General features: G+C 37.2%; 1 protein-coding gene, 2 long non-coding RNA genes and 1 pseudogene across 15 annotated transcripts; 1 reads left to right on the top strand and 3 right to left on the bottom strand.

The window, feature by feature from the left end:
• Nucleotides 1-14,606: 14,606 nt before the first annotated feature.
• LOC103876360 lies at nt 14,607-50,786 on the bottom strand. Of its 3 annotated transcripts, none has more exons than XR_635563.4 (5): nt 49,764-50,786; nt 35,432-37,080; nt 34,539-34,673; nt 28,011-28,202; nt 14,607-17,471 (listed from the first exon to the last, which is right to left on the bottom strand). It is a non-coding gene; the product is annotated as an uncharacterized LOC103876360 (long non-coding RNA). The 3 variants fall into 3 exon arrangements; XR_635566.4 differs by lacking the exon at nt 14,607-17,471 and adding an exon at nt 24,116-24,228; XR_001893423.3 differs by lacking the exons at nt 14,607-17,471; nt 35,432-37,080 and adding an exon at nt 24,116-24,228.
• A 349-nt stretch (nt 50,787-51,135) lies between these two features.
• On the top strand, nt 51,136-468,265 carry ZNF385B (zinc finger protein 385B). Of its 11 annotated transcripts, XM_009182538.4 has the most exons (11): nt 51,136-51,633; nt 143,510-143,655; nt 144,376-144,675; nt 364,303-364,445; nt 386,515-386,553; nt 390,647-390,757; nt 428,089-428,251; nt 463,457-463,702; nt 464,502-464,680; nt 465,259-465,360; nt 466,768-468,265. In XM_009182538.4, exons 3-11 carry the CDS (start codon nt 144,378-144,380, stop codon nt 466,984-466,986), a joined length of 1,500 nt encoding a protein of 499 aa, XP_009180802.1. In that variant the 5' UTR covers nt 51,136-51,633; nt 143,510-143,655; nt 144,376-144,377; the 3' UTR covers nt 466,987-468,265. The 11 variants fall into 11 exon arrangements, 10 of the variants coding, with proteins under 10 accessions (XP_009180802.1, XP_017802175.1, XP_009180805.1 ...); XM_017946686.3 differs by lacking the exon at nt 386,515-386,553 and having other exon boundaries at nt 466,768-468,260; XR_002516179.2 differs by lacking the exons at nt 386,515-386,553; nt 428,089-428,251.
• Nucleotides 98,445-98,866, bottom strand: LOC116269169 (annotated as a pseudogene).
• LOC116269170 lies at nt 253,892-255,524 on the bottom strand. Its single transcript, XR_004176582.1, has 3 exons — nt 255,445-255,524; nt 254,364-254,462; nt 253,892-253,976 (listed from the first exon to the last, which is right to left on the bottom strand). It is a non-coding gene; the product is annotated as an uncharacterized LOC116269170 (long non-coding RNA).
• Nucleotides 468,266-496,771: the final 28,506 nt, after the last annotated feature.

Genomic DNA, 496,771 nt, shown 5'->3' with positions numbered 1-496,771 from the left:
TCCTCATTCTGCATTGCTGCCAGGGCATCCCAAAGAGGAAAGGAACCCTGAGAACCACATCCACTCATACCATTATGTATCTTTCACCTTGCATAGCTTGTTTGCTGGTTCTGCGCTAAACAAGGAGAAAGCAGTCTTACTGGGGATTGAGGATTCACTGAGCCCTTGAACTTGGATGAGACTTTGTGTTCTGCCCTCACTTCACCCCTGAGCACAGAACTAAGTAAATCAAACCCCATTTATGTACAAACATAACTGTAAAGGTACAGAAAATGCAGACTGTTCTTATGTTCCCATAACAAGACTGTTAACAGTTGTAGATCATCATTTTTTTCTTTCTCTCCTTAGTTTATTTAAAGGAAAATATTGCAGTTGCTCCTAATAACTCCATTAAAATAGGAGAGGTGAAATATGTTTTCTTAATGCATAATCTGCTGTTGGGAAGCTGGCAGGGATGGCATTTTAGGGTAATACCACATTTCTCACACGCTACCCTCATGAGGTGTGCTAAGAAGCTACCATCTCTTACAGGCAGCAAGTTATTGGAGGCAAGGCCAGAGAGGACAGGGTATGCAGCTCCTCTGCTGGGGAGTCAGGGCCCCAGGCGAGACTAAATGCTTACAGGAGGTAAAACGGAAGCTCTGTATTTTCTTTTTCCTTTTTTGAAACATGGCGATTCATGGATGCAGAAGAACTTTGTATGTGTGTTTTCTTTCATTGCTAACAAGGTTACTGAAATCTTTTCAAATAAAAGGGCTAGAATGTGTTTTTGACATTATCATTACTTTTTAAAAGAAGGGAGCAACAAGGTCAGCAATGATTCCCTCTGAAATGGAAATGAAGAGAATCAGCATCTATTCACATACGCCCTCACCCCTCACCCACGCACCCTTGCTCAACTTTTCCCTGCAACCCACACTGCGCTGGAAATAGATCGATAGACTGCTTGTCAGACTTATGCAAGGCTTACAGGCTCTAAACCTCTCTCAGACTGATGATCAGAGTGGGAGTCTACCCAAGGGGTTAAGAGTTGAGGTTACAGGGGGTTTCTTAGTACACAAAGGAAATATGTGGAGTTGAGATGTTAATCAAACAAAGCGGACTTGGGGCCATAACGGTTTTGGGGTTCTCCATTTCCTGAGTCACCTATCAGGTGTGCTCTCCTACCCTCTCCCTGCAGCAAGTTTAGCTTTGTCCCATAGTAAGACAAAGCTATGAAAGTGATTCTGTCCTATCCAGAGTGTTGCGAAGAAACACTGATAACTCTGATTCAGCACTACTTCAGTGCTGCTCTTGGTCTCTGACTTTGGTAACCCAGGCTTGTAGTGACTACTTTGCTGTCACTGACTCCAGCATCTATGTCCAAGGTGTGAGTCCCTGTCCTGGATCTCCCTGAGTTTCCTGCCTGAACGCTGACAAGGTTGTCTCTTTCATGGCTTGCCTGACCTGGCTTAGCCTTCTGACCTCTGGCATTGCTTGTTGTTGTTTCTCAATCTATTTGCATATCACCATTGCCTAGACAGGGTGGCAGGTTTTGTTTTGTTGTTATGCTTAAATATACATCACATAAAATTCACCATTTTGACCATTTTCAAGTATACAATTCAGTGGCATTAATTACATTCATGTTGTTGTGCAACCATTACCACTATCCATTGCCAGAATTTTATTTTTTCTCACTTGAAACTCATTACTCATTAAACACTAATATCCCTTTCCCCTCTCCATATTCTCTGGAAACCACACCTTTACTTTCTGTCTCTATGAAATTAACTACTCTAGGTATCTCAGATAAGTGATCATACAATATTAGTCCTTTTGCATTTGATGTTATTTCACTTAATATTTTCAAGCTTTATCCATGTCATAGCATGTATCAGAACTCAATTCCCTTTTATTGCTGAATAATATTCCTTTGTATGTATACCACATTTTGTTTAGCCATTCACCACTGATGGACATTTGGGTTCCAACCTTTACACTATTGTGAATAATGCTGCTATGAACATTGGCATAAGATAACCATTTGAGTCCCTGCTTTTAATTCTTTTGACTATATACCCAGTAGTGAAATTGCTGGTTCATTTGATAATTCTGTATTTAATTTTTGGAAGAACTGCCATATCATTTTTCATAGCAACTGCACCATTTTACATTCCCCACCAGCAATGCACAAGTGTTCCAATTTCTCCACATCCTTGCCGACACTTATTTTCTGTTTTTTATTTGTTTGCTTGTTTTTCTAGTAGCTATCCTAGTGAGTGTGAAATGGTACCCAGGGAGTTTAAAAATTGCCAGTGCTCAGAGACACTGATTTAATTGTTCAGAGAGAAGGCCTAGTCAATAACTTTTAAAAAAACTTTCCCAGGTGGCGTTAACGTGCAGCCAGCGTTGATAACCTCTAATACATTCTTGACTTATGTGACCTGACTACTGTCCCATATTCCCGCATTGCTTTCCTGGTCTCACCAAAAGAAAGCTTAGAGAAGGACTTACCAAGTATAGACAGCAGTAACTAAGAAGATCTGTCTACTCCAAGCCCTATGTTCTGTCTACTGTATTCCACGGTGCCCTAAAGGGTGATTTTATAGGGTTCCTGACGCACACTGCCAGCACAGAGCACATAACAAGGCTGCCATAACAAATTACCACAAACTGAATGGCTTAAAACAACAGAGATTTAGACACTTGGAGTTCTGGATGCCAGAAGTCCAAAATCAAGGAAGGGCTGGGTCCTCCTGGAGGCTCTGAGAGAGAATTCCTTTCATGATAGTCTCTTAGGTCTTGGTGACTTCTGGCCATTCTTGGTGTTCTTTGGCTCAAAGATGCATCACTCCAAATTCTGCCTCCATCTGCATGTGGTCCTTCCCTTTCTTTGTGTCTTCTCTTCTTCCGTCTCAGAAAGATACCAGTCATTCAATTTAGGACCTCCCCTAAGTCCACGATGATCTCATCTTGAGATGCTTAACTTTATTGTATCTGCAAAGATCTTTCTTCCAAAATAAGGTCACATAGACCTGTACCAGAGGTTAGAACTTGGACAATTTTTGGGGGGACCCCCAGTTCAATCTGCTACAGGGAGTTTTCTGTTAGTCTTCCAAATTGCAATCAGTAGCGTTGTGATTCAAGAGTTCAACATATACCAAAGCTCAATTTGATATAATCAAGGCTGGAATAGGACTTGCATTAAAATCAGAGGGCCAAAGTGATCTGTAAGCCCCATGTTCATTGTAGCATTATTCATAATAGCAAAGGTATGAAAATAACCCAACTGTCTATCAAAAGATGAATGAGTAACACACATATGCCTGTGTGTGTGCACGCACACACACACACACACACACACACACACAGAGGAATATTATTCAGCCTTAAAAAAGAAGGAAATTGGGGCCGGGCGCAGTGGCTCAAGCCTGTAATCCCAGCACTTTGGGAGGCCGAGACGGGCGGATCACGAGGTCAGGAGATCGAGACCATCCTGGCTAACACGGTGAAACCCCGTCACTACTAAAAAATACAAAAAACTAGCCGGGCGAGGTGGCGGGCGTCTGTGTTCCCAGCTACTCGGGAGGCTGAGGCAGGAGAATGGCGTAAACCTGGAAGGCGGAGCTTGCAGTGAGCTGAGATCCGGCCACTGTACTCCAGTCTGGGCCACAGAGCCAGACTCCTTCTCAAAAAAAAAAAAAAAAAAAAAAAAAAAGGAAATTCTGCCATTTGCAACAACATGGATGGACCTGGAAGACATTAAGCTAAGTGAGATAAGCCAGTCACAGAAGACATCTAAAATAGTCAAACATATGCAAGCAGACAGATAATAGAATAGTGGTTCAAGGGAATGAAGTGAGGAAGATATGAAGACTTGTTATTCAATGGTATAAAGTTACAGTTATACAGGATGAATGAGTTCCAGAGATCTGCTGTACAACACATTAATATAGTTAGTAAGACGATATTGTACCCTTAAAAATTTAAGAGCGTATATATCAAGTTAAGTGTTCTTACCACAAAAAAGGCAGGGCACAAGGAATCCTTTGGAGGTGATGGGTGAGGGATACGTTTATTATCTTGATGGTGATGACAGCATGAGTGCATTCATGTGTCCAAACTCACCAAATTCTATGAATTAATTATGTGAAGTTTTTGTATACTAATTATACAATAAAGATAGGGGGGAAAAAAGGCTGAAGACGTCACATAAATCTTTGCCTCAGGCCAAATAAGCTGCTTGACATTTTTATTCTGGCCATCATGGGCTCTGACACAAAGTCAAGTCCCTAAGGTAGTTTGAGACTGCCTTGGAGTCAACAATGTAGCGCTGAGACCTGAACTCAAGATGCCACAGGAGTGCCCAGACTAGAGTTCATATCCTGCTTTCCCTCCCACTTAAAAGCACCTGCCAGAGCGTAGGGTTTTGGAAGTATCTCGGGCCAAAATCTCCAATCAGTAGAAGGAACTCTACGGATAGCGTCTCCTGGCTCAAACTTATTCCATCTATTCTACTGCCCCCTGATGATTTCAAGGCTTCTTAGAAACTTAAAAGCAAAGAAAAGAAAATATGGAAAAGGACATGGCTGCCTATTCTGTAGAGAGATGGGAGGACTCCTTACTCATCTATCCCACTCATCAGCTAATTTAACTGTGCTGTTTGGACATGGAAGATTTATCCAGGCCAATTTAGCTAAACCTTTCATAATCTGGGGCAGTTTTAGGGGAGGAAAGTTGCATTTAACCTCATAAATACTTCCACTCTGGACCAGAATCAGGGCAGCCCCACTTTTCCAATGGTGCAGGCATCTGGCATCACGGGTGTAATCCTGAACTGAATTATTTTCAGTTTTGCAGTGCTTGATAAGGTGTCTGAAGTGAGAGCATTTTGCTTCTCAGCTTTGCAGAGAATTGCACACATGGTTCTCACTCTCATTTTCTTTTGATATTTGAAATGATTTTATTATAAACTATGACTTTTTTATGAGTGACTACATCTGAGAAAATAAACGCAATCTCCCAGTGGACTCAGCCATTTGTAAAACCATCATAGAATCTCCAAGCAGAGGTTTTAAGAAGTGAGAGAGGCAATTTATCAACTCTTCATGCATATTCTCCTGACTGCTGAGGAAATTAAATTTGTTTTCACCTACTGAAACCTCAACACATTTTTATTATACAAATCTAATATGTGTTTAATGCTAACCTGCAATCAATTTACCCATTATGGTGAAATCCTAATCCTACATTTTTTTTTCTCATTAGAAGTTTTGTTTTAGTGTATTCATTGATCCAGTTTACGAGTCTGTATCCTAATAGAGATAGGAAATTAAAATATAAAAATGACCAGATTAGAAGCTTTATGTAAAAAAAAAATTGTAAACTTTTAATTTCCTATCTTAGGATGTTTAATTAGATGGAAAACCTCCAAGTTCAGGAACAATGTCATATTAATCTCTGCCTCCAAGGGCCAAAGGAAGTGCCTGGTTCATAGTAAGTATCCCATAAATGTTTATTGAAATGCACATATTTAAAGTGCATTTGTGCCTTATATGAAACACAGAAGCCTAATCCATTCTGCATTCTATTTTGTCAATTTTTAATAGTTATAATATGTGCTCTATTATAAGCCATCTCAGATATCAGCAGGATATTTTAGTTATCTATACATTAAAAAAGAATGTCTAAGTTCTCTGCATATAAGTGGCCAGTGGATTCATGTGAAGGTGTTCTACTTCATTCAGAATTAAACAAATGCAATTAAAACATCAAGATAATTTTATCCATCAGCTTGATAGAAATGTAAAAGCCTGATAATATTTTGAGCATTTTGATCTGATGAGGGCAATGCCAAAAATTGTTGATAGGAATTGAAATAGAAGCATAAATTTGGGAGGAAAATGTTCATTCCACTTAAAAGAGCCATCTAAATGTTGGGAATGAAGCCTAGGAAAATAACAATACAAGTCTGTAAATACACATGTACAAACAGCTTTGAACTAAGTAATTTGACACAACAATAAATAATTATAGCAACTGAATCATTTCAATGCCCATCAGTATAGGCATGAATAAAATCAGTGGTTCATGCAATGGAATATAACACAACCTTTTCAAAAAGCAAGTTAGATCTGCATGGTCTGGAAAGACAACCAGGATATATTGTTAAGTAACAAAAGGAATTGTAAAATAATGTGGATATAGAAAAATCCTGTTTTCCATTAGAAAAAAAGTAGGCGTTTGTGTTTGTGTGTGTATGTGTGTGTGTGCACAAACAGGAAAAGTAGGGAAAGGTAAATATCAAAGTGTTAATACAGGAAGTCCTAGCTAGAGAAATCAGGCAAGAATAAGAACTAAAAGATATCCAAATAGTAAAAGAAGTCAAACTTTCTCTCTTCACTAACTGTATGATTTTATTCCTAGGAAGCCCTAAAGACTCCTCCAAAAGGCTCCTGGAACTGATAAACAATTTCAGTAAAGTTTCAGGACACAAAAATCAATGTACAAAAATCAGCAGCATTTCTATACACCAACATTAAAACAGAGCCAAATCAAGAACACAATCCCATTTACAATAGCTACAAAAAAGAAATACCTTGGAATACATATAACAAAGGAGGTGAAAGATTTCTACAAAAGGAACTGCAAAACACTGCTGAAAGATATTATAGATTACATAAACAAATGGAAAAGTATGCCATGCTCATAGATTGAAAACATCAACATCATTAGAATGGCCAAATTGCCCAAAGCAATCTACAGATTTAACAATGTTTCTATCCAGCTACCAACATTATTTTTACAGAGCTAGAAAAAGCTATTCTAAAATTCATACAGAGGCAGAAAAAAAAAAAAAGCCAAAATATCGAAAGCAATCCTAAGCAAAATGAACAAAGCTGGAAGCATTACATTACTTGACTTCAAACTATACTATAAGGCTACAATAACCAAAACAGCATGGTACAAAACAGACACATAGACCAGTGGAACAGAAGAGAGAACCCAGAAATAAGCCACACACCTATGGCCATTTGATCACTGATAAAATAAGCAATGGGAAAGGACCCTGTATTTAATAAATGGTTCCGTGAAAGCTGTCTAGCCATATGCAGAAGAATGAATCTGGACTCCTATCTTTCACTAAATATAAAAATTAACTCAACATGGATTAAAGACTTGGATGTAAGAGCCAAAAACTATAAGAATCTTAGAAGAAAACCTAGGAAACATCATTCTGAACATCAGCCTTGGGGAAAAGTAGATGACTAAGTCCTCAAAAGCAATTGCTACAAAACCAAAAATTGACAAATAAAACCTAATTAAACTAAAGAGCTTCTGTACAGCAAAAGAAACTACCAACAGAGTAAACAGAATGGGAAAAATATTTGCAAACTATGCATCCATCAGAGGTCTAATTATCCAGAATCTATAAGGAAATTAAACCAATCAACAAGCAAAAAACAAATAATCCCGTTCAAAAGTGGGCAAAAGACATGAACAGACACTTCTCAAAAGAAGACATGCAAGCTGCCAACAAACATGGGAAAAAAAACTTCACATCACTAATTATCAGAGAAATGCAAATTAAACCCACAATGAGATATATCTCATACCAGTCAGAATGGCTATTACTAAAAAGTCAAAAAATAACAGATGCTGGCAAGGCTTCAGAGATAAGGGAATGCTTATACACTGTTGGTGGGAATGTAAATTAGTTCAGCCACTGTGGAAAGCAGTGTGGGGATTTCTCAAAGAACTTAAAACAGAGTATCATTTGATCTGGCAATCCCATTACTGAGTATATATCCAAAAGAAAATAAACCATTCTACCAAAAAGATACATGCACTTGCATGTTCATCACAGCACTATTTATAATAGCAAAGACATGGACTCAACCTAGGTGCCCGTCAACAGTGGATTGGATGAAGAAAATATGGTACATATGCACTATGAAAACTATGCAGCCATAAAAAAGAATAAAATCATGTCATTTTCAGTGACATGGATGCAGCTGGAGGCCATTATCCTAAGCAGATTAACAAAGAAACAGGAAACCAACTACAGTGGGAAAAAAGCCTCAAAGGCATTTCAGAGACCTTTGCAGCAACCCCTCCCATCACAGACCCAGAGGCTTAGGAGAACAGAATGGTTTTGAGGGCCAGGATCAGAGCACCATTGCCCTTCACAGCCTCACTTCAGGACACTGCTCCATATACCCCAGTTGCTCCAGCTCCAGCCATGACTCTAAGGGGCCCAGGTGCAGTTCAGTTTGCTACATCAGAAGGTACAAGCCATAAGCCTTGGTGGCTTCCATGTGATGTTAAGCCTTTGGTGTATGGAGTATAAGAGTTGAGGCTTGGAAGCCTCCACTTAGATTTCAGAGGATGTATGGAAAAACCTGGATGTCCAGGCAGAAACCTGCTGCAGGGGCAGAGCCCTCACAGAGAACCTCTACTATAGCAATGTGGAGGGGAAATATGGGGTTGGACCCCACATGAAATCCCCACTGGGGCACTGCCTAGTGGAGCTGTGAGAAGAGGCCCACTGTCCTCTGGACCCCAGAATGGCAGATCCACTGACAGCTTGCACCTTGCACCTGGAAAAGCCATAGACACTCAATGTCAGTCCTTGAGACCAGTCACGGGGCCTGAAGCCTAAAAAGCCACATGGGTGTAGCTGCCTAAGACCTTGGGAGCCCACCCCTCACATCAGTCTGCCCTGGATATGAGACATGGAGTCAAAGAAGATTATTTTGGAGCTTTAAGATTTAATGACTGCCCTGCTGTGTTTCAGACTTGTGAGGGCCCTGTAACCCATTTCTTTTGGCTGATTTCTCCCTTTTGGAATCACAATGTTTACCCAATGCCTGTATCCCCATTGTATCTTGGAAGTAACTAAATTGTTTTTTATTTTACAGGTTCATAGATAGAAGGGACTTGCCTTGTCTCAGATGAGACTTGAGATTTTGGACATTTGAGTTAATGCTGGAATGAATTAAGACGCTGGGGAACTGTTGGGAAGGCATGATTGTGTTTTGAAATATGTGAAGGACATGAGATTTGGGAGGGGCCATGGGCAAAATTACATGGTTTGGATCTGTGTCCTCACCAAATCTCATGTTAAATTGCAAATCCTCAGTGTTGGAGGTGGGGCCTGATGGGAGGTGACTGGATCATGGGGGCAGAGTTCTCATGAATGGTTTAATGCCATCCTCTTTGGTACTGTATAGTGAATGAGTTTTCACAAGACCTGACTGTTTTACCATTGTGGAAGACAGTGTGGCAGTTCCTCAAGGATCTAGAACCAGAAATACCATTTGACCCAGCAATCCCATTACTGGGTATATATCCAAAGGATTATAAAACATTATACTATAAAGACACATGCACACGTATGTTTATTGCTGCACTATTCACAATAGCAAAGACTTGGAACCAACCCAAATGCCTATCAATGATAGGCCAGATAAAGAAAATGTGGCACATATACACCATGGAGTACTATGCAGCCATAAAAAGAATGAGTTCATGTCCTTAGTAGGGACATGGATGAAGCTGGAAGCCATCATTCTCAGCAAACTAACACGGGAACAGAAAACCAGACACCATATGTTCTAACTTATAAGTGGGAGTTGAAAAATGAGAACACATAGACACAAGGCAGGAACCATCACACACTGGGGCCTGTTGGGGAGTGGGGGGCAAGGGAAGGGAGAGCATTAGGACAAATACCTAATTCATACAGGGCTTAAAACCTAGATGATGGGTTGATAGGTGCAACAAACCACCATGGCACATGTATACCTATGTAACAAACCTGCACGTTCTGCACATGTATCCCAGAGCTTAAAGTAAAATAAATAATAATAATAATATACTAGAATAAAAGAGCTGATTGTTTTAAAAGTGCATAGTATGTCCCCACCCTGCACTTGCTCCTGCTCCCACTATGTGAGGTACTTAGCTCAGCTTTGCCTTCTGCCATGATTGTAAGTTTCCTGAGGCCTTCATAGAAACCAAGCAGATGCCAGAATCATGCTTCCTGTACAGCCTGTGGAACTGTGAGCCAATTAAATATCTTTTCTTTATAAATTACTCAGTCTCAGATATTTCTTTATAGCAGCATGAGAACAGACTCATATACTGTGAATTATTATAGATCATACAAACAGTGGAGGATTGGTATATAATGACTCCTTTTAATTTTTATTTTGTTTGAAATACTATATTTTTTCCTTTTCAACCTTAGTGTTAGAGAAATATAAATAATTCAGAGCATGTGACTAAATTGGACACAATGATTACTAGAAGATCATTATTTTCTTATGCTTTTTGCCATGGTTTGAATGTGTCCCACAACATTTATATGTTAGAAATTTAATCTCCAGTGGAACAGTGTTGAGAGGTGGGACCTCTAAGAGGTAGTTAGACAGAGCCCTCATGAATGGCTTAATGCTGTTATCTTAGGAGTAGATTTCTGATAAAAGGATGAGTTTGGTTTTCCTTCTCACTCTCTCTCATCCTCTCTTGCCCTTCCACCATGGGATGATGCAGCATGAAGACCCTCACCAGATGCTGGCACCATGCTCTTGGACTTTCTATCCTCCAGAACTGTGAGCCAAATATATTTCTGTTCATTATGAATTACTAGTCTGTGATATTCTGTTATTGCATCATAAAACAGACTAAGACACTTTTATTATAAATTTCTTGTCACTTATTCTTTGAATCATCTCTAGAAACATTGAGAAGATGCAGGAAACTGGAAGTTATGAAGTCATTAAAAATGGAAGAAGAAAAAATAGGTACAGTCATACACTGCATAACATCTCAGTTAACAATGGACTGCAGATGAGATAGTGTTCCCATAAGATTATAATGGAACTGAAAAATTCTTATTGCCTGGTGATATCATATCAAAACTTCCTAGTGCAACACATTAGTCACGTGTTTGTGGTGATCCTCATGTAAACAAACCAGCTGTGCTGTGCTTCCAGTTGTACAGAGGTATGTACACATATGATTATGTACAGTATATAATACTTGATAACGATAATAAATGACTGCATTATTGGTTGATGTACTTACTATACTATTTATCATTATTTTACAGTGTTGAACTTTTACTTACAAAAATAGTTAACATGTAAAACAACCTCTGGCAGGTTCATCAGGAGGTATTGCAGAAGAAGGCATTGATATAAGGGATAACAGCTCCATGTGGGGTATTGCCCCTGAAAGTCTTCCAGTGGGACAAGATGAGGTGGAAGACAGTGATATTGATGATTCTGATCCTGTGTTGGCCTAGGGCAATGAATGTGTTTGCAGCTTAGTTTTTAACAAAAAGTTTGTTGGTGGGATTGTAGACTAGTTCAACTGTTATGGAAAACAGTATGGTGATACCTCAAGGATCTAGAACTAGAAGTACCACATGACCCAGCCATCCCATTACTGGGTATATACCCAAAGGATTATAAATCATGCTGCTATAAAGACACAGGCACACGTATGTTCATTGCGGCACTATTCATAATAGCAAAGACTTGGAATCAACCCAAATGTCCATCAGTGACAGACTGGATTAAGAAAATGTGGCACATATACACCATGGAATACTATGCAGCCATAAAAAGGGATGAGTTTGTGTCCTTTGTAGGGACATGGATGCAGCTGGAAACCATCATTCTCAGCAAACTATCGCAAGAACAGAAAACCAAACACCACATGTTCTCACTCATAGATGGGAACTGAACAATGAAATCACTTGGACTCAGGAAGGGGAACATCACACACCAGGGCCTATTATGGGGAGGGGGGAGGTGGGAGGGATTGCACTGGGAGTTATACCTGATGTAAATGACGAGTTGATGGGTGCTGACGAGTTGATGGGTGCAGCACACCAACATGGCACAAGTATACAGATGTAACAAACCTGCACGTTGTGCACATGTACCCTAGAACTTAAAGTATAATAATAAAATATATATATATATATAAATAGATAAAAGCTTATAGAATAAGGATGTAAACATTGAAATATTTTTGTACAGCTGTACATTGTTTTTGTGTTTTAAGCTAACTAATTACAAAAGAGTGAAACACTTTAAACACAATTAAAAAGTTTATAAAATAAAAAAGTTATAGTGATATAAGGTCAATTTATCACTAAAGAAAATTTTAAAAATAAATTTAGTGTAGCCTAAGTGTGCTTTGTTCATAGTCTACGGTCGTGTACAGTAATGTCCTGGGCCTTCACTCAACACTCACTCATGGACTCACCCAGATCAACTTCCAATTCTGCAAGCTCCATTCTTGGCAAGTGCCCTATACAGATGTGCTATTTGTTTTTATTTTTAATCTTTCATACCATATATTTGTTGTTTCTTTTCTATGTTTAAATACCAAATACTTACCAGTGTGTCACAATTGCTTAGTGTTCAGTACGGTAATTATGTGTATAGGTTTGTTGCCTAGGAGCAACAGGCTATACCATAGAGCCTAGGTGTATGGTAGGCTACACCATCTAGGTTTGTGTAAGTACACTTTATGATGCTCACACAATGATGACATCATCTAACGATGCATTTCTCCAATTGTATCCCATTGTTAAGGGATGCATGACTCTATTTTAGTGATAGCTGTATAAATCGCAAAGAAAATCGGAGAAGACTAGGACCAAATGCAGGGGCTAATAAGTCACAATTTGAGGATGCTTACACTCATGCATTCATTTAGTCACTACTTTTTTATTCAGTATCTACTGTGTCTAGTAATGTAGGCACTGTGGCTCAGTGATGGCAAAACAGGCAGAGTCTTGCTGTTATGTGCCTCGAGCACTGCGGGGGCATCATGATCCACTCATTCACCACTTCCTGCCATCCACCCTCCTGCTTCACAAGGTCCCTGCTCCTGTGAAGCGAGTGAGAATAGTCACAATATAGTTGATGAGAAAATAACTATATGATATTTTAGGTAGTGGTCAGAATTGTAAAGAAAATAAAGCAGAGGCAATGATGGGAGTGACTGAGACGAGTTGGGTTTATGTGGGTACTTTAGACAGAGGGTTCAGGGAAGGACTTTCTGGGAAGGGACGTTTGCCCTGAGATCCGAGTGTTGGAAAGATGATAGCCCTGAGATTGGAGAAAATATTCTACGCAGAAGGAAAAATGTAAGAGTCCTGAAATAATTGTGGTCAGGTGCTGTGGACTGAATTGTGTCCTTCCCCAAAATTCACATGTTGAGGCATTAGAGGCCAATGCGACTGTATTTTGGCATCAGGGTCTACAAAGGTATAACTACAGTTAAACGAGGTTGTAAGTCTGAGGCCCTCATACAATAGGGTTAGTGTCCTTATAAGAAGTGACACCAGGGCGCTCTTTCTCTCTCTCTGCCATGTGAGGACACAGCAATTAAGCAGCCATCTGCAAACCAGGAAGAGAGGCCTCACTGAGAATGGAACCAGTTGGCATTTTAATTTTGGAGGAAGCCTCTAGAACCATGAGTAAATAAATTTCTGTTGTAAACAGAAAGCCACCCAGCCTGTGGTATTTTGTTATGGTAGTCTGACTGGACTAAAACATCAGTTTTAGAACATATTTAACTTAAAGCTTACAGGACTTCCTCACAAATTAAATGTGCAGAGTATGGAAAAAAGGGTCAAAGATAACTTGGAGTTTTTTTTTTTTTTTTCCACCTGAGTTACTGGGAAGATGTTGACATGTTATTAAGATAGGGGATACCAGGGTGGGGAGAGAGAATATGTGAAGGGAGAGAAAGCAGGATCAGGAGTCTCACTGGTCATTCATTAATGTTAAGATTTCTGCCTGCTACTCATTGCTGTGCCATTGGACATACCAGTTACGGCTCAGGGATGAGAATGGAAAGTTGGGAACCACCAGCATTCCGACCGGGTTTAAAGCTCTGGAACTGGGAGAGATTGCCTGGTGACATGTGTCAATAGGGAGTCAGTGGCATTCCAGCATTCTGAGAGAAACCAAAGGAGTGGCAAGTGAAATTAAAAGCTTGTGAGGCAGGGACAGCACAAAAACCAAGAATGGTCCCATTGATGTTAATATTTCTAAGAGGTTGAGTGAGATGAGGAAAGAGATTGACAGCTGGATTTGGCCTACAGAGGTCACAGGGCAACTGGATAACAAAAGTTTCACTGGAGTAAGGGGAAGCAAAAAGTCTGTTTGGAAAGAGTGAAAATGGAAGGTGAAAAAGTGGAGACAGGTTTTATGCAGAATTTTGTTCCAATATGGAGCATAAATATGAAGCTGTAGACAAAAAGAGTACAGGATCAAGAGACAAATTTAAAAAATATTTTTATGATGGAGAATTTAAAACACATACAAAAATAGACCTACTAGTACAGACCCACCAAGTGTTTTGTTTTTGTTTTTGTTTTTGTTTTGAGACGGAGTCTCTGTCACTCCGGCTGGAGTGCAATTGTGCGGTCTCTGCTCACTGCAACCTCCGCCTCCCGAGTTCAAGTGATTCTTCTGCCTCAGCCTCCCGAGCAGCTGGGATTACAGGCACGTGTCACCATGCCCTGCTAATTTTTGTATTTTTAGTAGAGACGAGTTTCACCATGTTGGCCAGGGTGGTCTCGAACTCCTGACCTCAGGTAATCTGCCCGCCTTGGCCTCCCAAAGTGCTGGAATTACAGGTGTGGGCCACCATGCCCAGCCCACCAATAGTTTTAAGAGTTAACAATCTTGTTAATCCATATTGGTATGCACTTAGCTACTTCCACATTTTGGGGGGGTTAGGGAGGTATATGATGTCTCACTATGTTGCCAAGGCTAGACTCACACTCCTGGGCTCAAGCAATTCTCCCACCTCAGCCTCCTGAGTAGCCAGAATCAAAGACCTACACCACTGCACCTGGCTGTATTCCTATAGTATTTTGAAGCAAATCGTAAATATCACTAATTTTTCTAGAAATATTTGAAGACTGTATCTCTAAAAGATGAGGACGTTTTGCAATAAATATAATCATAATACCCTTATGACACGTAAAAACAACTCATAATTCCTTAATATCAAATGTCCAAGAAAGGGTTCAAAGTTCTAATTGGCTCATAAATTTTATAATTCTGTATGATTTGTTTGAATTTTTAAACAAGATTCCACCACTGAAATCCCTTTTAGCTTTCATTGCTGTGTCTTCTATAACTTTGTTAGTCTATAAATTCTCTCCATCTTTTTTCCCTCCTTGCAATTTATTTTTGAAAAGACTAGGTTTTTTATTGGTAGTTTCCTATAGTCTGGGTATTCGTCTTAGCCTGTTTTTGCTGCTATAACAGAATATGTGAGACTGGGTAACTTATTAAAAACAGAAATTTATTTCTCACAATTCTGGAGACTGAGAAGTCCAAGATCAAGGCACTCGTAGGCTAGATGTCTCGTTCCATCATGGTGCCTTCTGTATCTTCTGGAGAGGAGGAATGCTGTGTCCTCACATGGCAGAAAAGCAGCAAGAAAGAACCTGTATCCCCCAAAATTCATGTTTCAAAAATTTAATACCCAATGCAGCATTAATTCACTTCCCAACACTTGTGCATTAGGTATTAAGTTTTTAAAACATAAATTCTGGGGGACACAGTCAGACTATAGCAGAATTTCTTATTAAACTTCTGTGGTTTTGTTTAATATGTTCCTCTTCTTTTGTAGTTCCCCAGCATAAACAGTCGGATGAAAAAGTTGGATCAGATTCAGGTTTAATTTTTTTTGGGGGGGCGAGATTGTTTCATGGGTAGTGATATGTTTATCCATCAAGAAGAACATAATGTCTGGTTGCCGCTCTTTCTGTGATGTTAGCAGCCACTGATGCTCAATGCTCCAATATATTCATTAACTAAATATTTCAAAATGGTGACATTCTAATTCTATCCTCCCTTCATCATTTATTAATTTGAATACTTCCTTCATCATTTATTTGCTTAGAGTTTGTTTAAGAAAGGCAGAATAAACATTGAATTCTTTCTCTTTAACAGTTTTATGGTAATAAATAAGTTATGTAGTATCCTCTAACAATTAGCAATTTTTAAAATATTGAACTCACGAATTTAAATATATTTAATGTGTTTCAGTGTGTTGAAGTTATTATCCTTATTGACACTGAAATCATTCCTGTTTGTGTGCAGGAAAGCTTCTTCAATTTACCATCCTTTGACATGCCCTCATAGTTTATTACAGCTTTCTTGCTATCTGGTGTAACAAGCTGTTCTTGGCTCACCTTGTAGAATTATTATCTTACATCTGAAATCATCTATTTCTCCAAGGAGAAGAATCTTTATTTTAAATGAGAGAGGTGGAAGCATATTTGTATATTGATGGAAATAATTCAATTGAGAGGAGATAATTGCAGGAGCAAATTCCTTGAGCAAGGGAGAGAGAATAGGATAAATGGAAGTCGTGGCCTTAGGTTGGAACAGAGACAGCTCATTATTGTAATAGTGCACTGGGCAGAGCAAAATGCTATAGAAATATAAGAGCCATATGGATGATTAGGCAATAAAACTTTGCCTATAATTCTGTGTTAAATCATCACATTTTCCACTTACAAATTTTCTTTCGTTTTTCCATAAATAAACTCCCCAATCAAGAAATCACAAAATATATGAATATCAATGCACTAAATTTTCTAGTTTGTCCATAGATTGTCAAGAATTATTTAAAACTCAAAAGAAAAATACTTAAACATTAAGACTAAAAATTGTGTATTTCTAATTATTTTTCTTTTAATGTGCAAACTGGGTATTTATTCTTGATATATTTGAAAAACTGAAAAATACTGATGTCATGATTTATTTGCTTTTGCTAGTTTGAATCATGATCACAGAAGGATCTTGCTTTAAGCCACAAAGTTCCCAACTAATGAATGTCCTCAACATACAAATGGCAATCCCACCTTGTCAGACTTGACTAAAGAGTTCTCCCCTCTTCTTTTTCTTTATAATCATCCCTGTCTTTGCAGAGCCTATAGCATTGCCCCTTTTCCTCATTTCCTTCTCTCATCCATAATGTCCATTCCACTACATTATTAACGCTGTTGAAGATTGCCCAGATACAAAAAGTGTGAACTCTCTTCTCTCATCCTTAGGCCTGTTATAGATGTACTAAATGAGATTGTTACTCTCTCTCTCTTCTCCCCACCAGAGTCCTTGTTCCCTACATTTTTGTCCAGCTGGATGGGAAGGCAATTTTGAAGAGACAGGACGGCTTTAAGTAATATCAAAGCCTGAAATACATTCTTTAGTGCATTTCAAGCAGGAGACTAAAAAAGAAGCCCTTAGGGCAAGACCCTGATGATGGAATTGGATAGGAAAGAAAGAGAAATAGAGGGAGTAGAACAGTGCTGCTGGCAAAATTTGCAGTATTGAAATATTGCTTATTACCAACCAGTGAAGATTGCAAGAGGAAACTGTTCTCCATTCTCTTCTTTCTTCCTTTAACATCCAAGGCACTCTGGTCCCAGGATCCTGAAATTGATCTCCTTATTAATGGTACTAATATATTGCAGGTCACCAGCACTAGAGTTTAAAAGAATCAGTTTGGAAAACTTAACTAAAACGATTTTGATGGAAACATTTCATTCCAATTTTTCAGTAACCAATTTTCGACTCGTCTTTGGAACCCAGCATAATCATAAATTGTAAATATATTTCAAACTACAAATTAGTATCTAATCACTCAGTTTGCAGAAGTATTGACCCTAATATTCCTTTAAAACAGGAACTTCGGTATTTGTTTCCAGACCATTAACTACTTGATAGAGGATCTAGGGGTGGGTTAAGCAGTCTAATACACAAAAGTTGAAAATTGTTAGACAAAGATGAGTGAAAAATAAATGTTAAATAAATTATAAGAAGATATGAAAATAGAATTGATTTATTGATCTATATATCTTAGAAACAAATCTATTTGTGAAAGTGAGGTAGAGCATTAATTGCTCACCAGGCACATAGTATAATTTTGTTGTTTTTGTTACAGAGACCAACCAAGTATTTTCCTCTTACAAAGTGAAATATACACCAATATTTTCTTATCCCACTGTACAGATTTGCATATTATTTCATACACTTAATTGAAATGTTATATATATAGACGCATGCTAGTTATGAGAGAAGTTTAGTGTCACTCTATCACATATATCTCAGAGAGTTATTAAAATTTAATGAGGATCGGTTGGTGATAAATCCTAGAGTGATAATTTAAAACAAGATGGCAAAGTAAGGCACTTAACCAGGTACTTCGGGAAAATGCAGAGTTGTTTCGCTTGATGCTTCTACATATTTTTTTACATTTTCTCTCAGATTTAATTTAATATTTATACCACTGAGTGACTTGAGTGAGACAGAATGATTGGCATTCTGGGAAAAGTCACGGGGAAAAGTTTTTGAGCATAGACCACTCTGTTTAGTGAAGGTAACTTCTGTACCGGTTTGTAGGATTGAAAGAGGAAGAAACTGGAGTGTTGGAGATGAAATAGAGGACTCTTGCATTTGCCTAATGAGGAGGAGATGAGGCTCTGAATTAGTGTAGGAGCAATGGAAATGGAAAGAGGGGGTGGTTTCTAGATTTTACGGGGGTAGGATTGTGATAGCCTAGTGACAGACTGAGGAACACAGGATGGGGGGTGATGCAGAAGCCTCCCACATTTATGCAGAGAAAGAGAAAGGAGAGTTAGAGAAAGGTATTGAGAAGGAGAAAGTTTGAAGAAAGCCACCCAATGTCTCAGAAGTCAAAGGAGGAGAGGGCTTCAACAAGAGGTCAACAGAAACAATGATTCAGAGAAATACTTTTAGAGGAGGATGAAGAAGACACCTAGATTTAACAAGTAGAAAGTTGATATTAGTTTTTAATAATGTGATGAGACTGGAAGCCAGCTTGTAGCAGGCTGAGGAGTAAAAGAAGTGTTAGCTTGGAGGAAACAAGAGTAAAGAATGATTTTTGAGAAGCGGTGATGCAGTGTAAATGAGAGCAGGTTATAACTCTTCAGGAAAAGTAAGGTTAGGAAGATAGTTTTATTAGGATAATGGAAGTGGATTCTAAAAATACAATGAAGAGGTGGGATGGTAGTCTCTTAAATTGGTGACCACCGGTGAACTATATCTCCTGGGATTCATTCCCTGTGTACTCCCCTCCCCTTGAATTTGGGATGCCCCTGTGATCAACAGAATGTGATGCTCTTAGACAGGCTTCCAAGCCAAGGTATTAAGAAGACCTGGCAGCTTCTGCTTCTTCTGCTCTTGTATTCTGGAAGAAGGCAGCTGCCATAGAAGAAGTCTGACTACCTGACACCACCCTGCTGTGGGGAAAACCTATGCTATCCATGTGAAATCACCACATGGAGAGAGAGAAAGATGTCCAGCCACCCCCCAGTTGTCCAAGGCATCCCAACTCAGGCACCAGACACAAGTGAAGAAGCCATTTCAGATTTTCCACCTACAGAAGATGCCACTTAATCACAGAGGAGCCCCCACCCTGCCTAAATTGCAGACTTATGAGCAAATAAATGTTGTTTTAAACACTGATAGTTTTAGGTGATTGATATGCAGCAATATGTGACTGTAACAGTCACATTTTTAAAAATTATTTTTAAAAATATGGATGGAGAGGTGTGAGGAATGGAATAAAGCCCCAAAGAAGGTGAGTGGGGCATAGGGTCTGGTGGAAGAACTGGTCATCTTGGAAGCGAGTAAGGACACTGCTTTTTCTGAAGCAGAAATAATTGAGAGTAGGGAAGGTACAATGAAATTAAAATGAGATATTGATGGGAGGAAATTGGACCCATCCAAGTTAGACAGTGAGGTATTCTGTTGAGAATGAAGGCTGCGCAAAGAAGCTGAGAGCTGCAGAGGAGAAAAAAGATTGTGAGTGGAATAGAGATTCATTCTGAGATGAGTAAATGGATGGATGGCAGAGACTGTTAGAGCCCCAGTGAGTGTGGTAGTCATGAATTTGTGATGAGGCCAATCAACAAAGCTTGATGATTAGTTGTACCCATCCTTACTGGGATTGGCTTCCTTCAGTGATTAAAACTAGGTAGGTTATCAGCCATTCCACTTGGTTTAGGGGATTTGGATGTCAGTTATATTAACAAATAGGAAAAATATATAGCCCAACAGAAACTTTTGTGTATTTCAGATTTTTCAGAGACTCTTCCCAGTTTTGTATTTTAAAAAGCATGGCCCTGTTTCTTGCCCATTTGCAATACTAAAAATGATTTTCATTAGCAATTGCTGAATCATATACCTGAGATTACAGACAATGCTATTTATACTAAAGAAATTGAGTGCACATCTATTTTAGCTTCCTGCCCTATTTTCATACTTTTATCCATTTGGATTTTTGTCCCATATGTTGTCCTTAGCACCATCTTAAGCTGCTGTCTAGTTATAGCTCAAAAAAACTTCCGTTCCAAATGGGGCTTTATTTCAGTGGGATGGTGGGGGGAGCTGTACTTTCTTTCAATCTATTACTTAACTGACAGATATTGTGAAGATTAATTAGTCAATTATTAAAACTTCTCTGTGGCAGCAAAACAAGAGTTAGTTTTTATACCTGAGAATTGTAGAGAAACTGGTTTTTTAGCTGCTTATATGAAAAATAAACTCCCGGAGGGCTTTGGAATGTGGAAATCCAAGGCTGAAGTGATCCAATGACTTTGAGACACTAATTGGAGTTCGTGATATCCCCGTATCACTACTGAATAAAATCCAGTATCTTCTACCTGATCCATTGCCTCATCTTGACCTCCAGAGGCTCCCTGCTCCCTGACCTCTTACTTTTCTGAGCCTCAAATTCATGATTCGCTTGATGGCTCTCTTTGAATACTGGGTCCTACTTATTTTTGTGCCAAGACCTAGCTGTGTTGGTTCTCTCAGTTCTGGCTGCTCAGTCTGACTTTATGATAGACTGCAATCAACGGATCTGAAGTTTCACCCTTTGATACATCTCTCACCAACTAGGATGTTGCCCCACAATAAGGAAAGAACTTGCTAAGATGCAATATCCATTGATCTGTGCAATGCAATACCTAGTTCTGTGGCTAAACATAGGGAGTACTCAGTGATATTCAGGTAAGTTTAGCAGCTACTAATTAGGTTTGTTCACCAGAAAATCCCAACAGGCCATTTAAATGTGATAAGGCAACACAAGTTGTCATGTTAGGGTTGATGAGTAATGTTCCAATTGCATTCAGTGAGGAAATCTAGGTTAGAATTCATTATTGGGGAGGTTCTTTCATTCATTAGCTAGTAACTGATTTAGGACTTCTTTAGGTTCATACCTATTTGCTAGAAGTTAATATACATTAAGACAAGCATAGAGTAACTATCAAGTTAAAGAAATGACAGCCTAAAGGAAATTGAAGTTATACATCATGTTATTTGCTGCAGATAAATAAGCTAAGCATTTCAATGGAAACAAAAGCACATTTCTTGCAATCCCAGTCAAACTACATGTTAAATACATTGGGAAGGAGAAAATAGAATCAAACAGATCTATGGCTTGGAAACTGGATTGGCATCAACATAGCTGGAAAATTCAGGCCAAGTTTGAGATGTGCTAAAAACCAAATTTCCTAAAGGGCTGGGAGACTTTGGCTTGCAGTATTAAGCAGTTAAATTCTAGAGCTGTTTCATTTGTGCCAGGTACTTACCATCAGCGACATCAAACTTGCATAACTACACTGCAGTTTTACTACTGAAAATAAACTTTTCTTGGCCTGAAAATGTGCAGAAGGTAAATAGCAAGAAGATGTCAAAGCTGCTGTGCAAAAAGCTTAAGGGAAACATTTATAGGACAAAGCTTGAGCATAAAGAACTCCTCAAAGACAACTGGCAAAACAGTTTGCCTGTAAGAGGTAGCCATTACCTGGTTTGAAACAACAAACCAAGCAAACTTACTTCATGTGAGGCCTTCCAAAATGATAACTAGCAACAAGGATGCCCCAGAGATCATAAAGTGAAAAATGGTCATCAGTAGCAACATGGGAACATTTAATTCCTATTATCTGGTATGAAAAGACAACTTTTCATACAATGCTTAGAGTGAATGCTTCTATGCTCCGTGTATACACCCCGTTCTGGGCAGGCAAAGGTGCTCTTTCTCTCAGCTACCTAGGACATGGGCTGCTGGCGACTCAAAGCTGATTCCCTCACTCTCTGTTGAAAAAGAGCTGCTTTGCCCAAGGTTGTGCCCCCTCCACAGCCCATATCCAGTGACTGGTACAAAGGCCTGCCCTCCTTGTCTTGATTCAGGACAACTCTGAAGGGCCATCCCAGCTTCACATTTTCCCTCCAATACTGTGGAGGCCTCTGTTGCAACTGCCTGGAACTTCTCACTCTGTCCTATTATCCTGCTTTTCTCATGCTTAAAAAGGTTTTGTTCCTGAGAGCTAACGCAAAAAACTACTCACAGGCAAATCCCTCTCTCAGCATCTCTTTCCCCAGAACTCAATCTAAGACAAGGTTAATCTGATACTAACACTGTGTAATGGGACAGAAATGGCCAATGTACACTTTTTCCCAGTCTTCCTTTCCTCTACTCCTCTAAAGAGGAGTCATACTTTGCCTGCTTCGTTTCTTCCCCTGAACCAACCTGCTAGGAGCAGCATAGTACATTGCAGAGATTTTATAAAAGGAGAAAGGTGGTAGGGAGAAGGATTATAGTGCTAATGGGACGAGATGCAGGAGAAGCTGTGGCAAATAATACAAGTTTTTGGCATTAAAAGGAGATTTTATCAGAAATATCATTGTGTACAACATGATGAATTGAATTATTGAGAAATTAATTTTTGTGGCTTTACTGTCATTCCATTCTGATGTTGGATTACATGGGTCACAACCTTTAAGCTTTATATTTTAATATGAGTAACTTCAGCTTTGGGTGTGGACAATTACACCAGCAAAGCCAATATTTTAGGAGTGTTTAAAAATAGGACAAAGTTTCATATAGTCTGATCTATATTTTTTTAATTCTATGAATTTAAATCAGCAAAATATAGATTTATAGGGTTCAGGATTTTAAACAATAGAGTTCATAATAAGATAAAAATAATTAAATAATGTTTTTAACCCTAACAATGATAGACATCTTTTGGGGGAAACTACCCCCCAATATTTCAATGTAGGTTTTTTCTATTTTCCCTAAGTGTCAGCCGGTCTGAGAAATAAAGAGAAAGAGTACAAAAAGAGGAATTTTACAGCTGCGCTGCCGGGGGTGACATAATGTATCAGTAGGTCCATAATGCCCCACCTGAGATGCAAAACCAGCAAGTTTTTATTAAGGATTTCAAAAGAGGATGGGGTGTACAAATAGGGAGTAGGTCACAAAGATCACATGCTTCTGAGGCCAATAAAGATCACAAGGCCAAGGGCAAAGCAAAGATCACAAGGCAAAGGGCAAAATTAGAATTACTGATGAGGGTCTATGTTCAGCCATGCACATATTGTCTTGATAAACATCTTAACAGGAAACAGGGTTCGAGAGCAGAGAACCGGTCTGACCAAAATTTACCAGACTGGAATTTCCCAATCCTAGTAAGCCTGAGGGTACTGCAGGAGACCAGGGTGTGCTTCAGTCCTTATCTCAACCGCATAAGACAGACACTCCCAGAGTGGCTGTTTATAGACCTCCCCGCAAGAATGCAATTCTTTTCCTAGGCTCTTAATATTTAATATGCCTTGCTAGGAGAAGAATTTAGTGATATCTCTCCTACTTGCATGTCCATTTATAGGCTCTCTGCAAGAAGAAAAATATGGATCTTTTTGCCTGACCCAGCAGGCAGTCAGACCTTAGGGTTATCTTCACTTGTTCCCTAAAATCACTGTTATTCTGTTCTTTTTTAAGGTGCACTGATTTCATATTGTTCAAACACACATGATTAACAATCAGATTTCATATCGTACAAACACACATTTTACAATCAATTTGTACAGTTAACGCAATCATCACAGGGTCCTGAGGTGATGTACATTCTCAACTTATGAAGATAACAGGATTCAGAGATTAAAGAAAAGACAGGCATAAGAAATTATAAGAGTATTGTTTGGGAACTGATAAATGTCCATGAAATCTTCACAATTTATGTTCAGAGATTGCAGTAAAGACAGGCGTAAGAAATTATAAAAGTAGTAATTTTGGGAACTGATAAATGTACATGAAATCTTCACAATTTATGTTCCTCTGCCATGGCTCCAGCCAGTTCCTCTGTTCAGGGTTCCTGACTTCCTGCAACAGACATCTAAATCACTATTAAAACATCCTTCAAAAACATCTACAAGTGTCAGCCACATACATATGGGAGCTTGAATACCAGTATAATGGTCTGTGGGAATTTAGGGACAGGAGGGTTGAGATGCTCCAGAAATCAGCATTTTAGATATTCAGTAAGTTACAATTATTCTAATGTCTAATACCAATGACACAGAAGTATAATTGTTCAGGCTGAAGTAAGATGCAAAGGCATGTGAAGATAAGTAGAAGTCCCTTTCCTATTAGACTTGCAGCCCAGGGACCATGTCCTTATTGGACTCTCTTGAATTGGTTTTGGGTTGGTTGTGAATCAGAGCATCCTAAGTTACAAGACAAATCTTCTTTTTTCTTTCTTTCTTTTTTTTTTTTTTTGGCTATTCAAAAAAATAGGGGTAATTAAGAATTATTAGACAATTTTTCTCAAGATTAAACATTTCTCAAGAATAAGTCTTAAAAATATAGATAAGTACCTTTAGTGTTACACATAGGACAAGTATTCCAAGTATTTCTGATTTCAAGGAACTGGTAGTCATCATGAGCTTCAAGTAAATCTACCAAGATGCTCCAGTTTGTCATCCTTCAACTTGTTCTTTCTTTCAAGGCCTAATAGACAAGCTTTCCTCTTAAAAATCTCTATCTCTTTGATTTGATTGCAAAGACTCCAAATTCAGGGTTGCAGAGCTTATTGGAGGAACTTAGAACAAGAAAACTAAACACCTTTTTCAGAGGAAAGGATAGAGAGTGGTGGGTTGCCCATGTCCCCTGTATCTTCAAACCTACCCAGAGATCTATTAGGTTATTCTTGAAACCGGTCTCATTTCTGTCCTATGCTCATACCCCTGGCCACCTGTGAAGTGGACCTCCAGAAATCAATACCTGTAACTTTAAATTTTATGTAAAAATTTATTTTGGAATCCAAAATTTAAAAAATTGTTTCAGAAACATTGACATATACTTTTTATAATGTTATTTGGTACATGATAGGTGTTTATGATTCAGAACAGAAATATGTAGAGGGTTAGTCCTTTGAATCTTACCATTCTTTAAAAAATATATCGAAATACAGCATATTGTAGCCACAAGTAAGTATTTTATAAGTGTATAATGCAAGGAATTTTCACACAAGAAACACACTTGGTTAAAGAAACAGAACGTTATCAGCACCCAGAAGCCCCCTGTGCCTCCTTCTAGTCGCTGCCCTGCACCAAAGATATTGCTATCTTGACTTCTTACTCCTTAGGTTGGTTTTAAGTGTTTTGTTTTTGCATTGCACATAATTGGATGCAAAAAAGATGTACTTTTTGTGTCTGGTTTCTTTTTTCACTCAGTATTATTATATTTGTAAGATTTATCCTGATTGCTGCATGTTGCTGGAGATCATGCATTCTCATTGCAAGTATTCCATTGTATGATAACACAACATATTTATGCCTTCTTCTAGAAACATTGTCCCTACAACCAGCCACAAAAATCTAATTTTCTACACATGGATATAGAGTGTGAACTAATATATAAGGAAGGGTGACAGAGTGGGAGGAAGAGAATGAGAAACTAATGAATGGGTACAATGTACATTGTTTGGATGATGACTTCACTAAAAGCCCAGACTTCACCACTAGGCAATATATCCATGTAACAAAGCTGCACTTGTATCCTTCAACTTTATACAAATTTTTAAAAAATCTAATTCTCATGGTTTTGTCTGAATCTCTGGAGCTACTCAATGCTCTGGGGCGGTGACACTAACCTTCCCCAGGTTTTTTATTCCTTTATTACCAAAAAGCCATTCCAGCCCACTTTGAAAACCTACAGTTGCACTTTCAAAACAGTAGTCCCTGCCCATATGTGACTACTGAGCACTTGAAATGGAGGGCTACCATTATACTACAATTTCAGATGTGCTGCATATGTAAAATACACACTGAATTTCAAAGACTAGCTATGAAAAAATAATTCAATAGTTTTTATATTGATTACTTGTTGAAATAATGATTTGGCTATGTTTGACTAAATAAAATATATTTTAGCATTAATTTCACTTTTTTTTACTTTAAAAATATGGCTACTGGAAAATTTAAAATTAGATAGATGATACTCATTTTTTTTTGTGGGGGGTGGTGTTGATCTAAATCACTATCTTATATAGGTGGCTTAGTTATTATTATTATTATTATCATCATCATTACGCTAAAAGCTAGAAAGTTAGAGCAGGTGATCCCCCAAGTTGTTTGTTCAAAAAAATTATCTGAAGGTCTACGCGTCCACTGGAGCAGATACACATAATGCCCAATTACCCCTTCCGCAATTTGAAGTTGGTCCAAGTGAGAACCAATGCGTACCTGCATAGGATATAGGTGCTTCACATATGCCTCGGGTAGCAAACGAGCATGGATATTTTTTACATTACATTAAGCACCGATAACTTTAATTAAAACTATGAAAAGAGATGTTGATTTTAGAAGTATATGAGGCTAAAATTCACGAGAGGCTTCACATTTTGAGCCTCCATAGGGAAACCAGTTTTTGCTTCACTTAACACTGTTTATAGCTGCTGTTTGTTTATATGGAACGTGGCAGCTAAAGTTCAAACAATTTACATATAGCAATGTAATTTATATGGAGTCATTTTGCAGGCCAGCTGAATAAAGAAAGTGCCAATGAATTTTAAAGTTTTCAGACACGTGTTTAGGTTTTATCATTCACAGACTGCATCTCAGATCAATTCCAAACATTCAAATTAAAGTAGTCTCACAAGTCCCACATCCATACAGAAATTAAGATCATCCTAGTAAAATAGAAATATATATGCAAGAATTCTTTAAAGTGAAGATATGATTCCTAACAACATAGCTGAATTCTATATTCCATTCATACTAAAGGTTTTATTCTGATATATTGCTTTTCATCTGGTAGAATTGAGGACTGTTGAGTGTTTCACTGGGCAAGTAAATTTTTTAATCTTTTGGTACATCTAAGTTTTTATATTTTTTACTCATGTTTGCATTCTTCTCCAGTGTCATTAGTACTTATTAGTGACAAATACACAGGCATGCCTCTTATCTTTAAAGTCAGAAAGCCTTTAAATTATTAACAACCCATAGAAATATGGCCTCTTCATTGTGCATTACATTCTGTTTCAGATTCCCCATTGCCCTAATCCTTTAATTAAAACTGGTGCAATTTAAATAATTGCTATGATGTTCTCATGATTTTATATTTTAATTGCATTTAAATGATGAATATTTGATGCCATGTATTTGTCAGACAAATAGGAGTAAGTGTCCTAGTTCACCAAAAGACAGTTACCACGATTTAGGCTATGGAGGCCTGATGAAAAGAATTAGGAAACTAGGCACAACCTGTAAATGTGTCCAAGGGGCAAATTCAAGGACTTCATTATAAATACCTTTGTGGGAAAAAGAAAAACCTTGCTGATTTCAAAAAGGATTAAAAATTGAACAGGCCTCGTGTTTTCATCAGGAAATGATCTGGTTTTAGAATCTCTAGTATTTTTTAAGCTATTCTGGGGACTGTTTTAGAAACAGCCTCAGCTTCTGTAGAATGACCCTGTAAGTAATGCACTGACTAGAATTTGTTTTACTATCATTGGATCTTCACATAAAATCAGCCCATTAAAGTCCTTCTCATAATCTTGAGAAGGAATAGAAAGCATTACTTCAAAGCAAGAATGGGATGACAGAAACGGATGGCCTGTGTGCTCTTCCATCCCTGTCCTTGTCACACACAGAGCAGCCTACCGTGTGGGTGAAGTTCCCACAAGGCCACTGAAGACAGGAAGCAGAGGATGCAGCCTTCTGCAGGCAGGAAATGATTGCCTACATAGAATCCAGAAGTGGTACAGCTGGAAAGGCCCTGGAAGTCATCAGATCCAACTTCTCTCCTTATGAGGGTGCTGAGGTGGAACACTCTCGTTACTGGCAGAGCATGATCTGCTTGTAAAGTACAAAAAGTCACAGGAAGTAAAATGCATGCACACACTCCACACACACATGTGTGCACTCCCACCCCCCACATTCCCACCCCTGCCCTCTGTTTTCAGTAAATTCTCCCAGGGTGGTGTGTAGAGAAGAGGGAAGGGGATTCTTTACATGGACCTGGGCTTGTCCCTTGAAAAGCAACTCCTGAGAAATCCTCCTGAGGAAATTTTTCAGACTCAGTGCTTCAGTCTTGAGGGGTGGGAGACAGCTCATCTATCTTAAGCCCACAGTTGTCGATAGTGTGTTTTACGCAAAGAAGGATGTGTAACCTTTTTTATCAGCGTTGTCTACGGCACAAAGGACCCAGGTTTTATTCATTTGCAATTTATACACTGCCTACTTCCAGACAGATGACGTGTTTGGGTTTGTGTTGCCCTTCTCTTTAGTACCTACATACATGCAGGAAAGGAGAGACTCGCCTGGAGAATGCAGTTGTTAACTTCCAGCAGCCCTAGGAGACAACTCCAATTTTTAACAGCAAATTGATACTATTGTCTGATTCAGGAATGAAATTTTCAATCAAAAACATCCCCACCCTATTTTGAAATCACCAGAGCCTTTGAGGTTTGATTGAAAAGGCCAAACTTTTGGACCACCTCTACAGCCCTCCGCTGTATGTTGCTCTCCCACTTCTGCTTTTTCTCATCTCCTAAATCTCCACCCCCTCACTCCCTCTAACACAGGATTTCTCAGCCTCTGTACTATTGGGGCTGGATAATTCTTTCTTGTGGGAGATGTCCTGTGCAATGTGGGATGTTGAGCCACAACCCTAGCCCCTACCCACTGGATTCCAGTAGCACCCCTGTCGCCAGTCATGATAATAAAAAATGTCTCCAGGCATTGTTCTCATTCAGAGCCCCTGCTCATTGTGTGGGGAGGGGTTGACTGTATAATCCATGATGCTGCATAGGCATAACCTGTGCAGGACCTGCGTCACACCTCACGGACTCTCTAGGGATGTCCAGTAAGAAATTCACCAAGTTGTTTTCCTGGTTTCCATGGCTGTGGTGTTTTTCTGTAGCATGCTAAGAATTTCTCTGATGAAGTTGTCCTCATTAAGAACAAGAAGGATCTCCAGAGAGCTGTGGATTACTAAAGGAACTGGAGCATGGGTACCCTTATCAGAAGATTCCCCCTCTCCCTTCTGCTGGTGACGGAGTACTTCTTAAGCCGGCTGAGCCCTGAGTCGCATCAGAGGAGAGGAAGACTGTTTTGTGCCTAGGGGCCTAGTTCTTGGCTCTAGGGCCTGACCCACTTCCCTGATGGTAACACAGTTCACTCTTAAAGGCACTGGGGATACATTTGTTGGGGGAAAAAAAACTGTTCACCTCTCTAATACCATGGGTTACAAATGTGTCACATCCTAATGAGTAGAAGCTATGAGAACTGGCTTGTCAAACCAACTGCTTGTTGATTTCTATCAACCTAAACAAATTACCATTTCCTTCCTTGCTAACTCCTTTGGTGAGAACAAGGAGTTCACAAACCAGTACAGCTAGAGAAGAGGGTGTGTGGGAACAGGAAAAGAGTGGGAGAAGCATTTTGCAGTTTATTAAAATATCAGCACCTGTTTTTTTTTTTTTTCTGATACAAAAACAAAAAGCAATGTGTATATGCATATGTAAATTCTTCTGTCTTCTGGACCATTTCCCAGTAGTGAAGATTTATATTTTATGAGAATATACATATATGTAAATCTGTATTATATATAAAAATATATATGTAAATATATATTTCAGTGTTTAAGCTCAAATTCACAGGGCTGTTGGTAGATTAGCAGGTACACAGATGAGAAAAATATCAGCAGGCAGAATCATCTTCTTCCTTCTCTCCTTAATTTCCTTCTTTACATGCTGGAACAGAGCTTCAGTGCTTACAAAGAGATTTTAGAGGCCATTCCAGGTGAGTGCAATGAATAAATGGTAGGACAGAAGAACACCTACTGATACAAAGAGTGGAAAAAAAGCTTCTTTTTAAAATGACTAGATTTGTTTGCATAACTCAGCATTTCTCCTCCTGGGGCCAGGGCTCCTAGCAGGGTCACAGAGATACTGGCAAAGGGTCATGGAGACTGTGCCCGAAGGGGACCTCCTGCGGCTGTTTGATGGTAACATCTCCAAAGGCAGAGAATCTGAACTGAATTCTGTCACTAGCTCCTTTTCCAAGCTCCAGCCTTCTGCTTTCTCTGATGTCAGGAGGGGCATTGGATTCTGATTACTGAATTGTAAATTATAGTATGTTTATAGTAAATGGAGACAGTAAAGCTGTACCTTCGAAGTTTGAAAAGATGTTAACAAATCTAAATATGAGAAATTTTTAGCTCTTTCAAAAAAGGAGGGACTTTTACTTTCAAAGTAGGTATTTGGAATCCCAATTCCGTGGAGCCATCCTGTTTCATGGGATTATATAACCCCCTTGAATTCAAAACATGCACTTTCCTGAGCCAGGTACCATATCTTTTGTTCAGTTCTCTAAAGGGTCTGTAATTGTTGAAAGGTTCAGAAACACTGCCTCAGAGGCAGCTAGGAGGGTGCTGTCTTTTGTCTAGGATTTTGGCTTGTTTCTCATCCTGTGTGTGTGTGTGTGCACGTGTGTGTTTGGTTTTGAGTTTTCTTAGAGTTTCATTGGTGTTCCTCTTTGAGACGTTTTCTAAGATGATGGCCCAATTTGAGGTCAAAGATACCTGAGGACTGAATTCTTAACTCTAATTGTTTTAGGTCCTGTAGAAAGTTTTTCCATTGAAATTCCACGGTGACTTCCTGTGCAAGTGCAAGGCAATGATGGACTGAGAAAGAACCTCGGGGGAGGGGGGATAAAGAGATAGAAAATTAAATACATAGGGTATACAATCACTTTTGTATCTTTCCTTAAATGTGCCTGAGGTAACTGATTTTCTTCTGGTTTTCTATTAAGATTGCTGCCTTCGTGGAAGAGGTATGTAGATCACATGATACCCAGAGTAAGGATTCCAGACTGAAGGTGACCAACTGAGGCCAGGACTGGGAGGCAGGGCTCTGCCCTCTCACATTGCTGTCCTTGATCACAGCATCTCTATTCCCTTGGATGCTGAAGTCCTGAAACTGGATAGGGAAGGGAATGCACCTCCTCTTATTTAAGAGGAGAATGATTTTCACCAACTGATTCTCTGAAGCCAAGGGCCTCACTATTTTTTGACACTCCAGGCTCTGTCCTGCTATGGGACCTCTTGCATTTATTCCCTTTGTCTGGAACACTTATCCCTCAGAAAGTAGCACAGCTCATTCACATCTTTCAAATAATAACACAGAAGTCACTTACTGAAGGAGTTCTTCCCTGGATGTCCTAGTATGTTGAAGTTTCTCTTACATTTTATATTCCTCTTCCCTGATTTATTTTTTTCTTTAGCATATATCATTATTTTCTCTATTCTACATTTCATGTATTCAGATGTTATCTAGAAGAACTTTGACTCCACTAGAATGTAAACTCCGTGAAGGCATGAATGTTTTGTTCAATACTAAACTAATAGCACATAGAACACTGTCTGACTCACTGTAGACAACCAATCAATCGTCTTTGAATGAATAATACCAAGAGATCCAGGGATAAAACTTGCCTATAAAAAGAATACTGTATGACCTTTAAATCTGCTATCAGGCAGGCTGGTTTAAGTGGTCCCATAGCCCCTCTGTCTGTATTTATCAAAGCACTTGTTACTCACATACCATAATCTTTAAGTTGGCTGTTTGTCTCACCAGGTTAAATTCTGCCAGAGAGGGTGGATTGTGTCTTTAACTCTGACAGGAAGCCTAGAGCCTATAGCAGATACTCAGTAAATACGAAAAAGAATGAGTGAATGACAAAAATACAAAAACATGCTAAGAATAGCCATTGAGGCAGATGTGAATATCCCATCAAAAGATAGAGAAGTCCTTGGTAAAATACATCCCCATTTGTTTTGATTTAAGAAATTCCTTGGAGAGGAGCTGCACAGAGTAGGGAAGAAACTGTGGTCTCTGAAAAAATCTCTGTAAGCACAATTAGGCAGGACAGACAAATCACCTTGGATCAGGCTCAGACTGAAGTGCCCAGGGTGCAGAATGAAGGTGGGGGCCATGAGAGGAGTAAGTGAGAGGTGGAAGTAGAAGTTCAGGTGATTTGATGGGCGTAAACCATCTTGGAGCAGTTTTCTGAGCTGTGGTAAGTAACAAGGGTAAGAATCTTAAGACAAACAGTGGCGGTGATTCCAGGGTGGTTTCCTGATGGGTGCTGGTTTCCACAGTGGTTTTAACCTTTAGCATAAAGGTTTGGATATTCCATCTTTCACATCCACAAAGTGATCACAACCCCAGTGGAATATAACTTCCAGGTCTGAATCCATTGCTTTGGGTTAATGAGGCATACAGACAAGAGACCTATGAAGGTTAATTTTTCAGATTTTTCAGTCTCATCTCCATCAGACCTTGAGCCCTGATACATTGTGGTTGGTACATTCACTCAAACTAGTGTATTCTGTAGCCTTAGCCATCATCTAACCCAGCCTTACAAACAGTCTTGCAAAACTGTTATTTTTTAACCAAAATTTCATAGTGATTTTATCATAAAAGTATACCCACAATTAGCACATCTACTTTCCCCCAATCTCCCCAGCATTATTATTTATATCTTTGCAAATGGCATTTCCTTTAGAAAATGTGAAGCTATCTATCACTTTCCTTCTATAAAATTATCCCTTGCGTTTAAAAAACCTAACACCTTGCATCCTGCTATCTTGGAAAGAAAATATCCGCATAACCAAAGCTGATCAAGATTTAGAAATCAAAAGCTTTCCACATCAATCAAGAAGTCTCTGGTCCAATACAGAAGGGTTTGTGTTTCTTTTCCTTCATTGTTTTTTTCTAAGCTTTCTCTTTTCATTAAATCACAATGCCAGACAAAGTCAGGGTCATGCTGTGCCCATCACTGTGGCTTATAGATCAAACGAAAGCTGGTATTAATCATCTTGCTTGATTTTGGAACCTATTAATTTCCAAGAACAGAACCCCAGTGACACAAGTCTTTTATTCTGTGATCTTATGTGGTGTCATTTCTCTTTTCTTCTCTTAGAGTAAACCTTAGAAAATGTTAGTTATGTGAAACCATTTTAAAGTCAACCATTATCTTTTCACTGGCCAATTAGATATAAGTTTGGTTTAAGAAAACTGTACTTTGCTTCTATTTTCCTCAGGAATCCTTAAAAAATACTTGGTGGTTGGGCATGGTGGCTCACGCCTGTAATCTCAGCACTTTGGGAGGCCAAGGCGGGTGGATCATGAGGTCAGGAGATGGAGACCATCCTGGCTAACACGGTGAAACCCCGTCTCTACTAAAAATACAAAAACAAAATTAGCTGGGCGTGGTGGCGGGCGCCTGCAGTCCCAGCTACTCGGGAGGCTGAGGCAGGAGAATGGTGTGAACCCTGGAGGTGGAGCTTGCAGTGAGCCAAGATCCTGCCACTGCACTCCAGCCTGGGTGACAGAGGGAGACTCCATCTCAAAAAAACAAAACAAACAAACAAACAAAAACATATATATATTTGGTACTCCAGGTCTAGGCCTACAATGAGAGGTAAACTTGAGTCTATTTTCTCCTTATTATAAAGGATTTTATGAAGAATAATCCAAGATCTATTCTCAAGTCTGCAGTTCACAATCTTTTGGTAAGATAATTATTTTTTCTAAGTTCTTCATGATCTTGAAGTTATGAAAAGAAAGTAGTGCAGAAAATAAAATCCCTGAGGTACTAAAATCCATAGGAGAAATTCTATACATTATAGACTCTGCATAACTATTGTTCAGTAAATCAGTGAAGCTGAGAAAGGGGCATACTCTACATCCTTGGCCTTTTCCTAGAGTAAAGAGGATGGTGTAGGAACTGGGGAATGTTACCAGATATGGCCTCACTACCTCTTGATTGGAACCACTGTATAGGTAGAGTAATACCGAGTCCTTCTGTTAAAGCTTTTTTTTCTGGGTAGTATATTGTCAGTGTATTCTTTGGTAATGAAATCTGTACCCTCTTACTTGGTTCCATATAACACTGTTAAGTTAAATACTGAATCAGAAAATATGACTCAAATGTTTTTTCATTATGAGGTTAATACAACTCTTAGAACTAAATAAGGACTGGAAAAAGACATCAGACGTTTTTAACCAGGATAATGAGCCTGCCAGCAATCCTCTGTGCATATGATACTATATAAATTCTAATTGATGAAAGAATTGATTTCTCTTTTGTAGTTATCTATGAAAAAAATAGCTTTGTACTCACTGCAAGTTTGTTGTTTGTTGAGGTAAGCAAGTGGTAGAAGGACAACATTAATCTTATTTTGCACCTGGTTTTCACTTCAACTTTTCTCTGCCTCTTCATTTACTGTTATGTTTAATACTAGCTTCTGTTTTTAGCCTGTGGGAGAGGGGAGAAGTGTAAAAGATACTTATAACATCTGTAGCAATGGACGGAAGAATGAATAATAATAGGAAATGTCTACAACGTACCATCTGATATAAACACAGATGTGTGTTTTCTTTAAACACAAGAATCGTGTACCGTAAAGAGAAGATTTACAACACTCTATAGAAAGTCAAGAGCCCATTCTTAAGTGGTTCTTAATTAACAAGAAGCAATGCTCCCTGTTAGTTGTCAATTTATTTATAGAACTACAGTGGTAGGTACTGCTCATTTCTCCTGTAAATTATGAATGTAGATGTCAAAGTGCTCTCCAATAACAAAGGAGATACTGGATGAATTCTTTCCTATCAAATATTACATTTTTTATACCTAGTACAGTAAATTCAAAATTAGAATATTCTGTGTTTCCTCCAAAATCTTGTCATGGAGTTTGAAACCTTCAAAGAAAGTTTAATAAAAAATGAAGGACATTAAGCAGTTTTTATAACGTTATATAATTTTAATCCTTAACTACACAATAACCTCTATATAACAAGAGAAGAAGACTATCTGTAAAACCAACAAATAACTCATAGAGAAGATTGCCTTTTTCTTGTAAGCATTTATATATTTAGTGCCAATAATGAATTTACCAAACCAACTTAGTTTGTGGAGAATAATTCATGTTTTCTTATTAGGCAACCCAGATTTCCTAAATTCAGAGAGATCGTGGTGCATCTTAACAGAATAAAAGGCTCTGATGATGTACCTACCACATCTTTGAGAGGAGGTTGCCATCCAAGTTAGATTATTGCAGAGATGAAAATGAAGATATTATTGTGAATATTGGTATTATTGTGAATATTGGTATGTTGAGACTATCTCAAGGACAATCTGGAGGATATTCATGGGCCACTCAGTATGATGAAATGTCTCGCGAGCATGGAAAACAATAAAAAAGAATTATGAAATACCTTCTGTTATGAATGTTCATGAGCTCCGTTTAGAAAAGGAAAGAAAAGGCTTGATCCTTTGTGAATAGAATATATGCTTAGGAAGATGCCTAATTTTTAATCACCTCAAAACTTTACCTTTCAGTATAATAAAATGCATTTGGCTAGTTTGTCCAGAATAAATTTAATGTTATTTCAAGTTCTCCTTATTTTCTACCTCTCTTTCTACAGAAAATAAATAATAAAATTGCAAAGCACCTTCTAGTTACTCAAGTATATTAGCTTTCCTTAAGAGCCACTATCCCATGCACTATTTGCTTCTGCCATTCTCCCCTGTAACAGATTATAGACATAATTGGAGCTTCATGTTCTGCTCGCCACCTACAGGAGCAATTTCCTGCTCACATGGGAGCACATGAAGTCTGGTAGTACAGAGAGTTCTCATTGAAGTTAGAGATATCCAACAATGGTAACAATCAGGCACTAGGCCTCTAACCTATTGACCTCCTGCTTTTTGTTGGATCTGGGCTCCAACTCTTTGACTGTCTTCAAGGTTGTGCCTCATTTGGCAGATACCTGCTAACTATGTGCTTATTTGAAATATTCAGGATTGAGCTGTAAAACTGACTTTACATGGGTTGAATTGTCTTCTTTTGCTCACAGTAAAAAAAAAAAAAAGAACTGAAACAAAATCCAACACAACTGGGTTTCATACACAGAATCCATTTCTCCTGTTTCTGCAAAGATTTATTTTTCATTGTTTGAATAACTTTGACAAATGAGCACTGGAGGAAAAGTGCTGACAATTTCAACTTTATTAGTTCAAATGTTTTCTCAATTTTGTAAACTTACAAAGCTTATCTAGAAGAGAAATGATGCAAGACAGTTGTTACAGAATAATTACAGATTTACTCTTAGAGGATAGCAAAATTGCTTATGCACTACATTTAATGAATATAAGCTCCTTCTACATCGTATAGTTAAAATAAACCATACACATCTCAGAAATGACAGGATGAGATACACTTGTGCCTACAGGGCTCATCATAACATTGCTCTGCTAGATGAAATGACAGAGAAGGCAAGGATAACAGGATCCCCACATTGTTGCTGAAGAAGGTTGCTTTAATTTGAGTAGGTAGAATTCAGACTTAAAAAGATGGGACAACAACTTCTAAACTGATGGAGGAGCTATAAATATTTGGGAAGCCACAAGCAGAAATTCCCAGCTTTGCAAATAGCTATAAGAAATGGGGGAAGTTGTTTTAAACAAAGATTGTCATCTGACTGCAAATCTGAAAAGACAAGGCAACAAAATATATGCCTATCAGAGGGTGACTACTGCCTGGCCTTGAGGAGTTATCACTGTATGTGTACAGGACAGAAAGGAGGGGAGGTTCTTGTTCTGGCCTCCTCTTCAGCTGGCCATGCAGACCCTTTAGTTTCTCAATTTGCTGTGGCTTTCAAACCTGTTGGACCAGTTGACAGTAAGAAACACAGTTTCTATTACAACCCAGCACATAACTACAAATATGAAACCGTAAAAGTAACCAAAATTAAAGTTTAATAAACTGGCACTTATTTCTTAGTTTTAGTATATGCCATGCAGGCACTCTATTTTCTACCTGTGAGATTATCTTCTATTTCTGTAACAATAAGTAATGATTAAATCTGTAATAAAGATGTCTATACATTACAGGTAAAATTAAATACACATACTATATATTTACATATATATAGAGACATACAGATAATATAGAATTAGAATCATACAGATAATATGATATTATCTATTTAAATGAATGTTAATCATGACTCTACAATGGGCTGTGACCACAGTTTTAAAAAAAAAAAAAAAAGAAGACACGACGACTCCTTCAACAGCATGAGAAAGCTCTCACGGGAGCTCCACTGCCTCTCACTTCCAAAGGAGCACCTGGTGCCTTGCCCACATTCTCTCAGTACCCATACATGCTGTTTGTGCTGGCTTTGTTTACACTTATTACTCTAAGTGTTGTGACATTTTCTCTTTTGTTCATTTTGCATTCTCAGCTTGAGTGAAAATTAGAACAACAGGGGCCATTCCTGCTTGACTCATGTATCTTCTTTCATAGCTCCTCCCAGGATCTAGCACAATGTGTCCCTTCCACTGGACTGTTGATAAATGCCATTGACCGTTAATGCGATTGCATGATAATGCAGAAGTATAATTTGATTAGCTGCAAGGACTTGTAAATGCAGACTTTTTTTTTTTCTTAACTAAATAATTTTTTTATTTTTATTTTTATTTTATTTAATTAATTTATTTATTTTTGAGATGGGGTCTCGCTCTGTCACCCAGGCTGGAGGGCAGTGCTGCAATTTTGGCTCACTGCAACCTCTGCTCCCAAGTTCAAGCAATTCTCCTGCCTCAGCCTCCCTAGTAGCTGGGATTATAGGAGTGCACCAGCGCAGCTGGCTAATTTTTGTATTTTTGGTAGAGATGGGGTTTCTCCATGCTGACCAGGCTGGTCTTGAACTCCTGACCTCAGTTGATCCACCTGCCTTGACCTCCCAAAGTGCTGGGATTACAGGCATGAGCCACTATGCCTGGCCAAGAATTTTTGTCTATAAAACAGAAGTAAATATTCAAATGAAAAATACGTACTCTGTCCACCATTTCATTGTTCATTTGTGCCTCAAATATATTTAGTGGTTACTGTTCACCAGAAATTGCTTTATAAGCTGGGCATATGTAGTCCATGCTCTCAAGTAATGTGGACTACAACACAGGTAATAGGTTTTTCTCAGAATTGCGGTTTATTCAAATGAATTGTCGATGTGTCTAATTTTGATTTGGCTGTTGCAGATTTCTTGTGTTTACTTTATTTCCCTCAATGTCATTATATAATCTAAAATATGACCTGGCTTTAAAAAAAAATGCTCACCTTACCAAAGGTGCACTCAGTAAATCCCCTTTACTCCCTATCCACTGTAATCTTTGGACTTCAAGTATATAGAATTAGATTAATTATAATCATGAGTTTATGAATACTATCATCATACATCCATTCAAGACTCATCCGTCTGTCTACCTAACTACCTATTGTATCCAAATTGATCTATAGATTTAATATTGTACCAAACATAACAACATACTATAAAGCTATTATAATTAAGGTGGTACTTAAAACTGTCAATGGTTGGCCGGGCGCGGTGGCTCACGCCTGTAATCCCAGCACTTTGGGAGGCTGAGGTGGGCGGATCACGAGGTCAGGAGATCGAGACCACCCTGGCTAATAAGGTGAAACCCTGTTTCTACTAAAAAAGATAATAATAATAATTGCCGGGTGTGGTGGCAGGCGCTTGTAGTCCCAGCTACACGGGAGGCTGAGGCAGGACTTGTAGTGAGCCAAGATCGTGCCACTGCACTCCAGCCTGGGTGACAGAGCAAGACTCCGTCTCAAAAAAAAAGAAAAAAAAGTGTCAATGGCCAGGGACACTACTTTATAAATTGACCAGTGGAACAGAAGAGAGGACCTGAGGTAAATTTGTGTACCTTTTTCTTTATGTCAGAGGGGATATTGTAGATCACTGGGGAAAGGAGAGATCATTGAATAAGTTGAGCTAGGAAAAAGTGTGGATCATCAACACTGACTACAGATGGATTAAGCACTTAAATGTCAAAAGCTAAACTTAAAAAATCCTTAGAAGAATACAGGTAAATGTCTTTCTAACCTTAGGTACAGAGAATTTGTTTTGTTTTGTTTCTGAGATGGAGTCTTGCTCTGTTGCCCAGGCTGGAGTGCAGTGGCACAATCTTGGCTTACTGCAACCTCTGCCTCCAGGGTTCAAGCGATTCTCCTGCCTCAGCCTCCCGAGTAGCTGGGACTATAGGTGCATGCCACCACACCTGGCTAATCATTGAATTTTTAGTAGAGATGGGTTTTCACCATATTGGCCAGGCTTGTCTTGAACTCCTGACCTTGTGATCCGCCCGCATCTCCTGACCTCCTCAACCTCCCAAAGTGCTGGGATTATAGGCGTGAGCCACTGTGCCTGGCCGGATTTCTTAAACATGATACAAAAGTACTAATTTTGGGAAGATTAATAAATTTGACTACTCTAAAATTAAGAATTTATGCTCATCAAATCATGTTAAAGAAAAAAAAAGACAAGCCAGAAACTTGGTGAAAATGTCTGCAGCACACCTAACTGACAAGAATCAGAATTAAACCACACAAAGTAGAAATGATAAACACCTGTCTTGTCTTCTAGTCTCACCTACTTTACCCTGCTGTTTTATTTTTGACTCTGATTCCCTTATCCAGCCAACAACAAATTGGATATTGTCTGAACAAGTTGCTTAGTTTTACATCTGTTCCATTTCCTTTAGCTAGAATACTTCTGCCACCACCAGCTGGACCACTGACATTCCATATACTTCTCTTATCATTCCCAAGAACTGTCCTTCATGAATTCAACTCATCACCGCTTATTCCCTCAGAGTTCATAGGGAATCAATTTAAATTTGGTTGCTATGTTCTCCTCTTCCTCCTCCCCCTCCTCCCCCTCCCTCTCCTCCTCCTCCTCTTCCCTCTCCTCCTCCTCCTCTTCCCTCTCCTCCTCCTCCTCCTTCTTCTTGCTCTTCTATAGGCTGGTCTTGAACTCCTGGGCTCAAGCCATCCTCCGGCCTCAGCCTCCTCAGTAGCTGGGACTTCAAGTATTCGCCACCATTCCTGGCTTTACATATTCTTTTGAATTGATTTTTTAGACATCCTGTCTACCCTGTTACATTTCAATTTTTCCTAAATATAAGAGCTCTTGTGTTACATTCTGTTTTCATGGTCTTCCTTCTGCCTGGATTTTTTATCCTATAGCTTAGCACAATGTTGTGCATGTGTTGGGTTTCTAGTAAGTGAAAGTTTCTTTTATAGACTAACATTGAACACATAAAGATTTTACTGAGTTTAATCATAAACTCTTCAAAAGTAGAACAAAATGAAGGTGGATTTATCCAAGGAAGTATAAAGAAAGAAAAAGGCAGTAGTTCACACAAATAAATACCTAACAGAGATCTCAGACAAGTTATGCAGACATATGGAAGAAATTTAAAAATATCCATTTACGAAGAAATTGTGAAGTAGGAAGAAAGCTATGTAAATAAGCCAAATTAAGGAAAGATTACATATTAGACTAGAGAAAGACAATAAGCAGCAAGTTTCAGAAAACATTTCAAATGGCAGTAAAATGTTCAGAGGCTGGCAACAAATGAAAGTAAATGACTGGACTAATTAGGGTTATAAGCAAGAGATTGTTTGAAGATAAAAACCCAGATGTGCATATGCCTCTTTAGAAAAAGCAGGTGGAGAGTTACCTTTTTAAGACAGCAATTTTCCTGAAACAACAGATGTAGGCAGTTTTTGTTTTTTTTTTAAAAAAGTTACCTGCAAGTAAATTAGACAAGGCAGCAATTTCAGATAACCTGAGTTCATGATTTTTATAAGAAAGGAAGAAGCATCACTGATTTAGACATTTAGATGATACGAGTCATAAGAGTTTCAAAAAGATTAGACTATAACATGATGGGAATTGATCCATCAATTAAAGGTTTTATAAGTTGAGCAGTGAATTTAGTCTGGGCATTTAAGATTCTCCAATTTACTTGATTACTCAAAAATATTTGAATAAAAGTAATTATTTGTAAATTAGTACTTCACTGAAACATTACTCTCTAATAGTGAAATACAATAAAATGAGGTTTATCTGCTTTTCAGAGTACAGTTGTTGAGTTACTCAGGCACCAAAAGATCCTAATTATAAAGCTGGTTTACATGTAACGTATGTTCATGACAGAAATCCTGAAGACAGCATTTATTCTGTCTGCACATCGATGTTCCATCAGTCCCACTCAGGTACCTAAGGTCAGCCATGTACTTTGTATGGCAACTTCGACAGCAACATTTACTAGATAGTAATTCCATATCTAGGGCTGCATGAAGTGCTGTCAGATTAGATCAAAGAAAGAAAAATGTTTTCAAAGATTCTGCATGCTGTATGCATGCATGATTGATATAGATGCATCCAGTCATTCATTTAGTCAGCCATGGAAGGCACCTGGGGTAGAGTAAGAAGTATGGTGGCTTTGGAGTCTGAAAATATGGGAACAAGTCCAGGCTCTGTTATGCACTTGCTGGGTGACCTTGGACAAATTGAGACTCTCTCTGAGCCTCATCTGATAAATAAAGGTGGGGAATTAGGGTTGTGGTGGAATATCTCTTCTACAGAGCTATTGTATCAATTTTGATCATACCTATGAAAACACTTTTTCAATCATTGGCAATCTCTAAAGGAAGAAAGGCCAGAGGATGAGAACTGAGAAGACGTCTCGGATTTAAGAATCAATATATCCCTGATGATGCTGGAAGTGGAAATTTGATTGAGGATGTGATGGATCTGATTGACGAGAAGGTGAGAAAGTGCAGACAGCAAGTGGAGGCAGTTTCCCCCCCCCCCCCCCCAGGAAGTTTCTTGTTTCCAAAAATAGATTAAACTTTTTAAATCAGAGATTATGTCATATGTTTTTATGTCTAGCTCCACTCTAACTACATAGAAGAGTATTACGTGCACACAAGCTCTTAAAACACTGGTGAAATAAGTGCTGATGACAAAGGAAAGAACAAAAGAAGACAACAGCTTTAGGTAAAGAAAATTTAAGGAAGTTTTTGTTTTTAGACTTTTCTCGTTTTAAAAATAGGAGGCTGTTGAATATATTAATTGTAAGAGGTCAGAGCGAATAATGTAAGAAAGATGGAAGGTTTGCAGAGATGCAGCCATTATCTCAAATGATGGAGCCAGGCAAGAGGAAGTGGGATCAAGAATACTATGGAGGAAGGCTGTACTGAATGCAACAAGGGAAATTGGCATTAAGACCACATGGAGGAGGCCTTATCTTGGACAGAAAAAGAGAAATTCTGAGTTGTTTCTTGTCATGAGGAAGAAAGATGACAATGCTCAAGTCAGATGGGTTCTACCTTCCAGGAATGCAAGAGTTAAGCTTTTCCTGCTGAATAGGAGGATGGGTTGGGGTTTCTGATGTGTTTGAATGTTCCATAAGAAGTTAATACGAGATAAGAAATGGATAGTTGAAAAGTACCTGGGGTAGGGATATCAGGATATCAGGAGTGATGAAAAGAGGAGACTGATTGTGAACTACAGCTTAAGAATAGCGGAGTGTGAGGGCGTAGTGGCTAGATATTTAGTTATTTTTAAGTGCATGCAGGGCAAGAAAGGTATGCTGATGCTCCGCCAAATTTTCACCTCACACAGCCTGATGGTGTACTTTTTCTTCTTTCAATGGAAGGAGATAAGCAGGGAGTCTGGCTTGCAACTTGAAAATTGTTTACAAGAAATAAACTTTTGAAATAGAGGTAAGGAAAATCAATATGGCAAATTTGGAATTACTATGAAAAAAAATTCATAATTGAAATTGTCCAGAGATGGCACAGGTTGTCTTGAGAAACACAAGCTCCCAGAAATAGGGAAGTTCATCTAGGCAGGGTATATGACAATCGGTTACAATTAAAACAAATGAAATTTAATTCCATTATTTTTTGGATAAGCTTAAGTGATTTTACCACTAATCTAGCTAGGATATGCCTCTTTCTTCTGTGTACAAATGTGTTTTAATATTTGTTAGTTTTTATTAAATAAAATAAATACATAGATAAGAACACATTAAATTTAGGTTTCAAAAGTCCTAGGGTGTCAGCAGATATTTAAACTAGCTTGAGCATCACAAGTCTGCTAAAGCTGATAGTGTATACTACTCATCTCTGCCAATGGCTTTTTGAAAAGCCCTTATTACTTTGATAGTAAAAGTTAATATGTGAATATATTCTACTTACAAAAAGTTTAGTTAATGCATAGTAGGATAATTTATTTTTATTATTTCTTTTTGGGCACTTACTCTGCTTCCAAAGTTTCCTTATCAAACTACGATATAAACATTTTTGTACATACTGCTTTGCTTAGCTCTCTTACTGTGTCTCTCGAATAATGTGAGATTGCTGTGTTGAAGCACATGCGCATCAATGAGGTAACTTCCTGAGAGGCTGTATCAATTTACAGTCCCATCAACAATGCATGAGAGAATCCTGGATTGTTTAATAGTCTCGTATAACATATAACTACATCCTTAATATGATGAAGAAAATAAAATGTAAACTCCTGTCTTCTGAGATGCTTAAATCAGGAAAACTTAACATATGTAAAAGAAATTTCGGATGGTATATGCCACAAAATATAATTGTGGAGATGTGTCCATGTATGTATTATGTGACTTATACAATGTGATTGAAATGTTGTCAATCAAATGTTTATAAATCAATTTATATGAATGTGTTTCACATTTCTTTCAATCTTTCAGGCATTGATTTATTTTGCTTTGTTGTGATCATGCTATATTCCAATTATCTTCTCCTATTTTTTTTTTTTTTTTTTGAGACGGAGTCTCTTGCTTTGTTGCCCAGGCTGGAGTGCAGTGGCACGATCTCGGCTCACTGCAACCTCCGCCTCCCAGGTTCACACCATTCTCTCTCCTCAGCCTCCTGAGTAGCTGGGCCTACAGGTGCCCGCCATCACGCCTGCTAATTTTTTGTATTTTCAGTACAGATGGGGTTTCACTGTGTTAGCCAGGATGGCCTGGATCTCCTGACCTTGTGACCGCCCCACCTCGGCCTCCCAAAGTTCTGGGATTACAGGCGTGAGCCACCACGCCCGGCCCTTCTCCTTTTCTTTATACAGTATCATTAATAATTTTTCATCTCACTACAAATTTCTAACAAACATCATGTAGAGAATAGCTACATAACATTCCTTTAATGAGATGTGTTTAACCATTCCCCTTTGATTGTCTTCAGTTTTTCCTATTATTAATAAAGCTTTGACGAATATTTTTGGTGAGCCATTCCCCTCCCCAATTTAACATTATTTCCATAACATACAGTTCTAGACTGAAATTGCCAACTGAGTCAACAGGAATAATCATTGTAAGAGTTTGATAAATACGCTACACTGCTCTTGGCAGTTGAGCCAATGAATATCAATTCTGCCAGAATTGTTATCTTAATAACTTTTTTAAAGTTTGCTAATGTGATGCTATCTCATGCTATTTTAAATCAATGTTTATTTTTAGCAGGCATGAACATTGCACATACCTTTCTTTTGTCTATAGAAAATTATCCTTTTAATTAATTTCTCAACCTTGGCTATTAATGGACATTTATTTGCTGTGGAAGGCTGTCGTGTGTGTTCACATTATTTGGCAGCATTCTACCCTTTACAGGGTCTCTGACTTGTAATAACCAAAAAATGTCTTCACAAACATTGCCAATTATCCCATGGGGGACAAATCAGACCCTCTGAAGGAATTTTTTTAAGCAAATACGTTTTTAAAATGTAGTAAACTACCAATTTAGTTGATCTGTTGTGGAAGTTTAGATGTTTGTATCTAAAGTGAGAAAACTTCATTCTTAAGTGTGAAATACTGCAAGTGAAGACAGCCCCAAATGTGAAGAGGCTCATTGAGGTCAATTCAGAAAGTGTCCTGATAGTGCCAAAGCTGAACATTAGGGAAATAGAGGCTCAGGAAATTTAATTCAAATGCCCAAGCTCACTATCCAAGAAGATGAAACCAGCACTTTTGTCCTCCAGGCTTCAGATTTTTTCATAACCCCAACCTATTGCTCATGCCACCCCTGCTCCCTGAATTATAATTCAGCTGGGTCCATCTCCTTTAAGAAACATTTTTCAGAAAATCCACCTGATTTCTACCAGTCCCCGAGAATACACCTATATTAGCATGGAGTTCTTCAGGTAATGTTTGACGTTTAAATGATTGTCACTTATACTCTAGCCTTGATCCTAATGACTTGAAAACTCTTGAAAGGTGCTTGGATAAAGGCCTCTGACCACAAAGGACATCCATAAAATACTATCAATTAAGTCAGCTTCAATAACATTTTGGGTTTTTTGTTGTTGTTGCTAGGATTTTGATGGCTCCTTAAATTGGCCAAGTAGTGCGGGCCCCTTATAAAAAGAGGGAAATGAATTTTGGCCAGTAGTTGGAAACTGGAAAATGTGAGCAAAATCTATTTTCAAACAGATTTAATAAAAATGAGAGATGGGAAAATGGATTGCCGAATTAGAAAGTGAAGGAAGGAGCAGGGACCTGACAAGCCAAGTGAAAATGTAATATGCTGACGGGAAGACAACAGGGAGGTAAGTACTGGATAATAGTACAAGCAGCAACCATTGTTTGGTCTATAGTAAAACCATTATTATTTCTACGGCTTGTAAATTATAAACTCCATGTTGTTTACTATTGTATCCCTGGTGCTTAGTGGAAAGACTTGTATATTAAATACAGAATAATTATTGAAATGATTGAATGACTGCCTGGACCTGGCTTCTTGAAAGTCACTTCTTTTGTTGCAGCAGGGAATCGGATCCTGTCATTTACATGTGGGTGCCGAAGAATGAAAAATTCCTAGCTGCATTTAAGCTTGCATTGAATATCTACAGCTGGTTTGGTAGTCCTAGTCCTACTGAAGGTAGAGCATGAATGCAAACAAAATATAAGAAATAGTTCCTAGCTTGAAGGGCCTGATAATTTTATTGAAAAGATGAGATAGAAAATAGCTACCATCTTTAAGGAGTTGTTTAGGGAGGTCTAGCTGGTCATCCATAATCAAAAAATGTTGAGAGGTCAAAAGCTACAACGCATTCATAATTTGTCAATAAATAGGGGTCTTTCTCCTCAGTCTTCTCATCTTCTTTAAGGTAACCCTGCCTTAAAGAAACTAAGTTGAGAATGGCTTCAAAAGCTATGGTGACGCTAGTTGTACAAGTGAAAAACAGAAAACGTAAAACCATGCACTATGCAAACGGATGCTAAGTTGCTCTTTGTAAGGCACTATATATTAGGTATTATAAAAGACAAAAGAACCAGTAGGATATGATTTCTACTTTCAGCGGAAGTTAGAGTCTAATCAATACTTTTGATTAACCTCAAGAAGTAGCATACAAAGAGCTTTTTACAGCTGAGATAAACTTGGGTTAGAATTGCAGCTCTGCCAATATGTGATCTTGAGCATATCACAAACTTACTGATTCTCACTTTCCCCATTTGTAAAGTGGTATTAACAATTTCTCCTTCATAGGCTTCTCATAGCAATAAAATGAGACAATGCACATGTACAGTGTCTGGACACAGCATTCTTTAATAAGGGCTAAGTGTTGCCTATTTAGACACTAAAGCTTTTTGAAAGTTATTCAACACAGTAAGTTAAACATTAAATAAACATAGTTTATCTAAAATTATGGTATTGGTTAAAATGGAAAACTATTTAAAAATACAATTTGAAATAAAAAAATATTAGTCATCGGGGAGCTTCCACAGTTACTAGGCAGTTATGAGTTACCTGCCCAAGGGAAGGAATTGAAAAACTGATCCTAGGAAATAATGGAGCATTTTTGAAAGGAGTGTTACTATGTTCAGATTTCTAAAAGGTGGGAGAAAAATCAAAATTGCAAATGCAGTTAAAGGAAGATTAATTATTTTATATTTATCTCAGAGCAAAGGACCAAACTGGGGAATGTGTGTTAACCACGGTAATCACCTTGCAATCTAATCAGGAAAGGATTTGGGGTATTGTAAAATCAGTGCAGTCTTCATTTGGGGCCCAAGGCAGTGCTGGATTAGGTTTCAAAGGGACAGATGTATAACGAGAAGCACTGTTATTACTGCAAAGCCATGGTTAGAGTCTAGAAGGAATACTTTTACTATATTGATCACCTCTGGACAAAAAAGATATTACTGCCCCAAAGAGGGGGCACGATGTCACAGCAAAGCACCAATTCCACTTGATCTCAAGAAAGTAAATTTATAGGAGGAAAGGGTGAAAACAAACAGCTCAGTCACACTTGGGAAAAATATTTAAATAATTAAATATCAAGATAATTAAATATCAAGATAAATCATAATGTGTTAAATGTAAAAAAGGAAGACACATTAGTGAGCAAGGAATTTAAATACATGGCCCTTCTCTGCTAAGAGTATTCAAATAAAAAAGGAAGATGAAAGGGAACCCAATTTCTAGTTAAAAAATAATTATAGGCCAAGAGGACAATTCGTTTTCAAAGAATACTAAAGATTCACATAAAAAGAATCCCCCAAGACAGAGAAAAAAAGAATAGCATAGATTCTCAAGTAGGCTTGAGAGGTAAGGAGTTTTATATCCTTTCACCTTCCAAATACATATGCTACAGTTAGATTTTAAACAGATTTAAAAATGAGACAAATATAAAACACAAATTGACAACTTAGGAACAACTTTCAGATTTACAGTTAAAATAAACTATACTTTTCATACATTTTTAGAGATATAGGTCTAGGTCAAATTTGGAACTTCTACCTAAAATCATCTCATTAGCCTTAAAGATCTATCAATTCCATTATTTTTTCAAACATACAAGAAAATGATACTGAAAATTAACTGATCAATAAATCCTCAATTTTTGTTACAATTCGTTTTTATTTATCTTGAGTGGAGAGACCTCCTTAAGAAAATAACTGTAAGTGTCTTTCAAGAAATACATTTTTTAAAAAAAAATTGAGCCTGAGTTAGGACTGTTAAGAACAAATGTTACGAAACATCTATCCCATTAATTTCTCACAACATGTGAACGTTGAAATAAAATACAGAATTTTCTGACATTTGCAAGATATTCATGCACCCTTGTAAACAAATATAATTTAGTAGCCTATTAAGAAATGGGTTTTCTGCAGTTCAATGCTCTACCACTGAGCTATACCCCTAGACTTCGAGTTTTCTATTCCTATGTAGTCCAGTTTTCTTCTATTGCAAGAGTGGTTCTCAAAATATGGCACCCTGCCTGGAGAACAGAGTCTCATTGATGACTGCAAAGTGATCCAAAATGTCTGTAGGGCCTTGTTTTACAATATGACATCTTTTAAAAAATATTTCTATAGGTTTTTGGGAGACAGGTGGTATTTGGTTTCATGAGTAAGTTCTTTAGTGGTGATTTGTGAGATTTTGGTGCACCCATCACCTGAGTAGTATACATCTTATGTATGAACTCATTTCCATTTCTCATATAGTAAAACTAAGGGAACTATGAAGTCTCCACATTTGTTGATGTTCCTTGTTATTACCAAGTTCTTTATTCAGTGGGAAAGTTTAAATTTGTGAATGCAGTTAAAAGGAGTTTGTCTAGCCAAGGTCTTCAATATTTAGGAACCAATGTACCACACACACTTCATAAACACAAAAGTAGAGAAAAACCTTAAATTAATCCCTTTCTGTTATGTTCCTCCTTGATATTTGGGCTCTTTCCTTGATGAACTAACCTTCCAGTGTTGCTGCTATCCTGACCACTCTCCTAATGCCCCGAACCTAGGGCTATAGTTCTCTGAGTTGGTTTACTCCATTATTGCTAGGAGTGAGCCAGAATGTTTCCAGGAAAATGGTGCTTGGAGGCTTTGAGGACCAGAGAATCCCCTATGTCAGATAACACTGTAAAGGCACGTTCAATGCCAAATTATACGAAAGAAACACATTTGCAATCAGAAAATCTAGACAGAAGCTGTTTTTTCTCTATGTATTTAAATATTGTGTTTTTAAATTTAATGTTGTTTCCATATTGAAGTGCATTTACAAAGGAGGCACTGCAATTGTTTTGTGCTTGGGGGCTCCAGAGGCCTTAATCCTGCCTTGGCTAAGGACACAAAGGGCAGGATTCTTAGTCAGTTATGTCACAGGTGAAAAATTGGGAGTTGTCTGCATGGATTTTATGCTTCTTTCAGCTGTTCAGAAATGCAACCCTCAAATTATTCTCTGCCGTAAGTCTTAGCTATAGGTGGTTAAAAATAGACAGGGAGGAGGAAAGGATATAGTTGCAGTTTGCAGGACATAAAAAAATTCACATGCTGCTAAATTGTGCAAGCCACGGAGAACACTTCTCACAGGTGTTCCACTCCGCAGAGGTTACTCATTTGCCTCCAAGTGCAATCCAAGGTGTTGACTGGAGACTTTAAGGGGCCCTCACCCCTTTCTCTGCATCTTAGATTCCTGGAGATACCAATACTTACCTGAGCTCAGAGGCAACCTCGACAACCACGCTGTCCCAACTCTGAAGTGCATGGCACTGGCAGCTGGGTGTTTTTCTCATGGAAGATTTTTGCCTCTGGAATTTCCTGCTTGTCCCAGTCTGCCAGAGCTCCATCTTACTGACCTTCAGGGACTCGTGAAAGACTTGTTTTCAACATAACCTTTATTGATGAGACGAGACCTTAAGATCATAATTTTGGGAAAGATAATTTAAGCAATTATCATAGCTCATGTTCTTTTGGGTTAAAATGATTGAATTGTGGTGCTGTCCTTCTGTAGCAACTTCAAATAAGTTACAGTTTTAAGAATAAACACACCAGTAAGCGTCTGTCCTTAGTATTGAGACTGCCGACCTGGATATGAAGATATTGGGATTCTAAAAATAGAAAAAACTGTAAGTCAGATTTATGCCCTTTCTCACGCTGGTACCTCAGATGTGCTGGTGCTTGCAATAACCCTACATTCCAAGGTGGGTTATGAACACAGCCTGCTCGTTTAGAAAGCTCTAGGATGGTGTGGTTGTTTGTCGCATCTCAAGCTCACCCTGGGAGAACAACATTGGCTTTGGCTGGACGTTAAGATATTTATTCTAGACGATTATGCCAATACATTAACAGCTGCAGGATTAATTATTTACGTAGTGAGTGTCAATCATCTGAGACAAGAACCAAAGAAAAATATTTTCAGATCATCTGGTTAAAAAAAAAAAAATCTCTGCTATATAACACAGCTCTCTTGTCATTTAGGACTCTCGAACTTCTCCCCAAAGAAGTAATCTCAGAAAACTGCTCTTTTAAAATTATTTTCCCTTTCTTAAGTGTTCTAAGTGCTTTCCCTTTCAGAACCAAGCACCTTGGCCATGTTTGCACTAATTTTCAGAAGATGCCCTCTACATCAGGGTAACTGATGACAGGTTTTAGTTTTGAAAACTTAAACACGGAAAAGAAATCCGGAGGAAAATGAGCCCCCCGCCCACAACACTTTCAGATCCGCGGCGAGGCTGCGTTGCCTTCTGCGCTCCCGGCCTTCCCAGCTCCGCCAAATATGCCGAGGCTGCTAGCTGTGGTCTGCGAGCCCAGGGGTGGTCAAAGAGAAAAAACAAATAGTTGGTCTGACGATCTCCAAGAAGAGAGTTTCACTCTGGGTTGACTAATATTGGACGCATCCGCCCCATCGCGGGGCTTGGCATCTCGGCTTTGGGACTTTGGCCATTGCCAAAGATCTCTTCGGGGACGCGAGCCCCCGGGCTGAGGACCGCGGGAGACCCCTGGTCGGGACGGAGCCTCCTCTGGTTCGCTGTGCGCGCACGCCTGGAAAGGCGGGATTTAAGGCAGCGATGCTGCGGGAGGCTCTGCAGTGTCAACGAGCCCCCGAACGGTCCCGCCTCATTCCCTCTCTTGTGTGTGCCTCGCAAGTCTCTGCTTGGTAAACCGTCACAGCTTCGGCGCGCGAGAGTGGCGTTGGCAAGTCCAAACCCCGGGGTCCTCGGCCAGGCCAGGGGGGCGGGCGCGCGGGGGGGCCGGGCCGGGCGCGCCCAGCGGGCTCCCGGCACACGCCCCTCACCTGGGCGAGGCCCGGCGCGCAGGCGCTCAGCGCGGGGGCAGCGGCCGGGCGCTTAAGCCCCGCGCGGGCAAGAGTTGGACAGTTCAGGGGCCGTGCCGGGCCGAGCTGTCGCCGGCGCCACCTCCACGGCCGCCACCGCCACCTCCTGGGCTGCAGCAGATCGCGAGAGAACGTCTGCGCGAAGCCCCGGTGCAGCCCTGGCGGGACCGCAGCAACCACCCGAGCGTGAGCAACAGCTTCCCGGCTGGAGGAGCCACTGCCCCACGCGCCCGCGGCCCGCGCGCGGAGGTAAGCTGCGGGCGCCCAGCCCAGCCCGGCGCCTCCGGAATGGGCGCCCTCTGCTTGCCTGGCCCCCGCCCGCCTCCGCTTAGCGAGCCTGCACCTGGGCGCGCCGCCCCAGGGAATGGACGGGGGCCCCCCTCCCAGTAGAGTTTGCACTTGCGGTCCCACTTGTAGAGGAGGGCGCCCAGGCGCCTCTGGCTTCCACGACCTAATCCTAACTCCTGCGAGTCCCTGGAGTTAGGATTAGGTCGTGGAAGCCACAGGAGCAGACTCCTCAGTTCCCCAGGGTAGGCTCCAATTTCCAAGGACGGATGGAGAGGAGAGAGGACGAGGAGAGTGCCCCGCTGTGGTTAGCCGCAGCGCCTCGTCACCTGGGCTGGAAGTTTGGGGTTTGTCTTTCTCTCAATGACCGGCAAATGGTAGTTAGGGGACCGAGGTGTGGGAGGAGGGTAGCGGTCGAAGCTTGGGGTCGTGGGAGAGTTCAGAAGGTCCCCAAAGTTTGCACTTGTTGGAAGCCCTGAGGGGCGGCCTCGGACACTAAGCGCTGGTGAAGGTGTCAGGGAAGGGTGGGAGGACACTGTGGGACTGCGGAAGGGACGAGGAGAAGGGGAGGGGGAGGACCATCTGTTTCGCCACTGTTATGTGCGGGGGCCCGTGGGGAGAAGGGAGAACTGGCAGGACGATGCTTCCCTAGACTCTGGAGGAAAAACAGTTTTTATGGTGAACCTGGATAGGGAGTGCTGTTCTTCAGGGGAAATAAATTGCCAAGAAGTATCCCCCCTCTCCCCACACCCATGAATACAAAATAAACGCAGTTTTGGAATGCGCTCAAAAGTTCTTGGGGTTGGGAAATGTCTTCTTTCATTTTCCTACAGAGATGAGGTTTGCATTTCCTTTTGGTTTTGCTTTGCTGAGGAATATCACACCAAGGGGAATGCAAACTTTGTCAAGATGTAGTAGCAAAAGATGTGCCTATAGAAGGAACAAAACATTTGTGTTATAGGGCCCAGCATAAAGCGTGGAAACTGGCAGCTTCCACACGAATCATGAAACGGTAGGAAATGCATTTATCTAATTAACAAGAAGGCTTTTCATAAAGTCAATAAGCTACATCTTAGATAAGTTAAAGGCTTTGGCTTGAAAGAACTCCCTTAAATGTTCCAGGGCCAAATTTCATCGGTTTTCAGAGTCCTTTAATCTTATTTTGATGCCATATGTGCATTGAGTATGTGATGCCCCTTGCCTGTAACAGATAAATGCCTTTAGAATGCAAAATGCAGCATTGCAAGTTCTGTTGCTTGAGGTTTTTAAGATGGAAAAAGATGCTTACTTGATCAAAGTGTTGGTTGTTTTTCAGATTCTATATTCCCATAAATTAAATATTTGTGGATTTATAATTTACACTCTTACCTATTTCCAAAAGTGATTTGAGGAAGCTTGGGATAAAAACCACAAACCAAATAGCTGTTCTTGTAGATCTCCTTGACCTCTCTTGGATGCATTAGTAGCAAAATGCTTTGGGGAAGGTGAATTCTCCTAACAAAGGAAAAATTACTGTCCATGTTGGAATCATCTTGGTGATATTAATGTTTTGCAGCATAATTATGTGCTTTGTTTGCAGTATATTATTTTACATTACATAAGTAATGATCTCTTTATAGAAGTTTAATAACCACTAAGTATTATCTATATTGAAAAAAAAGTTGATATTTTACAGTATTTTAACAGTATACAGATTCACAGAGCAAAAAGAAAAAACAATGAATTTAATGTATTTTTCTTCAACTGAGGTACAAAGACAACCAAATGGAGGTGTCTCCTCTACAGTCAAATCAGAGAGGGAACTATCATTAGTACTTGTCACCCAAATATGGCCAATTAGTGAGACCTGTCAGCAGCTGGAGGAAAACTCTAAAAAGTGTAACTATTAAATGAGGATCGATCAAAGCACATCAGGTGCCCTCAGCATTCTTTTTCTCAGGCAAGTGACCTGATTCAGAGAAAGAAAAAAAAAATCTTTCAAAACAATTCTGAAAGGTGAAATGTCTATATAGACTGATGCTATGTGGAGTTGGGCACCATGAAAAAGACAAGGATCTTAAGTCCTTGGACTGGCCACCCCGCCTCCACTGCCCTTAGACTTTTTTTTTTTTTTCCCAGCTGAATTTGAAGATATCATTGCTTGATTTTTAACAGCAACAATTTATATTTAAAAAATTGAGCAATTAACTAACTTCTTGCAGGAGTGAGTCTTTGTTCACATAAATAAAGAGCAAAATTTGCTCTGCTGTTCCCATAATATCCTATATGTCTTCAAAGATCTAAAGAACAGGGAGTGTGTGTCTGTCCTAGTTTCCCACCGCTCTTTATGTGCCTCTGGTTTTTATTATAACCCCTCCATGCCATTTCATTATCTCTGTTTTTCCACCCCCCCCCCCCGCCCACCCAATTCCTGTCTCTGTCCCCACTGTGTCTCAGTATGGTCTTTTTACCTTTTCTTTTTCTTTCTTTCTGTTTTTAAAAAAATGTGGGGGATTTCTCTTGATCTCTGTGGCATAGATTATAGGTTATCACCTTTTTGCTCTTTTGTATGTTACTTTGTATTCAGTTGTTTCTTTTTATTAGTGCTAGATTATTTCTTCCTGAAGTGACATCCTAGCTCTACTCTCCCTCCAAAATTTTATATTTACATTTTGAACCACCTGAGAGATAGCTTTATATCGCTCTCAGGTGCCTCAACTCTACCAGGTCTAAGTTCTAATTAACATCTTTCTCCTAAGTGAACAAGGGTGACTTTGTGTCCATTTTAATATTTCTCCTAGTCATTGATGACCCTCCCAGTATCTTTGCTTTCCACATAAAATTCACAAAGTCCCACAGACTTCATCTCCACGATGCTTTATGATGCCTGCTTCTACATCTTTCTATTCCCATGGTGGCTATTTTTTTGTCTTCTTACCTCTTTCTAAAGGCTATCACAGTGGCTTTCTGACTCATTTCCCCTCTCCATTCTCTCCCAATTCATTTCACACTCGGTTTTGCAGAATAAGCTTCCCAGAAGAGAACCGAGCTTAATCACTGGCTAGTAAACTTTTCCTTAGTGTCCTACCAAGTGACATATAAACCCCTCCTCAAACAGTGAAGACCCTCTGCAGTCCAGCCTCAAAGTAGTGCTGCATTTTTTTTACTTTGATCTCATTGGTTGGTTGATCCAGTCATTAATTGATTAATTTATTCAGTGAATATTTGAGTGCCTACTACATGACCAGCACAGCGCTAGGTGATAATTTTAAAAGCACCATATGTATTGGCTCCATGATACATTTCAAATATTATTTTTCAATGTTGGAATCTACTATTAAAATATAATCTTAAATGGTTGGAATGGGGTCCTAACAATCCCACTAGCTCCCCCTCCCTACCCTTGGTAGACTTGAGGTGTCATCATAGAGTCCCAAGTCTCCTTGATACAATTTGAGGCTTCTCTAGGCTGAAGGCAGTGTTTCCTTAACACAGCAGGTCTCTGAGCTCTGTGTCATTGCTTATGTTGTTCCCTCTGCTAGGAAGGGCCCTCTCACTTCCCTACAATCATTTCCACTTGTCAGAGAGTCAGTGCAATTGCTACATGCCTCCTGATCTCCCTCTGCACTCCAGCTTTTGCTCCAGCAAACTTATATTTTGCTTGACCTCTTCCCTGTGGACTACGAGTCAGAGTCTTCCTGATATATATATGTGCTTTCTGCATTCTCACCTAAGAGCACTGCACCAGCATTGCCTAACATGGGACCTTCATTTCCTGAAATACACAGCTCAGAGCCTGTCGTATCATAGGGCATCAACAAATAATTTAACTAGTTGGATTGAGTTTTATCCAGTTCTGTAGTCCCAATTTGTGTAATAACTGTTTTTTATTAACACCTCGACATGGTTTTTATAGTAGAACCAGTGCTTCTTAAATTTTAATGTGCATATAAATCATTAAGAAAATCCTATTAACATGCAGATTCTGGTTGAACAAGTCTAGGATGAAGCCCAGGATTATGCCTTTCTCACAAGCTCCCAGGTGATTTTGAAAGAGGTGATCCTTGAACTGTGCTTTGAAAAGCAAGGCAGTAGATGATGCTTAACAGGTTTTCTAGCAGCCCCTGCCTCTCTGCCTGGAGATTTTCTACAGTTTGTTTTTGCTTCAATATTATTTTCTATTTTGAAAGTACTGTGGGCTTGGATATGCTTTCCGAAGCTGAATGGAAGGTTTGTTTATTCCCTTGTATTTGTACCTCATTTTACTGATACATGATTGCAGTTGCTAGTTCTCCTTACTACATTTTTCTCTGGCCAGTTGCGTTGCTTTGTTAAATATTCCTTCTCATTTCCCTATTATTTGCAGATTGCAGATTGTGGCTGTTCTCCTTTCCCACTCTGCTTTGACTTTTTTTTTTTTCTCTCTCTTTTGTCTCTGCTCTCTCTATTTCTTAAAATTCTCTTCAGGTGCCTTGGCTGACTCTATGCCCCACCTGTTTTCCTACTGCTTCCAAAATTTTTCAGCAAAAGGAGCACTGAAATAGGGCGCAGGAGACTCAAGCTCTCCTTATTGCTAGGGTGAGATGTTGGGCACGGCTGTTTCTTTCCTGGGCTCCTGTAGCACTTGTAGATGAAGGGCGTGGGTTACCTCCTGGGTCTACTTAAGCACTAAAATGCCATGTGGGATCTGCACGTGGGGCAGAAGGAGGAGCAGGTTGAGGGGAGGAAACAAAAATCTTCTGATGATGCTGGTGCTGATGTATGCCCCCGTCTGGTGTTCCTGTTTCAGGTTCCTGTTCTAGATAAACAACTTGAACTTTAGTTGTTATTCTAGCACTAATTGAAGAAATATTCCTATTTCTTAAGAAAATGAATATTCCTTGGTATCCTCTAATCCAGTTGTTCTCTCTCCTGGATTCACACTGTAATCACTTCAGGAGCTTTAGAAAAACAGTGATGCTCTTAGCCATCTCTAGCGGATGGTTTAATATGTCAGTATTTTAAAAATCTTCCCCTTTCCAGCCTGGATGGAGAGCTACCTGGTCTGTAAAGGCAGTGTAGTGTGGTATTTAGGAACACAGCATTTTTCCAGATCAAACCATGGCTTAGCCACTCACCACCAGATTTGAGAGCTTGGGGGCAGGGGTTACTTAACTTCTTTGGCCCTCAATTTCTTCATCTGTGAAATGGCCTGACTTGGTTATAGGATAATGTCTCGGGAGCCAGCAGTAGAGTACTGTGCACACTGTGGTTGTTCAAGAAATGGTAGTAGCTGTTTATCACCATAATCATGCTATTCAAACTTACTGCATTGGTTACGGGTCATCTTGCCTTAGCCAAGTTAACACTTTTCTTGCCCCCCTGGTCAGTTTCAAGATATTCAGTACCAGATAATCAGTCTGAAAAGAAATGTATAAGCATATTTTTTAGAAGTCAGTGAAAAAATACGGAAGAAAGCATATATACTAATAAAAAACAATCACCCTTTTGCTTTTGATCTATTTGGTGCCACATCAATTCTATGATCTCATAAATAGCAGAGATGGATTAAAATACATATAAACTAGTACAAAAGATGACCAGGCTTTCATACCTACTTTATGAAAAATGACTTAGTCTTTTAATAAAGACAGTTCTATCATCAACAAATAAAGATTGAAATTCATGGACCTAACAGAGCATTTTATTTTGGAAATAAATATGAATGTACAAAGCATTTGCATTTCTGAGTTTATAATGGGAAATGGAATTTAAAAATAAGAAAAGCACAGAGAGAGAGCGATATCCTGTGCTATGCAGGCTAAAGCTAATCAACTTTTTCTTTTCTTTTTGGCTGAGATTCTGAAATAGCCATTATGTTATTATGTTATCATTATATCAGCAAAACGAAGATTAGATAAATGGGCACAAACAATATTAACTGGGGCCCATCTTCCACTTTTTTTTTTGTACACATCTGAAAATAAATAAAAGGTGCTCTGTGATTCCAGTGGGCCTGGCAGAGTTACTCAATCATGATTATCAGAGATTGTTATGCTTATATCCTTTGCATGTGAAAGAACTGTGGATGAGTACGGTTTTTCATTGTTTTCTCTTGGAATAAAAAGTTTCTTTTCTGTATTATTTACTTTAGCATCAAGGAGAATATTTTCAGTTAAATCTTCACCAACAGCCTAATATTTATTTTCCATACTGTGATGTGATGTGTGCTTTTTTATAACACAATTAAGAAGACGTGATGAAATTTTAAAAAGTACTTTGAGCTACACTAAGAAAAGGCCCATTGTGAGAGATAATGAGTGAATTCTTCTAAATCTTTGCTTAGTATACCAGTGTTAAAATTGTGTAAAATTCTACAGAGAGCTGTGATTTTTGATGTGTATTAAAGAGGTCCATCAGACGAATAGTGTAGTAAACAAGGTTTTCATCGCCTGGAGGCCTGGACTCTTGGTTGGCTTACACTGATTTCGAGCCAGGGCTCAGCTTCAAATTCCTCTTAGGCTTAACAGATTCCTATTCCTGTGAAATAGGTTGGTGCAAAAGTAGTTACAGTTTTTGCCTTTTTTTTATGGCAACCTAATAATAGGTAAGGATATGGTAATGACTACCATTCATTCAAAGACCGTCATTAAATCAGTGTCATTGTATGTTTAGAGTTAAAAGAGATCTTTGTACAAAATCCTCACTGATAAATTAGAAAAATGAGACCCAGAGAATTTAGAATATTTAAAATTTGAGTCTAGGGAAATTAAATATTACAAGTAAGAATAGAAAACTTCCAGCATTAACACTAGCATTTAAGCTTCACAGAGAAATGTGTGGACCCTGTGATTTCCTTAGATTTGATACTTTGGATGTGAAAAAACTTTTTCTCACAGGCTGAAGTAGAAGGTAAAACTTACATGGTATGAAAAATCTAATGCTCAGAATAACAGCACAAAAATGCCATTGTTTGTATACAAATACGCATACTGGTATATAAACACAGCCATTTCAATTTTATATATATGAAATTTTCTTTATTTAAATAAATTAGCCATTATGCATATTCTTGGACATCTGGAAATGCTGATGATTAAACACATCTTAGTCCCTGCATGTGATGCACTGTTGAAGATGGGAAGTAGCAGAGCTTAAATGTTGAGTTTGGTTCTGGAGTCATACTTTGTGGATGCAAATTTCCGTTCTATTTATTAGTTGTGTGACTTTGACTAAGTTACTTAACCTCTCTGTGCTTTAGTTTACCAAGTCTGAGAGATAATGAAAGAATCTTCCATGGGATTGTCATCAGATAAAATTAGATAATGCACATAGCATACTTCACAAAGTTCTTGGCACCTACACCATACGCATATAGGTAGCCATAATTGTACATTATACAGTTTAATTATTAATATTAAATACCTATAGGTACACTGATTTCTTTGCCAAGATAACTTCTGCAACTCTGACTTTTAAACCTTCAGTTTGAAACTTACTAGGTATTTTTCAATTGTGTATTTTCTGTTTTCTCATCTGCCTTTCCTTGTTTACTTTAAAAGAACAATGAAATGAAAGAGCATAAAAATGTGGAATTCTAAGCACTACAAGGACTTCTGAAAACTTATAACCATATGAAGCACAGGTGCACTTGGGTTCTTGGACTTTTGGAAGTCCAAGTAACTTAACACATAGCTTCTTGTGAATATGCTTTCTGAACTTAGTACACATGTGTAAACCTGGAATGTTTGGAAATGACCCAAGTGAGGGAGTGATCCAGGTAGAGAAGCCAGCTTATGTAAACAGGGTCTGTATAACTAAAGCAGACTCATTTAAGGACAGTCTTTTTTTCAGGCACTAGAATTGTATTAATAGTTGGATAGTCACCTCTCCTGGGTTCATAGGCATTTGTTTTCACATCCAAATTTGATTTTGTAAATTGGAATATAGAAAGAAAAATAATTTGTAAGAGAAAGATATCATTGGCAAACTGTGGGGAGGATTATCAAAGAGCTTAAGTCCATATATACCTCATTACTACATGTGTGGTTCTTAAGGGTCAATCTAACTTTCATAGGAATAAAATCTTTAAGACTCAGAATGAAGAAGGCAAGATTTAGTCCCGTTCCTCTTTTACATAGTCATCTTTTCTCCCATGCTTGTGGTCATCAAGCTGGTTCTAAAGCCATCTCTAGTGTAGTCATTATTGGACTTTAGCATGTGAAAGAAGACCTGGGAACTGGCTAAAGATACAGATTCATGGAATTAACCCTTGAAAGCTCTGACTCACTAGGTCTGAGGTAGGACCCAGTAACTAAGTATCCCAGGTGATTGACAGACCACACTTGGAGAACACTCCTACCTTAAGTTGCTCTGAGAAATCACCCACGTGGAACCCGTCATGTGTGAATTCTGGAGAACCAGTCTGTGCTCTCTCATTGGGTATTCCCTGGCCTTTACCTACAGGTTTTAGTCCATGATGGGCTTCCATGCCAGCATGAACCACTGGACGCCTGCTGCAGTATCTATGTGAACTCACTCATGGTATATGGATTCCAGGGCCCAAACGTAACCCTACAAAATCTAAAAGAGGTGGTAGGGGGGTGAGGTGCTGGACCCAGCAATTTTTGGCTACCAAGATGATAATTATGACTACATGGAGTTTCACCTTGGCCTCCATGACTCACAGTCTTTTTGTAACCACATGGATGGCAGTGACCAGATGGATAGTATTGAGACTACTATGGCTATTGAATGTGAGCAGTATCTCTCCCCTTGCAAGTCTGCAGGCTGCTTTTCCCTTCTCTGCATCCTAGGAAAAGCCATTTATTCTGTCCTTGTGGTTTTATGGTGAGAAATAGGCTCCTTTCTCTATGGTCCCTTCCTGCCTTCCCTTCTCCATAGCTGCCAAGTGTAGATTGAGATGACTGTGCCAAACGTACAGATGTGATGGTGCACATTCACACTGCTGTTGCCCTGGCAGAGACTTCCTCTTTCAGCCCTTGCAAATCCTTGAAGTCTTTCTTGCCTCACTGCGCATAGCTTTCATAAGCAAGGTTTAAATTTGTCGAGAATTTCACAGGTTTTCAGATCTGTTGTCTTTCTTTTATATTACACTGGAAAATGAACAGTGTAATGTACTCATAACTGGCATGGGTCAAAGGTAGTCTGATCTTTAGGAAAATTTGATTCTTGAGATCACATTTCTGAATTATTAATTATAGCAAGAAAAAATGTTTACTGTGTATGGGTAACAATTCTTCTGAGTCTTCAGTGTGTACTTCTGTAGATCCATTTACAGTTGCAAACTATAGAATTTTTTCATGTTGCTATATGTAATGAACAAAAATGACATTAAAAATTTTGAAGCATCTTGTCATGAATAGCTCTTACTCTGATCATTGATTATTTTAAAATCCAGCAATAGTGTTCTATCCTGTGAAGTAATGCTTTATCTATAAAACCTCAGAGAGTGATTGAGAGGAAGGTGGCATAAAGTGACAGCTTAGCATTTTCGTGTTGTAGGGTCATGTTATGATTGAACTCTACATTCAGCCTGATTCAGCCCTCATAGATGTCAACTTTCTTTTCTTTTTATTTTTTAAGAGACAGGGTCTTGCTCTGTCACCCAGACTGGAGTGCAGTGGTGCAATCATATTTCGCTGTGGCCTCCAACTCCTGGACTCAAGTGACCCTTCCACCTCAGCCTACAAAGTAGCTAGGACTACAGGTGTGCACCACTATGGCCGGCTAATTTGAAAAATACCGTCCAGGTGATGTCTTCCTGCGTTGCACAGGCTGGCCTTGAACTCCTGGCCTCAAGCATTCCTCCTGCCTTGTCCTTCCAAAGCGTTGGGATTACAGGCATGAGCCACTGTGTCTGGTCTCAACTTCTTTCTTTAGCTGTAAGGAAGGGCTCAATGGTAACTGAAGATATTGGTGAAAGGGGTGATTGACAAAATGGTTGACCTACTCAGAAAATGATAAAATCGACCAAATTAAATGTGAGAGGGAACTTTGCATATAGGAGATGTCAGACTTTCCAGATCTTCTTAAGAGGCAAATTACTGGTCACATGGCAAGGTTATCTTCTACCATTAAGGAAAAAATGCAAAATGAAACATCTGAACTGTTGCATAACGCTAATTATGGTGGTAATTTGAGGAGCCCTCCACGGGATGGATTTTTAAGAGTCTGCAGGGCCTGTGTTTAATTGGAAAGGTCATACCACACTAAGGATCTCTCGGTCTAGCCCACTTTTTCTTCTCTCTCAAGCCTTATTATAACCACAAGAAAGTGTGTGCTAGGATCATGATTTCAGCACTTGTTGAAGCCACTCTAAGCAGCCTCACATGATGAAAGACACAAAGCAGAATCTGTGTGAGTCTCCTGCACCTCCCTGGCTGCTGTTTCTTAACCCCCTTTAGCAAGAGGACAGACAAAGCATGTGCCTCCCCATCTGGTTCTGAATAAGAGAAGGCTTTGAACAGACATGGTAGTTGCCTGCAAACACTTGACGGGATGATATGTGGACAAAGAAGTAGATTCATTTTCTGAAGTTCCAGCAGGCACAACCAGATTCAGTGGGTGGGATCATAGGGAGGCAGATTTCAACTCAGTATGAGAAAGAACTTTCAAACAATTCACTGTCCAGTAATGGTATGACTGCCTTGAAGTTTCATGCTCTCTCTAGCTGAAAATATGTGATGGATGAGAGGATCAGCCACTAGACATAACAGAAGGAATTCTTGCATTGAGTGGAAGCTCAGTTGAGCTCACTGCTACAATCTGTCCCCTTCTTGGCATTATTGATGAAATAATTTGAGGAGTGACTACAGGGAAGAGGGATATGTAAAAAGAAAGGAAGTGAGAGAGGTGTTCCTGAACTCCTTAAAAGATGACAGAACAATTACTTCACCTTTCCCCCCAGCTTTTTATTATTTTTCCAACTTTTGAGCACACTGCACTTATTGAACACCTACTATATGCCAAAGCATTATCTCATTTAACAGCAAAAGGCACAGATCCCAGTGTGTTCCCTCTTAGCCAGAATTCAGCAATTGTTTGCTATCCTTCACACAAGGGTCAAGTTCTGTGGTCATCTTCAGTGACTTCTCACAGGTTGTGCTCCTTACCCATCACAGCTGAGCTCAACTCCTTGATAATCTTTTCATGTTTCTGTTTCACTTTTTCTGTGTTTCTTATGGTGCTTGCAATATTCGATTGTAATGATATGTTTGTGTTGGTTTTTCTCACTGGACTGTAAGCTACTTGAGGGCAGACCCCTTGACTTATTTATCAGGTTAATGACTATATAAGTGTCTAGCAGATAGTAAATGCTAATGTTTATTGACTCAATATTTGATTGCTCCTCTCATCACACCACTCCCTCAAAAGAAATACGCATGATGACTTTTATCCTCAACGTTTGAAACTAAAAGGAAAAATACCGGAATATTCTTTGTCTTCTGGACCCTACCTTCCCAATACTAATCACATCCTCATTGCTTACCCCACCCATTCTATTTCGGGGATGGAGGGAAAGAATTATGCCAAAAAATCTCCAAAAGTAGAGAAGAGAAAACCAGCTATTATGCAACTCCTTCATCTCCCCAAATAGATGTGTTGTCATTGGCGTCACTAGTGGAAGGATGAGGAGGAAATCCTTCTTCTGCTTTTAACTAGCTGTGTAACCTGTAACTAGTCCTGTGACCACCTCATTTTTTCATTCATGATGATTTTAAGACTCATTCAGTCTTAAATTCTGTAATTCATAATCTCATTTCCCTTCAAAGGTTTTCTGAAGTCCTCTTGTCCTTTTCCTCTGCATGGTATTCTCCTGAATAACCACAAAGCCAAAATGATGCTGACAAGGGAAGCAGTGTTGGGCTTAGAAGCTTGTTTGGGAGATGGCATCGGGATAAGACTATATTCTTTATGATCTGACACCTCCAGATTGAGTCCCTGCTGTATGACCTTAGGCAAGTTATAAACATATTTAAACCGAAGATTCCTCTATTGTAAAATGGGCACAATGTTATGTATCTCATAGGACTGCAAGGATTCAATCAGATAGTGTATATTAAGTGTTTTCCTGTTCCAGAAACCTGATAAACCCTTACAAATGATAGCCGCTATTATTTGGAAATAGTCCCCTCTCTTTTTCTCTTCCTCTTTTCTACAACACCTGAAAGAGACCAACACCCAAGTCCTGAAGAAGTTTCCTTGGCATGGATTTTGTTGTACTCTTGAACATTGTTTCTTCTTGTTGTAGACTTAGTAGAGGACAGTCAAGTTTCCTTCCTGCTGAGGCATTCTGCTCAATATGTACAATGGCCAAAGGAGCAGCCCATTTCATAGTGGTTGAGACTGTATTTATTTTAACATTTGCATAGAAGACACAAATGTTACTGAGGAGACTCTGGAAATGGATGTGGGGTCATATATCTTAATATCACATAATGTATCTCACTCAGATCAAAATTCCTTTATTTGAAAGGCTTTGACTGAGCAATGGTGACATAGCAGCTCCTGAGCCTGACAATAAATAGACACCTTATAAAAATTTATGAAGTTCAGGTTGTAAAGAACAAACTGCACATACCGAGTAGTAGCTTTCTTATTAAAATAATTTCATCTTTAAGTGCATTGTCTCTGCAGTGCCTATCATAGAAGCTTGTGCTATGGCTAGATACCTCAACAGCCTGTAAATTTTTTAATGGGCTTTTGGAAAGGGATGATCGGTTTATAAGATATGATTTTCTCATCTCACCAAATTAGATTATTAGAGATAGTGTCTCTGGATGTAAAATTTTAGTCCTGAGTAAACCTGTACCTCTGAGACACTGTGCAGCCTGCTAGCAGAGTGGAAGTGGAGCATAATAAATTTGCCCTGAGCCCATTTCTCTCCACATAGCTCCATAATTCATTCTTTGCTTGGTACCCATGACTGCTTTTTTACAGCGAATCAGTCAACATCCAGGCTGGCTCCTTTCATGTGCAGCACCTCCTCCTTGCTCCACACCTCGCCTCTTGGCATGCAAGACTCCTCTCAGTCTTCTTTCTAGAGCTATGTGCCACCATGGACCCTCTGTCCAAGCTGTGCATGATCGTATGCCAAGCAGTTACTCTAGTTATAGACTTATTTGTTGAAGTAGACTTTTAAAAAGATACTCTGTTTCAAGTGGATTAAAACAAATAACAGCATCTGTGGACCACATCAGTATGTGCAATGACTATTTCACTTATCCTTTTCTGAGTCTCCTCTGAGGGGTCAGAGAAGGGGTAACCTGCTACTAATACACATGCTTCTTTACTCTAGTCCCTTCCAGAGCATCCATCCATGCTGCCCTGTCGCCCTCATGGCTTCTCTCCCTCTCCTCTGGCTCAATGTTGCTTTGGTCCAATGGCATTGCCACTATCTGCTACTACAAAATCAAAAGTGGCTGCAAGGAACTTAGGAAAAGAGAAGGGTTTAGGGAAGCTTTCTCCGCAGTGGAGTAGAGACAGCCATACAAAACTGGGAATTAAATACATAGTTTCTGGTCCTGTTTCCACTCTTAATTATTGTGGTGAGATTGGGCAGGGGATTTATCTTTAGTGGACCTCACTTTTGACATGTGTGAAACAAGTAGGAATAGGTACATTTTAAGAGAAAATTTTATTATGAACTATATAGACATGGAAAATTGACCTCCATCTTTTCTTTTAATACAATAATTAGATGTCTTGAGAATAAGCTGGTAGAATCTGGGGCTTTGGAAGAGGAGTTATCAAAATAATTGTGCTACCCTGCAGGGTATAGTGTGGGCACCACTCAGAAATAACTTTGTGTAGATAAAAAAAACTTTCTAAGTTATCAGCTATAGCCTGGTCATAGGGCAGGCACCTAGCACAGCAGTTTGATGAAGAATATAAGAATGGAATGTGTAGCAGACAAGAAGCAGTGGCACCCAATTTGTCAGTGTTAGGGGAAGAGTATATTTGTGTTCTTCAGCGATTGTAAACACTGTTAACTAAGTAGCTTGTTAAACTTTTACAGAATGCTTTCACTGCATTTATTTATTCACATTCTCTTTAACTCCTTGAATTTGGTAAGAGCCTTTATTTCTTGCCTACTTTTATAGAGGAAGAAACTGAAGCACTGACACATGCTATAATGTGCTCAAATGACACAGCTGTGTGGTGGCAGAGCAGGAGTCATGTCTCACAGAGGAGGATGGTCTCCTAGCTGCTCTAGGTGAGTCTGTGGACCAGCAGCACCAGGATCACTTGGAAGCATGTTACAAATGCAGAATCTTAGCCCCTGCCTGAAACCTACACTATCAGGATCTCTACTTTAAACCTTCAGGGGTTTTGTGTGCACATTAAATTCTGAGAAATACAGTAATCTAGTGGATACTATTGTCTCTACTAAAGACTCTTCTCTGTTTCATGCTTTGGGCACAGGTTTGGCCCTCTGGGTTCACTGAGAGGCCAGCCTGTACAGGGGAAGCATGCCTGAGGGTACCTCAGGACAGCTTCCTGGACTTGGTATGTGAAATAAAACAAAAAGAGTTGTCTTTATTTTCCACGTAGGTAAATGGGCTATTTAGAACCACACAAATAGATAAGCAGGATACGCAATGCTTGTCTCATTCAAAGGCCTTGTAAGTTAGCTCCTGGGCAACCCCCTTTCTAACATCACCACCTTGTGTTAGCAAATTTCCGTTTGAAAATATGCAAATGTAACAGAACAAGCCAGCAACATATCTGATTAAACATCTGAGTGATTAGAACAATTTAAACTAAGTCTTGTACCTGTGTGTCTAAAATGACTTTAGATGCTGAGACTGTTGGAACATGTTCTATTAGTTCGTGTTCCAAATTCTGAAAATAGCCATTACAGATATTTTATAAGACTATGGGTCTGAAATGTAAATGTAAAAATACTGAACAGCATCAAATTTGAGACCTAAAAATGCTGTAATTACTATTTTGACAGTCAGCAAAAGTCATCAGCTCCTCTAAGGGGATGACTTTCCATAGCCAACCAAAAGTATGTATTCAGTCATTACCATGTGCAAGTATGCCAGTGAAGAGAATGTAGTCTAAGAGAGAATCTCTGAAACATCCCCTTTATCTTTCAAAAGAACAAGTTGGCTTTGAAAAAATCCTGCTAGCCACATGACATGACAACACTTAATAGGGTCCAGATAATTAAATGGGATGGACAATAGTGACTCATTTTGTTCTAAGATCTCCAGGACCACCTTAAACATACTTTGAATTCTAGGGCATCTAATATACCAAGTTGTAAATATGGGATAATGGGCGATTTAGTTCTTGCATTCCTTAGGAGGTCTCTAGGATCTCCAAAATAGTGAAACTCTTGCCAGTTTCCTATTGTGACCATCTGAAAGGGTCATGTGTACACATGTTGCTTTGCACATACAAGCTCAGAATATGGAACAAGGGCTGCAAATCTTTACAAATGAGTTTTGGAAAATATGATGTATGTGATCCATATATTTCTTTTGCATGTGAGGCAGGTGTGACATGCCCTTTGGATGATGACTTTATCCTTGATCCTTGTCCCCGTCAATTTTGGTGGCACTTGCTCTCAGATTTACAAGTAGAATGACATTTTTGTACTGGCTGAGTACCCTGGGTCGAACTGCCTACACTAACCACAGCCCACCTACTGTTGAGATTTTTCATCTTTTTAGACTGGCATTATATTATGTCACATTGTATATCACTGGTTCTTTAATTTTTTTCTTACCTGTCTTATATCCATCACCCTTCTTCAATTTATTGTATCGTACCCAATCAGCTCATATGACTCAAGAAAGAATTGAACTGGGAAAAGGCTGAATATTTCAGTAAACCTGTGGCAATAATTTGCTGTCAGAATATATATTTATATGGAGAAAATATTCTATGATGGACATCAGTTTATTCTTCTGATCATCTTAAAGCATTTCTACCTGTAGGGCTATTAATTTCTGGATTGAGATAATCAATTGTATTGGAGCATCAGTCTTGTATGGTGTTTTGGTAGTGATCATTATGCTCCTGACATTCGGGAAAAAAGAATATCCCAGGTATATGGATACTGCACATGTCACCAAGGCAAGCCTACAAAGAAAGACAATGGGATAAATAAGTCCTGAACATGGTTCTTTAATAGTTTATAGATGGTATCACTCATGAGAGGGTTATGATTTTACCCAATACTCTTTATATTTGGAGGACCCTTTGTTACTGGATTTTCGAGTTCTGAGAGTGATAGAGCTTGATATAAGTAGTGTTATCTTTTTTTAAGGTCACAATTAAACAGCCTGCACATTTTTACTTGCCTGGAGAGTCATATTGATTATTTACTCTCTCTCCCAACCTTTTTGCAGTATCAATGAATCAAATGGTTTGATTTTTTTATTCAGATAATTCTTTTGGCTGAACAATTATTATGTTTTCACCTTGGTTTCCTTTTCTTTTCTTCCTTGCTTCTTTCTTTAATTTTAAATCTTGCTGAAATAGAAATAACATCAGTGATAGCAATCAGAGACTATGGGTTGCTTGACTGTGTGTGGTAGTGTTGTAAGCTCAGGACATGTATTATATTGTTTAATAGCAAAGTAGACATTATCATAGTCCTCATTTTGAAACTGATGCTTAGAAAGTTGAGAAATCTTTTTAAGTCATAAGACTATAGTGACTGACAGGCTATGACTGTGAACCAAGGCCTCACTGACTCTAGAACCCACCTTTATTGTGAAAACCATACTGCAAGAGCAGAAAGGAAATTTAAAAATCATTTAGTTCCAACTATTTTTTTTACAGATGAAGAAATAGGTCAAGAGAAGTTAAATTCTTTACCCAAAGGTCATACAACAAGCAAATGGGGGAGGCAGTTTCAATTGATGTCCATTTTCAAGGAGGTTATGCTGGCATTTTCTGTTCTATCTAATAGACCAACTTGGATCATGTATCATCTCTGGACCAATCTGCTGTAACAAGAAGTATGAACTCATTGTACAGAATTGTTCAAAATGGCTTGCTCCCTTCTTTCTGGGGGTTAAGGGGAAGGAATTCTTGTGACTGGGCAGAGACTGCAAAAGCTGTTCACTGAATGGGGTTGCTATCTCCCAGGGCTGGAAGCCCAGTTCTAGGCAGACTCCTGCAAAGGGAATTTTCCATGTTATTAGAATTCCTTTTTCCCCTCAAAGTAGATAAAATTCAGGGTGTAACCAGCCTGATTTGATTGTTCTTTGCTCAGTCCACTCTCCAGGCCCTGCCTCTATGTTGAAGGTAGATTGAGTTTTACAGATGGAAAAACAGCAGCAGTCCTGAGACTGGCTGCCAAATGGGACAGAAAAGGAGGTGATCTGATGGGTTGTAGCATTCAACTGAAAGGGCACATATACCAATGCACAAATAAAGGCAATGAATGGTGACCCTCCTGAGGAAATAGCAGCGTTTTCCGTCACTGATTTAACAGCATTGAAGGTTTGGAAAAGAGAGAGGCAGCTACTGTGTGAGGTACTGCTTTTGGTATATACCTATGTCACAAGTATATGGATAATACATAACTCAGTTAATATTTACCTTGCAAAGTAATGCTTCGATATAGATGTGTGTCTTGATTGGATTTAAAAATATTATATTTTTCTGTTTACAAAATGAATCTAAACTTATTCAAGGAAGGTACGAAGAAAGAAGTTTCGATTCACTGAGATATATATGCAGGTGGAAGGTGATTGGTTGTGATTTTTACTTTAGATGCACACTTCTTTTCCCTTTCCAAATAGTTAGCTAGTTCCCCTGTGCTCCCTTTGCCTCAGGGGAGAGTTGTGTTGCAAAGAGGAAGGAGAAATTGTCCATACTAGAAGAGAAGTGGCTTTGGTGTGCTAGTGGCCCCTTGAGGGGATTCTATCCTGAGAGGTAGGAGCAGCAGAGACATTTGGGAAGGTAAACAGGAAGATAGGAAAGAATGGAAGAGAGAGATTGATTTTCTAAGGTTAGTGGATACAATGGTCTGCATCTTTGGAGCACCCTCGAGGCTGTGGCAGAACTTTGGGGTGGGGGGTGGTGACACCTAGGGAAGCTGTATATCCCTAGCTTTGGCAAAGAATCCTACAGCACCTGAGGCAGGCTCCCTCCACGCCAAAGTCTGGAGAGCCTTTAGTCCATCGGTTTCCTTTTAAAAATGTAAATCCAAGCATGTTTCCCAGTAAAAGATAACTTTGATGGCTTCTTACCTGCAGGAAATAGAGAAGAGTATTTTAAGCAGATGAAATAGCATGTGCAAAACTATGAGGCTAACAGCACGTGGACTCTACCAGTGACTCTTCATCTGGATCACAGGGGCTGTGCTGAACAGCTGGAGGGAGGGGTAAGGGCTGCTCATGGTGGCCTCGACTGCCATCTGGTGGGGTGTCCGTGGGCCAGTGACATTTCATAGGAACATATGTAATTTTTCAAATAAAATCTTACAAGAAAACTCAATCTATGAAAGAATTAATCATGGAGAAGCACATCGGAGTTTCATGCCATGCCCTCCCCATACAACCCTGAGTTCTTGAGGCATCTCTGTGGGACCATAGCTGTGGATAATGGAAAACTCATATCTGATCAGATTTAAGATTTTATAAGATGACCACAATGGTGGTATGAAGATACATTAAGGGACAAAGACAGGGAATTTTAGACTGCATGCAAAGAGACCAGTGAATGAGGAGAAATTTCTGAACACAAACTGGTTATGTAAAAATAACTTTATTTTTCTGTGAGTTTCAGTTTCATAGAATAGTGTGAACCTATCTGATTTGATGGCAGAAGTTTAGTTATTTTAATAATTCAGGGGCACATTCTCCTTCTCTGACTTGGAACTAATCCCAGGGATGTTTATATACATAGTAAAAACCACCGCTTACTCAAAATTTAATTAAAGAGCAAGTACTTCACAAAATTTAACTCATTTAATTATCATTGTAACCCTATGTGGTATGTACTGTCATTATCTCCATCTCATAGATATGAAGAAACTGAGGCCCAGAAAGTTGAGTGATTCCTGGGATTTAAAGCTAGGCAGCCTGGCTTTCAGAATGCTCTAGTATCTGTGTTCTTAACTAATTTAGCTGCAATGTGGAGGTATTTATGGGGAGTGTATCATTTTGTTCTTGAGAGTGATCAATCCTCTCTGTCATCCATCGCCATTGGGGTTTTTTGCTTTTAATCTCATCTGGTTCTAGGACATCATCCATGTATGTTGCTCTGGATCTTCCCAAATGATTCTTTCTACTACTCATGCCCTGCGTTAGGATAGGAAGAAATTCTCTCTAGGACTTAACCTAAACCAGCGACTCTCAATAAAGATTTTGCCCCCAGGAGACGTTTGGTAATGTCTAGAAACATTTTTAGTAGTTACAACTGGGGATGGGGGAGTATGTTACAAGCATTTGGAGGGCAGAGGCCAGGGATGCTGCTAAACATCCTACAACCCACATGAGGATCCCACAGCAAAAAATTCTCCAGATCAAAATATCAATACTGCTGAGGCTGAGAATCCCTAACACAGACATGAAATTACATTTCAACAGTTTTATTTGCAAAGTCTTGCTTTCTTCCCAGCGCTCTATCTTGCTGGGTAGGCACAAGTTCCCTTTGTTCTTAGATCCCACCAAACCATCCTGGGGTTTCAAAATGATTCCTTTTCCTCCATCAGGGCTCAGTTCAGGGCTAGTAAGTGGGTTGGGACCTGAGCCCTCTTAATCTCTTGTATCAAAACTCTCCACTTAATCTCAGCCATTTTCCCCCTTTCTTCCTTTTATCTAGTCTGAATATAGACAGCTTTGCTCTTACTCATCTTAATCTTTCACATCTATGGCCCATGAATTATTGTTCCCTTAACTTTTGAAATCCAAACTGTAAGAATTGATTACCTTTTTCTCTGCCTTATGCAATGTGATCCCTTTCCTGGGGGCAATATATGCAGAAAGTCAGCAGACTGAAAGAAGTTTTGCAGAAATGCAGGGAAAAACCTTTATTTGTCCATGTCAGCATTTTCCAGTCTATATTCTGAGGACCACTGGAGATGTTAATAGGCTTTCTATGAAAAGAGGGAACTTCTCTCTAGGAATTCCCAAGTCATGTAAGCATTCTTTAAAGCTCAGAAAAGCAAATTATTTAAATTTGTTTATCCCAGGGCTTCACAAAGTGTTTGACCAGACAACTTTCCTTTTTTCATGGAATCCCTAAGAACATTTTGTGCATAGTTGAGAAATATTAGTCTATGTGATAAATGTGGCCTTTATCAACACATTGGCAGAGAGAAGAGTACAGGTTCTCCAGATATTAAAAGTTAAACTCACTAGTACTTGATGAATGGTTGGTGATGGGAGGTAAGGAAGCAAGAGAAATCAATGGAAAGATAAATACAGAAACTTCAAAATTGAAGGAACAAATTTTGTATCATTCCTTATATATCACAAAGTATTAGGCTCCAGGAATTTTTAAAAGTGTAAACCACCAAATGATGGTACTGAATTTATCTCTCTCCTGGATTATGGTAATGGCTTTCTAAATGGTCTCCTAGCTTTCGTTCACTTCCTCTTCTAATTTCAACTCCACAAGGTCAGCAAAAAAATCTTTCTAAACAAAGACATAATCATGACGTTGCTCTTATCACAGAACTTTGATGGTTCAATTTTGCACAGACAATCCAAGCTCCTTTGCATAGTACTCAGAGGTCCTTGTCAATGACTTCTTGAATATGGATACATACAACTTAGGGTGGCAAGAAATGAGCGGCTCTTACTCAGCAAGGCCTCACTGTATACCGCCAGTACTTATGTGCCTCTAAGGGACCTTGGGGGACAAGGCAGACTGTGCCGGGGGATCACGCATCTGTTCCTGCTCTGTGTGAATGCCTTGATTCCATATGCTTTATGAATATATCTGTAATGTGACCTAATCATAGAATGAAGATGTGTGTGGTCCGTCTCTGCCTATGCGATTGTCTTCCATTTGCCCTTCCAGATCAACCATCACCCTTGTCTACTCTGTGCTCTGGGAAGCTGACCTCTTTGTATTCCCCTGCCCACTGTCTTAAAATGGGTTTAGCTAATGAGAAATGTTGGCGGGGGATGGGAGGGAGGGAAGAGATTGAGATCAGGGTGTTTATTCCCCAGATCCCTCCCTGGAAGGGCACCGCATCATGGCTGTGTCCTGAGATGGCCTCTGTTTCTCTCAAGGTGGCCTCTCCCACCATATTTTCTCTTCTCCAGGTTTGAGTAACTACCATCTTCTTTTCTCCCCTTGGGCGTAGTGGTGGTAACACACTCCTTCTTTAGCCCTTGATTCCTGCAGTATCCTTGTGGCTCCTCTACACTCTGACTATATGCTTGTAAATAGTTCTTTAAAAATAAACCCTCTCCAAACTGCCCCAACTTGAATGTTGTATTTCCTTCCCATTGGGACCCTCACTTACATAGGTGACCATCTGAAACACTGAGATTTTTGAGTGTCTGTGAATGGTAAAGATTTGAATGATGAAGAACTAAACAGATACATTATGAAATGTCCATTTTAATGTTTTACCTCATATTTCAAATATCATAAAATTATGCCATGGAATGCTAAGTTTAAAAATAACTTTGAATAAGGATAGTATGCCTTTTTTGGCCCAGAAAGGTCATTTCTTTTGTGATCCATTGGCTAATAAAAATTAATGGAAGAGAGCTCTGAGTTGGTGTAAGTGGTGGGGAAGACTCCAACTGCTCACAGTTCTCTCTGGTAAGGTCCTCAAGATTAGGTGTGTTGGGAGGTTAATTGGAGTACAAAGACCCAGGAATCATCGAATGGCTCACTGGCTACAGCTTTTGTAGCTGGTTTTTGATGAATGCCAAATATGCTTTCAAGGATAGGTGAGAGACTGTCAGCTGACCACAGCTACAGCTAAGCAGTTCTCTTCTGGATCCCAGTGTGAATCTTCTTCAGAAGAATTCTCCAGAAAGAATTCAGGTTGAAGGCCAGTTCTAGATATTTTTCCTCCTTCAGACTGTTTATAGGATTCTTTGTTTTTCTGAGTTAAGACAGAATATATAGTGCCAGGGCTAAAAGGACCACACTTTTGCAAGGAGCAGCAAAATGCCCCCTCCACCTTTTTTTTTTTTTTTTTTTTGGTTTGCAATAATAACTGAGATTTAGCTCTTAGTTTAATTATTATTGGTTCATATTTTCAGCAAAACTTGTATTTTGAAGGTAGTTTTATATAAATTAATTTCACCTTTTATGATTCTAGTCATGAAGAAGACTACAAATTGCTGATTATTTTTCAGAGAAGAGTGAATAGTGCTTAAATATGACAGACTAGAGATATCATGAAGCTTCCAGTATTCTTGTTAGCTATTTTTTGCTTATAGATCTAGCCTTATAGATATTTATATATCTATCTATATATAGCTTTACATTCCAGAGAAACATGTGCTTTCCTTTCCTGAGGAATCTTGTTTTGGAAATGGCAACATAGCAAGCATTTCCTTTGGAGTTGCAGAGGGGAAGGAGCTGTATGTATTGTAACAACGATACTGGGATGATGTGGAGCAAAGGATAGTAACCACACTTTCCATGTGATTAGAAGTTAGGCACTCCATGTGCGTGAAGATTGTGGTGTGAGGGGTAACAAGACAAATCTATTGTATAAGCAGCATTTGCTGTGCAGGCTTTCTTGTTTTGTACAAACTGAAGTACTAGCGTTGTAATCAGTGGTTCATGCTTGGGACATGTGATTAGGGAAGATCCAAGTAATCTTTTGAATATGTTGTTCTCAGACTGTGGTTTCTTTTAGTCTCCCATAGTTATTTGATCATGGAGAGAAATGTTTATCATTTTATTTGAAAAAAAGGATTTAAAAACAAGCACAGCATCGGAACCTTGATCTGTGTAACACAAGAATTCTTATTTTATTCACCTCTGTATTCCAGAGTGAACGACTTTTTTTCTACACTGAACCCTGAGTAGGAAATATCAGAGATTTATGTTTTTAAAGAATTAATAAATAAATTGTAGGTATATTGTGCACTTAAAATTTTAGTTTCTTTTAGCTGTGATTCTGAAGTAGTGTTAAAGTGAATAAAAGATAAAATTTCAATTATAAAGCAACAACTCTGAAAATACACCTTTTTTTTTGGTCATTAAATTATAGTGATGATAGAACATTATTACCTTTCTTCTTTTAAACAACCTTAGTGTTTATATCCAACTCTACTGTTCTCTATGTGTTAGGTTACAAGCCTTGTTTTATAACTATAAAGAGCTTTAAAAGGAAAATAAGCTTGATATTTCTTGTCGTGTCTATATAAGATAATGAGTGTTTTCTTTTAAAACCACGCAAGCTCTTTGTTGTGAGGAGTGCAAATATAAAATGCGTAAACTCGAATACCCTCAAAATACCTTTTAGATGAAGCAGTATATTTGGAGGAGGGAAAACCACGGTGAGTCAGCTGTCTCTTCAGGCTTTGCTTTCAAAACAGTTGCTGACTTGTTTAGTGACCTTGGCCATGTTGGTCTTATTCCATTTTAGTTTTCCTTTTGACAAGTGAATTTCTTTCTACTAACCTGCTTTTCCTGAATGTGCTTTAGAAAAGAGATGCTATATAAATACTAATTAACAATAATACTTTCTATGTCAGGAGTAAATTTCTATCTGAAATGAGAACACAATTTGTCGATATTTCTTTTGACCTTGTAATCCTTACCAAAAATATAAAAAAAAAAACAATCCAAGTACATTTTAATGAAGTATGCTAGGGTAAATGATTGATAGTTCATTGTAATAGAAATATTGTATTCCATATAGTTTCCTTTAAATATTAGCAGCTTGAAATTTGGCTTAGCAAGTTGGCAGCTTGAAAATCCCTGCTTTATTAGTTAGCAAATGATTCTGAGTTTTATCACATTTTATTGTCAATCTCAGTTTTTAGGTGCCTAGGAATTAAAAATTATATGCTCAGCTGACCCTTTAATTAGCTCTCATTCTGTCTTGTGTGATTTATAGCCTGGTGGCTTACATGTAAAAATGATATATGATTTAATGAACTGGAAAGGCAGAATAGGTTCCCACCTCTGATGGTTCAATGCTTTTCTCTGGCTGGTGACTGGGGTGCTGAGGGCAAGTGAAGCAGCAATTGGATTCCCTCATTCATTTATTGTTACAAGGACAGGAAGGTCCAATTTGCTGTGATTGTTTGCAAGTATACCTTTGTTTCATTAGAAAACACAAGAACCTTGATTCAGATATCTTGAAATAGTTTTTTAGAAGAAATATGAGAGAGGATTTTGACTCAAATTCTCTTCTTTTACATTTTTATTTTATTGCTCTAAATGCAAATATTCCAGGAGAAGCAATACAGAGTTTAACCTGCAGGGTGTGGCAGTGTTTTAACACTGTGGGTCTGTGAAGTCCACAGGTGTTTATGAAATACATTAAACTGAGGATTGGGCTTACAGCAGTGGGTGAGAGAGGCAAGATCCCTTCATGAGAGAACAGACAACAAATAATAAGCAAATGCATAAATATGATAATTTCTCACTGTGTAATGTAGTGAGTATTCTGAAAAAAAACTTTCTGAAATTATTTTGGAACCCTCACATAAGTGGAATCATGCAGTATTTGTCTTTTGGTGACTGACTTATTTAACCTAGCTTAATATCCTCAAGGTTCATCCACGTTGTTGCCTATTTCAGAATTTCCGTATTTTTTTTAACGCTAAATAGTATTCCATTGTATATATGTATCACATTTTATGTGTCCATTCACTTATAGGCAATAGTATGTATTATACACTTAACGATTTGTGAAGAGGGCCTATCTCATGTGGAGTGTTCTTACTACAAAATAATAATCGTAATACCAACAACTTTAAACAAGGTGCTCTGAGACGTGTGCCAGAAGTGAGGGGCTAGGGTAGAATTGGTGTCAGAGAAGGCCTGCCAAGGACCCACATGGATATGAAGGGTCTAGAGGCAGAACTTCCTGAGCACAGGGCACAGAGAACACAGTTCCAGGGAAGAACAAGCTTAACAATAATGCCAAACAGAAAGAAGGAAGTGGGGATGCGGACTCATGCATAAGGGTGAGGAAAGGTAGGAATTGAGAACTGACGGGGCAGATAGTGCAGTGCTTGGACGGCCACAGTAAGGAAGTTCCAGCAAGCGTCGTATTCCTTAGACCTTTGCTGTAGTTCTCCTGGCCCCTACCCTACCAACACATCAGAGGAGCTATGGTGCATGTGTTTAGCTTACGTGTATTCCATTAGGTCTAGGCCCCACCTGAATAAAATGGGCTAGAGAGTTCTAAGGCCAGAACATCTAAAAAGTTTCCTATTACTTCAAGGATTTCCACCTTCCTCCTGCCCAACGTTTTATTTTGAAAAATTACAAATAGATGGAAAAGTTGCTTAAACCCTTCACATAGGTTCAACAATTGGAAACAGTTTGCCACTTTTGCTTTATCTCTTTTCTTTCTGTATACACATTTAGTTTTGTTTTTGTTTTGTTTTTGCTAAAGCATTTCAAAGTTAGTTGTAGACATCATGACATTTCATCCTTAAATACTTCAGTGTATATCCGGTCATGTCCAGGAAATTTAACAATACAGTACTTTTATCTACTATCCAGCCTATGCTTACATTTTCTGAATTGTCCCAATTTTGTCCTTTATAGCTCATTTTTTCTATTGTCCTATTTATTTAGTCTCCTCTAGTTCAGAATAGTCCCCCAGCCTTCTTTGTTCCTTATGATATTGACATTTTTGAAGAGACAAGCCAACTAATCTGCAGAGTATCTCAATTTGGACATATCTGAAGTTTCCTCCTGAGTAGATTTTGGCTAAATGTATTTGGCAGGCATGCTTCATGGGTGATGTTGTGTACTTCATAGTATATAATATCAGGAGGCTTATGATGTTAGTTTGTTGATGATATTAAACTTGATTATTTGGTAAAAGTGTATTTGCCAGATTTCCCCATTGTAAAGATACCTTTTTCTCTTTTGCTGTCAATAACTAAGATTCTGAATATCTTGTTTTCTAATAGCCTTTCATCTAATGAGGTTAGCATCCACAGGTGCATCTTTCTAGAATCAGTTGTTACTATGGTGGTTGTAAACATGATGACTCTCCATTTCTCTTGTTCCCTGTACACTCATTATTTGACTTACCTTTGTAAAGAAAAACTTTCTCCCCTGTCTTTCCTTTTAAAATATCAGTATGGACTCAGTAATTTTTTAAAAATGCATTATTTATCATTCACTCCTATCATAATACATTCTGACATTGTAATTGTCAGATTTGACTAGTAAGAGCCCCTTCAGGCTGGTATTTTTAATTAGTTATTGAGCACTCCCCCCAACCCACTTTTTTTGCTCTAGCTTAGAAGGAGGTTCAGGCTCACTTTGTACTTTCCCTGCTCAAGATCAGCAATCACTGATTTCTCCAAAAGGTTCTGACTTCTTCCAATGGGGAACAGTATTTAGAAACCAAAATCTGGGAACTAGCTATGTTTATTACTATGGGGATGTTATTGCTTCCAGGGTAGGGGTAGCATTGCTTTTAGTACTATTCAGTGCACACACATACATACACAAGATTATGAGTACTTACTGACACTTCTAATTCTTATCCCATACCACAGCATTCTTTTTTCCTTCCCTCATTCTGTAGCTGTATCTCCTCCCACAGAGAAAACCATGGTTCCAATAACATGAAAGTATTACTATTTACTTGTTTGTGGCTGCAATAACGCTCTCCCTAATTTTAGAATTGCTACACCAATATCAATACCAACAACAAACTCACGGAGTTCAAGATCTCTGCAGTTCTTTTTGTCCTTGGAATATATTTCATTGATGATATAAAGTCATACACTATGTCCAAAAGTTACCTGCATTCTTTTTCTATTTTCTTCTGTACAGTTATGTTATTTATTGGATATATAATTAGGTTTTCTTTTTTCAGAGTGAATTCAATTTTAGTTTTTCCCATCTTTCTTATTTAAATTTAACTTTTGTAATATGTAAAACATTAACCTGATTCAGAAGTCAAAAATGTATAAAAAGGCATGTTCAGTACTACCAGGTGTTTTAAAAAAATTAGTCATTTTTAGCTTTAAAATCTAGTAAGGCAACAGTGTGTATAGTAACCACCAGTGAATAGGGCAGCTTTATCAAACGGCAGAAGGGGTATCAGTACATTGATAGAACTCTAAAGGACCATCCAAATAATAATTCTTCTTGGTTTGCTTCTGCATTATTACTTTCTTCTTTAATTGTAAATCTTTTAAATTTATATCTGAGAGTTGTATACTAATTTTTAGCAGAATACCGTGTGTATGTTTTTATTTTTTTTAGGTATACATCATCTATAGAGCAGTGTTTCTCTAGCTACCACATCTTATTTGTGAGATCTGAAATAGTTTCAAAGAAAACTGAACAGAACATTTTATTTGTATGGTTTTTCTGTGTATTCTCCTGAAATAGTCAAAATATGGGCACATTTGGGGAAACAAAAACTGAAAATTGAAAAATGTGGTCAAATATTCAATTGTGTCTAAATAAAATTATACCAAGTATCTGACTGAATATATATACACATGTACATACATACATTTATACATATATACACACACATATACACGTACATACACTTTTTCTCTGGATGTTTTGTCTCTATATAATAAGGGCTATATTAAAAAGTGATATACTTTGAGAAATGTGAAATAATGGGTTGCGCAGATTTTTAAGAAGCTATAAATTAACCTTGAAAAATATTTTATATAACATTGTTATTTTCACCCCAAAGCAGAGGAATTTCAAATGAATATAACATTTCTTGTTGAAGGTAATGTCAGCAAAATCACTTCAATTCAACATGGTTCATTTACTCATGCAACAAAAATTAATTGCATAATGTGTATTTGGTTAGGTCTTGACTATTTTCTCTTAGCATATCTTATTTTAATTCTCGGATGCTTTGATTTAGTGTGGAATGTGATGATTATTATAAAATGCATACTTGGCCATTTAAGTTCCTTATTTAAATCACTAGCCTGAAGATCATGCATACCCTGGAATCTCACAGGGTGGCTAGAGTGTGGATTTGTAAGCTTTTGAAAATGAGGTGGTGGGTGGCTTGACATCTGGATTTGCTTTCTGACTTGGTAGACTAAGGCAAGATGCCTCAAATAGTACCCTTTCCTTTCCTAAAACCCAATAATTATTTTTGAAAAGTTCACAAAACTTGCTTTTATCGAAATTCCACTTTTGAAAGGTTTCTATACATTAACTTTTTTTACATGCAATACTGACCCTGGAAGTGTTAAGCTCCTTTCAGTCATTTATGCTGTAGTCTGATGCATTTTAATCTGATTGCTTTCCTTCTAAATCCTAGAAGAGCTGTAGTGAGACTGCATTTTTAAAGGGAGAGGTGAATCTGTTGTAGCACATAGGGAACTTCAAGGAATATCCTGGAATGGATGCCTAGTGTACTGGGGAACCAAGGTGGGAGGAGAGGGAGAGGGCATGGTAGGAGAAGGAAGATTCCTTTGTAAATATAGCAACAGGCCAGACTTGTCCAAATCTCATCTTCCTAATCCTAACACAGTTTAATTAATCTGACTGCTGTGCTTGCTACTGAGACTTGTCGATGGAAGGAGGCTCTGCCACATATCCTCAGACCCACAGCTGGATGTTATATGTGGGCAGTCTTGCCTAAATTGAAATGAAACTCCACACCCTATCATAATTTGCTCATGCCTTATGCCTGAACTATTTCTTTCTGTCACAAGAATTAATAATCTTCAAGCTTCAAATGCATGAATCAGAGAAATAGCAGGGAGTCAGAGATTTTCTCTATCAGTCTCTTTGTGAGTCCATAAATTAAGATCTTAAGAGACAGATGTGCTTGGCACAGGAGTGGCAGAGCTTGGGCTACAATAATGGCCTCCCCACTCCTGATCCAGGCCTTGGACCCTTTGCCCAAATACCCGGAACTTGCTACTACTGAACTGACTTTCCTTTTTTCTCTTGGAAAGAGCATTTAAGCAAACTTGTGGGCCCATGAGAGCACTGGTATCTGCTTGCAAGGAAGTTTACTTCTGGAAAATTAGAGATTATATTTTCATTTGATGCAAGTATTTCCAAGTGTATGTATTTCTAAAGATAGGTTTTTTTTAAAAAAAAACAAAAAACAAAAAACAAAAAATTTTAATTTAGATAAGCACCTTTTTTTTTTTTTTTTTTTTTTCTCGAGAACCGACGTCGAGCTGTGTCACCCAGGCTGGAGTGCAGTGGCGCGATCTCGGCTCACTGCAAGCTCCGCCTCCCAGGTTCACGCCATTCTCCTGCCTCAGCCTCCGAGTAGCTGGGACTACAGGCGCCCGCCACCACGCCCGGCTAGTTTTTTGTATTTTTAGTAGAGACGGGGTTTCACCATGTTAGCCAGGATGGTCTCGATCTCCTGACCTCGTGATCCACCCGCCTCGGCCTCCCAAAGTGCTGGGATTACAAGCTTGAGCCACCACGCCCGGCCCCCTTTTTTTTTTTTCAAAGCAACTTGATCCAGTAAGTTTTGGCATCTTAAGTGGAAATGTTCATGCAGTTTTGCTGGATCTTCACTATGGCCGTAAAATGCAATACAGCACTGTGGTTAAGAGTGCAGAACGGAGTCAGTCAGCCTGCTAACTATTTACTAGCTATGTGAATTGGAGAAAGCTCCTGTTGCCTTAGAAAACAAGGATACCTACCTCATAAAGTTATGTGAGAGTTAAATTAGTGTATAAAATTTGCAGCACAGTGCCTGGCACTTTGTAAATACATAGTAACTATTATCTATCATCATTATTATCATAATTATTACTACTGATATTGCCTGGAAAAGGAAGTCCATACAGTCCAGGCATTTTTAGTTCAGGATTCATGTGCAACTTCTCTGTTTCCCATTTCATAACTATTACAAATATTTTTACATATCTTTAACTGCCTGAAAATAAAAAAATTAATAGACTGTAAGAGAAATTTTATATTTACAGAAAAATTGAGCAGAAAGTATAGAGAGTTCTTCTGTACTCCCTCTTTTCCCCTCATTTTCCCTTATTGTTAGCAACTTGCATTGGTATGATCCGTTTGTTAATAGTTGTTGAACCAATACTGATGCATTATTATTAACTAAAGGCTCTTGTTTGCATTCATGTTCACTCTTTGTGTTGTACAGTCTATGGATTTTGTGAGATACATATTGTCATGTGTATACCATTCCAATATCCTACAGAAGAGTTTCACTGCCCCCAAATTCCTGTGTTCCACCTATTCATCTCTGCCTCCCCATCCACCAGAAACCACTGATCTTTTTATTGTCTCTCTAGTTTTGCCTCTTCCAGAATGTAATATAGTTTGAATCAGAGTGTATAGCCTTCTCAGATGGGTGTTTTTACTTAGTAATACGCATTTAAAGTCCCACTAAGTCTTTTGTGGCTTGACAGCTCATTTCTTTTTATTGCTGAATAATATTATATTGGATTTACCACATTTTATCTATTCACCTTTTGAAGGACATCTAGGTTGCTTTCAAGTTTGGGCAATTCTGAATCAAACTTCTATAATCATTTTTTATGCAGGGTTTTGTATGGTCGTAAATTATCCACTCATTTAAGTAAATATCCAGGAGTGCAATTGCTGGATCCCATGGTAAGACAATGCTTGGCTTTGTAAGAAACTGCCAACTATTTTTCAAAGTGCCTGAAAATGAATGAGAGTTTCTGTTTCTCCACATCCTTACCAGCATATAGTGTGGTCAGTTTTTGAGCCATCCTAACAGAATTTTATTCATAGCTATTCTAATAAGTATGTAGTGGTATCTCTTTGTTGTTTTAATTTGCATCTCCGTAGTGACATGATACGGAGTCTTTCGATATGCCTGTCATCTGCATGTCTTCTTTGGTGAGGTGCCTATGCAGATCATTTTGCTCTTTTTCAAGTGGGCTCTTTTGTTGAGTGTTTAAGAGTTTTTGTATATTTTGGATACAAGTATTTTATCAGATATATGTTTTGCCGGTATTTTCTTCTAATCTCTGGTTTGTCTTTTCATTCTCTTAAAAATATCTTCTCAGAGCCAAAGTTTTTAATTTCAGTAAAGTTTCTTCTATCATTATTTTTCTTTCATGGATTGTGCTTTGGTGTTGCATCTAAAAAGTCATATCCACACCCAAGGTTACCCAGATTTCCCCCCATGTTATCTTCTAGAAGTTTTATAGTTTTGTGATTTACATTTACTTCTATGATCAATTTTGAGTTAATTTTTGTTGAAGGTGTAAGGTCAATGTCTAGATTATTATTAATATTTTTGTATGTGTATGTACAGTTGTTTAATTTTCACTCTGGTAAGTGAATTAACATTATTCTTGGATATATTTATAGGAAGATATTTTAATCACTAAAGACCTAGGAGAATATTGTTTTTCAGCTAACAGTCTCTTCAGCTATGAAGAGAAATATTATTAGAACATAAAATTGTTTTCTCAGTGAAGTATTTTGACATTTGGTCTTTTACTGTATTTTGGGATGATTTGGAAAGACTAGAATGGTATGTATGATTTGGAGCTGATTGTATTCCTTAATTAAAATGTTTGGTGCTGCTCTTGTTTAAATAGTGGTGCTCTCTTAAAACTTTTTTTGGATCCATCCCATCTTTTGTGTTACTGGTTTGGAAGATTGTTAAAATGAACCTGACTTCCTTTCTTTTCTTTTTTTTTCTTTTCTTTTTTCTTTCTCATTCTCTTTCTTTCTTTTTCATTCTCTTTCTTTCTTTTTAAATCACTGTACTTGGCTAACAAACCTTAACATCTGCTGACATTGTTGATCCTAGGAATAAAAACGTGAGATGATCTCTGGAAATATTTCTAGGCACAGAGCCCAGGCAGTCCATAAAACCCATATATTTCAAATCATGCCAGTTTTGTGAAATATTTTCAGAAATGCAGTTGCCAGTGATTTGGTTACATAGGCCTGTTCAAAGAAAAGATTTTAGGGTTCTTGAGGTGATTTGTAATTTTCATACTCTCAAACTTCATGAAAACCAGAAGCCTTTTCTTATCCAAATCTTCCCTTTTAGATTGTCTTGGTACTCTTTTTTGCAATAATGTAGCCACTCACATTATGATGGTTTGCTTAGTGTTAAACCAAATCATCTGAAACAAAAAGTGAATAAAGGATTTATATTTAAAAACAAAATTTTACTTAAGCTACAAATCAGAAATGAAGGCATGCTTTACTTTTAATAAGGAGTTTTCAAATACAGGCCATTATCGCTAAATGTCGTGTGTAATATGGTGGGCTCATGGTGAAGGAATTAATGGACAATTTAATGATTAGCATTTGGATTTTGTTTAGCTGTCCGTTGTAGGATGTATTTTTACCTGTTATCCTACTATATAGTTTCCCACATATCGTTTTCTCACACTTGCCCTCTGTTTAAAAGTATTGACATTATAAAAAATAAATAAGGTAGACCCAGCAATTCCGTAGGCATATGTACCTATGTTCCACCAAACACAAGAATGTTCATAGCAGCATCATTTATAACACCCTCAACTGAAAAATACTCAAATATCAATTGATAGTAGTCTAGATAAATAAATGATATATTTATAAAATATTCATAAAATGATATATTCATAAAAATACAACACTTTACATAAATTAAAACAAACAGTTTACAGTTATACCCAACAGCACAGACAAAACTCACAAAAGAATACATTCTACATAACTGCATTGATAGGAAGCTTAAAAACAGGCAAACATAACCCATGGCATCAAAAGTCAGGGTAGTGGTTACCCTTGAGGCAGAAAATGATTATAAGGGGGCATGAGATGGAGTCTGGGGTTTTGGTAATCCTGTTGATCTTAATGCTGGCTACATGGGACACGTTCACTTTGTGACAATTCATAGGCTCTATGATGTTTGCTTGTATGCACGTACGTTATGTTTTAACAGCATGCTATAAGAAAGGCAATGTTTACATCAACATTGGCCCCAGTGAAGGCAACATTTAATAGGGAGCAGTTAATAATAGGAAGCTAGGAAATGTGGGGCAGTTCTGGTTGTAAGAGATGTGTGAGGTTTATTTTTTAAAGGTTATTTAACATTAAATTATTATTTACATTTTGCATTTGAGAATTATATTTTTCAAATAAATATTTATATTTATGTAAATATAAAACTCCGATTTCCCACTGCTAGAAATACATAATCATTTCATTAAAATGGTATTTGTGTTGTTATGAAATCAGCTATCAGATATTTGAATTAATAGAAGAGAGATCCTTGCTTAAAAGTCTTTCGTGACTTGTTGCCCACAGGACAGAATTCTGATTTTCTGGGGAAGCGTAGAAGGCCCAATGTGATCTGAACTCTCCCCAAGTCTATTTACCCCTTCTTCCCCAACCCTCCCTATCACACTGTCTCCAAAATACCCAGCTTCTTGCAGTTCCTTGGACATTGGTTTTTCCACACCAACTAGTCTTTGCTCTAGCTACTCCTTCTCCCCTGCATGCCTATCATATTTACGTATTTCTGACTAATGTATTTCTAGTGCTTAATACAGTATCTGGCACTTGATAGAATGTCAGTTAATTGAAGACAGCTTGAAGACTCTATCAGTGTCTTATAGTATACTGTATCACCTTACATTCTTAGATAATTTTGTGTCTCTTTGTTAGGTTTTAAGACACTCAGTGTAGTGTGAATTTCCAGTTTGCCTTTATTCCACTGTAGTATTTAGACCATGCTGGGAACTTAAGTGTGGAATGGACAAAAGCTTTGAAGTTTTGAATTGATACAGAAACCAGGGTCAACTAGATTTGTCTTTGATGTATGCCTTATAAATTTTTAGCTTCAAATTTACCTTTCTTACTGCATTATTTATAGATGCAAAAGGAGTTGGTATTTATTTTTAGTATATGTTTTGTGGGTAGGTGCTAGGCAGTGAGAGAAATCCAGGCAAGTTAAATAATTTTTTTTTCTGAATAATTTACAAAGCAAATAAAAAAAGAAAGAATAAAACAAAACCTACCTGTTCATTTTAGTTCCCTTTAGATCTATTGTGTGTATTGTGGAGAAATATCTTGCTGCTGACCTCCTGCTTTAAGGGAGAGTGCTGCATAGTTGAAAGGTGCCTATTGGGAATATTTTCGCTTCTCTGCAGGGCTATCAATAGTGCTCTTTGCTTCATAGAGATGGATGGGGCTGGGGTAAGCGGTGTCTGAGTATTCCAAAAGGAATGAAATCAGTCATCAAGTGAGAGTTAGAATGATGTCTTTTCATTGTTAACAAGCCAGCCTTCTACCTCTATCCCTGAAGAAAACCCATGAGTGCATCAGAGTTCTTGCATGTTTTGTCGTTGTTTTATTTGTGGGTTTATAGAGTTGTATCAAGAAACAGAGCACTATCAGTCTTTGTTAAAATACTCCTTGCCTTCCTGATACCTTTTGAAAAATTTCTTCCTTATCTATTTAAACATCAAACTCCATTCTTGTTTGACAATTCCAAACCCTAAACTCTGTTGTATGTGAGGGTGGGCGCTGAATTTTCGACAGCTGTTTTTCATACTTTGGTAGCTTATTTTTTTATTTTTTATTTTTTATTTATTTTTTATTTTTTGTGACGGAATCTCCCTCTGTTGCCCAGGCTGGAGTGCAGTGGCCAGATCTCAGCTCACTGCAAGCTCTGCCTCCCGGGTTTGCGCCATTCTCCTGCCTCAGCCTCCTGAGTAGTTGGGACTACAGGTGCCCAGCACCACGCCCGGCTAATTTTTTGTATTTTTTAGTAGAGACGGGGTTTCACCGTGTTAGCCAGGATGGTCTCGATCTCCCGACCTCGTGATCCGCCCGTCTTGGCCTCCCAAAGTGCTGGGATTACAGGCTTGAGCCACCGCGCCCGGCCTTTACTTTGGTAGCTTATTTACCTATTCTCTTCTAATTGCAGACTCTCATTTGCTGGCCAGGTGGCTCACAGAGGCGATGTAAAAAGGAGGATAAAAGAGGTATTAAAAAGGATACCCCAAATTTAGTGTCAATAAAACTGCTGAGCTGAGGGAGGGGATGGCATCAGAATACTGACAACGAATCCTGGAATCATGGGAGGACAGAGATGGGGGGGCAATCCTGAGATGGTAAATGAGAAGAAAGTTGGGGTTCGCAGATGGTGGAAGCCATGAGTTAAGGAAGGCAGGAGTCGTTGTCATCAATGATATTTTACTCCCTCACTTCCTTGAAAATGGCATCTTATTTCAGAGACTCAAAGTGAAGCAAGACTTGACAACACTGTAATGAAATTGCAAGGGGTAGAAAGGTCCATTTCCAAATGGCTTGGTGGGTCATCTTGTGGGGACTTCTGCTTTAAAACATCATTATTCCTTAACCGATAAAGCCTAGGCACAGCTCACTAATCTGAGCTTCAAGATAACCTCTCAAGTAATTTGGGAAAGAGGAAATGAGATGCTTTTAAAGCTTGCCTTTAAACTGTTAGAATAGTGGGGGTGGTTATTTTGTTAATCTTTATTCTTTAGAAGGAGAAGAATTGTGTTTTTGTAGTAACACATTTTAAACTATCAAAAAAGAAGTGCTTTGACCACAGCTCAAAACCACCATGTATTTATTTTTATACTAACTTTAGATTGAGTGAATTTAAAATTTATTTTGATATCTGTCAATTGAAAATTAAAAAACAAAACAGGAAATGGTGACTAGATAGCCATTGGGAACTGGACTGGCTTTGCTTTTGTAAATGGGGGATTAGGATTCGTCTGTCCTATAAAGGACACACAGCATTTAGATTAGACATAATCTGATTGTATTGTAATACAAAGGCCATTCAAGTCAGTTCAGTGTTCAGGGTCTGTAAACACCATATGACCACTGATTGGTCCAGGGAAGAGTATTAACAGAAAGATAATAATGAGTTTTAATCCAAATCCCTAAAGCACAACAGCTGTGGCTTCAAATAAATTTTCTTTTGTACGTTAGAAGCAGTGCTGTGTTTCTTACTACATGATAAATTGAACTATCTCTTTGCTTACACAAAGAGTATGCCTATTTAACTTCACTTTTATTTGATTAGGTACTTCCCTTGTCTCAAATTTCTTTAAGAATATGATATACATGTTGCCAAAATGTTTGTTTGTTTTAAAATCAGACTACCCACATAAGAGCAAAGCATCACCAGGCATCTCCTCGGCAAGCTAGCATATATGGCCACCCTGTTTAAAATTTGCATTTTTAACTTTTAAAAAATTCTCCAATAAAATGATGAAGTCACACTTAAGATATTAGGGAACCATATGCCCTTCCATATGTGTTCAAAATATATGGTGCTTTGGAAATGAAAAAACAAAAACAAAATTAAACAAAACAAACACAGACCTATGTTCACAATGAGTATTTAAAGTGCCAAGTTTATTTAAATATTATTCGCAAATTTTATTTTCTTCTCGTCATTTTGAAATGTATTGCATTAGGAAGCACTTATTCTCTGTATTTTTATGTTTTACTAATGTCATTATTCATATTGCACCAACTGTATAGTGAATGCTATGCTGTTCTGTGTAGGATATTCTAAAACATAAAAAGTACAGAAGAGTCACAATCTGATAAATGTCAAGGATTTACTTTTGTAGTTAACATTTGTTGTCTGACTCTCAAGCAACCTTTCTCCTTCCAAAGTACAGTGCCCCAAATTTTCTGAGCAATTTGGGTAACAGACTTCTCTTCCAGCTCCAAAAGGGCTCTCATTGGTTTGAGCATCAGTGTACCCCATCCCTTTAGCCACAGTGATTTATTTTTATTTTTATTTTTTGAGATGGAGTCTCACTCTGTCGCCCAGGCTGGAGTGCAAAGGCTCGATCTAGGCTCAGTGCAAGCTCCGCCTCCTGGGTTCACGCCATTCTGCTGCCTCAGCCTCCCGAGTAGCTGGGACTACAGGCATCCGCCACTACGCCCCGCTAATTTTTTTGTATTTTTAGTAGAGACGGGGTTTCATCGTGTTAGCCAGGATGGCTCGATCTCCTGACCTCGTGATCCGCCTGTCTTGGCCTCCCAAAGTGCTGGGATTACAGGCGTGAGCCACCGAGCCCAGCCACCACAGTGATATCTTTTTAGTGATGGTCACATGGACCAGACACGCACAACTGGACTAGATACTAGCATTTTAATAGAGCTGCTGTAAAAACAGGCTCTGACTTTCCTGCTGGAAGTAGTTGAACTTGTACCCTTAGGAGGTAGGGGAGACCATCTAAAGATTTTTAAAGGCCGGGCCCGGTGGCTCACGCCTGTAATCCCAACACTTTGGGAGGCCGAGACAGGCGGATCACGAGGTCAGGAGATCGAGACTATCCTGGCTAACACGGTGAAACCCCGTCTGTACTAAAAGTACAAAAAACTAGCCGGGCGTGGTGGCGGGCACCTGTAGTCCCAGCTACTCAGGAGGCTGAGGCAGGAGAATGGCGTGAACCCGGGAGGCGGAGCTTGCAGTGAGCGGAGATCGCGCCTCTGCACTCCAGCCTGAGCGACAGAGCGAGACTCCGTCTCAAAAAAAAAAAAAAAAAAAAAGAAAAAGAAAAAGAAAAGAAAAAGAAAGATTTTTAAAAAGCCTTAGGGTGAATACAACATCTAAGATCTTCATACTAAGATATGAAGATAGTCTTGGTAACACTGTGCAGCTGGATGAAGCTAAACCCTGTCACTGGAATTTTTCATTACACGAACTAGTAAATACCTTTAATTGCTCAAGCCTTTTAAGTTTGAGTTTCAGTTACTTGCAACCAAAAAACTTCTAGCTGAAGCAAGACTTAAAAATAACTGCAAACCATTGTGTTTTCAAATATTTGGAAACCATCATTTTTGAGAAGAAGAATGACATGCTATTTCAATGACTGACAGAGGAAGATCTTAGAGTTGGATGTCGGGTCATGGAGGTAGAGAAGGATGAACAGTAAAATATAAGAAAAATTATCTAAGAATGCCTCTGTACTGAAACAATGGGAACAAATAAAAATTTGCATTAAGGAAAATGTTACTTCATAGTGAACCAAATTTTGACAAAAGGCAAAGGAGGATTTATAAATGAGCTCAGCTTTGTGACCTTGGATAGCCTGGAAAAGAAAAGTAGGTATAAAATTAAACTTGCTATGTTGAGACATAGCAAGCATTTTCATCTTTTTAATCTAGAATTAAAATTCACCTGTTTGTGAAACTTGTGCTGCAGCTTTGTAATATGGCATAGCAGTTCTATGTGGTATTTTATGGTAACTGAAGAATTTGATATGCAGGGATAAGACCAGGCAGAAGAGTAGGTCTCACTTTATCACCTCAACTACTTAATCTCACTCATGGAACCAAGGTTAGTGAATTGGGATATTTCTTTGGCTAGAACTTTATGACCAGTGCAAAGTTACCTTTGATTCAGCATGAATTTTGAGCTCTTGAACACTTGCTGTTTTTCTCCCCTCCCAAAAGAAGAGAACCCATCTTTAGATGAAAATTTCCAAACAAAACCTTAAACCTGCTTTGTATCCATCACAACATTCAAAGTAATATAATAACTAATAGAACTTTGACATCTTTATAGCTGTTTTTACAGAAAATTTCTATTAAAAAGTCCAGGACTGGTATGCCTTATATGTAATGGATGGCTTACTCCCATAAGCATAGAGTTCCTATTATTATGTGTTTATTTTTGTGTGCAAAGAATAATTCTTTAGAATGGAAAAAGGTATTCCAATGACTTCACTTTTTAAAACTTAATGATCTGGGCTCTTTGGACTTTCCCTTAAGGGGGAGATGTGTAGGTTTGCTACCTCTGTACCCAAGTGGTAATCACATGCCAGCCTCAGTTACAAATTAAAATTCAAAAGTCTAGGGGAAGGGTCTTTAGGTTCATGATGTGGAGATGACATTCACAGTGCAAATGTCCTCCACAATTTAGGAGTGGCACTTTCTGTGAGTGCAGGATTCCATCAGACTCTGTTGACCACCAAGGTCTATGTTGCTGCTGTTGCTGCTGATAATTAAGAATATGTTGAATCAGATAGAATATTATAATTTTCATCATTATTACCATCATTAAATGATAGTATTTATTTTTGAATGCTAAGTGCTTTAGAAAAAGCAATGTGTTTTACACGTTAGTATATTGCCTTTTATAACAGCTAGTTTTGGGTGAAGTGATACATTAAGCTCCACTAATTTAAGAAACTAAATAGTGAAATGACCTTGCACTTAGAAAATGTATGGTTAAGAGCATGACAGGCAATCTTCCTCTAAGGGAAGGCTAAGAAAAAGAAGGACAAAAGCCTGTGCTCAGTGGACTCTTATTTAACTTATTGCCTTAATAAAATTGTATTTTAGGAACCTATTGTGTAGGACATTTTTTTCTTGGAGAAACAAGAATATTTTAAATAAGAATTCTGTTGGCTTCTTTGAAGGTGATCATTTTCTTCAAAAAGAGGAACATAATGTGTTTCTTGCTGTTACTTTTTTACAGAAAACCTTGCACTATGCAGCAGAACATAGTGAAATTTAAGCATATGCTATTGCTAATGAATTATCTCAGCTTTGTCTCTTTGGACACTATAGAAGTACTTTTTTTTTTCTTGCATCCTATTTTTGTCACTGCAGTCAGATTAATGAATTATGAACTATATGATTTCATTAGGATGGTCAGAATTAAGAGATGATGTTTTCCTTGGGGGCTTCTGTTTGGATATATCATTAATCATATTCTGCAATCTATAGTCAAGGGAGAACTGAGAATGATAGTTTATCTGACATGTACTAAGGTGGGAAACAGGTTGTCATTTAGCCTATCTTGGGTAAAGCATGTCTTGGTAAATGGCTAGATAAGGAATGACATCTTAAAATTGCTTCTTATTTAGATCTCTGTCATAGGCCTGAAGACTCTCCTGGGAAACTGTGAAGTGTCCTCAGCAAAAGTAAAAGTCATTACTCAAGAGTATTGTTTTTAGTTTTATTTACGGCTTTTAAACCAAGGGGTGTGGTATAAAATGCAAAAGAACCAAACTGTCATTTGGAGGCTTTATTAATTTTCTCTGCAGCTCCTACCTTGTTCTCAACCTCCTGAACTCCCCACTGCATCCTTTGTTGGAGGGAATACAAATGTCTGAGAGGATATTTTTAATGGGTAATATGAGCATTTCTGATATTAAATGGCTTTAAAGAAATTCACTCACAAGGATCTTTTTAATTGCCCCAAATGACTCCATTTATGATGACTACTTAAGAAGTGATATAGATAGTTGGAAAAAGAGGAGGACATGGCAATGTGAGAGAGAATGCCCTGTGCCCTGACACTTGAGAGTTTTTATCCACTGGTCAACTGCAGGAAGATTCGAGGACTACCTGTAAAGATTAGCAGTTTTTCTTTAATAGGTACTTCGAGTCGGAAAAAGAAAAAAGTATTCATTGAAAACTTTTGTTAAAAGTTCCATTCAAATTTTATTAGTTTTGATAAGTTGCTCTGAAGTGCACAAATAGGAAATTATGCCATTATTTCTAGAATAGGAATATAAAAAATAAATGTGGCATAGTAAGTGTAGACTTATCAATAGCTAATAATATCATTAAGGTTTTAATGTCTTAGCTAGAACTTCCATTTACAAAACTCGTTTTTCCGACCTAGAATATTTACAAGAAAAAGCAAACATCCACTATTTATCTTCTCTTGTAAAACCCTGTAAATTCATTACTATAAGGACATTCCTTATAGTAAGTAAGGAAATAAAAAATACAATACTAGCCTTTTAAGAAAATAATCAAAGAAGTAAGTTTCATGTCAAAATTATGCTTGGCAGACAAATGCATATTTATAGAAAAATTCATCACTCTAAGAGATTTTATTATTTAAAAATATAATTTAAAAATGAGTGAAACATTAAATTCTAGACAATTGGGAGGAAAAAAAAAATCCTGAAACAAAGTAATACCAATAAACAGAACTTAGGCAGATAAGAGTATGTTAAGAGTAAAGATAAAACACAGAATTTAATGTTAGAAGATGGAAAAATGATAGAACTGATTAAGCCTGGTTTAAAATCAAACAATGAAATAAACGTTTGGTAAACTGAATTTTAAAAAGAGAAGGAGAAGGAGAAAATACAAATCAACAAATTTAGAAATGAGAAAAGGGCTATAGTCTGAGTCAGAGAAGATTACAAAGTATGCAAATACCTATGTAACTTTATGCAAATATACTTAAAAATTGAGTAATGAAATCTTCTGCATGTTATTCCACATTAACAAAACGAAAGGCACATAGTAAACTGGAAAAGAGGTTTTTAAGTAGCTATTATAGAAAATTACCAAACTTTTATTTTAAAAAGTTCTTACCACTTAAGAAAACACATCAATGAAAAAAATATGAGCAATATAAAAATGTATGTATATATACACACACATACACACACATATTCACATATACATGTACATACATATACTTTCTAAGGGTGTTTGAAAAGTCTGGAAGCATAAGATAAACTTATTTTCGACAGTGTGCTAGTAACATCTTTAAAAAATGTGCTATAATTTCCATCTATCTCCAGATACTTTGTTAGGAGAAGTACCTGGTGCAATATGTCTAACTGTTAATTTGAAAAATGTATAATATAATCATATACTACAGTGTATCCAGGAAATCTGTAAAGCAAGACAAAAATAGTGTAATAATAGAATTTGACAACATGGCTACTGTTGACTAAAATGTACCTTTTCCCCATCTTCCCAGAAAGGAGAGGCCTAAAGACCTTTGACGTGTCCTTGAGGTTTGGACACCATCATCTCAACAATGACTACGACAGACTGAAAGCCATAAGGCCATCCTCAAGTTTCTGAGGGCCTGAGCACCTCACAGTGTTCTACCCACCTTTTCAAGGGGAAAAGCAAAGAGTGTCTCTATTTATCCTCTGGGAGAGCATTGAATTAGGTTGGCCAAGAAGGAATGCAGTTTCAAGGCTTGGAAGGGGCGGAGAGGTCTCACCCAGAGTTACAGGTTATGAAGCACAGTGGCAGGTCCACTCTGAGTCCTGTGGGGCATCCCAGGAAGTGCTAAGGCCTGTGGGTGACAGGTGGATGATGTGGTGGAGGGGGAGGTGATGTCATGAGGGAGGCCACTGTGTTCCAGGCACTTAAAGATTCCAAGGTCTGCACTGCCTTGGAAGTAGAGCCCCCCACCTGTCCTTGGGGTTTGAACACCAGCATCTCAGTGGTGACCACAACACATTGAAAGCCATAAGTCCCTTCTCAAGTTTGCTGAATTTCCTGGTGCTCTCACAGGGCCAGAGCAGGAAAGGGTATGAAATACCGAATAACACTGTTAGCAAATGGATACTTGGAGTCATACTTTATTTGATTTAGAAAAATAAAACAAGGTGACATTAAGTTCTATTTTGTGGAGTAAATTTTGTGTGTGTGTATTTATAAACATGCACATATTTATGTGTATCTATCTATGAGGTATTGGCAAAACCACCAGAATAATAGCTGAATTCCAAAAAGAAAACCTACCTTAGTTACTTTCTACCCAGTGAAGACGCCATTGGAACTGGCATTCTGGGGAAGAGCAGCTCCCCTGGACTACTTTGATGTTTTTCCAGGTTTATCTTGTGGTTTATAAAATCTGATGAGCATTAGGGTCAGTACTGAGGATGAGAGCCTTTCTATTCTTTCCATTGAGTAGACAGACAGTGAGTCACTTGTGTGATGTGTTTCCTCCTAGTCAGCTCTGGATAGTGAGGCCGAGTGGAGTGACCAGAAGTGTGTTGTGGGAATCAAAAATGAAGTTCTAGTCCAGCATACCATGTCAGTGCTTCATGGTACTTAGTTTGAAAGCTGAACTGTTTCTAGCAATGTTGTATTTAATGTTTATGTGTAATATTAACACTCTAGCAAGGGATTAATCATGATTGTTCAGAAATTATCTGTTAAACCTTAATTTAAAATAAAATGATATTTGAGAGACATCAATTGTAGCACTGATTTAAAGAGCCATTTAGTGAAGGAAAAATTAGTTTATTATATCAGATTATTTTAAACTGAAAGAAAAATAGCATTTTAGTGACTTATAAAGTGGCAATGTTTAAATTGACTGAATTCTCCGTGCCCTGCTGCTAAATCATTTTAGGGTATTTTTCACACCTAGTTTCTACTGAGGTTAATTAACATACTTGGAGGGACCTGTCATTATGTCAGAAAGGCAAATTTTAATAAAACGGCACTTGCATGATTTTCTAAGAAATCTCTCCTACCACATAGGATCCAGGGAAATAAAAAGTCTCTCTAGTTCTTCCTCCCAGATATATGCTGACATACGCACACCCACACATGCACGCACTCACTTGGGCTGACACACACCCCATATTACACACATACAACATACTACACACCCATTCACATACACATTCAGTCTGCCACACACAGTCTTCTCCCTTCTCCCCATACATGGTTGCTTGTTCAAGCTGATACATACATGAACACACACACTCTTGCTCAGGCTGACACACCTACACAACATAAAAATTTCTGTAGCCAACAGTGTTCTACCCACTTTTCTAAGGGGAAAAGTACATATGCGCATGCACTTTCTCTTTCTCAGATTGACACACATAAACTCACACTGTCTCCTGCAGGCCAACACACAGACACTCGCACATGTTGAAGCTGCCATGCAGACACACACACAGCCAGTCATGTGAACATAACCACATAGACCCATTCAGATTGACACACACACACACACAGAGGGTTACACACAGAGACAGTAATGCCTACTCACACACAGTTAAGCTTTGGCTTTCTTTTCTTCCCCAGTGTTTTGTCGCTGACCTCTGACTTTTCTGCCTTTGGTTTACGTTCTCTTGATCTTTAACTTAAAGGTGGGTGACTCAGACCAATTATTTCATGTGATTACATTTGGAGTGAAATTAATTGTTCTGATACTGGCTCACTTTTATTATTTGAATGTAGTTTAACAAAACTTCATGGACTTATTCTGCTTTAATATGTGAAAGTGAAAGTCGAGAGATTATATAAATAGATAAGAAAATTGCCTTTTAATATATACTTGTTGTGTCTATAGGGTCAAATGGGAAATTGGCAAATAATAGATCATTAAATTCAAGAAACAATTCTCTATTTTGCCAAATTGTAGATCAATGTTCTTATGTCACTTTGTGCTACTTTCTGTTACTTGCTTTCATTGATTATAATAATAAACACTATGCAAAAGAACAGTGATACAATTTAGGAGACAACGAAAAGGTGGGCAGCTTGCTTGCCTTTCTGAAATCGAGAGCTTTCTGTTTGTGAATATATAAGGACAGATATTTGTCCTTCTTCCATTTTCAACAGAACATCGAAAATGCCCAGTGTTATTCACCATGAAGCTTTTACACAATGTGTAAAAGATTGGAATGCAACATTCGGGACACAGCAGATGTTTGTTTCTTGAAGAGAATCTGGAAATCATACTTCTGGGATTTTGTTACTAATGAAGAAGAAAAAGGGGAAAAAACTTCCATAAACCACACTGGCCTGTTGGTGCATATCTTTTGAAAAGTAAAATGAGATGACAGAATGGCAATTAGAGTAAAATACATTATATTCTGAACGGAATCACTAATATTTCTGAAATTTCATGTTTAAAAATGTGAGCTTTTATTTAGATATTTATTTTATTCAGTCACTTTCTTAGTCTTACTAGTTAGATAAGAAAACGTTAGGTAACTGTACCTAGGACAAACATTGAACTTCTATTTGAGGAAGCCCCCACTAGGTATAGTGTTTCTATAAATTGTCTCCCATATGGAAACCTAGGCAGAAGATCCTCCTGCTCTCTGCCCTCCTCCCAGGAAGCCTGATCAGGTAGGGCCTTAAGGTCTTCATAAGGACTTTGGTTTTTACTATAAGTGAAATATGAAGTCATTAGAGACTTGTGAGCAGAAGAGTGACATGACCTAACTTATATTTGTTTTTGAAGAATCACTCCCATTACAGTGGAGAGAAGACTCTGGGGGCATAACCGATGAGGGAGAGGGTCCCTTGGAGGCGGGGGACCAAGGCATTCCAGAGGAGAAATGACTGTGGCTTAAATTAGAATGAAAGTGGAGAGAAGTGGTTAGATCCTGGTATATTTTGAAAACAGAGTAAATAGAATTTGCAGCTCTATTTGAAGTGGGCAAAAAGAAATGGAGACCCATTGATGATTCCAAGGTTTTTAGCCTGAACAGCTTGATGAATGAAGTTTCCGTTTAGTTAAATGGGTAATTTGGGGATGAGGAGTACTTGGGGTGGGGATTGCTTCTTAGAAATTTGATGAACTTTCAAGTAGAGTAGGCAGTTCTGACTGAGTCTGAAGTTTAGGTGAGAGATTGAATCTGCAGGTGTATGTGTGTGTGAGTATGTGTGTGTTATATGTAAGTCGTCAGTGTACAAATGTATTTAAAGATAAGAGCCTGAATGAGATCATCTTGTGAATAAATGGATGTAAGAGGCATGGAGACTGAGCCTTGGAGCATTTTAACATGTATAATCAGATAGATGAAAAGGTACCAGCAAAGGCATCTAAGAAGGGTTAATAGTACAGTAGAGTGGTATCCTAGAAACAAATATATTATAATTTTCAAGAATGAAGGATTCGTAAGTGTGTACTGTAACACATAACAAATGTCAAATAGCATGAGGACTGTGAATTGACCACTGAATTTGCAAATGTGGAGGGCATTAGTGACCTGGTTAAGCACTAGACTAGTGTTGAATGAATCAAAGAATCTAAATCAATGAATCAAGCAATCAGTCAAGGTATGGCACAGACCTGTTAAAAGAATTGTTCTCTGGTAAAGAAGACAGTAACTGTATTTGGTTCCTGAGACAAAATGATTTCATGATCCTGACATGTTTGGGTAAACAGAAATACCAGTATAGTTCTTTTCCCTATTTTTAATTAACTCCTGCTCCCATTCAGTTTTCATAATCTTTATCACTCTTCTCAAGTTCTATTTCAGTCTCAGCTGATGAGCTTGCCTCATGCTTGACTTAGGTAGTAAAAGTGAACATCTCTGAGTTCAGTGAATGTTCTGCTCCCATTACCTGCATGTAAATCGATCTGTATTTGCACCTCTCCAGTACTTCCTCCTCACAGGCATCAAAGGAAAGATGTCCCTCCTAGACAAGTCTCTCTGCCTGTTCTCTTGATGTCTCTTTTCTGCAGGATCCTGGTGACATTCATTATTCCTTTCTTTTAAACCTTTGTCCTCTCCCTCTCTCTGTTGCTTCTCCCAGCTCATAGATTTGTTTGCTCATAGCTTTTCCCATTTTGAAAACACAGGCCTTTCCCCAGTTTGTATTCCCGTCTAACTAGACAAAAACGATAGAGACATATTGTGAAGTATTTTAGAAATAAGGAAATGAAGAATGAAGAAAATCATAATCACCCATGATGATCATTATGTGTTTACTCAAGTTTTTTTATATGCATTTTTACCAACTGTGATGCAACTATACATACACTTTTAAAATCTTCCTTGTATTCCGTTAAGATCAGTATTATTATTTTTTTCATGTGTTTATTTCAGCTAGTTAAGGTCATGTAATAAATTGTGTCTCAGAAATCCTCCAGCACTGGAGCTTCATATACTTTTCCAAAGGCTTGAAATACTTTAAAAGGTTTCCACATGAAAAGGCCTCCACAGCATTTATCCACACAGCCTGAGGGCACCTCAGTATCTGTACTTGGTGAAGTAGTTTTTGGAGACAAGACCAGGCCGCCGCCATTGAGGGCCTTATGGTCCACGGTCTCTATGATGTCGACCATCTCCCGCCTGTCCTCCATGGTCCAGTTAATCTTGTTGTTGCCAGTCCCCAAGACAACCATGATGTGCTTGTTCCTGGAGAAAAACATGATAGTGCATGGATCATATAACTCATACATTTTGTTGAAGTCAGGTACTTTGGTAATATCCACAAGAAAAATAACTGCAAAATATTGAACCTTCTCGATGCTGTACAAGACCTTATCCATTTTCATGCATGTGGGGTCCCGGTCATGGCCAAAGCGAACGACAGCCTTGCCATCCTTCCCTGGGAGGATGGCCTGGTCCACCTGCCAGCTGCTGTGGAGGTGCAGGAGCATGTGTGACATGCTGGCTGCTCCACAAGGCTGGGTGCCAAGGAAGGCCCTGCGTGGTGAGCACAGCCGGCCCCTCACTTCCCAACCCCTTTTGCCCGCAAGGTCCCTGAAGACCCCCAGGGCCTGCCCATAACCCCCCAGAAACACTGGGCCTGCCTCATTCACATAACTTTGTAACACTTTCCACATGCTGTTAAACAGGTTCGTAAAGAACTATTTTAAATAGCTAGAATATTCGATACTGTGGTTACGCTATGATTTCTATATTCAATATTTTACTGGATTTTTTTAAACCTACTTTCTATTTTTGATTTAAATAAAACTAAGGTGAATATCTTTGTATATAAATCTTTTACTACATTCCACATTATTTTCTAGGCTAGAGTCTGAAGGAAATTGCTGAGTCAAAGGATGTATACTGTTTTATGACTCTTGTTTGCTACTGCCAGATTGTTTTTAAAAATCATTCTGCCAATTTATATGCCTGCTGGGAAGTGTAAGAATGCCTTTCTCCTGAGATTCTTAACTTTGGAGAGATTTTTAAAGTTGCTTTATGAGACAGTCCTTGCTAATTGGACAATTTAATAAGTGTTATCTAATTTTTTAAACATTTATTTGACTACTACAGGGTGAATGTCACTTTATCATGCTTACAGTAGTCATTTATTTTTCTATTATGAATTTTCTGCTTATCCTTTACCCATCTTCCACATTCCCCAAAGACGTTTTGGTAGTTTTTTGTTGACTTGTATGATTTATCATATTATTGTTGTCAACCATTTGTCTGTCATAGTGGCTGTAATAATTTTTTCCAGTTTTCTGTGTTTTACTTTCATGCATTTATTAATTAAAAGTTTTAGGAGTCAAATGACCAATTTAAAATTAAATTGACCACAAAATTGGAAGCCCCAAAACAGAACCAAGTAAATATAATAAACTGGTATAAGTTTAAGGCATTTAATACATTGGGGACAAATGTCCAAATCTGGAGGCAAACACTGTTCGAACTCTTTCTCATATGTCACACCGAAATAAATTTCAAGTAGACTAAAGATTTAAATGTTAAAAACCCCAAAAGGCATAAGAGCATGTGAAAGAATCTAAGTAGATGTGTATATAATCATGAGTTAGTGATGATCTTTATCAGTATGTCAATAAAGGTAGAAACCAGTAAATATTTTTAAATGTGACTAATTTGAAATCTTCCACACAATAAAAATTAAAGATAAAATACAAATGACAAGCAGAAAAAAATATTTATAAAAAATATGGAAACTAGTAATTTTGTGACTATTATAGGAGAGCTCTCTTACAAGTCAATTTTTAAAATTCCAAATTGATCAGAGAATATGAAGGAATAACTTAGAAAAGAAGAAATATTAATGACTAAGAAATATTTTAAAAAATCAAACTTTACTAGCTTTCAAAGAAAGTAAAATAAATACATAGAGATAATCTTTGGAAATACACAAATGTGCTTTGTTGTTGATACTTTCTAGTACATTCAGTAAGGTCATTAGGTACTGAGCATAGTACTCAATAGTTTGTCAACCCTTTCTCCCTTCTCTCCCTCTGTGCTCCAGTGGTTGACAGTTTTTATTGTTGCCATCTTTATTTCCATGAGTACCTAATGTTTAACTCCCACTTATAAGTGAGAACATGCAATATTTGGTTTTCAGTTCGTGTGTTACTTCACTTAGATTAATGGCCTCCAGCTGCATCCATATTGTGGCAAAACACATGATTTCATTCCTTTTTTATGGCCACATAGTATTCCATGATGTATGTGTACCACATTTTTTTATCCAATCCACCACTGATGGGCACCTAATTTGAATTCCATGTCTTTGCTATTGTGAATAGTGCTGCAATGAACATGTGAGCACATCATTGTTTTTGGTAGAACAATTTCTTTTCTTTTGACTAGATACCCAGTATTGGGACTGCTGGGTTAAATAGTAGTTCTGTTTTAGGTTTTTTGAGAAACCTCCAAACTGCCTTCCACAATTGCTGAACGAATTTACATTCCCTCCAACAGTGTATAAGCATTCGCGTTTCTCTGCAACCCTGCCTGCACCTGTTGGTTTTTGACTTTTTAATAATAGCTGTTCTGATTGGTGTGACATGGTATTGTCATTGTGGTTTTAATTTGCATTTCTCTGATGATTAGTGATATTGAGCATTTTTCATAGTTTATTGGCCATCTGTATGTCTTCTTTTGAGAAATGTCTGTTCATGTCTTTTGCCCATTTTTAAATGGGTTATTTGTTTTTTGCTTGTTCAATTAAGTTCCACATAGACTGGATATTAGACATTTGTCAGATGCATAGTTTATAAATAAGTTCTTCCCTTCTGTAGGTTGTCTGTTTATTCTGTTGATAGTTTCTTTTGCTGTGCAGAAGGTCTTTATTTTAATTAGGTCCCACTTGTCAATTTTTGTGTGTGTGTGTGGCAGTTGCTTTTGAGGATTTAGTCATAAATTTTTTCCCAAGGCCAATGTCCAGAATGGTGTTTCCTAGGTTTTTTTCTAGGAGTCTTATTGTTTGAGGTCTTACACTTAAATAATCCACGTCGTGGTAATTTTTGTATATGTTAAAATGTAGGGGTCCAGTTTTATTCTTCTTCATATGGCTAGCCAGCTATCCCAGCACCATTTACTGAATAGGGAGTCCTTTTCCCATTGCTTATTTTTGTCAACTTTGTCAAAGATCAAAAGACTGTAGGTGTGCAGCTTTATTTCTGGGTTCTCTATTCAGTTACACTGACTATGTATCTGTTTTTGTACCACACTGTTTTGGTTATTACAGCCATATAGTATAGTTTGAAGTCAGGTAATGCAATATCTATGACTTTGTTCTTTTTGCTTAGGGTTGCTTTCAATATTTGGGATCTTTTTTTGTTCCATATGAATGTAATAATAGTTCTTTTTAGTTCTGTGAAAAATGATGCTGGTAGTGGGATAGAATTCATGTAGAATCTGTAGAATGTTTTGGGTGGTATGGTCATTTTAACAATATTAATTCTTCTAACCCATGATCATGGAATATTTTTCCATTTGTACCATCTCTGATTTCTTTCAGCAGTGTTTTGAAGTTATCCCTATGAAAATCTTTTAGATCCTTGGTTAGATGTATTCCTAGGTATTTTACTTTTTTGTTTGTGTGGCTATTGTAAATGAGATTGCATTCTTGATTTGGCTCTCAGCTTGAACATTATTGGTGTATTGAAATGCTACTGATTTTTGTACATTGATTTTGTCTCTGAAACTTTAACTGAAGTCATCTATCAGTTCTGGGAATCTTTTGATGGAGTCTGTAGGGTTTTCTAGGTATAAAATCATATCTTCAGTGAGGAGAGACAGTTTGACTTCTTATATTCCCATTTTCCTTCTTGAATGAAAGCTCATAGTTAATATTTATTCACTATCTTGCCATTTCCAAAAGGCCGAGGCATGTTAAAAGCCTCTATCCCACCATCTTGGAAAAGAAAACAACCAAAATTGACTTTTACACCAGTAGTTGAAAGAGAAAATTGGTTTTATTTGTGTTTACTTACAAATGTTTTATTTTAATAGAATAAAGTATTTTAATAGAATAAGATATTTTGTAGCCATTGGAAATGATGATGATGATGATGATGACAGTGTATATCCATATTTATTTACACGGAACGAGCTCCTTAATGTAGAATTTAAAAACTTTAAATTACAAGGTAACTACAGTCCCATTCATGAAATAATTTTTGTGATTTTTTTTGATATATATATCTGTGTAAATATATATAAACACATACTAAAAAAAGAATATATTCTGAAATGTAACAGTATTTTCTCTTGATAGGAAAATCAACAAACTTTCTTGTTTATTTTTATATGCATTTCAAGATTTCAGAATTTCTCACAAATTACTTTTATAATTATAAAAATGTATTTGCATTTTGAAATTGTCTGTTTTTCTTTTCTTTTTAAAGTCATTTTTCTCTATGCTTAATGTCCTTCCTTTATAAAACAGTCACTTAAAATTTTTTTTTAAAAGCTCTTCCTATCTGAAATGTATTTGATGTATAGTTTCAGATGAGATTATAAGTCCCCCTAAGAAGACAATATTCAAAATAGTTGACCAAGTATTTCAGTAACATTTATTAGATAATTACGTATTGACTCCTGATGTTCCCTTTTCAAAGATTACTGACATATATCAATCTTTCTGTTTGAAGATAATTCTGTTCCATTGGTCTGGCTGTTTTTGTGGTATTACCTCACTCTTTTCATTATTATCTCATTACATTGTATCTTAAAACTGATGAGACAAATGTTATTTTTTTCAGAATATGCTTACATATTTGTTTTTCTGGATGAATGTTAGAATCAGTGACTTAAAGTCATTTCCCCACAGTTCTTAAAGTATACTGAACAAATATAATTTTTTTTCTCGATAATTCAGGGCCATGATTCATTGTGAATCATCATAAGTACTATAGCATTTTTGTGAGTTATTTAGATACGATGGATTTTTTGCTCATGTCCCACGTGACTCATTAGGTTTTTCAAAATTTCTGTAATCAATTTGTATTCTTCCCATGTTTCTTTAATGATACTTCCAGATGTCATACTTATGTCTTTTTAAACACCTTTTGTCTGTAGTTGAATCTATGATTAAATTTTTTAGCACTATATGTAACATAAGATTCAAGGATAGAACTCTGTGCTTTGTATTTTGATTGTTCTTGGGTCTTATGTGTATATTTCTTTGGCCATGTTTCATGTAATTTAGATTGCCATTTTAATGAGTAGTTAAGTTTGGCATTACTATGTTTGCACGTGAATATGAAGAGATACAAGACAGAATAAGCTATAAAGGTAATAGAGCATAACTCAATGGCAAGAAATGCAAAGATAGAAGAGAGTTTTACTGAAACTCTTTATGAGTTCTCTTCATGAGGCAAAGTTCTTTACATGCCATACTTCTTGATCTGTCCTTCCATGTAACTGAATCTCAGATTAGATTACTTTTTTCTGAAACTTAGATGGTGTAATATAAATGAACAAAGTAAGAGGCCAGTAAATTAATACATGGATACTAAGTGATTTTTTTCTTTGACTCTGAGCTTTTATGTTTTCATATTCTAGAGGCAGTAATCATAGCTTGACAGCTATCAACCTGATTCAGAATTATTAATCCTGAATGTTTTCTCTTCTGCATAGAGGAGAAACTACCAATTCCCTATTAAATGGTAGTTAAAGAATACTTCATTTATCTATTTCACCTGTTGTTATCTGTCTGTCCTATGGCATATTTTTACAGGTTAGGACGAACACATTGCTGATATTTTCATAAACACGTTGCCACTGACTTTATTTTCCATTAATATGTGTTTTGTTGTTTTTTGCAAAGCTGTAATGTTATTGCTGTAGTAGAAACAATTTATTTTGTTAAAGCTCTAAAGGGAAGTAGGACCCATCAAAGTTAAGGGCCTAGACACAGTAACAGATGCTCCTGTAAAGCAATGTTTCTCAAAAAAGGTCTAAGTTGAAATATATGTAAATCTCCTTTTTGTCATTTATTTTTGGAATGTTCTCTGTTTTACCACACTTCATTTGTTTTTATATTTTTATTATGAAATACTTTAAATATAGAGACAAGTATACAAACTAGATTACCACCATGCACCTGCCAGCCAATTTTATTAAACCTCAACATATTTGCCTTTGTTCTTTTTTGGGGGGCCAGCACTACATTACAGCTACAGCTGAGGTTCCTGTATGCCTTTGCCTTATCCCTTTCTCTCCACAGGTAACTATAGCTTTGAATTTAGTGTGTACCATCTCCATTCTTGAGTGTGCACTTTACTTTGCATGCATGTATCATTTAAGAATTATAGGCCGGGCGCGGTGGCTCACGCCTGTAATCCAAGCACTTTGGGAGGCCAAGGAGGGCAGATTACAAGGTCAGGAGATAGAGACCATCCTGGCTAACACGGTGAAACCCCATCTCTACTAAAAATACAAAAAATTAGCCAGGCATGGCAGCGGGCGCCTGTAGTCCCAGTTGCTGGGGAGGCTGAGGCAGGAGAATGGCGTGAACCCGGGAGGCAGAGCTTGCAGTGAGCTGAGATCAGGTCACTGCACTCCAGCCTAGGAGACAGAGCGAGACTTTGTCTTAAAAAATAATAATAATAATTATATACGATATTATAAATGATATTTGTATGTTAACTTTATATAAATGGCAGCCTGCTGTATTATTATTTGTTTATTTGTTTATTTTTATTTATTTATTTTTTGAGATGGAGTCTCGCTCTGTCACCCAGGCTGGAGTGAAGTGGCACGATCTCGGCTCACTGCAAGCTCCGCCTCCCGGGTTCACTCCATTCTCCTGCTTCAGCCTCCTGAGTAGCTGGGACTTACAGGCACCCGCCACCAAGCCCGGCTAATTTTTTGTATTTTTAGTAGAGACGGGGTTTTATCTTGTTAGCCAGGATTGTCTCGATCTCCTGACCTCGTGATCCGCCCTCCTCAACCTCTCTAAGTGCTGGGATTACAGGCGTGAGCCACCGCGCCTGTTTTGTTTTTTTCTCTTTCTTTTTTTTTTGGTGGGGGGATGGAGTCTCCCTCTGTCACCCAGGCTGGAGTGCAGTGGTGAGATCTTGGCTCACTGCAACCTCTGCCCCCTGGGTTCAAGTGATTCTCTGTTCTCAGCCTCCCAAGTAGCTGGGACTACAGGCATATGCCACCACGCCTGGCTAATTTTTGTATTTTTAGTAGAGATGGGGTTTTACCATGTTGGCCAGGCTGGTCTCGAACTCCTGACCTCAGGTGATCCGCCTGCCTTGGCCTCCCAAAGTGCTGGGGTTATAGATGTGAGCCACAGCGTCCAGCCTTATTCTTTAATTTACTGTTTAATTTGACATTATAATTTTAGGATTTATCTATGATAAAGCTAGTCATTTCAACTTATTCATTTCAGCTGTTGAATAGCATTCCATTGTGTGAATATACCAAAATTATCTAGTCATTCACTTATAGACATTTATATAAATGTAAATAATATATATAGTTCTTATATATTTACCAATACAAACACAGTAGAAGTGAACATTTCTCTCCTTATTTCCTTGGCAAGTATTTTCTCAACCGTATACCTAGAAGTGAAACTGCTCTGTCATTAAGAATACATATCTTCCAAATGCCTCCTGATAGTGTTTGTACCAATTTATAAGCCATCTAGAAGTGTATGGATTGCCATTACTCTACATGTATTGTTGGATGTACTGCTCTACATGGATGTACTGCTCTAATATGGATGTATTGCTCTACATCCTCATGGTACTCATTGTTAGACTTTTAAATGTTCTGCAGTTCTGTATGTGGTGTGCAATCGAATTTTGCAGTTTTGCATTTCCCTGATTACTAGTGAGATTGAGCCTCTTTTCACGTATGATATGTTTAGAGGCAATGATAGTATTGGGTTAAGAGCTGGATGTTAAAGCCAGATAACTTGGTTTTAAATTCGGACTCTTCTGGGCGACCACCCATTTTGTGGGCTTGCCACCATTTTGTGGCTCATTGGCAAATCAGGAATAATAATCATACCTACATTGTGGGGTTTTTCTGAGTTAACATGTGAGAATGTCTTACAACTGTGTTGAGCCTTAAGTAAGATGTCGTTGTTAGAAAACATTACCAAGATGTGATAAGTGGGGTGCAAAAATGTAATGATGTAAAATATCAGGTTACATTATTGAAAGGTTAACGGCTCTAATCAGCCTTATCTGGAAAGACTGGGATGGAAAAATTCTGGGGGTTAAGGGAGCCTAGGCTTCCCTTCATGACCTCCCTGCCTCACCAACCTCTCCCTCTTCTTATTCAAAAGGTAACTTTAGCTGAGGGTCCAGGCAGAAGACAAGGAGCCAATTATGAAGCATAAAATATCCTATTATTTAAAATTGAGGGGCATGTTGTCTCATAATTTTATTATGTTATTAACTGTTCGGTTTTTCCTTATGCAAATAGCTTGTTTATCATCTTGTACATTTTGTATTGGGTTATTTGCTTTTTATTATTGATTAGAATGAGTTCTTTATATATTTTGGACATGAATCTGGATAAATTTATTTTCCCAGTTTCTGGCTTGTCTTTTAACATTGTTTACGACATTTTTTTGTCTGTTTGTTGGTACAAAATTTAAAATTTTTAGTATGGTTAAATTTAACAATCTTCCTTAATGATTTCTGCTTTTACATCAGGTTTAAGATATTTTTCCCTCTAAGCCAAGCTATTAAAGATACTCTCCCATATTTTCCTCTAAATGTTACGAAGTTTTTGTGTTTTAAAAACGAAATTCTCTCTGGAATTTTTTTTATGTCTAGCATAATAAGTTAGAGAGCTAATTGTCCAAGTACTATTTATTGTAGGGCTCCAGTGTCCTCTTTGTCTATCCATTATGTAAAATGACACTGCCTTTGTTACTGTGTCTTTATAGTAGCAGAAGGAGGAGGAACAGCAGCAGTAGCAGCTAACCCTTATATAGGTCTTACTGAATGCCAGGCACCATTCTATGTTTTTTACATATTCATTTAATCCTTAACTGGATCCTATGAAGTAGGAACGCTCATTATTTCCATTTTATAATAAGGAAACTGAGGCACAGACAAGTTAGGTAATTTGCCACATAAACCTATAGCCGGGATTCAAACCCAGGCTGTGAAGGTGAATGAAAATCCAGGCTGTCTGGCTTCAGAGTCCATATTTAAAACCACTCTATTACCCAGTCCCCTCTCCTTCTTCTTCTAAAAAAAAAAAAAAAAAAAAAAAAAAAAAAAAAAAAAATGTTGGTTAACTTTGGCCACTTTCTCTCTCTTGTTTTTATTCTCATTCTCTGTCTCTCTCTCTCTCTCTCTCCCCCCCCCCTCCACCTTCTCTCTTTCTCATCAGAAAAGGGCTCTGGTAGTATAGTAAACAGGGTGCTAAATATAGATATTAAGTCCTTTGATCATCATGTTGGGGTGACAAATCTTACCCTTTCTATAACTTCAAATCTTCGAAGAGTTAGAGGTTGCCAAAATGATAGGCTGGGAGCAACTTCAGAATTTTTCTACTTTGTTATACCTTTATTCTAGCCATTGTACATTCCATTACTTCTCCTGAGAGTAATTCTGAAAAAGTTTTTTTTTTTCCCCCTTAAGTTCATGGTTACTAGCCTTGAAACCCTCAGGAGAAGACACAGACATAAAAATAAATAATTATAATAATGTAGTTTGTTAAGTTACAGATTAGAATTATGAGAGCTTAGTCTAAGAAATACCTACCCTGTCCAGGAGTTTCATGAATGGTGTTTTGGTTTCATATTGCTATAACAACCCAAAACTTAGTGGCTTGAAACCACAATCATTATATTATGCCTTACACATCTATGGGCTAAAATCTACTGAGTATGTGATGATGTCTAGAGTTGCATTCATTTGGGACTTGGCTGGGCTGGACCATCTAAGATGTTTCATTCACATGGCTGAGGGTTGGTCCTGGCATAGGCTGGGAACTAATCTGGGGTGTTTAACCAGTACGCCTTGGTTCTCCCCATATAACCTCTCCATATGGCATGGTTTTTTCCTAGTACGGTGGCCGGGTTCCAAGAACAGAAAGTGAAGACTGAGAATTCTCTTATAGCCTAGGCTTGGGAGTTCCAGAATGTCACTTTTACCTCATTCTGTAGTCCAAGCCAGTCCCAAGGCCAGATTCAACATGAGGGAATTGAATTGCCCACCTCTTAATGAGAGGAGTGTCATGAGTATATTGAATTGGAGGAATTGTTGGAAGCCCCTCTGGAGATCACCAATCACAGAGGGCATTGCTCCAAAAGGCAATTTGTTCTGAACTTTGATGAATGAGAAGGGCTTCATTAGAAAGTACTAGGGGAAGAAGATCCAGGCAGTAGGTAAGAACAGAGGCACGAAGGAGCATAATATGTTTGAATAGGAGTTTTGTGCTGTGGAGTCACAAGGGATAGAATTGATAAGGTGTGTTCGAAGTAGTAAGAAAATAATAGCTAAAATTCGTCAAGTGCTCACTCTGTGCCCAGCACATCCTGCTCTTTGAATGATTTATTTCTTTTATCCTCATAACAATCCTGTGAAGGAGAGACTACCATTATCTCAATTTTTCTAGACAAGAAAACTGAGGTACAGATAGGTTAAATAGCTTGCACATGGTCACATACCTTGTAAGCATCAGAGTTAAATTCGAACACAGGCAATATGCCTTTAGAGTACCTTCTCCCCCACTACTCCATTCAGGCTCCTGTAGATCATGAAAACGTTTATGCCATATTATCATCTTGCCTCCCACAGACTGTGTATGTCATGTTATGGAAATCAGGCTCTGAGTAAGAAACTGGAGCAATCCCACTGGCATTCTAATTGCTGTATTCTTAACACTGGTCCAGATTTCTTAGGAGCAGTTGAGTCTCTGAGTCCCTCAGATGTTGATAGTGGCTCCATGGTTTCAGGAGGTCTAGGTCAAGTGAAGAGGTCTTCCCTCTATGTGAGTACATCTTCTGGTGATGCTGAAGGTGGTATTTGTGAGAAAGCTCAGCCCGGCAAAAATGGTAGTAGCAAAACTGACAATAAGATTCCCTTTCTGGGCATCTTTGAGTGGGCTACACAGAGAGAGGGAAGCAGTTGAAAACAAAACCCAGTGTTGGAGAGAAGCAAAGATGATGATAAACAGAGCAGGGATAAACAGACTTGTGTTGGTAACACAGTTGCCAGAGCTGCTTTGGATCCCAAATGACCTTCAATCTTGAACCCTTTTCTGTCTCTCTAAGCCTGAGCTGAGTTCTTGTTCTTGGGTGCTCTGGTTGTGTGGTGGAAACTCCTATCTTTCTTATTTCCAGATACAGGCATGTAATCAATCTCCATTATGTAGCGTAACCTGAGTGAATTTTTACCCTTATAATTGAAAGATCCCAACTAAGTTGGATGTTTAGCTCTCAGCAGATGCTGTTACTGGCTGTATTTTTTTTTAAGAAAGGGGCTGAGCCTCTTTACATCAGAATTATCTTTCTTTGATGCTTTATAGAATCTAGTCCAGGGCTTTGCACTCAGTAAATGCTACTGATATTTGCTGATTGATTGTTCTGTCCATTGGGATTTGTAGCGTTTATGTTGGTCATGGTCAAATAATGATAATGTGCAAAATATGCACAGTTTATAAATCTTATTTTTTAATATCGTGCTTCTACCTCTGAGCTGTTCCATTAATTAGACAAGAAAATTGGTCTAAACATTATGTGAGTCTTTAAAGTAATTTTATATAAACAGCTGATGTTTACATTAAGACTGTTTTTAAGGTTTAAAAACAGTTTTGTTCAAAATCAGGCATATATAGTCATGCAGTAGTGAAAATGTTCTCAGCAGTTTATTGCTTCCCATGGGTGGCACATTAATGCCATGTTGATTATTTTTTTCTATTTTTTGTTAAGTATAATGAAACATTACTGTGGAAATGTTCATATTTACTAAAAACGTGTTACGTTAGAAGACATATGCCCTGTGTCACAAAGATTAATCTACTGAACTATTTATAATATAATAAAGGTCATGATGAACAACACTGACTCGGAAGCCAGATTCTCTGAATTTTAATATCATCCCAATCATGTATGACTTTGGGCAAGTTACTTAAACTCTCTGGCCTCAGTTTCTTCCTCGTAACATGAGGATGATAAAAATGTTTCCCTCAGAACAGTATTCTAAAGATTGAATGTGTCAACTGTTGAATGAGTTAATTTACTGTTAAAGCACGTAGTCAGTGCTGTATAAATAAGGCTTAGCTATTGCGTTTTTGTTATTTATTGTTAGTTTCTAAGGCTGGCAAATACATTTTATTTTAAATTCCATTTTACTGGTAGTTTTATCTGCCCAACCTTTTGGGTAGCAGTAAAATAAAGCAGAACAGCAAACTTTATAACAAGCAGCATAGTATCATGGAGAACACTCCTTCTCTGGGATCAGTCACTTTACCTCCCAGAGATTTCCCCCAGTTTTATAAGTTGTAAGCCTGGCTGTTTGAGTTGCTGTCATTCAGCTTCAAAACAGCTGTACCATTCTAAAGTATCAGAGGGTGACATAATGGTAGAACACAGAACACTTGTAGAAATACTTGAGGAATGAGTCTGTGAGGTTTAATTTGTGCTAAAAATTCATCAACACATCTAGAGCAAGGCAAATCTTCCCAAGACAGATGGAGACTGTTTTAAGGTTGGTTTCATGACTCTGATTGGGACTGTTTTAATTTTATCATTGGATACTTCAAATGAAGGGATGAAATGTAGGGTAAATTATTATCTAAAATAGCCCTTCTGTTAAGATGTAGAGAGCAGAGAATGTGAATTTGAGAGGGGGAAGGAATTAATGTAGTAAATGGGACTGGAGACATTAACAGAAGGGGCTTAGAAAGAGGTGAAGCTAAGGAATGTAGCATTTTAAATGGATGATTTAAAATGATGAATTACATAAATGAACATGCCCAACAGGATGCATAAGGAAGAGTGTGAAGAGGGTTGTCTATTTTAAAGATTGGAATAAGCAGTACATATTTGGAGGGTCTCAGAGTATATAAAGAGATCTGGTTAGCATGGCAGCCAGCTGCTTACCTCTTATGATGAAATAAGAAGAAATATGCTTAAGCTGAAGTGTAAAGGATTTGGGGTAGGCTTCTTAAACAATAAAGATTGTTAAACAATGATTTGAATTACGTTATCTCAGCCCTGGTAATACTAAGAAATAGCTTAACTGCTAATCGACCAGAGATATTCCCATGCAAAGATTAAGTGATGGATCCATGACATCTTAACTATAATTTGGTTTGCTTTATATTTTAGTATTTCATAGCAATTTCTTACTTGAAAGTAAAAAATTTTCTCAGACTGTTTCCTTCTGCCACCCTTTGTTTCTGTCAGATGTTCTGTAATTTTATATATTGCTACTTTCCATTTATTAGTTCCTCCATAGTGCTGTGATTTTGTGTAAATGCATTAGAAGATGTCCTCTCAGATAAATGATATGCCTACCTCTTAAAACACACTCTAAAAGTGTGATGTGTAATTGTTCCGTTTCATTTTTTATTTTACAAATTTTTATATGGCAGGTGCCATGATAAGCCCTAGAGGTTCAAAATTGAATTAGGCATAAGTTCTCTACCATTGGGATTTACTGTGTAATGGGTTGAAGATAGACATGACTACAATAAAATGCTAGAAGTTACGTAATTGAAATGTGACATGGCATCTTAACACAGGAGGGAGTTGGGAACTTTGTCTTGGGAGGATGTATACACTACCAAATATGCCCTCATACCACGTTGCAGGGAGTACATCTAGGTAAGGGGAAGTTACTGGGGACACTTGTCATTGGAGCCTGTCTCTACCCCATGCCAGGAGAAACTTGGTCTAAAGCACTGGAAAATACTTTAGATCAACCTTGATCATTATGGTTCATATAATCACTCCTTGGCAAGGCTTCAATGAGCAGCTACTTCCTAGCAACAACTCCATAGCATGAAGGAGAATGCGCAAGTTTTAGTAGAAAAGTGCCTGTATTTGCCACATTACCTCCTGAGGATATTTTGAGATTAGGTAATAAATGCAAAAGCACCTAGCAAGAAAGAGACACTGAAGAAATATGTATTGAAAGAAAGGAAGGGATACCAAATGAAATGTGTAGGCTTTCTTTGGATTCTAACTTGAACATACCAACTCTGATGTGACTTTTGAAGCAATTAGGAAACTTTGCTTGTGAACTGGGTAACAGATGAAATCAAGGAACCACTGGCAGCTTTAGAATGGTCGAAATAACATTATAGTTATGTAAGAAATTGTCTATCCATTTAAGAGATATAAGCTGAAGTGTGTCTGAAGTCTGAGCTTTGCTTTAAAAGGCTTCAGCAAAACAGTAAAGAAGAGATGATGTAAATGTGGCAAATTCTTTATATTGTTAAATCCGAGTGATGGATATGTGGAGGCTCATTGACCTGTTCTCTCTGCATCTGAGAGTGTTTGAAAATTTTCATAGCTAAACTCCTCTGCTCTTCCTCCCCCAGTTAGTGTTCATAACTAGATTGGTAGCTTAGACATATAAGTATTGGCAGAATGCAAGATTTAATTGAAAAGAAGAAAATAATAAGTAACTGCAAAATTCAGAACTAAAAAATCTATATACAATATATATTTTTATTTTTACATGTGAGCTTAGGTATACTCCTTCAATGTGCAATCCCTAAAGCAGATATCCATTTAAAAGCAGAAAGGCAAATTTCCTCAGCTTTGATTTCAAACTGAAATCATGTTCAGAGTTCATAGGCAGGAATGAGCAATTTTAATGCATATGATTTGTAGTGTCCAAAAAGGGCAACTATAAATAAATCTCTTATTTATTCCCATGGCTTTATTATTTGCAGAATCACATTCAAAGTTGATGTCATGTAATATTCTTTGTTTAACAAAGTTTATGCCTGTTTAAAATATTTTTTTAAATGATTAATTTCAGTGTTTTATTTTCCCTTAACATAAAATATAGATACATTTTATTTCCAACTTAGATTATGTAAAAGCTTTGGAGATGAATTTTCAGAAATGGGTTTTTATCTGAAGATGTATTTTCTATATTGAATAATCAGAGTTGGAATTAAAAGTCACTTGAGATTAGCAGGTTGCTTTTTTCGAAAATGTTTTATCTGCTTTCAGAGTTTCAGCTCTTGGATGTCAGATTAAAATTCTGAAGCATGTTCGATTCATTTCAGAATTGAATGTCAAATCCAAAGACAGATATTTATAACTGAGTTCTGCTCAGGCAAAAACTCAGTTTCTGGACTGCGGCTTGGATGATTGCAAAGCTCTCATTCACAGTTGATGTTACCATGATTTTAAACAAACAAATTAAAACTTTGAGACTGAATTTTAGCAAACCAGCCATTTAATTCTCTGGTTATTATGCTTTAAGTGTGCAGAGTGCTTTGGGGTCTATATATTACTTTCAAATAATGATTTTTTCCCACAATAGTACTCTGGCATTGGTAGTATTATTTCCACTTGACTATAAGGAAACTGAAGTTCTGAGAAGTGAAATGACTTGCCTAAAGTCATTCAGCTACTTAGCAGTTTAGCTAAGATTTCCATCCAGTTCTTTTGACTATGAGTTTTTCCATTTTAATATTTCTATTATAAATTTCTACAAGCAAGAAACTGGTAAAAAGAAAAATAACTTATATATTTTCTACATACCAGTATTTCAAAATTTTAATCAATGGAATATTTGTTCCTGCAGATGCCCAAAGAGGAGATGAAAATTCATATACTAATTTTCAGCAGATTTTAATGTAAAGGAATATAACACTGACTCTAGCAGAAATAGCCAGCTTTAAAAAAAAAAAATAGATTATGATTGTTCCCTTTTAACATTGATGCCTTAAATGAAAGCCTGAGGTATGCTTTTAAAATTAGTCATCGATGGGTATTTCACCATAAAGCAGGACACCTTTTTCATTCGACTGCATTGCTGAATCAGTATAATCATTATGTAATTGTACATAATTATGTAATTGTATAATTAACAATAGAATTCAGTATAAATGAGAAAAACTGTACAATGCAGGAACTATTGAGTAAAATAAGCGTGACAAACAAATGTATGTCTAGTGTACTACTCTTACCAATCATCTGAAATGGGAGTGTGTTGATTAGATTAAAATCAAATATCTAAATAACACCAAATCACTAAAACAGAGTGGATAAACCGTTAATATAAAGTATGATTCTTTTAGGGGAAGAAAGGGCAAGTAGCTAAGTTAGAATTCCCTGAATAAAACCTTTTATTTAGATAAAATTTGGAAACAACATAAATGTTTTAAATAGTTATAAAACAAAATTAAATGTACAAAGCCATTCCTAAAAGTCAAAAGCAAAGTGAAATAAACAACCTAACTATGTAACAAGTACATATGTATGTAACAAGTACATATGTAAAATCACAAGATTTTCCAGAATCTTGTGAAGAAATTCTATGTAACATTTCCACATGGAAAAGAGCTTCTTAAAACTTTAACCACAGTAATTTGACTATACTTACAAGGAATATATACCATAGGAACAAAATAAAAGGTAAAAAGAATTTAAATCATTTACAGCGAGTGTATTATTGGGGTTAGTAATCATACTGTGATCCTGACAGTAGTACTGTGAGATAAAGCAGATGAGTAATTATGTTGGTGTCCTTGCATACTGGAATTCTGGGCATTGGAGAAGGAAGATGAAGATGAAGATCAGTGAAGATGAATGAGGTTAATATAAAACTTGTAGTCCTGAATTTGAATTACAATATCAATATGGACTTGTGATGTATTTTATTAAAAAAAAATTCTAGCTCTATCCACTGAAATGGCCCACAAACAATGACTGTATAATATTGAGCACTCCTAGCCCCCAGACTTGTGGTATCTGAAAGGCATGTCCCAGTACAAGGAATGGTCCGGTGCGGGGGGTGCCTTGGAGAAAAAGTTGATTCTAGGCCTGGGGTGGGAAATAAAGAAGAGACAGGAAACAAGGAAAATAAAAAGACTACTAGGTATGTGACTCAGGAGTCCATTTGAACAGCCTCTTACTAACCAAAGATAGAACAATTTGATTATAAATTCAAATAATATCAGTAATAGGTTGAAACACATGAGATATATTAGAATCCGTAAGTTGGTAATGATACTTACAAAAAAGATCACTCCATGGCCACCTGTGGAAGATTATAGTGGCCCAACTCAGTATTTTGAAATAAACACAGGGGAAAACATGAAACAATTTTCCTCTTTTCTATATAAACTGTACCTCAGGATAATCAAGAATTGATGATAGGGTTTTCTTTCTGTAGGAGTATATTAGCTAATAAATGAAGAATGAATGGTAGGATTAGAGTATTACTGTTGTACAATAATAGATTGAGGTAATGACCACTAAGCAGCTGGTCATGTCACAGAAAGAGAGACATGAAGGCATCATGTGCCTCCTGATGAAGTCCCATAACTTATTGGTGACAGAGATTAGATCTCAATTTAATCAGGCTTCTAGATCTGACTGTCGGTTTTCAGAAAGAAAAGAAAAATGAAAGAATGCGTTAAAACATACCATAAGGATACGATCAGCAAAACCTAGCCCGTGGAAAACTCTGAAGTACCAATAATCTGGTTTCTTTCACAAATAAATTGCAAGAAAAAAATGTGAAGAGAAACTATAGGCTAAAATATTAGCCTTAAAAGAATATCAACCAATTGAACTATTTGGACCTTATTCAGATCCTGATTCAGAAAACAACTGGGGAAAAACATGCAGATGAAAATTGGGGAAGCTTAAACACTGACTGGATATCCGATGCTATGAAGGAATTGTCATTAATTTTAAAAGTGCGATAACATATTGTATGGTTATGTTTTTTTAAATTCACATCTTTTAGAGACATACTAAAATATTTATAGGTAAAATGATATCATTCTGGGTTTGCTTCAAAATAATATGGAGAGAGGAGACGTGGCAGGGAGTATATATGAAACACAAGATGTTAATTTGTCAAAACTGGGAGTGAACTATACTATTTTTACTACTTTTGTGTAGGTTTTAAATTTTCCACAATAAGATTTTAAATAAAAGTGTACTTAAGATGGACCTCAGAGGTTGTATTATGGAGAAAAGTAATCGTTCTGTGAAACAGTTATTATATTAAGAAGAATCACTGGTTAGGGTTTTTTTTAACCCCTTTCCCAAAAGTGCATTCATAATAAAATGTAGTTAACATTTCTTAAATATCAAGTATGTGCCAGACAGTTGCTCTAGTCCCTTTACATGTATTATCTTGCTTAAAATTTTCCAGAATCCTGTGAAGAAATTCTACTGTCTTCACTTTTCAGATCATTCCGAGAGATTAACTATCTTGAACCAAGACACAGCTAGTAGGGGGTGCCATCTCGAAATGCTGCCCTTTGGCTTTCAGTGCTGGGGTGCTCAAGCCTACTCTGTTTGGCCTGAACAGTCCACAGGAGTGGAGGCTTTGAGTGACAGTGTCTGCTGTTATACCTTTTACATTTTCTTGGTCAGCACTCTTTGTCCAGACTCAAGACATTTTGGAGAGATGGTAATTTGCATTTCGGCTAAATAAGAGACTCCAAAACTAGTCAGCCTGCTGCAAGGCAGTACTAGCCACTATCCGAATCCTTAATGAGGCAAGCTGTTTCACTTCCCCACAAGATGGGGGGAAAAGAAAGCACAATTTTAGTTTTCACATTTTTCTCCATCAATTGTCCCAAAGTGGTTTTCCTTAGTATAGTGTATTCAAATGGACTGCTGTCTTTAGGCAGTGCTAGGATGGTGCATCCTAATGTGAGACCTTCTCCTTATCATGCGTGTGCACACAGGAGAGGGGGAGTCTAGTAAGAAATGGCAATTTCAGTACTAAGAAATGAAAACAACCCTTGGGTAAAACTCTGATGTTGCCCCAGGGGGATGGCACCCTCATCTCAGATCTAGGGGAGTTTATGACATCTTTTAAAAGGTGAAAATTCAAGTTACCTGTGGACTGTCGGAACATTTTGCGTAAGTCATCTCCAGGTGAGTAAATTGAAAACCTCAAGTTAGTAAAATCTTCTGCAAAGTGATCCTCTCTTGTAAAGTTGCTGCTTCTTGCTACAAATTTCCTCAAGATTGGTATAAGAGTATATACTCTTCAATCTTAAAATAAGTTGTTTCCCCACCTTTTTTGTGGGTGGATTTTTCTATACCCCAAGCAAGCATAATCAAGTTAAACCCTCCATAGTTTCTGTTGCATGAAAAAGAGGGAAATAAATTGGCATGGTCTATAGTAGTCTGTTTTTTGGTTTAAATGGAAAGAATTACCTTTATGACTGGAGATACTTCTCACTTACTACGTGTAGGTGTTGAATGGCTTCCAGATATATGGATGTTCAAAAAGAGATTCAATTAAACTGGGGATTGCTTCATAATTTAAAATATGATTACTTCTAACAAGAATTTAATGTCAGCTTTCTGATATTAATTATTGTAAAATTTGTGTCTTATTAGAGTTAGCCAACCCAAGTCACTGAGACCATTCCTTATTTCAAAACACTGCGTAATAACAACCGAAATTAGCAAAAACAAATTCTTAAGTGTTGGTTAACATAGAAAAAAAATATAAGAGAATGAAAACTGAGATTTCTTTCTAGATCTTTAAACATATCTAGACTTTACATTATTTATACTTTATGAGGGAGAAGCTATGGCTATCTCTTTGTATCAAATTTATAACCTCATTATATAAAAATGATTTATAATGCACACACTACAGTGTACCCATAGATGTTGAAGATAGCACTGACAACCTACAAACTCCCCACCACAGTTAACCAGGGTATTCTCATCTACCTCTACTCCCTTTTTGCCTTCAAGGGATGATCTCACCCCCACAAAATGAAAATCATAGAAACCTTCTAGGGTTAGTTCCTTTCTATAACTCTAACTTTTCCCGACAGTTCCCTGTATCCATATTTTTCTGCTTTTTTTTTCCCTGAAAACTTTCTTCCCTCTAAAGCTTTCTTTCCTACTATATTTGACATCCTTTCTATACCTCCTTCTTCTGAGAACTTTCTGTCCTAGTTACCCCTCTTTTCTTTTTAGCTTCCTTAATTTCAGGCTCTTTGTATTATATCTTCAAAGTCGCTCAAGTTTTTTCTCTCTAGAAAACATTATTCACTTGCACCCACTGGCCTCTTCCTTTCTTAGCCAGAATATTTAATGCAAGACCTATTACTGTTCTCTCCTATTCCTTATTTTGTCATCCATTTTTTAAAAATTCCCCTCCTCACGTACTCCTCCCGTTCACACTCTCATGACTTCAGATCCTGGCTTTATGCTGATGATACCCCCAGAGGTATCTCCACCCATAATCTCTCTCTGTTTAAGGACCAATTTCTTCTCTTTGATACCTAATCAGATCCTGCTCAGCTGTGTCCCCATCTCATCCAAGATGACTCCTGAAGTCACATTGATCCCTCTTTCCTCTATTATGATTGCAGATTCAAGGTAACTAGGCCTAAAGTTATGGACAAGTGTGTGTTCGTTCTTATTTCCCCAGTAAGATTTTAAGTTTCTCAAGACTGTATCTTATGTTTCTCTTTCCTATCCCTACTCCAAATCAAATCTAGAGAAATAGCAAGTATCAAACAGTTATTAATATTAGGAGTCAATAAATGTGTTCTTTGGGAGAAGAAAATGTCACTTAAATGACAAGGAAGAATTTTAGAGTTATTGACCTACAAAGTTGTCGCTGTTTTATTATTATTTTAGTAATAAGTGCTCATTGAACCTTTGCATGGTAAATAGCATTTTATTAGGTTATAGAATTTCTATCATTAAGTTTTAGAATATTCCGACACCTCCAGAAACTGATAATCTGTTTACAAATTTAGCTACAATATATACATGCTAGTAGACCAAACACACAGGTCTGGGTGCATAAATAATAAATATTATCTATGATAAATGTATAAATACTCGTGGAAGTTGGTTGGGCATAATGGTAAGGTGTCAAGTAGAAAGGATGTTGAGTTAACCAGAGTGATTTCCCAGAGGGAGATGAACTTCTATAGATTCTGGTTTAAGACTGTAAAAACAGAAGACTGGCCTCATAAGAACAGCTTGAGTTAAGGATCAAATATAGAAGGCAGTCATTGGAGTCAACACAGAAAGGCATAATGGAGACAAATCTAGAGATGTAGGTTTAAACTAGAAAACAGTCTCACTCCAAAATGTTGTTCTTTCCTCTCCAAACTAAATTATTGCCAAAACTATAAATATGTCATTTGTTCACATAATAGCTAACATTGACATAATGGTTGCACATCTCATTTTGAGTTTTAAACTGTAAAGGAAAACCGTTGCATGTGCAAAACATTACTTTCTTCCTACCTCCTGAATTGTTCTGCCTCCTCTCCTCCCTGCCAACTCCAGTATTTCTGTTATCTTTTCTTTTTACTTGTATGCACCACTGACATCTGCCCCCAGCCACCTGCCATGGCAGCTGTTGCCCACTGTATTAGTCCATTTTCACACCACTATAAAGAACTGCCTGAGACTGGGTAATTTATAAAGAAAAGAGGTTTAATTATCTCACAGTTCTGCATGGCTGAGGAGGCCTTAGGAAACTTACAATCATGGTGGAAGTGAAAGCAGGCATGTCTTACATGATGGCGGGCAAAAGAGCATGTGTGTGGGAAGTGAAAGGGGAAGAGCCCCTTGTAAAACCATCAGACCTCATGAGAAGTCACTATCAGGAGAACAGCATGGCAGAAACTACCCCCATGATCCAATCACCTCCCACCTCCTTCACCACCTGGGGATTACAATTCAGTAGATTTGGGTGGGGACAAAAGCCTAACCTTATCACCCACTAACACTTTAGCCACAGCTGGATTCCTTCAGACAGTCTTGTGTCCCTGCTGAGTGGTAGTGCTCCCTGAACAAATGCATCCCTTTCTTTTCTCTTGCAAGTCTCAGAGTACAGTGGAAAGAGCCTGAGATTTGGAGTTAGACAGATCTGGTTTCATGTTTGATTTTTCCAATCATTCAACATGTGAGTTTGCAGTTTCCTTATAGTCTTAGAATTTTTCTCCTCCTGTGTAAAGAAAGTGGCCATTAATTCTTACTTTTAAAGTTATTGAGGGGGATTGTGACAAAATGTGTTCCAGATAATAGCATAGTTTCTGCCAGAACAGATGCTTTCCTTGAAGCTTCTCAATATGTGGTCCCTAGAACACCTGCATCAGAATCACTTAAAATGAAGACATTGGGTGTTACCCTCAGTCTGTTTAATTTAAAACTGCAGGTATCTATATTTTAAGCAAATTTACCAGTTGAGCCTTATGCAAAGAGAGCTCAAAAATCTCTAGGATATATACTCGTGTTCTTCCCTCCCCTCCCCTCCCCTCCCCTCCCCTCTCCTCTTCTCCCCTCCATTTCCCTTCCCTTCTCTTCCCTTCCCTTCTCTTCCCTTCCTTTCCCTTCCCTTCCCTTCCCTTCCCTTCCGTTCCCTTCCCTTGTCTTCCCTTCCCTTCCCTTCCCTTCCCTTGCCTTCCCTTGTCTTCCCTTCCCTTCCCTTCCCTTCCCTTCCCTTTTCTTCCCTTCCCTTCCCTTCCTCTCTCTCACTCTCTCTCTCTTTTCTTTCTCTCTTTTCTTTTTCTCTTTACCTCAATTAACAAGAAAATGTACAGGAAGCACAAGAATTTTAAGGTACTAACTGCATTATGTTTTTTGTCAAGTTATTTTCACGTTTCAGAGTTTCATTTTTCTCTTATGTAAAAAGGAAATGGGCCAGGCGTGGTGGCTCTCACCTGTAATCCCAGCACTTTGGGAGGCCAAGACAGGTGGATCACCTGAGGTCAGGAGTTTGAGACCAGCTTGGCCAACATGGTGAAACTCCATCTCTACTAAAAATACAAAAAATTAGCCAGGTGTGGTGGCATGCGCCTGTAATCCCAGCTACTCAGGAGACTGAGACAGGAGAATCGCTTGAACCCGGGAGGCAGAGGTTGCAGTGAGCCGAGATGGCACCACTGCACTGCAGCCTGGGCAACAAGAGCGAAACTCTGTCTCAAAAAAAAAAAGAAAAAAAAAGGAAAGAAAATGAAATGGCTTACTTCTTCAGTCACTGCTTGGAATAAATTATTATTAAAGTGGTATCAGTCACTCAGAAAAGGCACACACACACAAATGGTAACTATAATAAAAATAATTAGAGTTGTAGGGGTCCTTCTTTATTAAGAAAAAGAAGCAGTAATGTTCATGTAGGCTTATAACAGAATATAGAGTTACCCCAGGGCTGGGATGAAGGTGAAAGAAAAAGGCACTTGTCTTGAGTGCAAACTTTAAGGGGTGCCAAAAGTCTAGTAATCAGGATAAATAATATTTTGATATTTTAGAAAATAAAAAGTAAGGCTGGGCGCGGTTGCTCATGTCTGTAATCCAAGCACTTTGGAAGGCCAAGGCGGGTGGATCACTTGAGGTCAGGAGTTTGAGCTCAGCCTGGCCAAGATGGTGAAACCCTGTCTCTAGTAAAAACACACAAAAAATTAGCTGGACATGGTGGCAGGTGCCTGTAATCTCAGATACTAGGGAGGCTGAGGCAGGAGAATCACTTGAACCTGGAAGGTGGAGGTTGCACTGAGCCAAAATTGTGCCATTGTACTCCAGCCTGGGAGACAGAGCAAAACTCCATATCAAAAAAAAAAAAAACAAAAAAAACAAAAAAAGAGAAAGAAAAAGAAAAGAAAAAGTAATGTAAATAACTCATTAGAGAACAAAAAGTCAAAATTTTAAGTAAAGATAGACTCAGTATTATTTTTCTTTTTGTTTCAGCTTCCAATGGCTTGCCATGGCACTGTTACTGTCTAAAATACTATATTAAAATATTGCTTATCTTGATTGCTGAGGTTTTAAAATTTTACACCTAAGACAAGTGCCTCACCTGCCTCACTGGCCTGGCCTTGGTTTATCTTCATGCTGAATCATTTCATATTTAATTAGCTAAAACAGAATTCTTCATTTTCATGCACTTTCTTGGAGAATCTCCATTTATACTTTTAAGTGACATTTGTACAAATATTCTACTTTCGATACAAATATTGGAAAATACCACATTTTGATGATGTCAGTGTGGCTATCAGGGTTTCAGATAAGTCTCCAAAACACACATGATTTTGCAAATGACAGTGTCACTAAAAGACTGTGTTAGGTAGAGAAGTAGCAAGACTATAAATCTAAGGGCTTACTAATGTTTATTTGTTTGGGGCTCATTTCTGATTGTTTGCAATAAAAACTGGAAAACCAGGAGTCAACAAAAAAGGAAAAATGTTCATGTAGATCAGAATCATCCTGGCAAGAGAAGTGATCACGGAAGGAGATTTTTGTGTAATTAAATGTCAGTTTGCATTTTGAAATATTGCCTGCTGCCTCCCACTCAATCACCAAGTGAGATGAGAAGGAATATTCTCTATGCAAAGCCAGAACTGACAGCAGCACTTGTTGGGTTCCCCGTGAAGGATGAGCTATAGATCAGAAGGATCAGAGCAAATCATTTTCCCAAGGCAATAAAATGCAGCTGATAAATTACAGCATAAATAGGGGGACATTATAATTTTCTCCTCTAAGAAAAGCAAATAACAAACAAAGCTGTGTAAACCTTTGGAGTTTTAGAACAGGGAGGAATTTTAGAGGTCATCTGGTTCATTCTCCTCCCTTTACAGAAGAGGAATTTGATGCCCAGACAGATGCCTGGTTTCTCAAGATTACTCAACTATCAAGTGACTGACAGAGCTGTCACTTTCTTCCGCATCACCATGAGAGTGTTTGTTAGGTGGTAGAGCAGATGAGTGGTACAATAGGGAGTAGTACTGTTCTCCTGTCCTAGTAGGAGAATGGCATAGAAGTCTTTACATCTGATATAGTGGGACTGGGAAGTGGAGAGACACTATTGGATACCTTCTCAGAACCATCTGATCACTTGAGTTTCTTAGCATTTCAAGAAGTACTTTTATTTCCTTCTGCCCCATTCCATTAATTACACAAATGCCAAATTTACTGCATCAGAGACTACAGGCCTGGGCATATGGATTTGAGTAAAAGCTCCCTGGGTGTTTCTGATGTGTACTTGCATTAAACATAGCTGCACTGGAGAGTCATTTCTTTCTGATAAATACGTCGCTGTCAGTCAATAACAACAAAGTGAATTAATTCAGGGGTGAGCTTGAGTCGGAGTGCAGGGTGAAGCGTAAGAGTATTAGGAAAGAAATACATGAAAAGGTAAAAGAGGATAAATCTTCCAAAGCAAGTATTTCCTCTTTTCAATTTTGTTTCATCAGTGTAAGAATGGAAGGAACTGAGATCCATAGTTAGCAACCCCTCAGGGATTTTTCTTCCTTGTTCTGCTCATAACCAGACTAAGCTCCTTAATGCCCTACCTGGAGCTAATCAAGAATCATACATGGGCCAGTTGTCATGGAACATAATACTACAGTATTCATCATCAAGGAATGATTTCAAAGGGAAAGTTGTTTCTGATCTTTTTTTTCTTTTTGCTAACCTCAGATGTAGAGAACTGAGTTAATTATGCTCCTCAAATCATAACATGTTAATACTCATTACTGGTTCATGAGAGGCTCTTTTCTTGTATTTATTTCCTTATATTTCCATTTCCTCCCTCCCATCCCCAAATAGGCAAACTTCTCTTATGTTTGGCATGAGTCCTTTTAAAATTATCCCAACATGCTATAAATATGTTTAGTATTTTAGTATGTTTTATGCTCCTCATCTGGGTCATTGAGGTGAGACGAGAGAGGAAAGAAGGAGTTTGACAGATGCTTCAGTGTGCTTTCAACAGGCCGGCATTTGGACGCTCCATTTCAAAATGCTTTACAGTCCTCTCAATTTTTCTTGGTGGTATAATGCCATATAAATTTTGCTTGTTGATATGAACATGGTATCCGAAGAATTCAGAATGACAAATTCAGTCCAGCTTATTCCTGCCTGTCATCTTCTCCATAGTCCCTAGGTGATTGGATGGTTGATTGCCAGCTGCCTATATATTGAAATTACCTTGTACCCATTTATATATTTGAAAATCGTGAAATTGGTCCACAGTCTGATATAGTCACCGGAGGATATTAAGATTTGTTTCAGTAGCTGAACAAATTTTATGCATGCAGTTCTTTCTCAAAATTTTTTCTATAAGTCACAGTGATTTTAACAACTTCATAATTTTGATTTAAGAACCTATCTAAAAATAGTGGGGCATGTCCTTTATGAACATTTTTAGAGTAAATTTAACAATTACACTTAGGGGCAACAAGTGAGTTTGTTTTTCACGATTTTCCAGGGTTTTTTTTTTTCTATAATAGAATTGAGTCAAAGCTGACCACTTCTTTTATGGGGAAAGTGAGAACATAAAGACTTTAAATGTCATCAAATGTAACATTAGAGGCAGTGGAGATTTTTGGCAAGGAAACTTTTAAAAGATCAATTATGAAAGGACAAAAGACTATTCAAAAGAAAATCATATGGAAAGAACAGGTAGCAGGAGTGACAATAAATTAAAAGTTCAAGCAAAATCAGCTCGTCCTCAGGCTCTTGTTCCACACATCCTCTTTCTGGGCAGCCTTCTCTATTTCACATCAACTCCAACTTGCAGCGGGGTGATGACAAAATGAACAGGTCACAGGAACATCCTCTTTTGTTTGCAGCCTGGAGAGTGGGTCATGCCCCAGGACCATCATAACACTGATGTTCAACAAGACGTTTTCTTCTGTTCTCTTCTGAACAGTCTCTGATTTTGATTCTTACAATCAAATGTCTGACAATCTCAATTGCTCTGATATTGAGTCTTTGTGGCCTGTTCTCATCATTGTCTTTTATATACCTGACCTTCTTCTCAGTAATTGGGTCATCTTCTGACTGTAGTACTTTTGGGAATAATTTATCCAGCAAAGTTTGCAGGTTCATTTCCTGACAGCCGTATCATACCCACCAAAGCTGCCCACTTTGAGTCTTGACCTGGTGTTCTGAACTCTCAAGGGAGCCTCAGGAATTGCTATTTTCTTCTCATGTTACTCTTGAGCATGTTACATTTACTGTGTGCTTTGACCCAATAGAACAAAGTCCCTTGTCTAAATCTATCTTTGTTCCTTATTAGTCACAGTAGCTCGTAATAGGGTAACTACAAGGGGAAGATAAGAACCTGCCAAAGGATCAGAAAATATTGCTCACAGGAGGTACTGACTTCAAATTCACTGATGTTTCCATATTAACTGTTACCTAATTGTGTGTGTGTGTGCGCACGCACGTGTGTGCATCCAACATTGTATTTTCAATTCTTTCAGAACAAGTATTAAAATATTGTAACAGAGGAAAAGAATGAAAATCACGTTAGTGTCAGAAGTTACACTTTTTGACCTGAAAAGGTTTATCAGAAAGCTTATATTATCTCTATGTTTAAATAACTACAGATAAAACCTCGCATCTGCTGCACAATTAATACAACTTCTGGGACTTTTAAAAAGAACAAGTGGTAAATGATACCTAAGATTTGTTTCAGTGAATTAATTATAGAGCCATTCCTTTATCTGATACTTGCTGTGTTTCACAATTTATCTTGTAGCTTTCAGAGCAGTGAAATAGGCAAACCCCTAGTGTCCACAACTTGCAGGTGAAGCAAGGAGAGAAGTGTATTGGAAACAGATGTTACTTACTGAACATGTGTTCAGCTCCTTTAGAGTCAGAACTCTCGAATGGAAACTGGACAGCCCTGTTCTGCTTCTGATAAGATTACACTGGAATGGTCTCCAAGATACAGCCTAGTCCCTTTCAACGAGTTGAAGAGGACAGTCTTTAAGAAGAAATATTTTGCTGGTGTCTAACAAGAAACTTTCCTGCTATTATCTTCCTGATTGGCTTCCAATGTAAATACCCAATAGTGGCCACAGCCATTTACACAGTAGTCCAAGATGCCATATGTCCTTACCAATATTAAGAGATATTGTATTGGTTTTAAGGCTTTTATACTTCTATACATTTTCTACTATGTATCATGTTTAAATCTATAATGACAAATATAAAATTATTTTTAAATTTTAAAAATTTCTATAACAACCAGGAACAATTTTTCTAAGCTAAAGGCAGAGGTCAAAAATGAAAAGGTGGATAGATTTGAATATATTAAAAATAAAAACTTAAATACATCCATAATGATCCAAAAATCATTACGAACAAAATTAAAGATAAATGGGAAAATATTTGTAAATATTTGAGAGACAGAGTTTATGCGTTAAATATACAAAAAAAAATCCCTTATAATAATGAAATATAAGTTCCAATGGGGAAAAAAGCAAAGGTCATGCATAGGAAATTCACAAATAAAAGCTATAATATGTGATTAATATGCATGTGAAAAACTACTCAATTATTGCAAATAAGTGCATTTGAAAATATGCTATGCTTTTCAGATTGAGCTCTTTAACCAGCTTTGTCAGTATTGTGAGAGTAAGACATAAGCACTCTCATACACTGCTGATAGAAGTGTAAATTGGTATAGCTAATCTGGAGATCAAATTGGCAATATGTATTAAAAGTGCACCTAGGAATTCTACTTCCAGAAACTTATCCTAAGGGAATAATGGTGGATATACATGAAGGCACAAATACAAAAAAAAAAAAAAATTCTAAATATCTTTAGTCAAAAATGAAAAAAAAAAAAAAAAAAAAAAGGAAAAAGAAAGAAATATGTCATATCACTGTCTTTAGGCTCCAGGGAAAATGAAGTGGTTTTAGGTGGTCCCTAAGCCTCTTACATCTGAAGGTATTTGGGACAAGTGGCTACCAATGCCTTCAAGGGGATTACCTAAGATTCTCTAGTCTTGCCCATGTTCTTTCCTCCTAGGGTCACTACAACCCAGGAATCAGACCTCAGTTTGGCTAAAGTATCTGTATATTGTGGATATTTTGCTGTTATTAGGACTGTTGTTGAAGATGAATGTTTAATGCATGGAAAGATATTCATAATTGAAAAAGTGGAAAACAAAATCATATGCAGAGCAATTGGATTTTTGTAAATATATAATTACATTTATAAAACTAGAAAAATATACTCTAAAAATATAGCCATACCTCAGATATATCATGGGTTGGATTCCAGACCACCACAGTAGAAATAACAACTATCCCAATAAAGCAAGCCACACAGATTTATTGGTTTCTCAGCCATGTAAAAGTTATGTTTATACTATAATCATATCTAAAAAATATACATACCTTAAGTGAAAAATATTGCACAAAATGCTGATGATCATCTGAGCCTTCAGTGAGTCACAGTGTTTTTGCTGGTGGAGGGTTTTACCTCAGTGTTGACGGCTGCTGACTGATCAGGGTGGTGACTGCTGAAGGTTGGGGTGGCAGTGGCAATTTCTTAAACCACAACAATGAAATTTGCTACATCAATGTACTCTTTCTTTCACAAAAGATTTCTCTATAGCATGCAATGCTGTTTGATAACAGTTTATCCACATTAGAACTTCTTTCAAAATTGCAATCAATTTTCTCAAAACCTGCTGCTGCTTTATCAACTAAATTTATGAAATATTCTAAATTATTTAATGTCATGTCAACAATGTTCACAGCATCTTTACCAAGATTCCATCTCAAGAGACCACTTTCTTTGTTCATCCATAAGAAGCAACTCCTCATTCATTAAAATTTTGTCATGAGATTGTAGCAGTTCAGTCACATTTTCAGCCTCCACTTCTAATTCTACTTTTCTTGCTGTTTCCATCACGCCTGCAGTTACTTCCTCCACTTAAGTGTTTCTTGAACCCCTCAAAGTCATCCATGAGGGTTAGAATTAACTTCTTCCAAGTTCCTGTGAATGCTGATATTTTGAGCTCCTCCTGTGAATCACAAATGTTCTTAATGGCATCAAAATGGCAAATCCTTTCCAGATTTATTTTGTTTGGATTCACCAGAGGACTCACTGTTGATGGCAGCCATAGACTTTCAAAATGTATTTCTTAAATAATAAATTTTCTTTGTGAACATATAACTTTTAATAATTTTATTAAAGTATGGTATACATCCAGAAATGTATGCCTATTGTAAATGTACAGATCGATGGATTTCTACAAATTGAGTATACCTCAATTTGAACATGTATCAGTCTGGGTTGTGCTTTCTTCAAGTCATTACCCATCCCGTTGAACCTTCACCTCCTCCAAGCTAATGACTAGCCTGACTTCTAAGAGCATTGATTTGTTTTACATGTTTTCATGCTTTATGTAAATAGATGACATTGTATAATTTGTAAACTTCTGGATCGGCTTATTTTGCTCAATATTAATCTTGAGATTCTGTGAATGGGTAAATATATTATATTTGGGTACTTTTGAGTTTGGAACTATTATAAGTCGTGCTTCTATGAACATTATAGTGAATATCCATTTGGTGAAGATATATACATATTTCTGTTGGACATAGTATACCTAAGATTAAAATTGCTGTGTCTTAGATGATACATATGCTTAGCTTAGTAGACACTGCCAGTTTCCAAAATGGCTGTACCACTTTATACTTCCACCTACATATACAAGTTTTGATTGCTGCACATCTTCATGAAACACATATTTTCTGTCATTTTTACTTTAACCACACTGGTGAAGATAATGATATCACATTGTGGCTTTAATTTGCATTTCCCTGATGACAAATGAGGTTGAGTGCCTTTTCACATGTTTATTTGCCACTGGGATACATCTTTTCTGAATTCACAGTTTTTGTTCATTTTTCTATTGGGTTTTCTGCTTGTTGATTTAAAGGCGTTTTCATATGAGAGTAATGTGTTGTATATATGTATTGCACATATCTTTTTCCACTCTGGGAGTTGCCTCTTAAATATCTTAATGTTATATTTAGATGAAGCAACAGTTTTATTCTTTTTTTAATTTGTATTTTGGGTTCGGGGGTACATGTGAAAGTGTGTTACATAGGTAAACACATGAACAGAGGTTTGTTGTACAGATTATTTCACCACTCACGTATTAAGCCAAGTACCCAATAGTTAGCTTTTCTGCTGCTCTCCCTCTTCCCATTCTTCCCCCTAAAGTAGATCCCAGTGTCTGCTGTTCCCTTCTTTGTGTTCACAAGTTCTTACCATTTCACTTACAAGTGAGAACATGCAGTATTCAGTTTTCTGTTCTTGCGTTACTTTGCTCAAGATGATAGCCTCCAGCTCCATCCATGTTACATGACCTCATTCTTTTTTATGGCTGCATAATATTCCAAGGTGTACATTTACCACATATTCTTTATCCAGGCTGTCATTGATGGGCATTTAGGTTAATTCCATGTCTTTACTATTGTGAATAGTGCTGCAGTGAGTATTCATGTGCATTGGTTTTTATGACAGAATGATTTATATTCCTTTTGGTATATACCCAGTAACGGAATTGCTGGGTCAGATGCTAGTTCTGCTTTTAGCTCTTTGAGGAATCGCCATACTGCATTCCACAATGGTTGAACCAATTTATCCTCCCAGCAACAGTATATATAAGTGTTCCCTTTTCTGTGCACCCTCACCAGCATCTGTTATTTTTTGACTGTTTAATAATCACCATTCTGATTTGTGTAAGATGGTATCTCATTGTAGTTTTGATTTGCATTTCTCTAATGATCGGTCACATTGAGCTTTTTTTCATATGCTTCTTGGCTGCATGTATGTCTTCTTTTGAGAAGTGACTGTCATGTCCTTTGCCCACTTTTTAATGGAGTTGTTTTTCTCTTGTAAATTTGTTTAAGTTCCTTATAGATGCTGGATATTAGACCTTAGTCAGATGCATAGTTTGCAAATATTTTCTCCCATACTGTAGGTTGTCTGTTTACTCTGTTGATAGTTTCTTTTGCTGTGCAGAAGCTCTTCAGTTTAATTAGATCCCACCGGCAATTTTTGTTTTTGTTGTGATTGCTTTTGGTGTCATTGTCATGAAATCTTTGCCAGTTCCTCTGTCCGGGATGGTATTGCCTAGGTTGTCTTCCAGGGTTTTTATAGTCTTGGATTTTACATTTAAGTCTTTAATCTATCTTGGGTTGATTTTTATATATGGTGTAAGGAAGGGGTCCAGCTTCAATCTCCTGCATATGGCTAGCAAGTTATCGCAGCACAATTTATTGAACAGGGAATCTACTCCCCATTGCTTGTTTTTGTCAGCTTTGTCAAAGATCAGATGCTTGTAGACGTATGGCCTTATTTCTGGGCGCTATATTCTGTTCCATTGGTCAAAGCACCTATTTTTGTACCAGTACTATGCTGTTTTGGTTACTGTAGCCCTGTAGTATAATTTGAAGTTGGGTAATGTGGTGCTTCCAGCTTTGCTCTTTTTGCTTAAGATTGCCTTGGCTATTCGGGCTATTTTTTGGTTCCATATGAATTTTAAAATATTGTTTTCTAGTCCTGTGAAGAATGTCATTGGTAGTTTGATAGGAATAGCATTGAATCTGTAAATTGCTTTGGGCAGTATAGCCATTTGAATGATACTGAGTCTTCCTATCCATGAGCATGGGATGTTTTTCCATTAGTTTGTGTCTTCTCTCGTTTCTTTGAGCAGTGTTTTGTAATTCCCATCATATAGATCTTTCACCTCCCTGGTTAATGGTATTCCTAGATACTTTACTTCTTTTGTGGCAGTTGTAAATGGGCTGCCTTTCTGATTTGATTCTCAGTTTGGCTATTATTGGTATTAAGAATGCTAGTGGTTTTTGAACATTGATTTTATATCCTGAAACTTTGCTGAAGTTGTTTATCAGCTGAAGGAGCTTTTCTGAGACTATGGAGTTTTCTAGATATAGAATCATATCATCTGCAAACAGATAGTTTGATTTCATCTATTCGTGTTTGGATGCTGTTTGTTTCATTCCCTTGTCTGATTGCTCTGGCCAGGACTTCCAATACTATGTTGAATAGAAATAGTGAGAGAGGCCATCCTTGACTTTTGCTGGTTTTTAATGAGAATGCTTCCAGCTTTTGCCCATTCAGTAAAATGTTGCTGTGGGTTTGTCATAGATGGCTCTTATTATTTGGAGGTATGTTCCTTCAATACCTAGTTTATTGCAGGTTTTTTTTTTTTTTTTTTTTAGATGGAATCTCGCTCTGTCACCCAGGCTGGAGTGCAGTGGCCGGATCTCAGCTCACTGCAAGCTCCACCTTCCGGGTTCATGCCATTCTCCTGCCTCAGCCTCCCGAGTAGCTGGGACTACAGGCACCCGCCACCATGCCCGGCTAGTTTTTTGTATTTTTTTAATAGAGATGAGGTTTCACCATGTTAGCCAGGATGGTCTCGATCTCCTGACCTGGTGATCTGCCCGTCTCGGCCTCCCAAAGTGCTGGGATTACAGGCTTCAGCCACTGTGCCCGACCTTATTGCAGGTTTTTAACATGAAGGGGTGTTGAAGTTTATCAAAAAACTTTTCTATGTCTGTTGAGATAATCATATGGTTTTTGTTTTTAGTTCTGCTTATGTGATAAATCACATTTATTAATTTGCATGTGTTGAACCAACCTTACATCCCAGGGATGAGGCCTACTTTATCATGGTAGATTCACTTTTTGATGTACTACTGGATTCCGTTTGCAAGTATTTTATTGAGGATGTTTGCATCAATGTTCACCCAAGGATATTGTCCTGAAAGTTTCCTTTTCTGTATGTGTGTGCCTGTGCCAGGTTTTGGTATCAAGATGATGCTGGCCTCGCAGAATGAGTTGGGGAGGAGTCCCTCCTCCTCAGTTTTTTTGGAATAGTTTCTATAGGAATGGTACCAGCTCTTCTTTGTATATCTGGTAGAATTTGGCTATGAATCCCTCAGGTCTCGGGCTTTTGTGTTGTTGTTATTGATATGCTATTTACAACTGATTCAATTTCAGAGTTTGTTATTGGTCTGTTCAGGGAATCAATATCTTCCTGGCTCAGTCTTGGCAGGATGAATGTGTCCAGGAATTTATCCATCTCTTCTAGTCTTTCTACTTTGTGTATATAGAGGTGTTCATAGTAGTTTGTGTTGGTTGTTTTTCTTTGAAGAAACAATTTTAATTTTAGTGTGCCCCAATTTTTTCTCTTATAGTTAATACTTTCTACGTCTTTGCCTACTCCAGAGTCATGAAGATGTTCTCTTTTCCTTTAAAAACTTGATTATTTTTTCTTTAACATTTAGATTTGCAATCCTTCTGGAATTGACATACAGTGAAGGTGAGGATCAAGATAATTTTTCCAATATGTATATTCAAGCAACTTACTCCATTCATTGAAATTACTATCTTTTTACCACTTTGTCATAAGTTACCTTTGTCAGTATTGTCATAAATCAGATTAATATATATATGCGGGGGTGTGTGTGTGTCTGGACTCTTACTTCTGTTACATTGGTCAGTTTATTTTCCCTTGGGCCAAAACGAGACTGTCTTAATTAATAGAACCTCATAATATGCTGTGACTTAGTGTAAGTCCTGCTTCTTCATTGTTCTTCAGAATTGCCCTGGCTATTCTTGGTTCGTTTACCTTTTATATACATTTCAGAATCATGTTGTCAGTTTGCAAAAAGTAAACCTGCCGGGATTTTGGGTAATATTGCATTGAATCTACAGATTAATTGGGGAGAATAAATAAATTAGTTTTGTAATAAGAAAATGCAAAGTAATTTTAAGTATAGGGTGACCACATGCTCCATTTTACCTGGGGCAGTCCCAGTTTAATCTGTTGACTGGGCATTTTGTTCAATTTAGCATTTTCCCTGGGCAAAAGTGCTCTTATTTGTCTGATTATTCATTTGACTAGCCTATTTAAGTTTGATTATTTTTATTACAAATACAGTATCAATTTATTGCCTAAGAAAACAGTTGTCTTTGGCAATAAGTTATCCTAAATTAATATTTCTCAAATATTTCTACATGCCACTTTTGGAAAAATTATCCTTACATATACTTGATTTTCCAAATACGTATTGTCAACAAACCTTTCAGGAAGAGTTAGGAGGAATACCCTATTGTGATGTTTGGAATAAAAGGTTTTCTTAACTGGGAGAGAAGGGAATTAGTAGGGAAGTTGCCTACAGTCAGGGATGAGGTTCAAACAAGGTCATGGCACATTTGATTCAGTTCCAGGTATGTGCTGGAAACCAAGTGACAGTTACTCCAAGGAGACAGAATGGAAGTGTGGAAAACAGAAAACACAAGGAAGCAGAGAGGCAGTGTGATGTTTATTCAAAGAAATTCTTCAAATTAGAGAATGAGAGCTGGGCTTAACTCCTGAGAATTTTGTATGGTACTCTAGCTTCCCAGCCATGGTGTGGGTCAGGAAGCCCCATCTTGCCAGCCCTGTAGGACACCTGTGCCTTAGAGATGAGAGGGAAGCATCCATGATTTGAGAAGAAGGTTCTGGAATGAACAGCCTGGACTTTTGTGTCTTTTCTAGGAGCAAAGGAGACCCTGGAAATACTGTTGTTCATTCTCTAACATGAAGCAATCGAATGCTCTTTCCACATCTTGTTGGTGGCAGGGTAAAGTCTGTTGTTGGCTGCCCAGTAGGGTCTCAGACTAGAGAAGAACCTACTCTCAAATAGCGGCAATCTAGCGCAGTGGTTCTCAACATTGGCTGCCCATTAGAATCCCCTGTGAAGGGTTATGCTACTAGGCCCAGCTGCCACACCCACTTACCCTCTCTTCCAACCCCAGCAGCAACCAATTAAATCAGAATCTGTAGCGATGGGAGTCTGGCATCAATATTTTTAAAAACTGTGCTAGGTACTTAAAAATTATGTCTTTAATGAATAAAAAATATATAAACATCATGTTTTAATATATGGGTGCATTGTGGAATGGCTAAGTTAAGGTAAGTAACATATCCATTACCTTGCATATTTATCATTTTTTTGTGCCCAGGTACTTTCAAGACCCAGTCAGGGGTTAGAACCATGGAGTCATACTTGACACTAGTCTCTCCCTCTGCCGCCAGGCCCACCTAATCCAAGACATGTGGATGGGATGTTTCTTCTCCAAGTGTTTGGAATTAATCCACTTCTTCCACTGCTGTCACCATCACCCTCCAGGTCCGGGTGCCATTTTCCCTCGCCTGGAAAATTGAAATAGTCCTGAACTTGTCCGCATCCACATGACACCTTCTCTATTCTGCACCCTATTTTTGAATCCAGCTGTGGTTTTTTTCACAGCTCAAATATGATCATATCAGGCCCCCAGTTTAAGGCACTTCTGCACTTTCCCTAGACTGACAGCTCACATTGGCCTGCAAAGGCCTGCATGAACGACCGGGCCCTGCTCTGCTCTGCAGCTTTATTTCACATCTCATTCTGCCCTGCTCTCTCCACTCTAGATGGACTAGGCTGCTTTTAGTTTGTCACACCTGCCATCTTTCATCTCGCTTGTGGACCTTTGTACATAGGATCTCCTTTGCCTGCAGTGTTTTTCCCTCTACTGCTCTTCATTCTTTAGCTCTTAGTTTCACCATCGTCACATCTTGTCTGACCGCCCTGACCAAGGCAACCCCTGTTATAGCACTGTGATTTTTAGAATACTGGTTACAGTTGCATTTGATCCATACAAGAGGAAAACAGATCATCAACTTCTTGTTAATGAAATTGTAGTTGAATATAATCAATTTAAGAGCTCAGTCCTAATACGTTTATGTATTTCAACTCTCAACAAGTCTGTTATTTAACCAGAACTCTGTGAAAACCATATGCACATTTAAAAGGCTAGAAATAAACATGAATGATTATTGTGTATCAATTATAAATGAAAAAGACCAGAAGTAAACACATAATGTTTTTGGTTCACTTTTTTTTTGTTGTTGTTATGCACATGTAACAAACTGTGGTTCACTTAGGTAGGAATATGGAAGATTTTTCTCCAATCTTTTTTCTGTTTTTTGTATTCTCCAGAATTTCTAGAATGATATAAATTACTTTTATAATAAATAAAAATGCAATAATTTCAAAAATGTGTTTAGATGGACCATACAGAAATTATGACTGGAAATAAAACTAGACTATGTAATGTGTTCTCTTTGATTGACTCTACCTATACTTTCCCACAAAGCAAAATCCAGAGAATACCATTCTTGTTTGTAAACTTGTAAAGATGACCTGAGAATTCAGTGAACTGAAAATATTACTTCCTTGATGTCTTGTAGGAATCCATCCGTTCAATTGCTTGTGTTCCTTTCCACCCATAGAATGTTCCATAGCAGGTAGGAGAGCTCAGTCCCACCTCCCAGGAAGACTCAGCTATTGACTTGCTGGAGTGCTTCCAGGACCCTCTTAGGAAAGTGTATATGGTTGCACTCCAGCCCTGGAAATCGTAGTAGGAGGAACAGAGCTGCAAGATCTGCCCTTGCCCAGGTTTTTATGTTGGTTATATTTTGCAGTTTGCTGTCTTGTGCTCTGCTGCTGTTTCATGCTGCACAGCAGTGCCCTGCAGGGTGGAGGGAGAATGGAATCTAGACTTCCTCATATAAAGAAGACTATGGAGCCCAGTCAATAAAGATTGTTTGTTCTCATAGCTGGGGGTATACTGCATACACATTTTGGTTGAATACCAAAAGCTAACTGTTAAAATCAGTATTTGACTAAGAATAAAGCCCAATTCTATGATTAAAAATAACTCTTGACACTTAGGGAGGATGAGGCAGGCGGATCACTTGAGCTCAGGTGTTTGAGACCAGCCCGGACAACATGGTGAAACCCTGTCTCCACTAAAAATACAAAAATTAGCCGGGCATGGTGGCACATACCTGCAATTCCAGCTACTTGCGAGGCTGAAGTGGGAGAATTGCTTGAACCCAGGAGGCAGAGGTTGCAGCATGCCTAGATCGTGCCACTGCCTGCCAGCCTGGGCAACAGAGCAAGCATGCATCCCCGCTGCCCCCTCCAAAAAAAAAAAAAAAAAGAAAAATAAACCTCTTGATATGAGGAAGTAAAAATTGTGTTATGAGTTAAGTATTACTTAATTATCTTTTTGAGGTAATAATTTATTTAGAGGTAGCAAAGCTGATCTTTTGCTTTTAATTCATCTTTAAAAGACGAGAATAATTCTCAAATAGATTCCGTTTTCTCCTAGAAAAGTTCATGCCTTCATGAAATTAAAAAAATAGTGCTTAAGTATTTATTTAATATCATTACAAAGATTAGAGTTATAGTATAATTTCCATCCTAATAGTATTTGTTTATAGATATGTGTATTTCAAAGTATGTATATGTTTTGTCCATAGTTACTTAGCTAGTGCTACATTTAGCTGTCAATTTATTTTTCTATTTAACTAATTAAGAAATTTTGTAATTGTTTTTTCATGAAATTAACAGCTTTCATGTTAATTATTGTGACATTTTATGCTTGTAAGAAGAAATACTTTTCCTTCTACCGATAGAGTCTCAATGTCATAAGCATAAAATAATACTTTCAATTCTAGTTTTATCTGAAATATACATATACAATTGATATTCTTGCATTAAAAATAAAATCCATTCCTTGTTCTCATTATTGTCATCATTATGCTATTTGTATGTGACCATAACTTGAGATACTTTGATGAACAAGTATGCTGGAAAAGATACTGATTTACATAGGTGTTGAACAGTTGGATCTTCTGAAGGCCAGGAACAAATTAACTATCAGCTTTTGGCTGAAGCTGAACTATAGCTGAATTAACCATAACACTTATTTTATTTTGTCAAAGATTTGTGGAGAACCTTGTAAGTGCTAGACATCTGATTGGCTTTGGATCTACAATAATAAGTGAGAATAAAGTAGCCTTATCGTCTTTACATTTAGGTAACATAAATGTCCCAGCCTGTTTGCCCATCATTTACCTAATTCAAAAAATAGTTCAAATATCTCCCCTACTAGCTGCAAGAATTCCAATGTTTTATCAGTTTCCCATCCTGAACATTTTTTGAGCCCCTGAGATATCCCAAGCCAGTTGTTGTTCAACATCTTAACCAGCTGTGTGGTTTTGGACCACTAACTTCCTTGTCGTTGGTCACTAGCATCCCTCAGCCCATTGTTCCTACTCTTCCATATATGGCTTTCACCCCAGATGCCATCCCAGACTCTTGCACAATTCACCACAGTAATAGGAAGATCAATTGTGATGTTTGCATGACTTCACTGATGGTTTGAAGATTTTTTTAAAAAGTGTGGGATGTTATACAAGAGGATACTTCAACAATTGTAAATAGATATGGGGGTTCCCTGCATGGACCAAAACCCTCCTCAGGTGTTTTGTATTGTGCAAAATCTTCTCTGCCCGGTCTCAGGCCTGTCACCCCGTTTCAAGGGTCAGCTGGCCCTTCCACAGCAGGAATGCCTGGAACAAGATTCATATGTCTGGATCCTAGGCCTCCTGTTCCCTCAGGCCCAGAGACAGTCACAGTCTCATACCTCTCAGTGTCCGTTTCCTGCCCCCTGTCAATCTTCTGGCAAGACTGACAATGAAAACATCTTTTCCTTCTCACACCCTTCTACAAACGTGTGATCTTTCTCTTTAGTTCTTAGGATAATTCAGAACAACATCAGTACTTTCTCCAAAGTTGGGTTTATTCCATCAGGAATGACCCCAAATATGGGGTCCATGCAGTATAGTCCAGTTCAAGCTTCAACAATTCCAGGCTGTTCTTTTGGAGGTAAGATGTGTTCATGTTCTTGCAGCTTCCAGTCCCCACTGATCTCCTGTAGTTAACTACTTGAACACATTCATCTCCCAGCATCTAACAAAAACTTTCAGGGACAATACAATTTAAATCCACTTGCAGGAAAGAAATATTTTATGAAAGAAAAGATAATTTGCAGAGATGCAGCTGTGTCACAGTGAAGACAACCTTTTATATGATTGTGGAAAGCAGATTAAGTTCCTTGGAGCTATATTATCTCCAGAGCCTCCATTGCAGAATAGCGTCTATGCTTTACCTTTATATAATATGAAGATCCTCTAAGATGCTTTTTCCAAAATAAAGAAGTAGTGCACCTCCAAAGCTGAGTTCAAAATTTTTCCACAAGGGAAACAAACTGCTAGTAACATTTAAATGTCAGTTTTTCTGACTCATCCATTGATGTCAAATAATCCCAATCTCTTGGGATTCACACTAGACCAGAGCACCCCAATTAAAATCTATTTCACTAGTACTCAACAAAGTGCCAGTAAGTACTTGGGGGAAAAAATGAGACCAAAAAACTGTCTAGTGAAATCAATTACTAAGCAATAATTTCATTCAAATGTAAAAAGTTCAAAGTATTTTGGGGACTGTTATTCAGAGAGTTCTCCATAGTCACTCTCCTAAACAACAAGTAGCAGAAGGATTGCCTCTTCTAGTGTATCACAAGCTTTTTATTTTTTAAGGTTCTTAATTTTATACATTTCTTTAACCATAGGGCCAAGTATAGCGTATTGTCTATAATCAGTGTTTAACAAATGATTAGTTGAATTGGATCAAATACAGCCTCTCATATCTGAATCCTATTATGAAATATACCAAAACATTCAGTGAAATGAACATTCTCTAGTTTTCTCTGAACATTCTCTTAGTTTTCTCCGAAACTGTATTTTGGGGAAAGAAATTGTTTGTAGTCTGGTACTCAGAACTCAACTTTTTGCCTCCCTATGCGTAGAAGTTCAGGAGGCAGTACTGGCATTTCAACATAGTTAAATGGGTAAAAAGCAATGCCAGAGCCTTATATCTTCTCCATCTACGTGTTTTAATTTTCACAAAGTATTCCCCAAACTTTCCCACAATACCCCGTGTTCCATTGCCTGAGAAAGTTGGTTGCAGGAAAGAGCTAATGTCACATGGATGCTGACGCAGTATACCCATGTTTTGTCAGAATTTGAACTTTAAGCCTTATTTTTAATTACAGGATGAAAGACTGTCCTAAACAGTTGGGATTTTAGTTTGCAGATGAGTGATGATGCTTTTTCCTTGGGGAGCACACCGTTATTACCATTCCTAATCTTAGAATGCAAACAGCTGTGTGCTTAGCCCACATACAAGCTAAAATAATTAGAAAACATTGACCTTGGCTGGGTGCAGTGGCTCATGCCTGTAATCCTAGCACTTTGGGAAGCCAAGGCAGGTGGATCACAAGGTCAGGAGATCGAGACCATCCTGGCCAACATTGTGGAACCCTGTCTCTACTAAAAGTACCAAAATTAGCTGGATGTGGTGGTGTGTGCCTGTAGTCCCAGCTGCTCCGGAGGCTGAGGCAGGAGAATCGCTTGAACCCAGGAGGTGGAGGTTGCAGTGAGCCAAGGTGGCACCACTGCATTCCAGCCTGGGTGACACAGCGAGACTCTGTCTCAAAACAAAAAAAAAAAAGAAAGAAAACATTGACCTTCATTATTGTGTTCACCACCAATGCCACACACGCATACACCCCACGCCCATACCACACACATACTACACACACTACATATATCACACACACCCCCCACTACACCCATATACCTCCTACACTCCCCATACATCCCCCACACATACCATACATACTTCATACGCCATGCACACCACACTCATACACATCACACTCACATAATACCATACACAGACCACACACATATCACACACACTCCACACCTATACACCCCAGCACATACCACACACACCCTACACACTACACATCACATATACCACAGACCACAAACACATAAAACACATATACACACACATCACACTGACCTCCCACCCCGCTCACCTCACACCGTCCCACACAAATACAGCGCATTCATTTATTCAGCCAACATTGATTAAGTGCCTATTTTATACAAAACACAATCTTAGATGCTGAGGATACAAAGATGAATAAAACATAGTTTTTATACTCAAGGAACTTAAAATCTAGCAAGGGAAGAAAATGTATACCTTTCCAAAGAATTTATTGTTCTTTGTTGTAACTTTCTTGTTTTCTCCTCTGTATTTCTCATTGGATTGTTTGGTCCTCTCAGACATCTCCTTGACCACGTTCACTGTTTTCTCCCTGGCGTCCTGCCCTCTGCCTACCTAGTCTGTAACAATATACTGAAATGAGCGAGTGAATAAGTAAAACCATATACATGTCATAAAACTATATAAATAATTAAACCAATAATATAAGAATTGTGTGTTGTGCTAACTTTGTGAACACGATGACTCAGGAATGCAGAGGTGGGAAGAGACCCTGGCGAGGGAGCATCACGAGGACATCAGGGAAAGTGGGGAGTAAGGAAACGGCCATCTTGGATTTGGCAATTAGAAGTGTTTATAGTGACTTTGCAAAGACAAGCACTACCTGTGGAAAGGAGTTGCAAGCCAAGTTGTTAGGGGTTAAGGAATTAATGGGAAGTGGATAAAACTGATTGACTTGAGTTGGAAAATGAGCCTTTTCACACTTACATAGAAGGGGAGGCAGTCTCTTAACTTGTTCTCCATCTGATGAGGCCACTCTGTGTCAAAGAATGTATTACTGTACATGTGCAACAGAGATGTCTTTACCCCCAGATCAGTGTCATATATTTTTTTCAAATAATTATAGAAAACGATTGGATAACAATGCAGGTCAGGGAAAATCCTAGGGAAAGTTGTAACATTGGAAAATTTCCTGATGGATTGCCTCCTAGTGATTTAAAATCACTCCTTTGGATATTCCCTGACTGTCCAGTTTGAATTCATCAGCTCTTTTCTCCAAAAGCAGCAACTCAAGAACCAACCTTTTCTCATTCTTTTGCCTGCACTAAAATATCTTATTCTCTTACAAATGTTAAGTTGTTGGTCATCTAATCTGGTGAAATAATACAAAAAAAGCATAGAATTTTTGGTTCAGTTTTCCTGACTTTTCTTACAGTCATTCCTGGCAGTCCAAAGCACAGTGCTGCCCACTGCTCTGTTTAAAATCAGACACCCCCGAAGGTCCTTCTCTCCCACTCAAGTGAAACATGTAATTAAGATAGTCTGATGAAAAACTTTAAAATAGAAAGTGAGATTTTTCTCTCTTCTTCCATTTAAACTCACTGTTACTTTCCCCTTAGCGAGAAAGCTGACATTATAAATGTTATCACATTCACACATATTATAAGCCTAGAAATTATATCATCTCAGGCCAAAAGTGGATGCTGAGACTCTGATAGCTTGCCTTTCTGCCACCTCTAGGTCTTTTCCCCAAGACCTCTGCAGCTAAATATACTTTAGTTGCAAGTGGCTATTAACAGAAGCTGACCTTATTTTCCCCTGAGAGAGAAGGAAGTGTGAAGGCAGAACTAGGACTAATAAATTGGGATTTGGTGAACAGAATGCATACCCCACCCCCAGGCATTGGATCTTTTCTAGAGTGGCCCATGAATGTGATGTTGGAGGTTTGGGAGATCACTTGTGAGAGTAACTCTTGGAGAAGGTAAAATACAGTTGAAAGGTTACGAAAGATGCTGGTACTCTGAAAGGTTACAGAATTCTAGAAGAGCCATTTATTTTATATGAAAGATTTCTTTCTTCCTACTTAAAATATGTATATTTAAATAAATCAAAAGTAGAATACTTTCCAGGATAAATGACAATCATAAAAGCACAGGTAACATGGCTTTATTTTTTATAAGATAATGCAAACAAAAGAGTCGTAGGAACATTATGATGTATGTCTCGCGTCTGTGAAATACCATGTATTAGTTTGCAATATGGACAAGCCTGGGCACCTCTGAGGTTAAATTGTCAGATGAAAGTGTCAACAGTTCTCCGCTGAGTCAAGGATCTTGCTTGCTTGAGTTGAAATATAAACTTAGGTTTCAATGATTGAGTACGATGGTGCCTGGCCTCGTTCTGCAAGGTTAAACGTTACTGGCTTTTCTTATGTTTCACAGTGGATTAGTTTTCTAGACAGGGCAAAATGTTAGTAATGAGCTCATTTTAAAAATCACTTACTTATTTCAACTAATTCTTATTATGTGTTTTAATATTTTAAGAGAAGATATAGATATTTGAACATAACTAACACAGCACTGATATTTTCTTAAGTTGTATGAGAAAAGTGACTTTGTGATAACATAATATCTTAGGTTTAAGGAATAAAAGAAAAAATATTTATGTGCAGTTCAAACCCCATTTCAATTATAGCTGAATTATTTTCTGTAGCTTAGCTACAGGAACTGCTTAAACCTGATTTCTGCATAGTTTGAGCAGACTTTAAGGCCGGAGCTAAAAGGAATAGATTGACTTGGAAAATTTTGTGTAAGAGAGTTCCTTAAAATGGCATTATCAGGTTAAAGAATTAAAAGGGACAAGTAGATTTTGCATATCGAAATTAAGTGTTCAAACAACCTTCACAATTGGATGTATGGGTATGTACAAGGAGATTTTTTGGCATACTGTACATTAGAATCAATATCTGGTTTTATGGTTATGCCTTTTCTGAATTTTAAACATCCTGCTTGTGAACACTCCAAATATGGACTTGTCTCTAGTAGCTCATTCCTTTTCTTAGAGCTCTGAGAAAACTTGGATCAAAAGGACTGTTGAAAGCCAATGCCTTGCTTTGTTTGTTCTATAAGCAGAAGTCCCTTACAAGCCACGATCCTTCCTTCATATAAACTCTTCATCTCTTATGGCACAGCACTGCCACCTCAGCCATCCTTCCTCACACATACCCTTTTCCCTTAATTTTTGCCAAATTCCCCTCCCCTTTTTTTTTGGGAAGTGTCTTTTTATTTATTCAAATTGTAAACCAAAACATTGTTATAATCCCACCGATAATTTTGAAAATGCTGGTATTCCTGGTATTAACTAAAATGAAAAATTACATAAAATGGCACTGAAAAAAAAATGTCACGACAATCTTCATCAACCAAGGGTCTCAAAGTTTTGAAAATCCTTTTTGAATCTTCCCTTAGTCTGTAATCTACCTCTGTACTTTTATCTAAACAAATGAAGAAAATAGCAGTACTTAAAAATATACAAAATTGTGTCTTATTCTATTTTATTCTTTTTCAATTACCAGTTTACTAAAATTTTATATTATTCTGTATTTCAGATGTTCTACATTTCAACTCCATCAAATATTAAATTGATGTTAATGGGCTAATGTAACGAAACAACTTGTTTCACTATAAGGATAAGAAAATATGTCCAAATTCCTGTCGGCTGACTTATCAAGGGACGTTTAGAACACAGCCCAATGTAAGTTGCAGACATACGGTGTTTTGTTCTTTGTTACCTCCCCTGCAGTTAAGGCATGTATCTGTTTGTATATGCCCAGGTGTATGCTGATTGTGTATACGTTTGTGTCTGCACATGAACATTTTCACAATCCCAGATTCATACCATCATTTATTCCTTCCTTCAATAAAATTTGAATGCCTATTATGTAAAAGGTGCAGTTGTAGGCCTAAGGGATATCCAGAGATGAAGTGACTGTCCTCATAGAGCTTATACTCTAATGGGGAGACAGACATAAGCCAAGTAAGTGCACAATTACCTAAGAAATGCATACTCTGATAGGTGTCACATAGCACGATGTGAGCATATAACCAGATCTTGCCTTGTGTCCAGGGTCAGAAAGGGTTTCATGTAGAAGGTAATTTGCCAGCGGAGATCTCATGGGTGGGAAGTTAAAAGAGTAAAGAGGGTGGGAGGTGATGGGAAGACGGGCAAGGATGGGGTAAAAGGGCTCCAGGCGAAAGGAACTTCTGTTCCAAAACGACCAGGCACAAGGAACTCACGTTGAAAGACCATACTTGCTTACTTAGGTACTTCTGATGATTATTTTTCTAGGAGTAACCACTGGGTAGCTGGGCAACTTTTAACTTAAACAAACCATTAAAGATGAATTGTAATCATACTAGAAAATTAGAAGGGTTATATAATTTCAGAAGCACTTGTACTTGTTTTGATTTTTAGGCATGAGGTACTCCTTAAGCCCTGACAACCATCTTGAAGATGGAATCATGAATATGGCAAATTTTCTACGGGGCTTTGAAGAAAAGGGGATAAAGAATGACAGGCCTGAGGACCAGTTGAGCAAAGAGAAAAAGAAAATTCTTTTCTCCTTCTGTGAGGTGTGCAACATCCAGCTGAACTCTGCAGCCCAGGCTCAGGTGCATTCCAACGGCAAATCCCACCGCAAACGAGTGAAGCAGCTGAGTGATGGGCAGCCCCCACCGCCCGCCCAGGCCAGCCCCAGCAGCAACAGCAGCACAGGTAGGAGGCAGGGTCCCGGGTTCCATGTGCCGTGGGGAGAGATGGTCCTGGTCTGGAAAATGAAGGATTTAGAACAAGACTTAATTTTTACCTTAAAACTGGGCCACCATGATAACATGTACTCTTTCTCCTACAGGTAAAATCCATGAACTGTTTGTCACGTCTCGAAATATTTGTTACACCCACTGACATACACTGGCACACACACATGTACACACACGCGCGCAATTTGTATATGGGGCCAGAGACTTCCTGTATCCCCACAATGTGTGAACACTTCTGAATGTATTTTGAAGTGTGTTTAAAATGCATCAGTGATGTCATTTTTTCCCTCTCTTAAAATTAGCTTTCTTGGGTTTCCTTTATCTTCTTTCTATTGGGTGGCATACCATTTGATAGTGTATAAAAAGCTACGGCTTTATTTATAACATCCTATGATGCAGGAGAAGAGCATTAATTTTGCATGTTAAACTTGTCATATTCTTTTAGAGAGTTGCCAGCAGTGTGCTGGGTGTTCTAACAATAGGAACAGGCATTGCCAAAACCAACAAGGCTTCCCTCTGAAATCCAGCACCATAATCTATCACTTTCACTTGCCTCTCACCCTTTCCTTGTGGGCTGGATAGAGGCAGAAGCTCAGGAATTTTTGCATTTCTGCCTCTGCCCTGAATTCTAAACAATCTTTCACATCCTTTATGTTGTTCTTGGGCAGCCCCTCCTCCTCTACATTGCTGGTCATTGGGTATCTTCACTGTGACAGAGTTAAAGAAAAATGTGAAATGTATCGTTATCCATGATGAAGATTTCTACAAAAGGCGGACTTCCTCCCAAGGGTTGAGGTGGGAGGCCAAGATAAGCCTCCTCTCAATTGTGGGGGAAGAGCTCCAAATCCTGCTCTAGCAAGGGTTTGTTCTGTAATGAGGCCCCAGCTTGAAGTGAGATGATACAGAGAAAACATTTGTTGAAATTTCACTCAGTGCTGTTACATGGTTCTTGGTGTGCTGTAAATAAATAATTTTTGTATTTCAAGCCAAATCTAACTACTTTTTACTCTGTTGATGATTTAATGTCATTAAATTGTTTTCTTCAGTCAATATTTAACATACTGTGAAAGAAAGTAAAGGGGCTTACAGGATATAAAATACACACTTATAATAGTAGAAAATTATTTTTCCATTTTCTATTTATTATGATAATTATAATTATTCCAAGGTGTATTGATTTACCTATAGTTATATATTACAAATATAGTTAGTGTTACAGCCGGGCACAGTGACTCACGCCTGTAATCTCAGCACTTTGGGGCTTGAGGCCAGGAGTTCAAGACCAGCCTGGGCAACATGGTGAAACCCCGTATCTACTAAAATTACAAAAATTAGCCAGGCATGGTGGCACACACCTGTAATCCCAGCTACTCAGGAGGCTGAGGCAGGAAAATTGTTTGAACCCAGGAGGTGGAGGTTGCATTGAGCGGAGATTGTGCCACTGCACTCCAACCTGGGCAACAGAGCAAGACTCCATCTCAAAAAAGTAAAAAAAAAAAAAAATATATATATATATATATAAAAGTATAATATTATATTATTCAATAATATATAATATATAACAAATCGAAGCCCACTTCACCCCTGTAGAGAAAAATATTATATATTATATTGTATATAATAATATATATTATTAATTAATAATATTGTACATTATATATATATTTAGTGTTAGGTTCAAAACTGATACCTAAGTTAGAGCACAAATAGCCTGAGTAAAAGTTTGAATTGCATCTGTTAGAGTGTAAATATCTATGAATACCATAGTCATTAAAAATTATATTTCTGAAGAATATCTCGTGATAGAAGAAATTGTCCGTGATATAATGCTAAGTGAAACAGCAGGAACTAAAGCAGAATATACCTAGTGCTATCATGTGTGCATGTGTACACTATCTACTATTTAGAGTCTCCACTTAATGAGGTTCAAGCCTGACATCATTTCATTTTTTTTGGTCACTTTCCTCACTTTTGATCTATCAAATTTGTGTTTCGCTGGGTAGCAGCTCTCTTAACACTCTCTCAACTCATAACTTTTCACTTTTGTATATTCAGAAAGATTCCTTGATTTAGAAGATTCAACTCTATTTATAAAAACAACATTTTATTGCCAAATTAAGATTTGTCTAGATGGACTCTAGAACTTAGAGCGGAGGGCTGGGCACATGAGCTTCTACCCTACCCCTGCCTCAGCCTGCTCTTCAGCCTAGTGGTGGGAAAACAGAAGGATGAAAAGGCGGAGGTTTACCTTACCTTACAGCCTCTGCAAGGTGGCAATGCTGTTCTTAATTGCTGACTACTATTTTGGCTGTCTCTGTGGCTCATACATCCTCCTAACAGACCCTGTGGATGAAGGGATCCCCCAGGTGGTCCCTTAGGCATTGAGAGTCCCTTGTGAGATAGCTGCATCTTCCAGCTTGCTCATAGTTGTTAGCAAAAGCCTTCATTCCTTGACTGTATGTGCCTCTTTCTTCTGCACTATGGTAGTCCTGACAAGATTGTGTCCTCTGTTCTCATGTGCATCAATGCTTGGAGATTGAGGTCAGAATCCATCTGAGAATGAACATTCCTCTTGAAAACTTGGAACTGCTGGGGCCTAGGCAAGTACAGGTGGAGTGGATTGTGGGGGGCTTTCTTTCCTGCTTAGGTAGCACAGGGGAGGCTGGCAAGCTCACTGACAAAGCAGGCACTTAAACAGGAAACAAAATGCTGGTCTTCCTTTTTTGCCCATCACTTGGCTTCAGAGAGTATTAAGTGTTGAATTGTGTTTCTCCACAAAATAAAAAAAAAAGATATATTGGAATTCTAACCCTCAGTACCTCAGAATATGACCTTATTTAGAGCAAGGGTCTTTACAGAGGAATGAAATCATTAAGGTGGGCTGTAATCCTATGTGACTGATATCCTTACAAAAAAAAAACCCAGAAATTTGGACACAGACAGATACGCACAGAGAGGGAAGATGATGTGAGAAGAGATACAGGGAGAAGACAGCCATCTACAAGCCAAGGAGAGAGTCCTGGAATAGATCCTTCCCTCACAGCCCTCAGAAGGAACCAACCCAAGTAACACATTGATTTTTTTTTTTACTTCTAGCCTCTAGAACTATAAGATGATAAATTTCTGTTGTGTAAGCCACTTAGTTTGTGGTACTTTGTTACAACAGTCCCAGAAAACAAACACAGGAAAGAAAATCGAAGCCCATTTCACCCCTGTAGAGAAAAATATGTGTTGTAGATATTCTTCCCAAGAACTGTTAATTTAAGAGGTGACTTCCCCTCTTCTGGGTTGGTTTTATCGTGTTGGAGTTGGCATGGATGGGAATTGGGTCCACAGGGTGATGGTTGAGACATGTTTCTAGTAATAAAAGGTGGCTGACCCCTAGCCACTGGAAGTCTTCTGCCAAATTTAGTATTCAGGGTATTTATAGAACTTTTAGATCTGAGCTTTAGAACAACAGGAAGATTCTTAGAGTGTACCTGAAACCAGTCTGCTGTGTGTGTGTATGTGTGTGTGTGTAATCAATGTACCAAAGTGAGCAAGGGACTTATGATAAGTAGCAGCAAAATCCTTTTCTCAGCACTGTCTCCCTAGCCAAACGTTTTATGAATACTCTGGGCTGTGGAAGAGAGACTCAAAGGGGAAGCAAAAAGAGCTGAAGTAACTTAGTTTGCATATTAAAGATCCCTAATGCTTTCCCCATCCAGTTCCAAGGGGTAAGTGGAAATAACAGAAACCACAGATGGGTCTTGGCTTCCAGAAAAAGTAGTTGTGAGTTTCTGTCTCACAGAACGGTCCACAAAGACAGTAAGACCCTGGTGTTCCTGGCCCCTAGCAAGGGTTGGCAGGTGGAGCTGAGGCAATCTTATGATTTCCTGTGGGCTTAGGGAGTACCGAAGCTGCTGGTAGAACCTGGGAACCACAGGGACATGGTCTTTTCTGTTGGACTGGGACGGTGGCAGGATAGTGTTTTACATGTAATACAGCACAGAAATACCTCACAGTTCCTGCATGAACTAATGACTAAATATCAGACAGAAATAAACATGCCTCAGCAGATGTCCATGTGCAGAAGTGACAGCCAGGCCATAAACACTCCTACCTGAGCCCTGGAACCATGTAAGCCTGTAAGTACCCTCCTCAACCCACCCCAAATCAATGATGCAGCTCTGGGGAAAGTCACTTCATACTGCCTGAAATTAAATATCATCACATGAGATGGGGTTTGTACTAGGCAGCATAATCTATCATTAACAGGTGTATCCTTAAATATTGGCTAAAAGAAATTTTTCAACTAGAAAGGAAATGATAAAAGAATGAATCTTGGAGCTTTGAGAAGGAAAGAAGAAAGAACAATGGAAAGAACAGAAATATGGTACATAATAAACTACCTGTAGTAGGGTTCTCCAGAGAAGCAGAACCTGTGGGAGAAAGGAATTAGCTCACACAATTATGGAGGCCTCTAGTTTTCAAGATCTGTAGGATATCTGGAGACTCAGGACAGCCAATGGTGTCATTCTAGCCTAAGTTCAAAAAACATGAGATTCAGAAGATTTGATGGTGTAGTTCTAGCCTGAGGGCTGGCTGACTCAAGACCCAAGAGGAGCTAATGTTTCAATTTGAGTCTGAAGGCAGGGAAAAAAAAACTAATGTCACAGGTGGAAGGCAGTCAGGCAGGAAGAAATACCCAGAATAATGTGTAACCAAATATCTGAACATCCAGTGACCCAGTCAAGTTGACACATAAAATTAATCGTTACATTATCATTTTCTTCATTAGCTTTGTAAATCATATTTGATGACTGAAACAAATTATAATCATCTGATGCTAAAAACTGTGATATTTGAAAGTAGGGGTGTTAAATGCTGATACCAGTAAATTGTCTGCCATAAGTCACATACATATATCATTATAATATTAATGGCAACCACTATGAAAACTATACAAAGAGATACAACCAAAATATAAATAAATAAAAATGGAGTCCTAAAAAGTGTTCAAGTAAGCCACAGGACAGAAAGAAGAGAGAAACAGAGGACCAAGAGCCAAAGGAAAAAACAGAAAGCAAATAATAAAATGTCAGACTTAAAGGCTAACATCAATAATTACTTTAAATGTAAATAGCCTCAATAAACCAATCCAAAGAAAAAGTGCATTAAAAAAAAATAACCCAACTATATGCTGCTTACAAGAAACTCACTTCAAAATCAATAAGAGGTATGCTGAAAGTAAAAGGATGGAAAATAATATATCATGCAAACAGTAATTTAAAAAATAAAGGCTGGGGTAGCTATATTAATGTCTGATGAAGTAGGGAGTAAAGAAATTTACTAGAGACAGAGCAGGACATTATGTACTGATAAAATGTTCAACTCACCAGGAAGACATAATGATCCTAAATGTTCATACACCAGACAGCAGAGCCTCAAAACACATGAAGCAATAACTGATAGAGCAGAAAAAAGAAATGAACAAATTTACAATTGCAGTTGGGGACCCACTCTCAGCAACTGATAGGGTTATTAAACAAAATAAGCAAGAATTTAGAAGGTCTGAACAATACAATCAGCTAACATGATCTAATTAATTTATATTGAACTCTACTTAATAACAGTAGAACACTTTTTTCCCCAAGTGCCTATACAACTATTCACAAAGGTAGACCATATATTGAACCATAACACAAACCTTAATGCATCTGAAGGAACTGTAATATACAATATTTTCTCTGACCATAATGAAATCAAGTAGAAATTAGTAGTAGAAAAACAACAGGAAAATTAAACAACGTATCTCTTAGGTAATCTATGAATCAAAGAAGAAGTCTCAAAGCAAAAACTAGACGAAAATGAAAGCACAACATAGTAAAGTATGTGGGATGAAGCTAAAGCAGTGCAGAGCTGGAAATTTATGGCCTTAAATGCTTATATTTGAAATAAAAAGAAGTTCTCAAGTAAGTTCCCAACCAAGAAGCCAGAAAAGAATAGAAAAACCAAACCACAAGCAAGTGGAAGGAAGTAATAAAGACCTACACCAACAATCTGTGAACTTGAAAATAGGAAAGCGACAGAGGAAAAGTCCATAAAACAAAAAGCGTGTTCTTTAATAAAAGCAGTGAAATTTGTAAGCTTTTAGCAAGACTGATGAGGACAAGAAAGGAGATACCGATGAGATACATGATATTATGACAGAACTTGCAGCAATTAAAAATATAATAAGCAAATATTAAAAACTTGTATTCATAAATGTGATAAGTGAGAAGGATGAACCAGTCCTTCAGAAACCATAAATAACTAAAATTCAACTAAAATAAACATACACTATCTGGGCTAGGTGTGGTGGCTCATGCCTGTAATCCCAGCACTTTAGGAGGCCAAGGTGGGCAGATCACTTGAGGTCAGGTGTTTAGACCAGCCTGGACAACATGGTGAAACCCTGTCTCTACTAAAAATACAAAAATTAACCTGTTGTGGTGACATGTGCCTGTAATCCCAGCTATTCTGGAGATTGAGACAGGAGAATCGCCTGAACCCCAGAGGCATAGGTTGTGGTGAGCTAAGATCATGCCATTGCATTCCAGCCTGGGAGACAGACCAAGACTCCATCTCAAAAATAAATAAACCTAAATATAAATTTAAAGGTAGAAAATCTGAATAGACCTATAGCCATCAAATAAGCTGAATTTATCATTACAAAGCACTTGAAAAACAAATTTCTGGATTCATATGGTTTCAGTGGAGAATTCTACCAAAGATTTTTTAAATTGACACCAATTTTATACAGTTGCTTTCAGAAAATAGAAGAAGAGGAAACACTTCCCAACGTAGTTTATGAGGCTAGTATTATCCTAATACCCGAATCAGACAACACATCATTTTTAAAAACCCTACAGAATAGTATATCATAAACTTAGAGTAAAAAATTCTCAACAGAATATAAGCAAATTGAATCCAGCAATGTATGAAAAGAATTGTATACCATAACTAAGTGGGATTTATTCCAGGTATGTAAAACTGGCTCACCATTTAAAAATTAATAATCTACCACCTGGGCACGGTGGCTCACGCCTGCAATCCTAGCACTTTGGGAGGCTGAAGTGGGCAGATCATCTGAGGTCAGCAGTTCGAGACCAGCCTGGCCAACATGGCAAAACCCCATCTCTACTAAAAATATTAAAAAATTAGCTGGGCATAGTAGTGTGTGCCTGTAATCCCAGCTACTTAAGAGGCTGAGGCAGGAGAATCACTTGAACCTGGGAGGTAGAGGTTGCGGTGAACTGAGATCACGCCACTGCACTCCAGCCTGGGCAACAGAGCAGGACTCCATGTCTAAAAAAAAAAAAATTAATCTACTATATCAACAAGTTAAAGAAGATAACTCACATGATCACATCCATTAATGCAGTAAAAGCATTCGAGAAAACCCAACGCACATTTTCAGCAAGCTAGAAATAAAGGGAAACTACCTTGATTTAATAGAAGTATCTAAACAAAGTCTACAGGTAACAGCATACTTAATGTGAAAGACTGAATGTTTTTCTTCTAAGACCAAGACTGGGGGAAGGATGTCCACTCTCAATTCTCTTATTCATCATGGTGCTGGAAGTTCTAGCCACTATATTAAGGCAAGAAAAACAAATAAAAATAAAAGCCTGTAATCCCAGTACTTTGAGAGACTGAGGAAAGAAGATCACTTGAGCCTAGGAGTTCAAGACCAACCTGGGAAACACAACCTGTCTCTAAAAAAAAAGAGAAAGCCAGGCATGGTGGTGCACACCTGTAGTCCCAGCTACTCAGGAGGCTGTGGTGGGAGGATTCTTGGGCTCAAGAGGTCAAGGCTGCAGTGAGCTGCAATCACACCACTGTACTCCCAACTGGGTGATAGAGTGAGGCCCTGTCTCAAAAAAAAAAAAAAAAAAAAAAAAACAAAAAAGCCCACATATTATATTTATATACTAAAAATGAACATATGGAAATCAAAATTTTAAAATGCAATATCATTTATAATCACTTCCCAATACAATGAAATACTTAGATATACACTTTAAAAAACGTGCAGGATCTATATGCTGAAAATTACAAAATGCTGAGAAAAGAAATTGAAGACCTACATAAATGGACAGACATACCACGTGTTTAGTAAATCAGGATTAGAAAACTCAACAAGATTAAGATGCCAGTTCTCCTTAAACTGATCTATAATTTTCATGCAATTTCTATCAAAATCTCAGCAATTTCTTTTTGTAGACATAGACAAGATTATGCTAACATTTATATGAAAAAGCACAGACCTTTTAGCTAGTATAGCTGCTAGCTAAAACTTGACGAAGAAGAAAAAAGGAGGGATCTCTCTACCCAATATTGAGGCTTACTGTATATTAAAGTAATCAAGACAGTAGTTTTATTGGAGAGAGAAAGAGAGAGAAAGAGAGAGAGAGAGATGAAAAAGACTAGAGAACCCAGGCATAGATCCACACACACATACTCAACTGATTTTTTGATAAAGGTACGAAAGCAAGTCAATGGAGGAAGAATACCTTTTCAAGTCCTGGGGTAATTGAACAGCTGTAGGCCACAAAACAAACAAACTTAGGCCTAAATCTGACATCATATAAAAAGATTAACTCAAAATGAATTATAGATTTAAATGTAAAAACATAAAAATTTAAAACTTCTGGTGGCTGCCCCAGAATTCCTGGACTTGTGGCTGCATCACTCTAGTCTCTGCTTCTGTTTTCACGACATCTTCTGCTCTGTATGTCTATGTCTTTTCTTCAGATCTCCTTTCTCCTTATCTCATAACGATGCTTGCTATTGGGTTTAGAGCTCACCTGTATAATCCTGGATTGTTTCCTCATCTCAAGATTCCTAACAATCACATCTGCAATGAGACTTTTTGCAAAAAAAGATAGCACTCACGGGTTCTAAGGATTTGACACGGATATCTTTTGGGGGTGACTTGTTAAACTGTGGTACATCTGTGCTAAGGAATACTACTCAACAATAAAAAGGAGTGAACCCTTGATACACGCAACAACTTGGATGGATCTTCAGGGAATTATACTGAGTGGAAAAAGCCAGTCCCCAAAGGTTACATACCTTATGGATTCCATTTATACAACATTTTTGAAATAGCAAAATTGTAGAAGTAGAGGACAAATTAGTGGTTGGTAAGGGACAGGGGTGAGTTTCAAGAAGGAAGTAGATATGGGTACAAAACTGCAACATGAGAGACCCCTGGTGGGGGATACATGAATCTACACAGGTCACACACGCACACACACACACACACAAATACAAGTAATACCGGGGAAATCTGAATAAGATTTGTACATCAGATCAATGTCAATATCCTGATTACACTATTATTCTAAACTTTAAAAATTTTTTACTGTGGGTAGAAGCTGGGCAAGGTGTTCAAGAAAACTCCATTATTTCTTACAATTGCATGTGGATCTCTGATTATCATGATAAAAATTTAAGTTAAAAATTTTAATAAAGATGACCACCTAAACCCCCCAGTTTTCTATTGGCATAATTAGAGATAATAGGAAACAGAACCTTGGGGATTTTTCTTATTTTAAATATTACGAAGTTCATATTTTACAGAGATTAATAAAACAATATCTTAAGTATCAAGATAAAATAAATATTTAAATAATTGAATTGCAATATGGTATGCTAAGAACAATGGCAGATCTACAAATAACGTAGATGTGGCACACAAAAAGGAATGATTAACTTTTTGGAGGTGAGGGAAGACTTCCCAGAGGAAGTGATCTTTGAGATGAGTATTCAAAGATGAGTTTCAAATTATTCAAGAAAAAACATTCCAGGTATAGGCAACGGCAACACAGATGCATGTAGGAACAAACTATAAATAGTTTCTTATTATTGGAGTGAAGTACGATTTGGGGGGAAAGAGGAAGATCCCTTTGCAAAGGTAGAAAGGAATCAGAACAGGAAAAACAGTCTTCTGGTCCTGTGGGAACAGAGGTACAGGGAAAACAGCTGCAAAGACATAGATAAGAAAGTCACAGGTAGTTGCTGGAATTCAGAGCTAAGTTGTCCTGAGTTCTCGCTGTCACTCTGGTTTATGTTAACTAGGAGCCTCCGCATCAGTTCCAGACATTTCACTTAGATATTGCTTCCCCAGGATACCACACAATTGCAGAGCTTATTTTTTCCATGACCCATCCACAGCTTCCCAAGTCCAGATAAAACTGACCATATTAGTTCTCTGTGAAGGGTGGCTAGTGACTGACATCCTACCCTCTGCTATCCATTCTCATTTAAGATTAAAATTTTAAGACATAAAAAAAAAAAGTTAGTCAAGCAAAGAGAATAGAGAAAAGTGATCCAAAGGGAATGAAGAGAATGCTCAAAATCTCAACCTGAGGAAAAACTTGGTGTGTCTAAAAACCTGAGATATGGCTGAAACTGAGTAAGGCAATTACTGATAGAAGAAAACAAGAGAATTTTGGAAAGGTAGGCAGAAGCTTTCAGAAAAAATTTTAAAGCAGTGTGTTATTTTAATTGTGATTCTGTGGGTCAGAAATGTGGGCTGGGCTCAGCTAGGTGGTTCTTGTGCTGAACTCATGGGTGGACCCCTGTGGAGCTGCAGGCTGCTGCAGAATAACTGGGTTAGATGGTTTTAGAGGGCTTTGTACATGTATCTAGCAGTTGCTGCTGGCTGTAGGCTGGGTAATTCTCACCAGTAGACTCCTCCTCAAGGAGATTAGGCCAGGCTTTGTTACTCAGCAGTCACAGAGCAGTGTTGCAAGACAACAAGAACAGCAGCTGCAACTTACTGCATTCTTTTGGTCAGAGCTAGTCACAAGGTGCTATGGTTTGAATGTTTGTGTTTCTCTAAAATTCATACATTAGAACTTAAGCCCCAACGTGACAGTCTGAAGAGGTGGTGCCTTTGAGAGGTGATTAGGCCATGAGGGTGCCACCATTATGAATGGGACTAGTGCTCTTATGAAAGAGGCTTCAAGAGCTGCCTGCTCCTTCTGCTTTTCCACCAAGTGAGGACACAGCGTTGGTTTCCTCTGGAGGATGCAGCAACAAGGCGTCATCTTAGAAGGAGAGAGCAAGCACTTACCAGACACCAAATCTGCTGATACCTTGATCTTGGACTTCTCAGCCTTCAGAACTGTGATAAATAAATTTTTATTATTTAAAAAATCACGTCAGTCTGTGGTATTCTCTTACAGGAGCAGCAATGGCCTAAGACACAACGCCAGCTCAAATTCAAGGGGTGGAAAAATACGCTCTGCCTCTTGATTCAAGAAGTGGCATCTTTTATTTGGCCTTAGAAATTTTAAACTGAGCTTGAGTAGATTTTAAAGTCAGGATGCTTGGGATGGGGGAGAAGATAAGGGTGATAAAACCTGGCTATTTTGCAGCAGGAAGTGGAGTAGTAGTTTGGACGTGGGAATAGACAGTGGGATTGGAAAATGGGTTGTCAGTTGCAGTGTTATATATAATTTTATTTTATTTTTTTGGCTGCTATAGTCTGTGCTGTTCTTTGACACCCCCAGGATCCTCAGTTATTGTTTCTCCCCTCCCTCTTAAAGATTTGTTAATGTCATTCCTATTCTACATTCAAGAAACGGTTATTGGTATTAAATGGTTTCTGGGGTCAGGACACTAATGATAGATATTATAACTCTTAAAATATGTGTGTGGGGTTTTAAATATATAGGCCAGATTTATCACATTGTATCTCATGCATATTTAAAATGTTAAATTTATCCTCAAATGTGTTTTCCCAGACATGTTTGAAGAACTTTAAAAATTAAACTTGAAAACACGATACCAAGAATTACCACAAGATGGTGCCATGAGTATATTGAAAGTATGATAGTTTCTTCATTCCTTTGCCCACATCAACATTCTGATGCAACTTATTAGTGAGTAAGGAAAGCAAAGAAATACCACACCAAGGAGTGAGGATGTGTGGACATGCATGTGGGGGCAAGAGCATGCTCATTTGATAGACTTTCTGAGCAGCTTGTATGCGTTAGGCAGAATGTATAGGGGAGACATGGCAGGGGTTGGGGAGGTTGGGTGTTTGGAAGGGGGAAGAGCAAGAGAGATCTTTCTTTAGTTTTCAGGAATAAAAATTACTACTTAAATATATTAATATTGCTCTATGTCTGGAAAAGTCTCCATTTTAAGAGATATTAGGAATGAACATAAATTTTAAATGATGCAATCTTAGGTTTGTATGACAGATTTAGAGATAAGGCTAGAATTCATCAGTACGATAATGATTTTACCTTTTCAGTAGAAACACATAGTTTCAAATGCTTGCTTTTACTTAATTTTTGATGAATCAATTTGCCATTTATCATTCAACCAAGAAATCTGACTCTGCAAAATATAATTACCATGGTGAATGTAACAAATCATTGAGTTTCTGTCAGTAAGTGCACTAGATAAGTAAATCATTTCAGTGTGAGGTAGGTGGGTTAAATTATTTACAATATACTTATTTCTTTAAACCTCTTAATTAGTAAGTTCAGAAAATTCCTTTCATAGAATAATTATTATACAATCCATGTATTGGATAGAGCCCATATGACTTATGGTTTTTAATGAAGGGACAGACTTAGAGGGGGAAAAGGCCTTGGTCAAAATATGTCAAATTGCACCTTTGAAAACAGGGCATCTGCTTTTCTTTGTGTATGTCCCAGGTCCTTATAAGAATACTCAGGAATTGTCTCTTACTTGTAGTACTTCAGACCCAGTGACGATACATATAGTAGAAGGAATACTGATACACTTTTCTGATTCGTTGTCTTACTCAGAATTGATCACTGTTTAGTTTCCAAGTATTTTACAAAATCCTGACTCTATTTTTCAAAGCAAGGATAAGAGTTGGTACCCTTTATCTGTTCTCCCCAGATAAATTTAATTGAGATTGATATTGTAGGGCTTATTGAGATTGAAGTTCCTTGGGAATGAGAGTAGAGAAATTTGGAAATAGGATCAAGTCTCAAGTTACAATTCTAACCACTTCCTGAGGCACAAATGCTTTGAATTTGAGACGGAGCTCTAGCCATCTTCAATGGTGTCAGAAATCTAAAACTACACCTGACGTAGACTTGAAAAAGTCATTATAGAACATCTCCATATTCTGTACTTGTGGTTAAAAACTGTCAGACAAGGGTGTGGATTATACAAGGGTGTGAATTAAGTACAGAACTCTAAGGGATTGACACATAAAAGAGTTTGAATGGAACTTTGATAAAATGGTTACAAGGGGTGGTTGGCCCTTTTTTGGTGATGGACAGATTGTCTTTTTCTTAAAGAATGCTTTTGAATATAAACTTTTACATATTATATCTATTAAAAGATAAGAATTGCTTAACATCAAGTCTTGGTTTTTAGATTTTGAAAACCAAATACAGCTTTCAGTGTGGAAACTGAGTCTTAGACAATCACGGCAAGTGTTTACATGTCTGAGTGATTTAAATCATCAAAGGCGTATTTAAAACCTTGGTGTCTGCCTGGAATAGAAGTGTTACCCATTTTGAACTAATCTAGGGAGAAGGGTTTTCAGCAGTGAGCCAAGCCCAGTGGTAATTAGTGAGTTCAATTTCCACTGGGGGATGAATGTATTTTCACCTGGACTGACCAACTTTCTTCACACAGACATTTGACTTTCACATCTTAACAGTGTCACAGCCAAGGAGGCTGTTGGACAGTGTTCTGGGTTAGACACCCCTGTGGAATGTTACAGCTGACCGTGAGGTTGGTGTATGTCCTTGGCACTAAACAGTTTTTCTCGAGCTGTGAAACACATTTGCTCTTCTGATTACATGGAGTTTGGAGATGGTGGAAGGGCTGGATAATTGTACTTTTTAATGGGCCGAGTGTGCTGGCACTCACAAATAATGTTAACCCACTTCATTTAAAGAGCTTGTGCTCTGGTGAACCTGCAATCCAGAGACTCTTGTCCTGTAGACACTGGGTATTTATCTATTATTTTATGAACTTGACGTAAAATGTATAGGGAGCTTTTTTTAAAATCATAGCCCCGAAGTGTTACTCATCTTATAGGATAGTAAGTTACTTTTAGAAGCTGCTATAACTCCATCAAACCATCGGGGCACCATTTTGATTGCTAAAAAAGGAGAATTCACCGAATTATGTTGTATTGTCAAAAAAATAAATGCAGTTTCCTTCTTCACATAGAAAATGACTTTGTGATTGTATTCTAGATACTAAGAGCCACACATTACAGTTTAGTTTGTTCAGTGAGTAGAAAGACCACCCTTCACATAAATGCCTCCTGGACACTTCCCCAGTGCAGATCTAGGCCCAAAAGGCACCCAGGAAATGCTCTTTGAAGACTGAATGTTCTATAGACCCAAAGTCTTATCTTAAGTGTAGTGTCAATGCTCTGCTATATTAAAGTTCTTTAATGTGCTTAAAGAAAAGTGTTTATTTGGGAAATGTACTCATAAGAAAGACTCCAAGCAAATGCAATATATTGTTGTTTTTTGAGAACATTTGTTTTTAAAATGGATTTTAAAATTAAACAGTTGACTCTTGATGGCAGAAAATATTGCTACTTTTTTCTAAAACTGATTTTAAAGAACCTCTAATGCAAGTAGTTTATAGCATATACAAATAAAACAGAAATCTTTACTTCATAAGGCAAAGCTTATTTTTTTGTTTGTTTCTGACAGTGCCACATGCACTGTATAACATTATGGATATTTTGCTTTTGGGTACAATGAGAAGAGGGTGAGATAACCAAATGTTTTGCCTCACTCTGAAGATACATTCATCCTTTTAAAATTTCCTTTTGAAAATTGAGGTAGGTTGCTAAAAAATATTTATGTCAAGTGCCTTTCACACTAGTGAGTATAGAGTTTAGGTGATCAATGAGTACTATTATTACTATTTTTTTTTTTGATTCAGTAATTCTGAGTGGCTTCTTCTTGCCTTTGTTTTCCATGTCCTAGTTTTGTCATCGTGCATTATTGCCACATTTCTGCTCTGCTTTGTGTCTCAGTCTTACTAGCACCTTCCCTCATATTTTTGCCCATCCGTTAAAGTAACACTACCCTCCAAATTTCTTGCCTAAGCAAGAGAACACCTGCTTAGGTACCATTTCCCAATCCATAACTTCCCAGCAGTTTAAGTAAACATTTATACGGTCCACAGTCTCTTACCTGCAATTCCTGAAATCCAAGAAGCAATGAAAACTGGAAGATTTAGTAATTCATGTTGATGGGAAAACGTGACATGAACTAATGTGAACTTAAATTATAGCATTTATTTATCCCAACGAGTATGGATATGCACACGTTTTGCTATAGAATGTTAATGTATCTGATTATAGAGTTGTTGCCCCAGACCTCAATGTGGCATTATATAACATCTGCCACTGGAGGCATTATATAATTCCTGGCATATGTAGAGTATTACCTTTCTAAAATCTGAAAACATTTGAATTCTGAAATGCATCAAGCACTAAGGGTTTTAGATAAAGGATTGGCCTATAATCAAATATCCCAGTTTAATTTTAAACTTTTATCTTATTACTAAGGAACTTCATGTGTGGTAATAATAAAAAGATTTTTAGGCATACAATCTCTCATAAACTATTCCTATGACTGTTTTCTAAGGAAAGTTTATGTGTGTGGTGGGTGAGCCAGAGAGGACAGAAGAGAAAGGACACTGAACAATTGCAAAGTCAGTGATGCCCAATGCTATTTCTCATAATACATTCAATTGTTGCCGTAGGGGCTTCAGGAGACACAAAACAAATGGAATTCAGGTGGCAAAAGTGACTGTGAGGGGCAAGTGTGTTCAATGGTGTACATATAGATATACGTACACACTTATGTGCACATCCACTCATGTGTCTAATCTGTCTCCAAGCAAGGGCATCTAACCAGCAGCCCGTAAGGAGTCAACTTTCCATATGGGGACATAGTGAGAATACCCGTGAGAGTGATGTGTTTAATGTTGCTCCAGAATGCTGTGTTACGTAAATGTGTGCTGCTTAGGTTTACACGGATGTTTCATATTGTAGACACTTCTAAATGTGTCATCTCAGAGCTGGTAGGATTACTAGAACTGAACCCAGTCATTTATAGGAGGTCCTCAAATCAGGAATTGCCTTTACTGAATTCTAATTTGTTTGGCCTTCAGAGTCTCAATGAGAACCTAAAACCCTTTTTTAAAAATTGAATAGAACCTTAAATGTGTTGTCAATGTTGCCTCCTAGGAATTTCTTCCAGTTTATTTTTGTGATTTCTAATAAACGTTTTATTTCTTTTTTGCTTTGCAGTTTGCATGCGCATGTCAAAGCTGTATATTTTGTAATCTCAAATCACTGCTACTGCTTTCTGGGGTATATGTATTTCTGGGGTATATCTAATACTGCTTTCTGACCTTGTGTCTTCTAAAGATGATGTCCAGTAGCTCTTGCATCTTATATTTTAGTAACAAAAGAGGAAGGATGATAAAAAGCGAAGGTATAAATTTGGGGGTAGTTGGGATAAAAATACATGGGTTTAATGAACTATAGATTTTTCAAAATAATGAGCAAAGATTATAGTGTTAAAAATATCTGTCTTGCATGTTTATTGTTACACAGAATCGATTTAAATCTTTATTGTTTATGAAATTGTCTTAGAGTAAAATTGATGGTATTTTGTCCTGGTGCTAGCATAGCATCGCACATTTTTAACTATCACCATTATTTTAATTTAGAGATGGGCACTTAGGAGTTAAAGGATGTTTGATTTGCCCTTTAATGGATATCTGTGTCAAATATATGGAATTATTTTTGTTATAATTGTAATAGTCTCCCGTGATTTCATTTGTCTAGAGCAAAGTCCCAGGAACCTACAGCTATTTTGATTTATGCAGCCTTTATAAGTCCTTATAATATAGACTACTGATTTCTTCCCTGTATCCTGCTCATTGTTGAAAAGCCAGAGCTATTTTTAACATTTACACAATTTCAATAGATGATTCTTCATTCCATGAGGTTTGGTGCTAAATCTGTGGAGACTTTCATAATCATATCCTTTTTGTGGTTTGCTTGAATTTGATCACAGTGGCTGATTTCATGCATTGATAATGAAGGCTTAGGTTGCCTGTTTCTCAGCATAAATCCACCTCAGACTTGTACGTTGACAGTGCTTCTGGTTTCAGCATGCATGGAGATATAGAATTGAAATTGCTCTGCTTTCTTTACAAATGACTCAGAGTGTGCTTGTCCTTCCCTAAAATGTTGCCAGCGTGTAAAGGATTTTCAATGAGCAGTGCAATAAGCCAGCAACTGGGAAGGCTTGGAGCGGCACTGATATAACGTGGTGCTGTCACACAGATAATCAGGGCTGGAGCCAAGTCTCGGTAGCGCTGTGCATTACGCTGGTCACATACTGGAAGTTTTGTTTATCTAACTTGGTTGCTCTCGAAGCTGGTGAGAGCCCTGCCAGGATGTGGAGTGGACTTCCTAGCAGAGGTGAGCATTTTTATTCTAAAACTTGGATGCTGGGGTCTGGGATGTCAGTAACAGATTCTTTCGTACGTTGTGCTGAATCCTGTGGAGTCATCAATTGTGTTTACCACATCGTACTGACACACCTGAAGGAGGAAAACCGAAGAGCAAAATATATGATTCTCTAATTTTGTTGCGAAGTAACTCCTTGAATGGGTGTGATAAGCAGCCCTTTCTTTCTGTGCTAGCTGTTTGCCGAGGACATCTTACCAGTAGGTGACTTCCTTTGCATTTTAAACATTCTGAACAAGTCAGTGATATTATGCAATTGCTACCATTACTGAAAGAAGGTAATTAGAAGTGTTATTATGTGTTTCAGATGTATTTAAAAGGCTATAAACTAAGTGTACTTTGTAGAATCTTTGACATGAAAAACAGATAGGAGGAGACAAGTCATGCTTCGAGATAAGAAAGTAAGTGATGTGGATTACATACTGGAGTTGACACCTTGTTAAGCTCGACATTATTAATAATTAAAAGTTATGACCAGTCATGCACTGGAAAACCAACAGTAATTAATTTCTAGTGACGGTGTGCCGAATGAGAACGGGAGGAAATTAGCAGTATTTCTTCATGAAGTGTGTTTTTATTAGCTGAGATGTTTTAAAGGCAGCAGATTTTATCATTTAAATATACATAAAGTACCTGCACTGACCTGGAGAGGTTAAATTACTAGGTCATCATGCTTGGAAAGGTTTGATGTAGGCTTGTAAGTATATGGTATTTGAAAGCCAACTAGATAAGGGCAGGCACAAAGTTAGCCTCCAAGTAGATGGAGTGCTATTGCTTTGGCTTGGCTAAACTCTAATTCCTATGTTTCTAAGCATGAATGGAGTGTGAGGGTTATAATGTATTACATAGCGTTATGCTTATTAAGTGTCTGTTTAGTACATTAGGTTGGCAGGGGAATCTATTTTTCTTTGATTGGAAGCAGCTAGCATGGCACATGGGGTGTGTGTGTGTGTATGTGTATGTGTTTTTCCTACTATATTTATTTGAGGCAGCTGTTTCACAGCTTTCAGCTTTGAAGTTATAGCTAAGTGTGTATTTGTTTGATAGAAGACTCGAGAACCTCTTTTACTGCCAGTACACGTAAAGCTTGGCTAAGCAGACGCATCAGGAGCAAACCATTTGTGTTCGCCAATCTGTCTCGGCAAGTCCCAGGGCCACTATCTTGCTAGAAGCCACGGTGTGCTTTGGAAAGCATGAAATTAGTTTTATACTGAGCACATGGTTTCTTATTTAGCAGCTCTTTTTATGGTAATGGTCAATTTATGGTTCACTGCCAGGATTTTGGTGTACTGTCAAAACTGATAGCTTCTGCTAAGGCGTCTCTATGAAGGTTTAAAAAAAAAGAAAAGTGGAGAGATGGGAAGAACCTAATTAGACCCTCAAGAATAGACTCTTACCTTCAACCTCATCTACTCTCTAGATGCATTGGCATTTCTCTCAAGTTCCTTTATATTGTTTAATCCAGGACCTATTAAAGTTGCTAATATCTGCCACTTTGTCCTTTGCTAACATGTGACATTGAAATAGTTATGTTCTGAAATGCGAAGTATTTATTTTTTGCAATACATTTGTAGAAAATCACTCTATTAATGTTAGCCATATTGTGCAATTCATCACTACACTTATCTGCTTGTCTGATAATGCATCCTAGAGCACTGTTGGAGAGAGGGAAAGGCTTTAATACATCTTATAATTGACATAAGCTATTCGTACTTAGTTGTACATGTATATGCTATGAGTAGGGTGAGTTAAATAATAAAATTAAAACAGCCTGTAGATACATTAGAAATTTGACCCAAAAAAGTGCCTTCTTTCATGCAGTGGTCTCATTTAGAAAAGCAAAAGCTGTCAAATGCTAAAATGATACTAATATTAAATACAGTTTTTGTGTGTTTCCACAGAATAAAAATGAAATGCATTTGTCAATGTGCTAAGAATGCTTTCCCTAGCCTTCTCTTTCTATCAGAAGATAATCCTGGTTGAAAGTTATGCTGGTCATAATGCATTTTGAAATAGAGGTGATCAAAATTACCAGGACATTTAGTGGAGTATTTATTTTTGTGCTGATTCTTTGCACTGTGGTAATGAATATGCAGGTGGAATAGAGTACATATTGGGATGGTGCTAATATACTTTTTCCCTCATGTGGTCTTGACAGTGGAACTGAAAACACTTCATGAATCTTGAATTTCATGATTTTTTCTTGTTAATTATTAGATCTTTTCCTAGGTTAAGTGATTACACATGTGAAGAGTCAAGATAAAATATTATTGAAATACAGGGTGTAATATGTGCCATTGTAATTAGAAAACAATTTTGTGTTTTTAGATGAAGCAAAATGTGAAACTTTTTTTTCTTCTGTTCTTTTGGGACTGTTATGTCACAAATCATCATCGGATTGTCAGGGGGACTCAATTTTAGATTTTGACTTACAAATAAATATCTTGTATTTATTAGTTCCCCAAAGCCCATGAAACAAATTGGATTCGTGGGTTGAGAATTAGAAAGTTAGAGGGCATTGACGTTTTCTCTTTGAAATTCCTGATGATGTAACATGTTTAGTAAGTGAAAACCTTTTTAAAAAAGTTTTAGAATGTTAGAATTCTCTTAGAATGGTGACATTTGTCATATTACCTAGAGCATAGGACATTCACTCAGAGGAAATAAGGGATGAATTCGGCATATCTGCCTGAAGTCTTAGTAGCAATTTCTCCTTCAGAAGTAGTAGGATTTAGGAAATCGTGAGGATATAAATCTCAGTGATTTGCCTGCATCTTTTCACTTTTGTGTTAAGGTATAGCATCTTCAGTTGTTCTTCAGCAGATTTTTAAAATGATTAGTTACAAAAAATAGCAGATATAAACCTGTTTTAGCTGAGAAACATGATTGCAAAATGAAAGTACTGTTCCAATTTGGCTTTCCTGATTGTATACATCCAACAATAATTTGGGCAATTTATAGAGTTTGTAGTTTCTTTTGAGGTATATTGCTAAGATGAGTATACTTTAGTTGAGAAAGTGGCTTCTTACCTTAAAGCTTTATTTACTTTCAGTCTTTTCACTTACTTTTTTTCCTACTTCCTATTAATAAATTAGGAACATCAAGTTTTAGGGTTTCCAGATTTAGCACATAAAAATATAGAACTCTGAGTTAAATTTGAATTTCAGCTAAAACAATAAATAATATTTTTAGTATATATCCAATGCAATTTTTGAGACATACTTAATATTGAAAATTGTTAGTTGTTTAGCCGAAATTCAACTTGGACTAAGTGTCCTGTATTTCATCTGGAAACTCTACCTACTTTCTAAATAAGAAAGTGAGTCTCCAGTAATGGCCTAGAAAATTGGTTTTACCAATGCCAAAATGGAGGCTCCACATGCCTGTAAAAGTGATCAGTTTTAACTGTTAGGGTGGATGTCTGAAACTCCTAGGGAAAGAAAGTTGCTATCTGAGAAACTTAAAATGGTGTCAAGAAATAAAGGACTGATGGAATCTAAATGACAAATAATAAATGAACGCCTCCTACAATTACTAGTATAATAAAGGCAGCACATTAAATAAGTGTCAGTAACATTTTGAATAAATAATGAGTATTATACAATTAATTTCTAATTGTCATCCCTTGTCAACTAGAATATTTTTGGGATTTTCCTTCCTTAGCAGGTTTGAGATACTTATAAATTCATTTTGTTTTGTTGTAGTTAAGATGCGTAATGACAGGTGCCTCTCTCAATGCCTTCTCTCCTACCCGTTCATCTGGCCTTTATTTAAATATTTGTTACCCTTTTGATTTTAGGACTTAGCTCTGACTGCCACCTGCTAGATTTCTCAGAGAGGCAGAGTAACTTGCAAACTTGACCTAGAAGAAAATCTATGGGATCCTTTAATTACTCAATTTACCATAGCTGAATAAAATAGAATAGATACAATATTTATTATGTACCTACTATGTGCCTCCTATGATGTCAAAATATTTATAGGTAGGTTTTTATTGAATTCTTGTAACAACTTTATAACATATTAATGTAATATTAATTGTACACATGCTGTTTACCAAAACTCCGTTCCCAGACCCAAGCTATCCCAATTTTAACCACACTGAAACAGAGCAGAATGTTCCATTCCTGGATCTGAATGTTACTCTTAGATATGGGACAACCTCCCTGTGGAATAAAGGGGTCCTTTTCTGAGAGTCTTCATGTCACCTCAGGCTATATTGCAAAATCCCCTTTGCCCACTCAGCTTCTGTATTACCTTTCTTCTCTTTTCTCACTTCCTAATATTCCCCTCCTCCTTTTTGTTAATATCCTTAACAGTCAAAAGTAGACATCAGTGTATAATTTGATTCTCAAAATGAGAAAAAAAATCATAGAAGTGAACCGCATGTACCATAATAGAATGTGCTATTAGGAGAACCTACAGTTGATTAATAAATAATATAGACATGTTTGGAATAATTTCTTAAACCTAACCTTTTTGTTTCCAGTCTAAAATGCCACCTCAGTTCTCTGTCAGTTATGCAACATTCAGACCAGGAACCTGTTTTGAGCCTGAGTTGATCAATTGAATGTGAGTGTCATTAACCCAAGTTTTGGAAATGAATTAAGTCTACCATCCCAAGAAAGTACTTCTTACTAAACCATATCTTCTTTGAATTAAATGTTACTCCCACCAAATGATCTAGTTCGTTTTTCAGTGTCTATTGCCCTACCAGACAAATTCCTATTTTTTTCCCTTTTTTTCTTGTCTGTTAACACTATACCCTTATTTCAATCTGATCATTTTAAATCTCCCAAGATATTTTTCACCTCCACTCATCAATCTGTTTCCCACTTTTGCCAAGTCATAAACATTATTGTGTTATGCGTTACTTCTTCTACTAGTTTAAACTGATATTGGTTGCCTTTTCTTGTATTTAAACTATGCTCTTTAGGAAAAGATTCTGATTCGTTTTTACCTTAAATACTCTACTCCAGTCCCCATGTTGGCATCAATGTCCTCCTACTTACTTCAGTCCTATTTGGTTGTGTGACATGTTTGTTATGGCAAAATACCAATGTGAATCCATAATCTAAATTTCAATCCCTAAAGATCTTCTGACATTTGTCCTCAAATTTTTGGAAAAGGTGCTGAAGGATAAGTTAAAGTTCTTAATTTGAAGGACTCTATTTCTTTTAATTTCTTAAAACGTGATACTGGTCAATAGCTATCTTTTCTTGGCAAATGACAATTGAATGATAAAAAGATGCCTCCCCCAGGGAATACCTAGCCTGTCAGAGATGAGGAGCCCTCTGTCCCTGACTTCTTCCAGGAACTCTGCAATGCCACTAAGACATTTAGCAAATCATCTTTTTGCTCACATTTCAAATTTGGTGTGTGAATTTCACTTGGAGATCTATGGTATTGCTAGTTTTCTATTTCTCTGATTCATTTTCCGTTAGTGGTGTTTTTTAAGCAGATAATGGAAGAAATGACTTTATATCTAGAACTTTCCCTTCCTTCCAGCAAGTTAAAGGGAAATGTCTTTACTCAGAATTCTTGGGGGGTGCTGGGAAAGGGCAGGCTACATTTTGAAGAAATTTCAAAATATCCAGGAGTAAGCAGATTTAGAAATGAATCTGCAAGGACTTCTTTTTTTCTGACATTTTTCCATACTTTCTGTGTTTTTATTATTACACAATGGGTAATAGTATAGTTATAATAAACTAGTTAACTCAGTCTAGGAGCTTTTGGATTTTGTGTAATTTAAGTACATAGCCACTTTTGTGTGATTTAGTAAGGTGAGTAAGCAATGAATACCACTCCAGCAGTAGTTAGAAATCCTGTAATGGGCTATGAGTCATGCTTTAATTGGGGTAAGGAGAAAATGGGTATGGCTTGGAAATGATCTCTGATGGTTATCACTTGCTTCAGCTACAACTCATTTAACCAGCAATAAACGAAAGTTTGACTAAGCTATACTGATACTCCAGGGTTGGTCGGTTTTCTGCCAGCCACCATGGTCATACGATTAACACAAACTAATAAAATCTGGTGAAAAGCATGTTTAAGGTAAACCTACAATAAAGCTAAACTCCATCTAAGCTGTAAAAAGCTTCAACTGAAGTAAAATAAACTACAAAAGTGACTTTAACACCCTGAAAACACGATAGCTAAGACTCAAACTGGAATTAGATACCCCACTATGCTTAGTTCTAAACCCAAATAGTTCAACCAACAAAACTCTTCATCAGAGTACTATAAGCAACAGCTTAAGACTCAAAAGACTTGGTGGTGCTTTATATCCCTCTAGAGGAGCCTGTTCTATCATTGATAAACCCTGAGGTAACTCACTGTCTCTCACCACTCAGCCTGTATATCACATCAGATCAGCTCTCCAGCAGCAAATATTATCATTGACCTTTTAAAATGGAGTGGATGCAATAAATGGTGTATAATGAGACTTCATAATAGGAATGAGAGTTGACTTTCAAGCTAACTACATGCAAGACGTTTTATACTTATGAACTCATTTAATCTTTACAACAATCCTATAGGTAAGCATTAGGGAAACTGAAGTGCAGAGAGATTAAGGTAGTTCCCAAAGTCATCTAGCTAGCTCAGCTGAGATTTGAATTTGCAGTGGGGGTGGAATCCATGCTTTTAACCAGTGCTCTAGACTAGTTCTCTGTGAGACATTTAACGAAGTCTTGTGGGCGGGCTAGGTGGCTAACGCCTGGAATCCCAGCACTTTGGGAGGCCGAGGCAGGCAGATCACGAGGTCAGGAGATTGAGACCATCCTGGCTAACATAGTGAAACCTTGTCTCTACTAAAAATACAAAAAATTAGCCAGGCGTGTTGGCGTACGCCTGTAGTCCCAGCTACTAGGGAGGCTGAGGCAGGAGAATGGCGTGAACCCGGGAGACGGAGCTTGCAGTGAGCCGAGATCGCACCACTGTACTCCAGCCTGGGCAACAGAGGCAACTGCGTGTCAAAAACAAACAAACAAAAAACCACCAAAGTATTTGTTGATATTATTTTGTGAACAAAATAGAAAACTCTGGACTGAATGACAGTGTAATTTCGTGGGTTTGTAACTGGTTGAATATCTATACCTAAAATCTACCTGGCCAATATTAACTGAAGGGAAGGCTCCAGGACTCTGCAGTGACTTGGTGAGAACATTGATGACTTAGCCATTAAATCTGTAGATGTTATCAAACTGGGATAATACATATATAAGAAGACACAATTGATGTAAATCCTGAGCCCCCTCCCATACTAAATAAATTAGAATGTCTGTGGCTGCTATCTAGGAATCAATATTTTTAAAGCTCCCATTGTGATTCTAATGTGCAGCCTCAGTTAAAACGACTATTCTAGAAAAGTGGCCCAACTCCAACATGATCAGTTTCAACTAACAGTAAGTGGAGGAAGTGGTGAAAAATGATGTAGGAATATTGATAAAATGTAAACTCATAATATGAGTCAAAAGCATGATATGATTGCTTCACACAATCTTAATGATCTCTTAGATGGGAATTGTAGAAACAGAGTCTCTATAACAATGAAGGTTGGAGTCCTGCTCTTTGCTCAACTGGGCAGAGCATGCCTGGAGTTTGGGTGAAATGCAGAGGAGGGCTTTAGATGTTTTCATTTGAAGGTGACCAGCCTGGTCAAGTTGCACTGAGTACCTTATCAAGGGGAAGAGATTATTAGGAGACTTATTTTGTGTAACATTTGAATTATAGTTTTTCAATAAAGCTTTTGGGTAAAATTAATGTTAGTAGACCGAATTTTCAGGAAGAAAGATTTTTGCTTTATATAAAGAACTTCCCAATAGAGCAGTCTGAAGATGAAGGGATTTCGTTTTTTGGATATGGTACAGATCCCTCACTGGCGTTACTGAAGCAAAAGGCAGATTGTGACTTAGGCATATGATAAAGGAGGTTTAAGGGTTGGATAGATCGTTAAAGTGGATGATCTTCTAACTTCAGACTCTATGATTATATGAGCATGTTAAATTTCAAAGACAATGCATGAGTGACCATTTGTTCATTACATTAGTTCTGCATTCAGGAGAAGCAGTGGAGCAGAGGGGTTATGAAACAGTTTCTGAGGCATTCTAAGTGCAGCTCCACCACAAGTTAGCTGTGTGATTATGGACAAATTACTTCACTTTCCAAGTCTCAATTTCCTTATCTGTAAAACAAGAATAATAATAGGCGGCCGGGCGCGGTGGCTCAAGCCTGTAATCCCAGCACTTTGGGAGGCCGAGACGGGCGGATCACGACGTCAGGAGATCGAGACCATCCTGGCTAACACGGTGAAACCCCGTCTCTACTAAAAATACAAAAACTTAGCCGGGCGTGGCGGCGGGCGCCTGTAGTCCCAGCTACTCGGTAGGCTGAGGCAGGAGAATGGCGTGAACCCGGGAGGCGGAGCTTGCAGTGAGCTGAGATCCGGCCACTGCACTCCAGCCTGGGTGACAGAGCGAGACTCCGTCTCAAAAAAAAAAAAAAAAAAAAAAAAAAGAATAATAATAGGCTCAATTTTATTTGTTGCAAAGATTAAGTGAGAATAATATATATAAAGGTTTTTGCATAGCAAGTGGAGAGAACATGGGGGAAATATGTAATCAGAAATTATCCTAGTAAAAGTTGTGGGGTTGCAATTGAATTTATGATTTGGCGTGTGGTAAAGTACTCAATAAATTCTGCTGTTGTTATTTTCAGATTCTTTTTTTGATTATAGCTGTCTTAATAAAAATTAGGGTCTGAAAGATAAAACCTAAAACAGGTAGATATTGATGGGAGATATGGAGCTGGATTACAGGAGACACAAGTTAAATGGCACAACATGTGAGGCTTTGAGTAGGTGGGGGCCACATAAAGAATGGGCCTGGGCAGGAAAAAAAGGGAGTTTCTGAAAGGGAATTGAGGAACTTTTTTGCTTTTAACTCTTTATACATTTCCAACTATTATTTCATTTGATCCTTACTATAACCCTGAGAAATAGAGAAAAATAACATTTTCTCATTATACTGATAATAAACAAGCATCATCAAAAGGTAAGTGACTTGCTGAAGACAGGAGAACTAGAAGTTAAACCTAGACCTCTCGAACCCCACACCCCCACTCAACAGCTTTCATATGTCACACCAACTTCAACCCAGTTCCATGTGCAACCCAGCTTGAATGTTTGCATTTGAATGACAACTTAACAGTAGAGACTATAAACAATGTGATGAGGTGCGGAAATGAAGGCAAGATGTGAAAAGAGAATAGCATTAGTGAGTTGCTTTTACTGCAGTATAAAGTTTTGTTTTGTTTTTTTGGAGACATAATCTCACTCTGTGGCCAGGCTGGAGTGCAGTGGCATGATCTCTGCTCACTGCAACTTCCACTTCTCGGGTTCAAGTGATTCTCCTGCCTCAGCCTCCTGAGTAGCTGGGACTACAGGTGCCCACTGCCATGCCCAGCTAATTGTTTGTATTTTAGTAGAGATGGGGTTTCACCATGTTGCCCAGGCTGGTCTCAAACTCCTGAGGTCAGGTAATCCACCTGCCTGGGCCTCCCAAAGTGCTGGGATTACAGGCGTGAGCCACCGCGCCTGGCCTTAGTCTAAACTTTTAAAGTGTTTCTATTGATTGGAAGACAGCATTTAAAGAAGTCTGGAATGATGATTAAAAACTCAAGAAGTAGACTTATTAGTCAATGATGTTAATGTTATTATCACAGTTTATCATATCTGAGTACTGAAAGGGCTTTCTGTGTAAAATAATTAACTATCCTTGACACATCTCATGCTAAAGGGCAAACTTCTTTAGCATGGCATAGCAAATCCAATAGTTAATAAGAATCACCATAGAGTAAAAGTTTAATGGTCCAATGAGTTGAGGGAGGACCAAAGACAGGGGATAAAGTTTGTGCTTTGATTTGTCGTTCAAAATAAGAGCTAAAAAATATCTGCAAAATTGATAGAGAAAAAAATATCCTATTATTTATTTTTTAGACAAAGTTGTAAGCTCCCCAAACAAGTATCAAGGCCGGGCGCGGTGGCTCAAGCCTGTAATCCCAGCACTTTGGGAGGCCGAGGCGGGTGGATCACGAGGACAGGAGATCGAGACTATCCTGGCTAACATGGTGAAACCCCGTCTCTACTAAAAATACAAAAAAACTAGCCGGGCGTGGTGGCGGGCGCCTGTAGTCTCAGCTACTTGGGAGGCTGAGGCGGGAGAATGGCGTGAACCCGGGAGGCGGAGCTTGCAGTGAGCCGAGATCACGCCACTGCACTCCAGCCTGGGAGCACAGCGAGACTCCGTCTCAAAAAAAAAAAAAAAAAAAAAAAAAACAAGTATCAAATAAGATGGAGAGTTTTATAAATTATTCTGCCTACTCTTATTTTAATAAATATAGATGAGTAAGTAAAATAGTCCTTCACCTAATCAGAACCCATAATTATTAGCTGTAATTGTCACAATCATGGTTCTTGCTGATGAAGGTATTTATTTTTCTTTTTCACATTTAAATATATTTACATAAAAATAATAAAATAAGGTATATTTAAGGCACAGGTTTTTTTAATCCATAGCCACTTTTACACTCAGACAGTATACATATTCTATTATTGTACTTATACTGTGTATTATTTATTTTACAATATCTTTCTCACCTATTAATCTATGAGTACTTTGAGGACAGGGTCTATGTCTTGGTTCTTTTAAATATGTGACTCTCAATATAATACCTGGCATATGATAATAAGTGATAGACTTAAAATGTTGACTAAAGGATAGAACACTTGAATATAGGATCTGTGAATACTTGTGCAGAACTCAATGCTTTATTTGATATTGCTGTTCATAAAAATATTCATTCTTCCAGTAAAACAAAACAAATATGCTATTTTTCTTACCTATCAGATGGATAAGATCAAACCATATGGTAGCACAATGAGCTACCTGGTGTGTGGGTATGGGGCACTCTCATACATTGTTGTATGGAATATGAATTGGTTTATTTAATATTTGCAGGGCAATGTGGTAATAACTATTAAAACTTAAAAGGTATATCTCTTTTGACCCAGCAATGTCACTACCAGATTTAGTTAACAGAGGTACTTGCATATGTATACAAAGACACATAAAATATTACATTTCCTTGCATGTCTGTATATACATATACATAAAGATTTTATTGCAATGTTATTTGTAGTAGAAAAATATAGGAAAAATACTCAGCAATAGATGATAATTATGGTTCATCCATGCCATGTGATATTATGCAGTAATTTAAAATAATAAGGTATGTCTGTAAGAACTGGTATGGAATAATGTGCAAAATATAAGAAAAATTAGCAATATGCAGAACAAAGTACATATTGTTTGTGTAAAAGATAGGTGTGTATATTTACATGTGTGTATGTATGTATATACATATGTATGAGGGAAGGAGGAGGGGATCAGGAAAAAGAAGAAAAGAATGAATTTATTTCATGGGAGACTGGGGACTGGGTTAAAGGTAGAATTACTTTAAACTGTATACTCTGTGCTGTTTGAAGTAGACTTATATTTAACTATTATACTCTTGTACTTTTAAATTTTTTAACATACACATGGCTTACTTTAAGAATAACAAATATATTCATTTTTAAAAGAAGGTAACATTTGAAAGAAGCGGAGGGGAAATGAAAGGAATATGATGTGATCAAAAGTTATCACGGAAAAAGCTTGTAAAAATTGCTAGATGATGACTTTATGGTTTCTAGTTACAGTTAATGGATGGGAAAAGCTATAGAGGAGAATTCATCCCGCTGGGTAACTGGATGATGATCCAGCCTGTTGCCCTTCTCCTCCTAAGTGTATGTTGCCTAGAAGGTCAAGACAAAAAGCTGGTGTTCGGTCAAGTCCTGAGCAGGAGTTGCATTGATCCTCTATGATTATTTCTGGTATCCAGGCTTAGCCTAATTGATAATGCATGTTTACCTTCCATGCTTACTGGAAACAACTCTGCAAGAATTCATGATTGTACATAGTCATCTGAGTGTCCTTCCCTCAAAACTTCTACTTTTCTTACTTTTAAGTGTCTGTGTAAAACATTAAGGGTCTTGGGGAATTTCAGCTTTGTGTTGGAAATAAAACTTTTCAAGGTAGGTCAATGCAAGTCACACCACCATATTAAAAAATAAAGGAAGAATGGCCAAAACCACATTAAAATAATAATAAAGCATACCTTAAATCTGCAAATATAATGGGATTCAATGCTGCACTGAACTCACCCTGTTTTTTAATCTCATACATTTAGTTCTCTGTTTGAGAAACTCATAACACGGGGTGATCTTACCTTTGGGGTTGTAATACAGAGTCATGATGAGATGATGGACATTTTATGATGAATTCTCTTGCTTCTAGGGGTTTATGCTGAGTTAGAATGTTAATTTAACTTATTCCTTTTGTTTAATAAGCTCAAAATCCCAGCTGAGCCCAAATGGGAGTGATTTTATCTTATATTCAACATCAACTTGCAGAACTGAAGCATGAAAGGTTTGATTAATATTATGATCAGCTGACTATTGATTAACTAGATATTTTCCTTCTGTCTTCTAATCGGTCTAAATTGGCTGGACTGCTGCTCTTTGAAATATGTTCTTCTTTGCATTTCAAGATGATGTTATTGGATTTTCACCAAGTCATACATACCCTTTTCCTGTTATGATCAGCTGCATAATTGCTGGCATTTATGTATTTCCTACAGAGGACTAAGGGTATGGTTAGTGTTTGTGAATCCATAAAGAGCCAACTGGACAACAGAAAAGCCGTGATATTAGTCTCAGCACCATCCTCTAAATTGGCTGAGCTAACGGAACACAATCAGTTGACCTAATGCTAAAATTCTTTGAATTTCCTTCCTTCTTTGCCTCATGAAAAATGACAGCAGAAACAGAGCAGGGAAAGATGCTTCATTAAACCCCTACTGTGAGACAGTTTTCATAGGTTCAGAGACTATAACCTCAAACTATAAAGGCTGAACATTTGTGCAAAAAAGAGAGAGATCTTAATCCAAAAAAGTTTCTTTCCTTTGCTAGGCATTCTTTCTTTATGTACAGATTAGTGCCAAATGGTAGTCTGTTTGTGTCATGCCTAGAGGGTGTGGTGGCTGTGAGGGACTGTCAAGAAACAAGAGTTGGCAAAGCAGGCAAGTTGGTTGCAGAGGGCCTGGTGCGCACAATTCCGGTAGTCTTCCCAGCTCTGGCCACATGTTCGAATCAGTTGGGAAACTTTTATTTGTTTGTTTGTTTATTTTAGAAACAGGGTCTTGCTATAGTGCCCAGGTGGGAGTGCCGTGGCACAATCACAGCTCACTGCTTCCTTGAACTCCCGGGCTCAAATGATCCTCTCACCCCAGTCTCCTGAGTAGCTGGGAATACAGGCATGAGGCACCACTTCTGGCAGGAGATTTTTAAACGATACCATGCCCACGCACCACCCTGATCAATTAAATCAGAATTGCTGGCATGGGTGTTATTAAGAGCGCCTCAGTTTGTTCTAAAGTTACCTTTGAGAATCACTGGTTAAAGGGGTTGGTTTGTGCTCTGCAGTGCAGGTGCTGAAGAGTTTTTAAAAGCAGCACCACAAATGAATCGATTGTGAAGAAACGGTTACAAGTAAATTAAGAAAGTACAAATGGCAAAGATTTTGTGACTTGGTGTCAGGCAGCCACAGGTTCCAACACTGACCGTGACTCTTACTATCTGTGTGGGAAAGTTCTCTTACCTCTCTAAACTCAGTTTTCTCATTTGTGAAATGTACCCCATCCAGTAGGTATGATAATCAAATGAAGTTACATATGCCACAGAATATAGCACAATGCTCAGAAACATGGTAATTGTGGGAAAAAGTAAAAGCAGAGGTACACCTTTCTAAGTTTGAAATCTTGGCTACCTCTTTTTACAAAATAGGAACAGTACTAGCCAAATCTGAACATACAGGTTGAAACCAAGTGTATACATATTTTGCTTGAAGAAATAGTTGCATTTTGGTCAGGTAAATGCATATTTTCAAAGCCTTAATCTATGTTAACAAGTTACTTTTATGATAAAGTCTGAGTTATATTTTGATGGTGTTTAGTAAAAAGGGGAAAAAAGGTCCCAATAAACTCAGTTTATAACTTTTGTTGCCTTATATTATGCTGGTCATTGTGGACAATCAATGTGTGGCAAAGACTCTTTCAAATTTAATTATACTTTTGATTTTAGGCTGCTTCTCCTCTATCCTGTTACCATTCTATTTCTCTTTGTATCATAATTTTTCTATTACTTCACACTAAGTGGCCTGTATATATATTTCTTTCTGAATTGTTCATTCATTCATTCACATGATCATTCAATATCATTTATTGAGCTTAAATTTTGAACTAAATTATCAGTATAGAAGTAGTACGTAATTTACAAATTGACTTTATTGCAATAATTGATTTGGAAGTTAATTAGTGGCTTTGAAGCATTTTCTCGTACATTTACTATTTTAAATTAGGTATAGACTTCCAAGCCAGCTAAGGATAGAGGAAGAATCTTGCAGAAAAGAGTAGTGCACAATTGCCATAGGAAGAACTAAAGTTTATACTACTGATAGAAAGTAATGAAGAAATGGGAACAGGAGATAGAACCTAAGAAGTCAAGGTATATATTGAAATGTTCCTATTATGGTGAGGTCAACATTTAACTCCTTTTCTAGAATTATATTACATGGAAGAATGTCTTCTCGAAGACAAGAAGAATGAGAGAAGAGTCAACTTAAAGTTCTTTACAGGTGGTGGTAATATGATTTGTCATTGAAATGAGACACTTTTAAGAGTTATTAATGATTTAGCCAAGACCCAGGCATAAACTTAGTGTTACCTCATGCTGTAATGTGCGGTCACTCTAAGCAGGGGTGTAATCAATCTTAAAATTGTCCCAATGCAGTGTTAAATAGATAGAGTGAGAGTCCAGATATATTTAGATTTAACAATTTAGAATTAACAACTAAAGCAATCCTACCCTGGGGATACTATGGTGTATTAGTCTGTTTTTGCACTGCTATAAAGACATACTTGAGACTGGGTAATTTATAAAGAAAAGAGGTTTAATTGACTCACAGTTCCACATGGCTGGGAAGGCCTCAGGAAACTTGCAATTATGGCAGAAGGGGAAGCAGTTACATCTTACATGGTGGCAGGCGAGAGAGAGTGTGTGAAGAAGGAACTGTCAAACACTTATAAACCATCAGATCTCATGAGAATGCACTCACTATCATGAGAACAGCATGGGCGAAACCGCCCCCATGATCCAATCACTTCCCACTAGATTTCTCCCTTGACACATCGGGGTTATGGGGATTTCAGTTCGAGATGAGATTTGTATGGGGACACAGAGCCCAACCATATCATATGGTATTTAATCTTCTGCCTTCCTGAAAACTAATAGTAATGTGACCCTTGGAATATTTACAAAATTGGAGAAGATGAGTACTTCATATAAGCATTATGTAACTTGAAATGTAAGAACAAGACCAGGCAAGAAACTGCAAGTTAATAATATATCTCTAAACTTGAAAATGCAAGGTTTATCCTTTTGATTTTCACTCTGATTTTGTCCCTGTGGTCTTGAAACTTCTGAGAGGTTTATGTCTGTTTACAAATTCTGTTTTTCTAACACCATTTTTCACTCATATGATTCTGTTTCCTTGGAATTTACTACTAGATTGGGTCCACCTCCAGCTGTCTCAAATTGTGTTTAATCACCAGGAAAGTTCTGTTGATTGTCAATGATGTTTGCTTGATTAATTCAGCTCTAACTGTGTTTCCTTTTTACCTGTGTCTTTCAGCATGTCCTAGAAAATTAAATGTTTCCTTTTGGGATTTTCAGGGAACTTGAACCAAAAAGAAAGTTAATTTCCTTTTTTTTTTTTTTTTTTTTTTTGAAAGTAGAAGAATATTTTCATTAGTTTTCTCTAATCTAGTTTTGACTTCAGAGTAAATATTTTATGTGAACTAAATTTTCTTTGAAGTCATGTTTTTACTTCACTATGTCGTTAGAATTTGGTCTATTCTTTGGCTAATACTCTAAAGCATAATATACTTGAATCTTTTTAAAAGACATTACTTTGGGAGTTGGATTTAAGAAAAATTTAAAAAGTAATTGTGCTACCTGAGTTTTTAATAATTTTCCGTAGCTCCCTGACTTAATCTTTTATCAAGAATTCATAATGGGCTTTAAAGTTATAAATATATAAAATGGAATGGTGTTTTCTGACTAATATTTTCCTATTGATTTCTGTTACTCATTCTTTTTTGTTATTATTATACTTTAAGTTCTAGCATACATGTGCACAACCTGCAGGTTTGTTATATATGTATACATGTGCCATGTTGGTGTGCTGCACCCATTAACTCGTCATTTACATTAGGTATATCTCCTAATGCTATCCCTCCCCCTGCCCTCCACCCCATGACAGGCCCTGGTGTGTGATGTTCCCCTTCTTGTGTCCAAGCATTCTCATTGTTCAATTCCCACCTATGAGTGAGAACATGCGGTGTTTGTTTTTTTGTCCTTGCGATGGTTTGCTGAGAATGATGGTTTCCAGCTTTATCCATGTCCCTACAAAGGACATGAACTCATCCTTTTTTATAGCTGCATAGTGTTCCATGGTGTATATGTGCCACATTTTCTTAATCCAGTCTGTCATTGATGGACATTTGGGTTGGTTCCAAGTCTTTGCTATTGTGAATAGTGCCGCAATAAACATATGTGTGCATGTGTCTTTATAGCAGCATGATTTATAATCCTTTGGGGATATACCCAGTAATGGGATGGCTGGGTCAAATGGCATTTCTAGTTCTAGATCCTTGAGGAATCACCACACTGTCTTCCACAGTGGTTGAACTAGTTTACAGTGTCACCAATAGTGTAAAAGTGTTCCTATTTCTCCACATCCTCTCCAGCACCTGTTGTTTCCTGAATTTTTAATGATCACTTTTCTAACTGGTGTGAGATGGTATCTCATTGTGGTTTTGATTTGCATTTCTCTGTCTAAAACACCAAAAGCAATGGCAGCAAAAGCCAAAATTGACAAATGGGATCTAATTAAACTAAAGAGCTTCTGCACAGCAAAAGAAACTACCATCAGAGTGAACAGGCAACCTATAGAATGGGAGAAAATTTTTGCAATCTACTCGTCTGACAAAGAGCTAATATCTAGAATCTACAAAGAACTCAAACAAACTTACAAGAAAAAAACAAACAAGCCCATCAAAAAGTGGGCGAAGGATATGAACAGAGAGTTCTCAAAAGAAGACATTTATGCAGCCAACAGACACATGAAAAAATGTTCATCATCACTGGCCATCAGAAAAATACCCATTCTTTAGTGTTGTTTTCTTCCTGTCCCAAAGTCTTCCCTAAAGATTAGAGTTTGCAAACGAGTATTAAAGATTTTTTTATGACATCAGTCCTTTGGGAAGAGAGTGCTATATATTGGGACCAGCTAATAGTAAATTTAAAATCAAAGTTTTAAAAATATATTTCATATATAACAATGCTGTTATATTTTGGGCTAAAAAAATTAACTATGGGAAACAAAATTTTCAAGACCCCAAATCCACAAATGTGTATTTTTCACACTCACTGCTCTCTTCCATATAAAAGGGGTCATGGCGTGGTGGAAAGAACACCAGATCGGAGTTGGGTTTTCTGGATTTTCATCTTGAGGCTGCTACCAATGGATTTTGATACCTTAAGTAAGTCACGTAGTTATGTGGGTTTTAAAGTCCTCATCTCCAAAACAAGGAATTCAGAGTAATTTTTTTTAGTATCCTTTAAGAACTACTTATGCTGGAAAATTCTAAGGAAATTTTTATGTGATTTCATAGGTGCTTGACGTTCGACTGCACTCACAATTTTAAAAAAGAGAAAGAAAATGGGTAATGTTTTTTATTTTCCCCAGAATTAGCTGTTCTAAGAACACAAAGGATTAAATTGAGATTATTATTGAGATAACTACATTCGGAGGGTTTAATCATATGCATTTTATTCAGACAACTTTCTCATTGATTTTTGTCTAAAAGAGTCAAATCTGACAAAAGGGCAGTTGCTCTCTGGGAATGGGAATGAGCTGCATTTGTTTCAAGATTCGGGGCATTTTTTGTGATTATGATGCTCTACAGAAACATCTTGAAGTGCCCATATTGTTTGTTATTATCAATATTCATGCATTTTACTATTAAACATTCTTTTTATAGACTTCACAAAAATGCCCCAGTGATATGATTTGTCACCCAGTGAAAACCTGCTGCCTCCAAGCTAGTGTGGGCATCTGCTCACAAATAAGATTTCCTCAATGTTCAAAATAAATCTTTTTAGTCACTTTATGGTAGCTTTTGATGCACTCCATATGGCTTAAATACATAGAATTTAGGTGTGACATGATGTTTTTCCATGGTGGTTATTCAAATCAGTTTTTATTTGGTCATGTTCATTGGTTACATTTTTAATCATATAATTCCAAATTTATTCTTATGCTGTATATAATTCTAAGTTTGTAACAATAAAAATATATCTAAGCAGAATGGCTACACTGCTGTGGTCTACTTAAGTAGATTATAAATGTTTTGAGGTGGCAAACGTTGCTGTTTCCCATGATTACTCCTTAAAAAGGCAGATGTAGCCATTTATACCTGTAGCAATCATATATTTTTCAGATATTATTTTCCTTATTATGTAGGACTTCCGAAGTGTGTCATGATAAGATAGCTCATGCTGCAAGAGCCTAAGATTGCTTAGATAACACAACTCCCTTTGACAATTCTGTGGTAAGAAATTAAATCAGTGGTATTTCTATTGTTTGGAGATTAATTTTTGGAAAGCTAAAACTGATGGATTTTCAAAAGTGGGATAATTGAAGTGAGAATTTATTTTAATATATTTTAAGTTTATAAAAATAATAGAATCATTAAACTGAGTAGTTTTCAGATAAAATACCTTGCTTCTGATTCACTCAACCCACCTTTAAAGGCAGCTGAGATCTCTTTTTAATGTTGGGTATCTGTTCATCTCATCCGAACTCACACTATAGTCTGGGTGCTCCATGAAACACACACATGGAACTCTACTTGTACCACAAGATGACTATTTCAAGGACAATGTGATATACTCATTTAAGTCACACATTGTGGTTAAAGTACTTGGGTTAAAGTAATGTGGATTCTAATCTCCATTCTTCATTAACTAGCTCAATGTCCAGTCAATGTCCAGTTGCACTACTTAACATCTCTGTGATTTTTCCCATGCTTTAAATAAGAAAAATGCTACACATCAACAAAACTGACCGATATGCTATGTGTCTTACATAAGATGATGTCTATAGATATGTGTAAAGCACAAATGTAGTAACGGTACTATATTATCTCCTCCTCATCATTATCACAAGTTATTTATTAAACAAACAGAAGTAGCCCATAATTTTTTGGCTATTTGTGTGTTGATATTGGGCTTTGTCGACATGAAATGATGTAGAAAACCTAGAACAGGAGCACCCAAGGGTGACTTGTAATAAAAACACTAGGCCACTACCACAGTGTATTGAAGTCTTACCCTGTGCCAACCACTATGTTAAGTGCTTTATGTATAATCACATTTACTGTATTAAAAAATTGCTTCAGTATAGTACTAATACTCCCATATCCTAATGAGCAACAGAGGCTCAGAAAATAACTGCCCCTAGATCTTACAGCTAGTAAGTGAAAGAGTGAGGAATGTGATTCCAAACTTATATAATTATATTTTTAAAACAATGTCTGGAATTGGAATGGGCTGATAATAGAAGGAAACACATAAAGGATATGGAGAGGTGCAAGACATGCATTAAGAAGTTAAAAAGAGGCATGAAGCCCCCAAATAATGGTAACTGGTTTGTTAGGGCAATAAATGGATGAGATTTTAATGAAGATACAGAATACCAAAGGTGAACCTACCACACTACTGCTTTTTTAAACTGGTATTTCATACTTGTTGTAAAGGAAGTTGAGAAGGTTGTTGTGGAGAGAAAGTTTGAAATGACAGTTGTCAACAAGAATGCAAAAGTAGGAGCTACCACTTTATTTTAGGGAGATATACAGAAGTTATGACTCTAAGATTTCATCCTAAGAACACTGTAGATCTTTTCCTGTAAGGTAGGAAGGTAGTGTGCTATTGTCTAGATTACTCTCTTCTCTCTCACTCTCTCTCTCTCTCTATATATATATTTTTATATATGATATATATGATGTATATAGGTTCATATATTTAAAAGAATCGGGGTTTCTTTGAAACATCTTATCGATTGGAACATAGTCATTGCTATCAAATATCTATTTTTTAGCCTTTCTCAAACAATTTGCATAGTAATTTTTTGTTAAATTTCTGTGCCTTCAGTTGTCGGTTTTGCACCATTTCTTGTCAATTTCACACTGTAAAGCAGTGTGAAACTGACAGAGCTAGAGAAATACAGAACATTGTGAATACATATCAAAAGTATACTGTGAAAAAGACAACACTTAATTTATAGAATCCAAAGAAAATGTCTAAAAATTACCTTCATGTATATATAATATATATGACATATATGTGTGTGTGTATATATATATCTTAGAAAGGGGAAACTGTATATTTATATATACATAAATATATATACAAGCATGTATGTGTTTTTACATATGTGATGAGAAATTTTAAGGTAACTGAACCTTGTTTTTGTTATTGACTATACAAAGTATGTCATAGGGAAGTGTAGTTTAAGCAGTATTTCATTTATAACTAACCTTTTAATTGAAAATCTACAACTCTCCTAGGCTGGAGTAATTTCACTTGACATTTCTGAATACTTAGGTGTTTAGAAATTAGATTATTTGATTGAAGAGTACACACTGAACCTTTAATCACGCAAGCCTCTTTTCTTACTATGTTTTAAAAAATGGCTACGTGGTTCCTGATCTGATAGGTGAAATTAAATATACATTATATAAATTTAAGTACTGTTGCATAGTTTCCCATAGATGTAGAGTAGTGATATTAATTTATTACAATGCTTATTTTTATATAAATGATACAATTTTTCTCAAGTTAAATACTAATATTTATAGATGCCTACCAACAGCGACATAGATTTAAAATTCACCTTCAAAATAGGGTAAATTCATAGCAAAATGGTTTAAATTATAAAAATCTGACATTAATTTCTGTAAAAATAATTCATTTACGTGTACAGACACTATTCTATGCATCAAGGATGATAGATACATTCCCATCCTCCTGAGCTTCCCAGCTTACTGTCTAGGGAACAGTTATTTATTAGAATTTGGCTTAAGGGGTCAAAATAATTATCAATCTCTAAAAAGGAGCTTGCATTTCAATATTTCTATCCTGCAAAGTATCACCTTAACTTAATGGGCTAGTCTTAAACTGAAATTATGTTTGAATAATGTTCACTAAATATGATTTGTAACATTGTAACTGCGTGCTGAGTCAGCCTATATGAATGGCTTTCCATTATATAAACTCTTACAAATTATTTTCTAACATGTTAGTGAATTTTGATGTCTTAGTAGGATAAATTATAGAGTGATTCTACCTTGATCGGCATGTCTTTGGAAGAATTTACATAACTGAAATATTTTTGAGAACTAATTTAGTTGAAGATTTAGACAGTTTCTTTCAATACTGTAGATTTTGTTCTTGATAACCACATATTATCACAAAGCCTTCATTTAGTTTTCTGATGCCTTTGTTAATTAACTAATTATTATTATTTTACTGAGACGGAGTCTTGCTCTGTCACCCAGGCTGGTGTGCAGTGGCACAACCTTGGCTTGCTGCAAACTTCACCTCCCAGGTTCAAGAGATTCTCCTGCCTTGGCCTGCTAAGTAGCTGGGATTACAGATGCCCGCCACCACGCCCGGTGAATTTTTGTATTTTTAGTAGAGATAGGGTTTCACCATCTTGGTCAGGCTGGTCTCGAACTCCTGACTTCAAGTGATCCACCGGCCTCGGCCTCCCAAAGTGCTGTGATTACAGGCGTAAGCCACTGTGCCCCACCTGATGCCTTTAAATTGCTTCTTTTAATTTTCACTAAGATAAGATTATACTAATTGGTAATACTAGAATATACTAGTTTTTATATGATGTATGAGCAGTGACATTCGTGAGTCCTTGATTTTACTACTTTATTGTTTTGGTCCCAGTTGATAACCAAGCAAAGAAACTTAGCCTAATTAGTATGTTAAGAATGTAGAGTATTTTTAAATGAAAAATATATAATATTTTCAGAAAGTATATAAAAACTCATGTAGCTTTGAAAAATTAGTCAGGCACTGATGTATCTACCCCCTTATTCAAAAATAAAACCTTACCTCAGATAACCCTTGCTTCTTCCTTAGTTCCCAGAAGTAATTCCTGTCTGGAATTGTGTGTTAATTATTCCCTTGCTTTTCTTTAGTTTACCACTAAATATGCGTGTTTTAAAATATATTTAGTTTTTGCCTACTCTCACATACTCATCCATAATATAATTTTTAAGATTTATGCTTTTTGATGTGTAGCTGTGTTTCATTCATTTTGAATGCTTCTTTAGTATGGCAAAAACCGCAATTACTTTTGCATCAAACTAATAAATTTTTTTATATCCTACATTTCCATTTATTTATATGTTCTGATAATCCACATTTTGGTTATTACCTTTCTTAATTTAATTAGAAACAGTACTGGTTTGAACATTCACATATATACATATGTACAGCTTTCTCTGGGTTATATAATTATACTCTTAGAGCATATAATCTCCAGGAAGTGAATTTACAGTTTAAGAGATGTGCATGTTCAACTTGAAATGGTATTTTTTTTTTCTGTTTTGTTCATGCTGTAGCCCCAGAGTACTGCCAGATGCATTGTAAATAGTCAATTATTATATATCAAGTGAATGAATGAATGCCGAAGTATTTCCCTAAGTTGTAGTATCAGTTTACACTCTGACCAGCAGCAGATGATCATTCTTTTGTGTCACATCCTCTGCAACACTTCAGACTGTCTGACTTTTTAAAATCGTTGACAATCTGGTGGTTGTGAAATGCTATCTCATTGGGGATTTAATTTGCGTATCCCTGGTAACTAATGAGGCTGAGCATCTTTTCATGTTTATTGGCCCTTTGTGTTTCCTCTTTGGTTAAATTCCTATTCATATCATGTGACCATTTTAAATAAATCACTAATTAAAAAAATTTATTTGTTGTAGTTATATAGTAGAGCTAGCTAATTCTTTTTCAGTTTTCTATATTGCAGATAAATTCTCACATGGAATGGCTCAAGTTTTTATTCTTTTTGGTGAATCTTGGTAAAATTAATCTTTAATTTTAATATAATCAAGTATTTTTATTGCTTTTATGAATTGTGCTTTTTAATATTCCATTTAAGAAGTGTTTCTCTACCTCGAGATTATACAGATCCCAAATATATTAATCTATGATTGCTCTAATTTAGCTTTAAATCTTGAATTTACCAGCAACTGTTTTTATGCAGTCAACTGTATGCATTTTTCTTTCTTCTATATAGATAACCAGTTGTTCCAGAGTCATTTAGTGAACAGTTTCTTCTTCCCCTCTGGCTTTCAGTATTCACTGTGCCAAAAACCAAGTTTCTGTGTATGTGCAAGTTTCTTTTTATACTCTATTCCATTCCATTGAATTGTCTCTACACCAATGTCATAATATGTTAATAACTGTGAATGTGTAAAAATTCTTCGCAGCTGACTGAGCAAAGCACTACACATTGTTTTTCTTCTTTAGGAATGATATCTATCTTGGCCATTTGCTTTTCCATGCAAATGTTGAGTCTTTTTATCTAAGTGCATGGTTTACCTCTCCATAAATTTATGTCTTCTTTAAAATCTTCATATATGTTTTATAACCTTCTTCAAAAATGGCTCACACATCTCGTTATATATACTTCTAGGTATTTTACTTGCTCTGCTGCTATTTTAAGTGATATCTTTTTATAACATATGTTTGCTAATTGATCATTGTTAATACATATAAAGGCAATTGACTTTGTATGTTTATTTATATTCATCTTGTTAAATTGTCCAATACTAATATTTATCTTTATATTATTTTATATTGTATATAAATATAAATCACATAATCTACAAATATTAAGTGTCTTTGTTTCATCTTCTCTGTTTCTTAGACCTTGTATTGTTTTCTGTTTGTTTGTTTTTGTCTTATTCCACTGGCCACAACCTTCAGCAACTTAAATGGAAATGGTCAAAGTATGCATTATTGCCTTTATTCCTTATTTTATAGGGAATACTTTCAAGTTTCAATAGGTATGAGAATTTTTTAATAGCTGTCCTATAAATATTATGAAGTTTTCTTATATTACTAGTATGCTAACAATTTTTGTTATAAATAATACTGCATTTTATTACTTTTTCTCTATTGAAATAGTTGTATGGTTTTACATTTATATATGTGTATGTAGTGAATTACATTTATTGCTTTTCTAATTAAAACAGTTGTGATTTCCAGGTAAATTCACCTAGTTTACAATATTTAATTTTTAATCCATTACTGAATTCAGTGTGCTGATGATTTTGTTCAATCTGTTATCATGAGGAAGAATGAAATAATTTCTTGTATTTTGCTAATATGGTTTTGTTATAGTATATAATAGCCTGATAAATAAGTTAAGAAATATGTCTTCTATTTTCATTCTTTGGATGAAAATTTGTGAGATTGAATTTATTCCTTAAAAGATTAGAAAAACTCACCTTTATAACCAATCTTACATAAATTATTTGGGTTTTCTAGTTCTACTTGAGTCAATTTTGGTTAAGTTTTATTTTTCTAAGAATGTTTTCATTGCATTTGTGCTTTCCACATTGTGTTATAAGTTTATTAATTATAGCACTTAAAAACCAGTTTAAAATTTTGAAACATCTCTGTGTTTTTCTTTGTATTGCTAACATTGTTCATTTGTGTATTCCTTTGTAATGTATTGAAACTTTGTCATTACTTACCTTTTCATCTGTAGCTATTCTTTGGCCTTAAAGTCTATTTTGTCTGACATTACCATATTTGCTTCAAGGGGCTGGGCATAGTGGCTCATTTCTGTAGTCACAGTGCTTTGGGAGGCTGAAGTGGGGGCATCACTTAAGGCTAGGTGTTTGAGATAAGCTTGGGCAACATAGCAGGATCCTGTCTCTACAAAAAAAAAAAAAAAAAAAAATAGCCGGGCATGGTGGCACACAACTGTAGTAACAGCTACGTGGGAGGCTGAGGCAGGAGGATCACTTGAGCCCAGGAATTCAAGGTTATAGTAAGTATGATTACACCACCGCATTCCAGCCTGCATGTCAGAGCAAGACTCTCTCTGTAATAATAATAATGAAACTACTTAAAGGTTCTTTAGTATTTTCTTTTATATTTCTTATAAAGAGCATATAATTTTGTTATGTTTTTATTTTTTATATTTAACCTAATATTTATTTTGAATTGAATCCAAACAGTTGAGTCCATTTATGCTTATAGAGATAATTGATACACTTGGATTTCTCTTCTACAATCTTATGTGTTTTCTCTTTCCCTTCTTTCCTCCGTCCCTCTCCTCCCCTTTCCTCCCCTCCCATCCCCTCCCCTTCTCTTCCCCTCCCCTTCTCTTCCCCTCCCCTCCTTCTCTCCCCTCTTCCCTGCTCTCCTTTCCTCTCCCCTCCCCTCTCCCCTGCTCTCCTTTCCTTTCCCCTCCCCTCTTTCTCTCCCCTCTCCCCTGCTTTCCTTTCCTCTCCTCCTTTGTCATGCTTTTGGATGCCTTTGTCTGTTCTTAAAATTTCATTTCGGCTTTCTACATATTTGGAAGTTTTTATTCTAAATGTATTCTTTTGGTAGGTACTCCAGATGTTTTAATTTCAGGCTATTTCTCCCCAAAATAAGGCATTATTATCACTATTTTAAATTTTTGATATGTTTTTGGATTTACCCTTTGAGAGAAGGCATTATCAAGCCTAAATCTGTTTTGCATGTGATGACCTTTGCTTTACCCTCTCCCAATGTTGTTTCCTTAGGAACATACTTATTTGAGATAAATGTGGAACATTAGCTCTGTTCAATATTGTTTACTGTGAAAACAACTCCTGATTAGGACTAAGAGAACTGTTAATTAATATACAGACCTGGGAGCTCATCTGATTACAAATATGTGAAAATCTGTTGAAGAAAATATAACCTTAGCTTCTTTGGATGGTTCCCTCTTAACTGAGTGTGTACCTTGGAGTGACTTGGAAAACATATTCACAGGTAATTAGAAGATATGATCCCCTTCATGTATGAAGCTTCCTTATGTCAGAGTAGCCTGCATGCATTTGTGAGATCACATTTCTTAAAATTCAGTTGAGTATATATTTTTAGGATCAGGAAAGCAATAGCTAGGCTGCTGCAAGAACATCTATTGAAGACGTATTTGATGCTATCATGTTAACATGCTGTTCCCATTGCTGTATCTTTCTCAGCAAACCTGGTGGCAGTTAAAAAATCTATCATTTCCTGTATGAAAGTTAATCTGAACCCAAGCCACTGCTGGTCATACCAAGTGGGCAATGCAGCCCGTATATTTACCAATAGCTTTGGTCATCCCTTCTTGAAGCTCAGATGTTAGTAAGCTAGTATTTCCTTGTCCTTCATCTGCCATTATAGCCCCTGGGGAAAACACAGTGCAAAGTGTCACCTTACAAAGAGGGAACATGATGTATTTGTTATGGATATATAATGAAAGAGGAGGTGGAGAAACTACACCTTTCACCTGGGTACAGTGAGCACTGCAAGAAACAGGTTAAGTTAAAGGTGGCGAAGGCTTCATAGGTATTGTGATTGCCTCCTCTCCACCTTGGTCGGCTCATGCAATAGGAATGATCATCTTAAATAGGTTAATAGGAAGGCCAGAAAACAATGGATGTTTACCCTGGATGTCCTTTGAAACTTCGGGTGGGCTCATGGGTGGAGGCAAGAAGGGGAGACTTACTAGACTAGGTTGTCCATGGGCAAAATATAGAAACTTAGGAGACTGAAAATGGTGGCATGGTATGGTTAGGAGGGCAAGACATGCGGAAGTTCCTGGCAGTTCATGATAAGCTGGCTTGTGAGGAGGATTCCTGAGGAAGATCAGGTTAATTATTTAAAAAAAATAAAATATATATATATATATATATATATATATATATATCTCCACACACATACACACACACCCCCCTACACACACACAGAGTTTTAAAGTGGGAGTAAATTTGTAATCTTCTCATTGTCTTCCCCTTCTGTTGTCTGCTTCTATGAGTGATTACCTTTAAAATGAAAATAGAAATTTGGCTTTTTGTTGTTGTTGTTGTTAATAGATACAGATCTCACTCTGTTGACCAGGCTGTTCTCGAAGTCCTGGCCTAAGTAATCCTCTCATCTCGGCCTACCAAAGTGCTGTGATTACAGACATGAGGCACCACACTTGGCCGAAAGTAGAAATTTGTAAAGGAACAATATATATAGAAGGAGTCATTTAAAAGCCAGGCATTCATAATTCTCAATGTTTAATTTGATGATTTAGTGTGTACTGAACTGTAAAAGTAGTACATTTAAGTATAGCTCAAAGTACAGATGTTAGAATCATCCTATACTGGAAGAAATGTATATGTATATATATCTTTATGATAATATATAAAAATATGATAATATATATAATGGTTGTATATAATATATAAAGTTATATATGATTATTTATCTTTGATCATAAAGTAAGGAATATGCTGGAAGAAATATATATATCTTTATGATAATATGTGATTTTGTATATATGATTATAATATGTAAGATATAAGCCATAAAGATATATATGATCATATATACCTTTATGATAATATATATCAGTGATTATAAAGTAAGGAAAACACTTTATTATACTTAAGTTCTATGGTACATGTGCACAACGTGCAGGTTTGTTACATATGTATGCATGTGCCATGTTGGTGTGCTGCACCCATCAACTCATCATTTACATTAGATATATCTCCTAATGCTATCCTTATGCACTCCTCCTCCCCATGACAGGCCGAGGTGTGTGATGTTCCCCTTCCTGTGTCCAAGTGTTCTCATTGTTCAATTCCCACCTATGAGTGAGAACATGCAGTGTTTGGTTTTCTGTTCTTGATAGTTTGCTGAGAATGATGGTTTCCAGGTGCATCCGTGTCCCTACAAAGGACACGAACTCATCCTTTTTTATAGCTGCATAGTATTCCATGGCATATATGTGCCACATTTTCTTAATCCAGTCCATCATTGATGGACATTTGGGTTGGTTCCAAGTCTTTGCTATTGTGAATAGTGTTACAATAAACATACGTGTGCATGTGTCTTTATAGCAGCACGATTTATAATCCTTTGAGTATATACCCAGTAATGGGATGGCTGGGTCAAATGATATTTCTAGTTCTAGTTCCTTGATGAATCGCCACACTGTCTTACACAATGGTTGAACTAGTTTAAGACCCAGTATTTAAAACAAGTGAAGCTAAAATTCTCATTATTGATGTGTCAACATGCTTGTGGATAAATAAAATCTTAGATAAATGTTTTCTACATTAAAGAACAATATCCTTTATAATAGTAAAGATTATTCTTAAGAAATACTGATGCTTCGTATCATATTCTTTTTAAAATGTTGGTAGAATAATAACATTTCATTAATTCAGGATTTACTAAATGAGATATTATGAATGTCATTGGCTCAGCATAGCATAAACATTAAGCTACCTAATGAGAAACCTGTTTGCCAAGAAATTTAGTAGCAAAAATGTCTTCAGATGACAATATTAATTTCTGTAAGGAAAAGTCACTTTCAAGGATTCCAATACTTTTATGCAAGTAAAAACAGCTAATAACAAATAACTTATGATGTAATAAATAATTACATGCAGTGTAATAACAAATTGCGTATGATGTCCTATGCTTTTCCCTTTCCTCATCCTCATAATTGTTTTTGTAAGTATAATGAGAGGTAGGAAACAACTCAGCAAGAGTTAAAACTATCATGAGAAGGTTTTTGTTTGTTTATTTGTTTGAGACAGGGTCTCACTCTGTCACCCAGGCAGGGGGGTCATGGCATGACAACGGCTCACTGCAGCCTCAAGCTCCTGGGCTCAGTTGATCCTCCACCTCTCAATAGCTGAGACTACAGGAGTATACCACCAAGCCTGGCTAGCTTCTAAAAAATAATTTGTAGAAATAGGGTCTCACTGTGTTCCCCAGACTGGTCTCAAACTCCAGGGCTCAAGTAATCCTCCCACCTTGGCATCCCAAAATGTTAGGATTACAGGTATGAGCCACTGTGCCCAGCCATACTTTCTTATTCTCTCCTTCTGTCTGTCCCTCCCTCCCTCCCTTGCTCCATCTATCAGTCTATCTTGGCAGAACAAGGTAGAAGTGGTGCTGTTAGGAAGGGGAAAATATTTACATAAAATCTCAAGAAAATTGGTGTTTACCTCCTCAAAAGTTTAAGCTTTAGAATGTATATATTTGTTTGTCTTTGTTCATGTTCATGGAAGCCAAAAATGGAAACTTTCTTGCTATGAGAAAATAAGCAGTCACTTGGAAATAATTTTTTATTTCATATTTTATATGAACATTTCTACTTTTGGTCTAGTTTTTTTGAATATTCATTTTGAGGGCCTAAAAATGTAAACAGTTTTTTCCCAATTACCATTGATGCATAACAGAGTACCCCAAAACTTTGTAGCTTAATGTGCAGCAGTCATTTAATCATATCTCAGAATATCTGTGGGTCAGTAATTCAAGAAAAATTCAGCTGGGCAGTTCAGACTCAGAGGCTGACATATGGTTACAGGTAGGCAGTAGCTGGTGCTAGAACAGCTGGAAACAAGCTGGGCAGCTCTCTGTCTTTGCTCAGGTCGTCAGCTATGTGGTCTCTTCATACAGGCTGGTGTGACCTTCCTTACTGCATGGTGGCCTTAGGAGAATCTGATTGTTAATACGGTGGCTCAGGGGTCCAAGCCAACGTGTTTCAGCTTATATGTCAGCTTCATCACCTTTAATGACCTACCCTCAGAAAGACATTCACTGCCACTGTTACCACATTCTGTTGGTTAAAAGCAACTTGCCAATTCACCCAGAATAAAAAGGAGATGAATTAGACTACCTTTTGAATTAAAGGTTCTAGAAGAGACTGTGGAATAAGAGGGGCAAGATATCTTTGGAATATACTGTTTGTTACACGAGTTTTAAGTAAAGCAGATACATAATTTATATGCAACATTTTTATGTACTGAACATAATCTAACTCAGGATTTTTTTAGTGCCTCTAAAGCATTTTCCCAAGAAAATATGGAAACTGTCTAGATTACCCTGTAATAGAACTGCAACATAAAATGGAAAATAGATCAGGGATTACACAGAGTTTTATAAGCATGTGAGATTTATTGAAGACATATTTCTTCACAACTGGGATTTTAAGAATGAAAAAATATGACCTACTCTATTATGAAAACCATTATTTAAGCCAAAATGAGAATTTCACGATGACTCTCCTCTCACTTAAACCTTTTCTCTGGGTGTGTTTGTCACTAGAGCATTGACTGGCACAGTTATTTAGGTGAATTTGGTAAGCATAAAAAAAATAGTGACTGATGTCTCCAAATGCAACCCCTCAAAAGCAAGATGAACACAACCCATTTAACTTAACAAAATCATGTGTTTGTTAGGATTGATGAGGTGTTAGACAAAATGTTTGAGGTGGTCCTTATTATGCCTTGCATTGCATTATGTAGCTATTATGGGCCATAGAATTCAACGATATTGAAAAGCAGACAAAATACAGGCATAAATTATTTAAATGGGCATACCACTCCCTCATTTTTAATGAAATCAAGAATAAAAGCAAAATTTAATAATATATATTTATTTATGATGGGTATTTGTCATTACTTTATGATAGGGAAATAATGAATAGTCATCATTTACTCATCATAAAGTAAAACTTAATATTTATTTAACATTATTTAATAGTTTAATATTTATTTATGATGGGTATTTATCATTATTTTATAATGGGTAAATATTAATTTACCAATCCTAAAGTAAAAGGGCATTTTGCATATATCAACCTTAATTTAATATTTTATCACACAGGGCAAAGAAATTGTGTTCATATGTCCTAGATTTTATTACACGTTGACTGCAGTAGACTCTGAACTGATGATAAAGTTCTAGGTATGGGGTATTCATTAGCATACATTCTTAACTCATGGAACCAGCTGTACATGTGATTTTTGGTCCCAGTGCTTTCTCAGTAAATCCCTTTTTCTGGAGCTACCTACAATCCTGATGCAAACACACTTCTAAATCTTATGATTGTGAAGAAATCTGTGGTTTGTGGTTGTTTAGTCTGTATATGACATGTTAGACATTTAAACTAAAGAGCAAACATCTGGAAGTTAGGAAGTCAGAGGTAGGGTGTGGATTCTGGGATTATCAGTGGTTCCAAGTGAGATATGAATTTGGAAGTCATCACCTACAATGGGGGGATGTGGCCAGTTTAGCAGCACGTTCAAGTGGTACCAAGAAGTACAGGATTTGGCATGAGCTATTATCACATAAAAGTTATCCTTATTCTCCTGAGAGTTAGAATTAGGTTATTTGTAGTGAGTGAGGTTATTTGTCTTAATGGCTTGCATGTGTATATATGTGTTTAATTTTGTCAGCAATAATGGATGACTTGGATGTGCATGGTTTGGGGGTAGGTATAAACAGGAAAATTTTTGACAGATGTGGGAGATAAAACTGCCAGCATTAGAACAGTTCTACATTCAGGAAACTTTTTTTTTTTCTTTTGAGACAGAGTCTCGCTTTGTTACCCAGCCTGGAGTGCAGTGGTGCTGCTCAGCGCACAGCAGTCTCTGCCTCCCGGGCTCAAATGATTCTTGTGCCTCAGCCTCCTGAGTAGCTGGATTACAGGCATGTGCCACCACACCTGGCTAATTTTTTTGTTGTTTTAGTAGAGATAGGTTTTCACCATGTTGACCAAGTTGGTCTTGAACTCCTGACCACAGGTGATCCGCACGCCTCCCCATCCCAAAGTGCTGGGATTATAGGCGTGAGCCACCATGCCTGGCCAGGAAATTCTTTTTAAAAGCATGAATGTTTAAGGTTTGGGAAGGATCATAGATGTTGTCCTAAATTTTAACCTTCCTAAGGGTGATACTTCTGGCTGTTACCCTAACCGTTTTAATAGCCAGAGCTTTTGATCCCACAGCCTTTTTATTGTATAATAAAACACTTGCCCAAATCTGCCTTTCCTAAACTGTCTCCTTTGTTAAGTGGGCATTGCATGGTGGAAAATAAAGCTGACTGCTGAGTTTAAACCCTAACTCTACCACCTACTTATTGGATATTCTTCGGTAAGTAACTTAAGAGCTCTTTGCCTCAGTTGCCGTGTATATGTAATGGGAATAACAATAGTTCTTGCTTATGAAGGTGTCATGGAATTAACTGAGATAATGTTGCTGTAATAACAGAAGTTGGCACATGTATTCAATAAATATTAACTATGGTCATTGTTATTGTTATTATTTGTAGTAGTATTATTCCCGCCCCTTAATTCTTCCATGGTCCTTCCTATTCCTCCTCCTATGCTTTAGACTTTCTAAGTAGCTTGGTTCTTCATAGGTTTGTCTAACTGGGCGTGGCTCTCTGCAGGGTGAAGTAAACTGACTTGGCATTTTGCTTGAATTTCCAATATTCATATGTTTACCACTGTACCCATTTTGCTTAGAACCTTTCCTGGCATGGTAAGTATTTATCAAGGAATATTATTTTATGATCTCTATTCTGGAGGCTAGATTATTAAGAAAATTAGTGTGTCCTAACCTTTTATAGGACAAAAATAGGGGACTGGAATTACAAGAAAATTATTACACTGTGAGTGGACCAATATAAAGATGTATGAGTTAAGCAAGAAACACACAGCTCAGTGTTTTAGGTAACACTTAGAATTCATCTAATCCCATTCCTTACCCAACCAGAGGCATTTCTTTTATAACATGCATTTATTCAGCCAATCATTAATATTTATTGAGAACCTATTTTGTGCCAAGCCTTATGTGAGGCACTGGAGATACATGGTAAGTAAAGCAGATTTGGGACCTTGCCCTGATGGAGCTTACAGTGAAATGGGTGCAACCGATATTAATAAAAAATAATCATACAATTATGTGATAGGTACTGTGAATGAAGCACCTAGGGACAAATTAGAATAAATAGCAGGGAGAATGAGTCTAGCTTATGGGGGGAGGGAACAGTTATAGTGGTCAGAGAGGAAATTAGCTGAGATTGAAGATTAAATAGGAGTTAACTAGTTGAAAAAAGAAATGAGCATTTTAAGCAAAAGGAGAAAGTGTGATGATGTATTTGAAGAACTAAAGAAGGCCATCGTGACTGGAGCCGAGAGAGAGAGGAACAGGAGTCAGAAATGATGTAGGAGAGGTGAATATAGGTAAGAACTAATTCCATTTCATCCAATGCATTTATCCTATTTTCCACTCTTGAAAATATAAATGCTCCTTGATTTAGGATGAGGTTGTGTCCCCATAAACCCATCTTTAGGTGAAAATATTGTAAGTTGAAAATGCATTTAATACACCTAACTTACTGAACATCAGAGCTTAGCCTAGCCTACCTTAAATATGCTCAAAACACTTTTATTAGCCTACAGTTGGGCAAAATCTGGCGACACAGTCCACTGTGGAGTGTGGGTTGTTTACCCTCCTGATCACATGGTTGACAGTATGCTGTGGCTCACTGGTGTTGCCCAGCCTCACGAGAGGGTATAGTGCTGCATGTTACTAGTCCAGAAAAAGATCAAAAGTCAAAATTTGAAGTATGACTTTTATTGAATATGATTCACTTTACACCATTATAAAGTCTAAATGTTGTGTTAATAAACCAAGCCATTATAAGTTGAGGACTGTCTACACAATGGATTGAAGGAAGGGCAAGAAAAGTTAGGAGATTATTAGGAGAGATGCTTCTCAAACTTTAGTGTTCCTATAAAGCATATGGGGGTCTTGTTGAAGTGCAAATTCTGATTTAGTACATTAGATACAAAGCCTGAGAATCTGCCTTTCTAACAAGCCCTCAGTGATGCTGGCGATTCTTGTCCTGAGATCTCACTCTGAGCAGTGAGTACCTGGATGAAACTACACTCATGGTGGTGGAAATGGAAAGGGACAAATTCAAGACAGATTAGAGAAACAAAAGAGCAAGAGCATAGTGAAGCAGAAGATGAGAGGCATGGTGAAAAGAGGAGATATCAAGGATGGTGTCTGTGTTTCAGGCTTACGTAACTGGTTGTGGATAGTGCTACTCACTTTAGGATGCTTAGGGAGTTTTAACATATTCTGTTTTGTGTATGAACAAGGAGGCTAGTAGTAGGGTAGAATTCTTGAGAAAAGTGGAAATGGTTTGAAGTTGCTACCAGGGAATATTGAACAGAACATGGATTAAGAAAATGTAGAAAGTTTACTATGAAATGTTGAAGATTGGGGATTGGAGACTTGAAATCATACTATTATCAGTGGGAGAAAGAATAATTTTCTCCAACAAAACTTAGCAACTCAGAAGTAGAGAATGTAATAGTTGAATTAGTGTAAGATATAAATTTTTCTGTGAATGTTGCCCAAAGATAGTGTATCACTAGAGTTATCCATGTTGATGAGTGTCATGCCAGGCCCCTATTGACTTCAATAGGAATGGCATCATGTTTGAGAGGCCAAAGAAGGGACCAAGAGCCAGCAACCAAAACATAGAGTTTATCAAGGGGACTTACATACATGGCAGTCCAGTGGAAGTAGGCTGAACAGAACTGCTACCACTTGCAAAACAAACAAACAAACAAAAAACAAACAAGAAAAAAAACCATGCAGTTTATATAGCATTTTTGCAGTAGACTGAAGAGAACTGCTACCGCTCATTTAAAAAAATGCAGTTTATATAGCATTTTTGTACTAGGGAACAGAACTGCTACCACTTATTTTGAAAAATGCAATTTATATACCATTTTCACTGAGCATCCTCCCCCTAGCAACGTCTACCTGGCAACCTTCATTTAACCCAAATAAAGGGCCTTGATTCCCTCTATAGCCTGCGTTCCATGGGATGGGCCAGGATTCAGATGTTCCTGATAAATACGGAATGAGTCCCTGGGTTGGCCACTCCCAGATTCTTTAGCTTGGATTCTGAACACACATTCTTTTTATACCATAGAGTCATTCTCAGCATATGCTTAAGTTAAACTCTTGCTATCAGGTACATCTGCCATACATTCCACCCCAGCATACCCTCGAATGGACCTCACATTCTTATCATGTCATTCTTCCACTATTTCCCTGGGGCCAGGTATATAAAGAGGAGCACTGCAGTTAGACACTGCAGCAGCAATACAAACTACAACAGAAAAAAAAAAAAAAACATATATAATAACAGTCTTGGAAAGTTTTGCCAAGTGTTGGGGAATTGATTAAACCACATGGTTATAGGGGTGTAAGACAGAGATTCTATAGCAGGAATACATATACCTAGGGCCTGCATGGCTTGGGTTACATTGTGAGAGTAAATCAGTGACAGATACGTCACATTTGGTTTTAATTAATGCTCAGGTTCCATCTGGGCAGCAGTTAAGATGTCCAGGGCCATGCGATTTTGCTAAGAGTGGTGCACAACCCACTACCTGTATCTGCTCTGCCATTATCCACCCTATCCCATCATGTACAGCCTACCCCACAGTGGGGGTAACATTAACTTGCTTCCATACTAGGAGGAAAAGATGTTGTCTCATCTTGTTGATGGTGGGAAACTCACTACATGAGGTGCAATTGTCACTAAAGGGAAATGAATGAGCGTCATTATACCAAGTACAGAAGTGGCTCCAGGTACTCAGGTGAGCTGCTTGGAGCAGGCCTGTGGTGGAAGAGAGGGGCAGCTCTCTGCAGACACAACAGTCTGTTTGTTCTAGGGAGAGACTGGCACCTTTGCTCAGTCAGTGAAGAGGTTTGCTGCACACCACACCGTCTGTGGGTGGAAGGAGAGATGTTTAGTGGGTACAAGAAAGGGCAAGTTATGGCCATTTAACAAGTCACAAGAAGTTCTGTCATTTTGAGACCACCACCCCGGTAGTAGCCTGGTGCCTGCATTACAATACCAAATGGACTGCCCCCCCCCCCCCCCCCCCGCCCTCTGCAGCACATGGCAGGAGGACAGAGTAAGACATTGGAGATATTAAAATGTTCCGTAATAGGAGGATGACAGTCCTCTTGTACAAGGGAGGACTAACATTCATTATTTTAAAAGTATGAGGGGGAGTCGGATGTAAAATAGATGCAATCTGTATATTCTGTTCTAGGCCCTTCCTCCATGGAGTGGAAATATCAAACGACTGGGGAATGGTTTGCTATTTCCAGGGCCATGTAATGCTGTGCTCCCCGGTAGGTAGTCCTGTGGCAAGGGCGATAGAGGTTTCCTTGAGTCCCAGGTTGGGCAAAGGTATACTGTCCCTCACATTGTCTACCTGGATCCCAATGGTGGTATCCAGTCCTTGTGTCAGGAGAGTGTAAGTACTGGGGTGATGAGACATACATGTTCATCCAGGGTACAAGTAGCTGCTGGTAAGTGGCATGTCCACAGAGCCAGAGAACACATCTCCTCCAGAGTCATTGCATCAACAGTCCATTCATCCATTCAATCAGCTTGGCCGCTGTAGGATTGTATGGCAGGTGGAAACATCAGTGGATATCCAGGGCCTCCTTCCATTCTTGCACTTTGTGTATGGTAAAGTGCAAGCCCTAATTACTGTCAAAATCTGTGGGGATGCCATAGGTCACATACAGCCGCACTAGTCCTACTGTGGTACTTTGCTGTGTGGCATACTTGCTGGGATATGCCTGCAGTAGCCCTGTGCAGGTGTCCACACAAGTCAAGGCATACCAATCAGGTACAGGCAAAGGTTCCATGTAGTCTCCCCGCCACTGTTGCACTGGACTCTGGCCCCAAGCGATCTGTGCCTATCATGTGGCAAGGGCCTGGAGGCATTCCTGTGCACAAGCAGGACATTGCTGTCAGACACGTACTATGTTTTTATTCAGTAGTAGCAGGCCCCAGTTCTTCACTATGGCTCAAAGGGTACATTGTCCCCGGTGTTATCTTATGTAGCCAACGGGCCACATCTGTGGGGACATATGCAGCTAGCTCGTCTGCCTGTTGATTTCCAGGTGGTGTAGATGCAGTGTGGGCATCCTCATGGTAGATCGTTATATGCATGCCCCGAATATGATGGGGAATGTCATTCCATGTGTCAGCACCTCAAAGGGGGTGCCCTGCTACCATTCAGTTCTACAATCCTGAGCTTCCTATTGCAGTGGCCACATGGTGAGTCCCTTAAAGAAGGCCTATACCTTATCCATAATGGCAGACAGAACAACATTAGTCTCACTGACCAAGTGAGACAGCAAGGTGGGGACTGCAGTTTGTAAGCTGGAAAAAGACTCAGAAGTTAGCACGATATCATCAGTGTAATGGAAACACAAACCCAGGCAGGTTGGTTCATCCACTGAGATCTGTGGCCGCTAGGCTAAGACAGATAGTGGGGACTATGTAAATATTCCTGGGGCAAGATGATAAAGATTCACTGTTCTCCTTCCCAGGTGAATGCAAATTGGTTTTCACTCTCTGGGGCAAGGGGGATGCTGAAGAAGGCATTGGCTAAATCTACAACAAAATGGTATGTGCCAAATGCCTCTCTTATCATCAGAAGGGAGGCAATACTGAAAACAGCTGCACACACTGGAGAGACCACCTTATTTAATTCCCTGTAATCTACTATTGTTCTTCACGTCCCATCAGGCTTCCACAGGGGCCATACAGGGCTGTTTTGTGTGGGGTATGTGCTGGCCCTATAATGCCTAAATTCTTAACAATCCTTGTAATTCCATCATGCCCCCTCATGTACCTGGCAGTGAGTATTGGTATTGTTTCAGTGCCACTCTTCACCATGGAACTAGCAGCTGTACCACAGTGTCTGTTTCACATTTCCCTGATCCCAAGCTTCACTATCCTAACTCTCAGTCGAATTCCCAGGCCCATTGTTTAGAGGGTCAGGCTTGATAAGTTATCGATTCCAAGAGGTATTCCAAGATGGGAGCCATGTATACTAAATAGAGTTTTGGTAGCAGTCTTCCCACTTATAATGCTAGTTGAACTTGTTGATCATGGCTACCCTCCCTAACCATCTATTGCTGTTATAGGCCCTTGGAACTGATGATGAATGTCACCATGTGTGAGAGTGCATTCGGCTCTTGTATTAGTCTGTTTTCACATTGCTTGCTATAAAGATACTAACTGAGACTGGGTAATTTATAAAGGAAACAGGTTTAATTGACTCACAGTTCCACATGGCTGGGGAGGCCTCCGGAAACAATCATAGTGGAAGACAAAGAAGAAGCAAGTACTTTCTTCACAAGGCAGCAGGAGAGAGGAGAGCGTGTCAAGGAGGCATTGCCAAACACTCACTATCAAGAGAACAGCATGGGGGAAACCACCCCTGTGATCCAATCACCTCCTACCAGGTCCCTCCCTTGACATGTGGGGATTATGGGGGTTACAGTTTGAGATGAGATTTGGGTGGGGACACAGAGCCAAACCATATCAGCTTCAGTATCCAGTAGGGCATGCACAATCTGCCTATTCTTAGGTGACCACTATGTAGCTAGTTCCACCTGTGGCCTCTGGTCCCTGGACACCCTGGCCACCACTGCTCTTGTCAAGATTCTGGAGCCTTGACCTTCATCCTAGTCTAATGATGTTGGTGCCTGCTATTCCTCTGCAGAAGGGGTAGTGGGCTGAACTTGAGGCTCCTTAGTGATCCACTGTTCTGGCTTGAGCTTCTGCCCCAGTCTGACCAGAACAGCTTTAGGCTGTTTATCTATTTTCTCAGCAGGTGTCTCTGCCACTACCAGGTTATACCACATTTGTTGCCAGACCACCCTGGTGGGTCCCTTAGCTGTCTCCTTTCCTTTGGCTCCTTCGTCTTTCTTCCTGGCAGCATGTACTGTGTGCCTATGTATAATTTCTCCATTTCCCCTAAGTTGGGGGCTGCTTGGGCTGCCCAAGACAGTGGCTGTCCTACCAGGGGACTTAGGGGATAGACACTGATGAACTATACCATTGGTTGGGTGCCAACTAAGTGTCTTTCATGCAGGCATTGAAAAGCTCAGTGGACCTTGGTAATGCCCAGCATAGACAGCATGCTTCATCTCTAATTCTTGGAGGATGCCCTGCAATTCCTCCATAGTCTGTAATTGCACAGGAGACATGAGGACGTTGCCCTCATTTGGCCAGGCTTCCTTGCAGCCCACAGCCACTCAGCTAAGAAGGAGATGGCCAGTCCTCATTATTGGCATCATAGAGGTGCTTCCTCAGGGCCAGGTGGTTTGTGATGGATGCCATTTTAACTCATCTTGAGTCTGGAGAGTACAATACTCTCTTCCGCCATGTCCCATAGATGGAGAAGCCACCACCGTAGACTCTCTTCCCTTCTGCCTGAACCTATTTCCCAGCTCCACTAATTCCACAGCCATGCAGTACTGCATTGTAGTGTGCTGCCATCTTGCAGATGGGGACAAGTCTTATGGAGTTACCCCCTGTGAGTGCAGTTGATCGGCTTTTATCTTGATGGTGACTATTGGACGTGCAGAGAGGACAGGAACCTTTATCGGCTCATCTCCTCCCTTACTCTTCTCCCCACTGATAGCACTCGATGGGGATCCCAGGGGTCTTGTGGTCCCAGGATGATTTAGTCATAATAGCCCTAACTCATTGGTGTGGGGGTCAGCAGCCCTTCAAATAGGCTACCCAACAAGCCAGGGACTCCATTTTCTCATCCTGTGTCCATAGGCGAGACAGCAAGGTCTCTGATGTTTCCGCCTGAGCTAATCTGGCATCTCTTTTTAGTCATAGCTCATCTCGTAACTGACAAACCCCCACCTATGCTGCAAGCTCAGCCTCAGTGGCTGCTCAGAGTATAGTCAAAAACAGCCAGTGAACTGCAGTTGCCAGTGCTCAGGCATCTGACCCTTGCTCAGTCAGTTTCAACCCCTGTAACAGCTCTTTCTGAACCTTCAGTGTTTTCAGGGCATCCCTGTACTCATGTGGTGGGAACCATCCATCACGGAAAGTGGTTGTTGTCCTTGATGGGTGGAAAGGGGACAGAGATAGGGCCCTACGTAGACATGGATGACCAACCCAGGATTTCTCCCATGGATTTCCCCTTCCCCAATCCCATCATCTTGATGCTCATGGGATTTTCTTTAACGCCCTAGTTGTCGTGCCAATTGTTATGCCAAACCCCTATTGACTTCAAATAGGGATGGCACCATGGTCAAGAGGACCCAGTGTTTATTGAGGGGACTTACATACAGGGCACTCCAGTGGCAGTGAGGTGGGTAGGGGAACTGCTACCGCTTGTTTACAACAACAACAACAACAACAACAACAAAAATGCAGTTTATATGACATTTTCACTTAGCATCCTCTCCCTAGCAAAACGTTTACCTGGTAACCTTCATTTAACCCAAAAAGGGGCCTTGATCCTTTGTACAGACTGAATTCAATGGGATCAACTGAGGTATGGTGTTCCCCATAAATAAGAAATGAATCTCTGGGTTGGCCACTTCCAGACTTTTTTGCTTGGAATTACAAATACACATTCTTTTTATATCATAGGGCCATTCTTAGGGTTAACTTATTGCTTTCAGGAGCATCTGCTATACAATGAAAGAATGCTGGAGGTAGGGACTAAAAGGAGGATTAAGAATCAATAGATAAGGAGAAAGGGGACAGAGAGGGGGAAGAACATGATCTATTTCAGGGGTCACCAAACTATGTCCTATGTGCGAAACTCAACCCACTGCTTATGTATGTACATCAGGTTTATTGGAACAGACTTGCCTATTGGTTTAGTATTCATCATTCATCCTCTGTGGCTGATTTTGCACTAGAATGGCAGAATTGAGTAGTTGCAACAATAGGTTGGCAAAGCTTAAGATATTTGCTCTCTAGTCTGTTATAGACAAAGTGTGCTAACCCTTGGTCTGTTTCATCTTCTTCATTTCTCTTACTGAGGTCAAAGAACATGCATAGTGTCTAAGAAAAAGAATAGGAAGATGAGGTAAAAGAGAAAAGAACAAAAGTTTCTAGGGGTCACCACAGCCCCAGGTGATCTTGAGAACAGATAGGTGAGGTGAAGTTGAGTCTCTGAAATTCCTCAAATTTTTCTTCAATAAAGGACCTGGGAGTAACAAATGGGCTGCCCATGTGGATGTTGAAATCACGTAGGATACTGATGGTTTTGTGGATGCTGAGAAAGATGGTAAACCCAATACCAAAGTCTTGGAAACAAATGTTTGGTAAGTCTTTGGAAACCAGAAACAAGGAAGGATGGAAGAAGATATGACCTTTAATGTAAACTGTGTTTACAGTTTGAATTTGCTCATTCTTTAGTTCATTCCATTTAACAAAAGCAGATTGAGCACCTACTATATGCCAGACACTGTTATAAGTATTGGAAAGTAGTGAACAAAAGCTCCTGGACCTGACATTTTAATGAGGAGACAGACAATATACAAGGTAAATAAATGACATGTATACTATGTTAAAGAGCGATGAGTACTAAGGAAAGAAAATAAAGTAGGGAAGAGGGTTTTGAAGTGTGTGTATGTTGAAAGAGTGGGGTTGATAGTTTAGATACGCTGGGAAGGCAAGCCTGTTTCCTTTAGAGAGGAAGCTAGTGATGCAGTTTCTGGGGAAGTGCATTCTAAGATGAGAAAAGAGTAAGTGCTGAGGTCTTGAGGCAGGTGCATATGAGATAGGTTAGAGGAGGAGCAAAGAGGCTAGTGGTGCTGCTTCAGAGAGAACTAGAGAGCGAGTAGATGAAATCAGAGTGCAGGTAGCAAGCCAGATGGCTATAGCATTGTTAGAACTTTGGCCTTTGCCCTGGCTAAAAAGAAGAGCCGAGGTTATAATATGGCTTTCTTTTTAACAGAATCTTCCTGGCTACTGTGTTGAAAAGAGGCTGAAGGTGAACAGTTAGGCTATTGCAATCATTCATACAGAAGGTTTTGTTATCAGAACCAAGATGGTGGCAGTGAGAGTGACAGTGAATGACTTAATTGTGGATTCCTTTTGAAGATGTTTGTTTATGGTACAGACATGGGATGTGAGAGAAAGAGCAGAATCACAGATAACACCAAGAGTCTCCATCCCTCAAAACATAAAAGCAATAAAAATTCTATTTACCAAGCAATTACTTATTTTTGCCCCATTGGCCTAATTTCAGACTCATACTTAACCCATCTTAACTATATTTAATGGAAATTGTCCCATAAATAACTGTTTTTGAATACTTTTGTTTTTGTTTATGTGGTGTCACTGTAACCTAAGGAGACTAGTCTGTGTTTGTGTATCTTACAGGAACCAGTCTCATTATTTGATAAGCACATCACATACAATACCCAAATCTAGTTTTGATATTTGTCATAAAATGTCTTGGACCAAGGCTCTAGTAATAACAATTTTCCTGAGTTTTGTAACCGCACTTGTTTAGCACCTGGATCGCTCTTCAATAAATGAGTCCAGATGACTCTAAATGAATTTATTGATAAAGCAAGCCTGCCTTTTACCCACAAATTTTCTAGTGTCTATATTAATAATATTAATAGCTATAAATTGAAATAAAGTACTTAAAATAATCTGATTGTTTTCTATTTTGATGGAATTATTTTAAACAGTCACAGAATTTCAAGTCTTAAAATACAGATTAATATTGATAGATTTGTACTAGCGTGTATTTTAAAATAATTTGGGTATGATTTATTTGGAAATACATTATGAAAATCATCTTAATTCAAGGAATGTCACTTTTAAAAAATGAAAATGTGAAAAGTCTCTTGAAGCAGCAATCTGGTCTCTTTGGGTACTGCTAGATACAACGGGTATTTGTCTGCTTTCACTCACATTTCTTAGCTAAGAATTTATCTCTGGGAGGCTGAGGATGGAACAAACAGTTTATACTTGGATGAGTGCCCATTCCTTTCCATGGGATACCTTTATATGTGGAAGAGCTAGAGATGTACCTTCTAGGTGTGACAGAATGACTTCCAGTGGATTTTCAGATTTTGGCTTTAAAAACATTGTTGAGATGCCAGTTACTGAATTGAAATGTCCAAGGTACCCAGGAAAGGCACCTGAGATGGCAGAAATCTCAGGCATTACTAACAAATGCCAGGCATTTCTGAGAAACAATATGCATGCTGTTCACTTCTTTAGAATCTTTAAAAAATGGTAAAATAAAAAATGAAAACAACTTACATGTGGAAAATAATACTAACATTTAAAACTAGTGATTAAGAGTGTGATCTGGCATTTCTAGTGATTTTGGATAATGTCTGGGTGAACTTGGGTAAGCTTCTTAATATCTTTTTTGCTTTCTTTACACTGTATATTAAATGTGAATAATGGTTTCTACTACACAGGATTGTTGTGAAGATGAACAGTTTAATGTAAGAAAACTAGTATTCTCAATAGTCATTAGTTATTATTGTCTAAGAATACAACGGGACTCTGGAGTTAACGTATAAATTGCATCTTAAGAAGAATGTATAGAAAGAAAGATGAGAAGCATAGAAAGAAAATAGTTCCAGGGAATCCGTTCCTTGGCTATTCTTAGTGGATTGTTTTGTATTCATTACTGGGTGATATTCTTCCCAGAAGCCAGGTGGGGAGGATGTCTAACCTGCATGTGAGACTTTCAAAGCGTATGACCTATAAAATTTTCTATCAATATTAACAAAATATTAGAAAATTAATAGTGGTTTGTATTGTAATGATTTTTAGTTCTGAAAAATAAACCTGATATAAATGATACCAATGAGTGTTTTTGTTGTTGTTGTTGTTGTTGTTGTTGTTGTTTGAGATGGAGTCTCGCTCTGTTGCCCAGGCTGAAGTACAGTGGCGCCATCTCGGCTCACTGCAACTTCCGCCTTCCTGGTTCAAGTGATTCTCTTGCCTCAGACTCCCGAGTAGCTGGGACTACAAGCACGTGCCACCACGTGCGGCTAATTTTATGTATTTTTAGTAGAGACAGAGTTTCACTGTAAACCAGGATGGTCTCAATCTCTTGACCTCATGATCCACCTGCCTCAGCCTCCCAAAGTGCTGGGATTACAGGCGTGAGCCACTGGGCCTGGCCAATACGAATGAGCTTTATTGTAAAAATGGCACTCATAATTTACTCTGAAAATTGGGACACATAGTCTCTGCTTTATCATTTCTACCATTCTTGAAATTGAATTTGTTCAGCGTTCCACAAAGACGAATCATGTCTTTCTTTGCTATGGCACTGTACTCTCTACCATCATCTCTGAGCACCTCCAGGTTCTTTAGGTAAAGATATATAATCTGAAGATCAAAAGATGACATTAAAGAGAGCAACATTTACACAAGGCCAGGGAGTCCCTGGCACATGGCATATTGATGTGGCAGTTTGGATTTGAGAATAAGGATGTAAAACCTAAGGTGAATGAATATGGTATATACTCAGGCATTGGAAAAGTTAGGTGGAAAGGATTCCATACCATACAAGCAATGGAATGTGGATCCAGTGGAATAAATGTGACCTGTGAGGACAGTCAGCGATTTGTTCGTAACGCAAGGGTACATTTTGAAGTCATGGGCTGCAGAACTTGAGGAGTGAGTACAAACAGAGAAGGATCATTTAAGACAGATAGATATATGCTTCCTTCCATTCAGGGAAAGTCATTTGGAAAAGGTGCTTTTTGGAGGCTTTTTTGATGAAAATGGTGACTTTCTTTTTTTTGGCAAGACCTGTTTTGTTTGTGTGTGTGTATTTGTGTGTGTGTGTGTGTGTGTGTATGTTTTGAAAACCTGTTATTTAAATTTTCTTCTCAATGAAGACAGCAGGGAGTGGGGAATTATTATTTAATGGAGTGAGTTGCAGTTTGAGAAAATGCAAAAGTTCTGGAGGTGAATGGTAGTGATGATCATATAACAATATGACATTTATGAGCAACTCTTTCTTCCTCATTTATTTCTTAAGTTAGTTTTTACTGCCAGTTATTGAATTTCCCTGTTCATACACCATTTCTGGTATTCATCTACTCACAAATGTATGACATCAACTGCCAACAGAGGATATGTGATATGCAGGTATAGATGAACTCATATAAATGTATAGCCACCTTTAGGGAAATTACACAGGAAAACTCCCTGCTCAAGTGGATCAGGGTTGTCATGTCAAGTGGGTCAGGGTGTCATGCACTGTTTATAGCCACACCCCTTACATATATTCTGCATCTTTTGTTGAAAGCAGGAATTATTCAATCATATAAGAAATTATTCTTTAATATTTACAGATTTAATAATTGTGTAATCAAAAACCCAAAATATATAACTGCTCTGTAACATCCACAGTTATGTCTACAAATGGCTTGTGTCACTAGTGCCAGCAATATTTCAACAAATGACTATGTTAAATCATTGTTTCTAAAGTGCAAAACAGAAATACTAGAGCCCTTTGAGGATTTCTGCTTGAGAGTTATTCCAGCTTATGAGTGTACGTTTTGAAAAACATGTTATTTAAATTTTCTTCTCAATGAAGAGAGCAGGGAATGGGGAAATATTACTTAATGGAGTGAGTTTCAGTTTGAGAAAATGAAAAAGTTCTAGAGGTGAATGGTGGTGATGATTGTATAACAATATGAATATACTTAATGCCATTGCACTGTATGTTTAAAAATGGTTAAAATGGTAAATTTTATGTATGTGTACTTTAACACAAAAAATTTTAATTGTCTCTAAAGAGCTTTCCAGCATATTTATAACATTATTTGATAATATCATTTTCTTTGAAATGACTTTAAATCCAATATGAATATGCAAGTAAAAAATGCATTAACAAAAAACATTTGTCAAACTTCAATAGTGAAATTATTTAAATAAACTGGTCTTGGTATGGAGAAGAAAAACACTAAAACATTAATTAGCAGGGATCAGAAGATGATCTTTCGATTTTACTCTTATCTTTGTGACCTTGTAGTTTAATGTAATGGTTGCTAGCTTGACTGCAAAGTTCAGAGATGACTTTTTATTGACTTTAGTCAAAAAAGGAGATTATTCAATAAAAACCATAAACATTAAACTTCTGATATCTGGAATTTGTATTAGATTGAATTTCAGGTATTATGTGCAGAACAAAATGCTTTTATTATGATCACTCCTCTTTTCAACTCTATATATTTCCAGTTTAATGGCATAATAATAGTATGACTGGGATTTACCAGCCAGAGTTATAAATATGTAACACTCATTTCTAGGTAATATATTACACAGTTCTTTTATGAAGAAGTAGTTGCCCTTGATTTAAAAATGGATATTTGATTTGAATAAATGATGCTGGAATTTATGTGATACTCTAAGTTATTCTGCCCGTTCAGATGCTGAAATGCTTCTTTGAGATGTCAGAGTTGGATAAATAATAATTGCCTTCTAGACTCTTCAGTATACATTATGGTTATTTTAAAACCCAATTTAAAACCTTTGTGATAGAAATAATTTTTACCATACCTATTGCTTTAACCATGTTTTATTGAAAGATAGCTGTGTATTCTAATACCAAACTATGTTTCCTTCTGAAAGGACTCACTAAAAACTGTCTTTTGTATATGTAAATGATTATCTGGTTAGCATGTTCTTTTTAATGTTTCCATTCTTTACAGAATTCACTTATACAATTTTCACATTTACAGATTTCGTTTCCATTTACCAAAAAAGGAAAAGAGCACATCCATTCTTTTGATTAGAAACATCTTAAAACAAGTAGGGATCAGATAGCACAGGTAGGGATCTTCCATTCTAATCTCCAGTTGGACTGTTGAGAAAGCCAAAAGGCTGAGCTTACTGTATTAGTCCATTCTCACATTGCTATAAGAACTACCCAAGACAGTGTAATTTATAAAGGAAAAAGGTTTAACTGACTCACAGTTCAGCATGGCTGGGTAGGCCTCAGGAAACTTACAATCACAGTGGAAGGTGAAGGGGAAACAAGGCACCTTCTTCCCAAGGCAGCAGGAAGGAGAAGTGCATGAGAGCACAGGAAAAACTACCATTTATAAAACCATCGGATCTCATGAGAATTCACTCACTATCATGAGAACAGCAGTGGGGAGACAGCCCACATAATCCAGTCACTTCCCATCAGGTTCCTCCCTTAACACCTGGGGAATACAATTCAAGATGAGGTTTGGGTGGGAACACAAAACTAAACCATATCACTTATAGTCATAGTGAGATGGCTATAGGTAGTAGACCGAGTATGAACTTTACTCCACAAAATCAGTTGTCCAAAACAAAAAAGGCACATATGCTTATTTTCATAAGCAAAGTCAAATCAGACTTCGAGGGGGTAGGGACACCGAATCCTAATTAACTGGAGGCTCCCACACCCTGAAGATCTCTGGAAAATACCAAATTCTTACACTGAGAGAAACTGGGGAATGGGAATGTTGTTTTGGTCTTTGATTATCACTGGTCCTTGCTGTGAGTTTCTGTCTGTGCCTATGCCAAGCTTCGGCATTGTTGTTTGACTATTGTTGTCCTTTTCCTTTATGGGGCCAAATTAAGAATGGTAAATGGTCCCAGCATTGAGAATATTATAATTAACGTAAGAGTCATACTAAGCTTTCCAAACCTAGTATATCAATGTTGAGTTCTGTTGGATTTCAGGTAGTGATGCATAATACATATGTTGATATGAAAGTAGCTTCTTTCTATAGTTTTGTAAATGCAAAGTTCTTGAAAAGTTTATTAAAACCAAACCTGGATTTGTGTGTACTCTAAACACATGCTTAAGCTACCTGTTAGGTGGGCCAGTGCTGCTCATAGGTGTATTAAAAGTAGCCTAGGGGCTACTGTGCATGGGAGTATCACTAAGTGACTACAAATGATTTCTTCTCATTTGAAGACATTTTTCTAGCTACTTCATTAGGATATATTGTTTTACTTGGGCTTTCAAAACAGGATAGCTATTAGAACTGGTCAGGCTTTCTCACTACCTGCCCTTCTCCAGAAGAGTGGAAAGTAGTTGGTCAGACACTTGGGTGAGGCTAGAGGAGTCAAAATGCATCCAAATTTGCCTAGGATGCAAAAAAAAAAAGTTCCAGTTTGTACCTCGTGCCCCTGTATAATTTCTTTTCTTTTTAAACATATTTAGTGAAATATAATTTATATGACATACAATTTAGTAGTTTTTAATATATTCACAGATACATGCGATCATCACCACAGTAAGTTTTAGAATATTTTCATAACCTTGAAAAGAAAGCCTGTACCCTTTACCTACCACCTGCTTATTCCCCTGTCTACACTCCCCACAACACCTTCAATGCTAAGGAAACACTGATCTACTTTCTGTATCTATAGATTTTCCTATCCTGGACTTTCATATAAATGGATTAATACAGTGTCTTATCTTTCATGACTGACTTCTTTCACTTAGCATAAGGTTTTTTGTTTTTTGGGTTTTTTGGGTTTTTTTTTTTTTTTTTTTTTTTTTTTTTTTGAGATGGAGTCTCGCTTTGTTGCCCAGGCTGGAGTGCAGTGGCGTGATCTCAGCTCACTGCAAGCTCTGCCTCCCGGGTTCACGCCATTCTCCTGCCTCAGCCTCCCAAGTAGCTGGGACTACAGGTGTACACCACCATGCCTGGCTAATTTTTTGTATTTTTAGTAGAGATGGGGTTTCACCGTGTTAGCCAGGATAGTCTCGATCTCCTGACCTTGTGATCCACCTGCCTCGGCCTCCCAAAGCGTAAGGTTTTTAAGACCTAGCCATGTTGTGGCATGCATCCACACACCATTCCTTTTTATGGCTGAATAATATTCCATTGTATACATATACCACATTTTGTTTATTCACTTGTCTGTTGATTGACATTTGGGTTGTTTCTACATTTTGGCTGTTATGAACAATGCTGCTGTAAACAATTGTGTACAAGCTTTTGTGTGTATCTATGGCTGCATCATTTTGCATTCACAGTAGTACTGCATGAGGATTCCAATTCTGTATGTTCTCATGAATACTTATTATTTGATTTATTAATTCTGGGCATCTGGGTATAAAGTGCTATCTCATTGTGGTTTTCATTTGCATTTCCCTAATGACTGATCATGTCAAACATTTTTTAAATGTGCTTATTGGCCTTTTATATATCTTCCTTGGGGAAATATCTGTTTAAATCTCTCTCCCATTTTCTAATTGTACTTTTTGGTTTTTTTATTCTTGGGTTATAATAAATATATAATATCTTTATATATTCTAGATACAAGTTTCTTTCAGTTATATAATTTAAAAAATATTCTTTCCCATTCTGTGAGTTGTCTTTTCACTTTCTTGTTGGTGTCATTTGAGGCACGACATTGTTTAGTTTTGATGAAGTTCAGTTTATCTATTTTTTCTTTTGTTGCTCATATTTTTGGTATCATATCTAAAAATCCTTTACCAAATTCAAAAATTCATGAAAATGCACCCCTGTGTTTTCTTATAATAGTCTTCTAGTTTTAGTTCTTACATTTAGGTTTTTGATCCATTTTGAAATTTTTAAATATGATTTAAGTGAGTGTAATTATTAATAGCATTTCTTTCTACTCCCTAAAATGTCCCTGGTTGTGTGATAAATTATCTGATCACCCTAATTAGCAGTGCAGTCAATGAAGTACAGTAAAACTCCCTGATCTATGACAGTATCATAACTCTAGTGGTAATCTCAAGAGCATCATATTCTAACACAGTTTACCAACTCAAATTAACCACATATAAAAGCAAGAGTCATATGACACTAAGGAAATATAGAGAAAACCATTTTTATAAGATAGAATGCATCACAGGGTAAAAGAGAAACCAAAGCTCACAGATGTCTGTCTTCTTCTTCTTTTTTTTTTTAGATGGAGTCGTACTCTGTCACCCAGGCTGGAGTGCAGTGGCACGATCTCGGCTCACTGCAACCTCCACCTCCCAGGTTCAAGAGATTCTCCTGCCTCAGCCTCTCAAGTAGCTGGGGACTACAGGCCCACACCATCACACTGGCTAATTTTTGTATTTTTTAGTAGAGATGGGGTTTTGCCATGTTGGCCAAGCTGGTCTTAAACTCCTGACCTCAAATGATCTGCCCACCTTGACCTCCCAAAGTGCTGGGATTATAGGCACGAGCCACGTTGCCCAGCCCAGATGTCTTCTTTCAAAAGCCTACAACTATACTTTAAAGCCTCAAAGTTCAATCCCTTTTTAATTCCTAGAATATTGTATTCAATTTTTGCTGTTGAAACACTGTGGCTGTTTGTCAACATGCTCAGTAGGGTGTCTATTAACTTTAAAATGTCAGTTTATTGGCAATTTTGTATTTTCTCTTAAATAATTTAAATATATTTTACAAGTGAATTTCATAATTTGCTGAAATTAGTGACTAATAGTTACACAGCTAGCTAACTTTAGTAATATAAATCCACAGTCAAAAAAAAAAAAGTGTTAATGCAGCTAAGCTGAGGGCTATTCCAAATTCTAGATATATCATCTCTCTACCAGTTCTAAGAATATCAGCTTCATTGTCCTAACTGTATAACTCTATTGAGTGAATTACAGTATTGAAGTTTAGACCTGATAAATAATCTACATGGCTGTGAACTGGTTATCAGGTCAACTTATTTATGAGTTAACAATGGCATGTGGTAAACTCTTGTTTAGAATTTAATGACAATAATAAATTCAAATATTTAAGAAATGATTCCCCATTTCTAACATGTAGTTTAAAACAGATAAAGTTCTATATTTGAAGATAAATGAGTCTATTAATCATTGTATTAGTATTTTCAGGCTTCATATACAATTGGATCACATACTTTTGATGACATTTCTCTGATTGTAAGAAAAAAATTGTTTTTATTTTTGACTCTGCAAACTTGAGTTATTTAAGGATTTAGTCTAGAGCAGAATTCTTTTTCTGTCTTTTGATATAACATCCAAAGATTACTATTACAATCAGACAAACACCTGATTATTTCACATTTGCTTGACTTTGTCCCCTGGGGCTGAAGGGGATGGAGGGACCAAATGTCTAATTTAGCAAGACAGGCAGTTATTGCTTTCTTGGTCCTGTCAACCTGTTTGTACCTGTGATTATTTCATAAAAAGTATTTTGAATGATGTTACATAGTTATCAGTTTCAGGAACAGCTCTGTGGAGCAGAACACAAATGTAAAAAACACATAGCCAATGAAATTCTGGATTGTTATTAGTTAACGAGCTCTAAGAACTTTAAAATTGTGTTTTTAAGTTATTCTTTAAACATTTCTGTGTCAGAAATAATTTATTGCATTATTATCTCCATTTTTACATTCGGTCTATTTATTTGGCCCTGTCAGACAGCCAGTAGGAATAGAAGATCATAATTCATATCTCCCTATTCATATATTTAGAGAATAGTGTTACAGATATTGAGACATGGTGGCCACGTTTCTGCCCCCTTCTCCTGCAGTCATTCAGCATCCCACCTGATTAACTAAAAGAGTTTGACTCACAAAAGGAACATGTGTGGTGGGTCAGATGAGAATTGCTAACATAAGTGAGCCTCTCTTCTTTAAATGGGTGTGCGTTATCCTGAGAGCTGGTAGAAACAAGGTTAGGAGCCATTGCTCCTGGGAGAGTCTGATAAGTATGGACCAAATTATACGCTTCTGATCTCTTGGAAAAATATGAAAAAATTGTGCCGACTAGAGGTGTTCTAAATCAGTGCTTCTCAAACTTAAAAAGGCAAGCTCTGATTTAGTAGTTCTTGAGTGAAGTCCAGGACTATATTTTCTAACAAACTTCCATGAGATGGACACCGCTGGTGCGGGGACCACACGGAGTAGCCAGGGTCTATGAGGTCCAGGTTTGCAGTGGTCCCCTTAGGGTACTGCAGTTGAAAGGTGAAATGACAGGGTCTGTCGCAGGAGGAGACAAGTACTTGCTCCTATGAACAGAAGGAGAAAGGAGGAAGCTCCAGCAAGCACTGAGGGAGAGGCACTAACCACAAAGAGTGGTAAGAGTCAGGATCCCTGCAAAATCTTCACCAATGACAACAGACTTCTTTTAATTGAGAGAAGGTCTCTCAGAAAGTTGCTAATATTTGGAGAGGTGAATGAGAAACATTATTTACACAGTGGAATGAAAAATAACTTTAGCAACCAGCTTCTGAGTGAAATAGAGGAAATTGGCATATCAAAGTGTAGTAATACATGTGAAAGCACTTTGTGAAATGTAAAGTGCTACTCAAATATAGGGCATTTATCATTAATCTAATAGCCTTGGGCAAATCAACTGACATGGGGTTGGGGAGGTCACATCAAGATTATCTGTAAGGGATACTGAGGAAAGAGGGGATCGGAGCAGTAATGAACAGCTAGTTTTAAAGTCCATGTAGAGAATGGAGGAGAGGGAAGGACACATGCGGTGACAAGATCTTTTGCTTGGGGAAGAACTGGAACCAGGGAGCTATAAGGGACCTTAAATGTCTCTTGAGGCAGATCCCACACTTTATATGTGAGCAAACTGAGGTCCAGGAAAGCTAAATTATGTGCACAAAGTGACTCAGCAAGTGGGGAGCAGACAGTGACCCACCCTTCAGCACTTGGATACAGAAAGCAGAATGATGGGTCACCAGAGGCCAGGGGTAGGGGGGTAAGAAAGGGATGTGATGAGTGGGTACACAAATACAGTTAGATAGAAGGAATAAGATCTAGTGTTTAGTAATACAATAAGGTGACTATGGTTAATAATAATTTATTGCGTATTTCAGAATAACTAAAAGAGTGGAATTGGATGGTCCTACCACAAAGAAATAATGAATGCTTGAGATGATGGATACGCGAGTTAGCCTGATTTGATCATTACACATTGTATGCTTGTACTGAAATATCACATATACACCATAAATATGTACAACTATTATGTATTAATAATTTTAAATATATATATTTTTAAAAATTCAAAACAAATTTTAAAAACAAGATACCCAGTTAAATTTGAATTTCAGATAAACAAAAATAATTTTGAGTTTAAATGTGTCCAATGAACAACTCTCATAAGACCCAATATATGTGATATACTAAAAAATTATTTGTTTTTGCTCTGAAATTCACATTTAGTTGAACATCCTATATTTTATCTGGCATTACTAGACTCACTGAAACTTCTGCACTTTTTAGTAAGTAGAGATATGAGATGAGGAAAATAAATTTCTTGAGCCTCTATTCACCTTGTATTTAGGATGCAAGCTTCATCAGGCTGTGAGTTTCTGTGTGTTTTTGTTCCTCAGAGTTTCCCCAGGATCTAGATCACTCATAGCATTTGGTAAATATTTGTTGAATGAGAGAGTGAAATGGTAATGGTAAAAATATTGTGGCATGCAGGATTCTTAACATAACAAAGAATGGAATTGACATTTATGTATTTGTTCATAAAGAATATTCTTTGTGGCTCATCTTTCATTTTTTTTAGCAGAGCAGATCTTGGGCGAACTTCTCAAGAATGTTCACTGTAACATAAATGATACAAAGGATAGATTTTGAAAATGAATTTTTGAGTGATATTAGAGTTTGAATGTTCTTGATGATTAGTTTATTAGAATTACAAGATTAATTCTTAGGACTTTAATTGATTAATAACCTAAGGATTTAAGATGTGGCATGTAGCACAAATTGATGTGATTTAGAATATATTTCTAAAAAGAAAAAGCAGTTCAGAGCTCATTTTTCACCAAAGGGAAACATGACAGAGGTGCTGATTGCCAGAGCCTTGCTGCTGCCTCCCTGCCAGCAAGGTAGGTGCAGATGAAGTTGATCAGAGTCATCTTCACCTTCCTCTAGATCTAAATCAGTGCTCAGGAAACTGATCAAGTTCACCCAGATTCAAGCACCTTTGATAATACCACAATCTTGTAGAATTCTTAAACTGAGACTTGTGGCAGAAAAGGATTTGGTAAAGTGCAAGAATAACCATTACAACTGTCATTTGTTAAGGATTTACTGTGAGCAAGCATGATTGCATTTAATTTTGGAAGAACCCTGTGAAGAAGGTGTGACCCCATCTTTCAGAAGAGAAAATCGAGGCATAGAAAAATGAAGTGACTTGACATAGTAAGTGGTGGAAATGGACTTTGAACCTAAGTTTCTTTCTATGCTACAACACTGCATATCAACTCATTCTTAGAATAATACAGTCCTGCAAAATATTGCCTTATATTAAAAAAAAAATCAGCAATTGAACATAATTACAGTTGACCCTTGAACAGCTTGATTTTGAACTGCATGGTCCACTTATACATGGCTTTTCCCAACCAAATGCAGGTCAAAATACAGTATTAATGGGATACAAAACCTACATATGAGGAGGACCAACTTTCCTTATATACAGGTTCTGCAGGGCCAACTGTGAGACTTGAGTATGCACAGATATGAATGGTCCTGGAATCAATCCCCTCCTTATACTGAGAGACTATTGTACAAGCAGATCACATCTCCATGAAGCTAGCTCGGAGTTCACCTGAAGATAATAAGCATCCTCTAACCCAAGGTCATCAAGAGTATCTCAGTTCTCTTTTTTTTCCCCCCCTCTGTCATCTCTAGGAAAGCGACACACTCCCTCTACATTTTCTTATTGTGCCATTATCTTCTTACCTGGGTCTATCAGTTGGTGCCTGGGCAGGCAACAGATGGTATATTTAAGTAGAGTAATTGAAGAGAGTTTAATGAAGGTAATATTTTCTAAGGTGTGGGCAGGGTTAAGAAAACCAATGGAAGAGTGAAGAACCAGAGACTAGCAATGCTGGAATCAATTATTGTTCCTAGACGCTGAAGTTACTAGAAGACAAAGAGAGCTTTAGCTATAGGAGAGAGACAACCAACAGATAAGGAGCTGCTGTCTTCCAGGAAAGGATACAGCCAATTTGTTGACATCAGGGAAGTGTAGAACCAAAGTCTGGGATAAAAACAAATACACGCACACACAAACACACAAACACACACACAAACACACACACAAACACACACACACACACACCCCTACCTGCCCTCACGCTCTTCTTCATGTAGTCTTGTCTTTTGCTAGTGGCTAGCATTAATGGAACTCAACCAGAAACCAGAGCAGAAGGGAGGCACTGTTGTAGTCCACAAAGGTCAGTCTCCTGGGCACAGTGCAGGGTGAAGAATGGTGAATATTAGATTTAGAAGGGCAAATGCAAAATATCCATTGCATAGAGTTTTACTGCCATGGTCATGTAGACCAATAAGCTTACCTTCCTTTCTCCTGCGCTCTTGTTTTCCATGTTCCCTTCCTTTTCTCTCCCAGGTTTTCTGTCCTGCAGTTGTCCCTCCATGCACTGTTCTGCACTAGGGCCATTAGTTCTCTGTCCTTCACTTAAGTGACGTTAGCCCAATACTGGGCTGTGTCTGCAAAGCTTCATGTTCTCTCCAACTCTGCTCTTAAGTCCATACAGAGATGCATATGCTGTGGCAGTTCTCACTAGGAGGAGCCCCTCCCTCATCACCTAATTCCTTGGTTCTTGGCTTTTACCTATAAAGCCTTTTTTCCTTGTCATAACCATTGGCAGACTGTTTATCTGCCTCAGCATGCCCCAGAGTGTTAGAGCCCTAAAGGTGTTTCCCTCCAATAGCCACACTCCTGGGAAATTAAGTAGACTCTGTCTCCATGGCAGTCCTGATTTCCTACAACATTTCATTTTTAAATTATATTTATTTTATTATGCACTGAAGTAGAATTATTGACATGTCATGCTCTAAATATGCATCTCACTGAGATTAGAGGCAATGTCATACACATCACCAAAAGCCCAGGAAGAGTTCTCTTCACATACAAATATTCAACATAATTCTTTAGGTTAATTATTACAATAAATGCAATAATTCAGAATGATAAAATAATGTATTTTTAAAACCTTGTCTTTTTAAATAATTGACGATAAAATTGTATGTATTTATCATGGTTACCAGGGTCTAGGGCAATTGGTAGGGGTTGGGAAGATGTTGGTCAAAGGATACAAAATTTCAGTTACAGAGGAGGAGTAAATTCAAGAGATCTATTGTACAACATGGTAACTATAATTAATAACAATGTGTTGTATTCCCCCAAAATGCTAGAGAGTCAATATTAAGTGTCCTATGACATTTCTCTCCCAGGAACAGTGGAAGTTCTCTGCCTTTAACTTATTGTCCAGTAGCATCCAGGACACCTTTGGCACAGCCTCAGAGCATTGGCACTCAAAGAATATAGTTCAACAATGAAAGACTTGTCTCCTTTCTTTCCTTTCTCTTTCCTTTCTTTCCTTTCTCCTTCCTTCCCTTCCTTTTCTCTTTCCTTCTTTCCTTCTCTCTCTCTCTTTCTTTCTTTCTTTCTTTCTTTCTTTCTTTCTTTCTTTCTTTTTTTCTTTCTCTCTTTCTTTCTTTCTTTTGCAGGGGGACAGGGTGGGGTTGAGGGGTGGTCTCACTATGTTGCCCATGCTGGTCTTGAATTCCTGGGCTCCAGAGATCCTCTTGCCTCAGCCTTCCAAGTAGCTGGGATTTCAGATGGGTGCTACTGCACCTGGAAGCTCTTTTTAAAAATAAAGGTTTTTACTTACTTTCCTTGAATATTCTGAATAGGATCCATAACCCCCCACCCCAAACTTTGTACTTCCCTCAGATTCTATGTACATTCCTTAACTCCTCAGTCATCTTTTCTTTAATCGTCCCCAAGCCCCTTCCCCACCTGTAACTCATATACCTCCTGTCTTTCTACTCTTCCCTCCTTCTTTCATTTCTAGACCACAGAAGTCCTGGAGACCTTGCCAGGCAACAAAACCCTCGTTGAGGGCAGAAAAGGGACAGAAACTGGCTGGCAGAGTAGAGTCCCTGTTGGTAGCTAGAGGATTAGACCACCCTAATGTTCAAATCAAATCTGTGGGGTAGGTGGTACTATCTCCAGCTTATAAGTGAAGAAGTTGAAATACAGAGCCATGATTTGAACTAATTATGACTCTAATATGTACTATTTTCATGAATAATAACAATATAGTAGCTTCTAGTAATTGAACAAATACTTTCATTAGTCCTGTGCTATCATGCATGTTTCATTTTAAATTTTCACATAAACCCAATGAGGTAATAGTATTGTTACTACTACTTTATGCATGAAGATACTAAGGTATGGAAAAAATTTGGTAATTTGTTGGCCACACAGATAGTATGCTTCAGAGCCACAACTTGAACTAAGGCCTATCTTACTCCAGATCTGACTCCAAATCACTGCTCAGTGTTCCCATGATATCTGCTTTATGATATTATATACTAGGAACACAGGGATGATATAGCAGCTCCTTTTTCATCCCCTGGATAATTCTAGATAATTCACCGGGGTGGGGGGATATTTTTAAGAAGTGAGAAAGAATCAATGTGGTAGGACCTATTGAGATATAGCTTGAAGTAATGCAGTCCAGTTAGTCATACAACAAAGTCCATGCTCATAATTTTGAAATAGATAAATTTGGGGTTTATAATATGAATGAAGAGAATCAGAAATAGCAGATGAGTCCGTGGACCTGGAACCAAAAGACAGATTACAAAATGTAGATTCCTCAAGTTGATGTTTATCAGTTAGCCCATTCTCAGATTTGGAAGAGATTGAAGATTCACAGTATTCCTTTAAAGATCATCTGATAATAGTCATCTTCCCCCAGGGGAGTTTCCCAGTCATGTGGATCATTTCCTCCATGATTGACTCCCATTTAGTACTGGACTGCACTCAAGCACCCATGGGTATTCTTGACAGCTCTTAGTCACACCAAATAATATCAGAGTAGAAGATAAGGAAGTATACTGTATTCGGTTGAAAATATGGCTGTAATAATTTTGTGGAAGATGAGTCCTGACACTGAAATTAGCCTGCTAATTCTGAAGTGAATAACATATGAAGATATTTTGGGAAAAAAAAAAAAAAAACTAGCACAAATTTTGGCTAGACTAGTTAGTTACTGCAAGAGTATTGACATACACACAAAAGCTGTGAAATAATTCTCAGGAGCCCACAGATGAACTGTGCTGTAGAGTTCAGGTAATTTTCTAAGATATGTATTTCTAAACAAAATTTTGATTTTTTTTAGTTGAAAGATATTCAGTTTTTAGTAGATTAAGATAATTTTTAGTGTTAAAATATAAATACTATGTTTTTTAGCTGATTTTTCACAAGATTCATGGAGCGTTTGGGTTTTCTCTCCTGATTTAAGGAGCGGGAAGGTTGAAGGAACCATGTTTTTGGGATCATGGAAAGGTATACTAAATCGTAGACTCAAAACATTGTCCTAACTGCCGACCAGTCGTTCACATTGTTTACCCTTCTGCCTGTCCTACCACCTAACTTTACAGGTGAAGGAAGTGAGACTCGGGAAACTAATATATAAAAGAGCACATGGTAGAACCCAGATCTCCTTCAGTCTTCCTTCCCCCAAGCCAATTTCTAATGTAAATCCTCCCCTTTCCAGGCTAACGTCTCTTTTTGGTGTCCATTTTATTAAATTTTTATAACATCGTAAGCACGTGCCAAGCACTTGGGATATAGAGACCATGGAGTGCTCCAGAACCTCACTGTGTGGGGCTCAGTGACACTGGGGCTGCTTATAATACAGAGGCCTAAGGAATCAGCACCTATGGAGAGATTGTCCCTCACTGCAGCTGTTAAGGGGGACACAGCAACATGAACAACTGATGGTTAGTGCTCAAATAAAGGGAGGGAAATGTGTTTATATAAATGGATTTGTAAACTCTTCCTATCATGTTAGCTGGAGGTTTTTTTATGACCCTTGATTCAAGTGGGCAAATGAAAGACAGCATGTGTCTGAAAGGAGCAGTGGTGCTGGAAGAAGGGAGAGGAGGTGGCCGCTACTCCCTTCCCGATTAATAGAAGGCAACCAGGTCAGAACCTTCCATATCATCTTTACACTGGGTCATGTTGGCCTTTGATGCCAGCTAATGTGGAACATATATGTGATAGTATGTGTAGTCCATCCTGGTTATCAGTTTTTTATTAGGAATGTACCAGACCTATTTTTGCTAAATATGGTTGGCTCTTCAAAATCATGTAATGTTTAGCATCAGAGGGTGATAAAGTTTTAGGTACACAGGCTAAGCCTAGCAAACGAGAAGAGGGAACTTACTTTTTTTTTTTTTTTTTTTTTGCACTTTCTGTGTCAGGCCCTGTGCTGGGCACTTAAAATGTAGCATTTATCAATAGGCAGTAAAAAATTGTGCTGTCCATACAGTCAGGATGATAGCAGTTACTATACTCCATCTATAGTCCATGAATGGGCATTGAGTTCCACTTCTCCTTCCTAATGATTATATAACTATTGCACTTTTAATTAGGAGGGCAATGATGCTGATATCAAGAAATTCAATGCAATGAACTTTTTATTATTAGAGGTAAAAATTAATCCTCAAATTCTTTGGCCTTTTAATTGTTAACTATGGAATCAGTCAAATGTGGAGGCTGAAGAAGCATCAAGGGATAATGTAATTGCAACTCTTCAAACAATTGTATCTGTCTGGAGAATGAAGATTGATGATCTGGAAAATAGATCTCATTGTTTCAGTAGTAGAATTATGGGTTTTGCCAGTGGCTATTAAGAGAGCTTCTCTAAGAAACTTTTTACCAAAAGAAAAAAAGTGATACTTGTTAAATGAAGAAAATTTAATTCAGCCACTTTTCATTAAGCAAGGCCAGAAACTCTAATTCCCAAGTTCATAGTTGATGAAAGGCCCCAAAGCAGTAATTACCCATTTTTCAAGTTTCTTGATAGAAAACTCTTCAATTAGATATAGACAAGGGGAAAATTATAGTAGAAGGCAGAGTATTTTGTCCTTTCTAAAGAGCACTAGGAAAATACAGACAATCTAACAACGTTAAGACATAATTATTTTAAATAAGTTAAGCTCTTTGAATTATCTTAAAAGATGTTAAATTACTTTCAGTATTGCTGTTTCACTTGAAGTGCCTAAAATTTTAGCTCAGAAAATAAACTTGCATTCAGTGTTCATGTATGTTTCCTAAATCCTTGGTGAGGGTAGGTTGCCTTGGGCGTCTGTGGACATCCGTTGGGGAAATAGGTTATTGTGGATGAACTAGGTAGGGTTTGCTGTTCAAAGTCCCAGTGAATGTTGGAAATGTGATTCAGTATGTCACGATTTTAGGAATACTGATTAGTTGTCTCACTTGTTGGTTCTAATGTCATTTGACAAGCATCATTTGCACAACCATTGTTTTTTTCTTCCTTCCTCATTCATAAATAAGGTAGATGTGAGTGTAAATTATTGACTTGGTATAAGGCTATGGACAGTCATGGATTAATATGAGTAAGAGGAAATGCCCTCCTCTTTGTTAAACCACATAATGGTAGCACATGAATATTTTATTTTACCTTTTTGAAGTGAAACAAGTTTAAATGGTGAGTTTAGGTAACCTAAGGCTTGTTTTGTTTAGGAGATAGTGTTTCTTGTTATTTGCTACTAACCAGAGAATGAAGATATAACCGTTTACCTCAATGGGATAAAATGAAAACTACTCCAACTTTGGTTCACCAACAAGCTAAACTCTGCGTACAAATATGTCCAGGAATTATTTTTAAAGTGAACACAAAGGCAATTCAGAACACACATTGAGAATGGTTAGAAATAGTCACTGATATTCTTTATGATTTTGATATGCCAAGGGAGGCTCCTGATAGCAGATTGTGAATGTAAATGGGAAGTTTCCAAAATCTCAGTCTTGAAAACTAAATTGTATGTGCTCATTATTATTAGACGGCTTCAAGGTCCATCTTTCAGAAATGACAAAAAACTACCTTAAATTTATAACATTTCTTATTTTAAAGTAAAAAAAAGTTAATATGAAAATAGTGCTAAAATATGATGAAATTGAGGAACCAGGGAAAATTGAAAACAGAAAAAAACAAATTTAAGCCCTTAACATGGTTTGTTCAGGGCATTCGAGATAAAGTTGCCAATGTCATGATTAGAAAAAAAAATGAACATAAATGTTTTCTAATAGTAACAAAAATGCAGGTTTGTTGTTATAAAACATTTCAAGTCCAGGCGCGGTGGCTCATGCCTGTAATCCCAGCACTTTGGGAGGCTGAGGCGGGTGGATCACCTGACGTCAGAAGTTCAAGACCAGCCTGGCCAACATGGTAAAACCGCGTCTCTACTAAAAATACAAAATTTAGCCGGGCACGGTGACAGGCACCTGTAATCCCAGCTACTTGGGAGACTGAGGTAGGAGAATCACTTGAAGGTGGGAGGCGGATGTTGCAGTGAGCTGAGACTGCGCCGTTGCACTCCAGCCTGGGCAATAAGAGAGAACGCCATCTTAAAAAACATTTTTTTCAAAAATGTAAACATGAAACCCTAACAACTGTCCTACTGTGCTTCTTACACCATTCAGAGAGAGCCACTCTTAGCCCCTGGTGTGTGTCTCTTTTTTTTTTTTTTTAGACACTCTGGAGTGGAGTTTTTTTTTAGACAGCCCATGCTGGAGTGTGTGGCATGATCTCGACTCACTGAAACCTTCACCTCCCGGGTTCAAGCGTTTCTCGTGCCTCAGCCTCCTGAGTAGCTGTGATTACAGGTGCCAGCCACCACGCCCAGTTAATTTTTTTGTATTTTTAGTAGAGACAGGGTTTGGCCATGTTGGCCAGGCTGGTTTTGAACTCCTGACCTCAGGAGATCCGCCTTCCTCAGCCTCCCAAAGTGCTGGGATAACAGGTGTGAGCCACCGGCACTGGCCTGGTGTGTCTCAACTTTATGTGTGGCTGTGAGGGACTTTTTTATTGTACCTAATATCTGGCAGGTACTTTCTGTCCCACCTAATTATTTGCTATTATTGGCTTATATTATGTCATTAAAACACATTCAAAAAGAGAAACTGAGAGGGAAGGAAGTTGGGAATTTGCGTAGCCAGGCTGCTCCTCTACCAGCTAAAGGGATGACTGTGCTTCCTGACCAGGAACCCTTAGCCTACAGTACACAAGCCGTGATCTCAGCTGTGAAGTTCAGAGACCTGAAGTACTGATTTAACCTCATGGGGCAGTGGAGTCAATTTTATAAAGATGTTTGTGTGCACACACGTACGTGTGTGTGTGTGTGTGTATGTGTGTGTACTTATATATCACATACATACAAACATAAGAGGATTGGTGACCCCAATCCTTGGAGGAGGGTAGTGGGTTTATTTTCTTCTTGGATTCAGGAGGAATAAAAACTCAGTGAAACTATCACAAACCCAATGCTAGGAAGGAGATTACACAGGCCTGTGGCATAATCAGTCTAAATTCTGTTACATACATTTGTTCAGAGACAGAGTTAAACCACAGTGAGAAGGCACAAGTCATCTGAATGTGGAAAGTGAACAAGGAAATGATTGCCAGGATTGGAATCAGAACATAAAGGAACAGAAAGAAGGGATAAAAGAGATCAGTTTTAAAAATAATAATTTTAAAAAAGGATATTTACTTTGCAGTTATAACAGGAACAGTAGGAAATAGAAGCTGGGAGGACACATAGACTTAGCAAATCCTGTTTGCCATGCATGTGGTAATAGAGGGAAAGATCATCAAATAAAGCAGAGCATAAATTCAAAAATGGCGTTCTGGATCTGCTGAAAGGGAATAGGGTCACAGAAAGGGGAGGGTGGAGAAGAGGAACACTGTAATAAGTAAAAGCAGGTCCTACTGATGCAGGACAAAGGTGTCAGCAAGAACAGTTTCTGCTGTCATATATTGAAAATTATGGGAGCCTTAGCACAATGTATTCCTTTGCTTGACCCTGGCATGTGTGCATGTATGACCTTCGGTAGCATTACAGGTGAACAGTAAGTGGTTGAGGACATGATTTGAGTATTACTGGTTTGCCCAGTCAAATGCTATATCTTTACTATTATAGATTATGCTGCAGCAAACATCCTCGTACGTAAACCTTACAAGATTATAGGCGTGTCATTAGTTGTTTTCTTTGAATAATTCTTATAAGTTGAGTTACAGGGCCATAAGTAATGCCCATGTTCAACTGTTAATACTTCTGGCCAAACATTCTTCCATAAAGTTTGTATCTATACATACTGCCATCAACAATGGAATTGCAACCATTTCCCACAAAGATGAGACTGCTAATGCATGATCAGTTTTATAAAACTCTGAATTATTTTTTCTAACAATGTAGAAGATGTCAATTAAGTTACTTGAACTCTTTTTCCTGATACCCATTGTGATCAAAAGTATGTGATTTTAAAATACCTGGGGGAAGTCAGAATTGTATTCTATAGTGATTGAATAGTATTTAAGCTATACAAAGGGATCACAGTCATTAAATTATTTTATTACCAAAGTATTTCAATCTATTTATCTAACCATAATGTAAAACACTTCTTTTTCTTTCTTACGTCTTATTGTGTAGCCACTATTAAGGAAATTAACAATTCTTTCTTGCCCTAAGACTAGAAAAGTGAACTAAAGAACTTCAGAACATAGAGTCTCTGAACAGTTTGGTTATGCTACCATGATTCAGCTTTAAAAGAGCATCCAAAACAGAATCCTACCCATAACTGAAATTTCTTGCTGTATTTAAGAAAGAATGAAACATTGTTCATATATGTTACTTAATGTGAAGAAAGTAAAAATAAATGGAAAATGTCCTTTCTGTTATTGACCTTAATAAATTTATGTAGTTTTAAAAACGAAGAAGTTTAGGAGAAAATATCAATGCCAGTTTTGAAGACTCACAATGAGTCTATTTAGAATCAAAAGCTTCAAAAAAAAAACCAGTTGTTTAAGTCGTAGATAATTTATTCTGGTCTCACATTATTTTAAACAGCTGCATGTATAATAGAAAGGATCCAGGGATCAAGAACTGAAGTGTTAGACTTAACACTGCCACTTTCTAGATGTGTGAACTTGGGGAACAAAATTTGACCAGCTCTGAGTCTCAGTTCATACATCTATATTTAGAAAACAATTTTCAGTGCATCTTATCTCTCACAGGGTGGTTCTGAGTACTGAGATAAAGGATTGATAATTTGTGTACTGTTTTACACCTCTAATATTACTTACTACTTTTAATAATTAGAGTAATATATTTTCTCTCAAGATATCAAGATCTTGGATTTTAATATTTAACATTCTTAAGTTAAAACCAGTAAAGGTGAGAGGAAATTGAAGGAAAGTCAAAAAAGAAGAATATTTTAAGTAAACTTTATGTTGAAGTATAACATACCTGAGAAGAGTTTATAAATCCTAATTGTTTGTCCTACTTAATTAGAACAAAGTTAACAAACTTAAGTAACTACTAGCCAGGTCAAGAAATAGAACATTACCAGCAACCGGAAGGTCTCCATATGCTCTGTTATAAACCAATAACTACTATCCTATTTTCCAAAGATAACTACTATCCTGACTTCTAACTTTATAAGGTAGGGTTGCCTTTTCTTGACTTTTATATAAATGGAATTATACAATATGTATTTTAAAAATCAGCCTTCTTTAGAGATGTTATATATAACTGTAGTTGAGTCATCTTTATTACTAAGTAGTATTTCATATTTCAAATATACCATAATTTGTTCAGAGATACTTTTTCAAATTAAGGAAGTTCCATTTTATTTATAGTTCACTAAGTTTTTTTGTCAAAAGTGGAAGTTTCACTTTTTAAAATGCTTTTTCTACATTTCTTGAGATTATCACATGATTTTTATTTTATTTATTCTGTTGAAATAGTAAGAATTAGATTGATATTAGAATGTTTAACCAATATTGCATTCCTAAAATAAACATAACTTCATTAACCAAAGTAAATAGTACACATTTATAATTATTTCAAAGTGAAAAGCTTAGTTTTTAAAAGAAAGAAAGTGAGAAAGAAGGTGGAGCCATTTATTAGCCAGGTTTAGTTGTAGTCAAAACTAACATACAGTCACTTTAAAGTCGTGAGTTTCAAACAAAGACAAAATGGAGAGAAATCAGGGATCAGGTTTAGACTGATGGGGTAGTCAAAAGCATAAATAAGAAATGTACACAGTCAATTTAAAACTGTTAAGACTCAGAATTTCAGAATCAGTTGATAAACTGTGAACAGCACATTAGAAGGTATACCTGGGTGGGAATCTTTGGTGGAGGGAGGCAATTCACCTGACGTAGTAACCCTCCGTGGGCTGAGAGCATGGGAATCTCCACAAACCGTTCTGCTGCTCTTCTTTGCTATCATCATAATCATAACAACAACAATAATAACTGTTAATAAGAAATAAAATGGAAGAAGGCTTAGAATTTTATTGGAAGCTCAGAATGATTACCATTACCATTTAGTCCAAGATCCAGTGATACATCTGTAAGCCAAGGTCAGTTTAGGACAGTTTCTCACTGGTGCTGACAGAAATTAAGGAATTCAGTCTTCTCACTGAATTTGCCAGAGTAGAAGTATTTTTCAGTTGCTTGTGACAAAATTACAGTTATGCATCACTTAATGATGGGGATACATTCTGTGAAATATGTCATTAGGCGATTTCACAGTGAGAACATCATAGAGTGTAGTTATATAAACCTAGATGGTATAGCCTACTACACAGCAATAGATATAGCCTGTTGTTCCCAGGGTGCAACCTATACAGCATGTTACTATACCAAATACTGTAGGCAGTTATAACACAATGGTAAGTATTTGTGTATCTAAAAGTTTCTAAACGTGAAAAAGGTACCATAAAAATACATTATTATAATCTTATTGGACCACTATATAAAATGAGATCGGTCATTCTGTCATTGACCAATGTCATTGAACTGCAGTTCGGTCATTGACTGAAATGTCATTATGTGGTACTTGACTGTAGTTCCTTCTATATATTAGACTACTGACAGTTACATGAGCATCTAACACTTGCAAAGCATTGAGAATACAAAGTGTTCTTTGTATTCTAAGAAAGCACAATTTCTAATCTTAAGGAAATTATAATTCAGTTGTGGGAACATCGGTTAAATTCAAGTTAATGAATTTTCATACACATTATTGTTAATGATCAACATCATGTGGGAATATGTGGATAGCAAATCTTAGTTCAATGTAGAGAGAAAGTTCTGTGGGGATAGGAGGTTGGATGAGTTCCCAAAGAGCATACAACCTTAACTCCATTGATACTGTTCAAAACTTAAAATAACAGAGAGTATGGCAGAGGACAGAGCTGGCTAGGAAAGTGGACTTGAGAAGGCATTGTGTTTGTTTGGATTAAGTTCATCTATACTGAGAGAAAACGCAAAATAACAATGGTTTAAGCAAAATAGAAATGTATTTCTTATTTACCTAGTTTGTCAATCATCTGTGTCTGGCATGATATTCCAAGGTATCAGGAAACCAGGTTCCTGCTTTCTTTTGCTCTGATATCTTCAAGTTTCACCTCAGTGTCCTGTATGGCTTCTCAGGCACCAGTAATTACATCCCAAACAGTAGAAGGAAAGAAGTGCAAGCACTTCCTCTTCCTTTAAGGAAATATAGTTCCTAGAAGTCCTGCATGGCTTTGTCACACGGCCACACCTGCCTGAAAGAGAGGCTGGGAAATATAGGCTTTATTCCAGGTAGCCATGCACCTAACTAAAGATTAGTGATCTATTTATAAAGTAGAAACAAACATATATTGAGAGAATAAGAGAACTCTGCCAAAGTTATCCGCATAGGAGTGTAGGCGTGAGGAATGTTGTACAAGTGTGAGAAGACAGATTGACTGAAACAGATAATTTTCGTATCTCATATATCCAGCACAAGAAGATAACTTGGTCATGAGTGAAGGGAATCACAGATATTTCTCTTAAAGAAAAATCCCGCCTTATTCAGTTTGACTTTAACAAGGAAGTCACTCTTTTTTTTCTTTTTGGTTTGTGGCCCCTTGATAGAAAAAAAAAAAAAAAAGCTATTTATCATCCTTGCTAAGGGGGACTAACTCTGTACTGTCTCTAGGTTGATTCTTCTGTGGTATGTACCTGCTCAGATTATCACACAATGCAAATTGGAAGTACTGAGAACTCTACTAGAAGGAATGCATCTTGAACTAAAATTTCAGAAAATAACACAATTCTGTAAAAAAAAATCTCAAATGGTGTTTTAGAAGAAAGACCCTGTAAAGTAGACAGGGAAAAAATTGAATCTCTTCAGGTTAGTCTGGTTTTTGTTTATATAGAAGAGAGATTAAACATATAAATGAAGGCATGAGGCACCATCCTCATCTTTTCCCATTTTCAGGAACAGGTTTGGCTCTGCCCTTCCCATCTCAACTTTTATCTAAGTCACGTGCTAGGCAATTAGTAGATCTTTTCAAATAAAAAATGTTTATTTGCCTTTCTAATTTACCATTGTAACACTAGAACTCAGAGAAAGCTTTTTAACTTTTATAGTAAACAATAAAAAAGCCTCATAAAGCTTCTCACAACAACTTCATTCGTTTCAGAAGTTAAGATATATTCCTTATGAACACCAACATTGTGACATTTGTGTTGCCAATTATTTTCTCTGGAATCATTCTTTTAACTTCACTTCCTGTTGTTTGGGAATACTTTGCAGAGAACATATTTTTAATAGGCTATAATCACACAGGCAACAGAGATCTTGGCAAGTAGCTATTAACGGTATAGACAGAAACTTGGAGTGTGATGGTTTTAGACTTCCTGTGCTTCGTGATGCTATTTTAATGTGCTAAGAGTATAAACTAAATTTAGATCCTGCTGACTGTTGCTGGAGCGAGTGCATGTCTCTTGCAGACAATGCTAGATTTAGTTTCTGTGTATTTTTGTCAAGCTGGGACTGCAGTTTGAAGCTCCCAGCCCTTGTAAGCATTTTTATAGCTATACATATGTATTTCATGACTGCTTTGATTTGCAACTGGTCACTTAAGTTTCGTTGTTCTTAAAGCAGTTACTGATACTTGTGGTGTTTTCCTTGTGCTCATTGCATTTTATTTTAATAAATCCTGGGTTTATACTAAAAGTTAATTTCTGACATTAAACCCATGTTATTTCCTGAGTATTTCTCTATTCCACAGTTTTTCAACCTCAGCACCATTTGGCATGTTTAGCAGCATCCTTGGCCTCTACTCGTTAGATACCAGTAAACACTTCTCTCCACCTCAGTGGTGACAACAAAAATGTCTCAGACATTGCCAATTGACCCCTGAGGGACAAAATCCCCCCCCGTCCCAGTGGAGGACCACTTTCCACTCTAATCTGTCCACTTCTCTCCAACTCCTTCACTACTGCAACGGTCCAGGCTACTGTCGTCTCTCAGCAGATGATGGCAACAGCTCCCCGTGGGGTTGTTCTGTCTGTCCCCCCACTGCTCTCCAGGTCATTCTCTATATTGTAGCCAGAACGATCTTTTCAAAACCCAAATCTCCTCATGTTACTGCCTTTAAAAATACTGTCGGCCAGGCGCGGTGGCTCATGCCTGTAATCCCAGCACTTTGGGAGGCCAAGGTGGGTGAATCACGAGGTCAAGTGTTCAAGACCAGCCTGGCCAACATGGTGAAACCCTGTCTCTACTAAAAATACAAAAAATTAGCTGGGTGTAGTGGCAGGCACCTGTAATCCCAGCTACTCGGGAGGCTGAGGCAGGAGAATTGCTTGAACCCGGGAGGCGGAGGTTGCAATGAGCCGAGATCATGGCACTGCACTCCAGCCTGTCAACAGAATGAGACTCCATCTCAAAATAATAATAATAATAATAACAACAATTACTGTCAGTATTTTTCAATGACTTAGTACACAGATACAATTCTTGAAAGTGACCTACAACATTCATCCTAGTTGGACACAAAGCACTCCTTGGCCTCACCTCAACCCACTTTCTCATGCCAGTTCAGTCCCTTATACCTGCCCTTTTCCTCCTGCTCTTGCCTTACTCCACCCCTTTCCTCTCACCTGCATGACTCACAGTCACTCTTCAGTTCTAGGTTCAGTCTCCAGCTGCCAGTATATTCTTATTTGACGATGTAGAAACAAATCAGATTGACATGGTACTGGTAATTCTAGGTCAATTGGATTAGAGTCAATTATCCAAAAACTACTTTATCAGAAGACCCGATTATTGAACTAAGTCACTAAATACAGTTGACCCTTGAACAGCGTGGGATAGGACTGCATGGGTTCATTTACATGCAGATTTTCTTCCACCTCTGCCAGCCTGAGACAGCAAGCCAGTGCCTCCTCTTCCTCGTCCTCCTCAGCCTACTCTACATGAGGGTGACAAAAGTGAAGAACCACATGATGACCCACTTCTACTTAATGAATAGTAAATATATTTTTTCTTCTTTATTATTTTCTTAATAAGATTTTCTTTTCTCTAGCTTACTTTATTGCAGAAATATAATGTATAATACACCTGCTATATAAAATATTTGTGTTAACAATAAGGCTTCTGGTCAACAGTAAGCTATTAGCAGTTAGGTTTTTGGGGGCTGAAGTTACTTATGAATTTTGGACTGCATGGGGGTTGCTGCCCCTAACTCCCATAGTATTCAAGGGTAACTGTATAAAAATTTAACACAACCTTGATTTTCTTTTTACTCTGTGTAGTGTTTACTACAATGAGTTTTGCATGGGTTAGATAGGATTTTAGGGAGCTATGAGGATTGTGAGGAGTTAGTATTTGGGGATTTAGGGGTTATAAGGCTTTCTCCCTACCTGTGAGTCCTGTCCCTCTATTCAATTTTACCTCTCTGGGACTAGACCACCCATGTGCTGACCTGCATCTCCATCTAGCAGAAAGCTGGAGTCAAAATCAAGTTTAAAATTCCTTAAAATGCAGTAATGATAGCATAAGGAAAAGAAGAAATCTTCAAAATCTATTAAAATATTTCATACAGTATGTATCGCTTCATAGTTTGTAAGCAAATAAAAATACAATTTGCTAAATTATTGAAGCTAATAAATTCAGCAGTTTGTCTTTTGGAATTATAAGGAAAGGATCCTGAAAATTCTAAAGTATTGGCAAGATTGATAATGACTTTAAAGGAATTCAATGGAAATCAGTATCAGGTGAAGGTTTCCCTTGTGAAATTTGGGTTATATTTATAAGAATGAATTCATTCATAAGACTAAACCACCCATTGCCCCCTAACTTTTGACAAATTAAATATTTTAAACGGTCAGCCCCCTAACTTTTGACAAATTAAATATTTTAAAAGGTCATAAAGCCAATGTATTTTTACTACAGTCAAGAAAAATATGTCATAGTTGCTCAATGACAATCCTACATTTACTTGATTATTAATAATCTGTCTCCTTCACTACTTTAAAAGCTCCATGAGAGCAGGAATTGTGACAATTGTGACCATTTTTTGCTCATTAATTATCTACAGAGCATATTGTAGTACCAGGCATAAAGTAGATGTTCATTTAAATCTTGTTGAATAGATAAATACTTTATTTCAAAGGAATGCAATATTAGCTTTTTAATATATAATAATGTCATTGCAAGTAGTCCCTGGCCTTATGAAAACTATTGAAAATTTAGGATATAATTCTGTATAAACAATGATATATAATAACATATATAGTAACTGTGCTTCTAAGATCAATACATTTAATTTATTCTTTTGATAGTTAAACATTTCATTTTCAGATAAAAGTCTGCATGATTTTATGTTGCATAAAAAGGTTTATAAGTCTTATTTACTACTGTAAATGAAATAATGTGGTTCTGTATCAAGTTTAAGAAATATTCCATTGTGAGAGTATTTTTTTAAAAATTATGAAACAGTATCTTCAAATAAAACTGGAACGTGAGTATTGTCTTAAGATTAAACAGATTCCAGTTAATTGTTGGCAGTGATGCTTTTGTAGTTTGAGTTGATCTTATTCTGAGATGAGTAAGAATGCATATGAATATACTAGGCTTTCCAAAGGAGCTGGAGAAGAGGAAAATAAGTGACGGAGGCAGAAGGAAGGGGGGCAACAGGTAGGCCTGAGAGAAAATTTGCGTTTTTAATTTTATTCAGGGTCTTATTTGAAAACCGCCATAATTCCAATACATGTTCTCATTTTTTCTTCTAAATTCTTCTTCCACATAAAACATTAATACCAGTTATTTAATCTCTTAATGACCATTATGGGGTCTACAACCCATAATTCTTCAACTATTTCATATTTTGTATACTATACTTTATAACTCCAATTAAGAGATTTGTGAAAGCATATGATGTTTTCTGTTTCTGTCTTTTGCTCATGGTGGCTCATAATTTTGGATTGTGAGCTCATGTTTCACTGGGCTTTCTCTGTGGGAACTTCAAGGCATGGGATGAGGATGCACTTTTCTAGAAAGAATCACTTTAGTTACTTCCAGGTGCTCTAGGATACAACCAACCCTGGAACATATATGTTACTTTGCTTGGCTTGGGGTTTCTTGGACCAGGAAGATAGTGAATATCTAAATCCTGAACCATGTAAAGGTAGGACTATGGTTATAAATTCTCAGAAAGCCACTCTCTGCCCTCAATATCTAACCAAAACATACAGTTTTTCTTGCCATCTTGCTTTGCTGGTGAGTAGATTTCTCTGCAAAGGATTTTTAACTCCCCACCTTGCAGAGAAGCAAAGCCTTGATTTTTGCTTCTATTCAGCTATCAGACCTAAAGCTCTAGGAGACCCACATTGGAATGCAATCAGCTGTCTTAGTTCATTTTGGCTGCTATAACAAAATGTCTTAAACTGGGTGGCTTATAAACAACAGAAATTTATTTCTCACAGTTCTGAGGCTGGGAATTCCAAGATCAAGGGGCTAGCAGATTTTATGTCTGATAAGGACCGACTTCATCATAGATGAAACAGAGTTTTCTCTGCATCCTCACTTGGTGGAAGAGGTAAGGAGTCTCTTGGGTGTCTTTTATAAGGGCACTAATTCCATTCATTGGGCCTCTACTCCCATGACCTAATCATCTCCCAAAGGCCTCACCTCCTAATACCATCACCTTGGGGGTTAGGATTTCAACATAAAATTTGGGAGGGACAGAAACATTCAAACCATAGCATTCTACCCCTCACTCCTCCCCAAAACCTCATGTCTTTCTTCCTTACAAAATACATTCATCGCATCCCAAGAGAACCAAAAGTCTTGACTTGTGTCAGCATCAACTCAAAAGTCTAAAGTCCAAAGTTTCATCTAAATGTCATCAAAATCAGATATGGGTGAAACTTAAGGTATGATTTATTTTGAGGTAAATTCCCCTTCAGCTGTGAGCCTGTGATATCAGACAAGTTTTGTGCTTCTAAACTGTAGTGGTGGGATAGACACTTGACAAACATTCCTATTTCACAAGAGAGAAATACGAAAGAAGAAAGAAGTGACAAAGCCTAAGCGAGGACAAAATCTTAAGACTCAAGAATAACCTTATTTGATTCAAAGCTCTGCCTTCCAGGCCCACTGGAGCTGTGGTCCCACCTTCTGGACACATTGGAGCAGAGGTTGAATCTGCAGGATTCCAAGCAGCCCTGTTCCCACTGCTTTGTAGGGCATAGCCCATGTCACAGTTCTCAAGAGTTTGAATTGGGCACCTGCAGTTCTCTTGAGCTGGAATCTTACCCGGGTGTCTCTACCACCCTCGAGTCTCTGGAGCAGCTGTTTGGTCCCAGTTCTTCTAGGCCTTGCCATAGTAGGGGCTCTGTGCAGTGGTGCTGTCCTGGTGACAGTTCTCTGCCTGGGCCCCACAGTTCTCCAGGGCTTCCAAATCTAGGTGGAGGCAGCCACACCCCCACTGCATTGCTGGCTGCAGTGCATGCTACATCTGGGGCAGCTGGGGGAACATAGAATGGAGTTCAGAGAGTGGACAGCAGGCCGCAGAGCCTTGAGACAGAGGGGCTGGGGGAACAGGGTTACAATGAAGTTTCATTTGTGCTTGCAGCCCCTTCATTGAAATTGTACTACCTACCTTCCGTCTACTGTGGGCATATGATGAGGGTGGCAGCCCTGATGATTTCTGAATTGCTTTTGAAGTCTTTTTTTTTTTTTTTTTTTTTCTTAGCATCTTGGACAATAATAGGTCCTGGATTTTGTTTAGACAGCTGACTAATCTTCTCAGATCATCATCATTTGGCCACACCCTTCGTGTTCTTATTTACTACTGTCTTGAACTTGCTTTTTCAATATGACAGCCTGTGAATTTCCCAGAGGTTTAAGTTCTGCTTCCTTTTATTAATAATTCAATTTTAAAATTAGCTCGCTCTTCTCACATTTTACTAAAATCCCTCAAGAAAGACCAGATAGCATCCATGATGCAGGTTAATCAGAAGAAGAGAATATTTTTTAGCTGAACTGGAAATGATGTGCAGGAATTCAATATTTCAAGCGGGAAGAGCATAAGAAAAGCCAAAGACACTCTTGAAAGTTCTTAGTGTGTTGGGGAACATTAAGTAGCTGGCAGTGGCCAGAACCATCTCAAATAGACAAAGTTTATATACTTGAAGGCACTTTGATACGATAGTGGTAGCTAATATTCACCAAGCATTTGCTGTGTGCCAGTCACTGTTGCAAGTGCTTCACATGTAGTATCTCATTTAATTCTTTCAACAATTCTCTGAGGTGGGTATCATTATCATCACATTCTGTAGATGGAGAAACTGTAGATAAGTGACTTTTCTAAGGTCACAGAGTTACAGATGGGCAAGCTAGGAGAACTTAGTCCAGTTATTCTGACCCAGAGCCCACACTCTTAGCCTTTATCCTCTACTGCTCATACTGAAGGCTGGATTTGCGCTGAAGGATTTAATCAGAAGTCCTCGTTTTTGAGAAATCTCAATTAATAAAGAAAGTTTATCTCTTTAGACTGTATATACCCCCCTAATTCACGCATTCCTGTTCAAATTATTTAATTAAATATTGTCCTTCTCCAAGAAAACTCCATGATTAAACAGATGCCTTTTCAGTGGTGTGTTGGACCAGCTCATGAGAACCAATCATTAGTTTTTCAGAAGTTTTGCCAGTTATTAAATATAGCTGTTTTTAAAATAAGTTATATAAATGTATATTAAATGAATTATATTTAAAATTAAGTAATAAATGTTCAAGATCTATTAGTTCCTTTTTTTTTTTTTTTTTTTACATTTTACCACTATCCATGCTCTTGAGGTTTTTATGACTGTTGCATCTGTGTGGTGGAAGTGCTATAGAGTAGTATGCTACTGCACATCTCCTCCCAACTCCACACTGAATAATGTCATGCTGTTAGCTCTCAGTTGGCAATGGTGAAAGTATTAACACCATGATTTTGTAATACTGCTAATCAGGGATTTTCCCTCACTTGCAGAGAGCTGGTTGCTCAACATTTACCACCACACCACTACCATTATCCCTTCTTTAAAACATTTCACCTTAAGTTGATTCTTGGGAGGGTTCTATATTATATAGAGGGTTTAACTTGTGAGACCTCTGGTGTTTAAACTGTATTAGTGCTTCGGTACCTAAAAGAAGTTTGGAAATGTTCATCAGTTTCTCATTAATATAATTGTTTCAGAAAATTGAGAATCCGTCTTAGCTTTAATAACCTCCAAAGAAACCCCCATCCTTGTGTTTTATGATCACCAGTGAACGAAAGCTTCTTGGTTTAACTTCCCCTAGCTGTGTAACCTTGGGTAAGTTACCTAGAGTCTCTGGGCTTCAGTTTCCTCATGTTTTAAATTAGAATAATCATAATATATTAATACAGATAGAACTTTTTTATTATAATTTAAGTTCTAGGGTACATGTGCACAATGTGCAGGTTTGTTACATATGTATACATGTGCCATGTTGGTGTGCTGCACGCATTAACTTGTCATTTACATAAGATATATCTCCTACTGCTATCCCTCCCCCCTCCCCACTCCCCACAATAGGCCCAGGTGTGTGATGTTCCGCTTCCTGTGTCCAAGTGATCTCATTGTTCAATTCCCACCTATGAGTGAGAACATGCGGTGTTTGGTTTTCTGTTCTTGGGATAGTTTGCTGAGAATGATGGTTTCCAGCTGCATCCATGTGCCTACAAAGGACATTAACTCATCCTTTTTATGGCTGCATAGTATTCCATAGTGTATATGTGCCACATTTTCTTAATCCAGTCTGTCACTGATGGACATTTGGGTTGATTCCAAGTCTTTGCTATTGTGAATAGTGCCGCAATAAACATACATGTGCATGTGTCTTTAGAGCAGCATGATTTATCATCCTTTGGGCATATACCCAGTAATGGGATGGCTGGGTCAAATGGTATTTCTAGTTCTAGATCCTTGAGGGATCGCCATACTGTTTTCCACAATGGTTGAACTAGTTTACAGTCCCACCAACAGTGTAAAAGTGTTCCTATTTCTCCACATCCTCTCCAGCACCTGTTGTTTCCTGACTTTTTAATGATTGCCATTCTAACTGGTGTGAGATGGTATCTCATTTTGGTTTTGATTTGCATTTCTCTGATGGCGAGTGATGATGAGCATTTTTCCATGTGTCTGTTGGCTGTATAAATGTCTTCTTTTAAGAAGTGTCTGTTCATATCCTTTGCCCACTTTTTGATGGGGTTGTTTGTTTTTTTCTTGTAGATTTGTTTGAGTTCTTTGTAGGTTCTGGATATTAGCCCTTTGTCAGATGAGTAGATTGCAAAAATTTTCTCCCATTCTGTAGGTTGCCTGTTCACTCTGATGGTAGTTTCTTTTGCTGTGCAGAAGCTCATTAATTAGATCCCATTTGTCAATTTTGGCTTTTGTTGTCATTGCTTTTGCTGTTTTAGACATGAAGTCCTTGCCCATGCCTATGTCCTGAATGGTATTACCCAGGTTTTCTTCTAGGGTTTTTATGGTTTTAGGTCTAACATTTAAGTCTCTAATCCATCTTGAATTAATTTTCATATAAGGAGTAAGGAAAGGATCCAGTTTCAGCTTTCTACTTATGGCTAGCCAATTTTCCCAGCACGATTTATTAAATAGGGAATCCTTTCCCCATTTCTTGTTTTTCTCAAGTTTGTCAAAGATCAGATGGCTGTAGATGTGTGGTATTATTTCTGAGGGCTTGGTTCTGTTCCATTGGTCTATATCTCTGTTTTGGTACCAGTACCATGCTGTTTTGGTTACTGTAGCCTTGTAGTATAGTTTGAAGTCAGGTAGCGTGATACCTCTAGCTTTGTTCTTGTGGCTTAGGAATGTCTTGGAAATGCGGGTTCTTTTTTGGTTCCGTATGAACTTTAAAGCAGTTTTTTCCAATTCTGTGAAGAAAGCCATTGGTAGCTTAATGGGGATGGCATTGAATCTATAAATTACCTTGGGCAGTATGGCCATTTTCACAATATTGATTCTTCCTATCCATGAGCATGGTATGTTCTTCCTTTTGTTTGTGTCCTCTTTTATTTCACTGAGCAGTGGTTTGTAGTTCTCCTTGAAGAGGTCCTTCAGATCCCTTGTAAGTTGGATTCCTAGGTATTTTATTCTCTTTGAAGCAATTGTGAATGGGAGTTCATTCATGATTTGGCTCTCTGTTTGTCTGTTATTGGTGTATTAGAATGCTTATGATTTTTGCACATTGATTTTGTATCCTGAGACTTTGCTGAAGTTGCTTATCAGCTTAAGGATATTTTGGGGTGAGGCAATGGGGTTTTCTAAATATACAATCATGTTATCTGCAAACAGGGACAGTTTGACTTCTTCTTTTCCTAATTGAATACCCTTTATTTCTTTCTCTTGCCTGATTGCCCTAGCCAGAACTTCCAACACTATGTTGAATAGCAGTGGTGAGAGAGGGCATCCTTGTCTTGTGCCAGTTTTCAAAGGGAATGCTTCCAGTTTTTGCCCATTCAGTATGATATTGGCTGTGGGTTTGTCATAAATAGCTCTTATTATTTTGAGATACGTTCCACCAACACCGAATTTATTGAGAGTTTTTAGCATGAAGGGTTGTTGAATTTGGTCAAAGGCCTTTTCTGCATCTATTGAGATAATCACGTGGTTTTTGTCTTTGGTTCTGTGTATATGCTGGATTACGTTTATTGATTTGCATATATTGAACCAGCCTTGCATCCCAGGGATGAAGCAAACTTAATCATGGTGGATAAGCTTTTTGATGTGCTGCTGGATTCGGTTTGCCAGTATTTTATTGAGGATTTTTGCATCGAAGTTCATCAGGTATATTGGTCTAAAATTATCTTTTTTTGTTGTGTCTCTGCCAGGCTTTGGTATCAGGATGATGTTGGCTTCGTAAAATGAGTTTAGGGAGGATTCCCTCTTTTTCTATTGATTGGAATAGTTTCAGAAGTAATGGTACCAACTCCTCCTTGTACCTCTGGTAGAATTCGACTGTGAATCCGTCTGATCCTGGATTTTTTTTGGTTAGTAGGCTATTAATTATTGCTTCAATTTCAGAGCCTGCTATTTGTCTATTCAGGGATTCAACTTCTTCCTGGTTTAGTCTTAGGAGAGTGTATGTGTCCAGTAATTTATCTATTTCTTCTATGTTTTCTAGTTTATTTGTGTTAGAGGTGTTTATAGTATTCTCTGATGGTAGTTTGTATTTCTGTGGGGTTGGTGGTGATATCCCCTTTATCATTTTTTATTGCGTCTATTTGATTCTTCTCTCTTTTCTTCTTTATTAGTCTTGCTAGCGGTCTATCAATTTTGTTGATCTTTTGGAAAAAACAGCTCCTGGATTCATTGATTTTTTTGAATGGTTTTTTGTGTCCCTATCTCCTTCAGTTCCGTGCTGATCTTAGTTATTTCTTGCCTTCTGCTAGCTTTTGAATGTGTTTGCTCTTGCTTCTCTAGTTCTTTTAATTGTGATGTTAGGGTGTCAATTTTAGATCTTTCCTGCTTTCTCTTGTGGGCATTTAGTGCTATAAATTTCCCTCTACACACTGCTTTAAATGTGTCCCAGAGATTCTGCTATGTTGTATCGTTGTTCTCATTGGTTTCAAAGAACATCTTTATTTCTGCCTTCATTTCGTTATGTACCCAGTAGTCATTCAGGAGCAGGTTGTTCAGTTTCCATTTAGTCGAGTGGTTTTGATTGATTTCTTAGTCCTGAGTTCTAGTTTGATTGCACTGTGGTCTGAGAGACAGTTTGTTAAAATTTCTGTTCTTTTACATTTGCTGAGGAGTGCTTTACTTCCAACTATGTGATCAATTTTGGAATAAGTGTGATGTGGCGCTGAGAAGAATGTATATTCTGTTGATTTGGGGTGGAGAGTTCTGTAGATGTCTATTAGGTCTGCTTGGTGTAGAGTTGAGTTCAATTCCTGGATATCCTTGTTAACTTTCTGTCTCGTTGATCTGTCTAATATTGACAGTGGGGTGTTAAAGTCTCCCATTATTATTGTATGGGAGTCTAAGCCTCTTTGTAAGTCTCTAAGGACTTGCTTTATGAATCTGGGTGCTCCTGTATTGGGTGCATATATATTTAGGATAGTTAGCTCTTCTTGTTGAATTGATCCCTTTACCATTATGTAATGGCCTTCTTTATCTCTTTTGATCTTTTTTGGTTTAAAGTCTGTTTTATCAGAGACTAGTATTGCAACCCCTGCCTTGTTTTGTTTTCCGTTTGCTTGGTAGATCTTCCTCCATCCCTTTATTTTGAGCTTATGTGTGTCTCTGCATGTGAGATGGGTCTCCTGAATACAGCAAACTGATGGATCTTTACTCTTTATCCAATTTGCCAGTCTGTGTCTTTTAATTGGACCATTCAGTCCATTTACATTTAAGGTTTATATCGTTATGTGTGAACTTGACCTGTCATTATGATATTAACTGGTTATTTTGCTCGTTAGTTGATGCAGTTTCTTCCTAGCATCGATGGTCTTTACATTTTGGCATGTTTTTGCAGTGGCTGGTACTGGTTGTTCCTTTCCATGTCTAGTGCTTCCTTCAGGATCTCTTGTAGGGCAGGCCTGGTGGTGACAAAATCTCTTAGCATTTGCTTGTCTGTAAAGAATTTTATTTCTCCTTCACTTATGAAACTTAGTTTGGCTGGATATGAAATTCTGGGTTTAAAATTCTTTTCTTTAAGAATGTTGAATATTGGCCCCCACTCTCTTCTGGCTTGTAGAGTTTCCTCCGAGATATCTGCTGTTAGTCTGATGGGCTTCCCTTTGTGGGTAACCTGACCTTTCTCTCTGGCTGCCCTTAACATTATTTCCTTCATATCAACTTTGGTGAACCTGACAATTATGTGTCTTGGAGTTGCTCTTCTCAAGGAGTATCTTTGTGGCGTTCTCTGTATTTCCTGAATTTGAATGTTGGCCTGCCTTGCTAGGTTGGGGAAATTCCCCTGGATAATATCCTGCAGAGTGTTTTCCAGCTTGGTTCCATTCTCCCTGTCACTTTCAGGCACCCCAATCAGACGTAGATGTAGTCTTTTCACATAAACCCATACTTCTTGGAGGCTTTGTTCATTTCTTTTTACTCTTTTTTCTCTAAACTTCTCTTCTTGCTTCATTTCATTCATTTGATCTTCAATCATTGATACTCTTTCTTCCAGTTGTTCGAGTTGTTTACTGAAGCTTGTGCATTTGTCACATAGTTCTCGTGTCATGGTTTTCATCTCTGTCAGTTCATTTATGGACTTCTCTGCATTGGTTATTCTAGTTATCCATTCTTCCATTCTTTTTTCAAGGTTTTTAGTTTCTTTGCACTGGGTACATAGTTCCTCCTTTAGCTCTGAGAAGTTTGATCGACTGAAGCCTTCTTCTCTCAGCTTATCAAAGTCATTCTCCATCTAGCTTTGTTCCATTGCTGGCAATGAGCTGTGTTCCTTTGGAGGGGGAGATGTGCTCTGATTTTTTGAATTTCCAGCTTTTCTGCACTGCTTTTTCCCCATCTTTGTGGTTTTATCTGCCTTTGGTCTTTGATGATGGTGACGTACTGATGGGGTTTTGGTGCGGGTGTCCTTTCTGTGTCAGTTTTCCTTCTAACAGTCAGGACCCTCAGCTGCAGGTCTGTTGGAGTTTGCTTGAGGTTCATTCCAGACCCTGTTTGCCTGGGTATCAGCAGTGGAGGCTGCAGAAGATAGAATATTGCTGAACAGCAAGTGTTGCTGTCTCATTCTTGCTCTGGAAGCTTTGTCTCAGAGGTGTACCCAGCCGTGTGAGGTGTGAGGTGTCGGTCTGCACCTAGTGGGGGATGTCTCCCAGTTAGGCTACTCAGGGGTCAGGGACCCACTTAAGCAGGCAGTCTGTCCGTTCTCAGATCTCAACCTCCACGCTGTGAGAACCACTGCTTTCTTCAAAGCTGTCAGATAGGGACATTTACATCTGTAGAGGTTTCTGCTGTTTTTGTGTAGCTATGCCCTGTCCCCAGAGGGAGAGTCTACAGAGGCAGGCAGGCCTCCTTGAGCTGCGGTGGGCTCCACCCAGTTCAAGCTTCCTAGCGGCTTTGTTTACCTACTTAAGCCTCAGCAATGGCAGGCGCCCCTCCCCCAGCCTCGCTGCCACCTTGCAGTTAGATCTCAGACTGCTGTGCTGGCAATGAGGGAGGCTCCATGGGCATGGAACCCTCCAGGCCAGGCATGGGATATAATCTCCTGGTGTGCCATTTGCTAAGACCATTGGTAAAGCACAGTATTAGGGTGGGAGTTACCCAATTTTCCAGGTGTTGTGTATCTCAGTTTCCCTTGGCTAGGAAAAGGAATTCCGTTCCCCCTTGCGCTTCCCAGGTGAGTTGATGCCTCGCCCTGCTTCAGCTCTCGCTGGTTGGGCTGCACCCACTGACCAGCACTGACTGTCCAACATGCCCTAGTGAGATGAACCCAGTACCTCAGTTGAAATTGCAGAAATCACCCGTCTTCTGTGTCACTCACACTGGGAACTGGAGGTACTGTTCCTATTTGGCCATCTTGGGCGCCCCTCTTCAGATAGAACCTTTAAAGCATCTTCTGACCCTCAAGTATTTTTTGACAGTATTACAACTAAATATGCTCTCTTCATAGTTCTATGTTGTCTCCATGCCTTGTAACATACAGCCATTTACATACTTGAAGCTGTACCTTGATATTCTTTTTACTATAGTTTTTAAGTTTTCTTTCTGTTTTCTAGTCTTTAAATTATATCAATATTTCCCCTTTTAACTGCCCAAAATTGTTTATTTTCCTTTTAATTCGAAAACCCCAGACAGGGTAAAGCGCTTCAGATGGCTCCAAGGGAAAAATTAAGGTAACTATATGAGTATTACCAACAAATATTTTGAGGTTAAAAATGGAAAAGATTAATTCAGTACTGTAGTCTTCTGTTGCCCTCATAATTTTATATATAGAAGGTTGTAGAAATTATTAACTATCATCATGTCATTAATATTAATGCATATTAACCAGTACCCCAAACTGACTTATTGAGAGGGTGATCCTTCAGAGACTTAAGAGGGATTGAGTACCATCACTTGTGATTAACTTTTGCTGTTTTCTTATGGAGAAAACTAAGTCTAGATACATGAAAGGTCATTTTCTCTTGATTAGGATTTGTTTGGTTGCAAGCAATAGACAGACTCAGGCCAACTTAAGGAGGAGGAGGTCTGTTTTGAGAATACAACAGTGAATCCCAAGAAATCTAAGGTCAGTCATTGCAGCTGACTGGTACTTAAATACAACTGATATCAGTTACCTGGAAAACCATAGGGAATCATCTTTTCCCTCAGTCAGTCTATACCTCTCTTATGACATCTTGTCATCTCCTCACTCTATGTTGTATTCTCCTCTCTCTAGGGACTTTTCCTTGTTCCCCATAAACTCTGGCTTAAACATAGCTCCCAATGAAGCTGGTCAGAGCTTGGCACTTTCCAGCATTTCCTCCACTGTTCCACATCTTCCCAGTTCCTAAGGGATGGATTAGCACATTGTTTTGAACCAGGTCACCAGTCACATTGTCTCTGATTAGCTGCGCCTAAATCAGTGACCCACACCTGGTCCAGTCAGCCATGACTGAAATGGGATAGAGTCATGTACAAAAAGGGGTTAGATTAGGTAGAAGAGGCTGGGGGCTGGCAAGCACTGGACACATTTCTTGTATTCTGCCTTAATTACAAAATGGTGGAGGGGAGGGAGACTAAGTTTTTTCCAGCTAAAAGTTGCAGCACATGCATAATACATGATTTCTGCAGAATATTAGTGGCAAAAACTCAGACGTCTTCCTGATTTACTACTGTATTTCCAGACTTTTAAGCTCACTTGATACTATATGGCTATTTCTCTAAATTATTTGGTTGAATATAACCATATAATGACTAATGACTACTGAATTTTAATGTCAGTATTAAGATTGAGTTGGGGGAAAAATCCGCAGAAATAGAAAATCAATATCTCTGAATTTCAGAATCTTTCCTTTTTGGTGGGGGGGAGGGGTGAGCAGAGATGAAAAACTAAAATCTTTCCAATTGTTTTATGTCACCAAACCCAAAAAATGTTAGTTAATGTAAGAAATGTAGTGCAGATTTTATTATGCAAGTTGCTAATTTAAAGACACATAAAGATCTGGGAGTTTTCATCTTAATATGGACAAATGTGATAATCTTCAAAAAATAACCACGATAAAGGAATCTAGATAAAACAAAAAACAACAACAGCCACAGGTATTTTTATCAGATATCGGAGTCTGTTCATAAATTTTGTAGATTAGCCCTTTTGGTGAGAGAAATATGTGAACAAATGAAAAGAGCTCTGTGATCAGAATCAGGAAACATTAGTCTAACATAAGTTCCATGAGAGCAGGAGCTCCCGTAGCCTCAGCACTCATAGCAGGGCCTGGCCCAGAGTGGAAACTCAATAAAGATTAAAAGAATGAATAAATGTTTTTACGATTTTTCACTGAACCAGCTAAGTGACAAAAAACAAGATGATTTTCCTCTCTGGGTGTCAGTTTCTTCATTAATAAAATGAGATGGTTTTGGAGTCATTTTAAGAATTGAGATTCTATGATTATATGACATGTATTCAAAATGTTAAAACATCCGTTTGTTAAATCTTTTCTTAAAACTATATTCTCCATTTGAAAGCAAGTAATTCCCCTGAACGAAGCAATCCTTTATCTTTTCATTAGTAAGACGGTTTGGAATTTATATGTGTGAATTATCTTGGAAAACAGTGTATTACTGATAAAAATATTTTATAGCTAATTTAACAATGTTAAATTACAGGAGAGGAAGCTATTGCCATATGCCTCTCAGACGATATTTCAGTAGTTCTGACTTCAGCTAACTCAACTCTTATAAAATGCATGATTTTCAGTCTCATAGGCAAACATCTATTGTAACCAACTCTTGAAATAAAACAAAAGCCTGTGGTGATTTCCTTAATGAAATTTTTTTTAGATTTTATGTTAATAGGGAACAAATCTTAAAATCTTTTTGGATTTTCATCTCCCAATGTTAGATGTATCTTAACATTTTTGTTTGCAGAATATCATCTCACTACAAAATTGTCCGACTTGTAGAAAGTTTTATGGTCTCGTCCATCTCCCTCTGAATATATGCCATGGGCAAACTAGGAAAAAGACATTCCTCCCAGCTGGCAATCACTCACACGGGATAAACAGTTAGAGCATTTTGCTGCCCTAGGCAAACTCTGCCTGAGAGGACCAGCTGGCTTTGCATGGAAATAAGCAAGGTAGAGTGGTTGCACACTGAGCAGGTAGAGATTTTTTTTTAAGTGAAAAGAAAAAAAAAAAAAAAAAGATAGCACTTCTACTTTAACACTGTTGAAAAACTTGACATATCTGAGCATCTATTTTAGGAAAACCTACATTGCGTTACTTGAACGTCTGCTATCCAGTGTAGGAAAGGAGCTGGTGCTCTGTCTGGTGGCATCACTGATGACATAATAAAATTATGTTGATGTGTTCAGTTGTGCAAAGATGTGACTTGTTGGAACAATGTTAATTATACAGCATGATGTTGTCATGGAAATCTGATGACACTGATAGAGAATAAATAGTTTAATGAGGGCCAGGTTATAAAGGTTTCTGGGGAGCCGCAGATTCCAAGCATATAAATTATTGCCTTTGTCCAAGTTAAATGTCTGGGTAGAAATGGCAATGTCACTTTAGTGATTAAAAAGATTTAATGCCTCGAAAAAAGTCATGCATGTAAGGCAGTCTCTGAGCTGGATTCTCGCCATCACCTCTCTGAAAGCTTCTGATGCTCATCTATATGGATGCAGAGATGCAGATACTACAGGTGAAAAGATTAAGTCACTGAGGATTTGTGGGAATTGATAATTGTAGCTCACTATAAATATTATATTATTATCCTCATTTCCTTTATCTTGTTTATTTCACACCACTTCCTATACATTAGCATTGTAACAGTGATCAGTGTGAGCCTCCTGTGTGTCTTAGGTCCACGTGCTTGCACATGCCTAGCACCTTACTCCTGTGGAATCAGAGGATCAGTAGGGCCCAAAAGAAACCTGAGAACTTGTCTAGTTCTCAAGATTTACTTACTATAAGATTTTTAAATGGGATTATTTAAATTAGCTAATTCTGAATCCAGGTTTTTATAAACTGTGTAAAATATTTTTGATAGTCAAATGCTTCCCTATTTTATAATTTCCCTAAATTATAATTTAGTGGAAAAAAAATTAAAAACACAGAAAATGGTAAATAATAAACAAAAATCCTGCAATGTTGACATATTTTGGAGTACTTCCTTCCAAATATGTTTCTGTAAATGTGCACAAAAATTTACATCAATATATGATATGTATATTTTTACATAGTTAACTTCTATTGTATATCCAGTTCTACATTGTTTTCCCCACTTGTTACATAGTGCACATTTTCTTATATCACTTAATATATTTCATAGTATTTCATAATACAAGACACATCCAGTCTTCTGCTGTTGGACATTTAGGATGTCTCCATATGTTTGTGATTATACATAATGTAATGAACATTGTCACTCATACAACAATTTTTCTTTTTGTTCTTTATTTCTCTGTTCTGAATTCTCAAACTCAGAACTCATGTAACTCCCTCAATGTTCAATCTATTCAAATAAGCAGTAGCCTAGTTAATAGCAATTATCTGTATCTACAGAGCTGTACTTGTGAAAAACTGAAAAACTATTAGGCTACAATTTTTCCTCAGTTAAGCAGAATTTCACCAGAAATAATATTAGTTAATGCCTTGAGATGGTCTTAAGTGAAGCCTAAGTAGTAAAATGAATACAGTTGAACAATTTACACATATTTTAGACAGTAAATATGAAATATTAATGGATAATTAATTCAAGAACTTAATATTTAGCATGCAAGAAAAATGTGAAATATTGGTATGGTTTAAACAACATACTCTTAGATAATACTACCCTGAAGAGGGGAATAAAAGAAAAAGAAAATCCCCCGAGGAAAAAAAAAAGCCAAAGAGAAACAAACAGAACCACTTGCTTTTCTGGAAAAAAAAAAAATTTTTTTTGCTTAAAACTATTTATAATTCAAAAAAATACGAAATTTTACATTATCTGGAAATCATTACAGAAAAACTTAGTTTAACTCTCCTGCCTCAAATCTCTGGATTCTACAAGGAAGAAGCTTGGTGGGACCACTGGATCTGAAGATTTGTGACCCTGGACAATGTGCGTATGCTATCTTGGTCTCATTGGCTTAATCTGTACAATGTACAATGACTGTATGAGAACTGAATGTAAAGTCCCCGGAAGGATGCCTGATGCATAACTGGCACTTAGTTCCTTCTGTTCCTGCTTTTAAATGATAATGAGAGATTATTTCATGAGATACATTTTTTAAATAATTACTCTCTTTGATGAAAGACAGCAACTAAAACTGTGCTAGTAGATGAATGGTTATTTTTCCATAAAATCGTAAACCTGTAGAAAACTTGAGGGATGATTGACAATACACTAAACATAAATGAAGAATTAAAATTCAGTTAAGCAATTCTGGTGTCCCTACAGTACTCTGATATTTTTATGTGTAGCTAATTGGTCAAAAAATAATGAAAATAATAACTTAAATATGTATAGCAATTTATGGTTTCAAGTACCATCATATTGAGTTGGTTTGATCCTCACATAGTCAATATTACATAAGTTCATGCAAGGTGAGTAATTGGCCTTAGACAAAAACAACTAATTAATATTAAAGACAGAATTGAAAGATATCTTGTTATTTCTCTCTCAGTTAAGTCTTTTAACCATCAAGTAAGGAGAGAAGAGGAAAATCAAAACTAAAATGATGGAGTATCTAAAAGTTAATGGAAGGAAAAACTTACTAAAAACTGTGCTCCTCAATGATTTTTAGTATTTTAAAAAAACAAAAATTGAAAATAAATGAGCCATGTATGCATCATAAAAACTAGAAAAAGTTTATCAAAGTAAAAGAATTTGGAAGCAGACATTACTAAAGATAAAAAGCAAATATTAGTGGAATGGAAAAGAGAATAAATAAAAGCAAAGCAAGTATTTTAAAAAGCAGCTGATTCTTTTGGGGGGGATTCACTTAAATAGACATCCATGGCCAACATGATAAAGGAAGAATTAAGGAGAGTACAAATGGTAAACATCCCAGTTCCATCTAACCTTCCAAAAACAGATAATCCACTGCTATTCAGACTTCTTAGAGAAAGAGCCAGATGCTCAGTTCTCCAATTCCTTTTATGAAATTAGCATATACGTAATATCAAGCACCTGGTAAAGATGCTGTATTAGTTTGCTAAGGCTGTGATAATAAAGTACCACAGACTGAATGGCTTAAACAACAGAAATGTATTGTTTCAAAGTTCTAGAGGCAAGAAGTACCTCACTGCCCACAAAAAATCCAAAACCAAAACCAACCAAACAAACAAAAACGCGGCCCATCAACTATAACACAGACCTTTTAAAAAGCCCCTCTGGATCTGTTATTCACACTAGCCACTTATCTTTTTGATATTTCTATTCAGAAGGATTAGCAATTTCTTCTGCCTTCAGTTAGCTGCATTGCTGGGCCCGTGATAGGCAAACTTTTGTATATACTACAGCTTCCTCTACTTGTGGTTACCTTTCTCTGTCCTTTCATGCAATGGATTGCTACTTTGCAAGACAATCTGAAACTGCTATAAAATCTCCAATAATGAACATCTGCTTCACTAATAACAAATCTATATCCCACACCTGTTTATATGCTAGCTTAGTATTTAATGACTTTTATTATTAAAGCCAAATCACAGTGGTTTTTAAAAAGTGACTTTAATTCCAAATCATAGTACTTCTTTTTTTTAAGTGTAAGTTTTCAAAACCATTTTTAAATGGCAATTAAACTCAATGCATGATATATGACCCAAAAATGATGTCATTTATGTGATTCAAAAATGATATCACTCAACTGAGGAAATGATGTGAACAGCTGTGACACAAGTTCATGCACACACTGATATCGACCACCATAGTCGTGAATACTTCCTTGTGGGTAGTTATTATAAGATGCAAATTATTATGATTGCACACTGATTCAGAGCTGTGAAAATATGTTTGAAAAAGTCTTAGATTCTAAGTAATATGACAATAAAGCAATTTATAATGGATATTATCTCATCCTAGATGTTAGAGTAACCCAATAAGGTAGAGCAATGGTTCTCAAAGTGTGGTCCCAGGACAAGTAACATCAGCATCACCTGGTATATTAGGCAGGGTTCTTCAGAGTTACAGAATCAATAAGATATAAATGTAGATATCAGATATAGATATATGAGGGGGATTAAGGAAATTGGCTCACACAATTATGGAGGCTGAGAAGTCTACGATAGGCTGTCTGCAAGCTGGAGACCCAGGATAGTGGTGGTGTGGCTCAGTTCAAGCTCAAGGCTTCAGAACCAGGGAATATACATATATTTGATATTTCTATTGAATATGCAAGAGGCCTGCATTTCATAATGGCAAAAATAGTCCTTGGTCTCTTTTATAATTTTCATCCTTAGCCATTTCTCTTTCTTTGTTCGCTTTGCTCTAAATTGTCCTGTTTTCATAGTCCTTCCCCATTTTCCTTTTACCAACTTAGATTCATTTCCCTTTTACGGTTTTCTCAAACTTTCTCTCCCTCACTTTTCCTATTTTTAACTTTTTAACCTTGGTTTAACCAAAATGAAAGTAACTAGTCATGTTAACATTGAATCTCCAAATTAAGGACTAGAGAAATATAGAAATATGAACAAGTACCTATAAAACATCACTATTAGGACTCTGGGAAGCTAAACTGCTGTCCTCTGTCATTATAACAAGTAAAAGTATCTATTGGAGGATAATATAGAAACAATTGCTAAAATGTGCTAATATTTGGGCATGTCATTTTATTTTCTATTTTAGAAAACATAGTCTCAGAAATCACATTCATCTCATTGACTTTAGTGCTGGCTTGCATGCTGTGTATTCTTCTTTTGGGCCCAGACAAATTTTCTTTTTTAAAAATTGTTAATACACATGCCGTAGAAAAATAACGAAAGACAAGATGTTCCTTTGTTGAATGTTCACTGTAATATCCTTATTGCTTAAAAACGGTAAGGCTCGTTCTTCTCTCAGGAGAAGCCTATTTCAGAAATAATTATCTTTGTATTGGAGTCAAAAAAACAATCCATCATAAAACTGAAATATCATTGGAGGTTCAAGCTCATAGCACCAAATAATAAATGTATTTGCATTTTCTTATCATGGGTGAGTCATGTATGCATCATAAAAACTAGAAAAAGTTTATCAAAGTAAAAGAACTTGGAAGCAGACATTAATAAAGATAAAAAGCAAATAGTGGGATGGAAAACAGAAGAAATAAAAACAAAGCAAGTATTTTAAAACTACTTTGTGAATTGAGTAGAAAATTTTACTTTGGAATTTTAAAGAAACAGCATGATCAATTCAGAATTTACATCTCAAACTCCAGTGAAGTAACCTATTTTTCCATAATTTTTGTTGGCTCTGTAGGCTGAGGAGGTAACATCTTACTGACAGTCACTGTATTGTTTGTTAGTTTAAAACGAGGTACACAGTGAGTGAGTGGAGTCAGGCAGCAGACTTAGGATACAAGGAGGAGTTTGTGAAGGCTCACACTCAATCTGCAATAAAACCGGTGGCAGGTTAACGTACCTCTCAGCTCTGGATAGATTTGTTATACAGAAATTACAGACTGGCCAACCTAACTATTGCTAAGAAACATGCTTCTTGGTAAGTAGCATATTTTACAAATGTTGATTTGTTTTAAAATGATAGGAGATATACATATTTGGCTTTTGTTGTAATTTTCCAGAGTTATACAGATTTCATACAGTGCTGGGCAATGTTGTGATTAGTATTTGTCCTACTAGATTTTTAGGTGACAAGGTTTGGCAATTTAGAATAATCTTGGAAATGCGTGTATAAGTTAAAGAAGCAGTCATGATCAGTATTTGACCTGTATTTTTTAATTCCATTAAAATCAGCATAACATTTTTGGGTTTAATCAGTAGTTGTTAAAGACAATAGAGCCTTCATGATCTAAGTGTTAGCATGACTTCTTGTTTAAAAATATTTTGGACATCTATATATTGTTAAATGCGCTGATATATATTCTAAAAGGGACTGGTTCTGTGTGATTATCATGATACTTAAGATAAATGGAAATCCTTAGGTTGTCAGTTTTAAAATTAGTTTCAAGTAGTGGAACAATGAAAAGGTAAAATTTTAATATGCTGTATATTTTAGTAATATTCATAATTATATATTATACAGTATAAAATATTTTTAAATATAACATTTGCATGCATTAGTCTTAATAGAAATCTGACAAACCTTTCAAAGAAGATGATATAGGAAGCTTTCTCATTTTATAAAAGAGCATAATTAAATAAGAATTTCATTGGAAACTATATAAATGTTTTAAAAATGCTTCATTGATAAAATGCTTCTTTTACTATCAAGTTAATATTGTAAAATACTAGTGGAATTTTAGGGCTTGGATTATTTGTTTGGAAAACAAACATTTTCGTAAGAGAATCTGTTGGTAAGTGCACGCTGAGTTGAGGAATTTTCCAGTTGATAAAGGCTAAAAAGATATCTGAAATCTCCAGGAAATTTAGGTGAAAATATATTTTATTGCAATGATTATACTTTGAACAGTTGTGAACACTACCTCATGTGTGAGACAGTTTCAGTCTTTATTTTGGATGTATAAAGAATGCCACTATTTTGGCCAGGCATGGTGGCTCACGCCTGTAATCCCAGCACTTTAGGGGGCTGAGGCAGGCGGATCACCTGAGGTCAGGCGTTCAAGACCGGCCTGGCCAACATGGTGAAGCCCCATCTCTACTAAAATACAAAAATTAGCTGGCTGTGGTGGTATGTGCCTGTAATCCCAGCTACTCGGGAGGCTGAAGCGAGAGAATCACTTGAAGTGGGGAGGCGAAAGTTGTGGTGAGCCAAGATCGCGCCACTGCACTCCAGCCTGGGAAATGAGTGAAACTCCATCTCAAAAAAAAAAAAAAAATAAGAATGTAACTATTTTAAGCAATGTTTGATAACCTATTTGGGATATAGTAACCATAACTATATTAGTACCTTAAATGATACTTTTACTTTTCAGTGTATTTAAGTAATTTTAATATTAGGTCAATCTGCACAAAGAAAGTCTCTAATTGATTATGTATTTGCAGTTCAAGTTTTGCCTTAACTGCAAGCCCACTATTCTACTTGGTAACAGTACTATAAATAAAGAAGAGTACTGGTCTAGGAAATAGGAGACCCAGGTTTTCATTCTGGCTCCTCAAGACTGCTTCTAACCATTGGGTCACTTCCTGTGTAAAATGATTTCTTAAAGTTTTACTCTATTTTTGCAAATCCACTTCTGCCTTGTTGGCTTCCATTATCCTGTCATGTTGGCAACGCTGCATACCTGTGTAAAATGCATCGGATATTTTAAACAAGGGTAATCTTTTCACCTGGGAGCTCCCTTTAGGTCATAAGGTTCAGTGCCATTGGTGGGGAAATAAGTGATGTTGGTGATTTAGGAGAATGATCCCAGCCTCTGGAAAGAGCATCTACGCTTATGTGAAGTGGTCACCATTTTGTTTGTCATTTACCAAGGTCCTGACACATGCATGTTTCATGGTCTTCAAAGAAAATTCTGACCAATACCCACCTTGAAGATACATATTTTTTTAAAGGGATCCTGCAGTTGAATTCATCTGTGCAGTAGCTTCTCACATGCACAATCATAAAATAGTTTCATACCATATCCATGACCTCTTCATTTGCCCAAGATTTCCTGTATTTGACTGGAAATTTAAAGTTTGTGGTCTTGAGTTTTCCATCATTTCACTGTAGTGAGGTGGCAAAGCATGCGCTTGAGATGATGGGAGTTCAAAACCCTTCTCCTCCACTTCCAAGTGGTTTCACGAAAACTATTTGTCTTTTCTGCTCACTTTCTTTGTAAATAAGGGTACTAATATTAAAGATTGCTGTAACAATTAAATAGGTAATAATTATAAAGTGTCAAGTGTAATACTTTAACCAATAAATGGTAGACAATTATTGTTGTCTTACTAAATTATTTTATCAACTGTCTTATTAAATTATCAACTGTTTCTATTTGGATTCACAGCACTTTCTAGGATTGCTGAAACTATATGGGTTTTATGAAGTTATTTATGTCAATGTTCCAGTAAGATGAGTGAATTAGTTTCCTGTGTGAATTTAGAGTCAACCAGATCTAACTCTAAATTATAGTTTTGAGCTATAATTACTTCAATGGTTAAGACCATTTTGGCCTGGAGGAGTAAAAAGTTATATTTTGCAGTGCATGTGAAAGAAGTATTTGTGAATTCATTTCTGCCTTCTATTCATACCTTGGTTAAAATGAGCCACGGTTTTGAGCAGTTTCTTTGGAACATTACATAAACTTGCTTATTCTTGGCCACATAGCAGTTGGGAATACGCAAACAGGCCTGAAAGGAACCAAACAGCAAATTCTTTACAAGCAGGAAACCTAATATTTACACAATAATAGGGTGATGGCTGCTAAGGTGGCTTATGACTAAGTTTTCTTGTTCATCATGAATAGGAGCTAGCATCTTTTCTTCAAAGACTTGTGTTAATATGTTCCACGGGACTGAACTGAAGCACAATTGTGACACAGGCATTTCAACACCAGAGGATCTCTGCTCTTCCCCTCCCCTGCCCCAATACAGAGTGACCTCCCATTCTCCTCCATTCCCTTATCAAACTGGCTTTCTGAGCTTCTAGTTTACACCAAGATACAAATGGCTTGTTGTGGTTCATCAACATTTTCTATATATTTGCATTTTAACACACTGAAAAACTTTAAGCAAGAAATCTAAAGCTCCAAGCCCATACAATTGTAAGCAATAAGACTGGCTTGAAAGGTTTTGGAGAAACATAGAGGTATAATCTCTAAATCATACATATTCATTGCCCCCAAAGGGCAAAAAATTATTCTAAGGAGCAAAAACTTATTCTTTTTATGTATAAGCACAGATATACATGTGGTACATAGATATATGGCATATCTGTAGTATTAAAACTTCATGAGAGACAAGTATGAAAAACATGTCTAAGAAGGTCCCTTAGGAGAGCAACAATGATTACAAAGGTTGAGAAACATGGCTCTAGATGAGGGTGTCAAAGGACTCCATGAGCCTGCAGAGTATGAATTTTTGCTGAACTGTTTTTTAATGTTTTTGTAGGAAGGAACTGATGCCTGATTTAGCACTTATATTTGACACCAGTATTTATGTTCTAATACATCAAATATGATCACCTGCTGTGCCATTACCCTTTTTGGTTTTAATAGGAAATAAAGAGGAAAGACTTGAGGACAAGATATACTTAAATTTGAATAAAACTATACTTAAATTTGAATCCAGCTGTACCTCTTACTTGTTCTGTGACCCTTGGCAAATCACTTACCCTCTTTAAGCCTCAGTTTTCTTCTCTTTAGTTACTTGGGAATCAAAATGTCTACCTGATGGAATTCCAATATCATAAAGATTAATAAGAGTAATATACATAAAACTTTCTGTAAATTGCCTACTATGTAATAAATACATGCCCATTAGTAGCTATAATTTTATTTGTTGTATCTTTTTACATCAATTACTGGCTTAAAACTTATTATAGAAAAAGAAATCTCGATTTAGTAGATAAAGGTATTATCCGTGAAGGACAGAACTTCCTCTAAGACAAGTGTTAATCTATTCATAAAAAAGAAAGATAAACTTCTATTATTTCTTTAAACCAGTAACCAAACCTATTAACATAAAGTAAAAAACAGAATAAAATCCAAATTAGCATATCTAGACTAATATAATCTCTGTTAAATGTAGAGTAATTGTCTGGGCTGTTCTATTGAAATACATTTTCTTTAAATACTACATTGCACTGAGCTGTAAAGTAATTGTTTTATTCCCCTAGAACCATGACTCAGTGTTGCTTGGAATTCCCATCTGTTTGTGACATCACTTTTGCCTCGAATGTTATTCCCTTACTGGATAAACATATTTGCCTTTATATTTTATGACATGTAATTGTAGAATAGATAAGTTAATTGAAAGGAAATAGTATTTATTCCTGAGGATTCATATGGAGTTAATCCAATGTAAGTATTAATGCAACTCTGTGGAAAATTTCGTTTCCTTAAAGGGAGTGTCCACAATTTACCAGACCTTTCTTTCTCTCTCTCCCTATTTTTTTCCTCCAGGTACTTGTTCTGCTTTTGTGATTCGCTCTTAAAACCCTAACCTATTAACATTGTTTCCAGGGTGGTTTTTTTTTTGTAGCTTTCTTTTCTTTATAAGATTAATATTTAATACTTCTAGAGACAAAACTCCAATGGAGAAGGGAAGTGCTTCAATTGTATGCATTGTTACGGCAAAATAGAATAAATGAGCAACTCTGATATGCATGATATATTCTCCATTGCCTTTTCAGCTTATCTTCTATTTTGGTAATTTATCTTCTCCACAGTGTTTTCACTTTTCTGTACTGCAAGTCATTAAGAATGAGTACCTGTAGAGTAGTATTCTCCATGCCAAAGTGTGGCTTTGTAATTCTTGACTTGACAGCAGAAAATTTTGACTTTGAGAAGCAGGGTTAAGAGAGTTCCATATGTAGGCAACACATTTATCCAGCAGAAGTAGCCCACAAGTGGTGGAATCCAAAAACTACCACTACTATACAATTATTCAAAACCTTTCCTAGTTTTCCAGAGAATTGAAAAGACAGAGTTTCCCAGGGTAGACAAACATCACATTTCAAAAGCATGTGAGAAATCAAAGAACTTCATTTGGAATAAAATATATTGGCTCAGATTCTGTCTCCATATGCCTTAAAAATTATACTGCCAAAGGACTATGGAAGTTTTGACTTTAAAAAGCCATTAGACTGCAAGTTGGGTTAAGAATACATGCATACTAAATGACATCCTGGAAGTTTCGGTGCACTATGGGTAGTCTCTAATCCATGTAGCATTGTCATAAGTTTACCTACTGCCATTTCAATGAAAGAATCTTGAGTTTTCAAGATAGTATGAGGCAAATGTTTTAGCAGAGATTTGAAATAGAGCTCCTTTGAGAACCTCCCAGTGAAATAATTTCCCCAAACCTGGAAATCTAAAAGTGGCATCCTCAAGAGGTTAGAATGATGTTCACATACTTGAACTTGGAACTACAGTATCATGAAGAATTAATATGGTATTCTTCATCCCTATTTATTTTAGTTAAGACAGGAAAAATGACTTAATCAAGATGTCTCATCTAGGAAATTTTGAATTAAAATACAGTCTTCTTTCCAAACATTTATTCTGCTTCTCTCTGTTCCTACCTAATAGGCTGGACAAGATCCCCGGCCCATGTGACAGACTCCTATCCCCCTGCACTGGAAGAGGGTTGGGGGATAGGAAATAGGAGACCTATGTTTTCATCCTGGCTTCTTAAGACTGCTTCTAACCATTGGGTCACTTCTTTTGCGAAACCTCTTAAAGTTTTACTCTATTTTTGCAATTCCACTTCTGCTTTCTTGGCTTCCATTATCCTGTCATGTTGGCGACACTGTGTACCTGTATACAATACACAGGATATTTTAAACAAGGACAATATTTTCACATGGGAGCTCCCTTTAGGTTAAGATTCAGTGCCATTGGTGAGAAATAAATGATGTTGGTGATTTAGAAGAATGATACTAAATCCGTCTGTTGATTCTGTTTGCACCTCGGTCACCCAATCCAAGGTTTTTCCTCCTGTTAAATATACTAAAAAATTAATTGAGCCAGACCTGTGACCCTTCTCTATTAAAACTGTTTTTGTTTCTCCTTACTGTTGTGCATCTCTATATCTTTCTCTGGAAATATTTCAAAATAATCTGGAGAAACATTGTCAACTATTTTTCATTCCTTTAGAAAGATTAAAGTGGCCTTGGCTAGTGTGGGGAAGGCACTGGCTGGTCTGAGTTTGTTCACTAGCTGGGGTATTGTTAAATGAGCGGACACTTGTCACTGCTGCTCACATGTTGTCTTTTTTTTCTCTTTTACAATCCTCTTGGGCCTTTTAGGGTACTTCAGTGTGATGGAAGGAAACAGAGATGGCTTGATAATTGATTTGTTCCTGCTATACTGGTTCTATGTCTCTTATAAAGTAGCAGGGCCTGATTCTGTTCTATGTGGTATCAGTCAGAGTTCTGACTGGACACTGAAGGCATAAACAGCTCAGATTTTCAATTAGAATTTAAGGACCTACTTACAGAGATGTGGGCAGGTTTAGGGGAGTGAGTAGCTGATGTTAAGGTACTTATTGACTCACCGTAAGTCTCCCCATTCCTGAAAAGGAAGGGAAGGTAATGGAGTTGCCTAAGTTTATTAAGAGCTGAAACTGGAGGCTGTATGGAAACTACTCAACAAGAGCTGTTCTTCTAGAGAGAGGCCATTGCCAGAATGCAGGCACAGAAGAAACTCAAAAGAAATACCCTGACTTCTCTCTTCTGCTGTTCAGCAGTAGTGCACAGGGTCTAGCAAGGGAGATCTATTGGCTCCTAAGAGAAATGGTCCCAACTTGTCCTTTTGCATTTTGATATGCTTTTTGATGGTCTCCTGGTGTTCTGTGATATCAGCTGGCATGTGTCACAGCCATCCATGAGCCTGTCTATAGCAGCACCAACTCCTAGTTCTGAATTCAATTGTTTTCATTCTTCTATGCATTTAGAACAGAGATAACCATCACTTTAGTCAATTGCTTAACAACTTTTTATTGAGCATATATTATGGGCTAAATACAATGTTAGGAAGGCCCCAAGGATATCAAAGTGAATGAAGCAGGAAAAGAACCCTGTCCTTAAGCAGTTTAATTCTCGACTTTTTTTTTTCCTGCCTAGAACTCAGAGACTCTTCTAGAAATCCTTAATCTTCTGATGATTTTTTTTTTCTTGGTGCTTTGCTCAATTCTAAACAATTGAATGACCAAATCGATAGGTAAGGTATTTATTTATAGTACTCTATTTTGTATCATTGTCATTCATTCATTCAAAAAAAATATTTCTGATCATCTACTATGGTTAGTATATATTGAGATTGAGAAATTAGTAAAATATCTTAGGGTTCAGGTTTCTGCTCATCTAGATAAAAGCAGATATGCAAATAACTACAATGGCAAGGTGTCAAGAACAAGGGACTAGCAAATGATTCCATTGCTTTGGATGAGGGTGACTGAGAGTTATGGTAATAACCATAACACCCAATTTCCTGGCTGCTCTGACGAGTAGTTTAAAGACTCATTGCTAGTAATGTGTGCTTTTATTTAATGGGAATCCCGTAAGTACTCACTTGTAAAAAGCAGGGTTTCCCAGAATCCATTGGCACAAACTGTTCAACTCCTTGACATACACACAGAACAATTCAGGCACAGTGTTAACACTGTTTGGGATAAACTATATGACTCTGAATTAGGGAGGTCAGAAGAAAGTATGTTTTTAGAGATCCTTGGACATACACTTTTTACTTGTCCTATAGCCTATACTTTAGAACGATACTCATTGGAACTGTGAAAAATGAAACCACATCATGAAAAAGTTTTCCTAATAATAGCATTATTTGTGTATCTTAACGGTTGTAACCATGGACTCTTTATAGCTACTTAGGAAACAGCTCTTGTCATGTTTCCAAATCTATCTCCAAATGCTTTGTCTAGACAAGAGTTTGCTGGTCCTCTGACATATTAAAAATGGAGCTCAGTTCTGTTTTTTAATCTGGGACTAAAAATTTTCTCTGGCAGTACCGTTTTGGCATACAATTTGGCTCTTTCTATCTTCTCTAAATGACTTTTTGATTCTCTTTTCTGTTGTTTTCTGGAGAAAAGGTGTCCCTGATAAAGATAAGGGAAATGAATCTTAGCCATTTTCCATCAGGAGCACAATCATCTTCAGGTTCACCATAACATCCACAGAGACTGGATTCATACCTTAGCTCTGACTTTGTTAACACCAGCTCATCGTACAGATGGTTTAGTACTCAGACACCAATGAGGCCTCTGCAAGGTAACATTCAGATTCTCCTCGTCCATATTTGGAGGTTCTCATAAAAATCGGTCTCGGGGACTGTCTTATTGGAATTTGGGGGTTTATTTTTATTTTTAATTTTTTTTATTTGTAGTGAACGAGGTTGAGTGTTTATATACTGTAGAATGTACAGTATATTCAAGGAACTGGGAAACAGTGTAAACTTATTTTTATATAGTATGTTGGTTATATTTTAAAACATTATTCTCGATGTGTTTTCTTTTGTCTCCAGACAGCTTTTCCAGTGAAGGACCTTTAAATGTAAAGCCATTTGTCAAATTATTAATCTAAAAAAGTGAAACAAGTATCTTCTCTGTTTCTGGACTTTTTGTACATTCTCAGTGTTTGTTGATCAACTTTTTTTTTTTTTCAAATGAGCCATTGAATGAATGCACTGCTTTACATTTATTGATCCCTCACCTGAAAACATATTATTGAACATTTTGTTTCAAAATATAGCATATACACTATTGAAAAATAAGTGTATCCTGTGTCAGTTATCTAATTTGAAGACAACTTGTTTAATTTTACCCTTTTGCCAGATTTTCCTTACGTGGTTAAAAAAAAATCTTGGGAGAAAACATGTACTCTGAAGACATTAAAGTCAGAATTATTTAAACAATTCTATGTCTGTCTCTTATATTATGCAGTTAAGGTAAGGCATGTCCTTTCTTCTTTGAGTAATACCAGTGGCACAGGGGACTCAAAAAGCATTGTTTCCAAATGTTTGCCATTTTGATGCTGATGATAACTATTATGATATTTTGCCTTAATAAATTCTTACATTGTAATAGGATATGACTGTATCAATTGTCTAGTGGATTTAATGCCTCTTAACTGTCTGGTAAGGCAGGGAAAGGATTACCTATCAGTCAGCCAAGTCTTGTGCTGTGACACATTGAATCAAAGAAAATTCATAATGTCATATAGATAAACACAAAAGACTTTTGTGTCTTGGTTACTCACTGCCCTACCTTATTGATTTGCTTTTCTTCTTCTTCTGATAAAGGCAATGAAATATCTATCCTGTATGGAATAAATGTGAGTTACTGATGTAACCAAATGACTGCCCAAGGCACAATGCCACTCTCCACATGACAGCTTGTTACAGGATTCGTCTTTCAACAATAAAACCCTACAGCCTTTGCACCAAGCTCAAGCATGAAGGATATCATGTTATCCTTTCAGCATTTCCTAGTATCTTTTACTTGGGCTCTTATTTGTCTCCAAGTGTCCCTTATCTTGAATAATGTATGTCACTTTCTCTCATACATACCTATTTTTTGTGATTTCCTCTGAATAAACCTTGTTTATCAAGGAAACATTCTCCATGGACCAGTGCCCTGAACATGAAGCTTTGTTATAATGGAACTAATGTAAATTAGAATTTATTTCCTTTTCTCATACTTCAAACACATGCATCCTTCTCCAGAATATATACATACAACCAATCTTTCCAGGTGAAATCTCTCACTCTACTTGGTTAGTGTTCTAGAATCTCCTAGAGAAGAACTGTTTTGAGTGTAGTCTACATGTTACATACATGACAAAAAACACAGGTGGGTGCTCCAAAAATGTTGAAACCACATATTTGTGAACTGGCTATGTATATGAGGTACTGGCTCATGCATTTATTTAACCATATGTCATTATTGCCTGCCATGTGCCAGGCTCTGTGCTGAGCACTGAGGTCTCCAGGCGTGACATTTCTTTTCTCTTAGCAAAGTGGACAGCAGGAAAAGAAAGGGTGCTAATACTGGAAACGTAAACAGGTCTTATGATTAGAATTATGTTCTTAAAATGTATTTTGTACTGATTTTATTTTATTAAGCTTAACATTACTTTTTTTTCCAAATTAAAGCAAAATGTAACATGCTAAAACTTAAGAATCTAGAAAGAAATGTAACAAAAAGCAAAACTTTCTTTCCTCTTCCCCAAACTTCCAATCCTTATTTCCCCAAATAAATTTTGCTAATGGATTTTGTGCTTTGTTTCACAGTAAAACAAAATAAATCAAAACTAAAAACACACAAGCACACAAACATATATACATGCGCACAAATTGTATTATATGATATATTCTGCACCTTTATATTTTTACTTAGTACTATATCTGGTGTGTCATCTTGTAGCCTTTTTCATAGTATGATATATTTACCCCATAATATAATTTTAAAATTTTGAAACAATCTCAAAATTACAGAAAATCTGCAATATAGAACGAAGAACTTTTTCTTTTCTGAGTGAGTTACCCTATCACCCTGGAGCATTGTGGTATGGATTTTTTATAAGCAAGACAATCTCCTATACAACTACAATACAATCATCAAAATAGGGAAATCAACGTAGATACATCCTATACCCAATCCTCAGACCCCATTCAGATTTTGGCATTTGTCCTAATATAGATAGATATAGAATCCATTTCAAAATCACTGATTACCTATCATTGTTGTGTCTATTCAGCCTTCTTTAGTCTGGAAAATTCCTCAGCATTTTGTGTTGTGGTGGTGGTGTTTTTTTAATTTTCCTGATCTTGACTCTTGAAAATTACTGCCCAGTTTGTGTTTCCTGATGTTTCCTCTTGATTGACTTCAGGTTGTGTATCTTTGGTAGGAATATCACGAAAATGATGCTATATTCCTTTTGCTATATCCTATCAGATCTCAGGTAATTTTAGTTTCTCCCATTACTGATAATGTTCACTTTGGTCCCTTGTTAAAGTTCTTATTTTCCAGGCTTTTCTACCGCAGAGTTAATCTTGTCATCCTTTATAATTAATAAGCATTTTGTGCAGAGGTATTTGAAACCTTATAAATGTCTCATTCTTTGTCAAACTTTCCATTTACTCATTTATTTCCATCCATATGGATGATGGTTTCCTGTTTTATTCAATGAGTTATAACCCCTTACTATCATCAATTATTTTGATGTGCAAATTTTTCCAGATTGGGCCAGAGGGAGTTCCTTCAAGCTGCCTCCTGTGTCCTTTTGACTCAGGAGCCTTGTCATTTTTTGAGCACTTCCTTGTTATCTGTTCACAGTAAGACGTTTCAGGCTCATTTTGTGCTTTCCTTATCCCAGCCCTGATGTCAGCCTTTCTCTAAGAAGTCCTGGTTGTTTGTAATGGAGGGTGGTATTTGGAAACCAAGATTTGGGTGCTTTTGGTGGTGTTGCTGCTCTCAAACCTTCTCAGTGGCCAGAGCTGGGAGCAAATGTATATATGTGCATGCACATACACAAACATGTGCACATGTATGTCCATTATATCTGTCAGTGTATGTTGAAAACCATGACTTTACACTGATACCTCCAATCTGATACCACATAGTGTACTCTTATTTTTTTCCCTTTCCCTATTTATAACATCTCCAAGAGTGAAAAGCTGGTTCTCATTATCCTAATATATTTATGAAATTGATCAACACCCCTGTGTAACCATCTCTCATTGCCACTGCCACCTTTCCTTAGATGCCTCCTCGTCCCAACTGGACTCTGACACACCACATGGGGCTACCAGCACCCTACTCTTCTACCCCCATGTGGAAGTCATCCCTATTCCACCCATGCGCCAATACCCCATGGCAAACTGAGTTCCACCCGCTAGCATGGACATCCTCCTCACCCCACCAGGTTGCCCCCATGTGTGGACACCTTCATTGTCCTCTGGAGGCCCTGACTCCCTATGCTGGGCACTGCTTTGCCACAGTTACCTTTCTGTCTCCGTTCTGACCCCCCTTTTCTGAGTCCTCAAGGGTCCCCCACCCCCATGGTGATGCAGACTATACCTTGCTCTGTTTCATCTAATAACTTCAGAAAGGAATTACTCAAGAAAATTAAGGAGACAGTGAATTCTTATAAGATCATTGTCTGCCAGTATTTTAATTTGAATAATGATAACAGAAGAATAAAAAATAGGATCTCTAAATGTTTTGATGACCACAGTGGCTTAGACCACCTCATCTCTCTTTTCTGAGTCTCTTTCTCTCCCCCCAGTGAGAGTAATCAGTGATTAGTGGTGTTGTTAGTGTATGTTTTGCCTTTTTAATGTAGGTAGTCCTTAACTTGTGAACCCTATAGGAAAATTCTGTGTACTTGAATATCTTCTCCTGGTTTCTCCTATCCCTGGGAACTCCTAGCCACATACCTTCTCTTTTCATTTCTGGCAAAGCTGCTATTAAGAGAAACCTCATTCCAATACCATAGTCACTAAAGCAGGAGATCGTGGTCCTCTTTTGTCACTTCTTACTTATTTAGAGCTCAGTGATCTCCGGGTCAGACTCAGGACCAGGACTCAGCAGTATGGTATATAGGCCCGGGGTTGGGTAGGAGGGCTCTAGACAACTCTAAGTGGCAATGGGCTGGACACTTCAGGGCATCCATAGCATGGTTTGATTTTATTATATGCATGAACAAAATGTTGATGTACCACATAAATATGTACAAATATTATGTATCAATAAAAGATTAAAGGAACTTCAGGGCTCAGGGAATTTGAGAGTTCACATATAGTATGGCGACAACTTTAGCCACATTAAGGTTTCTTAGATTCTTTCATGCTAACTACAGACATAGGCAATTGTCTCTGGGGAATGCTCCAGACTGCAGTAGAAATTTGCAGCTGTTGGGTGTTCTATTCACATATAGATAAGACACGGTGTGGGAGGTTTGTGCTGCTGGGCGAGTTTGTGTCAGCCTGACCCAGAGGGCAGGCAGTCTGTTTCTGTCTGTCTAAAAGTCAGCGCTGTGACATCTGACACTGATAAGCAAAAGTAATGTTGGTATGAAATTTTAATCCCTAAAAGTTGGCTGCTCATGGGTTATAGCTTTATCGATGCCTCTGATTACATATTAAATAGTTTATAAATTTATTCATGCAATAGATCTTGGAAAATTTTCCCCAGAGGAGGACACTCTTGCCATTTTAAGCAAACTCAAAAATCACATACCTGCTGACCTGATTGTAATCTGTTTATTCATGACATTTAAAGTAGGAGCACAATTTTGTAAATGTACTCACTTTGCAAATTGAAGGCTACAATTTTAATTTGGCATGTTAAAGTATCTTTCATTACACCAGATAAAGTGCCAAGCCCATAGGCTCAGAGAACCTGAAGGTTTTACAGGCAGCAAGTCAGGGAGATTTATTTTGGGTCTTGGGCTGAGGGCTCAGGCTGTCAGCAGGAGCTCATTTATTCATTCACTTATTCAATGGATATTAATGAGCACCTCCTGTGCTCAAAATACTGTTAAGTAGGTAACAGGATACACAGAAGTATGACATCAGGTTCGGAGTTTTTTGCTTGTTTGTTTGTTTGTTTGTTTTTTGAGATGGAGTCTCACTCTTGTCATCCACGCTGGAGTGCAGTGGCGCAGTCTCGGCTCACTACAGCCTCTACCTTCCAGGTTCAAGCTATTCTTCTGCCTCAGCCTCCTGAGTAGCTGGGATTATAGGTGCCTGCCACCACGCCCAGCTAGTATTTGTACTTTTAGTAGAGATGGGCTTTCACTGTGTTGACCAGGCTGGTCTCGAACTACTGACCTCAGGTGATCCGCCCACCTCGGCCTCCCAAAGTGCTGGGATTACAGGCGTGAGCCACCACGCCCAGCCAGGTTTAGGTTTTAAAAGCTCACTCTGGCAGCATTGTGGAGGATGAAATTCAGGAGAGGTAGACAAAGGCAGGAGAGCCAGCCAGAGATCATTACAGTGTTTGGGGGAAGGAGCTGGCTTGAGGTGGGGATGGCAATGGAAAGAAGGAGACAGATTATACCCTATGTGGTTCTTAAACTTCCCCAGGGTTTTGAGCCACTCTTATCACCAGATGAAAACCTTTGTCCTCTACAGAGAGAAGAGTGCATCTGGGCATGAATAAATACACAGTTTCATAAGGCCTGCCCTTCATCATCCCCATCAGGAAAGTGGGGCACAGGCCTGGATTCTAGAGGTCTCAACTGACACCCATCAATGAGCCCTGCCCTATAGGACTTCAAGAAGGGAGAGCACGCATCAGGCTGGGCTCATGAGAAGGAAAGCTCCACAGAGGAAGGGATACATGAGCCAGGACCTGAGATGAGGATGGGGAAGGCATTTAGATCTCATAAGCAGTCTCCTGGCTTTTAGCACTGTGTGAATCTTCATGAACTATAGTGGGAGAACCATAAAGCTCGAGTCTTAAGAGTCGTTGGTTCCCAGGGGCCACCTCAGAACTCTTCCTCATTACATTATATAATAGTGCAAATGAAACCCTTAACATATTGCTTGTTAGGTAGACCTCAGTCAATATTAGTTCTTGTTATTATTAAGTATCGCAAAATACATAAAATATTGGTGGTGTACGATGTTTCTCCAGATAGATAGTTATTTGACAGCGGTGGCTTCATTGTATCAGCAGTCCCTAGTATTAGGAATAAAAATGGGTTAAGAGCCAGCCCTGGAAGTTTAGCATTTCTCAACCACACTGTCAGAAATTACAAAGTTCTGCTTTGTAAGATTGGGTGTCACAATACATGACTCCTGGAAGTCACAGAATTTGTTCCAGCTGCCGTGCTGAGCCACATTGAAGTTAGATGTTTCTTTCACTTGCTGTAAGTCTAATAAAGTGGTAATCTTATTTTAATGTTTTTCACAAATTCCTCTGCAATTAAAATTCTGACAACTCCTCCTCTGACAAGAATTCTAGAGATGGATGACACTGCCTCAGCATAAAGCCATCTCTTGCCAATAAATAATAAGGGGAAATTATAGTATGTATAAATGTTACATTTTTAAAACAGTTTATAACAAACTTTGAACAAATTATGTGATCCATATGAGATATAACAAAGTATATAAAATGGGACTGTAAGACAGGAAGTTTTATAAAGTGAAATCACCATTTCAAACACACTGTGGTCAGATGCTCAAAGGGATGCTTTTTAGGAAAATAAGAAAAAGGACACACAGCAAGTGTTAGAGTCTGTGAGTAATGAGCATGTTTATTTGATCAGGTGATGGGCTGAGACTTTTTTCATGTTTTATTTTAGTCTAATGCCCCAGTCCTACCACCTATAATTCAGGAAATTATAGGAGTAAAAAGTGGCCAAAATTATCTTTGGAATAGTTGGCAACTTGAACTTTCACAATGAGAGTAAGTTTTTCACCGGAAACGGTTTGAAATATATTTCTCTCTTATTGAGTTTTAAAAGATTTGTGGCTTATAGAATATATAACAAAAGGCAGCTTTTCTGTTTCATCTATTTTTGGTAAATATCAACAAGTTAGTAATTTCGATGCAGAGCATGTTTTGCACAGTGACTGTGTGCATGCATTTTGTGGTCTGACTGTGATCTAGCCATATGATGGTAAAAGTTTAGGACCTAACTGGTAGGGCTGTTCTGAGGTTTAAATTAAATAATTGGGTATAAATCTTGGCACAGGGGCTGAAGATAGCAATCATTCAAGCAAGGCAAGTGAACTGCTAACATTACCTTCATCGAATGCTGGTGGCACTAACAGAGATCTTCAAAATATCTTAGATCATCTAAATATCCATTTAGATCATAGAATGGATTATGCCAGCTTTGCTATATAGTAGTTAGAAGCCAAACTGGAAGCAAACTCCAAGATTTCAGATTCCATATTCTTTTTGCCAGACTAGCAGTTCTCAAATACGATTAAACTTGAGTATCATCAGGGAAAATAGTTGTGGGGTGAGGGGCGTTTTGTTTGTAAGTGTAGAGTCTTCTCAGAGAATCAAATTAAGCAGGTTTAGAGTGGTGCTCGGGATTTTGAATGTTTTTAACATTTATAAACATAACATTTATTGAAGTATCATCTGTGAGCTAACATTGTGCTGTATGATTTCTTTTCATTTTTTAATAATAAAATGGACTTTTTTGAACTAGGATTTTTAACACATATGTATAGAGATTCATGAAACTACCACAATCACAATTCAAACAGTTTCATCACTCTAAAAACTTATTTTATTCTATACCCTTGTACTTACTTACACTGTCTCTCCATCCCTAACCCTCGGCAACCACTATGCTCTTTTCCACCACTATGGTTTTACCTTTTCCAGAATGTTACATAAATTGAATCATACCATATGCTACCTTTTGAAACTGGCCTTTCGCTTAGCATAAACTCTTTGAGATTCATCCTTGTTTTTGCAGGTATAAATAGTTCATTTCCTTTTTTATGGCTGAGCAGTATTTCATTCCGTTTGATACCACAACAGAACTAGATGAGTGGTCCTCAGTAACAACCTGGAATCTGAAACTGTATCAGCAAATTTTCATACTTTATTCCATTTAATGCATTGGCCTGTCTGCATTTTGAATGGATCTTTTAATTATGATTCTGTAATTTCTCACATTGATTGTTTGAAGAATATTAGTTTTCTGAAACACACAGAGCATCTAAATGTTGATATATTTCCTTATGTAATACTGAAAAAAAAACACATTGATTGACATCATCATCAATATTATCAGAAAAGTGTTGTTAAGTAATACTTATCAGTAAGTATTAAGTATTGAGAGGTTTTCAGGCTCACTGTGGTGAATACTAAAGTTGCTTGAAAGTCCAAATGTTGTAATTGACCAAAAAAAAAAAAAATAGTTTCCCTTGAAGTGATAGATTCACTTCATTTATTTTTGAGACATTGTCTGTCACATACCCAAATCTTAATAACCATAGTTTGTCTGTGAATCACTGTTTTGAGTGAAGATTGTGTTCCATGAGAAAAGGAGCTAGGTCAGCTCACAGCTGAAACAGTCATTCCACGGCTTTTTGTTGAGACAGTCGTGATACTTCCACACACAGCAGAGATACTTAGTGCATACTTCCCATTTTGCCACACAGAATATTCAAAAGATGTTTACTGAAGGGTTGAGATTTAATGAAATTAATCATTTTTACTACTTTATCCAAGGACATTCTTAAGAGAAATTTCCTTTTCTGTTTAAAATTGTAACTATATGGTGGTAACGACAAAAACTATTAGTAGCTCGGCAGCTCTGCCTTTACTCTTCCTAAGGTACCAGCAGTTTTACACACTATTGTTTTTGTACCATCAGCACAAATGGTAACACAGTGAGAAAGACAAATAAAAACAGTGTTATTATGAGAATAGTTTTCACTTTGCAGACCTTCTGAGGGTGTCTTGGGACCCTTAGGGGTCTACAGACTATGCTTGCAAAATTGCTAGATTATGCTTCATGTTGGTTCAAACAAGAATAGCTAAGATCAATATAGAAAATAGTTTCTATGAGGAAAAACAAGACGAATGGAGTTGTTGGACAGGAGAGGACACGGATGAAGGTGTGGCTTGATTCATGTCTTCAGGCGTATGAGTTAGTTGAAGATCACTTGTTCTCCATGTTTGAGGATGTAAATGAAACTAGAGGAAGAACATTATTGACCATTAGAAGGGAAGCTGTTGTGCCTTATGCCCTAGAGATCTTCAAAACAGACTCCCATTTACTCCCTTAAGGCATCTATTATTTTAAATATCTGAAGGTAGAAGACAAGACTAAATGATTCCGTGAGGTTCTGATATTGTGATTTTGTGGTACTAAGGATGTGTGGCTTATAAGTATACCTATCTTTACTGTAGATATTTTTTTCTTTCAAACCAAAGTTTTCAATATCTCTGAAAACTCAATTTCATTCTAAATCAGCCTTCAGTTTCATATGGTTTCTCAGAGCCCCTTGCAAGATGCTGTACTTAATAACTTGCCTGTTACAATTGAATCAAACTTTGAGACAGAAAGTGCCACTAAGGGAGCTACACGTTGTTCCCACACATGCTAAGGAATAATGGGAAGCAGATAATCATTAACAGATGTACCTTCTTCCCACCTTCATCGAAAGCATCTCAGGACACAAGAGAGCCTCTGATCATTGTCCATTCTACACCGTGGCATCTGGGACAAAAGGGCTCATCCTTCCTTTAGCTCAGCTACTTCAAGGGCTGAACAAGATTTGCTCTGGTTGGTAAGATTTCCCTACAGGGACAAGCTGGCTGTAAATTGATTTTTTTTAAGGGCTATGTCATAGAATTAAAAGTATCACAAATAGATTCTGAATGTTTCGGGACCATAGAGGTTCAATTTTGTTGTATGCATGTGAAACATAATGCTTTTAGGGGAGAAAATCTAAATTATATTTTATATTTCTAAAATGGTAATTTCCAAGAGTCCATTTCTGCTTCAGGAAAAGTCCTACAGTTTGTCCCTTGAACTAACAAGCTGAAGTACAGCTGCAAACAAAAGTTATATTTCATTAGGAAAATAAGCTGTCAGAAATTATCAAAGTCTGGGAAATGAAACTGTAAATGCACCTTAGCCTGTATAAAGAGACTTGGAGAAATAAGTTCTATTTCAGTTGTTTTGCCTGCAGAAAAATATAACTGCATGGGGAAGGTGTGAGAAGGGGAATTAAAAGTGAGTGGGTGACATTGAAGTGGCAATAACCAGACTGATTAAAAAGATTAGAATGTCGTTCCTTCAGGCTGAAAAAACAAAGGAATATGATTGAAGACTATAAAACTTTGTAGCATATGGCTAGGACCAAACACACCTGTTCATCAAATCTCTGTAAAGCAGCACAGAGAAAAACCTGTGGAGTTCTAAGTCAGAAAATAAAATATAATAAATAGTCTTTTTTATGCAGTGGTCACATTATGGAAATCATGTAGATACAGACCTCTAAAAAAAGATTCAAAGAGGATTTAGGAAAATGTGTGCTTAATAGATCCGTAATAAAAGTTAAGGGAAAATAACTCTTTTCAGAGAGAAAGTACATCCATAACTGAAACTGGAAACCAGAGAAAGGAATTTTGCACCAAATGATCCATGTGTTTGACATAGGTGGTGTTTATTACACCGTTGTGTTCACAAAGAAGAAACTAAAAATTGTTCAGGCTAACGTTAAACTATGTTACTTAAGTTTTGTTGTTGTTGTTCTGGTTTTTACTCAGTTAACTAAGCATGATACCAAACGGGACCTACTGAGTTCATTAGTTTATTCCACTGCTCCCCATAAGCTGTTTCAAAGCAACGGTTGTCTTATTCTTTCCACTTAGCAATTTGCTGATCATCCTTTTCAAACTGAATTTAAATGACTCCCATTATAATTTCCTTTTTATTTTGATCAATTTCAAACCACATCCTACTGCAAGAATAGTACAAGAAAACACCCATATACTCCTTCATACAACTTTATTAAATATTAATTTTTCCACACTTGCATTTGTTTTCTTACCCTCTAGAACTCTATAGAACGTTGATTAATGTGTCATATAGTTTTGTTCATACATTTATATATCATTAATAAGCATATATACTCATGCTGAATCATTTGAGAATTATTACAGATAACAAGACACTTCACTCCTAAATTCCTCAGCATGGACATCCTAAGAACAAGAACATTCTCTGCAAAATACCTGGAAATATTGACAAAGTAGTAGTGATAGAGTACTGCTATATAGCACACAGTTTTGTCATGTTTCCTCAATTACTACAATAATATCATTTAGGTAATTGTTTTCCAACCTAGGATCCAATCCAAGATTATGCACTATATTTAATGATCAGATCTTTGTGATCTCCTTTAAACTAAAGAGTTCTTCAACTTTCGTTGTTGTTGTTCTGTGTAACATTTACATTTTTCAAAAATCCAGGCTATTTGTTTTGCAAAATGTCCTTCCTTTTGGATTTGTTTGATTCTTTCCTCATGATTAGATTAAGATTAAGCATTTTTGGCAAGCTATCTTTACAGGTAATGCTGTGTCCTTCCCATGGTCATTCTCAGAGTATGTAAGATTGTCAATGTGTTTCATTACTGACAATGTTAAGATAAAGATAGTGTCTGCATGATTTCTTCATTGTAAAGAAGCTTCTTAAAAATGCAAACGTAATCTGCACAGTGATACTTTGAAACTGTGTGAATATTCTGTTTCCCAGATTTTTCCCTAGTGGTTTTAATATCCATTGATGATCATTGCCTGAATTGGCTACTACATGTGACAGTGAAATTCTACTTTTCTATTTCTACCATTACTTTTACATTTATTAGTTCATTTTTCTGGCTTTCCCTCCTTCCTCTACCCTTAAATTTTTTAGAATCACTGTGTACTTTTGGATATACTTTTTCTTTTTTATTATACCTTTTTAACATGATAATTTTGTTTTTTCTCAGATTTATTAAGGCATAATTGGTAAGTAACTTTATAGAGTGTATAATATTATATTTTGATATCTGTATACATTGTGAAATGATAAAATCAAACTAACACACACATTCGTCAACTCACATACTTATTTTTTTGTGGTGAAAAGATTTACAATCTACTCCTTTAGCAATTTCAAGTGTACAATACATTATTATTAACTGTAGTCACCATGCTACACAATAGATCTCTGGGACTCCATCCTGTCTAACTAATCTTAATACCCTTTGACCATTTTTGATCATTTTATTTTTTTCTTTTCTTTCTCTCCTTATTTTTCTTTTTCTTTTTATTTTTTTTTTAGACAGGATCTCACTCTGTCCCCAGACTGGAGTACAGTGGCACCATCTTGGCTCACTGCAGCCTTAACCTTAACCTTCTGGACTCAGGTGATCCTCCCGCCTCAGCCTCCTGGGTAGCTGGGACTACAGGCACATGCCACCATGCTTGGATCATTTTTTTGTGTTTTTTGTAGAGATGGGATTTTGTCTTGTTGCCCAGGCTGGTCTCAAATTCCTGAGCTCAAGCAATCGGGCTGCCTCAGTCTCCCAAAGTGTTTGAATTACAGACATGAGCCACTGACCCTGACCATTTCTCAATTCAATAGTATTATAATCTAGTTTTGTAATTTTTCATTTTGATACTCAAATTGTACCAAATGTGATCATCAGCAGGAGCCCTTCTGAGTTGGCTTGTTTCTTTTTGACTTGTCCTCGTCAGTTTCAGCACATCCTCCATGGTACATTCAGATGTACATCTAGATACTTCAGCCCTAACTTGGTCCCATCCCTGGTCCCTTTTAGTAGGGAGGGAATGGTATTCAGAAACCCTGGTCTAGATAGTAGGTTTGCTTATTGCTCCTGGAGGGCCTGCTTCTAGGTCCTTTCAGTGGGTAATAGAATGAACACATGCATACACAGTAGTATTATAGCTATATGGTATAGTGTTGCTATACTGCTACCATCAATTTCATTTCAGCATTACTGGGTCTGCATTTCATATTTGCATTTCCATTCTCCCAAGTAATAATCCTGGTACACCACAATATCAACATATTTACTTATTTCCTCAGTCCTACAACACACACGAAATAGTTTCAGATTTGCTACACCAGGACTGCTACCAGCAACAAACTTACTGAGCCAGATTTGAAAATTCTTAAAATTCTTTTTGTCCTTAGAATATTTGTCTCTCTCCATATAGTCAGAAGATTTTTAAAAAACAAACATGTAAATTAATTATTCCTTTTTCTTCTCACAGGTTGATACAGGCTTAGGGGTTTTGTTGTCATTATTGTTTTCATTTGATTTTGTTGTGATAAGAACACTTAATGTGAGATCTACACTCAACAAATTTTAAGTGCACAATATAATATTGTAACTGTAGGTACAATGTTGTACAGAAGACCTCGAATTTATTCATCTTTCATAATCAATTTTTCTCATATTTGTTTTTTAATATAGTCTATTGAAGAATTTTTTCCAACATTATTGATTTAATCTGTTTTGAATATGCACATAAATGCTGCTTTTAAGTGATAAGAAACCTAAATGTTACATTGCCAGCTATATGAAAATCCAGTCCAAATTCAGTGTTGTCTTCATATGTGTGATCTATTTAGAAACTTAAGAAAGAAAAAGCATAAATATTTTTTCTTTCTTGTACTAACAAAGATTTTAATTATTATTACCTCTCCAACTTTAAAATCAAGAGTTTTTTTCAAGTATACTAATACTGCAAGGCAATATGGAGTAGTGATTAACAATCTGTCTCTGGGATTAGCTTGCCTAAAGGCAAATCCCGGTCTCCACCCCACCCCACATTTGCTAGTTGCAACCAGGTCAAGTTTGTTATGCTTTCACTGCCTTGTCCTCTTCATCTGCAAAATCAGGATACTGCAGGCATTCGGTGCAATGCCTGATGAATAGTAAGTCCCAAATAAATGTTACCTGTGATTTCAGTGGTGGTGATGTTCAATTTGAAACTGTATTCTAGATATTCAGAGTTCCTAATACTAAATTTAAAGACTTTTTTTTTTCTTGGTAACTGGGCCTTCTGTGGGTTTGGGAGTTGTTTGCTTTTCTCTATCTCAGTTCTTTTGATGCATAACGATAAGTTAAAGCTTAACTAGAAGTGTTGGCATTGGGAATGACCTTGTCCTTGTGTTGAAGTATCTGAAAAATAAAAATAAAAATTCCCCCTGTAAAATCCCAGTCAGTTGCTGTCACTGGTCCTGGAGCAGGCTGTCTGTGTCGGGATGCCAAGCATTACTGCCACTATAATCACTGAGGCATCTGCCAGAGATCTCATGGCTGAAAACTAGGTAGGAAAGTCTGTATTATATCTAATAATAGCTCTGGAAACTTTCCTGAAATATTTGCTGGCAACTCCCAGGCTTGACAGGCATAGATTACTATAACTAAAGCAAGGACATCATTTCTACTGTTGCTAGTGAGTATGCTAGAGTACTAACCAAAATAATAACTAGAAATTACTTGCTATGAGTTCTTTATGTTTTTAGTTGTAGTGCTCTTGGGTTTCAGCCAAGAGTGGCTAGATATATTTATATAGATGTATTTTTAATACACAAACAGCTCTTTATAAGCTATAGATTCATATTAACTATTCACTCCACCAATGCAATAAGAAAAAAATGATCTCAACACAATTACTCTTTTGTTCCACAAACAGTGCAAAAGTATTATATGCTTGGCTTCTGTGTGTGTGTACTGAGGACCCCTGAGGATGGAGTCAAAGAGTCAAAGTTAAATGTTAAAGGAGTTGTAAAAACATTCTAGATAGGAAGGTCAAAATGCTTTGATTAACCATTGGAAATTCAACAGTGAGGTGATGATTCTCTCAAGACAAATGATTAGTGTGAAGCCAATGAAGCTTAAACTTCAGAGCCCCTCACTTGTATGGGTTCTTCCAAGGCCCTGTGAGGGCCTGAGAAGTATGTCTGTGTGATCATATGTTTTCGTAATATTTGCTAAAGTGAGGTATTTTAACCACAATTGGTTAAGACAACTGTTTCGTTCCATTCCAGCTTTTCCTTCATTTCACTTTTCCTCGTGTTGGGTGGTATTGGGGGTAGCTTTGGGCAGAGGAGACTAAGGGTTGGAGACACATTTACTCAGAGTTTAGTAGGATATGCATAAAGTCTGCAGTCACTTCTGTGTATAATTAAGCTATTGCCAGCCATGCCAGTGAAGGAGTGGCTTCTAGATTCTACCACACACTCAGCTGACTCTCCCAGCAAGGCCAGTGGCTATGTTGTATTATAAATGTACCCTACAGCACCCAGTCCTAGAAGTATATAGTCAATAAATGAGAAATGGTTATTACAATGTACAGAACCAGAAGCTATTCTGTGGAAAATTTTCCATCACCAAACATGTAAACTTGTAACTGGATGATTTTGTTCTAAGTGATCTCTAGTAAAACTGTAAGTTCTCACCTATCAAAAATATACTAGATAATATACTGGTGTATACAATTATAAATTCATCATACCTTTTTTCTTTGGGGGGTAGTTGCTTAAAATAGAATTTATACATTTTATAAAATTTTATGTGATTTTAAAAAATTTTATAGGATAAAATTTCTGATAAGGCACAAACCGTAAGAGTCCTACAAATAAGAGAATGTTTCTGTAGGTCACAAGTTCTTATGTGTTCCAATATCAAAAATTTAAGTCTGGTCAATCATACCAGAGGAGAGCCTGAATTATCTTTCTCATATCACTATAGAGTGATATCACAAAATTATTACAATATGAAAAGGGGATCAAAGAGTAGGCAACCAAAAAATGTGGGAATAATATAGAAGTATAACAGGCAATACATTTATAAAAATATTATTTTTCATATTTTTTGATTTCTGCATTTTTCTAACTTTTTTATATTTAAATAACTTGCTATAATTTCTTTCCCTCAACCTTAATAAATATTCACTTTCTTGCCTAATTTCATATTTGGGATTTCATGTTAATTTTCTTTTTTATTATTATTATACTTTAAGTTCTAGGGTACATGTACATAGCATGCATGTTTGATACATAGGTATACATGTGCTATGTTGGTTTGCTGCACCCATCAACTCATCATTTACATTAGGTATTTCTCCTAATGCTATCCCTCCTCCAGTCCCCCACTGCCTGACAGGCCCTGGTGTGTGATGTTCCCTGCCCTGTGTCCAAGTGATCTCATTGCTTAATTCCCAACTATGAGTGAGAACATGCAGTGCTTGGTTTTCTGTCCTTGTGATAGTTTGCGGAGAATGATGGTTTCCCACTTCATCCATATCCCTGAAAAGAACATGAACTCATCCTTTTTTATGGCTGCATAGTATTCCATGTTGTACATGTGCCACGTTTTCCTTCTTTTTTTTTTTTTTTTCAAGACAGAGTCTCGCTCTGTTGCCCAGGCTGGAGTGTGGTGGTTTCTTCCCATCTTTGTGGTTTTATCTGCATTTGCTCTTTGATGTTGGTGACCTACAGATCGGGTTTTGGTGTAGATGACTTTTTTGCTGATGTTGATGCTATTTCTTTCTGTTTGTTAGTTTTCCTTCTAACAGTCACGTCCCTCAGCTGCAGGTCTGTTGGAGTTTGCTGGAGCTCCACTCCAGATCCTGTTTGCCTGGGTGTCACCAGCAGAGGCTGCAGAACAGCAAATATTGTTACTTGATCCTTCCTCTGGAAGCCTAATCCCAGAGGGGCAACGCCTATATGAGGTGTCTGTCGGCCCCTACTGGGAGGTGTCTCCCAGTTAGGCTAGATGGAAGTCGGGGACCCACGGACCCACTTGAGGAGGCATTCTGTCCATTCTCAGAGCTTAAACGTCATGCTGGGAGAACCACTGCTCTCTTCTGAGCTGTCAGACAGGGATGTTTAAGTCTGCAGAAGTTATCTGCTGCCTTTGGTTGAGCCATGCCCTGCCCACAGCGGTGGAGTCTAGAGGCAGTAGGCCTTGTTGAGCTGCAATGGACTCTGCCCAGTTTGAACTTCTTGGTCACTTTGTTTACCCACTCAAGTCTCGGCAATGGTGGATGCCCCTCCCCAGCCAGGCTGCCGCCTCGCAGTTTGATCTCAGACTGCTGTGCTAGCAGTGAGCAAGGCTCCATGGGTGTGGGACCTGCTGAGTCAGGCATGGGAGAGAATCTCCTCATCTGCCGGTTGCTAAGACCTTGGGAAGAGCACAGTATTTGGGTAGGAGTGTCCCATTTTTCCAGATAGTCTGTCACGGCTTCCCTTGGCTAGGAAAGGGAAATCCCCCGACCCCCTGTGCATCCCAGGTGAGGTGATGCCCTGCCCTGCTTCAGCTCACCCTCCGTGGGCTGCACCCACTGTCCAACCAGTCCCAATGAGATGAACTAGGTACCTCAAGTGAAAATGCAGGAATCACCCATCTTCTGCATTCATCATGCTGGGAGCTGCAGACTGGAGCTGTTCCTATTCAACCAACTTGGGATTTCATGTTAATTTTCAAAAAGAGCGTACCCCACAAATTGTTTAGACTTCAGGTCTCTGAAAATCTGAATTTGCCCAATGCTCTATTCATATATAAAGGATGCATACAGGGTAGGTTTTTAGACAGCCACTCATTCATATGCTTGAGGTTATCAATAAAGAGTTAGATTATGAGTAAAGATTATATTGTATACATTACCATGACATATCCTGTAATAAATTGGCAACATTTGCTCTAAGTAATAAAATTTCAGATGCTGGCTGACAGCACTCTGTATGTGTCATCTGTGTTCTGTGAGTGCTTGGCCTGTTCTGGTTGAGAATTTCTCCTGAGACACAATCAGTTTCAATGGTGGGCAGAGCCGCTTCCCATTGTAAGAAATCAGGCTCCTAAAAATGTCTGTTTCTAGGACTGAGTCTGGAAAGTTATAAGAACCTGGAATATACCTGAAAGCAAGGAAGCCATCAACAGTACTGGGGTCATATCAAAAAGACACAGGAAATAATTTCCAAGAATCAAAAAAATAATGTCTACAATTTATGGAAACATATCAAATATATTAACATTCATTAGTGCATAATGATAGCAAAAAGTTTTTAAAAAAGAAAATAAGCTTTCTGTTACCCTTGAAGGATATGAGGGTATAAATTCATTCTGTAAACTAGTTAGTAAAGGGAAAGAAAACATTTATGCTGTCATTCCTGTACAAACTGTAATTCAGGTTAACCAAATAGTTGATACATAAAATGTCTGCTCTACAGAAGAATTCCAGCCACTACATGGAGAAGGAAAAAAAGACCTAAACCATCACTCTTTTGTCACCCTTGCTCAAATAATGAATCTAGAAAATGATCATCAATTACTGCCCATACAATTAGATGAAAGGTTGATGGAGAATTTTTATAGGATGAATTAGGATGAGAAGACCAAAACCTACTAATTAGCAAAAGAAAGACAGCAGAAATTACTCACCTTCTGATGTGATGTAGAAGTACAACCCCACTCATGAAATATACTTGCCAAAAAATAGGACATAAGTCTGATCAAACCTCTAGGTCTACCAATTTTCAAGAAACTCGGAAGAAAGAGGGAGATGTCACATGATACCATGGAAACCAATCAGCAAAATCCAAAATGTAAGACATGCTGCAGGACAAATGACTCAAAGAAATGGCAAAAGATAAAAAAAGGGGGAGGACTATCAAAAAATTAATTAACAGATTAAAATAAATTAATACTTAAAGACATTTCATCCAGATGCTCTGGATCTTGATTTGAAGAAAGCAACTGTGTGAACAAGAGCTTTGAGGGAGTCAGAGAAGGTTAAATATGGACCAATTATTAGCTAATTTGAAGAATTACTGATAATTTTAACGTGTGATAATAGTATTGTGATAATGTTTAAAATGAGCTTATCTCTTAGAAATACAAACTGGTGTATTTACAAATAAAATGATATAATGTCTGAGAGTTCTTTGAAAATAATCCAGCTGGGGAGAAGAAGAAAAAACATGTTTGAGAAGTACAGTGAAATAAGGTTGGCCATATGTCGATAAATATTAAATCTGGATAATGGAGGCATGGGGATTTATATTATTATAACTACTTTTAGGTAACTAAAATCTCTAAGTTTGTTTCATGGTAGGCAAAGAGACATAGAAAGTAAATGTGGGAAGAAAATGCTGAAATATACTCTAACCGCACTTTCTTGCTACTATTTGTTTTTGGGAAAAAAAAAAAAAAAAAAAAAAAAACTTGATCAACAGAAACACCCAATTTTGACATTTGTAAAATACTAAATACAAATATTATAGGCAGTCGTGTACTAGTAAATACCTCTCTGAAGGAAAAAGATGTGATTTGTAGCGTTTACCAGTTTGCAAGGTGTGATTACTCCCACCAAGGCTGATTTCAAGCTATTGATGGGACCTCATGGAATGTGGAGTTGAGAAGAGATGTGTACTCTGAGCAGCCAGCTCCAGCCCACATCTGGAGAGACAACAGAGAAGCATTAGTTTCTGGAATCAGATTATGGATCTTGGGTAAGATCCCAGCTCTAAAGTGAACCCTCTGTTTCCCCTTGTTCAGCTGTTTTTCTGAGCATTAGTTTCCCCCTCTTAAAATGGGGATAATTCCTACTACATTAAGACAAGGATTAAATCAGATCATCTATGTTGTGGACCTAGTATGGTTCCAGTTGCAGTGAGTGATCCTTTGTGCTAATATCGTTTCTTCAAGTTAAAACAGAAGGGAAAACTCTTGGTCTGGGGCAGTTTCAAAGTTTCAAATGAAGGGAATGAAGCTGATCATCTTTTCAGAAGGCTTCCTGCCCAGAATTTCTATAATTAGTTAAAATTACAGGTTTCAGGCACAGTGTCACAAACCTGCCAGAAACTCACGAAGCTCTAATTTGGTTGGATATTAATTGGTAGGCTGAGAAGTGAATGTGATATGATTGTAGCTAGAATAGAACTATTTGTTAAAGGTAGGGGTTTCTGCCCAATGTAATCTGGAATTGCAAGTACACAGTAACAATTAAGTATTATCTTAGACTTGACATGGTAAAGAGATTATAACTTTCCTTATCTTCCTCTGGGGAATGCTGAGGCCCAGATGAGATGTTTCTGGCATGAATAAGCCTAAGGGTTACATTGAAACATTGGAAGTGTTTCCAATCACAATTTTGATCATGTTTCAACAGAATTATTACTAACAGCATTTTACTTCCCAAATTCTTTAAGTTGGGTGATTAACAACGTCTCAGTTCATGAAAGAGAGTTGGGTCTTTTTTTTCTTTTGCTTTGTTTGCTGAATAATTTATTTATTTGGTGAAGAAATCTAAGGTTAAGGTAATCACTGATGAGTCACTAATAATGCAGTTTTCAAGATTACTGAATTATATGCATATACAAATGTTTTTCAGTTTATTATAACTCAGGCTAGAGAAAAGCTGAATTATAGTTAAGCCCATTTTTAGAATCTGCAGACACTAATACTAAAAGCATTTGAAATTTGATTTACGTGTCTGGGTTGATGTGTTCCTACTGGGAATACAACTTAAGGATGTATTTTCCCCTCTAAGGGAGAGTTGCATGACTCATAAATCTACATATTTTGGATTTCTGAGCAAATACTTAGGAGATAAGAAGCAGTATGCTGTATCCTCCATCTGAGGCAGTGTGCTGTATCATCTATCCTATCTCCTTTGATCTTTAAAAGAAGAGTTTTTCCTTCAGAAAATTAAAACATTTGGCCATTGGAAATTTGAACTTCCTGTTTTCTTAAAACAGTGCTATTTATGATAAATTAAATGGCTCCTAAGAAGTATGTTTTAAGAAAGAAAATTGAACAAAATAGAGAATATTGTGTGCCAAACATAGAAAAGATACTGTTTTGTGAAACTTATGTTTTAGGTGCGTATACATTCTGAGTTGTGAAGTAAATTTTATTTCTGAGGCATGTTAAAACATCGAAGCTTTAAAATGTACAATAAGAAAAGTTACTGAAAATAAAATAACAGTTCTCCATTTTGTGATCCATACATCCTTGAAATTTTTTAAATAAAATCATCCTAGATTTAGAAGGGGGCAGGATACTACTGCCTAGGCATTAGGAGATGGCAGAGAATGAGAGGGGAGTTGCACTCTTTGGGAGACATGTTTGTGATGCATCTTGTGTCTGTTTTCATTTTATCCTTTTAGGCAGGAAGGATCTTACTACATGACCTGTCCATCCATTTTATATTTATATAGATATATATGTAATTTATATACGCATACATAATTTAATACAATATAGTTATGATATCGTATTCCTTGTACCAACCCTATTATCTCAATTACATTTCAAGACTTTTGAGGTCAGGGCCTTTGCCTTAGGGATCTGGCATCTTTCCACACATCAAGGACTTCACACACACAGTAGTATATACTTACTAACTGATTATTGTTAATAGTGAAAATGGCTAAAGTTCACCCAACATTATTTAGCCACCTTAAATCTGTTTAAATATGTATACATATAAAAGGATTGCAGAAGCTTATTAAGGCATGAATAAATAAGAAAATAATGGCTGAATTGTCAATAAAAATAAAGAACAATAATATATAAAAATATACACATATGTAAATATATATGTATTTATATATCATAAAATGAGTAAGGCTAGCGGAAAAATATAAATAATCAGGCTCTAAGTTCTTTCATAGTTCTGTCTCTCTCAGTCTTATTCTTGCATCTGAACTTCCCAGTAGGCAAAGTGAAAAGGAATATATATCAGTTACATGAATACTTATTAAAGAAAAAGAGAGAGACTCTCAGGGAAAATAAAGATTTTCATTGTATACATGGCCAAAAATCATTTCTCACATGAAGTTTTATGGAGGAGACAGTGAGTCTGGACTAGAAAATATCTACATCACCACTCAAGGTAATGGATTTTATTTCTTGGTTTCTTCTGCTCCTCTGTAAATGCTGAAGACTAAAATCCAGCAATCCATAAGGAGACAGGAGGTTATAGTCCAGTATAGAATCTTTTGCCTATTCTAATGATATCACTTAGAACATTTAAAAGACATTGTTCAAACAATTCTCCCCAGATGCTACCTATCACAACCAGAATTTAATGGAACTGGATGGTAGAGAGGATAAGATTACATTCCCTAGCAAGGGCCTAGATGATAGGCATTTATGATTGTTGGTTGAAAGCAAATTTATCTGCTTTAGAAAAAATCATTACTAGGGGTTTGGGTCAATAGCCTTTGGTAGAAATGAGCAAGTTGGCCAACTTCCCTATCTGAGTGCTGGGATGAGCAATTCTACCTCCACACAAAGATGGGCCATTCTGCAACAAATGTTTTGAAGGCTTGAATCCACAGTATTGTTTCAGAGCAGTTTCAAAGCACATGGGAATAATTTTTTACTCATACTTTGCTTTGTCTCTTCTCTAGATTACTGTTAATCATCAGCTTTTGCTCACTCTAGTAGTACTATTCTTGCTTCATGTATGTCAGGAGGTCCTATTAGTTTTCCTACAACAATCCACAATTGAGTTAGCAGTAAACTAGAAAGACAGAAGACCTAGTATTTGGAGCACCAAACAGAAATATTAGAATGGTCAGGTATTTGTGAAATGTCTACTTTGTGCAGGGGTGGAAGAATCACTTTTATACCTTGAAAGTTCATAGTAAAGAATGTCCTAGTAAAGATAAGCCACAAAATGCGGGTGATGGTGGGGAGTTCCAGACCCTTCTGGGAGGAATCACTATAAGAAGCCAGGGATTAAGCACAGCTGATGGGGTACAGGGTGCTGGACTTGGGGCAATGGAAAGATAGCAATTACCTGGAGAAAAGAGATAAAGGTATATATATAGGAAAGACCTGGTAAATGTTACTGCTAATTTACTTGAAGTGCAAGTAGCCTCTTAAAAATGAGAGGTGAGAGAGAAGGGAAGGGATGATGAAATGAGTTGTCCTTGGGCTGGTTCTAGTGAACCTAAGGAGAGGTGATCTTCGGGAAAGCATGGAAACAACTACCAGGCTGCCACTTTATTTAAAAATTATGGTTGCAGATGAAAGCCCCTTTAGTAGGAAACGTAAGATATTTGTCTTTTTTAAGTCTAACAACTCTTTTGAAAAAGAAAATGTTTGGCTATAATTTATTTGTAAAATCAGAAGGTTTAGTTGTTAGCCAAGAAACTGACTGGCTGTTTGCGGCAGAAAAGAAATTTGTTGAAAAGTCCTCGGGGAACTCACAGAAACACCAGAAGCCTGCAGAACCAGGTTCAGGACATTGGAAAAAGCAATAGTAACTAGGGAAGTAGAACCAGAGCCTGGATTCATGCCATGAAACCCATCTGGTAAGAGCAGGGCTGCTGGTGCCACTAAGCCCTGCCTACCACAGTTGCACCCCACCATGGACTACACTCCTGCCCCCCGACTCTTTCCTGGAGATAGGATGCATCTGCTGCTACTGTGCAGTCTCCAAAATGGCATCTTCCCTGTTCCTGCCTCTTGATATCACTAGTTTAGGATTTATGGGGTAGAGGAGCAGGGAAGGGAGATAAAATATGTCTGATCAGCTGAGTCTGTCATGTGCTCACATCTTAGCCTCAAGGATCACTGAGAAAGTAAGAGTTTAGCCATTTGTGCTCTCATAGTCAGAAGTGGACTTTGTCTTCTCTCAAAACTCATTAAGGTGCAGAATTCCTCAGACAGACATAGGTTTAAATTCTGGGAATCAAGGTTAAAAAAAAAAAAATCTCCACTAGAATTTCCTCTCAAGCTTTCATTTACTCTTGAGTTCTTGATTGATTTTTGGAGCTAACTTCTCTGGACATCCTAGAAAAGGCAATCCAGTGAATCTTGATTTTCTGTTCTAGTTTAAATAATGCAATCCAAACATGCCTCAAGCCATTGCCAGTTTGAAGATCCAGTTAAGCCTCAAGTGCATCACAACTTCTTAGTGCCAAGTGCCAACATTTTCAGTTGTGACATTAAATTTATTCTGTTGTTGGTGCTTATATTTTAAGTGGCATAATTGAAAATGAATCTAAATGTGTGAGATTTTAGCTTGTGTGTGCCCTCTGAAGGCTTTCAGGAAAGCCTCGATAATGATGGTAGTGCACGAACTGGCCCTCACAGGTGCCAGTGGCGTAGGCATGTCCCTCCCTTCGCTAGGCACCCTGCCAGCCACCACTGTTCTCTCTACAGCTGCTGCTCTTTCAGAGTATAGGCAAAGCTCCTTTCTGTCTCCTCTTAGTTGACAATGCCAGTTACAGAAATTCATGCCAGACCCCACTCCAATGTGGTAGTTGTACAAGTGGGGACATGGAAAGATTATCAAACTAGTTGTGATTAAAAATTTTTATTCTTATATGTGTTGCTTAAAATAACACAAGGTTCTGAAAATGCAGAGTAAATAACTCCTGTAAGATTCTAAAATGCATAGCTGAAACCTAAGTAACTTCTGTAACCCTTCCTGGGAGGGTGCCCTCCCAAGCCATTCTAGCCTAAACTTAGAAAATAAGGTTTATTTTTAACTTTGGTACCTCTCTGAGTTATTCCAGGAAGATTTTTCTTAGGGATTTTCCAGTGTCATTAAATACCACAGACAGAGTATGTGCTGCACAAAGCCAGATTTTGTCTACATTATCCTTGAAGATAAATCCAGGAAACTCCATGGGCTTACTGTTTATACCAGCCCAAGCTAGGCTAAAAGATGTCAGGGTGATGATACATCTGAGAGTGATGACCCTGAATGAGTTCTGGGACTGGACTGTTATACTACATTTTTATTAATAGTTGCACGTCTTGAGATCTGATTCATTTCTAGCCATAGGCGTCTGAGCCTTACTAATTTGCATAAGGGCTCAGAGCCATGCTAATTTTTTCTTTTTATTTGAGTATATTTTGTGTTAAGGGAAAACAAGCAAATGGATTTTTGATAAGCAAATGGTGGCCAGGCTGAGGAGCTGCAACTTGTAACTAAAAAGTTACAGCTTAGTATACAGTGGAAAAGATAAAAATACTGGTAAATTGGTGACTTCAGTGTTTCCCTTGTATAATTTTGTAGTTTTTGCAAGATTCAGAGATGCTAAACTCTCCTCATGTTGTCAAATTGAAGGTAACATTTAACATGAAGCAAGTCTTTCTACCATTTTCATCAGTGGCTTAAAAGAAGATAGTGGGTTTTCATTTTGTTTCCAAAGTGATTCTTGGATTTTCAGGTGGCACTGAAAAATGTGATCGATCAAAGGTGTGACATGGAGGTGATTCATTGTCCCCAAAACATAATCCCAAAGGGGCCACTGAGGAGCAGAATTCCAGGTGAAATCTTGTTTCTTATGTGCCCTCTCACCTAGACCTGCTGTAATAGGAAGGAAGTAAAGAAAGGAAGGTAGGGAGAAAGGGAACTTACAGGGGTGTGATAAAACCAGCTCTCACTGGTTGGGGGAACCAATTGCATGCATTTCTTTGCAAACTTACATTAAGTGACATGTTGATCGTTTAAAATCAGCCATGGTGGGAATAATTTACACTATAGACATTGGCAGTGCTACACATCAGGGCTCCCTCTTCCCAAAGACTTTGTTGTTAACATTTATTAGCTTTCCACTGGTGACCTGCTGTTGAAAGGAACATTGTGTGTCACAACCTTGACATTATTACCACTTCCTGATTCTGATTTTTCAAGGTATGTAAAATTTCTAAAGACCTAGACTATAGTCTGTCTTTCTTATACCTTTGCATACTAAAGATATTCAAGGTTGAGAGAGTAAGTTCTCTATTTTGAAATTATCCAGTATGCATTTGTTTCCTGTGTTATTTTAACTTGCTAGATTTTCTCAATTGCATAGTTATCTTCTTCCCCTCTTTTTTTCTACCCCATTCTTGGTTATCCTTTCATAACTTCTTGGTCTTCTCAGTGTAAACTCTGATACATCATGAAGTATTTATATGCATACCATCTGGTTGGTATGATCCAAGACATCAAGTAGTATTATAGACTCTTTCAATTCAGCAAACACTGAGTATCTCCTTTGCCTAAGACACTGTGCCAGAGAAAATAAAGGACAGTACCTAGTCCTCAAACAACTTGAAATGAGGGAAAACATCAGACATGTGTACAACTAAGACTAGTGCAGAGCATAATGTGAAAGATGCTTTTTAAAAAAGTACAAAGAAAATGCAAACTGAAGCACAGAGAATAGAGATTATTTCTGAATGCAAAAGTTAGAGAAGGCCTCAGGAATACAGAGCCATCTCAACAAAGTCTTAAATAATTAGTATGCATATTGTAGCTGAACTTTTTAGTTTTTTATGAATATATGACTGTAAGACTCACATTAAAGTAGTTTGTAAATTAATTCGTATTCTTTACTGATCTGCCAAAATTAGCTTATTGTCATACGAGTTAGGAAAACTTAGCAAAAATAAGATTTTAAAGTCCTAAATATATGGAACTGACACTAGATTCAGAAGATGCCAATTCAGAGAATCCATTTTTCTCATCTTTGTGCCCTCCATAGGTTATTCTCAGTGCACTGTTTATAGAAGATCTGTAATAAAAGTTTGTAATTACCAATAACTAATTATGTGTCAGGCACTTTTACGTTTATGATATTGTCAAAGACTAAAACCAGAAAAGTTAATCTTTTTCAGGATATCACAATGAGAAGAGTGCCCCAGATCCAAAGATCAAAGTATCACTGTAGAGTGGTGTTGCATTAGACTTTTATAGCTAGGAGTCAACAAGTTACAAGTGAGAGGATCTACAGTAGGGATTTTGCAATCAGGGGAAGCCTCAATCAGATAGATGAATAGTAAAGGTTTATCTCTGTGTCTAGCTAGTTTCTGAGGGAAAAGCAATCATAATCTTAGCTAATCACTCAAGAGACAAAGAGCAGGAAGTTGACTAGGGGCAAAATGAGAAGGGTCTGTGGCTAGCCTTGTCATCAGGTTTAGGCAAAAGGAGAAAGGTCTGTGACTCTGTCAATATTTAAACCACATAGTTACTCTGAAATATATTAACACCACAAGTCAGAAATTTACATTCAGAAAGGTTGAGAAACTTGCTAAGGTCACGTAGCTAGTAAATGACAGAAGTTCATCCTGTATCTTTCTGGCTTTCTCTTTTTATTATGCTGTATTACTCACATTGTGTTGAATTAATGCTTAAACAGTAATTTTTATGGTTAATGTGACTTTTATTTATTTTCTATGTATTTATACACATACTACCTAGTTAGGAAATAATGGTCTTCAGAGAACTAGGTCTAAATGTTTAGAAATTACAGGTATCTGTTCACAAGCTGGTTTATAATAAGAATGTGCCTCCTTCCCCATAAGAAAATCTACCTTTCGAGTGACTGCATAGGGAGAAATATAGGATTCTAGTGTCTTAATATTTAGAGTGATTACTTTTGCTATAAATCAATAAGCTGTAGTGATAGAAAGTATCATTGTTTCTTTTTCAGCTCTGCTCTGTGGAACCCTAGAGGTTTTGTGGGAGGTGCTTTGAGATCCTCACAGAAGTTTTTGGCTGGATGGGGGAACAGGACAGGAATCAGGCAGGGCTTAGTTACCCAGCTTCGGCCTAAGCTATTGGGTATACATGTTGAATTTGAAAGTTAAAAAAGACTCACTAAAGAAGGTAATAAAAAATGTGAAAACTATTAATCTGAGAGAATCAATTATTTTAATAAAACAAAGGATATATATATATATATATATTTTTTTTTTTTTTCTCTTGAAAGCCTTAAGTTTGTAAGTGTATTGGCTATTACCAGCTTCATGGAGACCCTTGCTGTGTTTTTGATATTCACAGCAATGCAGTGTTTTCATACACCTGAAATGTTCATCAACACAGCAGAGGAATCTAACCTGTCTGGCCTGAATCATTTGGCATCTATTCCATGCTCAAATTTTTGTGGTAATTATGAGTGTGAAGTGATAATTTGTTGTTGAGTTTTGTCCCGGGGCTGAGTCATTTAATTCTTTTTTTTAATCATATTTAAAAATTTTTTTTGGTAAACGGATCAAGTGTTGTTTCATAGTAACTGCATTATATTCTTTGAACACTGAAGCAAAAATTGAAGCAAAACAAAAGCCACTACACTTCTGTCTGTGCTACCTTCCTAACCATAGTAACTGTGTCTATTGTAAGTACAAGAGAAGAAGGAGTAGTTTAAGCTTAGGATCTGGGGGGCTGCTGAAACCAAGAACTTTGGAGGTACCTTGTCACTACTGGCAGCAGGAACGTGGAATTTTTAACTTAGAGGCAAGCAAAGCAAAGTTTAGTGCTTTCCTGATTCCTCTTGTTGTCTTATGCAGGGATAACCTGGCTGCCCCTACTCCATGCATTATATGCCAAGAAGTTCAGGCAGTGACAGGAGATGCTCTCGTTAGCTTTCATTCTCTCCATAATCTCCTGGTTTTAGATAGGAGTGTTATGGTTACAGGAAGATGGAAAAATGAAAAATGAGACAAATCACCAGAAGATACCAGAAAATAGAAGAAAATGAGATAAGGAACTATGAACTGGAAAGCAAAACAAGTGAATTATTTGTGGCAGTTAAAGTTTCTAGACATTTTGGAGGAAATTGAATCTTAGGAAACTGTTTTGAAAGGAGTTATGAACATGGATAAACAGGAAAGAGTGACATTTAAGGCTGGGGGACTGCAAGTGCAAAAGCTTACAGTGGGAATGAACCATAGATATTGACCATGAAAAGGTATGTAGGCCTGAGAAATAAGTAGACGAGAATACAGAGGTTGGCAACAGTAGAGCTCAATTTTAGACTTTGCTACTAAAATTATAATCATTAGTAAACTGATAATCTCTCTAAGGTAAGGGATAAAAGGTTTTTTATTCTTATTTGATAAGACTTGGGAATTTAATGAGTATAAGAGTCATCACTTTCTTGGTCCCTGAAACAGGGGGGAAAAATTAGTATTATTAATAGCTAAACTAGGAGCCTTCTAATCACAGGTTTCTTTTGCTCCCTGTTTCTCAGGCTACAATTGGCAGACATGAGTAATAATAATCAGGAAGAGAGAGTGAGCACAGGAGAAACGTGTGATTAGAAGGCTCCTAGCATAGCTAATGCTAACTTTCCTCCCTATTTAGGGGGATCAAGTTCTCAAGATTCTTATGGGTACATTCTTTAAGAGTAGTTCTCTCTAGAAGGGTTGAAAGTTGCCTCTTTGGTATAATGTCCAATATTTGCATAATGGGTACACTAGAAGCCCAACCCCCACCATTATGCAGGTAATACTCATGTAACAAAAAAGCATATGTACCCCCTGAATCTACATTTTTTTAAGAATGGTTCTCAAATTGAGGTCCCTGAACTAGCAGCATCAGTGTCACATGAGAACTTGTAAGAAATGCCAGTTTTCAGGCCTCCTCCTAGGCGTACAGAAGCATAAACTCTGAGGTGCAACCCACCAATCTGTGTTTTAATAAGCCTTCCAGATGATTCTCATGCGCACTAAAATCTGAAAAACACTGCCTTAAAGCTTTTTTTTTTTCAATATAAAAGTACTCCAGAAAATAGAAAGTTGATGCATTTTTCTTCCAAACTCCTTTTCTCAATGTTTACAATTTTCTGATTAAATCTAGGAGAAATGAAAAGAATCCAATCAGGTGGTGCTAGGCTTTCAACACACACTATTCTCCATTTGATAAAGAAAAGTGTAGCTGTGCTCCAGACCTAAACACAGCAACTGCAAGAGCACCCAGCTGGGGTGCATTAGGTACAGCATCAGCCCCTGCCTTGGATGTGCAAATCCAGGAAGAATATTTTTTAAATCAATTATTAATCCGAGACTCAGAAGTCTTCTGTTTGACAGAGCTTCAGAAACTGAATCATTAATTAATCCAAGACAGACATACAGCTGTTGATGCTGAACTTTAAGAGAATTTAGCAGCTGTTTATTAAATGCCAAGAGATAATTGGTAGTTGCAACTTTGGGGATCAAATAAAAATGGCAAAGGTAACAGACAACACATTAAAAGGGGGACAAGTAGAAATATGAAGGGGGACAAGTAGAAATATGAAGGCTGTGGTCACTAAATGTAAGGAGAATTCAGATGCAGCTTTTTGTAAAGAGGAGGGAGAGTGGAGGGAGAGTCACAGCAAGGAATAAGAGGCAGATGAGAGGAGTGGGAGTCTAACTACAATAAAAACTGATTGATTGGGCCAGGTACGGTGGCTCACACCTATAATCCCAGCATTTTGGGAGGCTAAGACAGGAGGATTTCTTGGGCCCAGGAGTTCAAGATGAGCCTGAGCAACATAGTGAGACCCTGTTTCTCCAAAAAATAAAAAAAGCCAGGCCTGGCAGCATGCAACTGTGGTGCCAGCTACTCAGGAGGCTGAGGTGAGAAGACATTTGATCCCATGAGTTGGAGGCTGTAGGGAGCTATGATCACACCACTGCACTCCAGCCTGGGTGACAGAGTGAGACACTGAAAAAAACAAACCTAATTGATTGATTAATATATGTCTTTTCAGAAAGCCCCATCTCTACTAAAAATATAAAAAAATTAGCTGGGTGTGGTGACATGCACCTGTAGTCTCAGCTACTTGGGAGACTGAGGCAGGAGAATCGTTTGAACCTGGGAAGTGGAGGTTGCAGTGAGCCAAGATTGTGCCACTGCACTCCAGCCTGGGTGACAGAGCAAGACTCTGTCTCAAAAAGAGGAGAGTAAGACTAGCTATAAAACATACTGTCATAAAGAACCATAAAACATAGATATCCTTGTATTACTAGTAACTAGCATTTTGAGTTCTCATTATGTGCCAAGCATTGTACTAAGTACTCCCATTTGATTCCCACGATAGCTGTATGAAATAAACATTATTATTACTATCTCTGCTTAAGAGATGAGGAAACTGAGGCTCTTAGAAGGAAAGTTACACAGCTAATACGTAAGCCTCTAGGATTTGAACCAGGCAATCCTACTCCAGGATCTGAGCTCTTCATATATAAACTCCTCAATTTATCAGATCTCCAAGATGATTAAATACTATTCTATATGCTATCATCCTTTTAAAATACTTGTCTTATTGTTTTCTGATTATAAAACAAATATATGATCATTGCATCTAACTCAGAAAATTCAAAAAGTGTTCATAAAATAAAGATCATTCTTGGTCCCATCACCCAGCGATTACTGATGGTAACACGTGCTGTACTTTATTTTTATACTTGGTGCCTCAGAACCATCTAGGGTGCCCTTTAGCAGGAAATCAGCTCCAGCCCAGACACTGATTCACTAGGTCTGGGTAAGGTCAAGGCTTGTGTATTTTCAATAAGTACCTCTTCTATAGAGCCATAGTTCAAGCCCAGGTCTAAAAACACTGTTCTATAACTTACAAGCCCAGCTCTAAAAACACTGTTCTATAACTTAGATTTTCAAAAATTTCTGTGCAGAATATCCTTTATTTAGTTTATCTCTAGATTGTAGAGCTCCTTGATTTTTCTCATTAAAGCTATTTTATTTTAGAACCAGGAAAATATCTAATACAGAAGTAGTTTTCAAACATTAGTCTGCATCAGGATTACCTAGAGGACTTGTTAAAACATGGGCTACAGAGTTTCTGATTTGTTAGGTCTGGGATGGAGCCCAATAACATGCATTTTTAACAAGTTCTGGGATATTGCTTCTCCTGCTGGTACAAGGACCACACTTTTTTTTCTCGGGAAGGGGAACATCACACACCGGGGCCTATCATGGGGAGGGGGGAGGGGGGAGGGATTGCACTGGGAGTTATACCTGATGTAAATGACGAGTTGATGGGTGCTGACGAGTTGATGGGTGCAGCACACCAACATGGCACAAGTATACATATGTAACAAACCTGCACGTTATGCACATGTACCCTAGAACTTAAAGTAAAATAATAATAATAAATAAATAAATAAATAAATAAATAAATAAATAACAAAACAAAAAAGAAACACTATATAATAGAGAATACTTCGAGGCCGGGCGCGGTGGCTCAAGCCTATAATCCCAGCACTTTGGGAGGCTGAGACGGGCGGATCACGAGGTCAGGAGATCGAGACCATCCTGGCTGACACGGTGAAACCCCGTCTCTACTAAAAAAAAAAAAATACGAAAACTTAGCAGGGCGAGGTGGCGGGCGCCTGCAGTCCCAGCTACTCGGGAGGCTGAGGCAGGAGAATGTCGTAAACCCGGGAGGTGGAGCTTGCAGTGAGCTGAGATCCGGCCACTGCACTCCAGCCTGGGTGACAGAGCAAGACTCCTTTTAAAAAAAAAAAAAAAAAGAATACTTCCAAATGAGTTCCTGGTAGAAACTCTTCTCACGGTCTTTGGAAATCCCTTAAGATTCAAGTACAAGATCCTGACCTTGATGCCATCATTTAGAAACAAATTTAGTGACATATACTAGCATGATTAATATCATCCCTTCCTCGGGAACTCCATATGTGAAAACTCTATTCAGCTGTTTCCATGTCTCTCTGACAACAGTAAAACTGTAACAAGAAAAGGATAGCTGCTGACGTTGTCAGCTAAAAAATCTTAAATGTCCAGATGATTGTTGGTGGTGATGGAAGGGACAGGAGGACAAGGTCACTTGTAGCCAATAGCAGGCGTAACAGCTATCACAGAAGTCTAATATGTGACATTTCTTAAGTGGGACAAATACCAGAGGAGGATGTTGATGCTACTGGCAGTTTTTATGAATTATACATGATGCGCTATTTTAAAATTCAGCAGAAAACTGCCATTTACCCTCTATAATAAAAGGTATTGTATGAAAAATGAAGTGCTGGCTATGTAAATATGAGATGCTACCGATAAAAAGGATCTTAGGCACACTTCTCTTTGCTCTCTAGCCCCTGACAGAAAACCAAGCTTTTAAGAGTAGGGTTGACCTTTGGAAATCCAGCAGAAGCATTCATGAACTAGATACCTCAGTACTGTCGATCTGTGTTTCCATACCAGCAACCAAATTCTAAATGTAGCGCTACCATTTGATTGGCTTTTGGCTTTACCTCCTTGATACTGGAGTAACACAAGTGTATAGCTATATTTGGCATTTGATATTTACTTGTCAATCAGCAGAAGCACAGAAAACCCCTTTCAGACAATATAATTTACCCTAGAAGTTTAAATGTTAAAATTAGAAATGTTCATTATGACTACAAACTGCTAAAAGTCATCTAGGAAAATTCATTCATTTATGATTCAGTCAACAAATATCTACAGAGCACGTCCTACATTCCAAGCATTATTGTAGATTCAGGGGATAGAACAGTGAAAAAAAAAATACAAGTGGAGCAAGGTGGCCGACTAGAAGCCCTTATCAGTTGTTCTCCCCACAGGAACACCAAGTTGAACTATTCACACAAAAAAAACACCTCATAAAAGCAAAAAATCGGGAGTGATCACAGCTCCTGATTTTAACTTCATATCACTGAAAGAGGCACTGAAGAGGGTAGGAAAGATAGTCTTGAGTAGCCAGCACCACCCCTCCTCCATCTCTCAGCAGTAGCTCTGTGGCACAGAAAGAGAATGTGCATTTGCGGGAGGGAGACCATAGTGATATAGGACTTTGCATTGGAACTCAGTGCTGCCCTGTCACAACGGAAATCAACACCAGGCAGAACTCAGCTGGTGCCCAAGGAGGGAGCATTTAGAGCAGCCCTAGTCAGAGGGTAATCACACATCTCAGCAGTCAGAACCTGAGTTCTGGCAAGCCTTGCCACCACAGAATAAAGTGTTCTGAGGTTCTAAATAAACTTAAAAGGCAGTCTACGTCACAAAGACTTCTATTTTTGGGCAAGACCTGGTGCTAATGAGGAATGAGCTGGGTTGGCCAAGGAAGTGCTTGCACTACCCTTCCCCCAATCACAGACAGTGCAGGCAATTCTGGAGAGACTCCTTTCCTCCACTTGAGGAGAGAAGAAAGGAGAGTAAAGAGGACTTTCTTTTGCAACTTGGATACCAACTCTGCCATAGTAGGATTGGGCACCAACCAGAGTCCTAAGACCCCATTCTAGTCCTCAGCTTCTGGATGACATTTCTAGACACACCCTGGTTCAGCAGGGGAACCTACTGCCTTGAAGGGTAGGACCCAGTCCTGGCAGGATGTATCACCTGCTGACTAAACAGCCCTTGGGCCCTGAATAATCAGCAGTGACTCAGGTAGTACTTGCTGTGGGCCTTGGGTGAGACTCAGAGATGGGCCTTGGGTGAAACTCAAGATGTGATGGCTTCAGGTGTGATCCATTATATTCCCAGCTGTGGTTGCTACAGAGAGACATTCCTGCTCGATAAAAGGAGAGGGAAGAGTAAAGGAGACTTTGTCTTAGAGCTTAGGTAACAGCTTGGCCACAGTTGGTAGAACACCAAGCAGGCTCTTGAGTCCTCAGTTCCAGGCTTTGGCTCTGGAAAAGCATTTCTGGACCTTCCCTGGGCCAGAGGGGAGCCCATTGCCCAGAAGGGAGGGTCCCAGGCCTGGCTGCATTCACCATGAGATCACTGAAGAGCTCTTGGGATTTGAGTGAACATTGGCAGTAGCCAGCCAATACTGGTTGTAGGTCTGGGACAGTGGCAACTACAAAGAGAGACTCCTCTGCTTATGCAAAGGGAAAGGAAGAATGGAAAAGATTTTTTTCTTGTGGCTTGGCTTTCAGCTCAGCCTCATAGAATAGAACACCAAGTAGATACCTAAGGTTTCTGACTCTAGGTCCTGGCTCCTGGATGGCATCTCTAGACCTTCCCAGGGCTGTAGGGAACTGACTACTCTGAAGGGAAGGACATAAGCCTGGCTAGCTTTGCCACCAGCCCACCTGGGGCTGATTTTAGAGCCCCAGGGCATTGAGCAAAGAGAGGTGATAGCCAGGCAGTGGTTATTGCAGGCCTTCAGCGAGACCCATTTCAGGTCTGACACAGCGCAGTCCCAGTGGTGGTGCTTGTGTCACCCATTCCCCAGCTCCAGATAGCTCAGCACAGAGAGGGAGAGACTCCATTAGTTTGTGAGAAAGTAAGGGAAGAGAACAAGAGTATCTGCCTGATAATCCAGAGAATTATTTTACATCTTATCCAAGACCACCAAGACAGTGCCCCTACAAGTCTGCAAGAGCTACAGCATTACTGGGCTTGGAGTGCCCCCTAATTCAGACATGGCTGCAGAGACCAAAAACTTAGATTACAACACCCAAGTTCTTCAAATACTTGGAAAGCCTCTCCAAGAAGGATGCATACAAACAAACTCAGACTGTGAGGACTACAATAAATACTTAACTCTTAAATTCCAGACACTGACAAACATCCACAAGCATCAAGGCCATCCAGGAAAACATGACCTCACCAAACAAACTAAATAAGGCCTCAAGGACCAATCCTGGAGAGACAGAGATATATGACTTTTCAGACTGAGAACTAAAAATAGCAGTTTTGAAGAAACTCAGTGAAATTTAAGATAACACAGAAAAGGAATTCAGAATCCTAGGAGGTAAATTTAACAAATAATTAAGAATCAGAAATTCTGGAATTAAAAAATGTAATTGACATACTGCAGAATTTATCAGAATCTCTCACCAGACTAAGCAAAAGAACAAGAAGAGGAGAAGGAGCAGGAGATGGAAGGGGAGAAGGGGGAGAATAAGAGAGGAGAGAAGGGGAAGGAGGAGTAGGAGGAGACCCAAATAAATAAAATTACAGGTGGAAAAGGAGACATTACAATCGATATCACAGAAATAAAAAGGATCATTAGAGGCTACTATCAGCAACTATATGCCGATAAATTGCAAAGCCTAGAATAAATCAATAAATCCCTAGACACATACAACCTACCAAGATTGAACCATGAAGAAATTCAAAACCGGAACAGACCAATAACGAGTAATGAGATCAAAGCCATAACAAAGTCTCCCAGCAAAGGAAAGCCTGAGACCACTGATGAATTTTACTAAACATTTAAAGAAGAACTAATACAATCCTAATCAAACTATTTAAAACAAATAGGAGAAGGAAATACTTCCAAACTCATTCCACAAGGCCAGTATTACCCTGATGCTAAAACTAGTCAAAGACACATCAATAACAGAGAACTACAGGCCAATATTCCTGATAAATATGGATGCACAAATCCTCAACAAAATGTTAGCAAACTGAATTCAATGACAAATTATAAAGATTCTCTATGGTGACCAAGTGGGATTTATCCCAGGGATTCAAGGATGGTTTAACATATGCAAATCAATCAATGTGATATATCAAGAGAATGAATGACAAAAACCATGTGATCATGTCAACTGATGCTGAAAAAGCATTTGATAACATTCAACATCTCTTCATGATAGAAACCTTCAAAATACTGGGTATGAAAGGAATATACTTCAACACAATAAAAGTCAGCTAGTATCAAAATGAATGGCAAAAAACTGAAAGTCTTTTCTCTAAAATGTGGAACATGAAAAGGATGCTTACTTTCACCACTGTTATTCAACATAGTACTGGAAGTCCTAGACAGAGAAATCAGACAAGAGAATAAAAGAAAGGGCATCTAAATTGGAAAGGAAGAAGTCAAATTACCCTTGTTTACAGATGATATGATCTTATAGTTGGAAAATCCTAAAGATTCCACCAAAAAACTAGAACTGGTAAACAAATTCAATAAAGTTGCAGGATACAAAATCAACATACAAAAATCAGTAGCACTTCTATATGCCAACAGAGATCAATCTAAAAATGAAATCAAGAAAATAATCTCATTTACAATGACTATAAATAAAATTAAATACCTAGGAATTAATCAAGGAAGTAAAAGATCTCTACAATGAAAACTATACAACATTGAATAAAAAAATTGAAGAGTAGACACACAAACACACACACCCTTGGAAAGATATTTCATGTTCATGGATTGGAATAATCATATTGTTAAGATGTCCATACTACCCAAAGCAATCTACAGAGTCAATGCAATCCCCAGCAAAATATCAATGATATTCTTCACAGAAATAGAAAAACTATCCTAAAATTTATATGAAATCACAAAAGACCCAGATTAGCCAATGATATCCTGAGTAAAAGGAGTAAAACTGGAGAAATCACAGTATCTAACTTCAAATTATATTACAGATCTATAGTAACCAAAACAACAAGATACTGGCAAAAAAATAGACACATAGACTAATGGAACAGAATAGAGATCCCAGAAACAAATTCGTAAGTCTGTAGGGAACTCATTTCTGACAAAAAATGCAAAGAACATGGATTGGGGAAAGAATAATCTCTTTAATAAATTGTGCTGAGAAAATTGAATATACACATGTGGAAGTATGAAACTAGACATACAAAAATAAAATCAAAGTGAATTAAAGACTGTGACCTTAACCTATGAAATTACTAAAACAAAACACAGGGGAAACTATCCAAGACATTGGATTAGGCAAAGATTTATTGAGTAATAGCCAACAAACACAGACAACCAAAGCAAAAATGAACAAATGGGATCATATCGAGTTGAAAAGCTTCTGTACAGCAAAGCAAACAATCATCAAGGTGAAGAGATGACCCACAAAATGGAAGAAAGTGTTTGCAAGGTATCCATCTGACATGGGATTAATAACCAGAATATATATGGAACTCAAACAACTCTATAGAAAAATTCGGATTAAAAATGGGCAAAAGATCTGAATCGACATTTCTCAAAGGAAGACATACAAATGGCACATGAGTATATGAAATGGTGCTCAACATCATTGATCATCAGAGAACTGCAAATCAAAACTGCAATGAAATATCATCTCCAGTTAAAATGGCTTTTATTCAAAAGACAGGCAAGAATAAATGCTGGCAAGGATATGGAGAGAAGCGACCGTTTGTACACTGTTGGTGGGAATGTATGTTAGTACAGCCACTATGGAGGAAAGTTTGTAGATTTCTCAAAAAACTAAAAATAGAGCTACAATGTGATTTAACAATCCCACTGCTGGGTATATAACCAAAAGAAAGGAAATGAGTCTACTGAGGAGTTACCTGTGCTCCCATGCTTATTGCAGCACTGTTCACAATAGCCAAGATTTGGAAGCAACCTAAGTGTCCATCAAAAGATTAATGGATAAGAAAATGTGGTACATATACACAATGCACAATGGAGTACTAATCAGTCATAGAAAAGAATGAGATCCTGTCATCTGCAACAACATGGATGGAACTGGAGGACATTAAGTGAAATAAACCAGGCACAGAAAGGCAAACTTCACATGTTCTCACGTATCTGTGGGAGCTAAAAATGAACAGAATTGAACTCATGAAGACAGAGAGTAGAATGATGAGTTGTCACCAGAGGCTGAGAAGGGTAATAGGGTGGGGGAGGGGAAGTGGGGATGGTTAATGGGTACAAAAATGTAGTTAGATAGAATGAATACAATCTAGTATTTGATAGCACAAAAGAATGACTACAGTTTACAATAATATGTTGTATATTCCAAAATAAAGAGTATAATAAGATATTTGTAACACAAAGAAAGAATAAATGCTCAAGGTGATGGATATCCCATTTCCCTTAATGTGATTATTAGGCATTGTATTTCTATATCAAAATATCTCATGTACCCCATAAATACATATACCTACTATATACTCATAAAAATTTTTTTAAAGAAAATAAAGCCAGGTCATTTGAAATTACACACACACACACACACACAGACACACGTCGTCTTGGCCCTTCAGGAACTTACACTGTAATGGTGATGAGGTCTGTCTTATTCTCATCTTTGAGAACTTTGCTATGTAAAGAACCAACAGTGAGTCATCACTTAGGGGCTTGTTAAAAATGCAAAGTCTCAGGTCCACTTCCAGATGTCCTGAAACAGAATCTGTATGTTATTTTATAATATCCCCGAGTGATTTGCATCCACATTAAAATCTGAGAATTGCTGTTCTAGAAAAGAGCCTGAGGTAAAGATTAAAATTCTGATTTTATTTGGAAGCACAAGCCCAGGAGAATAAAAATAGGGAAAAAGATAAATGAGGAAAAAGAAGCTGTAAAATGATGAAATTTTGTGCTGGCTATGACTTCAGAATGAGTCTGGAAGGGGCACAGCAGGTCACTCAGTAGGTGGGTTTGTTCTGCATGTCAAACTTCTCCTTCTGCACACAGTTGACAAGGAAGATTTCCACCAAACTCTTTCTCCTGAATCCTACTTTCTACAGATTGAAGTTCACACCACTGTGTGGTTTCTGCACACCTTCCATTCTGGATTACTAAGTTCAGCTCTGAAAGTGGAGGAGCAGGGGTCAACCAAGAAAAAGAAAAAGAAGGGAGCAGTTAAGAGTTTCTGAGAAGGGCCAGGCACGGTGGCTCATGCCTGTAATCACAGCATTTTTGGGAGGCTGAGGTGGGTGGATCACCTGAGGTCAGGAGTACAAGACCAGCCTGGCCAACGGGGGTTTCAACCCCATCTCTACTAAAAATATGAAAATTAGCTGGGCGTGGTGGTGCATGCCTGTAATCCCAGCTACTTCGAGACTGAGGCAGGAGAATCGCTTAAACCCAGGAGGCGGAGGTTACAGTGAGCCAAGATTGCGCCATTGCACTCCAGCCTGGATGACAAGAGTAAAACTCCACCTCAAAAAAAAAAAAAAAAAAGTTTCTGAGAAGACAAAGTTTATGTCTCAAAATAGTATATATGGGAAATTCCATCCAGATAAGTTTGTATAAGTAAATAGAAATAACATTTACTTGTCTGTCAGCAGAAACACAGAAAATCCTCTCTGCCAGACAAAGTAATTCACCATAAAATTGTGAAAGTTATATTAGAAATTATTGTCATACCTAGGAGTTACCGGTCTTTCTTGACATTCACAAGTACTCGCTGACCCCCTATGACCTCCTCTTCCTTCGAGATCACTCAGGATTTCCACATAACCATTATTAGCTCCTCCTCTATCTCCAGGTTTCTAGTTGTATTAGCCCATTTTCACACTGCTATAAAGAACTACCTGTGACTGGCTAGGTAATTTATAAAGAAAAGAGGTTTAATTGACTCACAGTTCCACATGACTGGGGGGACCTCAGGAAACTTACAATCATGGCAGTAGAAGGTGTAGGGGAAGCAAGGCACATCTTACATGCTGGCAGGAGAGACAGTGAGGGAGGAGGTGCCACAGTTTTAAACCATCAGATCTCATGAGAACTCACAGTCATAAGAACAGCATGGGGAAAATCCACCCCCATGATCCAATCACTTCCCATCAGGTCCCTCCCCTGACACATGGGGATTACAATTCAAGATAGGATTTGGGTGGGGACACAGAGCCAAAGCATATCACTCACCCTGCTTCCCCACATTTATTGATATGTGTGGTGCATTTGTGAATCTCAAATACTCAGGCCCATTCTTATTCATCCCATGTCCTGATCCAAACCACACCCCACACACGTCTGTTTTGATATCATCATGCTGATATCCTCCCTGCATAAGCCAAAAATCAAATCCAGAAATAACCAAATAATCTGGATCGATAAACCCAGATAAGCAAATGGGAGGAGGCATCAAAGGAGAAGCCACAGATCCCAGAGTGGGGCAAATCCAAGACCCAGGAGATACATAGCAACACTCCCCAAGGTGTGTGCCCTCCCAGAGTGCTCTCACCATAAGAAATTCTCATCCAGACCATCCAGATTTGACTTGGTCTGGAATCTATGATGATTACACAAATGTGACCAATACCTAAATGTCATGAGTAGTTATCCCTAGCAAGGAGAATATAGATTTTCCCTTTCATTTTTATCATTTCCTGTGCTTTTCAAAATTTCTATGATAAAACCGTACTGCTTTTATAATGAGGAACTCTTCCATTATTTTTATGAAATAATATACTTTGGCAAGGAGACTCTTTTAAAAACAGAATAAGGAAAAACCAGAATGACATGTAGCTATTAAATGTTAAATTATTTGCATGTTCATAGATAGTAAATCTCCCCAACCTTTAGAGTTTAGGAAACTCTAGATTTCCACAGCACCCACAACCTAAAGGAAAAAATCTTTTCCTCAGACCAAAAGGGGATAAATACGTGAAGAGTCAGAAAGCAGAAATTGTGCTTTCTGAAGGCAATACTGTACTGCCAAATGTCTAATGAGGCATTTCAAGAAAGTCTGTAACTTCCTTGTACTTATGAAATACAGGCAGTCTACTGTCCAGCCCTAAAGTAATGAGAAGGGCCTTTAGAAATGTGAGCGCGTGATGTTGGTCAGCCCTAAACTCTAGACACCTTTTAAAGAAGTGCTTAGTGTCCTTTCCAAATTCTACTTCAAATTCCAGTCTTAACCTACATATTGCACAACTAGCAGAACTATGTTTTCTGCTAGTGGATCGTTTTATCAACTCTGATCAGATGTCAGAGTTAATTTTGTGTAAATGTTAACAGATATGGTTAGTTTATTTCTACAAATTTTTTGACTGCCAGCTACTACGTATATTTCTATGCTATTACAAAAATATAATATTCTGTACTCAGATTTATAACATAATGGATCCTTATCTTCCAAACATAGTTTCTAAAACAGTTCAGAATTCACTGGTGCTGAAAAGCCCTTTTCACCTATATATTAATGTTCACCTTAAATTTCTTAAGTGTCAGGTTACTATCTCTGTGAAAAAGAAGGAAAGTTGGCTTTCTCATTGTGTCTGCTGCCTTGATTTGGGACCCTAGAAGTTTCCAGCCTCTAATCCCATTTATCTTTGATAGTGAAAGCTGGTTAGTTCACTTGAGAATACCATACTTAAGGACATGAATTAGTAATGGCCATTTGACCTCTCTGTAAGTATTATGCTCACATAATTTATGAAAATAAATACATCTTAAGAGATAATGATTTCTGACAATTCACTTTTCATATTGAATCAAATCACTTAGTAAATACAACTATTCAGAGCCTGCCACTGCATACGTATTATAGCCATTGGGACCTGCTGCTACTCTATTTGTTAAACAGTGAACTATGAAATTCATTTTGATGACTCAATGTGAATGAGTTTTTAGATCCCACCTTCATAACTGACTATGCATAAATACACTCCAAACTCATGTCTCGGTCTCTCATTTAAAAAAATACTTATTAACAATTGATGATTCTAATACAATTTTCAGGTTTTTTTCTCATTTAGAAAGTGACACTTCAAGTTTGTAGATACTTCAGGTTACTTTGTAAACCAGAGCATATGACATAAATAAAATAGCACAGGAAGCAGTATGTGTTGATATCCTATTTTAATCAGCAAATAAATCTTGCTGAAGAAAAAATCATGTGTCTAGTGAACCTAAGAGAATTAGGTAAAGTGGCATGTGGTAAAATTAAAATACTTTTATTAAAAAATCTCTTATTAACATTTAACATGTCAAAATACATTGCTGTGCATTCTGAAAAATCATACTGTGTGTTTTAAACATGCCTCTATCAGGCATCCAAAATCCTTGAGATAGGGGAGACAGACTTTATTATATTAAAGATATAGGATATACTTTCAATAACTATGGAGCCAAAAACAAACAACATCATATGAATACTTCTTAAAATTTGCAACATGGGAAACAAATTACTCGTCAGTTATGTACCTTGCTTGAAAAGAAAACACTTATGACTCTCTTGTGCTACTGAAACAAAATGTTCTTGGATTCAGTTAAAAGGTATTTGTAGGCACAGTGACATTTCACAATTGTAAATGTTATAGCACTCTGTGGAAATATAGTTTGAGACATTCCCTCCAGAAACCACTTTGACAAGGATAGTATTTATAAGTAGACAAGAAAATTTGCTCAAAAACAGTCTTGCCATTTTACTTTGCAACAAATTAATATCTATATTCTTGTAATTCTCTTTATAAATATTTATAATATACAAAAATATTTACTTTGGAAAAACCTCTCTGGATAGCAAGACTTACTTATAGATTATTTGCATTTTAATTTGTGTGATGAATAGGATTCAAAAAAGATTACCAACATAAATATTTTTAAATTGCAGAAATGATTCTTGGAAGTTCTGGGTTCCAACTAGTTATCTTTTGGCAGTTAATTCCAAGTTCTAGATAATAGGACATTCTTTTATTGGGCCAGAATTATTTTTGTATTTTTTTTTCCAGTTATTCCCCTTCTTAAAATTGCTCCTTTTTCCTATCCATCATTAGCCCCTTCTTAGGAATCCACTTAAAAATTTTTATAGCTTAATTTTTTAATAATTCTATACTTTAAAGTTTTTTGTTTTTGTTTTGCTTTTTCCAGTCAGCTTTTAAACTTATTGAGAGCAGAGTCTCTGCAACCTTGCTTTGATTTATCCCACCAGGTCAAGTGCTGTGCCAATCCTTAGAGAAGGCTTTTGATAAAAATGTTCAGAATGGACTTGGCTTTAAAACTGGTCACAGATTACTACAAAAGCATTTTCTGAATGGATACCTGGATTTCATTTCCAATAAATTATGTGCAGGAGAAGATATTGGCAAATAATGTAGCATCATTTTTTAAAATAAGGTCATTAAAATCATCTGATTCTATTTGTACCTTTTATTAGAAGATACTTCTGAGTATTGAATAAATGTCTGTGAAAATCCTAATATATCACACTACAGTTATTTTTTCTTTCTTGTAGAATCTGCCACAAAGAGACATTTAATTTTATTTGATGCATTCCTGTTTACTCTCCCATAAATATAGAATTATTGTAGTTTATTTGGAGAGCGAGTATATGGAGGAATTACTAGCCTAAGATGAAGTACTGAATGTGGTCCTGTTTTCATCGGTGACTAACCCTGTGAGAGTTTTCAAGTAACCACTGTCAATCTGCTTTTATAATGGGTCAACTGGAGACACTATTTTCTTTACCTTCCTCAGAGAATTGTTGCTACAATCACATGACATAACATATGAGCTAGCACTCTGAATACTATAAAGAACGATACAAATCTACACTGTGATTGTGCCGGTCTCCACCATGATACACTGAAAGCTATAAAACAAAATTGTTGTTTAAAGATCCCGGGCCATTGTCTTGATTTTGGGATGGAAAAGAATTTCTTTTGAAAAATGAGATTCTAAAACCCTATTTTAAAAGACCAAAGCTTTACGAATGTTTATACACTGAACCAGACCCTACTACAACCAAACTAATCTGGGCTGCCTTGGAAGATCGCTAACATGTATTGAGTGTGTGCACTCTGCTAAGCCCTTTTTGGCTTTGAATGATAGACATGCTATCTCTCATTTAATCCATACAGTCCTGTAAAGATGGGTAATGCTGTTATCCTTACTTCATAGGTGAGGAAATTGTGACTTAGATAGACTGATGTGTCTAGGCCCCCCCAGATCAAAAATCGCAGAGCCAAACTTGAACCCACATTTGTCTTACTTCAGCACCAGTGTGTTCCTCCTCTTTTCTGTCCTGCCATACTGTTACCTAAGGCCCAGTCAATTTTAGAGAAATCCAAATCCATGAGGAAGAAAATTAAATAGTAGGAATCACATTGTTTAATTTCAAATTGGTTTGAAAATACTTGTGGAATTATATTGATCTTTAGAGGTATTTAAGGAAAATTTTAGCATCTTTACACATAAAAAGCTTTTAAAATATTAATCAACAATGAAAAATAAATACCAAAAAGCACTCCTTTAATGAGTTATTGCTTGATTAAGACATACCTGTGGCAATGCATGTACCTTTCAAGTATGTAACGTTTGTTCCTATGTCAAGAATTTGTTCTCTAATGTAACATTTGAATTATCATAACTTCTATTACAAAATAAAATTACTCCATTGGAAAATCATTCTGGTTCCCCAGACTCTCATTTGTTGCCAATATATATGATGTTTTCTCTTGAGAAATTACAAGGTAGTTACCACTGTAGAAGGCAAAAATGTTTGAGTCATTTAGTCATTTAGATGAGCTAATAGAAAAACAAACCCTTACATAGCTTAGAAAAATGTAATTTCAATTAGCAGTCTTAGGTGATTTATACTAAGTAGAATGTTCATAATTATCGTAACTTTAAAAAAAAAAGCTGGGCGCGATGGCTCATGCCTGTAATCCCAGCACTTTGGGAGGCCAAGGCAGGTGGATCACCTGAGGTCAGGAGTTTGAGACCAGCCTGACCATCATGGTGAAATCCTGTCTCTACTAAAAATACAAAAATTAGCCAGGCGTGGTGGCACATGCCTGTAATCCTAGCTACTCAGGAGGCTAAGGCACGAGGATTGCCTGAACCCTGGAAGCAGAGGTTGCAGTGAGGTGAGATCGCGCCACTGCACTCTAGCCTGAGTGACAGAGACTTTGTCAAAAAAAAAAAAAAAAAGAAAGAGAGCGAGAGAGAGAGAGAAAGCAAGCAAGCAAGCATACATGTTGTATTTTAGTTAATCAGACTGAACCTATAATTGTATGGTGTCTTTAAAATAAGCTCATACAAATAGTCTAATTCTAATTGCACCTTTTCTTAGTGGACAGTTCTAAGTATTACATAAATATCTTTGAAAATTTTGATATATCACACTATGTTTATATTTTTACTTCTTGTAGAATATACTACGAAGAGACATTTAATTTTATTTATATACATTTCCCATCAATGTGATGAGAATTGTAGGTTCATTATTAAGTAGTAAAAATAGAATCATTTTAATCCTGCCCCTAAAATCCTTTTCTTGTTGACTCTCAGTGCGTGTCATAGTAAAAAGCATAGCAGATCATAGCTTTAACAGGAGAAATTCAGATAGTCCTCATGGCATATTTGGGGCAAAAGATGTTTAAAAACTGAAACTTTTTCTTTGATCATGACATTTTAGTGTAATAATATTGCTGGCTCTCTTGATTATTTTAAGGGACTTTATAGTTATTGACCTCAAAGAATATTTGTAATGAGTACATTGCAATTAATACAAAATTTCAAGTAACTTGTATATATAAATGTAAATATATACATTGTTTAAACAGTGTCCCAAATTCAAGTGGTAACTGTAATTGGAAAGTGAAGGGTTCTTCAGATCACTGGGGCACAAGGCAAGATTCATTTTTATATCAGGTTCTATTTTATATACAATGTCAGAGCTATGAAAAAATAGAACTAGCAACACGAAACTGCAAACTATTATCATACTACTTAGATTTAGAAACTTTATAGTGTAGTTGCTATTATGTTAAAAGTCAGAAAAAAATGTTTATTCTGTAGCTGTTATCCAGTCTCATAAGGCATAAAAATGATAATCCTAGATTATAACCAAGAATTTTATACATAAAATGGATATTTCATTATTGCTTTGAGATATTTTCAGAATTTGCTTAGTGAACTTCAAAATCTCATTCTTGCTTCACCCAGCCCAAAACCCTTACTCCTCCTCCCACAGCATAAAGCTATCAGATAAACTGGCAGCATCCCCAAACCTAAACTCTGCTTCTAGATGTTGCTTTAGAAATATACCCAGGGTCTCTAATGTATATATTTCAAAGGTTTGTAAGAATATGCATTTTAGTCTTTTATATACAAGAAAATGATGCTGACTGGGATACCCAACTGAGTTATATGCATTTATTTCTCCAAGAATGAAATGGCCTATGTGTTTATAATGTCACCTTCACTTTGTCCTCTTTTCTATCCACATATATTTATAAAACTTTTGAAAAACTCATCTGTACTACACCATTTCCTTCAGTGGGAGTCTAAATGCTGCTATTATGTGAGAAAGTCGGAGTTGGAAATGTTTTTTTCTAAATGTAATGTGTGTCTTTCTATTAGAGTAATATAACTCTGGGAACTTTCTTTAGGTACTCTGTAACGGAGGAAGAAAAATAAATAACACGGGGTTGGTTCTTGCCTTCAAGGAGCTCACAATGAAGTCGTTAAGACTGACAAATGGAATTGTACAAAACAATAACTGCAAGACTATTACTTTAGTTCTGTTAAGCAACCTAAATGGCAATGCCCCTGCAGGACCAAAAATAAAATATTACATTAATTATTATTTCAATATGAAGGAGTCTACCTGTGCAGAGATTTGAGAGATACATTATTTCATCCAAAAGATATAGAAATGGACACTTGATAAGTTACCTTGGCTTACATATTCAGAGAAATATATTCTCATTTGGAGTAGCCACCTTAGGAAGCTATGCAACTCTCCTTTGACTCGAATATTATTAGATTTCCTCGTTGACTTGCCTGCAGAAGTAATTCACTTTATTGTCAAACTTGTCAGCATCCAACTTACATTTGTAGTTTTTTTAGTCACGATGTTAAACCTCCTTCTTTAATTGCATATAAAAATGATATTTTCAAGAAATGTCAATTGTTTTTAAGTGATGTCTTTAGTTCTTAACATGCTGGAGTTAGTTTCTTTATTGAGCCCATTGTTGCAATTCAGATTATATCTGTCATTATATAACCCTTAGGTTTGCAGGCATTTTCTAAGCAATGATGGTTGGGCTTAGGCTAAGCCAGACCATTAAATCTGCTCTGGGCTGGAAGATTGGCACAATTGAAGAATCAGACATCATTTAGAGTTGTTTCCATTTAGGTTTACTAATGAACCAATAAACAAATGAGAGTTCACAATACAGGTTAGTGGATGCAGTTCATGATGACTTCTTTCTTCCACGTAGTCATAGTGGCATATTCAAAATGGTTAACGCAATCCATGTACCATGAAGCATCTACCTGGACAGAGCAGCCCAGAGCCAGCAGCTTTGCCTCATAGCCCAATAGGATGAGGGAAGGGTGTCTACTCCTTACCATAGAAGAAATTTCTTGCTGAATCACTGATATATACTTCCATATTCTATATTTTACTAAGTCATTAAACCTGGCTACTATCAGTCTTCAGAATGTTATTTGAATTTTCAAGAGACTGCTTGGTTCTTTTATTTTTCTTCTATACAATCACTTGTTTGATCTAATTACTACTGTATCCTTGTTGGTGGTTTAAGGAATGCCCAGGATCTGCTTTTGTCTTTCAGCATGTTTATTGGATACCTACTTAAGGAAAAACACTGTATCGACATGGAAGGCCATGACATTTAAATAACTTAATGGAGATATTTTAGCAGATGGAAAGCTGGAGAGAAAGCAGTTCCACATAAAACTATAGAAGCATACTTATTTTTAAGTTATTTTAATGAAGTGTTAATTAAGGAAGATTAAAGCATTTCCCTAAGTTTTCTCCCATTAATTCTGTTGTGAGAGATAAATTTTGGCAATTAGTTGAAATTAAATATTTGTTTATCAAAAATTATTACTTTGTTTCCATTACTTTTTACTGTTTTAAATGCGTTCCATCTACACGAACTTGACATTAGGGCATAAAAGTGGCAAGTTGTATAGACCTGTGATTTTTGGAATCAGAAGATCTGGGTCTGATATTCTGATCATGAAACCCAAAGGGCATAGTTTTGGGCAAGTCCCTTAGTCTTCTTGGACCTCTGTTTCTAAATCCAGAGACTTTGGTGTATCTAAGCATAGAAAAGGTACAGCAAAAATGCAGTATTATATAATCTTAAGGGACGATTGTATATGCAATCTATCATTGACAGAATCATTATAAGACTCATGACTGTATAGATTAAATCATGATTCCTCACATATTTTAGAATTCTTCACAATAAGTATCTTTAATTAGGGATAGTTTTCTTCTTTTTATTGTAAACATCTAAAGCACTTAATATAAAAATCTGTTGCTTATAGCAAAGTGTCCCACTAATTTATTAAAAGAATCAATATAACAAATCCTTTTTATTTCTAAAGAATTAGTAAACTGTTTTTAGAAAGATGAGCAATAAAGTTATGTACCAAACATCCAGGTATAAGATGTCACAATTTCAAAAGTTCTTGTGCAGGCAAAGCCTTAGTTTCATGGAATTTGTTATGGCATTTATTACAACTTTATGGGATTTTCAGAATTCAAATTATAATATATGATTCATGCTTTTGGTATATCATGTGCATATTCTCACCACCACCTCATACATAGAGGTTTTATTTTTTAATACATATATACTAGATTATTATAGGTTATATATATATTATAAATGGACTTCATATTTGACATATTCAAATATATCACATGATTTCCTCATCAAAAAAGTCTGTAACATGTTTTGAACACTTAAGACTAAACCACATTAGAACCATGCCATAATGAGGAGGATATAGAACAAGGAAACTTCTGTAGTGAACTACATAATGTAACAACAATTAGCCTTAATCACAGAAAAACCCAGTCCCTACCCCATTCAAGATAGTATCTCTTTTCACGGTGGAGCAGGATGCAGACTAGAAAACACATGAACTAGAGTGCCACAAGCATGGCAGGGGAGGCAGTTGAGTCAACTCAGGAATATTAAGAAAACAAGCTCATTTTAATGAGTTTTAGTTTGGGCTGTATTTTTAAGATACCTTTCTGAAAGCATGTCACAATTTACTAACATTATTTTTTAGTTTTCAAAACTTTGTATTCATTGAGTATGTCTTCATTCTAAAGAATCTAATACAGAAGCACTTCACTAACCACAAACTAGTTTGTAACAGGGTGTGTGGTAATTACCATGGCAATTATATTAGACATCTTTTTTTTTCTTGCTAACTTGGAATTATTTCAAGATTTTCTCTTTGGACTGACATTTTCAAATCCTGAGCTCTAGTGAAGATGATTTTTACTTCTTCACATTGTGAAAGCTGAATTAATCTTTTCAGAGAGTTTTTCATATGGTTAACTTTTGGTATTGGGACACTTCAACTTAGAATTTGAACTTCAAACCAAGAAAAAAAGACTTATGGGGCAATAATATTATTTATCTTTCTTTTTCTGACTGTAAGACATGAACATAATATATATTTCATATCAACCTCATAAAACATTCCGATGTTCCCAGGCCACATTAAAATGCAAAATAAGACAGTATTGTATAACTTGCATCAATAAAACCCATGAATAATTGGCACAAAGATATCTGTGCATATGTCGTGTGATAAGCTCAGATGGAGTGACTACAAGAAAGGTGGATGGAAGGAACATGAAAGACTAATGAAATCATAATTTCAAGAGTAAAGCTCCTGACTGTGAAGGATATAGATTAACTTTGTATATGCAGTCATTGACATATTAAGTTATGCCTATATCCAAACTTAGGTGTCAATATAGTACATTTTATATATAAAAAACAGTCAAAGTAATATGTACATCATAGACTTTGGCTACCACTGAACTGTGTTAAAGTGTTGCTGTACCTTTTAAGATAAAATGATACAGTAAACCCACCATAAAAATATAAAATCCAGATTTGTGGCTGTTAAAAAAAATAACCACCAAGGGAAGTAGAACTTTTCTGAAGATACAAATTAGGTACCTGAAGTGGGGTGCTGTCATAACCAATAGCTAAAAATGTAAGAAATCAGAAAGTGGATAGAGGCTGGAACAATTTAGAGGAGCATGATAGAAAAATCCTTCATTGCTTTGAACAGACTCTTAGTAGAAATATGGACATTAAAGACTGCTGGTAGGGGCTCAGTAAGATATGGGAAACAAATTATTGGGAATTGAAAGAATGGAGATAGATCCTTGTTACATAGTGGCAAAAAAGCTTAGTGGAATTGTCTCCTTCAGTTATGTGGAAAAGAGAACCTGTGAAAGATGAACAAGGATATCTAGCTAAGGAAATTTTCAAGCAAAGTGTTGAAAATGTGACCTTCTCAGAGTTTTACTCTTTTACTACCATTTTACAGTAAAATGTCAGAGAGATAAAGTGGTGTAAACTATTAAACAAAAAGAAACTCAGGCTTGACAATTTGAAAAAGTATCAGTCTATTCAGATGACAAAAGATGCTAAAAGTAAGAGATTGCTTCTGAAAGTATGGCATAGGAAAAAAAAAAAGTTAAGGGTGTGGTTATATAACTCTTTGCTGAAACTTTGAAAGATCAAAAGATTAGAGTGTTTGGTCCTAAGACTTTAAAGTTGTGCCTAATAGATCTCAAATTAGAGGGCTTCAGTGAACCTTCAGAGTGTTGCCCTCAGCCATCTCAACAGAAGCCAAAGATAGAGGACATCTCAAAAAGATTTGTAGACATGGTCTCAGTCTGATAGAGAACATCTCTGTGTCATCCACAAGAGACTCACAAAGTTTTTTGAGAAAATTATGTCAGCAGAAACACTGCCAGCTTGGACTGAAAGGAACAGGGAGACTACAAAGTGAAAAGAGGCTGTTAGATACCAAAATTCCACTTGCAGAAAGCAGGCTGATAAAACTACTTAGTTTCGAACTACTGTTCAAAAAAGATGAATGACTCAGCAAGCAGAAACAGTAGTCCAGGGGAAAGAACTGGGAGCCTGTAGGTAAGAGTCTATTCTGTTCAATGCCTGGTGAGACCCTAAGCAGAGAATCTAGTCACACCCACTCAGACTTCTAAACTACAGAACTATGAGGTAATAAATGGGTATTGTTCCAAGCCACGGATTTTTTCTTGAGTAATTTGTTATGCAGCAATAGAAACCTATTAGAGATATTAAAAGTCCATCCACTAAAAGATTTTGAAGAATTTAGTGGAGAAAATAGTAGTTCCTTGAAATTATTATGTATACCCACTCCTAAATTGTTTACAAAATGCTTGCTCTGCAAACAGTTTTTTAAATACTGTACTCCGTAGATGGTTTCTATGAAGTTATAAATGCACATATTCCTGGATTCAGGAACTCACCAGTTATTTTCTTTTCTTTTCCTTTTTTTTTTTTTTTTTTTTTTTTTTTTTTTTTTAGACAAGGTCTTGCTCTGTTGTTCAGACTGGAGTGCGAAGCACAATGGTTTGATAACATGCTTAATATGCTTGTGGTTCCAGCTACTTGGGGGCAAGGGAGGTGGGTAGAGTGGGTGGCGCTTAGGTGTCCAGGTGATCAAGATTGCAGTGAGCTGTGATCACACCACTTCACTCCAGCCTGGGTGAGAGAGTGAGACCCTGTCTCTGGAAGAAAAAAAAAGAATATCTGGGATGGTTGAAAAACAACCTTTAGCTTGAGTTTCTAGATGTGACTTCTAAAGCCCGATCACAGAACTGGGCTGCTCAAAGAGCTGTGGCTGCTGCCACCATTAGGAACTATCACTACCCTGCACTTCTGCCACAGCCCACAGCATTACAGCCAGATGCCTTAGGCCCATGTGACCTACTTTAGCATTCCTGAATGATGGAACCTAAATCATCCATGGGAGAACATATAGGAAACGTAGTTTTTAAGCTTTATAGGAAGAAACATTAGAAGAAAGTTGGCATAGTTGTTGAATAACCCATAAATATCTCCCATAGGGACATAATGATTTAAATTAAAAAGGCCTTAGAAAGCCATTTCATTGAGGAAGGCAAACTCTTCATTTTGGAGGTAGTAATAAAAATATCAGACACCCTATGGATGATTTTTTTCCTTTCAATCTTCCTAGTTTCAGATTTTCATTAATTCTTTTAAGTGATAGTTTTCATTTTTTTCCAGTATAAATTCCCTATTGGGTGATTAATAGTGAAGTAAATAAAGATAAAAGTCAGATTATTTTTATTGGCATTTATCTTATGCCTACATAAAATTTGCTTTATCATATTATCATAGGTCTACAAAGTCTTTTTCTAGTCGTTTCTAACTTAAGTTCACTAGCTGCACGTGGGAACATGTGTCTGTACCCTGCTACTCAGGAGGCTGAGGTCGGGGGATTGCTTAAGCCCAGGAGGTTGAGCCTGCAGTAAACCATGATTAGGCCACTGCACTCCAGCTGGGGTGGCAGAATGAGATCTTGTCTAAAAAAAACAAAACAGAAAAAAAAAAAAAAAAAGAGTTTACCTATATCAACTGAGACCATGGCTTGGTATCATGGTCTGAATAAGATATTGTTGTCCTGAGGTGAGAGTCCTACTTACTTACAAGCATATTTTGGCATTGAGCCTCCTCTTTATCTGAACTGGCTTCAAAAATATTAGTGTCAAAAATAACATCAGCTTATAATGGGCTTACAGCAGTGCTGGTAGTTTTAGTAACTGAGTCAACCTTAGGCCAAGTGCCATTTGCTGGCTCAAGTCATATGTTAGGGTATTATTTTCTGTGACTTACAGTCAGAACACTGGGGCTGAGATATAGGTAGTCACAAAGAAGACTAGAAATCAGTAGTGGTGAACAGTCTCTTCCCTGCTGTAACGTACGCAAAAAAGTAGGTATATTATAAAGTGTATGATGACGAGTTGACCATGACTAAATTAGCATACTGCCATTTGAGAGCACTGGACCATTTTCAGTAGCTTTGAGTACTGTTCATTAATGAAACCTGATGGAATTAACCACTTTTTTTTCTAATGTTTATTTAGATTTGTTTATGTGACTGCCAAATTAAGTTGAAGTTACAGCTGCTTTATAACAATAACAAATTACTAATCTAAAACTACTAATCTATACTACTAGGCTAGGAGCTAAAAGGAAAGCAAAAACAAGCTCAAAACAAATAATTGGGGGAGTGAAGTGAATTTTTTTAACTTTTGCCCTCCCTTAGTAACTGATCTTGTTTTATTTGGTCTTCTGTTTCTTTTTGACTGCTTTTCTTTTACAGAGTTGAAAGCAGTCTGCCTGATTTTCCTCTCCCCTCTTCCCTTTCTCATCTTGACTTATATGCCCTGGAAATGAACATTGTAATTGGGAGAAGGGGACTATTGCATGTGTACGCTCTTGACAGGAGAAAGATTATGAAGGAGGATGGCTATAACTAAAGTGACCACTTAGCTCATTTTTTGGGGGGCCTTCCTGGCCTATGACTATTAATAGCATCCCCTTTCATTCTCTAAACTGTCCTGGTTTGGATGATAAATTACATCATCACCTTAGTTATAACTTAGATGAGTTAAAGGATGGTATAGACAAGTGTAAGAACTTTCTCTAAAAATGTTGACAGTAGTTGACATTTTGGTAGAACCAGGCTTAGCTAGTCTCTTGTTAATAACCATAAGGACAGAATTGCTTTTCTTGACACTTGAGTATCTGTGTACTCTTCAGAGCTATGTTATCTTTTGGGGATGTTTTCAAGTATTTAAGTAATTATTCTATGCATGAAGATTGAACTGCTCAGCATTCTTGAACATGTATAATAAATGAAAGTATATGTTCAAGTTAGTAATTTAAGAAAAATAATCCTAGTGAGAATTCTTATTTGAAATTGTATTTCAGAAATGTAAATGGAGATTTAATCAAATGTATTCCTGATGGCTTTTTTAAAAATAACTTGTTCAAGAATACCATTGTTGCTAATAATTTTTGGTAAGGAAAAAGTATTGAAATGGAAAACTGAATATTTGGAATGTTCGGCAAAAAGAATAATAATAATGTCTTTTTCAGATACTTTATTTTGTTTCATTTACAATTTCTGAGTTTTATTTTGTTATATTTCAGTGTTTATTGTAGTTTTTCAAAAAAATATTTCTTCCCTCAAACCAGGTTTTACTATCAGTCCCATTGACAGCAAGTAATCCATTTTTATCATAATTGAAAGCGATCTGAATGTTTGGGGAGAATTCTATTCAATCCTGGGGAAGTTATTTCCTTTGTCTTGCCTTTGAACAGTAACTTTTTATGGTGGGTTGGATTGATAAAGCTCACTGCAAAAGCTTAGATTTTAGAGTCCCCAGGTAGTTGTAACAGACCATATTCCCATATGAAAATTGACATTCCCTTATGTACTTAATATAAGGTTGTAGAGATTTTTGAGAATCCATTGGAACCTGCTCTTAATAACAAAAACACACAGAGAAGTAAAGTATAGGAGGATTAGAGTTGCCAAAAACCTTCCATGAGCAGTTTAGACATACGGCCTTCAACTAGAACTAACATACTTCTGTTTAATTTTTTTTAAATCTCGTTAATAATTAACATAATGCAGCAACCCCATCTGGACCATGAAACAATAGAACATAATTCCAAAGGAGTTTTCGTAGTATATTCTTTACTGTAAAAAAAATATTGTTCAGGCCGGGTGCTGTGGCTTGAGCCTGTAATCCCAGCATTTTGGGAGGCTGAGGCGGGCAGATCAGGAGGACAGGAGATCGAGACCATTCTGGCTAACACGGTGAAACCCCGTCTCTACGTCTCTACTACAAATACAAAAAAATTAGCCAGGTCTGATGCCGGGCGCCTGTAGTCCCAGCTACTCAGGAGGCTGAGGCAGGAGAATGGCGTGAACCCGGGAGGCAGAGCTTGCAGTGAGCCGAGATCATGCCACTGCACTCCAGCCTGGGTGACAGAGCGAGACTCCATCTCAAAAAAAAAAAAAAAAAATATATATATATATATATATATATATATATATGTATATGTGTGTGTGTGTATATATATATAGTCCAAAGATCTTACAGTATACTTTTATTCAGTGTTCTTCCCAATTACTAAGTATTAGCACTTTCCTAGGGTAGAATTTGCTGTGAGTTCCTGCTGTGGTGAAGATGACATGGAGTTAATCACAACGTCTTGCTTTCATTCTCAGTTTTTTAGTGAGGTGTACTTATTACCAAAGGAAAGCCTTCTACGAAAATAGTAGAGCCCATGTTATGATTGAATTGTGTATTTTAGCCATCCAGCTAACTGAGACTATTAAATTACAGTGGTCAGTGCTATACTTATGAGTTATAAAAATGGCATTTAAGTTATTTAAATAAACATGGTTTTTTTTTTCCAAATAGACTTTGTATTTGCCTGCATGAACAACCAGGGGAAGAGGGCATAGAGAGCTCTTAACTGCACCACTGCTGAGAGAGCAACGTGTTTTCTGGAAGACAGTGTAAAGGGGTAGAAGAGCAGGGAAAGAGAGAGATCTGCCAGCCTTGAGATTTGTCTCAGTGTTTAGAGGATTCATAGCTATTTATTCTTCATAAATGGAGCATGTGCAGGTTTCAGTGGTGTGACTTTTGAAAAGATATTGTTTCTGCCCAAGTTTTAATCACAAGATACCTAATTATATTGCTGTTAACAACACCTCCTTTTCACACTATGGACTATATAGGGCATGCTCTGAGCCTGTTTTTCACTAAGAAAAAAGAAAATGAGCTGCTACTTGAAGTCACTGGGGCAGAAGGAACCCTGGGGTCCAAGTGATCTTATAGAATGGCCCTGGAGGGAAACTCAAGATTCAACCTACAGCTCTGACACTTGGTAAATCACTGAAAGGTTCTGCCTGAGCCTCAGTTTATCTATTAATGAGGACAAATCCACACATTCCATCATATCCAATTTATGGGGGAAAAAAGAGAGAATCTAATGTTAGCTAGGCAAAGCAAAGTATAAGCCAAGCAGAGAGAGAAAGTTCAGTGGCTTTACTCTCTACCCTAAAGCCTTACCAAGTACTGAGGTCACCATTTGGACTGAACAGTTACGACTTGCTTTTAAATTAACCCTGTTTAGAAAAGATTAAGTTAAAGTTTCATCAGCAAAGAGCAGCTTTCTAAAGGTGAACATTAAGCAAAGTCATTTAAGAAAAGCAATATTAGCCAGGCCAACCCCTGCCTCCCACTGGGTTCTATAATACTGCTTGGGAGTCATATACCCAAAGCCCTTTCATTGCTGTCTGTATTTCCCTGGTCAATAAGGTATATATTCTACTCAAAGTAAGACATGTTCTAATATAAATATTCCCATTTTTCCTTAATCTAAGAACTACTGGAAAGCTGAGAAAAAAAGTTTTGAAACCACACTATACAGATAATATAGAAAGGACAGAGGGAACATTTGTGATTATATGAAATGAATAGGAAATATATATTTAAAAGAAGTTTTAAAATAACATAAAATAATTTTCTATTATTACACAGAAACTTTCTAAGAGCTTGAATTGTGTGTGTGTGTGTGTGCGCGCGCGCGCGCGTGTGTGTGTGTGTTGTAAATGAACCACTCTGGGACTAAGATACTTTATCTTTGTAACAGGTAGTGGATAATTAGAAAATCCCTAACATCCCATTAAACCTTAACTTTCTAGGACTGTTGGTACTATAGTCATTATAAGTAAATGTGGGTCAGTGTATTAGTTCATTCTCACACTGCTATAAAGATACTACCTGAGACTGGATGATTATAAAGGAAAGAGTTTTAATTGACTCAGTTCCACATGGTGGGGGAAGCCTCAGGAAACTTACAATCATGGTGGAAGGTAAGGGGGATGTTGGAGACATCTTACATGGCAGCAGGAGAGAGACAGTGCAAAGGAAACTGCCACTTTTAAGTAATCAGATCTCATGAGAACAGCATGGGGGAAATCACCCCCATGATCCAATTACCTCCCATAAGGTCCCTCCCTTGACACATAGGGATTACAATTCAAGATGAGATTTGGGTGAAGATGCAGAGCCAAACCGTATCAGTCAGGTAAAAACATTTATCTCAAGGGGAAGCTGAAATAACCAAATGATATTTATGTAGCATTAAACACGTAAAATTCTCAGGAGTGCAGAAAAAGAATCTAAAATGGAGAAATAAAGAAAGCCACAAATTAGTGAACAGTAGCACATTCTGGATGGCAAGATAGTGATAACAACAGTCACAGGTAAAATAGGCAAAATGGCACAGGTAGAAGTCCAGTTACCAGACATTGGGCTTAAACCCCATGTATGCATTGTCTCGTTTAATCCCATGAAACAAATTCTAACATAACCCGTCTCTTACAAATGAGAGATCAGAGACACAAAGAGGTTCACTCCCTTGCCTAAGCTGTCTGAAGTTGAGGAGCATTAGTTCAAGTCCCAGTGGTCTGACTCCAGGGTATGTGCCCTCTCCTGTTCAATCCTGATAACCCTGGAAGATGAGCACAACCCACTGACATAAATAATGGTTTCCCCATTGCAGGGAGTGGCAGCAGAAGATTAGAGAAGTTAGGTGACTTCTCCAGGGTCACACACAGACCCTACACAATAGCAGAGATGTTAACTCAGTCCTTTTTGAACATGTACTTTCTGCTATGTCATGCTAATTTTTTTCCCATTGTCACTTTTGTCACTTTGGTGATGGTTTAATGAATACAGAATTGGATATCTGACTATAATTAGATCTGCCTCACAAAAGAAAAATTAGCAGATCAACAGTAGGTTTCAGACTAACAATAAGCATTCACATCACAATAACATCCTCTTTTCAGATTGGCCCGGTGCATAGCTTTCCATAAGACACACACAGTGGGACTCTTCACATACCTGCTTGTATCCGGTGACTAAACTGATGGTGTTTCATTGACATTTTTCGTTTTAATCATAGAGGTAGTGAGGTAAAGTGAGATTTGGTTAATTATTTTGAAACTCTGGGACCCTCTAAGATATTCACATGTTAGGCTTAGCATCAATGTGTATATACAAATAGGAAATAGGCATGTAATCTAGAGCTACCATTTCTTTCCCCTTCTCTGCACAACAAGGAAGAGCCATGGATTAAAGAAATCCTCACACTGCTTCCCAACCAGCCCACTTTAAAAATAAAGTCATCCTCTCCCTTTTCCAAGACTTCTTTTGTTCTCCTCTTTGGTATTCTTCTCTCCCTATGGAATATGTACATGTGTCTGGGTATCCCTACCTGGTTTGAACTTGATGGGATTATGGACAGGAAGCTGGATCATTCAGTCTCTGGCTCTCTGCTGATACAAGCAGAAATTGAGCCAGTTAGACCAGAGTTAAGCCTCCTATTCATTTCATGTATGTCATTGAGCAACTAGGGAGTAATGATGATTTTTTACTCCCTCCTGGCATTAAGTCTGAGAGGCAAACTGACAAGTAACAAGAAAATTCTAAATTAAAGCTGACATACCTTCCTTAATTCTTCCCAAGGTGCTTGGGTATGATTATTATTTAATGCTTCTTTGTCACTGAAAAGATATGGGGTACCAGTTAACTCATGAAACTGTTTCAGATAATAGATATTGGCCTGAAAACTAAGTCCAAAATATGGAAAATACCACAGAGGCAGGAGGTTTCAGGTCAGGTGGAAGCAGGTTTCCGAAATCCTAACATGTAGATTGTTGCAGAGCTCTCTCGGCAGTGCCGGGCAGCATTTTGCAAGAGTCCTTGTTTTTCGTGGCATTTCCCTTCTGTGTGTAGCCGCTAAAGCTCAGCCCTATTGTATGATCCTCACATTTTCGTTTTCAGACTCACCGCCATTGGTGGTGGGTCGGAGACATCATCCATGTACACAAAGGGCAGTACATCGTAACATTTGAAGATGGAAAAGAAAAGAATCTTCAGTCACTAGGCAGGCTGACCTCAGGACTGTCAAGCAAATTATGGCAGTCCAAGATGTCTGCTCAAGAGGATCACTGCGGTGTGGCATATGATAAGTGAGTGGTTTTCATGGCCTCGGGCTCCTTCCCAGGAGAGAGAGTCTAAGTTGGAAAAGGATTTTAGCAATCATGGTGGGTAAGTGTGAGAGAACTCAAATACCACCCTCTTTCTCCCTGCTTGCATGCGGAATGGCAGGACTGAGTCTTCACTTCTAGCATACTCAGTAAAAGATGAGAAAAATAATCTTTCCTAGTCATTCCCCCTCTTTGAGATAAACGTTTGCCCAGGCAGAATGGCATTTTTTTTTAATATCAGAAGTTTTGCTCATTAAGAGAGAAGCGGGAGGCCGAGGCGGGCGGATCACGAGGTCAGGAGATTGAGACCATGCTCGCTAACGCGGTGAAACCCCGTCTCTACTAAAAATACAAAAAACTAGCCGGGTGAGGCGGCGGGCGCCTGTAGTCCCAGCTACTCGGGAGGCTGAGGCAGGAGAATGGCGTGAACCCGGGAGGCGGAGCTTGCAGTGAGCTGAGATGGTGCCACTGCACTCCAGCCTGGGCGACAGAGCGAGACTCCGTCTTGGAAAAAAAACAAAAAAAGAAAATAGAGAGAGAGAGAGAGAGAGAGACAGAGAGAAGCCTCACCTCAGTGTGTCAGGTCTTTGTATTCAAGTGCCATCAACTCCTAAAGGAATATGAAAGACCATTTTATCTTTTGAGAGACTCTAAACATGGGGCAAGTTTGTTTTATTTCAGAGATTAAAGAACGGGACTTATATTAGGAGAAAATAGAAGTTGAATGTTCATAGTACCCTTGATCTTCTTATGAGCAGAAGACTTGAAACAAGCCTGGACTTGGAGGGAATTTTTAAAATCTTTTCTTTTTTCCTGTGCTTCTGGGAGTGATGTTTAAGTTCTGCCATCTGTAGGACATGTGCATTTTAAACCTCTTCTACTTAGAGCTTCAGCTTTTTGGGAAAGTTTTTATTTTTGTTTATGGTACCTAAATAATAGAAATTAGCCTCCATCTCAGATAGTCTCTGCATTATTAAAATGCAGCTTGTTGTGCAGTGCTTTAATGGGCTCTTTAAAGCCTTTACATATTAATGTTATATGCCAAGAACTATTAAAACATTCCAAATAAAACAGATTCATCAGTTAAGTGCTCTGTTTTACTGTGGTCATGAATGAAAAGGACAAACTAGTTATCATCATGGTCACTTAAAAAATTGTAATCTATTCCAAAGATGGTTTTCTCGTAAAAAGCAACTTAGTCACATAATTCTAGGGAAGTCCTGGAGAGTTTATTACTCTCTCATTTTTATTCATACGTTTTAGAAGCCAAACAAACTAAAACAATTTAACCTATTATAGGTTATTTTATGAAATATTTAGAGTAACTTCTTAAACTGAGACAAGTATTCTGGCAACAGGAATGTGGTAACATATTAGTTTGTCTTCAGCTGGTGTGTATTTAAAGATTTTGAAGGCCTTTAAAAATACCCAAGTGCTAACTGGTAACGTCAAACAGGTGGAAGAGAGTGGGAAATAGAGAGGAAGGTAAATATAAAGCAAAATACTACATAATTTTTTGTTGTTTTTTTGAGATGGAGTCTCACTCTTTTGCCCAGGCTAGAGTGCAATGGTGTGATCTTAACTCACTACAACCTCCACCTCCTGGGTTCAAGCAGTTCTCCTGCCTCAGTCTCCTGAGTAGCTGGGATGACAGGTGCATGCCACCATGCCCGGCTAATTTTTTTGTATTTTTAGTAGAGACAGGGTTTAACCATGTTGACCAGGCTGGTCTCGAACTCCTGACCTTGTGATCCACCCGCCTTGGCTTCCCAAAGTGCTGGGATTACAGGCGTGAGCCACTGTGCCTGGCCAATAATAGATCATTTAAAAATGATCTAGCTCACTGTTTCTTTCAACCAAAAAAGAGTAATAGCTCCTCATTAAATATTTACTTAAATATTTCATATTAAAACCTTCTTGAACCAAGTTGGCAACCTACAGAGCTGGGCCCTGGGTGCCCTCCTTTTCAATCAATGTGGTGGAAGTCGAGTTTAGCACAAGAGCTGTAAGTCAGAAAATAGCTGCAGCTTCTATTCTTCACTCAGCCTTTCATTAGATGAGTGACCTTAGGCAAGTCATTTAGCTTCTTTTGGGCCTTGTTTCCTTATTAGTAATAATAGAGGCTTAGACTAGATTCCTTTAAACAGATTCTACAGGGCCGCTGATATGCCATATTTTAGTGAGACATAAAAATGTAAAAATCAGCCCCTGTCTTCAAGGAAGTGACTGTTTAATAGAAAAGACATCTATAAAAACAAATGCATGCAAAAAAGTGGTTTTGAGACTGTTACAGAAATTTGTATGATGTACATTGGGGGCACCAAAATAAAAGCTGTCAATCCTATCTAGGTTTAGTTGAGAAAGATGAAATTCATGAAGGCTTAACAGATGAAATGTTTGAACTGAGTTTGAATGTCACTATCCAGATAAATATCGCGATGGAAACTATCAGAGCACAGGTCTATAGGAACGAGTCAGCATAAAGCTCCAGGACCTAACAGTGTTCCTTTATGGCTGGAATATAAGTATAAGATAAAATATGCAAAGGATCATTGGAACAAATGGAAAAGCCTTTCTATGACATAAGGATTTCAGAATTTGTGAGACTCTATGACAGGGTTCTAAGTAGAGTTTGTGAACTGTTCATATATGTGTTCTAGAAATATCATTCTTGCAAAGTATAGCAAAGGCTTGGCAAAGGTAAGCAAGGAAACCATTCAGGAGGCTATTGCAGAGGTACATGGAAGAGATGATAAAGGTCAGAGTAGTAGCCATCGAGTAGAAGGAACAGAACTAAAAGATGTGAGGAAAGTGATTCCTATAAAATCACTGATTAAATGAGGGTTGAGGAAAGAGGAAGAAAGTCTGTAACATCCTTTCAGCTTTCATCCCCCGTGAGTCATTTATTCCAAGGCTGTTAGATTACATACTGAAACCTCTCAATTCGAGGAGGGATTTCCATAAACACTTAATGGAAATATATTTTTAGATCTTGACAGATATAATGGCATATTGTTTTGAATTCATTGCTTTTAAACTATTGGAGTCGTTCTCTTTTTAAAGGGAGCCCTATAACGGTAGTGCAGAATGAGTCAGGTATTAAAGTTAATTTGTCATTTAGAAGACATTACCGTAGGCAAGTAAATAGGTACTATAAAGACACCCTGAATCATGTGGTGTTCTGTTAAAAGGCAAACAATCCATTGGTGCTTACATTCAGAAATTCCATGAGGTAGGTCAATATAAATACCCAGGAGACTCCGAGAGCCAGAAACAAGAGCAGCCTATAAACAGCATCCACATAACCTGAAGACAGAACTCATGCTAATGTTTTCCTTTTTTACTTGGGGAACATTTGTTTCTTATCCTACCATAAGCGCTGTCTTTACATCATTCCATTACTTTCTGCCAAATGTCTTGAAAGTATCTCTCTTTTATCCCATCCCATTCACTCCAGCCCACTGTAAGCTGGCTGCCACCTAGAACATACCAATAAGGTACTTCTGGCAAGGGTCACCAATGTCTCCCTAATTTCCAAATCCCGTGGATGTGTGTCACTCCTCATCTTACTTGACCTTTATGCTATGTTATGAAACTCTCCTCATTTGCTCTCTGTGTGTGACATCAGGACTGCCCTGATTTTCCTTCACCTCTGTCTCCCTTGTCACTGTCAGGTCCATGGGCTCCTCATTCAAACACCGCACTCTCCCTGGGTCATTTCATTTATATATATGGCATCTATATGTAGGTGGTGTTCATTCTTCTGGCCTGAGTCATGCCCCTATGTTTCAGAAATGGAAATCTAACTGTCTTTTGGACATCTACACCTGGTTGTCCCTCAGGCAACTCAAATTCAACATATCCAAAACTGAACCCCTTCTTTCTTCTCCTCTGCATTCCTCAGTAGACATATGTAGCTTTTCCTACTTCCCTCATGCATACTTCCACAATCCATGCCTTCTAAGCCACCTTTAATCCTCCGGATATGTTGTACTCATTATAAACTCTGAGTCTTTGCACATGCTCAGAGGCCTTCCTGATACACATATGAAACATCTATATTCTTCATCTGGCTGAATTGTGTGGAACTTTCAGGCCTTTGTGAAGGTGTTCCCTCCTTCAGAAAACTTTCCTGTCCCTAGACTCATGTTGTTCAATGCCTGTCTTTCTTTTGTCATTTTGTAGTATTTTATACTGCATTGCAGCAGTTCTCAATTGCTCAGGGGGTGAAAGGATAGGTGGTAGGAGGATGATTTTGCGCCCCCGCTCCACCAGGGACACTTGACAATGTCTGGAGACATTTTTTGTTATAACAAGGGGTCAGGATGCTACTGGCATCTAGTAGGTAGAGGCCAGGGATGCTACCTACATCCCTATAATATTCTACAGTGCATAGCACCCTACAACACTGAATTATTCAGTTCAAAATGTCATGAATGCCAAGGTTGAAAAACTGTGCTCTATTGTAATTACCTACTTATTCTTCTGTTTCTCCCACTAGACAATATGCTTTTGGAGAACAGGGACTATGTCGTCTTCAACAGTGTGTACACAAGTAGCAGGTTGTTTGGCATATGGTAGATGCTCAGTAAATATGAATGTATAAACTGAGTGGGTATGTTGATGGATGGTTTGAATGGTTTTTCATTCTGGCCCAGAGAGAAAACGTATAATTTATATGTGCACTGAGGGCAGTAAGATCTGAGGTTTCACTCCTGAAATGGCCCTGATGCCAATTCCACTGTTTGAGATGCTGATCATGTGGATAGTAGGAGGACTCAAACTATGGATGTGTGTCTCTATTTTGTTGTCTATTTAAGTATATGCAATTGTATTTATTTAGATATTTACCTGTATTACTTGTTGAGTGAGGTATAACAATGTATAACATGTACATTGTTATACCTCACTCAACAAGTAATACAGGTAAATGTATCCATTCCTAGTAACCAATAATAGGTCTGAGTACCTATTATATGCAAGATACTTCAGCATGCTGTTATGGGAAAGCAAAGTTTGGTTTAAATTCTGGCTTAGTTTCAAAACTGACTTATATAACCCTAAGCAAGTATCTTAGCCTCACTAATCTTCAATATTCTTAACTAATAAGCATAAAGTTGTTTTGATGATTATATAAATTAAAATATATAAAGTACTTGATATATAGCAAGGCCTCAATAAATGTTACTTCCTTCTGCCTCTTCTCCAAACTCTCTATATTAGTTAGGAATTGAATTTGACACAGAAACAGAGCCCTGATAATAATGGCTTAAATTGATAGTTTATTTTTCTCCCACATAAAAGAAGTCTGGAGGTCTGAAATACAAGATTGATTTGACGACTCCTCAGAGTCATTAAGAAATCCCAGCCCTTTTTAGCCTCAACATTTTACTATGCCTAAAGTGTGACCTTGATACTCAAAATGCCTATCACTTATATGTGGAAAGCAACTGACTACAGGACAGGGTGAAGAAGGTAATGCCTCCTCTCTTTGAAAGAACCTTCCAGATCGATCACCTGAGGTCAGGAGTTCAAGACCAGCCTGACCAACATGGTGAAACCTTGTCTCTACTAAAAATGCAAAATTAGCTGGGTGAGGTGGCTCATGCCTATAATCCCAAATAATTGGGAGGCTGAGGGAGGAGAATCGCTTGAACCCAGGAGGCGGAGGTTACAGTGAACTGAGACCGCATGATTGCACTCCGGCCTGGGCAATGAGAATGAAACTCCGTCTCAAAAAAAAAAAAAATGTGATAACATAAGATTTTAACATTAGTGGAAATGAGAACCCTCTGTACTACCTTTATAATTTTTCTATAAATTTAGAATTATTCCAAATTAGGAAGTTTATTTTTAAAATGCAAATTACTGGCACACATTGAAAACTTGTTAATTTTTGTAGGGCATTATCTATAGTGGATGCATTTGAATATAATCTCCATGTGTATAGGGACTTTGTCTAATTTGTTCCTTGATGTCTCCTCAAGAACTAAAGGAGTACCTAAAGATAATACCAGGGAAGACAGTGCACACTCACAAAACACCCTCTGATCTGTTTCTGAGTTATTGTGCGTGCTTAGTATATTATTCTGTAAATTGTTGTAGCATCCTGACTAGCAGCTCTCCATTTCATACTCCAGGAGAATCAGCATACTTTTTCTCCTTAATTTTCCTAATGGAACATTTTATGAAATATAAGTCCTGGAGGAGCTGGTAACCAACTGCTAGACACTTTATTAGAAAAATAAGGGTTTGTAGCACTAATGCTAATCCAAGGAAATTGAAGTCTTTTTATAATCCTGTGAAATTAATAGATTGGGGGTTGAAAACTGCACAGTTCTAATTTTTTATAAATTAGTCATTTTCTCTCTATTAGTGTATAAAAGATCTAATGGGAAAGGTACTTGATTTAAAAACCAGCCTCACCACTTACTACCAAAGTGGTTATGAGGAAGTTTTAAAATCTCTCTAAGCCTAAATTTGCTAGTAAAATTGGAGTAGTGAGAACTTACAAGGCATATTTACAGTCCTCTATTAATGAAAATACAGGGTACTTTACTGTAACAAGAGCTCAATAATAAAATGGTTTTCATAAGACAGAGGCTTGTTTCTGTCTCACCTAACAATTCAGAAATGTTATTACAGCTTATTGGGAGTCCAGTCTACTCCATCTTTTTGCTTAGGCACTTCTGGTGTGCAATTATTTTTTACAGGCTTAACTCACTACTACTTATACATTCCAGATTACAGGAAGGAAAAAAGGAGGAAACACACCTTTCTTTCCAAGGGCATGACCTGGAAGTTATCACTTCCACTCATATCCCATTGGCCAGAACCCAGTCATGTGGGCCCAGCTAGCTGCAAGGAATTCTGGGAAATGCTTTCCTTAGCTAGGAAGCAATTTGCTGAGCTCATACTTCTAGTATTTTGCAGATTGGAAAGACAACTAGCAGTGCCTACCATAAGTACCTAGAGTAGTGCCTCACATGGAATAAATGCTCAGCAAATGACATTCTCATTAAATCACCTGGAAGATAATTAGTGTGAAAGGAATAGGTAAGGAGAAACGTTTTGCCAACTGTGACTTTTAAATCACTCAGAATTAAGGATAGACCTTCCTAGGAAACTATGTTTGCATTTGAAAATTGCTCATCTTCTTGTAAATTAAAACACAGCTTTGCAAAAAAATAAGATCTTCTATTCATCCTAAGGAAAATAAGCTGCAGAAGTAATTTTTTTAAGTGTACTAGTTTTTATATGTAACAACTAGTTTCCCTTCTAGTTCAGGAAACTCTAGTAGATTTAGAAGGAACCATGCTTGGTAAAAAAGGAAAGATACAAAGTAAACTGTTACTTATTATTAATGTAGAAATTCTTTTGTTGCACAGTTGTAAATTCTGTAATCATAATTTTGCTCCTGTCTACTCTTTGCATGGATTCAGTTTTAAGCTTTTGCCATAATTTGTATTTACATACATGGGACTGTACCTTTAAGGATCTATTTTCATTTTTCTTGGTTTGGTTTAATTGTTTCCTAAGGATATTTACAGTAACCTGCTGAACTTGGACAGTTTCATTCCAGGGAAAGTAGTTTATACTGAGCCCCATTCATGCTAACCTTGCCTAGGACAGACATTCTTACATTCCATAGGCCACAACTCCAGGTTGTCAGCCCCTCATGTGATTTGTCAGACCACACTGCTCCCCAGCTGGCAGCTCGACAGGTTTCAGTTGGCCCTGCTCTTTGCAACATGATGGGTGAACATGATACCAGCTATATTAGTTTGCTTGGGCAGCTGTAACAAAATGCCATAGACTTGCTTAACAAATTTTTTATAGTTCTGAAGACTGAGAAGTCCAAGAACTAGTCTTCAGCCAATTCAGTTTCTGGTGAGGGCTCTTTTCCCGGCTTGCAGATGCCCCCTTCTCACTGTGTCCTTCGATGTTAAAAAGAGAGTGCTCTGATATCTCTTTCTCTACTTATAAGGGAACTAGCCCTATTAGATTAGGGCCCACCTTTATTACCTCATTTGACCTTTATCACCTCCTCACCTGGCCTCCTGGCCTGTCTACAAATACAGTCACGTTGGTGATTAGGACTTTAAAATATGAATTATGGGGGTAAGGGGGACATAAATACTCAGTCCATAATGCTGGTCTTTCTTTCATTTATTATGGTATCCACAAAGAGTGAGTGTCTTTTCTAGTATTTTCCCTATGCCATTCTGGGCAACCTGCCTAAAATTTCCTATGGTGGAAGATTGCACTAGTGGCTTCCTAAACTCTCTTTTTCTAATGAGATCTCTGGTTTAATGTCAGTTTTTGGACCCGCAGAATACCTTGGGAGTTATAAAATGTTAAGAAATTAAAACGTGATAAAATGATACTTGTAGAGCACTCTGCATTTTTCTTGCTTACATTATTTCTTGAATCCTCATGGTAATTTGGTGAGAATGATTGGGATGTTGCATTGGCTCTATTTCATACATTAGAAAATTGAAGTTTGGAATGTTCAATGATTTCTCTAAGGTCTTAGGAATAATAGTTGATTAACACCGAGATTCCATTCCAGGGCTTCAAATTTCTAAACCACATTAGCTGAATTTGGCTCTGGAGCCACTAAAATTTGGTTTCAATCCAAGTTCTGTCACTTATTAACAGTAAGTGGGCAAGTTACTTAACTCACTAAAATTTCTCAATCTTCTCTGTGACATGCAAATAATAGAGTCCACCTTATAGTGTTCTAATGAAAATCAAATTATATAATACATAGATATAACAAAGCATCTGCTACATAGAAAAATGTTCAAAATTGTTGGTTATTATTTTTAAGCACATATCAAATCCTATTCATTAAATTTAACTCTGAATTTATGTTTTATTGGACTTTAGGATAAAGTATTATTTAAATTATACGAGCTATTGAAAGATCCCCAAACACTTTACAAGTTTATAAGTGTTATAAAATTTATAATATGGATTTTATTGAGATATGAGCATCTTAATTATCAACATCTGTCTCTGTGTATATTTATTTATATATTTATTCATATATATATTCATGCTTGGTCAAGCGACAGATTAAAGCAGTTAACAATTAGCAGATATTTTAAAAAGCTATCAGTTATACTTTAAGCAAGCCAGTGGGATTTTTTAGTTATCTAACTTTGGTATGAGGTCATTTAGTTATCTTGCTTTAGATTGAGGTCATTTTGTTCTCATTAATAAAAGAAGCTGTTTGGTATTCTCAGTTTTTAATCTCACACCAGTAAGCCAGTAACACTCAGTATATGCTAATAATTGTGATCAAAGAAATATTAAGGAAGCAAAGATTTAGCTGCTTGAAATTTGGTATACTGAAAAGCCTAATTAATAAAATTTTCAGTTTTTCTCCACATTAGCCAGGATTTAATCTCCATCAAAATACATATTTTTCTATTAGTCTAATTCTACAAACCCAACATAAGAGGTCATTGTCCCATAGGCTTATGTCAACCATAATGACTGGAAGGTACTCTTTTAATGTTCCCAGATTTATCAGGTAATTTACTGTGTATGTCAGGATAAGGTAACAACATATATTTTAATTTGTTTTGCACATCATTCCTGATTCTCATATGGAAATAATTAGGGAATTTTATGCACTTCTAGATTTAATATGAGTGTGTGTTTATGGATATACAAGTAAGAGAATGTTCAGATTTCATAAAGGAGGTCAAATAAGTTTTTCTCAGGTAGAAGAAACTCTACCAAACCAAGAGTTAAAACACTTGACTCAAAGTTTATTAGCAATGTAAATGTCATTACTTCTGATTTGTGATCAGCTGAACAAACAGTGAAGGGCCACTGTGACTTTCAAGCTTTAGGAACAGAATCTAATGACCTTAAAAGGCAAAAGAACTGTTTCCCACTAGGTATGGAAGTGATTCAATTCTGAGCATCATCATGATTGGCAATTAATAATGCAAATGACTTGTGTTGATCCAAAATGGTTCTCAGTATCTGGGCAGGGCAACTATGAATGTGTATATGAGTGAGGTAGATTATAACAAAATTATTTTCATTCTGTCCCTCATAGTCTCAGAGTGACTGTACACACATAGGTACCACACACATCCTCTAACCATCTTGATTTGGGAGGGCAAGATGAATGTGCCTACTACATTAGTTTGCTTTTGTGTATAATTGTTACAGTTTTAAGATATGGCTTAACTTGTAGTGTGTACTCAGAAAGGAGAGTTACTCATTACCTTGGACATAACTCATTTATTGCCCTTGTAACATATTTGTTTTCTTTTCCCAACTACCTCTTAAGAGCAGGGACCCTGTCTTAGAATGAACACAGGCACTGGTTTGTAGTAGATGCTTAAGAAGTATTTGAATGAATTTATAAATGAATTAGAGCTTCTGAATGGAAGTCTATAGTTCTTAAATGTGCAACATACATAAATATACACATTATCCGAAGAATCTATCAATGTGTATATGGATGCACAAACACACATATACATCCCACATTCAGAGTACTGTCACTAGTTGAGGAAAGTGATTAATGTCTAAGGTGTCTAGCCAACAATAATAGCATATGATTATGTGATTAAGTAATCAGTAATTGTGAAGGAGGGAAAACCTATTTAGATACTTACTGATTGCATAATATAAAAAATGGATATATGTTAGCTTAAAAACATTATGAGAGTTAAATATTATCAGCCTATGAAGAATTGCAGAAAAGCAAACACATTGACATTTATTCATAGCCACCAGTATTTTTTTTTAGTAAAGACAGCACAAACCAGTAAACAATTAGTTTATTCATTGTTTTCCTTACTGTGGCCATAACTAGTATTCATATTATAATTTATTAGGAATACTGACACATAATTATCCAAACGTTTGTAAAAAGCCATTATAGTTTTTTCTGATAAGAATAAGAAGTTTTGCAATGTATAAGGTTTTAATAAACCCTTAAATTAACTTTATTTTTCCCCAAGATTAATAATTATAAAGGAACGTAGGTCCAGTTATCACATTTTCTACCAGAAACATACTGGCATGCATGGGCAATGTTTCTCTTTAAAGTAGATGCTGACACTATATGATTAGAGAATTACAATAATGGGTCTTACAGAAGGAAAGGAACTATATTCAGGTATACTTTTTGGCATATGCTATTAGAGAAACTTTATGTTTCAGTGTGAGATTTATATATCTGATACAATTCAACTTTATATCAAGTACTCTCATTAGAACTAGAAGTAGCTTTAAATGAAAAAAAATATTATTCTACCATCTCAGAAAATAGTTTTGGCTTATTCCCCACTAATTTTGACCTTAAAAAAGTAAGATCCCTTTAGTCCGTCGGGGCCTGGGTGGCCTGCTTATTTTCTCATAGAGGGTTCTAAAGCTTCCTGGACAGTCTTAGGTTTTACTCTATTAGCCCAATGTTACAGGGCTCTTCTCCATGCCATAAGTATTCATTTGTAGATAATGATACTTTCTACTGCCTCAATATATTTTCATATTCAGTTTTCTCCTGGATTCTGGATTCTTTATATCTCATCTGAGGAATGCTTAAAGCCATCTGTTATGAGATTTTTCCTCAAACTTTCTCTAGCAAAAGGACCTGTTTTTATCATAACATACTTAATTAACACCTTGATCAAGGGGGTAAGCAGTGCAGCAGAGATTCCTGGAACAAGATGATCAATTGGACTTACCCTGTGTTTGCTGAACTGCCTGAATTTTATAAGCTTATGTGGATATGGCTTAGAGATGAGATCCAAACACCTCCTGCTTCCTGGTCTCTTCCCTGAATTACCTCTCTGTATTATCAGTATCTCTTGCCAGCAGTTTTCTCTGAAGTCATTATAGACTATATTGAATTTATGAATCATGTTCAAATTTGTTAGTCATTAAATATTTGTCCAGAACTGGATATATGATTGTGTGCTTATAGAAAGATGCTCACAATATAATGCAGTAATTATGGTGATGTGGAATATCTATTACAGGAATAAAGTGAAGGAATACTTCATCCAACCTTAGTGAGTCAAAAAGATACTTCTTCTCTTAATGATGCATAGAAAAGTCAGATTTATGACCATGTAGGCCATAGTGTAATGACATGATGAAGGTGAAGCTCCATGGGCATGGGTACCCCAACTGTCTTGTTTAGGCCACATTCCCAACATCACACATAGATGTGGCTCATAGGCCCTAACCCTCAGGACATTATGTGTCAAATGGATAAATGGAAAAAAAGGATTTTAAGCACAAGAGTGATGTGGTTCACTTTGGATTTTTAGATATATTGTTCTGGCAGTGGCATGGGACATGGATCCAAAGAGATTAAAACTGGAGTGAAGGAGTCCAGTAATGATGTGAAGACATGAGGGTCTGAACTAGGGCAGAAGTGAGTCGCAGAGATGGATTTGAGGCGTATTGGAAGGTTACAAATGTAAAACCTCGTAACTGTGTGCCTGTGGGAAGAAAAGGAGAGGCAGGGGGCAAGTGTTGTGGCAGAGTTGCCATCGTCTAATTTAAAGAATACAAGGAGAGGAGTTATCTAAGGGAAGAAACAAGTTAAAGTTTTTATGCAACATATTATCATTTAAAAGTGTTCCAACCTTTACTTTTAAAATGAACCCATGAGGAAATTCTAATAGATTTTTAATGAAAATCTTGTAGCACTTTAAAATTTTTAACTATCCCATGGGCATTATAGCAGCACTGGGTCAAGAATATAAACTAAAAACATGGGTACCTCCCTTTTAAAAAAACAAAAGTCTTTTAAGAATACCAAAACACTTGGGCATAACTAACACTTATTCTTCATGCAGAAATTTTGGTAGAGAGAGAACTATATTAATTCTTTCCTCCCTTTTGCTTTCTTTTTTTTTTTTTTCTTGATATTCTTCCCCTGGGTCTGGCATTCTGCAGTAAAGTAGGCAGAATCAGCTACCACATGGAGCCTCACTCCCAGACAAGTGGCCTTTGAAAGTTTCTCCTGTAGGAAGAAAAGCTTTCCAAGGAAAGGAGCAATGCTTGCAGGCCAATGAGAATTCCAAATAAATAGCATTTCGACTTCTGCTTCTCAGTCTGGTTTTAACATTTGGTGAGGGGCAAAACAAACCCAACCAAACAAAGTGCTATCGTTCATTTGAACTTAAAGTTCAAATTATGTTACATTTAATTTGTAATCAGATCATTCTAACTATAGTTGAAACATATAATTCTGGTATAGTTAATATTTGTATGAAATCTTGTTTTTATTTTTTTCTCACTTTTTGGCACTGACTTCTTCTTCTACATATATGTTTTGTTATCGCAGGATGAATAAGTTTATTGTCATATCGCAGAGCAAATTCTCCCAGCCCAGATAAATTTGGCTTTCAGCATGGTTATGGGACATCCAGTTGGCAATACCCAGCAGGTATCTGGATATACAGAGCTGAGGCCTGGGGTAGAGGCCTGAGCTCTGAGTAGCAGTCATTGACAGAGAGATGATACCCTGAGAGGCAGGGAGACCATCCAGAGAGGGTAGAGGGCCACCAGCAGAAGACCGATGTTGACATCTGAGCAGCATCAACATACACGGAAATGAAAGAAGAAAGGCAGTTGGAAAAAGAGAAAGCAATTTGATTAGAGAGACTAGAGGAGGGCCTAGAGAGAGAAATGTCCTAGAAGGCAGGGCTTTAAGAAGTTCAAGAAGGGAGGAGTGAGAGAGCAAGTGAAGCAAGGAGCTTCTCTCCTTAGGTAAAGCCCTGACTCCCTAACATCCCTCCTTCCTTCCCTAACATCCCTCCTTCCTTCCCTAACTCTTCAGAACCTTAAGAGAAGGCAGTGGTTAGCTGTTGCTGTGTCCATACTTATAAATGTGCACAATCTATGCTATGTGAAGAATATAATTTCTTCAGTGTACAAGTATGACTTCAGATTAACTTCCTTAGTATTGCTTCCATCTAGTTTGTTTATAGGTTTTGTGGCTTTTAATTGTCTTTTCCTGTAAGTAGCTACAGTTGATTTGACTGTAACGCAAGTGCTTCAATATTCATTATTTTAGTGGTTACCCAGCAGATTTTGTCATTGTTTACTCAGAGATATTTTTTAGCCCACTCTGCTCCTTATTCAGGATAGAGCAGATAAATATCTTGCTCAGAGCCAAACAGGGATACTTTAGATTCTGCTTCCATAGACTTTCTACTTTGTTATTTGCACTGACTCCTAAAAATTATTGAGAAGGATAAACGGAAAAGTTCATTTAATTGTACTGAGTTCATTTATTGTTCTGAGCAAGAACAATACTTCCTATCTGATTAGTATCACTTCTGATCTGTGTTTTATCCACAGAAAGGTACAGTTTTGTTTTTCCCCAAATAGATTGTGGTTTACCTATATTTTCCCTATTGTAAAATGCAGTTTGTGTGCAGGATTCAAACCCCTTAATCCAGGCCTGAGTCATACTTCTGTTAAAGCACCCTCAAATTGTTAATTTTTATTTGCCCATTCCTCATGAGTGAAGAGTTTGTTATGGATCTTAAACAGCATTACAGTAAAGGAGTGATTTTAAAAGTCATTCCTTTTGGTTCACAGGATACACTTCTGTGGAAAGAGAAAATAAGATAGATGTTGTAATAATAATGCTATACTTTTTATCAAGTTGTGTCAGAGCTCATTAATAACCTTATTTTTATGGCATTTTGGCGAGTTTCTTTTTATTCTAGTTCTCGTATTCACTGAGACTGAAATGTAAAAAATTAAGACTTTTATCCAAAGCCACATAGGCAGTAGATCTGAGTAACTTTGGCATTGCTGACACACAACTTGTCTTTTTCCTCTGAGCTTACTTAAAATATTTATGAAGCCCTTGAAAGCTTTCTCATCCGTTTTTTATTTTTCCCTTACAGAGTATTGATGTCTACTTTTTTAACTTCAAAACTTCACATAGCACAATTGTTAAAAAGTTCAAAAGTAACTTTCTTAAATTTAGCTTTTAATCTAAATTTTTTATTTTTAAAAAGCCCTAACTTTACAGCACATAATATAACTAATAAATACAACTAATATTCATCAATATTGAGCAAAATGATAAATTTTACTTTCGAAAAGGTTGTTTTCAAAAAAACCTGAACCTATCATTTAGTTTTATGTTTTTTGGTTTTTCTTTTTTCCTGATAGCTGCTGGCCTCACAAAGTATTGTTAGCATATCAGTTTGGTGTTTTGGCAAAATTAAAATTAAAATTATACTATTCCTTTCATCCAAGTCTAAGTGCTATTGCTTAAAATTTTTCTTCCGGAATTTTTCATGTGAAATTCTTGGAGATTGAGAGAAGATCGTAATTCAGATCTATTAATAAAGATTAATTGCTGCTAGAGATATACTGTGAAATGCATATGCAAAGTCTGAAAAGATGTGTTACAGAAGATATGAGTTCGCCATTCCTAAGTCACTTTCTTCAACTTTAAAGTATCAACATTTATTATGTTAACATCAAATACTTGAGAACAGATTCTTGAAGTATTGATAAATCTGAATTCTTGCTATAAGATTTGAAATACCTGAAAATCAAATACAATGGTGGAAATTCTGCTACTTTATTATTTCTTCAATAGTCCTGGTAACTTTAATGATAGCCACATATTTTAAACAACTGATTATCTTTGACAGAGGAATTATACATGAGAGCCTCATTTAAGAATTCCCTTTATTCATGGCTGTTGTTTGTCTGCCCTTCTTTTTGGTGGTACAGAATAAACAGGGCTTAGTGGGAAGGAGAGGCCCGTACAGTCTAGCACACAGGCCTTGCACCCTCAGTCTTGGTGGTAGTATGGGAAGGTAAAAACCAAAATCCCTGAGCTGGAGGGGTTTTCAGGTCAAGCTTAGAAATAACATTTCCCTCCAAGCTGACCTCTCCTTCTGTGTTCTTTCTCCGTGACAGGCCCCTCCACCTACCCAAGCTGGAAGCCTTGCTGAATAGTCCACTGGATATTAGTCCTGTCTCCAATCAGTTATCAGTTATCAGTTATCATGTCCTCTTTTGTCTGTATTCTTTTCTCACTACCGCCTAACCTTCAGTTCATACTCAAATTGTCTCTCACATACGTTACTACAATGCCTTCTGCTTGAACTCCTTAGCTCTATCAGCCTCTCTTTTCCCACCCAGACTTCGCCATGAGCTCCTCTTGCACATAGACATAATTTATTCTCCAACCACTGATGTTCGTACATGAAAGCTTCAGCATGGCATGCTCTTATTTAAAATCTGTCTTTGGCTCTTTACTGTCTTTAGGACAATTCTAAGCACATTAACCTGACTTATAGGACCTGCATTGGGGTGATCCCAGCTTACCTCTCCAGGAACATTTCTTACCCCAGAGAAAACTTTAGTCAATACTGAAAATCTTTCAATTCAGGACACCATGCTTATTCTGGCTCCAGGTCTGGCTTTATGTGTAGTTTTCTCAAAACATACCTGGATCAGTTCTTCCTCTTCTCCTGTCATATTCCCTTTTGCCTAGGTAAATTCTACTCTTCAGGTTTTCAGCTTGGACCTTACTTTTTCAAAAAAGTCTTACTGGACACCTATGAAAGAATTATGTACCCTCAGCATATCAGTATTTTTCCTATTGCCACACTATCACTCTGTATTGTAAATGTCTGTGTGTTCAAGTGAACCCTTCACAAGGCAGTTAGCTCCATGAAGGCAGGGGCTGAAGGTTTCTGGTCCATCATTATATACTTAACATCTAGTACATTATTTGGCTTTTAGCCATCATTGAAAGTCAGTTGGATGTTTGAATACATGGATTTTTTTATTCATAAATATCTGAGAAGGCCAGGTATTATTTTAGAATTCCTAGACACCTCAAAGTTCTCTGCCAGAACATGGAAGCCCAACTACGTTTTCTGAAAATAGCCACCCTGAGGCCACTCCCAGGCCCACACAGGTGTTGCCCACTTCACAGGAAGGGATCTGGAAAAGAGACCTACACAGGACTTGGAAGTAGTCCGAGGGCGATTAGGGCATGGACTTACAGAATCCCAGGAACCCAGCATGTGGTCTAGAAGGAGGGGTAGGGAAGGCATAGACAATGTGGGCCGATCTCTTTGGCCTAAGAACTGGGTAGGAGGGTTGTGTCTAAGAGCTCTACTACAAGCAGGAGATGATCTGGACTTGTTCTAGAGATTGTACTCCTAGTGTATATTTGTGAAAGTGTAGCATTAGCAAGAACCGTCTAATATTGTATTTGTAAAACCCCATCTGAAAATATGAATAGAACTTAAAGGTTGTAACTGAATCTTTGCTAACTAACCTTTTAATTGTTTGTATTTCAAGACCACATGACTCTCTGTTCTGTCGTGTTCTGGGAAGCAGTTTCAAGTACTGATTAAGAGCACAATGTGGAAAGCCAAAACAGGGCTATGAGTTGTGAGCTGGATTTTGTTCTCAGTTGTCCCTTTGCTGACTATGGAGCCCTGGGCAGAGTGCCTCATCTGCTGAAGAGAGGTAATCGTCCTTCGGGCTTGCAGTGAAAGTATGTGAGGTTAGAGTCTTAAAAAGGCTTAGCTTAAGTAAATGCTCAATAGATCACAGTGCTGTCATCATCATCATAATCACTGTCATTATTTTTACAGCTGTTATTCCTCATTGTCCATAACTATTGTGATGACCTTGGGCAAGTCACATAACCTCTCAGAACCTCAATTTCTTCCTCCATAAAATGAGATATTTGGAGCAGAGAATAACGAAGACTTTGTCCAGTTAAGAGCAAGGACTTTCTGGAGTTCTTTCTCTTTAAGTGTACACTGAACTTGAACTTGACCCCACAAGGTGTGTTTAAATTGTTCATGGAAGTTAGCTACTATGCATGTAATATCACTATATATTCTACTTTAATCAAATGTGGTATGCAAAAACTGAAAAAACCTGGATTAAATATGCAGTTTATGAAACAAGTGTTTGCTTTATAGAAAGATTCATTGTAGAGTCCCTTTTACTCGCAGACTCTTCTAGTACATTAAAAATAAAATTTGATTTAAAAAAAGAGATTCGGTTTGTTTGCAACTTTTCAGAAACATATGCGGACATTTTTAATCCCTTTGAATCACAGAATCCCTTGTGAATTGATTAACTCTGATTCCTCTCTCTGAGAAATAAGCATGGTTGCAAATATTTGCATACAATTCCTGGAGAGGGGGTGGTCCATGGATCCTAATTTAAGAATCCCTGGCGTAAAGCCAAAATAAAGAGAAAACCAATAAAAACGGAATATGTTGAGGATATTATAGGCATTTCTAAATGCCAGCCTCCAAACACCTGGCTCTCTTCAGAATCAGAGAAACAAAGAGAGAACTACCATTTATTGAACGCACACTGTGCCAGACACTGTGTTAAGCATTGTATAAGTGTCCTTCCCCTTCCAAATCTAAAAAAAGACAGGTATTATTTCTGATGAGAAAATTGAGGCTCAGAGAATAAGCACTTCTGCAAAGTCTTTTCACTATTAAATGGTAAAAGCAAAATTTGAACTGGGGTCTGACTCTAAGGCTACATACGCTATGATAAAAGGCCCTCAGTTCCTTCACATTTATTCCCAAGCCCCCAAAATTTTTATTAAAGAATGGATCACAGAAATGTACAGATTTTTCTGCCTTAGTGAACTCACAAAGGAACCAGCTTCATGTTGAGAGCCCATCGTTTCCGCCTCCCATGTTCTGTGCCATCAGAGCTCAGAGGACTTGTAGGAATTGTATGTTGGTGTTGGGATGGGGCAGGGCAGCAGAGAGCTGAGAGATGATGGACTCTCTTGGCTGGACATGATTCAAAAGTTCTGATCCCCTACGTGCCCAGTAAAGTTTTCCAGCTGACATCTGTATTAAAGAGTTGTCAGCTGAGGAGCAGAGAAGTGTCCAGTCAGACTCAGAATACCTCATTTGCCAAGTATCACATGAGAATAGTGAGGACAGGCCCCATTTGGAAAAGACCTGCTTCTAGGAAGATTTATTACATAGGGGTCAAGTTGCATAACATGGGATATGGTCAGGATAGTCAACTCCTCCTTGACTCATTCACATTTCATAAGACAGCTAATCTCTTCAAAAAGGAGGGACTAAATGAGGAAATAAATGAAGGGCCTTATATGAATGACAGAACAACCTAAGTCTTATTGGAATTCTTTCTTGGACTATGTCTATAACCTTGGTGCTATAAGCCAATATTGACCTTTCTTCATAAACAGCTTGACCCAATACTGTGCAGAAAGCACTGTGCTTTGCACACTTAAAGACCTTATATATTAAGGTGAGTTCTGTGTCCTCATGTTATAACCTGTGAAAACAGAACATTTGTGGTGATTTGGGAATATGCTCACAAATACATTTTTTGTTTCAAGTCATTTTAAGATATGCTATCTTATCACCTCAGCCTTCACAACATGTCCTAGAAAATTATGCTGTTTTCACAGTGATATTAAAGGCACCGTGAGATTTGGTATTTGATTTAGATTTTCCTCATGATTTCCCACGTGATATAGAACTGCTTCATAAAGTTACTTGCTGTGAAGTATTTCAGAGCCTTATTTGGCAGTAATCAAGAAGATACTACTTAAGAATGTTTAAGAGTAAAATATGCATATTTAGGAGTAACTGACATCTGATAAGCAATTTTGCTTTTATGCTGTGGATGGCACAAGAGATATTTTACTAGTGTAAAAATGATACCTCCTTATATCAGCAAGGCAGCATAACATAGTGGTAAAAGTATGGGCTCTAGAGCCAAACTACATGTGTTTGAACTGAACCCCAGCTCTGATGCGTGTCTTCTTCAGGATCTTGGGGAAGATATTTTGTCTTTCTGTGCCCTGTTTCCTCATGTAGAGAATGCAGGTAATAGCAGGTTCTTCCTTTACTGTGTTAATTTGAAAATTAGGTGAATTAATATACGTAAGTGTATAGAACAGTGTTGGTGCATAATAAATGTTATGTAAGTGTCAGATATTGTTATACAAATGAGTAAAGATGACTAATAAACTCTAGGTGTTAGATGGTTTAGAAAATAAGTTAGTTTATCCTCAGTTTAGGATAAGTCTTTAAATAGAGTTTTTCTTATCTTGGTCTCAAGAAAGTTTTAACTAGGACCTCTGCCATTCCTTCCGTCTTCTTTTATCAAATCTGAATATCAATTAATGGCTTCACTGACATCTGTGGGCTGAGGATCTTTATGTACCTGTGAATAGAAATGCGTAGTAAGTTTGATAGATTTCAATTTGACAGATTGAATAAATACCATTTCTCACACATACTCAACATATTTTTGCCAAATGTATGTCAACCCTACTGTGATAATGAAATACCACTGTACTTTAAATGTTGCTAACTTCATAACGGCTTTGAATATGGTCAGTGAATACCGAGAGAAAAAATAACACTAATACTATGTGAGAAGTCCTTGAAACCATTTGATGCTAAAATAGTATCTTCACATTTGAAAATGCTGGAAAAGTGTGGTCATTCATTCATTCAAAATATGTATTGAGTACCTACCATAGGCCTGGCCCTGCTCTAGAAACTGGGAATAGAGTTGTTACCCTTGTGGAGATGATGTTTTAGTAAGAGGAGATAATGAACAAGTAAATGAGTAAAACATGGTCATTTTAGAGACAAATAAGTGCCATAAAGTAAATAAAACAGAGCAGTGTAATAGAGGGAGGGGCTCACTGAGGTGATAACTGAGCTGAGGCACAACTGAAATGGGAGCAGCGAGTTTCATGATGAGGGAACAGCAAAGGCAAAAGCCTGAGATAGAATGAATGTGATGTGTTTGGGAAAGAGAGAGGAAGGAAGCTTAGATCGTGGGGGCTGGGGAGGAGAGGCAGTACTCGGTGAGGTTTTGGAAGTAGGCAGGGGCTTAATTAAACATGTGTTGACTATAGGCCATAGCAAGGGGTTTGATTTTATTCCAGGTGCTGTGGGAAGCTGTTCCACTGGAGTGACATGATCAGATTTGTATTTTTAAACAGTTTGCTTGGCTGCTGTGTGAGAACCAAATGTCAGAGACCATAAGTGGTCCCAGAAAGATCCCTTAAGAGCCATAAGATCCCTTAAGAGCCCTTAAGATCCCTTAACTGCAGTTCAGACAAATGTTGGTATCTCAGACTAGTATGTGACAGTGACATGGACGGAAGCAGGAAGATCTGCAGCCTATGTTGGAGGTGGAGACAACAGGACTTCCCAATAGTCTGGATGTAAGTGGAAGCTAAGGAGGAATCAAAGAGTCACATATTTTAAGGTCTTGCTCAAGTCCTGCCTTCACAGTGAAACTTTCCCCAGCTATTCTAGCCCACTTTTGTCTCTCCTTTGATTGCAGTGGCTGTTGAGCTGACAATATGTGCAAGGCATTGTTCCTGGTGCTTAGAATACATTCGTGAATGAAACAAAGCTTCCTGCCCTGTGGATGTTATGATCTGTCCTGTACCACTTCTTCTATATCTGTGCCACTAATTTACATTAAACTTTATGTGTCTTTGTATTAGTCTCTAATTGTTTTTGGATATATTATTTTTGTTCTCTAAATAGAAAAGCACCTTTAGGACCAGTGACCTCAGTTTTCAATTTACTATAATGTCTAGCTTAGTGATGGTGGAAGCAAAAGTAACAGTGAAAATATGTTTGTGTTTTTTCCCCCCACAGATAGCTTGTTTCTAGGTTTGCCTGCTGCTTTAAATAAGTAAACTTGTGAAAATCCAAAATTGCAATTCAGATGACTAGAAGGGCCATAATTTTTTCATTAAAAAAGATTATGGGCCTGGCACGGTGACTCAGCGCCTATAATCCCAGCAATTCGTGAGGCTGAGGCGGGTGGACCACTTGAGGTCAGGAGTTCGAGACCAACCTGGCCAACATGGTGAAACCCTGTCTCGACTGAAAATACAAAATTAGCCAGGCGTGGTGGCTGGTGCCTGTAATCTCATCTACTCGGGAGACTGAAGCAGGGAGAATCACTTGAACCCAGGAGGCGGAGGTTGCAGTGAGTCGAGATCACACCACTGCACTCCAGCCCGGGTGACAGAGTGAGACCCCGTCTAAAAAAAAAAAAAAAAAAATTACTCACTCAAGAGTTACTCTAAAGTAACAGTTCCCCTCCCCAGTGAATGTTATTAAAAATTTGTCAACAAGTCATTATGCATTTGTCAGGGGGATTCGGATGCAGGAACTGAAGCTGAAGAATCAGAAGCCATAGTCCATTTAAAATTAATCCAAAGTGAAGACATGAAAACTATAATTTAGAATTATAAATTAAAAATAAAATTATTTCTGAGTGTTCGAATATGTGGACTTTATAGTCCATTTTCTACATTTACAATTTATAATCGACAGTTATAAATTAATTCTTTAACCAGGTCACATTCATCCTGGCAATGAAAAGTAACCATTCGAATATACAACTAAGTTGGCTTCAGAATATGGCTTTCTGAGTACGTCTTAAAATATAAAAAAGAAAACAAAAGTCATGGCTTTATGTTTTGCAAGGAAGACTGAGTGTCTTCATAAACACTCATAGGCTATTGACTCCTTTTCAAGACCCCTTATAGTAGGATTGGCATTGAGGTGCTATTGCTAATGCAATGCTATATCTTACACAGCTGTCCTGCAGGTTAATTAAGCTTTCGAGCTTAATTAATTAAGCTTTTGACTATCCCAGGAATTATTATTTCCATGAAAAATGCTTCCGGATTCTAGAGTACAGCCTTTAAGCCAAAATTAGGAACATACTTCATTTATAAGAGGTCTTAAACTTGTTTCTGTAATTCTCATAATCCATGTACTCTTTGAAGATGATCATAATTATCAATGAGCAATAAAACCTTTAATCAGATCGTATGCAGCAGCACAGTTCTTATATTAAAAATACAGATGCCCTTCCCTTACGCCTACATTCACAACACATTCATTAAGTGCGTTCTCTGGGCAGGGCCCTAGACAAACAGCAGTAAATTAAATCTGGTCTCTAAACCAGAAGAGCTTAGAACTCTTTGGGGAAGAAGACACATGCACAAGTAATACACAATCAACAGTCTTAAGTGCTGTAATGGAGATGTAAATAAAATGCATTGCAGGTTATCAACAGTCTTAAGTACTGTAATGGAGATGTAAATAAAATGCATTGCAGATTCTGAGGAAAGCAAAATGCTTTCTTCTGAAAAAAGAGGGAAGGCTTCCTGGAAGAGATAGCATTTAAAGTGTCACTTGAAAATGGAGAGAATTTAAAAGGAGACAAAAAGGGAAGAGCATCCTGGAAGGCATGACGGCATGAAAAAAAGTGATAGAACTCAGAAAGTGTGTATGTACAAGAACCAGCTAGTGCTTCATGCAGTGAACATTCCTGTAGCAATTACCAAGTGTAAGGCAATGCCTAAGAGGCCAGAGACAAAAAGAAAAATAAGATATGGGGCCTGCCTTGAGAGATAATTTGGATTAATAAATCTTATAAAGTGTGAGAAAACAGTTTTCATTTAAGTTTGAGGATAGTGTTGGATGCTGAACTGTGGCATTGGAATTGGATTCTATGGTGATAGTAGTAATAATGCTCACCATTCACTAAATCCTTCAGGTCTCTAGCCACCATGGCAGGAATTTACGTGTATTATTTCCTTCAGAGCTCCTCAAGAGATATGATTACTATTTTATTCCTGCTTGTCATCTGAGAAAATTGGGGCTAAGTCAATTAATTTATGTAATGTTTCCTAGCTGGTGAGTAGCAGAGTAGAGATTTAAACAGGTGTATGGTATTACAAAGCCCGTAACTCACTGAGGCGAGCCGCAGGAGATGTTTGAGTAGGATAATGATTGATTTAAGCTGTTCTTCTTAAGAATTCATTTGAAGGTCGTACCTGCCTGTAATCCCAGCACTTTGGGAGGCCTAGCAGGTGGATCACCAGGTCAGGAGATCGGAGACCATCCTGGCTAACACGGGTGAAACTGCCTCTACTAAAAATACCAAAAACTAGCCGGGCGAGGTGGCGGCTTCGTAGTCCCAGCCACTGAGGCTGAGGCAGGAGAATGCATGTGAACTCCGGGAGTAGCGGAGCTGGCAGTGAGCTGAGATCCGCCACTGCAATCTGCAGCCTTGATGCATAAGAGGAGACTGGCTCAAAAAAAAAAAAAAGAATTCATTTGACTACAAGGGTAATATAATGATTACAACAGTGCTTAGAACAGCTAATGAGGACCTAAATGAAGGTAATGGCAATGGGCATGAAAAAGGAAACGAGGTGGACAGATGTCATAAAACTAACTGGATTCAGGGACAAGGAAGAGGGAGAAGTAATATACAGCTTCAAGTTTTAGGGTCTGCATGTGACGAAGTAAAGACCAGCAGAGAAGAAATATCCTTTAGGGAGTGAGGTGAGGGGATAGGGGCAGGGAGGCTGGGATAAGTAGTTTAATTTTGTACAATCAAACTTGAGGTGCCAATGGGATGCAGGTGGGAGGGAAAATGCAAAAGTTGGGGTTAGAAATACAAAAGCTGAGCTTGGAAAAGAGGTAATTTAGAAATGGGATTATATTCTACCGGTGGTAGAGAGGTCAAGGAGGACCGATAGAGGCCTTCAGAACCCTAGTTTTATTTTGCTAGAGAAATCATAAGCCAGATTATAGTGCTTATGAAGTGAGGGGATAATAAAAAACAAAAACAAAGGAAGGGTAGGCTACTCTAAAAGAAGTTAAAAGGTAAGAGCAAGTAGTTGGTAGACTAAGAGACTAACAAGAATGAAGCAAGTTTTGTTTCCTTGAGAATGGACTGACTAAAGAAAGATGATGATTGATAGGGTAAGGTCTTATAGAGAGGGCAGGGCTGCATTAACTCAAGGTGATGACTTAGCTAGGTAAGAGATGCCTGGTGCCTCCTTTGGATCCATCCAAGCTCTTCTCATCTTTTAGATAACCACTTAAATGTCACCTCTCTGTGGAGCCTCAGTCTCTCCTGTAGTTTTCCCCATAGAGGCTTAAGTGTTCCTTATCCCATTCTCCCACTGTCTTAGTACATACCTGCACTATGGACCAGTGGTTCTCAAACATCAGCATGTTTCAGGTCATGTAGGGGGCTGCCTAAAACACAGATTACTGGGCCTCATCCCCAGCATTTATGATTCTGTAGATCTGGAGCGAGGCCTCAGAATTTGCTTTTCTGACAAGTTCTCAAGTGATGCTGATGCTGCTGGTCTGAGGACCACACTTTGTGTACTACTGAACTAAACTGAAAATACGTGAGGTGTACAAATAAAGAGCTTGGGAGTTCAAGGATGCACTAGTATTCCAGATCTGGAAATGTTCTAGAAAAAATACTCCAAGAATCAGTCATGATTTAACAGCAGGTAAGAAAGAATGAAATACTTCTTCATGAAAGAATAATATTTTGAAGAGGCCATCAGCATAATCTCTACAGAGCAGAGGTTTCTTAGGGGAGAGCTATCATAGATGAAGACTTTTTTTAAGTGAAAACCACAGCCATGACTATAATTATACTGTAATCTTAAGGAGTGCCCAGTTGTTATTTGGAGGGAAATAAGTATAGAGCTAGCATACTATGTTCCATTTAGAATATTATTTTGTTATTATTCATAACTTAGATCATTGAGACTGGAAAAAAAATGTACCATTTTTAAGAGCTGGTTTTATAATTACCATTTTGTCTGCTGCATCTAATTATTCATTTAGGTTTACCTGTCCCTGATAGTTACTGTCCAAATCTGACATAAGCAGATATACTAAATCAGGACTTGGATGAATATAATTTTTTCTGTACGTCACTAAAGTGTTGGCTGTGGTTAGCAAATGTGCTAAGTTGCACAACCAAAGGTGCAAAATCCTTCCTGACATTTGCAAGCTTCAGTCATTTCAAGTTTCTTTTATTCATTCAAATGCCCACTAAGCTAACTCATCAGTATCAATGACAATCAGCTTAGCATAAGCAAAACAACCATTCAGTCATAGCCACACTGTGTAACATGGATATATGAGATACTTTATTCTGACAACATGGTCAGATGCCACTAGATGCAAAGTTAAATTAATTAGATATGAGAGTAAATAATAAATCATTTTAGTTCCAAGCATGTATAACTTCAATTTTACCATAATACCCCATATAACTGAAATTAGGTTTCTGAGTTGAGATGTGTAAACACACCTATTAATTTTATCAACATCAAATTGACATCTGCTCTAGTCTTTTTGAACTATATGAATCTTTATTTAAAACCTAGAATTCCACAGGAAAGGAAACAAATCCTTCAGACCTAATAGAATGCAAATAAATTATTCTAGTCTAACAGAATATAAAGTTTGTTGTGAGAATGCATTTCTCTTTGAAATAAAAAGCAATTTTAAAAGATATAGTTGCCCACCTAAGGGGGAATAATCCCTTGACATATAAGTGATACTGAAAATTCCAAATTGTTGGGATAAGTAGATATTTTGAGAGAACTGAATTGCTTTGTTAGAAGGGAGATATGGGTGTCAGTTTTCTTTATTTCCATTTTACCATGACAGAGTGGTAGTTTTTGAGTAGCTGGGAGATACTCAGAAAAATTACGTGAAAGAAAGCCACTTGTCAGTCTTTTAGGATATATTTGGTTCTGTGTCATCAGAAGGTATTCTGCCCTCTCCCTGGAATCAAGTTGCAAACACGATCCTCAATAGTAATTAGAGCTAAGCGGCAATTACAGGACGTATGATTTGTTCAGAAGCACTGCCTGCCGGCTGTTTCCTGGCACCACATTTCACAGGAGCACCAGGTTGAAATGATGGAATTATTTACTTTTAAATGTAACATCTCATACAATGCTCAAATGCAGATGTGAACGTGGACTGTAACCTTAAAAACGAAGGTAAGCACTGCTAACTGACCCACATGTACACCTTAAGGAACTTTCTTATGAAATATGTGACAAAAATATAAAACAGGTCAAATGAATTTCAGAAAAAGATAAAAGTATCAGAATTAAGACAAATAGAATTTGCTAATTTTGCAATTCCTTTCTCTAATACTATCTTGATTTTCCTAGCCCGTTTGTATTTCAGTTGTACTATTGAACCACTGTGCTAACTATAATGATGAGGTAACTAATTTCCCACATTTCTTTAAGCTTTCAAAGTTTGTGTCAGAATAACTACTAGGTAAAAATGAGATTCATGTTCAATCCAAGTATGTTACAACTCTCTCTCCTTTTTAACTTCTTTTCAGAAAGTATATTTAAGCTGATGATTATACATGTCCAAGAATCCACATTCAGATGGACAGAATAGTGGCTGGTAGCCTGTAATCAAATTGAGTGACGTGGGTGATTTACACTCTTGTCACATGATTTTTATGATAGGCACCATTTCAAGTTTTAATGTTCCATCTAGTTCACGTCAAAGCTCAATGGTTTCGTGTTTGTTTAGACCCTTGGGCATAGAAATCTCTCTGGAAACCAGGTAAGTTTAGCTTCTCAAGAGGGAGTATTGTCTGTTATAAGAGTAGGTATAATTTGTATGTATACAATAGTTACTTGTGAAATTTTCATTTCTATTTTAATGTTATCACTTTATTTTCCCCCACCTTTTATTTCCCCCACCTTACTCCCCACCTTTTTTTTTTTTTTTCAGTTTTACCATTTGTAAAACATGAATAAATATATTATTAGAAAAGGACTTAGGAACTCTTGGCACAGGAAGATGTTTTTATCTCATAGTCTCCAGTGGAATTTCAGGTGGTTTGAAAAATATTGAAACAGCATTGACTTCTTTTATTCTATCTTATTCATGGGTTAGAAGTATAAACACTGAGGGTTCAGTGGACTTGCAAAAATGAACAGGTTAAAGCCAAAAATGCATTAATTTTTCCAAGGTCCTTGAGACGCTGATGTGTGACCTCTTGGCAGACAATGTTGCTCAGTGGAGTTATTACATACCTGATTTAGAGAAGATATTTTCTACTGCTAGATTCACTGTGGCCTTTGTTTTCTATGTTTGCTTTTCCTAGAATTATTTATCCTAAGCATCATTTTCTTCATCAGAAAAACATGGGATGATCATAAGCCATGTAAAGTTTAGAAAACTACTTATTGTGGTGTGTGTAAAATATATGTAAAAAGCTATTAATATATGTAAAAGCACCTTGTGCTCTCCAGTGAAATGGTATAGTATTTGTATAACCCAGGACACAATGATGAATTTCTGAAAAAATATACCATAAAATTCTATGGTGCACTCAAGTTTCTAACTTGTCCCTCGCCTTCACATGGAAGGCAGATACCATCGTGGGAGCACGTAATAAAAACAATCCTCAGTTGTTGCAACTGAAGTGACTACTGGAGACAGAACTAGAGATATGGTCTAATTTAATTGTTACATCTTGTCACAGGGACAAACTTGACCTGATACTACAATAATCTTGCTATTAATCTTTTGATTTATAGAAGCAAATATTGAAAACAAAACCAATACAATGTAGTTGCAAAATAAGGCAAATGACAAATTTTATGAGTGCTTTCTAGTTCCCTGGAAGTATTATGGTGGGAGCCAAAGACAAAGAGATGAAAGAGACACACAGATAGGTACAGAGATGTACAGAAACACAGAGAGACAGAGACAGAGATGTCACATACAGGAGAGAAACAGGAGAGATGAGAGGCAGAAAAGACAGGTGGGAAAGAGGGAAACTATGGAAAAGAGTGATTAGAGAGAGTTCGAGAATGTTGGTGTTAGAGAAAAGGAGACAGAGATACAAGTCAATCAAAGTTTGGAAAGTTGTAGAGATTGTGCAGTTTTGGAACTTCGGGTTCTTTTGCATTTCTTTGAGCTGGAAGCATGCTTTCTCAAGTTAAATACATTGAGCACCAGTTCCATTTTTATGAATTGTGTACTTTCCTTTGGTGTCTTTTAAAGCAAAGGGAGCTTAACAGTCTGTTTGAAATTCAGAAGAGACCACTAGTTAAAACAAATGTCTTAAAAGAAAATATTTCCATTCCTTTGTTGCCTTATAAAGCAAATCATTGAAAAGGAAAATAATGAGTGCTGTGTGAAATGCTCTACTTTCAGTGGGACTTCTTAGGAAAAAGTCATTATGGCCTTGACTTTTGGTGTTCATTACTGGCATAGGAGGGAATCATTTGGGGAGCCAAAATGAAATTCCATATAAAGAATATTATTCAGATTTTAAAAAGAAGATCCTACCATTTGCAGCAACATGGATGAGACTGGAAGACATTACGTTAAATGAAATAAGCCAGAAAAAAAAAATACTGCATGATCTTTTATATGTAGATTTTTTTTAATGTCAAATATATAGAAACAGAGAATAGAAAGGTGGCTATCAGAGTGTGGGAGAGAGGGGAGTATGGGGAGATGTAGGCCAATATAGGCAAAAGGTAGAAAGTTGTAATTATATAGGATGACTATATCTAGACATCTAAGGTACAGCATGAGGACAGTAGTTAATATTATTTTGTATGTTAGAAAATTTCTAAGAGTGGATTTTAGGTACTCTTACCACACACACAAGTAACCAAGTGAGATAATGAATGTGTCAAATTGCTTTACTCTAGTGATCACTTCACTATATATATGTACATCAAAATATCACGTTGTACACCATAAATTTTATATGATATTTAAAAAAGAACCTGACAGTCAAATTGTAAAGCAAAAATTTTGATGACTATGTTAAAAAAAAAAAAAAAAGAAAAGAGAAAGAAATTTCATGTAAGAAAGTCTGGTACAAAGTCAGTATAATAGTACAAGAATAACATGATGCACAGGACCAAGGCAGCCATTTATGATGAGTCCCTTCATGTGTAGAAAATGCTTGGGTGTTCATTGGAGATATTTTGCACATCGCTAGTGCCCCAGAAGCTGCCTACCTGACTGAAGCAAGTAGTATCAGTTTCTAGGATGTCAGGACAATGGCAGAGTTTCAAGAAGCCAGGCCAACTATCGGCCCAATCTGTTAAATACCCACTAGAGACCTTTTGGAGTACAAGCATTCCCTGGGTCACAGAACATTCCATGTTTCTCAGGAAAAGGGTGAGCTCACATTGTCTTCCAGTTGCCCACAGCAGTGTTTGAAAAACTTAGATGCTCTGCTTTACTAGGTTGTTCCTGCTCGTGCAGTTTTTGCTCCACTCCATTTTATACAGATTTCTGTCATACAATGAAGAGGTGAAAGGGAAGAAAATCATTTTAGGTGTAAGATATTAGGAAATTTCAAACAAGAAATTGCTACTAATTCTAGTCCACTTTGCAAAACTAAGCCAAACGCACTGCTCTTTCTTCCTTCTCCAGATCATCCCCTCACCATTTTTTCCCATTGTAGCTCCAATTTTACCCCATCCTCACAGTCTCTGCTCACTCTGACCCTGGCACGGCCAGATCAGGCACCCCATACCAGGTTTCCATGGGGATGGAACAGGGGCTTTCATGCTGCTTGCACAGCAACCTTGGCTGCCAGATGGAAACCATCTCTGCCGCTCCTGGGTGAGAATGGCTTATTTGCTGATGGAGGACCAAGAGTGGCCTTTTCTATGATGGCCACCATGGCTATCATACTTTACTAGAATTTGTTATGAACACTCTATAGTGCATTATAATTCTGGTGACCTTGGGATACCGGTGCAAAAAGGGTTTAGAGCAGTTTTTACTGTTTCTATTTATTCCAAAGTTGTGTTTTCTGGGATTTTATTACTTTTTGTTGTTATTTTTAACATGGGCAACTGCTTTTGAATAGCTATGAAGTTTTTGGTTAATATTTAAGCTAAAGAAACCTTTTTTCTCTACCAAGGCAGGAGTAGAGGGCACTAGCAGAGCAAATATTAACTCTGTTTTCTCAAATTGAACAAGCTTGGGGTGGGGGAAATACCCTTTTAAAAAGGATAATTTATATAAACCACTATTCTTTTCTTTTCTCTCCTTTTGTTCCTTAAATGCCACAGCCTAGACATTGAAAGCAGGAACTGAAATTCTCTGAAACTAGGAGAAAAAAACATTTTGTGCCCTAGAGCTAGAATTTATAGCAGCAGCTGGGTGCACTGACCTCAGAGTTGCTGTATCCAGATCCCTTTAGCCTGGCTCTTAGTGTGAACTGCAGAGGAGAGGCCTAAAGACAGAGCCAGAGGTCTAAATAGGCCTGCTGCTTTGATCTCAAATAGAAGGTCAGTTGCCATTACTTGAAAAAAATGTGTCTTCTCAGATAGCATTTTTGTTGTGATTCTGATAGTACTTCAGTATAAAAACCACCAACACAGATGTGAGTATGCCTCCTACTATGAGGCTATTTAAATTAGTTATATTGATCTGAACAGTATGGTTAAAGCATAGTTGTAATGAACTTTGTTGATCTCTTTTTTTCCCCATTGGGAATATTAAAAGAAGTATTTAAAATGAGGCATTATACTGGAGATTCCAAAAGCAGGGAGGGAGCGAGGGGGGACAAGGGTTGAAAGCCTATCAGGTACTATGTTCATTACTTGGGCAACAGGATAATTAGCAGCCCAAACCTCAGCATCATACAATATACCCATTATATAAACCTATACATGTACCCTATGAATCTAAAACATACATATATATAATACATATATATGTGTTTTATATATATATAATAAAATAACATGAGCTGTTATAATCAATTTTGTGCTGTTTTTTAAACTGGAAAGAAATGTTGGCTTTTGAGCACACTGGCTTTTCTTTCATTGAATTTCTCCCATTAATCATATTGATAAAACAGTAAAATTAAAATTTCATTTAATTAAATGAATACTCTCTTTAAAATTTCAGTCAAAATTAAAAAAGAAAACACGCCAAATACTAATCTTGAATTTTTTAAGAAGGTAATGATGACAATACATGATTCCTGTACATCTTTGATTGCACAGACTTAAATATTCAAAACAGTGTTCATGGGCACTGAGCTCTAGGTTTGGTTCTACCATCAGTCAGGTACCATGGTAGATTAAGCTCTCCAAATCCCATTTTTGTTACACAAAATGAAGGGTAGATTCCTAAACTATGCTTACCTCTAAAATTTTATTAAATGTAATTCTTCTAGAACTATTCAGTGACTTGAGTAACACTGTTGCACTTTTCCTGGGAAAGGTTGTATTTTTTAGGGAGGTTTCCAAAATAAGTGATAGTTCTGCACTGCCATTAGGTCGCTAGCATGCTGTAGACTGCCATCATAACTGCCAATTGTTAGATTTTATAGACTCAGAGTTCTAGATATAGATTTTTCTCTTTGGCATCACTAGAGTCTGTGTTAGTCTCCCCTATTCACTTCCTAAATTCAGCAAGGAAGCATCAGCATCAGGGACAACAAATAGTTCCTCTGTTTGTAATAGAAAGAGGCTTCAGACTTCAAGAAAGGGTCTTAATGCCATTTAGGAGAGTCACCAGGCAAATGTAGCTCAGGACCATCACCCCAGGTCTTTTCGCCAGTAAATTTCATCAGGCACTGTGACCTCCCAATCTGTTCTCGACCTCAGACAATTTTAGTAAAGCCCTGTCTGGAGATAATTTTGGCTTCTCCAAAGACTTAGTAATTTAGAAACTAAGCACATGACATTCCCTTTTGATAAGTCAGGTGTTTAAAAATTATTGCAGAAAACTTGAGAAAGCATTTGTTGGAATACTGTTTTTTCTTCTTTCAATTTCCTTTTTTTGCATGATCATGCTTAATACTATTGAGTTATAAGCTGAGAAACTACGATAAAGCAAAAATATTTTAAATTCAGTTTTAACCCTATACATTTATTTAAATTCTTAAATTCTCATACTTTTCAACGCTGCTTTGAAAAAGGATTGCAGCCAATGAAGTAGATCACATGTTTGACCAAACTATAGTTTGTACAGTATAGCAAATAAATCTTATCCATTTTTTTACAACACTTAAATGTAAGCAATTCAGTCTGTGGGCAAGATATTCAGGTATAAATGAATCACCAGTTGGCTGTACATATTCTATTGCCACAGCATCTGAAAAGCCATCTGTTGCATCTCGGTGAAAGATTCATCGTTTTGTGTAAAAGCTGGCATATTACTACAAGACCCAAAGGACATTGTGGCTTTAAATCCCTCATGATGTGGCTTCTCTGATGTTTTTTGATGCAGCACTTCATTATTGCTTATCAACTTCAGTGCAGTGCTCAGAAGGATTTACTTTTAAATGTAACATTCTGCCAGGCTGCTGCCATGGTGGCTGCTGTCGGAGCTCTTTAGGGGGAAGCCTGAGCTTCCCCAAGGGAAATTCAGGCACGTAACTGCCAATTGTTAGATTTTATAGACTCAGAGTTCTAGATATACATTTTTCTCTTTGGCATCACTAGAGTCTGTGTTAGTCTCCCCTATTCACTTCGTAAATTCAGCAAGGAAGCATCAGCTTTAAAGAGAAATTTTATTTGCTCACAAATCATTTTGAGCAAAATCAAGCTGGCAGTGGAAAAAAAAGAACTCAAAAAGCATCACTGTCATCCTAAAACTATACAAACTTGACAGTATTTGAAGACATTCTTATTGAGAAATTTTGCCTATATTTGTCGAAGCATTTTATTAGAATTAATAGCATTGACTACATTTTTTAAAAATTCTGTTAATTTATAACATACAGAAAAGTGCACATAAGTGTGCAGTTGACTGAATGTACACAAATATAGCATACACATGCAGCTGGCCCCTAGATCAAGGAAAGAACATTTCTGGCATCCTAGAAGACACTCTGAATGCCCTGTTTTAGTCGTCTCACCCCCCACCTCATCCCATCCTTGCTGTGAGGAGAGCCACTGTCCTAACAGAATAAATTACTTTGCCTGGTTTTATACTTTATATAAATGGTATCATACAGCATGTACTCCTTTATTTTAGTTCTTTTTTTCAACGTTATGCTTGCAAGATCTATTGGTTGTTGCATGTAAGTGTGTGCCATTTGTTCTCATCACTGTATGTCATTGTATGAATGTTTCATTGTGTGAACATACCAAAATTATTTTCTATTGTTGATAGATTAACTGCCTAATTTCCAGTTTGGGGCTATTATAAAGAATATTGCTACAAGCATTCTCGAACATATCATTTTTGTTAGGTATATACCTAGAACTGAAATTTCTGGGTCATATGGTATGTATATATTCAGGTGAAATAGATATTGCCAAGTAGTTTTTCAAAGTAGCTGTGGCAATTTGCACTTTAATATAGAATTCTAGTTGCTCTGTATCCTTGTCGACACTTAATAATCTTCATCTTTCTTCATTAGATCGAACCATTCTTGTGGATATGTAGTGATATCTCATTGTAGTTGTAATTCACATATTCCTAACTACCAATGAAGTTAATCACCATTTTTGTATGTTTATTGGCCCTTTTAATATATGCTTTTGTGAAGTGTCCAAGTCTTTTGCCCATTTATCTAGTGTTGTCATTTTCTTATTGATCTGTAGGAGTTCTATATTCTAGATTCAGGTCCTTTGTCAAAAAATATTTATTGTGAATATCATCACCCACTCTGTGGATTGCCTTTTCATTTTCTTGATTGTGTCTTTTTCCTACATTCTTATTAAGAGAATATATTCATCAATTTTTTTCTTTTATGATTAGCATCTTTTATTTCCTGTTTAAGAGACCTTCGCTTACTCCAAGGTCACAAAGATACTCTATTTTTGGTTTTGGTTTTTGGTTTTTCTATTTTCTGTTTTGCCTTTTAATCCAGAAACCCTAAGAATACCTTGAGAGCCTAAAAAATTTTTAACTTCAACATATTCTGTTTTCTATGTACTTTTTGTTTATACAGTTCCCTCCCCCATTCTTCCATATATACCTCTCAAAACACAAGCCATTCCTCAAAGTTTATCTTAAGAGATAGCTCATCTGTGGAAACATTTATGAACCCCATTTATGAACCAGCTACAATTTCTTTCTCTCTTGAACCTACTTAACATTTTTTTGATAACACATGACCGCTGCCATTTATGGTAAGTATTAATAGATTTAATTATTCATGCTCTCCTGGGATATGGCATAATATCAAGGACTGGGAGTAGTTTGTAACCATGTAACTGAAGCTTATACAACACTGGCTATGTATCAGGCACAGGTTTAGGCAATTTGCGTAGAAAAATCTCAGTTAGTTTTCCCACCCGTCCTATGATATAGCTACTCTTATTTTTCTTAATTATAGAAAAGACAGTGGAGGTATAAATAAGTAAAGTTAATTGTCCAAGGTTGCACAAGAAAGCAGTGCACCAAAGAGCCTTCAGGTTCTAACATATCTGTCTCCTGAGCTGGTGCTTTTAACAGATGTAGAACAGTGTTGCCTGTGTCATCTTAATTTTAAAAAATTTTAAGGCTTGTTTCCATGCTCAAAACATTGTGGGAAGAAATTTTTTCTGCCTAGATGTCCACAGTGCCTGTTAGTATATTAAAAACTCTGAGCTGCGTTGCAGAAAAGAACTGCTTTAAGCTTTGTTGAAGCAACATTTTCTAAATGTATTTGATGACAGAATCTTTTTCATGTAACAACTTTACATATAACCTACTTTAGGGAATGATGACATGGGCTTTAAAGTCAGATGAACAGGAGTTTGGACCCAGGCTCTACCACATACTGAGTGATTTTAATCACTCTAAACCTCACCTTTCTCATCTGTAAAATGGGAATAATAGTATAAATATCACAGAGTTGCATTATAATTTAGTAAGAATAAGGGACATAAATCACTTAGCACATTACCTGGCATGCAGTAAAATCTCATTAAATGGTAGCAGTTGTTATTATTGTTTTCTTATCTTAAAAAGTAAAATAAGTTCTGATACAGTTCATAATCCCTGTAGTTGTTAGCATTGTGCCTTGTTAGTCCCTCATAAGTATTTATTGAATCAAATAATACTATTATTTGGAGAAGATTCTTTTTAGATAAATATATTCATTATATATCTTGGTTATTTAAGTATCAGATACTACACTAAGGTCAAATAAGTTTCAGCTAATTCCCAATTGAATACTATATCTGTTTGGAAGTCCAGTATTTTAAATCTCTTAGGTTTATGGTAAAATGTTTCTCCCTCAGCTGGAGAATGTATCTATATGACTGGAGTGTTTTCACCTGTACAATTTGGTGACCATAGCATGGTGGTGAAAAGCAGAATTCAGAAGTCAAATAGCCTGGGTTCTAATTCTGGCTCATCTGCATACAAACTATATGAAGTTGAGCTTAGTCTCTCTGTGCCTCAGTTTGTCATCTGGAAAATGGGGCTAATACCTTGTTAATCAGATTGCGAGGATGAAATATGTATAAGTATATACATGAGTACATGTAAATGAGTATATATACCTGCATATGTAATGAACTTAGGATAGTGCCTGCTACATAGTGTGTTCTATAAAAATGTTGTCTCTGTTATTGCTATCATGAGACCTTTTCAAAAGCAAAATCCTTTATCAGTCACCTCCCCTATTCATATAGCCACCTCTTAGTGGCCATGCTTTGATAGTCTCTTGGTAAATTATTTTCTTCACCTAGCAGATTAATGAAAGAAAAGAAATGCTGAGAGAAGTGGAGGAGATGCTGTGTTGGCAATTATCCCGATGAGGGAAAAAATATGCAGTATTAGGTGCAACAAAGCTGGGAAAGCAATGAAAAGAGAAAACTGAGTTTGGCAGAAAATCTGAAATGCCACTCATTTAAATTTCTTTAAAGAAATCTTTTGGAGTTCTATAATTGACATCGCCTCCCACAATAGGTTTTTATAATATGTTAAGTTTTTAATTTCAGTACTCACTGACGGGAACATGCATAATAATGGCATAAGAAGAAACTGCTCTTGCAGGATATAGAATAGATACAGACTTGATCTCATTCTGCAAATGCTTCTTCATGCATATTTGTTGACTCTGGCATACTCTTTTGAAGAATGAGGTGTTTTGTTTGCTTCTGTTTTGGCATATAAAGAAGAGCCACTAGGAAGTCTCAAAGTTGTAATCTAAATGCACTTTTAAGATTATATATCTAAAGGCCAAAGACTAAGGCAATAATTTCAGGTGTCATCTGTCCTTAAGTTAGGTTGTATTGTGATATATTATGACATAATCCATTAACATAATAAGGTACCTATTATGTTACAGAGGCGGTTGACTGAAATAATAGTTTTCTTATGATCATATTAGGAAATTTTCTTTTACATATTATTGATTTCATAGCTATGGATGAATTAACTTGTATTTTACCATCAAAGTGAAATGTATGGAAGAAAGTAATTGCATACTAATGGGAATTCATGTTCATATGAATACATGGAATTTCCATGATAAGTGTGAAACTGGTAGACTAGAGGAGATCCCCAAATGCCTGTGAGACCTCAACTCTGTCTGGTGTCCAGACTCTTGATGCTGTTGTGAGAAGGAATTTAAGGACAAATTGGGATAGAGTGAAAGTACAGATTTATTGCAAAGTGAAAAGTACACACTTAAGGAAGGGGATTGTGGGCATACTCAAAAGAAGTGAGTCACACCACAGGGTTTGGAGTTTCTATATTTATGGGTTTCTTTAATCAAGTGGAGGGATATTCATGAAGATTCCTGTAAAGATGTGAAGATTTCTTGGAACTGTGTGCTACCAATTTTTACACCCAATATGGGTGGTCTCAGAACTGTCAGGACACTGGTGGGTGTGTGATTTAGTATGTTAGTGAGAGTAGAATGAGATCCTAGGTGAAACCCAGGTCAAATCCAGCGCCATGTTGGGTCCAGTTAGTCTCAGCCAGCTTGGCCCACACCTTCGTTTTTCAGGGTCTTATCAGCCCCTACCTTATGCAGCTATTTCAACAGTTTTCTTTTGCTAAACATGTGAAACTACTGTCTGGAATTTTCTATCCTCCTGTGACCACTTTGTATTATTCCTTTCTCAAGAGTGTTAAATTATTCCTGTTAAATTTTTGGAGTATGCATGCTTATATATGTGTATTTCATTTTAGTACAGGAAGTTTGATAAATATATGCATTCAGTGATATGAAAAGTTTTATTATCAAATAGGGTGGAACCCTGTTATGATTTTATTCATCATGACTTTATTCATTATGATATATTCCAGATTACATACCATGTTCTGAAACAGAACTACAAATAGGAGGTGTCTTATGTAATATTGCCAAATAGTTTATACAAAAGTCACAGGTTGGTTCTGTCCCATGAGAATAGCAACTTAATGGGTATATTATATCACCTTTTGCATTGAAATGCCTGATCATTATATTTTCAACCTTTTTTCTTAGCAAGTCCTTGACTTTTAGAGAAATTAAGCATTTTCTTTCAGAGTGCAATGCATTTTGGTCAAATTTCTGCTTGTAACTCCTGCTGACTTTCAGGCACCCAGAGGTGAGGAGAAAGAATTCTTAGCAGCAGCAGCAGCAAAATCTGAAACATGAAGATAGAGAGATCAGAGCATGAAAGAACTTGTCCAAAAAAATGCACTTTGTCCCTATTTATTTACCATTTGCAAAAACAAGCAATAAGTCCTGGTGAAGTAGTATTAAAAAGTAGGTTTTAAAAGTGAAAACAGCAAGGTTGAGGTGAAGGAATAATGAAAATATAGTTTATATTTATTCAGAAGTTCTACCAGTACTTTAAAACAATCTGTGTTTAACATGGCAAATTGTCTATCATTAAAATGCTAATGAAATGGTAAACAGCTGCTAAGTTTTTTATGCTAATGAGTAGTAACAGCTAAGTAGTTCTCAAGCCTTGTCTTTATTAGCATAGAGATTTGATTGGCTAAGGGGGATCATTGTGCATTCCAACCTTTGTTGATGGAGTAATCTGTTTGTGAAGTTCCCTGTTGCATTCTATTTGATTTGGGTTTGTTAGAACAAAGTGACTCTCACCAGGCCCTCGGGAGCTGTGTATTACACAGTATTATCAGAGCCACCATTGTGGGCTTAGAGAAGGAACTTTGCTTCCCTCCAGGAGACTCGCAATGGCAAAATAATTACACATTTGTTTATCATTCAGCTTTAAGTAGAATTAGTCTATACCTTCCTTTAGACTTTTAATGACTATAGTAATAATAAAATAGGCCATTGGGCCAACATAAGAAATATCTCTGGGTTTTGTTTTGTTTTGTTTTGTTTTTTGAGACAGTCTCGCTCTGTCGCCCAGGCTGGAGTGCAGTGGCCGGATCTCAGCTCACTGCAAGCTCCGCCTCCTGGGTTTACGCCGTTCTCCTGCCTCAGGCTCCCGAGTAGCTGGGACTACAGGCGCCCGCCACCTCGCCCGGCTAGTTTTTTGTATTTTTTAGTAGAGACGGAGTTTCACCGTGTTAGCCAGGATGGTCTCCATCTCCTTATCTCGTGATCTGCCCCTCTCGGCCTCCCAAAGTGCTGGGATTACAGGCTTGAGCCACTGCGCCCGGCCAATATCTCTGTTTTTTTTTTTTTTTTTTTTTAACTTAGCTAAGAGTTTAAAGTAAAACTTGTAAAATAAATATTTTAATAAGTACCTCTGCAACATTTGATATATTTATATAATACATCATCTTAGATCTACAAGCACTGAAGTTAAGTTAACATTACCTAATTTGAAGAGTAATGTGTAATTAAATACAGGGTGGTTATATGAATGACAGACTGAGATCAGAGTATTTACTTGAGCATCAGAAAAACAACAACAACAACAACAACATTACTCTCAATCTATACTTTTGGCTGGTTCTATTTTTGCTGAGTGCTACTCTGTCTTCCCTAATGGACGGGGCTGACCTAAAGACTTGCCATTACAGATAAATGCTTCAGGCACCCTTCTCTCTTTTTTCTCTTCTGTTTTTAGGATCAATGTAAATGAAGTATGACAGTCCATTAAACATTATTGCCAATAATGTTCTGGAACGATTTGAAATATGATGCAGAGTTTATTAAGAAAATTCATCACCAAAAAAGGATCATTGAAATAGAAAGTTTAATGACTCTGGTACATTGTGTAAAAGATTGGTGGAAATTTTAATAGTTGCAGCATTATCTCATACTGTTCATTTCTCCTTGAAGTCAATAGGGGATGTTAGGCATGTAATTATTGTGTGGTCCTATACAGGCAGGCCAGGAAAAATACACTGATAGTAATCATGTAAAATGATTACTGATAGTAATCATACACTGATAGTAATCATGTAAAATGTTTCAGACCTTTTGGAAAACAGCCTGCCACTTCCTCAAAATATTAAGCCATTTAGTTACCAGATGACCAAACAATTTCCAAAATTTGACTCCTAAGTATATACCTGAGAGAACTGAAAACATATATCCACATAAGAACTTGTACATGAATATTCAAAGTAGCGTTGTTTATAATAGCAAAATAGTGGGAGTAATTCAAATGCCCATTAATTGATGAATGGGTAAGCAAAATTTGGGAAATCCATACAATGCAATATTATTAAGCCTAAAAAATGAATGAAATTCTGATACGTGGTACAACATAGATAAACCTCAAAAACATTATGTCAAATGAAAGAAGTGAGTCACAAAAGACCACATCACATATTATATGATTTCATTTAAATGAAATGTCTAGAATAGAGAAATCTAGAGATAAAGAAAATAGATTAGTGGTTGCCAGGATCTAGGGATATTAGGAGGAAATGGGGAGTGACTGCTAATGGATAAGAGTTTCCTTTAGATGTTATGAAAATGTTCTAAAATTGATTGTGGTGATGGTTCTACAATTGATTTGGTTTAGCCCAAATCTTATCTTGAATTATAGCTCCCATAATCCTCACATGTTATGGGAGGGACCTGGTGGGAGGTAATTGAATCATGGGGGCAGGTTTTTCCCGTGCTGTTCTTGTGACAATGAATAAGTCTCATGAGATCTGATGGTTTCATAAAGGGCAGTTGCCCTGCACACACTCTCTTGCCTGCCATCATGTGAGACGTGTCTTTGCTCCCCCTTCGCCTTCCACCATGATTGTGAGGCCTCTGCAGCCATGTAGAACTGTGAGTCCATTAAACCTCTTTTTCTTTATAAATTACTCAGTCTCAGGTATTTCTTCATAGCAGTATGAAAATGGAATAATACAACAACTCTGTTAATATGTTAAAAGTAATTGAATTCTACAATTCAGATGAATTGTCTGGTATATGAGTTATACCTCAATAAAGTTGTTATATTAAAAAAAAAAAAAAAAAAGCCTGACATGCCAGAGCCAGCCTCCCAGAGAGCTACCTGCACCAGCAGTTACTTATCTATACTACATGAAAGTTATACACTAAAGAAAGATGCTTGTTACTGGAGAGGAGCATTATAAATCTTCTACTCATGGATTAAACCATCATATCTTAGATATCTAAGATATAAACTTACATATCTAAGGAGGTGATAGCAGAAGTTCTAGCCAGAGTATTTAGACAAGAGAAAGAAATAAAGGACATCTAAATTGGAAAGGAAAAAATCAAATTATCATTATTTGCAGATGGTATGATCTTATATTTGGAAAAACCTGAAGATTCCACCAAAGAACTAGAACTGATAAACAAAATTAGTAAAGTTACAGGATATAAAATCAACATAGAAAAATCAGTAGCATTTCTATATACCAACAGCAAACAATCTGAAAAAGAAATCAAGAAGGTAATCCCATTTATAATAGCTATAACTAAAATTAAATGCCTTGGAATTAACTTAACCAAAGAAGTAAAAATTCTCTACAACGAAAACTATGAAACATTGATGAAAGAAATTGAAGAGAACACACACAAGGAAATGGAAGAATATTCTATGTTCATGGATTGGAAGAATCAATATTGTTAAAATGTCCATACCACCCAAAGCAATCTACAGATTCAATGCAATCCCTATCAAAATACCAATGACAACATTCTTCATAGACAGAACATACTATCCTAAAATGTATATGGAAGCACAAAAGATCCAGAATAGCCAAAACTATTCTAAGCAAAAAGAACAAAACTGGAGGAATCATATTACCTGACTTCAAATTATTCTGCAGAGCTATATAACCAAAACATCATGGTACTGGCATAAAAACAGACACATACACCTATGGAAAAGAATAGAGAGCCCAGAAATAAGGCTGTACATCTACAGTGAACTCATTTTTGACAAAAGTGCCAAAAATATACATAGGGGAAAGGACAGTCTCTTCAATCAATGGTGCTGGGAAAACTGAATATATATATGCAGAAGAACGAAAGTAGACCCTTATCTGTTACCCTATACAAAAATAAAATCAAAATGGATTAAAGACTTAAATCTATGACCTCAAACTATGAAACTACTATGTGAGAAAATTGGGGAAACTCTCCAGGATATTGGAGTGGGCAAAAATTTCTTGAGTAATACCCTCCAAGTATAGGCAAGGAAAGCAAAATTGGACAAATGAGATCACAAGTTACAAAGCTTGTGTAGAGCAGTGAAAGCAATCAACAAAGTGAAGAGGCGACCCACAGAATGGGAGAAAATATTTGCAAACTATCCATCTGATATGGGATTATAACCAGACTATATAAGGAGCTCAAACAAGTCTGTTTTAAAAACCTGAATTAAAAAATGGGCAAAAGATCTGAAAAGACATTTCTCAAAAGAAGACATACAAATGGCAAACAGGTATATGAAAATGTGTTCAATCATCATTGATCTTCAAAAACAGGCAAATGAAACCTATAATGAGATATCATCTCACCCCAGTTAAAATGGCTTTTGTTCAAAAGACAGGCAATAGCAAATGCTGGCAAGGATGTGGAGAAAAAGGAACCCTCCTCCACTGTTGGTGGAAATGTAACTTGATACAGCCAGTATAGAAAACAGTTTGGTGGTTCCTCAAAAAACTAAACATTGTGCTACCATATGACCCAACAATCCCACTGCCAGGTATATACCCCAAAGAAAGAATATCAGTACATCGAAGACATACCTGCACTCCCATGTTTATAGCAACACTATTCCCAATAGCCAAGATTTGGAAGCAAACTAAGTGTCCATCAACAGATGAATGGAAAAAGAAAATGTGGTACATATATAAAATAGAGTACTATTCAGCCACAAAAAGGAATGAGATCCTGGCATTTGTAACAACATGGATGAAACTGGAGGACATTATGTTAAGTGAAATAAGCCAGGTACAAAAAGACAAACTTCACATGTTCCCACTTATTTGTGGAGTCAAAAATTAAAACAATTGAACTAGAGACAGTGAATAGAATGATGGTTACTAGAGGACGGGAAGAGGGCAGGGGAGTGGGAATGGTTAATAGGTACAAAAATATAGTTAGATGCTGGGTGTGGTGGCTCACACCTTTAATTCCAGCACTTTGGGAGGTTGAGACTGATGGTTTGCTTGAGCCTAGGAGTTCGAGACTAGCATGGGCAATGCGGCAAAAACCCCATCTCTACAAAAAACACAAAAATTAGCCAGGTGTGGTGGCATGTACCTGTAGTCCCAGCTACTTGGGAGACTAAAGTTGGGGGCTCCCCAGAGCCCAGGGAGGTCAGGGCTGCAGTGAACCATGATCACACCACTGCACTCCAGCCTGGGTGACAGAGTGAGACCTTGTCTTGAAAAATAGTAATAATAAAGTTAAATTAAAATTTAAAAAAATAAAAATGTAGTTAGAATGGGTAAGATCTAGTATTTGATAGCACAACAAGCTGACTATAGTCAACAATAACTTATTGTACATTTCAAAATAACTAAAGGAGTATAATTGGATTGTTTGTAATGCAGAGAAAGGATAAGTGCTTGAGGGGATGGATACTCCATTTACCCTGAGGTGATTATTATGCATTGTGTGCCTGTATGAAAATATCTTGTGTACCTCATAAATGTATGTACCTATTATGTGCCCACAAAAGTTAAAACAAAATTTAAAAATAGTCGACAAAAAAAATAGAGGTGACAGCTAATTTAGCTGCTAAAGGGGATATTTGCTACAATAATACAAAACAAATTAGAAATAAAAAGTTGAAGTCAAAATTTTGAATCCCTGTCCTAACTACTACCTGTCCCCAAACACCCTGTCTGCAGCCAAGCCATAATCAACCCTTTTAGTCTCTAACTATCCAATGTCTAGACTACCCATTTACTTCAAAATAAGAGCGACTTTCAGAAAGTTTTTTTTTTTTTTTAAGAGAATAAGTTGAATCATAACTTTGAGAGCAGACAGGAACTATACGGGTTCAAGTTTTCTTTTTCTTGTTAAAAACCCTATATTTATCTCTGGTTTGCATAAAACCAGTCCACTAGCCATTCAGTAATTCTTAATAGCAAGGAGTGTCCGGCTTCAAGAGGCTCCTCCCCTCTTCTCTCCTGCACTGTTGGCCAGTCAGAGGCAAAGGGTTGGCCAACAGGACATTCTCATTCTGCCTGACCCACCTGCCAGTAGGATCTGTCTACTAGGTGTTCTGGCTGAGTCTGAGCATCCCTCAGCCCTTGCGCATAGGGAAGCATTGTGCATCACTGTCTTGGATAATGAGAAGGAAGATCCTTTTTATTGTGTTTACTACTCCTGTGCAATTTGCTTACTTCCAGCATAACTCTCTTGCTTGCAGGTTGCAGCTCGACAGACTTGGTCTTACACTGTAGGTTTGGGAGTGAGATGAATGTGAGCAAGAAATTGAATTCATTTTTGTTTTGTTCTTGGCAGGCAGTACATGCCACACTACTACCCTTCCTGCTCTTGTGCGCACACCTACCCTGATGATGCAGCCTTCACTGGATATCAAACCATTTATGTCTTTTCCAGTGGACAGTAGTTCTGCTGTTGGGCTCTTTCCAAATTTTAACACAGTGAGTAAATTCATTTCTATTTTGTTTGTGTCCTCCTCCATCACTTTCATTACATTTGTGAATAGTCAATAGATACAGCCTGTTTCCCAAGTGTGTAATTTTAGACCATATATTGGTTATGCTGCTCAGTTGTGCTATGAAAGATGATGCTTCGCCCATAGGAGTAGCCCAAACAATAGCCAGCATGTTTATTATACAAATATTTCCACAGAAAACTTTTCACCTGTTGTGTTGCACAATTTTGATAGAATTTCCAGTGGCTTTAGAACATATGTCATTTCTGGGATGTTATTCACATGCTCAGGAATACAATTTAGAGATACCAAGACTCATTGATTTTTTCCTTCTCTTAGAAAAAAAAAAAAATAACTGTAGGCTTTATCTCTCTGGTTGCATTTTTATTTGGGAGATGTTTTAGATAAAATGTGAATCCTACACAAACAAAATTTCTATTTGGGGGCTATTGTAGATGATGTGAATTTGACTCTATTAAAAAAAAAAGAAAAACACTCATCTTAAATCTACATGTTATCTGCAAGATACTTTGACATTTTAAAACACAGGATAAATGTTAGTGAATTACGTATAATTACTGCTGTTCTTCAGATCAGCTGACCTTCTTTTATTTCAGTGAAAAACATTTTGTAGGTGTGTCAAGTGGAGCATGACATCTTTCAACAATATAATTTAGCATAAAATCAATCTGTAGCCAGATTCTAAGCCTTATAGTAAAAGAAAAGGTTCAACAGTTCAGGTGAATGCATAAATTGTCTGCTTGGTTGATAAATACAGTTAGTTGGGCATGATGGTCTACATTAATGATACAGTATTATAAATGCTGCTATAATAAAAAAAAAAAAATTGCATTATCAACACCACCAGACAGCGAGCATCTGAAGTACTGCAAAATGTTTCATTTTGCAAGCCTGTCTTCTGTATGAAGTGAATACAGCAAGAGGATTTTTCCTTAAGGATTGTCAAGAAAATCTGCTGACAGGCCCTCTGTCAGGACTTAAAGTGTTGTAAGGTAATTAGGGGGTAGGGCAACAGCCAACTTTTTACAGAGCACTGGCCTTGACTTAGTGAGTAAACAGTTAAATGTTTTTGTCTTCTTTGAGTTTTTCAGAGACAAGTCAAACAGTTTAAAAAAAAAAAAAAGTTACAAAAGGTGAGCATTGTTCCTAGAGCAGTGGAGTGACTCAATAGGATAAATCATGCCTGCCTTGCTTTCATTGATCCACCCATTCCATCCCAGAGCACTACATTGTGCCATTTCAGAGAATGTGAACTTGAGGATGCCAGTGGTATCCTCTATTCAAACATGTGTGACACATTCCAATCATAACTGAATTAAGCTATACTTCATAGAACATTTATGAGGTATTTGTGTTTTGATTAATGTGCCTTTGGAAGTTAGCATTTATAGCCATTGCTGAAGTCTAGTTGCTGTCAGGAAGCAGCATTCATGATGCAGATAGTCACAAATGGCTTACTGTGGCTCACCTCTATTTTATTTTCTTTTACTTTTTATTTTATTTATTTATTTATTTGAGACAGCCTTGCTCCGTCGCTCAGGCTGTAGTGAAATGGCATGATCTTGGCTCACTGCAGCCTCCACCTTCCAGGTTCAAGTGATTCTTGTGTCTCAGCCTCCCAAGTAACTGGGATTACAGGCGCCTGCCACCACACCTGGCTAATTTTTGTATTTTTAGTAGAGACAGGGTTTTGCCATGTTGGCCAGGCTGGTCTCAAACTCCTGGCTTCAGGTGATTGACCCGCCTCAGCCTCCCAAAGTGCTGGGGTTACAGCTGTGAGCCATTGCGCTGGTCTCTTTATTTATTTATTTTTTAACATAAATAATACATGAATACTTATTCCAAAAATTCAAATAAAACTTTAGCATTTGAGGTAAAATTAGAAAGTCATATTCCCTACCCCTGCATACTTTTACTTCCTTCACTAGAGGAAGGTGGTCAGCAGCTGGTATCCATCCTTCCAGTCCCCTTCTGGAAGTATGCTACACAGATACCTAAAAGGTACCAAGGTACCCAGTCACAGTATGTTTTACAGCTGCAGTCATATGATTAGCACTAATCTATTAGTCACTTTTTTTGTTATCAAAATGTCTTACATCTGCCTCTCTGTTTTGAAGAGCTGCAAAGCAAAAATGGAGAGAATACTTTCATAAAGGATTTTTAAAGATAAAATTACAATTTCATAATGGTTTGTTCATGTTGCATAGAGGGTACAGATGTACTAACATGTCATTTTGTTTGTTTGATTAATTGTACACAGCAATTAATCTTAGGATATATTTGAGAAAACCCAAAGAATAATTATATTAATAGAAGTTCATTTTTTTCCTTCTTGGAAGAAAATAAACATAATTTTCACATAAAAATACTATTTGGCTAAGGTGAAGAATACCGCAAATAACTACATGAAATAATTATTTTACTCTCCCTATATTATATGCATGGCGTTTATTAAACAGGAGCCCTTCTAGTAGTGAGTTAAATATTAAGTCATTCCAAGTGGGACCCTCTATTATCTTGCAAGAAATGAATTTATGAGATCATTGGGTGACCTATGATTTCTCCCTGTGAGTTGCAATTTAAATTACTCTAATTTTTTTCCTATAGACTTTTCCATTCCAGTATCCAACTCACCCAATAGAATACCTAAGGGAATGTCATGAAAGTCATCGTCCACATTTTCCTAGGAAAACGCTATTGCATCACCACTAATAAGTATACTGGGTTATTGTATATTTGTGATGTTTTACATCTCTCAAAGTACTTAGACCTTGAAACATTTTGGTAGGCAGTGATTATTACTCTTATTGTCTAGAGGAAGAAAGAGAGTTATTGAAGGAAGAACTGAGACTTGAATTAGCATCTTTTTAACTTCAAAATTCATGTTCGGGCTCTTTACGTCCTTGAGTCTTTTGGCCCATATCACCTCCCACCTCATTCATTGTGAACAAAGCTCAATCAGAAATCTTTTGTGCTCTTTCCTGGAAGTATGGTAGGCAATTTTCAGCAGAATCATTAAATAGAAGGAGGAAGTGTTTTTTTTGAATGTGTGTAATAGACCTTTACAAACAATATGAAGCAGAATATATTTGAAAAACAGCTATAATTTCTTGTTTGCAAATTTTTAAAGTATATTGTACTCAATAGTCCAATTGTTCTTTGAAAACTAGGTGAAATCTACCTTATCATTTTATTTTTAGCTAAGGTTAATATTAGTAAATATAAGAAATGAGGTCAATTTTAATCTTATAATTATTATCAGAAGAATGAAAACACTATGCTCTGAGACCATAGTTGAAAGTTTTGGAGGTTTGATGTTTTGTTATTCTCTTTAAGTAGATTTTAAAAAACATAATGTTTTCCTCTTTCTTATAGTGAAGTATGATAACATTATATGATAAACATAGCAAGAATGAAATAAGATCCTGTTGTATTCCAAAATAGAATAGATGCCTATTCTATGCTAAGTTGTACCAGATGAAGAATATGCTTCACAGTCTTCTTTTAGTGGTTGCCTTGCCTCATCCATCACAACTGAAAGAATCTCTCTCAATGCTTATGTGTGTAAAAATAAGCAAATAATTTTAGTCTTTTTATAAGCAGAGTTTAAAAAGACATGATAAGACGCAGTTTGGATCATTGATAATTTATGATGGAGTACATATCAAGCTTGGAGGATGGTGATGTTAACTCTGTGCTTCAGCAGCATACTTTACAGAGGGGCAGTTTTGACTCATTTATAGGTAAAAGCCTGTGTGGACCAAAACATAAAGTTTTAAAGATCTTGATCTTAATATTCCAAAGCCTGTGGCTGGCTACCCACTAATACTCATTTCCACCATTGCCACCCCACCTTCAACTATGTGTCATTCAAAGTTCAACTTAGGTATCACCTCCTTCCCAGGAAGTCTTCTGTGACTCTTCAAGTCTGAATTAAGTCCCATCCTTTGTGTTTCCCAAGTAGCCCCAGATTACATTAATTATAGCAGTTGTTACACCATAGTCTAATTACCTGTTAATCTGTCTTCTTCACTAGAACATCAGATCCTTAAGGACAGAGGCTCTATCTTATTCATCTTAGTATGCTGGGTGTCTGACACAGGTGCTCAACAATAGTTTTTGGAAGAGAAGAAAGGGTCCCAGTTCCTTGGTTTTCAATGTTCATACTCCTGCATCTATTAAAGGGAATAATAACATTTATGAGTTCCTTCTAAGACCACGTGATAAGCCCAAGTGTTTAACTTAATTTATATTTTCCTGAGAACTGTGATTGTTTTGTTGTTGTTGTCGTTGTTTAGTTGGTTTTTTGTTTTGTTTTGTTTTCTGTTTGTTTGAGACAGAGTTTCACTCTTATTGCCCAGGCTGGAGTGCAATGGCATGATCTTGGCTCACCGCAACCTCCGCCTCCCAGGTTCAAGCAATTCTCCTGCCTCAGCCTCCTGAGTAGCTGGGATTACAGTCATGAGCCACTATGCCCAGCTGATTTTGTATTTTTAGTAGAAACGGGATTTCTCCATGTTGGTCAGTCTGGTCTCGAACTTCTGACCTCAGGTGATCCGCCCACCGCAGTCTCCCAAAGTGCTGAAATTACAGGAGTGAGCTACTGCACCTGGCCGAACTGTCATTGTTTTTTAATCTAAAGGCAATAGTTATGAACTCTCTTCCAGCTATAGTGCCCAGCTGTCTCTGTTTGGCTGGTGTATGAATATTGGCAAGTATTTACTACATTCCTTGTCCCATACCCCAGCTTTAAGAGTATTTAATTAAAAACAAAATTCTTAGTTACTGGATTTTATTGAAAATATAATATATGTAGTAAAGAGTATTGAGTTTGGGGAGAAGATAAGCAAATTAAATAAAACAAAAACCCCCTTGTGTCCAATAAACTTATAAGGAAAAAATGAAGTAAACAGACTTGATAAAGGCAAGATAATAAAAACCAAGAAACATCAGCCAAATGAAAATCGTTACTGAAGTTTACAGTGTTCAAGAAACAACAGAAAACATAATTATTTTCTATCTTAGTAGAGATGTTTTCAATTTTTGTTATTAATTGTTCTTTAGATTTGCCAATCTATCCATGATCATTCTTCAGTGGTTGTATATAATGTTGTGGGAGCTGCCAAAATACACACAATTGTTTCTTACATTAGAATTAGCATGTCCTATTTCCTTTATTGTGGATTAAATTTTCATATTTGATCACAAACAACTGGGATAATACTTGGTGTTTAGTTCCCCTTAAGAAGAGACTTCTTCTGAATTGAAATAAATTGAGGGCCGGGCGCGGTGGCTCAAGCCTGTAATCCCAGCACTTTGGGAGGCCGAGACAGGTGGATCACGAGGTCAGGAGATCGAGACCATCCTGGCTAACACGGTGAAACCCCGTCTCTACTAAGAAATACAAAAAACTAGCCGGGCGAGGTGGCGGGCGCCTGTAGTCCCAGCTACTCGGGAGGCTGAGGCTGGAGAATGGCGTGAACCCGGGAGGCGGAGCTTGCAGTGAGCTGAGATCCGGCCACTGCACTCCAGCCTGGGCTGCAGAGCGAGACTCCGTCTCAAAAAAAAAAAAAAAGAAATAAAGTGAATACTTACCAAGAAATTTAATATGATAAAGTAAGTACATTTATAAGATATATTTATATATGTAGACTGCTATGAACTGAATGCTTATGTCCCCTCAAAATTCATATGTTGAAGTCATAACCCCCAATTTGATAGTGATGGTGTCTGGAGATAGAGCCTTTGGAGGTTATTAGTGTTAGTTGAGGTCATGAGGGTGGGGCCCTCATGATGTGATTAGTGCCCTATAAGAAGAGCAGAGAGAGCTTTCCCTCCTCTTTGCCATGGGAAGACACAGTAAGAAGGCAGCCAGCTGCAAGCCCAGGGAGACAGCCCTCAACCAGAACCCCACCATGCTGGCACCTTGATCTTGGACCTCCAACCTCCAGAACTATGAGAAAATAGATTTCCGTTTTTTAAGCTACCCAGTGTATGCTATTTGGTTATGACAGTCTGAGCAGACTGAAACACATACCCAATTTACATGATGTGACAATAAGTAAGTAAAGTTTATTTTTAGCGCCCGTACATTGTGTACATGCATATGTATTTGTGTAACTGTTCAGAGCTATAGCTATAATCAAGAGCTGATTTAGGACCACAGCCACCTGTCAATTTCTCTGCCAATTGGCAGGTGTTTTATGTGCCTATTTATTTGAAATATTTTTGTGAGTCCTGCCATGTTTTTACAACTGCTCTAGGAAAGCACAAGTATAAGGGCAGTCACGACTACTTTATTGCAAGAGGCTCAACAGTCTTAATTTTGTGAAAAATAATCTGATTTTTACTGCCTACCTTGAAATTATTTTTGTCCTGAGACAAGAGCAAATATGTGGGACAGAATAAAGATGATTTCTAAGTATAAAGTTCCAAACCACTGTATGATTCTGTGAATCATCCATGACAAGCTGTGAAATGATTTATATGATTACCATTTATTTTAACATTCTAGAACCTCTGAGATTCTGACTCATTCATGGTTTGGCAATATCAATGAATATTTTAAATTTTTTTTTCTTGTAGTATAAATAATAATATATTCATCAGAGAGGTTCTAAATAAAGAAATGGGAATCAAATTCACATTTGCTTTGCTTTTAATTCATGCTATGCTTCCCATGAGGTGTTATTGTAAGGAAACCTGAAGCTAGGACATTTGACTTTTTAACTTGCATTTAATATCTTTATCTATTTAATGAAGTCTTTATTTAAACACTTGAATATGCATTTTTCTCTTATTTGAATATTTTTTAATTTATGTAGAATACTTTTACCACCTAAATGTTAATTTTTGCCCTTTGAGTCTTCTTTGTCACTCTAATAGTGCTTGCTATCATTAAAAATTATGTATTCCATATTTCTCAGGATACTAGTATGTCCAACTGACTCTGCTTAGACTGAAACATTTATCCCAGTCCAGTAAAACAGAAAATATGGTTTAATTTTTATTTTTTGTGACATGCTTTAAAATATATTGAAGGATTATCTTGTTCTGTATTTTCTAAAGGAGTGCATAGAACTAAAATATGCCAAGATGAAATTTTCCATGGTTGCTCAAAATCATTTGAAGAGGGGAGAGATTGACGGCCTATTACTAGGCTTAGATAACTCAACAGCAACATTCACCAAATCATTAGAAAAAAAAATTGTTATAGGGAATCTTTGAAATGTGGTCCAAAGCTAACAAATATTTTGTGCAAATATTTAAGCATTGATTTCTGTGCCTAGAAAATTTTACATTTCTATTAATTTTTTTTTTGAGACAAAGTCTTGCTCTGTCACCCAGGCTAGCATGCAGTGGTGCAATCCCAGCTCACTGCAGCCTCCACCTGCCAGATTCAAGCGATTTTTCTGCCTCAACCTCCCGAGTAGCTGGAAGTACAAGTGCACGCCACTGTACCTGGCTAATTTTTGTATTTTTTGGTGGAGACGGCGTTTCGCCATGTTGCCCAGACTGGTCTTGAACTCCTGAGCTCAGGCGATCCGCCTGCCTCAGCCTCCCAAAGTGCTGAGATTACAGGTGTGAGCCACCATGCCCGGCCCATTACTATTAAATTTGACAGAGAGAAAAAGTATGTAAATATACCACAGATGGGAAAAAAACACATAGTGACCCTCTACGCTATTGTGTCCCTCACCCTTTCTTTCTTTCTTTCTTTCTTTCTTTTTTGAGACGGAGTTTTTGCTTATGTTGCCCAGGCTGGAGTGCAATGGCACTATCTTGGCTCACCACAACCTCCGCCTCCCGGGTTCAAGCCATTCTCCTGCCTCAGCCTCCTGAGTAGCTGGGATTACAGGCATGTGCCCGGCTAATTTTGTATTTTTAGTAAACACGAGGTTTCTTCATGTTGGTCAGGCTGGTCTCGAACTCTTGACCTCAGGTGATCCGCCCGCCTCAGCCTCCCAAAGTGCTAGGATTACAGGTGTGAGTCACCGCGCCTAGCCGCCCCTCACCCTTTCAAACCACAAGTCCTTTTAAAATTTAACTAATGTCCCTTGCCTTACTCAAAAGCCTCAAGATTATCTTACTAAGGGTTTTGTCTTCAAATCTCCCTCTTCTCTACTCACTCTTGAAACACCTTTAGAATATGCAGATATTATTTATATGGTATGTATTTATTGTATGTTTGTATAATGTGTAGTCACATTTTTTTCTCTCTAATAAATTGCTTTTTCAGGGCATCTAGTAAAAGTCACTCATTCACAACCATTTACTGCATGTCCCTGGCATTGTGCTAAGGAGAAAGGTTATTGTGATGAATTAGACAGAAGTTCCTCGCTGTCTAATAGAAATTGCTTCCTCTTGTATAATTCACCATAACATAATAGAGGATTGTGCTCATAGTAAACAGTCAATTCATTTAATAAAAGTTGCCTAAAAATGTCAGATTGAGACTTTGATGGTCCTTTATGAGGTAAAGGAATGTAAAATTTCAGGAGCCCATGAAAAGAGGCATCTGTGGACCCACCATGCTGTGTCCTCTTGCATGTCCCTTTCTTTATCCTAGTCCCAATGTCACATGGTTCTGGGGCCTCATCTTCAGTGCTAGAGTTTCAAGGATTATGTGTACTTGGAGGGGACATCAGATTTTCTGGCAAGACAAGTCTTTAGTCTTGGCGCTGTCCCAGGTCAGCATTTTTCAAGAGTAGAGTCAACTTGGAAAAAGTGTCTATGTTGGGCCCTCTTCTTAAAAATTTTTATCTTATTCTACACTAATATTAATCAAATCTCCAGATAGTTAAAAAAAGAAGTAGAAGAAGAAGAGGAAACAGGAAAATTTTAAGAGAAGAATTCTTAGCTTCTCTCAGTGACCAAAACTTTATGTCTCTGTGGTGAAGTAGGCAAGCCTAATAAATACAAAAAAGTAGCAAAATGTTATTGTACAAAACATTCCCACCAGCTCAGAAAATGTGTTTCTAAATTAGTTATTCTATAAACTTTAATCAATGGTGGTGGCCTCTGAAAACCTTTTATCAAAAGCTTGGGAACCCATCCGACGACGCAGATCTGTTTTCACTTCCACCTTCTAGATTTTTGTGTTCAGAATTAAATCTCACATCCCTTGGGGGTTGGAGAGACATGCTTTGGAATATTCTGGTTCCTTTACTTTTATAGTTGCTTTTGAGGGTGCTAAAGATGAATTGGAGTGCTGTTTAGCAATCTGTGAAGTTTCAACATCTTTGTAGAGCTCAGTAGGAATCTTGAAAAAACATTTTTTACAGCTTTGCTTTCAATTTAGGTTTTCTTACCTTCCTTTTTATGTTGTGATACTTGAAATTTTTGAAAGAAATAAATCATATAAATGATACCATTTTCATGAAATTCTAGTACCAGAGGGATTTAGCATATTTCAAAGACATTTTACATTAATTCTTTTAATATACCCACATATGAAATAGGTTACATGTGTCATTGTTCTGCCCTTTTTGCAAATCAGAAGATTAAAGAATAGAATCCAGTCTTCTCATTTATTCTAGTAGAGAGCCCTACCACTGAAAAGGAAAAACAGAAAATCTAAATAGTAGAAAAGCAAAAGCTCCACCATACTATATCTTGAACTTAAATATGTGTACTTCTCTCAGGTTATTCATGTGTGAAATATTTTTTTAAGTAGCCAATAAATCCTGTGGCTTCTAAAGTCAAGTTGAAAATTCTCCTTTGCAGTGTATTTGATTCAGGAGATAGATTCATCTTGTCAGCCTGTACTTGTTTTCTCTTATTGTGAATACAGTTTCTTGAGCCAACTAAAGATCTGAGTAGTATTATAGAAAATATGCCTGATTTTTTCACAGGCTTATGATTTACAAATAATTAGAGATACACAGAATGAAATTCTCAAAACACATGTTTGGGCCTACTTAATATCTGTGTTTTTCCCAGGTAGACCCAAACTTCTATATATAAGATTGCCCATTGCCGTTATAGGGTGATCAAATCCACAAACACCTACATTTCCCAAAATGAGCTGAAGCTGTTAGATGCTATCACATGGTATGTTTTTGAAGCACTTACCTTTTGAAGGAAGTAGTAGCATTTATTTATTTAGTCAGTCACTCATTCATCAACTATATCCTACCTTCTCCAAAAAGCCATTTGGAGAGTTCTTTGGGACCTCAGAAAAGTAACTCTACTTACTTTGTTCTAAAGTAAACCTCTAACCTTCCTACTTGGCCTTGCCTCTGTTCATGCTGTCCAGGGAAGCAGAAAACGGAATAAAGGGGAGAACAAGGTAGGGTGATTCACTTCATTGTATAGGGAAAAAAGCACCGGACTAGGAGTTAGAAGACCCATGTCTAGACTCATAGTCTTTAATCTCAAGAACGTCACTTCGTGCCACTTTTCCTCATTTTCATGATGTAATACCTTCCTATTTTTATATTATGAAGATTTGAGTTTATTATATTTATGGGGAAGTGAGGGTATATGACTGAATATTTAGAAAATTTTTGAAATTTAATGAGATGCTGTGAAAAAATTATAAGTATATAACATATCCCATACTATTTCTAATAAAATATCTATAAATATCAAATGAGATTATGTTTATGAAAGGATACTTAAAACAGCAAAGCTCAATTCTTACAATATTGATATTTTAATTAATATTTCTATCTCTTTGATCTCTTTTTCCTAATTACCGCAAATAAACTGAGTTTTGAGTTTATCACTTGGGCTGGCTGTGTTGATCACTTGGGCAATCCTGATTAAGGTAGATGCTAAAGACATACATATGGCTAAGACCTTGAGTTTAAGAACTTAACACTCCAGTTTACAATAGTTATTCCTGGGACTTAGCAGGCACTCATTTTACGTTAGCTGAATGAGATAATGCTAGAGCATACTTCAAGATACAGTCACTTGACTGCCTGGAAACAGTACAGAGGTGCTGCCGCTGAATTTGGAGCAGGGATCGGAAGAGAGTATGTTAAGTGGAGGTTGGGAATAAGCACAACCAGTTTGAATGGATTCTTTTTTCCCTGTTTACCTCCAGTGATACTTAGGTTTCAAAGACTACATGCCATTTTGAACCTGAGAGCTGTGTACCTATGATACATTGTCACAGAGTAGTAAGACATCATGTTTTTTGCTGTATTTTTAAAATACGGTTGACTTCCAAATATAGAACCTTTATTCCCACATTATTTATTAATCAAATTGCAATTAGGTTAAAATGGCCATTTAAAATACATTTTAAATTAAGTCATAATAATCAATATATCAAATTATCCTTCATGTATTGATAATGGAAATTTATTCCAAAAATCCCTTGAACTTTGACTGTTATACATCTCCCTTTACCCTACCCACTCCTCCCCTTCCCACACACCTGTTTTCCTGAATTTAAATTGCCATTCACATGAAAAGGACCCCCTTAACCTGTGCTCCAAGCATGGCATCTACTGTAAGTTCGCTGCCTACTCAAAAAAGATTAGTAGTCTTAGATTCTATCTCAAAGTATTATATAGACCTTAAGGGTATGTACATGTGCATAAAAAATATTTTTTCTCAGAATGCAAATATCAGCCTAAATAAAAAAATTTAAATTACACAGACTAAGATATTCATAGCTCTACAGCTGTTAGAACAGCAATCTACCAGTCTTTAGACTTCTGAGGTGGTGGGGGGAGTAAAACCGATGCATCTTACATCAGTTCCCTCAGAAAAGAACTATGTAGAAAGACAGCCTGCAGCATAGAGCTCATTACTTCTTGTGCAATCAGACCTTCCATTGTCTTCAGAGAGTGCTACTGCCTCACAGGCCTGGCCCCTTTAATGGATGAGCAGCTTCTAAAAAAGCATTGTGACACCCAGATGTAGAGTTCTTTGAAGCTATGCATCTGGGGGAACCTTCATTTTGTTACAGTGCAAGGGTAATGTCAGAATTTCCTGGAGTCGGTCATCACAGGAAATTATCAGCAATTCATAGACTCCCTTTTACGTTTGCTTCAGCCTCTAGGGTAATCACAAAAGATTACAGTCTCCATTTCAGCTCTCATATCACTGAAATATCCTTTGCCGAGAGCATGATTGATTTCCAGAGGCCAGCTTTTAACCTCAGCTTTGGGAGGGCCAGTGGAACTGTAGTGGTTTGATAACTGCCAACAACTGATATTGTGATATTGTTCTATTGTGAGGCAGAAATTTGGTGATTCTTGACTAATTATACAAAATCTTTTTAATAAAGTGGCGTATCAACTTCTCGTGTTGTCAGGTGTAGGTATTTCTCCGATTATAGTTAGTATTACAGGTTGTGGGAAGGCAGAAAGGTGAACAAAAATTTCAGATGAGTTTCATGAAGACTTTGAAGGGCCAAGCATCCTGATAGACTGAATTTCAGGAAAGAAAGCAGAATAATTCAGAAGCATTTTTGAAAATCTTTATAGGGAGTGGATAGATTGTAAATACAAATGATTTTTGCCTCTTAACAGCCTTTTTGTGAACGTTACTGAGAGACTTGACCTGTTTCATGACAACTTGCTATGTGGTTCATGTAGGTTTCTCTTCATTGTTTGATGAGGAATTCTTGATGCCGTATCCATGGTCAACATATAAGCAAACTGGATGTGTTTGTAACTTGGTGATTTCATTTGCTGTACTTATTTTTCTCTTACATATGTGTTACTCTATTCAGAACATATAGAGGCAGAGAGGGCTTTGCGTATATTTGAAATAAATTTGGCAAATGAAAATAGTTTTGCCTGGAAGTAACATATATTTGTAATTTCCTTACAAATTCAGAAGAAAAGACAGTACAATTTAAACTACTTTTGGTTTGAACCATAGCCTCCTTGAAATCACATGAGAATAATTATAAATCAAATGGACAAATGTTGAATGTCAAGCTGTACCATTAACAGAGCCTTATTCGATAAAGCAATTATCACTGCAGAAAGCAGAGTGAAGCACTCTATTAAAGCTCTTTATTTTACTTTACAACTATTGTATATTTTGTACACTATAAATACAGAGACAAATTTAAACGAAAAATGTTTTCCACTAAGAAGAGCTATTATGTTTACACATACCTATTTATACAAAAGGGCAACAGCAAGACGAACAGATGACATAAAATTTTTTTGCTATCAACTTTCCACAGAACCACTCAGGGACCACTTTCCTAGTGAAAGCCCTAAAATGTTAAGTGTGATAAGGTGAGCCTGTGAGGAGGAGAAGCAGTAGAATCAACACTGATACAACTGTGACATCCTTGGGTGGGAATCAGGGAAGGGGAGACAGATAACTATAGGATTATCTAGTTAAAGAGGATATTTATTTATATATTTTTGTTTATTTATTTTTGAAATGGAATCTCACTCTGTCACCCAGGCTGGAGGGCAGTGGCATAATCTCGGCTCACTGCATTTGGACCTCCCAGGTTCAAGCGATTCTCCTGTCTGCCTCCCCAGTAGCTGGGATTACAGGCGCCCACCACCACTCCCAGCTGATATTTGTATTTTTAGAAGAGATGGGATTTCGACATGTTGGCAATGCTGATCTCGAACTCCTGACCTCAGGTGATCCACCCACCTCAGTCTCCCAAAGTCTGGGATTACAGGCATGAGCCACTGCACCCAGACTAAAGAGAAGTTTTAGATTAAACAGTAAACAAATCATTTTTAATGTCAGTATGTGCCATGCAATGTTTGGCAACAAATAGTTTAAAAATTATTTGTTGTTTACCCCTAAAATTCCACTGTAACTGGACATCTTATATTATTACTTGCTAAATCTGGCAACCATAGAAGGAGATGTGGGTTCAGGTGTTACCAGAGGAGGCTCAAACAAGTCACTAAAATTCTCCAAATCTTTCTTCATTTTCAAGCTAGAAAGACTGAAATCAGGCTGGTAGATCTGGGGCCTGATCTACCTGCTTTCACCAGAACTCAGTTTCTAAAAACTGAGTTTTATTCTATTGAGTTTCCAGTTAGGATTTTGTTTGGATGGGTGGGGAAGTTCTGGGGCTCAAATGAAAACAAATTTTTTTTTTTTAAGTTTGAAAATATACATGATCCCTGACATTTTACCACTGTGTAATAGGTATGTGGCATGGGGAATTAAGAGCCCAAAATACTTAGGATTAGAACACCGTACATTTGTTACTTTGTCTAGAGCTTTACTAGTCCTCAATTGTCATGTTTCTTACTGAAAGGGTAAGAAATGTGTTGGCCCATATTTGGGAGAAAAATGCTTCGTTTCCACTTAGCTTTGCAAAATGAAGAAATATATTCAAACATAAATATATTCAAAGGTCCAGGTTTCTCTTTTGCACCTCCTCCTGCCTGGTGGAGTCTTCTTTTCATCTTACGCCTTTTTAATTTGTGTCATGGACCTCAACATCAGGATATATCTGATTAGTTACTGAACAGCCTTTCAAACTTAGCTTTGACAGAATGGTTTTGAAAGGATGTCAGTTAATGCATGTGGCTGTTCAGGAGATGTATTGATTTTTAAATCAAGAAAGTATATTACTCCTCTAGTCTCTTAGAAAGCCCTTGTAACATATTTTTAAACTCGTTTACCAGAAAACAAGCAATCGTATCCTTATTTGGATTTGGAGATTTAGCACCAGTGTTTTTTAAAACTACATCTGTAAGTATCAGCAAATATTCTTCAGTTACTTGTATACATTTTTTTCTCTTCTAAAAAATAAAGAATCCTATTTTATAAAAAGATATTTCTCAGATTTATTTTTGGCACTGAATTTTATGTTATGGAAATTTAATCTGAGGACAATTTTGGGGATTGTTTTCAAGTCACTATTTAAAAAGAAGACAAAAGGCCAAAAACTGATTACTGTCTTTTAGCTCAGATATTTGACCTGTCCTTCCAAACTTTGGGATGGATCTCTCTTCACATGTGCTATGGAATAACCGTTTCTCATGACCTACCCTCAAATGAATCTCTATTTCATATTTTACACATCTACTGAAAAATTATTCTTTTAGTCTGTATTCCTGAAATATTTCTCATTTTATTTCACCCCAAGGAGATACAATACTAAATAAGCAAACAGCCAACCCATTTTATTTAGATTATCTTGGTGAATCTAGTTGCTGTTCCTATCACTTAGAATAGTATACTATAACCAGTTTTGTTGGTATTTATCTTTGGGTGATAGAGTTTATTGTCAACTATGTAAGTCTTGAGCTATTCATTGTTGCTGTTAAAATATGAATATATCTCACTGAGAAGTATAAAGTATAAGTACTTTGAGGACAGTAACTTCTCCAAATACAAAACATATTGATAGTACTTATCATCATTTTATTTCTTCTTTTAGGCTACTAAAATTCACAATAGAGGTAAATTCTTATTAATTCCCTAAAAGATTTCCAGGTAGTTTTTCATTTTGCTTAAAACACCTATAATTTTTCTCATATTTTTCCAAAAGTGCATATACTAATATCATGTGAACTTTTTGTTATGCACGATCTTTGAAAGATGTTACAGATCCTTAAAATCTTATGTATACTTTGACCAAAAATTTGGGACATCAAATCTTGAAAATAAAATGAAAAACCCTATCAAGAACTTTCTTAGCATCCTGATGGAAAAATACCTGTCTCCCCTAATGACTTCCAGTCATAGCTAAGCATTTGCTTATTCAAGAATGGAAACAAACAAAAAAGCACAGAATTTTCTTAGAAGACGTAATCCAGCTCATTACCTTAATGCTTTTTCCCTACATTGAAAACAGCAGTTGCAGTTGGGGTTGAGGGTGGTCTGGGCTTCTTTAATAAATCACATTAACCAACCAGATCTTTCAGTGTGCATTTAAAACCCGAATATGAATACCTATGTGATAGAATTTCAGTTATTTAGTTTACTCATTTAAAACTCAAATGGGAACATCAACGCCAAAAACATTGCTGGGTATTGTATGTTAGTGACTGTGAGGTATAAGTAAACACTTAAGTCCCATACCCATTTCAGAAATAAACTGAAAGTCTTATTTGTTAAACTGAACTTGTTGAAAAGCTCTTTGATGTGGCTTCTTAAATTACCCAGCAGCATAACTACAGCTTTGCTGCATCATTCTTGATCCCGGGCAGCATGGAAAATCACCAGGCATGCGGAGCTAGCCAGGAAAATGGAACATTTTACACTTGGACTGACCATATTTGTTACATACAAGGATCTACTGTGAGAGTTAGACATTCAGCTTCAGTCAGGTACCCAGGCCTAACCTTATGGCATCTTTTATTAACAAAATAACTTCTGTCTGAAAAAGAACTTAAGAATTTTTTTTCTACTCAGAACAGTTTAAAAATTATCTGTCAAAAGCATTACTAGGTTTCCACTAAAGAGAGGAAGATGGTGAAATCACCCATTCATTTGCTTTTAGCTTTTTTACTTTTACCATTTGGTAACTCCTTATGGTTCTAAAAATGTAAAAGATGAAAAACATTATTTTGTTGTAATATCTTCAAAAACAACTCAGCGCTTAGACAACATACGTATTTATTTTAAAGACAAGAGAAGTAACTCATGGTCTTTTGCTGTTCTCTCACCAAGTTCCAGACCAACCACACTGTACAGAAACCTGTTAGAAAGGTCTCCAGATGAAAGGTGTCTAGTACTTAGCACTCATCCTTAGATAACTTTCAAAATGCAGATTACTTTAGTTTACCCTTCTTCTTGGGATTGTGATGATGGTGGTAGCTCTGAGATCAGTTGTTGTCTTGCTACTTGGTAGTTGGAAAAAAAAAGTCCTCTGCAGATATCTCACAGACTGACAGACTGTGTTGGGAGGAGCATGTCTCTTAGTCTACAGGTTTTACCAATTGTATGAGTCATACAATTTTGTATCAAATTCTCTAAATCATGGAAGAGTTTTTTTTGTTGTTGTTTTGTTTTGTGGGTTTTTTTTTTTCTTTTTTTTGTATATTTGGTATGACTTTACATGTAAAAGTATCTAAATTACAGTGGGTATCAAGGCAACAAAAATGTGTTTTTAAAAATTCTTCATGGTAAAATATTGTTTCTTTCCCATTCTTCTATTTTATTTTTTTTCATGCTACTTACAACGCTCTGAAAAGATCTTATTTATTACTTTAGAGATTTGGGTCTGGGTCTTCCCAACTAGAATGTTGGATTTTTGAAAGCCTATTCTCCACTATATGTCCAGCTCCTAAAACAATGTATGATAGGTACTTAATAAACTTTTATTATATGAATAAAATTTCAAGAAAAATATAGTAAATATACGAACAAATTAGAAATCACGCATTTGTAAATGTGTAATATGTGGAAAATGAGCAAAAATTCCTAAGGAGAGAACTGAATATTTAAAGTTGATATGAAACCCTTACCTCTGAAAGAATTGGACCTCTTATAACCAGTCATCTAGAAAAAGGACATTATTTTATGACAGAAACCCCAAAATAAAATGAAGATGAAATTTCTGCAAAAAAATGACCAGAAAATACAGAGTTTCGTCTTCTTTTCAAAACAGATCTTCAAGATACATCACAGGATTTTTTTTTTTCTTGACTTTAGTCAACCTTTCTGTCAATGGAATATACACTATTATTTGGTAAATCCCAGAGCTTTTCAAAGGAAGCCTAACAATATGGAATTGGAGTGAAATATATCAAGCTTTCTAAATTCATATTTTAGAAAACAGAGGGAAAAAATGAAATACTATTCTGTACTCTACTCTGATAGGCTGTGTCATCTCTGGGCTGACTCCCTTGTGTTTTCTATCAGGAATATATACTGCCATTAAGCAGGCTCTAGAAAAGTGGGAAAAACTGAAATCCTGGGGTCCCACTTAATTTCGGCAGCTATTAGATGTTGCCAATAGTCAACCAGCCTCAAAATACTTAAAAGCCTGCAACATTTTGATAAAATAGTAGTAGTAGCAATAGTAATAAAGCTTTACTGGATCCAGGACTTAGATGTAATGTAACCTATTAGTTTCTGAAGTATTTGTTGTGTTGTTATTGCCTTTATAACAGTTCTGAATGACTGGTTGACTTTCTGCTTGGGTAATTGTATCCCAGTGAAAGAGGGGCCCAGTTAATGTTGCTTGCAAGCTACAACCAATATGTGGTTTCAGCAAACAGCTGGGAATTCTTGAGGAAACCATCTCCCCAAACATTTGACCCTTGGTTTAATAAACAGTTTGTGGAGAGAGTGACATGCGATTCATCTTCCTTTCAGCAGAACTGATAGCATTCAGGTGGACCCTTGTCGGGGTGCTCTGGGTAGGAGAAGCAGTGTCAGCAAGGCAAGCCTCAACTTTTACATACTCCAGATGCAAACATGCAGATCCCATGGTAGCATGCACTGTCTGTGTGATGTTCCATGTGGTGTATTTTTTTTCTTTTTCTTTTTCTTTTTTTTTTTTTTTTTTTTTTTTTTTTTTGAGGCAGAGTTTTGCTCTTGTTGCCCAGGTTGGAGTGCCATGGGGTGATCTTGGCTCACCGCAACCTCCGCCTCCCTGGTTCAAGCAATTCTCCTAACTCAGCCTCCTGAGTAGCTGGGATTACAGGCATGCACCACCATGCCTGGCTAATTTTATTTTTTTTTAGTAGAGACAAGGTTTCTCCATGTTGGTCAGGCTGGTCTCAAGCTCTCAACCTGAGGTGATCCACCTGCCTCAACCTCCCAAAGTGCTGGGACTACAGGCGTGAGCCGCCGCGCCTGGCCATGTGGTTTATTTTTAATGAAACTTCTGAATTGAAATCCAAAATAGTGCAAAGTTCTATGGTTCCAGCCTGGAAAGCATGGCGAAACCCTGTCTCTACAAAAAATTAGCAGAGCATGGTGGCACGTAACCTGGAATCCCAGCTACCCAGAAGCTGAGTTGGGAGAATCACTTGAGCCCAAGAGGCAGAGGTTGTAGTGACCCAGACTGAGCCACTGCATTCCAGCCTGGGTGACAGAGAGAGACACTGTATATTTAAAAAAAAAAAAAAAAAAATTCTATGGTTAAACTAGTGTTGCCAACAATATGCAATCCTTTGTATTTCTTGATCTTTAAGAGAAAAAAATTGTCTTTGTTATTGCTGTATCTGTTTTCTTTCTATTCAAGTTTTCAAGGATTTTTGAAAATTACAACATCAACATAAAGGCATATGGTCAGAGTCTTTAACTGTGAAAGACAAAATCCATTTTAAAGTAACTTTAGAGAAATATTGCTCTTCGGTGACACAGCTATCACTTAAACATGTTGCTTCAAGAGTATCTGAAGTTCTATTGAGACCCTATCGTCACATCCTTTCCCATAAGGCTGATATTGAAAAAGGAAAGGATAAAAAATAGTTATTCTTTTTGTACTAGTGTAATTCCATAATATCACAGTTTAAAAGTTGATACTTAGCCATACTTCCAGAAGCCCCAAAGTCACAAGGGTTTAGTAGCCGCGGTCTGCTTAGCACCAACTCGAGGACAGGTGCAAATGATGACTGCCACTTGCAAACACGTAATCTCTAAATATTCCCAGGACTTTTTTCTTTTTTTTCTGTGTGCAGACCCAACAGTTATAATGAGGAAAGAGGACAGGACAGCCCAAATTTTTATTTATGGCTTTCGTGAAGTTGCACAGGAAGAAATGGGCTTATCCTAAGAATATCAGAAATGGGTCAGAAAGAGAAAACCTAGACTTGCTTCTCCAGAAAACTTTTCCTTTAGCACCTTAAGTTTGTGTAGATAGCTACCTTCCAGGCTGCAGAAGTTCCAGGAATGCTCATCCATTCTTCTCCAAACTCATACCCTTTAGCAGTGCGATGCAATACACTCATGATTCCTGCAGTGTTTCTTTAGCAGGGAACAGTGTGGAGTGAGACTCCTACCTGTGTTTGAATGCCGACCTATGAACTTGAGGTTGATTCATTACGGAACCTCTCAAAACCTTTGATTCCTCATTTGTTAAAGGAGGATAATAATCATGTCTGCCTCATGTGATGATGGAGACTACAGGAGGTAATTCCTTAGTATAGTTCCCAGCAAATCTCAGTAAATCAAAGCTGCTCTTATAATGATGTTTATTATTATTACACAGCTAGAAAAAAAGAAAAAGAAAATACCCCTGGGAGAGTAACACATGGATGTCACTGTCAGAGGGGAAAAAAAAAGAAAGTATGAGTGGGGGAAGAGGAGACAGACCTTTTCGTGCCTCTCATGCCTCATTGTTTTGCTTAATGGCCCCTTCTTTTCCCAGCCTCCAATTAAGTAAAGTCTGTACTACCTTTTTCACTTTTTAAATTATGCCCTTTTTTGTGTGTTTTACTCATCTTCCTCTCCAGTCTGAGACAGCATCTAAAACATATTGGATCTCTAGAAATATTTGCTTGATAGCTGACTTTAATTTTTTTATTTTTTTATTTTTTATTTTTATTTTTGTAGATGGCATCTCGCTCTGTCGCCCAGACTGGAGTGCAGTGGTGCGATCTCGGCTCACTGCAAGCTCCGCCTCCCGGGTTCACACCATTTTCCTGCCTCAGCCTCCCGAGTATCTGGGACTACAGGCAGCCGCCACCATGTCCAGCTAATTTTTTTTTTATTTTTAGTAGAGACCGGGTTTCACCTTTTTAGCCAGGATGGTCTCGATCTCCTGACCTCGTGATCTGCCCGCCTCAGCCTCCCAAAGTGCTGGGATTACAGGTGTGAGCCACTGCGCCCGGCCGACTTTAAATTTTAAAAGTGAAGAACCTGGTTTCTATTTCTGTTTAATAGAATAGCTACCAGGGCCTACTATACTGGATAAGTAATAAATGCTTACAAAATGCTTTTTAGAACATTGGTTAAAATAGATCATTAAGTTTAAGGTAAGATTTCCCCATCTTTACAAATAGTATGGGCTGGGCAAGGTGGCTCACGTCTGTAATCCACCACTTTGAAAGGCTAAGGCAGGAGGATCACATGAGGCCAGAAGTTCAAGACCAGCCTGGGCAACATAGTGAGACCCTGTCTCTACACTAAATTAAAAAAAAAAAAAAATTACTGGGCACGGTGGCACATGCCTGTAGTCCTAGCTACTCGGGAGGCTGAAATGAGAGGATCATTTGATCCTATGAGTTTAAGGCTTCAGTCACGCCACTGCCCTCCAGACTGAGCAACACACTGAGTCTCTGAGAATAAAATAAATAGTATAGATAAAAGAAAGTCCTGTACAATTCTCGAGTGGTCTTTTTGTTTTGTAATGGGGGTGATGCCCAGTTCCCATCCCAGTGTTACCTGATGGCTAGTTAAATCCTTTTAAGGCTCTTACAAGAATAGAACTCAAATTTCATGCCTCTTGAAAAGTATTGGGATAATTAAACAAGTTTACAATTCTATTTTCTCTGCCTAAAGTCCCATATAGCAAAATTTTCTAGAGTCTAAATATAATCTGGTATTATGTTAAGTTGCTTGAGCACACAGCCCCCATCTTAGATTCATCCTACCTTCAGTGAAGTGCTGCAGTATGTTTATTTTCCCTGTGTCTAGGTTTCACTTGCAGCTGCATATTTGCATATGACTTTTTACACTGTGGAGATGTAAATTACTTTTTGGTTTACCCAGAGAAAGTAATGCTCTTTTTAAAAAACTCACACAGATTTGTAGTCCTTGTAATCTTGAATACACCAAAAAAAAAAAAAGCTTGTTCTTATTTTGATATTGAAAATATAATAGATGGTGTGATAATGCCAGCTTCATTAATTTATTTTATAAGTACTACAATATAATTGTTAATTTGTCCGTACATGGCCTCCAATTACCTCCTCAATTCCTGGTAACAGCCACAACCTCATCTTTCATTTTTATTACCTAGCAGTTAATTGCACTGATAGGTCTTGCTTTTCATTTCTGCATGACTTTCATTAGAAAAAGTGGCAAGTGTTAACTTTTGCTGCATTTTAGTTAGTGTTTCAGGCTTTTTACTCAAAGAAAAGCAAGGAAAATGGGTTTTTTAAATTTTCATGTAATTATGCTTCCTAGACTCAAAATTCCAGATGACTGCTTCTAACTTTTACTTTTTTTAGAAAAGAAGAGGCTTATTTGGGACCAATAAATTTTGCCAGGTAAGGAATATTGGTAGCTAGATGTATGTGGTAGGGTATTTTTTTTTCTTTAAAAAAGCATTTTTAGTATTATTTCCTAATGAATTATAATTTTCTAAATCCATAGACAGCTTTTTTTGCACAATGTGAACTAACATGAGCTAATTTGACTACTTAATAAGACATTTGTAAATGTAAAAGATATAAACATTTAAGAAATATTTTTGAAAGTACTTGTTCATTTTTAACAATCAAATGTCTGTGAAATGCCAAATGAATCTTTAAAAATGAAAATTCGTTATGTGATTGTAATACCTCCAATAATTTTTGAGTAGTCTACACATGAAATCATTATGATATAGAAACATAGTTTTGACTATACTAAAATGAGTTACTTGCATTTATCACATTTTAAGATTTATGATAATGTTTTTATTAATCCTAAACTTTTTTTTCATCCTGAAACTTGGTGATAGAATAGAAGAATTATCATCGATTTAGTTACATGCATCTCATTATAACTACAGAGAACTGGCATTGCACTAACAGAGGAAAAAATTTAAGTTAACATAAACTAATATCATCCTTATTTTATCTAGCTTTTAGAGCCTTGTACTAATGCTAAGAACAAAACTTGAGAATTTTACCACTTTATACTTTTTTAAAAAGTATGTGAAAGCCTTCTTCATTACTGTCGCATTTGGATCCCATTGAAATGACTCGAGTATTTGTAGTTATTGCATCAGAGGGCAAATACTCAAAACATTAGTTTGACAGTGTCTGTTTCAAAATCAGATAAAGTGACAAGTGGGACATTCTTTTTTATTCCGGTTAAAGTCTCTATTCAACTAAATCATGTCCCCCAAAATGGCATTTAAATACAAAAATGTAACTATAGAATTTTATGATAAACAGCAGAAGAAAAGAGATTTAGACTAGAAGAAAAAGTGAATCTCTTCCAGAAACCTTAAGGAAATACAGAATTAAGAGGAAAATGAAGAAAATCTGTTCCAAGTGAGACAGATGGGGGGTACAATATTGATACAATTAGTGATAAGTTATCCAAAGGATGAAAAGGCAGAAAGAGTTAATGATAAGTAGCAAAGAAGGTGTAAAAGGGCTGTGCTTATTTAGTTGATTTTATGAGAAAACTTAGGATTACATATATAAACTGGAGGAGCCAATTCTGGGGAGAGTTTCATGAAGGAACCTCCTTAGTCTGGTCTGCTTTTTAGAGAGCAGATGGATGGAAACTTGCCTACCTTTCTATGTGGAGTGCTCAGCCACAACTCACCTTTCAGGATGGAGAGCTCTCAGCCTTGGGGACACAAAGGCATATTTTCAGGCCAATGTGGTGCAAATGTGAGATTTCAGCAGAATAAAACTATTAGGGGCCAGGTGCGGTGGTGGGTGCCTATAATCCCAGCTACCCAGGAGGCTTAGGCAGGAGAATTGCTTGAACCCAGGAAGCAGAGGTTGTAGTGAACTGATACTGCACCACTGCACTCCAGCCTGGGCCACAGAGCAAGACTCTGCCTCAAAACAAAAACAAAAAGAAAAAAACTATATTAGAAGTTATGTAAAAAATTATGTAGGCAGCTAACAATTTTTAAAACTTAATGGAAATACTTATATTCAAAGATCTTGCTGGAGCTGTCAATAGATATAATAGTCTACTAAAATAGTCTACTAAGAACTTGAAACTAGATATTCATAAATGTATCTTTTGTCTTTCTATGTTTAGGCATGGAAACAGCTAGGATATGTGGATTCACTTTGAGGAAAGTTTTAATTTTGATGTTAATTTCAATATATTTTTTGAAAGGAGTAATAGGAAAGTGTACATTAATTCTATGATTTATTGTTTAAATGTACTTTAATTTGATTTAAAGAAAAATATTAGTGTGTGGATATGGCAAAAAATAATGAAAATAGCATGCAGAAAACTGGTATTTAGGAAATAGTGATATAGTTTAATCCTATGTAGTTCACATATCACCAGATGGGAGGTATTTTTCAGAGCCTGAGATCAGAAACTATCTCAATAAAATGCTCTTGTTTTATAAACTTTGCAAAACAGTGGGTTTTTTCACCCTGCCAAGATAAGTTAGCCTGTTTTATTTTTAAGCCTGCCTAAACTGATTCGCCATGTCTGGTAACTGTCAGAAAGTATAGTTTCATATTTTGCAAATAGATAGATTAGATTTAAGTATTCGTGTTTGTGAATAAAATAAAGTGAACTAGGAATTTATTTTCTGACCTTTTGAGATTTTCTATCACATAGTTTTTTAAATTGCCATTCTCATTGAATAAAATGTAATACAATCAATTATGACCTTCAACAGTATGAATCCCTAGATTTTCCAGTAATGATATGTTAGATTTAGTAGTTAAACATAATACTGTTAAGAAAGTTTTTCTTTTTTACTCATTAAATTATCATACATAAAATTGACTTTCTGAGAGGGAAAGTTCTGTGAATTTAACATATGTATAGATTTGTGTAACCATCACATTATAGTTTGGCTATCTCTCCAGAAAACTTCCCCCTTAGCATTTTTTTTTTTTTTTTTTTTTTAAGATGGAGACAAGGTCTTGCTGTGTTGCCCAGGCTGGTCTCAAACTTCTGGGCTCAAGTGATCCTCCTGTCTCCACCTCCCAAAGTGCTTGGATTATAGGCATAAGCCCCTGCACTTGGCACCCTCTTAAAATTTGTAAGTGTCCCAAACCACCATAACTGTTCTTTATAATAGGAATACATTGTCCTGTCATCTCTCTTGAAATTGTAGCCAAAAAATAGGTTAATGTATTATGCAACAACTCTTCAATCCACTTGCCTTTCTAATGTGTTTAGTTTCTTCTAATTGCTAATTTTGCATTTTGTCGATTTATAATCATGATCAGAGATAGTACTCATTTCTCTTCTCTGTCAAATATCATCAACTAATCCAATCTTAATCTCTAACGTCAGGAGATTTCCTAGACAATGGTGTCAGTGGATCTGTCCTTGTTCATATTACATCTGTTATGTAACGTTTTGCTCGTCATCTGCATTGTTTTTTGAACTGCCAGTTGTTTGATGTAAATGCTGGAGATTATTACCTGGAGTACACAAGAGAATCACTGCTGTGTCTCTTTTCATAGGCTCTGCATATCTAGGTGTTTCTTTTCCTGAGAGTTTTAATGACTTTGTGCCATACTTTTTCTGTTTGAGTACTTGTATCACTCTATATTTCTCTGAATACATATGATACATGCAAGCCAAAAGGGGAAAATCACAAGCTATAAATCAAAACTTTACTTGATTAATATTTAAACAAGGGTTGCATGTCAGCCAATCTGTTTTAGGCATTTAAGTGTACAGTTGTGACATGCATTTTCAGTAGAATGAATTTCAGTCTATAGCACATGAAAGTTAACAAATCATTTTAAAATATGTATATTCAGTCAAAACTTTCTGTGCTCTGATAAGAGCCTGTCATTTATGACTTTACCACAAATCAAAAATTAAGAAGCATAAACATAATTGTAATAATTGTTATTGACATCATTTGGGCCATCTTAAGTATTATTACCTCATACAGGGAAAACATTAACATTTTTAGCTGAGCATAGTGTGGCACACGCCTGTAGTCCCAGCTACTCGGGTCGCTGAAGCAGGAGGATCACTGGAGCCCAGGAGGTTGAGGCTGCAGTGAACTATGATCACACCACTGAATTCCAGCTTGAGCAACAGAGCAAGACCCTGTCTCAAGAAAAAAAAAAAAAAAAGTTAATTTTAACCCTGACCTTTGGATCTTAAGTTTTCTTGTTTTATGATTCTTCTAAGGTTTTTCAAGGCTCCTTCTATAGAGATAAGGTTTCTTGGAATATGGTGATTCTCTTGTGGTCTTTTTTGAGTTATGTTTTCAAAGCCATTTTTTGTTTTCATTTTTGTCATTTGTTTTCATGTTTAATTTTTGGAGACAAATACATTACTATTGAATGAGATTCTTTATTATCTTTGTTTAGGAACTAAAAGTTTAAACTATGGAATATTTCAACTACTGTTATTTGCTCACTATTGTCTTCTCTTAGAAGTTACAAATAGACTATTTTCTCATTTGTTCTTCAGATGGATCCTGTGCAAAAAGCGGTTATTAACCATACATTTGGAGTATCCATTCCCCCAAAGAAGAAACAAGTTATTTCTTGTAATGTCTGTCAGCTTCGCTTTAACTCAGATGTGAGTATCACCTTTTCATTATTCTCTGTAGTTTGTCAGAGCTAAAAGTCTGATTGATCTAAATATGTACATTTCTTCATATTTACATACTCTTTAGCAGCCACTCCTACTGGTAGCCCACTTATTTCAGGATGCCAGATTTCCAAGAGATTTGGATTCAATGCTTAAAACTTGAACAATAGAGTATGGTTGACCCTCTGAATCCACAGGGTCCATATCCGTGGATTCAACCTAGCTCACATTGAAAGTATTTTCTAGAACAACATTACAACAATAAAAAACAATACAAATTTTAAAACCAATAGAGGATTATAGACAATAGTCTATAAGTGGCTAATATCAAAAATTAAGAATTTGTCTATGCAATCAGTCTCAACTATACCATTTTACAGTTAATCTCACTAATTATATTTACTTGTCAAAATGCTTGAATATCAGAAAATATGAAAAAAGTTTTAAAATGCAATGAAGATATTTTAAAAATTAAAATGCCATAAATGTGGAAGAAAACCATTTTTACTATTAGCTATCAAGTGCCACATTTCCTATTTGTGCCAAATTTTGTTAAATACCTAAGAGAATTATTAATTTCCTATATGATTTACATTTTCCCAGAACATAAAATACAGAGAAAGTTTCATAAACTATTTTATCTGGCAAGCATAACCATCCTGCTAAAAAAAGATAACAAGAAAATGGAACAAATCACTCTCTTTTATGAAAATGGGTTTTCAAATTTATAGACAAAATAACAGGAAAGCAAAATAAACAATATTAGAATATTTACAATATCCAATTACCAAGTAAAGCCAATGACCGATGTAAATCAGAATCTGAAGGCTGGGTATAATATGTGGTATTTCCTGAGTTACTTGACCCCTGTAGCCATTTTGCAAAGAGCTTGTTACAGAATTAATGTTGTTTAGAAATACTAAAATAATAATCACTTTTGTTTGCATATACCATTAAATTATGTTTTGATAATTCTACATAGGAAGCATAATAAAAAATAGTCATTGGAAAAGAGATGTTTATCATGATTTATAAAATTATATTTAGTATAATTTTAATCAAAAGTCCAACGAATTTTTTGGTACATCATAAAACTTCCTGTTCAGGAATCAAAATGTACCTAAATAAACTGAGAAATATACAGTGTTAATTCATTTGAAGTCTTAATATTGTTAAGATGTCAGTTCTCCCCCAAATTGATCTATAGATCCAGCACAATCCTGATCAAAATCCCAAAATGCTTTTTTATTGTAGAAAATAGCAAGCTGTTTCTTAAATATACATAGAAAAGCCCTAGAATAGCCAAAACATTTTTTAAAGGACACATTTTGAAGACTTAATGCTTCCTGATTTTAATACTTACTCTAAAATCTACAATAATCAAGACTGTGAAATTGGTGAAAGAATGGTAGACACATGGATCAATGGAACAGAACAGAGTCCAGAAATAGACTCGCACCAATATAGTCAGTTGATTTTCAACAAAGTTGCAGAGTGAATTCAATGAAGAAAGCCTAATCTTTTCAACAAATAGTGCTAGAAGAAGTATATTCGTATGTAAATTCAAAAAACGCCTTGACTGCTACCCGATACAAAACATAAAAATTCAATAGGATCATTCATAAAATAAAAACTTTAAAAAACTATTAGACTTCTAGATGAAAACAGTAGAAAATCTATTTGGCTTTGCATTAAGCAAAGATTTCTTAGAAAATAAAAAGTGTGAATATTGATATATTAGACTTCATCAAAATTTAAAACTTCTACTCTTCAGAGACACTGTTACACTATTAAGAAAATGAAAAAACAAGCTATAGACTACTAGAAAATATTTGTACCTGCTTAAGAAATTGCATACAAATATGTAAATAACTTATAACTCAATAATAAATGATAAAATGGGAAAACAATTTTAACAGGCACTTTACCAAACAAGAAATATGAATGATGAATAAGCACATTTAAAAATGCTCAACGTGTTTAACGATTAAGGAAATACGAATTGAAACCAAAATCAGATACCACTACACCTATTAGAATGGTGAAAATTAAACAAATTGATAGGATCAAATGGCTAGGATGAGGAGCAACTGGACCTCTCATACACTGTTAGTGAGAATACAAAATGTTTTTTGAAAACAATTTGGCAGTTATAAATAAGAAACTTTATAAAGTTATACATACATTTCCCATATGACCCAGCAATCCCACTTCTAAGTATATCCCCAAGGCAAATGAAAACATATATTCATCCATATGTGCAGCTTAAAGTAATTTTATTCATAATTGCCCAAAACTGGAATTGACCCAAATGTCCATCAACTGATGAATAAACAAACTATGTTAAAGCCATACAATGGAAATAAAGAAATAAAAATAAATAGAAATAAAGTAAAAGTAAAAAGTAAGTAGTGATACATGCTACAACATGGATGAATCTCCAAGGCAGTATGCTAAGTGAGAGAAGTAAGACACAAAGACTATATGCTGTATGATTGCGCTCGGATAACTTTCTGCAGATGATGAAACTATGGGGATAGTCAGATCAGTGGTTAACAGGGACTGAAGGTTAAGTTAGGGAATTGACCACAAATGGAAATGCAGGAAACTTTTTGAATGATGAAAATATTCTGTAACTTTATTGTTGTGATGTTTACATGACAGTCTTTGTTTTTCAAAATTCATTAAGCTGAACACCTAAAAAAAAAAATTTACTATATGTAGAGTATACCTTAGTAAATCTAACTAGAAAAAATTAATGATATGAGCCACAAAATATTTTATAAATAGAAGACTAATTTATGATAGTGATGTAACTACTAAATATATTAAGCTACAATTTTACTACTAGAATGAAAGTATAATACTTTTCTAAGAATAGACACAATAATAAATACAGAAATAGATTCGAGTACATTTTACAGTATTGCTCAGTTATTATTCAAATTTTTAGAGTTATACAGAGAAGTTAAAGTCTGTTGTTATATAGATATGACATGAAAATGTTTATTACTTATCTGACCACTTACAAAACAAATGCCCACCTAAAGACATGCTGCATCTTTAACACTGGCATTCTCACTGTCAAAAGGCCAGATGCTTGAAAACATCTCTCAATACAATGCAAATAATAGATTTCAGAATGAAATTGCAAAAATCATGCAAAAGATGCCTAATTTTATGAAGTCCATTAATGTAATGTTAGAGAACTGCTTGGTTTAAAGCCACTGACAAATAAGGATTTACCTATTTAGAAGAGTTAATTTAAGAAGAGTAAAATAACGAGGTTGATGATGGATAGATTCTTCAAAACGAGAGATGTTGAACACTGACTGAATAATAGGGGCTTAGGGACAATTATGAATCTCTCAAATTAAAAAATAACATATTTATAGTCCAAACCATGATAATATTAAAAAACCTATTGAGGCTGGGTGCAATGGCTCATGCCTGTAATCCTAGCACTTTGGAAGGCTGAGATGGGTAGATCACTTGAGTTTAGGAGTTTGAGACCAGCCTGACCAACATGGTGAAACCCTGTCTGTACTAAAAATACAAAATTAGCCAGGCATGATGGTGCATGCCTGTAATCCCAGCTACTTGGGAGGCTGAGGCAGAAGAATCGCTTGAACCCCGGTGGGGAAGGTTGCAGTGAGTTGAGATTGTGCCATTGCACTCCAGCCTGGGCAACAAGAGCAAAACTCCATCTCAAAAAAAAAAAAAAAAAAAAAAAACCACACACACACACACACACACATTGAAAAAACTATCCCTTTCCTCACCTTCCCAACCTCCATGTCATTCCCTATTTGTAATCACTTTAATATTTTTTGCATATCTTTCCAGGTTTTGCTTATGCAAATATAACTAAGTATGACTACATATTCTTATTTCTTCCCTTTTCTATGTAAATAGTAGCATACTATTGACACTCTTCTTTGCCTTCATTGCCTTCATTTTTTTATGTAACAATATATGCTGGAGAATTTTTTCTATCAGAACATAGAGAGCTCCTGTACTCTTTTTATAGATGTGATAGGCAAAGATGCCCATATCCTACTTTCTGGAACCTGTTAATATATCTTACATAGCAAAGGGGAATTAAGGTAGTAGATGGAATTAAGGGAGCTAATATTCAGACCTCATGATAAAAGAATTATTCTGGATCATCCTGTGGTCCCAAGGTAACCATAAGGTCTTTAAAAGTAGAAGAGGGAGGCGGAAGAGGCAGTCAGAGTGATGCCATCTGACAAGGAGTCCACTCGCCATTGCTGGCTTTGTAAGGGAAGGAAGGAGCCACCAGCTAAGGAATGTGGGCAGCCTCTAGAAGCTGGAAAAGACAAAGAAATGGATTTTCCCTTAAAGCCTCCAGAAGGAATACAGCCCTGCTGACATCTTGATGTTAGCCCAGTGAGATCCATGCCAGACTCCTGACCTCCAGAACTATAAGATAAGAAGTTTTTAAGCCACTAAGTTTATAAAAATTTGCTATGAAAGCAACAGAAAACTAATACAGTAGTTTATTTGTGGATGTTTCATAGTTTAACTCATCCCTTACAGGGTGACACTTATATTGGTTCCCATCTTTTGATATCTCCTAGATTTTCACTCAATAAATGGCAGAGCTAGAACATAAGTCTGAATCTCTTGCCTCTAAATCCACAGCTCTTCCTATTATATTATGTTGCCTCACATAAGTTTACTCATTTCCTAAGCATTTACTGAACTCTTCCTGTATGATAAACACTGCTAATCTCTACAATATGGCCTAAAATGAACCACATGATCTTTGGAAGGACCATTGAAGTTCTATAACTAATAATCATTTCCATGGTATCTCTGTCAGGAGAATAGGATATAAACACCTCCATCTTACAAATCAACAGCTAAGACCCAGAAAGAATGACTATGAGTTTTGTTTTTTATTTGTGTGATGGGTTGGGTTATGGAAGGCATAAGAATTTCTTTCGAGCCCCAGAATTACTCCAGGAGTACATCCACCTTTGTCTTGAGCTCCATTTGATGTCAGGCATTTTCTTTGTACTTACTAATAGGGGCGTGGACATATGTGCACACATAAGCACATGACTAGCAGCCTCCTTGCTATAGCTCCAAAGTTCCATTGATAATAAAGAAAGAAATTAGATTTCTGAGTCATTCTTAGACTCTGGGCAGTAAAGCCACGAAGTCTGGATGGCAAATTCACAAATGTGACATATACATGTTCTCAGTGTTTAGTAATGGTACTATAATCTGCATAACCAAGCTCTGAAGCTGAGCATTTTTTATTTGGGAGAGAGTTTATTATTTTATAATTACCCTATTTACATTTTAATGTAAGAATTAAAAAGATGCTCATCCTTATTTTTTAATAACATTTCTAAATCAGCCTGAGACTGAAATTGGCTTCACTCTTCAGTATAGAAAATACGTTTATTGAAAAATCTGGAAGGCAGATGCACAGTAAACAGACTGCATTTTGCAGTTCTTCATTATCCATATAAAATGTACCAGTCGACTTCATGCATTAAAATTCAATATGACCTAGTTTAAGTGTCTTGTACCTCCCTTTGTCCAGCTTTTATCATCTCAGTAGAACTACCCTGTTGAAAAGCAAAATGCTACAGCTTTATTTACACAATACACAGTTATGTAAATGAGCAAGCATTAATCACAAACATTTCCCAAATGAACCTTTACAAATTAACACCATTAACTTTGCCAGGGAGCAGGATTGCAGTCCAGGAATAATATGCTTTCCAACTGAGTCCCAGACATTTGCACAAATGTGTGTATCACCTCAAGCCCTACTTTCTTCCTGATCACCTTTTTTCTAACAAGGTATACCTAAGCTGAATGAGGCTGTTTTAACCCTGAATGTTTCTGTATTCTCCAGTAACTGAGTATACTGCAACTGCAGTATGGTCATAAATTGATAAGCCTAAATCTGAATCTTTATCTTTTAGCTGGAAAATGCCATTTCCAGAGTTAAGCTTTGCCAGGGAAATGAGCTTACGTACACTTCAGAAAATTTTTTGAGACTAACGTTTATCTCATTTTGGCTAAGTTGAAATTGGCAGATTCCAAATAATTTCTAATTTACATATTAGTTTCAATTCCTTGGAGGATAGTAGCAGAAGGATGAAAGAATGATTCTTACACAAAATCAATCTTTATACAAAATTGAATCAAAATCAAATTCTTAAACAGATTCTTACACAAAACAAGGCAAATTGATTCTCTTAAATATTTAAAAACAGAGATTATATTATTATTATTAATATTGATCTCAGAACATAGTTTATTATAAATACCCTTAATGTATTTCTGAGTCTTTTATGCCTTATAGGCAAATCAAAATGAAAGCATGGTGATCTTTTTAGTCAAGTTTATATACTCTAAGTCAGAAGTTGACCCTGAAATGTTGGTACTCAGCATTAGTACCAAAAGTAATTAAGCGTGAGATACATTGTCCCTAAATGTTGACCCCATAGGCTTTTATTACTCATTTGGAGCTCGGCCATTTGATTTTTCAAATTTACATTATTATCTTTGAATGACATCATAAACATTGAATCACTTATAGTTTATATTTTATTTTTTATGGTACCTCTAAATTTGTGATCTGTTGATGTTTTTTATTTTGTTTTTTGGTTTTAGGTTATCGAATATCCCTATCTCTCATTTTAGCCTTCTGTTCTTTTTGCTGTGCCCTATTTTCTCATGTCTGAAGACCTAAGGTGACAACCTCCTGCAATTTCATTTATTTACATTAGAATGATTAAGTACAAATGGACAGAAAATTAAGGGTAGAAGTTAAAATGGTAGGGTAATGCCTGTAATCCCAGCACTTTGGAAGGCTGAGGAGGGCGGATCATGAGGTAAGGAGATCGAGAACATGCTGGCTAACATGGTGAAACCCCGTCTCTACTAAAAAATACAAAAAACTAGCCAGGCATGGTGGCGGGCACCTGTAGTCCCAGCTACTCGGGAGGCTGAGGCAGGAGAATGGCGTGAACCTGGGAGGCGGAGCTTGCAGTAAGACGAGATCACACCACTACACTCCAGCCTGGGCGACAGAGCGAGACTCCGTTTCAAAAAAAAAAAAAAAAATGGTAGGGTAATCAACCACTTGTGGAAACATTTCTCTGGGTTACCTGACTGTGCTACTCTTTACTATAAATCTCTGAAATTTCAGAAACTGCAGTGGTTCAATGACCTCCCTCAATTCCCATGTGCTACAGTTAGTATGCAATTGATACATCCATAATACCACCTCACTGTGCATTTTGTGTCTTTGTCATCTTAGCAGTTTTCATTTGGATAAGGCCATTTAGGTTATGCCCTCCTAGGTCTTTCTGCCTATGTCTCTTCTCTGGTTTTAATTTTATTCCAATTTCCTGATTTCTTTAGCAGTTAATAAAATACAATATAAACTTGTATTTGTCTTGCATGAACAAACTTCCCTATCTACCATCTGCCATTTAGAAGGCCTTAGTGCTGTCTCTGCTAGAGACCTTGGCATTCTCTGTCACCCAGCAGAGACCTCAGCAGTCAAGAGATTAGGAAGGAAGCCACAACTTTGGGTTCCACATAACTCCCTTTCCACATGCTGTTGGCTGATTTTGCATCTTCCTTTGCCACCAGACCTAACTCCACCTCTCTCCACCAGCTGCGACGAGGCAGCAAGTCCCTGCAGCAGCTGTGTTTTTTTCTGAGAAATCAGATCAACTGGGAAACAGGAACCCCATTAGACACCATGTTTGAAGATGTCCCTTCCAGCAAAAGCAAAAGAGGCACACAGCTGCAAGGGTACCCGCTTGGGTTTTCTGAAGTATCAAGCTTTTTATTTGTCATTATGTAACATTCTCCTAGGGGATTCCACATTTTGCTATTGACTGCCTGGTGCTTGCTTTTAACTCTAGAAATTCTATCTGCATGTTACATGTTTCTCTTCCCCTGTGTTTTCCTCTAAACTATCACATTTCTTCTTCCTTTCTTCTCTACTCAATTTTCTCTTCTCTCTCCTCCAACTCCTCTCCTTTATCACTTGTTCCTATTTTTCTGGCACAAAAATACAGCAAATGTAATTTCCCCTGTCTTTCTTGGACATTTGTAATTTCTTTATTAAGCTTTTTTAGCTTAAAAACTGGATACATTGTTTTAAATCTAGAGGTATTTTACTTAAAAAGGCCTTTGGAAGGTTAAAAATATATTGAGCATGTTATTTGAAACTCAAACCAACATACTATTTAAAAAATAAATTTACCTCATATTTTCTGAATATTCAGACACGCTATAGTTGATGGTACTTTACTCTAATGGGTTTGTCAAAAAAACTTTGAACATTCACTTTCATGTATATATTATACATTCACCTATATATATGTATAGTCACATATATAAACATTCACCTATATACACACACACATATATACACACATTCACTGCCTGCCACACATACACATCTTCTGCGTTTCTCTTGAAAGCCCTTAAGATAGATAGCAGCTTCACATATATTAACATATAGATAGCACATTCACATATATAAACATTCACATATATATATACACACACGTATATATACATATTCACTGCATGCCACACATACACATCAACTGTATTTCTCTTGAAATCCCTTAAGATAGCAGCTTCTTTAGTGTATAAACTTGTAGCATATTTATATAATTCTAGATCATATATACACAATTTCATATAAGGAGTGCGTGTGTATATGTGTGTGTGTATGTTCAAGAATACTAGTGCCTAAGCTATTAGATTTCACCTTTATAAATAGTAGCCTCCCATGCAAAACCGAAATAAGCCAAGGAAGTTGACCCTCACAGAAAAGTGACTTTATGATAAGGGGATTTGGAGAAAGTCACATATAAAGTGAACTCTGTAGCAGATGATTAAAGAAAGAGATCCACAGTAGTGAAAATCTCATTGCTAGGTTAAGAACCAAAAAGCTAGCTGCACACTTTACATCTGCTGTTCAACAGTACAAATTGTTGAATAAATGAATAATATTGTAAGTTTGAAAAAACCAACTGATTCTGTCAAGAAAAATGATACTGAAAATAGAGGGAATCAATAGCATCAAATGGAAATCTAGAAAATGATAGCCTGCTTTTGTCAAACATTTTACATTTTTGCCATAAATAAGGCTATTCATATTGATTCTTAGGTTTGAAGAGTAGTGAAGCAGATAGGAAGTAATTAAAAGCATAAATCTCAGAAACTTGGGAAGGTAATTCTCTGCTTTGCAGACAGAGCTGACAAAATGATGAACATTTTTGCTTCAATATGACAGAAATATAGCATGATTACAGGGAGCAGGGACATATCGTGCTAAAAGTTTCATTCAATAGCAACTGTTTAACAAGCTCATAACAAAGTTCAGTCATCTTTTTTGAAGCATATAGTAGTCACTTATTAAATGTAAACTTGTTTCCAAAGTAGCACTATAATATTATTTAAAAAGTCACAGCCTTTATCAGCATTACCTTATTATAAATGGATATTTGGATAATTTAGGATTGATATTAAGTTTGTCACTGAAAAAAAGGAAAGACTAGGTTAAATGTGAAGTTTAAAAAAGTGATTGTGATGGATCACGAGGTCAGGAGATGGAGACCATCCTCGTTAACACGGTGAAACCCCGTCTCTACTAAACATACAAAAAAATTAACCAGGCGTGGTGGCAGGTGCCTGTAGTCCCAGCTACTCAGGAGGCTAAGGCAGGAGAATGGCAGGAGCCCGGGAGGTGCAGCTTGCAGTGAGCCCGGATCGTGCCACTACACTCTAGCCTGAGCGACAGAGCAAGACTCTGTCTCAAAAAAAAAAGTGATTATGATGACTCATAAAGGTTCATCAAATCCTATTTTTAACTAATGAGGAAGTAGATAATACACATCATTCAATTTTTTTGGCTTTTCTTTAAATACATAGATGTCTAACATGACATGTTATTTTAATTATTTATGTGTGTTCAATGATATTCAGAATTGGTGATCAGCCTAATATGATGTTATGAAGAAAAGAAAATATGAACGTTACTAGGAAAGTACCAATACTCACCCTCACTTATCATAATACAGTCTCAACAGAAAATAATTAAGTATCCATGATTCACCATCAAAACTGCAAGCTTTGGTTCATTTCCATTAAATATTAGTTTGCTGATCAAACATTAATAACCACTTTAAAAATACTATGAGTTTTCTTTTTTCCTGTGTAAAATTCCTGTGTTAATAACTCTTTTAGTCAAAAGTAAAAGATTCCTGGAAGGATTTTTAAGTCATTTTGTCAGTGATCTTTCTCATCCAAAAGTTGTCTTGCCACTTGGGGGTTGGAAAAAGACTGCTGAGGGTTTGTGTATTTTCCTTCTTCACTTGGCATGGATTTCTTTAGTGAAGATTGGTTGCAGAATCCTTAACAATAAGATGTTTCATTAGATATTTGTGGTTTTGGATTCTTCAGCTGAAAATGTATTCAACATACAATTAAAAACAGGTAGAATTGGAATACCTGTAGCCTTCCAAAACGATTAGTGGCTGGTTTTAAGTTTAAATTCAGGCTTTATTTAAGACATACTTGGTTTGCTGCAGCTTGTCTCTTATTCAGTATGGTTGAGCAGGCAAGTGGCTATAATTTTTATAATTTAAGACAAAAACACAAGTGAAGCTGAATAGAACAAAAAAATAAGTTTACTACACTACTTTCAAGTAAGAGACCAATTTAATACCGTTTAGAACATTCTGCAGAAGAGATACCCTTTAGCTACTCTCATCTCTCAAGCAGCTCTTTAAATGAAGTGACAGCAATTTGCCGTGGAAGCCAGATAACTTTAGTTGTGGCGGGTCAGCATAAAGAGCAGTTTTTTGGGAAAGTCTGACTGACTCTAAGGAACTTTATGATATGTGGCTTGGGGATGGGGTGGAGGTGGAAACGGCATATGAAGAAGTATGACCTTAACCAATTTTAACATTTCAAGCTAAGAAGATGTTGTTGGCAAAATACTGTAGCTGGTTAACATGAGTTATTTAAGGAGAGTAAAAAAGCAGTGAACTTGAACAGAGTTAGGAAAAGAGAATCAAAGTAGTTCCTGCCTTGAAAGGAAGATCTGAGAAATACCCTCCTATACCTAACCAGCTAGGGAAATAAAACTAATACAATTATAAACACTGCTGAACTACATGATGTTAATATAGTAATATAAATTTAATTATAAATTTAGTAATGGAGACAGCACATGGGATAGAATAATCACACACGTGGAAAGCTATCATTTGATTAATGCCTTCTCTTCTGCCAGGCCCTGTACTAGGTATTCTCTATATGTTATCTTTGTATTTGCACAAAGATTCCTGGTAGAGGTAAACTGAGAAAGATTTGAGAGATGGTCAGGATTTAAAGGAGAGGGAATTGAGGACATAAAATATTAGAGCTAAATCGGGGCTTGTTGAGGATATGGGCTATGAATAGGCTGCAGGGGGCCAATGGACTCCCTAAAACTATGTAAAATTTTGTGTATCTGGAACCATGATCACTTAAGAGATGTGACTGAATCTTCCCTTCTCACAGGATGAATGTTCCACAGCTTCCTTTGGCAACATGTTCTAGGATTTAATCACTTTTAGTTATTAATACTCCATCTTACTTAAATCTTTTTTTAAAAAAATGAGAAGAAACCTTTGTCTTTATTTCTCTCACTTTAGTTCTGCATTCTAGGGCTCATAGAGAGCAAATGTTGGGTTCACTACTTAGAAAACAGATCAAGGACAAGGACCCCTGAGAATGTATGACCCTGTTAAGGCTCTTACTTTGGGGGCTGAGAATATGATTCAACTCATGAATTTGTGCTTCCTTCAAATTAGAAAATGTGTTTTAGTTCTAATAAATAATAATGTTCATTACTTTATCAGTTGTATACCTAACATATCTGACACTCTGATTGCAGGTAATTTTTAATACTCCCTCATCTCTAGGAAAAAGGCATTTTCAGAAATAATTGTGAAATCACATGACTAATAACAGTAGCCACAAAGAAACTCATAAACTTTTTTTTTAATTCAAGTTTGAATATAGTACTATGCCACTAAATATTACCGGTGCACAAAAGAGAAAAAGGTAAATAGTTAATCTTTGTGTTACATTAATGTATTTTATAAATGGAGAAAAACTTATATATTAGTCTATCACAGTAATGAATAATACCATTATGGTAACAAATAAGTGATTTTTAATACAATCAAAATTATACAATATAGAGTGTAGGTAACTATTAATTATACCACTGATGTAACATTTTCATTTATTTCTTATTTTTAAAGCACATAATAACTTTAAAAGAAGCATACATTTCCATTTTAATGCTACCAGCCAAAATCAGTAAAATATTTTATGTATGGGCTACAATTTATATTTACCAAATAAGTTAATACACCTTACAGTTGCCACTGTCTCACTTAAGTCTAAAACACAAAAATTCCAAGCAATCACAAAATGAAAGAATTGAAATTCTGAAGTTTTGTTTCTTTGCCTTTAAATTCACTATACTGTCGTTATTGATTTCAAAGCAACTATTAAATGCAAGAGTCTGAGTGGCACAAGGTTTGCAAACTTGAACTGCATCTAAAACAAGCTTGAAGGATTCCTCACCATTAGGAACTTACTCATACACTGAATGGATGTAGAGGAGTCACTGTGAATTGGAAGTTCCATCATGTAACTACAAGCTCTCTTTATTAACTTCCATGTAGTTAATTTAAAAATTTTGAAAAGCTCTCATTTTAAGCTTATATATGTATTATTAAAACTCAACTGCAACCACAGCAATTGTTTATTTAAAACTTAGACCAATAAAAAACTATTTTTCAGAGAAGACTATTTTATTATTTGTTAAAAACTACCAGTATGTTATGATGATAAAAAGTAGCCTGATTTTTGGTCAGTTTTTTAATTGTTTTTTGAACAAATGCAAACCATATTTCCTGCACCTGAAGTGAACTGTCCCACAGCCCTGTCTTCAGTATACCATTGACATTTGTTATTCAATTAGTAGGAATTCTAGTTCTGCTTTAAATACATGTTAGATATAGCACAGGAGATATGTAGTGCTAACTTTTAATCACCAAGTAGTTTCCTTTTTATCTTCAATAATTCTCACTGAATGTTCTCTGAAGAGTAATTTTCATTATCTGTCAACTGTGAGCTTAAGGTGATTACTCAGTTTTTCCCTGGAAAGAAATAACTTTCTATAATATGAGGGACAGCTATGGAACCCTTTTCTGGGATGATTTATTTTTATATGTCATGAATTTTTTTGGCCCTTTCTTATATCATTTAAGAGGAATGGAAAAGGCTAGATTCACTAAAGGAATAGTTAGGTTGTTTTAGTTTTGTAATTTAAATTATTTAGGCCAACAAAATGTTCTATATACACTGCTAAACTAAAAATACTAACAATCTCTTTTTAAGACTTAAACATTTACACAGATAGTTATAGAAGGGGCTATTCATTAAAATCTGTAAATGCTGGGCAAATGACGAATGTCTGTATTTGTAAAATAGAATAGAATTACTGAATTTGCAGATGTAGATATAAAAATATAAAATTTGAATATGTGAGAGACATTCTTTGTAAGCTAGCTTTCTAGAGATTTAAACATTGAATAATTGTCTTTTGCATAAGTTTTCATTTTCATAAATGCAGTAAATTCTTATTAAATTGGACTACATTAATTAGGGATTTGTGATCATTCAGGTATAGGCAAATTGTACTTTTGTTGGACCATATTATTTCTTCAAAGATAATGCAAATGATTGTGGCAAATGAGGTTGAAGCATAGAGATTTACAGTACCAGCAGAACCACTTTTTCAATCCTACTTAAGCACTCAAGGGCACTAATTAAAATACGAGCAATGATATGATACAAAATAATTCCTACCAGGCACAGTAACTCCCATCTGTCTTCCCAACACTTTGGGAAGCTGAGACAGGAAGATCACTTGAGCCCAGCAGTTCCAGGCCAGCCTGGGCAACATGGCAAAACCCCATCTCTATAAAAAATACAAAAATTAGCGGAGCCTGGTGGCATGTAGTCCCAGCTACTTGGGAGGCTGAGGTGGGAAGATTGCTTTGAGCCCAGGAGGTCAAGGCTACAGTGAGCCATGATCACACCACTACACTGCAGGCTGGGTGGCAGAACAAGGTCCTGTCTCAAAAAAAAAAAAAAAAAAAAAAAAAAATATATATATATATATATATATATGTAGACATACACATACATATACACACACATCTATATATACATCATACACATATTTTAACAAACCATTTAAGAATCTTTGGATCTTTGGTAACAGTTGCATTTCTGCAAAAAATGTTCTACTTTTTGAACTTTTTTTTACCATTTCATTATGCCCTTTATCTAAAGTAGTCCACATGAATGAGCTTTTTCTGAAATTATGATCATTCAGTAATATCTAATACTATTGCCTTTTTTAAAGAAAATGAATATTTTTGTTACTTGGTTAACATTCTCTTTCAGGTGAAGTGTTTCACCAAGATAATATTTAGATTCACATTCCAAACCAAGCAAATATTGTTTTGAGGTCTAAGTTATCCAGTTTAGTTATTTACACTGATCAAATTAGCTGAATGATCAGTAAATCACTGGTTATGTGTTCTGACCTATTATATGTCTATTTTGATGAATAAGTGATTGAACCATTGTATATAAGAATTATTTTCTAGATAATTGAGCCATTGGTCTGTTGTAAATCTGATCATTATATACTGAGACTAGTCAAGCAGCCAGACCCAAAACATCGTGCCAGTCAATGACCTTTGCTTCACTTCTGTACTTCCAGTAATAGTTGTGTAGCCTATGTGATCAATTGGTGTAGCATGTGGCTATTTTTGGTAGGGGGTGTGCGTGTGTGTGTGTGTGTCATCTAGGCAGAATTAACTCAGGAATCTGAGTAGGAGTAAGAGTAGTAAAAGATGCTCATTTGGATGTGGCCACTCTTAATACCAAAATTCTCAATGTTAGTCACCTAGCATCCTCAAAATCCAGGTTCCTAACCAGTCATGCCCCGCTCTGGGCTCCTGCCTCATTGCTTGACATGCTTCAGCCACAAGGGCTTTTATTTCCATAAATCTGCCAAGTTACTTTTGCCCCTGCCAGTTTTTGTCTAGTTCAAAACTCCTCTTTCGGGTCTCACCTTAAATGCCTCTTCTTCAGAGGAGGTTTTCTAGATTCCATATTCCAAACTAACTCCACTCGCATTAATAATTTGATAACATTCTGTAAACTTTATGACATAGTAAACTTTATGACAGTTAGTAAAAGTATCTCTAGGTAACTTTTATTTAATGTCTGTTCCCTACACACACACGATTGTTGTTGGTTCTGTAAGAACACAGACTGGGTCTGTTTTGTCCATTGCTATCTACCTGGTGCCTAGCACAGTACATAAATATTTCTTGAATAAATAAATGATTCTAACAGGGATCTTTAACTTACGACAACCTAAGGAATCATTGAGAATTACTTAATCTGTTTTCTACAGTGAAAATTATATCTTATGTGGGTCACATAAGGTCATATTCCCAAGGCTGTTTTCATCTCCAGATCATCCACTCTAAGGAAATGAAGATCGTCTTTTACCAGAGTGCTTAACAGGGAAGAGTCTATTCTGTTTTGGATCTTCCACTATAAAGGCTGTTTGGACCTGGGTTTCTATCATGTTGGGGGGCCCTATGGTGTAGTGGTTAAGAGCCCAGTCTTTTAATTCTGCATTTGAATCCAGGGTGATACTGAACAATTACTTAGCTTTCTGGAGTGACTGTAAACTTAGGTTAATAATACTTACCTCAAATGATTTTGTGAGAGTTAAATGAAGTACGGCAAGTAAAGTGCTTACCTCTATGCCTGGTACATAGCAAATAATAAATGGTAGCTATTTGTCACTATTTTATTATTGAAGTCAGGGTCATTTTTATAATCTGACGTTGTGTTTATAGCCTTTTTGGCTGCCATGTTCTTTCTATGGCTCTGTATTCTTCAATTCTTTGACATTATGGGCAAGGTACTATAATTTTCCCTGAAGCAACAGACTAAACAAGCTATTTTACACAAACATGGCTACTTCTGCACTTGCAGTGCAGCATTATCAAACATTCTTCCAGGTCACGAGGACCTCATATTATCTCCCAGTAATTTCATGAGGTTGCTTTGAAATTACAGAAAAGTATTTCAGCACACTTAAGATGTTGTACATCCATAAAACTTTCTTTTTAACAGTTGTGTGTATTTTAAAATTATTTTTCCTTTGAAGTTTTTACTTCCCTTGTCCTCTGTGTCTTATTACCCTCTTGTTTATCCAGCTTATCTGGTGGCCCTTTTTCTATATTATGTGCTGACTTATAACCTTCATTCTACCTATTAAATTATAGCTATTTCTCAAGATTCTTTCCTCAAATAGATTTTCTCCTCTCACTACTTAATTCCTCAGGAACCTCGTCCATTTCCAAAGTTTCATCTACCAGCCATCATCTTAGCAGATGATTTCCAAGTGGTTGTCTCCAGCCTTGGCCACTTTTCTCAACTGCCACTTACATTTTCAATCGTTTGTGGAACCCCTCCACTAAGTTTCTCATTAGCAGCTTAAAGGCCTGAACTAAGTCCTCATTTTTCTCTGCAAAATTTCCCCCAACCACCATAAATGCACCTTCCTGAAATTTGTTTTGACATTTGCCATATCATTTGGGTCTGAAAGTTTAAAGTCAACTCTAATTACTTTTTCTTCCTCTACCATTATTTGTGTTACAAGTAATAGTTTCTTTCTCCATTCACTTATTCGTTTGTTCATCCATGTAATCAGTATTTATCAAATGGCTACAATGTTCCAGTCAATGTGCTATGTGCAAGAAATAGAGTGAAGAACAAAAAGCTTACAGGTGGCCGGGCGCGGTGGCTCAAGCCTGTAATCCCAGCACTTTGGGAGGCCGAGACGGGTGGATCACGAGGTCAGGAGATCGAGACCATCCTGGCTAACCCGGTGAAACCCCGTCTCTACTAAAAAAAAAAATACAAAAAAACTAGCCGGGCGCGGTGGCGGGCGCCTGTAGTCCCAGCTACTAGGGAGGCTGAGGCAGGAGAATGGCGTGAACCCGGGAGGCGGAGCTTGCAGTGAGCCGAGATCGCGCCACTGCACTCCAGCCTGGGCAACAGAGCGAGACTCAGTCTCAAAAAAAAAAAAAAAGCTTACAGGTACAAGTATTAATGGAGGTTATTGTCTGGTGGAAGAAGACAGACATTAATCACATTATTATATCAATGTATAATTAACTTACATTTTGAGAAGTGCTATGAAGGGAAGAACCCAAGAGTTTGGATGTGATCTAGTCTGGAGGATCATGGAAGGCTTCCCAATGTTTGAACTGGATTCTGAAGGAAGAATAGGAGTTAAGTAGGGAAAGAGAAAAAGGATCATACTCCAGGCATGTGCAGAAGGAAAGCACTATCCTTACTATTCCGCCACACTGTCTTTCACTTTCTCAGAGAACAAAAAAGAGAAATGAAACAAAACTTGAGTTACGTAAGGGGTAAGCCATACAAGTATTGAATATGATGATTTTAGATTTTAAACTAAAAACAGTGAAAAGGCATTGTGGATTTTTGGCAGAGAAATGGCATGATTATATTTATGTTTCGAAAATATCACTGTGGCTTCCAGGTGGAGAACAGATTGTGAGAGAGCAAAAGGGGCCTTTGTGTGGTCACTAAGTGGGCTTTGCAAGAGTTGAAACAAAAGATGATGGTAGTTTGAACAAAAATTGTTGTGGTAGAGATCTAAAGAATCAGCTTGAGTAGATAAATATTTAGGAGGTAAAATGTATTGGACTTGGTGATGGATTGCATGTGGGGGTAAAGGTAGAATGTGGCAATGAAGACACTCCCTGGATTTGGTTCTTTCAACAGATGCAGAGTATATTAGTCCATTCTCATGCTGCTATGAAGACATACCTGAGACTGGGTAATTTATGAAGAAAAGAGGATTAATCACCTAGTGGTTCTGCAGGCTGTGCAGGCTTCTGCTTCTGGGGAGGCCTCAGGAAACTTACAATCATGGCAGAAGGCAAAGGGGAAGCAAGCACATCTTCACATGGATGGCAGGAGAGAGAAAGAGAAAGGGGAGGTGTTACAGACTTTCAAACAACCAGATCTCATGAGAACTCTATCATAAGAACAGCAAAGGAGAAGTCTGCCCCCAAGATTCAATCACCTCCCATCAGACCCCTCCGCAAACACTGGAAATTACAATTCAACATGAGATTTGGGTGGGGACAAAGAGCCAAACCATATTATTCCTCCCCTGGGCCCTGACAAATCTCATCTCCTTCTCACATTCCAAAGCACAATCATGCCTTCCCAACAGTCTCCCAAAGTCCATAGTCTCACCTGAGACAAGGCAAGTCCCTTCCACCTATAAGCCTGTCAAATAAAAAACAAGTTAGTTATTTTTAAGATACAGTGGAGGAACAGAAATTGGATAAATGTTGCCATTCCAAAATGGAGTAATTGGCCAAAACACAAAGGGTCTATAGACCCCACACAAGTCCCAAATCCAGCAGGGCACTCAGGATCTAATGCCAATTTTGTATCATGACTGATAGCACAACTTTGGAAACAACCTATATATCCACCAATAAGGGATTATTGAATAAATTATTGTTCATTTGTATAAAAATTATTTATTTGCTCTTATTTTATTTTGTGGGTATATAGTAGGTGTATAAATTTATGAGGTACATGAGAAGTTTTGATATGGGCATGCAACGTGAAATAAGCACATTGTGGAGAATGGAGTAGCTATCCCCTTAAGCATTTATCCTTTGAGTTACAAACAATACGATTATACTTTTAAGTAATTTTAAAATGTACAATTAAGTTATTATTAACTATAGTCACCATATCAGGTTGTCAAACACTAGGTCTTATTAATTCTTTGTATTTTTTATTTTTGGTACCTATTAACCATCCCTCACCTCTCTCCCAGCTCCCCACTACCCTTCCCAGCCTCTGGCAACCATCCTTCTACTCTCCGTGTCCATGACTTCAATTGTTTTCATTTTTAGATTCCACAAATAAGTGAGAACATGTGATGTTTGTCTTTCTGTGACTGCCTTATTTTACTTAACATAATCCATCCATGTTGTTCCAAATGACTGGGCCTCATTCTTTTTAATGGCTGAATAGTACTGCATTGTGTATATGTCCCACATTTTCTTCACCCATTCATCAGTTGATGGACACTTACATTGCTCCCAAATCATAGCTATTGTAAAGAGTGCTGCAACAAACATAGGAGTGCAGATATCTCTATGATGTACTGATTTCCTTCCTTTGGGGTGTATACCCAGCAATGGGATTGCTGGATCATATGGTAGCTCAATTTTTAGTTTCTCAGTAGCCTGCAAACTGTTCTCCATAGTGGCTATACTAATTTGCATTCCCACCAACAGTGTACAAGGGTTCCCTTTTCTCTACATCCTTACCAGCATTTGTTATTGCCTGTCTTTTGGATATAAGCCATTTTAACTGGGGTGAGATGCTATCTCATTATAATTTTGATTTGCATTTCTCTGATGATCAGTGATGTTGAGCACCTTTTCATATGCCTGTTTGCCATTTGTAAGTCTTCTTTTGAGAAATGTCTATTCAAATATTTTGCTTATTTTTTGGTTGGGTTATTTGATTTCTTCCTATAGAGTTGTTTGAGCTCCTTATGTATTCTAGTTATTAATCCCTTGTCAGATAGGTAGTTTGCAGATTTTTTATCCCATTCTATGGGTTATCTCTTCACTTTATTGATTGTTTTTTCTGTGCAGAAGCTTAACTTGATGTGATCCCATTTGTCCATTTTTGCTTTAGTTGCCTGTGCTTGTGGAGTATTGTTCAACAAATCTTTGCCAAGACCAGTGTCCTGGAGATTTTCCCATTGTTAGTCTTGTAGCAGTTTTATAGTTTGAGGTCTTAGATTTAAGTGTTTAATCCATTTTTATTTCATTTTTGTATATGGCAAGAGATAGGGGTTTAGTTTCATTCTTCTGCATATGGATATCCAGTTTCCCCAACACCATTTATTGAAGAGATTCCCTTTTACCTGGTGTATGTTATTGGCACCTTTGTTAAAAATGAGTTCACTGAGGTATCTGAGTTTGTTTCTGGGTTCTCTAGTCTGTCACATTAGTCTATGTATCTGCTTTTATGCCAGTAACAGCTCTGTAGTATAATTTGAAGTCAGATAATGTGATTCCTCCTGTTTTGTTCTTTTGGCATAGTATGCCTTTGGTGATTCTGGGTCTTTTGTGATTCCATATAAATTTTAGGATAGTTTTTCTTTTATTTCTGTGAAAAATGGCATTGCATTGAATCTGTAGATTGCTTTGTGTAGTATGGACAATTTAATAATATTGATTCTTCCATTCCATGAACATGGAATATCCTTTCAATTTTTGTGTCCTTTTCAATTTTTTCCATCAATTTTACAGTTTTCTTTGTAAAGATCTTTCACTTCTTTGGTTAATTCTTAGATATTTAATTTTATGTGTGGCTACTGTAAATGGGATTACTTTTTTATTTCTTTTTCACATTGTTCACTGTTCACATATAAAAATGCTACAGATTTTTGTATGTTAATTTTGTATTCTGCAACTTTACTGAATTTTTTTTATCAGTTCTAATAGGTTTTTATGTGTGGAGTCTTTAAGTATTTACAAATATAATATAATATTATCTGCAAATAAGGATAATTTGACATTTTCCTTTCCAATTTGGAGGTCCTTTATATCTTTCTCTTGTCTAATCACTCTAGCTAGGACTTCAAGTACTATGTTAAATAACAGTGGTAACGGTGGGCATCTTTGTCATGTTCCAGATCCTAGAGGAAAGTTTCAGTTTCTCCCCATTCAGTATAATACTAGCTGTGGGTCTATAGTATATGGCTTTTATTATTAGGTATGTTCCTTCTATCCTCTGTTTTCTTTGGGTTTTTATCATGAAGGGATGTTGAATTTTTCAAATGCTTTTTTAGCATCTATTGAAATGATCATATCGTTCTAATCCTTCATCCTATTGATATATCACATTGATTGATTTGTGTATGTCAAATCATCCTTGCATCCCAGGGATGAATCCCACTTGTCATGATGAATGATCTTTCTAATGTATTGTCTAATTCAGTTTCCAAGTATTTTATTGAGGATTTTTGTATTGATATACACCAGAGATATTTGCATGCAGTTTTTTGTGTTTTCTTTATGTCTTTGTAATATGTAATACTGGCCTTGTAGAAAGAGTTTGGAGTATTCCCTCCTCCTCTATTTTTTGAAATAATTTGAGTAGGATTAATATTGGTTCTTCCAATGTTTGGTAGAATCCATTAGTGAAGCTGTCAGATACCAGGCTTTTCTTTACTGGGGGGCTTTTTATTACAGTTTCTATCTCATTACTTGTTATTGGTCTTTTTAGGTTTGGGAGTTTTTCCTGGTTCAGCATTAGTAGTTAGTATGTAAGAAATGTAAGAAGTATGTAGTATGTAAGAAGTATGTAAAAAATAATAATTTTTACATTTCTTCGAGATTTTCCAATTTATTGGTTTATAGTTTCTTATAGTAGCCACTGTAGCAGGACGAGCCACAGACAAAACTCCTCAGACACTGAGTTAAAGAAGGAAGGGGTTTATTCAGCCAGGAGCATCAGCAAGACTCCTATCTCAAGAGCCTAGCTCCACGAGCGAGCACTTCCTGTCCCTTTTAAGTGCTCACAATTCTAAGGGGGTGCACATGAGAGGGTCGTGATCGATTGAGTAAGCAGGGGGTATGTGACTGGGGGCTGCATGCACTAGTAATTAGATCAGAACAAAACAGGATAGGGATTTTCACAGTGCTTTTCTATATAATGTCTGTAATCTATAGATAACATAACCGATTAGGTTAGGGGTCGATCTTTAAGTACCAGGCCCAGGGTGTGGCGCTGGGCTGTCTGCCTGTGGATTTCATTTCTGCCTTTTAGTTTTTACTTTTTCTTTCTTTGGAGGCAGAAACTGGGCATAAGACAATATGAGGGGTAGTCTTCTCCCTCCACTAAAGACCCTTTAAGTTTCTGCAGAATCAGTTGTAATGTCTCCTTGGATCTTCTGTCTTTTTTTCTTAGTATGGCTAAACATTTGTTAATTTTGTGTAACATTTTTCAAAGCCAAATTTTTGTTTCATTGATTTTTTGTATCTGTTTTTCATATCAATTTTATTTATTTCTGGTCTATTCTTTTTCTCTACAAAATTTGGGTTTAGTGCTCTTGCTTCTCTGTTTCTTTAAGATTCATCATTAGATTGTTTATTTGAAGTTTTTCTCTTTTTTGATGTAGGCACTTATAACTATAAACTTCTCTCTTAGTACTGCTTTTGCAGTATCCCATAGGTTTGGGTATGTTGTGTTTCCATTATCATTTGTTTCAAGAAATTTTTTCATTTCCTTCTTAATTTGTTCATTGAACCACTCATCATTCAGGAACATATTGCTTAATTTCCATATATTTGTATAGTTTCCAAAATTCCTTTTGTTATGAATTTCTAGTTTTATTCCATTGTGGTCAGAGAAGATGCTCGAAATTATTTCAATTTTTTTTGTTTGTTTTAATGCTTGCTATGAGTTGTTTTTTTTTGTTTTGTTTTGTTTTTTGGTTTTTTTTGGTTTTTTTTTTGGTCTGTTCTTGAGAATGATCTGTGTTGAGGAAAAGAATATGTATTCTACAGCCATTAGATTAAATGTTCTGTAAATATCTAATAGGTCCATTTGGTCTATATGTAGGCTTGTTGTATGTAGTTTTTTATGGTCTATTCTTGAGAATGAGCCATGTGTTGAGTAAAAGAATATGTATTCTACAGCCATTAGATTCAATGTTCTATAAATATCTAACAGGTCCATTTGGTCTATAGTATGGATTAAGTCTGATGTTTCTTTGTTGATTTTCTGTCTGAAAGATCAGCCCAGTGCTGAAAGTAGGGTGTTGAAGTCTCCAGGTATTATTGTATCGGGGCCTCTCTCTTTAGCTCTAATAACATTTTCTTTATTTATCTGGGTGCTCCCATGTTGGATAATATAAAATTGTTATATTATTTTGCTGAATTGACCCCTTTATCACTATATAGTCTCTTACAGTTTTTGTCTTGAAATCTATTTTTTCTGATATAAGATATAGCAACTCCTACTACTTTTTTGGTTTCCATTAGTGTGGAATATCTTTTTACATCCCTTAATTTTCAATCTGTGTGTCTTTACAAGTGGTGTGTTTTTTACAGCCAGCTGATCAATGGGTCTTGTTTCTTCATCCATTCAGCCAGTCTATGTCTTCTGATTGGAGAGTTTAGTGTATTTACATTCAATGTTATTGATAAGTAAGGACTTACTCCTGCCATTTTTGTTATTTATTTTCTGGTTGTTTTATGGTCTTGTCTTCCTTCCTTCCTTCCTTCCTTCCTTCCTTCTTTCCTTTTTGTGTTCCTTTAGTGAAGGCAATTTTCTCTGGTGATATGATTTAGTTTCTTCCTTTTTATTTTTTTGTATATTCATTGTATTTTTCTTTTTTTGGTTTGAGTTTACCATTAGGTTTGCAAATAGTATCTTATAACCTATTATTTTAACCTGATGAGAACTTAACTCTATTTGCATAAACATACAAGCAAAAAAAAAATTAATAAAAAACTTAATGTCTTAATTTATCTCCCCACTTTTTAACTTTTTGTTTCTATCTTATTGTACTATGTCTTGAAAAGTTGTTGTAGCTGTTATTTTTCATTGATTCATTGCTAAGTCTTTCTACTTAGGCTAAGAGTAGTTTACATACCACAGTTATGGTGTTATCTTATTCTGTGTTTTTCTCTGTATTTACTGTTATAAGTGAGTTTTGTACCTTACATGATTATTTATTGTTCATCAATGTCCTTTTCTTTCTGATTGACATACTCTCTTTAGCATTTCTTACAGAATAGGTCTGATCTTGATGAAATACCTCAGTTTTTGTTTGTCTGGGAAAGTCTTTGTTCCTCTGTTTGTTTGTTTGTTTGTTTTTGAGATAGACTCTCACTCTGTTGCCCAGGCTGGAATGCAATGGTGTGATCTCAGCTCACTGCAACCTCTGCCTCCCAGGTTCAAGTGATTCTTGTGCCTCAGCCTCTCAAGTAGCTGGGATTACAGCGTGCACCACCACACCCAGCTAATTTTTGTGTTTTCAGTAGAGACAAAATTTTGCCATGTTGGCCAGGCTGGTCTCGAACACCTGGCCTCAAGTGATCCATCTGCCTCAGCCTCCCAAAATGCTGAGATTACAGGCATGAGCCACCACTCCTGGCCTCTCCTTCACGTTTGAAGGATAGTTTTGTCAGATATACTATTCCAGGATAAAAGCTTTTTTTCCTTCAGTTCTATAAATATGTCATGCCACTCTTTCCTAGCCTTTAATATTTCCACTGAAAAGTCTGCTGGCAGATGTATTGGAGCTCTGTTGTATGTGATTTGTTTATTTTCTCTTGTTGCTTTTAGAATCTTTTCTTTATTTTTAACCTTTGGGGCTTTGATTATTAAGTACCTTGAGGTAGCCTTTTTGGGTTAAATCTACTTGGTGTTCTAAACCTTCTTGTACTTGGATATTGATATCTTTCTCTATGTTTGGGAAATTCTCTGTTACTATGTCTTTGCATAAACTTTCTATCCCTATCTCTTTTTCTACCCCCTCTTTAAGGCCAATAACTCTTAGATTTGCCCATTCAAGGCTTTGTTTTTAGATCCTGTAGATATACTTCATTGGTTTTTTTTTTTTTTTTCTTTTTTCTGTTGTCTCTTCTCTCCATGTATTTTCAAATAGCCTGTTTCCAAGCTCACTAGTTCTTCTGCTTCATCAATTCTGCTATTAAAGAAATCTGAGGAATTCTTCAGGATGTCAGTTGCATTTTTCAGCTCCAGAATTTCTGCTTGATTCTTTTTAATTATTTCAATCTCTTTGTTAAATTTATCTAATATAATTCTGAATTCCTTCTCTGTGTTACCTTGAATTTCTTTATGTTTCCTCAACACAGTTATTTTGAATTCTCTGTCTGAAACTGTTTTTCTAGGATTGGTGCCTGATGTCTTATTTAGTTCATTTGGTGAAGTCATAGTTTCCTGGATAGTGTTGATGCTAGTAGATGTTCTTTGGGCATTGAAGAGTTAGGTATTTAGGTAGTCTTCACTGTCTGGGCTTATTTGTAGCCGTCCTTCTTGGGAAGGCTTTGCAGATATTTGAGAGGACTTGGGTATTGTGATCTAAGCTGTATCTGCTTCAGGGTCACCCCAATCCATGTAACGCTGTGGTACTTGCAGACTCACAGAGGCATCACCTTGATGGTCTTGGACAGGATCTGGGAAAATTCTCTGGATTACCAAGCAGAGACTTGTCCTTTTCCCTTAATTTCTCTCAAACATATAGAATCTCTCTCCATTCTAAGCCACCTAAAGCTGGGAGATAGAGTGACAAGCACCCCTGTGGCCACTACCACTATGACTGTGCTGGGTGAGACCTAAAGCCAGCACAGCACTGGGTCTCACCCAAGGCCTGTTGCAACCACTCCATGACTACTGCCTATGTTCACTCAAGGCCCTGGGATTTTACAATAAGCAGGTGGCAAAGCCAACCAGGCCGGTTTTCTTCTGTTTAGGGCAATGAGGTCGCCCAGTTCCCAGGTGGGTCCAGAAGTGCCATCTGTCAGTTGGGTACTAGAGTAAAAAACCTTAGAAGTCTACCTGGTGTTCTGTTGTATTGAGGCTGAGCTGGCACTCAAACCACAAAATACAGTTCTTCCTTCCCACTTCCAAAAGCAGAGCAGCCTTACCTCATAGCCACCACCACCTCAGACGAAGAGGGGTACTGCCAGATTTCTGTCAATGTTCCCTTAAGGCCCAGGGTCTCTTAAGTCAGCTTGTCATGAATGCTGCCTGGCCTGGGACTCACCCTTAAAGGCAGTGGGCTCCCCCTCTGGCACAAGGCAGGTCCAGAAATGCTATCCAAGAGTCCAGTCCTGGATCTGGGGACCCCAAGAGTACACTTGGTGCTCTACCCCTCTGTGGCCATGCTGATACCTAAGGTGCAAGACAAAGTCCCCTTTACTTTTCTCTCTGCTTTTCTCAAGCAGAAGGACTTTTGCCCTGTAGCTACCACACAATAATAAAATAAATGTACATAACTGCTTTAAAAAAATAGAAAACTTTTTAATTACTCATATGAAATATCTCTAAAGCCTGTTGCTAAATAGAAAAGGCAAAGTGCAGAACAGCATATGTAATGTGTAGTCACTTGTGTACAAATAAAAGAAAGAAAAAATACACATAAATGTATACATTTGCTTGATAGGCATGTAAACAATCCCTGGCAGGATACACAAGAAAGTGTTAACAACTGGTTGCTGAATCTAAGAGGTAACTTTTCTCTGCTTATTTTTTTTATACTTTTAACTGTATGATTGTTTTACCTAGATCTTAAAAAATGCAATTTAAATTTAAAAGAAACAAAAGTAATTGCTAGCTAGCTGAACATAAAATTCCATCGAAATGATGGATGATTTATGTCCAAAAATTGCAGATATGTGAAAAATTATAAATGTCAGTTAAGAAAATTATGTTTCTGAAGCCTTTCTGATTGGTCAGTGGAATTTAATTTTGAACCTTTTTCATCTCTTTCCTGGATGAGCCTCCTTTGCCTCACCCCCAGCCTCTCCACTGCACACACACAGTTGGTTCTCCATACAGCAACCAATGCGATCCTTTAATAAATGGAAGCCAAATGAGGTTTCTCTTCTGATTTAAAACACTCCTGTGACTCTGCATCTACTCAGAATAAAAATCAAAATCCTTACAATGGATATTTGGTGTTCCCTGAACCTGAAGTACTCTTCTCGCAGATATCTACCTGGTTAACTCCCTTACTTCTTTCAGGTCTCTGTGAAAATGCCCGCTCAACAGAGTTACCTTGATACTTAAAATGGCACATTACACCATAGTCTACCCCTTACTTGTCTTTATTTTTTATAGCACTATATAACATATTCATAGGTGTATCACTTATCCGTTAATACTAATATATATATAAATTTATAATTTCTTATCTATGTCCCCATATTAGAACACAAGTTTCAATAGACCTGTATTCCACAACACTTAGAATAATGCCTAGAATATAATACGTGTTCGATATATATTTGTTGCATTAAAGAATGGATGGACCCTCAGTGTTACGTTCCTCCTTTTAGAATGTTTTTTTCCCTCTGCTATATATATATATACATACACACACACACACACACACACACACACACACCTACATATATATACACATGCCATATACATGCCATATGTACACATATACATGCCGTATACCTATATATGTTATTTACTTTTGTTATCCTCTACACAAGATTATAAGCTCCTAGCAGTCACAAACCATGTCTTCTGAAACACCTATTACATGATACATAATAAAACATTGCTAAATTGAGTTGAATTAAAACAATTCACAGTGATGATACCATATATGTATGACTTTTGTTATGACTACTGTTGGTGAGTAGAACTTTTAGACAATATCACACAGAATCAGAAAGTGGAAACCCACTAGCGTTTGCTGATTATATTAAAATATTTTAGATTTTATCAGTGAATCAAAGTTATAGATATTATTATTTTTGTTTTGCCTCCAGCAGACCAATCTCTTATATGTGAGGAAGGTTGACCCAATTAATTTTGAATGAAAACTTCTAGTTTAATCTGGAACTTCAGTATAGAAACAACCTTAGCATGACTCAGATGAGCTAAGTGACTACTAAAGATGTGTTTTCATTATTTTCTCTTAGTTATATTGTGTTTTGAGGGTATCTGTTATTAATCTTCACATTTACATATTCTACTTAATTTTTAATTATAAGATGTCTTCTAGGTTTAGTAATTGGTTTAGGGTTTTGGAGAATGAATTTTACAAAAACCTGTTTTGTGAAACAGGTTTTCAAATGAGTAATAATAAGTAAATAACATATTAAACATCTATAAAATATTATTAATGCTATTCTTCAACCAATTCTCAGAGTATTGAACTTTCAAAGTTACTTTGCCACTTTCATCTACTTTAAGGATACTGTTTGTCAAACAAAAGGAGACCCAATGCAAATTCTAATTTTAGATTTATTGTGTATTATTTATGTAAATTTCCTTAATGTGGAAATCAAAGTAAGTGTAATACCTTCTGGACTGATTAAAAATTAATGTGTGGAAGCCTGAGAGCCTAATTTAAAAGACCATCAGAAGGCTTGAATCAGTTAGCTATAGAGTCACAGCTTTAATGCATAAACTTGAATTATATTGCATTACTTATCATTGAGTAACAAAAATTGCCCTTATGAAGCACACAATGGCAGTCTGTTTTCCCGCTGAAAGATAGCAACACTCTCAAACACATTAGCAACTTGGGATATAACTGTGAAAACACTATAAACTCTGAAATATCCTCCTTTATATGTCAAGGTAGCTGAGAATTATCAACTAAGATTTCCCAGTTTAATATAAGATGTGAAATTAATTTGAGAGAGATGGGTGATTTCTATTTTTAAATACTTTTGGGAAAATCATAAAATAAATAATTCAAAAATAGTAAGTAGTTATTAACAAATTGTAATATTATAATATTTTGTGTCATATTATAAAATAAAAGATGGCCAGGCATGGTGTTGCACACCTGAAATCTCAGCAATTTGGGAGGGCAAGGCAGTAGGATCACTTGAGACCGGGAGTTTAAGGCCAGCCTAAGCAATATACCAAGACGTCACCTCTCCAAAAAATTTTTAAAAACTAGCCAGGAATGGTGGCATGTACCTGTAGTCCCAGCTACTTGGGAGGCTAAAGCAGGAGGACAGTGTGAGCCCAGGAGTTTGAGGTTGCAGCAAGCTATGATGGCCCCTCTGCACTGCAAGCTGGGTGACAGAGTGAGACCCTGTCTCTAAATAAATAAATAAGCAAATGAAAAATAAAAGATATTATCCATGTGTTTTATTAAATCTCTAAAGTTCAGAACTTCTAAAAGATGAGGTCCCTATATACATAATTCTTTGAGAAAATTAGGTATTTTTACAAATTATAATGGTTCCCGTTATTTCATATTTAAAATTATGTTAGTAGACAGAGAACTCATTTTCTCACTCTGGTATAACAAAGAATATAGTTTATCAAGTGCATTATTCATGAAGTTTGTGATTTGCCTCCTCTTATGATTTGAGAGAGTGGCTAAAGGCATGCTTTGCCAGGTTTCATTTACTTCATGTGACCTCCCTTAAACTCTAGTGCATATACTAAGAGTTTACATATACATTTATCATTAAATTGACTCAGATATTGATGCCAATCCAGAAGGTGAAGTAAATATACCTTTTAGAAATTCTAAAATTGTTATATAATTTAAATGGAGAGTTAAGCAGTCTTACTTTCTTAAGCAAGATATTTCTTGATGAATTCTTAAATAAATTGTGATGATGTTAAATTGTGACATTAAATAAAAATCATTTTATTACTCATTACCTATGTTGAAAAATTCATATAAACCTACTTCCATTAGGTTGGTGAGAGAAACATCTTTTTCAAACTAAAATCTCTAAAATGTACAGTATTCATTCATAGAATTAAGGAACTACTCATCTAAGATTAACTTTACCTTGGTAAATATATAATAAACTTATTTATAAAAGAAGATAATTTTAAATTATGGCCTGATTTGAAATACAGGAGAGAACTAGAGGAGAGAGAGAGTGCAGAACTGAACAAATGAAAAGATTTGTGTTCAGATCACAGTTGATACAGCCAACCTTAAATAATTGTCTCTCTTATGCCCTGTGCTACTCACCCCTAAACTAGTAACATAGAGTGTCAGTGAATATCCAGGGGAAGAAATGTAGATTGCTGAGAATCATCTAAAATTAATAATCTGCCTTCCAGTAATTGAAATATAAAACTTGGAAAATGAGATAAAATTTTATTCACTTGAAACTCCATTATAAGAAATCATTTTATTTATTTTTTAAAAGCACTTTTTTTTTTTACTATATTCCAGCTGATTTTTAACTCAAACTGCAGCATCTTTCTAATTCATCATGTAAATTCTGTCATAGTTATTTGGTCCATTTAACTTCTGTATATTTCTGTGTGTAAGTAATTCCACCAATGAATCATGGGCAAGAAACATGAGCATCAAGACTCTTCGCTGACAAATAAGCAATTTGAAAAATTAATTTCAAGCCCTCTAAAGATCTTAGCATTTTAAGAAATGAATTTTGCCTACATTGAAAATTTTTGATAATGTGATTGAACATACGTGTGTGTGTGTGTTTGTGTATGTAATGCTCATATATTCAAATAGTGGTATTTTAAAGCAGCTGTAACGCAAGAACTGTAATTCTATCTTATAATATTTGAGAGAATCTAAATTGGGCCCAAAGAGAATTAGCAGTCTGGAGTACATATCATTTTCTTCTTAGAAAGCAACCACTTTCACTTTAGTAACGTAGAAATATTTAGAGTTGATGGGGTTTTTTACATGTATATTATAAAGTCAGTGAATATAGAATGTCATAGGTACGACTCTGGCCTGGCACAACCCAGAAGATACTACTAATGTTGAAATATATGTGAATAGTGCCCTGCAGAGTTATGTAATGTGATGGCCCTAGACAGGCCATAGCAACTGGTAGTGTTTCACTAGATGTAAATTAGCAATTAGCAAAGACATTGTCTTTTTGAGCTAAAAGGCTCGTAATAGTTATAATTTTGTCTGGACTTTGTTTTCAAGAGATCCCAATAGATGAGAATTGAATGAAGTGAATATCAAAGCCCATAGTATGTCATTACTGATATTGCAGGCCTTACAATTGCAAACATCAGCAGAAAATCTTACTAGCAATCTTTGGATAAGTAAGCCTTTCTCTTGGGTATAGCTTATACTTCCTATATTGTACCTTTGTCTCTGAGAGTGTGTGATCTTATGAATGCAACAAGTATATGCCAAAAGCATTGTAATAGTAAAACCAGTTTTATCTTGAAACAATGATTTAAGTAATTATTGAACTATTACTCAGTAAACTTTAGTTTCTTAGTATGTTTAACTATAGCATTTTAAGTGTCTTGCTTTTGTCTCAAATAATTATTAAAGATTCAATATAAATTACTTAATTAATTTAATGTAAGATTTTAGTTTGGAGCAGAGGATAAAATTTGTGATGTAAGAGCAGCATCTTACATCATAATCATTTTCTATACAACATGCCTACAAATAGAATATTTGATTTTTAATTGAAAACACTATGATATGTTTCTGTGGTACAGGGAACCATCATTTTCAAGGTAGTACAACGTAGCAACCTTTCCCTGTTGTTCCCTTTATATCTCTATTCTAGTGAAACTGAAAAGTGTACGTGCCCAGGAAACACTGTATAATACACAGGACTCAGTGCCCTGGCACATGTTGTTCCCTTTGCCCATAATACCTTCATCTCCATTCTGCCACTCCAGAGCCCTGCCCTTGCAGCAGAACTCAGCTCTGATACCCTCTTTTCATGGAGCTTCCTTGATTTCTTCAGTCTGAAGAGATTTACCTCTCCCCTGACTCTCATATTCTTTGTTTCTTGGTACCTCCCATTTTACAATTCTGCCTTCTGCTTTGGATTGTAGTTATTTGTATGCTTGTCTTTTCTTCCAACCACGATTCTGGCAAGTAGGGGTCTTTGTTTTTAATCTTTTACAATATCTAGACCATGGCAGGTACTAAATAATTTTTTGCAGAATAAATCATCAGGTTTCCCTTTTGTTAGTTTAGCCTGTTTTATGGTAGTTCATCTGACATATGTTTTATTTGGCATTTTAGTATATTGGGTTTTCCTGATAATTAGCTGACCTCTGCTATTTCCCTTATAACCCTGCTTAACACATTGAAATCTAAGGTCTCAGGAAAAAAACAGATGCCAGTAGTTTTAATTATGCACTTTCTTTAATTAAGGGAACAGTTCTAATTACTTTTTAAAATGCAAAAACAGGTTGGTTCTATTGGTAAATAGATAGGCAAGTACTTTCTCCAGGGCCATTTTCTTTCCCCAGTCACTTTGTGAGTTTGTCCTTGGACTGTATTTTCCGTACAAAGTGAGCACAGTTTAATGTCCTCATTCAAGTTCCTAGCCATCTCTCTGAAGTCCAAATTAGAAATAAGGTAAAAATCAGGCTGGGCGCGGTGGTTCTCACCTGTAATCTCAGCACTTTGGAAGGCCGAAGTGGGAGGATCAAGAGGTCAGGAGATAGAGACCAGCCTGGCCAACAGGGTGAAACCCCGTCTCTACTAAAATACAAAAAATTAGCTGGACATGTTGGCGCACGCCTGTAGTCCCAGCTACTCAGGAGGCTGAAGCAGGGGAATCACTTGAACCCAGGGAGGAGAGGTTGCAGTGAGGCCAAGATTGTGCCACCGCACTCCAGCCTGGTGACAGAGCGAGGCTCTGTCTCAAAAAAAAAAAAAAAAGAAAAGAAATAAATAAGATAAAAATCAGAAATGAGAACACAGTGAATTTTAGAAGTTTTTGGGTTACATTTTTGTTTTTGAAGCATTAAGTCATCTCATTCTTTATCTTTTTTGTTTGGACCAATGGGTTTCTAAGAAATGTAAAGGATTTGAGAAAGTGAAGAGCTTTAGCAACAAAAGTTATTAATGGAAGAAAACATTCCAAGTTGTCATTTCCTATGAAAGCTATTCTTCTATCAGTGGGTGGTCAGGTAATTACCAGAGTGGCCTTCAGAGAAGAACCTATATGCTGATGAATTCTTATGTGAAGGTCAGTGTAGTGGTTTGGGCGACTCTTTCTAATTCTGGCAATTCTTGTGAAGAGGTTTCTTTGTTCACCGCCAGTTAGGGGCACAGCAGCACTTTAGGAGGGGAAGCAGAATGCAAGCCATTAGTGCTAGACAAGCATGTGTCTGCTAATTACTCATTGGGTGTAAAATAAGTCAGCTTGGCCCACCTAGTCTCTTAGAAGTGACACAAGAGCCATTGTTGATGGGCTTGATGTGTGTTGCCTAGTTCATGGGTTTTGTGGCACCTGTCCTTGTTTCTTTCACTCCTCAAGTAAGAAGGCTCCTAGATAATGAAGTCAGGTTAATCTTTTGCTACTTAACAGTGTCTCAGTTTCACTTGAAGATTTGCCCAGCATTTAGAAGCTGTTGACACTGCCTCAGACACAGTACTAGGGATAGCAAAGTGCCACTACTAAGAATACCACAGGAGAATGGGAAAGATGCCAAATATAAGGAAGTGGCACTTGCCATTCTGTCTTTATTTCACAGTCTTCCACTCCATTTTTCCCAAACAACAGTCAATAGAAGCTAAAAAGCCTTGTTGCACTTTTCTCCCTGACTCTGAACTCAAAGCAGAAGTGGATCATGGCTATGGAGAGTTTTTTCCATCTTGGCCAGTGAAGTGTCATTTAGCTGGATCCTTATCCCAAGTGTTAATTGACGCTGTTAACTTTTGACACGGATGCCAAGAAATAGTAATGAGGAAATGACACTGTTTATCTTGCACTTGGAGGTTTTATTTAGAGAACCATATGTTTCTTTAGCCAAAGGGCACTAAAGTAACGCTGCACTATTTAGTGTACTGCGAAAGATGAGTTTTTAGCAGGTCTCCTGATACCTTGTAGAAATTGTTATATATTTAAAAAGCGGAACTTTTTGTTGTTGTTGTTTGTTTGAGACGAAGTCTCACTCTGTTGCCCAGGTCAGAGTGCAATGGCACAGTCAGGGCTCACTACAGCCTCGACTTTCCAGGCTCAAGTGATCCATCTACCTCCTCCCCACAAGAAGCTGGGACTACAGGCATGTGCCACCATGTTCAGCTAATTTTTTTGAATTTTGGTAGAAACAAGGTCTCGAGATGTTGCCCAAGCTGGTCTCAAACTCCTAAGCTCAAGCTGTACTCCCTCCTGGGCCTCCCAAAGTGCTGGAGTTTCAGGCGCTGCACCTGGCCTAAAAGTGGAACTTTCTTTACTCAACAGAAGGATCAGACCTGGTGTTTAATATTAGCATATTTTCCATGAATTAAGTATGTATTTCCTACTCATAGAAATTTCTATAGGATTGAGTTATAATCTTCTCTGAGTAATTAAAAGCAGCATGGTATCTTTGTGTATATTTTTTACTTCTAATAAAATTATAACGTTAACTTAGTGCAGGTAGGTATATGTATAATGTGGCTATAAAATTAAATAGGGATATGCATGTAAGCATTTTATATCTACCATGGCTTCTCCACCTACCTGTGTGACTTTTTATAAGTTATTTAACTTCTCTATGCCCAGTTTCCCGTTTGTAAAGTGCTGGCCAGTAATGCCTATTTCATAGGATATTATAAGGATTAAATGAGTTAGAATATGTAATGCATTTAGAATTGTGCCTGAAACAGTAAGCTCAGTAATATTAATCATTATTATTATATTACGTTATCAATTTTTAATTTTTATTTGCATATTTTCTTAATGTATAACTACCAAACTATATTAGTTGGATTCAAACATTCTTGGTTGGTAATAAAGGCCCTAAAATAATGTTACACTTTTCTCCCCCTGTGGGACTTTTTTCCAGCTTGACAGAGAACGACATAAGAAGTCCTTGAGCAAACCAAGCAAGAGCAATGTCAAGTCAATGAAAATCTAAAAAGATATGTATGAAAAGATATTCAGGAAGTTAGGGACTATGTATAGTCAGCACAAGGCTATAGACTTTGGGTGATCTGGGTTATATGCTAGGGAAATCACTAAAATGCCCAAAACCTATCCTTAGAGTACACTACTAGCAAAGCAATGTTTTTTCCCCAACCACCTCCCACCCTACAAGAAATAACACAGCAGAATCAAGGTACACTGAAAAACAGACTGTGGCATGAATCTATCACCAAGCTTCCATGTAAATGGGAGAGCAAATATATGGATATGATGATTAACTCACTGCATGACCCTTAACACTTGTGATTGTATCATCTATAATATTTGGCATGAACAAATTCATCATCATCGTTTATGAACTTAGGATAAAGTAAACTTATCTCCCACCAAGATCTGGAAGTAATGCTGGCATTGAAATGGTGCTCACCATCACCAGTTCTGCTGAACTAGCTATGGCTGGATGTCTGAAGATAGCAAAGCAACATGTCCTGGTGAAACAAGCAGGAAAGTCAGAAGAAACACTCCAACAACACACAATAATCAACCTTAGATGGCTTAGTCTAATCATGGCATGTTAGAAGAGTGCTTTGTCTCTGGTAGTTAGTAGTGAAATGGTTCCACTTAAGCAAAGGGCAGAAGGAGGACTGATAATAACCAAGTCTTCAAGAAATCAATGATATTATTATAACAGGGACTTTATTATAGTCATACTCTCCACCAATGATTTTACCAGAAGAATCATATATTCTCTCTGCTGCCTTCCTTTCTGCGTCATCTCTTTTCTCTCATATTCAGTCCAACAAACATGTAATAAATAGCTGTTGCAGAAGTCTTCCCCATTTGGAATTTGTGTGTATCATCAGGCCTCTGCTTGAGAATCTCACCTCAGTGGTGACCTCCTCTACATAACTACACATCTAGTTTCCTTGACTCATGTTGATGATGTTCCACCAAGAGGCCCATGTAAGCACCTCTTCAGCCATGGCCCTCGCTGTTCCAGCACTCTAGTGTCAGTCCTTGCCTTAGGCCTGCATCTTCCAACCAGAAATGTACTCTTCTCTACTAGTATATATGGACCCCTTTCCTCAAATCTCAAATCAAAAGTTACCCATTTTAGGAAGTCTTCATTAATGCCGCTCCTCTCTGGTCCATTGTTTGTTGTCCTGTATCGCCCATAGCATGCATCTTTTGCTGTTTTAGCTCACCCTTGTATATGGATAGCTCTCCATTGTACTTGTTACCTCAGGTATGTGTGAAACCTCATTGGACCCTAAGGACAGAGACCCATTCTGTCCACTATCACTTCCAACTACCTACCTACACACACACTTATCACCTGTATTCTGCTTGTTGAGGAGAATGAGTGGATAGGTTCATTTAATCCTCTTCAAACACATACAAGTATATAAAGAAAACTGATGTCTTTTAAAGTCGTTATTTCTTTAGAAATCCTCTAACAAAAGTTCATCTTGCTTTGCATAAGATTTATCATCCATTTCACTTTTATAACTAAGCTAATATACCATTTATGTTTAGTTTTGTTTCTTTTCACTAAATACATGTTTATATTTTTTCAGAGTCTTTTCAAAATTCAATTCAAGTGAATATACTTAGATTCTTTTGTTAACATATATATTAATACTAGATACCAATAAGAGAAAAGCCTTAGTGTTTAGGCAGAGGAGAATTTTCCAAATGTCAGTAAGTTGATTAAATGTTTTCAAGGCTTGTTGTAATTTGTTTTTGTGTTTTGTCTTGCTCTTTCTTTTTCCTTTTGATCTAGTACTGAAGTTACCGTTCTACATATGCTTTGTGTATAAATTAATTTAACACTAACCACTTAGACTTCAGAATCACATCTGAGATCAGAAACAAGGGTTTGTTACTACCTCCTTTGTGGCTTATATTATCTGTTCTTGTAACTGGAGTCATCAAAATGATACATGAAGTGCATGTAGATCTTACCAAAAAATTCAGTGTCATTTTCAATCAGTAGCACCTATTAACATGTTTCATCACACCAGTTGGTCTCAGAGCAGAGCTCAGAAGAAAGCAGACATGTGGCAAACAGGATTTTAGTTGAAGGGAAATGACTGTGAAAGGTCATACCCACAGGCATGGGTAGGACACTCAAAGCCGCTGCTGCCAGCCAATGTTTGAAAAGTACCCCCAGTGGGCAATGGTGGGAGGGCACTGAAGACAAAGCTCACCTTCGTCACAGTTTTGCCCTAATCCTTTTGTCCACTCATGTAATGTCTGGTTTTTTAAAGATGCAGGTCCTTTGTATTGTATAGGAGGTTTCGATATGCTATACCCTCTTAGGAACTGGTCTACCATTTCATGAAGTGCCAAAAACATAGTCAGGTACTGAGTTGTAAACGTCTGTGGTGCCTATGATCGAATGTATTTTTTTCCTGCATGATCATCCACTGTGGTGTTTGTAATTAGCAAAAAATGAGCCTGATTTGTTCTCCTTTGTAGAGCCAGGCCGAGGCCCACTACAAAGGAAGTAAACATGCCAAGAAGGTCAAAGCACTAGAGGCAACGAAAAATAAACCCAAAATGGTTTCTTCCAAGGACAGCGCAAAGGCTAATCCCAGCTGCTCCATCACTCCAATCACAGGCAACAACTCTGACAAATCAGGTCAATGACACTTTTTGTTCTTTACATTCTTTGTGTTTCTCCTGTTCACCTGCCCTGACCCCATTTTCCTGCCCTCAGTTGTTGCATGTTACTCTCCATGATTTGTTTTTGTGATATTAATATGTTTTCTTCACGGGAAGGATTATATGTTTGCACGGAACTTAAGCATTTGATATGTTTCCATTCCATGTTATTAAATATATACGTTTAAATATATATGTGTATATGTAAATATATATATGTATATATGCATGAAAATGAGTAGAAACTACTTGATCACAACGTGTTTAGACTAAAATCAGGAAATAGATCTAAAATACCTAGTTTATTACTTCTTTCTATTTATTTTATGTTTGTTTTTTACTATAGACTTTTTTAGTGAAGGACTCCTTAAACTTGTTTACTAATAGATATTTTTATGTCCTCTTACCTCAGTAAAAATGAATTGAGGAGCCAAAGGGGGGAACTTTCTGAGAGAGTGGCATTACTAAATGAATCTGGAAATGTGCTTAGTAATAAAAGATGATGCTTTTTGAAGATCTTCCGAGTTCCCCTCAAAGTTACAAACGGACTTACATATTTTAAGGGAATGATTTCCAACGTATGAACTGATTAACAGAAGACCTTCATATATAAATGGAAATGGGTTACTAGGTGAAATGCCTCAGAAGAAGAGACTATATTTCATAGTCCCAGTGAATCGGTAGAATCTCTGAGTAGGTTCTTTCAGTGGAAAGAGAAAAAAAATCATTTTTGTAGCATGGATACCATGAAATTGAATGTTTAATAGGCTTCCACAATCTCACATCTGCCCCTCTGCGCCCATGACGGATATGTCATCTTGTTTCAGTGACTCTTTGAAGAACAGTCTCTGTTAAAGGAGACTAAGAGAAAATGTCCCTTTCTCTTATGTTTGATGCTCTCTTTAGGGGCCTCCCTTCTGTGGGAAACACACATTTCTGATTCTCTTCTACTTCTCAGATCATTGGAGAATGTTAGAAGGAGACTTTAGACTGCTTTCCCATGGCTTTTGGAGAAGATCCATTACTGTAAAAGGAAGATTCAGAAAACCTGTTCAAACAAAGAGACTATGGAAAAGGGGACCGTTATTGATTAGGCCCTGTAGATGCTGGCTCCAAAAGCCCTTTAGCCTAGAAGGGTTGGGCTAAGCTAAATTTGTTAATAAAGACTTTTTGTTCTTTATACAATAGGATCACTAAATCATGTTAACTGATGAACAGATATAGTCATAAATGCCAGATTATTACAGAGCACATCTCCCTCTCTAAAGAACAGAAAGCCTTGGTGCAGTGGCTCCATACTAATCCCAGCACTTTGGGAGGCCCGAGGATCCACAAGTCAGAGATCGAGACCATGAGTGAAACTCGTCTCTACTAAAAATAGAAAAAAATTAGCGGGCGCTTGATGAGGCGCCTGTAGATCCCAGCTACTCGGGAGGCTGAGGCAGGAGAATAAGTGAACCAGAGGCGGAGACTTGCAGTGAGCGAGATGCGTCACTACACTCCAGCCTGAAGTGACAAACAAGACTCCGTCTCAAAACAAAGCCTTCTTACATATATTATATAATTAGTCTTTAATCAATATCTATCAGGTATAATATCAAATATTATCTCTATTTTTCAAAATTGCAAACTGGTGAGATACACAATGTGGCAGTTATTTACTGGAGGCTACCCAGTGTTTGGAAGAGCAGGAGTCTGCTGACTTCTTGTCTGGTTTCGTTTAATGCAGGATATCACCGCCTCTATGGAACAATACTCTGCAAAAGTTTTGTTACCTAAATTATGCTCTTTACGTTCCAGCAAAAAATATAAGTAAAATGATAAAACAATGGAGGTTAGTGTCACTTTCAGCTACTAGAACAGTTGGTAGGTACCATACATGTTACAACGTTGCTACTGAGTGAGCTCAGTGTTCCACTTAAGTTATATTATTATTTGAAAATTGGGTTGGCTCTAGGGATAACAGTAAAAGTAATGAGCAGAAAATAGTGTCAAAATCAGAAATAGAGATGGAACAATCAGAGAAGAATCCATTTTTTAAAAAAGCAGATAATTAAAGGGAGAAGGAAAGGTGTGGAAGAAGAGAAAAGAAAATAGGGGGAAAAAGTCAAAGATGAGGAGATAAAACCAAGGAAAGAGCAATACAGAAATAGAATATCCAAATAAAGGGGGCTGGATTATAGTTACAGCATGCCTTATACCTACAAGATGCCCAATTTCAATGAGTATATTTTGAAATAAAGTTTAAGGATTCAAGGCTTTCATTCCAATACTCAAATGTTAGCAGGTGCTCAGTAAAATGAAGACACTTTTTAGCAGTTGTGTTTGCCTACAGAGTATTTGGAAAACACCAGGATAAAGCATACCAGTGGTGTGAACAAGGAACGAGAATTAAGCTCTAAAACCCAGGAGAGAGGAAAACAAATCTCAACCACAGCATCTCTTCTTCAGTACATATGTGGTGGTCTTTCTTCCTGCATTCTCTGCTTCCTCTGCCACTCTTTTACCCACTTCCTAGTACCTATAGTCTAACAGCATTGATGTCACCCACTTTGTGACTGTCCAGATTTGGACTAGAAGTAATAGAAACCACCTGTATTTGGAGGTTATCTCATTTTTCATGTTTCCTTACTCAAAATCTGTATAAATTATTTGGTAACTCATTTGCTGGGCCATTACTTTTTGTTTCTCTGTGTTTGGTATAAGTATTAATACTAACAAAAAGTATTTGTTCTATTATACTTGTAAAAGCTACACCAAAGTCATTGAAAGATGGCACTTAAAAAAAAAAAGGAGTGCATTTGCTAAATAGATGCATGTTCTTTTGTCACTGTCAACCATATGTCAGCTTCTAAGTAAGAATTCCCACATGAGTTTTATAGAATTTTCAAGTTGGAAAATTAGAAGCTTTGCCCAGATGGGAAATCTGGTCCAAATGATATAATACCTAATGTATTGTTAACTGCCTGTTTCTAAATCCTTGAAAAGCTCCCACAGCTTTATCAGAGTCATAGATTTTTGTTGATATCTGGCTTTCATTTCATTTAAAATCCTGTTTTAAAAAAACACAAGACACAAAAATCAGTGCTTCACAAAAGGTCTAGGTACAATGTAAGGAGAAAGAGGGTGGGAAGAGGAATGATGACTGTGATAATTGACTGAAATGTTTTATTTCAGACAATGTTGCTTTAAGGAGTCAGACAAAAATTAGAGTAAAAGTCACAGTGAAAATTCATGACTGACTTGCAGATCTCATGAGACTGAAATTCCCCAGCACTGGTCTTTTTCTTCTGAATGAAGAGTTCCTGCCAAGTGGGCTTAAGTAGTATCTGTGATTCTCAGATATTTAAATGAAAAGTGAAAATGTTACTCACTTGATGTCTCAGCTGCCAGATTTCAACTATGCAGGCACTCACAACATCCATAGACTTGACTAATTCCATTTCCATTCTCATGTTTTAGCATCAATAGCTTAGCAGCAGAGTTTTGTTTACATTTTGAAAGAGAGGGAATAGCCAGGAGTTAACGGGGGGAGCTTCTGGGGGAGCAGCATTCTGGGAACATCCTTTAAGGCAAGGTGTGATTTCAGGGTATCCAACAAGAAACTTGGGATCCACAGATGATTTTTTTTTTTTTTTTTTTTTGAGACCAGAGTCTCGCTCTGTTGCCCAGGCTGGAGCGTAGTGGTGTCATCTCAGCTCACTGCAACCTCTGCCTCCCACGTTCAAGCAATTCTCATGCCTCAGCCTCCGAGGAGCTAGGATTACAGGCACCCACCACTATGCCTGGCTAATTTTTGTATTTAGTAGAGATAGGGTTTCACCATCTTGACCAGGCTGATCTTCAACTCCAACCTCAAGTGATCCACCTGCCTTGACCTCCTGAAGTGCTGGGATTACAGGTGTGTGCCACTGTGCCCAGCTGGTGAACTCTCTGCTCCTCGAGAGCACACATTATTTATTCTAAGAAGTGATCTAAAAGGCTTCCAAGAGCTAGGGAAGCCCTCTTACCTGCTACTTTGGCACTTGGCACAACCATTTTTCTCTTTTATGTTACTTTTGGAGACATAATTTGGTTCATGTTTTATCCAGATCTGTATGAATGCAAAGAGATTTGTTATAATGGAGCTATTGTGTATAAAAATTTCAGGATATCATGGCAAGCTTTCTTTTTTTTCTCTCAGTCAGTAAACAAAATGGGTTTAAACTATAATAGCATGAATTGCATGTATTATAAGAAGTTCTAACTACATGATTCAAAAAATTAGATATATTTCATTAAAGCTATTCTTCTCAGTTATGTAAGAATAGCTGTCCATTCACTTTTTGGAAGTTGAGGTAGAGTTACATGTAAAATCCAAATATCATCTCCCAGGATCTGTCCCAACTTTTAATGATGCATCAGAGGAAGTTGGAAACATAATGAAAGGGAGGAAAAATGTGCTTTGGGAGAATTGGGGTCAAAACACAGCAAGCATTAGGCAGCTTCAGGAAGATGGCTAGAACATATTGGCCAGACACTCTACCCAAATTTCCCCCTGGAGTACAAGTGTCATAATGCCATACGACAATACACTTCCCTGTGATAATATGCCCAATACATCAAATTGAAGGCTCTCTTGTGACAGCATTTAACAACTCATACCAGGTTAAAAAAATACGGAGCCTCCAAAAAAATCCTGCTTCTTAAAAATAATAAAATATTATGATAGTCAACTTAATAGTCCATGTGTCTGGGCTTTAACATTGGATTTTTAAAAAAAAATTAATTAAATATCAATATGAAGAAATGACATTTCTCGTTTAAAGTACATAAAGCTACTTAGAACTAAACAGCCTTTAATCAGTTGCTGTCTAAACAGATGAATGCATATGGAATGATTCAAAATGCTATAGATGTATTTATAAATGCAATTAAGAGCAAAGATAATTGAGCCAGCATCTTCTGTTGAAGTATAACAATAGAAACACCTTGAATTTGTTCAGCTTACAAGACGTAGTTACACATATGTTTTCACTTCACTCTCTTAACCCTTTGATAGATAGGGTTGAAATTAGCATCCATTGTTTATTCATTCATGCAATGAACTTGATATCCATTTATTCACTCAACAAATGTTGATTATCTATACTAAATAGCATAGTACATATGGGTGCAACAGTGAATAGAAGGACATTTGTGGCCCTCAAAAACTTTCAACCTAGTGGTGTTTTTTGTTGTCATTGTTGGATATTATGGATTTAAAGAGAAATAATATATAGTCATCACCTTCAAGCTGCTCCCAAAACTACGGTAACAATGAAGAACCTGGGTTATGGGAAGGTTAGGTGGTTTATGTCAGGTCGCACAACTCAAATCCCAGTGGAGTCAGGATGGAAACTCGAGGTTTCTTGTTTCATGCTTGTTTCATTATTCCAATTACTTCTAAACTTCTGTGATGTGGAAGAGTAAATGCAACTATTCCAACAGGCAAAGGAAGAAACCACTAATCATTTTCTAAAGAATTGATGAGTAGGACCATATATGACTTTTAAATTGCTTGCTGACTGTTTTGGTATAAGCTGTGGCAGTGAAGGGACCATCAAGGCTTTGTTTCATTGATAATCCTTAATTTCTATGCAGGATATTATCTGTAGTGTTTCGGTGTAGTAGAACAAAAGTTTTAGAAGTTACAAATCTCTTCAAGAACATATTTGAATAAAAGCACTCATTTTAGGTAAATGGCAAATGATAAATGTTCTCAAAGCTTCTGCTTGACAGTTACAGACTTTACATGTCTAAAGCCAAATGTACTCACTGAAATAGAGGCTAACACTGAGACAGGGCATTGCAGCATGGTAGAAGGCTTGCCCTGCCTCCAAAAGGGTACTCTTGAGTTCTCTTGAACACGCTCCACATTTTCAATAGCATTTTGAATCATTTTACCCAAAATATTTCCCCTGAGGGCAGGGAGATAGTTTTATTTATCCCACACCCATGCCCTATGGAGACCGTGAGGTAATCGTGTTAGAAAAGACATGAGAAGGAGAGAAAGAGGATAAGACACCTTGAAACAGCTCATTTTGGTTTTCAGCATGTTGTGCTTTTGCATGGTGGCAGTTCTTCAGGTATAAACCCAGAGTCGTTATCAATGAGTAGCTCATTATGATTTGCCTTGAAAGCAGCAGTTTAGCTTTTTGTGGTCACCCTGTTGCCATATGAAAGTGCATTTTCAATTTTGTCAAAGGTTTTTCTGCCATAGATACAAATGGAGACCCTTGCCTCATCAGGTTTATGGGTTCCCCTGTGTACTTCATAGTTTTTATGTGTTGTTACAAATGGGGCCAAGTTTTCCAACTGACAACTTCTCATTTCTGTTGACTGCCACAGGACTCCATCAATTAGCCTGCAAGGTCTTCTTAGCCGCCTCCTCACCCTTATCTGTCTCTAGTAACAGAACCTTGTGATGTTGAATGGAAGAAAAATAGTTTTCTGATTTGGCAGCAACCGTCATTTATCAACAAGCACCCTCATAAATTTGGCATACATCTATCCAAATCCGAGAGGCCAAAATTTCACATCCTTCATAAAATAATAGATTAACAATATTTATAACATCTTAAGTCTGAAGTTCTGGGGTACAATCATGTAGAACATAAATGAATCCCATCTGTCTAAAGAGAACAGACCATTAAACTAAGGCTCATATTTTCATGAAATATACATATATCATTATGACTTTCAAAGTCAGCTTTAAAAAAATACAACTGCCTCCATCTTTACGCATGCACCTTGAATTTGACAATAGCATCCCTCCAGGTAAGGCTGAAGATTCTTAGTACTTAAATGTTTGTCATCCTCTGGGAACTAACTTCTGAAACTTTACAGCATTTTATATTGCTTTCCAGTAATGCTGAACATTTACTGTTAGTTTCTCCACTTTTGAAAGCAATTTTTAGTGTTGCTCTAAGAAAAGTGAACCAAAAGTTGAGGCTGATTTGTGATTTACTGAGTGTCTGTTAACTTAGGATTTACTGAGGATATATTATAAACCACTCCAAAGAGGAAAGCCTTAGATTTCTCCTTGTTAAAGCTTATATCACTATTAAAAACTTTTTTCACCCTCATTCGTATTTTAACTAGTATTTATTTCTTTTTATTGCATTTATATACAACTTTCCTTCATTAAAAAGATATTGGAATATAAAAGGATTTTGTATGTACATTGAATAATTCTGTAAATGTATAACCATAAATGCTCTTGAGATTTCAACAAAGGTTATTACTTATATTTTTATGACACTCCACTTACCTGCTTCAGGAAGAATTCTCTTACAGTGACATATTTTTCTGACATGGGTGGATGATCAAATAGAGCTCCTCAGTAAATATGTGCATTTTCTGTATGCGAGGCACATGTGGCAGGCATTTGGGGGATTCTGGGTCCGCTTTTTCTTTTTCTTTTTTTTCTTTTTTTGGAGATGGAGGCTCACTCTGTTGCCCAGGCTGGAGTGCAGGGTCACAATGTTGGCTCACTGCAACCTCCGCCCCCCCAGATTCAAGTGATTCTCCTGCCTCTGCCTCCCAAGTAGCTGGAATTACAAGTGTGCCCCACCATGCCCAGCTAGTTTTTGTATTTTTAGCAGAGACAGGGTTTACCCATGTTAGCCAGGCTGGTCTCGAACTCCTGCCCTTAAGTGATCTGCCCACCTGAGCCTCCCAAAGTGCTGGGATTACAGGCATGAACCACCGCGCCCAGCTTGTGTCCACTTCTAGGGATGCTTATGGTCTAATGCCACACAAAGTTAGCCTTATAGTGTAATGCTTAAAGTGTTTTTCACTGAAACATGTCTAAAGTCTCTTCCTCTTCCCTGACCCTTTCCTTGAGGCTCAGGTTTACTGTTGTGAACACAGGGCATAATATTATGCAGTAATGGATTGGTGCTCTCATTTCTATAGACCAACAGTGTCTAATAAAACATTGTGTGGGCCACGCATGGTGGCTCACGCCTGTAATCCCAGCACTTTGGAATGCTGAGGCAGATGGATCATAAGGTCAGGAGTTTGAGACCAGCCTGGCCAATATGGTGAAACCCCATCTTTACTAAAAATACAAAAATTAGCTGGGTATGGTGGTGGGCGCCTGTAGTCCCAGCTACTCAGGAGCTGAGGCAGGAGAATCGCTTGAACCCTAGGAGGTGGAGGTTGCAGTGAGCCGAGACTACACCACTGCACTCCAGCCTGGGTGACAGAGCGAGATTCTGTCAGAACAAAACAAAACAAAACAAAACAAAAACTGTGTGATAATGGAAATGGTCTATAATCTGTGTTGTCCAACATGACTATGACTAACAGCATGTAACAGCATGTTACTTTTTCAGCACTTGAAATGTGCCTCATGTTAATGAGAAAGTCAATATTTCATTGTATTTAATTTCAATTAATTCTAAGTAGCCACACAAGGCTAGTGGCTACTGTATTGGACAGTATAACTCTACTCTTTGATACTCCCTGCTTTTTTAACTAGCTGGGATTCCAGAGAAGTTATTCAATTCTCTGAGCCCCTCTTTTCTAATCTGTAAAGTGGAAATAATGCCCTCCCTACTTCACAGCAGTAGGGAGTATGGATATGTTGTATGGATCAAATGAAATGATTGTAAAAGAGCTTTACAAAACATAGATTGTAACAGAAATGCCTGTTATTGATGTTCTCACAGATGTTTTTTCCTTCCTTCTCCTGTGGTGCTGATTTTAGCTACCCTTCTTTCTGCTTTTTGCAAAAGATGACGGCAGCACCTTGTAGTGGTCAGCTACATCTTCCATTATGCTGCACCTAGTATCCTATATTCTAGAAAAATAGATCCAAGTTTGTTAGGCTCATATGCAAAAAATAATTTTAATAGCAACACTAATAACATGTAACTGAATGAGCATTATGTGCTTTATAGCACGCTAAATATTTTATATGCACTATCTTATTTAATGATTACAATAGTATTCTGATGGATGTTAGAAAGTGACACCTAGAGAGAGGAAACAATGGTCCAGAGTTATTCAGATAAAAAATATTAGGTTAATGCAAAAGTACTCATGGTTTTTGCCATTAAAAGTAATGTTAAGTAACATACTAATTATGTTACTACTATGTAAGGATAGTAATTTTTGCCATTAAAAGTAATGGCAAAAACCACAATTACTTTTGCACCAACCCAATATTTTCAATGCCAGAGTCTCACTCGGGCTGTCCATCAAACCTGCTACCATTATACATATACTCATTACATCTGGATGAAGGTTTGTGAACTTATGCATACTGCTTATCCTTTTTGAAGGCTGTTTGAGATTTATTTACTAGATGACACTTCTGGAAGTCTGACATCTCAAAATGTGTATTGTTTCTTTCCCCACCCTATATTACAAATGCTTTTTTTAAAAAAATCAAATTGTGAGAGGCCTTATGTAAAGCTCTATTAATGAAGGTATGATTCCTGAGTGCCATTTGCTTACTTTACATCCATAGCATAGTAGAAGGAGCATGAGCTTGAAGTCGGACAGATTAGCTCTGCCTCTCACTGAACTCATAAAACCTTGACTAAGTCATGCTTTGGAGCTTCTGTTTCTTCATCTATAAAATGGGGGTGCTGCATAAACACCATGGAATACTATGCAGCCATAAAAAAGAATAAGTTCATGTCCTTTGCAGGGACATGGATGAAGCTGGAAACGATCATTCTCAGCAAACTAACACAGGAACAGAAAACCAAACACCGCACATTCTCACTCATAAGTGGGAGTTGAACAATGAGATCACACACATGGACACAAGGAGGGAAACATCACACATTGGGGCCTGTCGGGGTGGGGGCAAGGGCAGGGGATAGCATTAGGAGAAATGCCTAATGTAGATGAGGGATTGATAAGTGCAGCAAACCACCATGGCACAGGTATACCTATGTAACAAACCTGCACATTCTGCACATGTGTCCCAGAACTTAAAGTATATATTTTTTTAAAAAAAATGGGAGTACTAATACCTACCTTCTAGGATTGTTGTAAGGAATAATGAACTAATACATGTAAGCTGCCTGACTCAATGCCTGTCATGCAATAGACACTCAGTAAATGGTAGCCATAAAAAGTAACCATTTGTTCAAAGAAATTTCCAGGTCCTGTCTATATTTTGACTCTGTGATCATTTCATGACATGCTGGCATGCAACAGTGACCTGCACTTACATTCCTCTTTATGTACTTGTTTTCTTGCCTCATAGTAATTATTTGCACTTGTGTTTTCATTTCAGGATATTAAGGTTTCATGAGCCTGACTTTTTCAGTGAGACATTTAAAGATGTGGAAGGGCCTTCTTGGTTTTCCTCACCTTTATATGAAATGGTGGAAAAGTCTTTCTATCCTTCCACTGGTTAATGTGTCTCATCTATTATGTCCCCTGCAGCCCCTGGTACTCTATTCTTGCATAGGAGTAACATAATTAGCACATATTAAGTGAATATCATTAAGTGGCATTCAAGAGGGAAGCTCTGGTGCCCTCCCTAGAATGTGGACAGGGGAAGAAGACACTGTCATAGCTCTTTTTATTTGTTTTCATTAAGGTTGATGCCCACCTCACAGGTTGACGGGTTGCTGTATGTACAGCCATAGTATTGAAAGAATGACCTAACACATCCCTATCTGTGGAAAGAGAAAATTGGATGCCACATGTGGGGAAGCAGCCCTGCCTGGAGCCAGGGTTGGCTACTGAGATCCAAAAGACTAGGGAGGCGGGTATGATCCAAATGAGAAGCACACCCCTGCCTGAAAAGTCCCTGCTGCATTTATATCAGTAAAAAAACAGAAACTTGTCAGCCCATATATTTTATTTCCAGCTTTTGCAAAACCTTTTTCTCGGTAAACAATTTTTTGATATTCCTTGTAGGCTATTAATTACTTAGCTTCTAGAAAATACATGCTTGTTTCCTTTGAATATAAAATAACAAACACTAAAAGTTCTTATCACAGTACAGATTATCTTATTCCTTGCTTTGAAATATTTGAACTTCTATCAGTGTCTTATGATTTTTGCCCATTTAACAAGCAAAATGGCCATATCCACATTAAAAATAATTTGTCTTCCCTAGCACAATATCATTGTTCTTAGTTCCCTGTTAATAAGTAAAATAATTCTACTCAATTTGGAAATTAATTCATGTACTGCATTTTTAGATTAAGAAAAATTATGTGCTTATTTCTTTTCAGTCAAAATTTTACCCAATCCTTTGACTAACCCATAGGACATATGATTAATATCCAATAGAAGTTTTGCAAGTACTTTGAAAAATCATTAGCAGCTGTCCCGCTTATATCACTTACAGTATTTTTAAATTGAGAGAACCCTTTTGGAAGGCAACTTCATAGAATAAATCAAGAACCATAATGATGTGTATTCCATTAGACCAGTTAATTCCTCTTCCCAGATTCTATACCAAGGTAATAATCCTAAATACAAAGGAAGAAAAATAAAATATTATGCATTAAGATATCTAATGTAGCATTTGTATTAATGAAAAATGGAAACATTTATTAACACTAGGGGAATTACTTAAATAAAGCATGTGTATTATACAGTTTTAAAGTAAATAAAAGAAGCAACATAGAAAAAGCAAATAATATATTAAGGCATAATGAAATGACGGGCACAGACACAGAGGTTCTTAACTTCCGTTCGTGCCATGGATGCCTGTGACTGGCTAGTGAAGCCTATTCTCAAACTATCAAATCTATGAAATGGAATTTACAGCTTTTCAAATAAAATGAATTCTATCGAAATCCAATTGTCAATTTTTAGTTATGATATAGTAATATAGCAATAATGCATTAAATAAGATTTAGTAGTGGGTCTAATATCTACTAAAATTTTGAAGTGGAGAAGAGTAGAAATAATATTTCAAGCATTCTATGACAACTGTAATGTCTGATGAGAATATATGACTTGTGTTAGTGACAAAGTTACAGGTACTGCTAGGACTACTATAGTTTGTCACCCTCAAGTATAATTGAAGAAAGTGCTACATTTCCATTGAGAAAAAGAGAAAATAAAAATGTGTTTTTAGCCATCTAAGTTATTGGACCCCTTGAATTCATGGGCCTCTTGGAAGTCCACAGAGCCCAGTTTGAACACTCCTATTTAGTGTGACAAGATTATGAGTCATTTTTCTCTATTCTCCAAGTGAAGTTATTTTTATAATAACTTCTAATGTCTTGATGAGGTATGTATCATGGGGCACAGGTAGGATAGGCAAGAAACTCTTAGTCATTTATGTTATATTATTGTGAGTTTCACAGTTTGCAATGCAACATCATATCTATTTCTTGCCCAATTCTGTTAGGGTCACAATTGCAGAGTCATAAATCTCCATATAGCAATGTTCCTAAGAGACCTAGCATGATAAGAAACCCTTAAACCCCCTTCAGGAACCAGCCCTCTTAAACTAATATCATTTTAAGGCTTTTAACTGCTCAAGATAATTTTTAGAGCTACGTATGACATGAACTCCAAAATTCCTGTCCTCTGGATGGCAAAGACCAAGAGAAAATACTACCATACGGTTACAAGGTCAAGCTCCCAAGGACATGAAACAAGAGGAGAGGGAAACCTCATCCAGTTTGTTTGTTTGTTTGTTTCAGGGACATGCAGCAAAGTTTGTAACTGACCAGCTTGCTGGGCTGGCTTGAACAGCAGGCTTATAGAGGTCCTGGATCCACATTTTATTCTAGGGTACATTTTTTATGACAGAATAAAGCAGAAAGATAAATTCATAAGGTAAAGCACATCAGATTTGCTACAGGCTAACACTAGCCTCACAAATCCTTTTTCCCATGAATCAAAACTTTACAGGAGACAGTGATTTTTACCATTCCTTCAACCAGTTTGCACAGAGAGAGGCCAGAAGGCTGACTGGTAAGAAATTCTTGCCTTTCACCAGCATGCTAGGTTTCTGGGTTACTTCTCCCTGAGCGGCCCTAGCGACCCTGCTTCTTGCACCATAGCCCTGGGGGTCAAACCACATCACAAAGGAAAATTATCTTTTTTCAGTTTCATGGGACCATAGGCAAAAAGGTCTCTCAATTTTGCAAGATGCAGCCCAGCAGGCTGCATAGAGGAAGTGGATTAACATTTTCCATTCCAGCCACAGCAAAATATGCATGACAAAACATAGACATTAGCCACTCCACTTAGCACCCAATATCACACTGGCAAGGTTAACACGCCCTTGGTTGATGCCTGCCATCCTTAATCCATTCAAAGTGGGATGGAATGACCTCAGACCAGAAGTTTCAACATGTGGTCTCTGGACAGGATGGAAGAGCAGACAGTGTCCCCAAGTAACAGAAAAGACAGAAGAGGGAAAGGAGGGAAAGTGAGAGAGAAAAACATGGCCTGCGGTGGGGTAGAGAAGGCAAGGAATTCAGGGAAGCCAGGGAAAGACCCACAGATCCCAGCGCCACTGAGTCAAAAGTTCAGGCGGCCACTTGTCAGTTGCAAAGGGATCTCTTCCAGCAGTCCCATCAGCTCTCAAGTTTCCCCTATTGGGGAGGAAAAAGCTCCCCATGTCTTATGATTTGGTACATGCCTAATCCAGTCACCCACAGCTGACAGCAAAGAGCACAAGGCAGATTAATCTAAAGAGAATAGCGGTTAACAGCTCGTAGTGCCAAGTCCATTTTTAACCAAAGAGAGACTACTGAGGTGGGTCTTTAACCCCTTAACATTTGAGGAAGGACTTTAACCTTCCTAAGTTGGGCCTCAAACCCAAGTTCAGTCAAGTGTCCTTGCCTTTTACTAAGAAGGGCCTTTAACCTTCTCTGTATTAGGAGGGACTCTAACTCTCCTAAATTGGACCTCTAGCCCAATCCCATCGTTTACCTGGGGAAAATGTACCCCACCACTTACTCAAAGTCGGCCAATTGGTGCTGTGCTGATGATTTTCCTTTGTGTCAGGAATCTCTTTAGCGTAGTCCCTTCATAGTTTGCCAGGAAGATGTTACCAGAAAGAGGTCCTGATCTAGACCCCAAGAGAGGGTTCTTAGACCTCACACAAGAAAGAATTCGGGGCAGGTCCATAGAACAAGCTTGTCCAACCCACAGCCCACAGGCCACATGCAGCCCAGGACTTAATGCAACCCAACACAAATTTGTAAACTTTATTAAAACATTATGAGATTTTTTTGAGATTCAATTTTTTTAGTTTATCAGTTATCGATAGTGTTAGTATAACTTATGTGTGGCCCAAGACAATTCTCCTTCTTCCATTGTAGCCTAGGGAAGCCCAAAGATTGGACAACCCTGCCACAGAAAAAAAGTGAAAGCAAGTTTGTTAAGAAAGAAGCAAAAAGAATGGCTACTCCAGAGGCAGAGCAACCTGATAGCACTTTTTAAAGGAGACTTCCTGTGGCCAACAGACTTTCTCCTCTAACCTCTAGGTCTTAAATATAAAGCCAGCACAACACTGTAATAAAGCTGCAGATTGAATTTAAATGCATTAGAATTTTTTTATAATTGGCTTTTAGAAATATATTTTTAAAGGATTGGTATCTGTATTATACCTGGGCAGTCCAGCCCCTGAATGTCCACATAGTCTCCTTTGAGCAGGCAGTAAGTACGTAGTTAGGTGCATAAAGAGTAAGAGCCTGGTACCTGCGTCCCTGAAGCAGCCTGAGGCAAAAAGCTTGTCTCCTGGAAGTTTCCCTGACTAGATGAAGAAAGACTCAGTTTCCTCAGTAGCTCTCAGGCTGACCTTTCCATTGCCAGTGTCCACCTCATCCTGTCTGAAATATCAAAGCTAAAACCCTTTGCTGTTTTCTGCATCTAGAGAGGAAGGAGGGTGAGGGGACCTGAATTCAAATGTTTTACTTATACTTTGTGAATCTGTTTCCTCTGTAAAGAGCCATTCATTTCAAAGAAAAAGAGCCTTTTCTCATTTCACCTAGAAAATTAGTTTTTAATCTTACTCCCGGCTTTTGTATCTCTACTGGACCTACTCCCTGAGGAATTTGATTTGAGTGACATGAGTTACTTATTCTATTTTCCATAATAAAGCTGCCTCAGAAATAACTGTTTCACATCTCTTGGTGACAAATTGGAAAAGGGGCAGTTTTTCAACCTGGAGAAGTTGAAATATGATTTCTCTATTCTGCAAGTCAAATGGCTGGAAAAACTACACAAAATAAGAGAAAGCTGTTTATTAGATTCAAACTCTAGCGAACAAGCCCTCTTTTATGCTCACTCAGAAAAGCTGACAAGTTCACTAACATCGGTGCCAGTTCACTGATACAGAAGGTAGGCTGCCATCTTTCAACATGGAGATAGTTGGAGATGCCATTGTTTTATCTGGGTGTGACTGGCAGCTTGTGCTTCCAAAGTGGCACACGAGACAATGGGACAGTTGTCATATGATACTTAGACAAGGAGGGCAATGGCTGACTTTTTATTGAACCACCGAATCTCTGCAGGCCATGAACCGATGGCCAGAACCTGATTGACAGAGGCTTTCAAATGGAAAGAGCAGTGACATCGTAAGTCATGATCGTAGCCTGGCAGAGAATTACCGGAAGATGTGAGTATAATGCAGGGCTGGTTTTGGACTTTTGAAGTTCACCGCCTAACTTTTATGGGTCCTGAGTTACTTAAAATGAATAAGCTTTTTATTTTGTTTTTGTTTTTTTTTCTAAAGATAAGGACATGCAGATTCTGATTCAGTGAAGAGTCACTTTAATTTATAGATAATTTTCCCTGCTTTCAGGATTAGTCTAAAAGTCAAGATATGAAAATCAGACATAAACATAGCTAATTAGGATTTCGCAAGCTTCACAGTCATCAGCCATGCTTGAAGAGACAGGGTTTCTGGAATTTAGCTCCAGGCATGATAATGTAGCACTGGATGAGAAGGGCCCGACTGCCTTAGATTGACCCAATGTGTAATGTTATAGTGCTCAGAGAATTTCAAAAACTAGCTTTAAGTTCCATGTCTGTCCTTGGCTACTCAGTATTTCTGGGCTTATGACTTAAGTATCTGTTTTGTTTTCCACTTCTGCAAAATGGTAGACACCATATAGAAAATGTTTTCTGTTTCCAAAGGTGGTCCAGTAGTTCACCCTCGAGTGAGGAATCGAGATCAGATATTTCCAACAGGAAATCCTATGACTAATAAAGCAAGTCAGCTAACTAGTAGGTGTTATGAGCTGAACCAGCCTGTACTAAACTATACTAGGTAACCCTTGGGGACATTTGGAATTAAACCAAGTTTAAATGAGGCATCTAGTTGGAGGAAGCCTAAATGGATGACTGAAGGATTCCCAGTGTACTTCAGAATCAGTCTTGGGCCACCAGATGTAAAATTATGCACCTTGAGGATATGGGTTAATTGTGAGTGGTACCATCACCAACACACAAAGTATTTATTATGACACCTTCAGTAAGACACAAAGTCTTTATAATGACACCTTCAGTAATGCATATCTATTACCTAAAGAGTAGGAGAAATTAAATAATGCCATGGGACATTCGATGGGGAATTTCTTTTCTTTCTTTCTTTCTTTCTTTCTTTCTTTCTTTCTTTCTTTCTTTCTTTCTTTCCTTCTTTCTTTCTTTCTCTCTCTCTCCCTCTCTCTTCTTTTTTTCTTTTCTTTTCTTTCTTTCTTTTTTTTTTTTTTTAACAGTCTTGCTCTGTTGCCAGGCTGGAGTACAGTGGCACGATCTCGGCTCACTGCAACCTCTGCCTCCTGGGTTCAGGCAATTCTCCTGCCTCAGCCTCCCAAGTAGCTGGGATTACAGATGTGTGCCACCATGCCTGGCTAATTTTTGTATTTTTAGTAGAAACAGGGTTTCATCATGTTAGCCAAGCTAGTCTTGAATTCCTGACCTCAAATGATCTGCCCACCTCAGCCTCCCATAGTGCTGGGATTACAGGTATGAACCACCACACCTGGTGGGATTTCTTAAAGAGTATTGTTACACAAGTATATCAACCATGTAATCGTTGATAACACAAGTGAATATTGTATAATGTAATTTAATATTGACTATATAGACCATTGCAGAGATGGGTTGTTGGGCTAGAAACCTCTGATGAATTTCCAAACAGAATACCTATAGTTTCATGAGAAATCTTGCCAAAGAACAGAACATGAGTTTAGCTGCAAAGAGGAATGGCTATATTTTGGTGATTTTTTTTTTCACATGTGCTTCAGATTGTCTGGCAGAGGTATATGCCTTAGCTATATCGTTATTAGAGGTACCTTGTTTATCTATATGTACGTTTGTATAGGATTTATAACAAAGGAGATAATCACAGATTTGTTCATATTATCAAATATCAAAATATTAGACCTGTCACAAGGGAATGTGTTTGTTGTTATGACCCTGTCTAGTACATCTCAAGGAGATCCACTCAAGAGAGTTGTTTTAACCTCAAGTGACATTAAATATATATTGCAAATATATAGACTTGACAACAATGATATGAGTAATTTACATAGTCAACAGCTAAAATGCATTTATGTGTCTATTCTATGTATATTTGTTTTACTAGTTATGATTCAGCTATTAGCAGTGAAATTTTCTTGTGTTTTTACTATGAGGCTGGAGAGCACTGCCTTGAATTGGACATTTCTTATTTCCGCAAACTTATTGCTCACCTATGGCTTTCTGTACATTAGGCATAAAGATAAATCAAGACATGGTTCCAGGACTCAAGAATCTCTCTATCCTGGTAATAATTTTGAAGTGCAAATAAATAATTATAATTAATGGAAGATCATAATATAATTATGTGAAGAGGATTATAAAAGTATGGAGTAGGGAAGAAGGGAGGACATGGGCTCAGAGACTAGAATGGTCAAGATCAGTAAAGAAATTTCATGGTAATCCAGAGAGAATAGATTACAGCCTAAAATGAGGCAGTGGCATATAGTAAATGCTAAATAAATGTCTGCTAGTTTAAACGGTGAATAAGGCTGATAGATGAGGATAATTAGTTAAATGCAGAATGTAAGAGAGATAATAATTTAAGAGTCATTGCTGACAGTTCTAATATATAACTGGCAATACCATTAGTTGATGTGGGGACTACTTGGAAAGGCCCCTGTGTGGAGCAGCTTATTCATTCAGTAACAGGCATGTTGAATTTGAAATGCCCAGGAAATATCTAAAAGCAGACATCCTATAGAATATGGTGGAAAAGGGTCTTCATCTTGAAAGAAAAGTAGAGAATTTACCTCTGGATTTAGGAATCTATGTCAATGTGGTAGAGGAAGTCATTGAACTGAATTAGATCATGTAATGCCCAAGAAAAAGACTAGAGTATAATCTTGAGGAATGCCAACATTTAGGGGCAGGCAGAAGAATAGGAGATGGTAAAGGGGGTCTAGAACAAGCTGTCGTAGAAGCTAAAGGACACCCAGTCAGGGAAAGTGTCATGAACATCCAGGGTGAAAAATATTGTGGACATTGAAGGGGAAAAGTTTCTAGAAGAAATTCATGTCCAGTGTAAGAGAAGACAAAAGAGACACCATTGCCTTTGACAGGAGGATAAGGATGGATAGGAAGACAGGAAGCAGAAAGGCATATTTCACACTCCCACTTCTAGTTCAGCACCAGAGAGAAGATAGGCGGGAAGCTCTGGGAGTAAACTGAGTTATGGAATGACTTTTAGAACATGGAAGTTTCAGCATTTGTAGACAGAAAAAAAAAGAATCAAGTGTAAAGAAAGTAGTTGAAGCTATAGGAAAGAGCTTTAATCCAAAAAAGAGCCCTCATAGCCAAGAAAATCCTGGGCAAGAAGAACAAAGTTGGAGGCATCACGCTACCTGACTTCAAACTATACTACAAGGCTACAGTATCCAAAACAGCATGGTACTGGTACCAAAACAGATATATAGACCAATGGAACAGAACAGAAGCCTCAGAAATAACACCACACATCTACAACTATCTGATCTTTGACAAACCTGACGCAAACAATAATGGGGAAAAGATTCACTGCTTAATAAATGGTGTTGGGAAAACTGGCTAGCTATATGCAGAAAAGTGAAACTGGACCCCTTCCACCTTATACAAAAATCAACTCAAGATGGATCAAAGACTTAAATGTAACACCTAGGACCATAAAAATCCTAGAAGAAAACCTGGGCAATACCATTCAGGATAGGCATGGGCAAAGACTTCATGTCTAAAACACCAAAAGCAATGGCAACAAAAGCCAGAATTGACAAATGGGAACTAATTAAACTAAAGAGCTTCTGCACAGCAAAAGAAACTATCATCAGAGTGAACGGGCTACCTACAGAATGGGAGAAAATTTTTGCAATCTAGCCATCTGACAAAGGGCTAATATCCAGAATCTACAAAGAACTTAAACAAATTTACAAGAAAAAAAACAATCCCATCAAAAACTTGGCAAAGGATAAGAACACACACTTCTCAAAAGAAGACATTTATGTGGCCAACGAATATATGAGAAAATGCTCATCATCACTGGTCATTAGAGAAATGCTAATCAAAACCACAGTGAGATACCATCTCACACCAGTTAGAATGGCAATCATTAAAATGTCAGGAAAACAACACATGCTGGAGAGGATGTAGAGAAATAGGGACGCTTTTACACTGTTAGTGGGAGTGAAAATCAGTTCAACCATTGTGGAAGACAGTGTGACAATTCCTCAAGGATCTAGAACTAGAAATACCATTTGACCCAGCAATCTCATTACTAGGTATATACCCAAAGGATTATAAATCATTCTACTATAAAGACACATGCATATGTGTGTTTATTGCGGCACTATTCACAACAGCAAAGACTTGGAACCAACCCAAATGTTCAATGTTAGACTGGATGAACAAAATGTGGCACATATACACCATGGAATACTATGCAGCCATAAAAAAAGATGAGTTCATGTCCTTTGTAGGGACATGGATAAAGCTGGAAACCATCGTTCTCAGCAAACTATCACAAGAACAGAAACCAAACACCGCATGTTCTCACTCATAAGTGGGAGTTGAACAATGAGAACACATGGACATAGGGAGGGGAACATCACACGCTGGGGCCTGCTAGGGAGTGGGGGGCTAGGGGAGGAATTACCTAGGGGAGGAGAAATACCTAATGTAGTTGATGGGTTGATGGGTGCAGCAAACCACCATGGCATGTGTTTACCTGTGTAACAAAACTGCACGTTCTGACATGTACCCCAGAACTTAAAGCATAATAAAAAAAAGAAAAAGAAAAAGAAATACAGAGGACAAGTGGAAGCATACACCTTTTCCTCAGAGATGTGAAGAAAATGGGTGCAGATGGAAGAAATTATAATATTGGGGTGATCTCATCCAGCTTCCCCATTTCTCTAAGAAATAGGAGACCAGACATTTGCTCATGAGAGATCTGGAGCTTTAGAACAAGGATAAAACTTCCATGCAGAAGTTTTATCTGCATGGAATATGCACATCTGATTGATGTGTATATTCCCTTTATATAATCATTTCTCCCTATTGTGTTTATTGACCTCTTCTGATGCATATATAACTTTTTATTATATATGTTCCTAATTTAAGCAAATCTAATCCATCTGAATATAGAATTTTAAAATAATTGTGTGTGATTATTGCACTGGCAAGAAAGCTCTATTTTCACACACACACACACACACACACACACACACACATCTTTTAAATAGTGTGTTCAACTTATTACTAAATTTTCCAAGATCTTTATGCACATAACCTTTCAGGAAAATATCTAATAAATAAGTAAGGCAACCTGAGAGTTGTATCTGATCATTATCTGCAATATTGGCCTTTTCTTCCTGCTCCTTTAGATAGGTGTAGTCCCATTACACTACAAATGAATATTCCTTTTTTGTGCATCCAACAATATAGTGATGATACTCTAGCATCTTTACATCTCTTGCAACACTTTATTTTGCAGACAACTCCAAGGTATTGAATTCATTTGTTCATCTTACAGCCTGTGTGCTTTAAAAAAAAAATCCATTAACTATCTAATGGAATTCTACCTTAAACTTTTAAAATATCTGTCATCAGTTGGTGACTTCTATCAGTTGTATTTTGTCAAATGTGTAGATAAGGAGGGGACGAACAAGGCAAAGGCTTAAGTCTTCTGCAGCACACCAATTTACATACATACAGGTTTGCAGTGTGGTTTTTTTCCCCCTTTTGTCTGCTGTAGAGCCCCCTGAGCTTTTCAGCTTCATTTCTCACAAGACTGCACAATTGGAAGAAAGTAGGTACTCTGACTGATGCCCATTAGTTTCTTATTATTTAGAAAGTGGAAAGATAAAGCAGAGAATGATTTCAGAATTCCTTATCAAAGTGAGCTAACTTGGTTTAATGAGTGTTAAGCAGTAATATGGGCATTGCTTTGTTTTTTGGAATAATAATGAGATGTTGGACAAGGTGCTTGTGAATACAGGAAAGAATATGACCAGCAGTCCTTTCACTGCATGCCTCTGTTTAGTGCAATATTGAGTATAAAAAGGAAAAATTCACTGTGTTAGTTGACAAGCAGTATTCTTCAGAGACCTCAGAAAGCACAAAGTGCAATTCTATTGAAATTGTGACCTTGGTGATCTGAGGACTTTTTTCAAGTTTTGGGGCTTCTTTGCTATTCTGGAAGGCTTATTTCAGAAGATGTCAATAGGTATCAATGAGCCTAATGAGTCCTCAGTGATAAATGGCATGGATTTAGAAATTCACAGGTCCTGGGAAGTATGGAATAGAATTCATGACCCTGGCCTCATTATCTGAGCTTACTTCTTACAACTATTACCTTTCCATTGCATTTTCCACCTGAAGCCCTTGCCTCACTTTTACAGTGTTCTTGGTTCTTAATGTCAATAAGAAAAGGGTAGTATTTTGCACATGTAAGCATTAAGGTCCCAATCACATACATCACTTGCTTAAGATGACTCAATCAGTCAAAAATGGAATTAGGAATAACCAAGTTTTCCTGGCTGAGAGGCCAGGAAGTTTTGTTAGCATCCTAAATACTGTTATCTCAAATCTTAGTAAATGACATCAGCCACCATTTATCAAGTGCTCATGCTAAAACCATGATAATGAGACTTGATTCCTCTCTTTCTTTAACGTCCCACACCTGATGAATAAGTCTAGTTGGTTCTACCTGCACATATATTCTGAAACCACTGCTCAATTCTCTACCACTACCACCTTTGTCTAAGCAACCATCCGCTGTCTCATGGGCAACTACAGTCGTTTCTTGACTGATCTCCTCATGTTTATCCTTTCACAGTCTATTCTTCACAAAGAAGGCAAAATGATCTTATGAAAACAGGAATCAGATCATCTCTCTTCCCTACTCAGTAATCATACTTATGTTACACCCAAATTTCTCTCATGTTCTACCAGGCTGTATGTGATCTGGTCCCTCCAACTCCTCCACCTCACATCCTGCAGTCAGACGCCAGTCTCACTGACTTTCTTGTCCTTGCTTGTTCCCGCTTCAAGGTTTTTAGACTTACTATGCATTCTTCCTGGGACACTCTTTCTCCCAGAACTCCTATTATTTCATCCACGTCTCTGTCAAATATTGTAATTGCCTAACAGGTTCATCTTGCTTGCTGTACAGATAAAACCAATCCACTGAGAGCAGTATTGTGGTAGGAAAAGTTCAACAGTTGCAGGGCTAGCCAAGTGAGAGGATGGGAGTAATTACTCAAATCAGCTGCCCTGAAAGCTTGGAGGTTAGAGTTTTTCAAGATAGTTTCATGGGCAGGGGGCTAGGGAATGGGGAATGCTGATTGTTTGGGAATGAAATTATAGAGGTGTGGAAAACTGTCCTCATGTGCTGAGTCAGCCTCTGAGTCGGGACTACAGGTCTGCTTGAGTCATGAGTCATGGGTCTAAGTGGAGTCAGTCAGTTGAAAAGTCTGAAAAACATCTCAAAACACCAATCTTAGGCTCTACAACAGTGATGTTATCTATAAGAAAGATTGGGAAAGTCACAAATCTTGTAACTTCTGGCCACAGGACTCCTGAGCAGTAAGGGATTGTAGAAAAGCAAGCTAAGAAACAATGGCTGGTAATCGTTTAACTACACCTGTATTTTAGCAGAATTCAGGCCTCTTAATCTTATCACCTTTCAGTAGATTTACAAAACAAGGCAGGGAGGGTCAGTTTTAGGGAGGAACTATTATCATCCTTGCTTCAAAGTTAAACTGTAAACTAAATTCCTTCCATGGTTAGCTTGGCCTACACCCGGCACTGAGTGAGGACAGCCAGCCTGTGAGAATAGACGCAAGATGGAGTCAGCCATGTTAGATTTCTATGACTATCTTAATCTTTGCAAAGGAGCTTTCAATATCACCTCTTCAGATAGGCCTGAGCTGACTCTTTACCATGACCAACTTTATTTTTCTTCTTAGTGCACTTATCACTATGAGATATTATATATATATATATATATAAATTTTTTTTTTTTGAGGGACAGAGTCTCACTCTGTTGCCCAGGCTGGAGTGCAGTGGCAAGATCTTGGCTCACTGCAACCTCTGCCCCTCGTGTTCAAGCAATCTTCTTGCCTCAGCCCCCAGTAGCTGGGATTACAGGCATGTGCCACCATGCTCAGCTAATTTTTGTATTTTTAGTAGAGATGGGGTTTCACCACGTTGGCCAGGCTGGTCTTGAACTCCTGACCTCAGGTGACCCACTCGCCTCGGCCTCCCAAAGTGCTGGGATTACAGGCGTGAGCCACCATGCCTATATATATTTTGGCCTGGCCACTATATATATTTTTTACATATATAATTTTTATATAGTTTTATATATGCTTTGAATATATGTGCTTTCATATTTATTACATGTAATAAAAAAGTTTATACATTTATTATTATAATTCACATTTATTTAATAAGTATACTTATATATAAATTAAAATTTACATTTAAATTATTTAAAATACATTTGTATATATAAATACATACACACACATTTTCTCTCTCCCTCACTAGATGATTAATTCCACTGAGTCAGAGATTTGGTATTTTTACTGCTAACTTCCATGCCTGGTATAGTGTATAGCACATAATAGGTGCTCAATCAGTAGTTGTTGAATGGATGGATGGTTATTCCCTTAAGACAAATTTCTAGAGGGAGACTTTCTTGGTGAAATTATATATTGTTTAACAATAGTTATACTAATTTTCCACTCCACCAAGCATAGATGCCTATATTGTATCTGCCCCACTTATTGTAATTTCTAAATCTTTGCAACCCCTCAGAGGCAGAAAATTAAACTTCTTAGTGGCCTTAACTCAAGCAACTTAATAAACCAAGACACACATTATCAAAAACAAAAATGCAAAGAAATTTTTATCTCATATAGGGAATCAGAGACCTCCTTCTGAGTGTCCATTAATTCTTTTGGGAAATCAGACAAGACCTGAAAATTCAAATAAAACAATACCTACACAAAATTTTTCTTAAAATGAACTTTTGAAAACTATTGTCGTTTGCTTTCTTAGGTTACATGCAAAGTTCCAACTATAGGGGAGGAAAAAATAATTTTCTCTCCTTCTGAGTTCTTGGTTGGGACAGATTCCTGTAACAAAAGACACATTAACATGAAAACAAAGTTTATTAACATGTACACCTCATGTATTGATGGGAGATACCCAGAGAAATGAGTAAATCTCCAAGAGGTGACTTTGAATTCAGGCTTAAATATAATCTCAAGCTATAACAAATAAAGAAGGGTGTGGGGAGGCCAGTTATGAGGAAGTGACTAGGAAAAGCACAGTAAACAAGGGTAAGGTTTCTTATGCGAATTTAAATCAGTGCCTTCTCCATTTACTAGAGTGTCTAGAGGCTAGAGTCATTCCTTCTTTTCTTGGTAGAATGAGGGAGACACCCCAACAGATAGAGTTTTTTTTTTAATAGATGTATACTTCTCTTACAAAAGAATAACTTCTACTCTGTTTTCAGAGCTTCTCCTTTGGCTGCTACAGGGATGGCATACTCTAGGCCTGCTACACAACCATTAAAGAACCACATCAAAGCAGACTTATTTATCTGGTTCTCTACAAAATGTGCCTGTAATATTCTGTATTAGTCCGTTTTCATGCCGCTGAAAAAGGCAATTTACAAATGAAAGAGATTTAATGGACTTACAGTTCCACATGGCTGGGTAGGCCTCACAATCATGGCAGAAGGCAAGGTGGAGCAAGTCATGTCTTACATGGATGTCAGCAGGCAAAGAGAGAGCTTGTGCAGGGAAACTCACCCTTATATAACCATCAGATCTCATAAGACTTACTCACTATCAGGAGAACAGCATGAGAAAGACCTGCCCGCATTATTCAATTACCTCCCTCTGGGTCCCTCCCACAATACATGGGAATTCAAGATGAGTTTGGGTGGTGACACAGCCAAACCATATCATGTGGTATGCTTTCTATGGCATCATGTAACTTAGATATACAAAGATATTACCATCCATTCCCCCTTAGTCAACAAGACATTCAAGAAGCTATTTCTAAAACTAAGCATTCTTAGTCTAATATTCTTAACACAGAAGAGCAATAAGAGCACTGGCTCAGGGTTCAGGAAGCCTTTGTTTGAATCCATACTCTACCATTTATTAATTGAATGACTACAGGCAAGTTATTTGTTCTATTTAAGCCTTGGAGATTTTTCTTTTTAAACAATTGGGGTTATCATAAGACAACATTTAGGGAGTGAAAAGCATGCCACAACCTGAAAGATGACTTGTGATATGTATATCTGACAAAGGACTCCTGTTCAGGCTATATTTAAATAATTCCTATAAATCAATAATGAAAAAGCTGACAACCCAGTTTTAAAAGTGGGCTAAAGATATGAACAAACACTCACAAAATATACAATCGGCCAATAAAAAAACGAAAAGAGCTCATTATCACTAGCCATTGGGAAAATACAAATTAAAACCACAATAAGATACCACCACGCCTCCACTAGAATGGCTAAAATCAAAAGGACCGACAATACTGATACCATGAATTAGACAAGATGTAGAACAATTGGAATTTTCATACATTGCTGATGGAAATATATGTTGGTACAATCAGTTTGGAAAACTTTTCAGAATCTACTAAAGCTAGATATGAATATCTTGTGGCCCAATAATTCTACTGTGTATACATACATAACAAAAATGAGTATTTATGTCTACCAAAAAACACTTAAAAGAATGTACATAGTAGAATTATTCAAAATGGCCAAAAACTGAAAACATTTTAAATTTTCATCAATAGCAAAATAGGTAAATAAATTGTGGCATACTCATACAATGGAATACTACCCAGCACTGAAAAAATATCCTTCTATCTATAATAATATAGACGAATCTTACAGACATAATGTTGAGTGAAAGCAGCCAGACACAAAATAAATATATTGTGTGATTTCCTTATAGGAAGCTTAAAAATAGATAAAACTGATCTAGGTTAATAGAGGGGTTATCTTTGGGGGAATCTCAACTAGTAGAGGTTCAAGGGAGCTTCTGGGGTGGTGAAAACACTTGATCATCAGGTGTATTGTATCTATGTGATATTGTATCTATATACATACATTAAAATGTATTAAATGTATATATGTTATAATATATGCTATACCTCAATTAAAAGAAAAAGAAAAATGTTTAAAAGTACAGATAGTAACAATTTCTGTCTCATTATAGTGTTTGAAAAATAAATTAGATAATGACTGTAAATTCTTAAAATAGTGATTTGTCTATAGTGAGTGCTCAGTTACTATGAGTGGTTGATTTGTGATTATTATTGTTACGTTTACCATTATTGTAAGATACAATTGCCTGGAACAGCCATTAGGCTAGTATTTTTGCTCTGCATAAAGCAAATTTTCAAATAATGACTGCAATACTGATTTCAGTTTTCAAGAACAATGCTTCAATCAACTTCACATTATTAGGATGTATAAAAGAAAGTTTATTATTATTGTAAAGTTTTTTACTTTAGTGTACAATGTTTTAACTCTTAAAACTGTAAGATTTAGGCTGGGTGCGGTGGCTCAAGCCTGTAATCCCAGCACTTTGGGAGGCCGAGACGGGCGGATTACGAGGTCAGGAGATCGAGACCATCCTGGCTAACCCCGTGAAACCCTGTCTCTACTAAAAAATACAAAAAACTAGCCAGGTGAGGTGGTGGGTGCCTGTAGTCCCAGCTACTTGGGAGGCTGAGGCAGGAGAATGGCATAAACCCGGGAGGTGGAGCTTGCAGTGAGCTGAGATCCGGCCACTGCATTCCAGCCTGGGCGACAGAGAGAGACTCCGTCTCAAAACAAACAAACAAACAAACAAAACTGTAAGATTTTTGTTTCCTTTCAGAATAATAAAATTTTTTTTAATTACATTGAGATACAAAGCATCATTAATCTTATGAAACAATATTCATCTGTTTTAGTGATAAAATAAATACCAATCAAATTAACAATGAGATACCATATTATGTCTGTTGGATTGGTAAGGTCAATGGATACTTAGGCTGATAAAGGTACAGGGAAGCCACAATCTTTTATGACACTCCTAAGAGTATTCATTTGTATGACCATTCTGGAGGGCAATTTGGTATATGCATCAAAAGCTCAGAAATGTACACAATCTTTGTCCCAGCAATTTCTCTTCAAAGTTCATGTCCTGAGGAAGTTATCAGATGAGTTTTCAGAGATGTCTGCATATAATACTGTTTATGTAACTGGTTTATTGAATGTATGAATTCAATGAGGTACAAACATGATAGCTTATAGAGGGTTGCTTAACAATGCAGTGTTGCTTGACAATGCAGATACATTCCAAGACATGCATTTTTAGGTTATTTTGTCATTGTGCAAACATCATTCAGTGTATAGTACTCACACAAATCTAGGCAGTACAACCTACTACAGGCCTAAGCTAAATAGTTTACAGTAGTATTAGTTCCTTCTCACATTGTTAATAAAGACATACCCGAGACTGGGTAATTTTTTTTTTTTTTCTGAGATGCAATCTCGCCCTATCGCCCAGGCTGGAGTGCAGTGGCACTATCTCGGCTCACTGCAACCTCTGCCTCCTGGGTTCAAGAGATTCTCCTGCCTCAGCCTCCCAAGTAGCTGGGATTACAGGCACGTGCCACCACGCCTGGCTAATTTTTTTTGTATTTTTAGTAGAGATGGGGTTTCATCATGTTGGCCAGGCTGGTCTCATACTGACCTCAAGTGATCTGCCTGCCTCGGCTTCCCAAAGTATTGGGATTACAAGTGTGAGCCACTGCGCCTGGCCGAGACTAGATAATTTATAAACGAAAGAGGTTTATTTGACTCACAGCTCAGCATGGCTGGGGAGGCCTTAGGAAACTTACCACCATCGTGGAAGGGGAAACAAACATGTCGTTTTTCACATGGTGGCAGCAAGGAGACGTGCCAAGTGAAAGGGGGAAAAAACCCTAATGAAACCATCAGATCTCATGCGAACTCACTCACAATCATGAGAACCAGCAGCATGGAGGTAACTGTACCCATGATTTAATTACCTCCCACCGGCTCCCGCCCATGACATATGGAGATTATGGGAACTACAATTCAAGATGAGATCTAGGTGGGGACACAGCTAAACCATATGAACTATTTAGCTCCTACACTACACACCTATATAGCAGGTTACTGTACTAAATACTGTAGGCAATTGCAACACAATGGTAAGCATTTGTGTATCTAAACATAAGAAAGGTACCATAAAAATATTGTATAAAAGATAAGAATGGCATACCTGTATAGAGCATTTACCATGAATGGAACTTGTAGAGGTGGAAGTTGCTGTGGGTGAGTCAGTGAGTGAGTGGTGAATGAATGTGAAGGCCCAGGACATTCCTATACACTTACCATACTAGGATGTTACTGTAGACTTTATAAGCACTATATACTTAGGCTACGCTAAATTTATTTTTAGAAAATTTCTTTATTCAGTAATAAATTAACCTCAGCTTAATGTAATCTTTTCACTTTATAAACTTTAAACGTTTTTAAACTTTTGACTTTTTTGTAATAACACTTAGCTTAAAACATAAACACACTGCAGAGTGCTACAAAAATTCTTTATATTATTCTCTAAGCTCTTTTCTATCTTTAAATTTATTTATTTAACTTTTAAAAAAAATTTTTTTATTAAAAACTATGACACAAACACCCATATTAGCCTAGGCCTACACAGGGTCAGGATCATTAATGTCACTGTCTTCCACTTACACATCTTAACCCACTGGAAGGTCTCCAGGCGCAACTACACGCATGGAACTGTCATAAATGATAACAATGCCTTCTTCTAGAATACCTCTTGAAGAACCTGCCTGAGGCCATTTTACAGATAACTTTAATTTTTTTCATAAATGGAAGGAGTATACTCTAAAATAATTATTATAAAAAGCATAGTATAGTAAATATATAAACCAGTAACACAGTCATTTATTATCATTATCAAGTATTATATCCCTTACATAACTGTGTGTGCTATACTTTTATACAACTGGTAGCACAGTAGGTTTGTTCACACCAGAATCACCACAAGCACATGAGTAATGTGTTACACTACAACATCATGACAGCTACCACACCTCCAGGCAATAGGAATTTTTCAGCTCCGTTATAACCTTATGGGACCACCATTGTGTATGCAGTCTATCATTGACTGAAATGTCATTATGTGACACATGACTGTATATTCTATTGAATCTCCCTTTCTCATTCCTCAAAGACATTGTCAAATATCAGAAAGTCTGGTCCTATTTGAAACTTTAGGCTCTTATCCAGTTGAACACTCCCTTTTTTCTGGCTCAGGTTGAACCACGAAAAGGGGCATGGTCTGCTCTTTCTTCCGTGTTCCATGCTTTCTGATTCTTGCGCCTTCCATCGTTAGGGATAAGAGGAGAAAAAAGGGCAAATGCTTTTGTACTTAATGACATTTATGGTTGTCCTCTGAATGGCAGATGTCCAGATGCTGTCTGACTCTCAGGGACAACGTGTGAATTCTTCATAAGGTTGGTTCCCTGACCTCTTACAACCCTTCCTCAGCTTATGCCACTAAAGGCCCACCCTTCAGCCTCTTGCCGCCAAGGTCCTAGTGATCAGACTTCCTATGTTGGGCACTAACAACATGATTTGAGCCAGGCTACCTTTCAAAGCATCCTATTGGCCCAAAGAAATCTTATTCAACCTTGACATGCCAAACTGAGATTATAGGTTCTTCTCCTTCTTACCTTTCTTGCTCCAACCCCATCTCCCTTCAACCACAAGTGAGGAACAGATTGCCAAGACCTGCAGTAGTCTAACTAGGGAATGAAATCCCAGTGTCCCCTTCTTACCTGCATTTCTAGTTTTATTAGTTTGGGATTCAGAAGCTCCCAACCAGACCAGAAATTCATGACTCCAGTGAGTCCTCCAATCTTCAGACTACTTTATAAGGCCTGGACAGGTGGGTGATAGGGTGCTGGTAGCTGGACCAGTTCTACTAAATCTTATAAAGGACTGTGTTGGGGGTTTCTGAGGGACTTTCTCTAACATGCTATAATACTAAATACCAGTTGCTTTCAATTCTCAGTTGTGTCCTTCATTGAGGCCACAGAAGTCTTGTTCAGTATCCTTTAAACATTAACAAAAGTGCAAACCAGAGATAACCAAAATATCAAAAGAAAACTGTTGAATATAGTACATTCATATAAATACATATAATTTGGTGTTAGAAATCTTAATCCAGTTCTGCATTTATTGACATGGAAATGTTCTTGATTTATTCCTAAGTGAAAAATATTAGTTACAGAACAGTATGTTTCTGTATATTCATATTTGCTATTATGTAAAAAATAGTATAGAGTAATATATACCAAAATATCATAATGCTAGGTCAAGACTATTGCCTGTGAGCCAAATATTGCCTGCCACCTATTTTCATAAGTAAAATGTTACTGGATCACAGCCATGCCAGTGGCCGCTTTTCTGCTACAAAGCAGAGTTGAGTAGTTACAACAGAGACAGTATAGCCACAAAGCTTAACGTGTCTTCTGGAGCTGTATAGAAAAAGTTTACCAACTGTTATTGTAGATGATAGAATCATAAGTAATTTTAATTTTTTAAAATGTTTGTCTGACTTCATTTTTTAAATTTTCTGCAGAGAGCATACATTTATTGCATAAAATATGTATCTATTATTAAACCACTGCATCCTGATTAGAAAATCTTATTACATTGGTAAAATTAAACTCAAAAGCAAATCTTACAAGTCAAATAATAAAAATTTGATTACAGCTTTCAAAGTTCTAATTCAAAATATAAGACCTACATTGTAGGTAGAATATTAATTTTTTATTGTTTTTTAAATTAAGACCTATGAATGGACATGACTCTTCCATATGCCAACAGGATTGGTTTCTTAAAACTTCTTTTTAGAGCTTCTGGTATGTTCTTTTTGTCTTAGCATATTAGTCTTCTGAGGCTGCGTTTGAGTAATGTAGTGCTAAGTTTGATGAATAAGGTGGATTAATTTGAGTAAAGATTTTGGAGTAAGAAATAAGGGTGATACATTTTGAAGACTGATTTTCTTTACATGGCTTATGAACTGGACATAAAAGGAGTATCAAAGAAAAGAGTTTTCAAGTGTTTGGAGCTTTGGAAAATAAATGAATCAGTATGGAACTTCCCAAGGACACTACTTTGAAGAAATAAATTCACTTGGATGCATAAATTATGTATATTTGTTACAACGAACAATTCTGATGTAGCTAAGCAAATTCTGCTTCAAAATCCTGTAGGATAAAACCTTATAAATGTGTTTGAGTAATCAAGAAATAATTAGGACAGTCAGAAAACCTGCTAATTAACATTAGGTGAGGGAATACTTGAAAATGGAATTCATCTTAACCAGAAGTTCCAGAAGACATGCATCTTTATTAAAAGAAACAGAAGTAAACAGTACATTAATTAAACTTTCAAATACACAAAGAGGTTTTTAAAATACCAGGAAGGAATGAGGAATAAAACAATGGATTTTCATTAAAATATCAAGCAATTAAGATGAGAAATAATAAAATTAGGCTTTGAAGTTTAGACGTTTGCATATTGAGAAAGAATGCCACTATTCAAATATATAAATACATCAGTGACTTTTCAAATTTTAGGATCTGTTTTATTGACTAGATAGTATCTATCCAATAACAGAATTTCCTGAATAGAGTAAAATCATATACACATTTCCAAAGTCAATATTTTTCCTTAATATTCTCAAAGATTAGGACTCTGGCCTATCTGAGAAAAAAATTTAAAACATAATTTATCTGAATTTTAGATCATGTAAGTGTTAAACATACCATACATCTCAATTTTAAAAGGGAAGTGTCTGCCCTTAGTATATATTTTAATAGTTTTAAGATATTCTCTGCCTTCTGGCTCAATTGACCTCTATAATAATATCTCCCATTACACTTGTTGCCAGCTCTATGCTCAACTACCAAGTATTCACCAAGAAAACCCCAAGATTTCGAATACCTAGGTATTTCCTCATGTTTCTGCTTCTAACCATTCACTTCCCACTCATTTTCAACCCTATTCTATGCTTATCTAAATCTGACCTTCAAAACCTTCAAAATGCCACTTCCTTAATGAAAAATGTCTCGTTCTTCCCAAGCAGAAGTAATCATTTTCTGCTCTATGCTCTCATGCCTCTTACCAGTTTCTGTTGTAAATTAGAGATCTTTGAATGACTGTCTCATTTTCTCTTGCTATGCTGTAATTTTCTCATAGTACATACTTACTTTATTTACTATTCTCTTTAGTGTCTAGCACATTGTCAGCAATTAACATATTGTTAATATGTACTTGTTAATTCACAAATTACCTCTTTGAAAACAAGATATGAAAAGGAAATATTTTTCTTAAAGAAATAGGAACAGAGAAAATATATAATTTTATACATCTTCTCAATATAACCTAAATCAAATGATTGTTGAACAGGATAATATTTTCACTTATGCCAAATAAATATACTTTAAAAACTAACCTACAATTGTAAAACGAAGCAACTGCTATTTCACATCTAGGGTGACTGTTGTATACTTTTATGTCACTAGTGATATATTAAGTCCTCCTTTTGTGCTGAAATATTAGTGTACCACAGACCGATCAGTTAGAGAAAACATCATGCTCATTTATACCACTTACTAATCCGTGGGACATTATTTAATTTTGAAAAGGCTCGGTTTCCTCATCTTTAAGATAGGAATAATCATTTTGAGCCTTACCTGTTTCACAAGTTTTCTGTGAGAGCTAATAAGACAATGTAAGTCATAGCACTTTGTAAACTGTAAAGTTCTATATAAATGTAAGGGTTTATGAGGGACATTAGTATAAGGGACATTATTAGTAATATGAGGGAATGAGTGAGTCAATGACTGAAACAGGTCAGATTCTTTTAGATCGAATTCATATGAAATGCTTGAAGCAAGGAAAGATTTTGGTATGTAATAACTTTAATTTTCATCACAAGAAACTGAGTAATTCCAAATATTAAGATTACTGAATTATTTTGCTGCTTTATGAGTTCTGTAAGATTGCAGATTCAATCTGAGGGATCCTTATAGATGAGAGGGTTCCAGGCCTAAAATATTCTCCAATCTAATTTGCTGACTATTACCAATTAGGAAGAATGATTTTATGTCTTTCTCTCACACTGTAGAGGTCAGTTTAATAAAAGTCTAAGACCTTTTCTATCATATTTCATGTCGTCCTGAAGTTTTAGTACACTCACTGAAAGGGAATATGGAATGTGCAACCTAAGGGTTTAAAAGGATCTCAGCATTCATTTATTCTAAGTAACACCCAGATTTGAAATCCCTCCATAGCACCCTGGCTGTGTCTAGTCTCAACCTGAATGGATCCAACTGAAAAGAAAGGATGGAAATCAACTACTGATTCCTAAATCAATTAGGCTTTTCTTTATATAATATCTTAGTAGAAATATGATCTCCCATCATTTGCAATGTATCCTAAAAGCTTAGGTTTACCCATATACAGAACCTTGTAACATACACACAGAAACACACACCACATTGCTGTTGCCTAGTCTCTCCTTCCCTCTTAGTCTTCTAGGCCAATGGTATACAATTCCAAATTAGCTAGGGCAATTAGCAAATATATTCTCAGATTTCATTCCCTTTCTCTCTTCATGAGAGTTAATCAGCATATCTATAGACATTTTCTAAAAGTACCAGCTCTACTAGGATTAAATGTTTGATGGATTTTGCTGTTGCTTACAAAGCCCCAGTTTCTTTCCCAAAGGAGTCACTGAACAGAGACTGTCTTGAATAGCAAATGAACCTCAATGAGTTAGATTCTGTTAAAGTCACTCTGACTCTCATAGCCTACACATGGGCCTTGAGGATTATAAGCATTTAGTAGCTACATGATCAAACTGCCAAAGTGTCTTTAAATGACTTGGCTAATCTTCATATTGTGCTTATGGTTAATGTCATTATTTAAAACTTTTGATTTAGACTGGCAGTAATTAATAAGCATAATGAATGGAATCTTGGTCTCTTATATTTTGGATAAATTGCATTGCCATCCACAGAGCAGCAAAAACTTAGCTAATCATAACCAAAATTAACCATGTTTCTTCTATCCCACAATCCAAAGCTAAAATTTTAGCTTGGTATACAAATTAAAGTTTAACTTATCTCTGTCATAATTAAACGTAAGTAGTCAAATGAAACTAACATGGCCTAATGGCTTATTTCATGTTACCTTCATATCATGTAATTGTATCAGAGGGTAGGTGGTTTTGTTTAATAATAAAGAGTTCCTTGTAGCATAATTTACAACTGAAGGATGTCAGATAGAAACTTACCTTCTCCAAGTGGGAGAACAAAGTCATTTTTCATAAGTCATCCTTATCTTGGGATGACCTAATATCAAACTGATGGCATAGTGTTCTGTTTGATTTAAACATAGAGGTTGATTTAACCTTTATAAACTGAAATCTATGCTGCAATAAAAACTTCACATAAGAATCAAATTTCTATTTTTAATTCCTTTATGGTGATTTATCTTTGTTTATATGATATATGAGGCTTCAATAAGATCTGTCTGTGTTTCTCTTAGAAGATAAAGGGAAGTTAAAAGCCAGCAGTTCCAGTCAGCCGTCAAGCTCTGAAAGTGGCTCATTTCTCCTCAAATCTGGCACAACACCCCTGCCACCTGGAGCAGCCACTTCTCCCTCCAAGAGCACAAATGGAGCTGCCGGTACTGTTGTTGAATCAGAAGAAGAAAAAGCCAAAAAATTACTTTATTGTTCACTATGCAAAGTGGCTGTGAACTCCCTGTCACAGCTGGAGGCACACAACACAGGTTAGCAGCTATCTTTTGCATTTAAATAATGTTTATAATGAAACCCAACTTTTCCCATCAGACTACCAAATCTTTTGTTGTTCAGACCTTAGGGTTGTTCAATGCTTCTCTACTTTTTTGATTCAAAAGAGTGATTTTAGAAGAGTATGATCATATGACTTTGCAACTAGCAAGACAAAAGCAGCTTGGAGATCAAACTTGTCCTATTCTTTATTTTCCTAAAAACATCTAATACTGTCTAAAACTCATTTTGATGAAGTGACAGAGATGAAGATAAATATTTATGCACAGTGTTCACTGCAATACACTTAAAAGAGAAAAAAAATGGAAACAACCTAAAGCCCACCAGTAGGGAAATACTGAATAAATTTTAGTAACCCAATATGATATATGTTAATCAGCCATTAAAACATAATGATCAGAAAATATGTACATGATTTGTTATGTGAAATTTTTAGGATATTTAATTAGTATGATCCCCATTTTGAAAAAAATTTTTAGTACATTAAAAAAAGAATCTGACAAGAAATACCCTAAAATGATAATAGTGGTTACCTCTGAGTAGTGAAAACATGAGTAATCTTTATTTTCTTATGTTTCTCTATATTTTCTGTATTATATACTCTTACATTTTTCCATTTTTTACAATAACGTGTTAAACTAAAAATCAGCATTAAAGTGATCATTTAAAAAAAGCATTGGGAATTTTAGCCTGCAGGTAAACTTCTCAAGGATAAGAAAACAAAGAGCTTTGTATAATTCTTGGATAGCTATTTAATATGTGTCCTTTCTTTCTTAGGATCTAAACACAAGACCATGGTTGAAGCTCGTAATGGGGCTGGTCCAATTAAATCCTATCCTAGACCTGGATCAAGATTAAAGATGCAGAATGGCAGTAAGGGGTCAGGACTACAGAACAAGACATTTCATTGTGAAATCTGTGATGTTCATGTTAACTCAGAAATTCAACTCAAACAGGTAACGTATCCTGAATTAGTAAACATTGTTGTTTGAGGCCACCACTTGACTGTGTATCTTCTCATCTATAGAATGGTTTTTACCGTGCTCACGGTTAAGTTGACTAACTTTTGTAGGATGCAAACAATATGCAACATACAGGTGCTACGTGGAAGAAAAAGTCAGTATGAAATATTTGAGCATCTACTGTTACTATATGTCAGGTTCCAGGCTAGATATTGGAGAGACAGGAACAGTAGTCACTGGAGCCTACAGTTGAGCAGGAGCTTCTGGTAAGGTGAGATGATAAGCCTGTCTTCCAAAGGCTCAAAATCTGATTAGAGAGAGAGAAACTCATCAGTAACAGTGTTAATACCAGGCAAAATCTGATAAGGGCTATAGAGAACAGGAGACAGACAGAGAAGCGTTACAATTGAGGGAGGAATAAGTCTTAATTTAGAAATCATAATGATTTTACCCACACCATCGTGGAACTATGGACCTAGAGTTGGCAATGGAGAAAACAGCTACCTAGAAATAAATTTTACATGGAATAAGACTCACATTTCAATTCAGCTAATGCATCAAACTTTTTTCAGCACATTTCTAGCCGAAGGCATAAAGATCGAGTTGCAGGGAAACCACTGAAGCCAAAATACAGCCCTTACAACAAACTCCAGCGGAGCCCAAGTATTCTAGCAGTAAGTTTACCTCACCTGCTCACCTGTTTTGTGGGGCAGCCTTGCTGGGTTGGGCAGCCACTGTGGGCACGGAAGGCGTAGAGTCTAATGGTCATGAAAGGTTTCGAATTTAAATAGCCCTCATAGACAGAAGTTTTAGATTGAACTGCTTAGTTCTGCTATAGGACAACTTACTTAGAAAACAGAAACTGAACCTCTTTAACAGCTAATATGTTACTCTTTACCAAGTTATTTTCAAAAGACTATTCTCTTTAGCATATAAAGTAAAGTCTCAAGAACAAGGACAAATGATGCCTCAGGAATCCTGGGATGTTGAACTTGGAAAGAGGGATTTCTTTCATAAAACAAAAATCCATCCATTTAATTTAATATCCTCATGCTTTCTGTTTTTTTGGTTTTTGTTTTTTAATATGGCATGAGAAGGTAAAGCAGTGTCCGTATGGTGTGCTCTCTCCATTCTAGCAGGCATGTTGGTAATTAGCCTGTTATGCTCTCAATATGTGCTATTTTCAGTGTCTTTGCAAAAACACCTAGGGACTCCAGCAATAAGTGTCATATAAATACCAAGATGGATAGATTTCACAATCTCCCTGGGACTGGGCCCAGTGCAGTGTTCAGTCTGAGGATGAAGCTAAACTTGTCCAGCTGGAGGCAATTCTGAGATTACCTTCCAGCTTCTCCAAAGCCTCTGTCTGACGCTGCAAGCAGGTGTTACCTGCATTAAGCAAATCCAGCTTGCAAGGCTCCTCCTGATTGCAAGAGAGAGAAATTAAGCATTGATTTCTTCACAGGAGGATTCCATCTTGGCATTCCGTTAAATAGAGAGTTTCTAGCCCACTTACAATCATTCTCAACAACAGAAATTTGATTTAGCTGTGATTTTTCAAGGCCTACTCATTAAGTAGCCAGTGACAGAGGTGTGAACTGACTGTTTTCTTGACTCTTCAGGGTCCCTAAAGTACTGAACTCATTACCTAACTTCAATGCAGCTTATCTCAGAGAAGGGAAGGATCACACATATTCTTAAAAAACAAAACAAAACTCTCCAGGCCTCATCGTGGTTTAAGACAAGCCTGAATTTTGAATTGAACTTCATCACCTAAGCAGGAAACTTCTGGGCATGTTTTTTTCCTGGTGAGCAGCAGCATAAAATAGCTTTAGAATTTATTCAGAGGCCTTTCCCTGTGCCCTAGCACACCGGAGCAAAGACCACCAAATAAAAGAAAGCTGTGCCATGAGCCACTGAAACCAGCATTGTGAACGTAATCATTTCTCGACTTCTGAGGGTGAAGATTTTCAAAATTTAAGACTTCTTAATGTTGCTGTTTTACTTATGAAAAGATACCTGTGGTGCGGTTATTCAAAAACAGTATCTCCACCCCATTCCTGGTTTTCTCCCTCCCTTAGGCAAAACTTGCATTCCAGAAAGATATGATGAAGCCTTTGGCCCCAGCCTTCCTGTCCTCACCTCTCGCAGCGGCAGCCGCCGTGTCCTCTGCGCTGTCACTCCCACCCCGGCCCTCCGCCTCGCTCTTCCAAGCTCCAGCCATTCCTCCAGCTCTTCTGAGGCCTGGACATGGGCCCATCCGCGCCACTCCTGCCTCCATCCTCTTTGCTCCATACTAACGTCTGCAAACCCCAAGACGTTTGAGGCCAGTAGGAAGTTGAGAAAGAAAGCCACAAGGATTCAGCAAGTTAAGCAGTTTGTGTTGCAGCACCCCCATTCACTCACAAAATGCAGCCTACCACCCAGCTCCCCAATTCCAAAGAGAAACACATCACTAGATTCACGAGGGCTTTTAGAGACCGCTCCTATAATTTAGTAATCTGAGCAGCATAGGCTTTATCTCCCTACTTCCTCCCCGCCACCCCTCCCTCGCCACCCCATTCAATTTGTGTATCTCAGATATTTGATTTCTTGAACATATGTTGGTCAGAAAGAAAAAGAAAGAAAATCATTCTCTATTTTTCCATGGGTATGATCTGGCTTAAAACAATATGGAATATTTTCCTGACAGACTTGAAAACTAGGATCTTCCTCAGATGTCTGTAAATAACTCTGGTATCCAACTGAGTGTATTCTAGTGTGGAACAAAAATCAATGAACACAAGTGCTTACTTGTGGATACCATCTTACCAACGGATGACAAAGTTCTCTCTTTGGTGTACTGTTGTTGACAGGGATTGTGTACTGTTTCGACCCAAGTACTGTTGTATCCTGTGTAGTACTAGATCTGTATCTCTTGTCTGAATTAAACATTTTTAGTTGCTGTGTAAATGTTAGGAAGCAAAGTAGCTTTGAATTTTCTCTTTAAGAGAACAAAAGATAAAGTAATGTATTTTCTTTATTTCACATTTTATTTGGAGATATTTAAATGAAATAGAAAGCCATATAACATAGCTATAATTACTACTTGTTTGCTATTTTTGTTTAACTTATTTTGTAGCTTCCTCACTGGTTTGTGTTGCTAAGCAAACGTATACAAACAGAAAAAGAGCTTCCTAAATTGCACATTTTTGCACCTCTTGTGCATTCTGCAAGAAGATAATGAATCCATGTATTTCTATATAAGTATCTTCTTCATTTTTAACCTGTTTTCATTTGTAATGATGCTACATAATTTTGTGGCTCCCTAATGCAATAATGTACAGAAGATAAAAAATTTATAATTGAACAATTTGTCTTTCTGTTCACTGAATATATTGCAGGTCACGCTCCCATGCCCCCCTTTCTAAACCGATATCAACTAGACTGGAATGTTTGTGATATCAGGGGCAAGAGTTATCATAAAACAACAAAATAGAGTGAACTCTTTTAGAGCATCTATATCTGCAACCTGTAAATGGTAAAATGTCTGTGTATTTTTTTAAATGTACCTTTTCAATAAAAGTACAAAAAACAAAATCTGTTTGTATTTTCAATGTTTTTTTTTTTCTCCTGAGACACCTTCAATTTGAAATCATCTGATGAAAGACTTTTAGTAGGTGCAAAGATTGCTTCTTACATAGCATTTTTAGCTCTTGTTTGCAGCATATTTGTCATGTTTATTCATTACTGTTCACAGCATCTGCATGAGGTGAAATTTTACTGCCATTTTCTCTCTGAATCTCCAAGAAGTTGGGCCAAAGTTGTTGAGTTACCCAAAATCACAGTAGCAGCCTGCAAAAAACTTTGGACTAGAATTTTTTTTAACTTACTGTGGGTCCTCTAAATCTCTAGTTCATCTTTTATTGATGTCCATGGCATTTATGATCTCTTTTCAGATAATTTTATTCCACTTCTCCTTTGCCTTCTCCAATCAGCACATTCTTCTTCCACCTCATTCTGTTGCTTTTAAGTATAAAGATCAACATATCACTGTTTGTTCTGGTGAATTATTGCTGCTTACAAGACTGCTCTAAAACTTAGTAGCCTAAATATAGCCATTTGATAACTAGTTACATCAGAATTTCATGGGTCAAGAATTCCAGCAGGGTTTGGCTGGGCTGTTCTTCTCTTCCCGGTGGCATCTAATAGAGTACTTTTGTTAGTATTCAGCTTTCAGGCAGGCTGGACTGGAGGGCCCAGGATGACTTCACTCCTATGTCTGCCCAGTCAAAAATGACTGGAAGGTTGAGCCTTACTGGAACAATCTACCAGAGGGCCTCCATGGGGCCTCCCCAGCATCCTCCTTGTTATCTCAGGTAGTTACACAGTAGCAGAGAGAACATTTTAAGAGTCCTGGGTAAAAATCAAAGCCTTCTTAAGAAATGGTGTTGAAACTCCCAGCACATCTGCTGCTGCATTCCATTGATCATGCAAGTCACTAAGACCAATTCAGATTCAAGAGGAAGAAAATTAGACATCATTTCTCAATATGAAGAAGAGAAAGAATTTGCCACCATCTTTAATCTACCACACTGTTATAGAATTTGGAGGGGAGTGGCTACAAAACCATTACAGATCCTGTTTCTCCCTACCCTACATGCAAAACATGTCAGTTTTTAAAAATGAGAATTAGGGTGGGACTTAGATTCTCATTTCTAAAAATTTAAGGCCAGTAGGTGGCAGTGTAGCTGTGATGCATGGCTTCATGACTTCCTCTATGAGTTTAGCTAACTGAAAATTGTTGGTCTTAATATTTTGGTCTTATAATCAGGTTTCTTTCAGCCTTTAGTAAGATTTCAGTTTGATATTCAGAATTTGGCATGTTTAAGAAATATGACTCATTTGAAGTCTAACAATACTAGTTACACTTAACCTTGGTTGGACCTTCAGTCATGATTTATAGACAGCATGCCCTGAAGGAATTGTGTTTCCATTTAGCACTTTGGAGTACTTTTTATTTTTATTTTTAGGGACTTCAATGGCCATGATATTTTGTTTACCTTTCATTATCCTATATTTCATTAAAGCTTACTGCAATCCTCAAACATTTATAAATGACAGTATTTAAATAGACTCAGGAATTTACTGATTAGATTTATAGAGTTAAGGTTTGTTAAAATTACCATATGGAAGAAGTACAAAAGAATACCAGTTAATTAAAATGAATGCTTTCAAAAGAAGCCATGAGCAACTTCAAGCAATTATTTATAAAACACTATTAAATGCATATATGTCATCATCCACCCTAATTCTGAAGTGCTAGTGTGGGTCAACCCTGGAAAGGATACACGTATTTGAACTAACACCTATTCCTATGCTATTTCTAATGAGAAAAGAGTGCCATTCTACTTCACTTATTGTGAAAGTTAAAAAACATACTGCTTCCTCTGACACAGTCTAGTTCTGGTCTCCGTAGATTCGAAAAACTAGTCTCAGGTAGGGTTGCCAGATAAAACATAAACTACCCAGTTAAATTTGAATTTCAGATAAACAATGAATAATTAAGATAAACAATGATAACATAATTCAGATAAACAATGATAAACAACGGATAAAGATTAAGTTAGCATCAAGGCCTATACACCTTGATGTTTTAAGTAATTTGTAGTACAATATTGCACATAGCAGAAGTCTGTTTCATAAATACACATGCAATATTTGGGACCTATTTATACTAGAAGATTATTTGTTGTTTATCTAAAAGTCAAATTTAAGTGGGCATCCTATATTTTTATTTGCTAAATGTAGCAACCCTTTTCTCAGGAGGATTTCTCCTCATCTCAAGAACCATGATGCTTCGGGAGAGAAACAACCTCTTGAGTATTAAAAACAAAATAATGAGTTTTTTAAAGGTACATTAATATATACTCACAAATAGGCAGAGGAAGGAACTTGCGTGAAGTAAAAGTCAATGACATATTGACTTTGCATAGGACCAGCAAGGCGGAAAATGTAACTGCAGATGCCTCTTACTGAAAGCTACAGTGATACCTGTTTATCAAAATTAAACCATTGTAAAAGGAAAAAACAAAATTTTAATTTATCTTATTCACCAACCACAGCACCCTTGATTTTCTTTTCTGCCCTAAATGAATTCTGGCTTTTCAGAGCAGAAATAGATATGGTCATGTCGAATTTTTCTCTCAGATAGTGTTTAAAAATATATATATATACTGCATTCAGTGTCACTGGGAAAGAGAACCAAGAAAATTCCCACTGGAAAAACGAACAAACAAAGGAGAAAGACATGACAGCATCAGGTGGAAATCCTGTTGTGCAGACTCCCAAAGGGAGCCTAAAGAGACTGACCAAGGAGATTGAATTTGGGAATCTTTTGGAAAATGGGCACCCACTGCCTGGGGTACCATCAGGGAGAAGAAACTTGTGGGGAGGAAAGAGATGTCCAGGAGCTGTTTGACGGATAAAGATTAAGTTAGCATCAAGGCATATACACCCTAGATGAGCACAGACATCTTCAGGTGACAGGGTGAAGGATTTCATTCCACCTCTGCAGGTCTGTGTGGATTCTGGCCTTCCTTAACAGTGTTTCTTCCATCTGATGCTTGTTTTGTTAATATGATGGCCCTCGATGTCAGAGGTGACATGTCTCTTTGGAAAAATATTAGTTTCTAGTACCGTAGTGGGTTGAGGAGAAGCTATGCAGTGCAAGAGCAAATTCCACAGGGGATGCTACGTTTGCCTCCTTCCCTCCTCCGTGTAATTAGCTCCATAGGGGAATTCATCAAGGACATGTCATTGCAGGTTCTCAGCAGCTATGGAGTGTGACTTGATAATTGCCTTTACGTATTTGGCTAACATTTCTAAAGCCAGATTGACTAATGTATTCTTCTATTCCTAGCTAAGTGCTCAAAATGCATAAAATCTCTGGTCATCAGAATCCCTTCTGTATGCGCAATGAAAATATCTTCATGTCATATTTTTCATTTTAAGAAGTCACTTAACAGATAATTGGACAAACTTGACATTAAGCATCTGCTGTTTATTTTTATTATAGTGAAAAAGTAAAATTAGGATAAGACAGAAATAAATAAGAAAAATACATAATTTGCACTCAAAGACCTGAATTCAAATCCTGATCATGTCATACACACATTAGTTCAGTGATCTTATGTCAGAAAAATATTGTATTTTGTTTCCCCCAAGCCTCAGTTTTTCACATATATAAAATAGATATAATAGTTTATTCAACTCACAGGGTGATTCTGAGAAGCACATATAATTAAACATGTGAGAATTTTTTTGTACATTATCACATGCTGTATACATTTGCATAGTAAATGGATAAATCAAATCAATAATTTTTCTGATTTTAAATTTGAAAATTGTAAGATTCTCTCAAATTAGCCAACTTTTTGCTACCTTGCACTTATTTATTTTATTACAGGTTCAGTGGGTACATGTGTAGGTTTGTTTTATATATATATACACACACACACACACACACACACACATACACACACACACATATATATGGCATGATACTGGGGTTTGGACTTCTAATGAACATAGGACCCAATAGGCAGTTTGTCAACTTGCCCCCCTCCCTTCTTCCCCACTTCCCCACTTATGGAGTCCCCAATGCCTGCTGTTTCCATCTTTATGTCCATGTGTACTCATCATTTAGCTCCCAAGTGAAAATATGCAGAATTTGATTTTCTGTTTCTGTGTTATTTCACTTAGGATAATGCCCTCCAGCTGCACCAATGTTGCTGCAAAGAACATAATTTCATTCTTTTTTATGTCAAATTAGCCAATTTTAAGTCTTTAGTGGTGACCTAGACACAGAGAAAAATTTATCTGTAAAGAAGAAATAGCAAATTCATCAATTGTATCTTTTATGCTCCTAGTCTCAAAGGTATAATCCAAATTCAAGTAATAGGATAACAGAACCAAAGTAAATGCAAAATGTTTGCTTATCACAAGAATGTTTGAATTTTATATCTTATATTCCACATAAGAAAAACATAATCTCAAGTTTTAAAAAATAAAAGCTTTCTTACACTGTAAAAAAAAAACACAACTCTTGTTATGAAAAATAAAATACTCATCACTGATGTAAAAACTTGTAAAACACAGTGTAAAAACACTGATGTAAAAAACTTAAAATATTATAAAGAGTATTTAAACATACAAAACAAACTATGGAAAGTATTTACAATTCATATGCCATATAAAGGTTCATATTCTTACACAGAGAACTCATAAAATGGTGAACTCTTTTATGAGAGTAAAAGAGGGGTAGGTGAACTCTTTCAAAAAGGAAATTATCTAATAGAAAACCAGACAAAAAGGCAAACCAAAAAAGATAAAATATACACAAATGCCTAATAGGAAAAGATGTTCCTCTTTACTTAAGTAATATGAATGAAAACAACATGTTTTTGATCTAGCATATTAACAAATTTTCTAATTTTTTTAAACCTGGTATTAAAGAGGGTAGGGAAATAGACATATCCATACACTGTTAGTAGTAATGAAACTTGCTTCAACTTTTCTGGAAGGATGGTTGGTCATATGTCATATGTATCAATCATCATGTTAGTTATGCCTAAGTTTTGGCCCAGAAATTTCATGTCCAAGATTTTATTCTAAGACAATAACTATGTAAATTTAAAAAGATTCATGCACAAGTATGTTTTGAAATAGAAAAAAATAAGTTCATGCCTAGGACAGGAGGAAAAAAAACCTAGGGAACCAACATGCAGTGGGAAACAACAAGGCCATTAAAAATGACAACATCTCCAATTATTGACATGAAAAGATATCAATGATATATGTCTAAGTGGGGAAAGTAAATGGTTATAGAATGCATCCTGAGTGTGATCAGATTCACGTTTTTTGTTTTGGTTTTTTTTTTTTTTTTTTTGGAGTTTTGCTCTTGTCACACATGCTGGAGTGTAGTGGTGCTGATCTCGGCTCACTGCAACCTCCACCTCCCGAGTTCAAGCGATTCTACTGCCTCAGCCTCCCAAGTAGCTGGGATTACAGGCACCCACCACCACTCCTGGCCAATTGTTTGTATTTTTAGTAGAGAAGGGGTTTCACCATGTTGGGCAGGCTGGTCTCGAACCCATGACCTCAGGTGATCCGCCCGCCTCGGCCTCCCAAAGTGCTGGGATTACAGGCATAAACCACTGCACCTGGCCTAAATTTTAAAACTGTACCTGTGTGTTTGTATTTCTGCATGGAGAGATGTCTGATAAAAGTGGCTAATTCCCACTGATAAAAGAAGGTATCCTTGAGTTGTAGATTTCTCTATGGCTTTATATTTTGATTATAATTTTTGGTATAGTTTGAATTTTTTACAATGAATATGTCACTGTTTCAGAATCATGCAAATATAATCAGTTGTCCCACTGTAATAAAAACATATACTTTTCACTTACAGTGACAGAGCAACAATTTCAAAGGACTCTCTGAAATTATAACTAGAAAATAAGCATATAATAAATATCAAATAAGAATGGTTGATTATAAATATAAAAAGCAAGTTGAGACATTTTGTGTTACTTTACATTTTTTTTTTCTTGAGAGATACTGTTTTCCTTACATGTTGAGAAACTGTAATATGGTTACTTTGAAAGAGGAAACACCCAATTTCCTTAAATAATGTAAATTGCCTCCTGAGGCCTATGACTCTCAATGCCATTCACACGGACTTTTCCCACCTTTCTCCTAGGTTCTGGGCTTTTCTCTTGGCCCAACAATGCCATGCTTTTTATAACTAAGCACCAGTTTTTCGGGAATTGCATAACCAGTGAATAGATTCATATGGCTCTATTTTTAAAAACTGAGAAATTGTGCCTATTTATGCTAATAATGACATTATTATTAGAATAAAATACACTTGTCTTTTACTGTTGATTGGAAGTGCATTTGTACTATAAAATATACAGTTTGGTGAACTGGAAAAAAAAAAAGGCAGCCTTTCTTTTTCCTCTTTGAGATGCCCACCATCTTAGGCATATTTGTCTGACATGAAAAGAGCACAGACTAGAGAAGTGCAAATAGCTGGTAAAATCTCCTTGAAGAGCAACTGACAACATTTAACCTACAAGACCCAAAAGGTTCAAATGATAAAAGGATGATGTAAAACACAAGCTCTCTTTCCTTCAAGGAGTCGGAATTCCATTCGGATGCCCTCCCTAAGATAACTCACAATTTGGATGCCAATGATTGTTTCACTTTCCACTAAATATAAACACATGGCACGTATGAGACTGAATGTTAAAATCAAAGCTTGCATGATAAATAGGAGAACCCTCTAGTGAAGAAACACTTTGCCTTTTGATTTCTAGCTCTTCAGGATAAAGATCAATAGACTCTTCCTCACGGCTCCTGGTAATAAGAGTCTCTCCTGAGATGCAGTATCATTATGGATAGCTGGTAGCCAAGTTCACACCTTTGTTAAAACAAAAGGCTAGCTTTAACTCTCACTCTTAGAATTCCCAACATGGCTGAGCCCATTTTAAAATCAATATAGTGGGCAGCTAAGCACTGAAATTAGTTTGGAAGCAGAACACCAAGCAAGAGTGGAAAAGTACCACTCTCAGGCCAAAGAGCAAGAACTTTTCAACAGGGTGGTTGTTTGCTTCATCTACCGGCAAAAAACATAAACTGACCCACTAGTGACTGAGGTGCAAAATACAACCTGGATCACAGATTCTCAAAGATAGTGGGTAGAATAATCACCTGGAAAGATTATTAAAATGCAGATGCCAGAGTCCCACCCTAGAGATTATTATTCAGAAAGGTATAAGTGGCTCCCAGAAATCTGCATCATAGCAGGTGCCCCCTAGTGTAACGAAGAGAAGGCAGAACAGTCTAGCTCATAAGATTAAAGAAAGCTTTATTAGCTTCATTTAAAAGGACACCTATTATACTGCTGCATCTAGGCAGTGCTGTATGTGAGGCCCAGATTAAAGCCATAAAGATTTCCAAAGATTATACTGAGTAGACCCAACTTCAGACTAGGGCTTCAAGGAGGTCCATCTCAAACAATCAAATATTTTTTGGTAAACAATAAAGATTTTTTAATGCCCTGGGAATCAATTCACTTGTTTCCCCATTGCAAACAGAATCTTACATAGAGCCCTTACTGTAAAAAAAAAAAAAAAAAAAAAAAAGGCCGGGCACAGTTGCTCATGTAATCCCAACATTTTGGGAGGCTGAGGCAGGTGGATCACAAGGTTAGGAGATCAAGACCATCCTGGCTTACATGGTGAAACCCTGTCTCTACTAAAAATACAAAAATTAGCTGGGTGTGGTGATGGGTGCCTGTGGTCCCAGCTACTCGGGAGGCTGAGGCAGGAGAATCACTTGAACCCAGAAGGTAGAGGTTGCAGTAAGCCGAGATTGCGCCACTGCGCTCCAGCCTAGTGACAGAGCGAGACTCCACCTGAAAACAAAACAACAAAAAAAATAGTTTATAATATAGAAGAGGACCCAGTGAGTCGAGACAAGTAAAGGAACCAGATAACCTCTAATTTAAGAATAGTAATAAAAGAAAAGTGGTTTCAGGTATTTATGAAAGATTTAGGCTAGTTCTTAGGTAGCAATTCTAGAAAACTAAGAGGAGGATTACTGAAGGTGGCTTTCAATGCAAGATCTCTAAAATTTACCCATTACTATTATGAACTAGGCAAAGCATGACTTTATCTAAAGGACAATCAGTAATTGAGAACACAACTGAAGGAACTTCTCTGTCCTATGATCCTAATTTCTTAATAAATCTACTACAATAATACTAAAATTTGGCTACAATAATACTTGATTTATAACTCAGGGGATAAGGTGTTCGATGTAAGCTTATTTTTTATATACATGACTCTTAGTCCCTTCAGAACTTCATTTCTCTTGGTTTTATTTAAACTTTTGACTGGAACACTTTCTAAAAGTTATTACCTATGGTATTGCCTGTGCAGTATATTATAGCAAGTATATCATTTGCAACATGATATACTGGCTAGAATCTTTTCTTGATGAGTCAAGTTCATCATTGAAACCATTACTTGTAGCACATATGTGGATGTCATATAGTCATGGAAAAAACAATGAACTAAAAATCAGAATTTCTAAATTTTTGTCAGCAGAACCAATACTTACTGGTCATGTTACCTTAAGCAAGTTTGAGACTCCATGTCCTCCTCTATAAAAAGGGAATAATACTATTTGCCTTGCATTTGCCAAAATGTATTGTGGAGATCAAATAAAAACAATTATAGTTAAGTGCTCAATACATTTTTAGCTTTCTATCTTTGGCATGTCAGGCACTGCACATAAACAGACAAGGAATCAAGGCTCACAGAAAATAACTTTTACAAATTGATCCCAGGCAGCTCATGTCATCTCCAGTGCTCCCCATGACTTTGCTATATCACTGTTAGAGCATCATATTCCACGGCCAAATCCTGGAAACCATTTGTAGAAACACAGAGCTTGTGAACTATGTACAGAGGTTCCTGCTGAGACATGACATCTGAGTTACAAAAATGAATGGAAAATGAATGGAAAAGAGCTTTTAATTTAGTCCCATTCAACTGTCACTTATTGTTTATATCAAACACTGAAAAGATGGTAAACAGATGATTCCCACCTTCTGGTTTCTTAAAATGCTGGGAAGTAGAAAAGGAAGAAGGGCAGTGGAGAGGAGGAAGTGGCCATGAAAATAAACACATATGAACATTATTTCGATGTATGGTAAGATCAAAGGGAAGATAACTAGCCTAGCTAGGCGGGTGGCATATGTGTGGCATGAGTAGGTGCTGAAAAAAACTTCCTGGAGATTCAGGTAGTTAAAATGGCAAGAAGAAAAGGCATCCAGTGAGAAAGGATGGCATGAAGATAGTGCAGTGTATGGGGAGAACCAGAGCAGTTCACAGAGCCTGAAATGAGAAGCAGGAGAGGTACAAGGAGGCTGGAAGGTAGATATGGATCAGTCATGAAGAGCTGTATACAGTGGTCTATGCTAAATCCTGTAGCTTGTGGGGATTGCTAGAGGTTTCTAATTGGTACTAATATGATGGGATTTGCATTTAGGGAGATCTTTCTGGCAGCAATAAAAGGAGGGATTGGAGGAAGTTATATGGATCAGAGAAAGAGTTATGAGGCCATAAGAATGGCCTGAACAGGGCCTCAGTAATAAAAACTACGAAATGTTTTGGACAACGAAAACCAAGCAGCAGCAGTAGCAGCAGTGATGACAGCATAATGTTCATAATGTTACTACACTTGAGGCATCTCAAGAGCAAGAACCTGGGACCTGGTACTAGGTAGAAGCTCACCTGATACTCATTGAAAGAGTTTATTTTTAGAATCTCCATGTATCCAGCATGATTGTAATATTCTCTGAGTTCAACTGTTTTTGTTTTGTTTTGTTTTGTTTTGTTTTTTTGAGATGGAGTCTCGCTTTGTCGCCTAGACTGGAGTGCAGTGATATGTTCTCAGCTCACTGCAACCTCTGCCTCGCAGGTCCAAGCAATTCTCCTGCCTCCACTTCCCAAGTAGCTGGGAGCACAGGCGACCGCCACCGTGCCCGGCTAACTTTTTATTTTTTGTAGAGACGGGGTTTCATCATATTGGCCAGGCTTGTCTTGAACTTCTGACCTTGTGATCCACCTGCCTCGAAACTCCCAAAGTGCTGGGATTACAGGCATGAGCCACTGCGCCTGGCCCTATTTACTTTTATAATGCATAATTTTTTTGTGTGTCAAATTGCAAAGTAGTCATTTTTTACCCTTTTTAGTTTCTATGAATGGAGAAACCAGAGAAGCAAGACTGTTAGAACTGTGTGTAGAAAAGGAACAGAGCTCCCAGAGCAGCCTGAGGGATGCTCCCAGAAATAAAGTGTACTAGAATCATCCTAGTCTTTTTGACATCTATTTTGGCTGCTCAACAGCATCTTTTTTCTTTCTTACTTTTAGTTGTTCCATAGTGTTTGTAAGTTGAAGATGTCATGTCAATGATTTCTGGAAATTTATTATCAATCACTATTATAACATGAAAATAAATCATAATCTTCTTAATTCATTCTACCAACTAAAACGTGCTAGGTGCTGTGCTAAGAATACTGAAATAAATGAGACTCACACCTGGCTCTGAAGGAAATTATTAAGACTCCCAAAGAAAGCAAAGTCAATTATTGGGGTAGTAGGTTCCTTTTACCTGCATTTGCCTGTTTGTTTTAACTTGAACTGAATTATTCTCCTTCTGGTAATGCTGAGATAAGTTTAATCTAGGAGCTCTCAACCTAGCTGAGAATTACCTGGGAAGGTTCCAAAAAATATCAAAGCCATGGCCTTATCATTAGATCAACTAAATCCGAATCTAAAATGATGAGCCCCTGGCATTGACATGAAAACAAAGAGACTCCCCAGGTGACCTTCATGAGCAGACCTAACAATCATCAAAAGGCTTAAAACCCTGTGTTATTCAGAGCTGATGAAGGACCACAAATACAAAGCCCAGAGGCATTTGGTGCCCCAGATCACTTCTATTTGAGAGCAAAATATGTCTCCCAAGCTCAGGGAAAAAAATAAACAAACCAGCTAAGTGGGTGTGTGAGTGGTGAGAGAAGAGAATATATTTTGATTAAATGATGTCTTGCCTTTCTTAATCAGATTATCTTCTGATTTCACCCATGTGTGGGCTTCCAGACCATTCTCATCTGGCGTTGTGTCCACGAGAACTTGGAAAGAATAACATTTTTATTAATTACTAAACTTCTGATGGAAACGAACAAACTCTAGAAACTAGTCTGCTAAAATGATTGATCTAAAGTTCCTAAAGTGGTCCAGAGTAATCTGTTCCACCACTGATGTCAGTACAACAACAAAAGAAATTAACTCCCCACAATTGACACATTCGTGTACGGTTGGCTCCAAAAATTACCAGAGGAATTTTTAAGAATATCTTATTATAAATTAACAATTTATAATTGTATAAGTGTATGGGGTACAAAGTGATTTCATGATTTATAAATCCAATGTGGAATAATTAAATCAAGCTAGTTAACATATTTATCACCTCAAATAAGTAACATTTTTTATGGTCAGAACATTTAAAATTTACTCTCAGCAATTTTGTAATGTTCAGTACTCTTACTATTAACTATATTCATCAAACTGTTCAATAGACCTCAAAAACAAAAAGAAAAAAACAGTATTCCTTCTGAGATTTTGTACCCTTTGGCCATCATCTCCCCACTCCCTCCACCCCCCAGCCTCTGCAATCAGCATTCTACTGGGAAATTGGCATGTATTAAATTTATGAAAATCATGAATTGGTTTTCATGAAATGGCTTTCTGATCGCATAGCAGTATTTGGATACACTAGTCCATTTGCTATATGTTTACGGTGATGAAGGTAGGGAACGATGATCCCACATACTTAATAAATAGTAGTAAATGATGACTGGAGACACTAATGCTAAAAAGTCATGGGTGCTTCTGAATCATGATGTTTGTTGAAGTCTCAAACAGGTTTAAAATCATCTCTATCTGCTTTGAGTGTGAATTTTGCTTCCATGGGGTGATGTCATCTGGTTTCCTTTCTGAAACCTCATGCCATTATCAGATTCTGTAAAGTGAGCCACAGGGGGAACCTCACACAGAGCATGACAACAGCAGGACAGTAATCATATTTTATAAGACAGAGACTCTCTCCCTTTTTTCTCTTTCCTTCTTTTAAATTTTGCTAGCCAAATACAAATCCTTGGCAAAGGGCTTTCTCATTTAGGGACATCCCTGATAACTCTAATACGTTGTGCTCCGGCCATGACTGTCTCAGAAAAATGTGGGGGGACTCCCTTTTCTGCATCCCTTAGAACATTTTCTAAAATAAAGCTGGAAACATACATTACAGACGGAAATGCAATCCTGTTCACCAAGAACTCCATGCTTGGACTGACTCCTGTTACAGAGCCCCATGCAAATTAGCCACTGAAGAGAGAAACCAACAGGTAATGGAAGGATGCCCTGCACGTGTTTGCATACCTTCACACCCGAAAGTTAAGACCCATCATCTGTGAGTGCCAGGACCTGGAGGAGGAGAGCAGGTTTCCAGCCAACTAAGAAAGCTGGTGGATGTAAGCCGCCTGGTATCCCCAAACAGGTGGAGCTGCTGTGGGGGCCTCCGTGAGCAGGGAGGCAGAAGTGGGGACTGACTTGCTAGTAACTGAGGCAGCAGGCAGTCATCCGCAGGTGTCCCAGTTGGTGTTGATTCCACGCAACCTGCTCCCCTACTCTCACTGTCTGGAGACGTAGGTAAAATAGTGCTCATTAAAAGCAAACACAGGCAGTGGAGCTAAGCTATTAGGCAATGCTGGAATTTGACAATCTAGGATGAGTCAAAATCCTTAGAGGCAAGACCAATTTGGCATTTAGGAAGATCAGGAGTCATTTTCGACGAGCAGGGGGTGCACTGTTTCAGCTGCTAGAGCTTTGAGGCTGGTCAGCTTGACTTCCCGGCACAGCTCCCTCCTAAAGGCAGTTCAGTCGATAAAGGGACCCGTCTGGATCAATTGCAAATGCGCTTGGCTCTAATCTCAATAATCAGTGTGAAACCTCGATCCAGCATGTGTTGAATGCAACGCAGTTTTCTTTTTCTTCTCTAGGAAGCAGATGGGAACCGTTACAACAAAAAGAGCCAAAGGAAAAAGAAAGCCTGTGGTTTTGCTGCCCCTGCAAGTAAGTGGGAAGCAGTTTCCTGCTTTTTCCAGAGATACTTGGAAGAAAATAGGATGTTCTAGGACATAAGTCTGAAAAGGTAAACAAGCCATTTAATTAACTGAACCACTTTGGAGCAAAAAAACAAGGAAAGGATGAGATTAAGTACAAATCAATACAAACTATAGAAATATGAGATTCTTATGGACATAATGTTTCCTCCCAAATTGTATACTGGCCTCTGCCCCCTCCTATCACCAACTACCCCAACATAAGGGTGCCTTCTCCCAGGCAGGAGCCATTTTATTGCTTTAAACAAGTGTGTATAATCCCGTTAGACTTTGGTTTCAGAGGGCCCATGGCAGGTGTGCCTCTGAATCCCGGGACCTAAAACCGTCTTAGTATTCTTTGAACTGTGCCTTGCACAGTGGCTTCCACAATTTAGTAAGTTCCTTCTGACTTGATTGTGGGGATCATGAAGATGAACTGCTACCATTTTATTTAGTTATTTTACCTGTTCCCAGGCGATGCAGAGAGGCAGTAAAATTAATTAAATCAACACTCTCCATTACCACTCTTGCTATTTCCCCAGAATAACTTGTCACTCTCTAAGAAAAAGAATTTTTTTCCCCAAGGCTGTTTTAAAATGATAATACAACCTCTGCTACAAACGCAGAAGGGCTGGCAGTAAGATGTGCAAACCTACCTTTCTAAATGTAATTAAACCCATGTAGCAAGGATGTCTTTTGCAGCCATAGTTTTCTATTGGGTTCAGGCATATTTAGGCATATTTGGAGAATTTGCAGGGAGGAGTCTCTTCGCAGAGCAGAGCAAATGGCCTTCTCTCACAGTCAGCGGCCCCAAAGAGGAAGGGCCCAAAGGGCCCCTGGCAAGTGAAGAAGGAGCTGTGGGTTGAGGGGCTTACCCTGATAGCAAAGCCTTGGAGAGGGAGACAGTTCTTAATCTCTTTGGCTCATAGACCCCTTTGAGAACCTGCTGAAAGTATTGGTATTGGACCCTGTGCAATACCACAGAAAACATTTACATATGCATTTACAACACTCAATTTCTTACACCATACCGGATGCATTCTCGGATTCCAGGAAACCTATCTGTGGATCACCATCAATGGTTCTGTGGACTCAGGGAAACACTTTCCTGAGAGTTTCTGCTTCTCAAGAATTGACTGGAAATAGCTCAGCATCCCTACCCTGTCTCCAGCCGACTTCCCTGGATGCAGGTCTGGTCCTGGACAGTAAGGAGGCCACTGTTCTCAATTCAGTAACACACTGGCCTCCTAGTGACACTCCTTTGGCCCCCTTGTCTAGATTCATTCCAAGGGGGAAGATTTGGTCTCCCCCCACTTCACCTCAGGCACTCATAGGACAGCCACCAGACCTGGATATCTATGCCCAGCAGAGAGGTGGGACAGTGCACATGCCATGGAGGTGCCACACATGTGGAACACTTCTGGGAGAACCCACCAAAACCTGGGGAGCTGGGAACTTACCCAGGCAAGGGCCCTCTAGCAAGCCAACCAAATGTGAGTATAATGGTACAGCGATCTCATTGGTACATTATACCTGATAATTACCTCCTTTACATCATTATTTGGGATTTGGTACTGGGCAATGTTAGTCTAAGATATAAGAGCATTTCTGGAGTAAAGGTCTTTCAAAACTTCAGTTTATTATAACTAATTTTTTTACCATCTATTTATTTCATGTTGTCAAGACGGTTAAACACTGAAAGCATCCCTTGAATCGGACATCTCTGAACACAACTCTCAGAAGGGAGGTGGGGTGGGTGGCTGTGTTTCCAAAGTGAGAGCACTGAAGGGCTAGGCATGTAGATAAGTGTGTTGGAGGGGAAGGGAGTGGGAGGCAGTCCTGGATAATATATGCATATGTTCCCCCTAGTCCGGTGGTAGGAAGCTACACTGACTTGCTGAATCTTAGGAATATATCTGCACCCAAAAGCAGGCTCAGTAATTGAGAGATTATTGTCTTTTTGCTTCTATATTCATGTATTTACTTCTTCTAGTCTACTGGCATTTTGTTTCTTTCAATGCATCGAACTTACAAAGGTGTTGGCAAAAAACAGAATTACAACAAAATTATTAGAATCTATGCTTTCCACATAATGGGGTAGGGGATGTTGCAGGGGTGCTGCTATCAATATCTTAAATAGAACAAATTAATATTCAATGACTAAAATAGAACAAATTTAGACTCTACTTTAGGTCACCTATAAACTTGAGCAAGTCAGTTAACCTGTCCTGTTCCCTTAGACGCAAAATAGGATTTCAGCTAGATTATCTCTAATGTACATTCTGTTCAAAAATATTATTCATGCCTGTAATCCCAGCACTTTAGAAGGTCAAGGTAGGAGGATCACTTGAGCAGAGAAGTTTTGAGACCAGCCTGGGAAACATAGGAAGACTCTGTCTCTACAGAAAATTTTAAGATCAGCCAGTTGAGCATAACTGTAGCCTCAGCTACTCAGGAGCCTGGGATGGGAGGATCACTTGAGTCTGGGAGGTCAAGGCTGCAGTGAGTCATGATCATATCACTGCACTCCAGCCTGAGCAACAGACTAAGACTCTGTCTCAGAAAAAAAATAGTACTGTGGATATAACCATGATCAAAATACCTTGATTTTATATGGATCTTTGATATTCACAAAGCACTTTCTTTACTTTAATGTAGCTTATTTAGTGGTTGAGAACACAGGTTCTGGAGGCAGACTTCCTGTCTGAGTTCAACTTCTGGCTCCACCACTTACGAACTGTGTGACCTACAGCAGAGTATTAACCTCTCTGTGCCTTAGTTTCCTCATCTGTAAGTGACAATAATAATTCCTTCCTCACAGGATTGATATGAGGAATAAATGAATTGTCACATACAATGAGCTTAGAACAATGTATGGTATATCACAACTGCTCAATAAATATAAATGTTAATTATATTTACTTAAAAATTTAATTCATACATGAGTTGGGGCCTTCTTTTAATTTTTCATCTGATTTACCTTTCGTTATTTTCTTATATATCTTTTTTACTCCATTTAATCTCTTATGAAATAATTTCATATGGTCAACAAATTTGAATTTGCAATGGCCAACTTAAGGGCATCCTTTAGTTGTGTGCGGAGAGATACTGTTTGAAGCTGATACTCATTGAGATGTCATTTGAAGCTATTCTTTTCCCCCATTTGTACCAGTCATATGTCTACAAGTTTCTTAAGTAGTTTATTTTACTCATAAATAGAATCCATCAGTAGTTCAACTCATTTATGGAACCCACCGACTCTTCCATGAAGGTAAGATGGCCAAGCACCTATAAAGTGACATTTAAGGGTCACTAAGAAGCTGCCTGTTTCAAATAGGTCCCACTAACCACCTCATCCTTCTATCGGCATCAATGTTTCTTTCTCTTCCTATGTGATCTGAAACAAACACTGTGACTTCTTTGGTGCTAAGGTATAACTCACTGCTTTGGGGCAAAAGGAAGGTACTGCTTCTAGAAAGTACAAGCACTGTACATACAACATTTACTTTTCAAGGCATTTTAAGGTGATTATTCTCATACGCACCTTCCAGTGCACCTGAAGGACCAGGTAGTCTTATCACAATCTACAGATGAGGAAACAGGCTGAGAGGTGGCCAAAATTACAAACATACTCATTGATTTGCTGAGCAATTAATAAGTCCTCAGCTTGATCTCCTTTGGGGGCTTAGAATGGAAGACCTACATTTAGAGGAGTTTACAATTTAGCTTTGTTTCTTTTTTTCCCTTGGGGGTTAGGAATTGTGTTTAAAATTTCTAGATTTCTAGATTAGCTGTTGTCATGAAAAAAGGAGAGAACCTATGACAGAGAATATGAAACCAAAAACAGCTGAGTTTCAGAAAGGAGGTGAAATGGAAGAAGATACCAGAACATGATTCAAATGATCAAAACAGCCAAAAGTAATGGTCTTCAGTAAGGCAGAACTAAGATGAAAAAGCAGCTGAGGAAAAATGGGCCCTGACTGTAGCATTAGATTCCTGATAATTCACTGAAAATAAGTAAAACCGACTGTGGTCAGTTTGTCCTGGGACCAGCCCTGGATCTCACACAGCCCATGGTATTATAAAGACAAGGACCTCTAGGTGCTGAATTACACATAGCAACTGGAACTTCCTCATTCTGAGTAGAGGATCAGATGTGGGTTTATTCATCATCAGGAAAACTGCTCCCTGATGTTGTCCTAAAGTCGTGTGAGGTTTTATTTATTTTTTTTACAGTTTCAGGGCTGGAAAAGCTATGGAGATATTTTAATTCCATTCTCTTTCAAAAATTAGCAATTGATATCGCACCCTTATTTACCATTTGATTTATTTTCTCTGCCTTTCCTACCTCATCTCGCTCCAGATGCTCTTGAGCACCTGCCTCACATCACACATTATTTCTCAAGAATATCTTGTTGAGTGCATGTCCTGCCTAGCATTCATTCTCCCTAATTACTAATGCGAGTAATTAGCACCTGGCTGTCACCTGAGACCTCCATCTCCCCAGCAGTGTAGTATGGGTATGCCTAGGCCACCCCTGGCTACATTGGGTATGTGATCCAAGTTCATGCTGCTAAACTGGAGCTTGAGAAATGGAGAGAATTAGGGATCCTTCATTGGGCACTGTGGTCCTGAAAGCGTTTCTCACTAGTTGTTATCTCTAGATACCTGAAACTGTTCTTCCCAAGACCCAGCCATTCATCTTTTCTTTGATTCTGTGAGTAGTTCTGTCTTCTCCTACCAATAAATTCCCATTTCCCTTTGTGCTAGTCAGGATCAATTTTTGTAGCTTGCATCCAAGAATTCATAACTGATACAGTGCTTCAGACATACTGGAGCAAAGCAAAATTCCTTTCTCTGTAACCATTAAGCTTTAATACGTTTAAAAATCCAAGACGTTTTGCTATGTTGAAAGACAATGTGTCATATGATGAGTAAGAACCATGCACCCTTCCTGGTTTGAATCCAGGCTTCGTCCCTCACTGTCAGTTGAGGGCACATAACCTCTCTAGTCCTCAGTATTTCCCTCTGATAATAATAAGTTCTATCTCATGGAAGTCTTTAAGGTCTAAATGATCTAATATGGATCTTTCTATGTATTTAGTACAGCTAGTACAGAATCTAGAACTTGATAAGCTCTCAGTAAGAGTATCCATTAGATTTCTTGCTCTCCATATCTAGCAAGTTCATATTAAATCGGGATGAACAGGCTAAGTGTTCAGAATTCGAATAGTTCCCTTTCAAGCCACTACATCAACATATTGTGTGATTTCGGTGTTGCCTCCATCTTTTTTGCTATAAAATGAAGTAAAACAGATGGATTGTGAGATAATGAGTATATAAAGCACTATGAAATCCTTAGATAAAAGGGGTCCCTGAGTATCATTATCACATGACAAGAAATTGTTACTTTAGGTCAGGTTTTATATTTTTAATATATTTTAAATGCATTTCTGGGTCAACATGTGAGATGAGGAAAACAAGTGGTGTTTGAACAGAAACTCATGAACAGTGGTATAATTACTTCCTGGCCTGCATTGCCTTGTTATAGTCAACTCACTGCACACAACTCAAAGAGTTTGAAAGACAAAAATCCTAATTTTTCTGAGGTTTACAATTTCTGGGACCTAGTTCTGATAAACAAGGCCATGCCAAGTCTACTTCTGTGACTTGGATGAGCTCAAGCACTTGTAATGAAATTCCAGAACAGTCAGCTCTTCATTTTTTAATAAACATCAAGCCAGAATCAGTATCCTTTCTCAATAGAGCTGTTTTTAGAGTATCTCAAAATTCCTTGATACTTCCAAGGACACCAACATCATCTAATTTATGAATAGCAAAGATTATCTCCCTTTCAGTCATTACAGGGAATATAATAAAAGTAAACAGAATTATGCCCAATGAATGATAGACAATTCCATAGGTAGCATGGTTTGGAATTGAACCTGAATTTTAGTTGTCTCTAGTACTCATTAGCTATGTGACTTTGACAAATTACTTACATTATTTTTTTTTAGTTAAACAAGATAACACATAATTTATAAGCTACTGTGTGAAAAACGTCTAACCCAATATCTAGCACATAATAAATATTTCTTCTCCTTACGGCCCTGAGATAAAAGATTCTATAACCTTGGTGCAATCCTAAAGCCCTCAGGTTTTCCGGTCATTCTCTTGAGGGTTAAATTGAGTTTATAACAACATAGGAGAGTGATAATTTTCCTATCTGCTCCTCAGATCTCCCAACAGAATTAACAGGAACTCCTGAAACTGTTTTCTTTCTCAGATTACCTACATAGGAAGTCTATTTAGTAATGAGAAATAATGGGACTGAAAACAGGACCCAGGTAACCTATTCCTAAATCTGCTATCAACATCTGCCAGCCAGGATGCAAGCAAACTCACAGCTTTCTGGTGCCCCCTGGAGGCTACCAACACTGTGCCTCATAATGCAAGGAACTTGTCTCTAACGGCAAAAAAGGGAAATTCAGTTTCGCTCCTACACATGTTAAAGTTAAAAATTATCTCAAGCTTTTGTCGTATGATACTAAATTCATTTTTATTTTCTCATATAGAGTAGTTATCTTTATTTCTATGCTCATTAACTTTCTATGTCTGAATCCCTTAGAAGAAATAACAACAAATATTGGAGAGAAGGTAGTAAAAAATGATATTCCAAAGAAATGCAAATCAAAACCACAACGAGATATCACTTCAAATGTGTCAGCATGGCTATCATTTAAAAAAAAAAGAAAATTACAAGCATTGGTGAGAATGTGGAGAAATTGGAAACTTTATGCACTACAGGTGGGATGTAAAATGACATACCGGCTATGAAAAACAATTTGTCAGTTCCTCAAAAATTAAAACACAGAAATACCATATAATCTAGCAATTCCACTTCTCGGTATATATATGCAAAAGAATTGAAAATAGGAATACAAACATATATGTACACCCATATGCATAGCAACATTATTCACAATAGCCAAAAGGTGAAAGCAAGCCATGTCCATTGATGGATGAATGGATAAACAAAATGTGGTTTGTGTATACAAATGAATACACTAACTGAAATATTATTCAGCCTTGAAAACTAAGGAAATTCTGACACATGCTACAACATGTATAAACCTTAAAGACATTACGCTAAGTGAAATAAGCCAGTCACAAAAAGACAAATACTGTGTGATTCTTCAAGTAAGGGTACTTGGAATAGTCAAATTCATGGAGAAAGTAGAATGTTAGTTGCCCAGGGTTGGGCACAGAGGAAAATAGAGAGTTATTGTATGATGGATACAGAGTTTCAATTGTATAAGATGAAAAATTCTGGAGAGGGATGGTGATGATGGCTGTACAACAGTGTCAATGTATTTAATGCCTCTGAACTATACATGTAAAAATGGTTAGAATGGTAAATTTTATGTTATATATTTTACCATAATATTTTAAAATCAATTAATTAAGAAGACTGTTTTTTAATCTTTTAAGTTCGGGGTACACATGCAGGTTTGTTATATAGGTAAACTTGCATCCTGGGGGTTTGTTGTACAGATTATTTCATCAACCATGTATTTAGCCTAGTACCCTTTAGTTTTTTTCCTGATCCTCTCCCTCCTCCCACCCTCCACCCTCTGATAGAACCCCATGTCTGTTGTTCCCCTTTGTGTCTAGGCCTTCATCATTTAGCTCCCACTTATGAGCAAGAACATGGGTCATTTGGTTTTCTGTTTCTACGTTAGTTTGTTAAGGATGATGGCCTCCAGCTTCATCCATGTCCCTGTAAAGGACATGATCTTTCTTTTTTATGGCTGCACAGTATTCCATGGTATATATGTATCACATTTTCTTCATCCAGTCTATCACTGATGGACATTTAGGTTGATTCTATGTCTTTGCTATTGTGAATAGTGCTGCAGTGGACATATGTGTTCATGTGTCTTTATAACAGAACAAATTATATTCCTTTTGGGTATATACCTAGTAATGGTATTGCTGGGTCAAATGGTATTTCTGTCTTTTGGTCTTTGAGGCATTGCCCCCACTGTCTTCCACAATGGCTTAACTAATTTACACTCCCACTGGCAGTGTATAACGTTCCTTTGTCTCCACAACCTCACCAGCATCTGTTATTTTTTGACTTTTTAATAATAGCCACTCTGATCCTTAGATAGTATCTCATTGTGGTTTTGATTCGCATTTCTCTAATGATCAGTGATGTTGAGCTTTTCTTCATTGATTTTTGGCTGCATGTGTGTTTTCTTTTGAAAAGTGTCTGTTCATGTTCTTTGCCCACTTTTTCATGGAGTTGTTTATTTTTTTCTTATAAATTTGTTTGAGTTTCTTATAGATGCTGGATATTAGACTTTTGTCTGATGTATAGTTTGCAAAAATTGTCTGCCATTCTGCAGGTTGTCTGTTTACTCTGTTGATATTTTCTTTTGCTGTGCAGAAGTTCTTAATTAGATCCCATTTGTCAATTTTTGTTTCATTGCAATTGCTTTTGGCATCTTCATCATGAGATCTTTGCCCGTAGCTATGTCCTGAATGGTATTTCCTAGGTTGTCTTTCAGGGTTTTTATAGTTTTGGGTTTTACATTTAAGTCTTTAATCCATCTTGAGTTAATTTTTGTACATTGGGTAAGGAAGGGGTCAAGTTTCAATCTTCTGAATATGGCTAGCCAGTTATCCCAGCACCATTTATTGAACAGGGAATCCTTTCACTGTTGCTTCCTTTTGTCAGGTTTGCTGAAGATCAAATAGTTGTAGCATGTGGTCTTATTTCTGGGTTTTCTAATAACTATAGTTAATACTACAATGGGCAATAGATCTCTTGAAGTTATTCTTCCTACCTAACTGAAATTTTGGGTCCTTTGACCAACAACTCCCCAGTACCCCTCCCCTAAAAATGTTCACAATAACATTTTTAGGTAATCAGCATTTTACTCTCTGTTTCAATGAGTTAGACTTTTTTATACTCCACATGTAAGTAAGATCATATAGTATTCAGCTTTATGCGTCTGGCTTATTTCACTCAACCTAATATCCTCCTAATCCATCCATGTTGTCACAAATGACAGGATTTTCTTCTTTTTAAAGGCTGAATAGTATTCCATTGTGCATATATACCACATTTTCTTATCCATTCACCTATTAATAAACACTTAGATTGATACCATATTTTGGCTATTGTGACTAATACTGCAATAAGCATGGGAGTACAGGTATCACTTCAATATACTGATTTCATATTCTTTGAATATATATCCAACAATGAGATTGTTAGATAATATGGTAACTCTATTTTTATTTAAGGAATCTTTGTAGTATTTTCTATAATGGCTGTGCTAATTTATATTCCTACCAACAGTATGCAAGTGTTCCCTTTTCTCCACATCCTTACCAATACTTTCTATCTTTTGTCTTTTATGTTTGTTTGTTTGTTTGTTTTCAAGAGACAAGGTCTCATTCCGTGGCCCAGGTTGGAGTACAGTGGCATGATTATGGCTCGCTGCAGCCTTGAACTCCTAGGCTCAAGCAATCCTCCTACCTCAGCCTCCCAAGTAGCTAGGACTATAGGCATATGCTACGATGCCTAGATAATTATTTTGTCTTTTTGACAATAACCATTCTAACAGGTATGATGTAATATACCATTGTTTTAATTTGCATTTCCCTGATGATTAGTAATGTTGAGCATTTTTTTCATATACTTGTTGGTCTTTCATATGTCTTTCTTTGAGAAATTTCTATTCAGGTCCTTAGCCCATTTTTTAATTGGATTTTTCGTTTTCTTGCTGTTGAACCGTTTGAGTTCCTTATATATTTTGGATATTAACCCCTTAATGGATTTATCATCTACAAACATTTTTTCCCATTCTCTCTTCACTCCGTTGATTGTTTCCTTTGCTGTACAGAAGATTTGTTTGGTTTGATGCAACCCTCAACAGTCTATTTTTGCTTTTGTTATCTGTAAAAACATGTTACATGTTAGGGATCATGTCCAAAAAAATATTTGTCTAGACCAAGGTCATGGAGTTTTTCCCCTATGTTTACTTCTTTTTTTTTTTTTTTTTTTTTTTTTTTAAGACGGAGTCTCACAGGTCTCCCAGGCTGGAGTGCAGGGGTGATCTCTACTCACTGCAAGCTCCGGCCTCCGGTTCACGCATTCTCCCCGCCAGCCTCCCAAGTAGCTGAGACTACAGGTATACCAGCCACTGCCCGCTAGTTTTTGTATTTTTTTAGTAGAGACTGGGTTTCACCATGTTAGCCAGGATAGTCTCGATCTCCTGACCTCGTGATCCACCCGCCTCGGCCTCCCAAAGTGCTGGGATTACAGGCTTGAGCCACTGCGCCCGGCCCCCTATGTTTACTTCTAATAGCTTTAGAGTTTCAGGTCTTACATTTAAATTCTTAATCTGTTTTGAGCTGATTTTTGCATATGGTGTGAGATAAGGATCTAGTTTCATTCTTCTGCATGTGGATATCCGGTTTTCCTAGGACTGCTTATTGAATAAACTGTTCTTTCCCCATTGTGTGTTCTTGGCATCTTTGTCAAAAATCAATTGACCATAAATGCATGGATTTATTTCTGGGCTCTCTATTCAGTTCCATTAATCTGTGTCTGCTTTTATGTCAGTACTATGGTGTGTTAATTATTATAACTTTAATTATCTATTTTTGTGAAACAGTCTTATGGTTTAAAACCACAATGATTTGTTATTTCTCATGATCCTGTGAGTCAAGAATTTGCTTGGCTCACCTGGCTTGCTCTGCATCACATGATGTCAGCTACTGAACCTGCATTTATCTGGGATCTGGACTGGGGCTGATATCTGAGATGCTCTTCCACCCCTAGCGTTTCTCTCCTTGTAGCCACTAATCATTTATTAGTCCAGCCTATACTTCTTTATAGCATGGTGGCAGGGATCCAAAGGAAAAAATAGCAGAGGTCGCCATAACTCTTAAGAACTTGTCTTAGAAGTCCTAGAATATTATTATTTTCACCACATCTTATTTGTAAGACTCAAGGGGAGAAAAAGTAGACAGCTTCTTGATGTGAGGGGCAACATACAAGAGTGGGGAAATTGCCAGCAGCTATATTTGGAGATTTTCTACCACAATAACATTTTTAGATTATTTTATTTAAAAATTTTTTATTATTTTAGATTCAGGGAATACTTGTACAGATTTGTTACATGGGTATATTGTGTGATGCTGAGTTTTGGGCTCCTAACGATCCCATTGCCCAAGCAATGAGCATGATACCTGATAGACAGGTTTTCAAGCCTTTTCTCCCTCTCTCCTTTCCCCTTCCTGGGATCCCCAGTGTCTATTGTTTTCACCTTTGTGTTCATGTGTACCCAATGTTTAGCTCCCACTTAGAAGTGAAAATATGTAGTATTTAGTTTTCTGTTTCTGCATTAATTTACTCAGAATAATTTCCTCCAGCTGCATCCATGTTGCTGCAAAGGACATGACTTTGTTCTTTTTTTATGGCTGCATAGTATTCCATGATGTCATATGTACCACATTTTCCTTATCCAGTTCATCATTGATGGGCACCTGGGTTGATTCCACGTCTTTGCTATTATGAATAGTGCTGTGATAAACATGCAAATACATGTATATTTTTGGCAGAACAGTTTATTATCTTTGAGTATATACCCAGTAATGGGATTGCTGAATCAAATGATAATTCTATTTTTATTTCTTTGAGAAATCTCCAAACTATTTTCCACAGGGGCTGAACTAAATTTACATTCCCACCAACAGTGTATAAGTGTTCTCTTTTCTCTGCAACATTGCTAACACCTGTTATTATTATTTTTTACTTTTTAATATAAGCCATTCTAACTTGTGTGAGGTAGTATCACATTGTGGCTTTGATTTGCATCTTTCTCATGATTAGTGATGGTCTGCATTTTTTTCGTATTTCTTGGCCACTTATATGTTTCCTTTTGAAAAGCATCTGTTCATGTCCTTTGCCCACTTTTTAATAGGGTTATTTGTTTGTTTCATGTTGATTTAAGTTCCTTATAGATTCTGGATATTAGGCTTTTTTTTTTTGAAACTGAGTCTCACTGTGTCACCCAGGCTGGAGTATAGTGGAGCTATGTTGGCTCACTGTAACCTCCGCCTCCCAGGTTCAAGCGATTCACCTGCCTCAGCCTCCTGAGCAGCTGGGATTACAGGCGGGCACCACCTCACCTGGCTAATTCTTTTGTATGTTGAGTAGAAACGGGATTTCACCATGTTGGCCAGGCTGGTCTCGAATTCCTGACCTCAGGTGATCTGCCTGCCTTGGCCTCTCAAAGTGCTAGGATCACAGGCATGAGCCACCGTGCCCAGTCTTGGATATTAGACTTTGTTGGATGCATAGTTTGTAAATATTTTTTCCAAAAATATTTTTTTTCCAATTCTGTAGGTTGTCTGTCTATGCTATTGCTAATTTCATTTGCTGTGCAGAAGCTCTTTTGTTTAATTAGATCCCAATTTTCAATTTTCGTTTTCGTTGCATTTGCTTTTGAGGACTTAGTCAAAAATTTTTTGCCTAAGCCAGTGTCTAGAAGAGTATTTCCTACTTCCTACTTTTTTCTAGAATTTTTACAGTTTTAGGTTTTATATTTAAATCTTTATTCCAATAAATAGATCTTTATTTATACAGTGATAGGTAGGGGTCCAGTTTCATTCTTTTGCATACAGTTAACTGGTTTTCCCGGCATCATTTATTGAATAGAATATCCTTTCCCCATTGTTTATTTTTGTCAACTTTGTCAAAGATCAGTTGGTTGTAGGTATGCAGCTTTATTTTAGTGATCTCTATTCTGTTCCGTTGTTCTATGTGTCTATATTCGTGCCAGTGCCATGTTGTTTTGGTTACTGTAGCCTTGTAGTATGGTTTGAAGCTAGGTAGAGTGATGCCTCCAGTTTTGTTGTGTTTGTTTAGGATTGCCTTGGCTATTTGGGCTCTTTAGGAGTCCAATATGAATTTTAGAGTAGTTTTTTCTAAAAAATAACTTTGGTAATATGAAGGGGATAGCACCAAATTCATAAATTGCTTTGGGTGGTATGGACATTTAAAAAATACTGATTTTTCTAATTTGTGAGCATGGGATTTTTTCCATTTGTTTGTGTTGCCTATGATTTCTTTCAGCAGTGTTTTGTAGTTCTACTTGTAGAAATCTTTCACCTCCTTGGTTAGATGTATTCCTAGGTATTTTATTTTTCGTTAATTGGAATTGCAATTTTGATTTGGCTCTCAGCTTGAATGTTATTGATGTATAGAAATGCTACTTATTTTTGTATGTTGATTTTTGTATGTTGATTTTTGTAGTCTAAGACTTTACTGAAGTCATTTATCAGGTCTAGGAGTCTTTTGGTGAAATCTTCCAGTTTTCTACATACAGAATTATATCATCAGCAAAGAGATAATTTAACTTCCTATTTTATTATTTGCATGCCTTTCGCTTCTTTCTCTTACCTGATTGCTCTGGCTAGGACTTCCAGTACTATATTCAATAGAAGAAGTAAGAGTGAACATCCTTGTCTTGTTCTTAGGTGGAATGCTTCCAAATTGCACTTGTTCTGTATGATGTTGGCTATGGGTTTGTCATAGATAGCTTTTACTATTTTGAGACATGTTTCATCAATGTTCAGTTTGAGGGTTTTTATCATGAGGGGATGTTGGAGTTTACTGAATGTTTTTCTGAATCTATTGAAATAATCATATAGTTTTTGTTTCTATTCTGTTGATGTGGTTTATCATATTTATTGATTTGCACATGTTGAACTATCCTTGCATCCCACTAATATAGCTCACTTGATTGTGATGAATTAACTTTTTGATGTGTGAAGGCTGAATTCAGTTTACTAGTACTTTGTTAAGGATTTTTGCATCAATGTTTATCAGGGATATTGGACTGAAGTGTTCTTTTTTGTTGTTGTTGCATCTTTGCAAGATTTTGATATTAGGATGATATTGGTTTCATTGAATGAATTAAAGAGGAGTCTCATCTTTGAATTTTTGAAATAGTTTTAGTAGGATTGGTGCCAGCTCTTTTTGTATGTCTAGTAAAATTTGGCTATGAATCTATCTTGTCCAGGGCTTTTTGTAGTTGGTAGTTTGTTTAATCACTGATTAAATTTCATTACTCATTATTAGTCTATTCTGGATTTCTGTTTCTTCCTGGTTCAATCTTGGGGGATTGTGTATTTCCAGGTATTTATCCATTTCCTCTAGATTTTCTAGTGTGTGTACATAGAGGTGTTCATAACAGTCTCTGAGGATCTTTTGTATTTCTGTGGGATTGGTGTGATGTCACCTTTGTCATTTCTGATTGTGCTTATGTGAATCATCCCTCTTTTTTCTTTATTAATCTAACTAGGGATCTATCAATCTTGTTTCTCCTTTCAAAAAACTAACTTTCAATTTGTTGGTCCTTTTTTTTTTTTTTTTTTTGTTCTCAATTTCATTTTGTTCTGCTCTGATTTTTAGTTATTTATTCTGCTAGCTTTGAATTTAGTTTGTTCCTGTTTTTCTAGTTCCTTTAGGGGCAAGGTTAAGTTGTTCATTTGAGGTTGTTCTATTTGGTACTCATGGACACAAAGATGGAAACAATAAACACTGGGGATTCCAAAAGGGGGAAGGAAGTGAGGGAGTTTGGGAAGGATTGAAAAACTACTTACCAGGTGCTATGTTTTCTACTTGAGTGATGGGATCATTGGAAGCCCAAACCTCAGCATCAGGCAAAAAAGAAAAAGGGAAGGAGTGGTAAATTGTATAAACAGGCAATTCAGAGAAAATAATACTTGAATGGCCAATAAGCATATGAAAATATGGTATATATTTCTTCATAATCAGGGAATATAATTAACATGACAATAATATACTATTACTGAACTCGCATCCATCGTGGGTTTACCATAATTCATGCTCATTCTATATAAATACACCTAAGACTCTAAGAGTAAGTGGGGACCCTGAGAGTCCAGGCTATTAATTTAAACCAGAACTTGCTTCAAACAAAGAAAGTAATCCAAATAACTAAAGAAATCTAAAAAACACAAATATCCAAAGAATGTTATCATATCCTGTCTTATTCACATTACTTCCCTATATTAGCTAAACTTTACATTAAAAAAAAAATTTTTTTTTTTTTTTTTGAGATGGAATCTCGCTCTGTTGCCCAGGCTGGAGTACAGTGGCGCGATCTCGGCTCACTGCAAGCTCCACCTCCCAGGTTCACGCCAGTTTCCTGCCTCAGCCTCCTGAGTAGATGGGACTACAGGCGCTTGCCACTACGCCT

The sequence above is a fragment of the Papio anubis genome, chromosome 10, assembly GCF_008728515.1.
Source record: "Papio anubis isolate 15944 chromosome 10, Panubis1.0, whole genome shotgun sequence".
Lineage (NCBI taxonomy): Eukaryota > Metazoa > Chordata > Mammalia > Primates > Cercopithecidae > Papio > Papio anubis.
The sequence above is the reverse complement of the archived record's forward strand: the minus strand, read 5'-3'. Positions and strand labels throughout refer to the sequence as shown.

Excerpts from the sequence above, each read along its gene's own strand:
- ZNF385B (XM_009182538.4), top strand. The coding sequence starts at position 144,378 with ATGAGGTACTCCTTAAGCCCTGACAACCATCTTGAAGATGGAATCATG. Across the intron at positions 464,681-465,258 it reads CAGAAATTCAACTCAAACAG|CACATTTCTAGCCGAAGGCA; the intron begins GTAACGTATCCT and ends AACTTTTTTCAG. Across the intron at positions 465,361-466,767 it reads GGAGCCCAAGTATTCTAGCA|GCAAAACTTGCATTCCAGAA; the intron begins GTAAGTTTACCT and ends TCCCTCCCTTAG.